Genomic DNA, 497,361 nt, shown 5'->3' with positions numbered 1-497,361 from the left:
TCATGGTGGGCTGCCCTGCTTGGTGACTTTACCAAAACTGAGTTCAGATGCGGACGCTAGAATTCATTCCAGGGGTGAGCAAGACGTGCCAATAAGTACTGGGAAGACAGGTAACTCTTGATTGGGGAGGAAAGGAGAGACGAGGTCGCAGAGGCACTGGCAGCATTATCCAGGGGCTTGAGTTCAGATTTTATCGTCTATCTATGGGCACCGGGGAACTGGGGGAAGTTAGAATCAAAGAATTAAGATAGGTGTTTGGTTTTGGTGATTTAGAGAGAGAGCAGTCCGCGCGCGGTTGTGGGATGCGTTGCTAGGGCAAGACTGCGAGGCAGCGAGAGAGGTTAATACCGTCCCTTCCTGGTAATGAGAGTGTGAGGACCTGAGCAGGAGGTAGGAAATGGACCTCGAAAAGGAGGAATGGCCTCTCAGGAAGAGGCCACAGAAATTGGGGGTGTGGAAGAGAAGAAGAAAAGAGAGATGATGCCAAGGTTTCAGACCCGGATGACTGGAAGAAAGATGGTGCCGTTGACAGGACCAGGGATCTGTCGGGGAGAAGCTGGCTTCCTGTAGAGTTCGAGGTCATGGGAGGCAAAACAGGTAGAGATGCAGCAGTTGAAATATGAAACGGAGACTCAGAAAAGAGGTCATGAGAGAAAGAGAATTGCAAATCGTCAGACAGTTGAAAGTAACAAAGCGGAGGGATGGGTGAATATAAGCTAAAAACACACCACGTTCTGGTCTGTTATTGAAATTATTATTTTTCTAAAAAGATTATTTATTTATTTATTTGACAGAGACAGCAAGAGCAGGAACACAAGTAGGGGAAGTGGGAGAGGGAGAAGCAGGCCTCCCGCCAAGCAGGGAGCCCAATGCGATGCGGGACTTGATCCCAGCACCCTGGGATCATGACCTGAGCCAAAGGCAGAGGCTTACGGCTGAGCCACCCAGGCGCCCCTGTTATTCAAATTATTGAATTACCCCTTTGGTGAGAATTAGGAATTTCAGCACTGATGGATTCTATTTCGGTAACTGAGAAATTAGGATTGATGAAAACTGTCATACTAACCAAATTCCTGATGTAGGTAATAAAATAATTCTGAAAATCATCTAAACATCTATCTTCAGGATAGACCCCCGTATGACGTGACTCCAGTCATCCTACCTCACCAGGCACTACATTGTGATGGCAAAGACCCTAGACCGGGAATCAGAGAACCTGGTTTCTGGTTTTAGTCCTGCCGCGTACCAGCTGGGGTACTTTGCCAGACAGGCCTGGTTTTCTCCTCTGCAAAATAAGAGGGCCCAGGGAGATGTCAGACGCAGGTTCCAGCTTTAAAACTGTGAATGCATTACTTTAAATTTGAAGCGCATGACCTAAGACTCTTAATATTGTCACCACATCCCCCTCCCTTCCCATCTATTTTCCCTTCGTTCTATTTTCCCTACATAATTAGGCAAAGAGAATAACCAGCAGGAACAGTAAACACTAAAGAGTAGTTTCACAAGTCTGCCTAAATGATAAACTCGCAGGCATTCTCTTATCTTCCCAACCAGGTTGCAAGTTCCTTGAGGTCATATCTTATATTCTGTTGTATCTGCCCATAGCTGAAATAAATGCATAATTGTGTGATAAACTGGACGCCTCAAGCCTGACTCTTCTTTCGTCAAGTTGCCCATTTCCTTGTGACTGTACTGATCTCTTTGAGTCCCAGACCTAATAAATACAGTCTAGTGCTTATTCCCGTGGCTGACTCTGCTTTTTCAAACTTTCACATCTTTTTTTTTTTTTTAAGATTTTATTTATATATTTGACAGAGAGAGAGACAGGAGAGAGGGAACACAAGCAGGGGGAGTAGAGAAGGAGAAGCAGGCTTCCCACTGAGCAGAGAGCCCGATGCGGGGCTCGATCCCAGGACCCTGGGATCATGACCTGAGCCGAAGGCAGACGCTTAACCATCTGAGCCACCCAGGCGCCCCCACATCTTTTTTTTGAGAGCATATTGGGTAATTCTCACCTGCGTAGGTTTACAAATGTGAATAGCAATAGCAAAAGAGACCTAGTCAAACCTCTCTTATCAAGCCTTCCTATTCCTTTACTTCAAATGTCTCCGCACTAAAAATAGATGTACTCTCAGCAGTGGGGTGGATTGGGAGTCCTTAGCACCCTCTTATATCCAAGAACACCCTCCAAAATAAATATGCAATGTCAGTAAAAACAGTGTATTTGCTATGCAAATAGAGCTTAAAGAAAAAAGTCTTCTGGTCCCCCATTCAGACTGTTGTCCTTAAGCTCCTCTTGAATAGAAATTCTGAAACTGCTACCAGCTACGGTAGATCAAAGAAGTGCAGACATAAATTCTATTAAGGATAGAAGGAAAGGCAATTTACAAGGAAGAAAGTATTCTGATTATCCTTCCCACCCTTTGTAGTGATGAGAGTTCTGAGCCACATGGGGACCCAGGAGCATTTTATCCAGCCATCTCAGTCCTCCATTGCAGACTGTGAGTGGTCTGTGTCTAGATCATAGCTAAGAATTACCAGCTTTTACACAAAGGCTGGTGTTCGCCCTCCTGCACCGTGCTGGATCCCTGGGAAATGAAGGCACACAGTCACACATCCTTTAAGATAAGCAACCATGACCTTAAAATCAGGAGTGAAGCCCAGGTCACTGTTGGAACTTCGCTTTCACATCTAGCTTAGGGACCGAAGAATTCACAGGAATATTTCAGGTACCAAATTTGCTTAGGTGTTTCAAGGCCTGAGTAGGACAAGTAGGGCAAGATGAGAAATTGAGGACTTGGGCAAAATTTGTTCAACAAGCATTTACTGAATGGCAGGCACTGTGCTGAGCCTGCAGTGGTAACAGTGACCAAGACGTGGTCTCTGTTCTCACAGAGTTTGCTGAGTGCAACGGAAAAGCCAGAAAAGACACAAGTGATTACACTGTGGTGTGCTCTTACGAAGGCACGAATGTGGGATTACAGCAGGGCACGTAACAGTTTTCTGATAACCTGGGTTGTGGTGGCAGCCCTATCCCCAAGCAGCTATCACTCAGTTGGGCCCCTACTGCCTCATGGTCATGTGGGATGATAAAGGCCTACTTACCTTTGAGTCTTGAGTCCTATGCGCTGCTTATTTTTGCTATTGTTTGCCGTGCTATTCTTCTTGAATATCCTAGATTTAACATGTGACCGAATCATAACTGAGTTTGTCATACCCTTTCAGCATTGAGCCTTACCATCTCTCCCATTTGCTCTTAGTCCTACTTTATTGCAAGGAACTCATATGCTTCTTCCCCAAATATATAACAGTTGGTATGACTTTTCTGGCAAGATCCTAGAGTTATTATTAAATGCCATGATTAAATGGAAAGCTGGTAATTGCTTTGAATGTGAACACCAGGAACCAGCATGGATTCATTGAAATCAAGATGTACCAGACAAACCTGGTTTTCTCTGCTGGAATCATGGAGGACAATGAGGACTTCCTCAGTGAAACATGACAAAGTTCCTCATGAAGACTTTATAAATCAGAAGGGGATTTTAATGAATGACAATACAATACAGCAAATTGCTGTTAGTTTGAAAGGTACACCCCAAAAGTGCTGATGTCACTCAGGGTGCATTGTTCCCTTACAAAGGGTTTCTAATGGTACATTGCTGAGCTCTGTTCTCTATCCTGCCCTGTTCAACGTTTCTGCAATTTGGGTGAAGACCTAGGTGGCATGCCTACCTGATTAGGGAATAACATATATTTGGAAGGAATATCTAACACAGTACATAGAAGAATTGTATCCAAACTCAAAAACCTTTACTCAAACACTTTTACTGACACTTTGCTGCCTGCTAAATACAGTCCAAGATCCTTAGGGCACACGATCTAATCCGGATTTTCCTCACCAACATTATCCCCAGTCTTCACTGGCCTGACACTGCCCTCCTCCCGACACCTCCATCCCCTTCCCTGGATTTTCCTCCGTCAGTTTTCACCCTCAGCATCACACCTGGCCACCAAGGAGACTCTATCCTCCCTCCATCACACGTGTGGCAGTAGCAGGTTCTACTCAAAGGGATCATGAAATCTGAAGGGAAATAGAAAATGTAATGAAAATAGTCATGTTTCTGAAATTGAAGGTGCTGCTTTAACAGAGACAATAAATAGACCCGGGCTTTCATCCCCAGGTGAGCTGGTAGGACATTGGAGATACATTACTTAGTTTCTTAGCATCTCCAGAGCTTCCGGTTAACCCATCTTGCTGTTCTTCTGGATGAAGCAAATTCAGACCTAAACTTCCAGGCATTCTAAGAAGACCAATGATATTATCCCATATGGTATTCAGAATCTCACCAATTTATTAGATTGGGGCACATGTGATTAAGAAGGAAAACTCTTCTATCTGTTGGTATCTGGAAAAAGCAAGAACTATATTTCAGAAGGTACTTATTAGTTCCAATGAATAAATGCTCATAAACAATCAAGTGACATCAACCGTCTTTTACATCAAATTTTCAGGTATCTGTAGATTTTTCATTGTAAACATTATTAGATGATGATACCAATATGTAATCATGTGTCTTCCCTATTCAGTAGTCATTCTTTTCTCTTCAACAAGCAATTTTTTAAAACTATTTACCTGGTCTGTTTTCTTCATTTTGCTTGCTTCCAGAAAGTCTACAAGTAAGCAATATAGTTCTTCTGGTCTGCCTATAGAGGGGATAGACAAGGGAAGGAATGGCTCCTTCCCAGTAGCTGGCCTAGGATCTCTCAAGAGTGGATTAATCAGTTTATTATACTGGAAATCCTGATCAAATTTCAAAGTCACTTTTCCATCCACACTTCTTTATATTATTGTTTCTCAAGTTGAAATTTTTTCAGTGAAAATTTTTATAAGTTCTATATGCCTTTTTTTTTTTTTTTGCCACCATTGGCTTTCCCTAACTTTTTAAGGTCCGTTTGTATTAAACTCCTGTCCACATTGTTGTTTGTAACACCTTCCAATTTAGTATCATCTGAAAATTTCATTAACATGCTATTTACTCCCTCTTCCAGATCATTAATAAATGCTATTTCTTATGTATTAAATTTTGCGGTCGAATAGATTTAATTTGCTGTTGTAATTTCAATGCATGTTTTCTAAAGATACAATGCAGTTAAGAATGGTCTTAACATAGGCTTAAATCCATCCCCAGTTTATAGTTATTTTACTATTATGCAATCCATTTGTGTTCTCTAATCAGCACTGTTGTGAGCTCCACTGAAGCAATAATCTATTGATTTTCTCTTCCCTCTTTTTCAATACAGTCATCATCTTGGCTTTAAATGCACAGCAATAGCAGAGTTAGAACTATTGTTGTGCTCTAATCCACAGCTATTTATAAAAGGAAATTAAGTCTTTTTTCTCAGTGGATATTCTTCCACTGATATAAGAAATATTCTACATTAAAAAATTATAATATTTTTTCATAGTATTTTATTTTCCTAAGCGTAGTTTCAGTATCCTAAAATGAGATAGATTCTAGGTGTTTTCTTAAGCAAGCAAATGCAGTATATACATATGTTGCATTTATATATTAAATATATATAGGAAAAGATAATATGTGTATTAGAGAGTGTGTGTGTGTGTGTATTTTCTTTTCTTATAAATCTACTCACTGCTTCCCTGACACCTAGAGAATCTGGGGTGACTTTGTTTTTTATAATAGGCTTAGACATGTTACCTTCAAATCAGAGAATGAGGTTCATTAAGCCTTTGCTTCACTTTATGTCACACATCATCTTACTTATTAGGCTTTCCATAGTGCCAGCACTCATTTTCAATGAGATGAGGTCTCTTACACGCCACTTATTTCTGTCCTTATGCTCACATATTGCAATTTTAAATCATTATGCATGAGGTTAGTCTTCGTGTTCCTACATATCACAATTCTCCTCACCACTGGGTATCAGGCAAAAGTAAAGAGTCGACATAACTGGATAATTGTCTTAGTGTTTTACTTCATTAATACAAAGCAAACCTTACCAAATTGTTATCGCAAAACATTTCAAAATAATTATGTCAGATTTGCAAAATCCTACTAAACTATTTCAGTTGAGTAATCAAAATTCAACCTCACTTAACCAACCATGGCCTGTCTATACAACCAGTTTATCTGAATCATTTTGCCATGCAAATTAGTTGCATAAACCCCTGTAACAAGTTCCAGTGTGTTAGATTACACTATGAGCCACGTCCCCCGCCTCTGGAGGAAGTAGTGTCAGACGTATCTCCAGATGATTCAGATTATTTCCAGTCCTGAGGATCTGGATGCAGCAAGTTTTAGTGTTGACATGCTGTGAATGGTGCTCATAGGTATTCTTGAAGTCGTAGGCTTTAATTCCGTAGTCTTACCTCCAATACATACGTAGATGGCAATCTAATTCAAGCTCTCGCCCTTTCCCAGACTTAGTCAAGTCAGGATGGAACTTAAGTGGTCTTAGTATGTAAGAACTTGATAACTTGATGGATTCCTTGAGATAGATGTTAGTGAGGACTTTGAAGCATCCAAAACTCAAAAATGAAGGTTCTCAATGCAATAGAGCATAGGGACGAAGAACATGGGCTTAGGAATTAAATAGACCTGGATGAGGTCTGCTGCTTATGAACTGTTTGACCTTGAATATTTTTACTCAGCCTCTCTGGGCCTCAGTTTCTTCACCTGTAAAATGGGGACCATTATGGGTTTTTGTTTGGATTAAATAAGTAAATATATGCACAGTGTTTAAAACAGGACCTGGCTCAGAGTTAGTGTTCAGGAATGCCATGTATTATTATTATTATTATTGGTCATGTTCCACATGCTAAACATTTGCTATTATTATTGCTGTTATTATTACTATTATTATTCAGTTATCTGAATTATTTCTGTTTCCTCTGGAGTCAGTTTTTCTCCTTATTTCCCTTTACTTTTCTCTTTTACAGTACTAGTTTTCTCAGATATCTGGTGATCATTAGTTATTGTTTATGTTTAAGAATGAAAAATTATGTTGACTGTTTTAAGTAGCTGGCATGGATTTTTCTCTGCTGCTGTGAAGTAGATTTTTCTCCTATAGGACACGTCCCTGAACAGAAGATTCAATGGTACCCTCAAGTACATAGAGGGATAAGTTCACTGGCAAGCATGCTTTAGGATATTTTCATAGTTGACTCAGCCAGTACAGTAGGATTAGTGTTAGCATGCCTTGGACTTTGTCTCTCTCATATTGTGAAATTATAACCCATGATAGCTAAAGAAAACATGTGAGGGGTAGTCCTGGAAGTGTACCCAGGAAAAATACCTAGGAAGAGTAGCCCAGTGGGTGAAGGGTTTGCTACAACTTGAGAGGCCAGTTATCAAGATGGTAAAGATCAGGAAAAAATTAGGAATTGGTAGAAGTCCTTTGATATTATGAAGGGCATCAACAATATCATTGTAGCCTCTGAGGATTTGTCAAAAATAGCAGGGAAAAAACTGTCCCCTAAGCTTATTATGACTTAGGGGATTTTAAGAAAAAGGAAGAGTGATGTCAATGTGCATTCTGGAAATTTATCTCCACACAGAAAGGTAATGATTTGGTTAGGCTCCTGTTACCGTGAATATTATGTCCACGCTGAATATATGCTAGGGCACAGCAGAACTGCAGAGAACTCTGACGTTTCAGTCTTTCCTTCTTTCTTTTCCCATTGGTTTCTGAAATGGAAAATAAGAGGAGAGAGATTTACTTTCCTGGTATGAATTATGACATCCACCTTTAGGAGGCAGAAGGAGCGTAGCTAGTTTGGGTTTTAAATAAGACTATTTTCTCTATTATAATGATAAAAAAAATTTTTTTTGTCTTCTTTACTACCCTTCTAAAGAGAATGACCATGGTAACAGGAGGGTCTTCTGTTTGCTGAGGACAAACAATATCTTCATCCTCAGAGTGGGGACTTTCATGTTTGGAGCTAGGGCTACGGGGAAAATTTAAGTTGATTTGCATTAAAAAGAAAATATGACTTTGGGTCCCCAAGGATGATCTGCAAACTAGAGAGGTGGAGAATTGGGAATGGGAAGAGGAGACCATATGATTGGTAGCAAAGAAGAAAGATTTGGAAGACAAGATATGTCCTGTGAGGATTTTTTTAAAATGAAATACCATGGGATTCTGTAATAAAACCCCCCTCTCCATCTTTCTACAAAATATTCAATAAATCTACATCCCTCAAAAATGGTTCAATTTCAGTGGAGTCAATTTTAATGAAATAAGGCATAGAGAATAATATGAAAACAATAACTTGGCATAAGAAATAAAGTGTTTCAAATACAACAGAAGTGTCTTCCTGAATATGAGTGGATTCTTTATGGTGAATGCAGAGAAATGTTATATCATCCTGAGAAATTAAAGACTTCCCATGGCATATCCATGGTATATGAGATTTTTATGAAGGGCCACACACACACAGAGAGTTCTATTTTGAAGACAGACTTTAGAGAAAAATACACCCAAATCTCTTGTCTAAACTCCACTTATAATATTATGGTAAAATTAATCTCATGCTTTGGTTCCCCAAACTCTCTTCTGTTATTTTTAGTTTGTGTCATCAAAAGCCTGAATAATCCGTTCTCTTGGGAGCAAAAAGAGAGGCAGACAGTACGGCCTCGTAGTTAACAACATATGCTCTGGAAGCAGATTCTACTTGGTTGGAAACCCCAACTCTGCCATAATTTAAGCAAGATCATTTCTTGACCTTGAGCAAGATCATTTCTCTCCGTGTTTCCTCACCGGTCAATAGTATAACTATTCATCTCATCGGTATTTAGAATAAAATACTGTGTGTATGTATCTGGCACACAGTCAGTTTTCAATAAATGGTAGGTGAAGTGACAGCTTGAAAAGCACTGATTACTGACCCAGTATATCCAGAAAATTCTCTTTCAAAGCCAGCATTCAGAGAATTTTGTATTGGAAACTCTATATTCCTTACTGATCTTGCTTTTCTTCTAATTTTAAGTGGAAGTACAGAATTTCCTCTTTTCCCACCCCAGCAATCATCTCTTGCTGCTCAAAATATTTCCCTGCCCCGTGTTACAGAATGTATTCAGTTGCTCCAAAAATGCCATTTCGAATGCGTGAGTGAACCCCGCACATCAGACCTATAGTTCAGCTGCGTCATCTCAGTTATTCCTACAATCCTCCCCGATGCAAGTGTTTCAGTGTTGACTTAATGTTACTCATCTGCTTGTGTTGTTAGTGAAAACAAATTCTTAATTAAGAGGCCCAGCATCACCTGGCTCACATAAAGTGCCACAAGCAATAATCTCTCATTTAGTGTACCCTCTGGCTCATACCTTCAATTTAATTTCTGAAGCCAGAAATACAAATGGAGTTTATAATGGGCTGTGAGCATCGGGTGAGAGGAGATCAGAACCACTAATGAAGAACTCCTTCCTTGGGAGGAACTCATAACAGCGTGTAACTGTTCCTAGGCGATGTGGACTGAACATGTAAATGAACACCCAGGTTAGGTTAAAATCTAACTCCTGGTGTGATCTGTGTATGACTTGTGTCACACTTGGTTTACCTTCTGATCTCCTCCTTCATTCATAAACATTGGATCTGTTGGTAAAAAGTCCGATGGGGCGCCTGGGTGGCTCAGATGGTTGAGCGTCTGCCTTCGGCTCAGGTTGTGAACCCGGGGTCCTGGGATCGAGCCCCGCATCGGGCTCCCTGCTAGGCGGGGAGCCTGCTTCTCCCTCTGCCTCTCTCTCTCTCTGCGACTCTCATGAATAAATAAATAAAACATTAAAAAAAAAAAAAGTCCGAGTCTTATTCTCTCTTCACCTCTCCCCTCTTTCACTCGGTAATTTGAAATGTTTTCCAGTCCACTGCAAATAACTCTTAAGATGGGTCTGTTCAAGACAATGGTATCCTGTTTCAGTTATTGCAGCAACAACATTGATAAATTGGTGTGCATTTGGGGTAAAGGACAAAGGATGAGGTTAAACACCAGGCTTTCCAACTGCTCCTTCGCCTCAAGTCAATTTCAATGGCTCGAAGTCACCATCGTAGGTTTCTTCACTTTTCCATCCTTTCACGGTTGTTTTGGCTAAAGACTCTCAGGTGGTCCCTCAGTGTTCTGAAGTTCTCTTTACTGTTGCCTCAGGAAAGGCACTGAAATGTCCCGAGGCCCAAGCACTCCCTGTGCCAGGCACTTTATATACCTTAACTCATTGAATCCCCAGGCAGCCTTTGTGAGGGAGGTATTAGGATTCCCATGAGCAGAGGTGGAGATTGAGGCTCAGGGGTTAACTACGTTGGCCGGTGTCCACAGCTGAGGCCTCCTGCATGTAGGGGTGCAGACCGTGGATGTGCAAGGAAGCTTGGTTGAAGGAGAGCTCTCCAGTGGGACAGCGCCAGCTGAAGACAAGGGTTGCCTTTCTTCCTAACACACATGAAGATGCTGAGTCAAACCCACATCCGTCTGATTTTATCTTTCTGATATTCCATGTTCCTTCCCCAAGAGCTAGATTCACCCCCAGAGAAGCACTTTAAACACCTGGCAGCACCAGGCCCTGAAAAACTGTCCCCAAACAAGAGCGGTGTCCCCTCCAGCCACTCACATTTTGTGCTAGCCCCACTCTAGTAGACTGTGAAAATGGCAGCAAGTTTCCTTTCCCTGTATCCATAGTCTATGTGATGGGACTCTGAAGCTCCGCACATCAAGACGCAGCATTATTTCTCCACCCTTTGAATGTTGGCGGGCGCCCTGGCCCACTTTGGCCAGCAGAGTATTGCAGAAGTGAATGAGCCTGTTTGGAGCCTGGGATGCAAAGGCTCTCGCTTATCTGCTTTGCTCCCTGGGAGCCCTTCCCAGCTGGCAAGTAAGGAAGCCCAGCCTGGTCTGCTGGAGGATGAGAGGCTGTGTGGTGCAGAGATGACCCATTCCATCTGAGGCCAGCCTGTACAAGCCGAATGCAGACTCATGACCGAGCTGAGCCCTGACCCGCCGAGCCTGACCCGGATTGGCCGAACTACCCGATTGCCCATAGAGTCATTGTTGTTGTTTTAAGGCACTAATCTTGGGGTGGTTTATTACACAGTGTGATAGTTCGTTTTCCGTGTTAACTTAGAAGATGTTTTTTTGGATGAGGTAAATGTTTAAACTGGTGAACTTTGAGAAAGCAGAAAGTCCTCCACAACGGAGTGGGCCTCATCCAATCAGCTGAAGATCTGAACTGAACAAAAAGCCCAGCCTCCTCATGCAGGAGGAAATTCTCCCTCAGACTGGTTGGACTTTATCCACACCATTGGCTCTCCCATGTCTCCAACCTGCTGGCCCACACTGCAGATATTGGATGCTCCAGCCTCCATAATTGTGTGAGCCAATTCCTCAAAAGAGATCTCCTTCCACATATACGTAAATTCCATCGGTGCTGTTTCTCTGGAGAACCCTGTCTAATAGACACAACAGCTGATATACTTACTGATATGGTTTATCTTTACACAGTGTGAATGGACCACCTCTTTCCTCATCCTTCTTGGCTGGTGCAGAATCTGTCTACCCCCAGGGCTGCTGTGGCTCCTCACAATGAGCCCCTCTCCTCACTGGGGAGACTGAACTATTAGACTCTGTCTCTCTGCCCTGAAATGTCAAGACTCTTGCGGGAACCATCAGCTGTCCTCCATTCCTGCCGGGTCCCTGTTGTTAGCACCCTAGAGACTCTTGCCACCGGCCTTAAATTAGATAGATAGACACCTCACTAGGGCCTCCCAATCCTCTTTTATTCTCAGGTACTGCAAAACCTGTCCTGAAGAATTTTATGCCAACGTTCGCTCCAATTATTCTCTTGTGTTGGTCCTCCTACTACAGAATTTTCACTCGTCCTGCCTCTCCCCACAAAGGAAGAATCTGAACCCTCCCCGCCGGGCTGAGGGGAGGGGGCTATTGCAGAATCAGACATCTCTCCCATGCCCTGGCCCCAGCCTCTCTCTCTCTTCCCCAGGTCTGGAGGAGCTCCCATACCAGCGCCCATGAGCTCACAGTGCCTTGTGTTGACTTCCCTTTATAACAGGGTTATAATTTTTCTAAATTTAAATCAGCCCAAGAACCAAGATGCTGGCTTTCTGTGGCATCATCCTTGACCTTCCCTAGCTGCTGGACAAGCACGTGCAAAGCAGCCAAAGCAAGGCAGGCACTTTTCCCATTCCCACGCCCTTATTCTCTTGGGGTTAGTAACATTTCCTCCAGTCCTTCAGTGTCAGGCCACAGGCAATGGTAGTCTGACACGGTGACCAACAAGGCAGCAGGGACGGACCAAGGTTCTGGGGCTGTGACTGCCTCATGGGTCATGCTGGCTTAAAGGAGGGCGCTGTGGCAAATGGGAGCTTCCTGCTCCATGCTTGGATAGCCACATATGGAGCCCTGGGGGCCCTGGCCACTGCTCTTCCCAGCAGCCATGTCATGCATTGGCAGGCTTGGTCTCCAAGGAGAGGACATAGGCACGCGTGGGCTACATCAGATGTAGCCCATAAAATGGTGCAGCGATTGTGGAATGCAATAGGACAGCTCCTCAAAAAATTAGACATAAATGCCCATATAATTCATCAATTCCACTTCTTGGTACAGATCCAAAGAATGAAAGCTAGGACTTGAGCAGATATTTGTACACCCAGGTTCACGGCAGCATTACTCACAAGGCCAGAAGGTGGAAACAAACCAAATGACGGATGAATGGATAAGCAAAATATAGTATATACATGAAAGGCAATATTTTTCAGCCTTAAGAAGGAAGGAAATTCTGACACATGCTACAACAGGAATAAAACTTGAAAACGTAGTGCTAAGTGAAGCAAGTCAGACACAAAAGAACAAAGATTGTATGATTTCACTTATATGAGGTAACCTCTACATTCAAAGAGACAGAAAGCGGAATTGTGCTTACTGGGGGCTGGGGAGGGGAAGGGTGGAGTTATTGTGCAATAGGTAGTTTAGAGTGAGCTGGTGAAAAAGTTTTGGAGATGGATACTGGTGAGAGTTGCACAACAATGTGAATGTACTTATATCATCGAACTATACACTCAAAAAGGGTTAAAATGGTAAGTTTTATGTATGTCTTATCACAAAAAATTAAAAGTGGTCCAGTGGGACTAAATCAGGAGGAGAGATGGTTTGACTCTGGGTGAGCGTCTGGGTCCACTACTGCTTTTAATATTTACCATTATCCACAATTCCCTCTGCCTTACCTTTAAGCCTGCATAATTCAGTCAGTCAGTAAGGAATTAGGGGTGATACTACGTGTCCCCACAATGTGGCAACATGAAGCAATGACCCTGAACTCCAAGGGCTACCATTAGGAATGCAACCCCCCACCTCCAGCACTTCAGTGGTTTCCCACTGCTCTTAGTCAAACATGAGGCTCCTTGAAAAGGCCTGGAAGGCCTCGAAGCTCTGAGTCTTCTTAGGTCTCCAGCACATTCTGGAGCATGCTCGCCGGCGCCCTCTCGGCTCTGCCACAGTGAGCTTTGTGCCCTTCACACTGCGAAGATTATTCCCTGCTTAGGACATATTCTTCTCTCTCTGCCTCGTTAGCATCTTCATCCTACAGAGTACAGGTCAACTATCACTTCCACAGGAAACATTTCCTCACCTCGGGATCAGTGTAAATCCCCTTCTTACATGTCCTTGAACACCAGATGCTTCCCTGGGAGTGTTTTTATATTACATTTGATTCTTTGATTAGTTTTCTGTCTCCTCCATTAGGTGATAAGCTCCAGGAGAACAGGGACCTTCTAGCTTTTCTCACCATTGAACGCGGAGCTCACAGAGGGCCTGGCACTCAGTAAGTCCCTCAACCATTATTTGCAGTGAAAAGAAAGTTAACTGACAATGTCTAATTAAGTTAGTTTCTTTAAATTAAGTTAAAGGTTTATAAGTCAGTTTATAAGTAACCTGCCCATCTGACACCATGCTGTTCTTGATGTAGGGGTAGGACCTAAGGGCAGGCTATCCACGGTGGGCAACTTTGGCATGAAGATGATTTTGAGTTAAAAAGCAATCAAACCCCAGCAGATTCAGGAAAAGCTCTTGACCTTCCCCCTCAACTGCCTAAAAGAGGAGCTGCTCCAGGAAGAGAGCTATCACCATGCATAACTGCGGTATAATATGAACTAGGTACTGCAGACAGGGAGGAACCTAGCAAGACCTGTTCGATCAAAGTCCTCTCTTTGTCCCATTGCTCCTGAATGGCCCAGCAAACATGTGTTTACCAAACATTTACTATTTTTCATTCTTCCTGAAGATTGCATCCTTTCCCTTTGAAGACCCAGGCCCCTATTCCCTCTTTCTTGGTTCAAGATGACATATATACCTCATTTTGCCTGACTGTCTTTAAAATTTCTGGGGCGCCTGAGAGGCTCAGTCAATTAAGCATCTACCTTCGGCTCAGGTCCTGGATTGAGCCCCCCATCGGGCTCCCTGCTCGGCCGGTGGGGAGGTCTGCTTCTCCCTCTCCCTCTGCTGCTCCCCCTGCTTGTGCTCTCTCTGTCTCTATCAAATAAATAAATAAAATCTTAAAAAAAATAAAATTTCCTTGTCTGTGTTGGGTATTCCCCCTAAGTATGCCATTAAATTTGATTTTCTCCTGTTAATCTGTCTCATGTCAATTTGATTCTTAGTCCAGCTAGAAGGACTTTGAAGGGCAGAGGAATTCTTCCTCCCCAACATAAAACAGAGAAAATTAAGATCATTCCACAGCAAGAAATGTCAGACATTTTAGATCAGCAGTATAAGGAAAGCTATTCAAGACAGGAGTTCATTTTTACCACACTGCGTATCCTATGCTGATTTTTTAAAAAAAAAATCATAAGTGCGTTTTAAAACCAGAATACATTTATTTTAATTTTCTCACACTGGTGGTCATTGAGCATTGATATTTTAGAGGAAATGCCATTGAATTCAGGAGCAATCTGTTTAACCTGCATGGTATTCAAAAATTGCTGGAAAAGCTTAGCTCTTGCACATTGTGCCAGTGACCTTGTTAAGCAGGTATGTTAAACACATGTATAATTTTCTACAGGCATTTTTGGTAAAAACATTCTTTCTTCTTTTTTCATGTCTTCCAGCAGACCTCATTATCCTTCTTGTGACCCTGTAGGCCTCTCATTTTCTTTTGGCTCATTTGCAAGTTTTAAAATATTAACTGCATCTCCTGCTCCAGGAAAGGTTGTCTGGCTACTACGCTCCGTTCTTAGAGTGTGAATTCTTCTATTTTGCCGTTGCTACCTTATTCTCATTGGGAGGAGTAAGGGGGTATGTATTAATTTTGAATAATGTCAAAGCTAAATTAAAAGATCAAAAGATGTCATTCACCATAAGGTTGGGGGAAAGAGGCTATTAGACATAGGATACCAGGTTGTTGTTGTTTTTTTAAGATTTTATTTATTTGAGAGAGACAGAGAGCACAAGCAGGGGGAGAGGCAGAGGGAGAGGGAGAAACAGGCTCCCCACTGAGCAAGGAGCTGGATGCAGGGCTTGATCCCAGGACCCTGGGATCATGACGTGAGCCGACGGCAGCCGCTTAACCGACTGAGCCACCCAGGCGCCCCTAGGATACCAGCTTTTAAGTAAGGTAGGAATAAAGAAGAGTAAACAAGAGCAAGAATGCCCAAGGGATAGGCTATCAGCTTCATTTCTCAGCTTTCAAAATTATCTAGAAAAAGAAAACTATATAATGGTGAAAATTTGCAGTCAATACTGAGGCCTATGAGACAGTGAAATGCTGAAAAACAATGGCTTCAGAAAAATTTATTCGGTAACTTTTTTTTTTTTTTTAATTCTCTAGTAAATTCCAGGCATTATGCTCCACTAGGTGGGAGGGATGACACTGCATAAAACAACACCCCTGGGGACCTTGAACTAGGATATGAATGAACACAGAAAGGCATTTGCCTGCTTTAGCATTTCTCAAAGTGAGCTTCCACTGTGGGATATTAGGAGGGATTGCAGTGGGACTTCTCAGAGCCTTTAATATGTTAATGAATATTGGGAATCATTTCTAAGAATGGGGTGTATATTATGCAGTGGCTCCCAAATTTATTTGAAGATACCATCTTGGCTTTGTTTTTTGCTTTGCAGTTGCGTGTCTGTTTTTGGAGGAACAGTTTGTGAGCTTGTGAGACTAGTATAGCCTGGAACACACTCTGGAAAATGCCAACATGAAAAAAAGAGAGACATACTGGACTTCAAAGAATTTTAGAAATCTCTTCATCAAATATTTACTAAGTACTTAAATCACTGAGAAATGGTAGGAGGCCCCATACCAGGCAGTTCTAAAATCATGGCTTTTCATTGTTGCTAATAACCAAAAAAAAGTGGAATAACCCAAGTGCCCATCAACTGACAAACAAGTGGTATATCCACATCATCAAATATTATTCAGCCATAAAAAGAGATGAAGTACTGATACACGCTAGAACGCAGATAAACCTTGAAAATGTTACGCCAAGTGAAAGAAATCAGACATATAAGGCTACATATTATATAATCCATTTATACAAAATGTCCAGAATAGGTAAGTCCACAGAGACAGAAAGCAGGTGGTGGTTTCCAGAGACTGGGGGGAGAGGAGAATGAGGTGTGTCTGCTAATGAATATGGGGTTTCTCTCAGGAATGAGGAGAATGTTCTGGAATTAGTGATGATGGTTGAACAACCTTGTGAATATGCTAAAAACCACTGCATTTTGCACTTTAAAAGGGTGATTTTTATAGTATGTGAATTTTATTTCAAATACAAAAACGCTGGGACCCCACTATACCTCCCATATTATCAGAATTGAGAATAACACAACCTTTTCTTGTCAACAATTATATTTAATGAAGATACTAGCTGTTATTTACAGAAGATATACATACATACAATTCCTACACATTAAATGTAGCCTAATTGTGAAAACAGGAAAGAATGTATTCCAAAATTACATACTAAATAAAATAAATAAAAAGTAATCATTTGGCACAATATCTATTATATAGCAAATAAATAACTCTATACCGTTGATTGAGTGAACTATTTACAATCTATTTGAAAGTGCAAAACAATTGCTGAAAATTAAGATATTTGTAATAACATTTAAGTCCAGAAAATATGTGTTTTTTTTTTAATCAGTAACAATAATTAGCCAATAGTAAAGGTTTTTAATGCCCAGGAAAATATTTTAATTTTGAAAAATGTTTTGTGCCTATTGTGCTCTTTTGAAATGTTCTTTCTTTTTTTTTTTTTTTATCTTAACGCTGGCAATTTTTAGAACCTTGGAGTTTCTTAGTGGAATTCTTATGTATGTAATCCTGATTTGTAAGTTTAAAAAAGTTACATTGTAAACATAAATATTATTCTATATATCATTCAGAAATTACAGACCAGTCCTCCCTAAATTACATAAATAGCCATAATGTTTTATAGTAATGTGGTGGGGTTTAATTCCTTCAGAGGTAAGACTATGAAGATGCTAGAATACAGCTTATGATTTGGATTTACATGATTCCTCACCACCTTCCAAGAACCCCCTGCTCCAAATCAAGGTGTTGAGATAAAAACTGTGAAACTAGACCACCACGGATGTAGCCAAGTAAACCCTATTTGTAGCATATCTCCCCCTGCCAACTCTCTGAGAAAAACCGTCAGGGGCTTGCTATGTCTCTTGACAATGGTATTTCTTCCAAACTCTTCATGTGGGACTTAATTTATGTTTCAGCAAAGAGGATAGCACAATTGGAAATAAAATAGGATGACTACAAATTGGGGAGTCCTAAGCTAGAGTGTGAAGGCTTTATGCAAGTCAAAGAATTTCTCCTCTTGTCAGGACGCTGGTAAGCTGTGGCCCTGAGATGTCTCAGGGTGCGTTTCTGCTTGTTTTGTAGAATTTTCTAGTGACAAGACAGTCAGTAGTAGCGTAAATGGCATTTTTGAAAAACTGTGGACTGGAGGCAAACCATTGTTCTGGGCACTTTAAATGTCTATGGTCGACGAGGCTCTAATCTGTGTGACATCTGTGATAAAGTTCTCTGGTTGTCAATCACATTTAATTGCCGTACATAACTCCGGACATCCTGATGGTTCTTATTAGCTTGAGCTGCATCAGGATCTGTTGAAGGAGAAAAGAGCAAATTGGCATTGTGTAATATATGCATATAAGATACAGCTTTATTTCCTCCAATTAATCATTACATTTATCATGGATTCCAAGGTTCCATTGCAACCTTTCAACATACCATATTCATTGAAATATGTCCACTTGGATATTCCATCTCCTCTCTCCCACCCTTTTCTTCCCTGGAATCATCTATTTTGATCATTTTCCTTTGTATAGCATGTTGTAAAAAAAAAAAAAAATGGCACCAAATAAAAGTGAAAGCATCACTTGATGGCCCCTGGTTATACATTAAAATTGCTTCCTCTTTCCATCCCACCTGGGTCTCACACTCAGCTCTCTGCCCCCTTTGTTACAGACAAGACTAATGTAGTTTTCGTTAGCTCCTAACAAAAGCGCTTAACACCTGGGCTGAACTGAAACCAGTGAGATTAGCAAGTCTGACTCTCCTCATTACTTGCATCCGGTATACAGCATTCCTTCACTGATGTGTGCTTTTTTAAAAATTTTTTTATTTTTTTAATTAACATATAATGTATTGTTTCAGGGGTACAGGTCTGTGATTCATCAGTCTTGTACAATTCACAGTGCTCACCATAGCACATACCCTCCCCAATGTCCATCACCCAGCCACCCCATCCCTCCCACCCCCCTCCACTCCAGCAAGCCTGCGCACGTGGGCTGAAGTCGTAACTTCCGCTAGACCTTCAATTCCCTGATTCTACTTGTTCTGAAATCCCAGTTACTATTCTATTCTCACCTACTCCCCCAACACATGTGAGCATGGGAGCGATCGGAAGTTAACAGCTTTCTCTAAAACCGGGCTGAAAGAAGCATCAAGTGCCCAGAGCCCTCCGCAGAGATCTACGTGAATGAGGAAGGCCAAATCTGACAGTGGTGAACTGGAAACACAGCTCCCTTTGGAAGTGACTCCTCAACTCCTGCACGCTGTGGCCACATGCCAATCTGCACCCTGAGCTGCCAGATCTTCCTACTTTTCTCGAGAAATGAGAGGTCTGGATTTCTCCCCTGGGAACTCTCTCCGTTTCTTAACATTGTTTCCAAACAAGAGGGGGGAAATGCTCTGGCTGGACCCAGCACCTGTGCGGTGGGCCACGGGCCACCTCTGCCCCCTGGATCACCAGCGTGGGGCTCTCATCGAGCAGGGCACTGGGAGTGGCCAGAGCCGGAGTCTAGACTCTGGGCCGGGGTTCTTCCCCTCCTAACACACCGCCTCCTGCTTAGATCCACGCATCACTCCCAAAGACAGTTGGAATGCCATCTGCATCAGGGGTGGAGGGTAGTGGTGCAGGTCTGAACATAGAAAAACAGAGAGAAGATACAAAGGCCCCTACTCACTCTAAGAAGAAACTCATCAGTATAATGATTACATATAAATAATACCACAGTGTTTAATTCCTCGCTTTTCCCTGGCAGTGTACCCTACATGTACAATATACTGTAATTACATTGTACATATCCCCACAATGTTTACGAATCTATTCCTATAGCTTTATCTATAGACTGTTGACTTCAGCACTGAGCAGCTGTTGTTTACCAGCAGTTACTGATAACTTCAACAAATGCAGTGGGTATTTTATATATAGATATATAATTCCCCATCCCACCCCTGCCGACTTCTCTAGGAGAAGATGTAGGTGAATGTAGGATGTACTTCCCAAGAGGCTGATGGAACAAAACAGAGTCTATGGCAGTTCTTCTGCTCTTAGATCTCATTGAGAACCTTCTCAAGGCTATGAACCCTCTCAGGCACAAAAACTTTGTGTTTAATTTCAGGAATTTTCTGGACGCCCTGAAGGGCCTTGGATTCACCGGGCCTCGTTGTAGACTGACATCACTTCAATATTCTCATATTCACTTTATAACAGCTTGAAGGCCATGTCTTTACATAGACAGTAAATTACAAGATGAAGAGATGTGAGACACCCCAATTCTTCTAGAATCCACACAGCAATAGTTGATGATGTACAAGACTATTCTCACTTTGGAAGGAAGAGGAGGCACAATCATTTGAATAAAAATTTTAAAGGTCTACTTGCTCCCCAAGTAAAGATTATTTTTCCTAGATCCGCCCCCCCAACCCTGTACATTAACAAATGAACATTTAGCAGGTCTGGCATCCTGTGTTAGCAAACCCTCACTTTGGGCCAGGCCTGGGCTAGGAAGGGTAAAGATAGCTCTGATTCGTGAGTTGAGAAACTTTTAGTCTCTTAGCACAAGGTTTACCGGGGGCGGGGCGGGGAGGGATGTTACCGGTAGGCCCAGTCACGTCCATCTCAAATTATCATGTTGGCTTAATAAGCCAAATGACTTCAAGTGACTCATACAATGAATTTAGCGAAGAACTTTATAGGGGCTACCTTCTGACTCCCAGCCCAGCTCGAGGGAGCCAAAGCTCCATCCCCACCCCAAGTCCCAGCCCAGGAGATGGTAGCACTGGTCGAGCACGATGATTTGGTGCGGTGATGCAATTTAATCCCCACCAGTTTAAGACTGCTATTTATTAGTAGTATTAGTTTTATATTAAAGCATTGTATGGTACCCGTTATTGTGCTGTACATTCAGATTTAGGAAGAACATCTTAAATTCACCCGGGGAATACTAGAAATATAATATGAATTCCTGCTATGAGAACTTTTGTAAATGTGTTACACACATGAATGCATTCTTGCAACACCCCAAGAGACAATAAATATTATCTTGCCTGGTTTATAAACGATAGAACTGAGTCATCAGGAATGGATGTGAGTTTCTCAACGTCAAGCAGTGAGTCATAAAGAGAGTTGGTCTGAGGTGGGATTTATTGGCAGTCATGTCTTAGTTGTCTCTAGCCACACTACAAAGAGCACATTTATTCTCTTTAAGTTCATTCATAAAATAATATTCCTATGGTTAGTTTCTAGTTTTACAACTAGAAAATCCTTCAACTCAAGGCCCCTATCCCATGGCAATTCACAGTCCAAACGGTCCCTGACACGATCAGATACTGTCCAGACTTCTAGAGTATCTCTGTAGCCTCATTAAAAAGGACTCAATCACCCAGGCCTAGATTATAGCACACGGTGGCATTTCACTTACTGAAGGCTTGGCTTCTGCAGTATCTCACTGTTCTGGCAGTATTTGCAATCATGCGCTAAAAAGAATAGAGAAAAAAAAGAAAGAGTGAAGTGCAGGTAAGCTTAGCATAGAATCCATAAAGGAAAACAAACCATTATTTATTTCGGTAATACCTGGGACCATGAAAAACAGCCTGTTCCTGAGATACTGACTATCTGGGGGCAACCGGCTGATGTATCACTGGTTTAATGACTTGAGAGGCACAGAGTCACACGAACAAGGCGCTTCTCAGATGAGGAATATCCGTGGCATAATTCTAGTCCAACTGTTTGCTTGTGCCTCTGACATAAACATCAGTCTGTTGTTTCTGAGACTGTATCTTCCCCCTTGGGACTAGTTTTCACCATCCCTTCTGGAGGTCACGGTGAACTTTTGTAACTATCCGGGATTTGGAGAAGGGTTAGCTTGTCAAGTTCCTCCCAGTAAACAGGACTCTGTAATGAGGTATTAAATTCCACTGACTGAATGCAATCAAACTATTCTACCTATACATGTTTGTAAACACTGCATACAGACCCTTCTAAACTTCCAGCGAATGTGTTTTAGTGTTAATCTTAATTATTTTATTTCCTCTCTCCTTCCTTCCTTTTTCTTCCTTTCTGATTGTCACACTAATGTGCACATTTTAGAAAATAGGAAAATGCAGAAAATGTTAAGAGCAAAGTAAAAATCACTTAGACTATCACTTCACAGGGTCACTTTATTAATATTTTGGTACATTTCCTTCTAATGCTTTAAAAATAAATACGTAAAAGCATCTTTTTCAGACAACTGAAGTCATATTTTATACACATCTTTCTATTCTGATAGAAATTTTTTCACTGGCATTGTGACTGTTTTCCACACCACTTGCATTTTAAAACATTTAAAAAATGAGTTGGTATTCAATCTTATGGATGGATCATAATTTATTTAACCTTTGTTAATTTCATCATTAAGTGATCCTCTTAGTTTCTTGGTAATGTTTTGGTTGCCATAAAGACTTATAAGAGAGTTTTTTATACTGTACTCAACTTAGTTTAAGACAAAAGAAGAAAAATAAAAAACAAAAAGACAAAAGAAGAAAGGAGGAAAAAATAGGAAGGACAGAAACATGAGGAAAAACATCAGTGAGACCCACCCACCATTTCTCAGCCAGGATGTACATTTCTTGCTCAGGATATTTTAACAGTAGCTGGGACCCCCAGGCTCTGTGTATTGTCTCAGGACACCTTTGCTGCTCAGACTCTAAAGGGGGTCCTGCAGAGATGGTGGATTAATTCTAACACTAGCAGAAAATTGATAAGGCTCCAGCCAGGAAAAGAGATTTTCTTATCTCTGAGTGCCTATGTAATTCCAGTCCTTGCTTTCTTCTCTCATGGACCCTTGGCTTGCCAAAGTATAGAAAATGACTTCGAGAAAGCTTCTGTAATGTTAAAAAACAAAAATACAAACAAACAAACAAAAAATTCCAGTTTGTTTGGCAGGAAAAGAAATTCATAGAAGAGTCAAAGCTTCACAAATATGTACATGTGAACACCGATAATACCCTGCTGAATACTACTGCTCTGAGGACTCTGAGGACTCTGGAAGCATTACATGACATGTGTCTGTACTGGATAATTTCTCCTACACAAAGAGGCAATCGGAAAAGTTTGAACTTCGTTTTCATAAAGGGTCCTAAAAACCAGCACGTCTGTCGATCAGCATGAGAAATATATTACAAATACCTCCAAGAAAATATAACATACAATGTAAAATTAGCCTCTGCTATATGGAGCCCTGAAATAAACAGGAACCATGATAATTTTCCTACTAATTTACTTTAAGTTGTTTTTTCACTTCTCTAGGCTTTGCATCCAAAGGGCACAAGTATATTCCATGTAGAATTATTGTAATTCTTCAGATATTGAATGGAGTGTAATTACTGAAAACCCCGGGAAATGCCGCCAGTGTGCCCCCTCTGAAGAATAATAAAACAATTAGCAGGGGTCAGAAACCTCTTCCTATGCCATTTTGCAGGGAGTAATTGTTCTGCTTTTTAGTTTTGAAAGCTAAAACATTTCATTCTGACTTTGGTTTTAGACTACACTTTACAGCTATACTCTGAGGCTTCATAATTTTTAGCTCATTATGTGGTTTAAAATGTGAGAACAATTGTTTAAATCAGTAATTTCCAGCTCTGGAGTTCATTCTACCTTTCTAAATCTTTGATTAATTTTAACAATGGTTTTAATTTTGACGTATCCTTTTTAATTGTACTCAAAGGTAACTTCAGTTTAACTTTGAAATCCAAATCTGGCTTTGTGATGAGGCCCATTGTTTTCCTTTGTGAAGTCTGCATGGTCACGCTGTCCCAGCTGCCCCACATAAACCCTGGCAACAGTGCCTGAGCATGCGTGAACCCCACTGGCATGGCCAGGGGATGCATGCTTGCAGAATGCTTTCACACGGCTGAAGAAGGGTTAACTGGATACTGGAACTCCACCCACTTTTGCACCCATTGACATCTGCACCTACAAGGGGGTGGGGGTGGGGTTGCTGAAAGAAGCTTCAGAGGTCCCCTTCTTCAAGTGTCTGCAAGGTGCAAAATGTCTTTTAGAGCCTATCAACAGCAGCTTCCCACTGTCTGGATAGATCCACTGAGAGCTACTCATTCCTGCCAAGGGCAGCCCCTTTCATTTTTACACATCTCTTGACTATTAGAAATTTCTTTATCATTCTGAATCAAAGCCGGTCTCCCTTTGCTTTTCGCCCGCTGATCCTAGTTGTAAGCTCTGGAGGCCCAGCAAACACACTTAGTTCCTTCTTATCTGGACAGTTCTTCAAACACTTGAAGACAAGCACTGTGGACATCTTCCCACCCCCCAAGTCTTTTCTGGTTCCGTCTAAATATTGCCAATTTCTTTAACAATTTTCAGTGTAACAGTTTGACAGTTTAGGGTCTCTTTAGGGCAGTCTCTAGCATGGTGTCCTAGATTAAGCAAATCAGAGTGCAGAAGAATGATTATTTTCCTTCCTTGGTCTAGATGATGCTACACATCTGAGTCCACGATGTAAAAAAAAGTCACGTTGCTGACATCTGTTGAACTACCAGTGAATTAAACCTCTGAGCCTATTTCACTGAGCTGCTGTTTGGATGAAACCTCCCTCTCTGTCGACGTGCAGTTGCTTTCTTGGACCAAAGTGGAGGATTTTGCATTTATCTAGTTAGAGTCTTTCACTCCTTCCATAGACTTAAGCCTTACATATTGTTTTTGACGGCAGACAGCCATTTATCCACTGGTGTTCTCAGTTAAGGTTGGCAGGAACGAAGGTTAAAGAGACACTAGCTTGGTTATCCAACTGCCACAGCAGGGATGAAGCCAAAGATTATACCCTAGGTTTCATGATCCTGCCGGAGCTGGTTGGCCTGCCTTGAGCAGGCCAGGCAGCTTTGCTACGATTCGGGGCCAGTGGGAAAATACTTGATTACTCCAAGGCAGAGCTTCCCATCTTTTTTCCCATCTCAGCAAACCTGAGGTTTATGACATACTCCCTTTAGCAAGTGGCTTATGAGAACAGCAGTTTGTAATCTAGGGGCAAATTGAGGAGAATACACTCCTTTAGAAGGTGCTCTGAACCAGTGTATGTGGACAGCATGAACCCCACTCTCCACACCGGAACTGATTTCCATGGGCCCCTGCCCCTACTGGGAATCACCACCTTAGAGTCCGCTCAGCAGATGGCCTGCAATGGCCCTCACCAAGAAAGCAGTCCACAGTTAGAACCTTGCAAAAGGTTTTAAATCCCACACAGCCACCGTTTTTCCAGATACCCATGCTAGGTCTAGGTCTTCAGAGTTTATTTGCACAAATTAATATGTTCATGCAGTTCTTCATCTACAAGGCTGGGAGATGGGCCCAAATGAAGGCTGATGAATCTCCCTCAGGACATGAACTCATGGAGGGAAGCTCCGGAAGAAAAAAGGAGGTAGCAAGCGAAGGACTCTGTACCTACCCTCATGTGTTTATTTCTTTAGCTGAAACCAGAGCGACTCAGAAGCAAATGTCCTTCTTGGGGCCTGGCTTACAGAATGACCAGTACAAAGAGCCTGTCCACGGGAAGGGGCTGTCTGTACTCCAGCCCGGCACAGGCCTTGAGGCTACGGTCCCAAACACAAATTTCCCTCCAGCTCCGATGTAACTAATTCCCCTTGAACCCAATGAAGGGTCCGAGGGGCTTCTTCTCAGACTGGGCCCTTGGGCCTGGGCCTCCCTGTTTACCCTTCTGTGGCACCCTGCCTGCAGGAGTGGGCTGGCCAACTTACACCTTCACCCCTATCCAGATAAGTCAATAGCCTAGCAGGCCTTTACAGCTGTCTCCAGCTTCTCTGGCCACCTCTGAACTGATTTCTGTCCCCCTGTCCAGGATTTCCCTGAGCTTTCCTCTCCCCGAAGAGGAGCAGACTTTCATGTCTGTTTTTCAAGTTCATACCAGCAGGCCCTGCAGGCAAGGCCATCTTGCCCTGTTACACTTTCCTGACCTCCCTCCCACACGCCGACAGCTGCCAGAACAGCCTCTTTCTTCTGAGGCCATGCTGCCTCCCTGCTCTGAGGCCTTTGAGAAGTTGCTCCTGGACTTCAGGCCTCCTCTAAATGCCTACCCTGAAAAGTTTTTGTTTTTCCTTCTCTTGCCCCTTGAGATCTTTGCCAACCATGTTCTTCATGTTTCCCACATTGCCTCTTCTTATTTCTGCCCCTACTGATTTGATTCTACCCCCATCTGTACGCCTATCAAGTAAAGAATCTCAGTCAATTATTTCTTGCTGAGCATGTGTAAAACCACACTACATCACCTGATTATGTTACTCAGATCCTCATATATTTAGGACAGGCGTTTTTTCCCACAAGATTTAGAAATATATATAGTCCCTCACATACAAAGATTGTGCCCATGATAGCAACCAAGTAGAATTAGGTGCACGGTAAGGACCAGAGATAAGAGACAAAAAGGCCCAGGAGCTCAGCCAGCCTCCACTATATGCATCACTGAGAAAGAACCCTGAGCCCTGTTCCCTGGCTATGGATCTTTAATATCCAAGATGTATGTGACATACAGATACACACATGTAATGCGCATGATGCTCGCGGTATATTGTACATCTCGCAGCCACAGGACATCGTGGCTCAGGTGCCTGTCCAGGCACATGCAGAGTATTACGCATCTCTGCATTCGGGAAAGGACAATGAAGGGCAGACACAGCACCACAGAGAGCAGGGGAGACAGAATAATTTCCAGTCTGGAACAGAAGGCTAAGGGAGTCATCTTGCATAAACTATCAGTAATGCAAAATGCCTGGAACATTCTGCTTAATCAAATTTTCTAATAAAATAGAAAACACTTTGGATTAAATCTTTGTTATACAAAATCCTTTATTTTTAAATAAGATTTTAATTTATTTATTTAAGAGGGGGAGAGCGCAAGAGTAGGGGGAAGGAGAAGCAGAATCCCTGCTGAGCAGGGAGTCTGACACAGGACTCAATCCCAGGGCACTGGAATCATACCTGAGCCAAAGGCAGAGGCTTAACCAACTGCACCACCCAGGCGCCCCTATATAAAATCCTTTAAAAATGCTTCAGAGGAAAAAAAAATGCTTCAGTGTATTGTCCTATCTCACTAGGTCCAATACTGGAATATGACTAGGTTATTCTTTCATTCAACAAATATTTCTTGCATACTTATGATGTGCCAGACACCTTTTTGGGTGCTGGAGAAATATCAGTGAACAAAACAGATAAAATACCTGGTCTAGGACACTTACATTCTAGTGGGGAAGAACAGACAATGAAGAGGCAAGTAAAGGTTGTCCCAGATTATGAAGCCGGCTGTCAGGGCAAGGTTATCTCTCTGAGAATGCTGGGTGTAGAAGATAGAAGAATGTTCAAAGGATAGTCAGGAAAGACCACTCAGGGGGAGCAGACACATGAGCTGAGACCTGAATGACGAGAAAGAGTCAGACAGGTGAAGACTAGCAGGGAGACAGTTTCAGGCAAAGGTAACAGCTAGTGCAAAGGCCCTGAGGCAAGAAAAAAAAAAAGAAAGAAGGTTGGTCTTGCCAACTTGGACTGAGTACAGAGGAGATGAAGTGTGAGGTGAGGCTGGATGGTGCTCAGGGTAACAAGTCTGGATTTGATTATATTATGTTGTTGTATTTAACATGGTTTTGTTTTCCTCCTGATATAGCTGCGTGAAGTTACCTTTTTGCATTTTGCTTTTGGACATCTCTTTTATTATTATTGTGAACTAGTTCTTATATCTTTTTTTGCTTTTAATATTTCATGTGTTTACGCTTTCACCGTCTTAACAGTATATAATCTCCTAAAGGCCAAGGATTATTTATTGGATTTCTTTGTATTTCCTAGCAAAATCCTTTGCCTGAACAGTCAACAGAGATTGCATTGCTTTGAAACCTATCTTTTGGAAAATCTACATTTAGCCCGGTTTGTGAGTTCTATATAAAGAAATAAACTTTCTTCTGCCTTTCTGCCTTCTACGCCTCTGTGCACATGTATATTTTATAGTCAAATAGTTGGCTTAGCTATCCCTTAGTCTGCATTCCTGCATAAGTGATCTGGAAGGTTCTTTACCTATTTGCTAAATCTTTCATTTCTGGAAAACATGTTTTGAGACATCAGGGAAATATGTTTAAAAGTCCTCTTGTAGATTTCTATTGTGCTGGAAAGTTCTGCGAATTGGATCTATCTGAACATTTCAAGTTTTACTTGGAGATTCTTTTTTCCATTACTTGATATAAGCCTAGTGCTTTCTCCATGGATCTTGTAATAATATTATTGGTGATAGAAAACATACCGTTAATTATGTAATGCCATAATTATTGACACAGAAATAAAAGGATTCAAGGCATTTCTCTTTCCTCAATGAATTAGCTTCTGTTAATGTTTCCAGAAGTACAGAAGCTTGCCCCATGCTTCTCATTCCAAATAAAATGACCATCTTAAAATAATGTTCATAAATAAATACACCTAAATATGGGTATGTTTGAAATAGAACCAACCTCCTAATACAGTAGCAACCGTGGCTATCAGCATGCTTTATGCAGCCTGGGATAGTGGCAGCCAGCCAGCATATTATCCTCTAATCCATTGCTAGTCTACCTCCTAAATGTTATAAATATTCATGTATGCCATAGAAAGCTACAAAGGGCTTTATTCAAACATTTTTTTGAATACTCCTTTATGTTTTCCCCAAATGAAAGAATGTCTGCTTTTTTTTTTTCCTTTGCATAAGGATCAGAGTGTGAATTCTCTTTTGTTCATACTCATAAATCCTGAAAACCAATATGCAACAAATTCTCTAATCCTCATTTCATACCTCAAGGCTAAAAAGGTTCAAAATAAAAATACTTAGGGCTGGCACAGTGGTTCGCGGTGTCTGTGCGGTGCTGCCTCCAAGAACAGGCATCTGTGTTTCTGGCTACCCCGGTGACTTCTGTCCCTGGCAGGGGCTGCCTCCGGGGAGACCGCCTCCCAGCCCCACAAAGGCGGCCAGCTCGGCTCACCACCTCGGCCTGGCGATGAATGACTGGGAAATGGCGTGGATGCCAACCTGAAGAGAGCTGTCTCCTTCCCCGAGACCTACGCGGGCAGCAGCAGCCACTGGTGGGAGTTGTAAGTGGCAGTGGTGGTGCTCTGGGGGCGGGGCGTGGGCAGGGGTGGCGCTCTGGGGGCGGGGCGTGGGCAGGGGTGGCGCTCTGGGGGCGGGGCGTGGGCAGGTGTGGCGCTCTGGGGGCGGGGCGTGGGCTCGTTTACGGGGAGAGAAGGTTGGAAAGCTGACAAGTGCCAGGTCGGTCCAAGCCAGGTTTAAAAAGCACAATCAAGTCTTTTTGAAATTCCATGTCATTTTCCAGTAACATCGAACTCACAAAAAGGCAATCGTGAAATTAAACTTTCTCACGGTGTGACTTACCAAATGAAATGAAGTTTACAGTTGCTGGAGGGGAGCGTTAACAGTTCTCTTTCAGCATCCTTTCTCTCTTCTCTTTCATAGTAGTAGAATGCCCTAATTTTTAGTGGGGTATGTGGATACCCCAAATAAGGGCCACATGTCCTAACTTTCCTTTCATGTGACTAAGTTTCTGGCCAGTCAAACGTGAACCAAATGGTGAGTGCCACTCCGGGTCACGTCCTTATAGGGAAGAAGCGTGTCCTCGCCTTCTCCCTCTCCCCTTCCCTTCCCTCCACCTGACATGGCGTGACGGTGGTCTGCCATCGTGAACCGTGTGGATGGAGAAACGGCAAGAGAGGAGAAGCCTGGAACCTCGACCGCTTCGGGAGCCACCACACTCGCTCGGACATTCACATGGCAAAGAAATATACTGAGCTTGGGTAAGCCATTGTTAATTCAGGTTTCTGCTATCACAGCGGAACTGCTATCTCAGCCGTTCAGTTGCTTTTAAGTTAAAGTGTAATCTTTCTGAGAGTGGGGTGTGAGAAGTAGGGTGTGAAGGGTCTCTCCTCACAGTGAGGCGTGTAAGAGCCCACTGCTGTGGGCATGGAGTGGAGAAATGGGGGAGGGGAACTCTCTCAGCAGCCATCAGATACGACTCTTCCTTTGAAGGTTATGGATGCCACACCAAGATCTAAAAGCCCAGAGGAAACAACTTTCATTCTCCTTGACAGATATTTTTGCTATCTTGTTTGTCCTGTTCTGTTCACTTTAATGATCAAAAGTTCTAAAGCTCAGTCAACTCTTTAGGAAACTCTGCCTTCTACGCCTCTGTGCACATGTATATTTTATAGTCAAATAGTTGGCTTAGCTATCCCTTAGTCTGCATTCCTGCATAAGTGATCTGGAAGGTTCTTTACCTATTTGCTAAATCTTTCATTTCTGGAAAACAGGTTTTGAGACATCAGGGAAATATGTTTAATTCTCCATACTAATAAGTGAACAAAGAATGTTTTTTTACTTTGATCAAAAAAGCATTATTAAACTGACAGTATTAGAGATGCTCGTATTCTGCCCCTGGAGGGGAACACTGCTGAGGAAATATTTGCCCTCTAGCACAGGGTGTCTTTGAAGAGTGTGGACTCCTATGCTCTTTCCTAACAAGCTTAAGGCATGGAAACCAATTCCCCAGCAATCGCTGGACTTCTTCACCAGGCCGGGCTTGCATTAAGCTCATTCCCAAAGCTGGATGGTGTGATCCTTACAGATCACTGCAGGATGTTTCTAGCTCTCCTGGAGTTGTGTATACCAGCTGAATTTCAAGAAACAAGTAGAAGAACCATTTTCTGAGAAGAATTCTGTAGCACTACGTATGGCTTAAAGGAATACTTATATACTCTGGATTGATCAACAATCTCCAGACATAGATGGAGCAGGCAGGACCCCCATTTTCTGTTGGGGAAACTGACCCACAGAGAAGTTAAGAGATCGCTACAAAGGAATGAAGCTGAGAACCAAGCCTCATGTTTCCTGAACTCCCAGTCCTGAGCTTTTCCTGCAGATCCATATTCCCCACTGCAAACCATAACCCAGGGCAGATGCTTACCCACACAGAGATAACACTGTAACACCCCAACCATCCAGGCCTCAGCCAGAGGATTTAGATGACAATGGAGCATTCCATGAACTTGCACTGTGTAGCTAAAGATAGGTTTTGGCATGACCTGCTTTATTGCTTCACAGAACATAAGAAAATAAATGGCAAAGTAACTCCTGCCACATCACAGCTTTTTCTTTTTTTTTTAAGAATTTATTTATTTGAGGGCGCCTGGGTGGTTCAGATGGTTAAGTGTCTGCCTTCGGCTCAGGTCATGATCCCAGGGTTCTGGGATCGAGTCCCGCATCGGGCTCCCTGCTCCGCGGGAAGCCTGCTTCTCCCTCTGCCTCTCTCGAATAAACAAATAAATAAAATCTTAAAAAAAAAAAGAATTTATTTATTTGACAGAGAGAGACACAGCGAGAGAGGGAACACAAGCAGGGGGCGCAGGAGAGGGAGAAGCAGGCTTCCCGCTGAGCAGGGAGCCCGATGTGGGGCTCGATCCCAGGACTCTGGGATCGTGACCCGAGCCAAAGGCAGACGCCTAGTGACTGAGCCACCCAGGCGCCCCCACAGCTTTTTCTTGATGAGGGGAGCTGCAAACTACCAAATATATGCCAGTTCCACATCTGTTACTTTTTATTTATTTATTTTTATTTATTTATTTTAAAGATTTTGTTTATTTATTCATGAGAGACAGAGAGAGAGAGAGAGGCAGAGGGAGAAGCAGGCTCCCAAGGAGCAGAGAGCCCGATGCGGGACTCGATCCCAGGACCCTGAGATCATGACCTGAGCCGAAGGCAGACGCTTAACCATCTGAGCCACCCAGGCGCCCCATCTGTTACTTTTTAAAAATTTGTTTTTGGTTATGAAGAGTCCCAAGTTCCTTCTCTGAACTTGGGCAAACTTTATTTATTTATACATTTAGGTGAATACTCCGTAAAAAGGATCTGCAGTGGAGTTGCCTTTTACCTACATGCACTAAAGTCAGGCCCAGCAGATAAACAACTCAAAGGCATCCTGGGGAAGTCTAGCTCTAGGAACCTTACAACAAAACAACAACATGGAAGTCACTCTGGAACATTCGTGCATTTTAGCAACAGGCAGCCCAGGACCAAGCACACAGCATAAAAGCTAGCAGCTGCTGTGAGCTGAGGCACAAATACCACTCACTTTTACAAAAGAGAACTGACAGACTAAAATAGGTAGCCAATTTGAACCAAATCTTTCAAAACTCCTTTATGCGTAACTACCTTTTTAACGTGGCGCCATATATGAAAAGTATTTCCTTTATCAGTACAAATGCAGATTTTATTTTAAAGAAAACAACATTGTGGTTAAGGTTATAATATCGTACGTACCATTTTTTCGAAGTTTACTAGATTGTCAATGAACGTCTTGTTCCCCTCATGAGTAAATGTCATATCTGCACAGAAATAAAAGTCACATTCTAATTACTAACAGAAATATGTCATACCAAGAAACCACAATAGCACCATTAGATTATGCTGGAGGATTTGCATAACACTGCAGGTGAAAAAAGCTGATAATAGTTCCTTTTATATTGGGTGTTTAACTTTTGAAAGCATTTTACCTGAGATTAGTAAAATTTCCAAACTAACCCTCTGTTTCACCATCAAGTCTTCCAATTCATAGATCCTTGCTCCTCTGATAAATCTTCCCAACCCTTTCCAAAAAGTCAAGGGGGAGAGGAGGTGATGAAGAAGGGGGAAGGAGGGGACCATTTTTTCCAAAGAGCTCAGCCTGATTAGGCTCTTGTTCATTTTCTTCCCCACACATTCCTTCCTGGCTTGACCTGTGCGTTTCCTTAGAATTACCTTTAATGAGCAAAGGCATGAAGGGGATGAGAGGAGGCTCCAGCTTAGCTACTGTCAGCCTGTAGGCTCTGTGGTTTCTAGAAGGATCCTTTAGAGAAACAGAGAGATGCTGGTTAATGATTAACGACACACATCCCACCCCCTCTACTTCCTAACCCACCTAGACTTGTTACCCCCCAGATAGTTTTCAACGAACTGTAGCTATAAGAGAAAGGTAGTTAAATTGATTTTTGTTTTAAAACAACTTCCCGTCTGACATGAAAATTATTTGCTTTTTGTTTCCTTTTTTTGCTTGAGAGGGAGATCTGCCTGCAGGGATTGAGGGGAGAGATTCCCTTTGCAAGCAAACACGTGTAAAACCGCCCCCCTCCACAAGATCCCCCCCGCGAAGCACCACCTCCTTCCTGGGAACACGCCCCCCCGAAGCACCGCCTCTTTCCTGGGAGTTCCGACTCCGCCTGCTCCTCTCCGCCTTGCCCCGCCAGCCCCCTGTGCCCTCTCTGAAACCATCCCATCATTCCTACCAGCTCCCACTCACTTCTGTCTGTGAATACCTCCCAGCCAATGGGGAACAGTAATTTTGGCAAGGCAAGGAAAATACAGCTTCCAACCCAGAGCCCACCTGTACTAGGCGGAAAGGATCCTATTACACTGCTTTTCTTAGTTACACAAATTGACCTTATGTGGGACATAAGTCCTCTTTAAGTTAGCTCCTGAGGGTGCCGTTCATTAGTCAGACATGCTTGTTTTAGCAGCACTAAAACGGGATCATAAACTTCTTAAAGTCATACAAGGACAGGTAAAATTTCTGAAATGAGAACTTCAATTCAGCTAATCAGAAATTAGATTAATGCAGACAGTGAACAGAATAAAGGAGTCACTGTCACTTACCATTAAACTTTCAAACTCCGCATAGAACTTCTTGAACTTGCTTGGCAGTTTCTGTTAATGAAACGAAAATGCCACACTCACATGTCAGATTCGATACCTAGATATGTATCATGTGTTACCATTACTAGGGGAAATGTATTTCTTCGGCTCTTAATCAAACATCTCTAAAAAAGGCCAGGCTGTAATCTGTCTTAGCATTTGAGCATCATCTGGAATATAAAGAACTTACCTTTTAAAACTCTTAACTTTGTTGAAACAAAAGTTAACTACAGATGCTTTGGTCTTACTGTTTTTATAATGTTTTCTAATTATTCATACAGAGGACTGCATTCTCAGACCACAAGTGGTTTGGAATTACCTCCTCCCACACCTTTTAAACTCTCTGATTCCCACAATTAGGACTTCAGACCAGAGAATAGTAGGATTACAAGTTTTAGAAACTACCTATTCAATCCTCCTTTAACCTTACAATGTAAACTGCACAAGAATAGAAATTTTTATCAGTTGTGTTTCTTTATCCCCAGTGCCTGGACGAGTGTCAGGTACGTAGTCACTGCTCCATAAATATTTATTTGAATAGATTAAACCTGTGTTTTATAGATGGAAGAAATTAGGTCTCACAGTTTGTGACTTGCCCCAAGTCGCACAGCTGATGACGGTCGAGCCTCTGGAATTCGCATCACCTGCCTCCTTTCTACCCCTCTCTCACATGCTCTATGCTTTTCCACACAAGCATCTCCCCACGTTATTTCTCCACCCTGCTGTCATAGGAACACAGACGGTTCTACCGCTGTGGTTCCTGATTCAGCGCTGCTGGCTGTACCCACATACCAACGCCAGTCGGCCATTATCAAGCCACCTTTCAATCTATTGGTTCTCTCTTTGCTTAGGTCCTGAGATCTTAGAAATCCTGAACTGTTCTCTTCTGATAGGCCACACCAAGGCAGAGCGGCGTGATGCGTCTCTGCTCCCGAGACTGTGGAAGCTTTGAGCGAGTCCTAGGCCTCAGAGATTCCCAGCTCAGCTCTGCTTCCCGCACGTAAGTCTACTGGCAACAACGGATTCACCAATTAGGTCTCTGTACTCACAGAAGAGCGCCTCTCTCTTCCTTCTCTCTCATGTCTGAATTAGTTTGTCATATTCCCATTTAAAATCTGTAAAAAATCTGATTTTGTTTCTAGGACTAGTCTCCCGCATGTCCTCCAAGCTCATTTTCCTAGTACTGCTTTTCAAGTTAGGTTTCGGGGAAAGATGATATCCTTGCTCAGAGGCAAAGTCCAAAGGGATGAGAGCCGGGATGGGCATCCAGGGATGCAAGGATCTCAGTCCACACGTAGTATCCAAATCACCTCATTAGACGATAACTTGCCATGGACATAGACCACTTTAAAAATTACAAGTGAATTACATTTTTGGTTAGATCTGTCACTCTACCTCTCTTTCTTTACTTAGCTGGCTTTTGGGTCAAAGGCAGGACGGCATACAGTAATCCAAATTTTTGTGGGTCTTAATACTATAATCTATGTAACACAGTGCTTCCAGAGAGATGGTTCTCAACTGGGGTTAATTTTGCAACCCTGACCCCACATCCACCAGGGGACATTTGGTGATGTCTGCAGACATTTTTTATTGTCACAACTGCGGTGGAGCAGAGAGGTGCTACTGATAGATAGTAGGTGGAGGCCAGGGAGGCTGCTAAGCTACACGGGACAGCCCCATAATGAAGAATTATCCTGCCCGCAGTGTTAACGCTGCCAAGGCCAAGAAACCGCTCCAGGATTTTACTCCCACTTGCTTGATGTCAGATTGGTCTTTCATTCCCAGGCTGAACCATTGCCTTTGCCATGCGGTTTAACTTTCCCCCCGTTTTGTTCACTGACAGTTTCACGTGTGTTCTGTAGTTCCGGGAGGTCGGGCAGCATTTCTCACCCTGTTCACGTCCGGGCCCTCCTGCTCTCCGCCCGAGCCGTTGGGTAGCCCGGGAGGTTCTCCGCAAGTACAGGTTGAGAAACCCAAATCAAAAATGCTTACGAATGAAAGCGCTTCCTACAGGATGATATAATTACATTTCACCTTAAAGAATAGAGACTTATAAATGAGGAGAGGTTCATCTTCTCTTTCAGCAACATGCAAGGATGAGAACAGTAGCTCGCAGACTGATGTGCTTCTTCACAGTCCCCGTGAAAATGAACGACTGGTCAGTTAACTCTCTCCTTCTGCGGACTGCACCCTCCTGCCCCCTAAGCAGCCTCCAATTTTTCTCTTTAGACCAAGAAAGGAGACTCTGATAGTGCCCCCCTCATGCTAAGGCCTTATACCTTCTTTGATCTTCCCCACCAAATCATTTGGACTCTGGGGGGGCATTAGAAGCTGGAAAAAGGCTGGGGAAGGCAGACTCTCTGCGAGGGAACCCTAGGTTTCCAGAGATCCCAGGAGCCTTGGCCTACAAGACAGGGGAGCCTGCTCTATGGCTTCCTTGCTTCGATCTCGTGGCAGCCCTAACTCCGTCTGTTTACCAGCTGGAAGGTGATACAGCGGCGTGGCCCGCAGGCCTCACCAATTCCCTCATTCCTATATTCAGGGGATGAGCTGCTGTGTGCTGCACCTGCCTGGAATTTTAAGAGAAACCCAAGACAGAAGAACTTGTGAGGACCTGTCCTATAAACAATGGAAATATTTAGGAGGGACAGAGAAAGGAAACAGTTTCAAGAGGGAAGCGGGGAAGGAAATGTTTTAAGGAAAATATTTAGAGATGCAAACATCTGCCTTTGGTGCCTTTTTAAAGCACTCTTGCAAATTAAGTCTCTGTTATCTACTCCTTGACCTCTTTTTGTGTCCCACTTACACATACTTTTTTATTTTTAGTAAGAGTCTATTTTTGTGTGTATGTTCCATGAGAGATTAGTATTTCTTCAACTATATACCACATGTAAGGGGTCGGGCACATTTTGAGTACTTAGCTGATGAAAAATGAAGATGTTTAGCACAAATAACCAACTGTCAACAAACCACTAATGATACTTGCTCCAGAAATCCACAACACACCTGCATTACTTTTGCCCCAACCTGAATATTAGCCAACTCTTGTTCCTCCATACACAGAGAGGTCGGCCAGGTGGTTAAGAGATACTTAGTACTCAGCTGGGCCAAACAGTTGGCCTTCTGGCTAATTTTCCCTGGAGCAAAATGACTACTTGGATAAAAATGGATCTTCTGTCCTCTCTTAATTACAGATAAGGCAATAAGCAGACATTCCAGAAAACACCAGAATCCATGAGCAAAACCTTTGAAATCATCCAACCAATGTTGTCGATTCATGTTTTACCTAGGAACTAGATGTATTATTATTATTTACCTTGAATAGACCAAGCTGAGACCCCCCACAAGCTCCCCCCACCCATGAAAGGACAATATCTTTTTAAATTCACACTCTCAGGCAACTGGAAAAAGAAGACAGGTCACTTCCCTCAAAGTGTCCCACCTTTTCCATTGTTATACCAGTGTGAGTGATATTTCTATTAAAAAAGCTCACTGGTGAGCCTGTGTTTTTATTCTTAAGGCAAAAGTCACAGCTGGATCTCAGCTGAAGCTTACCTCCCATGTGAGCGCCAAGCGGCTCACAGCAACATTACTTAGTCCCATGACGATGGCAAAAAAGGAATTCAGATTTTTGTACTCCTTACAGCTGAAACACAAGAAGCACATGGCTGAGTAAAATGCCACTTTTGAGTGCGATTAAAAAAAAAAATTAGAGTTCTATTTTCTGATAGTCATTAATATTCGTCAGGACTCGTTACGAGAACAGGCAATGATAGATTTAATGCACTGTGTAAGTTCCACTTGGGTGACCACGTTCAGCCATCTGACTTCCCACGGTAATTTTAGAAAGGTGATGGTTCCGGCTATCTAGGTTCAGGTTTTGAGAAGGAATTTAAAGACCCCTACCCTAGGGATTGTTAGGATGATCTCAGAGCTTCCTAAAAGCCTTGTTGAACCTGGAAGGAAACAGCTCATGGGATAAGAGAGGGAAGCAAAATGTCGTTAAAGACTTTTGGACATTGAGCCAGAGGCTGGGCACCTCCTCTGTCAGACTGAGAGGGAACGAGGAAGTCCGACTGCTGCAGCCACCGAAACGTCTGCCTGCCATGAGAATGCTTCTGATTTGTTGAGAAATACCAACTTACAAGTCATGATCCCTATGAAGCTGACAAAGAACCTAAACAATTGACCAAAAAGTAACCTTATTGTCTCTGTGTTTTACTGATGTCGATGAGGCTGATCACTTTGAATGTGTACTAAGGCAACTATTAGCCTTCATGAATATATATTTGGGAATAAGAATGTTATGGAAGAAGATCAAAGATTCTTATTAGAATGGCAATATTTAGCCCAGGTACTTGATTTAACTTAAAAAAAAAAAAAAAGAAAGAAAAAAGAAGGGAATCCCCAACTTCTTCATACCTGTTCCTCGAAAAGGGAAAGAATTAATTTTGCAAAAAGTGCAAATCCTTTACCCCAAATCAATATGGTTATCTAAGTCAACTGCATCAGAATTAAATCCTGTTTGGATGAACAGTTTTGCGAAAGGCTAATGAAATTGTTGTTTTTGCTGCCCGTGTCTTCTTTGCAGAGGAAACAATGAGTGATTCTTAAATGGTCTGTGTGGAAAGAGGAATATCGATTTCAGAGAAGCTTTCAGGTGTCTTATCCCACTGGTGCTAAAGCAAGCAAGGCCTTTGCTGTGCTGGGGGCAGTGGCTCTCAGGTCAGGGGATGAAAGCAGTTTCAGAGACCTCCTGGGGCTGAAGGCAAGGAGTATGATCATGTACGCGTGTTTGCCTTTGTCCTGTCCGTGTGCTCTTGGAAGGACATGCAGGAATACAGACCTGCCTTTCTGGTCACTGCTCTGGTCACTGTTACCAACTAACTTCATCACCCTCGGTAAGTCACGAGCTATCCCCATGCCTCAGTCTTCTCATCTTCAAAAGGAGATAATAGCACTCGAACCCCCAATTTCTTTAAGCTCTGGGCAGGTCGGAGAGCTTACATGGAACTTGCTGAAGTTCTCTAAAAACACTGGGTGTAGATCTCGTTCTTGTAGACCTTGGTCTAGGAGAGTCTACAGCCTTCTCCAGCAGGGCCATGCAAACAGCTCCACTGCAGGACAGCACCAGCTTTGTAAAGGTTAAATAACACAAGCCAATTTATACCAAAGGCCAAAGCCACCTACTCATTCCCGTAATCAGAAGGAAGAAAGATAAAAAGGCAAAAACATTAAAAAAAAAATTCCCGAGTTTTTGAAAGGCTCTCTTTCAAAACTCTTTCAGTTGCCACTGTCAAATAACAGGATTAGGCCCCCAAAGGTTTGCTGATCTCCCACACTGGTGTGCAGATTGCCATTCTCTTCTTGTTGCGTTTAGCACTGCTGGGCTAAGGTGAAGAGAGAATGTGCTTTTTATAGCAGGAAAGCACATATCGTCACAGTTTCCATAATCCTCTCCTTCCAAATATGCGAAGGCACCTGTCCCTTGAACAAGGCTGTTCAGTCTCCTAGAAAAAGTGGCTATCCTTTGAACCAGAAATTCATAAGCAACATTTTACCAAATCTTTTTTCAAAAAGGCAGCTTTTCTAAATTAAGAGATACCAGCCTTTGAATCTGAGGATTTGGATATCCTGTTGAACCCTCCAATTTTTGGCAAAATAATTCGAAGCATTTGGCAAGCTGATACATATGAAATGTCAAGCAGCATTTACTTCTTTGTTTAGCTCTGGAAATCAAGACTCTGTATAGGATCTAAACTATTTGGCCCAAGAAAATTGCTAGCTGGGGTCACTTGTGCTCCCCACCTTCCTATGTGAGAGCTCCCTGCATTTAGAAAGAAGTCTCCCAGCCATGGGCCACATTTAGCATTTTATTTTTAGCCTTGTGTTGATACCAAAAACATGGAAGTAAACAGGAGGTTGTCAGGCATATCTAAATAGCAGGAGAAGATTAAATTCACGTCAGGGAGAAATCTAACTGGCCCCGGCAGTAAATAAATTGTTTCCCATGAAGTGCTACTAAATAGAATATTTATAAGTTGCTTGCTTTTTCTGATGTCGATGGAGATGATTTTCATGTCCCAGGTTAGCTCGCCTTTATTTATGCATTTTACTGATTTCATTCTGGCTGAGTTGGATGTGCCGATGTACATGCATGTTTCCACTGCCCTCTACTGGCCTGAAGGTGTCATGTGGGACATTGACTTGAAGGGCCTTCTCAACACAACTTTTCTACAACAGAACTTTGTTTGCTGAAGGACTCTTTAAGCTGGGGGAGGCACAAAGCCAGGGCAGTTCAGAGGAAACGAGGTCACGATTTTGACTCTGGCATCCATGCTGTAAGATGTTAATTTATTATATACTGATGTCCAGTATTACAAAAGCCAGATGAAATTAATCTTTTATAAGAGTTCAGTTATTCTTAAGCCCCTGTCATTGTTACTTGTGTATAAGGAGATCCTGTATCTTGCTTTTTATTTATTTATTTTTTAAGATGTAGCCTAATGGAGTAAAATGAAAATGCAGCTCAAAGATTTTTCTCTTCCTAAGCTAATGATACTTACTGGGCTGCTATCTTAATAAATTTTTTTAAGAGCTGAACGCGCTTGCTGGGCTGGGAACAAAGGCAAATCTCAGTGACGACCCAAAACTGAATTTCATTAAATCTCCTCAGGAACAAATCCAAGTTTGCTGTGGTCTTTTTAAAATTATGCCTTCCAAATGTGTGATAGATTAGCTCCAGCTAGAAAAGAAAAGAAAACAATTTTATTTCTTTGTTTCTCAATCAAAACACCAGCGAGGCTTCTCTATTTGTCAAGACAAGTTGACATCAGTCAGCAAATGTGAATCCAATCACTAGCCAGGATTCAAGCTGTACTACAGAGCGAGGGGGCTTCAGTGGGGCTTCTTAAATAGAGAATTATCAACGAGATACTATTGGTTTAACATACTGAGGAAGACTACTATAAATCATTACAATTTTTCTTTAAGACCCAAAGACTTTGTAACAGGCCTTATTAATAAGCTCAGTATTTGCACAAATGATGAAGTAGTCTCCATCATGCAGCACACATCAACATCTGCAGCTGAGCCACCTGGCAGGCTTCATCCAGAGTTGCAACGGTACCTGCTCACGCTCTCCACCGAGCACCTTACCTCGTGCACACAGTTGAAGAGTTCCCAATCATAGATTGTCATCTGGTACGCTAAATCTTTGGAGCTCATCAGTTCAAAGGTTCCCACTGTTCCGACAGTTGGGCCTTCCTGCTCTGGCAAGGGAGTCTATGAATAATAATGCAAAACTATATCAGAATCTCAGAACAGATAAGTACTTCATGCTGAATGCTTGAAGGAGTTTCTGAGGGTAAAGGATTCTGGAGACGCTTTCGGGAATATCTCGAAACTTTGGTTTTATCCAGAGGAGAAAGACACCTTTGCTCTTAATGCTCACTTGCTTCAGCACCGTCCTTAGCACCATCATCATCACTATCATCAATTTCACTGACTGAGAAACGTGGACCATGGCAAATAAGACTTGGTGAGGAGTGACCTATGGAGGTCCCCTTGCGCTTGGGCCCGGGAGATCCCTGGAAACAGTTCCTTTTCTCTGGTAAAGGTGTAAGAAGTCTTTGGAGAGGTTTTCCTCCTATTTTCCACTGCAGCTGTTCCGGAGCAGGTCCTGGGATGGCAGTTTTGGACATTTAACCACAGCACCGCTTACTGTTGCGGGGGCTGGTGATTGTGGTGACGTTGCTGCTTATCCAGCTCGCGTAACACACGGCCTGAGCTTACTGGCTCACCAAGGGCTCTGGGTGCTGACATTACACGTACTGGCCCATCCCTCCTCTCGGAGAGATGCTGGGCTGCAAATCATAGCCACATGGTCGCGGTGTTCTGGGCTAGGGCTGCAGGAAACCAAACTCTGCTACTTTCCGGAAGGCTCTCTTTCAAAACTTTCTACCTGACTCACTGGTCTCATTTGGCTTCCCTTAGTAAAACGAATGATTTGTATACTTTGGAAACTTATGTATACTATATGAACATTTATGGATCTGTAATATATGTCCAAAGTTACAAAAGGCCCATGGATTGAAAGAGGATTTCTCTAAAGTCATGCTAGCCACATTGGGATATTCGATATTTATGTTGGAAATGCTAATATTGTGCAAGTTCTATCATCATCATCATCATCATCATCGTCATCATCATTACATTCCATAAACACTCACTGCATTCTGGGCACTAAAGAAATGACACATTCAGTGGGATGCCTGGGTGGCTCAGTCATTAAGCATCTGCCTTCAGCTCAGGTCATGATCTCAGGGGCCTGGGATTGAGCCCCACATGGGGCTCCCTGCTCAGTGGGGAGTCTGCTTCTCCCTCTCCCTCTGCCTCCTCCCCCCCTGCTCATGCTCTGTCTCTGTCTCTGTAAAATAAATAAATAAAGTCTTAAAAAAAAAAAAGAAATGACACATTCAGGATGTAAGTGATCCCTACAAATTTACAGTCTAAGGGAGGGTTAGCCCTGACCAGAGAGTCCCTCTCGACACTCAATCAACAGTCAGCTGCTGGCATTCATGTGTGGGTATGAAGGACAGACAGAAGCATCAACACACACCTGATGCCCGGATACACGGATAAACGCGTGGGAGAACAGGAATGGGCTTTTTGAGAGTTAGTGGGTATTTCAAATGAATGCGTAGCCTGAAGACGTTCTTGGAGAAAGAAGCCAGGCTATAAAAGATTAAAGAGACAAACTTGGGTGGGTTAGAACAGCAAGGTCTCCTCTGAGCACCCAGACTGGTCTGTTGAAGGGTGGCTAGAGACACAGGAAGGCTAGAAAGCTGTCAGGAGACCTGTTTGTTGGAAACAGAGGGCCTCGGGAACCAAACAGACAGCTCGAACACCTTTAGAAAGTCTGTGAGTTCCAGACGAAGAGCTGGGGTTTTGCAATAGGGTAGCTTTCGAGGGCCACAGACTCCAAATGCAAACCCTACTCTAACTACACAGACTGGGATCGATTCCCTCATCTCTTGAATGTCTGTTTCCAGCTCTGGGAACTTGGTGTCGCAGTACTGGGTATGTAGGCTTCTTAACAAGATTAACTGGGAATAATGTCAGTGTATCACATAAGCAGAGTGCCTGGCACAGAGGAGGACCCCCCTCCCCTTCCAAACGAGTCCCCTCCCCCCATGTGCCACAGTGATGCAAATGCATGGGAAAGTATGGGATGTAAGAGCTAAGCACCATTGTTCCTGATGCGCCCTATGCAGGGCACAGAGAGTAAGGAACAAAAATATTTATTCCGTAGTTTTTTTTTTTTAATTTATTCATCTGAGACACAGAGAGATATATATATATATAGAGAGAGAGACAGCATGAGCAGGGAGAGAGGCAGAGGGAGAGGGAGAAGCAAGCTCCCTGCTGGGCAGGGAGCCCGATGTGGAGCTCGATCCCAGGGCGCTGGGATCATGACCTGAGCCGAAGGCAGACACTTAACCATCTGAGCCACCCAGGCGCCCCTATTCCGAAGTTTTGAAACTTAGGGAACCAACCTGAAGCTATGGGCAAGTAGCTTATGGAAACAAGTATGGAGAACGGTTTCAAGCAGGGTAGTCCTGTCAGGCGCAGACAGGCTCTGCGCACTCTGCCCCGTCTTGCAGCTGCTGCTATGTGCCCAGCCCTCTGCTCTACGCAGCTGCCCTCTTGCTCTCTTCCTCCCCAGCCTACCCAGCTTCCCATCTCTTTTCCTTGACACCTTACGGCTTTTCATAGAGGGGATAAACCCAGCAACTACAGGGAAGGTGCCAATGTTAAGAAATATATAAAATTCTTTAAGTCATGGATGCTGGTCTATCATTCCTGCATCCCTTTTGAGAGAGTAATAGAATCTCTATTTTTTTGTTTGTTTGTTTTTTGAGTGGGCAGGCTCACCAAAGCCTCCTCCCTCCTTGACAAAGGGTAGGCTGGCCCCTTCCCTCCATGAACCACCGAAGAGGCAATCTGAGTGGCCGAAGCGGCTCTTCTATTTGAAGTGGGGAATTGACATGCTGACCCCGGGGCCCCCCAGGAAGCATCATCCCCTGGCTCCACTTTCTCATAGACAGTCCTGTGGACATTTCCCATCAGATGAGGTGCAACAGAGCTTATGGAGGGTCTGCAGTGCACAGGCAGGTCTGAACACTGCCTATCCAGAGGCACAGAACTCCCATGTACTCTCCCTCTGGGAGAACAGCATTGTTAATCCTCCAATTTCCAACTCAAGAACCCAAGACATAGAAAGGGTATAGTGATCATCAGTGACAAAGAGATGGCTAAAGGCAGCCGCCACCCCAGCATCCCTCTTTCCCCCTCTGTGCCTGGCTCTGCAATGGCATTTGTCACACCGTCTTCTCCTTACACGCTGGAATCCCTCACTACACTGTGGGTTCCTGGAGGCACATGAAGGATTTGTCTTCAAGACCATTCCAGAGCCAGAACCATCCACAATGCCTGGAATGATATAGTAAGTCCTAAATAAAAGTCTAAGGGTAGCGAATGGGTAAGAGTAAAACCAAATTACAGTACAATGGGGTTTTATTATAATTTGCTCTGCACTAACATTTATGCTCAAATAAAATGTCCAGAGATAAAGCTCCAGAATCCAAACAACTAGGATAAATCACTGGCACTCTGGTATTTCTAGACAACACAGTGTAGCCCTACAATGTGTTCTGTTCCAGGCTGTTTGTGTTAGTCTCATCTCCCTACCGTAACTGTCATAAGGACAGAGTCTCCGGGATGACTGGTCTAGTGTCCCACAGAAGCCAGCATAGCACCGAGTATGAAGCAGACACTTCATAAGTATGTGTTGATAGATGAAAGGGTTTGGCCAACATTCTGTACTGCAGAGTCATCCTGTGTGCAGTTCTTCCTAGAAAGACTGTCCTCAGGGAAATCTTTAGAAAGCTGGAAAAGGCTCCATGTCTCCAGTTTTGTGAGACAGGTAGGGTTCAACCACTCCTTAGTACGATGACATAACTCGCAGCCCAGCGAATGGCGGAGCACCACATGGAGGGAGTTAACAAGCTCTCATTCCCCGGTACTTGTTGCAAAGTAAATGCCTTTCAATTACTCAGGCCTTAACATGGAAGACTAGCAAGGACTAAGAATTCATAAGGCTGCAGGATGGTGTGCAAATAAACAGAGGCTTAAAGCGTTAGTGTCTGCCCGACAGGGAGCTGGAAACAGTCCACACACTCCATCCGCACACCATGTCATCTATCGCTGCGGCCAAGAACCGGTTGGCAAGAGAGGCCGAATGCCATGTGGCAAACACATCGCCCAGCACCTGTAACAGGGCTACAGCTAACCTGGTTTTTGATGGTGTTCATTTCCAGGAGAGGGCAGCACGACTCATGTATGCTGTTCCCCCCACAATCCCTCAGTGTTGGGAAATACTGATCTTTTAGAAAGCAGTGAATGTGGATGACTAAAAAATATAAATGAAAGGACCGTGTACAGACAGATCTTCTAGCACCCGTGGCTAAGGCAAGCAAGGGTGCTCATGGGCAGCGATGGATGAGGGACAGTGAGAGAACGAAGGCCACATTTGCTGAGTTCCCCTCCAGTGGGATTCAGGATATGGCAACAATCCACTTAACTGCACCAGAGCGCTCAAAATGGCTCTCCCCCAACTCGAACAAAGAATTACCATGAGGCCAAAACAAGCTCTAAAACAGTTCTCAGGAGGAGAGGAATCTTGATTTACTTCTAAGGTCTGATTTGATGACACTTGGATGTTTTTATGCAGCACCCACGTGGCTAAACTCTCCCCTGAAATGTGAGGCTGTTTACCTCTTTCTCTTCTTTTTTTTTTTTTTTTTAAGATTTTATTTATTTATTTGAGACAGAGAGAATGAGAGAGACAGAGAGCACATGAGAGGGGGGAGTGGGAGAGGGAGAAGCAGGCTCCCCGCCGAGCAGGTAGCCCGATGCGGGACTCGATCCCGGGACTCCAGGATCATGACCTGAGCCGAAGGCAGTCGCTTAACCAACTGAGCCACCCAGGCGCCCTTTCTCTTCTTGCAATTTTCTTAGTAAACTCAGCCCTGTGTGTCCCAAGATGGAGAAAACTTCTTCCCCATCCTCTGCACTGGCCCCCCAGGCTTTCCAACGTAGCTTGAGAGCTACTCACCAACATGTCTAATTTTTATAGGATCACCAGAAATGAACCCTACCATCTACATAAAAGACAGGAGGCTACTCAACTGTTAGCATGGGCCGCTTAATCCTTTACTTGAAAACAGCTCTGTGTGGGCTGGCAACAAGGGTTTGGGGGACTTAGGGAAGAAACTGCTGGCCTCTGGTATTTCCCACCCAAGTTGGGGCCCTTTCAGGGAACTGCATTTTTTTTAGACCTGAGAGTGGCTTTGCCCTGATGCCTTTCTACATCCCACAAAGGAGCATGATACATCATCGCAGTGTCTGGTCTTAAAACATTTTTTTCTCTCTTGGTCTAAGCATTCAGATTTTTGATATTACTGTCTAAATTGGGGGGATTTCAAGGAGGTCATTTACTACAAAGAGGTCTAAAAGCTGAATTACGCCCCGATAGTGGTGCTACTTGGCTAATTTCCACAAAAGAAAATCTAAAGCTCAGAGCATATCAAATGAACACCTGAGGCTTACCTAATGGAGCACAGAAAAAGAAAAAGCCAAGGAGCATTGAAGAGTTTTTAGCAACTCAGTTCAACGTAACTGCAAAATTCAGCTCCAGACAAGTTTTTCTGATTGCAGACACTGCTCTGAGGAGGCCATCCACACCTACCAGTGAATCGAATTGCTCTCGCGGGCAAGCAAATAGGCGTCCATTAATGGTGAGCGTCGTAAATACTGAAACATCATTAGGTTTGAGCACCACCTTTTCTGTGAACATAAAAAGCATGAGATTGCCTATTAAATGCATCTGAGATTTGCTGCACTGCCCTAATCACACCAACAAATTGTCAGCTTGGTGAATTACCGGAACACGCAGAGTGACTGCATAAAATACAGGACCGAAGGGGCCCACTGAATAAAAAAGACACAGCATTCAGGCAGGCACAGGACGCTCAGGATGCCATCAGAAAATGACCACAAAACAGGAATGCAAGTAGCCGAGGGTCAATTCACCCAGTTCTGCGCTGCAACTGTAATTATCTACAAAAACTGCACTTACTATTTATATGACAAATTATGTTTCCAGATGGCAATAATGCCCAGCACTGTGGAGATGGAAAGATCATTTTTAGAAAACTTAGGGGGTTTCTGAGATCCCAAATGACTTTAGATATAAAATTCATTATTATTTTTTCACGGATTCCCTAATTTGGAGGGCAGTGGCATGACCTTTAGATTAAGCCTCCTATATTTTAAAATTAATTCATTCAACAAATATTTATTTAACATGTACTATATGCTAGACACTGCTCCAGGTGTTGAGGACACAGAAGGGAACAACACAGGGGAAAAAAAAATTCCCAATCCAAAAAGAGCTTGCATCACAGTGAGGGACGCAGACAGTGAACAAGACAAATATATGAGAGAGTGAGCAGCCACGGGGAGAAAAACCAGCAGGGAAGGAGGCTAGGAAGTATACGTAAGCGGGAGAGGATACAATTTTAGAAGGGGAATCAAAGAAAGGAAGGAGGGGGCCTCAGGCGGACGCGGACATTCGGGTGAAAACCCGAAGGAGGCAAAGGAGGGACCCCGGACAGCCGTGGAAAGACTTTGCCACAGGGATCAGTGAAGGCAGGCATCCTGGGACCTGTGTGCCTGGGACAGAAATGGGAGAGGATATCTTGGGAATCGAGGATGCATTTAAAAATCCTGCATCGGTAGAACCATTTGCCTTCAAACATGGCAAAAATGGCTTACCCGATCCTGAAGGATCCCCCTGCTGTTAAATCATTTCCAGATAAATAAGCCTTACTGCTCATTCTTTGGGCTCTCATGGCAACAGGTGCTGACTAGACTAGTTCCAAAACTCTAGCCAGCATGGATTATAATTGTTCACTTATTACTGTCTACCTCTGTGCCGGCCTGGCAACAGCCTGGGAACACGGCTGCACCCAACACATTTCTCCCGTCCCAGTCATAGTAAGTGGCCAGTGAATATATATGGCGAATGAATAAATGGCATTTCAAGAAAGCATAAGGCAATTAAGTAATCCTATGGGGAGAATATTCCTCATTTTATTCGATGAGTTGGGTTCCTGCCCTCTCTACAAGGTAAGGAGGGGAACCATCATCAGCTGGAAAGAACTAGCCTATGATCGCCTCCAACTTCTAGACTTTTGGAAACCTATGGCCCATAGCTTGTCAAGCTGTCTTAGGGTCCATATGTCGCAGAGCTCCGAGACCTTAAGCTTTTTTGTTAGGGTTTCTATAGAAAGAGCTCCAAGCTGACATCCACACCAGAGTCCTCAGCTCCAGCTGCCTCAGATAGATTGCTTCACCTCCTTCTGCTTTATAGTGGGTACCTACAAAATAGGGCATATTAGACACTCACCCAGCCCACTTCTAACCATATTATTTTGTTATTTGTGGGAGCACACAGAGCACCAATTTGTCCCTTGGATCTTCTTGGAAGGCCCATGCTAACTCCTGGCAAGGTTTCTGTTTGGATGGGATATTCCATTTTGCAGAAGCCCAATGTGCTAATTAAAGCTGTTACCTCCTCCAGAGCTCATCTTGACGATGATCAGGCCTTCCCCAGAGCCCAGTTTGTCAGCAACTGCGCTGATGACTTCCTTCACCGAGGCGGCCACTGGCACCCGAATGGTTGTGTAGGTGTGGTCCATGCAGTAGACTTTAAACAGAACTATTGGGAAGGCAGGAACAATACGGTAAATTGGTCTTGGGAGTTCTTAAGAAAACCATCAGTGATGGGAACGTTTAGATAACTTCCCAAATTTGCACCATCTTGTCACTCTTACTATTGTACCTGCCTGCAGTCAGCAATGCCTGTGCCTGCCCGCTTCCAAAACTCCTGACCTTCACACTGGTCTGAGGATGGGCACACACATGGCTGCCATCTCCAACTCAAAGAACCACAGCAGATATTTGTGGAAAACCCATTTATAAGAGATGGGGAACAGAGAAAGTACGTTTAGGCCTGTCTGCTGGGTCTGCCCTTGCCTGTGAGAGTTTCTTTCTCATAATCCAGGCAGTGCTGGGCAGTAGGCTGATTGCTAGATTGCTGCTGCCTGGCGGGGTGGTGGGGAAGCCAAAGCTAACACATCTGCAAACAGGAGCGCTTCTGCCTGGGGCATGAACACACACTGACGTTCCCGCTCACGTGTTCACCAGTTTGTGTACTTTGGGGCTGGGCCAGCATCGAGCTCAGCAAACCCATATATGGCACCTACAGGCTCACCTCTGAACACAAACCCTGGGAGCAATTCCAGCTACTGTAATCTGTGGGTTTAGAGGCGCTCCTAAATGACAAGATTCAGTTGTGGCTTAAAATGAAAATTTTGTCATTATTATTCATTCTATTTTGGTTGCGACTCTTGAGACAAATCTTAAAGAACCAAATGGTAATTGTCAGCATGTGCCCCTCCCTCCTGGCAGCTAACAACGCAGTGCTTGGGGCCAGAGTGCCTTCTCTGGGCAGGAGTCCTGCTCTGCAGGGGACCCCATGCTGCCCCTCTGCTTGGCATTGCAAAGTGCCAGCCATCTGCCTGTCAGCTCTTCCCGGAGGTGGGCGAACTTGGCAACTACTTCCTGAGATCCTCTTTCCTTCCTACAGGAAATGGTGGTAGTGAGGGAGAGGCAGAATCAGGGAAGTGTGGACAAGCACCTCCGCTCCAGGCCCAGAGTTCAAGAGGATAAATAACTGGAATGCAAAAGGGCACCTTCAAGCAAACCATTTGGGGTGCAAAGAGATAGTCCAAGAAAAGCTCTTCAGTGGGCCCAAGGGTTCCCAGGGAAGGGATTTTATTGATTTTGAGTAATCTATACAACCATGAGTTAGAAGAGAATTCTCACCTTCATCCGAGCCGCGGATAGGCTGGCGCTTTTGGGCTCTCTCATCGCCTGTGTTGAACTGTTGCAAAAGAACTTTGTGCTGTAAAAATAACCACAGCAACCACCATAAGGGGAGAATGACCGATGCACACTTGTAACTCAGAGGAAACACACTCGAGAAGCAGAGTCAAGAAATGAGAAAACATATTTTGTATTTACAAACACATCCCTTTCATATATTGCACTATAATATTTCCGGAGAACTGTTACACAACAGGGCACAATTAGAGAATCCTAATCCGTGGTCACTTACCTTCTTTTGCGGAGCCTTTGCATCTTCTGAACTACGAGAAACAGAGAAAGCACATTAATTAATACCATTGGTACTGTTATTTTGAATTGCTTCACTTGTACAGCACTTGAATCTTATATTACAAAAGGAAATGACAGCAATCCTTGGGCAAACCTCATATTAATACCAAGAGACCAAGCACAGAGGACACACGAAGAGATCGGCTTGCATCACAGGCAGACCCCTGGCAGAACTGATGTTGAAAGCCAAGATGTCTAGCTTTCAGGGTCTTCCTAGTAGCATACATTCTCTCCGGTATTTACTGAAGGCTCAAAGTACAGCATGTGAAACCTTCCATGTTTTCACTGAGGGGATGTAAACATTCACCAGCAACAGCTTTGGTGGCAGAAAGCGAATTTTCCATATAAGTAATTCCCCCTCATCTTTCTTTAAATACCACTATTTTATTACTGGATTCACTGCCTCAAACCAAAGGGACCCGAGTTTACTGAGTGAGACACCCCACAGGAGGATATCCGCCTTGTGCCAGGCTTTCTCTTGGCAGCCGTCCAGCACAAAAGGAGCGGAGCAGATTCTCCCCTCTTCACCTGGCCTTATCCCACCACCCAAGCCTGAGGCCCTGTCCACTCAAACCAGAACACCGTGTGGCTGCTGAAAAACCAGCTTTCACCTTCTGGGGGGCGAGGGACTTTTTGGAAGTTTTTTTTTTTTTTTTAAGATTTTTATTTATTTATTCATGAGAGACAGAGAGAGAGAGAGGCAGAGGGAGAAGCAGGCTCCCAAGGAGCAGGAAGCCCGATGCGGGACTCGATCCCAGGACCCTGGGATCATGACCTGAGCCGAAGGCAGATGCTTAACCATCTGAGCCACCCAGGTGCCCTGGAAGATGTTTTGACCGAGAGGCAGGCACTTACTTGATGAAAACACACCCCCAAGCCAGGCCCTTCCTTACATTTGCTTGACAATCTTCTCTAACTCGGGCAGTTGGTCCTTGAGGGCGGCAATCATCCGGGCATCATCTGATACAGACACATAAAACTCCTGTAATTGGCAAAGGTCACAGGCTTTTAATAACAATTGCCGAGGTACACGGTTCTGTCAAGAGCAACAAAGATGTGTCTCTATTCATCTGCTTTATTAGCATCTCCAGACCATGGTTGTATGGATTGGAGACCAAAAAAGAAAAAGAAAATGTTACAATATGTCTAGATTCAAAACTGCAAGTGAGAAAAGGTTTTGGAAATAGATAGTGGTGATGGTGGCATAACAGTGTGAATTAATTAATACCACTGAATTGTATCCTTGAGGATGGTTGAAAGGGCAAATTTTATGTTTGATATATTTCACAACAATGAAAAAACTCAAAAAAATTTTTTTAAGTTGCAGATGAACTGTTCATAGGATATTTTTTTTTTTTTAAATATTTTATTTATTTATTTGAGACAGAGAGAATGAGAGGGAGGAGGGTCAGAGGGAGAAGCAGACTCCCTGCCGAGCAGGGAGCCTGATGCGGGACTCGATCCCGGGACTCCAGGATCATGACCTGAGCCGAAGGCAGTCGCTTAACCAACTGAGCCACCCAGGCGCCCCCATAGAATATTTATATGAAAGGCAATGCAATGCAATGTTTTAGAATGGGTCATTTTATAGTTTAAGAGCACTCTTCACCTCAACATTTTTTCAGGGAAATTTTAACATTTATTCTGAATATTATTTTAGCATCTGTTGTTTATTTACTATTTCCCACTAGGAGTGGTTGATTTTTGGTGGTAAAATGCAGGCATGGTCTTCAGGACTGGACTGACGTTCTGCTGAGTTTGGTATCAACTCAGGACTCTTTATGGACGCCCTGGGGCCGATCCTGACCACCAGGCAGCAGCAGCTGGGCCTGCTTTTTGCTCAGGAGCAGTGGCCTCCGCAGCGGAAGATGACAGCTGTGGTGCTACCAGCTTAACCACCACTCTGGTTCCTCTGCAAGACAGTCCTTTCTTCAACTGGTAGCGGCCAGGAGTCAATGCATGACCCAAGCTACGATCGTTCCTTTATAGTTTCAAAATACTTCACTCCACAGCCTTGAGGGTCACTCACAGTCCCCTCTCCTCCCTTCCCCACCTCTCTGCCCGCCAAATTATATGATTAAAAGGGGGAAAGGGGGTACCTTTCTTTTGGATAATTCATTCTTGAACATAGAGATTGATAACGTTTGAAATAGAAGCCACATTGCCTTTTGCCTGCACTGAAGATCCTCATCTACATTTCGGAGGACAGAGTGAGTCATCAAGGACTGAATGCCAGGGCCCATGCTGCAATGTGGGGCTGGAGCCACGGGAAGGAAAAGGGAAGTTCAGCTTAAAATAGTGTTTATGACATAAATCATGTCCCTCTGGAACTACCTTATGGTCCTAGAAAGTCCTCCACAAAAGTATCTCAATAAAATTTGTCCACTCAAAAATAGGTACCATTGGATCTAGCAATCCCACTTCTAGGAATATGATCAAGGACAGGCCTACTTACACAAAAATGTTCCCTGTACTATTATTCGAGGAATGTAGAAACTGGAAATGATGTAAATATTCAACACGATAAAAAATAAGCATATATGTGGCAGAGCTACTCAAAGGTCATCAGGAATTTTTACTAGAAAAACGGCACTGACATCAAAAAGTCCTTATATAAAGTGGAAAAAGCAGCCTACAAAATGATGGGTACTATGTGATTATGACCATAGAAAAACTGCAAAGAAAAAGAGAGCAAGTGAAAATACATTACGATGCTACCAGTTGTTGAATTAGAAGGGCAGGGGGTTGGATGATGTTGTTTACTTCTCTCATAGTACCTTTCTGATGAACATGTTAACAGAATTTGCAATCACAGTCTCTCCGGGGAAGCTGTGTGCTTCTGGGGAGTCCTGGTACAGCAGGACAAAGATGTATTCTCAGAGGGAGGACTCCGCGTACCTCAAGGAAAGCCACGGCCACGTCATCCTCCTGTAGGGCGTCTCCATACACGGCGGTCCACTGCAACACCAGGCGGATGACTCGCCTCTTATTGTTGAGGGCGTAATCCATTTTCTCCTGCTCTGTACCTTGTGAAGCCTGCGCGTGGTAAGTGCCGCGGAGTCAAGGAAGACGTCTGGTCATTTCACACTCACTGCACTGAGCCACTTGTGAAGGCAGAGAATGATCCATTCCAGTTTCAGAAAGCCAGCCTTTTGGACTGATGGGACCCCTTCCTCAGGCCCTCAAGAAAAGCCCCACCCACAGAAAGATCCTGGACCAAGTGCCTAGAAAGCCTTGTTCATGTCTGCTGACTCTGACAGGGTAGTCGTCCCAGGAATAAGACTCGCATGGCTCCACTTGGACTTGTGTGTTGACAAGGGTTCCTATTGTGCCTTGCTCCAGCCCCCATCACACTCTCTGGCTGCCCTCCGCCTGGCCCTTCACTCCTTGGGGGAGGCAGTGCTCCCTGCTGTTGCTTGTCTCTCGGGGCCTTGCCAACCCTTTTTGGTTCCTATGATTCTGCACATACGTCTATAAAGCCACTTCACTGTGTACATTTCAGCAAAACCCTTCTGAGTGGGCATCTAAGTTCTGCTGGACTGATACCAAGAGTGCATGGGGCTGGAGGAAGACAGGCTCACCTAGAGTTAAGAAGAGCAAAGGTTCCTGCTGTGTGGATCTGGTGAGGGATTTCGACACACTATATCATAACGTCTTCTCCTGCCTCAAACCACAACTTAACTCATACTGGCTTTTTGTGCCTTTATGGCTAGACTTCTTAACGAAACTATAAGCTCCTGGAGGCCTCTGATGATGTATTACTTGCCTTGTATTCTGTACCATGCCCAGCACAGTGACTTTCAGCTGGCAATTGTATCTATCCATTAATCCAATAAATACTTAGTTGAGTGCCTTCTGATGTGTCAGGTAAAGGCTTCTGCTCTCAGTTTACATTCGTGTGTGTATTACAGTAGAGGGAATATAGTATGTGATCAAGAAAGATTTTAGAGGAGACACACCACTCCTTTTTCAGTGATTTATAGCAGATCATACTGCAGACAATTAGTTCATGGAACACTTTCCTCTTTATAACTTACACTGTCTCTTGCACTAGAGTACCTTAGTTAAGTTCTACTTTATAGTCTTGGGATAAAAGCATCCTTCCCTTCCTACCAGTGAGCAAACAGACTGCAAAAGCGCACAAATGGCCAGGATCACATGGTGAGACTATGGAGTTGGTTTTGAAAAAGACTCCTAATTCCAACTAGTTTTCTTCCCCATTACACAACACCCCTCCCTCTGCCTCCTAGTTGGCTACAAGACTAGCTGTGCCTTAGCTTAAGACCATGACTTCAAAGGCTCAGTAGAAAACTGCCTTGTGGCAGTGCTGTGCTTGACAGCTAAACCCGTAAAGGGCCTTTTCTAAAGAGACTATAAATAATCATGATCAAGGCAAATGACAGAACCTTAAAGCAAAGGTTTACTGCATGTAAATGGGTTGCAAAATGGCTTTCATAAATTGAGCACGGGATTCATAACAAAGAAAATTGCTCAACCCATATTGCTACAATTCTCTCTGAGCTTACAATAAAAAAAAGGGAAGAAAGATCACTTTATGTGAAAATTATTTCTTTTCTGATTAACCCTTAGGCCCCTTGCTTGTATGCACACATAACTCAGTTTTTCTTTCCAAAGAATTGCAATGCAGGCACAACATTTTATCACTATTTTTATGGGACCTAGCAACACAGTCCGGCACTTGGTGGGCACCAAATGAGTTATTCTTTACTGAAAAATATGTACTGATTCACCCAAGAGTCAGTAAGAGAGAGAGATTGAGTCTTTCTTACTTGCACAAGATGGAGACGGTTTGAACTATCAAATTTGCTATCAAGCAGATAGAATGCTAACTTTCCAGGTTATCTTTTTTTTTTTTTTTTTTTTTTTAAGATTTTACTTATTTATTTTTAGAGAGAGAGAGAGCAGGGGGAGGAGCAGAGGAGGTGGAGGAGGGAGGGGAAAGAATCTCAAGCAGACTCTGTACTGAGTGCAGAGCCTGATGTGGGACTTGATCTCAAGATGCTGAGATCAGGACCTGAGCCGAAACCAAGTCGGAGGCTTCACCGACTGAGCCACCCAGGCGCCCCTCCAGGTTATCTTGACTTGGACTCAGGAAGCAATGCAAACACTTGTGACTTGGATACAGTGATATCAGCAGCGCACCTGTGGCTAATCTATAAGGCCTTAGGACAGGATATTAAATTTACATTATCTCTATGGGTCAGGATAAAGATTTTTCGTGACTTCTTTCCTACGGGGGAAATCTGTCTTTTTTTCTACAACGAAAGACAGAACACATGATTGGAAGGATTAACATGCTAACACTATAAATGTATGTGGAGCTTTATAGTTTATAATAAATATGCTCCATGTGCTCACATGATCATATAATGCTCTCCATAAATACTTACAGATGAAACAGAGAGAAGAGATCTGCCCAAGGTTGTTCAGTGAATAAATGGTAGGCTTATAAATCCAGACAGGGCTCTTTCCATTGTCGTCACCCCCAGCCCCCCAACAGTGACTGGATGTTAGTGCTTGGGTTCATGAAATTATTGAGAATGATTAAATCTGGGAAGCAAAAATCCTGATGAGAAAGAGATTTCTTTCTTTCTTTCTTTCTTTCTTTCTTTCTTTCTTTCTTTCTTTCTTTCTTTCTTTCTTTCTTTCTTTTGCCTAAGTTCTAAGTTTCCCAGGGCTGAAGAGTACCTAAACCAGAGTTGAGTGTCCTCTGCTCTTAATGAATAGCTCCCCAGGCTCCTGGGAGCCAGCAATGACCAAATCCAGAGGGACTAGAATAAAGCTTGCTTTCTTTTCTCATGAAAGTTAAGTGTTTTTGCCTCTGGAAAAATAAAAGGAAGCACTGATTTGTTTCACCAAGTCTCCCTTTCCCCTTACAGATGTTATTGGAGTGGTGGTAATAGTATGTTTATAAGCTGAATCCAGGCATATGCGCAAGTATTCTGCCCTTCCATAGGCAACATATCGTTCCATTCCTGAACAGTCTGTTGAATCAGATTCTCAAGGGACACAAAGAAGACTTTATGTAATTGATAATACTTGAAATGGTTATAATGAGGTATTGGGGCTTCTATTGATTCCCATAATACTTTCCCCAGGCTTTTAGAAGATTTATATGATTTACTTTTAGATTTTATTAAACTCTTACAAAAAAGTGGAAAGAGGGAAAAAAAACTATATTCCCTTCAGACAGCAGCCAAAGTGGGGGGTGGGAAACAACACCCCACCAGGTCCCTTATCTCAATATGATGTAAAACAATTAAACCCCCAAAGAGTGACATTTCAAATATAGTTTGTTCATAAATTCAAACACATCAGGAAGGTTGCAGAAACTGTTACCTTCTTTGGCGCTAAAACCAGAACAATGCATTAACCACTTGATGGAGAAAGATGTATTCTTATGGGAATACAAACCTAGCTCTTCTCCAGGACAAGCAACAATTCAGAAAGGATGATCAATGGATACCACATACATAAGATACTTTTTTTCCCTCCCACATAAGATACTTTTAACAACACTATCTGAAATGTATACTTGGCTAATGTCTATGTTAAGTGTAGTTAGCAGAGAAAATAAAATACATCATAACCCAGTGATTTTGTCAAATGATAAGGAAATACATGTATTAAGTATAGCCATGACTCCTGATGTCATGACAGTTGGGTTCAGGTAAGAAGCAATATGGCTGCTTGAATTCATGACGAAAAAGACACAGAGAGATAACACAATTCTGGTGTCTCATAAAGTGCTAGATAAAAGTCCGTAAGAGAATATAGAATTATTCACTGAATTCTTATTTTAAATACAATTAAGAAAAGGCCTTAATAGTCAAAATGGCCAAAGTCATCACTGACACACTGAATGGATTTCAGATGATTCACAGAATCATAGAATCTGTGAGTTGCAAAAGCCCTTTGATTGTATCTCCAACTCCACCATTTCAGAAGTAAGGAAACTGAGGTAGAATGAGCTTAAGTGATTTTTCCAAATCTATCAATGGAATTCTTGGGATTAGAACTCAGTTCTCTTATCTCTCTCTCCAGCACATTGTTCACCTGTCTCTGTTGGCACCTTTTGTCTGATATTAATATTTCTTTATGCTAACATGTATTATGCAGCAGAATTAGGTGATTTGAAGTTTATTGGATAGTGGGGCAATCAGTCTGAGATGCAGAAATTGATCCCAAAAAGGCCTCAAAGAAGACAAAGACCATACAGAAGATCAAGCATTAATTGCTGCAGCTCTGACAATCTGATCGTCAGGAAGGCATGTCTGAATTAGAGCCTCTCTGCTATAGTTTCAACCAGTGTTCTTGTTCAGTACCTGCTGATTTAGAAAGCAGCGGGCTTGGAGGTGCCTGGCTGGCTCAGGAAGTGGAGCATGTGACTCCTGATCTTGGGGTTGTGAGTTCAAGCCCCACATTAGGCATAGAGCTTACTTCAAAAAAAAAAAAAAAAAAAAGCAGTGACTCACCACTATTAACCAAACATTCGTGAGGATTCAAATCCTAACTTGAGGTTTCTCTTGTTATGGTAATAAGATTTGTCACCATCTGGGAGCATTAAATCAGAATCCTTAACAGGAAACATAAAAAGCCTCAAATGTTTGTTGATTGACTGGTTACCTTAATTCAATTACACTGTTTGGAGTGCTATATATAATACAGTTTTCAAAAACAAACAAACGTCACAGCTCTTTAAAACCTTTATCTAAATTATCTGAAATTCTGTTTTGTCAAGATGTCAAATACAGATCATGAATACATTCTAAAGAAGTTCATATTCAATGTCATCAGGAGGACTAAGTCCACACAAGTACCAAACATCAAGGGCATTTTTGAAACTGAATCTTTTAGTTACTGGGTAATTAATCTATAGGAGCACAACCTTTCAGAACGACTAAATCTTTGTTGAATTGGACCAGTTCCTTCGGCATCACACAAACGTGACTGGGACACACTGGATCTGTTTTCAGTGAGGATCAGGGCCGAGGATCCGAAGAGGTGAAGGCCACAGTGTAGGCTTTCTACCCGGCCAACAGCAGGTTTAATATTCCATTGAGTCATTTTCCTCATGCGGGCTCTGTCGTTCAAACACTGTAATTATTTCATATATTTTTACCTAGTTATTATCTTACTCACCACAGGCACCTGTAATTTTTCTGTATTTTTTTTTACTGCTCATTTACTTATTCTTAATTCAGCTAATAATGGTTCCACATATTAAAATTATCATGGGGAAAGTAAGTGAAAACCTCCTAGGACGGAGAGGCAGCAGATTCATTACAGCCTACAACAGGGAATAAAATATTATGTATACTTTTTGCAGTAAGTACATGCTAATTATGCAGCTATTTATAAAACACTTATCAACATTCAAACTGATACTCTTCAGTGTTGTTGTTTTTAAAGCCCTGCTTTGCATACAGGATCTCTGCTTGCAGCTGAAAACAAACTTTGGGGGTCATCTGCCCACTGACTAGACAAAGCTTGGTATATTCATTACATTATGCTATATTCCTTTCATGATGGTACAATAATGTATTTATAGGGGGCACTATTTTATATGGGGCTTAAAGGTTTATAATGTACTTTCACACACATAGCCTCATTTGATCCTCACATCAACCTGATGAACTGGGCAAGGACAGGTATAATTACCCCTATGATACAGATGGGGTTCAGAAAGGCTAAGGATAATTGCCAAGTAATACAGTTTCTTTCTTTTTTTTTTTTTTTAAAGATTTTATTTATTTATTTGAGACAGAGAGAATGAGAGAGAGAGAGCACATAAGAGGGGTGAGGGTCAGAGGGAGAAGCAGGCTCCCTGCTGAGCAGGGAGCCCGATGCGGGACTCGATCCCGGGACTCTAGGATCATGACCTGAGCCGAAAGCAGTCGCTTAACCAACTGAGCCACCCAGGCGCCCAGTAATACAGTTTCTAAGATGCAGGTCTTAAACACAGGTCTTCTGACTTCAGAGCTTGTGCTTTTCCCACTGTGCTATGGGGCCTCTTTACTACCCTGCTTGCCTTCGTGGAGCATCCTAACATCCTGAGCACCAAATCTATCCCTTCCTTCATGCAGCATATGCTTGGAAGGCAAGTTCTCGAATTTGGCCACCTGGGTTCATATCCTGGCTTTCCTACTTACAAACCACGAGACCCTTTGTTAGTTAATTGGCCATTTAGAGCCTCAGTCTCTTCATCAGTAAAGTCAGAGGATTGCTGTTAAAGATGAAATGAGACAATATTGGTAAACCGCGTAGAACAGTATCGGAGACATATTAAGTGCTCAGCAAGTGTTAGCCACCATCATTATTATTGATCTGCCCCCTGGAAATAATGTGAAATCTTTTAAATGGCCATTTTGGGAACTTTCCATAAGACCTGGCCTCTCTGGGTTTAACTGTGATGCTATTCCCATCACACAGCTGCTCCCATGTTTGTGAGAGCCTATGAACTTGAAGCTCCCAGGTCCGCTTTCTCGGCTGTCATTTTTCTTTACGTGCCTCCCATTTTCTTGCTCAGAATTTTTTTTTTCTCACTAATTTTTCAGAATTCTCTGCATTTTTAGAAGCCTCTAGTTCTTGGCTATTCTTTTTAGTCTTAACTCAGGGTCTAGTATTCACCGTAGAGAACTAGGACGTGGACTAACAACCCATTGCTGGATTCAACCCACTACTGTTCTAACACTTACTAGCTAAGGAACTTGGGGAAAATGACATATCTGCTCAGTCTCACTCCCCTAATGCAAAAAGAGTACAGATCCCACGGTGTTGATATGAGGCGGAGAAAATGTATATAAAGTACTTTGTAGAATATCTGATAATACGGTCATTTTTTGAGAAAGAAGACACCATGATCACATCATATCATCATCAAACCAAGTATTCCTTATTGGAAATAAAGTCTCAAGTTGCATATCTGCAGAAGTAAATTGCTCTCATAGTAACCTATGGATTGAACGCTTACAGAAACAATTGGGCGACTACAATGGTAAAATTTGGCTTCAATAAAATTTAAGCTGACAATTTTCCTTAGACATCTAAATAATATTCCTAAAAACTTGGCTTCATCTAGAGAATAAGAACCCGATGCTGTTTTGTAAATCATCAAGAAAAGCAAATTTTGATAAAAGTTCCTCCTAGGGAACCCCAGTCAACTTAGAACATCCCGGGTCAATTTTACAGAGAAATAAATGATGGAGGCCCTGCCTTTTCAGTAAAGGAAGCTGTTGTGTTTGCTTTGTCTCTGTATAAGGGATACCATATATATAAAGGTAGTTTTAGCTAAAACTGAGTGGCAAATCTGTATTCTGTTTTTTCCTCTTTGCTTCAAGAAATGAAATAAATTCTTCCCATGACCAAAGCATAGAGTTCGTGTATACTAAGCCAAAAGAAGTTAAGATGCTAAGGAAAAAATATTTGGCCAAAACTATTGCTGTATTTACATTTTTTATAAATTTTATATAAGCCATTGATCCCTTAAGATTCTTTCAGCTGTAATGACAATCTGTCCTGAACGACAAAGACCTGTATTTGTTGACATAACAAAGAATCTTCAGCAGGGTAAGCTTCAGGACTGGTACAAGTGTAATGATACTATCAGACCCATTTTTTTTCCTGACTCTCCATGCATTTCAGCTTTGTCATAGGACTTATTTCCCTAGTCATCATAGGAAGGCCATCACTGGCAATTGGGGCTATAGGCTTCCTGCTCTCTTTCTTAAAGGTTAAGAGAGCTTTTTATCCAGAAGCCCCAGGAAGCCCCTCTTTGAATCTCAGTCTACTTTGGGCCTGCAAGATGAGAACAAACCATGACCAAGGGCAGCCAACTACTGAGTAGCTAGACTGACCCACTGAGATGGCACTGATGACAAGGACAATGTCCATTGCAACTGGAATTATTTAGTGCTACATGGAGTTTCTCCAAACATTTGCCAGAATATGTGTAATCTTAGGTGCTCACTTGGCTCCATGTGCCTTGATTTCTCCCACATGGAAAATGAAATAAATATCATACCAGTCCTTTTTATGCCTCACATGTGGGGGCTGGGTGCTGGGAAGATAAAGTAAATGATGGGAAATTCTCCAAATCAAGGATGTAGTTACTAAAATTCAAAATAACATTAACTTAATTGTGATCACTTACTGAACTGAAGGCCTGCATGCATTTGTACAAATAAAAATATGCTAGAGTTTAATCATAAAACACATAATTAAGACAACAGGGGAGCAATGCTGTAGTAAACATCAAAAGCATTAAAATATTACATACTCTTTGTCTACTTCTAAAGTAAGGAAATGATCGTATATGTGGGCAAAGATTTAGCTGGAAGGATGTTGATTCATCCCATTGTGTTTGTCATAGGAAAAAATTTTGAAAAAAACCCCGTAAATATCCAATAGGAAGAGGCTAAGAAAATAGATTATGACATATCTACCATATAATATTGTGAGTTAATGAAAATGATAGCATGTTTTTCTCATGTATCTGTGTCACCTTGTTGCCCAGCACTATATGACACAGTGTGTTTAATAAGAGTTTATGGAATTAACTGAAAAAAAGATGTAGTTTCATTTATATATATATAAACATACATTTATATGTCTGAAAAGATATCCACAACATACTATTAAGTGAAGAAGAACATATTACAAAAAAGCATATACAACATAATCTTACTTATATAAGATACCTATATAGAAAAAACTGAAGAACTATTGAAAAAAACTGTGGAGAACTATTTAATGGCAGAGAAAGATATTCATAAAATATTTTTTAGTGACAAAGCATACAAAATTACTTACAGTATGATTCTATTGTTATATTGAAAAATATAGAACTACATGTGAAGAAAAAAAGACTGGAAGGATACATACCAAAATGTTAACAATGGTATTACCTGATAGGGTTATAGGTAGTTTTACTTTTCTTTTTAAAGACTAGTGGAAAACTGAGCTGAATTTTACATGCAAATTTTAAAAAGATTAAAGAAACTGAAGATGAAAAGTACAGAAATTGAACAAATATAATTAAAAAAACTCATTAGAAAGCACTTGTATTCATCAGGTGAAATCGTGTTCCAAGCATATCTAATGAATAGAGATTCTCTCTTATTAGCACATAAAAGACCTGAAATATTAATGTTAAACAGAGTTCTACCATCTTCCTCTGTGCTAAAAGCAAAATTGGAGGATTAAGGACAGAAATAGGTGTCAGTGGCTCAGGGCTCAAATCTTTTCTGTACTAGTAATTACCTTTCTCTGAGCAAATCATAATTTTTCATTATACTCGTTTATTGATTTGGAAAAAGAGTAGTGAAAGTACGGACTTCTTCATAGGGCTGCTAGGCACAGTCACAGATATTAAGTACTTTGAAAACACTCAGCCAAAGCAACTCACTTTAATGTGAGTGCTTTACTGGAACGGGGTTAAGTGTGTCCCTTCTCTCATGTTAATAATGGGGGATAACCCACTCGCTCAGCTTTACACGATTTCTCCCCGTCGCTTGTGCAAGAGGCGTTAAGCAGTTTATGTATATTTGTTGTTTTGTCTGCTTATCACCTTTTTCTCCACTTTCTCTGTTTTTCTTTCTTTCTTTTTTTTTTTTTAAGATTTTATTTATTTATTCATGAGAGACAGAGAGAGAGAGAGAGAGGCAGAGGGAGAAGCAGGCTCCCAAGGAGCAGGGAGCCCGATGTGGGAATCGATCCCAGGACGCTGGGATCATGACCTGAGCCGAAGGCAGACGCTTAACCATCTGAGCCACCCAGGCGCCCTCTCTGTTTTTCTTTACAGGCAGTCTCTGGGGGGCTGTCTGTGAAAATCTTTTGCCTTCCTTTGACCAAGACGTCAGCAGGGACCCAAGCTAGGCCAACGAGACCCTCCTTCCTAGGGATGTGGGAATCAGGTGAGGGCCCAGGATGCTTGGAGCAGATTTGCCCCCAAAGCACAGTCTTTACTTGTTGCCCCTGAGGCCCCTTTTGAAAGTCTGGGCTCTTCTAGGATTCCTTCAATTCTCTGAGTGACCCCACATCCCTCTGGGGCATTCCTATATTCCTTACGACAGTCACAGTTGGTTTATGCTACTAATGACCAAAAAAACTTAGCCTATATAAGAAGCCCACATAACATGTTCCTAGAGAGAAAGGGGAACTACAAATTGAGTCCTCACCATCTTCTGTTTGCTCTCCTGTAGCAGGGTAAGCCCCTGGCATCCCTGGGATGCCCTCCCTAGGCATCACAGAACAGCAATTCTTGTTTGAGGCTCTCATTCCCAGTATCTAAGAACTAGACTGATGTTGTCCAATATGGCAGCCACAAGCCACACATGGTTATTTAAATTTAAATTAATGAAAATTAAGTAAAATTACAAAATCAGTTCCTCAGTCATAGTAGTGAATTTCAAGGCTAGCAGATACTGGTCTAGCACAGAAACAGAATATTTCTATGATTGAGAAAATTTCTACTGAATGCTTTATTTATTCGGTTTCAGTAAGTTAGGCCTACTTTGCTTTTAGTCAAATGAAACACAGATAAACATGTATCTTGCAATCTGTTATCAAGAAGTATTCTTAACTCTAAGCTTAACTCTAAGCTCTTAAAGAAATAATCTGTGAAGAAAAAAAAGTGACACACTCCAGGCTTGGAATCCAACGACCTGGATGAATCCTGACTCTGTCACTTGCCTTGGGCATGTCACCCCACTGTTTTTGAGTCCCAGAATCCTTGTAAAATAAAGCTAATACTAACCCAATAGACATCTGTAAGGATAAAGGAATATAATATGGGTCAATGCTGTTAGCAAGGTGCCTGACACACAGGGAGTTGATTCAAAATAGAGCAATGGAGAGAATCTAACTTCTCGTAGGGCCAAGTATGAAGGAAGTGATCTGAGGGCACTAGGTAGTTTAGATGACAGCCAGCCATCCTGGATTCCCTCTGTCTACTGAGAAAAGAATCAGGATCGGAAATCACAGGCCTCTCTTGATTCCACTGTTCACCTTCCTGACTTCCTCTCCTCCTCCCACTACCATTTTCCCTACACCTCCTGACCTGGACATAGCATGGACTTTCCCTCTAGAAGCTTCTATTTTAAAAACAGAAGTCAGTGATATGAATGTTCTTAATCAGCTCCAAAGGAGAACAAGCTAATAAATGAAGAAATCAGAATTTGCAAAAACACAGAAGCCTGGTGCTTGGGGTTTCTACTTGTAAAGATGGTATGGCGTGGCCCGCTATACTCCCTCGCTCTTCTTTGCATTTTGTTTGCCTTAACCTTATTGACATGCTAACTGTTGGAAAAAAATAAGTCTGAACTCAGTGGTGGTTTTTATTTTTCCTTCTAACAAGTCTCAAAGGTCTAATAACGATTACCATGCATGGAGTTAAAAGAGCACAGAGAGATCCTGAATATGTTAACTTTACTTGAGAAAAACTGAATATAAGCCAGAAAGAATATATAATGTTTGTGAGTCTCATTAAGCTGTCATTACTTGGAAAGATAGTTTCCAGGCAAATAAACACCCAAATCTCACTCTTGCAGTTCCTTCTGAATAACACATTCAACTCAAATCTCCCATCCTCACACATTCCGTTGACTTCAAAGAGAATTATGACTGAACAAGAAAATGAGAATCAGGTAAGGCAATTATAATTCTGAAAAAGAAAAACATGCAACATTGATTGGATTGCTCAGAGAAAAAGAAAGCCATTCTCCTTCAATAGATTTTACTCCTCAAAAAGCCAAAGTGTTTTGGGGTCTACATTTTTGTTGCTTTAAAAATAAAGCAGAACTGGAAAATATACTTTCACATGACCCCTGAAGTTGAGGGTGTAACTCAATAACATTCACCATTTTTATTCAACTTGATTTTCTGAATGCTCTGTGTGCCAGATACTATGTACCAATTGGTCAATTCAACAGACTATTGACAAGACGCCCCAGACAAACTCAGCGCTCCAGCTGCCCAGGGGAACTGCCATTAGAATTTCCAGTTTTGTGTGACTTCAGTCAGTGTGAGAATAATAAAAATAAAAACAATGAAGAAATCCATTTTGTATCTGGAGGAGAGAATGCACTAGGACAGATGTCAAAGTAAAGCTACCCCATGATGGTCACTTTTTTGGTATTTATGCGCAAAGGGATTAATACTGGGGCTTGGAGGAAGAATGCAGGCAGGCCTGGGGCCATGCTGTCAGGTACCCTGCAGAGGCACAGAGTCTGTCTCCAAGGTTAGGGAACTGTCCCTACGAATACTCTCTAAGAATACTCTTCTCCATAACTTTCTTTAGCCTACCTCCCAGGTAGGCATCACCTTCCTGAGGTAACTTGGCTCACATTTCTCTACACAGGTAATGAGGAGGAGATCCTTACACGCGGCACGACAAAACCTACTAGAGAGGGCTGGAGTCTACGCCAGGGGAAAACTGCGGGCGTTTCAGTTTGACAAAGGTGGAGGGCATGACCCTGCCTGGACTGTGACTTACCTTCAGAGAATGAGATAATGACCATATAGATGTGGGGCATCTTCAAGGGAATAGAGACTTCAAACCACAAAAGGATATTGGGCCACCAGGGCTGGGCAAAGCTGGGTATTTGGCATAAAAACACAGTGCATCATAACAAAGTCATTTAAAACAGAATCTGCAGGAGGAGAAAAGCAAAGCAGAAAAAGAAATCAGGTTTTTTGCAGAAGTCTTTAGAAAAGCAAGAGTATCTATTCGTTTGTTCTTGGTTGATGGTCTTCTGCATTGGCTTGGGGGATTGTGGTTTGGCTGTACATAGAGGCACTGCAAATAAAAACAATAATGTTCACAAGCTTGAGACCAAAACTCAATGTCTTAGGACAGTGAACCAAAAGTATAGTATTTTAAAAAGAGACAGCTTTTACCAACAGCACTGGTCACCTTAGCCACATGTATATTAAAAAATACCTATAATTAAAGAGCTACCCATGGGCATTTCCACATGTGCAGGATTCACATATGGTCATTTCTTTGTCTACCTTACACCATATATCTTATGTCAACATCTGTTTTCCTTTATGTCTTTTCCACTCCTTGTTTCCATAGGGAGCAATGAAAGATGAGTGGACAATGGAATTCTAGAAAAAGGAGGTGATAAGAGCAGAAAGTTGGTGAGGGAAACAAAAGCAGGGGGAAAAAAGGATGACATAAAGTCTAGGAGCAGTAACTGAAGCAAAACAAAACAAAACAAAACAAAAGCTCTCTGGTATATTAAGATGGTCACTGAGATTTTGTGAAACACATGTCATTTTTCAAATAGAAAATGGTAAGAAATGTAAATATTTTAATTGAATATATTAGATTTCCAATGTCTATATTTTAAATGAACTTATGTTTTAAAAATTGAGCTATAACTGATGTGTACCATTGTGTAAATTTAAGGTGTACAACATGTGGATCTGATACATTTACATATGACAATATGATCACCGTCCTATTCGCTAACATCCCTTTCAAGTCACGTGATGCCATTAGACTCATTACAACCCATGAGTGTATTCCCACCCTATCATCACTTGGTGTTACCCGCTATTTTAGTCCCATTATTCAGCCTCAGAGAAGAAGCTGAGAAGGTGCCAGACAAACTGTAACTTTTCCCCTTAAGTGCAAAAGGACTTTGGCTTTGTCTAAGTTTAACCTCTAGGGTCACCTTTATATAAATTTTAGGTATTCCCTAAAGATAGGGGAGTAATGCTTGCTTATAAGAGTCCCCAAAGAACTATGCTACAGAGTAGCTTAAATTTTGCTAAAGCAGAGATTTGAGTAGGGGACTCAAAGGCTGGCGAGCTGGTCACCTAGCAGAGTAACCACCCAGCACCCACATTTCAATGTGGCTTTTCTGTTCTCTGCTCATAGGCAGTAACTCTTGAGAACTGATTTAAAAAATCATTTCCTACTAGAAAATAATTTCTCAAGTCACTCAATGACTAATGCTGATCATAGAAGTAAAAAGTTTAGGAAACTAATAGGTCTTAGGCAGAAAACAGATGTTTTGGTAAATTAAGAGAATGTACTGTCAGACCCAGGGGTGTTCCTTTCTATGATGAAAACCAGTTTCACTGTCAACTCTGAGGTTTCTCACTGTATTATAAACCCAAAAATGCCAAAGTCTCCCACTCTTCTGCATCCGTGTTTTGTGGGCCTGTACTTGGGTTACTTTGAGTGTCCAGGAGGACTGTGTAGAACATTCACATTCTTGATGATGAGAAAGATAATGATTTGTTCTTTATCTCCAAGCCATGAACATTACTTGTAAGAAGAATAGAATCAGAAAAAAAATGCAGAGAATGAAGTTCGATATTAAATTATGATGTTGAACCTGGTTCCAACAACAAAAATGGAAGGGTCAGGAATCACATTCTCCATGCCAGCCACAGAACGCACTGATTTCTAGGCTTCAATTTCTGAAGAAGCAATAATCTAGTCCCTACCTCTTTTAGAGGTGACTTTAAAAGGAAGAATATATTTGTTCTTCATGGGTAGGAAAGATCTTACAGATCTTTGCTTAGATGCCATAGTCTCTCATATACAAGAATCTTCCTTTTCAATCAATATTCACTTTACAGAACATGCTGTTTCTTGCACTAGGCAATCACACATTCTGGGCAAATAGTTAATCAGAGGGGAAAGGCCGGTTATATTTTTCCTGACACCAGGTTCTAGAAATTTGGTTTATTTGGGGTTATGTATGCCTCCGAGAAGCAAGGACTCCCCTTCTAGGGTCCATTGAGGGTTTCCTTTCTCAAGAAAAGTTTTTCTCACATTCTTCTTGCTCAGACATCTTCAACCATTCCCCAATGCTTACTTAGCTTTGCCCTGAAGAGCCTGTAAGATCTGTAGTCAAATTCTTAGACCTTACCTTCCTCCTCCCACTTATATATATGATAGTCTGGCAGAACCAGACCACTTGGTCCTCCTTGCCCATTTCTAGGTCAGTACTAATGTCCTTCAATATGTCAGGCTTTGTCCCCAGTCTCTTGTTACTAGCATCCCACCTTCCTGAGGGCCACTTCAAAGGCTATATTCTCCATGACACTTTGCCTGGTCCCCTCAGCTAGTCCCCTCCTGAAGCACTAGCCACATTCTGCCTTATGTTCAAGTTATTTGCACATCCCTCTATGTCCTTTAGCAGGTTACAAACTTCCTGAGGACTGGAGGGTGGTTTTTTTGGTTCACCTTACCTAGTCCAAAGCACCCAGCATTGTGTCTGCCCAACAGAATATTCAACACATACTGAACCGAAAATGACTGCTCTGGAGTCAGAGATCCTGGCTTTTATATAGACTACTCCCCAATTAATTTGCTACATGAGAACAAATCTGGTAACCTGCTTATAAAATGAGAAGCTGGAATGAGGAGATAAAATAAGTCAATCAGTGGCAAAATACTTTTTGGAGGTATATAATAATGATGATGACTTTACCTTGATTATATTGCAAAGGTGATGGAACTGGGCTCTGAACTATCACTAAGTATTTGAGTAAATCTTTGAACTTCTTTTAGTGATAAATGTTCATCTACGGGCTCGGTGTGTTTAAAATAATAACCTATTTTTCTGAGACAGGCCAGTAACATAGGATTTTTTTTTTTTAAGTTGAATATGTGCTGTTCCAAAGTCATGTACAAGATGGTAACTGAAATGGAGAACAATATCATAACTCTGAACATGGAGTTTAGTGGTGAAATTCATCTCATTCATCCTCAAATCTCTGAGTCTTAGTCAAGAGGACTGGTTCACTGTGAGACAGTATTATGAGTTGAATGATTTCCCCCTGAAAAAGATATGATGAAATCGTAACCCTCACTACTTAAGAATGTGATCTTATTTGGAAATAGGGTCTTTGCAGATGTAGTTAAGAAGAGGTCATTAGTGTGAGCCCTAATCCAATATGAATGGTATCCTTTATGAAAAGGGGAAATTTGGACACAGAGGCAGATGTACAGAGGGAAGGCTATGTGAAAAGCAGGGGAAATGCCATGTGAACATGAAGGCAGAGATCAAAGTGAAGCATCTACAGAACGACGAATGCCAAGGGTTGCTGGCAAGCTACCAGAAGCTAGGAGAGTGGCACGATTCTCCCTCGTAGCCGTCAGAAGGAGCCAACCCTGCTGTCACCTTGATCCTGGACTTCTAGCCTCTGGCACTCTCAGACAATACACCTCTATTGTTTAAACCACCCAGTTTGTGGTCCTTTGTTATGACAGCCCTAGCAGACTACCACAGGTGGGGGTGTTCAGTGACACCCTGAGGCAGCCTGAGGATCTACAACTGCAGACAGAAACATTTTACTCTCAGCTGGAACAAGGTGGTGCTTTTTATGTAGACATCTTCAAATCCTTTATGGAAACAGATAGGATTTAAATGATAACCTAATGGATGTGTATGGAAGGCTAATCCTAATATGCATGAACTAGACTGTGCCATGTACAAAGGACAGCCAGAATTGGAGTGGGCAGAGGAGGGTCAGAAGGATTGCTCCTTGACTTGGCCACACAGGAATGCGTTCCAATGTTGATACACATAACTCCCCTCTGAAACTGTGTGGCTACACACACTGAGAATGAATTCAGGATTTTTTTTTACAGTGCTCCGCATGGATTTAATGGACACACAAAACTGTTTTTGTGTTTACCTGTTGCTTCATTTAAAGCTGGCTCAAGGCGTATTGTTTCTAGAAAATGCTCTAAAATTTTTTCAGGTGTTCCTGACATCACAGTATACCTGGATAAGAAATAAAAACATCATTAGGTTTTCAAAAGTGGGCAAATTATTAATGAACAACTTTTTACATATCTAAGGTTTTTGTGTTTTCTATTTTATTTGGTTTTCACATATTTATTCATGTTTGGAGTCCCAGAGAACCATAATGACCTAACTCATGGCCCATATTCTCCTTATGGTAAGAGAGACCACATACCTTGCCAAAGCCATATGGGAAGGCAATGAAGAAAACCCCCACAAATTGAAGTAGTTACTAAAACATTATTCTTTTTTCCCTACATGGAACTAAAGGAAACTTGGAAAGTGGCTCTCGCATGCTGGGAACTGAGAAACTTCAGCCTTGCTCCAAGGGGAATGGAAAGGAACATGTAAATCACAGGGCAGTTCAGGTCAGGCAGGGGGAGATGGTGAGGGGAAGTGACAGTAAACTAGGCTATCCATATATGGGTTATTTGTAGCAAAATCTCAGTCCCACATTGGATTCCCCTGCCTATTTCTGGAATGCTCTGTCTTTCCCAACTGTATACTGGTATGTGCTTTGGAAACACAGCTAAAATAAAACAAGAGAAAGGAAAACAAAACCCTAAACACCAATGAGCAAACAAACTCCAGTAGCATCGGAATAGGAAATAAATCAACGGTAGAAAATCTATAGAATTTATTTTACTGTCAAGTATCTATAATTTTGGGGTGGGGGTGTTAGTCATTATTTCAGAAGATCCATCCATGGGTTTCATCAATCCACAGGATAGGATTTATGTTTTAAACTGAATGTGGGTTATTTCAAAGTCATTTTGAAGATGGCAACAAAACAGTGAATGAAAACTATAGCCAAAATACATTAAGATGATCTGAGTGATCCTATTCTAAAACTCAGACTTTGCTTTTCTGCTCGGGATTTCACTTAGAGCAAAATAATGGGAAGAAAAACAACAATGAAAATAAAACTCGAGTATGTTCAGAAAGCAGTGGTATAATTCGGCTCCAGGAGAACCCAGATTTCTTTGTCTCCTCACCAACACCCTTTCTTTGCCTGTTTGAGACCTGGTGGGAAGTGTGCTGAGATCCCAAGAATATCTGTAACGTATTAATTCTCAAGGTCTTTACCTCCTGCCTGAAGGAGTATAGAAGAAGCAATCCAACATATAACCCTGTGCACGAGAAAACACAGGTAGCAAATGCAGGCTCCCTGGAAGGTAAGGTGACCATTAGTCAAAACTACTGTGTGTCTGCATGTGAGTGTGTGCATGCACTCAGGACCAGAAAGAAGCTGGAGTTACATCTTTGAGGAAACCTGGCTTGGAGCCTAGAGGAGGAAAGAGGGAATAGAAAAATAAATAATCAAATATAATAGGATTTAATCTCAAAAAGAATACTCCTTTCTCAAAATAAAGAAGGCAAAAGACATGGTTTTTTCCTCTTGTAGGCAGTGCTGGGGCCAAGGCTATGTCTCTGGAGCTCATTCTGAACAGGAGCTTGTTTGTTTCTGAAAACAAGTTTTATTTAAATAAGAGTATAAATGCATTAGATCGAACACCAGTTACTTGGATTTGACAGGGCCCCGGGCAGCTATTGCTAGGAGGCTGCAAGCTCTAAAGCTGGCTACAGAACGGATACATCAGTTTGACATTTGTTCCTGCCTCAAAAGTTAAACTCTGCCAGGTTGGCTTCACATTCTGGTGTTCTTGGTTTGGACATCCCTTAGCTAGAGGATTGTGTCTGGTCAAAAAGAATAAAGACGTGTGTGTGTGGGGGGGCAAGCCAAGATAGGAAACTATCACCTCATTAGAGAGAAGCAACCTCTCTAACTGTCCGCCTGGTCAATCTCAGACCCAGGGGATCTTGTTTTTGCTACCAATGGCTCCCTCTAGAGGTAAAACTGGGGGCTGCCTTAGCCATCCTCCCCCTCCCCAGCTCCATAGATGGCTGGGCAGGTGTGGACACTCTCCTAGGGCAGGGAACTCTCGAGAGGGATGGCCAGGGAGCTTCTGGCCAGACGTGTTCATCTGTGATCTTGCAGCTCTGGGCTTGGCTGAAACATCATGTTATTGCGTTGTTTCACGCTGGACTCTGCCAGATGCCCTCTGCTTGACCTCTGCTTAAATGAGGGACTTGAATACCAGACAGCATGGCTCTCTTCAGTTTATTGCGTGAAGGAGCTACTCTAGCTCAAGTTAAAGAGAACCCCAATTGGTTACATTATCCAAACCGTGGGCTTTTAAGGCCATGACAGAAAATCTTTTCCAAACGCCAAGTCTGGAAATGAGGACACTTCTATCTGCACCTAGAACAACAACAATAAAAGATGCGGAGGGAGGAGAGCCTAAAAGAGACTATCTTTCCGCAAACAGGGTGGAGCTCAGCAGTTGGGTGGTTGACAGTCTAAGGAAAAAGCAACACAGTAACTAAAACAGGAACAGTCACTTCAAAATCTTTTTCTCCCTAAAATCATGTAACCACAGAGCAGATATCTAAAATGGTAAACGTCTGAGAGCCTCAGATAGTTTATTCACCATGAAAAACACTGTCCTGCTATTGATGTTTTAATAGCACCCTCGGAGCTGAGTGGCTTGGGCAGTCAGGCAGTTTTGAAAGTTTAACATGTATACATAAAAACTGTTCTGGATTTCTCAGGGGAAAAGTGAATCAGAAAAATAACATTACTATCAGCACCAATGTGGTGACCCCCTTTGAGCTCAAAAAGGATGGTTTCTGAAAAGACAGAGGCCCTAAAAGTTCCTAAGTTGTAAGTCCATCCATAGACATCATTGTTGGTCTCTTATCAAAGTTATCCAGAACATCAGGCCAAAATTCACTTACATGGTGTCCCCTTTTAACTCTGGTCTGGCTTCAGAAAGCCCAACATGGGAAACGACCCCTTGAGAGAATGGTTTTTTCCTCTTCAGAGAGCTGATCTTGCCTAGTGCATTATTTTGTGCTGACTGATATTTCTTAAATGGTTTGCTGTGAACATGCACACGTTTTTGAATTATATAAGAAATCTGGATTGGTCTACAGAACACAAAAAAGGAGATATAACGGAAATCAGATCCAGGCCTAAAATAAATTGAATACATGGCTTCTCCTCTTCTGTTCCCTTTAGTTTGATTTCATAAAAAAAAATCTATATTTGGAAGGTGCTCTGAATGGACTATGTTGTAACAAGCAAACGCTTTTGATCATTCCCCCATGGTATGAAGAGGTGAAGGAAGTGGGCCTCCAGGGGACTTCTTGGTCAAATGTTTCAAGGTTAAGGAGAATTTACAAGGCTTCCTTTTTCCGGTAGCAAACTTTTCCTGAGACATCTGAGGCATTATTAAAGAATGCAGATTACCACTATAAAATGGTCTAGATATATTTAAGCCCACTAAGGAAAATCAATGGGGAGGGGCCTAACCTTCACATAAAAAATGTTCTCATTCTGATCCCTTGTAGGCTGAAAGAAGACTGTTGAAAACATTTGTGTAAGAACATTTTTAAGAATGGATAGTAGTGAAAAATAAAAAAAATAAATAAAAAATTCTGGGTGGCAATTTATAGGTTTGTAAGTGAAAGGGTAGTTTTTTTTTTTTAATATAGTCTGTTTTATGTCAGCCCTTTTGAAATGTATCGGTCTGAAGTGTTTAGGTGATAGTGTTGAGGATACAGTATTTACATACTGTATTGTTTTTTGAAGATTTTATTTATTTATTTGACAGAGACAAAGCGAGAGAAGGAACACAAGCAGGGGGAGTGGGAGAGGGAGAAGCAGGCTTCCCGGGGAGCAGGGAGCCCGATGCGGGGCTCGATCCCAGGACCTTGGGATCATGACCTGAGTCGAAGGCAGACATTTAACGACTGAGCCACCCAGGAACCCCTGCATACTGTATATAATTACAGTAAGCTTCATGGCTGAAGGCACAAAAGCACTGAAGTGGTCAAGCCAGACCTGATGCCCACTCTACCATGACAAGCTTTGTAATCTTGGGCAAGTAACTTGCTTCTCTGAGCCTAAGTTTTTCCCATCTGTTAAAAGGGAATTGTTGTAAGGATTACATAAAACACGTAAAATACATTATGGCTATTCAATAATATTCTATTTTTTCCCACCTTCTTTGAAAATATGTTGATTCACCCAGATGAAAATGTCTGAGCTTTGGGCTTTTTTAGTCTAAACAGTAAAAATTCATCAGTTACTGTGAGTAGCCTGATTAAAGGGAACACCCCATTTTTGTTGCAAACAAAGGAAAATTACTTGGGAGACATTCTTTTTCAACATATTATTTGGTGACTCTTCTTTAGCTACAGAATTGGTGTTTTTATTATTCCAAGATTGAAGATTAATCTTTACTTTAAAAACAAGATTCTGCAATCTTCTACAATTTCTTAAAGCTACATTTCCTTGTTCTCCTGTCTTCCTATTCGAATGTTGGTACGTTTGATGGGGAAAACAGCCTCATTCGAGAAGTTGCAACAAAAGATGGAACTGAGCGTAGACATCTGAAAAAGGTTCAAGTTAGACAGGGAGCTTGAGACATGGGAAGCAAATCTCCTTTTGATGTTAGCAGGACTGAGTATGGTGAAGGCCAAATGGATGCTTCTGGGCTGCAATCAATAGACTGCCTTATATCTGAAGTCTGGGTTTCCGGCAAAGATGCTCATTCTAATAAGATGAAAACACTTCTTGGGAGATCCTACCCATGAAATTCAAATACCAAAGGAAGGTTCTCATCACCTCGGGGCCTACCCATCCTTTGCACTGCCTGGCGTTCCTATTTCCATTGTTCTCCCCATCTTCTGTTCCAAAGCTATTCCAGTTGAACACGGTATATAGAGAGCATCTGTAGAGTAGGGAAACAGTCTCCTCTGAATTACTCCAGGCAGCACCATGCTCAAAACAGTGCCAGAAATGGATACATTATACTCCACAAGATGTGTGATTAGTCAATAGAGAGAAAAAAGTCACACACACTGCCGTCTTCCACAAAAAAGGAGAGCATGCTATTGTAGAAATGATGATACCATGTGAAAAGGTTAATCATAGTCTGGCAATTGCAGTGTTGGATGCAAACCTACTTTTGCTGAGGCTGTGAGTTTCCTTGATTAGAAGCCCTGTTCCCTGCTGGGACCTTCTCCAGCACCAAGACATCTTGGTCATGTTCTTTAAGTCTGACTGTATTCGCCTCAACGTCCTGTAAATACAAATTACACCACATACAGATGCTGCTGTTTTCTCAGACAATGAAAAAAATTTCAAATGCTTCAGAAACTCATTTGGTGCTTGTGATGCTAATTGTTGCATCTACAAATTAAGTCATTTTCAAAGTCAGGGCTGGAATGGTCAGAGAGAGGACCAGATGAGGTTTGAGGCGTGTGGTTTTTAAAACTCTGCTTTTACCCCAGATTCAGAAAAAACAGCCGAGGAGAGAGGATTGTGGTTGTGCTCTGAGAAGCCTTTTGGAGAGGGTGGCATAGCGGAAAGAGAGGAGAGCAAGTGCACTCATCCTTACAAAAATATGTGGCGGGTTTTGCATTCTGACTTTCTTCTGAGGGTGTCATTTTCACACATGTGCACCTTTTCTCTCTCATCAAAAGGCTCTGTTTAGTTTTTAAAAAAATCTGTTTGAAATGTATCAGAAACATTTCTCAGTTATTTTGGCCAATTTTATAAACTGTATCAATAATGATCCTGATCTGATTCTTTCAAAGAATTATTTTTGGCTGAATGGAAATTTTGTGTGTGTAAACTTCAAAGAGTTACGAAAGTTTACCTCTAAATTTTGATGTCATTTAAACAATTAAATTAAAAATCTGAATGTGCTTTTTCTCATCATTTGGTCCCCATGTTAAAAGAAATCAGTTAAGAACCATGTCAAATTCCATGAGGCATTTTTCTCTATATTATTCGATGCGATAATTTTACACTTGATCTTAGCCAAAAGGCCGAGAAGCGATCGATGGGATAATTTTAAATTTAACTTTCTTTGCATTAAGAGAATGCATTCCTAAGACAAACTCTGTTGTCAGAAATTTTGCCGCCAAAGGCAAATGCTTAAGGCTGTGTATGAATAGGTGTTCATACATAAGGAATGGAGAATGACATTGTAAATCATCATGAAGTAATGCCAAAGTACCAGAAAGCACAGAAACTGCATTTAGGACTTCAGGGTAGGATAGAGAAAGATGCTAAGGCTGGAAGAGGCAGGGAGGGAGAAGAGCAAATTGATCCTAGAGGGAACAGTCTCTCAGCCCAAACTCAAGCAGGGGCGGGATGGACTGCAGGCCACCTGAGAGGCCAAGGGTGGTAGGACATCGTCATCATCCCCAGCAGGCCACAATCAGCCTTACCAGCCAAAGCTAGGTCATCCCTCCCAAGGGACCAGGGGTTGTGTGTGTGTGTGTGTGTGGGTGGGTGGGTGGGTGTGGGTGTGGGTGTGTGTGGGTGCAGTGGGCAAGACCAGGGACCATCTCTTCTCAACATCACCCATGCTCACAAATACTTTAACAAGCTTAGATTAGGCCCATCTGCAGAGCCAACTCTAAGTGTAATTTCATGTCTCCATCACCCCAATTATTCTTCACTTACCTGCTGAAGTCTGAAATTCCTTTAGTACGAATCAATTTGACATAAAGCACTTGAAATGAAAATGCTTGGTTGGAGTAACCATGACTGATGGTAATTCCCACTAACATGTAATCACTCAATAAATCAGGAGAGGGTGTGATGATATGGAAAAGGTTCAAATTTGGGAAGAGACAGGAGGGGGAGACTAAGAAGTTCTAGGATGGAGAAAGGGCTGGGAGAGTGAGGTGGGGAAGGACACAAAATGGCAAAGCTGGAATTGCCAAAGAGAAATGTCTCAGACTTTGACATTTGGCCAAGGCAATCCCTATTTTTCTTTAATTCTCATGGGCCGGTAGGGGTGTGTGTAATGATCTGGCTCAGCATGCATGCATTTGCAGCTTTATTGGAATACCCCTTTTGGGTCACAGAACGCACACCAGCACATTGACCACACCCGGTCTATAACGAAGGCTCTTTGTTCCTAGAGCATTCAGTAGTTACAGTACTGCTCGATGAACATCACACTCCAATCCTCACTTGTCTGGCAAAAGGAAAAAGGAGATGCCCCTCCGCCACATTTTGCCTTGGACTCACCCTCAGGATCCGGTTGAAATCCTCCTTGTCTACTCTTAAGAAGTGGCAATTATCTTCTCTCAAGACGATAGAAGCAGCTCTTGGGGCATCATTCACTAGCGCTAACTTGCCAAAGTCATCCCCTTCATGCAGGGTACAGACCACACCCTGGAGGGAGCAGAACATTCCAATGAAGAGGGTCCCTGAATCTGAGCAAACATCCACTCACCTCACACCACAAAATACTCTTCCCCGCACACACTGTATATATAAATGGACTGCACCCAGGGATGCCAAGGAAAATTATATAATTATATCATAATGTTTTATTTTTTTCATCGACTAATATGGATTATGGCCTAACTTAAATGTATACATTTTATGTATTTATTTTAAATGTATACACCTCTAGTGTTCAATTCTACTGAGTATAAATTAGATAATTTATGATTAGAGATGCTATAATGTCTTTTCCACGTTGAGTAACAATGTTCTTGCAAGTTTAATTGTAGCACTGCATTGTTAATACTTAGAGCCACACTAGTAAATGGAGCATAATAAAGTTTCAAAAAGAAAAAGATATATATACCTTGCCATAAATGACTACATTCACCGATCCTTTTAGAATAATGTACCAGGAGGTGCCTTCTTCCCCCTGGTTAAACACTAGATACAAAAAGATGAAAAGACTTATGACAAGAATAGAAGCACATCAATATAAATTACAGCTTATCAAATCATCATTTTTAAGTCCTCAGAATTATGCATTTATTCCAGAAGGAAAAAAAAATTACTGGCAAATACTTATTCAGGTGGAATAGTATCTCCTTTTCTATAGAACGTGAAAGGAACAGAAATACTGCACTATTCACTATGCTCTAAAAGATATGAATTTACTAGAGATCAATGCACCAGCAATCCATTTCTTAGAGCAATAAATACACTTTCTCCCACAATTCATCAAAACTTACTATGCTAGAGAAAATAGTTTTTAAAAGTAATCTGACCACAAATGTGAAGTTTGAAAACATGAGAATCAGCACTACATATTGTTTATGGATACATATCTACATATTATTTAAAAATGGGTTGGAATGATGCCCACTACATAAGGGTAGGAGTATGTTGGGGAGGGAAGAAAAGAATGAGATAAAGGAAGAAACAAGGGGTCTTCAATTGTACCTATAATTTCATTCATTTTTTTTTTTTTTTAAAGATTTTATTTATGTATTTGACAGAGAGAGACACAGAGAGAGAGGGAACACAAGCAGGGGCGGGTGGGAGAGGGAGAAGCGGGCTTCCCGCCGAGCAGGGATCCCGATGCAGAGCTCGATCTCAGGACCCTGGGATCATGACCTGAGCCAAAGGCAGACGCTTAATGACTGAGCCACCCAGGCACCCCTATAATTCCATTCTTTAGAAAATATGAAAAAATGGTATAATGTTAGTGTTTGATGAAGATGAGAAAGGTGCTTGTAATCTCTATTCTTTTTAAAGATTTTATTTATTTAGGAGAGAGTGAGAGAGAGCAAGCAGGGGGAGGGGCAGAGGGAGAGGGAGAGAGAGAATCTCAAGCAGACTCTAAGCTGAGTGTGGAGTTCTGATGCAGGGCTCCATCTCACAACCCTGAGATCGTGACCTGAGCCAAAACCAAGAGTCGGACACACAACCAAGGCACCCAGATGCCATATTTAAATATTTTATTTTTAATAAAATGAAAACAATCAGGAGTTTGAATGAAAAAAATAAATGGGAAGTTGTAAGTCATCAGGGATGATAAAAATAAAAAATATTAAAGTGAACCTTTAAAATGTAAAGAAAAAACATTCTTACTAAAATAAATATCCATGTTAGGGATACCACTTTTGATGACTGAAAGTAAAACATTTTGAAATGTAATTTTTATAACTTTTTGCTTTTACGATTCATGTTCCTGCTTATTTGACTAACACAGTCTGAAGAAAGGGCAAGGTTTTCCAAAGAACATCTCTTGAAAAGTTAACAGGTGTCCATTTAAAAAGGTGTCCTATGTTTCACTAAGTTTAAAAAGTGTCAGTTTAAGTGAAGTGAACATTTTTCTTTCCTGCAGAACTTCTGAGAACCTTAGTGTGCTGATGTGTCTTCTGATTCTCCACGGGAGATTAGAGAAGGCGGCATTTCCTGACGTGAGTAGATCATGAACCATGTTTGTCAAGAGTGCGAATTTTGTAGAGCTTGGGGAAGATGATGGCCTAAACAATTTTGTTCACATTTATTAATATCAAATTTCAACTTCTTGCTTCCGAATACCAGCACAGAACTAAACAACTTGGATTCTGGAGAGATAATGATATACTAGCATTGCCTTAGTATTTGGGGGCGAAGAAATCCTCTCAGGCTTGGAGCTGATAGTGGAAGTGAGAGAAGAAAAAGCAAGCAGGGTCGTTTATCGCTCTAACTAGGGATCTCGAGAGACAGACTTGTTCTCCGAAAACCAAACTGAAGTCATTGTGCAAAGGTCCTGCATAGGGTCCTTCCCTGATGAAGTCACTGCCCCCCCCCACCCCAAACACTGCCTTGAGTCAGCAGGGAGCAAGTGGGGACTCAGGCCGGCAAGAGTTACCAAGCTGGTACCAGAAAACCCCTGTGAAGCCATGGAACGGATGCATGCTGAGAAGAAACGCAGGTCCCCGAGAAACTAAACCGCCACATGACATCCTGCTAAGTGTGACGTGGGCCCAAACAAGGAAAGCATTTGCACTCAGGTTCCCCTGGCCTGTGCTTGCGAGAGGCTCACCAGGCACAGTGTTCATTATGTTTACTTACACACGGTTCCTCCTTTGGCATGAGACTCAAAAATGAGAACACCTGCTAACTCCCGTTTCACCTAGGGGAAAAAGAGAAAGAATTTGGAAAGGGCAGATTCGGGGGTGGGGGGGACTTGTTCTCTTTCCAAGCAGTACCGACTGTACCCTTCTGCCCACGCAGCCATCCCCCACTTTGCTGGCAGCTACTCTCATCTAGAACCACTTTCACTAAATTTGCCACCAGATTCTTACGGCTCTGACAAAAGCTATTTTGTAGGCTAACTCATACAAGACAATCTCCCCAGAAGCCATTTAAAACACGGCCTCCCACGTATGAACTAGCAAGTTTCTCTGCCAGTCGCATCCGTCTTGGGTGAGAAGGTGAGAACATCTACAATATCACAGGACTCTGTTGCTAAGAGAGGCTCTTCCTTACATCACACATAATGCATTGCTACCCACGTGTTGGAAAAGTCACTATCTCAGAGGTGAATAATTAAGCCTAAATGTGTGAGCGGATTTATATTCCTACATAGCTAGTTATTTTATTTTATTTTATTTTTTAAAAGATTTTATTTATTTAACAGAGAGAGACATAGCGAGAGCAGGAACACAAGCAGGGGGAGTGGGAGAAGGAGAAGCAGGCTTCCCGCAGAGCGGGAAGCCCGATGTGGGACTCGATCCCAGGACCCTGGGATCATGACCTGAGCCGAAGGCAGACGCTTAACGACTGAGCCACCCAGGCGCCCCATAGCTAGTTATTTTAAAATTCTAAATTATGGTCCCAAATTCTGGCTCTATCTTCCTAAGAACGAAGTGACCTGAGAATTTCCCACAGTGCCTGGGGACCCAGGGTTTGAGCCAGAAGAGGAGACTCCCCACAGTCCTCTCAATTCCACCAAGCTGGGCAAGTCACAGCAGGAGCATGCTGGGAACCTGGAGCACAGGTAGGGAAAACGAGTCTCCCCTCCCTTCCCTCTACAGCATGATGAACTCATGATGCCTACACGGGCAGGGGCACCCCAGCTGAGGCGCCCAGGCATTAGACCTATCCCCACCCTAATGGACAGAGTGAGGATGACAAGGGCAATGGTGTGTGGGAAGCAAGCTTCTAGATCCCCAGGAGTGCAGCAGAGAGGAATGGGAAGGCGGCTCCATCTGAGTCGAAGCGGGAAGGGTTTGGAGCCCTTTGCTTGGAGCTGTGGCAAAGCAAGCTCCTCACCGCTCTCAGGAGACCTGACCCCCACCCCCACCGCCCCACCCCCCACCCCCACCCCCACCCAGTACCACAGGCACTGCAACCAAGTGATGGCACAACGCCACCTAGTGAGCTGGGAATGAAAGGCAAATTAGGCATGGAGATGTTGCCGAGGGGCCTTCGATAGGATCTGTGAACACTGAAACAACTTCTATTTACCATTGTTATTGAGTTATTAGCATATAGGAGACTTGCGTTACCTGGAAATCACATTCCTGTATTCCTCCTATGGGAAGAAGTGTTTCTGTCCCTATTCAGAGGCCAAATTTCTGTCCACTGCCTTCCTAAATAACCTAATCGTGTAAACGTCCAGAGTCTGATATAGCACTGAGGCCATTTTTCACTAGTGGGAACTGCTACGGGGCTCTAAAACATTTGAAGCAATGTTCTCTCGAACCCTCCGCTTCCTCTCAGTAGGGCAGCAAACCCGGGCAGAGCTGACCCTGTGGGCCAAGACAGGCCATCTTGATGTCTCTCTTTCCTCCTTCCGGCTCTCTTATTTCACGGAAGGGTCTCAGAGCTCCTCTTAAGGCCTAGTTCTCTTGTCTAACCAAGATTCAGGCTTGGAAGGATGAAGTACATTCTTCAGTCCCACTCACTTATACTGCTTTAGGGTTTAGGGCACATGGACAACTACTAACAACGTGAAAATAATTGATCCCATTTTGGGATTGTTCTTGGGTATAACCTCCTTAGCATCTGATGAGGGAGAGTAGGGGTGATTTATGAGGTAGAATTCAGGCATTCCTTCACCACCACCCCCATACCATAATACTCTTCTCCGCTGCTAACAGGGCATTTACCACTCCCACCTCCCTGACCATGCTCAACTAGGAGACAACCTACTGTGGTAGAAAGATGAGATAAGGCCTTAATGTGAATGAGCTCTTCATAGATAATCTCTAGGTCATCCACGGTCCTCTGGCCAGGTCTACAAAGAAAAAAAGTAAAAAGAAAACAATGAGAAAAAAGTCATTGCAAAAGCTTGAAATATAGAAATGGATTCAGTGATCAGTAATGTGTTTAGGGGGGATTTCTTAGGAGAAATCTCTGCAAAAAGATACTGACAAAGGGAAAGATCATGCCATTATAATCCCTAAAAGAATTTTTGAAATGAATGTGTTCCTTGATGGAAGGATGTGCATACAGTACTCTTCCCCTCCAATCTTCCCTTCCAATCCAAGTGGAAGAATAATTCCACTCACATTATAGTTGGTAAACTTATCTCTCACTTCGTGATGATTGCTCTAAAAATTGCTTTTCATTGTCATCTGAATCAATAACTACAAAACTTGTCTTTTAACAAACTAGGAACAATTGATTTCATCAACTAGATGATTGATCCAAATTCCTTGGGATCCTGTGTGATGTCTTAGCCTAACAGAATAAAGCTCCTGCCACTACTGTTGTGGGTTATGTAATCTGCTTCTAGCGTAAGGCTCAAATAGAAGGTTAATATAGACTCAACATTTTCTCACCTGTCCCTGAGGAAATGAGGGCATGAGATGAGCAGAGCCCCTGGGATTAGTAAGAAAGGGAGAGAAGGAAGGTATACACTCTCATTTTCCAAAATCTGTTCCGTGGATGACCAGTCTTCCATAAGATGTCAATCAGTGTTGTATCGAAAGTTTTTTTCTATAAATTATTATAAAACTAATTTCTAATAACCTGCCTCTAAGGATAGGATATGAGGGTGTTATGGACATTTTGGCATGGGAGGACTGAGTGGATTCCTAATCATCTTTCTTGTCTGTGATTATTCTGCAATCACTAATAGTGTTTAATTATACACCAATGATAATTGATATGATTGGTCAATAATTTGGGTTTTTACTGCTCTCTGCAATATAATTCGAAGCCCTGGCAAATATGTTTTTGAAACTTAAAAACAAACAAATGGGCTATTAATTCTCAAAGTGCTATGTGGATGGACAGGCAGCATTTACTCTCAGCTAATTGGGGCAGTCATATATGTTACCTACTATATAACCATCAGTCCATTTGATGTATTTTGTCCTAAAATTTCAATAATTTATGATATTCCTTAATGTTACTCTATGTTAAATATTTAAACCTTAATGAGCTAATGATGGTGTTTCATCCTTAATTATGTTACATTTTATTTATTTTTATTTTTTTAAAAGATTTTATTTATTTATTTGATAGAGAGAGAGATAGCGAGAGCAGGAACACAAGCAGGGGGAGCAGCAGAGAGAGAGGGAGAAGCAGGCCTCCTGCTGAGCAGGGAGCCCAATGTGGGGCTCGATCCCAGGACCCTGGGATCATGACCTGAGCTGAAGGCAGATGCTTAACGACTGACCCACTGAGGCGCCCCAATTACGTTACATTTTAAAAAGTGTTCCGTGTTCAAATAAATTTGGGGGTGTTGGTGTGCTGGACAGAGCACTAGATTTTGAGTCCAAAGATCAAGTTTTAACCTCAGTGCAACCACTCACCAGCCATGTGACATTAGTGTCACTCTCATCTGTAAATTGGGGACAATACCTTCCTGAGAGAGGTGTGAGAGCTAAAGAAGTAGTGAATGTGAAGGTACCTGCATATTATTTAAGTGGAAAAAAAAAAAACCCAGAAAAGTGATATTCAAAGCTCAAACCCTTGTTTAAGAAGTTAAACAAACTTAGAGATAAAGTATGAAATTTGGGTCAGCAAATTACATCTGAAACTTTGTGAGTTATTGGATAAATAGTCTGAGCAATCAAAACTGAGTTGTAAACATTCTAAAATAATTGACTGGATTAAATAATTTTGCAACCATATTATATATATAATATGAGGGACTTGACAGATCAAGTGTGGCTAACTGGAGGAAGAAAGCTCTTTGCATACCTTGCACATTACCTTCTCAAGGGCAGCTTTGACATGAACTAAAGAATGTGATCTTTCTTTTACAGCAACAACAGAGGATATGTTTCCTAATCCTGACTATTCAAAGGAACAGGTATTAAATCCATGACCCAGGGGGATGCCAGGCAGCTTCACCTCCTGTGAAGGATCACTACTGAAGGACACAACTGTGCACCAATCCAGTGCTTATGGATGGAACTCAGGAAGTATGAGACCCAAAGACACCGAAGAGAAAGCTATAGCCATGGGGACTCCCGGGAAGCCAGGCCTTCTTAGTAAGGGGCCTAATCTACTACTTGACTTAGACCTGGGGATTTTGAAACTGGGACCCTTGGGGATTTAAAAGTCAATTGAGTCACCTCAGTCCATCTACCAGGATAGAGGCAGCTAACGTGAAAGTCTCAGGTCGGCATAATAGGATTATGGCTCTTCAGCAGGAGGAGCAGCCCTGCGGTTCCTGCTACTTGACATCAGCTGCAAATAGCACGGACCCTCCTAGAAGCCTGGCTAAAAGGGAAAACAGTTGCCAAGTCTCATTCTCACCACCATGGGGAGGAAGAAAACTCAGCTGGGAAAAGAAAAGGTTGGAATTTAGCTCTGAAATCTTGACAGATTCAAAGTTTTGGGAGATCTCTGAGTTTAGGAGAAGTGTTTACAATATTATTGATGTGAACTCCATACTGATCAACTCTTAGAGATTAAAATAAAAGCACTGCCTTTAGAATCTATAAATCCCATATAGAACTGATTATGTATGCCAACTATACTTCAATAAAAAATAAAATGAAAATAGTTCTATTTCATCCAAGAGTTAAAACCTATGATGAAGAACGCTGTCAGATCCTCGATGCAGCATTGGACACAGTGGTTCAAGGCTGCCTTTGAGCCATTCTGGGTCATCTTAGGATCTGCACCGGAGTGTGGCAGAGGAGAGGTGAAGATGGTAAAGCATTTAAAGAATTTTTGCAATCTCTTCAACTCCCTGCTGCTCTACACCAGCCGCTGAGCACTGCCCGGAGCTCCCATCTTCCGTATCCACCACCCCCCCCCCCCCCCGCTTTTCTAAGTGTTTCTTCTTGTGCCTTCTCTCGTCTATTGTTCTTTCGTTCACTTCCTGAGTTGTGCTATGCTCCAAGATTCTGCTGTCAGCTCTGTGCTCAGTGTGTTCTCCCTTCTCTCCCTGGGGAAAACCCCCCAATTTTCATCTATGTAATGCTGAGACCTAAATCTTTATCTTCAAACAATGCTGTTCCTGAGCTCCAAGAGTTTCCTGACCATCTCCTCCCAGATAAGCCACAGGTACCACGAGCTCAGTCGGTCCAGAAAGCCTCCCTCATCATCCTACAAGGCTCTGTGAAGACAGATCTCAATCTACTTTTCCGGACTCCTCTGTCTGCCCTCTCTTCACTCCTTACCTCACGGCTCTGCTCTCTGCTCCAACCATACCAGACACCTCTGCATTCCTCTCACATGTGAGGCTTTTTTGTGCCTCCATGACCTTCCACATGCTTCTCTCTTTGCTATATTTTGTTCTGCTGCAAGCCCGACTCAGATGTCATCTCTCCTAGCTAAAATTGGTCCTCCCACCCTTATTCTTCCATGACACATGGTCCTACTGCTGTGGTAATTACAACAAACTGTCAAGAATGCTTAAAATATCCATAACTCTAGTCTGCTCTTCTCAAGAGAAGCAGCATCTGGTCGTGCAAAGGGCACTGGATTGGAGATCTAAATCAGGAACTTCCTAGCGATGTGATTGGCATAATGCCTTGTTTCTGCATCTGTAAAATGGGAATAATACAGGGTTGTCATAAAGATTGAATGAGTTAATATACACAAAGTATTGATACACTGGAAATATAGCACAAGCACAGGATGGCATTATTACCAGCTCATCAGGTGAATGAACACACATGTTCTTACAATTCATGCTGAATTCAGGGTCTGCCCAAGGAAGAAGGCAGCAGTATCGTGGATTAGTTCTTGTTCTGTGGCCTGAGGGAAATAGGGGCTTGTGCTCTGCTGTCCTTCCTAATGTAGGTCAAGTCAGATGAGGTACCCATGACACAATTCACTTTTGATATGGCACATGTTTGTGTCATGGCAGATAGTTAAAAATGGTGGAAGGAGACAGGATGAGAATATTGAACCTCACCTCTTACTCCAAACCCCTAAGATGATAGAAAAGACGTATTTTCTACAGGATTATAGATTTTATTCATCCAGTTGTGAGGAGGAAATTACCATGTTAGACCAGCAGAAGTCATTCAGTCTAACTAAATCAAGATCAGTGGTAGCCTGGAGAGAGGCGACCATCGAAGACCAAGCAGTACTTGTGGGGCTCAGCCCTTTTTGGCCATATTTTTATCTGCCATACTAATGGTCTGATGGGAAAGGTATTTTAAAATCCAAAAGAGCACTGAAAACAAACACGCATCACCATCACCACAAACCACAAAATAGTACCATGGCCAGACCAGAGAGTTTTAGGAATTCTTGGGTGACAGCAAGCAGAGAGGAATAAAATGTCTGAGAAATGACTGGAAGCCACCACAGCTCCATCCTCACAGAAAACTACCACGGGAGGAAGACAACAGACAAGACAAGGGCAGGAGAGGGTCAGAGTGGTTCACCCACAGAGGCTTCTCTCAGGTCTGCGGGCCATCGGCTCTCTTTCCCACGCCCCACACGGGGCACGAGGCAGTGCAGAGTTTCCAGCCAGGCTCAAACTTGAGACCTGCTCTGCAAGACAAGTGCCCGGGGAGGAGCCCGACAGAGAAGCCCCGGGCCCTCCTGCCCGGCACAGAGGATGAAAAGGAGCAGCAGCTCTCCCAGGAGCGAAATATCCAGAAAGGCTCCATTCCTGGGAAATCCTCCCTGGTCTGGCAACGAGGGGGAGGAAGGGAGGTGGCTTCGGCTGGCCTGCTTCCCCGTGTGCCTCTCACAAAGCAAAGCCCGCCCGGCACCCCGGCCCCTACTGCCTTCGGGGGGCCGCTCTGCTGGGGGGGCGGACCGCACCTGCGCAGAAACCCACGTGGCGGCCTCCTCTACCCACTGCGCCTCCATTCATCAGTAACCAGTACAGAGAAGCAAACACTTCCACCAGCTTGCTGGGGGCTGTGGAGAAGCCCACGGCAGCTATCTGAAACAGAATGGAACAAAGCCTCAAAACAGTTTAGCCTCCGAGTCCTAAATAACACTCAAAATGAAAGGGAAAAAAGAAAGAAAAGAAAGACACAACCCCGTGGTCTAACGTGCTCAATGTAATCACAGGGCAAGCCACTGTCATTTGGCCATCCACCCAGGTAGCTGTGAACTTTTCGGTCCTGTTTATAGCACATGTTTTTTTTTTTTTTTTTTAAGATTTTATTTATGCATTTGAGAGAGAGAATGAGATAGCGAGAGCATGAGAGGGGGGAGGGTCAGAGGGAGGAGCAGACCCCCCGCCGAGCAGGGAGCCCGATGCGGGACTCGATCCCGGGACTCCAGGATCATGACCTGAGCTGAAGGCAGTCGCTTAACCAACTGAGCCACCCAGGCGCCCCTATAGCACATGTTTTAATGAGGTGACAGAAGTCAGGACTGCAAGGTGTGAGCGGACTTACTCTAAAAAATGAGTATATTCCCAGTTAGGAAAGCCACAAAAGCATTTGTGAGAGGTTTGCTGCAAGCAAACTCACTGATGTTCCCGGAGCCTCAGCCTATCGTCAGGACTGCAAGTGGAGGGAAGTCCCAGGGAGGAGGTCAGCGGCAGCACGAGTGGCCAACCTCTACCCACCAGAGTGAATCACAGTATGAGCCCCTCTCCTGCCCCAGGTGGATCTTCCAGCTTGTGGCAGTGAGGAGGGAGAGCCAACCCGCCTCTCCCAAGCCGCCAGCTCAGAGCTGCTGTGCCATCTAGTGTCTCAGGAAAGACTCACCTCTCTACTCTTGATCTTGATCTACAGCACCCCCCCCCACCCCCGCCCCAAAGGGCACCTGATAACAACTACAAGTGAGCCTTCCCCACCACAATCACTGAACAAAGTCACATTTTAAAAGCGGGTTTCTCATGGCAAACAGTGGCATTAAGCACCTCTCATGCTTTGGTCTTTACGGGGGTGACAGGGAAAAAATGGAGAAGAGATCCTGCAAATCAGACCCCAGCCTGTTCAAACAGTAATGAAAGGGTCCCAAGGACTGAAGGCAATTTGGCTTTCAAGAGTCAAGGGAACACTGTGCCCCAAGCAGGAGGAGGGAACTCCCATGCACCTTCACAGAGTAACCTATGAGGCTGGGGAAGTGAATTGACTCTCTAGCTGCTCTGAGTGGCAGCCGGTGAATGTACCTGGTCTTTACTTGTCCTTCTCCAGATGTCACAGGGAGAGATATTAGGCATCCCTGCTTCTTTACAAATCTGCGTGGTGCCACATTGATGTGGATTTGTCGGATCCTGCTGTGGAAAGGCCTAGTTTCTGCAGGGGATGCATTCTGGCAGCAATGTCTAGTTACAGACAAGATAATAAATGGGGATGGATGGAGAAGCAGTTTATACATTAAAGGATGGGAGGGCTCAGGTGATATTGGAAGCTGCTGGTAAATACAGTTTTATCAAGGAATTTATCAAGGTCGGAGACAGAGCTCCTCAGTTATTGGAACATGGATAAAATGAGGGATTTGTCCAGACACCAAGCTGCACTTTGGTGTGGCCAGTGGTAAAATATGCCGGAGAGAAAGTAAATAACCCAGTTCTTCTAGACCTGTTGTCTAGTAGACCTCGTCCCTGGTACGTGGGGAAAATACCCAGAAAAGTCAATGTTATAAATATCTAGTAAGCCATGGTCATGCTTCAAAATAAAGGAAATGCTTTATTATTTTTTTTTTCTGAGGGGCGGGGTGGGAACACTTTATTTTTCTTGCAACACTCCACTTCATTCCACCTGACTATCCAGCTCATAAGTCATTTCTCAAACTTGGATCATGTTCCAACACTCTTAAGATCTTGAGATCTCACCTCTTCCACTTCACTTAAAGGAAGTTTGGTGTCACTACCCACCCTCTTGTCTAAAAAACGAACGGAACATGCTTCTTTTCTTCACCTCCCAGTACCCTTGCTTAAGAGATAGATATTCAGTGTTAGAGCCATTCCAGGAACCTGGTGACTGGACATTTGAAGTGTCCTGCCCTGCTCCGTCTGCTCACTTTCCTGCCACACCACCGCCCCTTCACTTTATCTTTAACCCAGAAAAGAACATTTTAAGTTTACTTCAGATGAAAGTAGGCATTTTTTAGTTCTGATAGCAATGCCTGGGTACATGGGGATTCTTTCCTTCTTTGTGAGGTTAGAAATGAATACAGTCTACCACTGCAGTCAAGGGCAGATGCTTTATGAATATTTCTGAGAAATGAATTCATCTCCATCAGGATATGGGGTAAGTTTCCATAATTAAAGCCCCTGAGTGCTAAGTGTTTTTAGGACAATGTAATTTAAGGTTTTTCATGTTAAGAAACTGAATATGTCCCCCCCCCAAAGAAACTGAATATGCCCAACATTCTTCCAGCAAAAGTGGTTACTACAGGGACACGCTAGAAGTTTAAAGTTAAACCTTTGAAAAGGTGCAAGTAGAAATATTTTCCTTTAAAACACCTAAGCAGCAAGTTGAGAAAAACAACTCTGGATGGCATCAGATAGGATAGCTACTTGCTTGCCTTTGTGTATGATTGTATATATATATATATATAATGGTAGAAAATGCAGACTTTTTTTTTTTTAAAAGATTTTATTTATTTATTTGAGAGAGAGAGAATGAGAGACAGAGAGCACGAGAGGGAAGAGGGCAGAGGGAGAAGCAGACCCCCTGCTGAGCAGGGAGCCCGATGTGGGACTCGATCCCAGGACTCCAGGATCATGACCTGAGCTGAAGGCAGTCGTTTAACCAACTGAGCCACCCAGGCGCCCCGAAAATGCAAACTTTTTTGAGGAGGTGCTGTGTAGATGGATTATTGCTTTTTCCTTGCAAAAATTAATTCTTAATTAATCAGAGACAGAGGGATTATCCATATTTCTTTGGATTTCACTCCTCATTCAGTAAACACACTAGAGAGGACAAAGTTGAAGCAACCAAATAGAGGAAAGAATATTCTTTGTGGAAAAAAAAGGAATGAAACTGGATTTGGAGTAAGCAGACATGTGAACTCGGAACCTAGTTCAGCCACATACACTTCTGTGTGATGTTGAGGAAGGAACTTGACATCTACTAAGCTCAAGTTCTTCACATGTAAATGGTGGATAATAACATAAGTCCTGCTCGTTTCATAGAGTTGTTCTGAGGTTCAAGGATGGGAGGTATAGAAGGTCACTATATAAACTACATAGTGTGATTCATCTATTAATGATTAAGTTTTGTTTGTATCCTGGCTAGTGAGTTGATGTGAATATTTTTCTAAGTAGATGATAACACCTGTATTCCATTCAGGTCTATAAGATAATAATTGAGTAAGATGAGATTAGTCTGTAATAATTATTTTTAAATCAAGTACCCATGATATCTTTCCTCATTGATACTCTAAGAATAAACCCAGGAGGCCATTTTGAATCCTTTTTGGCCCAAGAAAGGTGGCAGACCACAGTAAAGAAAACAGATTCTGGAGCCAGACAGACCTGTACCAAATCCTGAGTCCAACACAGGCAGGTGATTTAACCTATGCCTGTTTCCTAATCCATAAAACGGGGATGATATTAATAACTACCTCACAGTTCTATTGGAAAAATTGAATTAGATCATTGTTGAGCATAGTCCCTAGCATATGTGTGCTCAATAAATGTTGGCTGTGATTAAATACAATTGCATTTCCTTTTCTGTTTACAATCTGTTTGTGAAGTTGGGAGAGGGTAAGCAGGTATTATTAAACTTGCTTTATAACTTAAGAGATTTGTAATCTGGAGATGTTAGGTACTTTTTAGTGATTTGGTAAGACTAGAATCCAGGGCTCTGGAGCTCAGTCTTACCTTCACTTTATTTAGCAGTCTCTTGGGTCAAATGCATGTATCTCAAATGCTGTCATTAAATTCTCAGAGCAAGACATGTATCATATAACCTCACTGATACGAGGAATTCTTAATCTCAGGAAACAAACTGAGGGTTGCTGGAGTGGTGGGGGGTGGGAGGGATGGGGTGGCTGGGTGATAGACATTGGGGAGGGTATGTGCTATGGTGAGCGCTGTGAATTGTGCAAGACTGTTGACTCACAGATCTCTACCTCTGAAACAAATAATACAATATATGTTAAAAAAAAAAAAAAAAGAAGAAGATAGCAGGAGGGGAAGAATGAAGGGGGGGAATCGGAGGGGGAGACGAACCATGAGAGACGATGGACTCTGAGAAACAAACTGAGGGTTCTAGAGGGGAGAGGGGTGGGAGGATGGGTTAGCCTGGTGATGGGTATTAAAGAGGGCACGTTCTGCATGGAGCACTGGGTGTTATACACAAACAATGAATCGTGGAACACTACATCAAAAACTAATGATGTAATGTATGATGATTAACATAACAATAAAATTTTTTTTAAAAATCTCAAAATAGAATTAATTTTTAACCTCAAAGAACTCAATATCTGGCATTGTGTCCTTAGCCTCAGCATTCTCCATAGATAGCAGAGAAACCTACCTACTGCAAAGTTGACCATCCACACCTCCCATAAGGTTCTTCAATGGTGCCCCAAATGGCTATAAAATAATATCCAGTGCACAGAGAGTGCATAGCAGAACCCCCTCAATCTGACCTGGGCCTAACTCTCCAGTCACATTTACTAGCATGCTTGGTCTGGGCCTTCATTTAGTGTGAAATAGCTTATTGTTCCCTGCTGGAACTTTCCTGACATCTTTCTGGCTCCAGTCCCACCCCTGCACTCCTGTCAAGCTAGGAGTTCTTTCTTTGTTCCGGGAAAAAGAGCACTAAAATATTATTTTTTTGCTGCTGTTAAGAAAGGGCTTGAGAATGAACCTAACATCCAACAAGGACTGACTAAATGTATTAGGGACATTCAGAGGGTTGACTACTATGCACCTATTAAAAATCCTATCCTTGAAGAATATTTAAGGTTAAGGGAGAATACCACAATACACTATTAAGGGCAAAAAGTTGGGAATTGAAAAATAACCAGAGGAACATGCACCAAAATGCTGATAATTATCTCTGGGAGATGTGATTGCAGGTGTTATTTATTTTTCTTTAACTCTTTTCAGTAGTTTCCAAATTTTCTACAATGAACACATTGACTTTAACAATAAAAAGTCATTAAAATCTTGAGGTAATCTTATAATGAACCCTACACTGTAAATGGGCAGTACATCCATCTTCCCCTCTCCCAAATCTGAATCTCAGTGGCAGTAATCCAGTGGTTGGCTGCTTGGGCACGTAAACATGAGGGGTAAGTAGTAAATTGCCTTCATAGGGGAGAGGCAACAAATCCAAACCCAAGAAATGGCCCACTTAATGCAATCATTTCTTCTGGTAAATTCTACAAGCTTTCACTTAGGGCACAGCAATCTTTCCAGAAAAAAACAAAGGCAAAGTTTGCCATGCAGTGAAAGAAAAGATTCACAATGGATTTCTTATTTCATAAAGATTAGGATCTTTAAGTCATGTTTCTCTTTTCATCTGATTTGCATTTGAGGATGAATTTCGTAACTTTGAACATTTCTTGGCATATCCCAACAGAAATCAAAACCCTAGGCATCACTGATTTTAGGCTTGCTAATCTGGGCTCCCCTGAGGAAGCAAATTTCCCTGTAATTATCAGGATTTCAAATTTCACACCCTCAAAAACAGTTTGGACAGATAAAGACCCTATTAAAACAGGCTCTACTAATATGGAGAAAATAGACAGCCTCTCAAATGCCCTCTAGAGCAAGTGTGTGGAACAGCAGGTGGGGGCTGCCTTAATGCAGCCAACTGACCCAATTAACAACCCACTCTCACTGCGTGTTTTCTCCTATCACTTAATCATCCAAATTGTTTCCTTTTAAACTTATGCCCTATAGCATATGTTAGAAAATATTAATTTATCACATGAAATAAATGAACTCAACTTTCTGAGTTACTCGCTCATTTGGAAAATTCCAGAATCTGCCAAGAATTCTGTGTGTGTGTGTATTGTGTGTGTATATATATGTGTGTGTATAGAATATTGTGTATATATATATACACGTATATATATGTATTCATATATCATATCTTTGTTACACATATTTTACATATTTATATACTATTTCTTTGTTTTATGTATCTATATATCCCCCCCCCACCCCTTCTGCTTAGGCCAACTAACTTATCCCTTTCTCAACTAGTTAAGCTTCCAGGCTTTTGGGGAATTTCAGAATTGCAGACCTACCTAGAACTAGATTTGGCAAATGGCATCCACTTCATTTCCCTCCCATCTTTAGGCTGGTTTCGGACAGACCATGCTAAACAGTGGGACATCATCTCTCACTTTACTTGGAAGAAGAGGTTGAGAGGCATGGACGACGATCAGAGCCCTTTGTGTTCTTGAAGCTTCTTTATCCAGCGGGCCCCTGAGCTTATAAGATCCTGCTTACCTGGTCACTCTACATCTTTTTCCCCTTGGCCCCCTATCCAAAGTCTCTGCTCAAAGGTAAGCAGAAGGAACATTTCTATTGGCAAGGGGCTCCACTGTATCTCCTTGCTGTAGGGTAACCTCTTGTTTTTAGACTTATAAACAAAGCAGAATCAAAACAATTAGCTCCAAGAGCTCATTTGAAGTTTGATGGCCCTGCCTGCGACAGCAGCACCATCAAACTGTCATTGTTCTATGGTACTTGCCCCCCAGTGCCATTCAGGTCTGAACCTGTGAAACCAGGATGGGCATTGTGAGTCACTCTGCCTGCCACCACATAAAAAGCTAATTTCACATTCAGAATGTATGTTTTTTTTTTTCAATACCAATAGCAACAAGAGTATGCCAAAAAATTTCCCCTGAAGCTCTATTCTGTTTTTTAAACTACAGAACATTCTTTCATAGTTTGACAGCTAAAATGCTGCAGTTAATGTAATAAACAGAGAATTTTTCTAAGTAGCCTGTCAAAACAAGTGACACTTTTTTTTTTTTTTTTGGTAGCGAGTCTCAGATTCAGAACAATGGGAAGTACCTTTCAAAGCAACATCTTCATTATACAATCAAATTCTCAAAGTAATCTTCTCATCAAAGAATATTGTGTTATTTCTTTCCCAGTAATTATCAGAGTTCTGCAGCCTCTCTGGCAGTGGTGACTATTATAAAATGCAGCTGTGCTGAATTAAAAAAATTGGGGGGTCCTGCCCCAGTCGATATGGAGCCAATACATCATGCCTCCACATTTCCTAATGACTTGGCTGTCTGGGCAGTAAAAAGTCAACATTTCCAGGACCTTTAAACATGCCCTCAAGTTTCCAGGAGCAAAGTGCTCAGCTGGTTTCTTTAAGGATAGCAGTGATACTGGCAATTCTTGATCAACTAAGTGTATTTTCTTTCCACTTAAATAAAATAAAGTTGAAGCTCCAACAGTTATTATCGGACTCCCCCCACCCCCCAAAAAGTGTGTATGTGTATGTATAGAATTTGAAAGTCTGTCCCCCCAAATTAGATTCTTTCTTCATCACTTTCCTATTTCTTCGGGGCTGTCATTCCAACAGAAAGAAAAAGAATACTGAGTCAGAAGAACTACCAGCTCGATTCTAATTTTGTAAATTTCATAAAACCTGGAAAGACGGGGAAGTCCCAAGGACACCCAAATGATGTGTCTTGGAATACTGGTGAAACCTGTACTTTCCAGTGATTGACTGGAAAAACCCAACCTCTGGAAAGTAGTTTTCTCTGAAGAATCTTTGGGCTGCCAAGGATCATGCAATTCAGTGCTGTATGGAAGAAGAAAAGCATAAGCATAGGCTCCTATTTCTAAGGGTCACTCATGAAACCAGCTCTCAGGCTCTTGTGAGGGTGAATCAAGCAATTAGCATGAATGTTTCTCGCACACAGCAGGCTCTCAATAAATGTTTGTTGCATCAGAATCTAATTTGGGAGTGCCTCCCCTACTGGATTATAAAATTTCCAAAGGCAGGAACCATTTTATTACTTTTTTTAAAGAACCTCTTTGGCCCATGCTCAAAAATTTTTGTAAATCAAATGGCATTTCTGCTTCTCTTGAAGCAACTAAGAGCTGAGGGCACATTAGCTGGGACTATATATTCATTTGACCATTAATTCACTCAGCAAAGGTTTACTGATGGTCTGTTGGGTGGAATGCATGGAGCTAGGAATATGGCTTTCTCTAACTTCTACGCCAGATTAAATCCCCCTTTCCATATTATACTCCATTAATATACACTACATTTTCCTTTGTACTAGCATGTACTACAGCCATGATAAAATGATTCCTTGCATAACTGTTTAAGGTCTGTCTCTTGGACTAGACAGAAAGCTCCAGGAAGGAGGAGCAACCTTCTTGTTCGATGCTTTAACCTTAGCAACTAAACATAGTATCTAGAACAAAATAGGTGTTTATCAAATATTGGTTAAATGAATGAATGAATGAAGTAAAATGAGACGTGTCCTTGCCTTTCAGAAACTCACAGCTTACAGCACTGTTTCTCAACAGGAGCATTAGTTTCAGGACAGCTCATTATTGTGTAGGGTCCTAGGTATTGTTGGGTGTGTTTAGCATCCCTTGGTCCAAGCCACTGCCCAGTGAATGGCAGAAGTGTGGCCCCTCATGCACTGATGCAGCCAAAACATCCTCCCACATTTCCAAATGCCCCTTAGGAGGCTGTCCCACTTCTGATCCAGAACCACTGTATGGTGTTGGCTTGAATGAAAGTGGCAGCAAAAACGGGATGGATCCAGACAATGGGACAAAGGTGTATGGAGAAGGGAGAGAGGACAGCAGGCTGATGTGAAAGAAAGCACGGTTTAGAATGGGGTTCATCTGAGTTCTCCATGCCCTGATGATTCTCTCGTGTCCCCTCAGCCACCCACCCCTGTGATCCTTCAGGGCAGATAGAGCATATATTGGCTGGGTAAGGTTCTCAGATGCCAACCATAATTAGGTCAGTGAAGTGCTGGCTTTTCTGTTTGATAGTTTGGATTTTTCTGTAAAATTTTTGTTTGAATAAAGGGTTTTGAGGCTAAAGCAGCCGAACTAGAATGAATATTCTAGAGCTAAAAATGATGGTGCTAACTGGAATCAGGGCAGGCCTTTGATACACATGGTGGTGGACATTAAGACCCAAAAGAAAGTTTTGACAAAGGGGACATAACATGACAAAAAAATGAAATATGTTGAAGGAAGGGAACAGGAGCACTGAGAAGTCCCGTAGGTTGGTCTGAGGGGCAGATGTTGGGGAAGTTGGTCTGAGGGACATAGCACTTTTGGAAAGTGCCCAGTGGACACACAAGATATGTAAAGTTAAATACTCTTGTCAGGACCCGCTAATAAATGGAGGTTGGCCAGGCCCATGACTCAGAGTTGACATCCACGGCTGCTGGCCCTGGTCGCAGGGTGGAGGGCCATTTTATTCCCAGAAGAAAAACATAAGCCTGTGTGTGGTGGCCTCAGAACTAAGTGCCAAGTCATCCCTTGGGGCCGAGGATATGCTACTCTGTATGGCCCAGAGCAACCAGGAGAGCTCCCTGAGTGAAACAGGGGCTCAGTACATTCTTTCTGAATCCATCTGATTAAACACTTCAGAACCCTCCAGCATAGCTGATGGGCTGTTACTGAAGGTGAGGAGGTTTCGGCTGAGACGGAAGGGAGAGAGCATCGCACAAGCAGAAAGGAGGCCTGGCAGCGCTAATGGAGCAGTGGTATTCTCCTAGGAACGCGTCTCGAAGCTGAAGAGCAGCAGGTTCAGAACCGCGGGAAAGGATGTGTTGAATGAATGAACGAACGCAAGCACTGGGATGACGTCTATGGTTCTGATGACCTCCGCCCTCTTGCATTAGAAAGAAAGGGGCTGTCGCAGTCTGGCACAGAAACCGAGCAGTTTCTGTTTGTCATTGCCCAAAGGTCATTTAATAGGCGGACTCAGTGTTGACATCCTGAACCCACCGCCAAAAATCTGTACAGTTTTCACTCATGCAAACGGGAAATGGAATTATCTGGTTCACAAATAAAACAGAGGGGAGACAAACCCTGCTGTGTCCCCCCTACAGAGCCTCTCCTTTGGCCCTTGGTGAAGGCCGGGACTTTCGAAATCAGCCTGGTTGCCTGTGGCCCCCGCGAGCGTGCTTGTGCACCCCCGTGGGCCCCGGGCCCCGCAGGGGGCGCCGCCGCGCTCTCACTCACGGCTTGCGGAGGATCATCCTCATGTGGGCGTCCGGGCCCATCTGCGACAGCAGCAGCATGGTGTCCTGCAGGTCCTCATCGCACTCCTTCTTCTCCTCCTCCGTAGGCAAAGGGGCATCCTCGGGCTCGTCATCCAGAAATCGATAAAATAAATATTTGTCTTGGAAGTGGTGCTCCTGGTCCACTACGCGAAACATGAAGACGAGCGTCAGCTGGTGTCCCTCGGTCTCACAGCCGCGTGCACCAGAAGCAAATGGACGGGGTCGGGCAAGAGGGCCAAGTGACAGCAAAGTGGTGAGACTCCTCACCGCCCTCACGCCACCTCGCCCAGGGCCGTGCAGCTGGAAGACGTGACTTCCCCACTGCGCCCGGGCACCTCGCAGCTCTCTCGGACCCGCCCGGCTCCAGCTTGCCCTACAACTTTCTTGTGACAGCCTGCCAGCTTTTCTGAGATGAGCACTCTGACCAGCAAAAATTGCCTTGGTGACATTTTCTAGCATGTGGGGCACATGTCCCAAACAGGAAAATAACCAACTGCCGGATCATGCTCTATAATGGTTTTTGAGTACAGACTTAAAACAACCCGACTTTATAGGGATCGGGATTCATGTCTTTCTTTCTGTATGTACTGTTTGTAAACATGTCCCGCTGCAATGAAAAAAAAAAAGTTAGAGTAAAATTAATTGTTTGAACAAAACTGACTAGACCAAGCTTCCAGGCCATATAACCCTAGAAGGGACAGGTCTGATTTTAAAAGTTTTTTTCTCTTGTTCCTTTTTAAAAAATTTTTTTTATTTTTTATTATTATTATTTTTTAATCTAAGGACATCTCCTTCTGTTTTTTTCCCTTTTTTAAAATTATTATGTTATGTTAATCACCATACATTACATCATTAGTTTTTGATGTAGTGTTCCATGATTCATTGTTTGTGTATAACACCCAGTGCTCCATGCAGAACGTGCCCTCTTTAATACCCATCACCAGGCCAACCCATCCTCCCACCCCCCTCCCCTCTAGAACCCCCAGTTTGTTTTCCAGAGTCCATCTTCTCTCATGGTCTCTTGTTCCTTTTAAAGAAAAAGATTTAGATTATGGTAGGACACTCAGTGAACTTGACTCAGAATCTCTCCCTTCTATATCTGAAAGCTTTTAAGCCCCTTTTCATATGGGGCACCAACACTGCCAAAAGATGAAGACAAATAGTAGATTCTTGCTGCTCAAAACATGATCCCAAACAGCAGCATCAGCATCAGCATCATCTAGAAGTGTGTTGGAGATACAGACCCTCAAGAGGCATCCCAAAGCTGAATCAGAATCTGCATTTTAACAAGAGTCCCAGGTGATTCGTATTCACTTTAAAGCCTGAGAAACACTGGTGAAGCCATCATTAGACTCTCTCTCAGTTGCTGTTAAATTAAATGAATGATTTTAGTAGTTTGTCAGTTTGGAAAAGTGGCCTGAAAGCAAATGGCACGAGCAGTTCAACCACAGTTCCACTCCAGTCCTGACCAGCTACCCTGCCCAATGATCGCCCCTGCAGCAATCAGGGGCCTCAACTGTGGAGCACATTCCTGATCTTCAATACGGTCATCCTGTGTGTATCCAAACTGGCTCTCCCAGATCACACCATAGTTAAAAGGCAGCTTCTAATTTCATTACTTTCTTTCATGCCATCAGCCTGGCCACACATTTCATTGCTCTTCATTCTGCCCCCACATCAGGATTGCTATGCTCAGAGTATAATCACACTATCAATGAACTGTGAATGCAAACTAATAAACATAATTGGAACTGATGCACTCGACTGATGAACTCCAGTTGCCATTTCATTTTCCCTTCATACATTCTCCCAAGTTAGGAAGGCACAATGGGGGAACATAGCAACTGACAGCCTCCACTCGCTGCATTTGTATTGCAAATGAAGATGCTGGCTCTGCGGGCCTCTAAAGGGATCATTAATTCTTTCTTGCCCATGTGGGAGTATAGCAACAACTTACTGGGGAAACGCATTTAGCACTTCCAGAGGGCTTTCCGGGGACTGCGGCTCGTCTTACCGTGGTTGAGAACGCTGTCCTCCACCAGCACCTGCCACATGCCAACAGCCTGAGTTCGGGAGTGAACGCACGAAGTCTGCTGCAGCATCCAGTCCACCAGCTCGGTTCCCACACAGCATTGCCTAAGGAGAGCGGGGACACAAAGGGTGGGAAGTCACCCCCTTGCAAATGAAGGCTGGGAGATGGCTTTTGAAAGACCTTCCCGAAATGCTCGTGCCCTTCTAAGGATGGCACCATCTCTGGGGTCGAGCTCAGGGAGCTCCTCTCTAGTTTAAACTGGAGGAGTTTCCTGGTGCTGTGCGCTTTAGGAAGAGGCTTAGCCTGGGAGGGGTCATGAGATACAGCACCGGGCCTGCTCTTCCACCGTAAGAGGTCTCAGGGCCAACAAAGCACGGCATGGTGTGGCCTCCAGTTCTCAAACTTTTGTACAAACCAGCAGAACCACTCAGCTCATGAGGGAACCTTCCAGGCAATGAAAAAGCATTACAAACTGCAGCTCGGTGGGGAAGATTGAAGGGCCACGAGATGGGGCGCATTATCTTAGCAAGCTAATCCCAGGGCCAGAAACTCTTTTGCCCTGAGCCGGTCCCAGAAAATCCCAGTGTAAAATGAAGGCAAAGCAAAATTCTGACTTCCTTCACCTGAGCCTTGTGAGGAATGAGTTAATGCTTGTGAGGCACTTGGAGGTGCTCCATGAAAGGCGCTGTATAAGTGCAAAATTATATAGCACTTTATATTTTCAAGTAATACTACTGATCTTCCTCAGAGGGGTGTTGGGAGAAACAAGCAATTAGTGATGCAAATCTCTTTGAAAAAAGTCCTATGTAATGAGCATGAACACTGCTGCAGAGCCTGTCATCTGAGGAGCTCCACACTCTTTCTGTAATAGTCACACATTCACCCCCAAGTTGCTCCTCTGTATAAGTTCGTCGGGATGGGCAGACTACATGTATTAGTTAGGAAACATATAATTATACACACACACACACACACACACACGGGAGAACACTGAGGTGGGGTGAGAGAGAAGGGCAGGTGTTTGTGGCATGATGGTTCAAAGGTGGAAATGGAATCTTGAAGCCTTAGGACGGGATCCCAGGGGACAACACAGCAAGTCACAGAGCAGCTGGGTCTGTCACTCGTGGCCTCCCCTCCCCTTCTAAGGATGGCACCATCTCTGGGGTCGAGCTCAGGGAGCTCCTCTCTAGTTTAAACTGGAGGAGTTTCCTGGTGCTGCGCACTTTAGGAAGAGGCTTAGCCTGGGAGGGGTCATGAGATACAGCACTGGGCCTGCTAGTTAGTAGCTATGTGACTGTGGCCATATCGTTGAAACCCTCTGGTTCTCAGTTTTCTCATCTGTAAAAAAACAAGGAGGAAAAGATAGCCTCTAAGGCCACTTCCAGTTCTACTATTCTAGAGATCTGTCCAAGCTCCTGGGATGCCCTGATTCAGGTCCAACCCTGGAATATTTCACAAGGAAGATGTACTGAGAAGGCCATCAGGTTTCCAGGGCTGCTCTGAAAACAGTCTATACGCCCATAAAGAACTTCAATGAGCAAAGGAGACACCTAGTTACTATTCATTCTGAACACATGACCTGTCAAAACATGCCTCTTCTAATTTGAGAATTTCTTAATGGGAAAAGTCATATAAAAGAATAAAAAATTAATTCCATGTGGCTTTTAATTCAATGATTATCTTTACTAAAAGGAACTGAGATGATCCCAGAGCACCTGGGCCCTTGTACAGGGTATGAGAATCCTGCAGTCAGAATACAGAACAAAGACACATAGCTGTGTCACTTGCGGCTGATGGAATCACTGCGTTTCCTCTGCATTAATGATCTCTAGCCACTTTAGAATCGACAGCAGACCTTAGCATGGTGACCATTGGGGATGATACTGCATCTGGGGAGAGTTCAATGCTCTAATACTGCAGCAATGGCATAAGTGGGTGGGGAGTAGGAAGGAGAGAGATGGAACTGGGAAGTACAAGGTGTGGGGCAAGGAACTCAAACTGGGATGCAGAAAAAGGAAATCATCCCTTTAGCGTCCAGTTGAGTGCATGGGTTATTACCAACAGATCATTAATTTGTGTCATAGGGTGTGGAATAGACATGACACCTATATTTCAGGGATTTAAAATGTTAGTACTATGGAGCAAGAAAGGGTTTATGGTTTCTGACTCCTGGTTTCCATTTTGTCACAAAGATGACATATTTTAATGGAATTTCCCTAATGCAAGTCAACATTTGGAAAAGCATAGTCACATTTTAAGTCAGAGGAAAAAATAATAAAGACTTAGAAAGAAAAAGGTCCTTCAGCCATATGAGATTTTGAGATTCACTTAATGAGTTAAAGTGTTCTAACTCTCTCTGGGAACACGTGACACATGATTATTTTTTAACCTTTCCTTCCTTTAAAATTATAGCAGTGTGTAGAGACCACAGACTCCCAAAAGAATGAACTTCCAGGGTTGGAGAGTTCCAAATGCAGTCATCCAAAATGGTAGGTAGTAAACGTCAACATTAAAAGGGCTAGATGAACAATCTGTCTTAAGAAATGGAAGGTGTCTTGTTGATAAGACTAAAGTGTTTTTCAAATCCCATCTCATTTCCAAAATTCTATCCAAGGAGAGGCCAATTAATGTAACAAATATACTGTCAGTTTGGGTCTTGTAAACATATTCATGACAAGCACAAGCAGAAGAGTGTTTGGTTGCATGGAGTACAGAAAAAGTGATCCAAAGAGGAAGAGTTTGCCATGTTTTCCCATCTCTGTCCTTGGGAAAGAGACTGGATCTTGAGGCACATGTACTTGAAGGTTTGCTATAGGGTGAATCAGGTCAAATTTTACAGGTTCTATCATAGTTGATAGTCACTAGAAAGATATATATCTTTCAGGATAACTTCAAAATTTGTAATCTAGCTTTTCCTTATCCCTTATGAATTTGGGTCATGTGAATCAAATGGGTTTTGACTCATGCCAAGTCTGATGGGTTCTGAGGTCATGTCTATGCTAAATGGGAGAGCTGAGTGATTGCTGAAAGAGGGTTATGAAGGTGATCCATGGGTACAAGTAGAGAGTGAAGGCTTGTGTGCCATACATAGGCCATTCCAGTTCCTAAATCCTTGTTGAATTGAAAAAAAATCAAAAGCCAAATCAGACATGGATCTTCAGTTGACCTACCACTGTTCAGTCATCCCAGAAGATTCAACTAAATACTTTCTTAACTCCAGTGACAGCTACGAGTCCTTATTCTAAATGATTATAGATGTGATACAGAGTTGTATATTTCACTATATGCATACTAGACTGAAATCCTATAGTAGAAAGTAAACTCTGTAAAGAACATTGTATAATTTTGTTTACTCCTGTATCCTTGGGGTTTAGAACACAATAGCATCTGGCGCCCAGTAAGTACTTAATACAGTTGTGGAATGAATGAATGATAGAATGAATGAAAAGATCATTGCAGTTGGAAATCAACCAAGTTTGGTTGGTTTAAATCCTGTCTCTGCCAATCACTAGACTTGTGACTTGGACAAGGAAAACTATTTAATCTCTCTGAGCCTCAGTTTTATCATCTGAAAAATGGCCTAACACCTACCTAGCAGGGTTGTGGTAAGGGTAAAATAAGATAACATATGGAAAATGGCCCGGCAGAGGGCTTTAAGCACAAATAAATGCTCAGTAAATGTAAGTTGAATCTCATCTAAATCTAATAATTTCCTTAAAAAGACACTAGCAAACAGAAATAAAATTTTTCTTTCTTCTCTTTGTTTATCACAATTAAACCAATGTCCAAGCAAATTAGTTTAGGAGTAACTGCTGGGAATATTAAGGATAATTTAAGTTAAGCAGGGATCAAAGACAAGCTTAGATCTTCCAGACCCTGGAGGATTATAAAACAAGCTGCCCATGGATGGAAAACAAGAAAACGCAAGTTTGCTACAATTTCACTACACATGAATCTGAGGGGGCTGGAGCCTTTAGGATTATTGCACATACCTGTATGTCTTTAGGTGGTATTTTCTATCTCTTATCATGTGAGGTGCTCGAGAAAGAATGGCATTTCGTAAAATTTTTCCAGCCCTGAGGATCTTCTCTGAAGGGACCTGGATTTTAATCAGGTGAAAGGAGAGGAAGAGGAAGAAGGAGAATTTATAGAAGGAAAGCAAACCAGATGAACACTTTCTGACTCTGGCTTGAACAAATAAAACTCATTCACACATTTACATTGTTCACTTGTCTGACATGTCACTGTTTTATTTAAGAACTGAAACACACTGAATATTTACTGTGTCTAGAAAATGTATCCAAGGTTTCCTGATGTGATGCTCTGACATACTGACCACCTCCAGTGGTTACTTAAGAAGCTAGCTCTGATGGCTCATCAACCCACCTACATCCCATTACCTTGCTAATGGTGTTAGCAGGACGAAGAGGAACGTGAGGTTCAATGAGAGGTGTCTGAAAAATAAAATGTTAAGGCAAAAGAAAATTAAACAAAAAGTTCGCTAAAGAAAATTATGGGTTGGGGGATAATAAGAAATATCCATTTTTATAAAACTCAAAATAGAATTAAAAAAACAAGAGATAAAATCTGCCTGAATAATTTGAATGCAGAAGCATTCAAAGGGCAAAATTAGACCTTCAATTTGCCAACATTTAAATATAAATTATTAAAAATGAAAAAACCAAACCGATAGGAATGATTAGATGTTTGCAGGCTTAATGAGAAGGGAATCAATATCTACGCAAAGCATAACAAACATCAGAGCATAAGAAAAAGCAAAACAAGATAAACATGTATGGAGATTAAAATGACCTATCTCAGGGGATAGGGATAAAGTATTGATTTAGAATGGAAATGAGCGATTTCATCCTCTGTCATGTAGCTAAGATTCTTTTTCTGCAACTTGTACTTTTGGAAAAAAAAGTTTTAATGTCTAAATGATCCTTCTTGCTGGTTTTATGGACTCAAGTTCCTAGAACCCACAGGGACAGCTAGTGTACCAACTCTTTCATTTGCAAAGTGCCGTACAGTTTTCAGGATTCCATGCCTGTCAGAACAGCTCTAGGATCTACATGAAGCTCCCCATTATCCACATTCTTCAGATGAAGCTGCTGAATTGGGATCCCAGGAAAATCCCTTGGTACACAGCTACATAGGTAGGTCCATTAGTCCTCCCAAACCCCTCCCGCAAGTTCTCTGTAATATCTGGCAATGGCATTTCCAGACGGAGGAGAAAGATAGGTGTGGTCAAAGATGGTGGTAGGACCATCAATACCAGAAGGTAGGAGATGATGGCACGTTTAGTTATGAGATTGTGATAGGCAGAATAATGCATCCCCCCCCCCCAAGATGTCCATGTCCTTATCTCCAGAACCTGTGACTATATTAGATTATATGACAAAGGGACTCTGTAGATGTGATTAAGTTAAGGCTCAATATAGGAAGATTATCCTGGTGTTTCCCAGTGGGTCCAGTGTGATGATATGGGCTCTTAAAAGATGGAAGAGGGAAGCAAAAGCGTTATAACCAGAGAGACAGCAACGTGAGTCAGACTTGGCCTGATTTTGATGGCTTTGCTGATGGAAGGGACCGAGAGCTAAGGAAGGAAGTCAGCCTCCAGAAGATGGAAAAGGTGAAGCAATATATGGATTTTCCCCTAGAACCTCCAGAAGGAATTGGCTGCCTACACCTTTATTTTTAACCCTGTGAGACCCATTTCAGACTTCTAACCTACAGCACTGTAGAATTATTAATTTGTGTTGTTTTAAGCCACTAAGCTTGTGGTAATTTGTTACAGCAGTAAAAAAGCAAACAAAAAACCCCCTAATACAGACATTATTACACTATTTATACTAAAAACCCTACTTTTTGCAACATCAAGCCATTACACTGAAAATGAATTGGTAGATTTTCCCTCTGGTCTAATTAAAAAAATAGAATCAATGGAGGAAATAAAAGTCAGTATTAATTTAAAATACTTTATGCACCTAAATACAAATACACATGTATAAATACATGCTTTCCTTTTTATCTACAGCAAATTTAAGATGAGATGCTGCTTTGATATTACAATAGAATTAAGAAAATAGGGGACAAAATACAAAGCTTTAAGAAGAACATAGATGAGATGCTGATTTACTCTGAATGACTGAAATCTTACTGACTTACTTAAACATTTCCATCACCTCCAGGGCATCAAGGAGACTTTTTTTTTCTCCTCTTGAAATCACTAAAGCACAGGTGTCAAGCAATATTATAGTATTTTAGCAGCACACTGTTTACAACCAGCATAGACCAAGGAATATCAATCTGGTTCAGTTCAACAGGAGATTTAAACAGAGACTGACTCTGCCCAGAAATAGCCCACATTCCCTTAGGGCAGACCGTTAGCTGGGAGAGTGACCGTGCCCTGTGTTTGTACTACTTCCTCAAAGAAGACGGAGTTGTGTGATCCCAAGTCACCGGAAAAAGTGTTCAAAAGCACCAGACCAGCGTGTGCCAGGGCCCTGGAAATGTGTGTGGTTAAAACATGCTGATTATTTCCGAGTTGTGAGCTCCCATTAGTCATGTATCCCATTTCTTTACATTACACGGGTTGGTTTATATGTCTAGGACTATGCCTGGTTATGTAGGTAAATTGTAGAAGCTTCTGGTTATTCTTGAAGATAACAGAAATCCATTTCTTCTTCTTGTCTTAGAAGAAAGAGGTGCAGGTGTATGTGGTCTAGAGTAGATGGATGTGGGATTAGCTTCTGAGGTAACCTTGTCTTTCCTAGGAAAAAGTTAACTTCCCTTTGCCGTACTATTTGAGAGGCTGGCTGGGAGAGAGGTCAAGAAGATGTCCATGCTTGAGGATTACTGATGAATATTTATTCTTTGGTAGGTGCAATAAAACATTATTTGAAGATTGAATCTTTTCATTTGTTTCTACAAAAGTGGCTATATTTGAACAAAATGCTAAAAGTGGCCCCTAGGTTAGTTAATTTGTATAGTTCCCTTTTTGATTCCTTGGACCCCTCAAAAGAAAGTATTACGAAAGCAAGGGAAGCATCAGGCTTCAACCAGAATTGTTCCTTTGATTTGCAACTTCTAAAGAGGTAAAATGTACGCAAGGTTGCCATTCAGTCTGATAATCCTAGTTCTGGTTCCAGGACCAGAGGCTGTTTAATCTGTTGAAAGGCAGCGTTCTCAGAACCTTTTCTGGCTCAAAGATTGTAGGTTTAGGGGTAACACAATGAATGGATGCTTTGAGAATGGGACAGTCCTTTTATTTAAATAAAACCTCCAAGGAACCCATGCAGGGTGAAAGCAGGGAAAGTTTTATTTTGGGGGAATAAAAACTTGTCTTTGAAAGGGGACACTACACCCAGTTAAGCGAGAATTCCTATTCTATGCCTAGCAGAGCCGGTGAGACAGAGGGCATCTGTAACACAGGCAGTCCAGGTTCCTGAGAAACAAAATCACTGGCCAGTGCCTTTCAGGGACCTCTCCATTATAAGCGTGGCTTTATTGCTTTTGGATCTGCTTACTTCCTGTTTGGTTTGCCTTGGCTTTCAAGGGAAGTTCCTTTTAAGAATTTCACCTTAGCTGTGCTTTGGGGAATGGAGGAAAGGAATTTCATTTTACAAATGATTAGGTTAAATAGGAGAGGGAAAGAAGCAGCACGGTAATATTAGTGAGAATCAAAACAAGAAAAGCAGTCCTGAAGGCAAGACCAAGCACCTCCTATGTCAGGCTTTTGACACGTGTTGTGCACATGTGCACCTCTCTCTGTGCTATCTCATTTTTCCTCAAGAACACGAAGGCCAGAGACACATAGGGACTGGGCTCACTCAGCTACTACCTGGAAGATCTGGGGGTGGCATCCAGGTCTACCCCACTCCCGTGCCTATGCTACAGGTACGATGACCCCATCCCACCTGCACTTTTCTTCGAGAGACATCTTTGCTCACCCTTTGAAGAGTTAATGTTCTGCCTGATTCAAGTCCATTGAGAAAAGCGCATCTAAGCCCTTCTAAGTGATCAGGTATCAGACTTGACCTTATGAGTTTTTGGCAATAAGTATTCACAGTGACACACTGAGATGACATATTAGCATTAATGCATCATGCTTGATCTGAATTAACTTTTTAAAAAGCATGTTTGTGACAATAAAGCATTTGGCATCAAGGAGCTGTCCTACCAGGGCTAAGACAAATATACCAAGGACCTGGGTAGCAGTCAAAGGGTAAGCAGGATAATGAAACCACTCAGGATCTCCCACAGAGGGAATTCAATGCTGGGAACTGGCTTTATGGATGGTGGAGGAGCTGTGAAGGCCAACAGGGGACTAAGAAGCCAAAACCAGATGTCAGCAAAGCAGGAAGCCCTCTGGCGGGGGGGACAGAGGGACCAGAGCCTGAGTCGGGCATCCTGGTGGAAGCTGGAACCCGGGGGGGGGGGGGGGCACGTCTTAGCGGGAGAGCCACTGCTAGAAATGCTGCCCTCCCTCCCGGTGCCAAGAGGGAGGCAAGAACCCTCCTCCCTTCAATCTCCCTCCAGCCAGAAGCCAGAGAAAGAAGGAAAAGAATTTCATTTAGCACGGTGGTATTAGTGAGATGATCAAAGCAAGAAAACCAGCCTTAAAAGTAAAACCGGAGGAGCCTGGGGAACATTCTCTGCAGAAGTTGGCCTCCTTGTGATTCACAGCTGAGTGCAGGGAGGCAAGAACTGGTTTAAGGACAGGGGGACCCAGGACATGCAGAACAGGGTGGTGACAGTGGCCACAGAGAGGGGGCAGGGAATCTCCCTTCCGTGATTCCACATCCTCCCAGGCCCTCTTCCTGTCAGACCGCAGGCAAAGAAGGTGGACAGGGAGCTAGCAGGCTGAGCCTTCATTAATGCCTCCTTGGTTGGCTTCCTAGGGCTGCCCAAAGTTTTGTCCTATAGCCAGAAAACACACATCACAAATAAGCCCTAAAAGGAATGGACCCCTCTCCGATTAAATTGCATACATTTCAACACATCAATCATGTGTTGAGGATAAAAATTCTTCTTCTCCACCTGGGCATGAAAGAACCCAAATTGGTCTGTGAAAATATGATCCTAAAAAGCCAGGCAGAGAGAACAGATAAAGGCAGAGGTATTCAGCTTTCTCTCTGCTTTTCTTGGCTTTCTTCACTGAGGACTTCCCTCAGGATTGGCCGTAATTGGTTTTTGTTTGTTTCTGGAGAGGGGATGCATTCTACTGCTTTTTATTATATTTACATTACTACTGAAAAGGAGAAAGAGTAAGGGAAAATATTCCTTTTGGCACCAGAGCCAATTCAGAAATACTAATCAGGTGATGAAAAATAGGAATTTAGCCTCCATTACAAAAGGCACAATAACTCCCCAGTAGATTATAATGAGGTATAAGGCATGGTAATAGGTCTTGTGAAAAACCATATTCAGGCCCTTTTGAAAGGGGGTAATTCATTTTACTCAAGTGTTTGCTCACAGAAGCCTTTTGCAAGGCACAATATTTTAAGCCAAGAGATAAGAATAACAAGCTAGATTGGGACACAAAGCTCATGGCAAACTGGCAACCCAGTGCAGTAAAAGTCACATAAGTCTACGTCCAATTTAATGCAAGTATTTACTGAAGGTGTGTTGTGTGCAGAGCAACAGGCTAGGCTAAAGTAGAGGCTGATCAAGTACCTGGTCTGAATGAGCTCTTGATCTTGATGGGAAGCAAAACTTCTGTGGGTTAAAAAATGAGGGAGGCAATATGAGTCAATGAATAAAAGCAATGACATTCTGGATTTCAAATTCCCCCTTTCCAATTTCAAGCGAGGAAAGCTCCAGGAGCTGGGGAAAATAATATTCAACTTTTTAGTGAAAACGATATACTCTTAGAGTTACATTCTTTGGCATTTTGGAATAATACAACTAAGGCCCCTTAGAAATGTACGTCTCATTCTTATAATAATTATCATCTGTGTCAGCACTCTTTGGCTGACTAGACGAAATTAAAGAAAGAACTAAGTCAGACTTATAAACAGATTTCACCAGTTTGAAAGAACTACGTAAGTTTTTCCACTTGTTGAATAATGGAAAAATCATCTATAGAGCTCTTTGGCTTCAGTCTGTAGGCCATATTTTTTCTTTTCAAGTCTTTCTTAAAGTTCTTAGTTCAAAATTGGGTTATAGATTTCCAGTTTCAGCTTCTACATGTAAAAAGATTGAAAGTTGCTACTCCTGTCCCTACGACAAGAAAAAGCTAAACAAGGTGAAAATGACTTTTGTTGGGCCCGTCAGAGAACGGAGATCCAGGGCAAACTGCTGCCCCCACATATGGAGAGACAAGGGAATCCAGGGTCAAACTTGAGATTTGCCCACTTGGAACAGAAGCCACAGACTGGTAGGAATCCTCAAATGATGTTCAGTTAAAAGAGAAAGCTTTAGACTGATGTGGCTCTAATGTCGACAAAACCTAGCCATTTTAAAAAATGAATCCAGTAAGTTATTTTGTAGATATTGACAAATGGATATTAAAGTTCATGTGGGAAGGCAAAAGACCCAGAATAGCCAACACAATATTGAAGAAGAGGAACAACGTTGGAGGACTGACACTGTCTGACTTTAGAAGACTTACTATAAAGCTACAGTAATCAAGATAGTGTGGTGTTAGCAAAACAACAGACAAATAGCTCAGTGGAACAGAATAGTTAGCTCAGAAATGGATCCACATAAATATAGTTAACTATCTTTGACAAAGGAGCCAAGGCAATACAATGGCACAAAGACAGTCTTTTCAACAAATGGTGCTGGAACAACTGGACATCCACATGCAAAAAAAAAAAAAAAAAAAAAGAATGTGGATACAGACCTTACACCCTGCACAAAAAGTAACTCAAAACAGATCTGAATGTAAAATGCAAAACTATAAACCTCACAGAAGGTGACACAGGAGAAAACCAAGGCGACCCTGGGTATGGGGATGACTTTTTGGATACACCAAAGGCAAAATAATGAAAAAAAAATTGATAAACTGGATTCATTAAAATGAAAAACCTCTGTTCTGTGAAGGACAATGTCGAGAATGAGAAGACAAGTCACAGACTGGGAGAAAATGTTTGCAAAAGACATATCTGGTAAAGGACAACAAGCCAAAATATACAAAGAACTCTTAAAACTGAACAGTAAGAAAACAAACAACCTGATTTAAAAATGTACCGAAGACTTTAACAGAAACCTCACCAAAGCAGATACACAGATAGCAAATAGGCATCAGAAAAGATGTTCCTCATCATATGTCATCAGGGAAATGCAAATTAGAATGGACAACCTCCAGAACACTGACAACACCAAATGCCAGCAAGGATGTGCAGCAACAGGAATTCTCATTCTCTGCTGGTGGGAATGCAAAATGGTGTAGCCACTTTGAAAGATTTTTTTTTTTTAAAGATTTTTATTTATTTATTCATGAGAGACAGAGAGAGAGAGAGAGGCAGAGGGAGAAGCAGGCTCCCAAGGAGCAGGGAGCCCGATGCGGGACTCGATCCCAGGACCCTGGGATCATGACCTGAGCCGAAGGCAGACGCTTAACCATCTGAGCCACCCAGGCGCCCCTACTTTGAAAGATTTTGACAGCCACTTCAAAAGTGAAACTAAACATACTCTTATCACGGGATCTAGCAGTTATGCTCCTTGGTAATTACCCAAAGGAATTGAAAGCTAATGTCCTCACACAAAAAAAGTGAAATAAGCCATCTGAAAAGGCTCTTGAATATATTATTCCAACTCTATGACATCCTGGAAAAGGCAAAACCATGAAGACTATGTTAAAAATATCAGGAGTGCCTGACTTTCCCAATGGATAGAGTATGCAACTCTTGATCTCGGGGTTGTGAGTTCAAGTCCCATGCTGGACACAGAGATTAATTAAAAAAAAAAAAAAGATTGGTGGTTGTCAGGGATTGGGAGGAGGGATGATAGGCAAGCACAGAGGATTTTTAGGGCAGTGAAAATACTTCGTATGATACCATAATGATAGATATATGTCATTATATATCTATGTATCTATATATATCTATGGGTTCAAACCCATTAGAATGTACAACACCAAGAGTGGACCATAATATATGCTATGGACTTTGGGTGATTATGATGTATCAATGCACGTTCATCAGTTACAACAAAGGTACCACTCTGGTGGGGAATGTTGATAATGGGGGAGGTTATGCATGTGTAGAGGCAGAGGGTATATGGTAAATCTCTGTGCCTTTTCCTCAATTTTTCTGTGAACCTTAAACTGCTCCAAAAAATAAGGTCTTAATATAAAAAATGGACATGGCCAATCTGTAATAACTGAAATAATATTTTTAGGGACCAAAGAAACAAGAGAATTTATGGATTAAGACTGAGGTATTTTTATGGTTGCCAAGTACCAGTGAGAAAGAAAGTATTCCACTCAACAGTTAAGAGTGGTTATTGGAGAGGGGATTATTTCATGTGTATATCTCACTGAGTTGAGAGTCCTCAATCCAACCAAATCAATATGCATTTCATGTTTTTTTTTAAAGATTTTATTTATTTATTTGACAGAGAGAGACACAGCGAGAGAGGGAACACAAGCAGGGGGAGTGGGAGAGGAAGAAGCAGGCTTCCTGCTGAGCAGGGGGCCCGATGCGGGGCTCGATCCCAGGACCCTGGGATCATGAGCTGAGCTGAAGGCAAGACGCTTAATGACTGAGCCACCCAGGCTCCCCTGCATATTCATGTTTTTTAAAAGTGGCTTTTAAATTGTGGAACGTGAAGTCTATAGTTTAGCCTCAGGTTATAGTCTATTTGGTCAGGTTTACAGATCAGAAGAGACTTCAAGTGTACCGAAGGCTTCTTGGTGAGTGCATGAAACCGGAACAAAGAAGTGCCTACAGGAAAAGGTTGCCCAGATACTTGTTGTATTAACTAGTCTGGGAGTGCTATTCTCTAGCAGGTGCTAGCAAATGGTTCAAGTTTCTCTCCAGCATATCCTAATGCAATGTGGCAAGATATGTTTTTAGAATGATTCTGTCAAGCCCTAATCTACAATAAAGATTGTTTCTAATTTCTTCTAGTAGTGGGAGAAAACCTCAATTAGCTACTAATCTTTCTTCTCACATATAGGATCTTCTGAGTGTTTGCTTTCCAGGAGGTGTGTCTACATGTCTATTAGATATTCCTAAGCCAGGTATTTGGAGGCAAAAAATGAAATGCTAACTTTCTGGAGAGGCACCCATTTTTATCAGTTGGAATTGTTCTCTTTGAGATCATACAGAAAGTGGTTCATTTTTTTCCTTATGAATTGACTTGATTAGGCCCAGATTTTCTTATAGTGATAATACCAACATATTACTAGTAAATCTTCATTTCAGTAATAGGAGCAAAGAGATGCAAAATAAGTCAAACATAATATTCCACAGAGGTCTCTGTCCTGTTTACCCTCACAAATGTGATTTTCATGAAAATATAAACTTATGGGGTATTTCACTTCCTTTTCCTCCTCTCTCTACAAATTTAAGTTCATCTTTTGCCCTCTCTTCCATTACAAGAAATTCTGTCAATAAAGTCAGAATTAAGCACTGCCTAGATGTCTATCCCAAATTTGGGAATAGAATGTTGAGCACTTTTGGGAAATAAAGTGAATGTAAGATTTAGAGATATGGTTCAATTCTCAAAACTTTTATGGGATTAGTGCTTGTTAATAAAAGATCTAGAACACCCTGACATTTCCTTTTATAACCTCAAATTTAAATCTGGGCATGGTGTGTACTGGAAGTTAACATTTATTTAATAGTTTAAAATAGAATGAATATAGGGGTGCCTGGGTGGCTCAGTCAGTTAAGCGTCCGACTCTTGATTTCAGCTCAGATCATGATCTCAGGGTTGTGAGATCAAGCCCAGCATCAGACTCCATGCTGGGCATGGAGCCTGCCTAAGATTCTCTTGCTCCCTCTCCCTCTGCCCCTCCCCAACCCTAAAAAAAATAGAATGATATAGAAACGCTATGATTGGAACTCTACTTTTCCTGAAGCCAGAGGGTGAGGATCTTGCTGGGGGCAATCCAAAAGCAGGAGAAAAGTTTGCATAACACATTTTAGAAAAATCTCTTATGTTAAAGATGCTCAATTAATTGACACATACAGGCCAATATAAATATATGTTCTGTCCCCTACTCCTCTTCCAAATGGTATACTTATTGGCCTGACTCTGCTCTTTTTCACTTACTATGTCTTTAAGATCTTTTTATATCAGAACATAAAAAGCTACTTCATCCTTTTTTTGGTGTTCCTACATGCACTTTTGGGTATGCCATTGCATACATATGATAGATAATTTATTTAACAATCATTTATTGATAGACATGTAGCATTGTTAACCTGAATCTACTGTATGCATAATGAAGGATAAAGCACATAAGAAATTATGAGTTCTCTAAATTTATCATCCTTGTGTCTTTGAAAACCCAGAATTCTCACTGTGGAAGAAATGAAATATATTAGGCTTCAAAATAATGACCAAACCAATAACAATGAACATCTTGAGTTTGGAAATCAAGTCTTCTTGGGAGAAATGGCTGATTCCAGGAGCAGGGAATGTGTAAGATGAGGCTGGCACATCTTGTCATGCTCTGCCCGTCCCACAGTATACAACATCCCCGCCCCACATCTGGCATTCTTTGTCCCTCTTCCTATAGCACTTACACACTTGGCATTTTATACACTTGTTTCTTATCTGTCTTCTCCACTGAAATGTTAGCTCCATAAGGACAAGAACTTGGTTTTGCTCACTGTTGTATCCCCCAGCTCTTGGCAGCTACTCAACAAGTATTTATGGAATGAATGGAAGAATTTCTTCATTGATTCATTCTTTCCAGGAGATTCTGTTTGTAGGTGAGTGAAGAGAAAACTCTCACAGAGTTTTGGGAAGGGGTAATTTATGTTCAGGTAGGGGGTTTGCAAGGAGTTGGTAAGGGGTAACTTATGTGTTCAGGTAGACGAGGGAGTGTTGAGAAGAAAATGACTGGCTGCTTCCTTTGCCACTGTGGTGTGAAGAAGTGGGTTCAAGGACTCGCAATTGAGTAGAAACTTCCTGATGGAGAGGACCATTAAGTGATGCCTCTCCCCCACTGCCCTTAGTTTTTCCAACAGGCTGGGTTTTGTGTCTGATAAAATGAGGATAAAAATCAGTGCTTCTCAAATTTTAATATCTGTATGAAAAACATGGGGGTCTCATTAAAATACAGACTTTAATTCCATTGGTCTGGGGTGTGACCTGAAATTCTCCATTTCTGCCAAATGATGTTGATGCTCCTAGGCTATGAACCACATTTAGAGCATCCAGGAATTAGATGACTACCAGTAGCACCCTTTGAATCCATAATCTCATAATCCCTTATAAAATGTTATGAGTGCTTCCTAAAGATTGGGCCTAGTTGATGCAATCATAAGGTCATCACCCTAATAACATTTATATTACCCAAATAAATCAGTAGGTTTTCTAGTTAAAGGGCATAATTTCCAAACCACTTTTATTTACTTTTTTTTAAATACTCAAGGACCTTCCAAGAAAATTAAATGCTTACAATTTATTAAAGAAAATGCATCTGGTCTCTAGGGGTATTTGAATAATATACTTAACATTCACAAATAACACACTTTAAAATTTCTAAATTACAAATAACTCATCTCAACCAAATTCATTACATAAACGCTTAATAAGGTTTCCAAGCATAGGTGTAACACAACATAATCCTTATATTATCCTCCTCAGGGAATAAGGTGAAAAGTAATCGCATTCAATATTTATGAAATTCGTATTTGAAAATGAAGGAGTGTTTACAATATGAATCTAAATATCAGTGGCATAGAGTAGTCTTAGAATTTGCTGTGTATCTCAGTCTCTGTCCTTATTCTAGATGGTTGAGGAAGAAAAGGAATTTATTAAGGGATAGTAAAAAATTCAGAGAATATCTGGAAGACCTAAGAGACAAGTTGAGAGATGACCCTGCCAGAAACTAGGCCCAAACCACACTGCACATTCCCTCGGCCCAGCCTCATGGCCTCTGCCATGGGGCATCACTGAGACTCATCAAGTATACACAGTGGATCCCAGAAACTCCGCCATTCACCCTAAGACCCAGACTTTCCCCTGCTACCCTCAACAAAAGAAATGGGTTCTGCAAAGACTGGCAGAGTTTGGGTCACATGCTTGAGCTTTAATTTGTGGTATGAAACTTCTAAAAAACTGAACTTTGATAAACTCCAAAGTTTGCATCCTCTTCCCACCAAAAAAACCCCACAAAAACCCCAAACCAAAAACAACAAAAAACCCCAGGAAAAATGGCTACTAATCTGGGTTGTTAAAACCTAAATGTAGAGAAGAGAGTTATACATATAAACATGTATATTTATGTAATATATAAACAAAATTACATCTATATTACCTATCCTGAAAAAAAGGCAAAATTCCCATCTCTTAAAAATTTGGAACTACAAACCCATTTAGTATAAATTAATCCTTAAAATTATGTAACATAGGGATGCCTGGGTGGCTCAGTCGTTAAGCGTCTGCCTTCGGCTCAGGTCATGATCCCAGGGTCCTGGGATCGAGCCCCGCATCGGGCTCCCTGCTCCACGGGAAGCCTGCTTCTCCCTCTCCCACTCCCTCTGCTTGTGCTCTCTCTCTCTCTGACAAATAAATAAAATCTTTAAAAAAAAAATTATGTAACATAATAACACACTTATAATAACATATAATGTAGCGAACTACCATGTTATGTATTTCCATTTTGAATAACAACATGTAAATATCAATTTATTCCATGGATATTTGAGAATGTCCTCTGTACTGTGCTAGGGTGATACATTAGAATCCAAAGCGAATTATTCTGGTAAATTATGCTAAGTTTGGATTACAAAATATTTTAAAAAATAAGATTGGCCCAATTAGAGTCACCCTCTGATACAATCGAAGAAGGTACAGAAACCACTTAAAAAAAAATGAGCCCACCACAGGTGATTTTTCTCATTCTTTGTGCTTTGAAGATTTATAAACAATGTGTTAGATGAAACAACTGAAATGACCATGTGGGGAGATTCGGGATCAGGTAAGTGTTCCTGAATTTCTTGATTTTGAGGGACTCTGTGGAGTACATTTCCTACAGACGTCACCTGTGTCCTGATTCGACCTTTGGGCTTCTCTGCATGTCCTGAATCCCCATTACTGCAAACATCTGACTGCTGGTGCCACAGTTATGTACGTATCTGTTTCTCCAAGTATAACATGAGCTCCTTAACATAAAAAATGTGTCCTTGTTATCTTGGAATCCCTGTGGTGCTTTGTTCATAGAGATTACTCATTAAATATTTATTTGATTACTACGTGGAGAAATCTCTGTGGAGCTTTCACCGGGCAGCAGTATGAAAAGAATGGAAATAATTTTTCTTCTTTTCATTTCTCAAATTCCAGTTTTGTTCTTCAGGGTTAAACACAGAAAGACTAATAACATTGTGGCAATCAATTTATGGACCATTTTCCTTTTGCTTCTTCCTTCCTGGGAATGACATTTCTCTTCAGTTCAAAATCTAAACTAAGGTGTTTCAGGTTGGAAGGGAGAAACATTCAAGTTGACCTTTGTATTTCTTTTACCTCAAAGAAGGTCTAGAAAGCAGTATGTCCTAGAAATATGAACGTAGCCATTGGTTTCTGTATTAAAACTAATAAATATTAATGTGGAACAAATTAATTAATTAGGACAAATATTTCCAACAGGAAAACACAAATACATTTTCCTGGCTTTTAAATGCATGCTTTGCAAAATGCCCCAAGCCATTATTTTAATAGCACAGTAACTCCCAGTTGGGAAAGGTAAAATAATTACCATTAAAAAAAAAAAAAAAAAGAGTTCTTTCTCCTACACTTGGAATTGAAAATCATGCACTAAATTGACTTTTTATACAGTCTTCTGCATGTAGGTGTATTTGTTGGTATTGACTGGAAATTTTAAAAGATTTCTTTTTCTGTCTCAAGCAACCCAGTAGGTCAAAGCTATAATAAACACAATTTTAGTACCCATACAGGCCAGGAACATACAAATGATTCTGATAACCTTTAAGGGCTCAGGAACCTGATAGCAGCAGTACCTTTGTTGCTATCATAAATCATATGTTATGCAAAATTCCTGGAATAGCAAAAACCTATTAATGTTTTCAAGAAACCTCTGGAGCCTTTACAAAGCTCATCAAAACAGAAACCATCGAAGTCCTGAAAAGCCTATCCTATAGAATATGAAAACAAGCCGGGAAAGCATACGTCCTATGTTAAGATACCAGTTCATTCCACAGCTGGCTTATAAACCAGATTCCTTAAACACAGTCTTCTTTCTTTTTCTCTTTTAATCATCAAGCTGTACTAGTGCAGATGATGATGTCAACGAGACACACAAACTGTACATCTTAAAAGGCCAAAGAAATAAGTAGTGTAATAAATGAAACCTTTAACATTTCATTACACTCATATTTTTCTTCCTTTCCCTTTCTGTATTTTTCTAATTTTCTGGAGTGTGCATAAGAAGAAGAAACCCAAATTTTAAAGCCTTACTATTACTGGAGAAGTAATAAGCTGATGGAGGCTTAATCATACTTTAGAACTTTAGAAACCTGGCATTTCTACCTCAGGGTCGGCAGCTTTTTATTCAAAGTAATTTGAAAGGCTTTAGAAATACTTGAAACATCTGCAAGTACAGTGAGAAGGAATCAAATGTTATTGTGTTCTTTTATTGACTAGAAACTTAAACTGTGGACATAATTTTTTTTTGGAAGTAAGATGAGGATTCTAGCTCCCCCTCTGGACTTATTTTCACAGTACCTCTTGGAAGGTGAAATGTTCATAGCGTAGCTATGAACATACATAGCAAAACTACTACAGCCCCTTGATTAAAGCTTTCAGCCAGACTGGGGTTAGTCAGTATATCAGTTAGTCAGTCATGTTTTTTTAGAGAAAACACCAAGTATCTCATTCCCATCTGCTTCCGGTACCTGAGGGTCCAGATTCTGGAAGGGTCGTTTTGCAGCCATGAAACAGAACAGCCTGAGTGTGGGATTGTAGTCACGACTTGCTATAGGGGGCACACAGGCCTGCTCTGGGCACCCACCCAAGACAGTAAGGGAGGACTCCACTGCTTACCTGGTTTCTTGTCTCAACCTCTAGCTGGCATTAGAATCACTACAAATCTCTGCTTGGTGCAGCTTAAAATTAAAGAAATGGTAGGCTGCATTTTAAAGATTTATTTATTTTAGAGAGAGAGAGTGTGGGGCGGGGAAGGGCAGAGGGGGAGGGAGAGGAAGAGGGAGAGAGAGAATCTCAAGCAGTCTTCCTGCTGAGCACGGGAGCCTTCGGGGGCTTGATCTCAGACCCTGGGATCATGACCTGAGCCAAAATCATGAGTCCGACACTTAACTGACTGAACCACCGAGATGCCCCGGTAGACTGCTTTTTACAGTAGATCTCTTCTGAGTAAAGACTGAAAGTTTCATTCATAGCAGCAGTACCTTTGTTGCTATCATAAATCATATGTTATGCAAAATTCCTAGAATAGGAATTCCAGGAATTTGTTTTACACAGTGGGCTTCCGTCCGGAATGTAGAGGAGGATGTAGTACCAGGAAAGGGAAGGAAGGAAGGAAGGAAGGAAGGAAGGAAGGAAGGAAGGAAGGAAGGAAGGAAGGAAGGAAGGAAGGAAGGAAGGGGACAGCCTCAGCTGTTCACATGTTTTGGTTAAAAGTGAGGGAAACACTCTCCATGTAATTTAATATTGTATAATTTATCTTATTTCAAAACTTTGTAAGTCAAATGTCCTGGGTGGTTCACTATGCCTGAAAACACCATAAATGACTGATCTGTTATTAGTTGGTAGTATCATTGCTTTTTCTTACTTAGATAGTCATTTTGAGAATTACTTCTAATTATCATTAGGAGTTTAAACCTCTGTGATCTTACAGTATTTTTAAAGAAGGAGCCTATGGGAAATCTTTATGAAGGTATACAGCAGAGAAAACTCTGAGACTATACAATTCATATGAAAACTGTTCTCAGGATATAAAAGTAATCACAAACTGGGGTGAAGGACAAGATAGTGAAAGTGGTTTTCTTTTCTGACTTGGGGTTGTGGGGTAAGGGATGCTGTTCCATTCTTTTCTATTCTCATCTGCTTAGGGTCCTCCAGAATAGGAGTACAGAAAAGAAGAGAAAGAAGGAAGGTTTGTGGATTCATCCTACAAGAGACTATTCCAATCTCAGGGAGGATAAGAATAAGTATTTATTGAATGTTATGTGCTAAGTGCTTCACATGAATTATCTTTTTTTGGGGGAGGTCATATGGTAATAGTTAAGTTTATTTATTTATTTATTTATTTATTTAAGTTTTTATCCATCTCCCCACCGACCTTCCCTCTGGTAACCATCAGTTTGTTCTGTATAGTTAAGAATCTGTTTCTTGGTTTGCCTCCCTCTCTTTTTTCCCCTTTTGCTTGTTGTTTTGTTTTTTAAATTCCACATATGAGTGAAATCATGTGGTATTGTCTTTCTCTGACTGACTTATGAAATCTTGCCAATTGCAACAACATGGATGGAGCTAGAGAGTATTAGGCTAAGTAAAATAAGTCAGTCACACAAATTATCTTATGGAATACTCACAATGACCCTTTGAAGAATATACTCTTATCATTCCCATTTCACAGATAATGAAACTGAGGTTAGGGTTATATGGCCGGCAGGTGGCAACTCTGGTACATGAACCCTCCGGTTAGCCACTACTCTATACTGTCTTCTGGGGAACACGCCCGTGCCCATCTGCTCTGTGAATTATGGTGATTTTTTAAAAAGAGCCAATCTTGATTATGTCGCTTTTCTATTTAAAACATTTAATGGCTCCCCATTCTTCTTGGAACAAATCCAGACTTCCTAATGCTGTTTTAAAAGCCTCTTCATACTTGTGCCTCTTGCCTACCTCTCCAGCCTCATTTCCACCATTCTCCCACTTGCTCCAGTTGCTAAGAATGTTTTCCAATCCCTCAAATACATCAAACTCTTCCATTTTGGAGGTTTTGCCCAATCCATTCCCTTTGCCTTTAACATGCATTCTCTTTCATTTTCCTGACTTCCTCATCCTTCAATCTCAGCAAGATGTGCCAGGCCTTCTATTAGGTGCTGGTAGAGCTGTTAGCTGGTCCTACAGGTGACCACTGAGCCCTTGAAATGTGACTAGTCTGACTTTGGATGGAAGTGTGAAACACTTGCTGAAGTTTGAAGACCAGGTACAAGAAAAAAAATGTGTAAAATATATTGCTAATAATGTTTTATATTGGTTGCATGTTGGAAAGGGAATACTTCAGATATCTTGGAATAAGGAAAATATATTATCAAAGCTAATTTCACCTGTTTATTTTTACTTTTTAAAATGTGGCTGCCACGGGTACCTGGGTGGCTCAGTCATTAAGCATCTGCCTTTGGCTCAGGTCATGATCCCGGGGTCCTGGGATGGAGCCCCGCATCGGGCTCCCTGCTCCGCAGGAAGCCTGCTTCTCCCTCTCCCACTCCCCCTGCTTGTGTTCTCTCTCTCGCTGTCAAATAAATAAATAAAATCTTAAAAAAAAAAACAACAAAGATAATAAAACTAAAGAATAGAGAAATTAGAAACAACCAAAATATCCAACACTATACAAATGGTTAAAAATAAGTGATGATACATCAGAATTAGGGGATATTTTGCAGCCTATATATATATATATATAGGCTATATGTGTGTGTGTGTGTGTGTGTGTGTGTGTGTGTGTGTGTATATATATATACATATATATATATATATGCTTACAGCCAAATAATGTCATGGACGAGTTAAAATATATGGTAAAAATGATTACACTAAAAACCTAACCACAGAGATGTCCTTTTTCACCACTCTATTCAACACCATACTGGATGTTCTAGCTAGTGCAACAAGGCAAGAAAAATAAAAAAATGATATCCAGTGATAAAAGAAATGAACTATCAAACCATGCAAAAATATGGAATCTTAAATGTATATTGCTAAGTGAAAGAGCCCAGTCTGAAAAGGTTACCTACTATATCGTGCCATTTATTTGGCTTTCTGAAAAAGGTGAAATTATAGAGAGAATAAACAAATTAGTGATAGACAGAGCTTCAGATATGGAGTGATGGACAGGTGAAGCATGGGAAATTTCTTAGGGCAGTGAAACTATTCTGTAGGATACATGACACTATGCACTTGTCAAAACCCACAGAACTTTACAGCACAATATATTCAGAGTAAAACAATATATTCAGAGTAAAAAAATAAAATCATTAGGAAGTTTGGAATCCCAGGATAGAATGCAGACTGTGACAAAAAGAATTTGACAATCTTACAAATGCATGAAATAACCTTACTGAAGGGAGTGGGGTGAGGGAGGTGGGGAAGGTGTTGACTTAAATAATTTCAAAATGAGTGGATTATGTAAGACTAAAGGCAAAATACCCTGTACATGAGCACTCTATTCTAGTTTATAAAGTATGTTTTTCATGGGTTACAGGTAATCAGTCTGAAACCACTATACATATATACTGGAATTAGAAAAGTAGATGGCAGACAGTGTGAGTCAAATTCCTCACTGTTGGAGTGGGAAGTTACAGATAAGCAAGGAGAAGAGGCTGGACTGATCCATGCACTAATGGATTAGAATTAAAGAAATGAGTGTGAACTCTAAATAGCTAGATATAGATATATACACAAATATTTATAGATTTGTGTATATGCACAGGTTAGTATACCCACATATATTTCCTTGCTGTCTCAGCTGAAGGGGTATAAAGGCAATGACATCTGTAGCAACAAGCACACCTGCCACCCAGATCTTGGCTTCTAATACCATTCTTCAATAAAAGGAACCAAGAATCTTTGGCACAGCGGCAGTTGCTAAGATGGGGCAGGGAATATACAAGCATCTAGTTGTGTCAGAAAGTAAGGAAGTGTTTAAAAACACAAAACAAAACACAATCATGGGAGTACGTTAAGGAAACACAGGAGCCAACCGAAAGATCTCCCAATGGCCAAAACTGAAACAATTCGAGAAACAAAATATAGTGTTGGATTATAACCCAAAGTATAAAATAGATACTCATGAGTCCACGCTGATATAAATAAATGACTGACTGACTTAATTAATTAATTAATTAATGTGAGAGGAGAAACAAATCTTCCATGCAGAACAATTCCAAATACTTTATGTAGGTATTCACTAACAAGGAGGTAGGGCATAACTCCTTACACTACAGTGTGGGCTGTGCATGGTGACTTCCTTCCAAAGAGTTCAGTATGGAAAGGGGGTGGGGCGACAGTGACTTTACAGTGGAGAAATTTGGGAAATACCACTTTAACCAGGTAATCAAAGTCAATGCTAAAATCAAACTAATAGTATGTATTCTTAATATGATGTGATGAAAATGGACTATACCTCTGTGGTCTTTCCCCAAAAATCCATAATCCAAGTCAATCTTGAAAAAAATATCAGACAAATCCCAACTGATGGACATTCTCTAAAATACCTGATCATTATCCCTCGGATCTGTCAGAGTCATCAACAGCAAGGAAAGTTTGAGAGACCATAGCAGCCAAAAAGAGCCTAAATATAAAGTGATATCTGGGATGGGATCCTGGAACAGAAAGAGGACACCACATAAAAACAAAGGAGAGGGGTGCGTAGGTGGCTCAGTCGTTAAGCGTCTGCCTTTGGCTCAGGTCATGATCCCGGAGTCCCGGGATCGAGCCCCGCATTGGGCTCCCTGCTCAGCGGGGAGCCTGCTTCTCCCTCTCCCCCTCCCCCTCCTGTGTTCCTGGCTCTTGCTATCTCTCTCTGTCAAATAAATAAAATCTTTTAAAAAAACCCCACAAAAACAAAGGAGATATGTAAACAATGGACTTTGGTTAATGCAAATGTAACAATACTGGTTCATTAAAAAAACGCTGAAAGATTAAAAACTGTCAACCTGTAATTCTCTATCCAGTGAAAATATCCTTTAGGAATTAAGGTAAAATAAAGACATTTTCAGATGAAGGAAAATTTAGGAGAATTCATATCCAGCAGACCTGTTCTACAAGAATTTCTAAAGGAAGTTCTTCAGACAGAAGGGAAATATTACCAGAGGGAATCTTAGAATGTCAAAAATGAAGGAAGAACAACAGCAAGATAACTAAAAATAATTCCAGAAACAGGAAGGGGATGGTATGAAACCTAACCTTGACAAGATATACATAACTGAAAAAAAAAATCATTGTAGAGGAAATTCATTCCCAATATGGTTGAGACAATGTTAGATAATAAAAGAAATCTGTTAAAAAACTTGATTAAAAAAAGTAGAATATGAAACTATGCAGTATGAACTAAATTTTGTTTCTATATGTATATTTGTTTCTGTATATTAAATATAGAAACGCAGAGCTCTGGCTGGTGGCATCTACGGGAAATTCTTAAAAATACTTTTATGTTTCCAAATATTCAACATAAGCATTATTACGTTTATGATCAGTAAAAGATAACCATTATTTAAAAAATTCACTGTCTCACTAGACTTCATTTGAGACTCTTGGCATAAACATTTCCTTTTAGGCACACAATATAAGCTTCAATGACTCATCTGAATGTAAATTTGGCTCATAGGGTTTAAAGACTTAAAATCAAATAGATAAAAAAAAAGAAGAATCTCTGTAATATTCTAGGACAAATGGGATTGCTTATGTCATCTACTGGTTCAGAACCCACATCTAAGTAGCTCAAAAGACTTAACAAGATCAAATCTTGTTAATTTCCACATCATACATGTTAAGAAGGCAGTGAAAAAGAAATTATGCTTCTGACTGAATGGAATGCATGGAATTTCTAAAGCACAATACTCATTGCAATCAAAGCTATTGCAAAATGTGATGTCAACATTATTCTCGTAAGTGCTTCTGTCCTATTTCTTCATAAACAAGGGATGAAGACTAGCCCCAAATGAGATATTGATTGCATTATGTTGTTATCTGAGTACACTAGAGGAAGGGGACTGATTTTTTTAGCAGTCAGCTGAATGTGCCTCCCTGAGGAGGAGAGGTGAATAGCTACTATTTCCTGTTCCCCCCTTCTTCTGGGCACAGAACTTCTCCCCATCTTCAGACCTGAGCCCACAGTGGTATCTCATCCACACTGGCTCAGAGTTGGGGTGGAGGGGCTACCCTACCCACACTAGATCAGTCAGTGTCTTTCCCCAAGGTTTTCTAACTGTAACTGCTGGGTAAGAACTCAGGACCCGTGGAGGCCACGTTTCCAGGCTTGGGGAGAAGCAGAAAGAAGTAGAGCTTTTGGCTTCTATTACAAAGTGTAGAGGGTCAGCTCTATACTTGCTCCCCCCGTGTACTGGGGATGTGAGTCCTCAACTTTCCCTCTTGTTTGCTTTTGAGGTGGCTTGATGTGGATTTCTGTCACCTATAATTTACCTAGTCTGGAGTCATACAGTAATTTAGTAACTGCATTCTAGTCAAGAGGGAGAATGTTGAGGGGTGAATAATGAAACATTTTCTCGGAAATCCTTTGTGTTCAAGTGACATGGCTCTTAAAATGCAGAGAGAATTTTAGCACCTAAATCCCATCTCTCTCAGTACCACATTCTGATATAATTACCTGTTTACCTATTTCGCTCCTAAGCTGTTTAAGCGGTTGGGCTGTTTGCTCTTTGAGGTCAAGAATTAGTTTTGCTGGACTTCATATCTCTAGAGCCAAAGCATGTTCCTGCATGGCACATAGTAGGCACTTAACAAATGTTAGTTGATTTTAAAAGGATTACATAAAATATGATCATTTTCCTCCTATTATGGTATTATTTCAATTCTTCAAGCTTTATTAATTGGATATTTGTGGCTAGGCTGGAAAGATTAATTTATTTAAGAAAAAGGGGGTTAACTCATTTAGTAGTATAAGAAACTATAAAGAGAGAATGATTAAACTAATTAAGAAAACAAATTATTTTAAGCAGGCCATAGCCATTTAGAATCACTGATTCATATAGAAATAATTTGTGGGCTCAGTTACAAATAACATCCCTCTACCTATTCATTAAATTAGGTCCCTGAGGATGTCTATTAAGCGACGCTTTGTTAGCTTGATTCATTTAGTATTTGTACTTGATATAGCCCATAAATCAACCTTTTATTAATTTGAAAGGTGATATCTGCAGTTGTACACAGAGTTTACTTACAAACATAAATTCTCTTAAAATCTACAAAATATAACAGAGGGGGGAAGATGAACTTAATAAAACCCTTGCTGATTTTTGTCTCACTATTTTTATTTTTTTTAGACACATTCTAATTTTATTCATGCCCCAGGCACATGCTACTCAGTATAAATACCCAACATCTAATCTCATTTTCACTCTCTGATGTTTATTATCATTAACTATTGACTGGACAGAGGGACAGAACAAAAGCCTAACTATAATCCTGGATGCTTTCTAGTGACAGTGACTTTCAAACTGGGTCTCCAAGCTCCCCTTTATCCTCAGCTTTCCCTTTTGGGAGTTGTTGGCGACTGCATACTTCCACACGGTCAGACCCTAAACCCTGAAGTCGTCCGTAACTCCTCTCCTTCTCTCTCACCGCACATTTAATCCATCACTCTTATTTTTGAAATCCATCCAGAATGCAACACTTCCCACACCCCTCCTGTGACTACCCCATCATCTCCCTCTCTCCAGGAGGTACCACACTAGCTGCCTAGGAGTCAAAGAGTTCAGTGACCTTGCTTTGTAAAACTATTTCCTTTTCATCTACTGATTCATGTGAATGAGCTTTCCCAGCCCTTATGTATATAATATCCAAGAAGAAGAACAGAATTGATGTTAAACCCACTGCAGATAGATAATGAATTCATTTTTAAAAAAGCATCTAAGTCATTCAATGAAGGCTTTCCAATAATTTACTTTAATATTTAATAATTGTTTATAAAAAATCTATAAAATATTTAATTTTGATAGATGTGTACAACTACTGTCATTACTCAAGCCAAAAGAAAAATTTTAATAGACAGTCATGAGAAATTTTAAAATACTAAAATTTAAATTTATATATTTCTTTTTGATACATGAAAGCATAAGAAGGTAATTAATAAGAGACTTTCGATCATAAAATACATTACAACATAGAGGTGCCATTTAACCCTGGACAGCTCACACTGGGATAGTTAACACGAAGAAAAATTATCTTCTTATTTTAAGACACCGTTACGTGTGAGTCTTTGTTACTGTGGTTGAATCTGTATATTAACTAACACATTGAGACAATTAAGAGGTAACCTGGTCTGGAAAAAAAATACATTACAATAGGATAAAATTCTGTGAGCAAAACAGAATGGGAATATGATTTAAAGGAGAAAAATAATATAGCTAACAGTTAAAGAAGAGTGTGCTCATAGTTTTTAAAAATGGTGAACAGCAAATTGTCTCCCACAAAGCCTAACTCTGGTCTAAGACACAGTAAGCATTCCATAAGAACTTGCTACCTCATAGAATCACTTCTTGGGAAAACCTGTTTGATGTACAGGATTGGAACTCAGTATCTTTCTATGGACTTGCAGCCCAGATACCCCTTCTTCTAAGAAAGTCAAGTATCAACAACGTATTAGATGAGGAGACATAAATGGATGAATGAATGAATTGGATACTCTGACTAATTTGGAGGTTTCCAAGTGCTAGTCATTTTACAAAAGAAAATAACATCTACTATTAATATTTCCACTTCCACGTTCATCCAAACATTCCATGCCATGCCACTGAAACTTCAGCTCTCAGGTTAGACGTGCCCAAACACGGGGATGGCCACCAGAGGGAGCCCAAGTGTTTTCCGGAATAAATCAGATAGCACAGAGAAAACACAAAACCTAAAGGGGGCGGGGGGTGGGGTGGGGAGAAGGCCCATCGTTACCTGTTTCAGTCACTTAAAAAAATTTCTTGTCGAATGACAGAGCTATTTTTGCATTTATGTTACAAATGCCTTTACTAGGCAGTTGTACATTGCAATACTTTGACACTTTTAGGAGAATTGGTGAAACATATTTAAAAACCTCACATACCCTAAAACTAGAAGGTCCAGGGTAAGCGGTCATAAAAACAGCCATGATGCTCTGCTGTGCCCCCAAACAGGCCAGGCCTCTTCTCCAGCTTATCTATTCACGTTCCTGTTCTTACTCCATCCTGGTCCATCTTTGTAGTCAACTCTGGGTGTGGTTTCCTCACTTTGTTTGGAGCCAGGCGATCAAATTACAGCACTGAATGAGCACTTGGTGTGACATGGGAATTTTTCATTCTCCTGGCTGAGCCAAATTATATTGACATTAAGATGAATGACTTTCCATTTGGCATCCTGAAGTCTTCCTAGAACTGAGGACTGGACTAAGTCCTAACAGGATTCAAGAGGACCTCTTTAATGCTTCCCCAGAACCAAGCTCCACTTAAACCAGAACCCACTGGGGGCTCCTGGGTGGCTCAGTCGGTTGGGCGCCCCACTCATGATTTCGGCTTGGGTAATGATATCAGGGTCATGAGATTGAGCCCCCCTTGGAGCTCTACGCTCAGGGTGGAGTTTGCTTGGGAATCTCTCTCTCCCTCTCCCTCTCCCTCTTTCCCTCTCCTGTTGCACTCTGTAAATAAATAAATGAAGGAAGGAATATGTGAATAAGTAAAATATTAAAAAACAAAACAAAACCAAACCAGAACCCACTGGCCAACCTCAGAGATCCCCCATCCAGGCTGGAGAGATGTCCTGGGGCTGAGACTACAGACAAGGGTGTGATCTTGTTTAGAATCAAACTCCAGGGAAACTTAATCTGTTTTAGATTTGAGCATTATGGAGTTTTGGAATATTCCCCGTGCCTTATCTTATTTGATCTCCCAACAATCCTTTTACTGTAGTAGGTCAGGAATCACCATGTTCTTGATGAGGAAACCAGGTCATGGAGGTAAGTGATGTACTTGGGTCATGTCTTGGGCTATCAAGTGTCAGGGACAGAAACTGATGCACATCTGAGGACACGGACATAACAATGAGTAAGTACTAATTCAGTCATACTAATGTCTTCTGAGATAGAAAATTATCCCCTTCCTTTTCCCTCACTTACAAGCGAATAAAAAGCATCATAGATATTAATTTAGCGACTTAGCTCTTGTCTTACCCAGTATTTTTATGGTATGTTCTCCTAAGTTATTTTTTCATGTCCAGACGGGATAATTTTATGACGTATGCAAATAAATTAGCACAAACAAATTAAATTCCACAAGGCTAGGTCCTCTGCTGAATGCTGCTAGATTTAACATGCTTATTAATGCCTTGAATACGGACTCAAAAGCGTTCTTAATAAATTTGACAATGATATCCAATTGAGTGGGGATGGCTGGCCCTTAGGAGAAGTGGAATAAAACTGAAAATGACCTTGACAAATGGAAAAGGTAAAAGGACAAAATTCAATAGAAAGCCTTGCAGAGCGATTCATTCAAGAGAAGGGTGTGTGTGGATGGGAGGGGGGCACGGAAACAAAGGAGAACCACAGAAATGCGGGAGCACTGACTGGGCAATTACAGCAGAAAAGGAGCTGGAGATCAGAGTGAACAACAGGCTCTAAAGACATTAGCAATCCAGATGTGTCATTTTTAAAAAAGAAGGCACGATATTGGTAGGTACAAATAGGGGTAAATTCAAACTAATTCCCCATCTACATTTTTAAAAAGATCAAGTTTTAGAGAAAAAAAATATGATGTTTTGTTGGGTCCCCAAAATACCTGGAGCTTGGAAGCCAGGTTTTGATAACTTTGAAAGGGATCCTACAAAGTATAGTTTTTAAAATAATGGAAAGTTTTTTTTTTTTAATTTCAGATCTGATGAAATTAGCCTCGAAAGAGAAAATTCTGGTACTCTGTTTCTTAATGTATGCAATGCTCTTGGCCTGGAATGTTCTTTCCCTTCCACCTGGGTAACATCTTCTTTCCATCAAGAGTGCACACAGGCATTTCTTCCTCTGCGAGGCTGGCTCTGAATCCCTCCTCTTCTCCCCAAGGAGAACTGCACAGACCCCCGCATGTGTCTCCTCAGAGTACATACCAGGTACTTAGCACTGGCTAAGCACTTGGGATAAATCTTTTCCTTAAACCTTCTGGAAGCCCCCGGGGTAACACACTACTATTATCTCCGCTCTGTAGAGGGAAATGGAAGAGGAAGCTTAACTAACGTGTCCACCTTCACATGGTGAGTCAGTGGCAGAATTGGGACTGTAACTCAAGACTGAAGAACTCCTAAGCTCACCTCCTCATGCCATACTCTCCCAACCACGTGTGCCCATGACTTGTGCTCATGCACTTGTGTTCTCATGTCTGCCTCTGTCCAGTGGCTCTCACTCCCTGCAGGAAGCGACCATGCTTTATTTATTTTTGTGGCCCCACATGGGGCTTGTGATCAATTACTACATGTTTGTTAAATTAAAGATTTTCAACCAAACATATGGCATATTCTGTGGGTATTTCTGAGTCATTCTTTGAAGGAAAATAAAAAATAAAACTAAGTTCAAGTAAACAGAATTTAAACATTTATAAAAGCTGGCAATAAGAATTCTGAACAATGCCAGATCATATATAGTAATCATATTTTTTCATTTCATTTTCTAGAAATTTCAAAGAATCAAAACAGTTAAATATATATGCATGCATACGTACATATGTATGTGTTTATGTATGTGTATATGTGCATCTATCAATCATCTATCTTCAAAGTAATTTTATCTAAAGGTAAAGAGAATGACTACAGAATATTTTAATATCGATGGACTCAGGGGAGGCTGTCTGACACAGAACTGTTATTAGAAAAGAATCCAAATCCTAAATGACATGTAATCACTATATTAATTTATCCAATCCGAGAACACTACAGATTGCTCTCCTAAACATAAGACATATTTGCAAATAATTTGGTTCCAATTTCTCCAAACAAAAACAATAAAAATTCAGATACATCAAACATAAATGATACTATCTAATTTATTCTCACCGTCAATTGAGATAACGTGCTTGTAGCCCAAAGTTACTGGTGATGAACATAATTGCCTGCACACAGGATAAAATATTTCTGGAGACAGCAATCTACTCTCCCATGACTTTGAAATCAGCACTCTCGTACATTACCATTAACATGACATTGTGTTCCTTGCCCCCGCTGCCAGTGGAACTAACTCTAAGCAGCAGGGCCCATACGGAGCTGCCTCACCTCAAGGCCACGTCATTTTTTCAAGTGAGAGCGGGGGAGAAGCTGTTGGCTAGAGAGACTGGGGAATCTCGTTTCTTCTATTATCACTATTTTTAACAATTAAACAATCCCATGTTCTCTGTGATATCTTGCTCAAGTCAAACTCTGACTACACAGAAGCCTGAGAGGACATACATATGCCAACCCGGGTAAAATGTGGAAAAACTCATGCAACCCTGGAAAACCATCAACACTGCAACAACAGTACAAATTCTACCCCATTAAAAAAATCTAAAAACAGTAGAGAAACCAAAAGGAGAGCACTGAGATAATCGGCAAGTGTAATTCATAATTTTATGAAAGTAAATCTAAAATACTAACGAACCACCACCCCAACAGACCCCAATATGTGCCATTTCACCCAGCAAACTCACGGTAAGCAGATCTTGGGAACATTGCCGAGAACATTCAGAGGCAATAACCACATAGCTTAACTGACACCCAAGGGATCAGGTTTTTAGACTGTTACCCACATTTACCATTCACGATTTAGATTAAGGGCAACTATACCTCCTCTTAAAAATTCAATCAATATACCACTGCAGGAGCTAGAGAGAGAGGGAGAGAGAGAGATGGCACCGTCAGCTTTTATAACAGAGCAGGGGAACAGACGGAATAAAAAGCAGGAAGAGATTCAGCAAGGGCATTCTGCCCCATAAAATACATAACTCACAAACACAAAAACAAACATTTCTTCAGAGACCGAGCCGAAGCTGTCCTTGGCACCTTCGACATTAAGTCGCTGGTGTTCTTCAGGAGGTGGGGCAAAGTGTTGGCTCACTGAGCTACGTGCTCCCATAGGCCTGCTAAAGAAACCAGTGTTGACCCTCTACCCAACAGGAGGGACGGAGCCAGCCACACTGCCAAACCTAATCTTCACCCGGGCGATAAGCAGTGTGTCCTGTAAAATCGAAATGAGCAGGCTTAGGATTTTCTGTCCTTCACATTGGGTTGATTTGCTCTTGCCTGTTGAGGTTCGCGCCTTCGGCCGGCTTCGTATGAGCTGTTGCATCGCGGTGACAGGGCTAGCTAGCCATCCTTACCCTACAACACACGGGATCGGCTGCCAGGGCTAAGCCTGTGAACTCTGGCCAACACGTCTTGATAAGCTCTGGACGTGTATCAGTCATGTTTTAAAAGCAGGATTTTAAGAACTGTTTCACAGAAACTGTTGGTTTGAATTCAGCAGGTGTTCTAAAGCTGGAGTTAAAAGGTTTTATGGGGTTTTTGTGGGTTTATCTAAGTATTTTTATATTTTAAGTTTGTTTGAGGACACACAATTTCCGTTTCCTTCCTCTGGCCCAGAATCATAGCCAATGTATAATAGTAAAATAAGATGTTGTTATTTAATAGGTGGGAAATATTTTAATTTGTTTTCTTTAATCTTGAAAAAGAGCAGCAATAAATGTTATTATATTTCCTAAAAATGCCTAACATTCCTAACCTTTTGACCCTGATAGTTATTTTCTTCTTTTTCTATTGTCCTTTCCTTAATGAGAATTTTCAAGCTGTGTAAATTATTTCCTCCCCATTTGCCATTTAAAATCTGTCTTTATAATAACTTCTAAAAATTAGTCTTTATATAAATGACCCATGATTTTTAAAAGTTTGACAAACTGCTGATTTAAGTCATCTTCTTAAAATAAGACCTACCAAATAGTTTTATAAGATTCCCAAGCTTGCTCTTACTAATTGGTAGCATCCAGTTCTTCTAGTGCTTAGGAAACCTTTGAGCTCTGAATTGATTGTAAGTTTTTATTAAATTCCAGTTAGTTAACATGCAGTGTAATATTAGTTTCAGGTGTACAATACAGTGATTCAATACTTCCCTACAATACCCGGTGCTCATCACAGCAAGTGCACTCCTTAGTCCCCGTAGCCTCTTTGACCCACCCCCCACCCACTGCCTCTCTGGTAACCATTAGTTTTTCTCTCTGAGTCTGTTTTTTTGCTTTCTCTCTCTCTCTCTTTTCCCTTTATTTCTTTTGTTTCTTAAATTCCACGTATGAGTGAAATCGTATGTTTTTTGTCTTTCTCTGGCTTAATCTCACTTAGCATTATACTCTAGCTCCATCCATGTTGCAACTGGCAAGATTTCAGTCCCTTTTATGGCTGAGTAATATTCCAGTGTGTGTGTCTGTGTGTCTGTACACACCACATCTTCTTTATGCATTTATCAGTCCATCAACACTTGGGCTGTTTCCATAACTGATTGAATTACTGCATTAATTAGTGTTTTATATTGAGAAAGTACTCTTCCACACTTAGTGGGGACCTAATTACACTGTCAATACTATCACTGCCTTAAAAAAAATGATCCTTTTGGAAACTAGATGTTTATAAATAAGGAAATGGGATTATTTTGTAATATCTTCCTAAGCCTCTTTTCTGGCCCTTCTACATTGAGGAAGAAAAGGATAGACTTCTAAAACTACATAACTTCAGTAGCAATCGTCTGTCAAAAGGATGGAGCACAACAAGGAACAAAATCTATATAAGTAGTAGAAAATTATAGACAAGCTCATTCCTCCAAAGGGCAACTGTAACATTCAACTATGAAGCTTTCTTGTAATTGTGATTTTTAGCTTCGGTGTTAAACATGGTCATCCAATAGGGCATATACAGAAGATGGAAAAAATATAACTTGAAAAGATCAAAGAGAATAATTTATTTGTACAACCAACAGCCCCAATCATAACCCTATCAAAACTTGCTTTATTGGTGCAATAGTCATTTTTCTAATATCTTACCAATTAGTTTATAGGTTCCAGTCTCCTGTGTCATATCAAGTTAAATGATGTCTCTATCAATTACAGTAAGTAGTAAACAAAATAATGTAGCAAGTTAACTGCCAGCCCATTTGTTTCTATGAAAGTGCAATTTATGAAAAGAAAGTTCCTTTTTTGCAAGGTGAGGCTGCATCTGGAAATAAAAGAGAGCTGGCAAGGCAGCTAAAAACACCACTTACTGACGCCTGCATATTTGGTTAAAAGTTAAACATGGTGATTAACGAAATCAAGAGTAGGAGCTGGAGAGGAGAATATATTCTCTCCACAAAGAAGCTGTTTGGACACTGAAACAATATCTAAGTGCTTTTATTTCAGTCCACAGGTATATTATTGCTATTTAGAAACATAAAGGGAATATAAGATTGCCCAGCGTGTAGTTAAAGAAGGTAAAGGATAAAAGAAATCATCATAACACAACTTGTCTCTTCTAAAGGAAAAATTCCAATTAACACCCATTTTAAGGCTCTTAGGCTTCTTTTTATCTTTCTAGAGCTTCAACTCTATTCACGAATGTCTTTCATCTCATTTGCTTTACTTTGACTGATGGCATTGGAGAACTTTCTTAATAGCACATGGTGACATTATATCCACTCTATTTGCTGATAGAGAAAAAGGGTGCTTTTCTGTTTGCTAGAGAATCTGACACAGAATGAATGACCCAAACAAATAGAAATGAACATACACGATGAATAATATAGGGGAGACAGCCTGCCCCCCCAAATCTTACAGGGCAACATGCTGATAACAACTCAACATATCTATAACTTTCTGTAAACTTCAGATTCCTATTTTGTCACAAAGTGAGCCACAGGATGACAGCTGGTAGGTCTCTGCTTATGTTGTCCCTCTGCAGGGAGGTCCAACCTAAAGGTCACGAGGGACCTAAGAGAGACAGAGCTTTCTTTTGAAGCTTAGAACATTTTAGACCTCCTAGGGCTTGGCCATTCTGTGTGTGCCCTCCACATCACTGATGGTTCCTTGATGAGGAAGCACCAAGCTCTTTTATCCTCTTGACTTGGCTAGTGATCTGTGTATTATTTGTTTTGGAGTGCTTTGGGACATCCGTATCCAAAATCGTGGCAGGATGAGTCTGTTACTGTAGACTCTAAAGCTTTGGCTTTCCATGAACCTGATTATCTAGAGCTTTGCTCAACACACAAAGATATTTTTTTAATGGCAAAAGATCAATGGAAAGGTTCACTGAAGAAAGGTATTTTGATGAGAACCATAAATGGCAAAAGGATAGTTACTTCATAAAAGGGTAGGACATTTTTCAGAGGAGGAAAGATCTCAAGAAAATGATACAAGTCTTGACAAAATAATAATTACAGTAATAGTCTTAACATTTACTGAGCTCTGTTGGACTAGTCTCTATGGTTTCCACAGATTATTCCATTCAATATTCATAATGGCCTCTTAAGGTGGTCACGACTAACACCCACATTTAAATATGAGGCAAGGATGTTTCGAGAAGCCAAGTAGCTTGTGAAGGCCCACAGCCAAGAACTGAAATCCTCTGCCAAGCCAAGCCAAGTGAAATTTTGATGTGACATTCAAAGTGGCATTGCTGGGTCTGGAACCCAAATTTGTGGTGGTGTAACAACGGGCCAGAATCCCAACCAGCCTTTGAAGCCAACGTTATAAAAAGAAGAAGACCCAAAGAAAGCTAGAGTTAGATCTCTGGAAAGGGATACAGAAATAATCTGAATTGAATGAAGACGATATCTCTGTCCACAGACATAGGACCAAAAGCAGGGAAAGGAAAGGAGAATATTCGGTAATGATTCTATGAATGTTGCCACTTGGGTACAGCAATCGAGGAACATAATGAAAGGGGAGGCATCTGAGAGTCACCAAGCACTGCCTCAAATTAATCACTATATACTCTTCCACCATTAACCCTTCCAGGTTGTTGAATAGACTGAGATTCTGGTTAATATGTAATTCATATTCTTATTATTTGCAAGCAAAGCAATGGGACCTGGAACCTGCACTTGGCACTGGTTCTTGGTGAAAAGTTTGTTCTAAACCTACTCTCTTACCTGACTGTGCTAAACAATTAGAGCAATTACTTATTTTCAGCTTCCAAAGAGAAACATTGACTTTCATGAACCTTGGATACAATTATAAAATCAACTGACCCTGCATTTCATATTTTGTACTCCACTAAGGGAAAACAACTAATATTTTGTATGTTATTAAAGCAATGATTTGCTCACTTGCCTGCATACATCGTGGGAAAAAGAAAAACCCTTAGCAATTGTACTGTTTGCCCCTAGAATAACCTTTCTGCAGACTAGTTAATATCAAGGACATGTGATGACCATGTCAGAGCAATCAACCTTCTCCCCCTCATATTTCAAAGGGACAGACCAAGATGCCAGAATAAGATTAGAAAAATATTTATTGCTCTGTTGATGTGGATGAAGAGCTCTCTTTGCTGGTAGGGTTACCATGATTATTTTTTTTTTTTTTACCTTATGACAGTTTTTAGAGGCTAGGCAGAGAGAGTGCTACTCACGTTCTCCTTGTCAGGAATCCCTAGAAGAAGAAAAATAGAGAGAGAGCATGAATTGTAAGATGAATCTGTAAAATGGAACTGAAATCCTTTGCTGAATCAAACAAAGTAAAATTCTGGTGTTTCTGATTTGTGTCTCCATCAAAACTTACATAATGCTGCTTAGAAAAATAGCAGCACCCACCAAAATCTGTAACATAAATAAATCAATGAATCAGGAGCAGGGCTGTGTGCCAGATAACAAAATCTCATGCTTATTTTGCTTTTCTACCATATGCTTTACTGCCAAAGGTAAAAATCCATCCCTGATTCATTTACATCATACAAACAACTAATTCCTCTCTGCTGGGCATAGAACACTCAGAATTAGGGACAGACAAGTCAAATCTTAAGTTACACATACTGTATTTTTTACATTTCAGACCACCTCACCATGCTCCAGGGCTGTGAACCTAGCTTCAAGTCCCACGTAAGAACTACCAGAACACAACTTCCATTTGGGGCAAAGCAAATTCCTGCTGCCTCCGAAGTCAGGTCTGAGCCTGGCAGTGTCTGTTTCCAGGGGTATCCCAGTTTTCTGTGAAAAAGTTCATCGTTCATCCATTTATGCATTTGTTCATTCATTTACAAACATTTCGTGAGCTATAGGCAGGCCCTGGTCCTCTGTATTTCCTTTGGGGTTGTTGACTCTGACGGACATGATCAGGGTGGCCAGACAGGAAGGCCCATAGCCCCAGCAGAGTTTAATGCCCCCAGTACAGTGGACCCCAGTGGCCTTCTATTGAGAGATTGAGAGATACAAACAGGTGGTTTGTATGTGCGGCTCACCCCTAGAGCAGTTTGAGGTGGTTTGCAACATAAAAATACAGTACTTCCAAATTCTGAGTAAACAGCACATTCTGTGTTTAATAAGGGGGTACACAGGATGTCTACTATTGGCTTTAAAAGAATTGAGTGCCCATTTTAATAGGCAGCAGTGTAATACACAGAAAGGGTATGAATGGAAGAGACTATCTGGAAACATTCCCTAATTAAACTCTGCCCCCCACACTGGGATAGTACCAGTACATAAAAGCCTAGGCAGGAAGCAGGGTGACAGAATATTAATGGGCATGTTTGCCACCACTTCCCAAATCTGTCAGGAGTAAGGGTGGCCTAATATTAGCACTCTGAAACTTTGAATCCCAGCTATCCATTCATTATTCCATCCATTTGTTCAACGACCATTTGAAAAGACTGGAGTTGATTGTATGAGGAGATACAGGGGTGTAACAGAAGCTTCCTTTCTAGGAGTTTCGATAAGATAAATACATGGCAGCGCAAATCACCATATCTGAGTGGCTGGAGATTAGGGTGTCCGTAGAGAAATAACACTGAAAAGATAATTTGGGGCCACATAGGAACTTGAAAGTTGGGCTAAGGCATTAGCAATCTTGGAAATTCACCTTCTATGGCAGGCAATAGGCAATCATTAAGATGTTTTGAGCAACAGAGTGATATGACCAGGATAAAGGGCAGGGGGAAGGATCTGTTCAAAATGAAAAGACCCTTAAAACATAAAAGTCAGATGCAAGAGCATGATCCTTGAGGTCCAGTTTGAGCAAAGAGCTATAAAGACATTCAGTGGGGAAAATCTGAGTATGGACTTAGTAGATGATATGATTAAGGAAATTCATACCAGTTTTGTTTTGTTTTTAAGATTTTATTTATTTATCAGAGAGAGAGAGACAGAGGCAGGCAGAGGGAGAAACAGGCTCCTTGCTGAGCAAGGAGCCCGATGTGGGACTCAATCCCAGGACCCTGGGATCATGACCTGAGCCGAAGGCAGACGCTTAACCAACTGAGCCACTCAGGCGTCCCAAGTCACACCAGTTTATTAGGTGCATGGAAAAGTCTTTATTTTCAAAACTATCTGCCGAAGTATTTGAGGTGAAATGTGTGTATGTGAGTAGAAGAAGGAAATAAGGCAAATATTAAAATTAAAATATGAAAGTGCATATTGCTATTAATAAACAAATCATATTTAAGTATTAAAATACTAATGGTAATTAAAGTGATGAAGACATGGATGTTAACTATGTCATTCTGTATGTTTGAAGTTGTTCACAATACAAAGTAAATTTAAAAAGTTCTGTGTAAGTCGGGTGTAAGTCAGGTGTAGGGTGGACCAAGGGTGAGATCCTAAAGGCTCAGAGCCAGCTGAGTCATTCTTGCCCTTAGGTCAAGAGTGATGAGGTCCTTGGCCAAGTGGCTAAAGGAAAGGAAAAAACATGAACTCTGCAAAGGAAGGAACAAAGAACCGGATGGGTGATTAACCTCAGTGCATGGAGGTGACAGAAGGGAGGACTCTAAATGGTTAAGGTTTATGGATGCCTGGGTGGCTCAGTCAGTTAAGTGTCTGCCTCTGGCTCAGGTGATGATCCTGGGGTCCTGGGATAGAGCCCCGCATTGGGGTCCCTGCTCAGCGGGGAGCCTGCTTCTCCCTCTCTCCTGCCGCTCCCCCTGCTTGTGCTCTCTCCCTGCCTCTCTCCCTCTCCCTCTCCCTCCCCCACTCTCTCTCTGACAGATAAATAAATAAAATGTTAAAAAATAATAAAATGGTTGAGGTTTAGAGGCTGGTATGGGAGAAGAACAGGGCAGATAGGACTGGAAATGTGGCTTTCAGGGTTTTGTGGGAATCAGGATGTGTTCTGTTGCTGACACTATGAGTTTAAGAGACCAGCAGAACATCCAGGTGGAAAGAGAACCAGCAGTCCTCTCAAAAGCTAAGCCATCATGGGAAGAATGAAACAGAAGTATTGGTTCAGGAAGTTCGTATCCACTGTAAGAAATGATGGTCATGGGGAAAGTATAAAGAACAAAGGAGAAAAGCAGCCAAGAGTGGACTCTTGGGTAATACCTAAGCTTCTGGCTGAGAGGAAGAGGTACCTGTGGAAGAGACCAAATGAACATGGCCAGAGAGATACCAGAAAACCAGGATAATGCAGTGGAGCCTGGAAACTCAGGGAAAATGGAGTCTGAACATGGAAAGTCTTACTCAAAGTCAGAGAGATGGGGAATGGTAATGATGGAGGCTGGCGTTGGTTGGTCACTGGAGATGGTTTGAGTCAAGAGGTATGGGGCAGAAGCCAGACTTGGAGGGGTTAAGAGTGACCAGGGGTGAGGAAATGATAGCTAACATCACGGGGGTGCTTACTCTATGCCTGGCACCCTCTAAACACTTGACCTGTTTTGCTTCATTTAATCTTCACAACAATCTTGTGAGGAAACCGAGGCAGAGAGAGATTAAGTGCTTTGCCTGAGGTCATACAGATAGGAGACAGCACAGCTGGGATTTCAACTCAAGGACTCTTCGTGAGCCGGTCATTCCTACATCAGTCAGGAAAGAAAAGTCAAGAACACGGGAGGGCAGGAAAGGAAGACCTGTCTTCCCCACCCCATCCCTCCACCCCAAGGACAGAAGAGAAACAGAGAAACAGGGCTGAGGCTACACAGAAACTATGACGCGGAGGGCAGGGAATGTGAGGAAGCTCACTTAAGATCTTGCAGGGAGGAGGGTCACCTCGGAGTGGCGAGTCTGGTAGTGAGACTCAACGCAACTGAAGGAGCTAGAGAGAGGATGTGAAGGGTGACTCTTTGCTTAGAAGACCCTGGCATGGAGGCACTGCCTGGTTAGTTCATCACGCTGTCTAGCTGCTCCAGAAACCTCAGCACTGGGCACCCTGCCCCCCATGTACGTGCGAGAGCCGAATAAGGGGACTCAGCAACAAGCAACTCCCAGAGCCAGTCATGAGTGATAAGAAGATGCTCCTGACACCCGTGAACGGACAGACAGACTCAGGACGCAGGATTTCTTTGACTCTAGTGGGCACCCACGAGAAAAGAGTATCACAGAGGAAAACTTCCTGTCTTTTACGAACACAGCGAGAGACTGGTCATATAAAAGGCCTGGAATTAGATGAGGCCATGATTTGCGAAGAATAAATAATGACTCATGCTGCTTTCCTCCTTGACCAATAGCATCAAAAGAGCAAGAGGTGGGGCTCTCAGGTGTCTGGATGTGACTGAGACAAATACAATTCATAAATCCCATTTTTTTTTAAAGGTTTTTTTTTTTAAAGATTTTATTTATTTATTTGAGACAGAGAGAATGAGATAGAGAGAGCATGAGAGGGGGGAGGGTCAGAGGGAGGAGCAGACTCCCTGCCGAGCAGGGAGCCCGATGCGGGACTCGATCCCGGGACTCCAGGATCATGACCTGAGCCGAAGGCAGTCGTTTAACCAACTGAGCCACCCAGGCGCCCCCATAAATCCCATTTTTAAAAGAGCACAGAAACACTAGATTTCACCATAAAATGAAGAGATTTTGAGAGAGTATTTTAAGTATGAAGTTCCAGCTGATACCAGAGCATCCCTCCCTAGATCAGCTAGGACCACAAAATAATACTGTTAACAATTTTTAGAAATAATTCAAGTGTGGGCTGGCAGGTCTGTTTATCCATGAAAGAGTCTGGAGATTTACTCTGTCAAGCTGGTGTGGGACATATTTTTTGTCACACGAAAACACATACTGCATGACAAATTTTTAGATACAAAATGTTCACATTTTTCACTTACTGTCATTGTTAGAGCCCGTTTCCATAACACCGTAAGGAGGAGCCAGAAGTCCTGCCATGTACTGTCGATATTTCTGAAAGACAAGATTGTAAACTCAATGCATAGAGATTTACTCACTTGGCGCACTCGTTTATTTACACACTAAAAAGCAGAAACGTTGGGTGTCAGGAAGCATCTGACTCTAGTATTTACAAAGCCATGAAATTTGCTGTCTGGGATCTGTGCTCTGAAATAAAGATGCTGTGTTAGAAGGGGTCTTCGTGGATAAGACTGGAAGGGCCCCTTGCCCCTGCCCAGGGAGGGGATAATACGCCAGGCCAGTTCATTTAGGTCCTTGTGACTGACGAACCCAACTGCGTGGGCTTTCCCCCTCCCTCTTCCTCTTGCCCTGCTTTTCACTCCGGCAAACACATGCTCAGGTTTTTGTGGAAAGCAGACACTTGGTTTTTATAGATGCAGATACAAATAATTGTGCTGCCTTCTTAATAGGTGAATGGCACTGAATCAGCTTTCTTTCAAAGGAAAAAGAAATGCTTCTCTGAAAAATGTCTGTTTGAAAGAAGCTGATTCGCTTCCATTTAACTACTTCCTTTCACACTTACACCTGCCCGTTACGTGACCTCTAAAGAACTTTTGGTCTGTTGTCAAATAGAATGGTTTGACTTCATTTAGAACTATTTGGATTCCTCTGAATTGTATCCCCCTGATTTTTGGTCCAGGCCTGCCTTAAAACTTGGGCTCAGCAATATCTATTAGCCCCCAAAGTCTGTGCTGTTTTGAAGGGATAAGGCTTGGTGAGCATAAAGCCATCTAGAGCATCCACCGAGAGAGGGGCGATGTTTACAAAGAATGCAAAATGGATATTAGACATCCTGTCTTCTCAGGTAATAAATACAGCCTCCTCCCCTCTTAGAATGAAAGCCAGGCAATTTTATTTATTGCACGGTGTCATGTATATTTATGGTTTATAATTACGATGACACATAAATGTTAAATGGCGTCAAAAGAATCAACACTTTATAATGTGCTTGTGGGTTACACAGACGTCAGCAGAAAAGCCTTCATCTGTAGCAATGGGCAGCTGGAGACATGCAGTGTTTGAGCAAACATCTGGCCCATTTGGTAGATTTGAATGGTGTTTGTAATATAACATTGACGGTTTCTCGAAAGAGCCTTCTTCTAGTCAAGATGTGACTAGCTTTTTTTTTTTTTTTAAATCCTTTTTTTCTTCTCATTCTGAGGCAACTATACTAACACCTGCATGCAAACATTAAAAATCATGATTTTCTCTGCCTCTGAGGTAACTAATCACTCAAACATACCCACAGGACTAATCTATCACCCTGAATTCCTGACATTTCCTTTGACAGTGTCCCAGTTCTGATTCTCTTCTTTCTTATGACACCATCTACTCATCTTCCTCACGAGAGAGCACTGATTGAGCACATTACTGGGCATGCTGTTATGCTGGACTCTGAACAAAACAGGCTCACAGAAAGCAGATGGGGACTGGGATGTGTTCTGAGACGGTTTTGTGACCCCCTACAGCCTTTTGAGTTATTCTTCTTACTGTTAGCAACTCCTTACCAGGCTCTTTTTTTTTTTTTTTTAAAGATTTTATTTATTCATTTGACAGGGAGAGACACAGCGAGAGAGGAAACACAAGCAGGGGGAATGGGAGAGAGAGAAGCAGGCTTCCCGCGGAGCAGGGAGCCTGATGCGGGGCTCGATCCCGGGACGCCGGGACCATGACCTGAGCCGAAGGCAGGCGCCTAATGACTGAGCCACCCAGGCGCCCCCTTACCAGGCTCTTAAACGAAATAACCTACGTTAAATTAAAGGAGCAATTTTGCTTTGCTTGGAAATGTTTCAGATGGGGCAGATGTTCTTTGTCTCAGGCACCCCAATGCCAGTTCCCATGAGCTCCACAGAAGCACCTTCCTGACTCTAAATGAATGGGCCTTTGCCTTCCTTTAGCCCCATAGCACTGGGTTTGTTGCTCGTTCATGGAGTGCAGCATCAGGGCTGTGCTCTGGGAACAGAAAATAGAGCAGCCCTTGGGCAAGCAGGAGGCGGGCCAGGTTTTAGGGCATGTGTGTACTGAACACCTACTATGTGCAGGCAACGTCCTAGGCACTGGGCTCATTGCAGAGAACAAGCAGACAGGCCTTATGCACTTGTGAAGTGTCTCTGCCCCAGAGAGCACCAAGCCTTGCACATAAGATGAACTTAATGTTTATCTGTTGAATTTTAGAATTTTTATGGAGAATGTCAAACATGTATAAAAACAGAATAACACATACCTAACGTCCAGCCTCAAAAATTATGAACTCGTGACCAATGTTGTTCCCTCTACACTCCTTTCCACCTGCTCTTTCTGGAATTATTTTGAAGCAAATCCCAGATATCATATTATTTGATCCATAAATATTTCAGTAGTGATCTCTAAAAGACAAGGACTCTTTTTTTTCCCCAAACAAAACCACAATACCACTATCACAACTAAGAAATGTAACATTTCCATAATATCCATTTGATGTTCAAATTTCTGTTTCATAAATGTCATTGCTGAATTTAATTAAATACTTTAATTTTATAAAGTACTTTATTTAATAAGACAACATTGGTTTCAGCAGAATAACTTTGGGTATAGGAGAGATTGCAAAAACAGACATTTTAACACCTATAAATAGGGGTGGTGCCTGGGTAGCTCAGTTGGTTAAGCATCTGACCCTTGATTTCAGCTTAGGTCATGATCTTGGGGTTGTGGGATTGAGCCCTGTGTTGGGCTCTGCGCTCAGCAGGGAGTCTGCTTGAGATTCTCTCTCTCCCTCTGCCCCTCCCCCACCATGTGCACACATGCACACATCTCTCTCTCTCTGGCTCTCTAGAATAAATGAATGAATGAATGAATGAATAAATAAATCTTTCAAAAAATTTTAACACCTATAAGTAAAAAGTCAACCTTTTAAAATCGATGGGACATTTTTTAGAAAACATTCACTAAAACAGGAAAATTGATCTCTTATGTAGCACCATACAGAGAACCCTATATTAGTTAGGATAAAAACAACTAATTGAAATAAAACCTATATCAGAAAATTGGGATTCCTAAATAACTTGCATACTGCTTGATCTTTGGGCAGCATCTCATCTTCCAAACACCAGTTAAAAAACAATCTATAAAAGAATATATCATATGAAAAGATGCAGAAGCTCACTTATGACAGAAAGGCACAAATATATGGAATCTTTATAAAAAAAAGGCACATTAAGACTATAGTGCAATGTCACTTCTCACTTGTCAGATTGGCAAAGTTTCAAAAAATTTACTAACACACAACTGGTTATCTCATACATTGCTTCTGTAAAATCAGACAACCTCGGTGGAAGGTAATTTGCAAGTATCCCTCACATTAAATGTCTCTTCCCTTCCACTGAGCAAAGACCCTCCCTTAGAGCTCCTGAAGTACCCGAATACACAGGCAAACATGCATATCTGTCTGTGACAGCAAACAAAACAACAGCAACATCAAATAGGAAATAACTCAAATGTCCACAAGTAGATGGCACCCGGGCTACTTCCTGATAAAGAGATGATATTGGAATATTATGCAGCCATGAATGAAGCAGCACTACCAGCTGACATAGAACTAGCTCCACAATATATTGTGAAATTAAAAAAAGGCAAACCACAGCCCTGTATGTAGAGTATGCTACCATTTTGTGGGGATAAAAGAACAGATGTGTGTATGTGAATATTCATAAAGATTTGTAAATGCAGAGACTATCTCTGGACACATACACAAGAATGTTGTAACAAAGACTGCCTCTGGGAAAGAGATCTAGGTGGCTGAGGATCATGTGGGAGAGAGACTTAGTTGTCCCTGTTCATCACCCACTGTGGCTGCCTGGCCTGGGGCTGAACCGGTGGCGCTGGCTCGCAGTGGCATTCAGTATCAATCATCAGAGTGTGGACGGCTGGCAGCACGGGATGATGGTGGCAGTGGAGTGAACAGACAGCCCTTCTCTCTTAAACATGTGGAGGTGGGAGTAATTCCCTTCGACCATAAAGTCCTCCAGAGTAGGGGAACTGTAGGATTAGATAGTGGGCTGCCTTGTAATAGAGTTTATTGCTGCTACAATGATGAATTGAAAAATGAGAGACGACTGTATTAGTAAACCTAGATTGTGGAGCGGTTCATATCTTCATCGAAGTTTAAAAGCCACTCCAAGCTTTCTGAGAACAGAACAAAACTAAAGGGAATGCGCCAAGGCTCCCGGATGAAAGTCAGCACAAGGCCAGCTTTCATCTGAGCCCGCAGTTCTGCAGAGGCAAGCCGGCATATTTTCATGGTGGTTACGTGGTGTCACTCCCACATGCCTCCCACACCTTGGTTGCCAGGTGTGCAGTGGTCTGACTGGGGCCCTGGTGGACCTCTCCCCACAAAGGCTTTCCCTGGATCCCAACGCATCCTAACACATCAAAATAGTTTAAATGGCTTCACTAATCATTTTTAAATCACCATATGCCCCTGGGAAAGAGCTGTGCCTTTACAGACTGTGCCACAGACACTTATCCTCACTGTGGCGGGCCCCTGGCAGGAGGACTCTGCACCATTCATACTCCCTAACACTTCACAACCTCTGACAGCAGTTAGGAAATCAGTTCACATGACAAGAAAACCACAACGGCCTTCAGGGGTCTTCGAAGAATTTGGTAGGCTTCGTTCTTAGAATCTACTCCTGGCTTTGTCACTAGTCAGCTGGGTCAACTCAGACAAATCTTCTGAGCTCTCTGACTTCAGTCTCCTCATCCATAAAATGGGTGCTCTGAATGAGGTCCAGGGCTCCTTGGGGAGAACTCTGGGCTGCGTGGTGGACCCTCAGGCAAGGGCACCATGCACGCAGAACCTCCACCCCTGTGGCAACAAGAGTGTCTTCCCTTTTCACTGTTTTATAAATTAGAGTTCCAAGAGCAATTTCATCTGAAAGATGACTTTTGCTTCTAAAAAATAAAAATTTACAAATCACAAGACTAATCCCTGAACTTCTAGCCAGACAGATGTCACTCAAAGATCTCTGTAAAGAATCAACACAGACCAATTTAGGATTTGTCTACGAAGGAATAAGGATTCTACTCTCTGTTAGAAAGACTTCTATGGTTGAGAATTGGCCAGGTGACAGGTTGCTCTACCTGAAAGGTTTCTCAACAAAACTGGCATGGAGAATTTAACAGAGACGTACCACAGTGCAATGCTGACCTTCTCCAATTGAGGTGTGCAGATCCCTGGAGTGGCACGCAGCAGGGCAGAAGGGGATGCGAGAGGGGTTAATAGAAGCTCTTCTTGGAGCTTAAATTTTATTCTATGTCAAGTAGTTAAAGGATTACTTTTATACTTTCATATTACGGAGTAGAAAGCTAAATTTGCATAAATTTTAAAGATTAAAGCATGAGACTTCAAAGAAATTTTGAGCTTGCTGCTGGCTACTTCTAGCTACAAAGGGTCTAGACCCCAGGCAGGATGTATTGATTTCCTCTGCATTCGGAGAACTTCAGTGGAAAAAAACCAAGAACTTCTGATGTTATGAAAAGCATGCAGAGATCCAAACCTCACAAGAACAGGGTCTTAATTCTGATCCTACCATTTGCTACCTATGTGAACTTGAGTAAGTTGGTCACCTCAGTTTCCTGGAAAAGGGTCCCATCTTTCAGAACCACTGGGAAGATGAGAAATAAAATCTATAAAAGTGCCCTGCACGTATTAGGCACTTAATAAATAGTTGCTGATAATAATAAACAACCAAGGATTAATCAAGATAATCACACTACATTTGATGAGTTTCCCAAGAAGATAGCCTTCAGCTGTAGGAAAGAACATTCTCTGAATGACAATTCCTGAGCTATGTAAAGACCTACACAATGTAAAGACCCATAATACATCTATTGACCTGTCTGTTAAATGAGGCTGTGGAGAAACAGGAATTTAAGTAATAGACTTTCTTAAATAATTTTATAGTATACTGCCTGTTTTTATATCCACAAGGTAAAACTGTCCAACGAGAAAGGAAGGACACAAGACAGTAAGCTCAAAAATAATTTCACAACAGTAAGTAAAGCCTTTCAGCCACCAGAACTGCAAAATATTCAAAGAACATATTTTTAAAAATGAATCTTTGAATTACAATGGGCCAGTTGATGAAGCCAAGTCAGTGTCTGTGGCTCAGAACAGAGGGAAGAGGGAAAGCAGTATGAGGGGTGTGGGATGCAGTGGAGGGGAGGGACGGCATGCTTGGACTCATGAGGCCAAATGCCTGTCCCTAAATCCAGGTGGATTTGTCTATACAAATCCATATTTGTGGCTATACTAACATTGTGGAAGAAGAGACAAACATGACAGTATCCAGGAAGGTTAAAACCTGGCGTGTCTCTCAGCTGACTCATGGCCCCCACACTGAAGAAGGGCTGGGAGGTTGGCAGAGCAACCATCTGGTGGGAAGGGTGCCGGGGGTAAATCCAGCTCTGCACCACAGGCCTTGAGCCCCAGCGTGGGGCTGCTCCCACCCAGAGCTAGGGCTGCTTTTCTCTAATTTGCACAAAGGCTCCATATGACCCAGCTGTAGTCCAGGAGCCGGAATACTAAAGCTGGGTGGCATCTGCTGGGGGAGGAGGCATACCAGAGAGAGGTCCCCTTCTGAAAGGCCAGTCTCGGTTTACAAAGCAGGACTAACAGAGATAAAGGAAGGCTGGCAGCTTGTACCCTAGTTGGACCCTGTATGCCAAAAGAAAATGGGGTCCTGGTGGAGCAAGATTCCCTACCCTGGAGGTGAAGGTCTTCCGGACACACAGTGAGGCTTTTTCTGAGTGTTCTTCAAGCTACTGCCTGCTGCCAAGACCTCTCCAGGCTGCAAGCGGGAGCCCCCACGGGGGAGCCAGGGCAGAACATGACTGTCACTACCATATTCCTGCCTGGCCAGAAGTAGCCAGGCCCAGCCGTGAGCTTTGGGCACAGCCCTTCCCAGCAACAGCCCCTCTGCTCCCCACCTCTCTTACCTAGGAGATCATCAGGTTGCAAGGAAAGCATAAGTAGCATCCTTAGGCTGGGATATGAGTGCTAGAAAAGCATTAAAAACAGGAAGCCACAAGGATGATGGGTAGGCATTGCTGTGAACACCCGAGGTGAGGGGATATGCTCAGAACAGGGATGCATTAATGAGAGCTCATGGCAGGGAGTGGCCAGGATTAGGGCAGAATAGAAGACAGCTGCTCTGGGGTCTGAGGCGATACCATGTCATAATGTCCCACTCATTATACCTGCACTAGCTTCTCCCAACTTATTAAAGCCGAGTTCATAAAATGTAATGGCAAACAGGTCATCTGTACTTTCTCTGAAAGTATTAGGATTATTTGGGAGAAGAGCTTAGAGTAGGGATCTAATGTTTAGGCCCCCCCCTTTTTTTCCTGTTTCTTGGCAAGAGTTTTTTTGTAACTTCTGTATGACGTGTAATGTGTAATGTGAAAATGGACATGGCACATTGCTCTAAAATCTGAGAGCCAGAGAATTCTCAACCATGTGAAGAAGAGTAGGAAAGAAGGGGAAAAGTAAAGCAGTTGTAAATGGAAACCTTCAAGCAGAATTCTTCTGTTTACCCTTTTAAAGCCATATGTACCGCTTCTCTCACAGCAGATCCCTGGCTGGCTTGAGTTTACCTCTTATGCCAAGTTATTCTGTTTCCTTGTTTCTCGATTTCTATAGCATCCTCATAATAGGGCTCAAAGAACTTCCATTGCTGCGTCTTCAATGATATTTAATTATATCCTTTGGTCCTAAGATAGATATTTCTAAATAGAGGCAAAATTCTGCTTGCCAACTCCTGGCCATTTGTAATTCATGACTAACCTGCCAGGAGCAGTAGTTTGGAGCATGATAATCACAACAACAGCTCTAATCAAGGAAGTTTTCCAACCCTGAGTTCTTTAAGAGCTCTAGGCTAAAGCCCAAGCAAGATGACCCTGCAGGTAAGCAAACAGCACCTATTTGAAATTCTCTCTCCTACGGTGCAGGTGGTGGAGGGTGGGGCAAATTCAGATTCGAAAGTCAGGGCAAGGCAGGGAATCTGAGGCTGGGGAGCCTTGGGGGTACAAGGCAGGGGGCAAGGAGAACAGCCTTCCAGGTCGAGGGGGAACAGGTGCTAATGTTAGAGATGAGGCCAGTCTGGCAGGGGAATCAGGACAAGGGTGCTGGGGGGAGGGGAAGGCAGTGAGGCCAAGTGGTGCAAGGGCTGGACAGGTAAGGCCTTGCGGGTCACAGTGAGGATTCTGAACATCACCCTCGTGCAACAGAGAGAAGTGTAAGTAGAGAAGTGACAAGAACAGATAAGTATTTTTTTTTAAAGATTTTATTTATTTATTTGAGAGAGAGAGAATGAGAGAGTATGAGAGGGGGGAGTGTCAGAGGGAGAAGCAGACTGAGCAGGGAGCCCAATGCGATGTGGGACTCGATCCCGGGACTCCAGGATCATGACCTGAGCCGAAGGCAGTCGCTTAAACAACTGAGCCACCCAGGCGCTCCCAGATAAGTATTTTTAAAAGATCATTTTGGCTGCTGCCTGGAGAATGGTTTTGATGGGAAAACAAGGAAAGCATTGGGAACTTAAGGGGGAGGCAGGCCTGAACCCGGAGGAGAGGTGAGAGAGGGGGATATGAAGTAGGAGGTAAAGGTACTTTATTCCTAGAGGTGAAACAATCTCCAACGACCTACAGGGAACGATATTAAAGGCTCAGATTTCTTGCTGAACCATGCTCAACACATCTATACTTTTAATATGACTAAAAAGTTTGGAGACTTCTGGGGGTTCCCTGGAATAATTATGATTTCAGTGAGTACGTACTCTGCATATTCAAGTAATTAAATTAGCCATGAGCTTCTCTTAGGAAAACTCGAATTGAAAGCAACACACACACACACACACACACAATAGGTCAATGCTAAGACACACACACACAGTAGGTCAGCGCTAAGACACACACACAGTTGGTCAATGTTAAGACATACACACACAGTAGGTCAATGCTACTTAATTGAGTTATACACTAATTTGCTCTAGAGCTGGAATTGCATAATAGGCAATCCTCACAGCTCTCTTTCCACTAAGCCTGCATCTGCTACAGTCCATCTAATGTATAAATGTGACTATGCACCTTGAAACAAATAGCTTCTGCCTCCTTGTGTATAGAAAAAAAAGTTGATTGACATTTTATTTAACCATATCAATCTTTAAGGGTGATGGATATTAATATAGTTATTCTGAATTAGAACAATCAAGCCCAGCACTTATGAAACTAACAGGACTGTCAGTAATACATATCACGGAAACATGCAAATTCTAAGAAAGTGCTATTTAAGCACTTGATCATACAAAATTAGGATGCATTGATCACTTCAAAACCTAAAATAAAGGATCATTTCACAGAAAGAGCCCATGACTATCATCCCATTAGAACAAAGCACCACCATTTTGTTTCTGCTTTCTGGCTCTACAATACTGCCCAAGGGGTAGTAGCAGGGCAGGAGGGAGATGAGATGGTGAGTCATGATTCAGGGGGTGCTATGGTCTGGATGTATCCCCCCAAATTTGTAAGTTGAAATCCTAACACTGAATGTGATGGTGGGGACTTTGGGGGGGTTCTTAAGTCATGAGGGTGGAGCCCTCACAAATGGGGTCTTATAAGGGATCCCATAGATCTCCCCTGCCCTGCCCCCCCGAGTGAGGACACAGTGAGAAGTGCCAGACTGGCACCCTGACCTCAAACTTTTAGCCTCCAGAACTGTGAGAAATAAATTTCTGTTGTTTAGAAGCCACACGGTTTCATAATAGTAGCCCAATGGACTAAGTAAGGGGAGTAGGAAGACTTTCTGGCCCAAGTAGATATCGGAACGTCCCACTTTAGAGACATTTCCTTAGTTTCTGGCTTTATCTCTCAAAACCTGAAACCATGGGAGCATAGGCACTATGCATTTCTCTGGTTAGTTTCTGAGTAAGTTTTTCTAGAAGCATCCATACATAACTCACCTATCTTATCTCCTTAACTTCAATTCTACCTACCCTGTGACCCCTAGGGGGCATACAGTATCCCAGCTTTTGCCATATGCATGCACGTTGGTCACTAGAATGGAAACTACACAAGGACAGTGACTTTTATCTGTTTTGCACCCTGATGGAGCTCAATAGCCTGGAGTAGGCTACTTCTCAGCTTCAACTATTCTTGACTTTTGGAGACTGTCTATATTGATTCATTCCCAACTCCTGCAGCTTTTCCTCCCACACACACATTTTTGCACTTACTTTCTTCATCCCCCTTCATTTTCATCATTTCTGTGATTTCTGCTTCAAGCTACCATACACAACCTTGGAGCATCCTTGCCAATCCAATCCAATATATCCCTACTGCACATATCTGGGAATCTTGGAAGCTTCTGATCGGTGTGCAATGTTGTATGCCTTGAATCCTTTGAGTGGCTCCTGGTTTCTATCACCTTTCCACTTTAGATAATCTGAACTCTGTTTCCCCTGCAGAGTGTGTTTGCAGGGGCCTCACCCAGGCCCCACACTTCCTAATTCCCTTCTATATCCTCAAATAACAGATTAGGCCCCAAGTCTCCTAGCAGGAACACCAGGAAGTGTCAATAATGGGGGTAGTGCTCTAGCCATTCTGGAAAACAGTGTGGAAGAGAACAGTACGTGCCATGTGTCTGAGGGGGTATGAGAGTGGGGGCCTGAAAGAGTTGGGGGGATACAATCTTTAAGATCCAGGCAAGTGTGGTACCTCATCCTAGTTCTGCAAACCTCCGCTGGTGCTAAGGAGACCTGCAAAGCAGCACCCAACCCAGCCCCCACCTGCCCTTCCAGCCTCAGTTCCCACATTTCGATTTCCCAACCACACTGGCCCCTTTCAGCTGCTCCAGCATGTTGAGCTTTCCCCTTCAGGGCCTCCTGCATCTTCGGGCTCTCTGGAAAGCCCTTCCCACCACTGGTCTTGCCAACATCTGCTCACCTGCGCTTACATATGGCCTCTTCAGAATGGCCCTCCCTGAACCCCCAGTTTATGGGAGTCTCCTGTTACCCCCTCTCCTGGCATCATGTCTTTGCTATCGGTGTGCCCAGGTAATGTGTGGTTACGTCCGTATGTGAGTGTGTCCTGGCTCAATGCCTTTCTCCTCGGCTCCACTATAGGCTAGTCAGGGCAGGGACCACAACTATGCTCTCTCTCCCTGCATACTCTGGACCGAGCACAGACCCTACAACAGAGCAGGCTTTCAGGGAATATTTGTTTAGTGAATGAATTACTGACAGAATTTGTTAACCACTCTGAGGTTCAGGTTCCTCAATAATAAACCAGAACTATTACCACATACCCCTCACAGTTGATGGAAGGACTGGAGGAGATAATCCGCGTAAAGCTCCTCGCAGCCTGGGCACACGATAAATGTTGGCTCCCATGTCCTCTACATCATGATTTTTTTCTCACACCAATTCTGCTAAGTGGTACATTTCCATTTAAAAAAACTACGGCTTGGGGCGCATGGGTGGCTCAGTCGGTTGAGCGACTGCCTTCAGCTCGGGTCGTGGTCCCAGGGTCCTGGAATTGAGCCCCGCATTGGGCTCCCTGCTCAGCGGGGAACCTGCTTCTCCCTCTCCCTCTGCTGCTCTCCCTGCTTGTGCTCTCTCTCTCTGTCAAATAGATCAATAAAATCTTAACAAAATAATAAAAAAATTAAAAAACTAAGGCTTGAAAGAAAAGCACATCTAATGCATGAGGATCTACAAAAGCAAATCTAATGATTTGAAGATATGATGAAAGAAGCTACTTGAAATCATATGATGTACATGGTCAAATATCTCTGTGATGTTTGTTTGCTCTTTATGAATAAGCTTCTTGCTTTCAGAGAAGCAACAGTGGGAGCATGAAGATCAGTTGATGTTGATAAAAACAAAACCTAAATTTAACTCATCAAAATCTATGATACTAATCAATTTTGTAATTTAAAAGGAAGTACAGAGGGATAGAGTGGCCAGTCTGCTCTACCAGAATTAGCACCAAAACACACTCACTAGTGAAAATTTAGTTTTAAGAGACCCAGGCATGAATCTTGGCTGAAGAAACTGGCAGCTATATTATAAATAGCTGAAGGTAGAAAATGATTCATTTTGCATATCCAACTTATTTTTTTTCATAATTCTGCCTACTGCTGTTACTTTCTTAGGCACATCATTTTTTAATAAGTTTGCCCTTTAGTTTTGTTTTAACTACTGTTCTCTTCTCTCTCTCTCTCTCTCTTTCACTCTCTCTCTCCCTTCCTGTCTCTCTTTATAGTCCACCCTCCTCCCCTTTATATAAATTTATAAAAATAAATTTTTACTTCTATAAAATAAATAAGAGCACATGATAAAAAATTAAACTACAAGGTGTGTAAAATGGAAAAAAAATAATTCTCTCCCTTTGTTACCCTCCACCTACTACTGACCTATCTAGTCCCACCGTCCAGTTAATCACCACTGACACTGATTTCTTCTGTAACGTCCAGAACGTTTCTATGCACACACCATTATCTATCTATCTATCTATCTATCTATCTATCTATCTATCTATCTATCTATCTATCTACCTATCTATCTATGAGATCACTTGGTACATGATGTTTTATCCTTTCTCTCTCTCTCTCTCTCTCTCTCATAATGTATTTTGGATGGCTTTTGCGATCAGAACACATTTCCCCATTGCTTTTTTGTTAGATACCTCATTTTTGGGCCATTTCCCCATTTAACCCAATTGGGGGAAATCTGGAAAATATATTGAATTTGCATCATCAAAATATCTTCCCTTATGTAAAGCAAAAAGATAAAGATCATATACACAGGTCTTATCAAGTGGTGATTTCAGTTATATTCATGAAAATGAGATAGCACTGTAAAATTTAATTCCAAGGCAAACAAATATGCAAGCATATCACTCAGAAAATTACTTTGATCTCTCTGATGGCTTTATCTAATTGGTGGCATTATGTTGTAATTCCACTGCCTGCCAACTATATATTTGTAACCTTGGTAAAGGCTTCCCATGTAATACAGCTGAAGAAAAAATATTGTATGTGTACTCTCCTTTAACACTGTCAGAAGAAAAAATAAATTTAATTAAATTTCAATCTCTGTCAGTTTAAGAAGAATAGAACAGAAATTGTAGAACATTATAGGTGGTGTTTGAATATTATTAGTGTTAAAAGGATTCCAGATTTACAGCTTTTGATAATTGTGTTGTGGTTATATAAGAAAATGTCCTTGTTCTAAGGAAACATGCCCTGAAATATTTAGTATTTGGGGGTAAAGGAGTACGATGTCTTAACTTACAAATGATTCAGAAAAAAAACAGAGACAGAGAGGAAGAAAGAGCATGCTAAAGCAAATGGGGCAAAATGTAAATGGCAGAAGCAGAGTAGTCTAGGAGAGTTCTTTGTACTATTCTTCCAACTTTCCTGGGTATACTTTAAATTATGTCAAAATTGTAAGTTACCAAAAAATGAAAAGGAGTTGGGAGTTGAAACTTGAAAGGATTACTCTTAATGCATTTATTCTGTCAACATCTGCCTTCCCCAACTCGGCTCAGTCACAGGCTCTGCCTGCATGTCATAGGTCCAACTGCAAGTCCTTTTTGGAGGGGAAACTCTGTCCCCACTGGCTGGGAAGGTCCAGAGCTGCCCCTGAGCACAAGGTGTCCACATATGTATCTGGCATGTGGGTAGAGGGGTGCCGAGGGTGGAAAGACAACACCTCAGGGATACAAAGCCACAGCCTTCCCCGAATCCTTCCTCACATGGCCCCATACCTGGACCTCTTTCTACCTTTACTCCTTGAGGAGTATATGTTCTTTTTTTTTTTTTTTTTTTTTTGCTGGCCCTCAATGCAGTCCACAGCCTTCCTTGCCCTTGTCTGCCTCTCTTCCCTAAGGGCTATTTCTAGTCGCTTACACTGCTAGTTCTAGCTTGAAATACTGCCTACACTTTACAGATGACCCAAAGCCGTGACGCACTCACCCAAGCTCAATTTTTTTGTTCTTTCACTGTTGGGAAGCCTTTTCCCCAGGCCCTACTCACCAGACCAGAGGATCCCCTTGGTCTCAGTGCCATCTTCTATCTAAAGTTGGAATTTTCTAGGCTCTTTTAGCAGTCATGCTGGTTGTTGTCTACTGCCCTTACAGTTTTTGTAACTAGGTTTTCTGGGAAGTGCATTCCGCTTCCATGACGCCCAAGGACACCGGATGTCCCATCTCTAATGTTAACAGAGCTGAAGAGTCTAACTGTCCCACACCGATTAACCTTTGATCACACACAAAAACAGATTTCTGCTGCAATCTAGAAACTCAACTTCAAATGTCAGTTCTCCATTCAGAATATGCCTACACGGGACTTTCCTATAAATGATCTCTACAGTGCTAGAAGGAGAGAAACAACCTTTCTACCAGTCAACACAAACATCTAAACAAGATGATACAGGCGTGCAATGCTTCCGAAGACCCAAAGCATAAAACATGAATGTGTGTTTTCCAATATTTGCAATGTACAGATATTCTTGATTTTATTGCAGATTTAAATAAAATTCCTGATGTTTTTAAAATACTATTACATTTCCCCCCAAATCAATGTATCTATAGCTTATAAGTAACATCTATTGAATACAGTGATGTATATTTAAACTTTAGGGAAAAATCATAGCATATTGCATCAGAGAGAACAATCTTAAGAAGAGAAAGCTTTAGGGAATAGAGAAGTGCCTTATTAAAAATTTCTTAGCGGCCTCACTGGGAAAGGAAATATTGCCAACCGCTTTCCCACACCGTATACAGCTAATCCAGACAAAAAGGATTCTCCTTCCTTCAGTGAAAGTGTCAAGCTGAAAATGACACCTTTAAGGACAGACATGGGGACAGCCCAGGAGGAGGGCAGCCAGGTGAGGGACTCTAAATACGGACACTAGCTCCCACCCACCCCCCAGCCCCTCCAAGTGATGACATTCTGGTTCATCCTTTGCTCTCTCCTTCAAGGGGAAGTGGGCTGCTCCAGCCTCTCTGCATCCCAGGGAGCTGAAATGCCTGGCCAAGTGCCTCTTGGTCTCATCTATGGGTGTAAGGAGCTGGCCAAAGGGAAGGACTTGAGTCTAAGAGAGTATGTTGACCAGAGCCTGTCCAAATGGGCCCACAGAGTGAGGCAGCCCTGAGGAAGGGATGGGGGTGGTGGAGAGGTTGGAGAGAAGAAAGGAAGAACTAGTGCTACATCAATAGAGCAAAGAGGTGGTGGCCTGGGGGATACCAAGTGTAGGGTGCATGCAGTGTTGGCCAGGGGGATTCATTCACAGGGTGCAGGATTTGGCAGCCACATATGGCACTTCTTCCTGGCTCTCCTGTGTCCACTCCAGCTCTTCCTTCCTCAACTATGGACCTCATCCCCATCTGGATGTTGACCATGATCTCCAGCTCCCTTTCAGATCTTTGTCTCCTGCATCTTCCATCTTGATGTTTGACCCTCAAACCCACAATTCTTGTATGGGAATCATACTGGTACCTACATCCCTCTTCTCAGCTTGGATCTACTTCCCCAGACTAGACTCCACACACTTGTTTGTAGGTCGCTCAGATGCCCAGGTTCCAGCCTGTAGGCCTGGCCCTCTGATGTTGCCAAATAACACAGCTCCTCTCCCTGAGGCCAGTGGCCAGGGGGCCTCTCACGCCCAACCTTTCATGCTACCAGTGAAGCCTCTTACCTGCAGTTTGACAGACAGCACTTTGCACACTGTAAAGTTCAGTACACATACTATTTATAAGTATCGAATGTAGTTGCTACACCAGGAGGCTAAGATACAAAATGAAGAAGGCAATTCTAAAGAAAACTCTCATTTGAAAGCCTCCCATTGAAATGAATGTTCACCTTTGTTTCGCTGAATTAATTTATCCCAATCTGGTTCTCAAGAGACCACTAACCGGGGTGTGGTTTGTCTTCTTGGGGTGATAAAATTGTTCTAAAATTGATTGTGGTGATGGTGACACAACCGACTAAAAGCTATTGAATTGTACTCTTTAAGTGGGCAAATTGTATGGTATGTGAATTATGCCTCAATAAAGCTGTTTAAAAAAAAGAGAGAAAACACTCTGTGGACTTCAGGATGTGAGCCTAACCCACCGAATCTATCCACTTGGCTGCCAGAGGGAGGGATCAGTGAAAAATGCAGGGAAGTCATTTTCTGGAGATTCTGGGTGGGCTCTGCAGAAGCATACACCCTGATTTTACCTGCAGGAAGCGGAGTCTGGCCATCCCTCCCACAGGCAGCTCCCCACACAGGAACACCACACGCCAGGAGAATTGGCCTGTGTAGGTATCTCTGCGCCTATAGCATGCAGAGCTACGCCTACTTTTTTCAGCATTTGATTTTTTCCAAACAAAAGGAGAAACCAAGCACATAAAACCCAACAGTGAATTGATGAGCAACTTTGCATATATATAGAATTTCCAGGCAATAAAGCATGCTCTCCAACAAGCTTGTCTTTGTTTGGAGGAAAATTACACTTTGCTTTCTCACAATGCCCTCTGCCAAGCCCAGTGTGCCCTCCTAATTTAAATTAGTCTTTCAATTGTATGATCTTTCCAAAAGAAACTAATTTTCACTATGCTCATTCAGGAAACTTAACCAGAACTTGGATTTTTTTGTTGTTGTTGTTGGGGGAGGTGGTAAACCCACATAGTAAGGTTTTCTGCTTTGCCACAATCCTGAGATTAATCATTTTCTGAATATCTATAAATATTATTTTGATTATGTGAATGGCTTTAAATAGCTGTTTATGAAAAACTCACAATACCGTAAGTCTGCAAAGAAATAAGCCTAATATAAAATGTGAGCAAGAGAATTAAACACAAATTGCACAATTATATTCTAATTTGTAGATTGTAATTCAGTGTGCCATAATGATCTATCCTGAAAATATGTTATCTCAAAAAAAAAACATTAAAAACTGATTAAGATAACTTTTCTCACAAATCCTAAAATGCTTCATTCGCTGGGTAATTTCATTTTGTCCTATCTCAACAAGGACACTGAGAATCAAAGACCTCAAAAGGAGGTTAATAAATCTTGACAGCTTTTGTAGGTTCTGTTTTCTTATTGTATGTTAAGTCCTGTATGAAGTTCAGCAGTTCACATAATCTGGCATAAAAATGGAGGATTAAAAAAAAGTTTAAAACTTTGATTTCTCAGAAAATGTCTTAATGGCATCTCTTTCTCACTGCTGTGTTATTTCCCAGAAAAGGCTCCTTTTTCACTATAATTTTCCAAAATAAATCTGTGATAGAAGAGGATATCATGGCAATGGGAAAGGTGAGAATTCCTATCAAAAGTGGATTAATTTTTTAAAATTGTCATAAATATATAGCTTATCCTATAAATTCATAATCTGGACAAGACTATCATTCTGAATTACTTTGGGGCAAATTCTTGTTGGCTTTTTTTCTTTTATTGTGGGGGGAGTGCTATTTTTATTCCTCCTCTCCCCAACCACTTCCTTCCCATATACAAAAATGAGATAATCATCCCTGAATGCCCTTGGTGACCCAAGCATATATATTTTGGGGACAAATTATGTCAGCATAAAATTCAAAATTGGCAGTCTCAGAGAACCAAGTTAGAAGTAGATCTGCTGTGTTTAAAATTAAACCATTTTAGTAATAACTAAAATCACAGAAAACTGTGAACAAAACCTCAGGAAATACGTCTTTTTTTTGGCCTGTTCATGTAAGTTACAAATCAGCACATGTGGTTTATCTCAAGTGAAGCGTGCACTGTGGACTTTTACCAAAAGCAGAGTTGGTAGAAAGCACTCGACCCTTGGATGGGGAGGCTACAAGGGTAAAACGGGATCTCAGACTCCTTGCAAAGATCCGCTGGCTCCGTTTTCTAGCAGTCTACCAATGGCAAGTTCCAAAAAACCAAACTTTTAATTAAATACTATGGAAAAGTAGAATGCCACATGCCAAACCCCCCCCCAACCAACCAAACAAAAAAAACCCCACCAGAATGGCTCGCAACAGGACAAGAATCAAGAGTAAGTACTAAAGCAGAATCCAGCTGTTGTCTCCAAAAGACTAAAAACAAAGATGAAAGCCACAGGGCTGCAGGGATGCTACCACAGAGCATTTAAAACAGACCCAGAAAGTAACAACAAATCACTCCTCTCTCCTACCTTCGCTCACATACCAGAAGCTATAGGGAGCTCTCTAGAGAAAATTCAAAACACAGTTCTTCTGTTTGGTATTCTTTGAAGACGACTCAATGTACAAAGCATCAATCAGCCAATGAACATGCAAAAAGTTCAAGACAGTTCAAGTCCAATTTTATGATAATTGTTATGCAATGTTCATTGCCCACTTCAAAGGCCAAAATAGTGTGTGCAGATGCCTGTGTAAGAATGAGTGTTTTTTAAAAGGTTGGTACAAACTGGAATAAGAAAACAGATGGCAAGACATTGATACCATTATTTTGGATTTTTCTGAAATGCCCCCTCAAAGCAATGACAGATTTCAGCACCTGCTTCACGAAGTCACAGATGAGTTTTCTCTTCTCATTAAATCCTCATTCTTGCAGTCAGTCTAATAGCTCATGGCAGACTAAATTCCTATTCAGATTGAAATGAATGTATCATTTTTTTCCCACTTCTCCGGTCACTTATATGTGCTTCTAAAATAAACCTTCGTTTTTGTTGTTTTTTTTTTTTTTCCATTTTTTACAAAATAACTTTTCTACTTTCTCCCACTAAACCCTTTCCCCTGGAATAAAAAGATAAAGATGAAGCATAAGGACCAGAATTGGAACTTTTATAAAGCTTATCTCTGATTGTCTACTGTAAGCCTTGCAGTAAAAGGGAGCTTAAAATTTGGAAGTCGTTATAAGAAAGCAATACTGCAAAGTGCAAAGAATCTGGAATCCCTGGGCAGACGTGTACCACTGAAGCAACCGTTTTTACATTAAAGCATCCATGATGAAGTTGTAAATGAACTTAAAAAGGCCTTTATACAGATCTGTACAGGTACCCTTCAGACTCTAATGTTCTCCACAGACTACTCCATACCAAATAGGTAGTGAGCAAGTTCCCTGACGCAGAGGAAGAAGTGAAAAAAAAAAGGTGGATGGCACAGTGGTTTATGGGTGAGGCTAGGGATTACCCTGGAAATTACAGAGAACTGACAACTGTGACAGGTTCTGCCCATGATGCGTCTTTCGGGTGCACACAGATGTTTTCTCTGATTCTTCATGTCTTTAAATTCAAGCGTGTAAAAAAGGTCTTTGGAGTAATGAAGTAAAGCAGGGACTTTCAAGTAGCATCTTTACCAAGGATGGGGGCAGAATCTTCTGCTGGCTTGGACCTAAAGGATCAGACCATAGCACTGTAAATATCAATGTTCCAACGAGCAGGGCTCAAACTGGTGGTGCATTTGGAAGTGAAAAGCATGCTGGTGGAATCTGGCAACTGTGTCTGAAAGGACTCAAGTTTCAGTAAAGGTGCTTTAGCTTCACATTTCTTCAAGCCTTTCAGGCAATCCTGGAGCCCTTTCTTCTGAAGAAGACAAGGAAAGTGAAGATCTGCCCTGAACAAATGCATCCTACAGAACAGGGCAGTGGCTAATACCCTGTGCCCTTGAGACCCTCACTAAATCAAGAAACTCATTTTAGAAAAATAGAAATACAGTTGTCATAACATTAAAAAAAAAAAAGAGTTTAGAATCCTGCCTGAGTCAGAAGCCTTGTGCTCCACTCCCATGGTTAGGGGCGTCATCTGTGGAGTTGCTTTGCAAAGTGCTATTGTTTCATGATGTTTCCGGCATGCTCCTGATTCCCTCGTCAGCTTCCACTGTCTTTCACACAGGATATCAGGTGGTCGCTTTCATCTCTTGGTTCTAAGTGAACCTCAAACTGTGCCCCAGCCCCTGTGGTGCTTCCCCAGGACTGACCTGCTCACACCTCCAGGCAAGTGTGTCTTTGCTCAGCTTCCCCCTGTCCTGTGAAGGCCTTCCTCACTCTGTGCTGCTGGCTCTCACCGCTTACCCTTCACAACCCCTAACCACAGATGCGTAACTGACCACTGCCATCGTGCTCTCATTATGCTCTGTGCAGATTTCTAGCATCATTTCTCTCCGGTAGACCCTATACTCCCATTAGGTAGGAAGCACATCTTACTCCTCTTTCTAGCCCCAGCCTGCACCATTGTTCCTGACAAAGAGTGGGACCTTGATAAAGTTTACCGTGTAGATGAATATATATAATGAGATGCTATCAACATATGGAAAATTTTTCAACATAAAAATATTTTTAATTTTCTGATTTTCTCTTTTATCAGTTACCAGTTCAAAGTTTGAAGACCTGTACACGAAAGAATGTCACAGCTGAACCAAGACACACAGAAAACTGGCAGAAATGCATGCTAGCCTGGCATTTAATTTGTATTCCCCTTAAAGAAGAGCTTGAAACTGGGACTTGGATGCAGCTTTTTTGGGAGGTGAACCCAGGAGCAGGAAAACTGAGGCAAGGAAGGAGGGAAAGACAGGAACGTTTGTTGCTGAGCTAGTTTTCTTACTGGCGACTCTTGGAGAATGCATCCCAGAATTCTGCCTCCAAAGCACAGGAGTCTGGAGATTTATCTACGGACTCTCATCCTGCATTATTTGAGGGGTACCTCCAGCGCACTAACTCCCCCCAAACTTCCCAACTATCCTGAGTTTAGGTTGTGCAAGCTCTGTGGTTTAGAAAGAAGTCCTGAGGTGCCGAGGCTGGGAATAGTTTTGGTGGGGCACTGACGTGCGCGGGAGCTGTCCATCCCAGCTGCAGCTGAAATGGAAGGTAGGCCACAAACACATTTAACTAAAGTAACAAAATAAGGTCTTACATCATCTTTTCCAGGATTATGCAGCTAAATAAATAACTTGATTCCAAAACACAATCCATTAATGCATAAAAAGAAAGTGCTTCATGGGATGATGTGGATGTCCTGGCTAGACCTTGAGGAGAGTTCCCAGGGGACCAGGTGATTTTGCCAGCTCATACTCAGTAATAACCCTCAGCCCCCCAAACAGCCCTGATTCCCACCCTTCCATCCCCCATCATTCACAGGGCAAACAAAGGGAGGACAATTGCCATACATCCTTTCTCACTCCCTGTGATTTCTTTTTACCATGTAAATCGGTCTTGGTGGTCATTTTATAAAAACGAGTGACGAAAGCAGCAAAGAGGAAAGAAGGAGGGCCCTGCTGATCCGAATAAGTTCCAACATTTAAAGATAGCTTCCCCTCTCCTCTCTTGGGCTCTGATAATTGGTTGGGAGGAATTCTTATCCACCTTCCATGTTGGGGGAACCTACGACAAATGACAGCAAACTTATACTACTTAGCTTTCTCCAAGTATATTTGATAAAGCTTCTTGCATTCATTGTCAGAATTGTCAGAATTTTCTACACCAGTGGGGAAAAGGACAGACCCAACTGCAGAGTTTTTGCTATTTTTTACCTGAATCTCTGTACTATAGTTTCTTTATAGGGTAAGGATGACGTCAGGCGCCCCCCCCGCCCCTCTGTGCACGTGCACTCTCCATTGATGCGCCCCATCTGCTCTGCTCCCACCACGCAGAACAACTGTCAATAAATTTGGCCCTTTGTTTCTTGCAATCAGTCTCACTTTTCCAACATGAGCCTTTTAGCTTCATACTGGCCCGGAATTTTGAGATACACAGATGTCATGGCAGTGAGATGAGGAAAAGGGACATAAAATCAGAAATCAAAGCTGGTTTCTAAAGAAATGTCTTTTATGGAGCACAGAGGATGTTCAGGGCGGTGGAAAGATTCCGTATGATACCATAAGGGTGAATACATTTGTCCAAATTCATGGGATGTACGACAGCAACAGTGAACTCTGATATAAACTAGGGATTCTGGGTGATGATGATGTGCCAGTGAGCGTCCATCAGTGGTAATAGATGTTACCACTCTGGCGGGGGAATGCTGATAATGGGGAGGCTGTGTGTGGGCTGAGAGCAGGGGGGAATCTGAGAGATCTCTGAATTTTCCCCTCAGTTTGGTTGTGAAGTTAAACTGCTCTAAAAAATAAAGTGTACTTTTAAAAATTAATAAGTAGGGGAAAAAAGAGGAGAAGGAATAGGAGGAAAGGGACACAAAATATGCATCAAGAGATTGAGAGAGATCAGAAAATACCAACTGAGGGTTCTAGAGGGGAGGGGTGGGGGGATGGGTTGGCCTGGTGATGGGTATTAAAGAGGGCACGTACTGCATGGAGCACTGGGTATTATGCACAAACAATGAATCATGGAACACTACATGAAAAACTAGTGATGTAATGTATGGTGATTAACATAACATAATAAAATAAAATTTAAAAAAACTCAATGTTTGAAACAAAATACTATCAGATGTTGGCTAACTGAACATAATAATAAAAATAAATAAAAATTAAAAAAAAAAAGAAAACACCAAGGGACACATACCCGAAATGTAGTATCTGTCAGATGTCATAAGGTGATATTTTTAAAGTTCAGGTAAGGTCTTAAATAAGAAAGAAAAGATATAAAATCCAGGCCGGCTTCAGGGATGGGTGACCCATGCAGCCACGCCAAGCCCCACGTTGAGAAGGGCCTTGTGCTTAGTTTAATGCTTGCTGCTATCGGCTCAGAATTCTTAATAATTTTTAAACAAAGGCCCCATGTTTTCATTTCATTGTGCTGGACAAATTATGTATCCGGACCTGAGTAAAAGGATAGGAAATGTGAGACAAGATCGTTCCCTTGCAGGCTAAAGCATAGCAAGGAAGGATTTGCAGGGATATTCTCAGAGCACTTACTCCCTGCTTCTCACTGACTCATGGTAAGTGGACTCTTTTGGTTTAAAGATGCTCAGAATGTCAGATTTTCATGTGCCTTGTCACATGCATCCAGTGAACTGACATGTGGGGTAGGGGAGATGAGATGGAGGAGAGAATCGGTACCCTGGTAGGGTAGCCCTGAGAATAGGAAGTCTTACGGATGAAGTTCCAAATGCATGCTATTCTAAATCCCCTTCACTGCTTTCCTTATTTACAGAAGTGGGGGAATAATACCTCAAAAATAACCATTGGTCACGCTTCAAAGTAAGATTCACTTACATAGAGCCAACTTCATTGTGAAGAAAATGCTTTGAGGGTCTCCTGTAGGGCAGCCTGACTAGAAATCTACTTTCCTAAAACAGGGCAGAAGAAGCAACAAAAGGTCTCCCAGTGGTCCCCAAGGACAGCTGTGGAAATGGCTGTCGCCAGTCATCCAATTCCTGAATCTAAGCCTTGGTTCTTATCAGTCATCAAACTTCCTCTCCTTAAATAGAGCTACTGCAAATGTCACCACCAGCTTTCCTAAGGACAAAATCAGGGATTTGGCGTCAGAACCTCAGCTGCCAAAATAAAAACCCTCTAAATTATTTTCAGTTCCTGCCTTACATGTTCTCTGTTCACTGTTTACCATCATGATGGTTGTTCAAGTTGGCCCTGGTGGATTTTTAGCTTGACAGCTGTAAAATATTAGAGCATATATTCTTCTTTCTTTTAGGGCTACAGAGAAATACCCAGCACACTCTGGGGCATTCTCCAAAAAAACTAGTGGATAGAACTCCAGATATACAGAACAGTTTTGCAAACTATAGTAAGTTTTTCTTGACAAAAGCTAAGAGAATTCAATTATTACCTAAGAGTTTAAATATTGGTTTTGACCTGAATTTTACAAAATGTCTATCCATATTTTAAAAACTTTCTTGCTGACTGACACTAAAAAGTAATAAGCCAGACACAATCAGAGATGCACATGGTATACATGTATGTATACATGTATATTTTTTATTTAAGCTCATCTTTGTGCATAGACATGTCCTCTCATGAAACCTTGTTCCGTCAGTGCAAATTGCAGGTTGAAATGACCTCCGTGGGAGAAGAGGCACTTGTTATTTGGATGCAATCCTAATTACAAAGTAGCTTGATGAACAGAGACCAAATACTGCCCATGTTTATAGCAACAGGACATAATTTGGTCTCTCAACAATTGAAATCTGTTTGTAAGCAAACAAGACCTCTCTACTGACATTATTACCATGCGTAAGTATTACTGCCAAAGCTTTAACAATGGAAATGCAGCAAAAATGGATTTCTTTCATTATAAAAACCTGCCCAAAAGATGTTAAAAGCCCATTAACTTGAAAGTGGACAATGTCATGTGACCTCTTCCACTAAGTAGTAAGGAAAAAAATGAGTGCCACAACTCTTAAAACGTAACTCTATAAATATTAGAAAAGAGATTTTAGTCCGTGAGTTCTCATTCAAATAGATGTTTGACATGACAAATATGATTTTACTGGTATTTAAAATTAGGTCCAAACTGACTATCAATCTCTGAAATTGCTTGTCAGCACTCACTCTTTCCTTTTGTCTTTTCCTCTTCTTTCCCTTAGTGAAGAGATGTCTAGGAAGTCAATTAAAGTTCATCCTTATCACCCCATAAATGGTTACCAGCCCTAGGAAGATGGACACCTGGGCTCTTTGCCAGATCAAATTCCCCCCGTTAGGCAGTTAGAGAGTATGAAGCATCCAGTAGGTAACTGGCTCTAGCAACATGACATCACCATCACTCAGACAAATGTGGGAAACTCTTGAAAAAAGCTGCTTTCCATTTTGAATTCGATCTTTCACAGAAGAGAAGAAAACTATTAAGTTGGTCATAACAAGCCAGGTCATCAAAGCTGCTATTGCAAAGGCCATGATGGATTCAAAGCAAGTTTAAAAACTGAGTTCAACACTTACAGATAAAGGCAGAAACAATATCAAGGAATGAGAATCATCCTTATTTACCAAAAATACAAACTAAGGGAGACAGAAAATCATCTTATTTGTCTGCAAATGAAAGATGGAGCTAATACTAAAATTCTCTACTTCCTGCCCACCAACAAATTTCCTGCTTCTTTGACCATGGAAATAAGTATTAACAATTTTACTAAGCAGTTAACTCTCCAATTAACACACTGTGTCTAGTCAACCCTCACCAAGGTTCTCTGTGAGGTGGTGCCACTGAGTTGGCTTGGGCAAGATCCCTCTTTTTTTTTTTTTTTTTCCATCTGTAAGGGCAGGACCAGGGGAAAGTAGAGCAAAAATAATTCTTAAATACTTTACAGTTAAAAATTCTAGGGGCGCCTGGGTGGCTCAGTTAAGTGTCTGCCTTCAGCTGAGGTCATGATCCTGGGGTCCTGGGATGGAGCCCGGAGTTGGGCTCCATCCTCAGCGGGGAGCCTGCTTCTCCCTCTCCCTTTGCCCCTCCCCCTGCCAATGCTCTCTCTCTCTCTCAAATAAATAAATAAAATCTTTAAAAAAATTCTCTAATTCCTCCAACGGCTCTATGTGTCTCTGTTTTAACACTCTACCTTTCCTGTACACTGGTTAATAACATGCAACCCTCTGACATTAATCAGTCACTTCTTGGTATCTACTTGGTGCTAAGCACCTGGGGGAATACATTGAATAAAGATAATAGAATCTTATCCCCTACAGCTTATACTCTAGTAGGACATAAAGAAAAAAATAGGAATTATGATACAAATAGCAATGACAAGTGCTTTAACACACATCTGTTCAAAGTGCTATGGGAACTCAGAAAAGGAAAAAAAATGCATTTGGGGAAATTCAGAAGTTTTAGAAAGGAGATGAAAACCAAAGCAGGGCACTGATAGCTTGCATGAGTTTTCTTTTCTTTTCTTTTTTAAAAGATTTTATTTATTTGCCAGAGAAAGAGAGAAAACAAGCAGGGGGAGCAGCAGGCTGAGAAAGGAGCCCAAAGCAAGACTCGATCCCAGGACCCTGGGATCATGACCTGAGCCAAAGGCAGGTGATTAACTGACTGAGCCACCCAGGCATCCCTTGCATGAGTTTTCTTTCTTTTTTTTTTTCTTTTTTAAGATTTTATTTATTTGACAGAGAGAGCACAAGCAGAGGGAGAGAGAGGGAGAAGCAGGTTCCCTGCTGAGCAAGGAGCCCGATGTGGGACTTGATCCCAGGACCCTGGGATCATGACCTGGGCCGAAGGCAGACGCTTAACTGACTGAGCCACCCAGGCGTCCCCCTTGCATGAGTTTTCTAAGCAGGAAAGGGAAGAATGCTTTACCAGGCAGAGGGCATAGTATGTGCAAAGGCTCAGAGACATGAAAAAGTTTGATAAGCAGAGGAAATGGTGAGAGCAGATAGTCATGGTTAATATAAAAACTTTCCTAGAGCAGGACCAGCAAATTTTCTTCTTTGAAGGGACAGAGAGTAAATACATGAGGCTTTGCAAGCCACAGTCTGTCACAACCACTCCCTTATACCTGAAAGCAGCCATGGAAAATACTTGAATAAATGAGTGTGGCTGTGTTCCAATAAAACTTTATTTACAAAACAGGCAGCAGTGTCGATTGGGCCCACAGGCCTTAGTTTTACATCCCCTAGTGTAGAGCATAACAGGAGATAATATTATAAAGGCAAATTATAAACCAGATTCAAGAAATTCCTCTGGGCATCACAGAGATGCTTGGGAAAATATTACTTTTTTTTTAAGTAAAAGAGTGAGATGATAAAATTTGTATGTGAAAAATGATAATAGCAGCATGGAGCATGCACATTTTTACACCCCATATCATTAAAATAAAAGCTTTCTTTACTTCATTATACACTGATATTCTAAAATTAAATCTAGCTAGGGCATGCTTTCCTCCAAAAAATATAGGAGTGGGATTCTTTTTAACCAAGTAGGCATCTGGAAAGCACTTTATATAGTACACATCATGTCCCACTTGGTCTGAAACACCTTGGCTGAAAAAAAAAAAGATAGTAAAATCTTTATCTCTTTAGTAAGAGCACTGCCTATAAAAATAGTAAACATTACAAAGGAGATGGGCATCTGACTTCCGTCTGATAAAGAACTATAAGGTGGAACTACATCATCGTCTACAGGTCTGGAAGTTTTTACCTGCTATGAACAGCACTGTCACAGTGCATATGCAAAATTCACAAAAGAAGGGCAAAATAATAAGGAAGGGAAAAAAGCAACATTCGCAGAAACTGTTTCAAGTCACATAGTAAAAAAAAATATTTATTTATGGCTGTTTTTTGTCAGGAGCTGTGTTGGGTGCCAGCTCACGAAAATGAGCAAGAGACTTCACCTTCAGGGTTCACAGTCTAGGGGAGGGGTCAGCAAGCATTTTTGTAACGATCTAGAGAGCAAATATTTGAGAATTTTGGCGATCTGTATGGTCTCTGCTGCCAAATACTCAATTCTCTGATTGTAGCCCCAAAGTACCCATAGATAATATGAAAACAAATGGGTGTGGCTGTGTTCAATAAACTGTAATCGTTTGCAGATCCCTAGTCTAGAGAAAGACATTAAATACATCATCGAAAATACGTCACATCATTGCAAATATGCAAAGCTCTTGAAGGAGTGGCACAGTCTAGGGACAGGTTAGAGGGACTGGACTAAGCTGGAAAGGTCCAAGAAGGTTCCTGTGAAGCTGAGGGTGTGAAGGAATGGGTAAGCCAGACAGTGGGAAAGAACAGCCCAGACGGAGGAACAGCAGTGCAGGGAAGGAGAGACAAGGGGGCGACGGGGAATGAGAAATGAAGAGAAACCTCTGGTGGAAGCATCTGGAAAACACTTTACATACTACGTCTCAGATGCAGCTTGAGTACAGAAGCAGCCAGGCCACTCAACGGTGCTAAGCTGCGGCAGCAATCTTGGGTTCTATTTTGAGGCAAGGGAAAACCATTTAGGGTTTGGAGCTCAGGCAGGACTTGATCAATCTGCATTTCTAATAGATTGAGAGGTGTTGGTGGCCAGAAGCTGGAACCTGGAACTGGTATAGCAGGGAAAAATTGTATCTTAGACTGGCTTCCACTGAGAGCAGATCCTGAGATAAGGTCTTGGGTTCAGAGAGTGTATTTGGGAGGTGATCTGAGGAAGCACATGGAAGAAAGTGGGGAAAGTGAGGCAGGGAAGAGAGAAAAGCCAGTAATGGGGATAATGGGTGCATTAATGAGTGGATTACTGCCGAGGGTAACTGGGGCTCCGTCCCACTGGGGACCCACCGAGGAAGAGAGTAGAACACACCTCAACATTGTCTTGGGGAGGGATGAGGAAGCTGGGGCACCCTTACCCCTCATCTGTTGGATGTTGACCCACAGGCATCAATCTCTGACAATTTTTGGTTGGCTCATTGGCTGTGACGATCCCTTAGCACCAAAGAAAACCACCAGACAGAAGTAGAGAGACACAGAAGCTCGATGCCCAAGTGCAGAGGGACAGGCCACTGCCGCTGCAGATGAATTAGGAAATAGGCCAAAGTATATGGAATTGGGCAACAATAGGGTTTGCTAAAAAATTACTGTTCAGTTTCACTGGAGAGTAGATAAAGCAAGAAAAATACAAATGATTTTTCAAATTCCATAAAATTTCCTAAATAAATGTCCCCCTTCTTATCAAAAACTGAAGTCTAGGGCACCTGGGTGGCTCAGTTGGTTACGCTAAGCCTTCTGCTCAGGTCATGATCTTGGAGTCCCTGGATCGAGTCCCACATCGGGCTCCCTGCTTGGCAGGGAGTCTGCTTCTCCCTCTGACCCTCCCCCCTCTCGTGTGCTCTCTCTCTCATTCTCTCTCTCTCAAATAAATAAATAAAATCTTAAAAACAAAACAAAACTGAAGTCTGCTAAGCTGAAGTATGTTGGCTATATATTTTACCTGATAAAATTAATGCCATATCACAGGGACCATATTCAAAATACTTAACAAATGAGACAACAAATGCACTGACCATTCCAAATGGAACTTGACCTTAAAAACTCTTTCAGGGCCTATAGGTATGGACCAGCTGAACACCAGCCCTGCCATATTTCGAAAAGTGCTTCTGGAGTATGGTGGGAATGGACCAGGAAAGGCTCAAATGCAAATGTAGACTTTTTATGTAAGGGGGAAAGTTTTTGGATCTGCAGCTAGGTAAAGCTTGAATAAAAAAATGTTGCCTAGGAGCGCCTGGGTGGCTCAGTTGGTTAAGCGTCTGCCTTCGGCTCAGGTCATGATCCCAGAGTCCTGGGATGGAGCTCTACGTTGGGGAGGTGGGGAGTCTGCTTCTCCCTCTCCTCCCTGGCTTGTGTTCTCTGTCTCTCTCTCAAATAAATAAATAAAATCTTAAAAATAATAAAAAAGTGCTGCTTGACACAGTGGCATGAGGAAGACAGAGGGATCTTGGATGAGCTCCTTCAAGAAAAAGCATATCTTCTGGGCAAACTCAGCATTGACATGACAAACATTAGTCCAAGACAGGAATGTAGGTTCCAATGCATGAATACCATCTACTGACTGCAAACACAGGTTTTCTAACCAATCTACCTCCCCGCTGCAAATGGGGAATACAAGTGCTAGTTATCCAAATTACAGTCCAAGGTCAACATGAGATTAAGGTCTTGTATCTGAAGGTAAAATATTCCCAACCATTTTCATGGCTTCCAACTTGGAGACACTGTTATCATAGTGGCCTCCCAGCAAGGGACGGCTTTATACATTTTAACAGCTCACTGCTGGCTCCCTGGTCCTGGGGTGGAGTTACATGGATACAGTAGAATTTAAACACTGTGATCACAGGTCACTGTTGTAACAAAATTGCTGTGGTAGCAGTTTAGTTACTAGAAGATGCCTAATCGATGAAGACAAAAATTGGTCTGGGACCAGCTGTTGTCCCAACACCATGTGTCCAATTATTTCACTGACGATATATATCACTACCCTTCTCTACTCAAAACTGACTGTTAGACATGGCTTGTTTTTTCACTATCCTAAAGACAAGTTAAGGAAGGACTGGATACCCTGGCCTTCTTCCACACCATATTTTGCATCTAATTTTTACACTGCCTAAAGTTAGATTTGGGTTGGGCTTTCTGTGGTCCTGAGAACCATGAGTGCATTGATTCTGTGGCTAAAGTCCTCCCTTAGACACTGCTAACTGGAGTAGGCTTCCAACCAAACCCACCTTTTCCAAAGACATCTTCTAGGAGAGTAAGAACATCTTCTGGGTAAAAACTTTATCAGGTATTTACCCAGTAGACTTTTTCTTCATGACAGGCCCTATTTTCCTTCTTCTATCACATGTCTGACCAAAGAGCTGATCTTTCTCTTAAAGAGTCTTCCTCCATCTCTGATTTGAATGTTTTTGACCTCTTAGCAGAAAGGATGTGGCCTTAAAGTCCTTGAAGCTGGGGTAGCTTCTTTTTTATACATATAAAACTCACTGCTTTTTTTTTTTTTTTTAAGATTTTATTTATTTATTTGACAGAGAGAGAGATAGTAAGAGAGGGAACACAAGCAGGGGAAGTGGGAGAGGGAGAGAGAGGGAGAAGCAGGCTTCTTGCTGAGCAGGGAGCCCAATGTGGGGCTTGATCCCAGGACCCCGAGATCATGACCTGAGCCGAAGGCAGATGCTTAACCAACTGAGCCACCCAGACACCCCAAAACTCACTGCTTTAAAACAAGCCTAGGCCTGATGTCTCGCCACGTGCCTGGTCATCTGCTTCCCTGCCCCTCTCCATCCTTCCAAATCAGTGGACGATCAGAAGTTAAAATTTAACAATATAACATGGGTAAGTGCAATCATTCGACTTGAAGCAATTAAAAGTAGGAAAATGGCCCGATGCTCCAAGTAGCCAGCATTTCAGAATTCTTGGATCTAGCATATGTCTTCCTAACAATGCTGTTGCAGCTCACTTAAACTCTACTCAGCCTTACAATACAGATAGAACAGATATTATCCCTACATTCACCAACGAAGAAACTGAGTCTCTGAGCTGAAGTGACTCACACAGTTATAAATTGCAGGACCAAGATATAAGTGCAGACCTTGAGATTCTGAATTCCATATGCTTCCCTCACAGCACATGGACTCTCCCCTCCTCCTCCAGTGGCTTCACATAGCACATTTTGAAATTCTTTGTGGTTTAAATTAAGCTTCCTTGTCTTTCGGATACATGAATTTTAGTCCTAAACCTCTCTTTAAAGTTCCTGCACTCTATTAAACAACAGAGTAAAACAGGCCCTGAGTGGGTCCCAGGAACTGTATAATAAAGGCAAAAGTGGGTCCATACTGAAGGCAACCACAGGGTTAGCTAGCCCCAGAGGACACAGGACTGCAAAGAGGAATTCATTTCAGGTGGATACTCATAGAGGTTTAAATAGATTAGGAAGTGAATATAGGAGAGAGAGAGAGAGAAAAGTGTCAGCAAAACAAATTCAAAATTGAGAAAGAGAACATTAGCTAAATAATCTTCTAAGCATTTCATACTGTGCACACCAGGACAGGTTAGTCCAGAAATAAGCTTAATAAATTTAATTTGAGAAGTTAAATATAAATTTAGAAAAAATTATTAGATCTATTTAATTATCAACAGCTCCTGATTAAAATCCATAAACATGCCACATACGTATTTTAACACTTTCCCATCTGTATGTACAAAAGAGCTTACAGGCAAAATCTGTTAGAAAAAGGGATTTCTCCTCCTTTTCTGGCCTACTGAACACCACAGGGTGGCGTTTTCATTACACATTCCCCCACCTTCCTCCGTCATCCATCAGACAGGAGCTTCACAGTGGTTTTATTACATGTTTTAAAGGAAGTTACTTCATTTAAAGGCCGCTGATGAATTTCTCTGATGAGGCATATATAGTATTCTCTCTCATTCCAGATCCATGGAAATACAATAAACAAAACTGCAAACATGGTGGAGTACCACTAACGCTAATAATACAATTTTAGCACTTTACAGTAACAAAGTATATGTTAACATAAGTGAAAGTGCTATCTCATTAAGCCCTACTGACAACTGAGAGTCAGTCTTAAAGAAATCAAGTAGCTGATCTAGGACTTGAACCCGGTAGCACAGGCTGCTTCTTTCTATTTAGGAGATGTGCTAAAAGCTCTAGCCCAGCCCAAGGGCATTATGTGAGTTCCAGTAAAAACTGTAGAACAGAAAACAGAAGACTGGGTGGCTCAGTCAGTTAAGCGTCCAACTCTGATTTCGGCTCAGGTCATGATCTCGGGGTCGTGAGATCAAGCCCCATGTCAGGCTCCACGCTCAGCACAGAGTCTGCTTGAGATTTTTCTCCCTCTCCTTCTGCCCCTCCCCCCACTCGCTCTCACTCTAAAATAAATAAATAAAATCTTTTTTTTTAAAGATTTTATTTATTTATTTGAGAGAGAGAGAGAGCACATGAGGGGGGGAGGGTCAGAGGGAGAAGCAGACTCCCTGCTGAGCAGGGAGCCCGATGCGGGACTCGATCCTGGGACTCCAGGATCATGACCTGAGCCGAAGGCAGTCACTTAACCAACTGAGCCACCCAGGCACCCAATAAAATCTTTAAAAAACAACAACTGTAGAGGAGAATATAGAACAAAAACTTTCATGTATGGTAAGACTTCATCTGTCATAAATATATGGAATATTGATGGCAAACAGGAGATAACCAGTATGGAAACTGCAAAAATCACTCACTTTTATTCATTAGAGAGCTCATTGAGAGCCTCATCAAGTCACTCTTATTTTATATACAATTAAAACGTGCTTGGTTGTCTGATTCTCAAGAGTATAGCATGTTAGAAAAGAAAAATTCTAAAGGTGAGAGAAGGTAGTAAAAGCAAGCCATTGAGAGTAGTCAGTTGACTATTTCGGAAGGTCAGACAGAAGAATGCAAGACGCAGAGAAGCTGAAAAGCCTGTCAACCGTACACATGCCTACACGCTGGGGCAGTATTTCTGTGTCAAGTGCAGGACAATAATGATTGCTTATGATAATACTCCTGAGTTAAAGATTAAGATATTCTTTATATTGTTTCAGGAAAAAGAAGCCATTTTTAAAAGCTCTATCTCAAAATTAGTTCGATAAGAAACACTTTGGTGTTTAAAGGGGTATTCAGAAAACTTGACCAACTAGAATGACTCATATTTTAAAGGTTCTGGATAATAACAATTGCTAAGAATGAACAATGAATGAACTTGTCTGTGTGCCCTGCTGTCTGAGGTTTGCATTGTCTCACTGAATCCTAACAACCAGACCAGGAGGTAGATAATTTTGGTATCTGCATTTTACGGATGAGGGAACTGAGGAAGAGGGAGGTCAAGGAACTTGCTCAAGTCATCAGCCAATAAACAGAGGTCCGGAATTTGAACATCGGCTGTTTGTTCCAAAGCCAAAACACTGAACCAATTAGCCATCTGGATTTAACTGCACCAGTTTTTAACTGTTGTGTTCCTAGGCCTTTCCCTTCTATCCAACCACAGGAAAACCCCAGTTCTCAAAAGTTCATTTATAAATCAGTTGTTTGAAGTTCAGACCTTACATCATTCATTCAATAGTCATTTCTTGAGCATCAACTGTCAGGCACTGTATTGGTGCTGGAGATACAGAGATGAACAAAACACAATTCCTGCCCTGAATGAGCTAACAGGAAAGGGAGACTGACATATAAACAATTAATTACCGTAAAACCTGCATTTATGGAAGGTAACCGTGGTGTCAAGGAAGATGCAGTGCCATGCCTGGTGGTTAGGAGCCTAGAGAAGCACTTTTTATAGAGCACATGATCTCATGAAACTAAGAATAGCCCTGATCCCTGAGCCTCCCTAAGCTACCCTGAGCCCTAAGTCCACCAAACCTCTGGAGGCAGCAGGGAAGGACCTGAGTAACACGTTACGTTTACGCATCTTTAATGATGGACTCTCTGAATCCAGTCAGCAAGTGGGCATGAGATTCCCCCCACTCTCTTCAATCTGCAGGTAAGTGGCTGCCTTGGCCAGCTAGGTACAATTCCTGCCTCATCTGCAGCCTAAGCAGGTATGTTTCCCGAAAAGTATGGAAAAAAACCTCTCCTGATTCATCATATAAATAGACCAACCACTACCAAAATAAAAAAAGAAAAACTTCCATTACGCCCACCTTTGGTTTCCTGAACAGTCTCTTTGGGAAGCAATTCAGTGTGTTCTTCCCAGAAAACTTGGTTGCAACTTTCCTATTTTTATACATGTTTAATGAATTTCACAAATAATACATTCTCATTGTAAAAAAGTTAAAGGACGGAAAGTCACCATGTACCCCAGCTGTGGTTTTAGTCCTTCCCGGAAATGAACAAATTAGAAATAGGTGTCCTGCAGCTGGCACACTCTGAATCCTTCTGGGTCCAACCTCACATGGACATGAGAATGTCTGGAGGGAAGGGAGAGATGAGAACGTGAATGGGCACATCAGCAGCCATTCATCATCACCTTGTGGGAGAGCAGGACAAAGAGAAAAGAAAATGAGCAGGGGAGACTGGGAAGGAGGGACCTAGACAAAAGGGACAGAGGAAAACGAGCCCCAGCGTCACCACCTCTCCATCTCGAGCTATGTGCTGCAGGCTCTCCAACTTTATGCTTTGTTTTTCACACAAGGTGGGTGCAGAATTAATTCATGGGAAGTGCAGATTCTAATGCAAAGAGCACCAACTTCAGTAATTTGTTCTAACAGATTCAAAGCCCAACTCCCACAGCCAATTTGTAATGCTGGCTGAGTCACGGAGGGGTCAGAGACAAGGTTTCTTAGTCTATTTGCCTCTATTCTTAGGAATCATCTTAGAGCAAGAGAACAAAAAATAATGAGGACCTGTTCACATTGCAGGCTTTTAGTATGTTTGGAATCACACAGCACTATCTTTTCAATAGTTAGGAGATTCACTGCTCTCCCAAGACAGACGGTCCCTCATACCTAATGCTCTCCAGGGTCTTAAAAGCAGTTAAGGAAGAGCTTCAGACCAGCCCTTGGCTGGGTGTTTTCCAGGATGCAGGCAGGAATGGCAGAAGAGAGAGGTCTTCACTCTGAGAGGTCAGTCCCGAGTGTGCGAGGTGGTTGGGTCTAGTTGGTGCCACAGTCCCACAAGGTATAAAAAGAAGCTTGGAAGAAAAAGGTTTGGCTGGAGTAGGGAGTGGCTTGTCTTCCAAGTCTTTAAATTCTTTTTTTCTTTCCTTCCTTCCTTCCTTCCTTCCTTCCTTCCTTCCTTCCTTCCTTCCTTCCTTCCTTCCTTCCTTCCTTCCTTCCTTCCTCCCTTCCTCCCTTCCTCCCTCCCTCCCTCCCTCCCTCCCTCCCTCCCTCCCTCTCTCTCTTTCTTTTCTTTCTTTCAGATTTTGTTTATTTGGTGCCTGGGTGGCTCAGTCAGTTAAAGCATCTGCATTTGGCTCAGGTCATGATCTTGGGATCCTGGGATCGAGCCTCACATCAGGCTCCTTGCTTAGCGGGGAGTCTGCTTCTCGCTCTGCTTCCCCCCTCCCCGCTCAAGCTCTTTCTCTGTGTGTGTGAGGCAGAACAGCAGTGGGGAGGAGGAGAGGGAGAAGGAGAAGCAGACTCTCCACTGAGGAGGGAGCCTGACATGGGGCTCCATCCCAGCACCCTGGGATCATGACCTGAGCTGAATGCAGACACTTAACCCACTGAGCCACCCAGGAGCCCCTAAACTATTTTCTTTAAACTCAATGGCAGCAAGGAAATCTTTATTTAAATCACTGCTCTTGTATATATCTTTAGTTTGTGCTAAATGATTCTGTGTAATTGTTGGATTAGGAAAGAAAGGTAGCAGCTGAAGGGCCAAGGAGGAAAGACTTGGAACTGCTCCGATATTTTCTAAAAATATGGTCCTAAGACTATGCCAAGGTTGTAATGAATGGAAGACGGTTGAGATGTCTTGGCTTCCAAAGTATTCTCTAATAAATTCTCTTACATTTTAATTGTAATCTTAAATGTGCATGTATGCATATACATAGTGGCATCCCTCTGAACCAAGGTTTCAGTAGGAAACATAAGAATATTTCAAGACAAGATGAAAATAGGATGAATCTTAGAAAAGGTTCTTAGGAATCTCTGAATGCCTAGTCTTGAATATCAGGCATCCCTCTTTTGTCTGGCTGTACTGAGGATGCAATCATAGACACATTGTATTTACTGTGAAAAAAATCATTGGACTTTGTATTCAATGATTTACACTCTGTCCTCTAAAGTAGCATCTTCAATTAAAGGGCCCCATTACCTCCTCTGAGCTGGTGGTGTATTATAACAATCAATTGCATTTGACTAATGCACCCAAGTAATGGGCATTCAATAAATGTGTTCCAGTCAGTCTGAACTGTTCGTAGACAAAGAGAGCCTAAGTGAGATGGGGTTTGCAATGCCGCTGCTGCTTGGGAAACTGGAAAGAAAAGCAAGTATTTGCTCGGCTTTTCATTGCCTTGGACAAGATTTCAAAAACATGATACCTAATTCATGGCAAAGGAAGGGCACATTTGGTTAAACAACAGATTTTATATGCTTGTGCAGGATGGTATGATTGCAACAGAACCCCCCAGAAGTATTAAGTCATACATCATAAAAATATACAACCAGGGCTTGGCAACTGGCAGTCCATCCAGTTGGCTTAGAAATTTCCTTAACCTAACAGTTGTAAATTATAAAGACAGGTATAACAATGCTGCTAAGATTATTCAACAGAAGCCAGTCAGCCATATATTTTATTTTATTTTATTTTTTTATTTTTTGTAGTTTTTAATTTTATTATATTATGTTAGTCACCATACAATACATCATTAGTTTTTGATGTAGTGATCCACGATCCATTGTTTTCGTATAACACCAAGTGCTCCATGCAGTACGTGCCCTCCTTAATACCCATCACCGGGCTAACCAATCCTCCCACTCCCCTCCCCTCTAGAACCCTGTTTGTTTCTCAGGTCCATAGTCTCTCATGGTTCATCTCTCCCTCCAATTCCCCCCCTCCCATTTTTCCCTTCCTTCTCCTAATGTCCTCCATGTTATTCCTTATGTTCCACAAATAAGTGAAACCATACGATAATTGACTTTCACTGCTTGACTTATTTCGCTTAGCATAATCTCCTCCAGTCCCATCCATGTTGATGTAAAAGTTGGGTATTCATCTTTTCTGATGGCTGAGTAATATTCCATTGTATATATGGACCACATCTTCTTTATCCATTCATCTGTTGAAGGGCATCTCGGCTCTTTCCACAGTTTGGCTATTGCGGACATTGCTGCTATGAACATTGGGGTGCATATGGCCCTTCTTTTCACTGCATCTGTGTCTTTGGGGTAAATACCCAGTAGTGCAATTGCTGGGTCATAGGGTAGCTCTATTTTTAAATTTTTGAGGAACCTCCACACTGTTTTCCAAAGTGGCTGTACCAACTTGCATTCCCACCAACAGTGTAAGAGGATTCCCCTTTCTCCACAACCTCTCCAACACTTGTTGTTTCTTTCCCTGTCCATTTTGGCCATTCTAACTGGTGTAAGGTGGTATCTCAGTGTGGTTTTGATTTGGATTTCCCTGATTCAGCCATATATTTTAAAAAAGAATGATAAGTCTTGCACATGTATGCCTCTGAAGAGTTTTATTAACAGGGGCTAGAAGTACTGTTCAAAATCACTAGCAACTGACAAATGTATTTGGTAGAAACAATAAAGTTGAAACAATTTGATTATCTACAATTTAAAGAGAAATAGTTGACTTCAGGAGAGAAGGACAAAATGTGGAAACTGAGATACAATTAGAGACTAAATACAGGTATTTAATTACCCAGTTTTCTTAGAAATTGAATTTTAGATTTATTTTTAGTTCTGTTGTCTTGCAATGTCACGTGCAAGGCTGGTGGTGTACCACAAGAAGGACCCAGCACCAGAAGGCCTATCCTGAGCTCTGCTACTTCCCGCTGTGTGGCTCAAACAGGTTGGTTAACTTCCCTAAGTCTCACTTTCTTTATTCATAAGGCCGTAAATAGGACAGTAACCAGCTGCCACCCAGCACTGCCGGGAGGATTAAACAACCATGAAAGAGTAAATGGGAAAGTGTGTGGAATATAGTAACTTCCCAATGAATGTTTTTTTGGATCTGAAGGACTTACCCTGGTTTTAATATATATTTGCCTTGGATGGTCATTCGCTTATCTCAATAAAGCTATCATCTCCAAATATTGTTGCAACTCTCCTTTAGAATTTCCTTTGGTGCCAAAAGCAATTGGTTTCCTCCTTTTGTCAAAATGTATAATATCCCTTCAAATGAGGTCTAGGAAATGGGGACCTTATTTCTATTTTACAAGCGAAAGCCCAGGCACAGAAGAGTTAAGTGATTTACTCAAGGATATAAAATGGGTCAGAAGCTGAGATAAATCATCTAGATTTTGTGCCTTGCCCTCCACTACACTCCATCTAACCCTGAACTCTGCGAGGCATTTCTCCAAGTTCTTAAAAAGAAATTTCCAATGACTGCCACATTTCACATGAGTCAGCTCTCTCACTGGTAGACAGCATGCCAATACTCATCAAAACAGTCTGCCAAGAGCCTTGACACCTCAAAAATCAGGACAAGTGGAAGGCAAGTGAATTCACAAGTTTCCCTTTTGAGCAACATTCCGAATCCATTCTGAAGTCACCCAAATATGAAAAGTCTTATTCGTGTCTCTCATTCCTGCAAATTAGCAGGGTTTCAGATACGATCACCTAGTTTGATAATGATGGAGCCGTACAGGGAGAAGTAACTGCCTCTTTTCTCCCCGCCCCCAAGAAAATATATATGACTTTCTGTGAATTAAAAGCAGTGGGCCACTGGCCAAGCCACATTTAAATAAATTATCTGAACCCTGAGGTAAGCAAGTGGTGTTTATTTTCTCTAATAGACATAAATATACAAGTTTTATACCAAATTTTTAAACTGACCTAATAGTGCTATGGCTCTTTAAAAACATTTCAAAGGTTTGGATCAAAACCTAAATATTCCCAAGCTGCTCATCCCAATAGCATAATCCTTAGTATACAGTTAGATAGCTTTCCATAGGATTTTTATAAACTTAAATCTCAACTTATAGATAGGCTAAAATCATAAAGTCATTTTAGATTAAGAAATAGGCATAAAGATAAATAACCTCACCTGGCTATATCCATGCATATAGAAGCAGATTGCTGGTGATATTCCTGGTCATTCTAAAACATTCCACAGCAACTGAAATGAGCCACTGCCATCTAGAATTAATTATATGGGTTTCAGAACTTTGTTACTGAAGCCACAGCCCCATCTTAGGGCTCATCTGCAAGGTTGTGGCCTCTCAAAAACAGGAATAGGAAAACAAATCCTGACATAAACCGATACAGACCACAGCTGCTTAAGGGGGATAAAAAGCTTAAAGATTGAGCTGGCATTTTTTTCTCTCTCCCATGAAGCTTTAAAATCTCCACAAGTTTAATTGGACCCTCATTTCAAAACAGACAAGCTGAACAGCTTCTCAAAACTGGGAATTGGCTTGGTAACATGTGTACAAGAAATATTAGATATAGATACATAAGCTACATACATTTGTAATACAGCGTAGTGTACAGGGCCATGATGTAAAATGCATTCCTACTATGGGTTGCCATTCTCCGGAATACCATAAAAAAAGGCTTAAAAAGCAGTGCAGCGGTTACTAATTGGGTAAGCTGTAGGCAAAAGCAGCAGAGATGGCACGGTGAGGCTAGGAAGGAAGGAAGTGGGAATAAGAAGGAGGAGGGGACTCTGGGCTGGTGCAGCATCCACGGTACCAGAGCTGCCGGGATGGCTCCTAGTTTGAGCTGAACATTCGCTGGGAGAGAGGAGCTCACCTCCAGGGCGTCCCCAGTGATGAAGCACCTATGATTTCCATTGCACTGTCACCATGAAGTGTGCCAGAAATGGTACGTGCGGCTCATAGGAAAAGACATTTTTATGCATTCTTTTCATATTTTACATTGTCTGAGCTCAGGCATCCAGACTTCAATTTAGACATTGGACACAATCCCTACCCTCTAGATGTCTATATCAGACTGAACAGATAAACAAAGGAATCCCCATTCAGTAACAGAAATATAATGATATTAGGCTGAATAGGTGAAATTGTCATTTTTGTAGGCCCAAGGTTGTTGAATATCTGGAATTTTGTATGGTTCAACTTAATAAAAATCACCAAATGCGGTGAGGGGCCAAATGGCCTAGCAATTGGGCTGACAACCTGAAGATTGAGTCAGGTTCTTTTGAATACACTCCCTAGCCCTGCATACTCTACACAGCAACCTGGGTGAAGATATCCAGGTATCAGAAACCAATTTTCTGTGATTTTTGATGCACAAAATCTTGCATTAACTCTATTCCAGATGTTGCACTTCCTTTATTTCCTCCTACTTTCCTCAAAATATATAGGTACAGAATTACCCACAGGGAAAGAACTTTTAACAAAAAGATTTTTAATATTTTCATTGGAAAGGCTCAAAATAGTACATATTCGTTGTTTGCTTTTTAACTTGTTGCTATTTAACAAGAACATAATACATAAGAATTTATCAAGGCCTCAGGCTTTGTTTTTGTTTTTTTTTCCATAGTAAACTGTCTATTTGAATAGAATCTAAAGTTTTTGAAGAGTTTTCTTGTGTTATCTTATTTGCCCCCTAAAAATCCCATGAGGTGAGGATTAGTATTCATGTTTTAAAGAAAAGGAAATGAATCATTCTAGAGATTCACTTAGAGGAGAAGAAAGCCAGTTTTGTAACCCCACCTTTGGCATCCAATTTAGATTTTAGTTAGCTTCAGATTCTGTACCACAAACACTTTCTAAGCACCTACAAGAGGCCAGGCCCTTGACTGGGTGTTTTTCTTTGTGTTACTTTTCATCTTTTGGCAAACACTTTGCAGGAAGTCAAGCCTTTCTAGAGTGTGCAAAAACTTAGGAGTCATGGCATTTAGTTGGGTCAAAAGTAGATGCCTCTGCTTCTAGAAAAAATTATCTGAAGAGCTCTACTTCTTCATGTAGGTTACTTTCAGCTCTTTCAAGTGTTGTTCATATTAAAAACTGAGTTGTGAAGATGAGACCTGGGTTGTGTCACTTAAATGTCCTTGTATAGCCTCAAGTTGAAGAGGCATTCCTGGGATTTTATAAACAAAGGACCCCAAACCTCATGTGACTTAGACAAAGAAAATTTTCCTTTTCCACATGAGCTATGGACAATAAAAAGTGAGGCTACTGAGCTCTTGTGCTAATAAAAGTGCCTTTTGAAGAGGCTTTCTTGGGTGAACATTTTACCATCATCATAAATCTTCTTGCTCACTGCTTTAAAGATTGTGCCTAGAATAATGCCCAGTACACAATAGGAGTCAATGCATGAGTGGAAACAAGCACATGAATAACCAAAAGGGACATGGGGTAAAGTGTCAATCCCTCTAAGCCAGCTCCTCCAAGACTGAGGAACATCTCAGAGAACAAATATTCTTCTATAACTACTCCCTGCAAGAAATTAGTTGGCTAAAACTATTAGCTGGGGACTGCAGTGTTTGTTATGTCTCAAAAGTGACAAAATAAATCAAAAATCTTAGTTTGATGCTGTGAACTCTAGTTGATCGGGGCAGTGTAAGGTCACCTCTGTCTTATTCCAACTTAGGACCAGCTCTCAACTGTTGTATGGAGTTGTCAGAATGGTTCTCCAGCCACCTGCCCTCCAATTTCTGAACAAACATCAGAAACTCCCATGGAAGATCAGGTAGTTCTCACGGCAAAATGACAGACGTGAAGGATTATAGCATTGTTCAGGTCTCTGGAGGAATTACCGTCCTTACCAGAGGCCTAGGATGGCCTGAATACTACAGAACTCGTTCTGCAACCTTGCTCAATTTTGCCGGAAACAGTAAGTGGTGGAGGTGGGTTCCTTGTCTTTGCAGCTCTGTGTGCAGAGTGAGCCGAGGATGCCGACAGACCTGCCCTGACACTAGTATTTTCAGAAGACCACATCCACGGACCTCTCCTTCTGCAGTGCTCCAAATGTCACTTCACAGAAACTTACATTTGTTCCAATGCTGAATTTTAGAATTTAGTTTATTTCATTTATTTGTTTGTTTAAGAGTTTGAAGCCCTTCCTACATTCTCTTTTTAGGTTAGGAAAAACTATAGAACTCTCAGTTCTTAGTTATGGTGAAGCTTAGTTATTATGAAGCTGAACTATAATTCTGTCCTCTAAATTAACAGGGAGGGTCAGCTTCAGACAAATAGCTGCCTGCAATGTCTGGATCTCTGTGCGAGAGGCATACCTTTAAAGAAGGTATGAGCACAATGATCTGGAGAGAATTATACACATGGCTCTTCCCCCTGTCCCCCGAGGTTCCTCTGCTCTGCCTGCAACCCTACATTTTTCCTTCTGTTGTTTGTTTTGTTTTGTATTTTTGAAGATTTATTTATTTATTTTAGAGAGAGATGGGGTGGAGGGTAGGCAGAGGAAGAGAATCGTCAAGCAGACTCCCCGCTGAGCGCAGAGCTCGATGTGGGGCTCTATAGGGGGCTCGATCTCACCACCCATGAGATCACGACCTGATCTGAAACCAAGAGTTGGAGGCTTACAGACTGAGTCACCCAGGCGCCCCTCCACATCTCTCTTTTTAAAACTTAGAATGAAAAAGTAGAGATGGTCTGTGTTATGTAAGAGCATGTTATTATGCAGTCTGCTCTAATTCCACAAAATGAAATACAGGACTCATATTTTCCAGAAGCACTGGGATGTCAAAACAAATTTAGAGTTCTGTGAGGATTGCAAATGAACCTTGAAGCAAAGGTCTTTCTTTCAGTTAAGCATTATCATTAAGGATATGAGTTGTGTGAATAATATTGATCAAAAAACATTTAATTCATGCTTTTATTATTTCAGATATTGATTACTGGGATGCCTGTTTTGTTAGGTGGTCCAATAATCTGTTCATTTGATTCCAATCTGTTCAAATTGCAATCACATGCCTGGATGATAAGAGCTCAACAACTGAAGCATGTCCCACCTTCTCCAGTTTCTCAGTCATTGATTAACAGTTAAAATTTGGATTAACTTAGGTATGACACGATGTGAATTTATGAAAGGCATTCCACTTCCTTTATATTCTTCAATAAAATAGCTTTAAATGTTAAATAAGCAGTGTACAAATTTATTTTTCTGTCCTAAGTCACTAGACTTCTTCCATGTCCCATGAAACCTTTCCAAAATGTAGTTGAAGCTCAAAGGTTCAAAACAGTTTCTTAACCATTTACCCCCTGGCCTTTATAGATTGGCCTGGATGAACATTAGTCTGTGCCCATGTGATCAGGGTGAAGCTGGGCTAGGCCAGTCGATTTAGTCCTCTCTTTCACCATAATTTATTATAAAGACCCAACACGTAGCCATGTCCTCACTTGTAAATCCACTTTACTCATAAAGTGCTGAAAATTAGAATCATCCACTCATTTCTGGTTATAAAGTGATATTGGTACAATTTCAGATGATGAGGAATCTGTTTAGATAAGCAAAAGGATACTTTCATGGACCTTCATGTTTAGGCTCAAAAGTCTTTTCTCTTGGATGACGCTTCAGACCATAAGTAAAACCAACTCATTTACCTTCTTTCCAGTGTAGGTTAAAATATTAAAGAGTTTGGGCGCCTGGGTGGCTCAGCTGGTTAAGTGACTGCCTTCGGCTCAGGTCATGATCCTGGAGTCCCTGGATCGAGTCCCGCATCGGGCTCCCTGCTCGGCAGGGAGTCTGCTTCGTCCTCTGACCCTATCCCCTCTCATGTGTTCTCTCTCTCTCATTCTCTCTCTCTCAAATAAATAAATAAATAAATCTTTAAAAAAAAATATTAAAGAGTTTGTGTCTCATTGTTCCTCTGACATTCTGCCCTGCTGACCCCCTACATTGTTTCAGGATCACTCAATTACCTCATGGACACCAAAAGACCTGAAGGAAACAAAGACACCAACTGAGTGTCTACCTAGACTTTTTTTTTTAATCCAAAGTACAGAAAGTCTAAGCACTTTTTATTTTAATAACCAATTTTGGGACAAAAAAGGTTTTTGAGTTCCAAAACTTTGGTTTAATAAAAGGGACAAATTCCATCAAGTTTATCTATAAATGATAGAGTAAGAAAGCATGTAAGAAGATTTCAGAGTTAGTGTTTCAGCCCCAAAGGAGATCAATGTAACAGAAAAAATAATGGTGGTGGGGTGTCTTTGAGGGATGAGTTTTGGGAGAGAAGAGTCCTTTCGCAAATTATTGCCTACCTCCTGAATGCCCCATTCTGGGGTCAAATCCCTAGTCTGGAGGAGATCTCCAAGCAGAAATATGTATCTTGCTTCCTGAGGTGAGGGTGGGTGTCACCCAAGCACAGAAGTCAATAGCATGTATATATTAACAGAAGGCATGGGAATGAATGGAACTCCCATTCTATTCCTCCCAAAGTCAGAAAAGAACAGTGTCCCTGAATATCATCTATATTTTAATAGAATGTAAAGAAAGAAACCCACAGAGACCAAGACATAGGACAGCACAAAGAAGTTACAGGAAAACTATATTTCAGAGAAGATGGTGATCTACAGTGTCAAATGCTATAGAAAGATTAAGGACTGAGAATCCTCTTCACATTCAGAACAAATAGGCAGTGAATGCCTTTAGCTACAGGGGCTTCCATGAAGTGGCTGGGGTAGAATTTAAATCATAGTGGATTGAGGACTGTTTGGGAAGGAAGGACCCAACAAATGTAGACAAACTCTTTGAGAAGTTTAGCTATAAAACGGGAGAAAAAGTTAGGAGAGGAGATGAAAGAGTATGTTGGGAAGATGAAGGTTTTGTTGTGTCTTATTTTTTTTAAGATTGGAGCAGCTAGCATCCCTGGACACTCTGATGAGAAGGATCTACTAGAGATGAAAAGGTGAAGGATACAGGAAATAGAGCGAAGTGTGCATAAAGCAAGCACCCCAAAAATATGGAGGTGAATGAGATGCAGAACACAGGTGGAGAAATCAGAAGAGGGAAAACCTCTTCTATTTTAACCTGGGGAAAGTTGGAACGCATGAACACAAATGGACAATTTAAAAATATGTGTGTATTAAGTCACCAATATTCGCAATGCTTTGCTCTCACTCAGAAAAAGGATAATTTGCTTGCTGAACTATCTAGGACTTGTGCTGACTGAGGTTAAGGGTGGGAGGAAAATGGCAGACACCAAGATAGTCTAGTTTGTTCTACCTATGAAAGAATGAGATCAGACAGACAGGAGTAAGATAAGGTGAATTAATGTGGGGGCAGGGGAGGAGGCAGGGGAGGAGGCAGAGAAGGAGGACAGAAAAAGAGGATATATATCTCTCTCGGCTTATGATGGGGTTACATCTTAATAAACCCACTGAAAGTTGAAAATATTGTAAGTCAAAAATGCATTTAACACACCTAATCTACCGAACATCATAGCTTAGCTTAGCCTACCTTAAATGTGCTCAGAACACTTACATTAGCTTACAGTTGGGCAAAATCATCTACCACAAAGCCTATCTTGCAATAAAGTGTTGAACATCTCATATAATTTATTGACTACTGCACTGAAAGTGAAACACAGAATGCCTGTAAGTGTTTTGATTATTTCCCTTGTGATCACATGGCAACTGGGAGCCCAGCGTCACAAGAGAATGTGGTACCACATATCCCTAGCCTGGGAAACAATCAAAATTCACAATTCAAAGTTTGGTTTCTACTGAATGCATATTGCTTTCACATCATTGTAAAGTCACAGAATCATTAAGTCAAACGACCTTAAGTCAGGGATCATCTATAAATTGATAGCTGCCATGAGGAGCCAGACTTCAGAGAGAAAGATGTATAAAAACAGTTTTTAGGAAATCTGGTTATATGTTCTGGGATTAGTTCCCCTTTGGTCTCGGTTGACTCTTCAACAAACTTTCAGTAAAGATCTCCATTGTCTTCCAAGGCTTTCTGGAGTCAGATTTGACTTTCACCATGCTGAACAGTCTTCAAGTCAATTGGTTTCATTTGGGTTATGCAGGTAATTGATCTGGTGGCAGGAAGCTGAAATCCTGCATGCTGAGATGTGAGGCTATTTACTGAGGTGGTTTGGTCAAAGACTGGAGAAAAGTTGAAAAGTCTTCAAACAGGTGTCAGAGAGAATGTCAGTAATATATTAGGAAAACATATAAGGATCACTGAGCTATACTGAGGGATCCAATTGAGATTGGAGGTCATAAATGTATCACAGCATCAATCTGGACAGTGGTATGATTTTCTCAAGCAGTGCTTGGCAGTCTGGTAGGCAGGAGAAAGCACATAACTGCATTGATTAAGGAATGGTATTTATTTGGCCTGGTAGGCACCAAGGGCTGGCACAGATCTGTTTTGTTCATTTCTAAGTACCTAAACTACAATGCCTGACAAATAGGAATCACTCAATACGTCTCTATTGAATGGATGAATGGGAGAACTGAAAATATTGCTAAGAGGGTGGTTGAAACGAAGTCCATGGTATCCACACTGAATAGGGAAGGCATTGACAACAAGAGGTGGTTAAAAGAGGAAGCTTAAGGGGACCAAAGGTTCCTATCCTCAGGTCTACCAGTCACACGAGTGGCATCACCTACTCAAAAAGAACTTCTCTAAGTCTTAAGCACCCCCTGGTGGCTGATCCAGCAAGCTATTAGGCCCAATGGTCTCCCTTATTTTTTACTCCTTAAGAGCGACAACCGCATTCTCACACACTCTTCTCAATGTCAGAACTCCCTTAATTTCCCTTCATGCAATATCATTCTCACCCATTCTTCAAACCTGCTCTTTCTCCTCTTTCTTTTAACTTTTGTCCCATCTACCTTAGGTACATCCTTCTTTCCTTCCCCCCTTTTTATTTCATCCTCATTCCCCTTCTTTTTTCAATGGGTGAAAACAATCCTGATCATGGCAGGTATTATTAAAGGCAAAATTCATGAAACCAGGACAAGAAAATCCCTACATTTCAAAATTGAAGAAATCAAAGTCTCTTAAAGCCAGTGAAAGTGGACATAAGTTTTAAAATAGCCACATCCCAGGTGCCTGGGTGGCTCAGTTGGTTAAGTGACTGCCTTCGGCTCAGGTCATGATCCCAGGGTCCTGAGATCGAGCCCCGCATCGGGCTCCCTGCTCGGCAGGGAGTCTGCTTCTCCCTCTGACCCTATCCCCTCTTGTGCTCTCTCTTTCTCACTCTCTCTCTCAAATAAATAAAATTAAAAAAAAATAGCCACATCCCATACCATCTTGTAATTAAGATGCACTTCTCCAATTACTGGCATTCAAAACATTTTCCATTCTTATGGTATTGCTTGTGTTTTAATTATTAACATAAAGTCTTTTTGCTATCAATTTTTTATTGCAAATGTACAGGACTTCTACTATAGGATGAGTTGTGTAGACTTTTGAAAAGTAACCCAAAGATGTTTACAACATTGTTCTGATAAAGGATTTGCAAATGAGCATTTGGACCACAACCTATTTGCCAGTCCACAACAATTGGTTTGGTGTAGTTTTGATTCCTGCTTGAATTTCCTGAAAAATCACAATAAATTATTTAAGAAATAACAGTTGTCATACTTCCTGACACTTTCTGACAAGTCATAATGAACGGTTAAGTTCTGAAAGGTCAACCAGCTATCTTTTGGCTCCCATCTCCTCTTTACAAACAAGCTATTTTGAGAATTTCCATTCCTCATGCTCTTTTTCTTCCCAACCCTGACACTATTTGTATCCTCTCGGTGGCATTTTTTTAACTCAGGAAAACTTAAATAAGTTCCAAGATTGCAGAAGATCCTTATTATTTGATGATTGTGGGTCTTGTCTGGGAAAAACTCCAAACATAGATTTGCCATTTTAAGCAATTCTTTTGAATTCTCACTCTATTGTCAGCAATAGTCCTATATTATTGGTTTATTATTGATTTTTTTCTTTCCCTTTACATAAGTTAACTAGGCACTCCAATTTCCTCTTCTCTCTTCTTATGTTTTCTTGGTTTACAAGTCCCTGAAGAACTGTATTGTTTCAGCTTTTTGGGTTTGGAGAACAAACAAATACCACACACACACACACAAGCACACATGCACATGCACACACACCCAACCTTGCCATTATCACAAACCCATAATCTTTTCCCTCAGCACCATGGTTATTTCCACCCTACTTTAATATAATCAGCTTCCCTTTAAAACATATTTCAGATTCATCCTTTTTCTCGGTGTTTCCACTGGCACCATCCTGCCTCAGGTCATATTCTCATCAAAGGTTCTGTTACAGACTCCTAGCCAGCTTTCCTGCTGCCCTCCTCATTCTCTCCCCATGCCCACCTCCACATCCAGCAGGCACTCAGTCCATACGGTAACTTGTCCTGCTTATACCCTGTGAAGGAGGAGAGCAGGGCCTCTGCACTAGGCACCTCTCCTCCTCACAGTCCTGCATGATGAGTGTTACTTTCTTCATTTCACATATGAGGAAACAGACGCTCCCAGAGGTTAAGTATTTTGTCCCAAATCACCTATCTTGTAAGTGCTCAAGTCACTAGCTCTCAAATCTGAAGAGAGGAGAGTCATCTTGGTTGGAGCAGGAAAATAAAGCATTTGCATGGCAAAGATTTGATATTTAATCTCTTCAAAGTCAAGGAAGTAGACAGACTTGCAATTATTACCATATCAAGGCAATGGTTTTCAAGAAATGGGCTTTATACAAGAGAAGTATAATCCACTAGTCTGCTCTCAAAGAGTTTATAATCTACTTGGTTAGAGTATGTATCTAGAACACGCTAGATACATAGCATGTGCTAAATAAATACTTGCTCAAGCCAGGACCAAGAAATGGAAGGAGAGTCCTTGCTACTCTTATTTTGGCTTGCCACTAATCTCATTGTTTAGTCACTGGATGCTTCTTAATATAAAATGCTCTCTATGACACTTCCTCTTGACCCGGTCCCAAGGAATATCAGAACAATACAATGTTAGGAAAAAAGGCGTTGAGATTACTGGGCTGCCTTCCAACCCACAGGCCTATTTATTTTTTCCTAACTACATGATAATTATTGCTGGATATTATTATGGGATTTTTCCATATGTCCTTTAGTTAGGGCAGTGATGACCCATTGCAGCCTTTTAATGTACTCTGGTCTTCTGCCAGTTTACCTCATTCTACCACTTCTCCTTTGCTTTTTGTTTTTATGACCATTCAAACTTCCCATTCCCTAATCAATACCTCATTTGGCCGCTGCTGCGTTGACTACATGCCTTGACAAAGACTCCTTGGAAAGGGTCTTTTTTGCTCGTGGCAGGCTCATCTGAAACGAGCTCTTGCTATGTTCATCATTTTGGCAAACAAGGACAAGTTCAAGGAAATTGGGAGGCCAAACTTGACAGAGCATTGGGTGCAGCTGCTGGCCCAGCTGTGCAAAGATTCTCAACTGGTCCATTACCTCCAAAACTCAACTATTCAGCACAGCCTTCCCTAGTCCAGCACTCCTGTCGGTCTAATATATTTGGCAACAGCCATTATTTCAGAAATGAATGCTCATGTGTATTTATAGCAAATCGCATGCCTGCTCTATCAACAATTAAAGAGATTAGGATTCAGCAGACATATTCCTCTAATTAGGACAAGATGGAAGATATAATATATAGAATGCTGCAGTTTGGTCAAGGTTTATTCTTTCCTAACAAGACTGCCATGCTGCTTTTCATCAGTCACACATCCATTCTCTCTAGGGCCACCCTGCCTTCACTTCCTGTGTCTGTCCCATGGAATTTTCAGTCAGGAGATTCTGTTTGCCAAACACTTCCAGTTTCCCCTACCTTCCCTCCTCAAACCACACTTTAGGCTCAGTGGACTGTTTTAAGGCTTGTTTTGAATAACATGCGGAAAGCACCATGTGGCCACTAATTTCATTCAGTTACGCCCTTCCCCTGGAGCCTGGGAGTATGTTATATGCTCACACTTACGTAGTCTTTCCTCTGAACAAAAGCCTGAACTCAGTGTCTGGGCCATAAATTCCATCTTGCTTCACTCTTGCCCATGCATTATTTAAGCCATCTTCCCGGGGAGCCGGCATGAGAATTTCCCTCAGAGTAACCATCAGCAGGCGCTTTACGCCTTGTTTTAACGGGAAATGTAGGATATCTGAGAGAGTTCCACCCATTTGCAGTCTTGATAATGAAATATGATAATCTAATTTGGTAAAAATAAACTGTGAAATCAGAGATTTGAGGCAAAAACTTTAAAGATGCAATTCAGACGAGCAATCAATGCTTATTCAGCTTCTGTACCATCTCAGCTTTCTCCCTGTGCAGATGCTTAAGTGATGCTAAATTAAATAATTGACAAATTTTTAAAACTGCTGGAAATTACCATCTGTATTTAATTTTGGAATATAAAAAGGTCCATAGAAAACACCCTTTATGATTATTTTGTCTAATAACAGATATGAAACAATACAAACATCCCAGTCATAAAATATAATGCGTTCCGAGCAGTCTGGCTTACATATTCAAACACAGTTTTTCAAAACAAAAGACCACAGGAGGAACGAAATGCTGGGTTACCAATACATTCTTTTTTTTAAGTGAATGGCAAAAGAACTGAGTTTTTAGTTTAAAATCCACCTCTCTAACCCCTCATCTCCCCACAAAACAAAAAACAAAAAAAAACAAAACTCACCCAAGGCTTCCTATAGACAGTAAGGATAACCATCACTTTTTCACGTCTCTCTCTCTCCTGGATAAACACTGGGCTAAACTGTCCTCTGTTAAGAACTTTATTAGGTTGATATTACATCCATACAAAATGAAGTCTACGACTGTAAATAAACATGCTTGAAGCTTTCATGAAAACCCAGAAAGAGAAACAAGCTCCCTGCGTGGGAACACACTGGTAAATACGTGGATAAAACAAGCTGAAACTTACACCAGACACTTCCTCCAGGTCCAGCACGGCAGTAGCCCTAAGGGTACATTCTAGTTTTTTTAATCCATGTTTCTGTTCTTCTCACTGATGGGACTACTCAGGCACATGGTCAAGTTGCAATCAGCTTCTCCCTCAGTGATGTATGAGAGCTGAGCTGATTTATCTTGTCTTTCTGCAGCATATTAGCACTAATGTTTCTGCGTATGCATCCTACCTTTCTTTAGCCGGAGCCCCGGCTTTATCATTGGTAATCTAAATTAAAGAGCCAGTGAACAGAGCAGGGTTGTTGTCCCCCACCCCTCCCTGTTTTCCATGAAACAATTGCCAGGCAGTCATTCCCGGACAAGGATTCCACTGTTTATTCTATCGAGCCTCCCCTTCAATATCCCATTGAGACTGGAAGTCAGTCGCAAAAGGATAGGTCCAGCGAGACTGTCTTAGTTCAAAGGTCTATTTATGATTTATCCTTTAAAATGGTACAAATGACCTCAGGAAATATGAGGGAGAGCTGTCATTTGCCAGTTTTTCAGCCCAGAATACAGACTTGACACTGTTTACAAAAACAGAGTAACTTGATACCCCACCTACTGCCCACGGTGCAGTGCACCTTTTGCTGACTTTTTTTTTCTGAGAAATCTTTTTTTTTCCACCCATGATTGTTTTACATATGCATCCTTTAATGTGAATTTTAATGAGGAATGTGAGTGCTAGGATCTAGCAAGTTACATACAAGAAGCACAAAATCTACAAAAATTTGCGGGATCAATCAACAAATCGTTATTAACCTTGTTATAACCTGTCAATAAGTAGCGGCTGAAGCAGAAGCCAAAGACTGTATTTATTTCAGGAGGTGTCAATTCCTTGCTTTAAGACACATTTAGAATTTTCCCAATCCCCACAAATGTTTGGGAAGAAGAAACACATCAGAGTACATTTTCATATGAAAGTTTTTAATCTCTCGAAAATTTTGCTCTCTTAGTGGCACCTCAAAGCTTTTAGTCCAGATTTTCATGATTACTGAAATAATATTAAGTTTGTTTTCTCATTTTAAGCAGCATAATTTTTTAACAGCTGCTAAGCAACAGAATTTGGTGGATAATAAAGTATAACAAGTTTTGTCTTTATTTTTGTGTATTTTTGTTAAGAGAAAACACGATTGTTTCCATAATTATAAACACGTATTTTACATCTTTAATTTTGTTTTTTTAAAATTAATAAATTGTGACATCTATTTCTATATGGGCATAAAATATAGACTTGCCATTTTTAGTAGCTTTTTGATATTCAATTCCCTAATTCCTTGATATTTGCATTGCTTTAGTTTTTCATTATAAAAATAAAATGTCTCTGTTCAGAAATGAAAAATACTCACATTCCAGGCCCTTGACCAAAAAAAAAAAAAAAAAAAAATCAGTCTCTAACTTTCTGCTTCTCAACATTCTTCAACATTGCAGTTGAGAGAAATAAACTTGGGAGTTCTGCTTGAAGACTATCTGGGGTATCAGGTCCTCTGGATTATATCCCTGGGTGAAACTTTAATCATTTATATTAATTTCTATCCTCTAGAACTTGGTTATACTGAACTGCTCCACAAACATCCAGAGTAATTATTTAAAAAATTTAAATCTGGGCTTGCCACTCCACTGCTTAAAACTCTGCATCACTTCTGGTTAGTCTTAGGATGAAAGCCAAAATCTTTATCATGGCCTTCAAGGACTCAGTTTTATTAAACTCAGAAGATAAGCCCACCTTCCCAGAACTGCCTGGCTGGGATTCAGAACCATCAATCAATCGATAATTGAATGTCTGTTCTTTATTGGCCAGTCAGCGTGAGTATGGTATCCGAGCACTGGGGTGGGATGCGGGAAAATTCCAAAAGCAAATTACATAGTCCTTTTCCTTTAGTTTGAAAGTAACATCCATGAATAAGATATCACTACACATCAGCTTACAAACTATGGTGAAATCAACATGAAGCAAGCTAGATTCGAAAATGCAAAATGAAGATAAAATCAAGGGTTAGAGGAATAAGATGAAATGAATCATTTCATGAATGTTAATTGAAACTGACTTAGGCCAGAGGAGGAAAAGGGAAACAAGGGGAAGGAGCAGAAACTCTAAAACAAGTTATACTCAAGCTTAGTCCTATTGTTATGCTTCCAAGGTCTATGGTTTGCATCAGCTAAATTAATCTCAGATTTACATTTTTAAAAGCCAACTACCCCATAATTGTGGTCCTGAGTTTCTTCAATAAATAATTTCTATACATTCATTATATTACTGTTTATATTACTTTCCTTCAAAAGTTCTCCTTCTTTTTTTTTTTTTTTTAAAGATTTTATTTATTTATTTGACAGAGAGAGACACAGCGAGAGAGGGAACACAAGCAGGGGGAGTGGGAGAGGGAGAAGCAGGCTCCCCGCAGAGCAGGGATCCCGATGCGGGATTCGATCCCAGGACCCTGGGATCATGACCTAAGCTGAAGGCAGTCGCTCAACCAACTGAGCCACCCAGGTGCCCAAGTTCTCCTTATTTCAAGCACTAAAAGAACCACATGATAAACCTCACCAGTTTCTAAGTAAGATGGCCCAGGAGCACATCACAAGATCCTGAAAGTATGAGATTTCTCATAACTAAAGACAACATATTAACCAAGAACAACATAATTCTTTAATACAACTTGTGTGTAAACATATACATAAAATAATGTAAACATCCAAAGACATGAGAAGTATCCGCTGAGTAATAACCTCTTGAGAATGGCCCAGTGCATAAGGGATTAACACTGTAAGGTCCCACAAGTCCAAGAGTATTTCCTATACTTCCTGCCATTGTCCTGAAAATTCATACCATTAAATTCTACCCTTGGAAGAAATCCTAAGACTCTGGAACCAAACTGCCTGTATTCAAATCACAGCCCTGCCACTTACCAGCTGTATGACCTTGGGTAAGGTACTTAATGTAATGTGTCTTTCAAATTCATCTATAAAGTGGGATAATAGACTTCTGCTTTTGGTCACAAAAGTAACTCATATCAGACCAACCTTCTCACAGATAACAATCATAAATTCTGGTTAAAATATTAAAAAACAATAGCTATCTGAAGGCACTGGAGAGTGATCAAGAGCAGGCAAGAGCTAATGGTGGGGGTAGGGGAGGAGGATAACACTTGGAAGAATGGCTCTTGATAAATTACTCATGTTTTATAGCTTTTTATTTAAGGGGAGACCCAGTCAGTCAGTTCCACACGGTAGCTAGATCTCTGCCATCTTACTAGCTTAGAAATTAGAGATGACAGCAACTATAAAATGTGAGGAAACCCCAGAAAGAAGATAGCCACAGAAGGGAAGCCCCAAACTCAGTACATACAATCTGAGCAAATTTCTGACTCCTCCCAATACTATACATGTGTGGAGCAGACTTCAAGTAGCCCAGCTAAGATGACAAAAACTAAACAGATATTTGCTGCTGTCCATCACAGGGAAGACAAACTTGGAATTTGACTTCCATTAAATTAACTGCCTGCTAAAACAGCAAATCAATACTCTTCAAAGGTATGTGACACAATTTGGAATCTCTATAATATGTTACTCACCATGTCCAAGGTACATTCCAAAATTACTAGATATGCAAAGAAACAGGAAAGCCCATCCTCAAAAGAAAAGATAATCCATATAGACCAACTATGAGATGATGCAGATACTGGAATTAGCACACAAGGATTTTTAAAGCAGTTATTATAACTATGCTAAAGGATATAAAAGAAATTTCAGCGGAGAAGGAGAAATTATAAAAAAAAAAAAGAACCAATTGGAAATTCCAAAACTAAATAAAAAAATCTGAAAATTCACTGGATGATCTAACAGCAGATTAGGAAAAAGGTAACAAAATGTTATCAGTGAACTCGAAGATAGAACAATATAAATTATCCAATTTGTGAGAGAAAAGAACTTTAAGAATGAACACAGCCTCAGGGTCCAGTGGGATATAATAGCATGGATAACACATGCATAATTGAAATCCCAGAATGGTAGGTGAAGAGAGAATGGGCAAGAAAAAAAAAATTTGAAAAAATAATAATCCAAATTTGCCAAAATTTGGTAAAAACAAAGATATAAATTTACAAATTTAAAAATCTCTGCAAACCCCAAACAGGATAAATAAAAACAAAACAAAATATAAACCCATGCCAGGGCACATATTCAAACTGCTAAAATTCAAAGACAAAGAGAAACTCTTGAAAGCAACCAGGGAAAAATGGCGTATTATACACAGGATAAAACTATACTAATTTTCCATCAAAAGTAATGTAGGCTAGGATGTAGAAGAATGACATCTTTATAACTGCCAACAGGAGCAAAACAGTCAAGCCAGAATTCTATATCTGGCAAAAATATTCTTAGTCAATGAAGGCTAAATGAAGACATTTTCAGAAAAACAAAACCTAAAAGAGTTAATTGCCAACAGATCTGCACTACTTGAAAGGTTGAAGAAAGTTCTACAGGACAAAAATAAATTCTACAAATGGTTTTTTGAGTCTACAGAAAGGAATGAAGATCACTGAAAATGGTAAATGGTAAATATGTGAGTGGTATAAAACACACACACAAACATACACACACACTCCTTTGAAATTCTTTAAAAGACATACAATTATTCTTTTTTAAACAAATTATAACACCCTATTGTGGGGTTTATAACATACATAGATGTAACATAAATACATGGCAACAACAGCACAGAGGATGGAGGAGTCAGTAAATGAAACAATGCAGTTGCAATGTTCCAATGCTTGCCATGAAGCAGTACAGTATTACCTCTAAGTAGAATGGGAAAAGCTAAAAATGTATATGGTAATCTCTACAGCAACCACTAAAAATTAATGCAAAGAGAGACAATTAAAAAGCCAATAGCAAAATTAAAATGGAATTTGTGGTAGCCATGAAGATGCCTCACTTGATTTCCCTTCTAGAAGAAACTTGACAATCAGCTGTGAGGAGTGCAGTTAGCTGACAGCATCCCACGGCAGCACCTTTGGGATCCACTGTGAGTGACTCAATGCTATGTTCTTTGCAGCTAGTCAATGACTGAATATGACAGGGATATGCACACTTGGCCAATTCTGCACAGTGCAACACTCATCTATCAGCAATCTTTGACCAAAATCCTCCATCAGGCTGGCAGAGACTTTCTCAAAGTCATAATGCAGTTTGAGGCTCTTTCTACCTTATCCTCCTTTCTTGCTCCCTCCTTTCACAGATGCCTGCTCTCTCTCCTCTTTTTCTTGCACAGATAACTTCATTCTTGGTACCTGCTTCCTGAAGAACCAAACTAATGCAGAATTCTAAAATATATTCATTAAATCAAAATAAGGCAGGAAAGGAAGGAAGAGGAACAAAGAAGTAGATGGGATGAAGGGAAAACAAATAGCAAATCCAAACATATAAATAATTATATTAAATGTAAACAGACTAAACACTCCAGTTAAAAATGGAAATTGCCAGAATGGGTAAAAAATTAAAACTCATCTATGTGTTCTCCATATCCTTTAAATACACGGAATAGATAGTCTGAAAATAAAAGCATGGAAAAAGAGAAAGCATAAGAAAGTTGGAGTGACTATATTCATATCACACAAACTAGATTTTAAGGCAAAGAGTTACCAGACATAGAGATACTTCATAATGACAAAAAAGGCAATTCACCTGAAAGAGGTAAAAATAATAAATGGATATGTGCCTAATAACAGAACATTTTGAAACAAAATTGACAGAATAATTGAATAGACAAATCCAAAATCATAGTTGGAGATTTTAAGACTGTTTTCTCAGTAATTAATAGAAGAACAACACACACACACACACACACACAAAACACAGTGAGAACATGGAAGACCTGAATATCACTATCAACTACACTGGCCTATTTGACATTTATAGTACACTGCACCCCACAACTGCAGAATACACATTCTTTTCAAGTGTACATGGTACATTCACCAACACAGACAATTTGGTGTGCTATAAAGAGAATCTCAATAAATTACAAATGACTGAAATTCTACCAAATACGTTTTCTGACCATAATTCAATTAAACTAAAAAATAGTAACAAGATATCTAGAAAACCCCAAATATGTGGAAATTGAGAACACACTTTTAAAGAACTTGTGAACGAAAGAATAAATCACAGGGAAAGTATTTTGAAGTAAAGAGTAATGAAAATGCAGCATATCAAAATTTGTGTGCCATAGTTAAGTAATGAGAAGGAAATTTATAGCTATAAATGTTTATAGTAGAAAAGGATAAAGGCATAAAAGCAGTGACTCAAGTTTCTACCTGAGAAGCTACAAAAAAGCAAATTAAATCCAAGAGAAACAGAAGGAAAGAAATAATGATTCTTTTAAAAGAGCATAAATCAATGAAAAAGAACACAAAAACAATAGAGAAAATCAAGAAAACCAAAAGTTAGTTCTTTACAAGATCAACAAATTTCACAAATTCCTAGCTAGACTGATCAAGAAAAATTAAAATGAGGGAATAAAAATTACCAGTATCAGGAATGAAAAAGATGTCTCTAGACATCTGAATATATTGAAGGGATAATAAATAACTATAATAAACAACTTTGTGTCAATGAACTTGGAAACTTAGATAAAATGGACAAATTTCCTAAAAAATATAATTTACCAAAATCAACACAAGATGAAATTAAAAATCTTAATAGCTCAATCTCAAAGTAATTGAATACACTATCAAAATCCTTCCCATAAAGAAAACTCCAGGACAAATAGTTTCATGGTGAATTCTATCAAACATTTAAGGAAAAGATAATATTAATCTTATACAAACTTTTTTTTTTTTTCAGAAAATGGAGCAGGATGGAAGCTTCCCCAACTCATTTTATGAGGCCAGCTTAATCCTGATACCAAACCTGACAAAAATACAATGAGAAAAGAAAATTACAGCTAGTATCTATGAATATAGATACAAAAATTCCTTAACAAATATTACCAAATAAAATTTAGTAATATACAAAGATAATCATCCTGTTTGACATCATGACCAACTAGGGTTTATCTTAGGAATGTAACACAGTTTTAACATTTAAAAATCAATTATTATAATAGATGTACTACCAGAATAAAAGAGAAAAACCATATAGAATTTTAATATACTCAGAAAATCATCTGACAAAGTTCAATACCAATTCATGATCAAAACTCTCAGCAAATTAAAAATGGAAGTGGGATTTCTTCAATCTTCAGTTATAATCTTATTTAATGGTGATATATTGAATGCTCTTCCCGAAGATGAGTAACGAGAAAAGGATGTCTACTCTCACCAATTCTATTCACCTGGTGCTGGAGGTCCTAACCAGAACAACAAGTCAGGAAAGATCAATAAAAGACATAAAGGTTGGAGAGAAAGAAATAAGACTCCCATTTTCTGCAGATAACATAATTGTTTAGATGGAAAAATCACAAGGAAACTAAAATGGGATAATGGTACCTACCTCATATAGTTATTAAAAGAATCAAATGAGTTTAAATTTGAAATGTGTTTAGAATTGTACCTGACACATTGTAAGCACTGCATAAGCATTAAACAAAATTTTAAAATGCATATACCTAAATATAAAATCTGGAAGGGCTATATATTAGCCTATTGACAATGAGTATATATTTATTCATCAGAATAGCTAATAGAGAACTACTTTAAGGAATAACGTTATCTTCATTCTGGGAACCAGGTTATGACAAAGTTCAGGGCAAGTAACACCAGGCTACCTAGAGAATGGCCAATTATCACTAACATTCCTAAAACAGAAAGATGAAGTATGTTATAGTTTGACACTGTCTATTGAGTTACTGCTTTTATATGACTTATTATGTCTACATAGTTATACAAACAAGTCCAGCTGTTTTTAATGAACACATACCTTGCTGTGATCTATAAGTATTCTCACAGCAGAATATCTATGAAAGACATTTAAGTAAAAAAAGGAGTTGGCATAATTGTATTTACAGTATAATTCAATTTTTAAGGCAAAAAGGCATATATGATAATTGCATTGATATGTGCGTAGGAAAATGTCTGGGAAATATCCAAAAGAAGTGTTAATAGTGGAGAGCCCCTCGATAGTGGAAGTAGAAAGGATTTTCATTTTTTTACTTAACATCTTTTGTATATGGTTTGAATTTTTAATGATATTTATTGATATTTTTCTTTTGTAACTTTAAAAATAAAATAAAATCCCCTAATGCAAAAAAATATATCAACATTTACAAGTCACAATGTTTAGAGTCCTTTTGTTTTCTAAGTCAAACAAAAGGAAAAGAATTCTTCTTTTGTGTTCTTTAAATAAAGGTAGAGTTTTATTTTAGACATCAAGAGCATATTCCAGATATTTGCATCTCTAACATCCTTCCCAGTGTCCGCACCTCCCTCTACCCCAAGTGGGGAGTGGGGAGAGTTACAAACCCAGGTGAGGTCAAAGGTTCAGTGTGTGGGCATAGGTGCGGTCATCAGGACTGAGAGCATGATAAGGCAGTAGGCTTGATGCCCCCATCAGCCGACCTGCTTCACCCTAATTCATACCATCACACTCTACCTGGACTCCAGGAATTGGCTTCTCCAACTCCCACACCTGTACCCAGCTGATGGAGACTGTGGGTAGGAATATGGATCAGAGATAATCCATTACCACTGGAAGCACAGAATTTTAATTAGAATGACCTTAAAAAATGTCTAATTCATCTACAGACAACTGCTTTCCACATAAGGAAATAAGTCCAGGGAAGTAACTTGCCCAAGGTCATGGGGTTACTAAGTCACCACAGCAGGACTCTTGAGCATCAGGATAGCATTCTGTCTGTTACAACAGGGAGAAGGTCTAAAAGTGCATGCCCTATTAATGGCGGACCAGGGGCTGTGCCTTCATGAACAAAGTAAGAAGAGTAGGATGCAGGCTCAACAAGGCTCAGAAAAGAGCAATCTTCCTGCCTTTATCGTAGACCTTTAAATTGGAGTGCAAACATCAAAAACTGGCTCTGTTATTCATTTATTTTCATTACTAGTGTTCCATAAGATGCATATGCGCTTTCTCTACAAATAATTCATTAGTACATAAGAGAGAATGTTTCCTATTTGAGATATGCCTTCTGGTCACATCACTCAGAGATGCTCTTAGTATATAACTAACACTAATGAAGGGCTTTTGTTAGAATGTTTTCCACATTTTGGTTACAGGCAATAGGAAACCTGGAGATACTTAAATTAATGCAATGCGTTCTATTATGCTCTATCAAATTGGGTTTTTTATAGTGGGAACTATGAGTCAGTTTCTAAAGTTTAGGAGGCTCGGGATTTACTTAAAATCAATAAGTCAGAAACTGATTCAATCAAATTATCCTGCAAACTTGTGCAGAACTATGAAGAAATCCCTCATTCCTCCATGCTAGAAAAAAAAAAAACAAAAGCTCCCAAAGAACAGTCAAAATAGCACTCCCAAAGATTATGAGCTAAGACCCATTCTTAAAACCTAAAGTAATTGATAAACAAATAAAAAATCATTCTTACCTATTTATCGATATAAATTCTCTAAAGTCTCCTGTAGGTGGTCATTTATTAACACTGATAAATGGTTATAATACCCTCAGAATAAAATTTTTGCCTTTATTCAACATCACATTTTTTCACTATTAACAGAAAGCCCTTCAATAAATTATTTTAAGTTCCTCAAATGCATTAGAAATGTTATATATGCCTTCAAGTCTGCAAGAATTCATTATAAGAAGGTAAAGGGAGATGCATTAAGTGGCAGTTCCTAACTGGACTTGAATGCTGCTCACATTCATTATATTGCCCCCCCCCCCAGACATTTCATTACTAATGATTTTCCAATACTGAAGCTTTTTAAAACTTTGATCTTTTGTGAAAACTCAGTAGGATGATGCAAACCTTCCAGCTGAACAAACAGACTAGAGCAGAAAGACCATTGCCTTAGCATTTGCCACAGAAAATATCATCTGCCCTGACTTCACCCCAGTGTTTCATTAAAGTGGTGTCTTTCAAAATATGCAAATGACAGTAATAATTTGAACAAACAAATGAATTAGGTGAGCTTCTATAGGCAATTTACTCAAGGTAATTAAGAATGCTAAATAAACAAATTATTATTTTAAATGGCAAGAAAGCTTTAATTAAACTTGATTTCTAAACTTAAAACGAAATTACTAACTCAACAGAAAGGATCCAGTGCAAATTAAAAGCAAAGTGTCAAGAAGGAAAAAAAAAGAATGTACCCTTTGACTTTTGATTCACAAGATTAGTACCAGGTGTCACTGCATTTTCACTGGAGCTGGCTCAGAGAGAAGTATCTCTGTATATGAATTTAGAATTGATCAAATGTATTTGAGGTGCCTCAAGCATGAGCACATTTTAAATGGCAAAGATGCTAAGCAAAAATAGAATCAACCCAAACCCAAGGTAATTTCTCTCCAACTAGCATCTCAATCTTTCTCTGCCAATAAGAAATGGAACCCAGCAGGCTATGGTTCATCCAGGGATGAAGAGTCCTTCTGTAATGGGTGGAGGGACATAGTAGCCCATAGTAGACCCTCCACAGTAGTATAATGGCCACCAGCCATGAAGTACATTTGTATGATGGACTAAACCAATGGGTCCCAACCAATGGTCATGCGAATAAAGGAAAATCTCCACAGTTATCCTGAGATGGATAAGGCTAAAACATGGTCCCATTAAAGTAGATAACACGTATGTATTTAGTCCTACAAAATAACATAATCTTAAAAATAATTATAGCCTATTTTTAAAGCTTCAAGTAACCTTAATTAATCTCCAAGACTAGACATTTCCATGTCTCTTCCCTTTTTAATGTTTTATTCCAGTAATTTTAATGGGACTCTGACTAGACCCCAGCCACCAGAACTGGCAAGCAGTAGAGCCCTTAAGAACCACCTGTTTTCTTCTCCACATGAAACACCTTGCCTGGTGGAGCCTCCTGGGTCTTCCTTCTTCCACCTTCAGCCCAGTGTCCCACAGGAATACACACGATGTGTCCTGTCCCCTTCGCTCCTGGCTTTCTGGTCAGGCAGTCAAGGAGGAAGCTAAGCGTGTGAGCCCAGTGGTGGCAGAACAGAGCAGGGAGGGGCCTGAAGACAGGCTGGAGAAGCCATTCTAAGTCACTACCTTTGGCATCTGGGCCCGGTCACCCTGCCATGCAAGACCATTTTCATATTGTTTCCCTAAATAGTCTGCCTGGAGAGAGACCCTAGGGATACTATTAAAATATCAATGACAGTGATAAGAAGTTTATGCCAAGCCTGTGTTCCAAGGAGCAGAGAGACCTCCAGATTACTGTGTTTTCTCTTGTGTACTCATGCCTTCATTCTGGAGAGGCAACCATGTAACTGCTGACCCCAACTAGAGAGGGAGGAAGGATGTCTAGAAGTCAAGAGATCTGAAGAGGCCAATGTGTCCCTAATTCTTCTATTTGCTCCTTCATCCCTTCATGCATTCATCAGCAAGAGTCATTCACTCATCATTCATTTCTACGCTCAAGGCATATACAGAGACACCATTCTATCCCCAAGTTGCTCACATTCCAGAGATAGAAGAGACATCAAACAAAATGTGCTAGAAATGCAGGGTGAAATGGGAGCCCCGCAGAGGAGCATTGAGTATTTGAGGAGTAAGAAGTTCAGGGGGGGAAACAGAAAGTTGCCAGTGACCAAACATCGGTCCCAATAGAATGTGTCTGCTCCTTTCACCCACCAGAAGGGGAGCTATGCACGGTGTGAAGAGAGCTTTGTCTCTCGACTTAGAGCAGAAATTCCCAGAGCGCTGGAACATATCCCTTGTGTCAGAGCATGGCATGCTGTGAGGTCTCAACATATATTTGCTGAATAAATGAATGATCTAAGAATTTGGATCTGCCCTGGGGACTTTTGTTGGACAGAACCTTAGTGAGTGGGCATATCAGAGGACATCCAACAACATAACCCTCTAGAATTTGCAGACAAGAAACTTCCTCTAAAATGTTTGCACAGAGTCACAGAATTGTACAAAGAAAGTATGCCTGGTCCATAAAATGTTTGCAAGTGAATGGGTAGATAAAAGGTGGTACATTCAATCAATGGAATACTGCAATGAGAAAAACAACTTCTGACATATACTGCTCATCATGGATGAATTTCAGAAACATGATATTCAGTGAAAGGAGCCAGAAATAGAGACCACATATCACATGATTACATTGATAAGAAATGTCCAGGAAAGGCAAATTTATAGAGATGGAAAGTAGATCTGTGATTGCCCGGGGATGGGGGTGGGATATGATTAACTATAAAAAGCCATGAGGGATCTAAGCAGGAGGATGAAACTGTTCTAAAACCAGATGGTGGTAATAGTTGCACCACCTTGTAAAGATTCTCATTGAATTATACACTTGAAATGGGTGAATTTTATGATATACAAATACACCTCACTACAGTTGTTTTAAAAGCTTTGCAAAGGGAGTCATAAATTATAGGTCTGCCATCACACTGTTATGAGGGGACTGCTATGTTATTGGAAAACACAAAGATAGGAGTCAGCTCAGAGTTGAAAAGAACCCCCATCTCCTAATTCCCAACCTCAGGGCCCTTCCTAAAGAACCTGCTCAGTGGTTGCCAAGGCTGGAAGGAGGGGGAAACGGGGAGTGACTGCTAAATGGATATGTGATTTCCTTATGGGGCGATGAAAAAGTTCTGGAAGGAGATAGTCGTAATGGTTGCAAAACATTATGAATGTACTTAATGCCACTGAGTCGTGGCACTTAAAATGGCTAAAACGGTCAGTTTTATGTTTATGCATTTTGCCATGTCTGAGGAATATTTCCACATTTCCCTTTCATTTGCCAAATCCATTCCCTGGTAGCCACAGGGGGGCCAGCTGCTGTCCCTAGCTATCTCGTGGCAGGAGGTCTTAGTCCACCTGACAGCATAGCTCTAAGATTGCTGTACTCTATTACCTTTCCTCTGATTGGCAAACATCAGATATTAATTTAAAAAAATCTGGGCTTGGTTTGTCTTGTTAATCCTGCCCATTTGAAACTGGTTGTCATCATTCAAAACAACACAGGCAGGGACGTTCCCTGAGCTGTCAGGCCATTCATTAAGTGTTGCTACCATGGGTTCCTGCTCCCTGAAAGTGTAGGAGGCAATGACTTCTCCTATTATGGATTGAGCCATGGCATATTATGAGAAACACTTGCTGTTTGTCAGAAATACTTTAGGTCCATAAAGCTCTAAGACTCCCTGCTCCCATATAATCCAAAGCAGCTCCAGCCTGGCCTGGAATGACTTCCACATGATCCCTACTGCAAATGCCCTAAGTCACTATCATCCACGATGATTCCTAGAGTGCTTTTTTCACCAATATCATTTGCACTAGTATTCCTATCTGACTATCTATAAGGCTGGTTAAAATGTTCTTTCCTTCTTCCCAGTAAGAAGACAAGTTGCTAGCAAATTAAGTAAGTATCCCAAGGATGCAAATTTATTTAGGGCTAGAACCAGGGTCTGAACATGCTTAGTATTCATATGTTTGATTGGTGGTGTACAGAGACAGGATTATCAGCTACAAAATATTTTCTACCTCAAAGATGACTTTAAACTGATACTTTCATTTTGAGATTGGTTAAAATATGCCTGCAACTGAATGGAGTGGAAAAAAAAGAAAACCTCAGGCTTCCATTTGTAAAATAAAATTTGGAGAGCAAGTACTAAATGCCAAATGCCTATAAGAACTCCTCAGAAGAATTACTTCCTTGCTGCCAGCCAAAACTCACAGGGACACACTGTGGCTGAATTTTTTAATTGTGCTTTTTAGATGCTGGATAATTTTCTGAATATTAAAGACAATCATAGCCAAGCCTACCAATAAAAGTAATTGAATCTCATGCTTGAGAGCATACAGCTGATTCACCATGGGGTGTAGGAGAGGAAGGAGGCAAATAAGAGGAGCTGAGAAGTCCAGAAGTAATTTTCGCTCCATGAGAAGCAGAGACTGCCTTCACAGTAGAAAAGCCTGAGATGGAAGTGCGTCCTTATTCTCCAGACCCATTCTCCCATGTGGCATCTGAAAACTATCAACACGCATTACAGACTGAACCCCAGCCTCTGCCCCAGGTCTCACAACCTCAGCTTAGGACGTTGAGATGAGATTTCCAAGAGAGGACAGGGTGAGGCCACAGCCATTATGCCCTTGGGAGGCTGTGCCTGCTCCAAGTCTCCCCGGGGGCTGGGCAAGATGGAGCACGCAGACTTACTTGGCAGCATACACTGACCAACCAGAAAATACAGCCTAACTTGTATGTACAAGAAGAGTCTTTGCCTTACATATATATCAACTGCATTCAACCTCAAAGATGAAGCTTCTTCTATGTGTGAGGCAAATAACACAAACACTACACGAACCCTGCCTTAAAAGGATTAACAATTTAATGGCAAAAGTACTAGCAGCTGTCAGATATAAGCTAGCCAGCCACCTGGTGTCAGAACAAGATCTATTTCTGTAAATATTAAATGTGCACAGATTTCAAGATTTAGTTGGTGGTCACAGAGAAGGCCTTCACAGATTAGCCTTTACAGAGAAGAGATCCTAGTATATGACACTTGGGTAATTACTTTATTTTCTCTTCTATAAATGGGGATTCAGGCCCACAATCTCAAAATCAAACACAAAGTCAAAATCAAAATGGCTGCAATGAAATATATAAATATGAATATTCACAAATGGAATAGGGATGATAAATATCCTCATGTCCTCAAGAATAGAGTCTATATTTCTACTTAGCTCTAAAGAGTGACATTATCCCTTTTTCTTTTCCTTTACTCCTCTTATCCAATTATTTTTAACATCCTATGTTCCCTGACAACATCTCTCATACCTGTTTGCTTTTTCTAGACTATACTCACCCTAGGCGTGGCCTCGTCACAGCATATCTAGACTGCGGTGATAAATGCCTGGTTACTGTGCCACCTTCAATCTCCCCCTCATATGACTGAGCATTCTACAGCCATATCATTCTTGTTGTCACTGTGATCCTAGCAAAAACTCTAAAGACCCACTTGTGTCAACAGATCCAAGTCCAGATTCTTTGCCTTAGATTCCTACCCATTTTCCCAGGCTCCTATCCACAGATTCTCTTGTTCCACCCAAACTGATTCCCCAGCACCTTTAACTTCACCACCTCTATAACCTCACTGCTATAACTCCATGGCCTATGCGGGAGACTGTGTTTTCCAGAAGGACCACAACAATACCTCCCATCCCACATGCTCTTCCTACAATGTGACATTAATCAGTTAAAGGTTGGGCCTATGTTCCCTCTCCTGGAATCTGGGTGTACCTGTGAATATGATCAAAGAGGCAATGGATAACTTACAAGGTAGGTCATAAAATTGAAGGAGCTTCTGCCTGTTTCTCTCAGGACATTGGCTCTTGTTACTAGCCTCCTTGCTAGGGGAAAGCCACTCAGACATGTGCAAAGGCCAGCTGACAGCCAGCGTCAACCAACAGACATGCCAGCAGTGAGCCTTCAGCTGATTCCAGCCCCTAGCTGTCCTCCAGGTTGTCCCCAAATGAACCCAAGTGGAACAGAGATAAGCTGTTCTCTCCCACCCCTATCCCCTGCCATGCCCTATCCAAATTGCACATTTGTGAGCAAAATAAGAGTGTAGTTGTTTTGTATACTACATCTTTTTAATCCACTTCTCTGTTGATGGACATCTGGGCTCTCTCCATATTTTGGCTATTGTGGACATTGCTGCTATGAACCTTGGGGTGCATATGCCCCTCTGAATCACTATTTTTGTATCCTTTGGATAAATACCTAGTAGTGCAATTGCTGGATCATAGGGTAGTTCTATTTTTAACTTTCTGAGGAACCTCCATACTGTTTTCCACAAAGGCTACACCAGTTTGCATTCCCACCAACACTGTAAGAGGGTTCCCCTTTCTCTGCATCAGCCATCAAAAAGAATGAAATCTTGCCATCTGCAACGATGTGGATGGAACTAGAGGCTATTATGTTAAGCAAAATAAATCAGTCAGAGAAAGACAAATACCATACGATTTCACTCATATGTGGGATTTAAGAAACAAAACAGATGAACATAGGGGAAGGGAAGGAAAAATAAGATAAAAACAGAGAAGGAGACAAACCATAAGAGACTCTTAACCCTAGGAAACAAACGAGGGTTGCTGGAGGGGAGGGGGTGGGGGGATGGAGTAATTGGATGATGGACATTAAGGAGGGCACTTGATGAAATGAGCACTGGGTACTACATGCAACTGATGAATCACTAAATTCTACCCCTGAAACTAATAATACACTATATGTTAACTAAATTGAATTTAAATAATAAAAAAAGTGTGGTTGTTTTAAGTGACTAATTTTAGGGTAGTTTGTTATGTAGCAATAGATAACTGGAATCAACTAAAATATGCTCCCCTTCTTTTTGGCCTTCTCAAATCCCACTTACCTTCCAAAGCCCAATACAGACCCCTCACTTCCTTCATGTTGTTAACCTCACCTAAAAGTGATTTTTGTCTCTGTCTCTCTTGCTTGAAGTTCAAATAGCACTTAATAAAGACCTAAGACCTATATAATCTCCTTGAGAAAAAAGACCACGCCTGTATCTTCTGGGGAACCCGTTCCCATCATCTCTCAGGATATCTTACACATAACAGATGGTCTATATATACTTGCTGCATAACTAATGTTCTAGCCTCCAGAGTAGGTACTTAATAAATGATACACACTATGACAGGTGATTAATATAAAAAATGATTGAGAGGGACAATAAAAAGTTTTATGGCTCAGTCGTTAGGTGTCTGCCTTCAGCTCGGGTCATGATCCCGGGGTCCTGGGATCGAGCCCCGTGTCGGGCTCCCTGTTTAGCGGGAAGCCTGCTTCTCCCTCTCCCACTCCCCCTGCTTGTGTTCCCTCTCTCGCTGTGTCTCTCTCTGTCAAATAAATAAATAAAAAATCTTTAAAAAATAAAAATAAATTAAAAAAATTTTTAAATGGAGGATTAGGTAGTAATAGGAAATCCAAAATTTCAAGTCATTAAACTGCCTTTATATTGAGTAAAGTAGATGCTTTTTAAATTAATAGTTTATGTTCAGGACTGGGTGTGTGTGTGGGGCGGGGGTTGTTTTCAGCCAACGCGTAGATTTGGATGTCTGCTTTGGGAATTAATTGTTCCCTCGTTAATAATTAAATTCTAAATGGGCATTTTGAGAAGTGGTAGTAACCATCCACATTGTATGGTCTTGTAATTACTCAAGTGTAATTAGAGTATAGGAAAGTTTAGAAATAGGCAGAATGTTTCCTGTCAAATACTCTCTGTATCAGGACTTCTTGAAATGGGCATCATGAACCCTACCTAGATGGTTGTCATTGGATGAGATTCATGAAATTCATGCCTAAAGGGGCACCCGGGTGGCTTAGTCGTTAAGCGTCTGCCTTCAGCTCAGGTCATGATCCCAGGGTCCTGGGATCGAGCCCCGCATTGGGCTCCCTGCTCGGCGGGAAGCCTGCTTCTCCCACTCCCCCTGCTTGTGTTCCCTCTCTCGCTGTGTCTCTCTGTCAAATAAATGAATAAAACCTTTAAAAAAAGATCTTTAGAAATTCATGCCTAAAATTATATACAAAGTTTTTGTATGTATGCATTTTTCTAAGGAGAGGGAGGGTCTATGACTCTCATCAGATTCTCAAAATAGTTTTGGAAACACAGTTAATCCAAAGCTTTACCTTATCACATGTACTTTTAACTCCTATTTAGAGATTCTGCTAACGGGACAAGGTGTGGGCCAGCAATGGGGAAATCCCAAGGCTGGTCTGGCTGTGCCACTTCCTTGCATGGCAGCCTTGGGGAAATCTTTATAAGCTCTCTGGAGCTGCTTCTGGACCTCTCAACTATGAAAACAGGAGGATGCACTACCAAGACATCTCAAGATAGTTTCCCTGAAACGGTGTAGAGAAGGAAAGGGCTACTTCACTTGGTGTTTTTCCATTGGATTTTCTTTTCTGTAAAAGAACTGTAACATTAATTTTGGTTAAAATTTACATCTAAGTGTTTACAATTATTTATTTAGCAAATATTAATTGAGTGCCCATGATGTGACAATCACTAGCTGTGGACGGTCCACTCAGTCCTATAAGACTTGACCATTACTGAGTAGTCCACCCCACCACTGCACATAATGCCAGGAAGTAAAGTGGACAGTAAAAGTATCAACAAAAGGGGCGCCTGGGTGGCTCAGTCGTTAAGCGTCTGCCTTCGGCTCAGGTCATGATCCCAGGGTCCTGGGATCGAGCCCTGCATCGGGCTCCCTGCTCCGCGGGAAGCCTGCTTCTCCCTCTCCCACTCCCCCTGCTTGTGTTCCCTCTCTCACTGTGTCTCTGTCAAATAAATAAATAAAATCTTTAAAAAAAAAAAAAGTACCAACAATGAAGAGAAAGGCACAGAGGACCAAAGAACAAGTGATTCATCACTAAGTGGGTAGAATAAGTGTTGTGTAGGAGATCAAGCAGAAACAGTACTCCACTGATAGCCAGGCTGATTTGGCTGATCTGGCTGATCTGTTCTTCAGGTGATGCCCACTTGCTCCTTTGCCTTCCAGAACTGCATGCTCAGTTAAGAGCATAGCTTTTTTTTCCCTAGAGGAAAATCTTTCTTTAAAGATGTGTAAGTAACTACATTCCCGCTCAGGATCTCTGAACCAGTTCTCACATGAATGGAGTCATAAACAAGCAAAAAGCAAGTAAACACAAATGCTTTTATGGAAAAGAAGGCACGTAATGAGTACTTTGGACTCAAGGATAATCTGACCACAATTCTCCTCATGCTCAAAGTTTTCAATGGAGGAAGTGAGATTTTATGCAGGCTTTGAATTACAGATGAAACACAAGACAAATTACTAGAAAGAAAAACAGGTATTCAGCACTTAAGAAGATGGAAAGTATGATATAGATCATTTCATCATTCTGTGGACCATTAATTTCCCCCCTAATGTTAGTACTTTTAATTTTTATATTAATACTCAACTTTTCATATATATGTGAGTTATCTCTTGAATTAGACAGTCACCTCCTTGGGCCCAAGGCACATATGTTATAGTTTTTGAATGTCATTTGAATGTCATTTGCCCCTACTAAATATTCAGTAAGCATTCTATGAATGAATAAATGGAAATTTCTCCTTAAAGCTTAAGATGGTGGAAAAGACTGATTTTATAAGGAAACAGAATAATCTCTTCTAACTCACCATAATTATCTCTATAATAGATTTCTTTCATGAAAAATAAAAGTATAAATGGAGATCTCAATTTGTTGCTGATAATTTGGAGTTGGGGACATAGAGGTCTATATTAGGAGGGGGCTGTTCTCCAGTGTATGGGGATCAGGGGAGGGTAAGGAGATAATCTTATTCAATTGCCCATATTTGGAAATTGGCATAATTTGTGGCTCTTAAGAAAAAAGTAACAGTAGTAAAGAACAGTATATGGTACAAGTAAATGGGGTTTGATTTTCTCCAATACATGGTTCATGTAATTCTTCCTCCTGAACTCTCCCATGACTGTGTGTTTGGTGTACTGTGTATGTGCCATACCATTCTGGAATTTAAATTTGCACATGTGTAAACAAAACACATAGGGCAGCAAAATGTTTGGTGTGCACAGTATCTTCAAACTGTATCAAAAATGTACATACAAAGTCCTCTGGAATCATCTCCAAAGAGAGCTCCCACAATAAAAAACATGCCTATGTGGTAAAAGGAGCTAAACTTTTCTCTTTTTTTAAAGATTTTATTTGAGAGAGACAGAGATAGTGAGAGAGAGCATGGGCAGGGGGAGGGGCAGAGGCAGAGGGAGAAGCAGACCACCCACTGAGCAAGAGCCTGACATGGGGCTGGATCCCACCGACATGGGCTCAATCCCAGGACCCTGGGATCATGACCTGAGCAGAAGGCCAGATGCTTAACCGACTGAGACACCCAGGCACTCCGGAGCTAAACTTTTCATCACTGGCATGCTTAGAAAGATCTTACAGTTATTTAAGATATTCACTTTATACCATACATGAGAGTTCCTTAGACAAAACTGCCCCTGGATTCTTCTTTACTTTTGGTCATAAATCAAATATCCAAAGGCTGCCTCATATAATATATCATACCTTCATTTTCTCTAAGTCAATCACAACAAAAATCAAATTGCAGGGAAAACAAAGGTGGGAAATGGTAGATTACCTTTCACCCAGATTTCCCAGTGCATTTAGAGGTTGGACCATTTGATCATCTTAGCATGATGGGTCATCAACATGACTCTCTCTGCGAAGTGCGCTGAGATTGAAATGGGGGAGCCATTTTTTAGAAGGCTGTTCTTTCACATTATGATATATACAGAACAATAAACATGTCTCGGCTCTCAGGAAACCAGAGGGAATACCCTCCAATAGGCCACTTCTTATAGGAAATGCTATGTAAATAGCATGAGGGGATAAAATAAGAACAGTAGCTTTCTTATGTAAGAGGATGTTTTTTTCTTAAGTATCTCTTGATTTTTCATCTCAGGGTCTCATAAGAAGCATGACCAACACAGTAGGCATTTCATATTTGTTGAATTTAACTCAGTGTTATAGATTCCATTTTCGTCTCAGTGTCAGTGAGAATAGTACCCTATGCTATATTGGGCTACTGCTCTCCAACTGAATATAAGCCTTTTTCTCACATATATTCCATTAAAGGAGGTTGAAACTGGTTTTTTTGTTTGTTTGTTTGCTTATTTGGTTATTGTCTTGTTTGTTTGGTTGGCTAGCTTGTTGCTGATCCTCTTGATCTTAGGACAGTAAGAGAAAGAAACAACATGGTACAAATCCCGATGTTTGAAGTCAGACAAGACTGGTTTAAGTCCTAACTCCTTCACTTTATTAGCCATCTAATTCCTCAAATCTAAGTCTCATTTTTCTAACTTATAAAATGGGACAGTAATCCCTACTGGCCAGGGTTGTTAGGAGGATTAGATGAGACAAATGGCGACTTAGCATAATGACAAGCCCACAGTAAGCATTAGGCATATCATTAATTTTGTTTATTATTATTACCTCATTAAATCATAATTAGGATAAAACAAAATAATATATGTAAGTGCCTCTTGACAGACAACAAATGCTAATGCTTATGTTCTAGAAGAACATGATTTAATAGGCAGTATGAGCCATCTTCCCTACACACCCCAGGGAGTGTTCTTGCGTGATGGTTCTTCTGGCCACATGTTGCTATTAGAGCACAGACATAGGTCTAGCTCAGGTAGACCAACACTTCACAAATCTGTCACTCTGAATTAACTCAAAAAATGCTTCCCAGTGACCAGAAATCACAAGAAATAGAAATAAGCATCAGAATGTTCATATTTGCAATGAGAATGCTGGTAAACGCTACTACTTCGATGTGGCACTTTGGGATGTTGAAAGCACTGAACGACTAGCCTCAGGAGATGCTGCCATGTAGCCATGAGCTATTTCCAGCCCTTCTTGCATTTCCTGGCTTTACCTGGATGGGATACGCGCAGATTTGTCATTCATACCATTCAGATAATTAGGGCCTGACCCATCTCCTGTGTCACATCCTCAAGTCTCTTCACATGACTCACCATTCAGCTGGAAAGCAGGAAGTGCTCCGTTTGGGGGAGGAAGTCAAAAGGACGCCACACCTCAGGACAACACTGTTCTTACTCACACAGTGTATTATTCTCATCTACCAGGCAACACCCAAACACAGCCTGTTTTATCACACCAACAGAAAGGAAGATCAGGCCTATGAGTTTACGCTCATGTCTCACATCCGAGACATCATGTGACCAAGAGCTACAACCAAAAGGCTGTTCCACTGACCCCCTACCCAGCTGACTTCTGGTGGTTCCAAAGCACCAAACCTCTAACCTCAAAGCACAGAGACCTAAGCCTTCTTCAGCTTATTCTAGCATAATCTCTTGGATTATTGAGTACTGGCACAGAACAGAACTAAATGTAGGTAGATAGAAGTGGGTGTGTTTTACACATACTTATGCAAGCCTACATGTCTATACATGAGAAAGTTTTGGCACCTGAAGGAAGCCACTGTGAAATTTTTTGTCACCAAGATTGTTTGCTATTTATCAATTTGCATTTTTCAAAATAAGCTTGGCATCTACACTGAGATGTGACATCTTTAATTGCATGGAGAGTCTATTTCCGTTATAAATGGGTCAGGAGTTACCTTGCCTCCCACTTCTATTCAGAAGATTTGGAGTTGCTAGAAATATCACCTTCATTCAAGGTCAGGGAGAGTTTGGAAGAGTGATACTCAATCTCATCCTCTTTTCACCCTAGACTGACATTCCAATCTGGAAATGGAAACTTTAGAGGAATGAAAAACTGGCTAGCCTGAGCTAACTGAAGTACAGTATAAGATCATAAACTTATCAGGATGACACAGTCATTATGATAGAGGAAAACAAAATGTAGTATTTTACCTAAGACAAAATGGGAGAAGGAGATTATAATTTATAAAAATTTCTTCCAAAACTATATTTTTTTAAGTTAGAGGGGGAGGGGCAGAGGAAGAGGGAGAGAGAGAATCCTAAGTGGACTCCAAGCCCAGCATGGAGCCTGAGATCATGATCTGAGCCAAAATCAAAAGTCAGTCTCTTAACTGACTGCCACCCAAGTGCCCCCCCAAAATATTTTGATGTTTAAAGGAAGAATATTTCCCTTTATTGAAAACCAATCTTTAAGACATGCTTCTCATTTCTCAAAGAGGCTGAAAGATGTTTGGTTTTGACAAATAAACATCTTATCTATTTCCAAGGGGATTGCTGTGTATTAAGAGAGGTCTCCAAGCTTTTCCGGAAGAGGAGCTCACTAGCTCTGCTTTACTGTTTTCCAGCACTTTTCACCACCATTTTAGCTTGCCTTGCCAAACCAAGTTTTTAATTAAGAGTAGTTCTCTTCCTCTACCTTCATAACATGCACCCAAATGATAGACGTTCCTATCAATCTCCTCCCCTGAGGTTTTTGGAGCTGCCTCTGCTATTTTCCATAAATGACTATATCCCATTTTTCTAGAACCAGTGACGAGCAATGCATTGGGTATGGGAATGATCAGATCCAGGCACGAAGGTGGAATTACTTCGTCTCTGCATCCAGGGTTCTTTAGCTCCAACCCTGTAAGATAGTCCCACTAAAAGTATCTGATCTGTAAAGAGAACAAGGGACCATGTACTGAAACGGCTAAGCCATTGATCTGGCCAACAAAAACAGTATGTGATATAATTTAAAAGGCATTCTTCCCTTTGGTTTCCCCCAAAGAGATAAGGATGAATCATTGCTGGGAACTGCATTTTGCAGTCAACAGACCTAGCAACCAACTAATTCAGGATTAACCTCCTGAAGTAGCGTACTTCCCTGAAGTAGCAAAAGGATAAAAACATTAAATGGATAAATTAAAATAATTTCCAAGGGAAATGATAGACAACAAAATGTCTTTTAAAAGTTTTGTTTTATAGTAATATATCCTTAGGGATGTGCAACTGGGGCATAGTTCAAGGGAAAGAGATTAGAAGAAAAAAATTAATGAATGAAATGTCTTGAGGAAAAAAAATCATAAAGCAAGTCAGAAATGTCTCTCTAGTCTTAAGTGCCTGGTCACAAAATGCATCTTGAACAAAAAACTTGGAAGATATTTTAATACATATGGTAAAAAGGAGGCACATTTAATTTACAAAGAGCTCTTATAATCTTATAAACTGCAGATACCAACCCAGCAGACTATTGGACAAAGGATATAAACTGGTCACTCACTCACAGACCAAAACAACAACAACAACAACAACAACAACAACAACACACCACAACTGCCAAGAAATATTTTTAAAGATGCTTAACCTCACTCATGATTAGGTAAACAAAATAATAATAGTAAGATACCAATTTTTTTCCTGGCAAAATTTTCAAAGTTTGAAATTACACATTGTTGAAATAAATACACAGTGAAGTATAAATTGGTGCCAACTTTCTAAGGTGTAATTGGAAAATATTCATCAACTTGTAAATTTCACAAAACGTCCATAGGTAAGGACTTACTCCATAAAAATACATTAAGATAGATGTAGAAGAATGTCCACTGCAGCACTGTTTGCAAGAACAAAGACCAATGTAACTGTCCATGAACAGGGGAATAAGTTAAATAAACTATGGCAATCCAGCCAATGAAAAACTCTTAGCATAATGTGGCTAATCCGAATGCACTGAGATAGAAGGATGTCTAGGATCCACTAAATGGAAAAAAGCAAGATATAGATAATATGAATGATGTAATCTCATTTGTGGAAGTATATAGGTTTAAATGTTTTTAATGCAAATACCATTATATAGTTATTGCTCGTAACAAAACACCCCAAAGCTTAGTGGCGTAAGACCGTGACTGTTCATTATTTCTCACGATTCTGTGGGTTTCCTGAGCAGTTCTTCTGTTGGTATCACCTGGGCTTACTCAGGTGGCTGCAGCCAGCTGGGAGTTGGTTGGGATTGAATGGACTCACCTCTCTGGGCCCTCAACTGGTATGGCTGAAATGACTGGAATGACCACATGGTTCCTCCTCTCAGGTGTCTTCACACGATAGAGGAAGCGCTCCCCTTGGGCAAGATTAAAACTGCAAGGCCTCTGTAAGCTAACACTCAAAGTCAAACACAGTCATTCCCACTGCATTCTCGTGATGAAAGCACGTCTCAGGGCCAGTCTGGATTCAAGAGGAGGAAAGCAGACTCCACCTCTCGGTTGGAAAAACAAATTTTGCCGAATTTGTGACCACATTTAATCTACTACCTTATATATGTACATATCTACCTCTCTATAGCTCTATCCATCGGAAATGTTATTGAAAAAGCTATTGAAATAATTCCCCTTGGGAAAGGAGCTAGGAATGTGAGCGGCATTCAGTTAATGCATTTCTATACTCAGGGCTGGCTTCACAGGGGGGAGAACTGTGCAGTCACATAGGGCCCCATGCTCAAGGGCTCTGAGCCCTCGGTGTAATGCTCTGCTATCACAATCTTGAAATTCTTAATGATTTTATCTTTGAGCTTGTGTTCTGTAAGTGAAGTAAAATGGAACAGTGGAACAGGTATGTGAGCAGAGACTGGCCATGTGCATGTCCACTGTTCCTTGACATCCCTTTCACACAGAGCATTCACGATGCCTCGTGAGAACAGGATTCAGGTGCAACTGTGAAGCAGGGGAGCTCAACACAACTCAATGCAAGTACACGGTGAGCATGCTACATCTTCCAGTGAGCAAGTCCAGGGGCTGACAGCCCCAGAGGCCCCATTTCCCATGCTAATCCGAGCTTGCTTTGAGCACAGAAAGAGGGCAGTGGTATTGACAAAGAAACTCTATCATATCCTTTCTTATTCATATTACTTCCCTGTATGAGCCAACCACTTACACAGAAAATAATGACATAAAGGGAAAAGAAAGCTAGGGCAACCCATAGTTCCTCTTCCTGAGTCCTGCCTTAGCGATCTGTCAGCTGCAGATCGAGAGTATGGGTAGAAGCTGTGTGCATCAAGAACTGAAATAAAAACAGCTCAATTAGTTTTGTGCATGGTTTCTACTGTTCCAGTAAGAATATAATACATGTGCATGTACAAGCCAGGAAACAGAAACTGTATCACTTTGGTGATTCCACATACAAGTTAAATGTCCTTATATTTGCATTTAAAACTGGCATTGCACCATAGAAAGACAAACAGAAAATTTGCGCTAATAATTTAATTTTTTCTTTACTTAGAACATTAAAGAGCAAATAAGAAACATGATGAGTTGAGATAGAAAATGCAGAAGAAACGAAAAAGCTTTGTATTTTAGCACCATTAGTGACACTTTCTTCCTCTGGGGAGAATAAGGGATGTTACATTTTTATTTTGCACTGGGCACACAAATTACGTAGTCAACTTTGCACTGTTTGAACATGTATATACATGTCCTGCTTTTTTGCATTAAAAAATAGGTTTCTTTCTACCATACCTCACCCATTCTTTTATTTCACATTTAAGTTTTATGAGCTTTATGTTACTCCTGACATCAAGTCAACATAGATTTATTTAAAGAAAAAACTTATAAAAAATAATGATAAGACCCAGGGAACACAGCTGAAAGAAGACAGGTACCCCAAAGAAGAAACATTTTTATTAAAACAAAGGCAATATTTCATATTGTTATTGCTGCTCTCTCTCTCTCTCTCTCTTTTTTGTTTTTGTGGGCAAACATTCTCCCTGATTTATAGCACTGAAACCATGGTCAGCACAATGAAATTAAGCAAGAATAATATGTCAGATTAAAAAAAACCAAATCCAATTTTATGAACTCAATTCATGACAGCTGCACTGTCAACATACATATTTATTCTCTCAAGGGCCATGGATGCAAGGTCATCTACACCACAAGGGATGCCTGTCTTGATTGGTACATATACATCAACTCAGGAAATGTAAAAGATATGTAGAGGTTATTTACAGGGAGAGCTTCTTGGAAAATTAATGCCAAAAGAATTTTCCATGTTTTATTTACTAGCATGGTATCAATGTGATATACCATAGCTATGATGATTAAACACCTCTATTCAAATTGAGGGAGGTATTACCTCTTTATTTACCTCTTATACTTTCAATATTACTAATCATGTATATTACTTTGAATTTTCAACAAACTTACTGGTTTGTAATAACTAAAAATTAAAACGAATTATACTAAAAAGACTCCTACAAGCTTGGTTAGAGTTTTCTATTTGAGACACAGTCACATTTTGCAATAACGTTTTCAGATTTACAACACCACACCATGCCGACAGGAGATTCAAGTTGTTGGAATTTAAATAAATAGTAAAGGAAAAGGAAAAAGTAACCTAAATTTGTCAATTTGTGTGAAGATTGTGATTCAAAATGTCTTGATATTTTTAGAAATTTTAAAACTTTTTTTTTTTTTTCTTTCTCAAGAGGTTGAGAAAAAGAATCAAATGTAAGCTTTGGAAGTCCTGCCCAATAACCAACTAAAGAGAATATTGTGCATAAAATATTCTACCAGTAACGGTGGGTTGCTTCTGGCAAGGGGCCTGGTGGTTAGGGCAGTGGTAAGAGAAAAGCACGTTTTTCATTATATATATTCTGTTGTACTTTTTTAAAAATTTAAATTCAATTAGCCAATTTAGTTACCATGTGTATGCATTACCTAGTCTCAATAAACTAAATTTCTTTAAATAAAAAACAAAGACAATTATTGTTCTGCATGATGGGCCATGTTACTATAGCTAATTTTTAGAAGTACCAATTGTCTAAAGGTGTCCAGTTAGCAGTGTGGGCATTATTCTATGTGGGTGGTTTGGGGGGAGAGGTATGGAACTGAAAATACAAAACCACACTTCCATGAAAACTTGTTATTGAAGTTCAATCGTTTTGGAACTGGATACAAAATACTCAGATGTGCTCTATTTAGAGGAGCAATGGATCCATGAATTAGAAATATTTATTTTAAAACAGGCTTTGGTAGAACCTCTTACTGCAAACCATTTCTGTTTCGAGGCTGGAACTTGGCATTTTTCCTAATGATTTCTTTTCACTACAAGAAGAATTTCTGGATACCAATGTCTCAGCCTGAAAGCCACAATGAAAATTATCCACCATCTCCATTCTCACATCACAAATTCTGTAAAGGTTTTTTCAGAGTAAATGTTCAGTATTCTCCCACATAAAGCAGGGACAGACTATATGGTCTGATCTGTATCCTGATTCTATAGAAAATGGTCCTTAATCATTTGGTGGGGGGCAATGGGACCCTTTCAGATTAGGATGAAAGCTATGGACTCTCTTTTCAGAAAACCCACACACATAAAAATTATCAGAAGTTGGCAGGTTTCTCAGTAGCTGATCTGTGAACTCCCCAGAGCTCATGAAATCTGGATTAGAGTCACCTGTTGTGGACCGGTCCTCTTTTCTGACACTACACATAAACTCATCTGACAATGGACCAAATAAGATATCCTATTACTACAGGGAAAAATGCTAACATTTGGGTCTAATCTTGAATTCTTCCTAAATAAAAAAAAAAGGGGGGGAGTGCTCTTTTTATTTCAAAAGCTCCCAAAACTGAATTCTGGATACTTAAAATATATTCTTGAGACTAAGCTGGTAATAACTTATGACTAAAGAACTAATATATGTGAAAAGATAAGAATGACTTCTGGCTTTTAGTTTGTGGTCAATACAGTTCACCTTTATTGTTAGTTATTATTCATGCAGAGACCCCTCACGTGAATGTAAAGTCCAAGTGACCACAATGATTCTCAATCAGATCTGGTCTTAGATCATGTCACGCATTACCACAAATGGGATACTGTAGGGAGCTCACTTTCCTTCTCTCTCAGATCGGAGAAGACCCTGCCAAGCCCCACAGGAACAGAGAGATTGAAAAGAGTAACCCAGAGTGCTCTGTGCCTTCTGTGACCCAAGGACCCAGGCCTAATGGCTACTAGGCACCCTGACTGCACCAGCATCAGCACAGCCTCCACCGAAAGCCGCAAGTGATAAAGACCTACAAGGCCTCCAAATCGGGGAGAAACCAAATGGATTCCCAGAGTGTGTCTATCAACGGTCCTTAGTTTCCTCTGGTTTTGAAGCTGCATTCTGCCTCTTGCTCGGGGCTCTCTCAGCCCCAGAACCTCTCAGCTTCCGGGTTTTTCAGTCTGTTTAGAGAACAGCGGTGCTTCGGGCCTCCATTTTCCCTGAATCTTAGCAATCCCAGGTGTTAGACTTCCTTTCCCATCCCCTCACCTGATCTCAACCTGTCTTATAGTCATGTTCTTTTTCATCATCTGGACCCTCATCTCCTCAGAAGGCAACCAGCCTCTTCTTGGCCTTTCATTCACAGACAGATCTGGTGACACCTATGTGAAGGGGCTGCCATCATTCATCGCTGGTGTTACTCACCTGATCAGGAGGAGACCGGGAGATGTTAGGGGAGACAGCAGTTGGGCTGGGTCTTGGGCCAGGTAGAGAAAGGAGGAGACTGGAGGTAAAGGGACCCTAACACTTTTGGGCTTCTTACGTGTTTTTTTTTTTTTTTTTTTAAGATTTTATTTATTTATTTGAGAGAGAGAGAATGAGAGAGAGCACATGAGAGGGGGAAGGGTCAGAGGGAGAAGCAGGCTCCCTGCCGAGCAGGGAGCCCGATGCGGGACTCGATCCAGGGACTCCAGGATCATGACCTGAGCCGAAGGCAGTCGCTTAACCAACTGAGCCACCCAGGCGCCCCTTACGTGTTTTTGCTCCAGGGAGCAAGTAGGTATGGTGCTAGTGTCCAGAAGACCTGAGGGGAGAGGGGCTCCGGGGAGGGGAAAGGAGATAAAAATCCTGCGCTGTTCCCGGGAAAGGCTAGGCGGCTCTGACAGGCTCTTCTTTCCATGAAGAACTTGAGGAGGCAAGCTTGCCCTGGAACTGGAGGGTTGTTATGACCCCTCCTCCATGTTCCACCACAACAGACATGTTCCCACAGTAGCACTTGAATCCTCTGCTTGTGTCTGGTGACATCTTTCTGTCAGTCACCTTCCTGTCAGCCTTAGGAGGACAAGACACACAAGGGGACTTTCTCTGGAAACTGTTCTGACTCTCCCTGGCAGCTACCATCTCCTCCTCCCACTTCCAGCCCCTGCAAACACCTCCGCAAAAGCGCTTATCACCCGCTTTTAAAATTTATTTTCACGTATTTATCTCCAATCGACTGTGAGCTCCTTGAGGGCTACACGCTGTTCGCGTCTGTGTGCCCAGTGCCTAGCATAGCACCTGGCATTTCGCGAATGCCCGACTAGTGCTTGCTGACAGGATTTAGGTTGAGAAAAATAGTTGGATAAATTAATAGAGGCAATATGGCTGGAAAAGGATGTATGGGCACATTTAGGAAGCTTTGGATGCCAACATAGAGAGTCTGAACATTATCCTTGGGCAGCAGAGACAGCAGCACTAGGCGTCTGAGCAGGCACCCGTGTACCCGAACTCCTCCATCGTTCGTATCTATCCGTCTCTACCCTCTGCACCTTTTCTCGGTGCTTCCTGGGGCTAAGGGATTGCTGGCATTATACCATTTCTTCCTCCCAACCACTTGTGATAAGATTATTGTTAACCTCCTTTTACAAATGAGGAAACGGGTTTAGGCAGTAAAGTAACTTGCCTGAGGACACAGAGCTGGGCCAGACTGTCATCCTGATCTGGCTGATTCCAGTCCCTGGTCTTTAAAAACCACGCCGCCTCCCTTAACACTGGCTAGATGTGAGAAGAGAAAAGGGAGGTCACAGTGATGGTGGGATGGAATGGATGAGGAAGAGATAAACACACAATTGATTATAAAAGGAGGCTGGCTAGGACAGGGAGAAGCAGGAAGAAAGAAATCAACCTAAAATATTCAAGTAAACTTGGTATTTCCTACTAGTCTTTTTTCAATTTTTCTGAATGTTTAAAAGTTTGAATATAAAGTTGGATGGAAAAAAAGATAAGTCTGACATTTCAGACCTAAATGAAGTCTGGAGAAGGGGCTAGGATGAGGGAGAAGAAAGTATAAAGCCACAGGCAGAAAGCAAGAAAGAGAATTTCAGGAAGATGGAATGCCAACTCTACTAAAACTTCTCTAAAAATTTCTTAACCATGTCAGGACTCATAATAGTTTAGACTATTATGCACATGCTTGCAATTATTATTATCAGGAAGTCATGCAACGATTTTAATTTATTAATTTTCATTTATTAATTATCACCTCATTAAATATGCCATCTGCTATGTATGACAAAACCTTTGGTTATAATTAAGGAACGAAAATGTCGATGGACATAGTGTGATCTGCAATACAGTTTTCAGAGAAGTAGAACACTTTTTTTTTAAAAAAAGATTTTATTTATTTATTTGACAGAGAGAGAGACACAGCGAGAGAGGGAACACAAGCAGGGGGAGTGGGAGAGGGAGAAGCAGGCTCCCGCTGAGGGGGCAGCCCGATGTGGGGCTCGATCCCAGGACCCTGGGATCATGACCTGAGCCAAAGGCAGACACTTAACGACTGAGCCACTCAGGTGCCCCAGAACACTAACATTTTTTAAAGCTATCTTAAAACTTGTAACTTTTCAGTAGGTACTTTATACAGTGTTGTACACAAAGTTGTATATGTTCCTGAGTAGGTGGATCTTTTTTCTTTTTAAAGATTTATTTATTTGAGAGGGGGGAGGGGCAGAAGGAGAGGGAGAGAGAAACTCAAGTGGTTTTCATGCTCAGCGTGGAGCCTGATGTGGGGAAGGATCTCACGACCCTGAGATCATGACCTGAGCCGAAATCAAGAGTCAGACACTTAACCAACTGAGCCACCCAGGCACCCTGACTAGGTAGATCTTTTATTAAATGCCATATCTGATCATTTTACTACATTTTCCTTTTTCCAAGTTCTGTTATGCTTTTAACAGGGATTAGATACAATGTAAGTTTTTATAGAGAGGTTTTTTTCCTTTTTCAGTATATTTGTACTAGGCAATTCTATGAATTTAAGCAAAGTGAAGCATAGGCAAAAATGCCCCCCAAACAAATAAAGTAAAATCCTCAACAAATAGCAAAGACCTAAAAATGAAAAGCCATTTTCATTAACACTTATTGCTAAGAGCTGTGCTTGCCCCAGAACTATTAAAGAGGTAGATATAATTCTGGACAGGGAAGAAAAGAAAACAAACAGTTACAGATGCTCAAAAAACAGGACTCACTTGGGGTGCCTGGGTGGCTCAGTCAGTTAAGCATCCGATTCTTGGTTTCAGCTCAGGTCATGATCTTAGGGTCATGAGATTGAGCCCCAAGTCGAGCTCCATGCTCAGCAGGGGGAGTTGTCTTGAGATTCTTTCCTTCTCCCTCTGCCTCCACCCCCCCCCCGCAATAAATAAATAAGTAGAATAGAAATAAAAAAGAGGACTCACTTCACTAACTTCAGAAGGTATCCCAGTAACACTCATGTTTCACTCAGACTCAAAGCTTAGAGCAGTGTTCGGGGAGTGGGGAGGGGGCGGGTAGAGTAGTGGGATCTAAGGGCTGGAGGGTTCCACCATCAAATCACGGGGATCTTCACAGAAACTGAAGCAGAAGAGCAGTGGAAGGGACACAGGTCATGGTACAAATATGCAGAAAAGAAATCTTAAGAAAATTTTGTTACAGTTGCTAAAATAAGGTTATAAGAGATAGGTTATGACATAGATGTTATAAGAAACAACTGGAGCGGGGCGCCTGGGTGGCTCAGTCGTTAAGCGTCTGCCTTCGGCTCAGGTCATGATCCCAGGGTCCTGGGATCGAGCTCCACATCGGGCTCCCTGCGCTGCGGGTAGCCTGCTTCTCCCTCTCCCACTCCCCCTACTTGTGTTCCTTCTCTCGCTATCTCTCTCTGTCAAATAAATAAATCTTTAAAAAAAAAGAAACAATTGGAGCCAATATATGAATTTCTAAGAGCATTTATAAATGTTTTGAAACAGAAGAGAGAAGCAATAAAAAAAGTTTTTAAAACTCATTCAATTCATGCAGACAGCACCACTGACTAAAACACTATTATTGCCTATATCATGTGACTTTTCAAATCATCTAAAAATGAGTAACATCTTTATAAAACAAATTAAAAAATTTTAAGCCACAAAATAGCCTTTTTGTTGGCGATTTAATGGATTTAGAATTTATGTACTTTAAATTCATGAAAAATGAAAAGTCAAAAGACCAAAATAAAATATTTGTAGGAATTACAACAAAGGGTTAATGTCTTGGCCAAATAAAGCATTCATATAAACTGATAAATAAATACCAATGTATGGGTGAGTAACATGGTCGCTGAAAGAGGAAATATAATCAGAAAAGAAATGTATAAGAAAATCTCAACCATCCCAGCAGTAATCAAAGAAACACAATGACAATAAAGTGTCTATTATAATGGAGGAAAATATGTAACGGTCATGCTGGCCATGGCTGGATATAATAGGCATGCTCAACTACTCCTGGTGGCAGAATAAAAGCTACTGAAAATAAATGTGGTCATATTTATCAAGAGACATAAATGTTTTCATACCCTTCAACTTAGTATTCTTTTTCTGGGAATTTATCTTAGAGAAGTGATTCTCAAAGTATAGTCCAGGGACAGGTCAGGGATCTCAACATTCTCAGGGGGCCCATGAGCTCAAAACTCTCTTCAAAATAGTGCTATCTTATTTGCCTTTTTCACTCTCATTCTCTCACAAAGGTACAGTGTGGAATTTTCCAGGAGCTACATGATGTGTAACGACACGATTGTTCTGACAGATAAGAGGATGTGTGCTTGTAGGATGGTGGAATTTGGGGGGGGGGGGTTGCACTTGATTCTCACACTTTCAATAACCAGACCACACAGGCAACCTCTAAACACAAACCCTCAAACAAAAAACACCACTCACTGTATCTCTAAAGTACTGATTGCCATTATTACTTAAATCTGGCAGGAACCCCAATTTGGAAGTAGAATGTCTATATGAGAGAAGGAAAAATTACACTAGGAGATTTAACACAAACAAGGAATAAACATATTGTTCAATCATAGAGCCTTAGCACAGAAAAAAATGCCAGGCAGGTAAATGCAGAAGCAGATGCAAAGGGGCACAGTGCCCATTTAGCAAAGCCCACTGCTGGAAGACAGAGGTTCTTAGCCCTGGCTGCCCAGCAGGCCCCTCTGGCGAGCTTGAAGAAGCCACTGATGCCCAGGGCCCCTCTTCTAGAGATTCTGGTTTCATAGTTCTAGGGAGAGCCCACACATGGGAATTTTTAACTAGCTTTCCAGGTAATTCTAATGTGGAACTAGTTTTAAGAATGACAACTGTAAATGATGAAAGATATCAAAAAGTTCTTGCCTTTCCAATGATATCATTTGATACAGTATGAACTGTTGTCTATACTTTATATTTTCCATTCACATAATTTGTGGCTTTGCCTTCTTGAATTTGCAAACCAAAAGGGAAGGAGAGGGGCACTAAATTTTCCAATTCATAAGGCACCTCAGTTATCAATCAACATTAACTTGGAGCACTCCTGACAGCGAGGCAGGATTTAAGTAAAGCTATCTTTACATTTACAAATAGGTGGCCCACGAGCTGGAGAGCTTCCCAAAAAGTGATCTAGCAAAGGTGGGTTAAACCAGGAATAGATCAGAATTTCAGGCCAAACCACCTGACCACATCAGTAACCTTTAGAAGGTCTGTCTTGCATTTAAGGTTTGGGCCAGACAGCTCAGAACACTGAGGTTAGTAAGATCAACGACAGGCAAACCTGCAGGAATTCGGAGAGGCTGACTTTGTGACAGGACTTCCTGCTGCTCCTTCCTCGGTGTCAGACACCCTGCCCCAGTGACTGGGCTCTAACCTCTCCGCAGCAGCCTGGAGACTATGCAGGAGTGGAATTCAGCCCAATGAGAACAGAAAAGTCCCATGACCACAGGGCTTCCTACACATAAAGAGCTTAACAATATCCCCCAGTCCATACCACGAGTTCCTTCTGAGTCTCAAGTTCTTAAAGTTTTCCCAGCTAGAACTGCCTTTGCCCGCGGGACCCATTAAACCTCAGAGCGGATTTCTCCAGATGATGACTGAACAACAAACAAAATACAAAGCCAGGCATTTGGGAATGCAACACATGACACCCTCAGAGGGCAGGCCGACCCCTATCCAAGCCTGCCCAGGCGCCTATCACAGGAGGAGAAGACAGAACACAGCACAATAGGAGTGAAGAAGGCCTGCCTCTTCTGTGCGGTCAGCCCCTTGGGACACGACAGCCTCAAATGCTATAATTTGGTTAACTGACCCCAATCCTTTAGGGATGCTGAAAAACGGCCCTGTTAGCCACAGAAGAATTCAGAACCCGATTTATTTGTCTTCGTTCAAGATGATACTCTGGATGGAAATGAATCTCTCTCTGCCCTCCCCAGGATGTCCTCTGGCACACTGGATCTTCCTTAGAGTACTTTCCAGTTTGTCTTACATTAGGGTGATTTGTATTTATGCCTGTCTTTCTTCTCCACTAGATGGTAAACCAGAAGGACAGACAGGATACATTTTGCACCTCCGCGTGGTGGGAACGAAGTGTATGTTTGTTGAATACGACAGGAGTTTCTAAAAGATGAAATTTTCATAAGTGGCATCAATTAACATGGAGTTGAGAAGCTCCTTAGCAGCCACACAGAGTGGTAGGTTCGCTGGGAGAGTAATGAGGGCCACTGCAAGATAAAAGTACAGGGGGGTGGGTGGTGGGAGGCAGTGAGGGGTCAAAGGTGACTGGCAAATGCACCGCCATGCGAGACATTTCAGAACCTCTGCTAACAACAGCTTCTACAAGATCCTAGTATCCGGTGCACACTCCTGAAATGAACACCCAGAAGAGCACCAGTTAGGAAGCGATGACTACTGCTTACAGCATGGGGCCAACAGGCCTACCCGCAGCATCTGGACATTGCTGGCACCTGCCAGCTAAGCCTTGATCTGCTCAGACCCCCTGATCATCTTCTGAGAAATAGTGAAATCATAGCTTGTGGAGCTGGTATGACTTCAAGTGATCAATAATGTAACAGAGTTCCCATAAACACTAAGGAATTCATATAGTCAGAGCTGCAGGCAAGATACCCACTGAGCGTCCAGGGGATGAAATACCATCACTTCCGGTCTGTTTCCTTATCCCAAATTCATTTTTAATATCTGCCATTCAAATATGTCATCAGATAAATACATACATTTAATATTAATGTGATAAATGTAACTGACTAGTTATGAACAACTATCTTTGTTTATATAGAAACATATTTAAGATCATCAGGCTAAACAAACATACCCTTCACAATCAGAAAAAGATGAGCCGCCATTCCACCCTCCACACACACGCATCACAAATAAGGATGAAATCAAATTATGTCAGTCCCGTTGTACATATTTAGGTCTGGTGGAACATAATTAGAAAAGCCAGAGATGTTTCACAGTATAATTCCTCAAACCAAAATGCAAACTGTGACATACAACATTTCCCCACCAAAGAATAAAAAAAGAACCATTCTGACCTTGTAGGGCATATGTCCTTCTTTTCCTGTCTCTCAAAGTTCCCGAATATCCAGTGAATATCTGTCCTTTATTTGGACAGCAAAATACACCTTCATCGCCGATAATTCCTTGTTTGTATCTATCAGTGTTAAAAGGATCTCAGTCCAGTGCTGGTGGTTCTCCAGAAAAGCTCAGGCAGCCAAAGGCAATAGGAAAAGACTTCCTATATACATACACATATATTTAACTTAGTTACCTCCTAATAACTTCACTCCCTTCCTTTCTGGATTTGAGGACAGAGGAGTGAGACCCTGGAGCAGACATAAGGTCCAAGTCATCAGAGCAGGCTTCCGCTTGGTTTAAAAGAATCACAACTGCGAGGAGAGTCAAGAGAACCAGCCAACAGGATGTGTGTGGCTGGAGTTCCTGGCATGAAATCTTGGCTTTCATGTTTATTTTTGGATGTATTTTTCTTAGCCTTTTGATGCAAATTTCTGGCCTGGGAAGTAACCCTACGGTATAAGCTCCAAAGTTGCCAAAAGTAAGCACAGACTTCTGACTTGGGAGAAAGCATGTCCCTTGGCTTTTAGGTTCCAGCCAGTCCTCAGATGAGAGCGTGGGTCCCTGTGCACTAACAGGCAGGCAAGGGGCTGCCTGTCTGAGGATGGGTCATGCAGTCCTGCCTCACTGCCCAGGGCCACTAAAACATTTACCTGAGATACCAGCCCACCTTGGAAGCCTCCCATTAAAGTAAGAGTGAAACAATTTGAAATTGTGTGCATGCTAAATAGAGTAATAAAACCACCCAAAGGACTTCGGAGATTTTTATGTTCTGATATTATGTTTTAAGTATTTGGCTTTAATTTTTCTGACAGCCCGAGACAGACAGGAACATCAAGTCTATTCAAGCAGGAGCAGATGCCTCTGAGAAGTATATTATTCTAATAAGGATTTTAAAGCGCATCAACAAAGACTAAGCTGCTGTTATTTCAATACTTCCTATTCTCACAGTGACTTGAAAGATTATTAATGGAAAAGAACTTTTTATCCCTGCATAGTCCAAGAAAAGGCAGTGAATGGAAATAATTAAAAAGCTTTTCAGTCCCACAACTGCCAAGATATCTGGTAGAATCGAGAAATAAAACACTCTGAAAATCAGGGAGTAGAGACAGATGTAAAAATATTTCTGCAACAATATTCATACTCTTAGAAATATTCCTGTTTTGGGGCACCGGGGTGGCTCAGTCGGTTAAGCATCTGCCTTCGGCTCAGGTCATGATCTCAGGGTCCTGGGATGGAGCCCCATATCGGGCTCTCTGCTCAGCGGGAAGCCTGCTTCTCCCTCTGCCACTCCCCCTGCTTGTGTTCCCTCTCTCGCTGTGTCTCTCTGTCTCAAATAAATAAATAATCTAAAAAAAAAAAAAGAAATATTCCTGTTTATAAATTGCATTCTTTTGCTAAGACAGAACATGCACTTATTTCCTCATTTTACCATTCAGTTTTATATCCCATAAAGCATGAAATAGATTTTTGGTCACTTACTGATATTTACTGAGGCCACAGACACATTTGGGGAATAAACTCTCCTGTATCAATCATTACATCTGAGCAATGGTTCTCTGTGACATGGGATCCCCTGGTTAGAATAAAATCACAATGTATGCCAAGAAGTTTCTGGGTAACAATTACAGCTAAGAAATCACTTTTATTACGGAATGGGTCAGACTATAAATTTAAAATATTGCTTTTTTTTAGGCTCTGTAGTTTTATTGCTGTCTTTAAATTTCGAATGATTTATTCATAAATACGTATTATTATTTTGAACATGCTCAAACATGGCTCACAAGGAAGGAAAGCTTTTGGCCAGATGATGTTCATGCAATTGAAACACAGCTAAGCAGATGGTAGACCACTATTTCAAGGACCTCTTAGTAGTGTCTCTTACGAATTTGATCGAGAGTGCCTCTTGAATCTACTTCTCTGAATACACTGGACTCACCTCATCATTCAATTTCATGTATTTGGAATAGTCGATGTACAGATGTCAAAAGATGCTGCAAAGCTGAAAGCATCTTCATACAGACACGAGTTAGATAGAAAGTCAACAAGAAAAGCAAAAAAAACCCTTGTTGTAGTCATTTGTAACTACTGGAAACCTTATCCTACATGTGCTGTGAAGAAATTCACGGATTTGGACAGTAAATCAGTTCTTTATTTAGTCCAAGAGCCACCAGCAGTCATAAATACCCACAATCTTGGATCAAATATTAATAACTGGCTTAAAACTCGCAAGCCTACCTTTCACTACTCGGCCATTTAACTTTCTCACTGAGGGTATGCAATGCACCCAGTGCCAAAGAGTTGAACTTATGTCTGTCTCAAGAACCAAACATGGTGGGGGCGCCTGGGTGGCTCAGTCAGTTAAGTGTCTGCCTTCGGCTCAGGTCATGATCCCAGGGTCCTGGGATGGAGTTCCACGTTAGGCTCCCTGCTTCTCCCTCTGTCTCTCCCCCTGCTTGTGCTCTCTCTTTCTCTGTCAAATAACTAACTAACTAAATAAAAATCTTTAAAAAAAAAAAAAAGAATTAAAAAAAAAAACTAAACATGGTATTCCAAGACTTTTCAATCCATTTTCTTCCAAATGAAATTCAGAAACAGAACTATCTCCTGTCTCCTCTCCTCTTCTTTCTCTCTCCATCCCCCAAATGCTACTGAAAAATGAGATGTTTTATACCCTGGTTCATATATTTTATTAAGTTTTAATACCACAGAGGCGTAAGAAGGGGGATGCATTATTGACCAACTCTGAATAAATTTACCATAATTCACTTATGTTAAGAAAACATGACTTTGTTTTAAGATGGAGCAACCCAATGCTCTTAAATCTGACCATAAATTAGCAACTGAAACAAAGCTGCTACCTCAGTTACATCTTGGGGAATACTTTCTCTGATGTATTTGTAGAGGCTATATATAATGCTTCTGGTTACATTTATGGGAATAACTTTTTTAAATACACTGGGTGCTACCAATTTAACTTACAACATAATAGACAATATAAAGCAAGAGGTATCTGGGATGAAATTGAATAGGATTTCAAAATATCACATGTAGTTCTCTGAGTATGTTCTCTTCCTGCAGAGAGCCGATGAAACTTGCCTTTGGTCAGGAAAGGAAGCAGGATTCCCTAGCTTTGTGTTGCCATTAAAGTCCCAAGTGGAAGATTTAAAATAGACTATTTGCTCAGCCTATTAAAGAGCTACTTTTAGACTATGCTACCTGACAGTGGCTACAGATCTTAATTTTTAGAGTTAGAAGAAGTAACTCAGAATTCCGGCCCTCGTGTTTTATCTTCCGGCCCCTTTAAGTGACAACAGGGCACAGATAAGGAGACAAAGCTAAACAAGAGGGTGCTTGATATACAATGGACCCACCGTAACATTCTTCAAAAGTAAGTAGTCAAATGAGATGAACATGCAAATTTAGATGCTCGATTCAGGTTATCTAATTTTTACTATTTCTAACCTATAGCCCAACACTGAGCTCCTTACCTTGCCAACAAGAGAGGCATTATCCAGCTTACCTTTCTGCTGCTTTCTTCCCACTATCTCACAGTTCAGTAAGGCTCCTACCTGAGCCTTTCCTGACATAATCCTTTCCTTCTAATGTTTGGCAGGCAGATCTAACTTAGGTTTCAGGGGACAGTGCGAGCTTGAATTTCAATTTTGCTAATGAGTATTATTTACTAGTGTAATAAATGGCTGAGTCATAAACTCTATTATCTGACATAATCAAGGAACAGGTATTCTGAACATCAGATATTTTGCTAGCAGATCAGTGTTATATATGTCATCAAGGGACCACTCATTCAAATAGAAATAAAATCTATTTAATGATAATGATATATTATACTCTGAAATAATATTATGACTTGGTAGGTTATTTTCTGTATTCTCCAAGTAGAACAGAAGCCTTTGCTGGAGAGCAGGAGCTCGGCCAAACTTATTTGCTGCTACATCCACACCTGACACACAGGAGATACTCAATGAATATTTGTTGAAAAACGAATGGTAGAATAAACTGGAGTCAATCTTTTTTATTTAGAAGGTAATTTAGAATTTTACGAGGTCTTAGGATTATCACGTAGTGTAGGTGCACAATTGTGCCCATTAATAAAGTTCTGACTCACAGAGATTGCTAGATAATGGAGTTTCTTGCATTTTCATTTTAGCCAGTTAAAATGTTGACTGAGCATGTAGTTTGCACTCTGTACTTAGTTCCATGAACAGGCAAATAAAATGAAGTATCTGACTAATCTCTTACTCACGTGAGGTTCAGTCCTCCACCTGTAAAATAAGAAGTCAGACAAAAACTCTGTTCCTTCTTTTCAGCTCACTTAAGTCACTGACAGGGGAGATCAGAAGTCTGCTCTGAGGTCACAGATGAAGGGTTGGACCCACCAAGCTGGAGAACCACATGACAAGGTTTGGGATACCAAAGACCACCCTCAATATCAATACCCCCATTTAGTAATTTTCCTTTAAGGGAAATATCTGTGGAAAAGAGCCCTAAAATGTACTCAAATGCAATCAAACGACAGGATCACACTAATCAAACTAAAGCATCCAGATGTGATGAGCCTCCTGATGTACTCAGTATCACCTCTGACCTTTTCTTGCCAAAAAATGTTTGATTTGATCTCATCAAGCTTTTAGCTTTAACTTCCATTTATAGGAAGCCCTGGGGTAGGGGTACAAAAAGATACCATGAGAAAACAATCAAACAAATCTTGAATTTGGGAGAAACTGACCTGGCCTTTTTAACAAGTCAATGTCATGGGGAGAAAGAGAGAGACAGAGAGGGGTAAGGAGGGAGGGAGGGAGAGAGAGAGAGGGAAGGAGGGATATATAGAGAGAGACAGACTGACTGAGCTATAACAACCAAATGTAATACGTGATTCTTTATTTGAACCTGGTTTGAAATAAAACAGATTTAAAAGATAGTTATTGAATAAATATTTATTTATTTATGGGTATTTATGGGGAAGTTGGAACTGTGGACTCGGTATTAGATATTAGGGTATTATCTTTAGTTTTGTTAAGTGTAATAATGGTATTATGGGTAGGTAGCAGGGTATTCTAACTTTTTGGAGATTATGCTGAATATTTACGATGAAATGTCATAATGTCTGTCGTTGACCTTGAAGTGGTTCAGCAAAAAAAAAAACCAAAGATGAAACAAATATGGCTATATGTTAGCAACTGCCAAAGTAAGTGGGGATGTTTGGGTGTTCATTGTATTATCCTTTTGGATTTTCTGTATGTTTGACAATTTTTCTAATAACAAATTTTTTAAAAATGTTCACAGGTAGCAACTTCTCAGGAACTTCCTTCATAGTACTGAGGGCTCCTAATTAAAATAAAACTTTAAATATTTCCACAAACCATCCTCAATGAGCAACTTGAAAAAGTCATAACAGACAAAAGCAGTTATAATGACATACATCACAGGTGGAAATGATTTTTGTTCTTAAACCAGTTTTCCAAATTTTCTTTTTTGGAAAAGACTTTTTCAGTTTACCTTTTAAACATGAAAGATCAAAAAAAAAAAAAAAAGACTTATTTGCCTCAAGCTTGGTCCCTTTTAATTGACAGAAAACCTCTCCGCACACACCTCATGCAAACCTACTTTGGCTTTGCCTTCCTAAAACTAGCTTTTGTCTCTGAACTTTACAGAGCAGTTGGAGTTCTTTAATATTTTCTAAGAGGAACATTTCAAACAAGCAACCCCGCAATTTATTCACTACTGCCAAGAATAAAAGTAACAGGTTTCACCACCAAGGCCTTCCAAGGCTTTGCAGGACTTTTAAGGCAAAGCATCACTCATTCACCTGCAGGTTTGCTCCCTTAATGCATCTGTCATTTGTTTGGCTCTGGAGGAAACTATTTGATTACATAAAATTCTTTTTAGATCAAGTTTAAAATCTTAGCCACACTGGGACAAGTTGCAAAGCCTGCCAGCTCGATGGGTTAACACTTGGACATACTGAGCCAAGGACAAAGATAAGGAACAACCACAGGTTAAAATCAGAAGCTTGCAGAACTGAAAAGGAATGAGTGTGAAAGATGCAAGGCTTAGCTGGGCCTTTCTAAGTGCTCCACTTGCCATTACTGCATATAAGATGATTCATTCCCCCTACTTCTTGTAAATGAGTGCAGTACCCTAAGGGGCACTGGTAAGCAGCGGTAAATGCAAAAGCCACCAGCACCCGTTGCATCCATCCACTGCTGTGCCACCTATGCATTTTGAGGTTGGCAAGTAACCAAACATCTCTATGTCCCTCATTTCCATACCTTATTACAGGGCCCATCATTTTTAAAAGCATTTAACCAAAGCAGATGTTAACCCCATTCATTCCACTTTACCAGGGAACATGTCAACAATGATTTTTAAAATGCAAAAGAAAATGTCAAAGTATTTTGTTCCCTGGTTAAGAATACATCTGTGGAATAGGAGGGAGGAAATACATAAAACACTCTATGGTCATTCAAGAAATAATTATAAGGTATGTCAAACTACAGAAAATTGAGCAAGCACTAAATTAAAAAAAGGGGGGAGATGTCTTGTGTCAAAATGGCTTTTTCACTCACTCATTTCAAAAACAATTTTTGAAAATTAAATTCCATCCACTGGCTCAGAACAGAACACATTAAGGCTTGACTGTAATGCCATTATCCATGTGGCAGCTCCCTTTCTTTTCTGCAACTACATTAATTGACAAAGAAGCCTTGGGGCTCACCTCCCATAGAGCCTTGAAGTCCTTCTGCTCGATGCGGAGCAGTTCACTGCTCTCCCTAGTAACGATGGTCGCATGGCGGGGTGTGTTGTCCAGAATGGACTCTCCGAAGGCTGTCCCAATTCCCAGAGTACAGATGGTCACTGCATCCTGAGAATCCCCAAAATTGGTCATTAGAAAATTAAACATTTAACTGATATGGGTGAGTTGTCTTTTCTTTGAATTTAAGCATAATTTATACAAAATAAAGCACTTGATTCAATTGCACAGTCTGACAAGTTTTGACAAATGTATACTCCGGTGTAATCACCAACACCAACAAAATCAAGGCCTACAACATCCCCATCACCCCGAAATTCCCCGCGTACCCTTTTCCAGTCAGGACCCTCCCATCAGAGATAATCAGTGTTCTGATTTCTAGCACCATAAAGGAGTTTGGCTGGCTTTATTTTTGTTTTTTTTTAAGATTTTATTTATTTATCTGAGAGAGAGAGAGAGAGAGAGAGATCACGAGTAGGAGCGAGGGGTAGAGGGAGGAGCAGACTCCCCGTGAGCAGGGAGCCTGATGCGGGACTTGATCCCAGGACCCTGGGATCACGACCTGAGTCGAAGGCAGATGCTTAACTGACTGAACCACCCAGGTGCCTGGAGTTTGGCTGGTTTTAAGATTTCATGTAAAAGGAGTCAGACAAGGAGCACCTGAGTGGCTCAGTCCCGGTTAAGCGTCTGCCTTCGGCTCACGTCGTGATCCCAGGGTCCTGGGATGGAGCCCAGCGTCGGGCTCCCCGCTCAGCGCGGAGTCTGCTTCTCCCTCTGCCTCTCCCCTCTGCTCGTGCTCTCTCTCTCTCTCTCAAATAAATAAATAAAATCTTAAAAAAAAAAAAAGAGGGACGCCTGGGTGGCTCAGTCGGTTAAGCGGCTGCCTTCGGCCCAGGTCATGATCCCAGGGTCCTGGGATCGAGTCCCATATCGGGCTCCTTGCTCAGTAGGGAACCTGCTTCTCCTTCTCTCTCCCTCTGCTTGTGCTCTGTCAAATAAATAAAATCTTTAAAAAAAAAAAAAAAGAGTCAGACAATATGCCCTCTTTGGTGTCTGACTTCTTTTGCTCAACATAATGTCTGTAAGATTCATCCACATTGTCACACGGATCAGTAATTTTTTTCCTCTTACTGACAAGTAATTTTCCATTGCGTGAATATGCCACAATTTCCTTATCCGTTGTCCTACAGGTGAACATTTGGGTTGATCCTAGTTCAGGGACATTATGAATAAAGCTGCAAGCGGTAACCTTGTTCAAGTCTTTCTGTGGACAGGATTATCTTTTTATATGACTACTATCTGTTTTAAGAGAAAAAGGAGGGAATCTTTTGAAAACGAACAGAGTTTTTTAGTGAGAGGATGCAGTTATGATATTTCAGTAGGTAACTGGAATCGGGATGCTGCCCCGTCAGCCTGTCTTGAAGAGATGAGGAAACTGAGGGCGGGGTGGTCGAGTCGCAGGGCCCTGGTCCACACACACAGTAAGGGATGCAGTCAGAGTCTAACCACGGCTCTCCGACTGCAGATTCCAAGCTTTTTGTATCGTGCTGCCTCCTGCAGCCACAATGGAGTCAGAACAGCTTCAGATGAGGTGCAGTGTGGCTAGTTCATAAAATGCCGTGAATCAATGATATAAATGTTTCTCAAGGTATACTAAAAAAAGTAATTTCCAATCTGCATGTGACATTGGTGATAATATTTGTATTTAATCCTAACTACTTTCAAATAATGCAAATAGCTCCTCAAAATCACCTGGACATTAATTTTGCAGGGCATTATCAACTAACGGAGATACACGAGGGTAATCCTCCGAGTGAGAAAGCACAGTTTTCCTTTCATGCATCTAATAGACGATACGAGGCAAATGTTATTAAGATCAAGTTAGTGACTCCATAATCACATTACTAAGACAAATGCCCATAAGAATCAGTTCCTTGAACCATAGCAAATTGTTTCTGCCCAGATATTACCATATAAAATTGTGTTCAGGAAAATAAAGTCAATAATAACTCAGAAAAGGAAGAATGATTGGGGGGAAATGTAAGAATAGCCTGTTAATAAATTTTCCAGAGAGGCAGTTGCAAACAAATTCAGTCAGAAAAATATCCCCAGAACCAAAATATCAATATTCAGTGACTTAGTTACCTCTGAGTAATTTTAAAATTCTAGTAAAAGCACAAAAGGGATTATGATAAATCACAGACTTCCATAAATTCTCTAGACTATCAGGTTCCCTTGAGAGTCCCATTTGCCTACTTTCTCATCTGGACCCCTCAGAAAGGATTCTTTTGCCTATTTTATACTTCTCAGTGTAAAATTCTATTTTAAAACTTGACAGGGATGCACCATTAATATTAGTCCCGCCACCCTCCACATGGCTTAAATATCTAGGGTTATCTGCAAAGCATAATGCAAAGGAACTAAGAAGATCTGTTTTTTGTGAGCTGGTTATAGACTTTTTTGGATTGAACTATCTTCTCCTCTCTCACCTCCTATCCCTGACTACGTAGTTTGTCATCAAAAGGTATACAAAGAAAGACGTAGGCCGTGAAAGTCACATGAGCCCAGCTTCTTGCTAGTGAACAGCTCTTGTGATGGACAAAAAATGGAAAGTATTCTTGACTGTCCCCTGGAGAATTTAACATTCCCTGTGCCTTCCATAGCTAACATTAGTCCTGTTAGTACTGTTAGCACAAGTCACGGGTCAGGACCTCTGCAAGGGACAGTCCCATCCTCGGCCCTTTGATCGAGCGCCTCGGCTCATTTCCAGTGTCCCTCACTCTCCCACTGAATGTGGGATCCGTCCTTCCCACGTTTCCTCCTTCATACGTGATGTTCTTCAGTTTAAGAACACAGGGAGTCACAAAAACAAGACAGGATCTTGAAATTAGGACTGGAAAACCTCACCTGAAAGGAGTATTGCTTCTAAGTTCAAACTTAACTTTCAGCAGACTCAGTATTTTTAAGACAAATGCACTTAGAAAGCTGAATGGATTTGGGAAGTATGGATTGGGCACTGGGAAGAAGAAGGTCCTAAGAAGAACATTTTCACTCTAAAGATCAATCAGTACCTTTAGAGTCCATGGGTGCTATTTTCTGAATCCCAGACAGGGCATTGCAATGTGCTAAGAAGCGAATTATCAAAAAGAGAAATTTACATTCCAGTGTTCTCTCATTTAGCAGAACCAAGATAGGTTGCTCAGCATGTACACTGAAAGGCAGGATGAATGTGAGTCCATGTGGTGGAAGCACTCTTACTTCAGTCCACACTAACATCTGACCAGATCCCTATGGTCAGAATTCCAAGCTGGAACCCCTGCACATAGGCTCAATGCATGCCTTTGCCTGGGGCTGAAAGTGTCCATTTCTGAATGTAATATTACTGTTTCTTTAAAGTTTATACATACTCTAGAGATCTGCTCATGTCTCCACACTTATTTAATAGAGACTACTCAGGCTGTTTTATTTCCTGCTCGTTCGCAGATGAAGGTGCAGAAAGGCCACCTGTGAGAAAATATTTACAGTGACCTGGGGCAGGGAATATAAAATATTAATAACAGCAAAGAAAGGTTCTACTTTGTGATAAGATGGCAATTTATTTTAAGGATTTGCAAACAGGAAATGTAGATTTAAAACCTTGAATGTCTGCAACATAGGATGGTAGTTGTAGCAGATGTTGTTGGAGTCCTGCCAGACTCCCCCCACTCTTGACCTCACCTCACCCCCAGAGTCGTCATAGCTTTCTGGACAGTTGCCATATGCACATGCAGCTTCCTCTCTCAGGCATCTGCATTGCTCCACCTGAGGGCAGAGTGCTGGGCGGTCAAGGCCTGGAAGGGGCAACCTCCACCAAAGAGGCAGGAGAGTAGGAAGAAAAGTACGCTGGCTTCCTAACCCTCCACTAGTTTCTTAGACGGTTGCCTGAAAGAGTGAGCCCAGCTGAAACCTTCTCACCACACTTTTATTGGCTTTCCTTCTTCCTTGTCTCAGTGCTCACTCCCTTACAAGGCTTCCTGGGGGCATCTTCAAAAAACCCACTTGCAACTAAATCCTAGTCTCAGCTTCTAGGGAAACCCAAACCAAGAGAGTGGGTTAGCCAGACATGGCTGTGTGAGTCCTAGGTTACCCTGAGACCTCTGGGGAGGTGCTGGGCTGCACCAGCATTCTCAAAGGGACTTCTGTAAGAGGGACAGACCCCAGCTTATCATTTCCTGCTTTGCAGCAGACACATAGTAAGTGTAATATCCCTTGGGTGACACATGGAAAGACTTCCTTGTGTTAGTAAAGCATATTGGGTCTTGGAGGCCAATTCTACTCCATAAAGGGGTGAGGGCGCTCAAAAAAAGAGTGACCTGTGGCATGTCACTGACATGTTATCTGGTTTCTTCCTCCCACCTGATGCAACTCTCTCACCTGTCAGTCAACCTGATCACTCCTTCTCCTATCCTCTAGAACACTTAATCACCCACTTACCCTTAACAGTAAACATTCTACAGTGCGTCAGCATGCAAGTGGATCTCTGTGTGTGTGAGTGGAGTACCATGTGCCATGCACTGGGCCAGCTGTCTTGACTATGATGCCTTATTTATTCCTCAAAACAGTTAAATGAAATAATTTATTTAAACTGCTTCACACAGAGCCTGACTCAAAAGAAGTGCTTAATAAATTGTGGATATTCTTATCGATGGTAATATTAAAACAATCCTGCAACATCATTGCTATTTCATAGGTTGAGGAAAATCAGGCCCAGAGATGTTCAGGAACATGTCTGGGAGCATGGCTAGCAAGCAGAAGAGTTAAGACTAGAACTAGTCAGTTTAATCACCTCTCCATATACCTCTTCAATTATCATAGGAAATTGAAGTACTGCTTGCCCAGGTTCAATAGGAAAAATCAATTAAAGTAATAATTAAACAGAGGTTTTTTTTTTCAATCAGCCAATCTATATATTTATTTATATATATTTATCTCTATATATTAAGTCCAAGTCTCCAGGAAAATAGAAAACAGCACTGCTCCCCCTCTAACCCTCCAATTCCAATACTGGGGTCTGCTTGACCCTCACCTAGTGGATCAAATCCAATGCAGGCTGGGGCACCAACCCTCTTTCTCATTAGAAGAAATGTAAACAATCATTAGTTTTTCCCACTCTGATCCTGTGCCCCAGTTCTAATAACAGAGTTCCTACCTCAGTTGGGGAAATGGAGTTTCTGTCTTTCTACGACTCTCCCTTGGTCACCTGCCAGGTATCTTAATTCTTTTCAACATGGCCAACTGCCTGGTTCTGACAGCCCTCCCTGGGCCCCAGTCCCTCTCCAGCACCCTTCCGCAGCCAGGCCTGTTCATCAGCACACCTGGCTGCCTGCTTCCAACACTGGGCCTGCTTCCTGATTCCCTGCCCATCATGTGACCACTAGTTAGACCTACTCAGCCCATTACCCTACTAACCTGGGGGCCATGCTGCTCCAGTGTTCAGCCTCCTCCCATGTCCTGCCCAGCATGCCTGAACATGCCATCGAGACAGCTCCTACCTCCACCATGAGTGGCGTCCAGTTTCCAGGCTCTCCTCCTCTACCCAGCTAAGCACCAACTGAAATCCTGAACACTCTCTTGGCACTGTATGTGTTTCACTGGGATAAGCTGGGTCTGGTTATCTCTATTCATAAAAGTTGGTGTCAAGTAAGTTAGCAAACATGTCAACAAAGCTGCCCTGATGGAAGGCAGGGGACACTGGGCAAAGGACACACACCTGGAAGCGCCCAGAGTCAGAACACTCCGTCCATGGAGGGGAAAATCCCCTGTAGGCAGTGTGGTGAGGAAAGCAGAGCCTTGTAGACCTACATTCACAACTCTTCTCTGCCAATTCCTAGTCTTGTAGCTTTGGGTAGAATGATCCCAGGAAGCTCCATATCCTCATTTATGAAATGGGTACAATCTTTCTTATAAGATTATTAGCAGGATTCAATATAAATAATATATAGAGTTATATATAATAATATATATATGTCTATATAGTAATATATAGACAATATATATATGGTTCCTGGCACATAGTAGATGCTCCATACATAATGGAAAAGATTATTTCTGCCTTAGTCATATTGATATACATGTATAGGGTAACTATGTTTCTAAAAAGCAAATTATATTTTTCTATTATTCTAAGAACAGAGAATCTCTACATTCATTTTGTGTTAATCTTCAATTAACAATGGTTTTTCAACACTTAAATTCCAAGTTTCTCTGTCTCCCGGTCTGGATGTCAAGTGGTTTGAATGATCTGCAAAACACTTCAGCTCTCTGGGGGAGCTTGTATTCAAGGGAACCCTTCTGAAGAATCCTGCTGTAAATCAAAGAATCCTTTTGTGCTGCTACTAATCACCCCTTAATTTGTCTGCTTTGTACATCTGAATTATGATATACTAGGTTTTCTTAAAGTAGGCGTTCTCATATGAAGCATTTTATTTGTTCGTTGCATTATAAACATAACTACACTAAGAAAGTAGGAATGGTGTTAAGAAAGCCAATAGCTATGTATCACCGATAACTGAGGTAATAAACATGTGTCTTACAAATGTCTATACACATCCGCTGAAATCCAACTCACACGAGTTACAGACAATCGGACGAAATTTGAAATAACTAACAATCATCAAAACGGATGTAAGAATTCTCTGTGATAAGTACATCAAGATTTTTTTTCTTTTTTTTTTTTAAAGATTTTATTTATTTATTTGAGAGAGAGAGAGAGAACGAGAGAGAGCGAGTACGAGAAGGGGGAAGGTCAGAGGGAGAAACAGACTCCCTGCCGAGCAGGGAACCCGATGCGGGACTCGATCCAGGGACTCGATCCAGGGACTCCAGGATCATGACCTGAGCTGAAGGCAGTCGCTTAACCAACTGAGCCACCCAGGCGCCCCAATCAAGATTTTTTCTTAACTGTCCTGTACCTTCAAGGGATATCAGATTTTTTAGTAAGCATATTTAAATCATTTCTATTAATGGCTCAAGAAAAATTAACTGTCTCATAGCATATCTACTGTTTTGACCACACGGTGGGTTTAATATCAAGGAACAAGTTGGTCCTTTAAGTGCGTAGACCCTGAAACATAAATTCTTACAAAGCACATATTTTGACGATTCTTATTTTAGGACTATAAGCAATACTTGCCATTAAGTTTGGTAGTGCCTGGGTTTATTTCATGAGCTTAAATTCAGTACTGGAATTTATTGAGAGCTCCAAGTCCTTTTAAAAAATAAAAATGTAATGGTACCTAATCTCTGAATTTGTCAAGACATTTAAAATTGTATGAGCTGTCTGAAGAATTTATGGCCAAGCGCAGAGGCAAAATACTTCTAAGTCACATGTGTTCTTTCCTAACAGACAGCAAAGACAGGTTTGTCACTGTGACAGCACTTCGCTTCCATCGGAGTGTTAGACACAGCTCGATAAGATCATTCAAGCTGGCTGCAGGAAGTTGCGCTGAGAACAGACTCGTATTAGCATTCTGATAACTGCATCAGAGAGGCTGGCCTCCCTGCAGCAGAGAGCCGGTCTTGCATCCACCCAAACAAAGAATTACATGGCAACAAAACTAACTACAGTGTGTGGGTGCCTCATGCGGGACGCTAGACAACTTCCTGATCGGTTCCTAACCAATAGCATAATCTGAGCAGACAAGTCACAGGAGATGCCAAACAACCACTATAGAGTTGGCAGCTTTCACGTTTCAGGGGCTCATTAAATGTGTTCAGAAAATGCTCCCTGGTGAGAGCAATGTTCTCTGAAAATAATGGGGTGAAATGAGAGTAAATGAGAGCATCAGACAGGCTAAGACAGAAAGACAGAGAAGGACAGAGAGAGCCACATGATAGAGAGACATGCCTGTCCTTCAAATTTCATAAACAAAAATCCAACACTTTACAAACATTTTTGATAGAGAGACAAAGAGAGGGTAAATAAAAGCATATTTTACTTTGGGGGAAGTACCAGTGAGAGAGTGTTTTCCAAAACTGGACTAAAAATTGCCAGAGAATGTCACAGAAACAGATGAGAGCGTGGATAACATACAAGTGCCTACAGCAGCCAGGAGGGTCTGATCCCACAGAATGGCTGAACGATATTGACAGTTGAAGTCTGGCCATTCCAATACCGGGTACATTTCCTGCTTTCTCTATGCTAGCACTGCCCTCTTGTGATAAAAGGAGAGCATTGCAGGCATTGCAAAGTTGGAGGTCCACTCTAGCAACAAATTTTTCTTGGAATTAGTAAGAAAAAAGTACCAGAACCCCTGCTCTGTGGCAAGCTTTGCATTAAGTGGTTTATAGACTTTAACTCATTATGGTAAGAATTATTATCCCCAACTTATAGGTAATCTAACTTGCCTAGGTCACACAGCAATGAAGTAGCAGAGAGGATTTGAGAAGAGGTTTGATTTTAACCCCTATGTTGCATTAGGTAAACACACTTTAAATAAGCATCTATTACAGAGAGGTAGAACTTTTAATGAATTAATACACCATCTTATTCTCTGTTTTGTAGCATGGACTCCTAGTCACTAAGCAGCCATGAGAAATTCTCCTCTCACGTGACTGGAAAAATATACTTTTTGGGTGCAAAGATTAATTATTAAATCTAATATATTTCTAGGATTTAAATATTTACCCCATGCCAAAAAAAAAATAAAAGCCATTCATTTATAAAATCTGCAGAGAAAAACAGGACCCTGTCTCTCTCTCTTTCTGAAATACACATACTCACAGAGTTAAGTATGGTTGCCTATTTATTGCTTTTAAGTTTACTACTTACTGTGTATCACTTGTTCCAATGTTCACTTCTCACCCTGAATCCATTCAAATATTAATGAGATAAGAGTACACCCACAGCATTATTCATTCTAGTGGGAACGTAAAATCTCTAACTTTTAGGCCATTAAGTTAAATAGGTATCCAAGACAGGCAGGTTCTGGAGCACCAGAGTTCAGCTGTGGGCGTCTGAAGGCGTTTGTGTCCCAGTTAGGCTTAGGTAAGAGACTGAGTGTGGGGACAGGTATCAGTGGGAATGGGGAGGATTAATCCTTGATAGGATTTGTGTTGCTAAGTGGAAATCTACATGAGCATGTGATTCAGTTGGGATACCGTGGGCTGGTGGCGAGGTCTGTCAGCAGGTCCCCTTGCTGAGCACTCTGAATTTCAAGGGGTAAGACAAAGAATGGCCAAGGCAGAAAAAGTACCCAGAAAGTTGGAAGAAGTGCTTCTGACAATTACACGTGGACATGGGGTACGAGTGTTTGGGGAGTAGGTTTTGTTTATGGAGTAGTGGAAGCAATATAATTTATAGGAAGATATTTCCAAGGACAGCAGTCTCTAAAAGTTCATCAAAATAACAGGAACAGAACAGTCTGTGTTTTCTCCAGAATTCTCAGCACAAACACAGTTTCAGGGCCACAGCAAAAGAAATGAAAGCAATGTAGCACCAGCTCCTCAAGGAAGGTCTCTGAGAGGTAGGGCCCATTATCTCTTTCTTCATCCAGAGACTTTTGTCTCTCCCCTCCATTCCACGCTTGAAACCCAGACTGGGGGGGGGGGGGAGGGGGATTCACCTGGAGGGGAAGTAGGGAGGCAGGACAGTGTTGGCTTGGGGCTCTGGCGGGAAAGGCGTGTGTGAGAGAGAGAGAAGCTGGTTCCAACCAGCACTCAGTAGGATTTGATACCACTATCTGGTATGTCCTGAGTCAGGAGCAGACCCACAGGGTGAGACAGAGTCTGTCTGCTAGGTCATGCCTCCCCAGCTGGCAGGCTTGGGTCTCTAACCTCACTGGGTGGGCCAGCTCCAAGCAAAACTGGGAGGGAGCCTCCTCGCTCCCCAGAGTCCAACGGCTTTTTGTCTCTATCGTCCCCTCCCAGGAAAGGGCCTGAAGTTTACAGTACCATTTAGTGGAGTCTTTATATTTTAATACTTTTCCCAAATGTGGAATCAACAGCTTTCTTTGTCAGAATCTTAGGCACCAGTGATCCAAGGGGGGCGAAGAAGGGTCTATATACCACCAGCACCCACAGACACTAGAGGCTCTCGGGAGCAAGTGCCCTCTGAAGACCCCTTACAGACACCCAGGCAAATGGCCGCACATGCTGGCTAAAGGTAAGGATGGCAAGAGCAGGCCATGGATTGGGTAAGGAAGGCATGGTGATCTCCAGCTCTGTGGGTCACCACTATGTCATCCTGAGCAGACCACTCATTCACCTGGGGCTTGAGCAAGATACAACACAGTTGGGTCTGCCTACTAGGGTGGCTCAAACAAAACAATGTAAAGTGAAATGCTTTCTAAATGCTGAGAGTTACTACCACTATGCTTCTAGCATGTCACCAATGAGAAGTAAGTATGACCCTCAACATACAGTCCAAAGAATTCAAGAAGAATCTGGCAAACCAATCATAAAGAAGGCAAGAAGCTGTGTTTTTTTAACCTAGTGAGCAAAAAAGTATAAGGGAATGATGGAAAAGGAGAAAAAGTAGTATTATATTAAAGCAGGCAGAAAGGTAATATAAATTTATGGGCCAAATAAAGTATTTGTGCTCTTTGTATTCTTCAAATTTATGTGTAGTTTTATCTTCCTATTGCCATATAAAAGAAATAGGGTGATTTTGTTCAGAAAAAAAATTCCATCAAATCAATAATGCCTAATAAATGTATGACATAAAAATACTATATCAGAATCTGTGAAGGGTTTTCTTTCTTATTGCTCCTTATTTCAATTACTGGCATCACCACCTACCTCTTCCTCTGAGTCAGGATCCCCACTTTCCCTCAGCCCCCATACATCCCATCAACACAAACTCCAATCCTGTCACCTCCACCTTGTACATAGGGCCTTAATCTCCCTCCCTTAGCATCCATACGTATCCATCCCACCCTCAAACCCAGAAACCTTTTTGAAGAGATGGGCCATGCTAACTGATGATCTAAAAGGTGGTGTAAAGAGGGCCCCGCATCCCAGCAGAGCTTGTCTAAGGTGGAGCAAACTCCTGCAAGATGGGCTTGGAGGTAAGACGTGTGGAGCTCCTAGCTGGAATTGGGCAGGTAGTTTCGGGAGCTATAGGGGAAAAGCTTCTCCCCACATTCATTATTACTTCTGGTTGGCACCTGTACAACCGTAATAGTCAAGAACTTGAGCCCCAGAACCACAAAGAACTCCTCTGATACCTAATGGCTGTGTGATCTTTATTTAGCATCTACCTGTAAAATGACACTAATAATAGCACTAATCGAGGAAGGGCCCTGTAGTTGAGTAGCCAATGAAATAATGCATGAAAAGTGCTTTTCACACAGCTACCTGTAGTGGGCGCTCCATTACCATGATCTACGTCTGCTCTTATTTCCACCATTCCCGCTCAACTAACACCCCACTGAGGGTGGTAGAGGGTATCTCTGAAACTCAGAGATAAGTTTGGGAATTTATCACTACCATCTCTGACTTCTGACTCTCAGATGAGAAGAAAGGCACACAGGTCAGGGAGAGACTTGAATGAAAATGGAGGGGCAGGCTAGCAACAGCCCTACTCACTTAAAGATTTCACTCTTCTGTGCTGTTACCTCTTTTCTCTTTCCTTAATTCGCTCTTAGTCTCTTTTAACTTTTCTTCTTTTTCTTTTCCTGCCCTGCTTACCGTTTTTCCTGTGTGAACAACAGGAAGAACATGAAATTTGGAGTATGTCAGACCTGAATTTAAGTCTTCATTTGGCCACGTACATTTGTGTGGCCCGGGGAAAGTTACACCTAATGTCGCTGAGCCTTGTTTTCAAGCCCAGTTGTGAAATAGGGCATGAATGCCTAAAGATGATGCACACAGAATCCCTAGCAAGTAAGCTACAATGAAAGCACTTAGCAAAGTTGCTGCCGGTCTCTAGGGGTAGCAATTGTAGGCCTTCCCTTGCTTCTCTTCCCATGGCCCAAGCTCATTTCAGTCCCCATTGGGGTAGCTGATGGTTAATTTTATGGTCAACTTGGCTTAACCAGGATAACCAGTTGCTTAGTCAAACATTAGCCTACATTTTGTTGTAATCTAAAGATACTGTTTAACATTTACAATCAGGAGACTTTAAGCAAAGCAGATTATCCTCCATAATGTGGGTCGGTTTCATCCAATCAAAGGACTTACTTAAGAGCAAACATGTTTCCCTTGAGGTTTCCCAAAGAAGATGGAATTCTGCTTCCAGATTGCAACACAGGAATTTTGCCTGGGTTTCCAGCTTTCAGACTCAAGACTGCAGCATCAAGTTTTGCCTGCTCTTCACCCTGCACCATATGGATTTCAAACTTACCAGCCCCCATAATCATATAAGTCAATTCCTTAAAATATCTATCTATCTATCTATCTATCTATCTATCTATCTATCTATCTATCTATGTATCATCTATCCATCCATCTTCTATTTGTTCTATTTCTCTGGAGAACTCTGACTTAGAGACAGTACTATTCTGATTGGCTAACTCATCACCCTGATTTGGCCACGTCACTAGTGGGCAGAGATCCAGAGCCCATTACAAGGCCAGCACAGGTGGAAATGGCTTTTTTGTTTCTGCCTGTCAAACAGCTTGCCACGGGAGGAGATTCAGCCATCTTGCTCATTCTCTTTAGCTTCTTCCTCCCAGGGGGTGGCAACCATGTTCTGCAGGTGACGGTCTGAGCTGGCTGGATGGCTGGGCCCTCTGTGTTTCTCAGACTCCTCTCTGGAGGGTTGGAAGATATAGAAGTCAATGAGCTTTCTCATCTATATAGCTTAGTGATGTAAATCAGTCCAGAAAACCCTGGTTGGACAATGTGGGTGATGTACACAGAGGAGGCAGTAAGCCAGCTTTGATATAAAGCTAAAATTCCTAACAACTTAAGACAAGACCAAGCTCAGCTTAGGAAAGTTCTTGGCATGGGTTTGAGGTCAAAACTACAGCTGAAGTTAAAGGTTTGTTAAGATTTTAAAAACCCCACAGCTAATAACAAAGTGTTACTCAGCTATTCTCTGCTTGGACCCCGTGGTGAGAGAGAATTGGTCCAGGGCTATATTCCAGGAGCCCCTGGCCAAATCCTATTTTAATACCATCAAAATATCAGGCCAGCTTTGAACATTTGATGTCTCAGCACATCCATGCTGATGTTATTTACCATCCCTTAGGTACATCTGCTCTGCCTTTCTTCTTCTTCTCTTTCTTCCCTGTGTTTTTCTTCCCTTCTCCCTTTTCTCCCCTTTAATTCTCATCTTCCCCCCCTTTCCTCTCTTTCCTCACCTTCTTTTTTCAGTTCCTCCCCTCTCTCCATCATCACTCATTCAGGACCACCCAGAGGAGTGAGAAGAACCATCCTCTACTAGGTCCTGTCCCCTCCACACCTCCACACAGGTGAGACCTGGCTACAGTGAGCATCAGGAACAGCTCTGAGCAAGGAGCCCAAGGGTCCCCACCAGGACAGCAGTCTGCAGGTGGAAGGTGTGTGCAAAGAGACATGTGAAATCTGAAAAGATGACAAATAGCAGAGAGAGGGAAGGTGCGGGAGTCACCACATTTCTTTTGAGTCAAAAGCACAGAGTAGTGCCTGAGAGGCTATGTTCAGGTGACTGACTTCTTGGGTCTGAATCTTGATTCCCCTAATTTCTAGGTTGTTATTTGGGGCAAGTTATTTAACCAGTCAGGGCCTTACTTCCTTACCCATAAAACAAGAACAGTAATATGACCTACCCTATAGGGTTGTTGTGAGGAATAAAGGAGTAAATAAATACCTATTAGGTGCTTAGAACACCGCCCAGCACATGGCAGATACCCAAGAAATGCTAGCTTGTTCTCAGTTCCATTGAGAAACTAAGGCAGCTTACAAGAATAAAAAACTCACTTCTTACCTCGGCCCTCTGAACTCCAGGAGAAAACTGGCTCTGTGAGAGAGAAGAAGAGGGGTCGTCCCAACAAGCTTGAAAGGCACAGGTCCCAGGCAGTTTTTAATGTGACTTTCTATGCAGTGATCCACAGAAAAAGTATCTAAGTTACTTGGACTTGGGCACTGGCCTGAGACTGAAACCATCCATAACAATGGGAGTAACATTGGCAACTATATTCCAAATTCCAAATGCCCACTTTACCAACAATCTTTAGGATACTTTTCCATTTTTAGACGGTTGGCTTCCCATAACTTCAATATGCACATATGTTCCTACCAAATTTAAATCTCAAATTTAGGGCATTATAAATGTTTCTCACATTTGAAGTGTGTTACATATGAAGAAGGCTCAGAACCACTGCCTTAAACATGGTATTTGGCTGCAGGGTATTTGTCCCTTTAACTGATTTATAAATTTTTCTTGATAATTCTTTCTGATGTTACAATTAGCCAATTCCATTCCTGCAGTTTTTATATGAATCCTGAATATGCAGATAGAAAGCTTGTGCCATTTTCATACTGAGCTTGAAGGTGGCTTTTAGGGGCTGTCCTTTTGAGATTCAAGGTTTTGGCTCCAAACATTTGGGCCCCATGGAATAAGGATGAGCAAGGTTCACTGCAGATATGAGTTTGGGTCCAATTTTAAATAGTCACAAATATTGTGGGGGGGGAAGGAGAAAGGAGACAAAATGAGTTTTATCTACTAGGATGCTAAGCTCCTCAGAGGTCACTAATGAAGATCAAGCAAGCAAGTTCCACACTTTAGAAAGAAAAGATATTATTGGCCCTTCCACATTTGATAAGATGAGGCAGAGAAACAGTAAGAGAGCACGATTTATAGGGAGAGTGCATCAACCACACTTCCCCTGCATCACTACAGTGCCTACAAGGCTGACGAGGGGACCACTTCGACAACAAAGAAAAGTCAGGATACCAGATGGAGGAAGGATCTGAGGACAAACCTAGAAAAACTTGATTCTCTGTCCCCTTTGCTCGCATTTCAATTTATGCAACAGCAATTTATCACATTGCAATTGAATCGTTTGCATTTCCCAATAGATAGCAAGCTCCTGGAAGGCAGGCATCATGTTCTTGCCCTTCATGTTCCAACACCTGTCACCATTCTCAAACCATGGGAGACATGCAGTATGTATGTTTGTTGAGTAACTTAATAAAAGAATTCAACAAACACTTGTCTAACTCCTTCCTATGGAAAGAGGAGAGGAGTTTGAAAATGTAATTTTGATGGCATAAAAGATGCAGACCTAATGTGTCTGTAAAAATAATAATTATAAATCCTACTTAAAAAAAAAAAAAAAGAATATGTTATCTTACCTGGTGACTGCTGGTCTCAGATACTTTAACATCCAAAGACCCTGCCAGGACAGCATACCAGTTTGTTCCAATATCACCCTGGCGAAATACTGAAAAAGAAACAGTAAGGTAAATACACCGAATATAAGTTGGTTTTACCGTACGACCACTGGTCATTATAAGCATGACCTGGATCTAGCAAAGCTCTCCACCTTTCCTCTATCTGTTTCCATAAAAGCATGACATATTTCTCTTTTCCCCTCTGTCAACAAAGCTATATCCTATTTATTCTATGAAGTGGAACTCTATTAAAGGGAACTCTTTTATATTTATAGAGTAGTAATAAGGGATGATAACCCTAAATGCTATAAGATCCTTTGAATTTAAGAAGAATTCACTAATGTTTTATGTAATTTATCTTAAATATATTTCATAGTATTATGATTCTTAGAAAGTAATTACTCTAGATGGGGTACATACTAACAAGGTTATTTGATTCAACAAAATACTAGTCTTCAACCCCAATTTCCTAAATCTACTTATATTAAAAGCAATGTATTTTTAGAATAGAATGTTCCCTTTTAAGCTCATCAATAAATGAGTAAGAAAAATAAAATCTGTTTTAAAAATTTTAACCAGTATTATCACTGTCCTTTTTCTTATTTGTTTTATAAATTCATTGCTTTTAGGCCTTAAGAGTTAACTACTCTTTGGAAATGACTCTCATCAGAAATTTCTGAACCTGATTTTGCTTCACTTTGGTAATCTGAGAGAGAAAACATTTAGGTATTTAGAGAGAACCTTAGTTCTCATATCATGTTAAGACCAGTACTTTGGAAAATCATTCTGAAACACTGGCTCAAAACTCTCATACAAATCTGACTATCCTTTTAAATATCTTGGCTAAATAAATAGATTGAATGACCTAATATTTTAAAATTCTTTTCACAATTAGAGTCAGAGATCAAGAGACTCAATATAAAATCACATGACAACCCAGTGAGACAGTTGAATTCTGGCAGAGCTAGTGCTCCCTGCCTATAAGAGCAAGCTTCTAGGAGCACAATAATGATGACAAGCTGCTCTAAACTCCCCAGGACATGCCGTGAAAAGGCAAGAAGAACAATGGCATCCCACGCAGGTGCAGTAATAAGCTTAAGATGAGAGACTGATGAGTTTATAGCTGGCCTCTCCAGTAACTCTGCTATTCCTAGCCTTTGTAAGTGACTTAGTTTAGAGTTAGGGTTTTGCCTTTCATGAACTTCTTGGCCCCAAAAGACATCATCACCTGCCAATCAATTTTACATTACAAAATGAATCATGGAAGATTCATATTGAAAATGGCCTTAAGAAACAGAAAGTAAGAGTCTCATCCACAAAAGAATGAAGTTTCTGATGTCAGTAAGAAAAAAATATATATTGGTTTGAAAACAATATGTATGGATGACTTTTAAATATAAGTATGACTATGTGTGTACACATGTAGGAATGTAGGAAGACATCTTGAAGGATATAAAGTGTTAATAGCAATTTCTGCATTTGGGGATAGTACATGATTTTTCTCTTGCTTGTCTTCCAAATTTTCTACAATTATATTTGACAGACCCTGTTGGTCTCCCACTCAGAATCGTACACCCTCCTCCTCTTACCTAAGTTAACATAGATTTTATCAAGTTTCCACCCTCCTCCACAGGACTAAGAGCTCAGAGCATAGAGTTTCTTCCCTAGCTCCAGTGGAGTAATCATGATTGGTCCAAATCAATCATGGTGATCCCATTATCTTTGGCAGTGACTGGTTTAGATGCAGGTGTGTGATGCAATTCTGGCTAATGAAATAGGAAGTCTGCTGGGGGACTTCTGAAAATATACACAAGATGAAATAGTCCTTCAGCAGGGTATCTTTGTATTGTCATGTGATGGGGCTCAGGGCAGGTTACCCCAAAATATGCCAAAGTGGTGTATTGATTATTTTGAATCAAAGTTACTTGAGAAACAGCCAGTGCAAGGACACTCTGACCCTCCTCTCTGTCCCCTGGAGAGCAGGAAGTAAGTCTCCCATGTGAAAGGAACCCTTCCTGCACCAAGATGTAGACATCATTATCACCAGACAGAGAATTCAGGGCCAAGAAGCTATATAAACAAACTCTGCTTAGTTTCTTCACTAATTAGTACCCAAGTTTAAGTTTCTTTGTCTTGTTGGTTTTCCACAAACTTATTGTTTCTTTATCTAAAAAGCATATAAACAGCCTGCTTCTTAGGTCCCATACCTATGAGATGACCATATGTATGAATAATGTATAAAATTTAATTTGATTTTTTTTTCTCCCCTTAGTCTGTCTTATGTCAGTTTATTAGCCCAGCCAAAAGAACTAGTAGGGGTAAGGGGAAATTTTCCCCTCCTAACACATGTAATGCCTCTAATTGCTATAGCTGTCTTAGAATCACTTGGGTCAAGTCTGACAACAAAAGCCAACACCTGAGGATGCACAGCAAAACATATACAAAAACAAAATGGGAGAGACATGTGACCTTAGTAATGTCTTCAAGTCACTTAATTAACCAACTCTGAAGCCATCCTATCTCAAGACTTCTTGAATATGAGTAATTGATTTTTTCCCTCCTTATAGGAGTAATTGATATTCAAGCCCGTTGGGTGGGAGCTTTCTGTTATTGTATCATAAAAGTGTCCCAACAGATGGAAAAGCATTATTTTTTAATGAAAAACAAACTTTAATGCAGTTGCCACCCTCTTGTTTTCTTTCTGTGCCCATTATTCACACCTGAAATAGATGATATCACTCAGGTTGATTCAAAACATTTCTATTAACATTCATTAAGAGTCCTTTTATCTTTATTTAATATCCTACTGACTCACATATTTCTTGGGGTAAAGAAAATATTTGAGTTTCTAAGGATTTAGCTGAATATATGAATCAGTACATCCTTCCAGTTCCATCTTCCAGGCTACCCTGGAAGAACATTTACATGCTGTGAACAAAGTCAAAGAAATCTATCTCCATGGGATAACTACAAATGATCACAAACCATACACGAAAATACACCACTGGAGTTACATTTCTTACATGTTATTCCTTTTTCCAGATTCTCGTAATAACCACATAAACAAATCTGATGAAGGAGATTTGGGTGAAATTTCTCAAAAGCTTTAACTTCTTTCAGCCTTGTGAATATTATATCCACATCTTCACTGGATCGTTCCAATGGTCTATAAAGGGGAGAAAAGGCACAAAAAGCTGTATCAATAAGGATTTACTTCAGTCAACATGCATTATGTTAATTACATTCAAATTTATGCAACCATCCCAATTGCAAGTATTTCATTGCAAACATTTATACACCTATCCCCATCACAGGTATTTCCAGGCTTTTGTCGACCATTCAGCTTAAGTCACAACTATTGCAGATGGTGCAATACTCTTGATTTATAGTAAGGAATGCATATTTGATCTCTATCCACGGTGGATAGACACACAGCTCCTAAAACTCTTGTGATTTCCTATATAAAAGCCATAGGGGCATCTTTTGTTACAAAAGTTGATCTTCTGTCCTTAGTTCCTGAAGTATTTCAGAGACATAAAGGTAAAGTGGGTGTCTTGCTATTCATAACAAGACCCTCTCTTTACAACTGCATTTATGTTACTAAGGTAACTTTTGGAAAACCTTTAGTAACCTAAGGAGGGAGGCTTGTTGCCAAGGGAACCAACCATGTGATTAGAGGGTTGGAACTTTCAGCTCCACTTCCTAACCTCGGGGAGAAGTCTGGAGATTGAGTCAATCACTGAAGGCCCATGATTTAATCAATCATGCCTACATAGTGAAGCCTCCATAAAAATTCCTTACCTATGGGATTCAGAGAACTTCCAGGTTGGTGAACATGTGAAGATTTGGGGCATGGCATGCTCAGAAAGAGCATGGAAGCTTCTGTACTCCATCCCATACCTTGCCCTATGCATCTCTTCTGTCTGGCTGTTCCTAAATTATATCCTTTTATGTTAAAAAAAAAAAAAGCAATCTAGTAAGTAAACTGTTCTCCTGGTTTCTGGTGAGCCACTCTAGCAAATTAATCAAATCTGAGGAGGAGGTGGTAGGAACCTCTTCGATTTATAGCCCATCAGAAGCACAGTGACAATCTGAACTTGTGATTGGCATCTGAGGCATGCACAATGGGGCAGTTTCGTGGGACCGAGCCCATAACCTGTGGGATTGGATGCTATCTCTAGGTAGACAGTGTCAGAATTGAATTGAATTGAGTTGAACTGTAGGAGATCCAGCCAGTGTCTCAAAATTGCTTGGTGTGGAAAACCCACACGTCAGTGTCAGAGTGTTGGGTTACCACAGTAGTGGAGAGAGTGAAGGAAACACAGGAGGAGTGTTTCCTTTGCAGACGGCTAAAGCAGGAATCAGCGTCCAAGTCTTGGCCTGAAGTGGCCAATCAGATAAATCAAGTGGGTAAAAAGAGTAAAATATAAGGGGGGAAAAAATCTCTCCTACATGAAAACAATGGTGAAATCACAAAGATGAATGAGAACTGAAACTGAGCCTCAATGTGGGCAATACTAGAGGGAATGGTGGGGAGCAGAGTTAACTGCAAAGATGGGACTGTCTAAAAGGAGCAGGCCTTCTTTGGCTGTTATCCTTATTACTGGTTTTTTCTGTGGAAACATGGGCCCAGATGTTGTCATATCTTTCAATTGTTCAAGGAAAGATATCTAGATATTTTGTTCACATTCCTTAAACATTGTGTAGTTCACACAAATAACATCTATGGACTAGATCCAACTTGTTGCCCACCATTTTGTATTCTCTGGATTAAGATGACAAACAAATATGGGACAGTTTTGCAGATTATATAACTGTTTCCTCTCTTTCCTTTGCTCAGTTTTCTAAGTCTATTCCTTCAATATGTTTTGCAGGATCATTTGATGTTCCTTGATAGATATTTCACATTACACAGAAACTATCCAGCCTCATGTGTGCTCCCGAGGCTTCTGGGATCAGAAGAAATGAGCTGGTCAAAGACTTGACTGAGACAGTAATTCTCACTAAATATCCATGTGCTTCCCTAAATTTACCATCTTCCCTTGCAGTTATGTTGGAGCCATGCTGTAGCTAGTGGGCCGTGAACAAAACTAGCATGTATCACTTCTGAAATGAGACTGTTAAAAGCCATGGGATGTCTTCTGTCTCTCTTTTCCTTAGCCACAACTTTGCAGTGTTATGGGTTGAATTGTGTCCCTCTCATAAAATATGTTGAAGTCCTAACATCTGATACCAGTGAATGTGACCTTATTTGGAAATAAGATCTTTGCAGATATAATCAACTCAATATGAGGTCATGCTGATTAGGGTGGGCCATAATCTAAGGACTGGTGTTCTTATAAAAAGAAGGAAATTGAGACACAGAGACATGGGGAAGATGGCTATGTGAAGGTAGAGGCAGAGATTGAAATGATGGATCTACAAGCCAAGGGACCCTAAGGACTGATGGAAACTACCAGAAGTTAGAAAGAAGCAAGGAAGGGTCCTCCTCTAGAGCCTTCAGAACATGGCCCTGCTGACACCTTGATTTTGGACTTCCGGTCTCCACAACTGTGAGAGAATGTATTTCTATTTTTTAAGCCCACCTAGCTTATGGTATCTTGTTTGAGAGTCCTAGGAAATTAATTCAGAAGACATGTGTTTTAGATGCTATAGCCACAAGATGGAGACTGTGCAAGTGACAAATAAAACTCCATTGTGTGAAGTTACTGAGATTTGGTGTGTGTGTTTAGGGTTGGGGGATTGTTACCACACCATCATTTAGCATCACCTAGACTAACACAGAGGTCAGGACTGGATGTGCCAGAGTCCCAAGAAACTTGGGACATTGTAGGAGGAAGATAGATCCCACCATGAGAGATGACCACTTCTGGAGGACATGAGCAGATGACCTGTCACTAAGGGGAAGACCTAAACTCATGAAAGCTTACTTAAGAGGCTTTTCACCTATCCCCATGACATTTTCAGGCCCAAGATAATTAGACTCAAAGAGTAGGCCTACAACCAACCTCCCAATAACCTCTACTGAAAGGACTTGGACCCAGTTTCCCAGGGAGGAGGAGGGGAAATCCTGATGCATTAGTGTCCAGTTTATGAGATAACCAAGTTCCCAAAGAAAAAGTTCCTTCACCAGGGAAGGTATAGCACATCAGGACCAGTGCCTCCTTCTACCTATTGGCTCTTTGTGAGGGCTTTATCAACTCCCTACCAGAAGGTATGTTCCCAAAGTGAAGGGGCTTTGAAACAGTGGCTACAACTTCAGCAGTTAATCAAGGGGTACAAATGACTTTCAGCAAGTATCCTTGTGTGCCCAATGAGAATGCATGTCACAGGCAGTGAGGGCAACCGGCAGAGGTGCCCCCTGGTGAGGAGTCATGCCAGCGGGGCACACTTGGTGGGAAGCAGTGTTGGCACCAGCAGGAAGTCAAACTCAGCCCAGCAAGCAGCGTGTGAACTCCACGGGCTGCTGTCACAGCAGTGCTGGCACTAGCCTGCAGGCCCAAAGCAATGACAGCATTCAAATGGCCACGGGAGGAATCACAAGAACCACATGAGCTGGAAACTGACGGGGCATTGATATGGTAGATTCTACTTAGTTACAGAGGAAAAAAGGTAAGTGGAGATTAGAATCCACCTTCCGTCAAGAAGAGAAGCAGCATCCCATTTTGTGCACTCTCCCTGGCATGTGTCCCATCTCAGGAAGGCAGACCAGGACAGCTTAAACACATTTTTGGGCCAACACCCTCCAGAAGAAATAGAAAGCAGCAGAAGAAAAACTTAGGTACTTCCATACGGTCCAAAACAAACACAAAAGAACTTCAAGATTTGTAACCAGATTTTGTAAGGCCAAGTGACCAAAGACACTTGAAAAGACAAAGTTAATTTGAGATAACCAGGACAACTTTGAAACCTCTCTTCCTGATATTTTCTTTAGGCATCCCCAAATTAGGTCCTATTAATGTTGCCCACAGAAACAATGAAAAGCAATGTTTTATCTGTCATTGTTTTTACTGGGTACTTCCTGGAATGTGGAAAACTGCATTCAGCTATGAACTAACATCTTTACTATCCCACCTCTGTAATCTACCACTGGTGGGAGTCCTTCTGTTGTCCCTCTTCTCTTGTGAATCCACAATTTCCTAACGCTGCATGGATTCTCATCTCTGTGGAGGTCATGCCTGCAACAAGTCCTTGGTGTGTGATGATATTCTAGAGTGACCTCAAACTAACTCTTCTCTCCTACATTTGCTACTGCACCTGCACTCCTATTTGCATGCATGGAGCAGCCTCATCTTCACCTTCACCATACTCAGGTAATTCTACCTACTCAATGCCTTTCAAATCCATCCCCTCCTCTCAGCCTCTCCTGCCACTGCCTCAGTTGAGTGTGAATGAAGGGCACATGAAGCTTGTGTTGGGACATGAAGCTAAACATCATGGCAGCCCTTCCTAGGAGGATGGAGAGCTTGGTTCCATCTAGTAGCCAGCACAAGTATTTTAAGAAGGGTAGTGGCAGGGTTGGATGTGCATTTGAAAAGATCACCTTGGCAAGTCAAGGCAGATGTGAGGGAGTAAAGACCAGCAGGTAAGAGACCAGTTAGCAAGCTCTTACAGTGTTTCAAAATGATGATGTGGGCTTCTCTAATTATAACTCACTCTAGGATCCTTTCCATTCCCTTAATAACTATGTACAGCTAGTCCCCCAAGTAGAAATAAGTAAAAGCTCCAAGTTCAAAAGAAGTTCTTTTCCTTAGCCTGGCATGTGACACCCAGGGCTCATTTTTTTAAAATCTTGAAAGAAAGAAAGAGAGAAAGAAAGAAAGAGAGAGAGAGAAAGAAAGAAAGAAAGAAAGAAAGAAAGGAAGGAAGGAAGGAAGGAAGGAAGGAAGGAAGGAAGGAAGGGAGGAAGGAAGGAAGGAAGAAAGAGAAAGAAAGAAAAAGAAAGAAAGATCCTCACTTTTAAAACATGCTCTTACAAAAGAAGGCACTGTGGTAGGCAGGAATGTAGGGTGACCCCCAATGACCCACATCCTTGTACAATCCCCCCTGAGTGCGGGCAGGAGCTGTAATTTGCTTTTGGTCAATAGAGCATGGCAAAAGTGTAAAGCTATCACTCCCATGATTATGTTATGATATATGGCAAAGGTAAAGAGATTTTGCAGATATAATGAAGGTCTCTAATCAGTTGACTTCAAGTTCATCAAAAGGGAGATTTTTCCCAAGTGTGCCTGACAGAATCAAGTGGATCACTTGAAAGAGGGTGGAAGAAGCCGGAGCTTCTTTTGCTGGCGGCCTTGAGGAAGGAAGCTGCCATGTTGGAGGAGAGTGGCAAGGTGAGGAATATGGGAGACCCCTGGCTGGCAGCCAGCAAGAAAACAGGGATCTCCGTCCTACAGCTGCAAGGAACTGACTTCCACCAACAACTATGTGCGTGTAAAAGATGTCCCCGAGCCCCAGAAAAGAACATCACCCAGTTAGCACCTTGATTTCAGCCTTTAAGACCCTGAGCAGAGGATTCAGACAAGCATGTCCTGGATCCTGCCCCATAGAAATGGCCAGATAATAAAGTATGCTGTTCTGAGCCACTAAGTTTGTGGTAATGTGTTCCACCGCAATAAAGAAATTACAGATATGAAGTTATTTTCTCACATTGACTCATTTCCTCATGACCAGCTTAGGGTTCACTTCCTTCATGGAGCTTTTCCTTACAACCTTGCCTCTCTTCTCTGAAATCCAATTGATAACATTTCTTTTTGGCCTCTTATTTCATGATGTTAATAGTTCACATTTTATGCATGTAAGTTTTGTCTTCTTGGAGATACTGTCATTCATTTATTCATTCATTTGGTAATATACTACTTGGGTCTCATCTTTTATAACCACCGATTCACTGTTTTCCTACTTTGTTTTGGTATTTTTCTTCTGTGGTTCTTTGGTTCTTCCAGAATGAATTTCAGTCTGTCATTGAAAACTTTCTAACTCCGATAGCAAGGTGAGACAGATGTTAACCCATCTAAGTTAGCAAAAGGCACAAACTAAAAATATTTCTGATAAAATGTAATTATTTTAAATACTGTATAAATTGTAATGGTAAATAATGTCTATTTAGCAGGATCAAAAAATATCATTTTCCTACAATGCATGTATGATCTTGAGAAGAGTGGTTTTAACACGTAACTTTTAATCACATCTAGATTTCAAATTAATGGATTCAAATAAATAAGACTTCACATTGCAGTATGAATTATCTATGGAATTTTAAATGACTCTCCGCCAAACACATCTTTTAATGAATGCACATTTGTTTATTGCTTTCCTACTGTACATTAGATACCTTTCCTTAGAAGAACAAGGGTAAACAAGATATAACCCTATCCACAAGAAGCTTACAATCCACCGGGGAAGGGAGTCATGTAACCCAAATTAGAATACTGTATGATAAGTACTGTAATGACGGTACCCATTATATTCTGGTCTGGACCTTGTTTTACTGCACAGAGAAGACACACATGGGAACTACCAAAGTTAGGTGTGCAAGAGATAGCAAAGGTTCTGGATTCCCAGTGCTGCCTGCATTCATTAGGTAATGTGAAAGTTTAATATACTCTTGAATCTTAATTCAGTCAATTTAGGATTATCTAGGCACTAATTAAAGCACAAAATAATAACACATAGGCATTTGTGAGAAAAAATGTACAATAACCATAAAATTAGCAAAAACATCTCCCCTTAGATGACTACTGTTGTTTGGCTACATGATAATCGATATTGGTAAACCCCTTGCCATGTGGAAGGCCACCCTCTCGTCAATCTGCTAAGTAAACCCCTCAGTGCTAACACCTGCAGAAGCTCTGGGGGACCTCCAGGACAGCGGATTCCAACACCCAACAGTCAGAACTGTGGGTGTGCAAAGTATGGGGAAGAGAGGAGGGAATGGGAGAGGGGGCGGCAGAACTGCTCTCTGCCCAGCTGCCTTCCCACAATCATAAACAGAAGGCTCAGCCAGGAAATGGACAACACTAACATATACTATAAGTAGTACTGTCATCTTGTGGGAATGTATGGAATGCTTTATTTCCTCAAATACCTTATTTGTATTATTTTTTAAATTTTCAGATGTCTTGTGAAAATTAGTAAATATATTTCAGAACATTGGGTGTAATGTTAACAAATACATTTGTATTAAAATGACTGCGGTTGGTTTTGACTCATTTCTTCAACTGTAACTTTGGGTATAAGAGCCAGTCCTCTCCCCTAAAGAAACTGCTAAATCCAAGATAATGCAGTAATTTTACAATTTTATAAATTATAAAAGGCTACAGAAGCTATTAGTAGTAGTAGTAGTACCATCATCTTCATCATCATTATTAGCCACAAAGAAGTTTTTAAAAAAGTATTCAATGAAAACAAGGAATAAAGTACTTAAAAACATGTACTATTATTCTCATGTGCCTTTTGAAGCTTTTATAGAGAGATGTGCATGTATGTTTTTCTCTTTCTCTATTATAGCAACCATAAGATGTCAAACACTATGTGCTTGACAATCTCGGTCTTTTTGTAACACAATTAACTTTCCAAAGGGCTTTGAAAATTTTCATCATCATGGCCCTGTTAGATGAAGCAGGTATTATGAACCCTATTTTACCAGCAAAAACATTTGACACAGAGGTTAGATGAGTATTAATATACTAAAAATCATGTGTATTTATATTGTCAATGATGACATGGATATATCAAAAATCGTTGAAACTCAAGATGTTTACCACTTACCATGTTATCATTTTAATTATATGATTATTAACCACTTAGAACACTGAAAGGTTTACTCTTTACTAATTACAAGTTTCACCGACAATGTCAACAAAATTCAGAAAGAAGGTGTTGAAAATGCATTCATTCAATCTGCAAATATTTATTTAGTATATGAGAGGAGAATAAGGCACTCAAGGCATGGCTTCTGCACCAAGGAAGTTAAAATTGAGTTAGGAAGATTTGTACACGTACATCAATTACCAAGGTGAAATGTGGTAAGAATCACAATTAAAATAGGAAAAGGGAATAGGAAGAGGAAAAGGAACATCACTTAAGAAGTGATCGCTTAAGAAGACACCATTAAAGGATGAAAGTTCTACAAAGACTTAATGCAGGCATTATTCTAAATTCTTCCTAAAATCAGTCCTTTCTTGAATTTGTCTTTTTATGACTACAGACCCACCACTGTTTGGTCATTTAGTCCTAAAAATGTGTATTGCTACAGCTCCTCCCCTGGAGATTGGCTGAATGACTCTTCTCCCTATGAGTTTCTTACTCACCAACCCCTCACCAAACACCACATACACACAGAGGCACATACACACAGGCACACAAACATACAGAGATGCATACACACACAGATACACACACACAAATGTACAAATACACATACACAAACACACACATACATGCTGACAAAGATTGTTTGTTGACCAAATTTACTTAGACTTCCAAATCTTTTCTTAGGCCCATCTGTGCCCTTCCTTGTAAAATGCAGTTTTAGCAAGAACCCTGCCAAGTCCATGTAACCAGACCCTCCCACCCTCCGTATATGACCACTTTGACATCGGATCTGGTTTCTCATCCTCCAACATCCCCCAGGTGATAATCTGATCAGCCTTGTCTTCAGCAAGAATTCCTGTTAGATCAGTTTAGCCAAATCTCCCCTTACCGCTGATGTTTCCTCTTAGTAATTTTCTACCCCCTGACCACTGCCCCTGCCCTGCTCCTTGACTATAAATTCCCATTCGCCCAAGCTATACTCAGAGTTGAGCCTAATCTCCCACCCCAACTGTAAAATCCTATTGTCCTATATAAAGGCTGCTTACCACTTTTAACAAGTACCAGTGAAAATCTCTTTTTCTTTAAACACACACACACACACACACACACACTCACACACATCCCTCGACTCAATCAATGGCCAAAATCCTCTCTACGCTCCTGATTCAGCCCGTGTTCAGGGTGACTCTCAAAAAAAATCCCCTTGATGGATCCTGAGACCCAGGAGCAACTGCAGCTTTTTTATCCTCACAGCTAAGACTGACTGTCACAAGGCACACCAAGACCTCTGTGACCCTTCCAAAATATGGCCCGCACATCTGCCATCAGGGAGCAGAGCACCTGAAGACTGCAAATTCCTGGCCTTCGTGCCTCCCTGTCTAGAAATCATGCCTGCTTGCTTTTATGTCTTTATGAAAGAGTAAAGTAAAAACTGCCCCCTTGGTGTCCCAAATAAGAGAGTTGTGCCTGCAGATCACTCTGGACTACCATTTTGGCCCTAGCAGAGCAATACTAGGGGTCAGAATACCGCCACCTCCCTTTCACGTACGACCACTCTGTCATCTGTCCCATGGTGAGAGATGCCAGGTCTGGGGCCCGAGACTATTCAGACAGTTGAAAGAGACTGCCTTCAGGCAGAGGGCAGGAATAGCCCAGCTAACATCTAAATAATGCCGACTCTGCTGTTGTTAGTGAGAAGAGAAAGAGAGAAACCTTTTTTGACTAGGCTCAGTGTGCTGCCATTTGTCTTATTACAATTAAAATGAAAATATAAAATCAAAGTACAGGCTTGTCCAATTTTAACAGACCCTTTTAAAAAATTTTCTCTGATGGTACATGAGCATCTAAACTCAGTACAGGATCTTCATGCTGGGCATAAGTCTCTCTACAACACAGCCCCAGCCAGAGGTCCAAGACCCCAGCCAAATTGCTTACTGGACCCCAAAGAGCACATAAAGTTTTCATATTTTCCCTAGGCAATACACTTGCTCTACCAGCATTAAGTTAAAAATAATTTCTTTTGGCTACTTAAATTTTTAAAATGGCTTCTGGCATGACTCAGATAATTGATGCTTCTTTAAAATACTTTCCAGGTAAGTTTGAACTGATGGCTTTTTTTCTTCTATGTAATTGTCACCATAGTAAGCAGAGGCTCTCAAAAATCACTCCACAGTACCTAGTGCTATACTCAAATTTGAGATGACTCTGTTCAGAAAACTGCCACTGCTATAATTAAATATTTGGAGAACTCTCAGGGCCTTAGGTCGTGAGGATTAGAAAACAGGAATCTCTTGAATCGGAAATCTTCTTTTCTTAGTGCTCTCTATTTCCGGGCGACCAGAAGGACACCCTTGAAGGAGAAAGAAAGGAAGAATATGGAGAATGGGGGCAGAGGCAAGGAGGATTTTACTTTACCTAAGAAGAGTGATTCTCAATCTTTTATCCCTCCCAACCCGCCCGAGGCACAGGAGACAAGCCCATGAGAAGCAGCGGAGGGAAGCGCATTTTTAGCAGGGAGTTTTTGTTTTGTTTTGTTCTTAAAGATTTAGCAGGGAGTTTTTTTTTTTCCCAAAGATTTTATTTATTTATTTGAGAGAGAGAGAGTGATAGAGAGCACAAGCGGGGAGGAGAGGGAGAAGCAAGCTCCCGGACTAGCAGGGAGCCCGACATTGGGGCTCGATTCCAGGACGCTGGGATTGTGACCTGAGCCAAAGGCAGATGCTTAACTGACTGAGCCACCCAGGCACCCCTCCCCGCCTTTTGAAGATTTTATTTAGCAGGGAGTTTTGAAAACACCTCCCCCTACTGGATCAGCTGGTTGGAAATCTCTGGCTTTAAAAGAGAAGTGGGTATGGTACTATAATAGTGGATAGTCTGGCCCCCAAGCCTGATACCTATTTCCTTTGGAGCCTCCTCTTCGACTACTCCCCTTTTCCTCCTCCAGACTTCCTCCTCCAGGTGCAGGTGTCTTTGCTGCACCTTGAAGGCCTTGGGCCACCTCAGAGCTTTTGCAGTGGCTATTCCTTCTGCCAGGGATGCACTGTCCCCAGATCCCGGCATGACTCACCCCTCACCTACGGCAAGTCTGAGCATACATTCTCTTCTCAGTGAGCCTGCCCTGCCCGCCCTGCTTAATTCAGCTCTCTTGGCAGTACCCGACCCACTTTCACCCAACATTCTTTTTTTTTTTTTTCTACAGCACTTAACACTTCCTAACATAGTATTTATAGTAACAATAATTACTATTATAGTGATTGCCTCCACTAGAATGTAAGCTCCAGGAAGGCAGGGATTTTTTTCTGTTTGGATTACTGCTATAGCTCCAGTACCTGGAACAGTGTCTAGCAATAATAGGTGCCCAATGAACACTGTTGAAGAAATAATATACTTTTGTGCTTGTTGTATTTATATATGTGAGTGTATTTTATTAAAAAGTTAGTACTTCAAAGAGAATTAGATTACTTTTTGGATAAGAAACTATCTGTCTACAAAATTTTTGCTGTTCTCTACCACCCTTACCAAATCAGAGTAATAATGAATCCTCAGACTACTGGTGTTCTCAAGTGAAAAAATGCACAAAGAATCACTTCAGTAACAGCCTATGTATACACCAAGATTTCTTAGAGGATCCATTTATATTTTTCCTCATGTGAGCCCATGCTAATTTTCATGACCAATTAAGGAAACCTAAATATTCAAAAATGTGATATTACTCAGCCTTTTCTGAAGGTAAAAACTATATGGGAAATGGAAATAATGCAGTTCTAAAGCCATATCCCAGAAACAAAGAGAACAGATACCATTTTCAAAAGAGATGCACTCAGAGAAGTCCATTAAATTCAAAATAGTTCTAAACTAGAATACACAATATAGTACCAATAACTACAAGGGAGTTTATTATTATTGCATGGAGATACTCAGGCTCTTGTTGTGGTAACTAATCTCTCCTGCCACACAATACTTGTAATGGATATAAGTATATTTAAATTAGGGGGAGGTGGGCCTAAATTTTACCTTAATTGATAAATAACAGATAGGAATAGAAAAACTGGTATGCGGACCCATTGGGTGAAGACAGGTCTCTAGATCAGTGATGAGATTATGGAGGCTTAAGTGGTCAGTTCTCATAAGACTAGATAACAGAATTCCAGGGCTTTCAGCAAAGAACCCAAGACAGAACAAAGAACTTAGCATGTCAAGGTAGGTACCATTTTGACCTAAAACCAAGGGGTTTCAAGCCAACAGTCAAAGAAAGCCCTATAGGTGTTTTTAGTTCGCTAGCAAAATCATCTCTATATTTGATGCTGCAGATGAGTCATTTATTGAATATAATGTAGAATGGCAATATATGTTTTTTAAAATATAATAAATGTCCTCTTTGTTTAAAAAAATCTATTGTTTCAATATAAGAAGAAGAGAACTTCTGTTTCTGTTATGATGAGTAACTGGTGCCAGATTAACCCTTCCACAGTAAACAATGTAAAAGTTGAACAAAAGACATGAAGCAACTGCTTTCAGATGTTGGGCTAACAGTAACACATGACTATGATCCCAGAAAGAAGGGGAATACAAGTGGTAATCCACACGATAGCTCTGGGGCTTTGCCTGGGTCACTTTCTGGAACACAGGCAAGGAAAGAGAGCCCAAGTAGAACATGGTAGTCTCATGGAGCTGGTGGGGCAGCAATTGATGGATGCTGACATGACTGGAATCTGCAGTGAAGTAAACAAAGGGAAGGGAGCTGTTCTTAGAAAGAGCTCCAAAATTCAGCATAAGGGTCTTCTTGAGTCATTAATGGCAAATGTGCAGGTCAATACTCATGGAGAGGCCTGGTAGACAATAGTTCCTAAGGAGTAGAAGCTGAATGGAGATTCTGGAGGTCACACAGTGCTGAGAGATATAGCAGCTCTGACCAGCGAGAGTAGACAGATCTCAATGATCACCCTGGGCATTCAACTGAGACTCCAAAAAAAGCCATTCTAGAACTAGACCTAAAACTACCCTAACAAGGCTCAAAAATAAGTTTTAATAAAAGAAAGTAACAAATCTGAGACTTTCAGTATGAGAGCTCATAATCTCCAGCATACAATCAGAAATCACTACATATGCATGGAAACAAACAAACAAATAAACAAACAAACAAATGTGACTCATAAGCAGAAAACGTCAAGAGAAACAGACCCAGAGATGATCCAGACATAGTTAAAATACCAAACAAGGACTTTAAAACAACCATTATAAATATGAAAAAAGGAAAAAATTCACTAGATGGGCTTAAGAGTGGATTGGGCACTGCAGAAAAACAAAACGGTGAATCTTAAGGCAGGCTGTAGAAACTATCCCAACTAAAGCGTGAAGAGAAAAAGAAAAAGGATAAAAAATAATAAATGGAGATTCATTGACCAGTGGATTAATACCAAGAGTTTAACCTACCTGTAATTGAAGTGTCAGAAAGAAAAGAGAGAGAAAAGAAAAAAGAAAAAAAATGAAGAAAGAACAGCTAAAATTTTTTCAATTAAAAAGGCAGTCAATACCCGCAAAGAGCCTAAAATGTTGTAAAACAAAATTTCCATTTTATAAGTATGGTATGTTAAAGATGGCCACACATGCTTTGCCATGATCTCTACCAAGAATTGGGACTTATTCCCGTCCTCATGAATCTAGGCTGACTTTGTGACCAAAGGAATGTGGTAGAAGTGATACCATGTCACTTACATTAGCACTACAACTAACAAGCTATACTACCTCAAGCAGATACTTAACCTCTCTACTTTTGGCTTCCTCATATCCAAAAGGGAGCTATGAGGGTAAATTATCTCTCGATGTTGTCCATCTTTAGAAAAGTCTAGAGAAATTATGTAGAGAGCCAACAAATAATTAATAAATAAAAATAAGTCAGGTGCTATGCTTTATAATTACTTTGCATCTTAGAATCTAAATACCTTGACCCAATAGGACTGGGGCTTCCAGATCTATTGCTAAGTCAAAATACACTCAGGAATTTGGTTGGAATAATGTTTCCTATATGGTATAGCTAGCTATGGCCTATAAACTAGAGATTATGTAGTATAGGGTCCTGTCAGCTAAAGTTTTAGTAACTAAAGATTACTTAGTGCACAGTAGGATGCATTTCTTACAGACACAAATTCTCTTTTCTTTCACAGTGCTCAAGCTTTAATAGTGAATAAACTGTTAAATAAATCTAGAGTTGGCTAGTAGAGAAAATACTGATTTTTTTTTTTGATGAATTTTTGTTAGACTAAAACCTTGTGTCATACCCACCAAATCTAAGACACCTTATTTCTATAGTTCCAACTCTAGGAATACCAGGGAAAATAGATGCCTTGAAATTAATTCTTTTTGGAAACAGCTTCTCGTACCCTTTCAGAGTGTAAAATGGCAAGAGCAGTCCTCACCAACACAAATTTCCAGCACGCCTCACTGCAGAGGATGAACTGCCCCAGGCAGCAACACGATTTGTGCCAAGGACATATGGCAGGGATTATGATTAGTCACGGGCGAAGATTCAATCTGACAGTCTTTCTTTATACTGTTAGTCATTTTGGTTTTCAAAGTGATCAGAATTAATAGTCCAAACCAGGTAGGTTGGTGTCTAGAATGCTGGTTTAATAAAAAGAAAGCCACCCCTGCATATAATTTCAGTCAAGTTTGAATGACTGCATCCAGAAATTATGACTACCCAGGCAATAAGATGCCTAGAGACAGAGTTCCCAAAGCCAGTGGCTGACCAATGCCTATATCAGAGAGAGGCCTTGTTATAGCCATGTATGATCAATTTAGTAACAGGATATTGTGACTCTGTCTATACCCAACACGTAGCTCTAGTTTGAGAGGTCATAACAGCCTTCCTACATGCCAGAAGCTGGTCCACCTCTTCTAGTCCTCCTGTAAGGAACAAGGAGCCACTTCCCAGGGCCAGCAAGAATTAGATGCTCACATCCACACCAGTCCCAAGTCTCTGAACAAGCAAAACAGGAAGTACCCTTGTCCCACAGCTTTTCTTCACCCAAGCAAAGATAAAGAACATTAGAATTCTGAATTTCAGTCTCTAATCTCTTTCATTCAACACGTCTGCTGTGTACGGACCAAGTACAAAGCTTTTGAGAATTACAGGAAGAATGATACTTTGATTATGCCCTAAAGCAACTTCTGATCTATAAGGGGATCTAAGACCTCTATCTAAATGATGATAATGCAAGGATGAAAGTAGTCTTGTGGGTCCATATAAAGGTACCCAGATATCTATATAAAAACTCCTGGGGATTGAAAGCTAGACAAGACAAAAGTGAGTAGAGAAGGCTTCACAGAGAATGTTTTTCTTCCAGTTCTCAGCTTCCCACAGCATTTTAGCTGAAAATTGAGCTGGGTCATGGAAAGTGGGCAGAAATTGTATAAGTACAAACAGAAAGTAGGTTTCCAGGCAACAGGATGAGAAAGCATAAGCAAAGACATGAGGTAAGAAATTAAAGGCCTAGAGTAGTCAGTAGTCCCAATGGTTTGAAGTTCCAATGGTTTCTCAAAGAGGAAAACTGAGAAATAAGATTGGAACCCTATGGGACAGGGCTGGAATGCCAGCTGGTGAGGGTACAGACTTTATTCTGCTAACCATGGGGGACCAGTGGAGATTTAAGGACACTGAAAAAAACTAGAGCCATAATTTGGAAAACCTATCTTCTCACAGGGAATGAACTAGAAGAGAAAGGGACAAAAGGTATAGAGACTAATTAGGACAGAGCCCTAGGGCTCCATATGTCATGTTCATTCAGGTGTGACAGTAATCATAACTCTCTTCTTCTCTCTCCAATGCCCATTTAGAAATAGTGTGACACTAAATCCAGTTTTCCCTGAGACAATCGTGGCTCATACCTATAGTCCCAGTGAAATTACTAATACTCCCCCATTCACTCTCAAAAGTAGCCTAGTTTGGACAATAAATTATACACGTACTTTACTTACATAACCTCTCATTCTACCTGTTTGCAGGTACTCTCCTCGGTATCAGGGAAGCAGAGACAATTTGTATAATTCACAGTCCTCTCCCTTCCTCACTCACCAAACAGTGATTATGTGGTCAGTTTGTCTCCCTCCCCATGTAACTAGGCAATCTTCATTCTTCTGGCTTTCAAGCTTCTGCTGCCCCATTCCACCACTCCAGGATGGGGCAGAGCAGGATGCAGCTCTGAGTGTTGGGAGAAGGGGGGTTGGCATGGCAGAGGAGGCACAGCAAGAGGACACAGGGACTCTCAGGGCTAAGGCAGGGAGAGATGGACAACCGGACCCTCCAGTTGTTGATGAGTAAGATTCCAGACCTTTGTCTTTTCCCATCTGCAAGTGTCAGTGGGTGTGTGAAGATGATGAAAGGGTACATGGAATGAGGAAAACTAAAAATATGGCTTAACTGCATGAAAGTGATCCTAATTATAGTCATTTACTTGAACATCATATGAACCATTTGTCCCTAATTACACTGCTGTCCAAGAACAGATATGTAAATCATAAAAGGTGCCAGATCATTTTTATTGTGGTTTTATTTGATTATAATAGTAATCTGTTTATATGTGTTTATCATTATGGTTTGTTTCTCATGTGGCATGACCACTTGTTTACAATACTGATTCCTTCTCATATTAATACATCACCTTATACAATAAAAGATCTGAATTCTTCAGACACTGATAAACTTTTATGGGGGAAAAAAACGCCAAGCCATTAGGAATGATCTTTGAAAAGCAATGTAAATGCACAAAGAGTGGCACTACATTTCTGGGTGGGCCAAGAATATTAAATAAGAAGGAGAAGATTCCAGCCATTCAGATGGAAGTCAATTTAATGAGTTTAATCCAAGAAAGAGATCAAAAACTGGTTATTGACATTTCCTGGAAGAGCTGGGTACTGAGCAAATTCAGGAAGCAGGTGTTTAAGACAAATTAGTAATCCTGGCTTTATAACCCAGCAGTACAAATAAATAAAAAACACAAAATGTTTTGGTAAGAAAATAAACTTGACTCTTCTCCCAGACCATGGGCAACTTTAATCTGACACTGGTTGCTTAGCAGAGCCCTGGCATACAGTACATGCTTGGTTATTCACATATTCATTCAACAAACACAGTAGTATTTAGTGAATCCTTAGCTCATTGAATTCATTTTATAATGAATTTTAAAATAATTTTTAGTCTATTTTAAATATGTTGATTTTTTATTCTCTGAATTCAAAAATTCTCTTTGTATCGGTGTCTAAATTTCAACAGTTATTAGTTTCTCCTGGATGGACAAAGTTTTTTATTTTTCCTTGAGAAACATATTTTTCTTCATAGATTAAATGTACACTTTTATCTAACCCTCACTGAAGGCGGCTTTATTGTTCATGATATAACAACTGTACTTTTACCTCATTGTTAGGAGTCCACTTACTTGCAGGTGCATGTAAATTAACATTTTAAAAATAACACTAAAAATTAAAAAGTTTTAAAAATAACACTTATTTCCTAATTACAGAAATGCATTTGGGGAAATCATTAGGGGAAAAAAATCACCCACAATTATAACCTCCTCAAACAGCCTCAATCTACTGCATGTCTTTCCAATCAATCTTTATCTAGCAGGCTAGCTAGCTAAAATCTAAAACCTGTTTTACTTTTCACAAATTGTACCAAACTATATATATACCTCTGTAACCACTGAACATTTTACATTACAGCCTAACAGAGCCTTCCAACCTTTTTAAAAGTCATGGCGCTCATAGAAGATGGCTGAGATAAACAGATCCATGTTCCTAAGCCACCTGCTAATGCTCAGGCCACCTCGAAGGCTGAGGGAATCAATCTCTCAAGAGGCCTTGAGGCCTAAGGACCTGCACTTCAGTTGGGAAGGTCTGGCCTAAGGAACCAGTTCTGCAAATGTGATTGTTCAGGAACCAATGGGGAGTGAGGGTTATGATAAATGGCAACATTCTTCACCTTAGCATTCATCCAGTGCCTACTGTATGTCACCATGATACTCTCCTCAAGGTTGGTACATTCAAATACCCTAGGTAGCCAATTCAATACAATCTGGCATGCATTGTTTTGGAAAATAACAGTAAAAATAGCAGCTGCCATTTATTATATTCTTACTAGAGGCCAACACTTGCTTTACATAAATTAACTCATTTAATCCTCACAATACCCTTTTAAGGTAGGTATTATTATCCTGCAGATGGGAAAACTGAGCCTGGAAGTATTGAGTAACTTTCCCCCAATCTCTCAGTCAGAGGAAGGAGTCAGAACTGGAACCTGGTCCATTGATTGCACTCTTACCCACTATATTTTTAATTGTGTCCACCAGAGATGTGTGACTGCCCCAGGCAGACTGATAACTGGGGGCCACTTCAGACATTCTCTGGCTATTAGTTCACTGTTTACTTAGCAGAAAGGCTGAGCACAGAGCAGGGGAAGACATAGGAAGACCAGCCAGTGGCAACCCTTAGCTACTCCTGTGTTCCCTCAAGCAACTCAGCCATGGCCCGGATCTGCATATCCAATTCTGCTGAGCAGGGCACCCGACACAGAGCTCGATTCCAGGACCCTGGGATCATGACCTGAGTTGAAGGCAGCTGCTTAACCGACTGAGCCACCCAGGTGCCCCAGTGCCACCTTGTTTAGAAGAGAGTTAAACTACCTGTGGTTAGTCATGAGCACCTTATTAATCCACTCTCTCAGCACCTCATTAAAGTGGATCTGCCACCCCTAAACAGTATTATTTGTATTAAGAGTGAGGTAAGCCTAGGGTTGCCAGGTTTTGCAAATACAAAACAGGACACCCAGTTAAATTTGAATTTCAGATAAAGGATGAATAATTTTTAGTATAATTATGTCCCATTGCAGGGGAGAAACAAGATGGCGGAGGAGTAGGAGACCTAAATTTCATCTGGTCCCAGGAATTCTGCTAGATAGGTATCAAACCATTCTGAACACCTACAAACTCAACAGGAGATCGGAGAAAAGAATAGCAGCAATTCTATGAACAGAAAAGCGACCACTTTCTGGAAGGTAGGACGTGCGGAAAAGTGAATCTGAGGTGATATTTGGGAAGATAGACGGCGGGGGGAGGGTGCCTCCGTCAGCTGCTACCGGCAAGTGATAGAGCAGCGGAGCACAAAATCAGAACTTTTAGAAGTCTGCTCCGCTGAGGGACGTCGTTCCAGTGGCTAATCGGGGGGTGAAACCCTCGTTGGGACAGTGTGGTCTCAGGACCCTCAGGGTCACGGAAAGACCAGGGGTGCCTGAGTGTGGTAGAGCTCCCAGGTATCAGAGCAGGGAAGCTGGCTGCAAAGACGGAGCCGAGGAGTGGGCTCTCAGCTCGGGGTTGCCATAAACTGTGATCCGTGGCACAGTCGGGCCACTGCTCTTCCAGCAGGGACCAAACAAGCGGCAGATCCGGGGAGACTCCCCTTCCTCCCCTGGGAGCGCACTGCAGGAATCTGCTGGGTTTGGAGACTCCACACGGGGTGATGTGACAGAGATAGAAATGCTCGGTCACAGGCCAGGTGAGAACGGAGTGTGGCCAGAGACTGGGGAGACGGGAGTGATTGACTGCTTTTCTCTGGGGGCTCACTGAGGAGTGGGGCCCCGAGTTCTCGGCTCCTCCAGGGTAGAGATTGGGAGGCCGCCATTTTCACTCTCATCCTCCAAAGCTGTATGGAAAGCTTGCAGGGAACAAAAGCTCCTGAGAGCAAACCCGAGCAGATTACTTAGCCCAGACCGGCAAGGGCGGTGCAATTCCACCTCAGGCAAAGACATTTGAGAATCACTGTAACAGGCCCCTCCCCCAGAAGATCAGCAAGAACATCCAGATAAGACCAAGTTTACCGATCAATGAGAATAGCAGAACTCCCGCACTAGGAGAATACAGCATGGCCTTTTCCCCATGATTCTTTAGTCTTTGAAAGTTAACTTTTAAAATTTTTATTTATTTTTTTTCTATTATTTCTGAATTTTTCTTTTTCCCTTTTTCAACCAACATCTTATCAATTCCTTTTTTAAAAATCTTTTTTAATTTTCACTTTTAGAGTCATATTCTATCCCTTCATTGTAGTTAACCTTATTTTTTGTATATATATAAGCTTCTCTCTCTTTAAAATTTTGGGATATAGTTTCTTCTATACAAATATATATACAAATATATATATTTGGGATACAGTTTCTTCTTTTCAAAATATACCCTAAATCTCTAGTGTATGGCTTTGTTCTAGTCACCTGCCTGATCACATTCTCTTTTTATTTTTCTAATTTTTCTTCTTTCTTTTTTCAACCAACTTCTTATCAATTCCTTTTTTAAAATCTTTTTTAATTTTCATATTTACAGTCATATTCCATCCCTTCATCATATTTACCCTTATTTTTTTTTTTTTTTTAATTTTGGGAGGTAGTTTCTTCTAACAGACCAAAATACCCCCAAAATCTAGTGTGTGGCTCTGTTTTATTCACCAGCCTGTTCATTTTTTTTTTTCTCTTTCTCCCCCTCCCCCATGCTCCCCCCGGTTTTAGGTCTCTTCTGTTTTGTTTAGTGTATATTTTCTGGGGTTGTTCTTACCGTTTTAGCATTTTGTTCTCTCATTCATCTATTCTTCTCTGGACAAAATGACAAAATGGAAAAACTCACCTCAGAAAAAAGAACAATAGGCAGTACTGACTGCCAGGGACCTAATCAATATGGACATTAGTAAGATGTCAGAATTAGAGTTCAGAATGATGATTATAAAGATACTACCTGGGCTTGAAAAGAGCATAGGAGATCCTACAGAATCCCTTTCGGGAGAAATAAAGGAACCAAAATCTAACCAAGTTGAAATTAAAAAGGTTATTAATGAGGTGCAATAAAAAATGGAGGCTCTAACTGCTAGGATAAAAGAGGCAGAAGACAGAATTAGTGATATAGAAGACCAAGTGATGGAGAATAAAGAGGCTGAGAAAAGGAGAGGTAAACAACTACTGGATCACCAGGGCAGAATTCAAGAGATAAGTGATACCATAAGACGAAACAATATTAGAATAATTGGGATCCCAGAAGAAGAAGAAAGAGAGAGAGGGGCAGAAGGTATATTGGAGCAAATTATAGCAGAGAACTTCCCTAATTTGGGGAAGGAAACAGGCATCAAAATCCAGGAGGCACAGACAACCCCCCTCAAAATCAATAAAAATAGGTCAACACCCTGACACCTAATAGTAAAACTTACAAGTCTCAGAGACAAAGAGAAAATCCTGAAAGCAGCTCAGGACAAAAGGTCTGTAACCTACAAGAGTAGAAACATTAGATTGGCAGCAGACCTATCCACAGAGACCTGGCAGGCCAGAAAGGACTGGCATAATATATTCAGAGCACTAAATGAGAAAAATATGCAGCCAAGAATACTATATCCAGCTAGGCTGTCACTGAAAATAGAAGGAGAGATAAGAAACTTCCGGGACAAACAAAAACTAAAAGAATTTGCAAACACCAAACCAGCCCTACAAGAAATATTAAAAGGGGTCCTCTAAGCAAAGAGAGAGCCTAAAAGTAACATAGACCAGAAAGGAACACAGACAATATACAGTAACAGTCACCTTACGGGCAATAAAATGGCACTAAATTCACATTTTTCAATAGTTACCCTGAATGTAAATGGGTTAAATGCCCCAATCAAAAAACAGAGTGTATCATGCTGGATAAAAAAACAAGACTCATCGATATGCTGTCTGCAAGAGACTCATTTTAGACCCAAAGACACCTCCAGATTTAAAGTGAGGGGGTGGAAAACCATTTACCATGCTAATGGACATCAAAAGAAAGCTGGGCTGGCAATCCTTATATCAGACAAAATAGATTTTAAACCAAAGAGTATAATAAGAGATGAGGAAGGACACTACATCATACTTCAAGGGTCTATCCAACAGACGATCTAACAATTGTAAATATCTATGCCCCTAACATGGGAGCAGACAACTACATAAGCCAATTAATAACAAAATCAAAGAAACACATCGACAGCAATACAATAATAGTAGGGGACTTTAACACCCCCCTCACTGAAATGGACAGATCACCTAAGCAAAAGATCAACAAAGAAATAAAGGCTTTAAATGACACACTGGACCAGATGGACTTCACAGATATATTCAGAACATTCCACCCCAAAGCAACAGAATGAACATTCTTCTCTAGTGCACATGGAACATTCTCCAGAATAGATCACATTCTGGGTTACAAATCAGGTTTCAACTGGTACCAAAAGATTGGGATCATTCCCTGAATATTTTTGGACCACAATGCTTTGAAACTAGAACTCAATCACAAGAGGAAAGTCAGAAAGAACTCAAATACATGAAGGCTAAAGAGCATCCTACTAAAGAATGAATGGGTCAACCAGGAAATTAAAGAAGAATTAAAAAAAATTCATGGAAACAAATGAAAATGAAAACACAACTGTTCAAAATCTTGGGTATGCAGCAAAGGTGGTCCTAAGAGGAAAGTACATAGCAATACAAGCTTTTCTCAAGAAACAAGAAGGGTCTCAAATACACAACCTAACCCTACACCTAAAGGAGCTAGAGAAAGAACAGCAAATAAAGCCTAAACCCAGCAGGAGAAGAGAAATCATAAAGATCAGAGCAGAAATCAATGAAATAGAAACCAAAAGAACAGTAGAACAGATCAACGAAACTAGGAGCTGGTTCTCTGAAAGAATTAATAAGATTGATAACCCCCTGGCCAGACTTACCAAAAAGAAAAGAGAAATGACCCAAATAAATAAAATCATGAATGAAAGAGGAGAGATCACAACCAACACTGAAGAAATACAAACAATTGTAAGAACATATTATGAGCAATTATATTCCAGCAATAATAATCTGGAAGAAATGGATGCCTTCCTAGAAACATTTAAACTACCAAAAACTGAACCAGGAAGAAATAGATAACCTGAACAGACCTATAACCACTAAGGAAATTGAAGCAGTAATCAAAATTCTCCCAACAAACAAGACCCCAGGGCCAGACGGCTTCTCAGGGGAATTCTACCAAACTTTTGAAGAAGAATTAATACCTATTCTTCTGAAACTGTTCCAAAAAATTGAAATGGAAGGAAAACTTCCAAACTCATTTTATGAGGCCAGCATTACCTTGATACCAAAACCAAAGACCACATCAAAAAGGAGAATTACAGACCAATATCCCTGATGAACACAGATGCAAAAATTCTCACCAAAATACTAGTCAATAGGATCCAACAGTACATTAAAAGGATTATTCACCATGACCAAGTGGGATTTATTCCTGGGCTGCAAGGTTGGTTCAACATCCACAAATCAATGTGATACATTAATAAAAGAAAGAACAAGAACCATATGATCCTTTCAATAGATGCAGAAAAAGCATTTGACAAAGTACAGCATCCTTTCTTGATTAAAACTCTTCACAGTGTAGAGATAGAGGGTTTATACCTCAGTATCATAAAAGCCATCTATGAAAAACCCACAGCGAATATCATTCTCAATGGGGAAAAACTGAGAGCTTTTCCCCTAAGGTCAGGAACATGGCAGGGATGTCCACTATCACCACTGCTATTCAACATAGTACTAGAAGTCTTAGCCTCAGCAATCAGACAACAAAAAGAAAAGGCATCTGAATCGGCAAAAAGAAGTCAAACTCTCACTCTTTGCAGATGATATGATACTTTATGTGGAAAACCCAAAAGACTCCACCCCAAAACTGCTAGAACTCATACAGGAATTTAGTAAAGTGGCAGGATATAAAATCAATCCACAGAAATAAGACATTTCTATACACCAACAACAAGACAGAAGAAAGAGAAATTAAGGAGTTAATCCCATTTACAATTGCCCCCCAAACCATAAGATACCTAGGAATAAATCTAACCAAAGAGACAAAGAATCTGTACTCAGAAAACTATAGAATACTCATGAAAGAAATTGAGGAAGACACAAAGAAATGGAAAAACGTTCCATGCTCATGGGTTGGAAAAACAAATATTGTGAAAATGTCTACGCTACCTAGAGCAATCTACACATTCAATGCAATCCCTATCAAAATACCATCAACTTTTTCAAAGAAATGGAACAAATAATTCTAAAATTTGTATGGAACCAGAAAAGACCCCACATAGCCAGAGGAATGTTGAAAAAGAAAAGCAAAGCTGGTGGCATCACAATTACGGACTTCAAGCTCTATTACAAAGCTATAATCATCAAGACAGTATGGTACTGGCACAAAAACAGACACATCGATCAATGGAACAGAATAGAGAGCCCAGAAATGGACCCTCAACTCTATGGTCTACTAATCTTCGACAAAGCAAGAAAGAATGTCCAATGGAAAAAGGACAGTCTCTTCAATAAATGGTGCTGGAAAAACTGGACAGCCACATGCAGAAGAATGAAACTGGACCATTTCCTTACACCACACACAAAAATAGACTCAAAATGGATGAAAGACCTAAATGTGAGACAGGAATCCATCAAAATCCTTGAGGAGAACACAGGTAGCAACCGCTTCAACCTCAGCCACAGCAACTTCTTCCTAGAAACATTGCCAAAGGCAAGGGAAGCAAGGGCAAAAATGAACTATTGGGACTTCATCAAGATAAAAAGCTTTTGCACAGCAAAGGAAACATCAAGAAAACCAAAAGACCATTGATGGAATGGGAGAAGATATTTGCAAATGACATATCAGATAAAGGGCTAGTATCCAAAATCTATAAGGAACTTATCAAACTCAACACCCAAAGAATAAATAATCCCATCAAGAAATGGGCAGAAGACATGAACAGACATTTCTGCAAAGAAGACATCCAAATGGCCAACAGACACATGAAAAAGTGCTCAACATCACTTGGCATCAGGGAAATACAAATCAAAACCTCAGTGAGATACCACCTCGCACCAGTCAGAATGGCTAAAATTAACAAGTCAGGAAATGAGAGATGTTGGCAAGGATGCAGAGAAAGGGGAATCCTCCTACACTGTTGGTGGGAATGCAAGCTGGTGCAGCCATTCTGGAAAACTGTATGGAGGTTCCTCAAAAAGTTGAAAGTAGAGCTACCCTACGACCCAGCAATTGCACTACTGGGTATTTACCCCAAAGATACAAATGTAGTGATCTGAAGGGGTACGTGCACCCCAATGTTTCTAGCAGCAATGTCCACAATCATCAAATTATGGAAAGAGCCATGATGTCCTTCAACAGATGAATGGATAAAGAAGTGGTGTATATATATATACATACATTCACAATGGAATATTATGTAACCATCAAAAAAAAGAAATCTTGCCATTTGCAACAATGTGGATGGAACTGGAGGGTATTACGCTAAGTGAAATAAGTCAATCAGAGAAAGACAATTATCATATGATCTCACTGTTATGAGGAATTTGAGAAACAAGACAGAGGATCATAGGGGAAGGGAGGGAAAAATGAAACAAGATGAAACCAGAGAGGAAGACAAATCATAAGAGACTCTTAATCTCAGGAAACAAACTGTGGTCTGCTGGAGTGGAGGAGGGGTGGGAGGGATGGGGTGGCTGGGTGATGGACATTGGGGAAGGTAGGTGCTATGGTGAGCACTGTGAATTGTGTAAGCCTGATGAATCACAGACCTGTACCCCTGAAACAAATAATACATTATATGTTAATACAAATAAATAAATAAATAAATGGCATTCTCCAAAATTAAAAAAAAATCATGTTCCCATTGCAATAACCAGAACATACTTATATTTTAAAAATTATTTGTCATTTATCTGAAATTCAAATTTAATTGAGTGTTTTATATTTTATCTGGGAAACCTAGGTAAGCTCAATTTTCTCCAACTCTTATTTCTGCTGATGTTTTAGAACCTCTTCTAGATTGGTGCCCAGGACAACTGCCTTGGTCTCACACACGGGAAATGGAAATAAAGATCCAAAGCCTGTGTATTCCCCATTGCTGTGGGTGCTTCTCAGGGAACATGCTCATCATCCCTAGTGGTATTCAGTACTGCCTGAGAATGAAAGGACAGGCGTGGGACAGAGGAAGCTTCTATCCAGAGCATAAATTTTACTGAAAGATTTTTGAGATTTTTAAAATTCATTTAAAATTTTAAAATTTCTTGAGATTTAAATTTAAAAGAATTTATCACATGAATATGCAGTAGATTTCTGGTTTTCCATCTTGGCCAATGTCAAGTTTCTTCCTGAAAACCAGTAGGCCATAAATATTTTTATGTGCAGTAAAAATACTGCACATTTGGTACTTTGACGTTCTACGGGGATCCCCAGAATCAACCCTGCAGTGCAGAAACAGTGAGCAATGTCTTTGGCGAGAACTGATTATGCTATCGTCACGCATACAGCTGGCACTCTTCCGCCCGAGTGTTCACGCCAGGAAGTGTGATTTCTTGATGAATCCACAGAAGCTTTTCTTTTCCCTCTTTTGGCTGCAAAAAATCTACTGGCTTCCACAAACTAGTGCAACTTCCTACTGGAATTGCTTAAAATGTGATCCATCACATGTTTTGTTTACAAACACGAGATTATAAATAGCTCCCTTTTCTGTTTTAGTGAGTGTCCGTATAACAAAACCAATAAAAATTAAAAGGTTTTTTTAATGATGGGTGTATTTTTCCTCTTTCCATCTTAGAATGGCAATGCATTTCTTGTATGAATGCCTATCTGTTGGTGAATTCATCCTTCAATGACCTTGAGCTCACTGACTGTAACAGCTTCCAAGATTTCACCTGGTAGAAATTTAGACCCATCTGTGCACAAGCAGTGCATACACTTTGTCCAAGTCAATAAAAAAATTCATGCATCAAAACAACAGGAATCACTGAAGACTGTGGCACCTAATGACACCCTTTAAGCTTTCCACAATGAACTTGACAGTGAAGATGTTGGCACACCCAGGCCCCAGACAGTTATTTAGTGGTATGTACAAGAATAGATCTAAGAAGCATAAGATGTGTTTATATGTCTATTTCCGATAGATGTTTTATCTTTGTGGAGATACAAATGAACCCAAACCTTTTTATATCTTGCCTGGGAAAATCCTGAGCTATAACTATACAGAAATGTGACTCTTACAACAACATCCAATTATGCACATTTTGAAGGAAAGTTGCCAGAATTTTTTGCAGCTAAAGACAGCAGACTTAGCTAAAAGCAAAACAATCCAAACCAAAACCAAACAAGAAAATGCAGAAATTACTTGTAGCTTTCCTCGAGGATGGTTTCTGAATCATCTTGATAGGTAAAACCCATATGAGAGGAAAGAGTGGGTAAAACACACTACCCAAAAGCTATGTCCAAATCTTTTCTTGGCCAAAAAAGAGGCAGACACAATGAAAAGATACTCCTATCAAAAGTATCATCAATTCCATCAAACAACAAACTGACCTATGTTCAAAACGCATGGCTGAACTGGCTGAAAGACAGAGGTTAACATGAGTTTTTATCAAGCAGTAAGATAAGAACAGGAACAGAAATCATTTCTCCCAAATAGGTAAAATGGGGTAAACATACATTGACATGAACAGTGACCGAGGGTTAAAAATAAACACATGAACAAACAAACAATACTTGGTTGTGAATTTTCAACAACATACATCTTAGTGACAGATAACAGAACTATCAGGAAGCCTGAGGGTTGGCAGAGCTGGGCTACAGATTCAACCTTGGGAGTTCCAGCAGACACGTCAGTTAAATCCATGAGGAAGGTGAAATGGTTCAAAGAAAGTTGCCTAATAAGAAAAACAAGCTGAAAATCAAACCCCAGAGAACACTATTTTCTTTCTGCTTTCTCAGAAAACAAAGATAACAGTGGTCATGTTGCCAGTTTTCTTTTTTAAAATTTTCAACACCTTAGAAATAAGAGTCCATAGACATGGAGGGTGCAAGAATTTTTAAAATCTTATCTCAAAGTCAGCTATGAATGAATATCAAACACAAATTGGGAAAAAGAAAAAGAAAGCAACAGTTAGTGACAAGAAGTTTGAAACATGAACGAAGAGAATTACTGAAAGAAAAAAAAAAAACACCCACACATACAGGCGCTAGCATGAAGGTAGGGAATAGTTCGTACTGGCTGCAGGAGAGTTAGAAGATAAATTGACGGAAGCTGAGGGTGGCGGGGGCTGCAGGAGTCGAAGACTATGGAGGGAATGTAACATAAGCACCTACACAGGTTACCTGGATTCAGCAATAATGAGCTTACAGGTAACTTTTGCCAGAGCAGCTTCTGTGGAAAAGTGAGAATAGTAATGGGTCCTTAGGTATACACAACACTTTAGTTTTGCACTTCTCTATGGTATAGTTGTCTATCATATATTTTACATGAATGTTCTTGGTAGTTTTATTTGTATCAGCCGCCATCTGAATAACCCAGATGTCCATCAATGGATGTTTGAACCAATTGTGCATATCCTACCCAGTGGAATACTAATCAGAAATAAAAAGATATAAGCTGTTGCTACATACTACATTGGTAAATCTCAAAACAATTATGCTGAGTGAAAACAGCCATCCACAGAAGACTACCTATTAAATGATTCTCCTTATATGAAACTCTAGAAAATGCAAACTAGTCTGTAGTGACCAAAGCAGATATTAAGGTGCACTGGAGAATTTAGGGGTGAGGGGTATGTTCTCTATCTGGATTGTGGCAATGGTTTCACAAGTGATACATGAGCCAAAATTTACCAAACTGCATAATTTAGATGTGTGTACTTTATTGTATGAACTTCTGCTTCAATAAAGCTGTTTCTAATAAAAATATAAAATAAAATTGAGAATTCATTTCCTCAATTCAACCAAAATATAAGATAATAATAAATTTGCAAAAAGTCTTTTTTAATTAGAAATGATAAGGGACAAGAACTCTAATTCATATATAGCACTAAAACACAAAATGGCCTTCAGATCACAGTCCAGGAAAATCCTGACCTTCTGAAAGTCCGGCTATGCACAGGGTTCAGAAGTGACAGCTACTTCATGTCCTCCCCTGACGCTCACAACCCAGAACCCAAGGTCTGAGGATTACAGAAAGTTTCTCAACAATATGCAGATTCTCCACAAACACCGACAGCCCACTCAGCTATCTCTCCCACTTCCAGCTCACGGTGGCAGCTGGAATGTAAGAGAAGGGAACCCAGTACGCAAGCAGTAGACATGAACATCTCCAGGTTCTCTGGTTGATTTTGCTAGACATACACACATCTGATGCTCCTCAGGTTAGTAGAAAATATGAGGAAGTCATTGCCATGGCTGGACCCAGACTCACATACACACAGAACTTCAGCAGCCAGCAGTACATACTCAGCATGGGCACAATCACTTTGATCTCAGCTATCAGGCTCCCCAGGGCCATGTTGATCTGGATCCTCTGGATGGGAGAGATGACAAGGCACTGGAGACAAAAAGACCATCCTGGTTCTCTCTCCTGAGACAAGTGAAGCAAAAGTTGGATTTGCAGAATAGTAAACAGAGGTCTTCAGAATAGTTTGGGCAAATAGAGCAGGTCAATTCTTTCTTGAGTTTTACTATCACTGCCTGTACTAGATTGAATAGTGTCTTTCAAAAATTTATGTCCACCTGGAATTCAGAATGTGACCCTATTTAGAAATAGCATCTTTGCAGATGTAAAGTTAAGAGGTCATACTAGACTAGGGTGAAGTCCAAATCCAGTATGATTGACGTCTTTATAAGAAGAGAAGAAAAGAAACACAGACACAGACACAGAAGAAAGAAGGCCACGTTACAGTGGAGGCAGAAACGAGTGGTGCAGCACGAGTCAAGGAATGCCAAGGATTGCCAGCACCCACCGAAGCTAGAAAGAAGCAAGAAAGATCCTCTCCTAGAACCTTTAGAGGAAAGCATAGCCCTGCAGACACCTTGATTTTGAACTATTAACTTCAAGGATTGTGAGACAACACTTGTTTTAGAGCACCCACTTTGTGGTATTGTTGCAGCAGCTGTACAAATACACAGTCACATAGAAATTCACCATTCCAGAGCAAATGCTCAGACCCTTGTTCACTGCTGACTCCAACTCGTCCAACTTTGATGAGGCTGACCGTATTGCCCAGTGCCAGGTTTTCACGGGTTTGTTTTTTCCACAAAACTGAAAGCACTCTGGACAGATTGAGCTTTATGTCAGTCTTCATGACCAAAAAGGAAGGCACCTTAGACACTTGCTGTGTCCACACATCACAGAGTACAGCTCTCCAAAGGAGTCCTTGAAAAGAGGGCAGGTCAATGCTTTCTGGAGTTCAGCCATTTAAGATGATCTTAAATTAAGGTCTTCTCCACAGGTATACGATGTGAAGACTCTCAGCTGTATCTGACAGGATCTGGACAATTGCTGCCCTTTTATTGGACAGGTGAGATCACATCTTCCACCTATATTCTGCCACACCTATCTCACCTACCATCGTTTGAATGAATTTCCATTGGAAAGCCAAACAAAGTAAAGGCAAGGAACTCACTGATCTTTGTAGGGCTACAGCTTTGGGGGATGGTACTTCTCCAGGTTCCATGTTTATTCAACCATCAAATAAAAATTTATCAACGTTGGGGCACCTTGGGTGGCTCAGTTGGTTAAGTGTCTGCCTTCAGCTCAGGTCACGATCCCAATGGAGCCCCTCATTGGTCTCCCTGCTCAGCAGAGTCTGCTTCTCCCTTTCTCTCTACCTCCACCTCTCCCCCTGCTCGTGCTCTCTCTCTCTCAAATAAATTTTTTTTAAATTTATCTACTTTGTTTAGGAAGTATGTAAGGAAATAAAGTGTGTTTACTGGTGAACAAGGAAGTCTTGAATAGAATAGTTAGTATTAGTTTTTACAAGTTGAGTAGTATTTCCACTAATTTGTATAGAGTTTCTTTATTAGCATGATTAAAAAATACCAAAAAATATGAATATGTATACATTCAAAACTTTATAACATATATCAACATACAAAGGTTTAAAAAAAGGACAAACTGGACAATATTTTCATCACATACAACCAGAAAAGTCAACATTAATTCTTTATAACAAATTCCTCTGAACAATCTGCCTATATTACCTAGCTATAGATATTTGCAGGGCAATTTTTCCTAATCCATATATCACTGAGTCAAAATAATCAATTCACATTTTCAGTCCCCCTGGATAAATGGAGTTTCCTGCTTTCATGCCACCTACTCTGAGGAAATCTGATCTGATCTCTCAGACCCAGGACCACCCCATGGATGTTCTCATTGCCTGATCTGGTCCTTCATAGCAATATAAGCATTATATTAAACACTCCTCTGATACTCATTCAGTGTCTGTGTTCCAGGCAACTTCCATAATGGTATATTCTCTGTTCTTTTCTCAGGAAAGAGCCTCAGCATCTGGGTCACACAAAATGTATTGCTTGATGTAAGGTTAATGAATTAATATGCATTGCACACACATAATGTATTGCTTGATGTAAGGTTAATGAATTAATATGCATTGCATTTTATAAAGGATACTTAAAAAAATTATTTCCTTGTTTCTGTGTGAGTAAAGAGAAGGAAAATGGCTTGTACAGTGTGAGGATGGTGCAGAAGAGGGTATACACTACTGAGGAAGGCATGAGGCCAAAGTGAGGTTTTGGGATTTGAGGCCTTGATCTTCTTCCAGGATCTCTCCAACTGACTGGCTCCTCCAGTCAGAATAAGGTTTATTTTGCTAGGTTCTCATCTTGGAGATCTTGGCTTAAAAAAATCTAAGTTAAAGCCTTGTCTTCTTTAATAACTAGAAGACAAGGCTGAATTTACCCCTCGACTCTCATAATAGCACCCTGGCCTCCATGGTCCCACAGGCATGTTGTTACCTCACTGTGTATCCTATAGTCACTCATGGCAGAAGCTCCCAGGTCAAGAGCCAATGTTTTGTCACTGGTCCACTTCTCCCTTCTTTATCTGCACATCAACTAAGACAGTGGATCTATGCACATGCAAAGATGTCCATTCCCCAATTTACACCATGCGATTTCTATCCATGATCTTGAGTTAGACAGTGGCAGGGTCCAAATGCAAAGTAGAGATATGGGAAGTCTAAAGCCGGGGGAAATGGAATTATCATCTCCCAATGGAGAGTCCATTGTTGGCCATCTCTCCTTGGTCTTCTGTCTCTGATGGGGGACAGGTGGAGCCCCAGTCCCAGACAGAAGGTCTTACTATACAGACAAATTCAGTCTCTGGGGATTCCAAAAATCCCAGATCATAAATAACTGAAAATAATTAATATTTATTAGCTGAAGAGGGTATGTGAGAACAAGGGCTGACTGGAAGAGACACCCCTTGACCAAAGAACTTATTTTTAACTACTTTTGAGACTCCATAAAGAGTTCTCAGTGATGAAAGTATGACCCTTATCAGAATCTGGCAGATGAAACAGAAGAGCCGAGGTGAGGGTAGTCTATACCTGAGTGGGGAAACTTACATGTGGGGTGGCTGGATTGCTAAAGAGAGAGAATTGCTGGATATAAGACAGGATACAGAAGAGGTCGCACACACTCATCACTTAACATCATTCTTGTACCCCAAGTAGGTGGTGCAAGAACATTTTGGGGTAGCTTCTTTAAAAGATGGGGTTCTAATGCATTAGAAGAAGGCAGTGTATTTTATAAAGACAGTGCAAACAGGAGGGCACTAATATCCACTGATCTCCAAGTTCATTTGTCTTGCAGGCTATGCAGCCTTAATTCAATCTCCTTTCTTTCCTGTGGCCATATTTTTACTCTTTCCATTGTTCCTTCTTCCTTCCTGATATTCCAAGATTCCTTCCTTTCTCAGCTTCCTTTAGTCATTCTTTTAAAGTAGATCTGTTAATGACAAATCCTCTTAGTTTTCTTTTATCTGAGAATGTCTTGATTTCCCCTTCATTCCTAAAAGCTATTTTCACTGGGTATAGAATTCTGGGTTGACAGTTCTTTTTCTTTAACCACTGAAAAAATGTTGTTCCACTTCATTCTGAGCTTTATGATTTCTGAAGAGAAATCCACTGTCATTCTAATTGCTTTTCCCCTAAATAATGTATCACTTCTCTCTTGCGGTTTTGAAATACTTTTTTTTTTTTTTGTCTTTAATTTTCAGAAGTTTGATTACCTTGGCATGGATTTCTTTGGGTTCATCCTCTTTGGGATTCACTTAGCTTCTTGAATCTGTAGTTTTATTTCTTTTGCCAAATTTGGTAAATTTTCAGCACCTTTTCAGCACCACTCCTCATCTTCTAAGACACCAATGGACATGAATGTTAGATCTTTTTTTTACAGTTCCACAGGCCCTTGAGTCTCTTTCCTTTCTTCGTCTATTTTCTCTCTGTTGTTCAAATTGGGTAATTTCTATTGTGTATCTTCATGTTCACTGATTCTGCCCTCTGTCTTATCTATTCTGGTGTAGAGCCATCCATTGAAATTTTGAGTTGCTGCATTTTTCAGTTCTAAAATTTCCATGTGGTTCTTATTTATTTCTTGTATTTATTTGCTAGGTTGTTTTTGCTTATAAATTGTTTTTCATTTGTTTCAACTATGTTCATAATTGCTCACCAAAGCATTTTTATGATGGCTGCTTTAAAATCCAGGCAGTAAGGGCTGCTTCATTACTGTAAGTTTAGGCAAAGGTCAAAGTTTAGGCTCCATACTGTCTTCACTGATGGAGGTGGAAGTGAGCCTGCAGTGTTTTCCGTGGTGTCTGGTAGAGCATTTGTTTGTCTGTAGAGCAGTTATTGTCTAAAATTTTTTTCTGTCTGGCTAGGCTGCTCCTTTGCTTACCACAAGAGAGCAGGCTTTTCTGAAAGCTTTTTTTTGGGGGGGGGGGGGCTTGTGTCCATTGGCATTTCTGGATTGCTGTTTATTCCCAGCATCTACTCTGGAATATATAAGGCAAAAAGAAAACTCAAGGAACTCACTACTATGTCTTCTTCAGATAGAGAAGTCCCAAGCCAGTCTGCCTTCTTCTCTCCACCTTTCAGAGTCTTTTTCTGTTTGTTTTATATATAATGTCCAAGGCTTTTAGTTGTATTTAATGGAAGAAATAGGAAGAATTGAGTGCCTTTGTTCACAGCGGTATAGTTGTCTTTTAAGCAGAACTTTTGTTTAGGTAAACTGGGTAGTTACAATTTCACAACTGTCATATGTATCAAAAGCAATGTGCACCAGCCAGAAACTCATTTACAGAGGCATACTTTCTCCTGAGAGGAGATGTTTCCAGGGACATAGCAACCAATGAGCCATATGTTGTTTATTTGTTAAATACTTGCCAACTCTGGCTTTATTGATAATATCACTTTTGAGTTTCACAGCAGCCCGCATGCCTCAGCTGTGATAGTTTGCTTCCTTGCTGTTCAGTATTTATCACGGTGCTGTTGACTCCCTGTTCTTTTCTCCATCTGTTAGGGAGAAATAACACCCTTGTTTTCATAACTGTATTCATGTCATCCTACCTCTTGTCTTTTACACCTCTGTACCTTGATGTTTCATCTTTCCCTACATGGACTTTCCCATTTAACCACGTTTTAGGTAGATGACCTCATTCTAGTTTAGGCCACAGGATTTGCATTTGCCCTGCACCCTGTGTGAGAGGTATTTTATTTTTGTTTTCAATCCTTCTGTCTTCCTGACAACAACATTCCAAGACCTGGCACAGAGTCTGCAACCCTCCCAACTGTCAACCAGGCTAGAAAAGTAGACCTATTAGCTATGTCATCTGTAAGATATAAAACTTCAAATGCAAACCCAGGTTGTAGTCTCTCTTCTTCCGCATGTTTGAAGATCTGAATATTTGAAAACATCTTCACTAGCCTTTCAAAACATATTCCACATTTTTTTTTAAGTAGGCTCCACACCCAACATGAGGCTTGAACTCATGACCCTGAGATCAGTGAGGTGCCCCAATATTCCACATTTTCTTGTTTTCCTCCTACCTCACTGGTTACTCCCACACAGTTTCTTTTGCTGGTCATTTCCTCTCTCCCTGAATTCTTGTTGGAAGATGGCAGTGCTTAATCCTTGGTCCTCTTCTAACACTCACTTCCTTAATGTTCCCCAATCTCATGGCTTTAAATATCATCTATGTATTAATGATTACCAAATTTACATCTTCAACTCAGACTGTTCCTCTACACTTGAGTCACATGCAAATTTCCTACTCAACCATCTCCAATTGAATATCTAATAGGCATCTCAAACTCAACATGTCTAAAATTGAATTCATTTCCTTCGAATATGCCCTATCTCCAGCCTTCTCCATCATAAAAGATGGCTCTAAAATCCTTCCAATTTCCCAGGCCAAAAAAGATGCCTTCAAAGTATCCTTGACTCCTGTTTCTGACAGATTCCCATACTCATTTCATGTCCTAGTGGTTCTACTTCCCAAATGCCTCCTACTTCTTCTCACCATCTCCACTGCTGTCATTCTGATCCAAACCACCATCACCTTTCTCCTAGATTACTACAATAGCTTCCTAACAATCTCCCTTTTCCCACCATTGCTCCCTTTCCCACAGCATCTTCTCAACATTGTGATCATAGTGATCTTGTAAAAATTAAAGTCAGATTATACCATTCTTCTGCTCAAAACCCTTCAGTGGCTCCCTAGTTCACTCAGAGTAAAGGCTGAGGCTTTTGTAATAGCTATCAAGTCCCTATATGATTTGCCCTCATTCTCTGCTCACTTTCTCTCCTAATCTTTCCCTTGATCACTACAGTCTAGCCATAATAGCCTCCTTACTGTTCCTTGAGCAATCCATACATGACCAACCTGGGGGTCTTTACACTGGCTATTCTCATTGCCAGGATATTCTTATCCTAAACATATGCTTGGTTAAATCCCTTGCCTCTTTGCTTAAATCACACTTTCCCAATGAACCATATTCTGACCAACCTATTTAATATTACCATCCTCACCACCCCCATTAGCACTTGTGATCTCTTATTTATTTTCATTGTGTTTTTTCCCATAACACATATTACTTTCAAACATAATGTAACTTATTTGTTTACTATGTCTATTGTTTTTTATCTATTTCCTCTGTTAGAATGTAAGATCTAGGAGAGGAGGGATCCTCTATTTTGCTTACCTAAAGAATCCTAAGCACCTAGAAGGGTGTTTTCTAAGTATTCAATAAATATTTGCTGAATTAAGTAATGCCTCAACTATTCAAAAGATATTTATCTGGAAATCTCAGTTATTAAGAAAAAAATCACGGATGTGAGATCATATAGCAAATAAGTTTAAAAGGCTTTGTATAACCAAAATTACAGTCTTAAAATACCAACACTCTGAAATTCATATACTTTTCTCAGAAGAGAAATCCTCAGGGGCAAAATAGATACACTAATACTATACATACAACTCCAATAAACTTGATTAACCTGAATTCTAAGTCCAAAGGCTTAGAAGCAGGATATCATGTTTGTGCAAGAGAAGGAGACAGCAGAGACACCTAGAGTGACAGCTGCTGGGCGATAAGGAAGAGTCAGGTAAAGGAAACAAAAGCAGGCTAAAAAATTTAAAAAAAAAAACGAAAAAGGAAAAAGCAACACTGGGGTATTTGATGCTGAAACAGATCATCCACATACTTCAAAATAGCATTATAACACAGGTTACCAATTTATGTTCAGTACACTAAGGCTCAATCAGCAAGTAAAATAAACATTATATTCAGTATACTTTAGAAAAGCAATCATATTAAATACCACTTGTGAATACCATTAAAGACCATTTCTACCAGAATTATTAAACTACACCAAGTTTGAAGGATTAATAAAAATAAATTTTTATAAAATTTATGATGCTGGATAGCTAAAGACTCACTGTAGACAACTATACTGTTTGGCTTTCAGCTGTTTGTTTATTGTTGTATACCCAGAAATGAATCTTGTATTCTAAAACAGATCAGCCTCATCAACTTTAAGATTTCATCAGGTTTTCAGCACTCTGAGTAACTTGAGGTTCTTATAATTTAGAAACCATGTACAGAAAATCTTTAATGGGACAAAACACTTGAGAAATGGTATGTCCTGGGTAGATATGCTAGGATTAGGGCTACATTGGAAGGTGCACATCTGGATGATATGACTCAAAAAGAGCCACCAGGCAAATATTCTTTGTGTGAGTTTCATCCCAATTTCCTTTAGGTTAAAGCTTTGACATCTCTTGGTATCCTTTAAATGTTAACCTCTTTAACACATTAGCTCAAATTACTTTATCAATTGTTAGGGAGTTTGTGACTGTAAGACTCTAAAGAAACAGATGGAAGATAAAAAACAAATATAGGGCACTGCCCTACCATTCCGTGTCCACCTCAAGGTGTGGGCCAATGTGTCTGTCCTACTTGTCCTATTTAAGAGATTGGCCTTCAAGAGAGGTACAAGACAGGGATCAGGGGAGAAGTGTCAATCCAAAAAACTAGACAGAGAGGTAGACAAGAAACAACCCATTAGGAATTACCAGGGCAAATCCAGTGGGTTGACAATGGCTCCTTACATGGCCCCTGGAAGCTCACTCAGAGTAGGAAGAGCAGTGTTAAGGGTAAGAGTTAGAGGAGACTGTCATCTGGCAAACCCAGGGCACCTGAGACACTCAAAGGAGATTCAGCAAGGTGAGAAAGAGTGCAGTGAGAAAGCATAGGGCTAAGGAAGAGAGAGTGGAGCACACAGTTCTCCACTGTTCTACAGTCACAGATCATTTTATGGTGATGTCCAGGGCTGTGAGGACTTTTATAAAAAGATCTTACTTGGGGCACCTGGCTGGCTCAGTCGGTTAAGTGTCCGACTCTTGATTTTGGCTGATCTTGGGGGTTGTGAGATCAAGCCCCATGTGGGGCTCCACACTCAGCGTAGAGTCTGCTCAAGATTCTCTCTCCCTCTGTCTCTGCCCCTCCCCCTGCTCACTCACTCTGTAAATAAATAAATAAATAAATAAATAAATAAATAATGTATTTTTTTGATTTAAAAAAAAATAAAAAGATCTCACTTAATTTTAACTCAACATTTCCCCACCTTTTTTTTCTCTTGAGCCTTTTTTTCCTTGCGCTACCTACTAATATTCCAAGGAATATACTTGAAACACCATTATAGTCAAAAGGGAATGGGGTTTCATCCCATGTTGGTCTCTGGCACTTACCTTCTGTGTGACTCTGGACAATTTAACTTTTCCAAACCTTAGTTTCCTTATTTGTAAAATATGGATGATAGCAGCTATCTTATTGTCTTTATGAAAAGGAATTTGAAAACATGTATAAAAAATCTTAAATCTCTTCACACACATTAATTTAGTTCTATGGGTATCTCTAACCTAAGGAAATAATCTAAAACACAGGAAAAACTTAATATAAAAGGTTATAGCATTATTGATAACAGCAGCAGTCATGTTTAAATGTCTTAATGGTCCAACAAGGAAAAACTTAAGCCATATGATCCACATCATTTCAGCCAATAAAAATTATATTTATAAAGAATTTTAATAACCTAGGAAAATGATCTTTTTTTTTTTTAAAGATTTCATTTATTTTTTTGAAAGAGAGAGAGAGAGACAGAGCACAACCAGGGGGAGAGGCAGAGGGAGAGGGAGAAGCAGACTCCCTGCTGAGCAGGAAACCTGACATGGAGCCGAAGTAAGAGGCTTAACCATCTGAGCCACCCAGGCGCCCCTGAAAATGATCATCCTATAATGTTAATTTTAAGAGGCATGAAGTCTTAAAGTATGAGCTCAAACAATTTAAAAAATACTCAGAAAAAATGCTGTAGGAAGGGGCGCCTGAGTGGCTCAGTCGTTAAGCATCTGCCCTCAGCTCAGGTCATGATCCCAGAGTCCTGGGATCGAGCCCCGCATGGGGCTCCCTGCTCCACGGGGAGCCTGCTTCTCCCTCTCCCACTCCCCCTGCTTGTGTTCCCCCTCTGGCTGTGTCTCTCTCTGTCAAATAAATAAAAAATAAAATCTTTAAAAAAAATACTGTAGGAAAACACCCTAAAATTTTATGATCATTTAAATCCTGGTGATAGGGTTTGTAAAAGTAAATTAATAAGTTAATTATAAGGGAGAAATTCTTTGGCTTGGCCCCAATTAAAATATAGTTTAAATCATAGTCCATTACCTTCCATGAGTTCCTGTCATTTTCTTCTGGGAAGGAGAAATACATGTCAATACATGTCAACTGGGAACACTCTCAGAAAGAAGCAGGGGATGTGTGTATTGTCGGCTCTCAGCGGCAAGCCAGCAACAGCTCTCACAAACCAAGGGGAGGGTGGAGGTGGGGGCAGTAGTAAGCATGTCACATGTCACGCCAAGGAGCCATGCTGCTGTCTCACACACGTTTTAGCATGTAAACATTAGTGGGCTTTTATTTATATTCTTAATGCTTTCCTTTTCCCCTATAATTTCCTTCCTTGCTCATTTTTCATTGTTTTAAATCTCTTTTAATTCCTTTAATATAAATCCTATGAGATAAAACTCCCATCAACGAAGTTTCTGCCATATAATTATAGAAATAAGAATTCAGGGCGCCTGGGTGGCTCAGTTGGTTGAGCGACTGCCTTCGGCTCAGGTCATGATCCTGGAGTCCCAGGATCGAGTCCCGCATCGGGCTCCCTGCTCGGCAGGGAGCCTGCTTCTCCCTCTGACCCTCCCCCCTCTCATGTGCTCTCTGTCTCTAATAAATAAATAAAATCTTAAAAAAAAAAAAAAGAAAGAATTCACACAACATCAATTTTATGACTGGGTTGCTTGTCCTGATTCAAAAGAAATAGGTTCAAATGCTATTCTACTTATTCAAATACTTTCCAAAATTTTCAGTCATTCCATCCTATTATCCTATTTTATTACTACTTACTCTCCCTTCTCCCTAATACTTACACTCTTTCCCTAAAAGTGATGAGTAAAATATACATATTTTTAAATTATTTCAATTTGCAATTTGACTATCTTTGATTCTCCTTCAGATAGTCCAAAACAGTATCAGACTTCAGCAGTGTCCACATTTGATTTCTGTAAGCTCCTCGGAGGAGCGGTGTTGTTGCTCATTTTACCTGTGGATATTCAAGGTTAGGACTTCTAATGATAGAGACAGAAAGTATTAGTCATCTAAACACAAAGGTTTGTTTTTTTTTTTTCTAATGAGCTTCACTTTGATATCCATAATCTGTTGAATGTTGACTTCTAAAATGAACCTCTAAAGCTATTATAAAGATAAATACCCAATGAAGTACTGAAAAGGTAGGAGACAAAGCAACAGAGATAATGTAAAATTCAATTGAGGAAAAGATAAGGTGCATTCACAAGCTGATAATGTACAGTTACAGCACAAATGAAAAAGCACAATATAATTGTACTCCCATTCAGTTGGCATCCAACTTTGTCCATGCTTCAGAGGTCTGCCTTATAGATGAAGCTGCCTTGTTATATGATCCCCTTGCTATTTTTTGTAATTGTGCCTTTTTGTACCAATAGAGGGCTCCCTTTTTATGCTCTGATGATCTGGATAATTAAACAGGGACTCCTGGTTTAAGTACTTGAATTATTTTCAGTAAATAAAATGTAAAACCTGGTTACTGACTAGACAGCCCTAACTCTACAAATCACATCCTTAAATACCACCAGGGAATATTTACAACGAGTGCTGCATCACCACAGAGACTATTCTCAAATTGTCTTCAATTTTTAACATGAAAAAACTTACAACCATGTTGCCATATCATTTAATCAGTTGGTGAGGAAAATATAAGAATTCAATTAAAAAACACTATCAAAAGGCAGATGATGGAATAATGACAGAAAAGTTGTTTAAGATAGCAAACAAATCCCCAAAATGAGAAATTGTTGGGATTTCTAAGTATCCAGGACCATTTTCTTGCTCTGGTATATTTATCTGAGAGGCCTGTTTTAGAGAACACTAACCCCACAGAGTTATCAGACAAATTCATCACTGATTAAATTGGCTATGAAACCCAAAACTCCCATCAGTAGGATGGGGATATTGATACCATTATCTGTTCAGCTGTCAGCATCCAGTCAAAAGCACACACAAAATCCTTTCAACTTCATTTAAATAATCATACTTTTCCTGATCTGTATTACATTCATTAGTTCTCTAGGGATAGCTTTCTTTTTCCCCAAAAATTATTATTAAAAAAAAAAAACACTAAAGTGGACAGTATTTCAAATAGCTTTATTTTTTTTATGATTTTATTTATTTATTTGAGAGAGAGAGAGAATGAGAGAGAGAGAGCATGAGGGAGGGAGGGTCAGAGGGAGAATCAGACTCCCTGCTGAGCAGGGAGCCTGATGTGGGACTCCATCCCGGGACTGCAGGATCATGACCTGAGCTGAAGGGAGTCGCTTAACCAACTGAGCCACCCAGACGTCCTCAAATAGCTTTAAATAATAATATTTAAGGAATAAACCAAACTTTCAAAATTTATCCCTTTCACCAATTTCTGAAATTATCTTTGTCTGTACTATATATATTGCTTCTGTATAATATACTGTAATATTACTATAGGCACTAATATACTATATAAAGCACTTTCGCAAAATAAGGCCTTGTTACCAAACAAAAGGGTGGCATCGTATTTATTCAGCTTGTGTCCTTATCATGGGCACTAAAATACTTCATTTGCCTATTTAGTAAAGCATGGATTACACTGATTTAAATTCATACTAGGTGGCCTCTCAGTTCATCCAAGCTCTTTGATGAGAAGTTGCTTTTGTAGAAAGAATTCACCACCCTTTTAAAAATAACACCATGCCTGAGTTTCTTCCCCTGTCCTCTGCTTTGTTTTTCTTTGCTGCTCTTATTACAATCTGACATTGTCATATACATTTGTTTGTCCTCTTACTCCATCACTCCATATCATCTTATCTTCGGCCTCCTAGCATTTATTAACACCTACTTTTTCTTGTTTTCTTCATCACTGGATTCCTTATCACCTGGAACAGTAGCACATAATAGCTACTGCATCCCTACCACGCACCAGCACATTGTAGGTACTCAATTTTAAGGACTGACCGAATTAATGTCTTCCCAGCTAGTATTTAAATCCATGAGGTCACAGGCCTTGTCAGTTTTTATTACTAATCTATCCCCAGTAAGAATGTATGAACTTGGAAAGCAGAGCATAAAATCTCTGCATGAATGAATGAATGAATACACAGCAGGAAAGTAGAAAACTAAGATTAGATCTTTTCCCTACAGCACATTTGGGCTTAGGAAAGAGGAAGAGGGCAGGAAGCACGGAGGATACAGGTAGAGGAGTGATAAAAGGAGTGACAAGGAATGCTAAAGATAGAACTTTCTTATATTCCAAGTTTGTTTAAAGAGTTGATAAAGAAAATCTGTAAGATTCAAGAACTCAACTTTTTCTATAACATGTTCAATATATAACCAATCAATGACTAGAAGAATAAGTTTGTCAGAGCCTGAATACCTGAATGTCTTCTGAATGTCTGAAGGCAAAACATTCATGCCTTCATCTGGGATTTAAACAGAATTGAAATGTCATATATAATATCAAGAATCAAATTATTGGGGCACCTGAGTGGCTCAGTGGGTTAAGCATCTGCCTTCAGCTCAGGTTGTGATTCCAGGGTCCTGGGATTGAGCCCCACATCAGGCTCCCCGCTCAGCAGGGAGCCTGCTTATCCCTCTCCCTCTACCTCTGCCCCTCTCATGCTCTCTTTCTCTCTCTCTCTCACATAAAGAAATAAAATCTTTAAAAAAAAAAAAAAAGAATCAAATTATTAGGTTCCAAGTAATGTCTGCTTTCCATCAACATCTATTTGTTTTCAACATCTCCAACAGTTAAGTCTTTTCTAAGGGCCTTTAAAACTTATTTCCACATTTAATTAGATAAAAGAGAGGTTCTTGAACTTTAAACCAATTTATAGGTCATAATCCTACAGAGCAATTCATCCTATTTAATGTGCTTACATTTCACAATTTCATTCCATGAAAGGGTTTTCGGAAAATTATACTACTCATTTTAAGATTGTTGCACGGCAGAAGTGCCTCGGTTAAGCATCCAGCTCTTGATTTCAGCTCAAGTCATGATCTCAGGGTCGTAAGATCAAGCCCCACATCAGGCTCTGCATTGGGCATGGAACCTACTTAAGATTCTCTCTCCCTCTCTCTCTGCCTCTTCCCACCCTTAAAAAAAAAAAAGCTTTTTCACTGCAATTAACATATGTTCCTTGGTTTTCATGGTAACAATTAAAAAACATGGTAACATGCTCTGTGGCATAAGCCATGGGTTGTCGACCACCATTTGTCTGTGTTTTAAGAGTGGCACCAACATTCCTCCTTGAGAATACACTCTTGTCCCCACATCCTCAAAAAGAAGCACTGTACCACAATTAAGACATACATCCTTGTTTGGCTGTCAAATGAGGATGTAATTTTCCACCTAGTTTGGCTGAGTTCAAAGTCATATTACTCTTCATCTAACCAATAATACAAAATATCTGCATTCCAGGTATCTATTGGAAATATTACTTCCAACTCATTGCTGCTCAGTTAATTATCAATAGCTCAGATGTGAAAAACAGTGTTTATGGAGGATTTCCTGGAAGTGAAGTAATCCATCCATTTCTAAAATACCCTAAAATCTATCCTGGGATTAAATCAGACCATCAAAAAGCTATATTATATATATTGGCCCCATGGGAAAAATACTCTCCTTTAATATCTCTTTGGTATTATGCTATCATGATATATTGAAAGCCCTATGAAAACCACTGCTGAATTCACTGTTGGGATACTGTGGAGGATACTATTCATCACATTGCACAGTATCTTTTTCATGAGGTTGAGGGGGGTCAGCATTTCTCATTGTTTGATTAATTGTTCTTGATTAATTGTTCTTCTCTGGAAGAAATAGTTTTCATTGATAAATGCTATATAATGAAATAACTGTGCTTCCTTCTTTGTGCTGACCTTGAGAAATCATAGCTTTAATGCTTATATTAGGAAAGAAAAATTTTAATTAATTATTTAAATTTCCATCTTTAAGAAGCCAGAAAAAGAACAAGTTAAACCCAAAAGTAGGTAGAATAAAGGGGAGGGGCCCCTGGATGGCTCAGCCATTAAGCATCTGCCTTTGGCTCAGGTCATGATCCCAGGGTCCTGGGATCGAGCCCCGCATCGGGCTCCCTGCTCCACAGGAAGCCTGCTTTTCCCTCTCCCATTCCCCCTGCTTGTGTTCCCTCTCTCACTGTGTCTCTCTCTGTCAAATAAATAAATAAAATCTTTAAAAAAAAAAAAAGTAGAATAAAGGGGAGGCAGCATAAATCAATGAATTTCTCAAACTATAGAGAAAATCAACTAAAGTTGGGTTTTTTAAAAGATTAACAAAATTGAGAAGCTCCTAGCAAGACTGATTAAGAAAAAAAAGAGCAGACAGAAATTAATAATATGAGATATGAAGGAGAACATCACTACATATTCCAAGGACATTGAAAGAATAATAAGGGAATAGTATGAACAACTCTATGCTAATAAACTTGACAACTTAGATAAAATGTCTAAACTCCTTGAAACAACTTATCAAAACTGACACAAGATGAAATAGAAAATCTGAGTAGCCCTCTACTAAAGAGATTGAATTTGTCATCAAAAAGCTTCCCACAAAGAAAACTCCTGGCCAGATGATATCTATAAAACATTTAAAAAAGAAATAACATCAATATTGCCCAATCTCTTTTTAAAATAGAGGAAACACTCCCTCTGTGTCAAATAAATAAATAAATAAAATCTTAAAAAAAAAAAGAAAAGAGTTGCAGGCTCTACCAACTGAAGGGCACCTGGGTGACTCAGTCGGTTAAGCGTATGCCTTTGGCTCTGGTCATGATCCCAGCATCCTGAGATCAAGCCCCACATCAGGCTCTCTGCCCAATGGCGAGCTTCTCTGCTCAGTGGGGAGCCTTCTCTGCTCACTGGGGAGCCTGCTTCTCCCTCTCCCTCTGCCTGCCGCTCTGCCTGCTTGTGCTCTCTCTCTGTCAAATAAATAAATAAATAAAATCTAAAATAAAATAAAATAAAATGAAGGAAAGAAAAAAATAGAAGAAAAAGAAGTATTTTCTGACTCAAGGAAGTTCATTCTCACCCCTCTGATCCATTTTGCCCTGGAAATCCCAGCCAATGTAATAAGGCAAGAAAAGTAAATAATAAAAGATGTAAAGATCAGAAAAAATAAGTAAAACTGCCAGTATTCACAGACAACAAGATGGTCTACAGAGAAAATCCTGAGGAATCTACAAAACAACTACTAGATTGAATAACTTGCCCAAAGTTACACCACTAATAAAATCAAAACTAGAATGTGAACCAATACAGTCTGGTTCCCAAACTCTTAACCCCTACACTATGCTCTCTACTTAGAGAGGACCATGCAGATATATACTTGCATTAGCCCACAAACCTCAACACAGCCATATACTTGGTCTTTGTAGTCTCATTTGATGATTTGGAAACAGAGATTCAAAAACATTAATAACTTCACCAAGATCACATGGCTAAGGGATGAAAGTGACAGAATTTGAATAGGTCTGGCTGACCCTAAAACAAAGCTGATCTAAATATATCACATGTTCCAAATTTGACGAGGAAAACAATGAGGATCCAGATTCAGACAGTAAGGCCCTGACATAATGCAGTAGAATATAAAGGCCAAGAGAATTGGTGACTGATTAGTAGTAAAAAGGGACATAGGAAAGGTCAAAGTTTTGAGAATTAGATTAGCGTCAATAAAATAGTAGTAAGGAGGAGAAACTAATGGAGAGGAAGTTTAAGGAAGATGAAGTCAGTTTTAGACAAGTTGAATACCAACTTGTTAGGTTAGGCATAGTTTTGACAGCAATAATAGAAAACCTAACAAAAAGTGGTTTATAAAAATAGGATTTATAAACCAAAATCTGAAGGTAGGCAATGATTAATCTAAATTTAGTAGCTGAACCAAGTCAGAACTAGAGTCTGTGTTTCTTCTGGTCCTTCCTTCTGGGATTACAATATGGGTGCCAAAGGCCCAGGCCTCAGGTCAGAAAGAAGAAATGGGGGTAGCAAATACATCTGTTTTTCATCAGTAAAGCAAAATCTTTCCTAGAAGTCTCTAGTAGAACTCTGCTATGTCTCATGGGCCAGAACTATGTCACATAGTCACCTAGCCTCTACAGTGGCCTAAAAGGTAGGTATTTTGCTTTCCCAACCCTATAGCAGAGGCAGGTGAAGAAAAACAATGTCTGCTCCAAAATATGAATGGGGCATTGATGTGGGAATATCCAATGGAGAGACAAAAATGCATCTGGTCTAGAAGATAAAGCAAGGATACAGGATTTAAGTAATCTGCATACTGAAAGCACAGGAAATGAAAGGGTACTCCAGGAAAGAGCATGCATGAAAAGAAAAAAGGGTAATAACAGCACTTTGTTTCTCTTTTTGTGCAGGGGAAGCAAATGGATGTTCATGGATACAGCTGAGTAAACATGGTAGCCAGGTCCCTCCGCTACAGCCGGTCAGAGTGTTTGCTTTTGTATGCTTGGGTGGGTCTTTCTCTGTCATTCTCCCCATCCAGTAACTTCCATCCTCTTTCTCTTTCCTCAGGCTCTCAGTACTCCCAACAAGGTCTCTCCTCTCTCTTTCTCTTTCCCTCATCTGTGAATTGGAGGTACTGGAAGGAAAATTCACTCTTCATTGCCACTGATCAATATGCATGAAGATGGATTTAAATCTGACTAAAGAAAAACTAGCTGCCTTAGGTTGGAAAGGTGGTCCAGGAAAATAAGTAGCTACTATGAAAAGGCTATTAAATCTTAAAAATTCATGGAAAATTAATAGGAAATTTGAACTAAAAGGAATCTGCCATTCCTGCCCTCACTGGAATAGCCAGAGTATATTTGGGGAAATACAAACTAAAACAAGGAAGCAGAATTTGCTTTGCTGAGTACCATTCTTCCTCTGAAGACTCTTCTGGGCTCCCAGGCTATGTTCAGGAGACCAGGTTGCAGGGCATCCTTCTCCTGGCCCACTGCTCCATAGGCACACCACCCATCATGTGCTCCAGTCTGAGTCCAGCTCTGCTGACCCTTTCCTTTCTGAAAATCCTAGGGCAGGTAGAATCAGCACCACAGAATTTAACCATGATTACAACATAGGTTGTGTTGTCCTCTAATTGCTCCATACATATATGTCATGTACTCCCATGTATTTGGGGCTACAGTGAGATGTCCTCCAATAAGTTGCATATAAGACATGCACCAAGCATTAAACTTTAAAATCAATATATCACTAACATCATGAAAAGTGATCACTTGACATTATGTGCCTCATGATGCAAGTATATAACACTTCTGTGAAGTATTGTTGCCAGAAAATCGTATCTAAATCCAATCAAGCTCTAGATCCAAATACCAATTTACGGGATATACAGGGGATAAAGGGACATGTCAGAAGACACCATGGGGGCATAATTAAAATTCAGACTTTAAAAAAAATCGGTTTCTTCAACAAATTTATTATAAGGAAGAAAAAGAGACAGAACCCAGAAATTAAAAAAAAGTCTTAGAGACATTATCAACCAGATAGAACCAATGTAAATCCTAACACAAACAAATTGCAAGAAAGAAAAAGTTATGTGATAAATGGGGACATTTGAACACTGTCTGGATATTTGATTATATTAAGGAACTAATGTCAAATTTTTTAATGTGTGATAGTGGTATTATTTTTATCATAAAGAATCCTTACCTTTCAGATATATACTAAAATATTTACAGATGAAATAATACTGTGTTCTGGGACTTGCACCAAAATAATCCTGGAGGTAGTGGGGTATGAATGGAGGGATTAATAAAACAAGATCCGCTGTGAGTTGGTAATTGTTGAAAGGCGGAGGGGCTGTATAAGAGAAACATAATGTTCTCTCTTCTTTTGTATATTTTGAAATTTTCCATAATAATCTTTTTCTATAATAGATCAGAATAGAGTTATGCAATGTCATTTTTTTTTTTTAAAGTAGTCACATCAGGCAAAGAAACACAAAAGGAACAGCAGAGATAGATGCTCATGGTGCCCATCCAAGCCTTTTCCAAGACAAAGGTGGGGCCAGTGCAAGGACTTACTTGCAAGATTGCAGAGGCCACTCCATCCCGGAGGAGGAGGATGCATCTGGCTATCTCACCTTCATCCCATAAGCACCTTCTACAGTCAAGGTGCTGCAGTGAAACGGAAGATAAAATGATGAATAAAATACAGAAATTGACATCAAGGGATGCAAAAGGGAAGTAAATAGGAAATTGTGATGGAGTCTGGCTTGTGATATTATAGTGCTGTACAAAGTGTGCTATGGGAGCACATGTAATGGTCATCTAACAGGAAGAGATGACAGCCAAGCTGTCCTGAAGGATTCCCAGAACTATCTTCTGATTATAATTAATTCCCTGGCTCTGTTGCTCTAAGAAGAGAGTGAGCTGGCCAAAAGTTGTAAGTGTCCTGATCTCCTGGCAGCTTTGCTTCTCACTGTAAATGTATAACACCGGCTTCTGGTAACAAGTGGATCTCCCACACAGCTTGCCTAGAGAAGGAGTACATCAGCCAAAGGATGTGAGTGTCCACTCCTCTCATCTTATTTTCAAATTAATGAACTGTCTCTCTGGTTTTACCGTCTTTGAGAGTTTGGTGCCTTTGTATATGCCCCTGAAAAAAATGTATTAATTCTTGATGTGCTGACAAATCAGGAATCTGAGATTGCAAGACCAGCTCTGAACGTTGGGAATTCACCAGGGTAATATCATCCCCCTTGGGACATGCCTGGGTCTGGATGGACACCTGCCTTCCCCAGTGACAGCCTTCTGCTCTGCGTGCTTCTTTGATCTTCAGTCCTGAAGGGTGTGGCCGTGTCTGAGGCTTCTTTGATTCTGAGTCATCCTCTTCAGCATGTCTGCCTCAAAACATTTTGGTTTTTAACAAATCTGTTCCTTGATTTCTTTCACTTGCATTCAATCACATCAATATAGTTAAGTCCACATCTATTTGGGGATTGTCAGATGCAATGATACTATAGAAGAAGCATGTTTTAAAAATGAAACATCAATAATTTAAAAAATTCCTCAGCTGTTTTGTTTTTTTATACATCCATACCACGTTAACTTCATTTTCTGCCTTGGCCTGTGATCACCAGTGATCCTCAAATAAGCCCATCAACTGAGGACGTCCCCCAAGCTACACTTCTAACTGAAGAACGAGAAACCAAATAGAGTGAACTCCTTCCCAGATGAAGACAATTTCTCTCATTTCCAGTGGTTTCTCTGTCAATCAGCCAAATTCTTTCATCTGTAATGGGACATGGCAAACTTTTTCTTCAAAGATCTACAGAGTAAATACTTCATTTATTTTTTTTTAAAGATTTTATTTATTTATTTGAGAGAGAGGGAAAGCACAAGCAGGGGTGGGATGGGGAGGAGCAGAGGGAAAGGGAGAAGCAGACTCCTCGATGAGTAGGGAGCCTTAGTGGGGCTAGATCCCAGGACTCTGGAATCATGACCTGAGCCAAAGACAGACGCTTAACCGACTGAGCCACACAGGCGTCCCCCCAGTAAATACCTTGAACTCTGTGGGCCACACAATCTCCATTACAGCTACTCAACTCTTGCCAGTGTAGTGTGAAAGCAGCCATGGACAACACGTAACCAAATGAGTGTGGCTGTGTTCCAATAAAACTGTGTTTATGGACACTGAAATTGGAATTTTATATAAATTTAATGGGTCACAAAACAGTGATCTCTTTTTGGTTTATTTCCAAACATTCAGAAATGTAAAAACCATTCTTAGCTCAGGAGACACGCTAGCAGCTGGTGGATCTGGCCCCTGCTCCATAGTGATGAATACCGGCAGTGATTCACTATACATATGTGAATGTGTGTGGTATCTTCATAATACTGCCTTACCAACCATGAGAATTATGACCTATAAATGGGTCTTAAATTCATAGGTGGCAAACTTAAATTCTTATGGGAAAAATATCTTCACTAAAATTAAACAATGATCAGCACACAAAGACACACCCACACATACACAAAGACATTTTACAAATCCTAAACCCCAAAACAGTGGGTACCATGTAATACATTTCTAATTACCACCCCTGCTTAGAAAAAATTTGTGAGATCAATGAAACAGAGGTAAGTTCGTTGTGCTTTAACAATATGTCTGCTGAGACTTTTTTCAATGTCTTTTTATCCATCCAAATGTTCAATGTCTTTCCAATTGTAAGATCAGTATTTATACAATCTCATTTCCTCAGTCCCACCATAGTCCAAGAACTTGGATGCTTGATACATGAAAAACGTTGGGTTTTCTTTCTTTAACCTAATCTGCATATCTATATATTTTTCAGCCCCCTCCCCCCATGCACGTTTATATAGCATTGCCTGTCTATGATAACCTTCTAGGCATGACTACAGAACATTTCTAAGGCTTGATTTTCCTTGTTCTGTTTGTTTCATCTTGTATTGTGTACTTCTTTACTCATGCACTTTCTACTTTAACTCCTCTTATTATTTTCAACAGGGTCCCTCTTTTTCTAGCTGTCCACAACAGGTGCCACTTGCTTGATGCATAGACCTAAACTACATTTTGCAGCTATGGAAAAGGTCCCAGCATCATATCCCCAAACAGTACATAGGGGTTCACTGTGCCATTCCCTCTTTTTGTGTGTTTTATGCTTGAAATGTCTGTAATCCAAAGTTTTAGAAAAATGGAGCATACATTCCTATGCTCTGGATTTGGTCACAAGAGGAATTTGTAGTTGGGAAGAAATTAGCATATTTATATGACACGCCTGTGTGTCTTTGTTCACATTGCTCCCTCTGCTTGGCATGCCCTCCCCAAATTCTCTGATAAAATTTCCCTCAAACCTCCAAGGTCCAGGCATGAACCTGTGGGAAGCATCCCTGCCAAGCACAGCTGATGACTCTCTCCTTTGCGTTCCCAAAGCATTTCATACATCTCTGTAAAAGCACTTGTCATCGCATTGTGGTTAGTTGATTATGCAGCTGTCCCAGCCCCACCACCCATCCGCCAAGTCAAGAGCAACTCATCTTTTTTTTTTTACCCCCCTCACTGCTCATGCATCCCCGATGCCCAACACAGTACCTGGAATAAAGTAACAAGATTGCAATTCTCAGAAATACTGAGAGTAGTCCTAACTTCCATCAGCACCCTGAATCTTCCTCCTCCCCCACAAAATTAACAGACAATTTAAGTAAAAATGCAACTTCAAAACAAGTACCCCATGGACCTTTTAAAATGAGATTGCCACTCCTAAACTGTTCTTCAAAGGAATTCCAGCATCAACACTGCAGAAAATGCAAAACACCACAAAATAAAATATTTACCTGGCACTTCAGGTTTTCAAAGTACTTTCACCATTTGCTGTTGCTGTTTGGTCCACTAATTCTTGGTAAGACAGATAGTTCTATCCCCATTTTTCAGACTCTCAAGGAAATAAAAGTGACATCTCCAAGATCAGAGCTGTCAGTTCTGGGCCTAAAATCCTTAACTTATTGATCTATCCACTTTCTCTACTCCATGAATGCTAGGCTCAGTATTTGTGGAGGCTTTTTTTCCCACCTCTGGTAGATTCTTTTTCCCTATTATGAATGGTGGCATTAGATTGTGCCTCTATGTTCTAAAAACACATTTCAAACAAAATCATTTGGGCAGATACACATTATGAAAAGACAGAATCAAATATACCCCACTTGTGTTAGTATTGCTCTATGATTTTGCCATAAGTACTTATTGACTAAAGGATTTCCAGTGAATCACCGACTGTGCAAAAAATGGCATGCCATGCATTTCTGAAAATAGAAATATGTAATCCATTATAAAAAAATTCACTCATGAAGAAAGACTACTATTTATAGGTCAAGCACAAGAGCTTGATTTTCTCTTTTTTTATAACTCATCTTTCCTAAACTATTAAATTTAGATTACTTATCACATTAGCAGGCTCTTCACTTAAATATACTCTTAGTTCCTCTACATAATTCTGAATGATTTAACCATCACTTCAATTCTCTTACTATTTATTGCAAGCAATTCTTCTAATATTAGTACATATCATTTTCGAGTAAACAAGGCACTGCCTGCCAAAAAATCTTGCTACTGTGTGGTAATTGAAAGTAAAGATTATTTCACAGATATATTAATTTTTCAAATGAGCCACATTTAGCTTTTCTCAAATTACCTAATTTTTTTCAACAAAGACCTATAATAGTAAAATATTCAGAGCATGTCACACTGAAGATTTTCAAGTTTGATCTGGTTACGAATCTGCTAATTGTAAAAATTTCAATATGGCAGAGCCCAAAATATTTCACACAAATGCAAATAGAGATGTCATGCAGATAGCTGCAAGACATGAATCATTGCCCTGCCGCATCAAACTCAAGAATTCAGAGGCAGTTCACTCTGCAAGATCTCTCGCTCTGTTCTTAAAAGTTCAGATGCATCACCTTATAATCAGGGTAATAAAGTATAATTGCTAACATACTGTGTGATGTTTACCGCTAAACCCACAATCTGGACAAACAGAAAATTATGCTGTCAGAGCCTGGAAACAATTGCAGTCCGCAGTTACACGGGGGCACCCTCCTTATACAGAGCTGTCGTCGGGAGTAACACTGCTTTATGGTTTTAATTTTTTAGAGTAAGGGTCTTTTCCCGAGAAGCAGGTATTCAGACGAAGGCGGTCTCCCGCGTGACCTTCCTAACACAGACCTTGAGCAAGCGACTGCGGGGGCAGGAGCTGAGAATTTCAGCGAGGCACTTGACAGCTCCGCTGGGTCCCTCACACTTTGCTTCCAGGAACAAAAAAGGAATGTTACTCCGCACCTGTCTTTTCCCCCTCACCCCTCCTTAAAACTTAAATTACATTCACCCCTACGGCCTGAACTGCCGGAAGAAGGTACGAAGCTATTCCGCCCCGTGATGCCGAGGGAAAATAGTCCCCCACCCAAGAGCGCAGCCTGGAGCGGCGGGCGGGCGGCCGGGCGCGCGCTGGGGGCAAGAAGGTGAAGGAGGGCGGGGGGGGCACTGGAGCGCCCGGCGCTGCCTCCACACCCCACTGCGCTGCATTTCCTCCACCACGTGGAAGAATCTCGTGCGGGGGGCGCCCACGGGAGGCGGGGGCCCGGGTACCCCCCTGGCCGGGACGCCGCTCCTCGGCCCCCTCCCCCGCGCGGGGCCCGGCCGTCTGCTCCCAGGTGAGGGGCCGCGGCCGGGGCGGCAGTCCCCGCGGCGGTCTCCGGGCAGGGGCCGCGCCGCAGAGCCCCGGCCCGGCGGGGGGCCCTGCCCGAGCTACCTTTTATCCAGGCAGGCGATCCACTCGGCTGAAGAGGAAGAATGGGCAGCGTGCGCAGCGACCATGTTGGGCAGCGGCGCGCGGTGTCCCCGGCTGCGGCGACCTCCCGCGCTCGCTCTGCCTCTGCCTCCTCCTAGCCCGCGGCGCGGACCAGCTCCTCCCGGCCCGCCTCGCGACCGGCGCGGCTGCGACGGGCCCGCCCTCCCAGCGGGCTCCCGCGGCCTCCCGGGCGGGGGGCCGGCGAGGGAGGGGACTCGAGGGGCGGGACGCGGGGGACCCGGAGGGCCCGAGCCGCCCGCCCGCCCGCCCGCCCGCCCGCCGCTGCACTGCGGCGCCCAGGGGGTGGGGAGTCCCGCGGTCCCGCCCGCTGCGGGGAGGGGACGAGGGGCGACCCTGCGTGGCCGGCCACCTGCGACAGGTGGCCGCCACGTCTCAGGGAGACCTGGGCCGCGCCCCTCACCTCCGGGCCTCAGAAGCGTGGACGGAGGGAAGGCGCCACGGGTGGGGAGGGGGCGGGGGGGTGGCTGTCAGTGTATATATTTTTCAGACAGCGAATGCCACTAAAATGGCTGCTGCCTCCCTGTTTCCTTAGAAACCCTAGTCTTCCTCAGCTGTTGTCAAAACTTGCTGGCGGTTTTTGCTCACCTTTCCCGTTTCCCCTTTAAAAAGGAATGGAGAGGAGGGTTACCATGGCTTGGGGTGAGAACACCCACACTGGTCACCGAGTGTGGGATCCAGGGGAGAGTTTCTCCTGAGGGGTGAGGAAGGGGTGGAATGGAATGGGGAGGCAGTGCAGGCATGGTTGGAAGCAGGGAGGGGAAGCCAATGGGCTAGAATGGTTATCAGTGGTGAGTGAGGGAATGATAAGCCCAAGTCTGGCCTTGAACCCAGGAGCTGCTTGGGCTTCCATCACCCGCATCATGAAAAGAAACAGTTAAGAATGGGGAGTAGTGGAGCCACGAGCAGAACTGAGGTTTGGGGGGAGGGGGGGGAGGGGGGGAGGGGCAAGATCCCAAGGCACTCACCTGAACTTGGATGGTTGGCCCCACATGTCACTTGGGCCTGTCTCTGGTAGGTGTGCACAACAAATGTTATGCCTAGAAGTTGTTTGGTTACATTCTGCCAAAAACCAAATTAAGCTCTAACAGTTATTTAGGAATTTGGGGACAAGTTAAATCTTTTGGACTACTGCCAAACACTGTTTATATTTATGGTGTGATTTAGGGATAGATAATGGGGAAAGAGATAGCACTGCTAACCTCACTTTGGTTTTTTTTCTCCTGCCCTGCCTTCACTCCCCTGCTCAGAGGAGGTTCAAGGAGACTGGAGAATGAAACATTCTGGAATGCTTTTATCCTAATGAAACCCCTCCAAAGAATTTGCCGTTTTTTCCTCTGCTCAATAGCCAGGATCTGGTTTCAGACCTGCCAGGTATTCCCTCAGCAACACCTCCCTGCTCAGTGCTTGTCCCCAGATGACCTCCATCCTGTTCATTTCTATCATGTTTTAGGTAAGTAACATTTAAAATGTTATACTATACAGAGAGTACCAAACGTATTTCTGTTGTTGCTTTTTTAATGATAGAGGTATGAAGGAAGAAATGGGTCTCCTCTATTTATTAAGATTCATTTATAAGGAGCTCTTGAGAGCATTTCAAGGTTACCAAATGCTTTCTCAAAATGCCTTCACTCAGAGAATACGTGTAGGTAAGGAACTAGAGGAAAACATGACTTCATATGACGTGTCATTACCAGAGGCTCTGAGTGGACATGGGTTTTGACCATAATGCTGTAATAGTCACCATTTATTGAACATCCACCGAGTGTTAGATGCTATGCTGAGTTCTCTACAAGTGTTATCTCATTTAATCTTCAGAACATTCTATGAAGCCAAGCCAGAAGGACAGCTGCCCAGGGCACTATTCCACAAAAAGGGACAAATATCTTTGAAAATGTAATGAAACAGAGAAAATTATATTTATCAGTACTTTCAGGGAGAGTGTTGACTGGGTCGCAAGGAAGACACTGATGAGCTACTTGGAGTGGAAGTGAGAGCCCAAGTAGTCTAATGTGTATTCTAGGGAGCATAGGTCTAATGAACCTCAAGGGCTCTGTTTTGCTCTATGGGGAATCTGCCTTTCCTTGAAATAGAAGTTGAAGAATTACTTAAAGAATATCCTTTCAAAGGAACAGCAGTGGATCATTAGCTTATCCAGAGCCCTCACATGTTCCCATTTAGCCCTGGTGTTAGGTACCAGTAACTCCAGTATACTCACTAGCACAAGGACACTAAGCCTCAGGAAAGATTGATAATTTGCTCTCAAGAGCCCAGCTGCTGGACTGGGCGTTCCTGAATCAGATTTGGGGGTTCCCAAAGCACTTGCACTTCAGAGATGGAGTCACTGGTTTGGTCAAAAGAATGAGAGTAGAAGGCAAGTCAAAAATGACTGCCCAGGTGATCAGAACAAAATGGTTATAATTTTTTTAATGTAAAAATAGGGAAACTTGTGAGGAAGAAGGATAGAAGAAACCCTTGAAATGTCAGGAATAAGCTCACTGTTCTACGAATTACTCTTGTGGTCTAAAAGGGATTTGATTGCTGGTCAAGAACTATAGAAGTAAAGGAGCTGTTGCATGATTATCCTATTAAGAAGAGGAAGAAAATAAGGGATTTTCTTTGGTTTTGATGGGAAAGGCAAAGAACCAGAGAATATTTATTCTTTTTCTTTCTTTCAAAGAATGTAAATCAAGCCAGACTAAAAAAGACCACATACTGTGTGATTCCATTTAGATAAAAATGTCCAGAAAAGGCAAGTCTATAGAGACAGAAAGTAGTTAGGGATTGCCTAGGTCTGGAGGGTGGGAATGGGGAGTGACTGCAAATGGGCCCAAGAAATCTTTTTTGGAACGTTGGAAATGTGCTAAAATGGCTCGCGGTGATGGATGAACAACTCTGTAAATTTAAGAAACAATTATTGAATAGTATATTTAAAATGAGTGAATGCTGTGATAGCCACATTATATCTAAAATAAAAATGAAAAAGTAAATAATAATAAAAATAATAAACCTGTCTTGGAGAAATAAAAAGAACATGTATTGATCTTTTAGAGGAAAATAAAGAAAACTATAGGAGAAAAAGTATAAGTTACCCATAATTCCACCACCTAGAGATAATAATTTCTCATACTTCAGCGCATTTTATTCTAAATTTTCTATTTTGAAAAGATACTATATACATGTATGTATATATATATACACACCCATAAAAACATGCGTATAACTAGCTACTTACATTAAATTATGTATACAGTTGATCCTTGAACCATGCCGGGGTTAGGGGCGCAGACATACACACCACACCCACCTCTACCCTCCCAACCCTGCCTCCCCAAAACCCCCACCTCTGTGCAGTCAAATCTGCATATAATTTTTGACTGCCCAAAAACTTTACTACTAATAACCTACTGTTGACCAGAAGCCTTATCAATAGCAGTCAGCTCACTTACATTGTGTATGTTATATGTATTGTGCACTACATTCTTACAACAAAGTAAGCTAGAGGAAAGAAAAAGTTATTAAGACGATCATAAGGAATGGGCACCTGTGTGGCACAGTTGGTTGGGCATCCGACTCTTGGTTTCAGCTGGGGTCGTGATCTTGGTGGTCATGAGATCAGCCCTGCCTTGGGCTCTGCCTCAGTGCTCAGTGTGGTATTTGCTTAAGAACCTCTCTTCCTTGCCCTCTGCCCCCTCCCCACTCATGCATGCATGCACATTCTCTCTGTCAAATAAATAAATAAATCTTAAAAAAAAAAAGATCATAAGAGGAAGTACATTTACTGTACTGTCCAGATTTATAAAAACAAATCCACATATAAGTGGATCCCATGCATTTCAAACTCATGTTGTTCAAGGGTCAACTGTAGATAGATAGATAGATAAATAGATAGATAGATAGACAGATAGACATGCGTTCATACAAATTTGAAACCATTAATATTTTATAGGCTACTTTTTCTTTTGGAAGGGAAAAGTGCTGTACATGTTTAAAAATATCCTCCTTAAAAAATGTAATAACTACAAAATATAATTTATTTAAAGTATCTTCCTTTGAGGCCTGTTTTTTCATTGGCAAAAAATATTTGTTTAATCTTCTTCCTTTAGTTTAGTGAATTCTTTTTCTATGAGAAAGCTGAGATCTTCACTGAAGATCTCCAGTGAGATGAGAATAAGTTACAAGACCCAAGTTCGATAATGCCAGTTATTACTAGTTGTAGAACTTTGAGCGAGTTACTTAATGTCCAAGTTCCATTTTGTTCATCTGAGCAGAGGTCCAAAGTTAGGAATTTGAGAGACAGTCGAGATTAAGTTGCAGCTCCATTCTCTACTGTTTGACCTTACATGAATTACTTAATCTAAGACCCTGTTTCAACGTCTGTAAAGTGGAGACATTAATGGTATTGTACATGAATATAATGATTACAGATTTAGCATAAGTTCCAGGCACATAATGCATGCTCTATAACTCTTAACTATTGGTGTGATTATTAATTTCTGTACAATGCAGATAAATACCATCTGCCCTCTGCATTTGATGGGAACCTGGTGACAATCAGTTGAGATCTGTCATACTAAAGGGCCTTGGCATCTGTTAATTATGAATTTTGACTGTGTAGGATATAAAGGATGGGTCTGCCTCCACGATAAACACTAAAGTTTCCTGAGGACTATTTTAGACATGGTCTCGCAATCTTTTCTCCATTCACTCTATGTCTACCTACCTCTGTAGTTCTTCAAATGAGAACAATATATACTCACTGAGTAGTTATTGTAATATGTAGACCAACAGCACAGTGATAGAAGCCAGATAGGGCTTCCCATTTTCCTATCCCTGGGAATTCTATCATAGGTTAGGCATTCATTAGGCATCCCCATATTCGTGTATAGGGAGAATCTGATTCAGGCTGTTGTAGCTACCTCACTGGAGGGTGGGTTATTAAAACACATCCATCACTCCTGCTGGTGATATAACCAATTTATTGAAGAAGCAGTACTTCTGGGTGAAATTTTAACAGCCACTTTACTCATTATAAGAAAAAAAATGTTGTAGCCATATCGGGTGATGGATGTTAACTAAACTTATTGTGGTAATCACGTCACAAATATTGAATTATCGTGTTGTACGTCTGAAACTAATATTATATGTCAAATACACCTCAACTTAAAAACTAAATAAATAAAAGCAATTCTAATGTTTTCTCTCTCTGCTTTAAACTTGCTCAGTAGAGTAATTCTATCCCTGGCACTGGATATAGCTTTTTTGGTCACTTATAGATAATAGAAAGTACTACAGTTTTTCTATTAGAATGTCCAAACCAGTATATTACCAAAGACTTCAATCTTTATTCAAAGAGAATTCCCTCTTCCTCCCCCATCTAGAGCTGGTTGCAGACTTTTTTCCAGCCTTTAGGAAAGAGGATATGGACAGCTTCTTTTTTCCTTGTTCATTGTGTCCCTACTTAAAACCTGCTAGGTTTTACCCTTCCAGAATCAAAGGAGTAGTGAAGGAAGGAGAGAAAATGAGGGCAAGAAAGTTCTTCCTTGGCTGGGACAGTTGGCATCACATTTTCCAGGCCTGGCAAGTGTATCAAGCCAGCTCTGTCTCCTGGGTGTTTTCACGTATTCTTGGGCAGCCTTTCTGCTGGGCCTTCAACATAGGCAAGTGCCACTCTTTTGCATACCTGCTCCCCATCCAGACCTGGCTTTCCTGAGGTCCCCTCCAAACTGCCTCCTTCTGTAGGAGTCCCAATTTACCCTCCACCCACACCCCAGTTGTCTTCTCGAGCAGGACTTATAGGGGCTGCAAGATGTTTCTCTCCTGTGTGTCTCCCATCTGGTCCGTAGAAACACTCTGACAGTACAGACCAGTCCTAACAACAGCACTTACCCCCATTGCCAAGAAGTTCCCAGATCCTTTCCCCTGATCTGTAGATTCCAGGGCTGGAGTCAGACATAAATCCCCCATGGCCTTGACTTTAGGGAACTGTTCTCAGAGTGGCCCATTGAAGCCCTCCCTTTCCCCACCCTTGGTGGTAGGAGTCATAGCACAGCTCTCACCAAGAAAATATTCCCTGTGAAATCCTCCTCAGTCTCCACTTCCTAGACACTTTTATTCCCTCCTGCGATAAGTTGTAGACTCATGAAACTGGTCTTTGGTATTTTGATTGAAAGCCTGCATCTTGGCACCTCCCTCTGGAATTTCATATCTATCCTATTTTGGTGCCCCAGATGAAACTTGAATTTAGCATCTGTGACAGGCTAGTGAAAATTGAATCAGGCCAACTTCTTTTCCATACCTGCAACATTAATGCCTACTCAACCAACACAATTGCCTTTTCCAGGTAAGGCTATTCACCTGGGAGTTGTAAGGAATACCACAGGAATGCCACACTCATTAGGAAAGTGTAGCTCACATGGTCTCTTGAGCTTTCTAAAAACGAAATGCATAATTAAAAATAACTGATTAGGAGAGGCCCAATTTGTGGGTTATAATAAACAAAATTTGTGTTCTTCGTTTAAAACTTTGAAGATTTGTCAATTTGGAGTTTATTGGAATTAAAATCTTAAAACAACAGTAAGCAGAGATAGGAAAGTGGCTAACATTTTGGTTATGATAACATAAAAATTTTATCTATAAGGCAAAGTCATAAGTGACCCATATTTAGAAGCTCAGTATTAGGCTTCTTTGTGAGTTTTAGAAGCAGAATTGTTTGTTTTTGGTATTTGTATCATTATGGTATATAGGAGCCAATTAGCGAGGAATTAGCTATGTAGTTTTAATTGCACTTTAGATATATCCAGTTTGGGGACACTGGAATTAAAGTAAACAACAAAATATGACAAACAACGAAAAAATAGGCTTGGGGATTATCTAGTGACTGCCTTCCAATTTCCAGATTCATAATGAACTAATGTAAAATTTTAAATTGTCAGTTTTTATATTCCCTAAAAAGAGTCTATGTGCAGTAATAGTCTTCTGTTTCACAGAAAGGTAAGTTAAAGTATACAGTCAAGAGACATAGTTAAAATGCACCTTCTCGAAAAAAATATTGAGAGTTAAAATTTTATTTATTTATTTATTTGGAAGCAAGTCCTAAAAGAGAAGAAAAGTCTTTTGCTCCAGTAGTAAATTATATTCTTGAGAAGCATACTGACCTCTATAAAGAAAACTGGTAGCTATTTGTATCAGTTCATTTACTGTATGAACTCCCTGCTTACGGAGAATTGGCTGTGAAAGAGCTTGAATGCTCCACCTGGCCATGTTTTCAGAAGGGACAGTTCCTCTGAAACCAAGAACTGTGAAAATCATTGGTAGGTGAATCACTCTGCTCTAACTAGGCGTAGGGACTAACCAGGTTCAGCACTCTGCCAGAGCCAAAGCCTTCCTTACCTGAACGACTGCCGCCTATGTGGGGAAGTGTTCTGTATGCCACTTCTTCAGGTTGACTTGGTAAAGTGGCAGTAATGAGCTTGGGTAAATAGTGTAGGGTGAGGAAAATGTTACCATGTGACAGCATTAGTCTTCGGCCTGTTTTCTAGTGGAGTATATCTATTTTGGTGAAATAACAAGCTGCCGTTGCTTTTTGATATTATGTGAGAGAAGCATAGTATATTATCCAACTCAGAAAATCTCTGCCTTTATTATACACATTTTTCACATTAATAAAGAAAATGACCATGAAAACAATTTCAAGTGAATTACAGCCACCTAACATTTATGACAATCTCCTCATCTGTAATCCAATATGGGCTCCAGTGTATTTCAAAAAGTAGATTATATAGTGGATTCTGTAGAGAACATAAGCACAGAAAAGAGAGTTTGTGACTAAAAGTCTTATTGATTATATTAAACCATGAGCATGCAGAACTTGAAGGAAGTAAAACAGAGAGTTGTCATTTAAAGTAAGACATAAAATTTTGACTTGGCAGTAAAATAACAATGAGTTGAGCTCTTTTGCTTAGGTGCACCAATTTTCACATAAAAAATATCGTAGTGCCACACTACTAAAAAAAGATACATTTACTGGCATTTCTGGATTAGAAGTATTAGTTCGATTCTAGAGGCAGAAAATAACTCAGGAGGCTGAGGAAGAGGTCAGGAAACAAAGACAAGACTCTTTGCCTGCTGTGACTCTGCAGGGTAAGGGGGACCACACCCTTTTAGCTCTCGGAGTTCACAAGAGGGAGATTCCAACTCGATCGGCTCTTTCCTCTGCCTGATGGCCCAGAGGCTTCACAGCCCTGATTCTGGCAGCTCCTCACCAACTCTGGGAGCTGCCCACTTTAAACCCTGGAAATGGAGCCTTCCCTTCAGGTGAACCTAGGCCTGGACCTGCTTATGATAGGCATGTGTGTGCCTCAGATAACCCCACTGCCACCTACTCAGTTACCTCCCAATAGACTGTAGAGATGGGACACTTTTTATTTCTTTACACCATTAATTCATCCAGTCATTCAAGTCAGTAAATATTCATGGAGCTCCTACAAATGTGCCAGGCACTATGCTAGGCACTGAGGGAGGAGCAGAGAACAGCTAAATGCCTGACATGCATGGAATATTGTAGTGGGTAAAATAAGGTATAGGCAAATAAACACATAAATATATGTCCAGTGGGGACACTCTGCAAGGGACAATTAAGCAGAATCAGGGAATACAGAGATGGAGAAGGGACTTCTATTTGATATAAAGCAGTCAGTAATGACCTCCCTGATAATGTAACATCTAAGCAGAGCATAGGGCCCTTCTACACACCACCTATCTCATCCTCAGCCACTTGCTCCTCCTTGGCTTCATAGCAGCTAGCAACTCCATGCAGACCCCTGTGGTTTCCCTGCCTGAGGATCACCAGCCACAGATCTAGAATATCTGACTCCTCTTCCCATTCCTCTCCAAACTCAGCTGAAATGCCAAACCACAGGGCCTTGCCTCCTGAGCAACTGCCAACGGGGCTAAAGGATGAAATACAGAAATGCAGAGGATTTAGTTCCCCCTGAATGAACTTTGACAGAGGGAGACTGGAGGATACTGGGCAGATAAACTTCCTCTCCCTTTTTTTCTCTGATGGACTGTTCCAGTATATGATTTCTCCACCCAGCGTGTCTGAAGTCAAACTGTGTGACCATGCCTATATGCTTAGTGAGTGTTATAGTTTAGATTGTGTTCCCCAAAAGGTATGTAAGTCTCAACCCCAGTACCTTATTTGGAAAGAGGATCTTTGCAGATGTAATCAAGTTAAGATGAGATCATCGGGGTGGGCCCTAACCTAATACAGCTGATGTCCTTATAAGAAGAAAAGACAGGACATAGAGTGAGAGGACAGCCATGTGATGATTGAGACAGAGGTTGGAATGATGCATCTACCAGGCAAGGAACGCCAAGGATTGCCAGCAAACACCAGAAACTAGAAGAGGCAAGGAAAGATCTCCCCTACAGTTTTCAGAGGGCATGTGGCCCTGCAAACATCTTGATTTTGGATTTCTAGCCTCCAGAACTGCAAGACAATAAATTTCTATTGTTTTAGGTGACCACGATCATGGTACCGTGTTACAGTAGCCCTAGGAAACAAATACACTGAGTGGCCAGCTGTGTTGGGTTTACCTCCCAAATAAAGCACTAACAGTCCATGCTCGAGGCTCTGTTTTCCAGAGAACTGTGACAAAGACCTGAATAAAGTGAAGGATGATATTTGAGGACAGAGATTACAGACAGAGGGAAGACAATCTGAAGGTGGCAGCATGCTTGATGTGTTAGAGGACCAGGAAGAAAACTAGTGTGTTTGGAGAATGATTAAGGGGAAGAGTGCCAAGAGATGAAGTCAAAGAGGGAGCCAAAGATACTATCCCTAGGGCCTTATGGACCACAGAAAGGACTTTGAATTTTTTTAACAAGGTACTAGTGAGATGTAATTTACATATAGTAGTAAAATGAACAAATCCTATGGGTATGGTTTTGTGAAATTTTTTACACATTGCTCTGGTTTGAATATGTCCCCCCAAATAATGTGTTAAAACCTAACCCCCAAGGTGATGGTATTGAGAGTGGGACCTTTGGGAGGTAATTAAGTCATAAGGGCAGATTTATTATAAAAGAGACACAAAAGAGCTCCCTTGCCTCCTGCCATGTGAAGGCAAAGGAAGTATGCCATTTAGAAGAGGGCCATCACCATGTTGGCTCCCTGATCTCAGACTTCTAGCCTCCAGAACTGTGAGAAATAAATTTTCATTGTTTATAATCTACCCAGTCTCTGATATTTTGTTATAGCAACCCGAATGGGCTAAGACATATATGTATAGCCCAGTGTGACCACCATTCAGATCAAAATATGGAACATTTCTATCACCCCCAAGACTTCTCTCCTATCTTCCAGCCAATACAACTTAACCAATCCTGGGGTAAACACTACTCTCACTTTTACCACTACAGATTGGTTTTACCTGATTTTGAAGATCATGTAAATGGAATCATACAGGATAGACTGCTTTTGCTCAAAATGATGCTTTTGAGATTCATCCAAGTTGCTGCATAGATGCTTCACCTGTTTTTATTGCTGCATGGTATTCCATTGCCTGGATCGCAATTTGTTTACCTTTTCTTCTGGTTATTTGCAGTTTAAGCATATAATGAATGAAGCTGCTAAGAACATTTATGTACTCTTCTCTTTTTTGGATACATGTGATCATTTCTTTTGATGTAAACCTAGAAATGTACTTTCTGGCTCTAGGGGTAGGTTTATGTTAATTTTGTTAGTTTTTCAAAGTGGTTGCACCATTTTATACTCCTGCCAGCAATGTATGAGAGTCCTGGTTACTTTATATCCTCATCAACACTTGGAATTGTCAAGCTGTTTAATTTTAGCCTTTCTGGTGTTTGTGTAGTGGTATTTCATTATGGGTTTTAATATGCATTTTCCTGATGACTAATGATGAGCTCATTTTCACATGTTCATTAATCACTTAGACATATTTTATGAAGTGCTTATTCAAGTCTTTTGTTCATATTTCATGTTTTTGTTAAAGCCACATCCCATTTCCAAAATTTGTATTAGTTAATCTATTGCCATGTGACAAATTATACATTGACAGCTAAAAGCAACAAACCTTTATTATCTCACAGAATCTTGGGGGATCAGGAACCTGAGAGCAGCATGGTTGAGTTCTGGCTCAGATACTCGGATTGCAGTTGAGCTGTTGGCCAGGGTTTTAGTCATACAAGGCTCAACTGGGGCCAGAGACTGCATGTCTAAGCTCACTCACATGTGCTTCATTGTGAGGAAATGTATGATTTCTATTAAGTTGGTGAAATGTTGAAAAGATTAAAGACCTTCTACCACTCTCACTGACCTCTTGGTGTCCTGGATCTCAGATTAAAAGAACTCATCTAAAGGAATAGATGGTGGCAAAGAGAGACCCAAGGTCCCTCAACTAGTGGACAAGGACAGGGCAAGGAAGAGATGTTAGAAACCTAAAAATATTCAGCCCCAAAGAAATCTAACTGTTTGAAATGGCTCACTAGGAATTTGAAAGAATAAATCATGGCAGAGTGTTTTTAGTCTTCCATAAATGGTCATTTGATCCAGCAACCTCATCTGTGGAAATCTACGCCAAGATTAGAATCCACTAATTGGAAAAATCTACTCTTTGAAGGTTACTTATTAGAAACCTAAATTGTAGAATTGTTTAAATACATATTTCCTCAAAAGAATACCAGGAAATTATTGAAAGTGGTTATTGTGAGTGCTTAACATATAATATTATAGGAAATGCTTAGGGCATATATTAGGTGGAAAACTAGATGAAAATGAACTAGATGATCCAATGAAAATTATTGCAATGTGATGTCATTTATGTATGCACATAGGAAAAAATTGGGAAGGAAGAAAAAAGTATAATATCTGTATTAGAAATGATAGGGTAATGGGTAGATTCTCTCCCTACTTCCCAAATTTCCTATGTATTTTTATAACTTAAAACATCTAAAATTACCAATTGCCATCAGACATGAAATTTGATAAAAATAGAAGTTAAATATAAATTGTCTAAATTTTTTACTAGTTCATTTATTTTCCTCAGCTTTTTAGTTTGAAATTTTCAAACCTACAGAAAAGTTGTAAAAGTAGAACAATAAATGCTTCCATATCTTTAACCTAGATTCACCAGCTATTACCACATTTGTTTCATTTCTCCATGTATAATACACACACATTTTTTTTTTCTGAACTTTTGAAAGTAAGTGACAGGCGTTTTGAAACCATGGTCTTAAATACTACAGCACATATCTTCTAAGAAAAAGGACATTCTTCTATCTTCTTCTACAATTATCACACTCAAGAAACTTAACATTGATACAACTGTATTATCTAATATAAGGTTTATGTTTAAATTTCTCCAACAGACCAAAAAAACTCGTTTATGTCTTTGTTCTGCTTTATCCAAGATTCAAAGATCACATGTTGCATTTAGCTGTTATACCTTTTTAGTCTCTTTTGATCTAAAACAACCTCTTTTTTTATTTTTATTTTTTTGTAAAAGATTTTATTTATTTATTTGACAGAGAGAGACACAGCGAGAGAGGGAACACAAGCAGGGGGAGTGGGAGAGGGAGAAGCAGGCTTCCTGCTGATCAGGGAGCCTGATGCAATGTGGGACTTGATCCCAGGACCCTGGGATCATGACCTGAGCCAAAGGCAGATGCTTAATGACTGAGACACCCAGGCGCCCCCAAAAGCAACCTCTTAACAGTGTTTTTTGTTTTTGTTTTTTTTCAATTCCTTCATGACACTGACATTTTAAAAAGACTCTAGGCCAGTTATTTTGCAGAATATCCTTCAGTTTAGATGTGTCTGACTGTTTCCTCATGATTAGAAATTACCTGAATTTCTTGGCTAACATCAATCTTATTTTGTGTTGAAAGATATTACTCTTTCCCATGTTGCCAATATTTTCATATCTTATGAAAATGGAAGATATTTAATGTGTTTTTTTAACAGATTAAGCTAATATTTTTGGGAGGTGCAGTATTAGTTGGACTCAGATACACATTTCTGAAATTTATCATTTTGTCATCTAGAAAATAGTAACTAAGAACATATAGCTTAAGAAATCCAAGCACTTGAGAGCCCCTGTAAGTAATTTCTAATTCCCACAGCAGAAATTAGGAATCTGTCTGCTTTTTAACCACTTACAACCTGACTAAGGAATGTTTCCTATTCTTTGTTTCCTTGTATTTTAGGCCAGTCTATAAGCCAGACCGGGAGTCGCTTGGTCATAGAATTAAAGATACTGGGTTGCAATTCTAGAAAATAAAACCATTTACTGAGGCACTACTCAGCTGGGGGCAGTCTGTGTGCCTTCAAAATCGTCTTACTAGAAATTTTGAGTTCTGAAAATACCTGATTTCTGAACTAAACAAGCAGAACCTAGGCAGAGGGAAGTCTAAATTTCATGTATAACTTTGCCTGTCAAGGCTGCCAATAAATCACACAATTCATATAAGTAAAAGCTATGGCAACGATGTTGCCTGAATGGTAAGTGCCTCTTACTTGAGACTTAAAAATCTGGGTTATATTTCTAGGAACAGCCTACTGAATGCATCCATGGACATTGGCTTAACCCCAGTGATGATGAAGTTTTTTAACCCAGGCCATCACTCTTACCTCACTTGCCCATGACAGCTATTGCCAATTAATCACAGTGTTATTCTCTATTAGCCTGGACACTGCCTCAGAAAATTTTCCAACACAGCATTGTAGGCAACCACTGATAATAATTTGGAGTCAATATATCACTTAAGATTTTTATAACACTGAATAGAAATAAGAGTATTTTTCTAAATCTCATCTAGGTTTTAGCTTTCACCTTCACCTGCACATAAATGGTAAGGACCTAGAACAATGCTTCTTATGAATGACCTATAGATAACTGGTAGACCTGGTTAAAAAAAAAAAAAAAACCTCATAATCAGAGCATGTTGACCAGGTAATTGGACAAGGGGTGGAAAGGAGGATCTGTTAGGGTTAGCTATTTGCTGTGATAAATTGACCTCAATCTATATAATAGCTGAAACAAAATAGAAGTTCATTTCTTGCTTATGAAATAACCCAGTTGGTTCCAGATTGTGGGAATGGAAGGATGTGAGCTCCATTCTACACAGTCATTAGGGATCCAGGCTGATGGAGCCTCTGCCATCTAAAACACCTGACTTCCCAGATCACTGTGGGCATTTGCATCTAGCTGGTATAGGGGAAAGAGCATGGAGGAGCTTTGATTAGTCAAGCCTGAAAGTGGCTTACAGCAATTATGCAATGTTCTATTTTCTAAAACATAGTTACATGGCTGTACTTAACTAAGTTGGACAGGACAGTAGCTCACGACAGGGCAAATTCTTCCCAGTGGCACTGTACTGTAGAAGAGAGCATAAATATTTGGTGGTCAGCTAGCCATCTCTGCCCACAAAGGGGAACTTTTCCTTGAAACTCTGTGGCTTTTTATAGGACAGGGGAATGGTGATAGCACTAGAGTACACCCAGTAGTATGCCAGGCATAATTTTTGTCTGAGCCTTTTCATATTCCCAGCCCATATGGCTCAGCCAAATATGAAGATGAAAACCTATGTGAATATAGTGACTTTATTCATAACTACCAAAAGCTGGAAACAGCCCATTGTCTGTCAATTTGTGAATGGATAAACAAAGTGTAGCATATTCATACAATGGAATGTATGCTCAGCAGTAAAAGAAAAAAACTGATATACCCAGAAAATTGGATAAATATCAAATGCATTGTGCTAAGTAAAAGGAGAAAAGCTAGAAGCGCTGTATACTGTATGATTCCATTTATAGGACATTCTGGAAAAGACCAAAGTATAAAGACAGAAAACAAATCAGAGGGTGTTAGGGCTGGGGGTATGTGGAGGTTTTGACTACAAAAGAAATTGTTTGAGTGATAGACTCATTCTATATCTCAAATGTAGGTGTAGTTGTACAACTTTAGGCTTTAATCCAAATTCATAGAACTGTACACTAAAAAACATCAAACTGTTAAACTAAAAAACAATAAGCAACTGCATAAAAAGATACAATAAATGAGACAGGGACTCTGTTTTAAATTTTTTTTTCAATCCTCTAGTATACTCTCTTGAAAAAATACCAGGTGTTGCTGGCTCAATGTTACCCATAAGTGTGCAACCCAGCCAGACAGCAGCCATCTCAAGACCCTACTCGAGCTTGAAGATCCACTTCCAAACTCACTCACAGGGGCACAGTATTAGTTCAGCAATGCACTGACCCCTTGCAACAGAGCTTCCCCTAGATTGAGTGATGAGAGAGAGCTCGAGCAGTGTCTTTTATAACATAGTCTCAGAAATAACATACCATCATTTTTGCCATATTCTATTGACTAAGCCTGGTACAAGGTAGGAAGGAACTCCACAAGTTGTGAATATCAGGAGGTAGGGATTATTAATGCCATCTTGGAGGCTGGCTATCATAGCCAGCCTTTTATATATAAATACAAGTATGCTAACCCATATTCAGGTTGTAATTTTATTGAATTGTAACAGATTATTTCATAGAACTTAAGGGAACAGAAAACATTGATAAAGTGTTGTTCCAGCTAAGGAGAAACTCCTCCTTAGCAATACAAAAATATCAGTTTAGTTATCTAGACTCAGAATCAGAGTTTATTCAATGTCTTTTTACCTCTGTATTTTAGATTTATTCAGCTGCTGAATGTGAATAAAGACCCATTTAACATTATCACAGGTATAAGTAAATCTGAAAAACACACTCTTTGAACTCATCCATATATATATTAATTCTAGGAATAAGAAAATAGTTTATTAAATTAGAAGATTAGGCCAACCTAATCAGATAGTTTAATAATAAGTGTATATTTTAGCCACACATGCAGAAATGGTGTAGACTGACAAAAATGAAGGTGAATGTGTAGGCCAAGTAAACATTTAAAAAAAATCAAAGCCCTATTTCCAACATAGTTCCACCATCTTTTATCAACGAGCATGCAATCTACACAACTACATTTCCTAAATCTCAAGGACGGTTTTCAATTTTATTCATTTTTTCTACAGAATTGACTTCTTTCAAAAAAAAATTATAAATGCTTTATAAATTTGTGGCAATTTTAAAATAGAGGCTAAAATCATTGAAGTATAATGAAATGTCTTCTAGCACCTTAACAATTATTAATCACAATTATGATACTCTAGATTGTAATATATACATTTATTAAATGCTTTAGAAAAATAGCATGATAGTTTTATTTATTTCATCTCTAGATCACTAAAAAGAGCTCATATTTAACCATTGAAGTCCAGTCCTTCAAAGCTTCTTAAAACAGGTACATTTTTGAGCTGATTATGATCTTGTCTGGATGTTGCTGTTACATTCTGGTTTTTTTCCTTCCTTATGGAAATAAACTTTCACTCAAAGATGGAAAGGTATTAAAAGCACGGAATAGTCTTCCACCATGTTTTGTTTGCCCTGTGTCCTACCGTACTGCTTCAGTATCCAGTCCGAAAGGTTGTGGTTCCATGAAGAAGGCTGTTGTCACATAACTTTTCAAGCTTTTGTGAAGGTCTTTCACAGAACAGCCCAGCCAGGCTTTGTGTCCCTGAGCTTTCTAAAAAGTTTAGATAAAATACACTGTGGGTCTCAGAGGTCTCTATAGTGCTCTTCAAATTGGGGTTGATATGGCAGCTGTGCGGATTTAAAGAGGACTCATTTTCAGGTCCTCAAATTCCATATCATGCATGCTTAAATCTGATCTGCCTGAAAACACGTGCTTGATCAAGGCGCTGTGCCCAGTCTCTTTCCCAGCTTCTCATTCCCAGTCACTTTTTTAAACATTTTATTTTATTGTGTTATGTTAGTCACCATACAATACATCATTAGTTTTTGATGGCAGCAATGTCCGCAATAGCCAAACTGTGGAAAGAGCCGAGATGCCCTTCAACAGATGAACGGATAAAGAAGACGTGGTCCATATATACAATGGAATATTACTCAGCCATCAGAAAAGATGAATACCCAACTTTTACATCAACACGGATGGGACTGGAGGAGATTATGCTAAGTGAAATAAGTCAAGCAGAGAAAGTCAATTATCATATGGTTTCACTTATTCGTGGAACATAAGGAATAGCATGGAGGACATTAGGAGAAGGAAGGGAAAAATCCCCAGTCACTTTTACCCTACTTCATAAAATAAAGGCAAATCCCTCACTCATTTGGAATCCCCAGGGTACAAGTGTCTCCAGCAAAGCCACCTTGATCAAAGTAGTGGTCTGTGTCTCAGCTGCATAATTTTAGGAAAGAGGAGATAAAAATTCCCCCAAGTATTTCTGCTGATCAATATTACATTTTCAAGCATTAGAGACATGTATTGCAACTTGGTATTTTATATTTTCTTATACACTCATTAGGACTCATAAAAGAAAATTTATAATTATTTCATAAAGATAATTAGTTAAGGAAAATCTATATTCATTTTTTACTTGGATGCATTTAATTTCCTGCTTGTTCTCATTGGTCAACCACTTTCTACCAGTTTATTTTATCCTGTGATATATTTCTCAGATGTAGATTAGCTTAACAAGAATGGTTTGTGGATTCTATGGTAAACAGTCATTAATACATCTTTTGAAAGCCCTACGTGTAAAAATAGCTAATAACTTATTTTTGCTGTCAATTCCACAGAATCCAGTCACATTCTAGCAATAAGTAATATATATCTTTTGATATATGCACTAATTAAAAAAGGAAAAAGGAGATCCACATCATTAAGAGTTACAATTCTAGTAACATTTCACTTATTATGTTTAATAATTATTAAATTTAACAATGCATTTATGTTATATTCAATTGTATCTAATAACTGTGATAACTTAAATCCAGAAGAAAATTTAACACTCAGCTTTATCAATACAGGAAGCATATATTTTAATTTCAACATACACGTATTTTTTGTGCAGAAAAGTATAATGATTAAACTTTATAAACTTTCAAATATAAAGAACAAAATTCTGTGGGTAAAGTAAAATAGAAATTCAAGTTCAAGGAGAAAGGAACAAAGTAAAATTTCCTACTAATGTTAGGAAAGATACTGCTCATGGTTTTTTTTTTTATATTGAAATAAAATTGACATGTAACATTAGTTTTAGGTGTACAACATAATGCTTTGATATATGTATATATTACAAAATGATCACCACAATAAATCCAGTTAACATCTGTCACTGCACATCATTATAATTTTTTTTCTTCTGATGAGCACTTTTAAGATCTACTCTCTTAGCAACTTTTGTACAATATAATCTTATTAATATATAGTTGTCAAGCTGTACATTACATTCCTATGACATATTTTAAAACTAGAAATTCGTCCCTTTTGACGACTTTCACTCATTTTGCCACTGCCCCTACTCCGCTATCCCCTATCCCCTTCCTCCTGCCCTGGCAACCAACCTGTGTTCTGTATTTGTGAGATCATACAGTATTTGTTTTTCTCTGATTTAGTTTGCTTAGCATAATGCACTCAAGATCCATCCATGTTATCACAAATGACATGTTCATATATTTTTAAAAGTAATACAGTGCATGTAAAATTGCTCTCATATTGTATGCATCAAAGAGTGATGGAATAGGTTTTTGTTAAAATATCAATATTTACAATATGATTACATCCTTTGCTACTATTTAAATTTATGACAAAAAAATTTCAGATGTTAACATATAAATGTGTGAGAAATCACATCATTTTTCAAAACTAAGGAGTATGCAAAGAAAAGAAAGGGAGGGAAGAAGAAAGAAAAAAGAGAAAGAAAGAGAAGAAAGAAAGAAAGGAGGGAAGGAAGAAGGAAGGAATGGAGGGAAGGAAAGAGAGAGAAAATCACTACTCTAATGAAGTGAAATAAATCAGTGGCTCCAGTATTCTGTTACCAGATCTATTGTAAAATCAGGCATTTCTTTTCATTTCTCCATTTGTCTTCATTTCCCCCAATATAAAATGGGCATGATAATAACTTTCCTTGTGGTCAGAGATGTGAGTGGAATTCTTACAAGAACAAAAAACCTAGGGAATACTAAACCACATTTTATGCTAAGTTACATGTAAGCTACTAACAACAACAAAATATGAGATAGGCAGATGAAGAATTTTAAAATTTCATATTTCTAAATCTTCTATAACCTCTGTCCCTCCTTTTGAGCCAAGAGTTCTTAACAGAATTCTAGATGTTTATAGATACATAGATTGCCTGGACCTCAAGTCCTGTTCTCATTACCAAGTGGTACTAACTACAGTTTCTTCTCTAAGGAAATGAAATATATTATTTTATTCGCGCATTTAACAAAAAGAGTGTTCATCATTTCCTGTGGACCTAGCTTGTGCTGAATCACTAAGCAGAGAAGTGGTATCACCTTATGTGGGAGTGTAAACTGTGGAGAGTGGGGTGTAGGTACAACTGGGGGTAAAAGAGGAGATTAATGCAGTATCTTGGAACTCAGAGTCTGGAAGTGGATCTGGGAGTTCTGGAAAGAAACTGAAAGGTTACACATTCTTAATCTGTCACAAAAGATATCTTTAAGTAGCTCTTAATATTACACATTTCTGGGAGTACTTGTCCAAGCTGTGAGGACAATTACAGAGAATGAATGAGAGAAGAAAATGTCAGTCGAAATTTGGCATAAGTCAAAGGTTCAGTCTAGGCTTAAAGGTGATTATCTCTGAGCTTACCTTTACAACACAGGAAAAATTTTTAGTTATGCAGTAGAAGTAAAAGTAAAAATAGTTGAATGAAATAACTTTCAACATCTCTTCCAACAATAGGCTTTATCAGAAGGTTACACTCCAAGCCCAGAATTAAATTAAGAGAATTTAGTTATGTAATTGTGATTGCTTAATGGCATCAGTCTTCTCCACAATTTGGATATAACAATGAATCCAACGAAGGATTAGAATATCCTTGCTTCTGATGGGAAAGCTTTGCATCCCTCAAGGGTGGCAGTGAAGGATAGGGCAGGGAAGAATAAAAGGTTGAGAACCACCTGTACAGTGTAGTTTGAGTTTTTGGACAACGTCACTAATTTTGGGCACCTCCAGCAGAGGGCAGGCAGGTATAGGGAAAAGAGAGGAAACACGTTCTCAATTTCATTTACAGGCAGTCCTTACTTTGCACAATAGTGCGGCACCATAAAGATGGCCATGCAAGCTGGAACTGCAAAGCAATCTTTTTTTTTTTTCCATTTAACTTGTTTTAATGTTTCTTCACAAATGGTGAAAAATAGTAAAGTAGAGATAAGGAGTAATCATAATAACCTTATAAATATGGAATTATAAATCTAAAACATTTTCTGGCTCAAAAAATAAATCTGGTAGTCAATGCACCTCTGCAGGTCTCTGCGTCTCTAAGTTCCTGACAGTGCTCACCTTTATCCATTTTTCCAGGTCCTCCATGTCCACCTCTTCTTCCTCCCAACTGTTCCATCAAAGGTCCAGGAGGTCTACTAGGGCCACCTCATCTTCCTCCACCAAAGCCACCTTGGTCCATGCCCCAGCCACCATGGAAGCCAGCTCTGTCTCTACCAGGACCCCCGTGGCCCACAGGCCACCTCTTCCTCCTCACGTGGCACCAGGGCCGCCTCTGCCACAGTCACCCCGTGGGGAGGTGGAAAGGATGGTGGAAGGAAGCCTTCAGGATTCAGGGCCTTACACCTGTTGCATTCTGCTTTCCAGGCAAAGTTCTGGTTTCTACACTCTGGACTGGGGCACTGCCAGTCTCCAGCTAGACATTTCCTCCTCCTCCAGGTGGGTTCTCTCAGGAACCCAAGGGCCCTCTTGCAGGAAAGCCACCTCTGTCTTCTCCACAGCCTCCCATGTGACTATGGGGCCCCCAGAACCTCCTGGGCACCCTGGACCTCCACAAAGTGGTGGTGGCATCCCTCTGCCCTCACAGGGAGGCATACCACCCCGCATGCCATTCATCAGAGGCTTCTTCCGAGCAAGAGAAACCTTAAATTTGCTCCCTTGAAAATCTTTCCCATCAAACCACTCCATGGCAGCCTTGGCAGTTGGTGGGTCTTCGTAGGACACCATAGCATCACCTTTGGGCTTTCCTGTTTTCTTGTGCAAGTAGATATGGATCATGGGTTGTCCGGTTCTCTTGTTCATCTTAACAACTCCACACTGCTTAAAGAAGTCTGCCAGATCATCAGGTCACATTGTCATTTAAGCCTTGCGCATAAATTGCACTATTGTCAGAGTCTTCATTTCGATCTACCGGGGGGCCTAGATCGAGATCTGGTCCTTCATCCATGGGTCCACCAGGCTTATTGAAGCCGCCTCGCTCTCCAGCACCGATTCCACTGCGTCCTTTTCCCTGTTCACCTCTGCTCATGCCTCCACCGATCAAATCCCCCTCTTCCCCTGCCCCCATTATCAGGGCCACTCATGCTCCCGTTCTCTCCTGGTCTGGAAAATCCTCCAGAGTCCTGCCCATAAATACCCATGCTACTTGGGCTAGTCCTGTTGGAATGAACTCTGCTGCCTGTAGCTGCTGCTCTGTTGGCTATATGGACTTGGAGCCTGGCTGTAGGATTCAGTTTGGGGGTGGGGGAGAGGGCTGGAGGGCCGTAACTAGTGGGCAGCTGCTGCCCATAGCTGCTTTGTTGACCATAGCTCCTCGGCTGCCCGTACGAGTTCTGCTGAGAGTAACTGTTCTGATCATAACTAGTTGGTTGGCAATACAGAGGAATAGGCGGTAGGAGGATAAGATGGTCGTGCCTCGACTAGCTGCATGGGGAGCCCCCAAGTACCTGGGAATAACTGTAGTTACTCTGTCCATATCCTAGGCTGGGCTGGTTGTAAACCCCTGTGCTAGATTGAGGTTGTCTAGTCTCAGCGGGTTTGTTACCATCCTGCAGTCTTGCAGGTGCGGTGGCTGCCAGCTGGGTAAGCAGGCCAAGTGCTATATGCAGACTGAGCTGCATAGGAGGCTGGGTGGTAGTGACCGTAGCAGTGGTGGCATCATAAGCACCAGTGCCGTGCCCCTGGACAGCCTGACTATACACCTGGCGGGGGGGGGGGGGCAGTTGGAGTAGTATAACCAGCGGCAGTCTGTCCATAAGAAGATGCAAGGTGGTCTGCCCATAGGTCTCAGTGGTCTGAGCCTGGGTATGGCTAACATCAGTGGGCTGTCCATGGGCTCCATCACTTTGCTGCCCATATGCCTGGGTGGTCTGTGCATATCCTTGAGTGGGCTGGGCGGTGTATACACTGTAACCCTGCTGGGCTGCCGCTTGGCTGTAGGTACTGTAATCCGTGGACGCCATTTTTATTCCTTCCTTCTCGTTCTCTAAACGTCCATCTCTCTCTGGCTTTCCCTCTAGGTGCCGCACTCTGCAAAGCAATCTTAAAGCTGGTGGGAAAATTATGATTGTTCTATGACCTTTAAAATTGTGTCAAAACATTAAAACTCTTACTGTTATATATAAACATATGGGGAAATGAAATAATAGTAAAATTAGTATCTATATAGCACATTATAATTTCAAACATTAGAAACATTGAGTTAAAGTGTTTTATTATCAGGAGTACTTTGAACAGTGCTTGCCTTACTGTTGTAGAACTTACAGTAGGAAACAAGCATCTTTTCTGTGTCTTGGCTAATTTCTAAATTTGGGACAGTTTCTAATATGTTATCCCTTGCACTCTCAATGTCAGTATCTTCAAGAGTTCCTTTAACAGTTGCTCTTGGGGACTCATGTGCTCTGAAAGAATACATCACACACTGTTTCAACAACTAGCCTCACCTCAGGTACCAAACCAATGACCCCAGATATGCGTGAGTTTACAAATCTCCACCAATCCCTACCCAGACCCCCTGTTAACTTCTATCTAAACCGCCCCATGACTAACTTCTCTGCAGCTGACCTTGTGCAACCCAATTACTCAAGCCTTTAAGGAACTCATTTGACTGAACTCATTTGGACAGTTGCCCAATGAGTTTCTATCAAACTCTGCTTTAAAATTTTTTTAAATCAAAATATATTATCAGTTTTCTAGCAAGAAAATTTTTTATAGGGACTCTGATGCACGAATATGGGTAGAAACCTCAGAAGAAATGGCTGGCATACCAGAAAATGCTTGTGTCTGGGGAGCAGAAATTAGGGGTTGAGGGAGGATGGAACAAATGACTGGGATTATTTTTGTTATAAGCCATAACTTTTAAAACTATGTGCATCTGTTACATTGCTACAAATAAAAATTCAGTTAAAAAGGAAAATTCTTTAAAAGTACATTTATTTCCTCTGAAATAGAGCAACAATATTCAGTTAAATTTGGCAGATGTTTCTGGAACATCTATTACATGCCCAGTGCTGTGGTAGGCCACAGGAAAACAAACCTGACCTGCCTGCAAACAGGTCACAGTCACCTGAATTCCTCCCACAGAATCTGCATGGTCTTGTGGAATGAGAATCCAGTGCATTCTTTTAACTTTCACAATCAGAGTATTAAAAATTTCAGACAAGGTCTATATTTGAAATCAGGTATCTTAGGAAAAATATGAAAGATCCCATTGTCTATTTGCAGGAATTGAGAGTTATTTCCAAGCCCACATTTATTCATAGCTCAGATTCACTGAGAAGCTCTGATTTTACTCAGTTGAGGTCTCCTGATAAGTACTCTCTTGATAGTAAGTTTTCCATGCCATTTATTAAGTCCTTGGTATGCTCATATCTTGCAAATTTTTATTCTCTCATAGAAAATGGTACATTTATCTTGCTATAAGAAATTGCATAATTAAGTTTCTAGCCACCCAATTGCAGCAACCAGAAATGAAAGATTTGTTATTATGGCTACTATAATTCTTTATTGTTTATTGAATACCAATAAGTTCCAGGGATATGAGACATATACTAATGTATAATAGCTTTGGAGTATTTTTAATGTTCCTAAAATATTAAGGGATGCATTCCTTATTTAAAAGGCAAAATCTCTAGAGAAGGTTTTGAGTCAAGGCATTCTTTTAAAATCTGTCCCGGAATTGCATCTCTTTTTAGCACCAGCTCCTCCAATTGCAGCAATTCTCACCCTGGTCACATATTAGAATCCCCTGGGAGCTGCTAAGAGGAAAAAAAAGAGAGAGACAAACAAACAAACAAAAAACAGTCCGTAGGGCCCACCCCTAAGAAATTCTGATTTCCTGGGTAATCTGAGAGGAGCCTGGTCACGTGTGACATCTAATATGTCCAGGGTGGGGGCAAGGGTGGCAGAGAGGCAAACTATAAAACAGACTCTTAACTATAGAGAACAAACTGAGGGCTGCTGGAGAGGAGGGGGCAGGGGGATGGGTTAAATGGGTAATGGGTATTAAGGAGGGTACTTGTGATGAGCACTGGGTGTTATATGTAAGTGATGAATCACTAAATTCTACTCCTGAAACTAATTATACTGTATGTTAACTACCTGGAATTTAAATAAAACTTGAAACAAAAAAAAATAAAAATAAATATAGTGAAGGGGGAAAAATGTCCACAGATGGTTTTAATGTGCAGTCCGGGTTGAGAACCATCACCTAAAACAGTGGATGGTCCTTGCACTAGCAGCATCAGCATCACCTGGGAACTTGTTGCCTCTACAAATCCTCAGGCCTGCCCCACCCCAGTGAATCCCAAATTCTGGGGGAGGAGCCCAGGAACCTGTATTTTAAGAAGCCCTCCAGGTGATTCTGAGGCTCACTGAAGTTCAAATGATTAGACTTAAAAGAATATTAAAAAAGGAATTGTCAGGAGAATGGCGTTAAGGAATCAGAGAGAATGGAACCAGATGGGCTCTCTTCCTGGGGTGTAGGAAGCTCTGTCATAGTCTGGATGCTGATGAAGATTCTTTTTATATAATAAGTTTTCCCAGGATTCATCATACTTTGGTGAAGTGAGTCACACTAACAAACTAAACCAAACTTACCTTGTATATTTTTGTATGAAATGAGCCAGATTCTTTGTATAGAAAAGGAAGGAGAAGGGAAGTGATTAGAAGTCTGGTAAGCACAAAAATTTGGAGCTCTAAATGTTTGGTAGAACAAAGTGGGGGAGCACTGAGGCACACCTTCATAAACAGAATGAAAAATTAAATTGGCTGATTTTAGAAAATAATTTCATCTAGCTCTCTAAAGGAGACCCTGATGACTTTTTTCCTTATCATACAAGTTACACAGTAGATGGGGAGTCCCTTGAGGCAACTATAGGATCATTCATCTCATACCTGGACCATACTTCAGAATGAGCAAATGCTGAAATTTTGATCACTTTATAGGACTTCCAGTTTTCCAATGTGGAAATTCTGATAGTTGTCATGGTAAGTCCCTTTGGACAGTATTTTAAATTCTCTTTATTAGCAAGTAGCAAACAGTGAGATTCCACTGTGCAGATTTTACTAAAATAATAACTATGACAACCTTCAATATGAATGATACACAAGCAGTTCAGCTCCTGTTGAGTGGAGCCAGTACCTTGGAAATGGGGACGTTTCTTCCACCATGTGGTCTCAAGACAAAGATTACCTATATTTATTGAATGATTAAGGTGATACTAATTGTTTTTAAAATGGATCCCCAATCTTGCGGAGAATCTATTTAATTGTTGTGGTTAATTAACATCTCAAACTATCTCAGAAGATTATTTTAATTAGCAGAGACATTTGGAGTTGAGTTTAGAATCTAAAGCATCAGTGCTCAGCATATTCTAAAGATAAAGAGGGCAGTCGCTCAGTCCATCATGATTAATATGATGAGTGCTGAACTCAGTATAATCAAAATCTACAGAAGAAATACTCTTCTTGAAATGTTTCCTGGATTTCTACAGGAGAAAATAATGGCAGGAATCTGCCTGAATTGTTTGCCAGCAGTTTAAAACTGAATGCACTATTTAATCTTTACTTCTTCCTGTGGTGTTCTCTGACACCATACAGATAGGGCCAATCACAGATCTTGGGGGACTGGTCACAGAATTGTTTGTTGGCTTAATGATTTTGGCCTGGTGAGCTTTCCCAGTGAAGTTGACAAATGAAAGAATTAGATTTTCTTAGGGCAGAAAACAAGTAGCATTCACACAAAGAAGCCCTCTCTATTCAGGGTAATGTCATTAAAAGGATAAATTGGGAAATATGCTCTTAAACATCTTTTATAATATCTTGCCAATTATACAACCATAGAATAAATGGATTTATATTAATAATTAAATGTTTACTAAAGAAACTTAGAAAAATACTAATTGTGGTAGAGGTATCAAAATAAGTTAGAATATATAACTTGTGAATTTTTGGTTGATTAGAAGAAATGTCACTACTCTTCCTCTCCTTTATACATTATATGTAGTGTATAATACTCTAGAATAATTTTATGCATACAAAGGTTTTTAAATGTGATGAATAAGTAGTCTTATGGAGGATATTGAGAAACTTCCTAGAACTCCTTATGAAAGAGGTTGGTTGGAAAAATTTTAGCAATACAAAAAATAAAACAATAAAATTAAATTTACTCTATAGAAATTGGAGAAATGTTACAGGTAGATGGAGTGTATGAATGGGAAGAAAATAAGTCAATAGATATTTTTAAATCCTCAATGATCCTATGTGATCAGACGAAAGCATATTATGACTATTATGCACTTTCCTCAACAATCAAACTCTGAAGCAGATTGTTAGAACAACTAAACCAAAATGGACCACAGTCAAAGATACTCTATAGTAATGCCTTGTATTAACACTTTGTAAGTTGTTATGTGGAGTTCTGCATCACTAAATAATGAAAATTAGAAGACGGTAAAAATCTGGGAGTTGAACAATGTATTGTTATCTACTGGTGCATAACAAATTACCATAAGGCTAGTGGCCTAAAGCAAGACAATTTACTATCTCATAGTTTCTTGGATCAAGAGTCCAGGTACAGTTTAGCTGAGTCCTCTGTTCAGGGCCTCACAAGTGTGCATTCAAGGTGTCAGCCCAGTTTTGCTGTCATCTGGAGGCTCAACTGTGGAAGAATACTCTTCTAAGCTTACTAAGGTTATTGGCAGAATTCATGTTCTTGCAGCTATAAGACTGAGGGTCGTAGCTTCTTATTGACTATCAGCTGACGTTAGCAACTAGAGGCTGCCCAGAGTTCCTGCAAGCCACTGCAGTGCCTGGACATTGCCTGCAGTTCCTTGTCACCTGGACTTTCCCAAAATGGCTGCTTACTTCATTGAACCAGCAAGGAGAGTCTCTGGGTCAAATAGGTTATCAAGATGGAGTCATATTTATATAGTATAACATAATTATAGAAGTGGCATTCATCACTTCTGCCATATTCTGTTGGTTAGAAGCAAGTCCCAGGGGCTCCTGTGTGGCTCAGTCAGTTGAGTGTCTGACCCTTGATTTCAGCTCAGGTCATGATCTCAGGGTTCTGGGATCGAACCTGAGTTGGGCTCTGTGCTCTTTGGGAAGTCTGCTTGAGGATTTCTCGTCCTCTCCCACTTCCCCTGCCTAGGCTTGTGCTCTCATTCTCAAATAAATAAATAAATAAATCTTTAAAAAAAAAAGAAAGGAAACAAGTCCCAGATCCTGTCCACACTCAGAAAGAGGGGATTATACAAAAGTGTGAATAGCGTGAAGCAGGATCATGGTTGGTGGTATGGTGGTGGTGGTGGGGAACCTTAGAGTTGATCCACTATGGGTAATTTATTTAACCTGAATGCATTTCATTTTCCCCATCTGTGAAGCAGAAATTATAATCTCTGGCCCATGGTCTGTTGTGTGCATTTATTTTTTTTTAAATTTTAATTCCAGTGTAATTAACATACAGTGTTATATTAATTTCAGGTGTACAAATAGTGATTCAACAATTCTGTATATTACTCAGTTCTCATCAAGATAAGTGTACTCTTAATCCCCTTCACCTATTTCACTCATCCCCCCACCCCTCTTCCGTCTGGTAACCATCTGTTTATTCTCTATAGTTAAGAGTCTGGTTTTGGTTTGTCTCTTTTTTCTCTCTCTCTGTTCATTTGTTTTGTTTCTCAAATTCCACATATGAGTGAAATCATATGGTGTTTTTCTTTCTCTGACTTATTTCACTTAGCACTAAACTGTCTAGCTCTATCCATGTTGTTGCAAATGGCAAGATTTCATTCTTTCTTATGGCTGAATAATATTCCATTATGTATATATACCACTTCTTTTTTGACAATTCATCCATCAGTGGACACTTAGGCTACTTCCACAATTTGGCTGTTGTAAATAATACTACTATAAACATAGGGGTACATATATCACTTTGAATTAGTGTTTTTGTATTTTTGGGGTAAATACCTAGTAGTGTGATCACTGGATTGTAGGATATTTTTAACTTTTTGAGGAACCTCCATACAGTTTTCTACAGTGGATACACCAGTTTGTATTCCTGCCAATAGTGTACAAGGGTTTCTTTTTCTTCACACCCTTGCCAACACTTGTTTCCTCTGTTTTTGATTTTAGCTGTTCTAACAGGGCTGAAGTGATACCTCATTGTGGTTTTGATATGCATTTTCCTGATGATGAGTAATGTTGAGCATCTTTCATGTGTCTGTAGGCCATCTGTATGTTGTCTTTGGAGAAATGTCTGTTTATATCTTCTGCCCATTTTTAATTTGATTATTTGGTTTTTTGATGTTGAGTTGTAGAATTTCTTTATATATTTTAGATACCATCCCTTTATCACATATGTCATTTGCAAATATCTTCCTCCATTCAGTAAGTTGTCTTTTAGTTTTGTTGGTTATTTCCTTTGCTGTGCATAAGTTTTTTATTTTTATGTAGTTCCAATAGTTTATTTTGTTTATGTTTCCCTCACCTCGGGAGGCATATCCAGAAAATTGTTTCTATGGCTGATGTCAGAGATATTACTGCCTGTGCTCTCTTCTAGGATTTTTATGGTTCCAGGTCTCACATTTAGATCCTTAATCCACCTTGAGTTTATTTTTCTGTATGGTCTAAGAAAGTAGTACAGTTTCATTCTTTTGCATGTAGCTGTCCAGTTTTCAAAAAAAACCATTTATTGAAGAGACTGTTGTGTGCATTTAAATGAAGAGAAAACAGGGCTTGGAACATAGTAGGCCCTCAGTACATAGCAATCAACTCCTCTGTCCCCTCTCTTCCCTCCTTTTCCCTTACAGTGTGATAGAGTATTTCTTTTATTTCCTATCTCTTCATTCCTTTTTTTTTTTTTTTTAAGTTCCTTGAAGAAACAGGATCCTAATGGCTTTGGTCAAAAAAAAAAAAAAAAGATAAATAAATTCAGGGTGCTAAATTCTTAAATTCTTGAGGGGTCTCTTCTAGTCTTACACCTTTGAGAATATTGCCTTAGGTTAGCAAAGGATACTTAAAGGTAGTACAGAATATAATTTTCTTAATTCAGTGCTATGGATCAGGAACAGTTTTTACTCTGGAGACTGGGGAATTCATTTCCTATAATTGAGGGTATAGAGAGTTAAGGATGGACCAAGAGCAGCTGTCTAGATCCCTCTGCCCTCCCTTGTCTCCTGCCCTCATATCTCTCTGCTGTGGTCACCCCCAGAGATGAGACAGATGCCTCACTCAAAATTGGTTCAGGTGTCCAGACTAGAGATGACACACATGCACCAAGAGGGTATGAAAAAGTTTATATCTTACATGATGGGTCTTTACAGCGAGAGCTGGGCAACCTCCCAGGCAACACTGAAAATGGCTTGAGATCAAGGAGGGGAGACTGGCTTTGGCTTTTACCATGGTTACGGGGCCCCTGAAAACAGAGTTCAAAGTTCATTGGCAGCAGCCATAGCTTGTAGTTCAGTGTTCCTTTGCACATTCACCTCCTGTAGGAATTAGAACCTCCAACCCTGCAGAGTCTGGAATTGTGGAGGTGAAAAGTACATAACCCCACAATGGGTCATTAAGAATAATGGTAAGTGGGGCTACTTTTGCTTTTGTTCTCCATTCCCAGACACAGGTATTTTTTTTTCCTTTTGAGGACACAGTGACCTATAATTCCCTGACTTGAAAGCCCCATCTTACCAATCATCTTGGACCACTCTTGGTAGCACCTGTGTTAGTTTGGGTTCTGTAAGTAGCAGATGCTAAAATGGAGTTAGATATGTAAAAGAATTATTGTGGAAGACACCTGTTAAGGTTAAAAGAGGAGAGCACAGAAGGAGGCAGAAACCACCTTCAGAGCATGATGCAGGTCTTACACCTATGAAAGGGAGGAAGACAGCGGGGGAAGAGCCTTACCCCTCAATGCACTGCTCTAGTACCCCTTCCTGGTCATTCATGGGCCAAGTACAGCCCAGCAAAAGTGTGGTCTCAGCAGGAACATGGTGTAGAATCCAAAGCTGTGGCAGCTGGAGGCTGCCAGTCAACCGCACTCCCTATAGCATGTGGTCTTGAAGGGCAATGTGAGCAGCGCACCTCCATGTCTCCCACAGACAGTGGGATGTGTTTTCGGGGTCATGATTCCTGTTAACATCCTTTCAGAGACGTGTAAAGAATTAAATTCCTTTTTAATAACATTTTGGCCAATTTGGATTTTGCTTCTTTAAATGCAGCAGCCATTGGGGTACTGAAACTACATCATACAAGTCTTCAATAATTAAATTTAAATATCCAGCCCCTAACAGAGGTAGAAATCCAATAAATTTTGTTTGAGATGAATTTCTCAGCAGCATAGGATATATATTGAAGAAATTGGAAATGTGAATGTGAAGCTGAGCAGTTCGAACTTGATTTCAGTCTTTGGAGACAATGAAGAGTTTTTGAGCAGCAGGATGATGCTGCAAGTAACCATGCTTAGCTTTCTGTTCAGCATCAAATGAGATGGTATGGGGTTTTATAAGTAATTTTATAGAAATAGTCACCAAGACAATTACAATCCCAAAGTGCTGATTTATCATTAACAACAAGTAGATATTGAGTGTATGTATCAGGTTCTGTGCTAAGTGCCAATTCGGTTCACTTACAGTGATCAAAACTATCATGCAATGCTAAATGCTTACATTTTATTAACATGGTATCTTACTGTTTAACTTACCAACATTCCAGTGAGGGAAATATTATGGTTCTCATTTTACAAAAGAGGAAACTGGGGTTTCAGATATGTAAATAACTTACCGAAAGCGAGGCTATATCTTAGCCTTCATTAATTCATTCATTCATTCACTCAGCAAAACGTTTTTGTGTGTGTGGGCAGAGCCGGTGAAGGGGGCAGAAATCAGACCCTATAGGGCCCAGAAGGCCAGCCTCAGGATTTTAACCCAGGAGGAAGAGAAGCAGGGAAGTGATATGATAAGATTTGTTTTTAAAAGTCCCCTCCCCACCCCGCCTCCAATGTGGTCAACGAACGGAAGGAACACTGGGCGAGGTGGGAGGGATCTGTTTTGAGACTAGTCAGGAGCTATTGCAGGGGTTCAGGTGAGAGGGTGGCATAGTGGATGGAGGGGAGTAGACAAACCTGAGAGGTATTCAGTATTTAGCAGACCAGAATCTTCAGCAGTTAGCGATTGGTTGGATGCAGGGTGAGGGAGACGAGGGTATTAAAAATAATTAACAGGTTCTGGCATGAGCAACTGGGTAGAGAATGATGTCACTTGCTGAGATCAAGGGCACAGGTGAAGGACTAGAAGTGGAGGGGAAAAGTACACTCATTTAACCCCTTAATCCCAGCTTGATTAAGATCGCTGGGTTATTGATCCCAAGACCACTCAAGATGACTGACTCATCTCTAGCTCAGTTTACTGGTCTCAGAAATACCTACTAAATTTTCATCTTCTCCAAAATACATCCTTCTCCCTGCCACCAGTTCTGTCTCTAAAACATAGAACTGATTATCACTGTTGCTCAAAAAATATTTTTATCTCCCTCTTCCCTTTCAGAGAACAGAATCCAAAAATTTCCCAGCCTACCACTGTTGCTTCCAGAGTGTTTTCTGCCCTCTCAGCTCTTTCCTGTTGGGCCCCAGGCTTGTTCTCATCACAGTCTCACTGGTTGACATGTCTTTCCCTTGCTCCCAGTAGGCAAGGAAACATTTTGTGGGTCCTGATCCTTAGCATGGAGCGCTGCACATCTAAGCATAGTAGGTCATATTTTCCAGCACATCACACTCTCGTTTTTCCTTCTTTCTCATTAGTTTCTCCTACTTAGTCATTTTGCTGATTTCTCCTCATTTGCCCAACCTCATAAAATGAAGTTGCCCAAGGTTTAGTCCTTTGACCTCTTCTTGTAACTGTCGTCACTCCCGTGGTGACTTAACCGATCTACACACCGATGGCTCCAAATCAATATCCCTGGCCAGACATTTTCCCTGAACTTCAAACTTACATGTCTACATATCTATTCCACACTTTCACTGGGAGACTAAAAATTACCTCAGATTTATAGATCCACAACTCAACTCCAATTGACCCCTTCACATCTCTTTCATCTGCTGTCTTCTCTACCTGATAATGCATCAACCCCCAAACCATAAAGTCAAAATTGCCTCTCCTTTTTCTGTTATACCCCACATCCAATCTGTCATGTAATTTTGTGGGCTCTAAATTCAAAATATATTTAGGATTCATTTTCTGCTACCTCTACTCCTACCACCTTGGTCCAAGCCACCATAATCTCTCACCTACATTAGTGCAATAGCTTCCTAGTAGGTCTTCCTGGTTTTGCCCTTGACCTTTGTCTTAGGGTAGGCTGGATTGCCATAACAAATGGACCCCCAAATCTCAGTGGCTTAAAGAACAACACCTTTACTTCTTTCTTATGCAGTAGTCAAAGGCCGAGGTCAAGTCTTCAAAGCAGCTCCCCAGTGCACATTTAGTTCTCTGGCCAGTGGCAGCTCTGTTCTCTCCTAGTCAGATGACCATACCTGCATGCCAAGACAGGTAGGAAATATGGTCCCTGGCTGGCCAGCCGCTTCCACTGACAACTCTATACTATGGAAGAAGGAGAATGGACTTGGGTCACCTGCCAGTTATCTCTGCTATACTCCCTAGACATCATTCTCAACATAGCAGCCAGACTTTTGAACAAAACTCAGATGCCTTCCAAACTCACTCCCTTACCACCTTCAAGCCTTTGCTCAAATGCCATCTTTCAATAAGGCCTATATTTTTCTTCCTTGTTTAAAATTGTGACTCCCCACCCTACCTACTTACACTCTTGTACACGTTTCCCTGATTTTTCTTTTCTATCATTTATCACCTTTAAATATTCTACACAATTTACTTAATGTTGATCATCTATCTTGCTTGATAAATATAATCTCTCCTTTATTTACTGTTATTTTCCCAGTACTTAGAATAATGTCTGGCCCCATAATAGGTGTTCAATAAATATTTGTTGAATGACAGAACCAAGAGTGAGGCCCAATCCTTATAGGTGGTGATAACTCAAATTCCATCCCCTGATTAGGAACTACTACCTCTCAAATGTGCCAAATTGCACAAAGGGAATCAGGAAAGGGAGCACTAATATCCCCATTATAACAACAACAATAATCAAAATTAAATAATGTACATGTCTGCTACTAGTCACCAGAAGTGTCACCTTCATTGGGATTGGGGCACATTATGTAATAAATAGGGACATTGCCCCTGGTTCAGAGAATCACTTACCCTTCTTTTGATTCCTATCCCCTGTGGCCACCACCTCCTCTCTCAATAAATTAAATACTGTGGCTCATCTAAATGATTGCTACTGAATTCTTACCAAAGAAAATGAAAAACCCTCATGGTTATTACAGTCTGAAACAATAGAGATCACAATATCCAGGCCGCACATACCAGCTCAGAAATGAGCCAGATTTACTAAGCCCGTTGCCAGGTGAAGGATATAGTGTACTTTCTTGCCGTAATTTATATTTCCCCTGAGTTGCTTCATAGCTTAGGCAATGAGCTAACAGTCACTGAAAAGAAAGAGATGTGTCAATGCCTACAGTTGAGCTTAGGTTTTTTCCTTTGTCTAATTGGCCTGGGCCCTCTGTAGTTGCTCCTGAGACCTGCCTTAAGCTCCCCTAAGCTGGGAGAAATGCCTACAAGCTGTCACAATACCCACTGTCTTGTTTTCTCTGGCTGGAGAGCTTTGACAGTTACCAAATTCACAAATTTATTGTCTGAGTCAAGTCTTCAGTGAGCACACGTTGTTTTCAGAGACAGTGTCTTCTGTAGATATAAAGTAAAAAAGAATAACATAATTAATTTATTCATTCATTCAGGAAATATTGATTGAGCATTCACTATATGCCAAGCAGTGAACGTGGGGCATTCAATGATGAGCAAAATGGAATAGCATCTTCCCAGAGCTTGCAATTTAGTTGAAGATACTGACAAGTAAACAGACAATTACATATGAGTAATAAAGGCTGTGACCAAAGGTGCTATGCAAAAGAGAAACACTTAGCTGGAATTTATTTTATCAGAGATAGACTTTGGGGATCAAGGAAAGTGTCACGAAATAACCCTGCTACAAAGAATAGATCTAATATAAATACTTACTTAAGCATTGAGAAAGCAGGGTTTGAGATTAAGAAGAGTGGTTTCTATTATTTTGTGTTTTTCTTTTTTGTTTTTTGGTTTTTTTTTTAGTTTTTGTACTTGTTTTTGGCAGAGGATTCTCCTCAAAAATATTAATAAGATTAAGTTAGGTGTGCTGAGTTCAACGGGATTTCCAATAGATATATCTGTGTTACTGCCCTCATTTCTTTCTTGTTTGTTTTGCTTCCAGTCCCAATTTTTTTCTTTCTCCCCCCATTTTTTTTCCATAATAATTTCAATTTAGAGGACAAATATGCTGAGAAACAATGAGCTGCAATTTCATATCCTATTGGTTCTATTTCTACTGCAAATACTCTGAACTGGGTGTTTACTCTCTGGTGTTCATCACTGATCCAAGCCCTCCTAGTATAGCCCATTAGGTTATGAAATGCTACCCAATAGAAAATATGCTTAGTCCCCCTTTCTCCAAGATTTAATCTTATTATTCAAATAACAAGAAAGAAGACTCTTTGGGTATGAAAATTTGGGGAAGTTACAAACTAACAGGCATCAACTTGGCAGTAAAACAAAAACCCTTCATCCCTAAAGGCACACATTACAGGCTATGATTTCTAAAAGTTTAGTTATTATCATTTTAGGTAACATTGCCATAAAGGGATCTCTGCAAGAGTGTCAAAATTCTTCTCTCTCAAGATAAATTTTGTAAAGAGGTCTCCCTTTTCCGTGTTGTCTACAGAATCCCCATCTGGTGAATCCCAGACACTCAGGATAAGCCTGGCTGGCCATTACACCTGTACTTGAAAATATCATCTCATAAACCTGACTTCTAGAAGGTTCTTCTGCCTTCGAAAGTATTACTGAATCTTTATTTTATTCATTAAGAACTATTTAATAAGCATTTACTTTGTGCCACAGCCCTATTTGAAAGAAAAACAGGACCGAGTATTTACTATCCAATTGCACCTTTCTTAGAGGGAGAAACATCAAATGACTAGTATCAATAAATATTATAGGAGGACTCAGATATGGCCTCTTGCTGACAGTAGGGAACATTCTGGCTCATACCAAAAACAATTGGGCAAGACTAATCTAATCTCTAAATTTTAATTTTTAAGTTGATCAATATAATGCATAATTATTGTTTAAAACAAATAGCATTAAAAGACTTATATTAAAAATCAGCAGTCTCCTGTTCTACTCTCTCCCCACCAATCCCACTCCCTAGAGACACTTTCAACTTAATTAGCTGTCTCATTGACATTTACCTCTATATTTAAAGTAATATGCTTATAATTAGGGTGACATATACCAAGTTTGCTTATCAGTTCCAGTTTATGCCTGTTGTCTTGGCATAATTATTACCAATGATCTCCTTCACTCTCAAAAGTGTCTTGATGTGATAAATAATGACTGCTATACTTGCTATGAATCATCGTGATTTATTGCTAAAAACACAGGATTAGGGATCTATAAATTTCCGTTATGGTAGTTGAGCCCTCTTATACCCTCCACTTTCCCTTGAATTCATCCTCCCAATTGAGCTATATAATTTTGGGTAGAATTCTATAATCAATACTTATCCTATTTTGGCTAAGTATTATTCAATGTAACCCAAGTACTTCATTGTGATGTTTTCTTTCTTGTATAACTTTTTGTTTTTTTCTGGAGTTAATAATTGCCTCTTTTTAAAATTTAATTTTTGTGCACCTTTATTTTTTCCCAGATGCTTTAACAAAGCTGTGAAATGCATAAGCAACAATTATTCCAAATTCTCGAACACTTCAGATGGTATTTCCCTTGGCATCATTGTTTCTAGGGCCCTCTCTATCTTTCTGCTCCAAACCAGACCAGTTTGCTCTCTGGACCTGTCATCCTGGGACTTCTCTTCAAATTCTAAAAAAAATATTTTTTTTCCTCTGAATTAAAAACCCAGCCAAACAACCAAAGTGTAAAGGCAGAATAAATACATTCAAGGAATCAACAAATATACTCTAGCCAGCTACTGGAGGAATGACTTCAGGAAGTGAAATACATGAAGAAAGAAGCATAGCATACCGGTACCCTAATTAATAAAATCTCTGAATTTTTTGTTTCTTCCCGAGAAAGCATATACGCTACTTGCTACACTCTCCAAAAATGGCACAATTTAACACATTGGAACAAAAAAAAAATATAGGAAGATCCATCTTTCTTTTTTATCATGATCTAAAAACATAAATCCTTAGTAGTTGTGGAAATATGCTTGAAATTTAGACTGTGACAAGAACAAACATCTAAACCAAAAACAAATTTACTTGGCAAGGAGTGTAGGAAAGAAGGTATGTCATCTATCAACACTATTTGGTGATTCATGGATTTAAAAAAAATCCACTGAATATATGAAGTTGAGCTATGACTTAGCAAAAGATTTTGTTCTGATGTAATGATGCTAATTTTAAACTTTAAACAGCTTGAAAAGGGAGATGAATGTCTGAAATGAAAATCTCAACTGGTTCAGAGATAAAGAATATAAAATCAGTACTTTGGGAAGGAGCCACATTAGCCTTCCTCTCTGCAGACCTACTTGCATTCCAAGAATAATTTTCATCTCTATCAAAAACAGGTAAGCTCTTTTTATCAATACTCCTACCTCAACCAACTCATTGTGGTTATCCTATTCCTAAGGTTTTCTATGGAAATGGTAAACGAAAAAAAGCTATTGACCTTCTGCTACCCTATCCAAATTTGTCCATTCATGGAATAATCATTCATTGAGAATCCATATTTCTTAAAGTTCACATTTAACTTTCTTTTCCTCCTCTTAAATGTATTTAAGTTTTTACTATGTTACTTATTACTTGTCTTCACTTTCCTTATATCCTTTCTGGGGATAGCCTGAGGGTGACAATAGAATTTTCTTCTATGACTCTTCTCTTTTCCTTCTGTAGTCATGTTTCACCACAGACATTCACAGAGGGATGTACATATCCCCTTACTACTCATTGTGTCCAGATGTGTGGTTTAATTACATTATCAGTATGCACTGTATCAAGAATAGCCTTTAGGGCGCCTGGGTGGCTCAGTTGGTTAAGCAACTGCTTTCGGCTCGGGTCATGATCCCGGAGTCCTGGGATCGAGTCCCACATCGGGCTCCCGGCTCAGCGGGGAGCCTGCTTCTCCCTCAGACCCTCTCCCCTCTCATGCTGTTTCTCTCTCTCTCTTTCTCTCAAATAAATAAATAAATAAAATCTTTAAAAAAAAAAGAATAGCCTTTATATCAAATATAATAATGTAGACAGTAATCTACGAAAGGATCTTACAGCCATGAATTCAAGTTATTTTTATGATAACCCTCAAAATAGTTGGAACAAGTATTATTATTCTCTGAGGAAAGCACCTGGGGCCTAAAATATTAAGAGTCTGAAAAAATCAAAGGCATTGTCTTGTAGATATATTCCAATCTATTTTAGCTATTTTAGTTTGAAAATTCCTAAAGAGCAGGAACTTTATCATTGCAATTATTTATCTACTATATATTTATATCATTCCAATGTCAATTATTTATAGTTATATTATAATTATTTCTAATATTTGTATATAAAGATGAAAAAATCTTCAGTGTCTCAACGGTTGGTGAGAAAGAAAACAAAGTTACCCAAAGGCAACTGATTTAATTGAGGAAGATCTGAATGACTCAAAATGAGTAGTTGCAAAATAGACTTCTCCCATGTTGTATGATAAAGAAAGAGAAAAAAAGAAAGAAAAGATACTCAGAATAACAAATGCAAAAAGGACATATTAAGCTGTCTTTTTTAAAAGACACCCAAACAGAGCAGGAAAGTAATTTTTCATCACCTGTACTATGAAGATGAGCCACTTGGGGGAAAAGATTAGATCATAAAAAATTTCAAACATACCTGATGAATCAAAGTCAGTAATTTCAACAATGTAGCTCCTGAGGCAATGGATAAAGTCTAACTATTTAAAAAAGCTTATGCAATTGGATGATGGACTCAGGTAATCACCTTGGCATGCACACTTGTCTTTTATCTCAAGCCCTGAACCATAGATTATTAACCTCTTTCATAATGCTAGAGATTTTGAGAAGTAAACCTAAAAAAGAATAAAAATATAAATAAAGACAATTAAGAAATAAATCTACATATAATGTACACTTTTCTAACAAAGTGTACTGATCAGTGTTGTAATTATTATAATATTATTTTTGTTTTTCTGTTTCTCAATGTGTTTAGAACATTTAAGAAAATCTAATATATTAGACTTGTAGCTTCAGTTGAAAGAAAAAATGTTAAGTTTAGCATCAATATTTACATACAGAAATTTAGTTTGTTAAACATATGAAATTTTAATTTATAAGTTATTTTAGTAATGTGTGAATATTTGGAGCTGTATTAATTGTCTAAAGGTTTATAAATTAGACTTTAGACAAAGTATAAATGGTGAGCATTCCTTTCCTCACACAGGAGTCATTTGGGCATTAAAGAAGTTGGTAACAGTGATGAAATGCTACAAAGTGAGAAAACCCAAACTGTTTTCCATATCTCCCTATCTCATGAGAAACCAAAAAACTTAAGGTACTTCAATCACTGAAATGTGCAGATATCATGTACAACATCTAAAAATCAATGTCTCAAGGGAGAGTAGTGTATCTATATTGAACCATTACATTGAAGTGGGGAGAGGGAAATTTGGAATTCTAAATCACAATTGCCATTAATTTTGCAGGTAGTCCATATTATAGAATGTTCTCTTTAAGCAATCCTAGATTATACTGGTCTTCGATTATACTGTATTGAGTATAGTTTTTTTGCCCATCAACATGAAAATTTTAGGTCATGGCAATTTGTATTTAAAATTCATGTAAGATTTACAAATTAATTTTTTTAAAAAAATCTATCTTTAGGCTCTAAAGCAGTTGATCTAGAAAAATAATAGTGCAAAGCTCAAAGGACCGAACTGAATGATTCCTCAGGGTGAATGTGAAGAATCCTGTGGCCTTATGATACTTTTTGCTTTTTATACTTTGCTTGATGACAGAAACTGAAGGAAACTCTGCCCAGTGAGTTTGAACCATGAAAATTAGAAAAATCTAGTTTGTGCCAATAGTTTTGGAATACAGGCAGGAGTGAAAATATGAGGATACTTAAAAATTATTTGCATCTAAAAATGGAAAAATAAATAATAGGTTGCCCATAAGTTACAAGTGGCTAATAACATAGTACATGATATTAACAAATAGACCATATCGATGCAAAATTGCAAAATTGCCATTCTCCATATTTAAGAACGGTGATTTTTTTTTTTCTAAAAATAAAACCTGAAAGTTTTGCTGATGGTGCTTGGAGTCATTGCTGGAATAGTTATAGTGGTTGCCCACAATCTATGACTCACCTAGGAAATAAGGCCAATGGAAGTGTATTCAGCACATTCAAACAAACAAAAACAAACAAACAAAAAACATACACACACACCTTAGGGTTCATACATACACCTAGAAAATAAAGACAAAGTAAAAATGTGGTACCAACCTCTCAAGCACCATACTGCTTTTTGGCTATTTCTTTAGGCTATGTTCTTGATCTATATCTGAAGGTGAAGTGTCCTGGAGAAATATGGTGTCAGGGGGACAGGATGAGTAGGTGGGTAGGTTGAAACAGGTGGTGGAGAAAAGGAGATATACACTGTACTTAGGATGACCAGCATTGCCCTGGGGCCAGCTCTGATGAGGTTCCAATGGCTGACATGTAGCAGATAAATCTGACTCATGCACCATGTGGCTAATGTCACTCTAGGAGATTGCATTCAGGACCAACTCCTATGGCCTCTATTCCATTTTGGGTCATTGTTATTAGATTCGGTTAAGCGTCTGCCTTCAGTCCAGGTCATGATCCCAGGGTCCTGGGATGGAGCCCCACATCTGGCTCCCTGCCAGCAGGAGCCTGCTGCTCCCCCTGCTTGTGTGCTCTCTCTCTCTCTCTTTCTGTCAAATGGATAAATAAAATCTTTAAAAAAAAGATTCATCTTTAGAGCAGTTCCATATTGGTCATATTGCCCATGTTTCTCTATTTCTGGTTTTTTGTTTCCAGATCCATACAGCATTACATTCTGAAATATTACTATTGCCAGCCTGTCATAAAGATATATTCATTTTCACTGTCAGTTATAAAGCGATCATGAATTTTACTTTATAACTTTTTCGTTTTGAAACAGTCTTTCTATTTTGTGACAACAGGTAACATTTGCATATTTTTTGTCTACCCTCACTCCCACTGTTTGAGTCTTACAGGGCATTTATATATTTTTAAATGTTCACCATCAGTCCTTGGGCTGAAATTTTTCTAGTCATGATTTGATTTTTATGAAATTTATCCTCTAGTAAATGCCTCAAAAAAGGCTAAAAAAAAAAAGGGCACATAATTCCCTAAATTCCTTAAATTGATTTTTCTATATGCTTGATATTTGAAGGAGACCTTAGCTGGATATAAAATACTTGCTTCACAATTCCTTTCACTAAGCTTTTAAAAAATGTTGTTTTATTGTTGCCTAGCTTTTTATGTTGGTTTTGAAATGTCTGATGTTGGTCTAATTCTTTTGTCTCCGTAAGTTATTTGATATTTCTGCCTGGAGACCTTGATGGTTTATACTTGTCTTTGAAATCTATTGAGTTTTACTAGAATATGTCTTAAGAGTTTAATCATTCTGGATTAATTTTTCCTGGTACCCACTGAACTCTCTGAATGTATAGATGTAAGTCTTTTTTCATTCTATAAAGTGATCTTGAATTATAGTTTAAAATACTAGCTCTGTTGGGGCACTTGGGTGGCTCAGTCAGTTAAGCGTCCAACTCTTGATTTCAGCTTAGGTCATGATCTCAGGGTCATGAGAATGAGCCTCATGTTGGGCTCCATGCTCAGCAGGGAGTCTGCTTGGGATACTCTCTCTCTCTCTTTCTCTTCCTCTGTCCCATCCCCCCATTCCCTTGCTCATGTGCTCTCTCTCACTCTCTCTCAAAAAATTAAATATTAGCTCTGCTTTATTGTTTTTTTCTTCAGGGTCTCTGTTAACACGAAAATTATTCCCTTTTTGCCTGTCTTACAAGTCTGCTGCTTTCCCACTGGTCCTTTTTACTGCTTTATTTAGGCCATTTTCATTTTCTCCAGGGTTTCCTCGCCCTCTTTCAATACCCCTTATTAAATTGTTTGAGTCTATTCTCTCTTGGGCAACTTGCAATTTATTCTTTATTTTTGAGATAATTTTGTCTTTTTCTTCCATTGTTTTCCTAAATGCAATCAACCCTTTTCATTTATTCTGATTTTGCCCATTTTATTTTTAGTTTTTGTACTTCTAATTTATTATTTATTTATTTATTTTAATTTAATTTTATTATGTTATGTTAGTCACCATACAATACATCATTAGTTTTTGATGTGGTGATCCATGATTCATTGTTTTTATATAACACCCAGTGCTCCATGCATTACATGCCCTCCTTAATACCCATCACCGGACTAACCCATTCCCCCCCTTCCCTCTAAAACCCTGTTTGTTTCTCAGAGTCCATAGTCTCTCATGGTTCATCTCTCCCTCCAATTTCCCCCCATTCATGTTTCCCTTCCTTCTCCTAGTTTGTTTCTCAGAGTCCATAGTCTCTCATGGTTCATCTCTCCCTCCGATTTCCCCCATTCATGTTTCCCTTCCTTCTCTTAATGTCCTCCATGCTATTCCTTATGTTCCACAAATAAGTGAAACCGTATGATAATTGACTTTCTCTGCTTGACTTATTTCACTTAGCATAATCTCCAGTCCCATCCATGTTGATGTAAAAGTTGGGTATTCATCATTCCTGATGGCTGAGTAATATCCCATTGTATATATGGACCACATCTTTTTTATCCATTCATCTGTTGAAGGGCATCTCAGCTCTTTCCACAGTTTGGTTATTGTGGACATTGCTGCTATGAACATTGGGGTGCATATGGCCCTTCTTTTCACTACATCTGTGTCTTTGGGGTAAATACCCAGTAGTGCAATTGCTGGGTCATAGGGTAGCTCTATTTTTAATATTTTGAGGCACCTCCACACTGTTTTCCAAAGTGGCTGTACCAACTTGCATTCCCATCAACAGTGTAAGAGGGTTCCCCTTTCTCCACAACCTCTCCAACATTTGTTGTTTCTTGCCCTATCAATTTTTGCCATTCTAACTGGTGTGAGGTGGTATCTCAATGTGGTTTTGATTTTAATATCCCTGATGGCTAACGATGATGAACATTTTTTCATGTGTCTGTTAGCCATTTGTATGTCTCCTTCAGAGAGGTGTCTGTTCATATCTTCTGCCCACTTTTTAACTTGATTATTTGTTTTGTGCGTGTTGAGTTTGAGAAGTTCTTTATAGATCTTGGATACCAGCCCTTTATCTGTAGTGTCATTTGCAAATATCTTCTCCCATTCTGTGGATTGCCTCTTTGTTTTGTTGACTGTTTCCTTTGCTGTGCAGAAACTTTTTATCTTGATGAAGTCCCAAAAGTTCATTTTTGCTTTTGTTTCACTAGCTTTTGGAGATGTATCTTGAAAGAAGTTGCTGCGGCTGATGTCAAAGAGGTTATTGCCTATGTTCTCCTCTAGGATTTTGATGGATTCCTGTCTCACATTGAGGTCTTTCATCCATTTTGAGTTTATCTTTGTGTATGGTGTTAGAGAATGGTTGAGTTTCATTCTTCTGCATGTGGCTGTCCTATTTTCCCAGCACTATTTAAAACAGTTTCTCGTATTTCCAAATGCTTGTATGAAAGTACTCAATTCTGCTTGATGTGAACTTACAGTTTTCTTTACAGTTTTCTTCTTTATAGTTTCCTTCTTATTCTTGGTTGTCTTATCAGAGGAGAATTTGCCTCAGTTGATAGGCATGAAATTTCATTTCGTTTGTTTTCACTGTATCTCTATGTGGACTTGACTTTACATTTGTTCGTATTTATGGTATTGAAGTGCTTTGAGATTCTTGGTTTAATGGCATCATTTATTTTCTTTCTTTTTTTTTTTAAGGATTTTATTTATTTATTTGACAGAGAGAAAGAGTGAGAGAGAACAAGCAGGGGGAGCAGCAGAGGCAGAGGGAGAAGCAGACTTCCTGCTGAGCAAGGAGCCCAATGCAAAGCTTGATTCCAGGACCCTGGGATCATGACCTGAGCTGAAGGCAGACACTTAACTGACTGAGCCATCCAGATGCCCCTAATGGCATCATTTCATACTGGTATAGCAAAACTCAGGTACTTTGGCAGTTTTTTGGGGGTGTGTTTTTAAGTGGTAAGGAGGGCCATGAGTCCTTTGCTTTTTTTATATTTCTCCTTTATCTTATGGAAACATAAGATTTCCCTTTTTTCTTATTTTCCCCTTTTCTTTTTTTCCTCTTCCCTCTTCTACTACCCAAAGGGTATTTTTTCCTTTCCTTTTTCATATTTCTTTTTTCCCACCCAGAGCTATGAGATTCAAAGAGTGCCATATTAAATCCTGCCTGTCCCTTTAAATCACCATACTTCAAGTTTCCTTCCTTAATTTCTCTATTTTTGAATAATGTATTGTTACAGAAGGTCACCAGGCATTTGTTTTAATTAGGTATGGCAAGACACACAGATGCAGAAATGACTGTCATGAAGGAAGAAGTTTTTTTACACCCATGCTCATTCCTGGATGCTTTTTTAGTATTTACAGGCTTAGAGTGGACTTAGTCTTTTTGGTGGTAGAATAATTTCAAACTTAGGATTCTTCACTAGCTTCCCTATTTTGCCTTGCCTGCAGTTCTGGGTCTGCTTTTGCTCACCCAAGAGCCTCGTGGCAGCAAGGTTGGGGTGGGAGTGTGAGAAGCTGCATTCTGGGATTTGGTTATTCTTTTTTTATTCATAGTTAATTTGAAGTTTGGACATTCTCTATCTCCAGGTTGTGCTGAAATATGATTTGCATATAAATTTACTTTTTCTTTCTGCTGTTTGTACTATTTGAGGAGGATATATGAGGGGGCAGGTAGTGATGCTGCCACCATTGTCTGAACCTACCAAGAGGTCCATCAACTTCATTTTTATTGAAAAGTATGGCAGACACAGAGTTGCCTACCAGTTTCCATTTTTCTCTCATTCTTACCTGCTACCAAAAACTTGATTTGTAGTAAAGGAAGTAAATACATAATTGTATTGTTGGGTACTTGTGTGTCTTATTCAATTTTAGGCTCCTGTGGCCACGTGACAATTTAGTCAAAGAGATACAAGCAGAAATCTACTTGATGGGTTTTGCAGGAAAGTCTGTACCTCGATAGAAATGGTTAGACTCTTATTAACTTATTTCTTCATAGTTCATGATCTGAAATACAATTTGCTTAGCCAGGCATCAGGTGGGTTGTAATGTACCAATAAGGGGTGTGTGAGTGGGGCATGAGCATGCCAGGTGCACCACGGTGTGATACACATCTGCTAAGAGGAGGAGGAAGATAAGCAGGGAAGTGCTGATTTGAGAAAACAGGAGGTAGGGGAGCAGAAAGAAAGAGCAGGTAGAGAGGGCTTCAAATAGGAAAACCCAGAGAAAATGTCAAATCGAAATTGAATATAAATTAGAAAAATGCTTGAGATATATAATAGTTTGTCTCCTTTGTTTGTTATGACAAGGTGGATTTATATTCCCTAAAACAATTCCTTATACATAGGGAGTGCCCAATCATTATTTTTGAGTGAAGGATTGAATCAATAAGCTTTGAGGTAGGGAACAATTAGTTTTCAAATGGGCTCCATAATCTTGAGCTATCTAAATATTTTATGCTTGCTTTCTCCATTTTTGAATAATATATTGTTATAAAAGTATACCCAGGATTTGTTTTAATCGGGTATGGTAAGACATACAGACACAGAAATGACTGTCATGTTTTATACCCACATAAACACAGGAGGCCCAGCACAGCATGTAGGGCCACATGAGGAAGTACCAAGGTTGGTCAGGAGGTAGAGGAAGCAGGGGAAACTACGGGCAGGGACCTTTATTGTGGTTTCTGTGGGAAGGAATGGAAGAGACCAGGGTAAGCCAGTTTAAGATTGGCTAGTTTGAATAATTTCAGCAGGCTCTGGGGCATAGAGACTGTCCCAAGTTGTCTGAGGGCTGGCCCTGGCGTGATTAGGGCAAGAGTGATTATGGAAATAGTGGCCTGAAGTGTGAGAGCCTGAAAAGGGCTGGAGGTAAGGGCTCTCTATTAGATGGTTGCACATGAAAGGAGAGTTATTTGCTATCTTCAGGGTCAGCAAGGCCCCAGATGTAAAGATTCAAATACAGAAAACATGGTTATTATATACATTACGTACATTATATACATTTATATACATTTTTGCAGTTACCTCATTTCCTTTTATTAGTAGATATAAGCTCATTCACAGGTAACTTTATATTCTGTAGTTCTCTCTACTAAGTGTATATACTAAAATCTACATAGCAAAAGATACTAATAAAGTTTCTGGTAATGGGCTGTCTGCCTTGTGAGCCCTCAATAAATAAGGTTTAATGAATGCTATAGAGACTTTCTTTTTTTTTTTTTTTAAAGATTTTATTTATTTGACAGAGAGAGACCGCGAGAGCAGGAACACAAGCAGAGGGAGTGGGAGAGGGAGAAGCAGGCTTTCCACCGAGCAGGGAGCCCGATGTGGGACTCGATCCCAGGACTCTGGGATCATGACCTGAGCTGAAGGCAGACGCTTAACGACTGAGCCACCCAGGCGCCCGAGACTTTCAACAAAATATTAAATGCAGCCAATGACAGCCCAGTTAACCAGTGGTGAAACTAGGAATTGACTCTAGGCTTTTTGTTTCCCAATGCATTGTGTTATCCAATAAAATCATGCTTTGACCAGAGTAAAAGTCAAGGCAGCTGCTCTTGAGAATATCTAAATAGAAAACTTTAGGTAAAAAGCATCTCACTTGTGGTCAGAGATCAGGAGCCTATTCAAAATAACTGACTCTGGGAAGTTCAAGGGACATTCCAGGAAGAATTTTCTCCACTTCTGCCTTTTTTTTTTTTAATGTTCAGTGATTCATTAGTTGAATATAACACCCAGTGCTCATCATATCACATGCCCTCTTTAATGCCCATCACCCAGTTACCCTATCCCCCCCCACCTCCCTTTCCACAACCCTCAGTTTGTTTCCCGAAGTCAAGAGTCTCATATAGTTTGTATCCCTCAATGATTCTGCCTTTTGGATTTGCAGTGTCCTATTGAATTACTTCCCAAAGATGAATCATGGCAAGCGTGATTGAAATCTAGACAGTTGTTAGTGTCCTAAACATCAATAATAACTGCAAGCAAAATACCACTAGAGCAATTAGCAAAATCCCAACACCCTGAGCTATTGGTCTCTCCACTTTTGGGCAATAAATAAATTTAAGAGACCCAAAGAAAACTTCAAGGTCATATCCTTATTAGTTCCCAGATATGCCACTTATATCTGTACTTCCTAGAACAACGGAACAGTAATTATCTGAGTCATAAACCTTGTGATTAAATTCTGTGATTATTTTTCTCCAACTAAATAAACTGTATACATCTTCACAATTTAATTGAACTCAAGTAGCTTACTCTAGCTGCTTAGCTACAGACAAAAACATGGGTATTAGTGTATCTAAAATGGTGCTTTAATAATTATTTTAGTTTCTCTTCATACTCTCCCCTCATAGGAAATTGTGGCTTCATTGGATGGTTGCTCTGCAGGCTGCAGGCAGATGTCAACCAACCCTGGTGAAGACTGTTTCCTTGATTGGCAACCAGTCAGGCTAATGTAATTTGTATTTCCAGCAGAACTTTGAAGAAAGTTTAAAATTGCTACCTTAGTAATAGCAGAACTCTTGGTTTATAATCTTCTCAATACAGAAAGCTTTTTTCCCATTACTTGAGTTACAAAACACCCTTCCAGTTATAAACCATTTAAGTATGTATAACTAGCATGATCAATACTAGATTCATTTCTATAAATATAGAATCAAGCAAAAACCTGCATAAAATGGGTATTGGGGCGCCTGGGTGGCTCAGTCGTTAAGCGTCTGCCTTTGGCTCAGGTCATGATCCCAAGGTCCTGGGATCGAGCCCCGCATAGGGCTCCCTGCTCGGCAGGAAGCCTGCTTCTCCCTCTCCCACTCCCCCTGCTTGTGTTCCCTCTCTCGCTGTGTCTCTGTCTGTCAAATAAATAAAATCTTTAAAAAAAAAAAATGGGTATTAATGGTATATTGCCCATCCTTTTTTTTTTAAGAACCATATAAGAAGCTTTTTCTTTGCAGGGATAATGCTATATTGCATTGATGTTGGTTTTGTTTATTTAGCTTTCGCTTTTAAAGAAAAAAAGACTCACTTAGGAATAAGTACAGAAATTATCAAAATCTATAGAATTGTGAAGCTTTATGGCATTTTATAAAGCACTTTCACATTATTTCATTGTGACTTACAGAAACCCTATGAGGGAAGTGGGGCAGGCATTACAGTTTCTATTCTAGAGTTGAAAATAACTTACGTAAAAGTAAAAGCACTTTGCTTGCCCTTAGAAACATGACAAATTAACAGTAGAGCCAGGGTCAAACCTAGACCTTATAAGCACAAGACTGTGTTTCTTGTTGGTGTTTTTTTTTTACTTAATTATATTTTAATTAAACTACACCCTGACTTAAGGAATTAATTCTCCACTCTGAAAAAAAGTATACCTATTCTCTTTCTGCACCAACTCCCACTCTCACCAACCCATCGTCATCACCTTTCTTTAATGATCTATTACTTTAGTCTCTAAAAACATCCATCCAGCGGCACCTGGGTGGCTTACTCAGTTAAGTGTCTGACTCTTGATTTCGGCTCAGGTTATGATCTCAAGGTTGTGAGATGGAGGCCGGCATGGGGCTCCAGGATCAGCACAGAGTCTACTTGAGATTCTCTCCATCTACTCCTCCCCCCTGCACAAGCTTGCTCTTTCTCCCCTCCCCCCTCAAATAAATAAAATCTTTAAAAATAAATAAATAAAAACATCCATCCATTTTGGCCCTAACCTATCACCAGCCTGTATGGCCATCTATTCAACTGTTATGAGCTCAATTAGATGAGTACATTGACACATCAATCAAAAATCACTCCTATTAATTCCTATCAATCTGTTAAAGCACTACTAAGCAATTCTGGCCTCTCTCAAGCCCATAGAACCTCTGCCCTCACACCCCAGGTTCATTATTTTCTCTAGTTGCCCAGAGTGATTACCAGACTCCGCAATAAGCAGAACTTGCATGCAGGATCAAAACGTCCACATCCCTGTATCTCATTCCTTCATATTCCTGCTGGATGGAAACTCAAGTTGTTAGACTCAACAAACTAGCTGGCTAATTCTACTACAGGGTTTATGATTGATTATAGTTTGAAAATACCCACTTCCCTGAAAAAGGGTTGCTGTTTAACAAAGAGCCTTCAATAACTTACTCCAAAGGGATTGATTAAGTAGTCAGGCAAGGCTAGAGGAAGGGCTTGTTAGGTATTTTCTTAATATGTGATTCTACCACTATCATATGGAGGCTCAATAAAGTGTTTTAGTTTAAAGTGAAATAAGTCAAGCAGAGAAAGTAAATTATCATATGGTTTCACTTATTTGTGGAACATAAGGAATAGCATGGAGGACATTAGGAGAAGGAAGGGAAAAATGAAGGGGGGTAAATCAGAGGGGGGTACAAGCCATGAGAGACTATGGACTCTGAGAAACAAACTGAGGGTTTTAGAGGGGAGGGGGGTGAGGGTATGGGTTAGTCCGGTGATGGGTATTAAGGAGGGCACGTACTGCATGGAGCACTGGGTGTTGTACGAAACCAATGAATCATGGAACACTACATCAAAAACTAATGATGTACTGTATGGTATCATAACATAAAAGAAAGTGTTTTGGTTTAAAAAAACACTTAGAAATCTGAAATCCACTGTTCTAAAATAAAGCTGCCTAATTGTACCTAAGGACAATGTCAAGCCCCGAAGAGAGAAGGATGGAAACAAACTGGAGTGAATTTAATGTGGACAACAAAGTTTCTAATAAAAGCAAGGTGATGTTTAGGCACAAACTATAAGGGTACAGAGAAAGAAAACTATTCATTTATTGAATACTTACCATATTTAAAGTGCTTGGGTATGATAAAGAAACCACACTTCATATTGAATTTGTGTCAGAAACAAGATAGACTTCCTTCTTTACTCCAAACACTATAGCTGCTGGAAGGAAAACAGATTGAGTGCTTTTTCCTTCCACTCATAGCTTTTCAACATATATGGAGTACAAACAAACAAAAATGTACAAACAAAACCCATCCCCTAATTTGAATTTTGTGATGAAATTCACAACCCAAGGGAAGAATCAGACATAAATCTCAGGAACTCCACTATTTCCTACCAAAGATGTATTTAGTGATTTTCAGCAATTCTCTCAAGTTAGAGGTTAAAGGTTCCCCAACAGAAATCTAAAGATAGTCTTAGTAAAGCAAATTAACAACAAAAGGAAACTAGTCATTTGGAATATAAAACAAAGGATAATTAAATTTAGTCTTACTGAAACCTGGCTCTTAGTTTTGTTTGTTTCCTTTTTGGCTCAAAGTAAGGTCACTGACAGCAGATCGTTTGTACAAATAAAATACAACAGGTCCAGAGATAGCTTTCACTCTGCGAGATTCCTTATCTTTAGATGTTTCCTTTATTCCCTAAATCTGGGCCAAAAAGATGCTTAGATTGTTTTTATGATATCTAGTAAATGAGAGACTAAGTTTTAATTCTACACATACATTATTTCATGTAATTCTCATAATAATTTGAAAAGTTTACATGTATTGTCCTTTTTTGTCTTTGAGGAGATTTAGACTCAGAAACATGAAGAGACCTGTGGAAGGTCAGACTATCAGTAAATGTCACACCAGAAATCAAACCCAATCTATCTCCACAACCTCCACTAATTTCCACATTATGCCACTTCCCAGAAAGACCAGGAAATGATCCTCTACCTTGGAAAACACAGATGAGCTCTTTTCACCTTCTTCATACATGAAGACCAAGTTAAGTAAAACAAAATATAAGATCCGCTGTGCAAATGAGAAATATAATGGAGTGAAATGAGCTCTTCCTATTAGTTGGAATAGCAAAGAGCAACCAAAATGAAACTACTAGAAGTGAATCAGCTTGGTTTTGAATGATTGGATGTGTGACAAAATATCGACATGGGGAAAATGTGAACACTGCTGCCCAAGGAGCTTTGCATTTAATAAAATGCTGTCTAAAGAAATAGAATATGAAAGCTGCTACTGGGGGCAGATTATCTCCTTAAAGCAGGGGGCCCTAAGCTGTGGCAATCTGGTGGCTCATGCTACCATGGTGGGGGAGGGGGCTGGCAGCTGTGCCCCAAAATGTGGGTCAGGGGCTACAGAAGTTCCACATATGGTCCAAAGTCCAGGAAATTCTGACAGGAGCCTGTGGGGGCTCCCACACTTGTTTAGTCTGTGGTGTAGCATCTCATGGGGAGGGGCTAACTGAGTGTAGTGACAAAACCCCCATCTCCGGAAGGCCACTGGACTCTTGTCTGTAAAGCCTTCTCTACTCATTATTAGACCACCTCCCAAGTGAAACTATTCCTGTAGTTTATCCATAGATTGGCGAGGCAAGCCGTAGAGTTGATTAGGCGGTGGGTTTTCACAAGGTAGAGCACGTTGAAATTTTAAAATTTTATTTCAAAATAATTTTACACTGAAAATTACAAAAATAGTGCAGAGTTACCGTGTATACCTTAACCAACCTTACCTTAATGTTAACATCTTATATAACCATGGTACAATGATCAAAACCAGGAGATTAACATTGTTACAGTACTATGAACTAAACTTTAGACTATTACTTGAATTTTAGTAAGTCTTCATAATGTCCTTTTTCTGGTCCAGGATCCAGTCCAGCATACCACACTGCATGTGGTTTTTTAAATTTCTTCTTAGTCTTCTCCAATCTGTGACAGTTCCTCAATCTTGGTCTTTTATGATCTTGACGCTTTTTTTTTTTTTTTTTTTAAGATTTATTTATTTGTTTTGAAAGAGAGAGTGAGTGCATGAGCGGGGAGAGGGACAGAAGGAGAGAGAGAGAATCTCCAACAGACTCCACACTGGGCGAGCACAGAGCCTGACACGGGGCTTTATCCCACGACCCTGAGATCATGACCTGAGCCAAAACCAAGAATCAGACACTCAACCGACTGAGCCAGCCAGGTGCCTCATGATCTTGAAACTTTTGAAGGTTATGGTCAGTTACTTTATAACTGACCTCATTTTGGGTTTGTCTGATATTTTCTTACAATTAGATTGAAGTAAAGCATTTTTGGCACAAATACTAGAGAAGTGTGGTGTCCTTTTCAGTGCATCATGTCAGGAGGCATGTGATGATGTCTTATTACTATTGATACTCACCTTGACACGTGGTTAGGGAGGTGTCTGCTGGGTTTCTCCACTGTAAACTTACTGTATTTCCTTAGAAACCAATAAATGTCTTGTGGAGAAATACTTTGAGACTATGCAAATATCTTGTTTCTCATCAAATTTTTATCCAGCAATTTTAACATCCATCAGAGAAACTTGCTTGCAACAATTGTTACTGTTAGTGTTTATGTAACACTACAACTTAGAAAACATGATTTTCTATTTCCTTCATTTCTTTTACATTTATTAATTGGGATTCTTCTTTAAAGCTATCTCTATTTATTTATTCATTTAATAATTTATGTATGTTTGGGCTCAGAGATATTTAACTTTTTTCTAAGGGTCATAATGAAATATTGTCATTCATCTTATTGCTCAAATTAGTCCTCCTTTTTGCCGTTGATTGGCTTCTGTGCCCTTTTGACATGCCTCCATCTTGAGCAGTTTCTTACTTGAGTTTTATAGTCTGTCTCTTTTCAGCCTGTGCTTCAAAATGTGGTAGCCACTAAATCTCATCTGTCCTGACCAACAAATTGGCTTCCCAAGAATAAGTAGATGGGAGCCCCTTAACATCACAGTTTCTCAGATGCATCATATTCTTTGGGCCCACCTCTTGAGATTCTGATTTAGCAGGTCTCGTGTTGGGATTCTACCTGGATTTCATAAAAAAAAATTCATTAAGTGATGATTCTAAAGCTAACCATGTTTGGAAGTCACTGTCCTATTCCATAGATTATGGGAGTATATTTCTTATCGGTCTCTAGCCGTGCTACTCAAAGTTTGGTCTACAGACCAGCAGCATTGGCATCACCTGGGATCATGTTAAAAATGAAAGTTCTTGGGGCCCCTGGATGGCTCAGTCAGTTAAGCATCTGAACTCTTGATTTTGGCTCAGGTCATGATCTTAGGGTCCTGGGATCGAGCCCCATGTCTGGCTCTGTACTCAGCAGGGAGTCTTCTTGAGGATTCTCCCTCTCCCTCTGCCCCTACCCCAGCTCGCAGGCTCTCTCTGTCTCTCTCAAATAAACAAATAAACTAAAAAAAAAAAAAAAGTTCTTGGGCCCCTCTCAGACCTAAGGAAGCAGAATCTCTGGGGTGGGGCCTAGGAAAACAAGTATTTAAATGAGCTCTTCAGGAAGTTCTTATTTAAGTGTGAGGAGCACTGCAAATATACTGTGTTATAATTGGTAAAAATCACCGGCAGGCAAACACAATTCATCCTTCTGGCCTAAACCATACCTAAAGCAACTACTCCCAGTTGACTGGTGTTTTGTTTTGTTTTGTTTTGTTTTGTTTTGTTTTGTTTTGTTTTGTTTTGTTTCCCTGGAATGTACCTAAAGATTCTCATAATCCAGTGCTGTATTTTTCTTGGGTATCATCCCAATTGTTCCAAACATATGACTAGCTACTTTTATAAAGCTGTCAAATTAGAGAGGAAAAAGTGGATTCTTGTTTGCAAAGAAAGATACACACATTCCAACACCGAGCACCACTGCCTTTTTCTCTTGCCTTCTAGTGTCCTCTCATTGAAGAAACAATGCTTAGAAAACACAAGTGTAGTGTATATGAGAATTAAGTTGTCATTTAATTTAAACTTTTTGTACAATGAGAATCACTCTCTGACAGACATATATAAGAAGTCTTCTTTCCTGATGTCTTAATTTATCAACTGTGTATATTATTAGGTATCCATGGCAAAGCCTACAATAAATTATAATAATCCAGCTGAGGCAGTACACACTGTCCAATTACGCTATTTTATTTGGTATTTTAAAATTAGGTGTTATTTGCTTCATTATTAAAGATACACATTTAGAAGGGAAAGTATAATACTGGGTATTTTGGCCAAGTTTACCTGTGCACAGCCTAGCTTCTTCTAGTAGTACATTATACAGCGTCTAAAATAGATGTCTAGACATATTAAGAGCTCAGTAAACAATTAAAAATATTTAATTTAATTTAGGCCTTATTTTGTGACGTGTACAGCACTAAGCCTTTTAAATATTTATTGCATGTAATCAATGCTATGCCTCTCCGGGAGGAAAGGGGCCTGATTTAAGCATTGCAAATCTTCATGGCAGAAATACTCTGACCATGGCTAATTTCAAACTCCCCAAAGGCTCAACGAGTGGCCTAGAAAAATCCTGAAAATTTAACAGTTGACCAAAATAGTATGAGCTGACTTTAGTATGCCACTGCATGCAATCTTCACAGCAAGACTACGTAGTAGTATTAGGACTGTTGTTTTATTATTAGTGTGTCCATTTTGCAGATAAGAAAATCAAGAACATAAGGAAGCTAAGTAACTCGTTCAGGGTCAGATAGTAAATGGTAAAGCTAGGATGCAAACCTGGGGCTCTGTGAGGTTAAAGCTAACATTGCATTAAACTAACTGACAGTAAATTCCATTAGCAATGTGGAGTAAGATGAAGAGTTATTAAAATTCCCATGTGAATCCTCCCAGATGAACCAAAAACATTCTAGATTTTGACTTCTTTCCTTTTGGAACATGATGTTCCCTTGCTGTGTGACCTAAAGTCTTTTCCTTCTTAGGTTCAGGATGTGTTTATCCTGTGGTCAGAGCTGAATTCATTCATTGAAGAGCCTGCTTTTTTTTTTTTTTTAATTAGTTTCAAAGGTAGAATTTGTGATTCATCAGTTGCATATAACACCCAGTGCTCATTAAATCAACTGCCCTCCTTAATGTCCATCACCCAATTATCCTATCCCCCACCCACCTCCCTTCCAGCAACCCTCAGTTTGTTTCCTAGAGTTCAGCATCTCTTATGGTTTGCCTCCCTCTCAATTTTCATCTTATTTTATTTTTCCTTACCTTCCCCTATGTTGATCTGTTTTGTTTCTTAAATTCCACATATGAATGAAATCATATGGTATTTGTTTTTCTCTGACCAACATATTTCATGTAGCATAATAAACCCCCTAGTTCCATCCACATTGTTGCAAATGGCAAGATTTCATTCTTTTGGATGGCTGAGTAATATTCCATTATACATATACACACACACACCACATCTTTATCCATTCATCTGTCGATGGACATCTGGGCTCTTTCCATAGTTTGGCTATTGTGGACATTGCTGCTATAAACATTGGGGTGCATGTGCCCCTTCGAATCACTGTATCCTTTGGATAAATACCTAGTAGTGCAGTTGCTGGGTCATAGGATAGTTCTATTTTTAACTTTTTGAGGAACCTCCATACTGTTTTCTAGAGTGGCTGCACTGTCAGGTTTGGCCAGCAAACCCTGAGATGGCAAATGAAAAGATTACTCCAGACACTTTAGTAGGAGAAAGGAGAGGCCTGGGGACCAGACGCTCTAGTGGTGAAAGGCCTCGAGCCAAGATTTGTCTCCATTTTTATTGGGGTCATATCAATACACCAGGCACAAGCGCAAAACAAGGAAGAAAACATAACCTTAATTGTCAGGACAATAATATATGGGGCAGTACATGATAAGAGCAAGGAGGCAAGGAGTTTGTGAAGTACGTGACCACCACAGATGCCTGTTTTTTTTTTCAGAATTTAAATATTTACTCCCTAGATGAGAATCTTGAGCCGCAGTAAGAATCTGGCCACTTTCAGCCAAGAAACTTCAAAGAAGGCCCAGCGTTCTGGGCACTCCTCCTTTGCTTTTCAATTAGTCCCATCCAGGGAGGCATATACAAGTCAGATTTTGTCTATCCAGGCACTATGAATTCCCACAGCTGCACCAGTTTGCATTCCCACCAACAGTGTAGGAGGGTTCCCCTTTCTCCTCATCCTCGCCAACATCTGTCGTTTTCTGAGTTGTTATTTTAGTCATTCTGACTGGTGTGAGGTGGTATCTCCTTGTGGTTTTGATGCCGAGTGATGTTGAACATTTTTTCATGTGTCTGTTGGCCATTTGTATGTCTTCTTTGGAGAAATGTCTGTTCCTGTCTTCTGCCCATTTCTTGACTGGGTTTTTTGTTTTTTGGGTGCTGAGTTTGATAAGTTCGTTATAGATTTTGGATTCTAGCCCTTTATCTGATAAGACATTTGCAAATATCTTCTCCCATTCTGTAGATTGCCTTTTAGTTTTGTTGACTGTTTCCTTTGCTGTGCAAAAGCTTTTTATTCTGATGAAGTCCCAATAGTTCATTTTTGCCTTTGTTCTCTTGCCTTTGGAGTCATGTCTAGCAGGAAGTTGCTGTGGCCAAGGTCACAGAGGTTGCTGCCTATGTTCTCTAGGATTTTGATGGATTCCTGTCTCACATTTAGGTCTTTCATCCATTTTGAGTCTATTTTTGTGTATGGTGTAAGAAAGTGGTCCAGTTTCATTCTTCTGCGTGTGGCTGTCCAATTTTCCCAACACCATTTGTTGAAGAGACTGTCTTTTTTCCATTGGGCATTCTTTCCTGCTTTGTCGAAGATTAGTTGACCATAGAGTTGAGAGTCCTTTCTGGGTTCTCGATTCTGTTCCATTGATCTATGTGTATGTTTTTGTGTCACATCATTACTGTCTCGATTACAGTTTTGTAATACTGTAGCTTGAAGCCTGGAAATGTGATGCTTCCAGCTTTGGTTTTCTCTTTCAACATTCCTTGGCTATTTGGGATCTTTTCTGGTTCCATACAAATGTTAGGATTGTTTGTTCCAGCTCTATGAAAAATGCTGGTGGTATTTTGATAGGGATCGCACTGAATGTATAGATTGCTTTGGGCAATATAGACATTTTAACAGTATTTGTTCTTCCAATCCATGAGCATGGAACGTTTTTCCATTTTTTATGTCCTCTTCAATTTCTTTCATAAGCGTTCTATAGTTTTCTGAGTACAGATCCTTTGCCTCTTTGGTTAGGTTTATTCCTAGGTATCTTCTGGGTTTTTGTGCAATTGTAAATGGGATTGATTCCTTGATTTCTCTTTCTTCTGTCTCATTGTTAGTGTATAGAAATGCAACTGACTTCTCTGCATTAATTTTATATCCTGTCACTTTGCTGAATTCCTGTATCAGTTCTAGCAATTTGGGGGTAGAGTCTTTTGGGTTTTCTATGTACAGTATCATGTCTTCTGCGAAGAGTGAGAGTTTGACTCCTTTGCTGACTTGGATGCCTTCCAGTTTTGGTAATTTATATGTTTCTAGGAATGTATCCATTTTGAAGAGTTTGTTTCTAAGAATGTATCCATTTTGAAGAGTTTGCTTTTTACTCGAAAGTTTGCCTGTGATCCCTATGGGCAAATATTTCCTTAGGGAGTAATAATAACAATAATAATATGAAGAAGGAGAAGGAGAAAAGAAGAAGAAAAAGAAGAGCAGAAGAAGAGCAGAAGAAGGAGGAGGAGGAGGAGAAGGAGTTGCAGCTGTCATTGACTGCATGCTTACAATGTGCCAGGAGGAGGAGGAGGAGGAGGAGGAGGAAAAGGAGTTGCAGCTGTCATTGACTGCATGCTTACAATGTGCCAGGCACTCTACACTATATCTGTTCCATTGCATTTCATTCTCACAACCACTCTATAAGGTAGGCACTATTATTATTCCCATTTTACACGTGGAGAAACTATAGCACAGAGGAAGTTAATACATTTTCCCCTCAAATCACATAGCTAATAACTATCAGGTCCAAGATTGAAGAAATATGCGTGTTTTTTGAGCCTGAACTCTTAATCGTGATGTTATCCCCTTTCGTACCTAGACACTCCATGCCAAGCCACTGGCTGATCTTATATTCCAGCAGCGCAACTCCGTGTTGTATTCCTTGAAGTGCTTTTCTGGTACATTTTATTTTTTATTTTTATTTTTTGAAGATTTTATTTATTTGTGTGAGAGAGCGAGCACAAGCAGGGGTAGCAGCAGAGGCAGAGGGAGAAGCAGGCTCCCCGCTGAGCAAGGAGCCCGACGTGGGGCTCAATCCCAGGACCCCAGGATCATGACCTGAGCTGAAGGCAGACGCTTAACCGACTGAGCCACCCAGGCATTCCTCTGGTACATTTTAAAGGCCTCTCTTCCCACCTATCCATCGTTTGCTCCCTTTGTCTTACTTAAAGCAGGTTTTCACTGTGAACAGAAGAGCTGGAATGCCTCCTCATTACCCCAGGACCGCTCTCCAAGTTCACCTATAAACCTCCCATGCTGTTTGCTATTAACCATTGTTCATAGATGGCACTCAGAGAACTCAGTAATATTAATTGAAGGTTCAAATTTCATATAATGGGGTGGACACAAGTCACTGTGGGTGACTAGCCCACCTTTAACATTTGAGGGGTATGGAGCAACAATGCTAATGGAAGTCCACACACTATTTATCTAAATATTTAGAATTATAAATCAAGCTAGTAAGCTATTGAACAAAGTATATATTCTGTCTTTATAGTGCCTTAGGAGGTCAGTTTTTAATATTAGAATTATTGAATTCCTCCAAGTTTCTCATCGTAGAGCAGGGAGAATTGGCCCCTAATCAAAGGGCTGCCCGTTTTCTTCCCACCCCCCAGCTCTCTCCTTACACAATGATTGTGGACTACCCCCACAGTCCACACATCAAGCTTGAGCCCTCTTCCCAACAAAGGGGACTGAGAGGCACTCCTTGGCTCTAGGGGTATACCCACTAGAGCTGGGCCGACCCCAGGAAGGCAGCCCAAAGAAGGAGACCTGTCCCAGCCTTGGATGTGAGTTCAGGGCTGTTGGGCAGGTAATTCCAGGACTCAGGCACCAAGAAGGCCCTGAGTCTGGAGGGGAGCCTAAGCACAACCCTGCATAGCACAGGGCTCAGGGTCAAGGTGCCTCTTGCACCGATCTAGTTAGTACTGATGGTAGGAGCTTCTGAATGTGCTCTTCCTAGGGCCCAACTCTGACCCTTTGAACATTAATTTTGAATGATTCCAGTATCTGACAAAGAGATTAAGCAAGGTGAGGTAGCAATCTAATATTTATAAAAATTGCCATCATTATGAGCTAAAATTCACCTTTCCAGACACTAATGTCAAGACCAATGTGAAAGTTCATGCAGTTTAATCCAATTTGGCTAATTGCTTATAATAAGCATTATGGCATTCCAAAAAGAACTTTGTTTTAAATAAATAGACGGCTCTTCAATGCTTTCTTACATACAATCTGATTTATTTAGTGCTGCGTCTTTCCAAGGCTCCTCTCTTGAATATGTAAATTATTTGAATAATTTTCTTTATTTTAGTTCACTTGATTGTAAAAGCAGATGATCTGCTAAGATTAAAGGTTTGATACTTAAATTTTCTATACCTCAGCAGCAGAGCAACTGAATAAAGCCTGTAAGTACCTTGACACAGACAAGGAGTGCCCATGGTTGGGGGCCCGGAGTATGGAAACACCTGAGGCTGCGGTGGCTCCTGTGTGGGGAGATCTCAATGAAGCAACCAGACTCAGCTCACACTGCTCTCTGGCATGGAAGTTCTCCAGCTTTTTTATGCATCAGACTCACCTGGAGGGTTTGTCAAAAATGCAGCAGAGTGCTGGGCCCCACCTTGAGAGCTTCTGATTCAGTAGGTGTCTGGTGGGGCCTCTGAGTCTGCAGGTCTAACAGGTTTCCAGGGGAGTGCTGATACTGCTTGTCTGGGGACCCCACTTTGAGAACCACTGCTCTAGGATTTTTTACAGATAGTCATGTACTGTATTCACAGCATGACTTCAATCACTGCTTCTCCTCCCACCTACTTAGTTACATAACTGATAGGCCATCCTCCTACCAAGTAACTAAATAGGAAATTAAAATCAACTAGGTAAGCACTTTGCACACCAAAGAAGAAAACGTTACAATCACATACAGTTTTTCAAGTTAATGGCCAATTTTAAAGGTCTGAATGATATAACATCTTTCTTCTTATCCTTTTCTGCTATAAACAAAACTCTGGACATTCTACTCAGCCCTGTGTTCCTCCTAGACAGCAGCACCTCCAGGAGATGGTTTATGGGAATGCATGTCCAAAAGTACTGACTTTCATAATTAGCCTAAATAACCGGAACACCTCTTTCTTCCAGATTTGTTCCTTGTGATGTTATCTAAACCCTCGCTGTTCCTATTTTCAGCACATTATAACCTCTAACAAAAACAGTTACTTCTCTGTGTAAAAGATCAGCACCTATGTGATTGGCTGTGAGCAGAAAGCTACATGTTTTAAGCACAGACCCCTGCTATTTAAGCAAAGCACCCTGAACAAACCAAGAGAAGCTGAAAGCTGCCACCTGTTTAATTTCTAAAGGATTGTTAAGGTTTGGAACCACTCTATCACTCAAACCATGTATATTTTTTCTCGCTCCAGTCTGTCTGTGTTTCTTCTTTGTAGCCCTTTGCCTTCTCGACCACATCTGCCAGTGAGCAGCCTGAGTTTCTTGGGCAGTTTGGTTGGGGTGTCTCTGCAGGACAGGGAGGCATAGTGTCACGTCAATCCTAAATATACACTTAAAAGTAAATTTAAGGGGGCACCTGGGTGGCTCAGTGGGTTGGGCGTCTGCCTTTGGCTCAGGTCATGATCCCAGGGTCCTGGGTTCGAGTTCTGCATCGGGCTCCCTGCTCAGCCGGGAGTCTGCTGCTCCCTCTTCCGCTCCCCCTGCTTGTGATCTCTCTCTCTCTCTCTCAAATAAATAAATAAAATCTTTAAAAAAATAAAAAATAAATTTAAGACATCTTCTCCAGCTATTCAGTTTTTGTACATCATCCACAACTATAACTTTACTAAAATGTTTAAATTTTTCAGTAAGTACCTTTCTGCCCTCTTCAAGGGGAGGAAATCCCAAAAGGATAAATTCTAAAGGTAAAACAAATTTTCTGATAGTGGCTCATGGTCTCTATCATATTGTACATTTTGCAATATTTCTCAAGCTTTCTGGTTTGCTTGCTGGTTTCCACAACACATTGCTGGCCTCCTCGATCATATCCCACACATTTGTTCTCCTTCTACTTATTGGTCATGCTGAGGCACATGTCCTCACTGATTCAGCTTGCACTGATGGCCACCCCCTGTTTACGACCAAAGCCACAGTGATCATGTAACACCTGATATGTCTTCCTTAAAACACACATAAAGGTTGGAGTCCCTCAGGGCACAAGTCTGATGAAAGGACCAGAGTCCTCATTCATTTTGCTGATTTTTTAGAGGATTTTTGTTTAGCAATATTTCACTTGCACAGCTTTTCATACAGACTTTTCAAGCTAAATTATTTTTATTTTAAACAAAAATCTATTTTTTCCAATGCAGCATGTTTAAGTTAGCATCACTTACTTTGTGAATGAAAATATTTCTGTATGATTTACTAACTAAAATTCATACCATATTTTGTGCTTTTTCTGTTAGATGCTTTTAATTGTAAAGAATAGAGAACTCTGGGGATGCCTGGGTGGCTCAGTCGGTTAAGTGTCTGCCTTCGGGTCAGGTCATGATCCCAGGGCCCTGGGACCAAGTCCCACATTGGGCTCCTTGCTCATCTGGGAGCCTGCTTCTCCCTCTGCCTCTTGTTCCCCCTGCTTGTGCTCTCTCTCTCTCTGACAAATAAATAAATAAAATCTTAAAAAAATATATCTTAGGCAAAAAAAAAAAAGAATAGAGAACTCTGGTTGTCTCAGATTAAGGAAGTCTATTTTAAGTCTTCTTGCCCAAATAAGGAAACAGGGATCTCAGAAACACAGCTAGGACACATGGAGACCCAGAAAAATCAAGTTCCAAAACCTCACAGAAGAACAAGGTATCAGTCAGCCCTGGTGGGGACTGGACATGCAGGTCATTCAGGATACAGGTGGCTCCTGGATCCGTGTAATTGTACAGCCCTCTCCTTGGCTGGCTACATAATTTGCAGGTGCAAACTGAAAATGTGGAGTCTTTAGATCAAAAAGCAGGTAAAAACTGCCATTATGGGTCCTAAGGTATAAAGCTTTTTCCTTTCTTTTGCTGTCTCTCTCTCAACTTGTCATGATTTTTTAAATTTGTTATTTAACAAGCATGGAGTCTGCTTGTCCCTCTCCCTCTGCTCCTCCCTGCCCCTCTTAAATAAATAAATAAATAAATAAATAAATAAATAAATAAATAAATAAAATCTTTTTAAAAACCCCACACATTGCATTGTTTGTGCTTTCAAAACAGTTCTGGTTCTGATGCAAAGTGTGGCCCTTTGGGGGTGTGAGTGCCCTGCTTACTCAGCCTTAAACATACAGCCTTACCTTGTACTTGCTCTGAGCCTCTGCACTCTTGGGCATCACAGATCCATAGGATTCTGTGCTCCTGGGACGCTGTGAACATTATATATAAATGGGGCTGTAAGGAGTGGCAGACATGCTTATTGTGGCTATGTCAAAGATAAAATTAATGAAAATTTCAAGACCGAGACAGCAGAACATTAAATCAAGTACTGGGCTGTGTTCATGGTCACATGTCCATGAAACTGGCTCTGGTCCCCTCACTAGCAGGAAACATGGTGACTCTTGTTCGCCGTGTGGCCCAGCTGTGTTTGCTCCTACTGCTCTTATTGCTGCCACCTACTATCTGGTCCTCTATTTGGGTTTTCACCTTGTCCTAACTTCAACTTATTCATGGGCTTTCATGGCCCCTTCTCTGAATTTCTTCTATTTTCTTCTCCTGATGCCAACTGACCCATTCTCTCCACACTGCCACATAAACTACTGCAAGAGAGAGGCTCAGATAGTCCTTTTCTGGGTTTCATGCCAGCCCACCCCTTGGATGGGGCAGAGGGGCTGGGGTGGGAGGTGGGAGCGGGGAGAGGAAGAGGAGAGAAATGAAGGCACATGAGTTGAATTCAGGAACTTGAAATTATTTCCTTTGCCCTCAGATAATGTCTTTTCAATCTCTAAGTGAATGAGTACAGAAAGTAACTGAAATGACAATGGGTAATTGAAAGGAGAAATACAGTTTTATAGACACATTACAGCTAAAAATCAAATGGTTGCTCAAAGATTTATTAAAGAGATTTAAGTGTGAATATTTTCTAGTTTCATGCTACATATCATACCATGAGTTCTTTTGTGGATAAAAACCATTATACAGATTTTGCCTATATGATTAATTTTACTAAAGAAATAATACTATCCACATGTTAATATTTCTGCTGGATTCAATTAATAATTTTCAGAAAGAGTTTTTTTTCTTTCCACTGACTTCGTAGGAGGGAAAAATTTCTGTCTTTGGAAATGTATGGGAGCAAAACCACAAAAGGGCAATTAAACATTGGTTTTGCTTTATTATTCATTTATTTTTATTTGTGGTATGCAGTAATGGATAACATCACCCAAGGCAATCCATGCATGATTATGAAATGCTGTTTTCTTTGTGAATTCATTTTTTAATAAAAATGCCATGTCTGACTATGGCAGAAGTCCATGGTAATTCTTTCTTGGGACCATGCTTGGGAATGTTGGTTGATCATCAGGTCCTTGCATGACTGTTTCTATCCAATTAACAGTTATGAAAATAAACCAAATGCTATGGAATTTCTTTACCATAATGTTGATTTTATCTGCCTTCTCCCCCCACCCATTTTTAAAAAATAAATACAGTCTGTTGATGTAGAAATAGAAAATGGAACATATCAGAATGGGAGTACCAACTTATGTATTTACTTAATTAAAATTAAATTACATTAATTAAACTTAAATGCATAAAACTAAAGAAGTGAATTAAAATGGGGGAAAACCAAAAAATATTTATTGACACTATTTCAAAGTTTCCTAAGAATAATAAAGCATTCCATGGACCAAATAGTACCAACGTTTATTCATTTTTTGAGAACAGAATACATTTGAAGGGAGTTATGGTGTCTCCGGTATGGGGTCACCTGACAGTGTTTGGTAGACACTGAAAGAAAATTCACTGATGAGAAGTTGGCAGAGTAAAAAGTAGTAAATGATCTGTGTGGAGGTTCAGGGGGAAGAGTGTCCCCCCTGAAGTATGTGCCAGTATAGGGGGGAGGAACGCTTCACTAGATACTGCACTCCAAAACAGGTGCCAGACTGCTGGTAATAAGAAGCTACTCTGGAACTGGTCCACGTGGGGATCAAGAAATATTTGTAAACACCTACCATTCCTTGAAGTCATCTGTAAGGCTGCCTTGCATAGCAATCATTTGTGTCAGGTCTATTTTCAGATTCATTCAACTGTCAGACTATTTTTTCTCATAACTGTTACTTAAGTCCTATTGTTGAATATCGTAAAGTATCATATAAACAGCTACTCTATTATAAATTGAGACAAAGATTCTGGGGAGCTTAAAGTCTAGAGTAGGAAGGAGACTTATTTTACCGTTTGCCCCTTGACACACTTTGACTTTTATCTTACATGCATTTTTATTTTTATTTTTTTAAAGATTTTATTTATTTACTTGACAGAAACACAGCGAGAGAGGGAACACAAGCAGGGGGAGTGGGAGAGGGAGAAGCAGGCCCCCTGCTGAGCAGGGAGCCCGATGGGGGCTCGATCACAGGACCCTGGGATCATGACCTGAGCCGAAGGCAGACGCTTAAGGACTGAGCCACCCAGGCACCCCACACTTTTATTTTCGAATTTTAAAAAAGGAAGGCTGTGGTTAGAGGACACTGCAGTGTACCTTCTGTAGATGATAGAAATGTAGTAATTTTTTGTACAATTAAATATTACTGTGAAATATATGTACAGTTTATTAAATCTACCCTGTTGCTATAGAAATGGATGTAATATAAATGCTCAGATACATACTAGATTCACATATTGAACAATGCAGTGATATTGTAGACTTAAGCACAGATCACAGAAATTTCAATATTTTTAATGTAACGGTTATGCAAATCTGTATTTGCCAAAGGAATTGTATGGAAAATGATTAGGCTGTGCTTGCTTTTTGGGGGAAAAAAAAGGGCACAGGGAGTTTTCTAAAAAATCATTTCCAACTGAATAAAGTTGACATTTGGATAGGAGCTTTTTCATGAAATGTAGTTACAATGACCATCTTCATTATAATGCACTAGCACCCTCTAGTTCATACAAAGGGGAGAAAAGATATTCTTAGAGCTTTTGTCATTTATATTTTCTTTTCGAAAAGAATAAGAGAACTTACCTATTTTTTTTTCCTTTTAAAGAACAGATTGCTCTTATTGAAGAAATAGATGTGGTTAAGGAATTTTTACACCTGAACATGAACAAGGAAGTACGTTCAAAGTTCACTGCAGCACTGTCATACTGTCATACAGGTAAAAATTTAAAATCCGCAACACAATACTTCATGTTGCTTATGAATCCAGTGGTATGTAATAAAAGTAGGCAAAATATGGATTGGTGACACTCCAAATTCAAGAGAGTAGTTGCCTCCGAGGAGGTTGGGATTTGAGCATGAAAAGGGAAAAACAGGGAACTTTAACTTTGTTTGTAATAATAATTTATTATTTTTTAAATTTTATTTTATTTTATTATATTAGTCACCCTACAGTACATCATTAGTTTTTGATGTAGTGTTCTATGATTCATTGTTTTCATATAACACCCAGTGCTCCATGCAATATGTGCCCTCCTTAATACGCATCACCGGGCTAACCCATCCCCCCCAAAACCCTCAGTTTGTTTCTCAGAGTCCATAGTCTCTCATGGTTCATCTCCCCCTTTGATTCCCCCCTTCATTTTTCCCTTCCTTCTCCTAATGTCCTCCATGCTATTCCTTATGTTCCACAAATAAGTGAAACCATATGATAATTGACTTTCTCTGCTTGACTTATTTCACTTAGCATAATCTCCTCCAGTGCCATCCATGTTGATGTAAAAGTTGGGTATTCATCCTTTCTGATGGCTGAGTAATATTCCACTGTATATATGGACCCATCTTCTTTATCCATTTGTCTGTTGAAGGGCATCTTGGTTCTTTCCACAGTTTGGTTATTGTGGACATTGCTGCTATGAACATTTTGGTGCATATGGCCCTTCTTTTCACTACATCTGTGTCTTTGGGGTAAATCCCCAGAAGTGCAATTGCTGGGTCATAGGGTAGCTCTATTTTTAATTTTTTGAGGCACCTCCACACTGTTTTCCAAAGTGGCTGTGACAACTTGCATTCCCACCAACAGTGTAAGAGGGTTCCCCTTTCTCCACAACCTCTCCAACATTTGTTGTTTCTTGCCCTATCAATTTTTGCCATTCTAACTGGTGTAAGGTGGTATCTCAATGTGGTTTTGATTTTAATATCCCTGATGGCTAATGATGATGAACATTTTTTCATGTGTCTGTATGTCTTCTTTTGAGAAGTGTCTGTTCATGTCTTCTGCCCATTTTTTAACTTGATTATTTGTTTTTTGGGTGTTGAGTTTGAGAAGTTCTTTATAGATCTTGGATATCAGCCCTTTGTCTGTAGTGTCATTTGCAAATATGTTCTCCCATTCTGTGGGTTGCCTCTTTGTTTTGCTGACTGTTTCCTTTGCTGTGCAGACTCATTCTATGAGGCCAGCATTACCTTAATCCCCAAACCAGGCAAAGACCCCATCAAAAAGGAGAATTTCAGACTGATATCCCTGATGAATATGGATTCCAAAATTCTCAACAAAATCCTAGCTAATATTAGGATCCAACAATAATACATTAAAAGGATCATCCACCACGACCAAGTGGGATTTATCCCTGGGATGCAAGGGTGGTTCAACATTTGCAAATCAATCAATGTGATAGAACACATTAATAAGAGGAGAGAGAAGAACCATATGATCCTCTCAATTGATGCAGAAAAAGGATTTGACAAAATACGGCATCCTTTCCTGATTAAAACTCTTCAGAGTATAGGGATAGAGGTAACATTCCTCAATTTCATAAAATCCATCTATGAAAAACCCACAGCGAATATCATCCTCAATGGGGAAAAGCTGAGAGCCTTTCCCTTAAGATCAGGAACACAACAAGGATGCCCACTCTCACTACTATTGTTCAACATAGTACTAGAAGTCCTAGCAACAGCAATCAGACAACAAAAAGAAATAAAATGTATTCAAATTGGCAAAGAAGTCAAACTCTCTCTCTTTGCAAATGACATGATACTTTATGTGGAAAATCCAAAAGACTCCACCCCCAAATTACTAGAACTCATACAGCAATTCAGTACTGTGGCAGGATACAAAATCAATGCACAGAAATCAGTTGCTTTCTTATACACTAACAATGCAACTGTAGAAAGAGAAATTAGAGAAATGATTCCATTTACAATAGCACCAAAAACCATAAGATACCTCGGAATAAACCTAACCAAAGAGGTAAAGGATCTAGGCTCTAGGAACTACAAAACACTCATGAAAGAAATTGAAGAAGACACAAAAAGATGGAAAAACATTCCATGCTCATGGATCGGAAGAATAAACATTGTTAAAATGTCTATGCTGCCCAGAGCAATCTATACCTTCAATGCCAGCCCAATCAAAATTCCAATGACATTTTTCAAAGTGCTAGAACAAACAATCCTAAAATTTGTATGGAATCGGAAAAGACCCCGAATCACCAAGGAAATGTTGAAAAAGAAAAACAAAGCTGGGGGCATCAGGTTGCCTGATTTCAAGCTATATTACAAAGCTGTGATCACCAAGACAGCATGGTACTGGCACAAAAACAGACATACAGACCAATGGAACAGAATAGAGAGCCCAGATATGGACCCTCAACTCTATGGTCAAATAATCGACAAAGCAGGAAAAAATATGCAATGGAAAAAAGACAGTCTCTTCAATAAATGGTGCTGGGAAAATTGGGCAGCTATATACAGAAGAATGAAACTTGACCGTTCTCTCACACCATACACAAAGATAAACTCAAAATGGATGAGACTTCAGTGTGAGATAGGAATCCATCAAAATCCTAGAGGAGAACATAGGCGGTAACCTCTTCAACATCGGCCACAGCAACTGCTTTCAAGATACATCTCCAAAGGCAAGTGAAACAAAAGTGAAAATGAACTTTTGGGACTTCATCAAGATAATAATTTGTTATTAAGTAAAAATAAATTAAACTGATAAATAAAATAGAAATTTTATTGTTGAAAAGAAGAAATAGAATTGAAGCAAATATAAAATGTCAGCATTTGTTCATTTGGGAGGTCGGCTTATGAGAATTTGCTATATTATCTATTATACTTTTCAAAAACTTTTCATTAAAAAAACTACAAGCAAAACAAGAAAATAGATTTGCTCTGTCTACAAAAAATGTAGAAATGCCCGCTTAGTATTATCAAGTATTAGAATAAGTAGTGCATATAATAATTTGGAAAGTGAATGAGTATTTCTAAACAGTGGTCAGTTTTGATTTTGATCAGTTGGAGATTTCAAGGGAGTAAACAAAAGAAACCAAAGGGAAAGAAAAGCAACAAGTAAAAAATATTAAGTAAAAATATATACTTTTTTTTTTAATGGGAAACCATCTATGGTTCAATGTAGCATTAGTTTATATACCACTCGGGGCAAGGTGGAGGTGAATATTGCCAATATGGCTGTTAGATGTCATCAATCTAAAGATGAATCCTGATTCCAAGGATGTTCAAATATGAAGCAAAACAAAACTAAGTACATTTTAGAATTGGTAAAATACAATAAGCTGGTGTTCTAGATGTTCCATTTCAAATTAATTGAACAAAGAATGCATAGGACTTTTATTGGAAAAACTTACTGAAACTAGTTAAAAGTCTTTAATGAGGGGTGCCTGCGTGGCTCAGTCTGTTAAGCATCGGATTCTTGATTTGGGCTCAGGTCATGATCTCAGGGTCCTGAGGTCAAGCCCTGCCATAGGCTCAGCGCTCAGCATGGAGTCTGCTCAATTCTCTCTCCCTCTCCCTCCCCTCTGCCCCTTTCCCCACTAGTGCACACACTCTCAAATAAATAAATAAAATCTTTAAAAAAATAGATATGACTACATGAATATTATGGATTTTTATTCAATGAAGGACACAATATATAAGATTTATAGTTGGTTGATCATTTGGGACAATATATTTGCAATGTTAAAAATTGACAAGAGATTAATATTTAACAGTGCTGTCCCTTAGAATTTTCTGTGATGAAGGAAATATTCTGTGTCTGTGCCCTCCAGTATGGTTGCCACTACCCACATCAGGCTACTGGACATTTGAAATGGGGATAATGTAACTGAGAACTAAGTTTTTAATTTTTAAATTTTAATTATTTTAAATTTAAATAGCCACATGTGGCTAATGTCTACCTTATTGGACAGTGCTAGGCCTAGAATATTCAAAGATACACAGAAGAACGATTTACTATTCTTTCAGACAAGGTTCTCAGCCGACTGTATTAGTTAATCCTCTGAACCTGAAATGATTTGCATAATCAATTAAAGAAATACAAGATTGTCCACTAGAAAAATATAAAGAGGTTGATAAAATGGGAAGCCCAAACTGCCAACAATCATGTGAAAAGATCCCAAATCACAAGTAACTGGAAAAATGCAAACTAACATAATAACATAGTATTTCTTAAAAGGTAGAAAGTCAATACCAAGGGTTGGTGAGGATGTGGGGAAAAGCAACCCCCACTTACTGCTGAAGGTTGGGGGTAGACCAATGGACATCTTGGAAAACAGTCTGGTGAAATTATGGATGCATATATCAAATAACCCAGCAATCTACCTCACTTTCTGTAGAACAGCTCACAAATATGTCATAAAGAAGGTGCAAGATCAAAGATGTCCATCATGATGTTGTTTATGATGGTAGAGATTTGGAGGCTATATAAGTTCATCACAGTGGAAATGGAGAATTACAATGCAGCAGCGGCATACTATGGAATACTCTGCTACAGTCAGAAATAATGAACCAGAACACATACAGCAACAGAGACAGAGTTTAAAAACCCAGTGTTTGGTGGAAAAGGCAAGAAATAAATTGAGATGTGTAGTGTAATCCTACTAATGTATGTTTTCAACATCAAGTGACACAGAAACAGTATTACATTTTTCAAGATACTTAGATACCCAAGGACAAATACCAAGCATATTACTCTTGGTAGCTATCAAGGGGGAGGGTGGAGGGATAGCAGGGAGCAGGAATGAAGGAGTAAAAAGAGAGAGGACTGCTGCAAAAAAGACTGATTATAGTATGGCCTAAATGAAAGAATATGATTAACCTAACTTCTTTGCACCTGATGTTCAAAGGAGGGGGGAGCAAAATATGACTTGGTACCTGAATTCCCTGGATTTTCTAATCATTATCTATGGTTTACTTGATACTATGCATATTTTTTATGAGCTAAGTAGAAGCATATTTTGTATTCTGTTGCTTCTTTTATGTCAGTGCTTGCTTTAAACACAGGCATGCCTATAATTCATTATATTGGGCTCTACTGGTTTCTATGAACTCCACCAGCTGCTGTTGCTTTTGTACAACAGAATATTTTATGTTCCACTCCAGTATTTCCCTAAAGAACATAATGCTTTGTGAAACCTCTATTGCAGAAAATATGTGAATACTGAACTGAAACTATAAGAACTGAAGAGTGAAAGGGTCCAGAAGAACAGAACAGGTGACAATTCATAGGCGCTCACGTTAGCTGCTCTGGGTGCAGATTTAGATACTATTCTTTCAGACAAGGTTCTCAGTGGAGTGTGTTAGTTAATCCTCTGAACCTGAAATGATTTGCATAATCATGAGGCTGGGCCTGGGATTTGATTCCTATGGCAACTTTGAAGCTTTTTCAGATTTTCTCTCATTTCCTCTCTCTTTTAGAATTTTTCAGGAATGAATTTGTGGAGTTTTTTTCTTAATGTAGAAGAGGATCTCGTAAATCTTTCACAAATTAAAAAAGTGTTCAGAGCTGCAAAAGAAAGTAATTGGACACTGTTGTATTTCATTGCACCTTCCCTAGAGTATTATCATGACCTCTTTGTAAATTAGTTTACCTTCTTGTCTTTATTTAACTGATTTCTTAAATAAATTAATGACCTCCCCCCAAGTAACACATGACACTTCAATTTCAAAAGTGTACCATTAAAATGATGGAAATTAATGTCTATATGAATTTCCAAACTATAGCCAGAAAAGCAGTTACTTCATTTCAGTCCTTGTAAAGCTCTCCTTTTCTGCAAAATAAGTATGCCTCTAGTTATCTATCATCTCAACTAAGATGACCATGTTAAATAGTACCTAATACTATTTAACAATTGCTCCAAAACTTAGTGGCTTAAAATAAAAATAATCTTTTGTTGTCTCTCATGGTTTGAAAGAGTCAGGATTTCAGACAGGCCACAGTGGGAAGCATGATGGGGCCTCAGCTATAAGACTCCAAGTCTTGGGAGTGGAGTCATCTAAAGGCTTGCTTACATGTCTGGAAGTTGATGTTGGCTGTCAGCTGAAACTTTCAGTTCCCCTTTCATGAGCCTTTCCATATGGGCTGGTTTGAGTTTCCACATAGCATAGAAGCTGAGTTCCAAGGGCAAGTGTCCTGACAGAGCCAGGCAAAAGCTGCATCCTTTTTATGGCCCATCTTCAGAAGCCACATGGCATCTCTCCCATCATTCCTCACTGATCAGGGCGGTACAAGCCCCATCTGGACTCAAGGAAAGAGTATCTAGATCCCATCTTTTGTGGGGAGGGGTGTTAGCTACATCTCTCAAAGAACATGGGAGATGGGATAAATATATTTTATTATCACATCATAATGACCAACTCATTTTAACTTGGAAAAGAAGCTCAAATCCCAGGATGGCTTTGGTGCTCAACATTATTCCTTCCCAACTAGTGCACCTCCATGGGTCACTCTTCAAAAATAAGTAAATGAAATGAGTCCTCTCTAAGTTGTCAGTGAAAAGGTCTCTTACTCAAGGTTACTAGCTCTTTGAAGATAATTACCAGAAAATGTAATAGAGATAAACCTGTAACATAAAAGTAACTGTCATAGCTAATTAATTAGGACTCAGGGTTGCTAGTGACAGAAATGAACTGAAACTAGTTTAAGCAGACAAGAATTCATTGTCTCGTGAATCTGAAAAGTGCAAGCCATCATATGGATTCAATCATAGCTGGATTCAGGAACTCAAAGAATGTTATCAGGCCTCTGTTTCTTCCCATTTATTGACTCTTCTTTTCTCTGCATTGGTTTACTCCCAGGGAATCTCTTTTCTTGTAGTGACAAAGATGGGTTCCCAATATCTCCAGACTCACACAGTCCCTAGTGCTTGTGATAACAGGAGATAAGCTTCCCCAAAGCTTCACCTAAGCCTCCTCTTAACATCCCTAATAATCTCTGAAAAAGAGTTAGGGTTAGGGTCAGATGGGAGTACCCTCTGGACAAGTCACTGTCCTGATAAGCTTTAGTCAGGGTTCTCCAGAGAAACAGAACCAATAGGTATGGAGGCCAAGAAGTCCCATATACTACAGCATGGGAAAGTTGGATAACCAGGAAAACTGGTGGTATAATTCAGTCTTAAGTCCAAAGGCCTGAGAAATGGGGCGGGGGTGGGGGGGTGGCTGATGATGTAAATTCCTGTCTGGGTTCAAAAACCCAGGAACCAGGAGCACTGATGTCCATGGGCAGGAGAAGATGGACGTCTCAGCTCAAGCAGAGAGAGAAAGAATTTGCCCTTCTTTTGCCTCTTTGATTTGGCCCCTTGATGGATTGGATGATGCCCACCCAAATTGGTGAGGATGATCTTATACTTGGTCTTCCAATTTAAATGTTAATCTCTTCCAGAGACACCCTCACAGACATACCCAGAAATAATGTTTTACCAGCTATCTCGACATCCTTTAGTCCAGTCAAATTGGCACAGAAAATTAACCACCACGAGGTGGATGGGAAAATTTGGCCAGCCAGAGTCATACCCGAGACAGGGGTGGGAAGGTCTTATGATTGACAGCCCTATCAGGTGTCAGAGGAATAGTTCCTGAGTGAATAAGGTAGCTGTGATACCAGATGGCAGGGGTAAGTGGTTGAGATGCAAAAATAATGGCTGTGAGCAAACCTAGTATTTTTTTAATTATTATTATGTTATGTTAATCACCATACATTACATCATTAGTTTTTGATGTAGTGTTCCATGATTCATTGTTTGTGTATAACACCCAGTGCTCCATGCAGAATGTGCCCTCTTTAATACCCATCACCAGGCTAACCCATCCTCCCACCCCTCTCCCCTCTAGAACCCTCAGTTTGTTTCTCAGAGTCCATCGTCTCTCATGGTTCATCTCCCCCTCCGATTTCCCCCACTTCATTCTTCCCCTCCTGCTATCTTCTTTTTTTTTTTTTTTTTTTTGACATATAATGTATTATTTGTTTCGGAGGTAGAGATCTGTGATTCAACAGTCTTGCACAATTCACAGCGCTCACCATCACTGATATGAGGAATTCTTAGACCTAGGATGTTTTAATGCCTCCTCAAACATCAGCCTAGAATTTTGGTAGAGTTGAATGGGAGAAAGTCAACTTATTAAATCTTAAGTTAGGAGAACCCAATAAGCAACCTTCTGTGTTCTTATGCTATCAAGTGGGGTGACTAAACAATTTACACTTCGTAAATCTAGAGTGTCACTTTTTTTCATATCTACATATTCATTGCTATTTTATCTTTGAAATGGCATGGTTGAACCTCAGTCTTTAGCCTCTACTGAGGGTTTATAGGTCTCCTGTGGAAAACTGTATTAAATCACAAAAGAAAAACGACCTTCCTTATCCTGTTGGAATATGATTTATGAGTCCATGCTTAGGTGTTTTATTACTATATATCATAACTTTTATTAGTGCTTCCATTAATATTGCCAGTCATGAGCCATAAAATCAACTCTGGGTGTATCCACGGCTTTTATAAAACTCTTTCTGAATCACTAGTTTTTCTGTAAATCATATAAAACATTTTTTTAAAAATCTGGCAATTCTCTTGGTTGTGGTTTAGCACTCTCTTTTTTTTAAGAACAGAATCATAGCTGCTCAGAATTGTGGAAGTTCTTGGAAGTCATTTAATCTCATTCTGTATTTCTCTATGACTTGAATGTAGGCAATCTGTGAATTGAGTAGAATGAATGAGTCTCTTTCATAACGTCATGCTGCTGATAAACATACTACCTCACAATGTCCTAGGGGTTATTTTTGTTGTTTGTTTTTTTGTTTGCTTTTGAGACAAATTCTAGTTATCAGAAATTTTCCCAGTTTGTTTTTTCTTTTCAACCCCACAGAACTAGCCTACACATAACAGGTGCTTAATTTCTCATCTTTAGGTTACCACGGGTTCCCTTCTTCAGGCTTCACGCTTCATCTCCTCAGTTCTGTTCAACTTTCTTTATGTGTCATAGTTTCCATAGCCACCTCTATCTTGACCACTTGACTTTGGCCATGTTCCAGTTCACACTGGGAATACGGGTTCATCGTATTACAAATCTACCAGCTTCTCTGTTTTCTGGCCCTCATTTTTGCATCCTATTCATAGAGATATCTCTGGAGACTGTCAAATTATTTCCTGCAGTCCAGATATCTTATTTTAAGGCCTTTGCCTGACTAAGACAAACTACCAAAAAAAAAAAAAAGGAAATGAGATGAGTTTTGTCTGGAATTTTCCCAGATAAATGGGAACATTTGGTTACCAATCTATGACTTGCAGCATCCTCTTTCTTCTGACTTAAAAAAAAAACAAATGGAGATTTTTTTCCCCTGACTTTGATCATCTGGTCTTTTTCCCTTCTCCCCAAACGATCAAAGACTATAACAAAGTTTCACTGACCTCATCCACAGGTCCTGCTAGGATTCTTGGGTGTTAATTGTGACAGGATAATATTTTGAAATGTTACCTAAGATTTTCCTTTCTGAGTTTCTTTTACTCTTTGCTCTTAATGGATTTAGTCAATGCCTTCATTGCCTAGGGGAAGGTTATTACAGCAGAAAAGCAAAGAAAAGGCTTTTTACATTTCTAAAGCTTGTGCCTTTGGACATAAAAATATTCTAGGCCCAGAGGGAACTCAGGCCATAAAAATTAGATGGAGAAAAAATTATGTTATCTGCAGTCAGGGTCTGCTTTTGTCGATCCTGTCACACCCCCTGCTTCCCTTCCTCTTCATCTGTGATTTATTGAACTATATAAATTTGTTCAGACTGGAGGAAGAGAGAGGAGAAACACTCAATAAGTTTGGAAATTCAAGAACAGAGAAGAATGTGGGTACCCCTGGGAAAGAGGCAAGGCATGAGAGTTTTCTTATGCCTGGAAGAAGAATGAGTGAAGTGTCTAGGTGGTGTATCCAGGCAACCCAGGACAACCTCACAAATCCTAACTCTCCCCAGTGCAACTTGGGGAGGAGCAGAATGATTTCCCCTGGGCCTGAGAGCGGCGTGGAAGTGGTGAAAGTCATGCTAACATGGAGGCTTAACACAGAAAGTGATGAGTACTAGAAAGGCAGCAAGAAAAGGTCAAATAGGAAGTTTACTTCTATATGTTTCTGCAGCATGTGTTCTGAGGAAGTCATGGAGATGTGCTGCTTAGATCCTCCCCCAGCGACTTCCTGGCTAGCTGTAAAGGATGCAGTTAGCCCACATGCTCCATCTGTTGGTACCTTCTGGCTCGGCTTCACTTTTTTAAGTTAAGGCCGCCTTTCCCCGGTAGGCCCCCCCCCCCCACTCCCCGCCACACACACACAGTGAATGACTGAGTGTGGAGAGGGTACCAGCCATTTCTGCCCTGAGTGGGGGTCCTCATGGTCAATCTTTGCTCCTAGCCAGCCCCTTATTTTAATCAAGACTGTCAGGCCTGCATCATGGTCAAAGGTTCTTCCTGTCCCATATTGCTTCCTCCCCAGTTCATCTCTAAATTTTGTTCTAGGTAACCCTCACTAGACCTTTGCCTTTGTAACTCTGTCTCAGCATCTGTGTTGCACAGAACCCAAATGACACAACTTCTCTGTAGCAAACGCTTTAATTAAAGCACTGCCTGGCAGTATGTGTTTTCACTGACATGCACACGCAGCCTGTATATGCTGAAGTCCATCCACTATGGAGAAAATCTACTTTCTAGTCAAACTTCTAATTGACAGAGTTAATCGGATTTACAAAAGCATAAAAGTGTTCCTGGTGTATGGGATGTTGCATTTGAGAAACTTATCCATAGCTTGAAAATGCTTTACATTTTTTAAAGAAAAAATTTACCTACGGCTGTAATCAATGTAGAAAACTTCATGACATCATTAGTTTACAGTACTGATACTAATGCCCGTCATTTATTATGTACTTACTATACGGCAGGAAATGTGCTAAGCATTTTACATACATCATCTCATTTAGTTCTAGAGGGTTGATATCTAAGCAATATTAATTCATGAATTAGTTAATTGCTCTTAAGAATTCCAACTTTAGCCAGAAAGTACATTAGTACTGGAACTGGAAATTGCTATCCTGGCCATATAATGAATGTATTCATTCAAATGTTAATGTGTAATGGTGGATCTTGGAAACAGAAATATTATTGTACTTATTAGCTCCAACAAAGTGTATACCATAGGAATAATTATGAACTTTCCAACCACATTATTTATTCAGAAAAGTACTGTTTTCTTAGGATATTTTTAAATTGCAGCTTGGAAAATTATGATGCAGTAAATCTGTGTTTGATTTATACAATTTTCACCCATGTATTTCTTTCAAAATCCAACCTCTTACTTCACAAAATAAGATATGAAAGCATTGTTTTTACATAGGGGAGCATTAAGGATGGGTAAAATTGCCTAAGTGTGGAGTCAACACTATCAGATCCCAAGTAGGGACGCTGGCTATTTTGAATGTGAATGGATTTTGTCAAATGCTTTTTCTGTGTCAGTTGACATTATTATATGATTTTTCTTCTTTAGTCTGCTTATACAGTGGATCATGTTGATTTTTTAAATGTTGAGCCAGTCTTACATGTTGGAATAAATCCCACTTGATATGGTATATACTTCATGTTATGTACTTCTTTATGCACATTGTTGGATTAGATTTGTTAATATTGTGTTGAATTTTTGTATCTGAGTTCTTGAGAGGTATTGGTCTTTAGTTTTCTTTTTTTGTACTGTTTGTCTGGTTCTGGTATCAGAGTAATCCAAGCCTTATAAAATGAGTTCCCTGCTCTTCTATTTTTTTTTTAAAAGATTGTATAAAACTGATGTTGACTTTTCTTGACGTTTGGTAGGATTCTCTAGCAAAACTATCTGGGCCTGGAGATTCTTTTTTGTAAACTTTTAAATTACATATTCCATTTCTGTAATGGTTAAAGGACAATGCAGATTAATTATCTAGTTCATCCTGGTTGAGTTTTGGTATTTTGTGATTCTCCTTTTGGCTATTTTTTTCTTAGTATAGTTGATATACAATGTTACATTAGTTTCAGGTATACAACTTAGTGATTTGACAAGTTTATAGATTATGCTATATTCACAAGTGTAGCTGCCATCTGTTCTGTTACATCACTATTACAATATCATTGACTGTATTCCTTATGCTGTGCCTTCTATTCCCATGACTTATTCATTCCATAACTGGAAGCTTGTATCTTCCACTTCCCCCTTTTTGGCTATTTTGAAGGGAGAGAGGAAAACACTCAATGAGAGGGCCACATATAATGTGAAGATCTGAGCAGTAATTTGATTTTACATTTACATTTATAGAATGTAAAGTATTTGATACTCAGGATTTAACTTGTTAAATGGACATGAACCAAACATTTGGAATCATGAATCCAAAGAAGTGCTGAATGCAATGTTGGGGTTTATTTGCTTTTCCTTCTTCCACCCTAAATCTCTGATTTTCTTGGCCCTGTTTTTAAATTATTAAAAGTAAATGATTCAATTTTTTGCCACCCAAACCCCAAGATCCTATCGAGTATTTCACTTGAAATCAAACATGGAGCCTAAGAAATAAAAACCTTCCTCTGCTGTTGAAATAATGCTTAAGATACATGTTTGCTATTTTTACAGCTGTATTGGTCAGAGAGAATAATGAAGACGGAAATTACGTATTTCAAATAGGAGGAGATTTAATGTGGGGAATTGATTACACAGATGACAGAAAACTGAAAGAAAAACAAGGCCATTGTGAGGTGGCCCAAAGATTAATGCCTTCAAGAAAGTAATTTTTCAGTCCCATCCAAGGCTGGAGAACAAAAGGAAAGATGTGAGGCTACAAAACCCTTGGTGCAACAAGGAGCACACGTGGCTGGTGCTGGGACCCCCACGGAGGTGTTGTGTGCCTGGTGCTCAGGGCTCTGAAGGGGGCCTCACAGGGCTGGGGATGGGATGCCTGAACACACTGGATGCCTATTTTTCTGTCAAATGATAACTATGGAACAAAAGGGGCAACTAATCAGTGACATAGTAGACCCATTTCAGGGAAGGCAAATCAAGAAGAGCCACTATTGGGGCACCTGGATGGCTCAGTGGGTTAAGCGTCTGACTCTTGATCTCAGCTGAGGTCTTGATCTCAGGGTCATGAGATCGAGCCCCGCACTGGGCTCCACACTTGCTGTGGAGCTTACTTTGAAAATAAATAAATATAGACATTAAGGAGGGCATGCGATGTGATAAGCACTGAGTATTATACAAGACTGATGAATCACTGACCTCTACCTCTGAACCCATAATACATTATATGTTAATTAATTGAATTTAAATTTTAAAAATGGAAAAAAAATTTTAAAGAAAATAAATAAATAATATACGATTAAAAACAAAACAGAGCCGCTGTTGAATGGACCTAAGCCTGAAATAGTATATTACAGAAATCATAATAAAAGTATAGCTGGACAAGAGATCGTTCAGCTGGAAATTGAAAGTGAATGTCTATGGCAACTTGTACTCAATGTCAGGAAGCTGTGTATTTAGCACAGGGCCTAGCACATTTGTTGAATGGATAATTCAGTTTCCTTTGGAGATAATACCATAAACATGAACAGTAGAATAGCCATGCCTTCCAATGATGCTGAGCATTTAAGAATATGCATATACTCGTTTTATAAACCTAGTACACAGGAATGTTTCCTTTTACTTCTTTGGGTTGTTTGGAAGAACCTCTTCTGTGTGGTCTTTATTTTAAAGAGTTCAGTGGATAATTTCGTGCCTGCAGCAGTCATATTGCAAATTGCAGTAAATCAAATTCATGTTATTTAGAATCCACCTGAGAAAAGTTAATCAGAGAAAAACATAAAATTTTCTTTCCATTATAGTAAATAAAATTTCAGATTGTGCTTTATATGCTCCTTAACAGGAAAAAGTCCAGTTGTTTACACTGAAGAGTAGTAAAAGGTATCTTTTACCATGTTAAATTAAAGGTACTTGACCAAAGTACCTCTATGTTCCCCCTTCTAAAACAGAACAGAGTATCTTCAATTTGAATGTGTTAAGTTTTCACCTTAAGAATCATTTTCTGGAGGCTTTGAGTGTACTTGTCATAACATTACATAGACTACCTCTGTAACTTTCTCTCAAATTGAAATCAAGTGCTGCTATCTGCTGATTTGAAATTAAAAGTACATTTAGTGTATCTCAAAAACACCCATTATGAACTCTACCCCTGTAGAAAACATAGATTCTAAGGCAAGGATATTTTTAGTTTTGCCTGCTGTAATAAGTCACAATAACCTTCCATAGTTTGGTACTTATGTGATTTTTCATTATAGAAATTCAAAATTATACAGTTGAATGTAATTTATGAAAATATCCAGGCATTGTGGGATCAAGAGCCTTGTGGGGTTCCTCATTCAGCAGGGTGTCTGCTGGAGATTCTCTCTTCCTCTGCCCCTCCCCCCAGATAAATAAATCTTTAAAAATAAAATAAATAAGTAAAATCTTTTTTAAAGAGAGAAAATATCCAATTATCTATGAGCCTCCAGAATTTCTTTTTTCTTTCTTTTATTTATTTACTTTTAAAGATTTAATTTAATTTATTTATTTATTTGAGAGAGAGAGAGCATGTGGGGGGAGGAACAGAGGGAGAAGGACAAGCCGACTCTGCACTGAGCACAGAGCCCCACATGGGACTTGATCTCAGGACCCTGAGATCATGACCTGAGCTGAAATCAAGAGTCGGATGCTTAACCGACTGAGCCACCCTGGTGCCCTGACCCTCCAAATTTTCTAACTAAAAATGAAACCCAATCAACTGAGTGGCTATTAAATGATTTGGAGAAAGATAAATTTAATTCTGTGACCTGGAAAAGCCATCCTTTTGTCCCAGTGCCTTTCATTATGCCTGGTATACAGTAGGTACTCAAAAATATATTTCAGTAGATAAACAATAATAAATTAAATAGACTTTAATTTTTTTCAAAGGGTTTAAGTGCCTCACACAAAAATGAGTAACATATAATAGAGAAGAACAGTAGAGATTTTAATCAAACAGAAGAAAATTGAGTAAGTGAAAAGATAAAACTCAAAAGAATAAAAAATAAGTTTGGGGGTGGTAAAATAGCCACTGGTAAATCTATGGATTTGGTTTTCCATGGACGGACTAAGAGCACAAAGAGTCATAAACACTTGCACAATTTAGTGTGATGGGACTTTTAAATTTACCTTTTATTTGATCATTTTGCATTAGGAGCCTCACCCTCAGCTGAGTCACGTATTAAGTAGGCTACTATTAATGATCCTTAATTCAGACTTTGCTTTATACTACAAAACCCACAAACCATATGATACTGCTTGAACAACTGAAGTCTAACACTGAACACAGCTCTTTTAAAAAATATTCTTTTCTAGATAATTGCCCAAGAAACACGTTGGAGGGTGAGTATCCACTGGATATGGGGACTGTCCTGAAATGAAAGCTACAGCTTCCAAATGTCAGTTGCCAGTGATTATTCCCCCACTGAGATTTCCCTCACTCACTGCTCCTCCTGCACCCACTGCTTCTTTCCCCTGCTGCCTGCAGGTGCTTGAGGTGGGCTCCTGCCGAAACTACTCCTCTAGGGCTGGCCCTGCTATGCCAGACACAGGACCAACCTCTACTTGGAGTCTGGCCAACCTCATTCCCAGCGCCCTTTGGATTTGCCATCACGTGCCTGCCCTTGCCATCTCATGCCATCCCTGTAGTCAGAAGGAACAGGGAACTTGGCGTTGGCTGATGGCCTGGGGCTGCAGTGATTGCACCACCCACGCAGTGAGAGCTGGCTTGCCCTGGGGCAATAGCACATCTCGTTTTGGTGTGAGGCAGGCGGAGGGGTGCAAGACAGCTGGAGGCATGTCCAAGTCTATACCTCAACCGGTTCAAACTGCGCCTTAGAGAGAAGGTGACCCGCGGTGGTTTTGGACAGAACTGCAGACACGACTTACCCAACTATATTTTCACAGTTGTTTGATTCTATTTCCAAACTCATAAAAAACCAATGCACTTACTATTTTGGATTGTTAATTGAAAATAGACTCAAAATATAAGCATGTTGATGTTAGTCTCTGGCTGGTTTGAAACATTCCTTTGAAGACAATATGTCCAAGAGCTAATTTAGGCACAAACTGTTTCTATAGACTTACCCTTGTATATTTTTGCTCTTGCATAATTATACCACTGTAGAAAAGAACTCCTGGGTAAGTTCCCAAGAATAATATCCCAAACCATGCTACAAAATTAACATGAGAAAGAAACTACCACTGCTTAATGGATGCAAGGTTTCCTTGTGGGGTGATGAAAATGTTTTGGAACTAGATAGAGGTGTTGGTTGTACGACCTAGATAGTGAATGTCCTGAGTGCCACTGAACCGCACTTGAAAACGGTTTTACGTTGTGTGAATTTCACCTCGACAAGAAAAAAAAAGTTTAAAAAAAAAAGAGGGGGGGAGAAAAAAAATCACGACTCTTCTGTCACCCCTGAGAAACCTGGGAACTCGACTTCACTGCAGCATCTCCCAGTAGCAGCACTGTTGCCATTTCTGATTCAGGAACTTGACCTTGCAACCACGATGCCCTCTTCTGAAAGCAAGACAGAGGTGCCACAGCTCGCGCCAGCAATATGGGAAACTGCACAGAGCTTGTCCTTCACGTTGCATATGTTTCTAATTGTCAACACCCAAGGTACTGTCTGTATTCTAGCAGCAAAGGAGACTTAAGGGAGCAATACTCGCAACATGGAGGTTTACTAAGATACAGAAAGACCCTTCAAAAGACGGTGGGCTACCACAAGAATAGCAAGCATTTATTACATCATCCTTGCCATGTGGATGCTGTGGACACTGACTGAGAATTTGATTAAGTTCTAAGAGAGAGGAGATCTTGTACCTTTTACTTCCCAGATGATGCAGGCAAAAGCTTGGTTTTGCTACAGTACCCAATTTCTGCTTGGGGCAAATCAATATTTGGACTATGTACTCCAAATTAGACTGTATACTCAAATCTGTCATTTGTTGTTAGACTGGCCTGCATTCACCTCCCCAGGCACCACATTCCCAGGAAGTATGATTGACCATTGGCCCATTTAGACATAGGACTAAGCAGGGGCACCAGAGATGCCATCTTTGGGGTATCCACAGAAGTCAATGATTTTTATCTATAATAGTAAAGAGTTTTATGGTCACACAAACTGTGTGTGTGTAATGTGGCACATAGGGTTCGGGGAGAATGGTGATCTGGACTGTACAAGTTATGGCATCTACCACGTTCTTGAGGGGAGTGGGTGGTTAGTGAATTTCTACATGCTGATATTCACCTACTTCTTTTCAAACAGGTAGTAAATATCATTCCACAGATCCCACCCCTGTGTTGGCTAGAGAAAAGCAAAGTGGGTGATTTTATTTTGTAACAGTTAATATTGGCCTTAATGGGACATAGATTAATATTAAAATCTAAGGAAACCTATTAGGTGCAGCTTTAATGAGCACAGAGCACTGACTCAGATAGAGAGGGTGGACCAATGAGTAGTCTATGTAGGTCTACATGCATATCTTTAAGCTCAGAGGCTCCTGTAGGCAACTGTATCCTACACAAAGGCCTTCAGTGTCCTTGACCGCTCAGAGTAGAATAGAAGGAGGCATTATGATATTCACTTCTGTCTTGTGTCTCCTGTTGTGCCTCCTATGTTGTGCCCCGAGTGGCCCTCACTTATAGGTAGAAGACTGACACAGAACCAAATGGATGGACTGGAGTAAGATGCTGGGAAGTGTAATAAAGGTGTGCTAGTAACTAAATGGGCCAACCAATCCCATGTTTCCTAGATTTTTTTTTAGGGGGGTGGAGGGAGGGGCAGAGGGAGAGAGAAAATCTTTTTTTTTTTTTTTTTTTAAAGATTTTATTTATTTGACAGAGAGAGAGATAGCGAGAGCAGGAACACAACAGGGGGAGCGGGAGAGGGAGAAGCAGGCTTCCCGCTGAGCAGGGAGCCCGATGCGGGACTCGATCCTGGGATCATGACCTGAGCCGAAGGCAGACGCTTAACGACTGAGCCACCCAGGCACCCGGGAGAGAGAAAATCTTAAGGAGGCTCCATGCCCAGAACGGAGCCCAATGCAGGGCTTGATCTCACAACCCTGAGACCATGACCTGAGCCAAAATCAAGAGTCGGATGCTTAAACCACTGAGCCACCCAGGCGCCCCCGCCCATGTTTCTCTTTTTTTTAAGTTTTAAAGATTTTATTTATTTATTTGACAGAGAGAGACACAGCCAGAGAGGGGACACAAGCAGGGGGAGTGGGAGAGGGAGAAGCAGGCTTCCTGGAGAGCAGGGAGCCCGATGTGGGGCTCGATCCCAGGACCCTGAGATCATGACCTGAGCCGAAGGCAGATGCTTAACGACTGAACCACCCAGGCGCCCCTCATGTTTCCTTCTTAAAGAGAGGAGTCCATAGAGGCAAATTTTTTCTCTAAAAGCCTCAAGAAATGTCAAGCATGACACCTACAAATAGCTGAGGGCTGAGACCTTGAACCTTATACTTGCTTAATAAGCCATCTCCTGTCTGTCATTATGGAGGTGAGTGACAGAAGGGCATCAGAGATCGATGCCCCTGATGATGCTTGGATAAGAACATGATCAATATAAAGCTCCAAGATAATCCCAGTTAAAGACAGAACTAGAGAAATGGTCTGGCCACCCCATATTGTGGCACAAGACAAGAAAATTTCAACAGCCCTTAGGCAGGACAGTGAAATTATACTGCTGACCCTCCAAGTGAAGTCAAAATGATAGTCTAAATGGAGGGGACTAGAAAGGCAGGCATGGTCAGCTTTGGGCAGCATGACATTGATTGGACATGTTGCCATTTACTCAATAATGAAGACCACATCAAGGACCAAAGGAATACATGGGAAACTATCTTATTCAGCTATCTCTAGTAAAACTCAGAAGCCATGATTTATTCTGAGGTGATGTACTGGAGATTTTAAGGGGGACGTACTAGCAATGAAAAATTAGAGAACAAAAAGATTTTTAAAGGATATTTTTATTAGCTCTGAAAAATGAAATACGTAGATTTAAATCTAACAAAGTACAGGATCTGTATGCTGAAGGCTACAAAACGCTGATGAAAGGAATCAAAGACGATCTAAGTAAATTGAGATATGTAGATTGAAAGACTCAGTGTTGTCAAGATATAAATTCTCAAATTGATGTGCAGATTTAACATGCCACAATCAAAACCTCAGCAGGATTTTTCCACATATCGATTTGAACGTTTTTACCCATTAATAGTGACAAGGACAGCCCACTTTTCCAGCCAGGTTATAAACTAACTTTCCTTCACTGTACCCTCAGTAGTCACCCACTCACAGGACAGTCATGTATTAGATTATGCTCAATTACTGCATCATCTGCTAAATTACTGCAAAAATTACCTTCACAGGTATAAGAGGTCTTATCAGCTATCTTTGATGTGCCCTGTCAAGAGCTATATACCCTGGAGACTAGATCCACATGCAAGTTCATCAGGGAAAGTCACTGTCTTTCTCACACTATACCAAGTCCTGTCTATCTCACACTGCTGTCAGTGCCAGCACTTGGGCCCGTGCTTCCCACTACCAGAAGACTTTGCTTATTGCCTGGAGCAGACAATAAGGAGGTTAGTGAAACTATCATTATCCACCAAAAGTTGCTGTCATCACCCATAATCTCCCATGAAATGAATATGAAGATGAACTTTACACACGGGCATCACTTCCTTGCATTAACCAGGACTTTCACTAGTTACATGTTCCACTGGGTAAGATCCTTTTAACCCAGATTTTACCAGAGTTAACTAATGAGACTGGATCTCAAGGTCATGGGTACACCCGCCAAGTATTCGGAGTATCAGGAATGGATCCATCCTAGCCCTTCTTAATACTCTTAGAATCAGATTACCAGATCTATCTGGCTCCCCACTTACACTGCACCTGGTTTAATCTCTTCAGTTAGGCTTTTGGGATACTGATAGCAGTTTATCCCACCCTTGCTATTCAAAGTGTGGTCCATGGCCCAGCAGCATCAGTATCACCTAGAGACTTGTTCGAAATGCAGAATCTCAAACCCCACTTCAGACTTGCTGAATCAGAAATCTGTGCTTTCTCAAGATCCCTAGGTGTTTCTTGTGCACATTGATGTTTGAGAAGCATTGCTTACAAGGACTTCACTGTACCTTCCATTTGTTAACTAAGTCTTTGTGAAAACATACCCTGACCAATAACAAAGATCAAGGTCAGCTGTGCACTACAGAAAAAGAGCAATTGCCTGATGGTTCCTAATTGGTGATCGTTCCTATTGTTTGCTTCTGTTGGTCGCTGAAGCTTAATTGATTTTGAGATGAAAGGGAGACTTTTCTCCAAAATGAAGATTTGCTACTCCAGAGTGAGAAAGGCTAAGGTTTATCAAACAAATGTACTTGTCAAAAACACTAGGCCCTTTTATAAACTTTATGTTTGCCCAAATACAAAGACATTGGATGTTTCTTTTTTCCATGTTTCAAAGTATCGGACCAGAGTTAGGAGGAGGAATCCCCAGGCTAGAGCTTCTACCTGGCAAATGGTGAGGCTCTGGACATAGTACTAATTACATTTTCCATGGCAGGGCTAACATGGACTCAACCCAACAGACAATTCCAGGGTATGTCTTACATCTGACTACCACTATCCACGGTTTATTGTAACATCCAACAGTGGCCTGTATAGTGAGTCAAGCAATTGTAATTATGACTAAATTCTACTTCAAAATAATAAAATAGTATTTTCTGTCCGAATTTTAACTTGTAGTATGATAAATTACACAAATTCTTCAGGATATTGAAACATCTTTGGATTCCTGGGAAGTGCCACACTTAGTGATGCATTATTTTTTATACACTATTATGTCAGTTTGCTGCTATTTTACTGGAAAACTTTTCCTCTGTGTTCATAAGATTAGTGTATAAATTAATTTTCCACACTGTGCATGATCAGGTTTAGCTTTGAGATTTTACAAACTTTATGAAATTGATTAGGTGGCTTTCTTTCTTTTCTATTCTCTGAAAGTTTAAGATCAGAATTACCAGCTTCTTGATAATTTGATAAAATTCACCTTTATTTATTTATTTATTTTTAAAGATTTTATTTATTTATTTGAGAGAGCGAGAATGAGAGAGAGAGAGAGAGAGCACATGAGAGGGGGAAGGTCAGAGGGAGAAGCAGACTCCCTCCTGAGCAGGGAGCCTGACGTGGGACTCAATCCCGGGACTCCAGGATCATGACCTGAGCTTAAGGCAGTCGCTTAACCAACTGAGCCACCCAGGCACCCAAAATTCACCTTTAAATTGTCTTTTGGTGAGATGTCCTTAGGATTACTGATTCCCTTAGTAGTTATTGGTTGATTTAAATTGCCAACATCTCTTAGATGAATCCATTTCTCTTACATTTTCAAAATTTCGATCATAAAGTTAATGGTATTCTTACGATTATTTTCAATCTGTTTGTAGTTATATCTTCTTGTTTTTATCTAGATACTGTTCATTGGGGCCTTTTTTCCCTGGTTGGCCTTGCCACTGATTTCTCTGGCAGTATCCCTCCCCGGAGGTACGGCCTCCGGCTACTTGCTGCCACACCTACCCGAAATGCCTTTGCTCATTTACAGCTTGATACTCTGAAAGAAACCCATAGGTTTAGTAGTGCAGTTTTGCTACTCCTTCAACTTCTTTTCTTCTGTATTTTGTCCTTTTGCTAGGTTTCTTGTGCTGGTTACTACCTATAGTTTTCTTTATTGTACTGATTCATTTTTGTGTGAGCTATCATTTTGAGAAAGGGCACATGTTGAATTCATGACTCATTACGCATTCACAGAACATACGCTTGTAAGGGCCTCCTATGTACTGGGCATTACTGGAAATATTGAGAGTAAATGATGAAAAGAAATAGTTCCTACCAAATCAGATGACTTTTATACTGTAATAGAATAAAATAAATGACATTCGGTTTCTCTCATTCTATTTCAGTTATGTAATCAGATGGACTTTTTAAAGTTTTTGGACAAATAGATATTTTTACACAGTATTATAATAACTCTATTAACTGTTATATTTTGAACTCTATAATGGAAGACATCAAAGTATACAACCATGGCAAGAATACTGGGGCCTTTTATATTTGAGTTAAACTTTAAAAATGTCCTGCCCTCATAAACTGTTTCTGAAAGGAAATTTTCACCATTTTAAATGTATTAGAAACTGATGTCAACATTTCCATTCAAAACTACAGAATTCCTGACAATATTCTATGTGACAACTGCAGGAAGTGCACTTCTAGACTTTCAGAAAATAACTCCCAAATGAATGTAACATTCAAATGAAGTTTCTCTGGTTTACCTTCCTGGAATGAAACTTGTATATTTTTGCTCAAAAATCTATAATTTAATAGAGTAAGAGATAGCTGTTCACTATTCCCTAATAAAAACAACAGCTTTTGCAAGATAAGAAAAAAGGTCTAAAGTTCTGCAGGAAAAACAGGCTATCTTGCATCAGAATGAAGGGACCTAGAAACACATTCCAAACCCACTAAAATGCAACCTCATTGCTGAAAAACTTTTTAAAATTACAGTTGGACTGTGTATAACCATGTACAATATTGGCCCCAATGAGGAAAGAGTATTAATAAGAATGATGATAATATACACCTATATTGTGTTTACTAAGTGACAAGCACTGTTCTTATATATATAAATACAGATTAAGGTTCACGTTGTAAATTAAAGAAACAAAACAGGCAATCTTATCTTTTCCTGTTAAAATCCTATGGTTAGCAATCACTAAAGAAATATGAAGTCTCCAGGAAAAAGTGCATGGTATTGTCTAATTCTTTCCAAACATGTAAACAAAACAAAGGGGCAGTAGTTTTAGGATGCCTGAACTAAGCAAACCAGCGTAGGTTCTTTTTTGAAATATATAAAATCCTTCACACCTCATTATAGTATTTTTTTCAAGCATTGGGCTTGGCTGTAAGAAGATTAATCATTGGGGTCAGAAGTTAATCCATACGATGAAATGTTCCTCCAGGAAAAGCCCTGTTTGCAAACCAGCTAAGCTCAATCCTGATTACCTATCTATTAAAACTTTACATTATGACAAAGGAATTGAAGACACACACTGAAACTGGTTGACTGATTTTTGGCTTCCTCTCTGATTAGCCATTTAGAGGCCACAAAGGGACAGGAACACTAGTAGTTTGTTTCCCCAGTTTTTCTATGGAGTTTGTTATGGAGCTTGTTGGATTTAACAATGATGGGAAGTTGTAGTCATGTCCCATTATTTAGGAATAAAGACAGGAATCTATCTTTGACTAGATTTAGTTCTGACTCTTCAACTGGTACAGAGGGTAAGGCTAGTTAAATTAAGACCTTTCCCACAGTTACTTATATTGTGAAAACTTATTCAAAGAGCACATTAATATAACCTTTCAAAATCACAGAAGATCTTCACTTATGCAGTAAGTCGGTGGGTTTTGGATAATGAAAATCTGGGATAACTCAAACCATACAAATTTTACTTCTTGCCTTGCCTTCTCCATTAGAATATACACATTGGAAATCCAAGTTCCAAACATTTCCTCTACTGAAGACAGCGAGACTCAGTGTGAGCCATCTAGGTACAACTATTTGAGTGTCTGTAGAACACTGACCCTTGATGATGGGAGAGATTTTAATTTAAAAAATATAATTATATTTAAAAAACCCTAAATTGACCCAATTAATTTTCAAAATAATAGTTGATCCATGTTTTCAGTTTATTGCCACACACAAAACATTTTATAAAATAATATGGTAGACTTCTACTTCAACATCTTCATGTAAAAACTTCACAGTGCAAGAAAGTGATCACTATTAAGTATGAAGACATCTAAAGCCAGCCAGCATTTTAAGGATAGGGCAGAGTATTTTGCGAATCTTCTTAAAAAATGTTGGCACATTTATTAAATGCCCAGGTTATTAAAAAAAGTCACTCAGTATCCACTTCTTATCCTTCTGTATACTTCTATATCTACATGGCATCACACTAAATGCTGGTGGACAAAACAGTGTAAGAATCTAAAAACTTACCAGGTAGCACAATGATTTGAAACCATTGAGGAGAATGCTACCCCCCCAATATTTTTGTATGTAATTTTCTGTCCATTACCACATAACAAAGTAAGAAAGCTGTTATACCTTAAAAAGAAGCTGAAGGAACACATTTCACTTTTGCTTTAAAAACATCATTTCTTAACTCATAAACAGAGAAAAACTGTAATTTGGGGGGGAGAGGGGAAGTGTTTCATAAGTAAAACATCAAGTTTATGTCAGTTGTACAAATGTCTCATTTAGGAAAGAAAGTATTGATTCAAAGGATTATAAAATATTTCATCATTACCAAAAAAGTGTAATTTAAAGCTAAAAAACTGCAATCCTTGAATTAATCTAAATCATCCACTAGCATATCCTATTATTTTTCATAAAATCCATAATTAAGGAATGATAGATTGGGTAAAAGATCTCTTTTTCCAGACATTTGGTCAAATTACCTAAGAAGCCCTGGGCAAACCACACACCCTGAGTCTCAGGACTATCACCTCTCACATGAGGATCCTGGACTAACTGTCCTTTTCCATCCCTTCTGATTTACAAATTTATATAGAATTATTAAACTTACGTAATCCTTTTGAGAATGAGGTGTTTCAACCCAATGCATTTTCCAGATAAAATTCCCGCATTTAAGTAGTAAAGCTGTTCTTTAAATATTTAGAATCTTACTTTAAAATTTATTTTCAGTATATTTCCCTGTCACCTTAAAAGCTGAGGTATGACTAACAGCATAGTCTCCTAACTTCACGGTCTCCCAGACTCAGCGGCTGACAGCGATCGGCAGAGACAGCTCAGGCCCTGACTCCAATTCTGTACAGCTTTAGGCCACACTTTGAGTCTCAAAACAAGGATGATACCACCTGCTCTGTATCTGTTATAAAGCCCAATAGAGTTATCATATTATACCAAAGTATTTGTAAGCTACAAATCACCATATGAATGCAAAGAATTGTTGAAAAGCCCTAGTTGAAATTTTCCTGATAACAAAGTCTAGATATTTCTTATAAAATATATGTTCTTCATCAATACTTGTGCACTCACGGTTCTGATTCTTCGGTTACCTGAGTGTTCTCATGTAGTCAATTTGTCTCCTGCTTTTGCAGCAGGGCTGAGAGTGCTGGTCTCTCCTGGAGTCTAGAAGCCTGACCTTGCAATAAGTGAAAATCAAAACCTAAAGATCTCTCTTACTTTAGCAAATGTGGTATCATGACTTACTTTAAAAGAGTGGTTTCCTAACTAGGTGGGGCATCAGATTCACCTGGGAAGCATTCTAAAAATTGAGATTTCTGGGCTCCAGCCATGGAGAATCTGATTCTCTGTGTCTGGAGTAAGACTGAGAAAAATTCTGTCTCTCAAAAGCTCCCCCAGGTAATCTCAATAATCGATAGTTCAATTTTGTGGACTCACTGCTTTGACCTTAATTTCTTCTCTAGAATTTTAGCAGCTGCTGGTTTGTTTTTAGTATAAAAATCTCCCCCTGGATTAATCACAAGCACATTCAGAGTAGATTGCCTACAATCTTGGCTTAGCTCCACAGGGAACCTATTACAATGCTCTGCAGTGAAATTAAAAAATGAAAAATCAACTTCAGAGTGAATATGATGCATGTAGACGCTGAAAGGTGGCTGGTGCTATGTTTACAGGGCAAATGTTTTCCGCTTTACTTCTCTACTTAGTCACTGGTACATCCGAAGACCATCGTATTACAGTTGTCATTACACATTAATAAAGGATGGCAGAATTCCAAAGGACAGGTGGATGGCTAACTAGCTAATCAGGATCATTAAGAAAAGGTTTCTAACACACATAAATGAAAAGTTTTTTAAAAACCACAGAGCTTTCTGTAGAAACCCAAAGAGTTCCATGCTTCTGAAGTCTACCATAAAGAAGAAAGTTGACCCAAACTACAGTTGTTTAAAAATATGTTCAATTAACTGTGAAAATATAAGTGCAAAATAGGTACAATTTCATCTTTTAGGAAGTTTAACAGACATAAATGGAATTCACTTTCCATTTATTCTACCCAAATAGTTAATTTTGAAAATAACATGGGAAGTATTTGGTATAATGTAGTTCTGAACGTCACCCCTTCCAAATTTAATACAAAAGCCACATTTGGATTTTCCAGATGTCCCAAGTGTATCTAGGCACTGCGAAATGTTGTCATGTCTTTTGGTTCTCTGCTGGGGACACACCAGTCATCGGCCTCATGGTTAGTGTTGTAATGCTTCCAGGCAGCTTTGTTATATACTGGGAGTCTCTCTATCGATTCTGTTGACAGAGCCTGAAAGAAAAAGTGGGACCTAAGTCTAAAGGTTACTCGAAATTAAAGAGTGCTTTATTGGATTTGTATTTTACTAATCATTCACATCATCTACATACATTTTGAAACAGTGTACATATTTGCAATGCATTATTTACTAAGTGTACGGCACTGCGTGGTATGCACATTGATTTTTTTTTTGTTTGCAGTAATTGTCCAACCAGCCTGGAAGCTGCTGGATTGAAATTTTACACAGGTGTAGGAGATGTGTCTTATAAAAACATGACCCAGAACAGAAGTTGGTTAACTGAAAAAGTCATTTAAGTGTAAAAGCATAAAAACTGACATATGCACCGTAATATACATAATTGTAAAATCATTTCATGAAATCTATTTCAATTATTTGTTAGAAGAAATAATATTTTTTCCAGCATAGTCATGGACTTAAAAAAGTCATCATAATAATATTATCAATAAACACAAAACTATGTCTAAGGCTTTTGATTGAAAAATTCTTGGCCTTGGGTTTGATCCTGTGTCTGCTCCTGCTATTAGAGCCACCAATTTCAGGTATAGTGGATGGGATATCTGCATTGTGCATCGTTTCATGTTTCTAACGTATCATTACCATTGATTCACTGTTCTATTTCAGCTTCCTGCAAATCGCTGGGACCTGAGATAAACCATGTTCCTCCCTATCTTCTTCAAGTTAAGATATTTCAGTAGGATTCTGACCTTAAGCCACGGGTATTCCCCAAGATGTAGAAAATACTGAACAGGAAATTTCATTCCGATAATGGTAAGGAAAGTCTTTGACATTGATTTTAATGATTTTTTTTTTTTTTTAAGTAGGCTTCACACCCAGCGTGGAACCCAATGGGGGCTTGAACTCATGACCTGAAGATCAAGACCTGAGCTGGTATCAAGAGTCAGACGCTTAACTGATTGAGCCATTCAGGAGGCCCCTGATTTTAATGATTTTATAAGATTCCTGTCTTCTATTTTTTCCAAAGTGGATTAAAAACCTTTCACCTGTGTATTCTCTTTATGCCAGAACTGCCAGAACCCCTTGATCAATGGGCTAGATAAAAAATGTTACATTTGGTGATAAAAATGTTACCTTCATGTTGCCCTTTTCAAGTTACTCACAATTGAGATGGCTTAAAAGAAAAGGATTATTATCTTGAAAGAATTTAACCTTTTCGGATAAACTTATTTTTTCCATTATACAGTCTTCACCATTTCCTATAAAATAGGTGCCATCTAGTGGCCAGAACAAGAAACTTGAGTCACTAAATTAGGTACCAACAGCCCACTGCTTAACCAATCCAGTGGGCTGATGGGGTTCGGTTGCTCTCGAACACTGTAAAATATGCTGAACTCTGATAAACACAGGGAACATCACAGGCCAGCAGGCAAAGTGCTTCTGCTCCCACCAGGTGAGCTATAGGCTTGCCAAGAGTCCCCTGTGCTTGTTCCCAAATCTGTTTATGCACTTAACATCTGTCATTATAATTATATAATTTAATCAAGTATTGCTTAAACAAAATGAAAAAAAAAAAAAAAGGAGGGGGTCAGGGGAGGTTCTTTGAAAACCAAGATGAATGCTTTGGAAAGACTCCTGAAGGAAAGTCACATGAAGATTGCTGTCAAATCTGAGTCAGAAGACATCTATAAAGGACTACCTATAAATCAAAAAAGATTATGCAGTTGGTTGTTTCTTTAAATAAATCAAAACAATGCGTTGTTAAGTATAGCTTCTGCAGGAAAGACAACTGAAACTTGAATCTGGAGACTCATGTACAAAGAAAAGACCCTGCAGTACATCAAAAGATTGGGGGATCAATGGCCATTTGTGTGTTTTATATTAAAATTAAATTTGTGTGGTATGTAACTTATGATTCCCCACTTCAGCCCGACTTTTTTTCTGTTAACAATCATAGTCCTGATCATTACAGGTGAGAGTGTGCCCCTTCCCCCAGTCAAGGAGATCATTTGTGAAAATAGATGAGATCATATGTAAAAACCATATTCTTATATTTTAATAGTGATGAGGTAGAAGAAAATTTCATTACAGCTAGACATTGGCACCTTTTCTTATAACCAAAAAAAGTATCATTAAATCAAAAAGACTACAGTTATTACCTTAATGTAGATGATTGCATCTGTCCCATAGCCCTCTAAAGAATATAGCTTTAGGTCTCCTTGGAAGTATTGGGCATAAAGACGTGATATGGGCAATCCATAGCCAAAACCAGCCTGTTTGATGAGAAAAGTGAAATTCTACTCAGAAAGCCACACAGTGAAATACTTTTCTAGTTAAAATAAATGCTTCTGAGTATCCTAGGGCTATCAGAGCCTGCATCTAAGAGATCGTTAATACCTAACCACTAATACGGATCAAGCTGAAGCCAAGCTGGGGTACTACATTAGATGACTCCCCTCTGGTCATTTAAAACTCATTTTTCTTTTTTCTATAAAATGACTCATGTATATCTAGAACAGCACGTTGCTTTTCTTTGCTGCCTTGCTCTAGGGTATCCCAATACTGCTTTTGGCATTATCACATAAAACATGTTCTCTCTTTTAGGAGCAAGAGTAGAAAAAGCTTTGTTGGCAGTCTCAGAGCTACATCCCTTGACTTCATACCATGAATTTCCAGCCTGTGTTCTGAACCTGGATAGATCAGTAGTAAGTCCACTTTGTTACTGACAAATTACTACCCTGTTTAAAAACCTACAAAGCACATCACCATTAATACCATGCCCAACCTACCTACCATCCCCAACCCATTGCCCTGAGATAAAAATTCAAGCTTCTAAAAAGAACTTTCAAGACTTCATCAGATCAGGTCTCTGCCTCCCACTTTCTAGTCCAGCTGGACCAAATCGCCAGCTCTTAAGTTCCTCAAACAAATGTTATTTTTCATTTCTGTGTCTTTGTTCATCCTGTTTCCAGAACCCTGAATGGCCTTCTTTACTAAATAAATCCTACAACTTCTTTAATACAAAGCAAAACATTTGGACAAGTACGAAAACAGTTTTTACCACTAAGCCAGACGTTCTATGATACTACATATAACACTTCAGTTAAGAGCTTATGTGGACTCAGGAATCAGAGTGCTATTTATAAATGCAGGCTTTGGCTTCATCTACCTCTGCTGTTTATTACTTGGCTTTTCTAATCAGAGTTTCTGTTTACCCCTCCAAATCAACTATCCATTCTCCACGTGACTCCTTGCCCTGGGAGGATGCTATCAACAGATTCCCCTGCCCTCTGCTTCTAGTGGGTCCAGCCAATGGGGAACCCCATAGGAGTTCAGAGGGAGTCAAGTCAGGGTATTCATTCCCCCGTTTCATTCCCGCTGAGGTTTACTTCCCTTGGGGTTAGACCACTTGAGTATAAGGGGCTGCTCTGTTACAGTCCCTTCTGGGTTCTGCTAACTTCTTCTCCCTTTGATTCGGGGTGGTGACAGCTCTCCTGCTGCCATCCCTGGATCCCTGTCCTATCCCTGCCCACAGCTCTGTAATTTAAACATCCCAACCCTCCCTTACTTCTTAGAGTAAAATCAGAATCTAAGAAGGTGCTCATGGTTATTATTTGACCGTGTCTGCCTGTTGGTGCATGGATGCATATCTACCTCAATTTGAGTGACACGGTCCTGGTGTAATCTAAATTTTAAAAGTATGATAAGACTTGAACTAGATTACAGTTCTAGTTACAGAATCTGTGCTGTGTAACAGGTACAACTCTAAGTCCTTCTAGTAACTTCTTAGGAAGAATCTAAAATAGATCAATCTATTTTATATTCTTATTCATACTGCATTTATACTGTATTTCATCATGTTATAGTGTAACTCCAGCACCTACGCCAGAGAAGTTTCAAAGTCCGAAGAGTAGTTCCCCCTAAGTTACAGGTCAGAGATTTGGCAAAGTGCTTTTCTAGGGCTTAGAGGGCAAGGATGGAGTGAATTCAAAAGCTGATCACATGAAACCTGAAAACAGGTGACTGCGATCAATAAAAAATACCACCACAACAAATATAATTTGAGCCTTTTCCAGGTTGGCAATTAAGCGATCAGAACTCTAGTCTTTTTTCTGGGTCTAGATTATGAAATTTTTCTAATTACAAGTACTTGAGGGGAAAAAAAAATCAACACTGAGGATTCAACCAGTGTTGACCAAAAATGCTGGCAAAACCAGTAACTTAGTCTTCATGTTAGACATAGTAAATCAAAATGTGGTTAACTGCATCAAACTACTGGCATATCACTATCAGGCTTGACAACAGGAACTGTGAAACAATACTCCCTGTCTTGTGCTCTTTTCAATCAAAAGAAGAAATGAGCCAAAGGCTGTTTAAATTCAGAGGAAAGTGTTTTTTCTAATAGCTTCCTTTCTCCCTCACGGGTACCTTACGCAACTGCTGAACTGCTTTATTTGGTATTCATTTGATTTTTTTTTTTTTTTTTTTTTTTGGCAACTCACAGAAACACACTCAATTCTCTCTTTCTTCTTTTTTTACACTTTGTTATTTCTTGATCACATACCAGGGGCACGGCTCGGGATGTCTCAACACGAGGCCGGGGTGCAGTTGAGTACATGTAGTTGAAGAGTCTGTCAATTTTCCTCAAAGGAACACCACCTCCTCGGTCACTCATCTAAGGTGAGAAAGGATCATGCCTAATGACCAAGTCCCATACACAGCAAAACACCAACACACACTCAGTGTCACAGTTTAACTTATTGCTTGCCTGCCTGCCTCCCTCCCTCCAAGATTTTTTAAATTTATTTATTTGAGAGGGAGAGAAGCATGCAGGCACAAGCAGAGGCAGGGGCAGAAGCAGAGGGAGACAGACAAGCAGACTCCCCACTAAGTGTGGAGTCCCAGGTGGGACTTGATCCCACGACCCTGAGACCATGACCTGAGCCGAAGTCAGCCGCTTAACAGACTGAGCCCCCCTGGTGCCCAAGGAAAGTACTGCTTTTCAAAACCAGTACCATGCAATCCAAGTTGTGAGTGTAAACATTTTCTTCACTGGTAGGCTTCTTCAAACTCCTCCAATATGGACAATTCTAACACATAATAAGCTCCATCATAATACAGAGTCAGTGCTATGGCTCTGTGTATTCACTGGTTGTATACGAACGGTGCAGTGAGCACAGAATGGGGCATAAACTAAGTCTATCTTGGATGTAAACTCATTTCTCTGGTGCGCGGTTTGGCAGTCAGATTCAAAATGCATGAACCCTTTGACCCAATGGTGTTTATCCTAAAAAAATAATCAAAGAAGTATGCAAAGTATGTCTGAGAATATCCATCACAGCACTACGTAGAATAGCTAAAACTGGATTATAACCTAAATAAGGGACTATTTAAGTAAACTAATGCACATTCTAAAATAGAAAACTATTAAGCCATGAAATATTATGTAGAACTGTAGGTACCGGCAGGAGAGAGGTCCACACAATATTGTTCAGCAGCACAGACCCCCAGACAACTTTCTGCTGAGTTTACAAAGTACACTGGTCTTTGTACTGTTCTAATGTCATTTCTCAACTCAAATCATATGGTGGGTTGAACTTAGTAATTTATTTACAGACTATTTTCATTCTGTTTTCCTCTACAGTTAACGTGGCCTTGTTTTAATTATTATACAGTTCACATTCTCATCTACTACAGCCATTTTCCTTTGTCACAAAATCTAAGTTGATTCTATTATCTGTAACATTAATATACAAACTAATCTGCTTTAATGTGTGTGTGCGTGCGTGTGGTATACATATATATGAATGAATGAATAAATTGGTAGATGGCTAGATAGTGTTGAATGATTAAAAAGCCAATAGGCTGGGGGTGTCTGGCTGCCTTAATTGGTAGAGCAACCAACTCTTGATCTCGGGGTCATGAATTTGAGCCCCATGTTGGGCGTAGAGACTACTTAAAAAAATGAAATAAAAAATCAAAGACTTGGGGCGCCTGGGTGGCTCAGTTGGTTAAGCGACTGCCTTCGGCTCAGGTCATGATCCTGGAGTCCCGGGATCGAGTCCCGCATCGGGCTCCCTGCTCGGCAGGGAGTCTGCTTCTCCCTCTGACCCTCCTCCCTCTCGTGCTCTCTGTCTCTCATTCTCTCTGTCTCAAATAAATAAATAAAATCTTAAAAAAAAAAAAAAATCAAAGACTTGATCACAAATAAGTTTAAAAGAGCATTATTTAAAAAAAGGTCAACAGGCTGGATGGCTTATCATTGAGTTTTTATATGATCTTTTTTCTTTTTTTTTTAAGATTTTTAAAATTTATTTGAGAGAGAGAGAAACAGCATGAGAAGGGAGAGGGTCAGAGGGAGAAACAGGCTCTCTGCTGAGCCAGGAGCCCGATGCGGGACTCGATCCCAGAATTCCGGGATCATGACCCGGGCCGAAGGCAGTCGCCCAACCAACTGAGCCACCCAGGTCTTTAAATATCTTTACAATATGCATGTGTATTACTTTCATAATGAAAATGACATAGATGAAGTACCACTTGATGGCTTGCCTCGGATACATCCACAATTAGAAAATTACAGTATAAAAATATAAAAGACTTTAATCAGAACTTGTACGTAAGCACGCTTGAAATTGTTCTTGGCTATGAATTCAAAGTCCAGTGAAGAGATTTATTTTCGTAAGACTAATAAAGAGCTCTGGGTATTTTCTGAGATCCATCAATTTGTTAATTATTCATCCTTTAATATTCTGCTGCACATTTACTGGTAACATGAGTAAGAAGTGTGGGTGTTCTATAAATATTACGTAAACAATATATTAGAATAGATATTAAGATAAAAAGGTAGACTTCAATAAATATTTCCTGGTTTTCCTTAACCATCGGCCAGAAAGACGACAGCAATCTTGTATGAAACAAGAAGTAATTTCTAGCTAGAGGCCAGTATTAGAAAAGCAGAGAGCTGAGCAGAAAGGACAGAGGTGACTTTGAGAAGTGTCCTTTTATGAGAGGTGAAGGGGGTAAACTAACCCTAAGAATGTAGTTAAAAACGGATAAAAGTAACCTCCTCTGCTTTGCAGCCAAAAACACAATAAACTGGAACGAGTAGATTTTTAAAGTGGTCGAAAGAGTTTCCAAGGGAATTTTAACAGATGATATTATGCCTGAGGATTTGAGTTCTTTGGAAAAATGGGAGGAGGGATTAATGGGAGAGAGGGACAGATAGTTGGTCTGTACATATTTAAGAAGAATGACAGTCTGATGACAAATATGTTGAGAAACATATGTGAAAATTAAACAAAAATATTTCTGATTAAGATAATTTGAAGAAAAAATCTAGAAGCATCAGAAGAAGCCTATGCCAAGGAAATGTGAAGAGATGAAAGAGATGGGTGGTGTGGAATAATGTCAACAGCAAGGCTGAGAAAGAGAAGTTTGCCAATTATTTTTAAAGTTTTCTCTTTAGTGTATGAAATCACCACCTCTCAAGGTCATCTAACCAAGAGTTGCCATCCCTAACTTCCTGTTCCCCATAATAATGGCCTCCCTGGGCTAATGTGTGTGAATTTCAGGTCCAAGGGAAATGAACCACTAACTTGTTGACAGTTCTCAAGGTAGGAGATTTACTAACCCTGAACTCAACCCAGAGCTCCTGAAGTCTCAATGTCAAGTTTGTAAAATCACCAACAGGGAATGAACCAAGACATTTACATTTTAAAAGACATGTGGCTATAACATTTATGTTATTTACTGAATATAGCACAAACACCAAATCTAAAAGAGTAGTGGGAGTCATCGGCCAGAAAAAAACAACTCTCTCACAGGATTCTTAGCAGAGGGAAAAAGGGAGGAAAATGTCAAAAATCTGAAAAAGCTAAAAGAATGGGAAGAAAGACTATATAAAGACTATTTAAAAACTCAACTATATGCCACCCTGTTGACTTTTTAATACATATCATTCAGCACTAGTTTTCTCTCTACGTATCTATAGACAGAGGTTAAAAGCAAACCTTGATCCTGAAAATCTAGTACTAGTGATGGGGATGAAAACTCTACTGAAGAAAATTAAAGCAAGCATTTAACAAGAGCAGATTCAGTCATGTGACCTCAGATGTGTGGAGGAAGATCAATATATGGAGGCAGAGCCTAATACAGGTAGGGCTTTCACAGGGGCTTCGAGAACAGTCTGTTCCAGACCCTTATGAGCCTTTCTTTTTTTTTTTAAGTACCTTCATTGAAGTAATTCATGTACCATAAAATGCACATATTTAAAGTATGAAACTCGATGGTTTTTAATATATTCATAGATAGGTAAATTTTAGAAATTTTTATTACTTCAAAAAGAAACCCTGGACTCTTTATTGGTCAGACCCCTAAGCAACCATTTATCTGTTTCTTGTCCCTATACATTTGCCAATTCTGGACATTTCATATAAATAGAACTGTATGATATGTGGCTTTTTGTGATTGGTTTCTTTCACTTAGTGTAATCTTTTTAGTGTTGTGGCAGCCATGTTGTAGCAGGTACCCATACTTCATTTCCTTTCATGGCCCAACAATATTCCATTAGATGGCTATACCATATTTTATTGATCTCTTCATCAGTTGATGGACATTTCAGCCTTTCCAGTTTTCGGCTATTATGAATAATGCCTCTATGAACCTTCATGTATAAATTTTTGCTTGAGTATCTGTTCTAATTCCTTTGGGGTATATACCTAGGAATGGAACTGCTGGGTCATTATGAAACTTTCTTGAACTAAAGAGACAGATTCCCCAAACAAAGCCTGTCCACCAGCACAGGCCAAGTCTCTGCTAAGTGTCTAAGAATTTGGTGAATCTTGATCCATGCTGTGATGGATGACCACAAGTAAAAGAAAACAGCTACAGACCGACATGCAAAAATCACATGAAAGACAAAACAGGAAAAGGTTATGAGAAAGACCATGCTGTAGCACAACTGAGGTCCCAAAGCAGAAGACATGTGGGATTTATTTTGAATCAAGTAAACCTTAACGAGCAAGCAGCTGACACATAACTAACGAAAAAATAGACACACATTAGCATCTGGGCTGAAAAAAAGTGATGCAGTCACATTACTTTTTTAGCAAACAGATGGTATTTGCCATATATTTATTTGTGCATCACTCTTTTTAAATGAACAGCCAAGAGAGATAAACAGAAAAAAGAAACTCAGAGGAAACAGTGTAGAGAGTTAACGCATATTCATTTTTTTTAAAAAACAGCTATTATTATCCTCAGAGTGATAAAAGAAGATAAAACTAAACAGAATACTATAAAAAAGGAATAATAAAAAATAGAAAGTTCCTGGAAATTTATAAGATATAGAAATGAAAATTCAATAGAAGAGTTGGGAATTCAAAGTTGAGGGCATCTCACAGAGTAGAATGAAAAGTTTATAGAGATAAAAAGCAAGAGAAGAAAGATATGAAAAATCAGAGGATCAATTCATGAAGTCCAACATCCTCCAAATAGGACTATCAGAAAATGAAGCAGTAGGGAAGAAAGTACCAAGGACACAGTGGAAATTCTAAAGGGCCCAGCTCAATGAGTAAGAAAAGACCCACACCAAGTCACATCATTATGAAATTTCAGAACAGAGCTGAAGAAAAGATCTTAAAGGCTTTAGTTAAAAGAGACAAAACAACAAAACCTGACACTTAAAACTGGTCATATACAAAGGAACGGGGATTGGAATAAGCATAAGTCTTCTCAAAAGGAATAGCAGGAGTTACATCAGCAAAAATAGTGGAAAAAGGAAAAGGGTCTTAACCATCAAAGCACCAAGAAAAAGACAAATACTGTCAGAATCAACTTTGTTCAGAACTCTAGAAAGTAACCAAAGGCTTGCAGCAATCTGGGGAGCATTTAGTCAAGAAAAACAATGGACTCTGTGGTATTTTAACTTGCCTTATTCCCACCCCCATTTCCACCCCCATCAATAACATGGAATCAGAGTGAAACCTGCAGCCTGGCAGCCACTGGGAAGGCTATTGTTCTTTGGCCTGATTCTGCACTCCCCAATGCAAAAAGTCTTGTATGCATCCACTTCCCATCCTCAGAAACATTTGTCAAAAACAATTAGAGATAACTGATTAATGTGAAGGCTGCCTAGGGCAGTATACAACAGTTAAGGCAAATAATAGACTAACCAAAAAGCTTAACAGGAAAAACTAGGGAATGAGATGTCCTTAGGGGCTTAGAAAAGCTCAAGGATATCCTGGGAATCTAGAAGGTCATGTGGATGCCCAGGGCTATGTTCATGTTCAGGGAAGTTTTCATTTCTGACTGACTGGGTTTCTGTACACACAGGACCTGAGTGTTGAAAGTGTGACCCAATATGCACATGGAGTCCCTTTACAGACTGGGAGATGGCAGGCATTTAAGGAACTCTCAGTCCAATCATTAGTTGACCACTAAGCCAACCAAGTAAACTTCAGTGGCTGTACACATTAAAGAATAAAGACTTTACAGAAATAGTTTAAAGAGTCACTAAACAAACAAGAACTAATCTTGGAGAGAGGAGAAGTATCTGATCTTCAGAGTTGTCACATTGTATTATTTTAAATGTCTAATTTTCAACAAAAGTATAAAAGGTGCAAAGAAACAAGAAAGTATGGCCTATGCACAGGGAAAAAAATGGAATCGACAGACACTATATCTGAGGAAACTTAGATTTACTAAACAAAGACTTCAAATCAGCTATTTTAAATATTTTGAAAGAACTAAAGGAAACCATTTTTAAAGAACTAAAGTACAAAGTTGATGCTTTCCCAAACAGAGAAGAGCAATAAAAAAAACATATAGAAATTATATAAGAGAGCCAAACTGAAATTCTAGTTGAGAAGTATAACTGAAATGAAAAATTCAGAAGGGCTCAACGCACATTTGAACATGTGGAAGAAAGAATCAGTGATACTGAAGACAAGTCAATTGAAATTATACAGTCTGAGAAACAGAAAGAAAAAAGGGAAGAAAAATGGGGGAAAAAATGAAGGAAAAAAGTGTCAGAGACCTGTGGGACTCCATCAAGTGTACTGACATTTATATACTGGGAATCCCAGAAGAGGAGAGAGAAAAGGAGGCAGAAAGAGTATCTGAAGAAATGAAGGCTAAAAATTTCCCAGTTTTGAATAAAAAGATGATGTTGATCAAAGTCAAGGTATAATAAACTCAAAGAGATCCACATCTGGACAAATCATAACCAAACTGTCAAAAACCAAGAAGAATCTTGAAAGCCGTGAGAGAAGTGATTCATCATATACAAAGGATCCTAGTAAGATTAACAGCTGATTTCTCTTCAGAAACCATGGAGACCAGAGGCAGTAGGATTAACATTTTCAAAGTGCTGAAAGAAGGACTATCAACCAAGAATTCTATATCTAACTAAATTGTCCTTCAAAAATGAAAGAGAAATTAAGACATTCTCAAATAAGCAAAACCTGAGAGAGTTCATCACTGGTAGACCTGCCTTATAAAGAAATATTAAAGGGAATCCTTCAGCCTGAAATGAAAGAACACTAGACAGTAAATCAAATCCACATGAAGAAATAAAGAGCACCAGGAAAAGTAATTACATAGGTAGATATAAAGGATAGTGTAGGTGTATTTTTGTAACTTTTTTCTCCTACCTTATTTAAAAGACAACTTAAGAGAATAATAATTATAAATCTATGTAGAGGAACATACAATGTATAAAAATGTATGTTTCATGACAATAACAGTACAAAGGATAGGAAGGGGGAGGGAATGGACCTATATAGGAACAAAACCTGTGTATACTATTGAAGTTAAGTTGGTATTAATCTGAACTAGGCTGTTATAAATAAATTAATACGTTAATTGTAATCCTGGGACAACCACTAAGAAAAAAATAACTCAAAGAAATACAATAAAAGAAACAAGAAGGAAATGAAAATGGTACACCAGAAAATATCATTTTTAATAAAAAAGGCATTAGTAATAGAGAAATAAAGAATCAGAAGAGACATAAAATACATACACAACAAATAACAAAATGGCAAACCTAAATTCTACATTAACGCTAATTATGTTAAATGCAACTGACTTGAACACCCTAATTAAATGATGGACACTGGCCAGCTGGATTAAAAAATAAAGAAACATAATGTAACCATATGTTGTCTATGAGACACACTTTAGATTCAAACACATAAACAGGTTGAAAGTAAAATCTTGTGGGGCACCTGACTGGCTGAGTATGTGACTCTTGATCTCGTGGCTATGAGTTCAAACCCCACACTGAGTATAGAGATTACTGAAAAAATAATAAAATCTTAAAAAAAAAGAAAGTAAAATCTTGGGAAAAGATACACTGTGGAAACAGAAACCAAAAGAAAGCTGGGATGGTTATACAAGTAACAGATAAAAATACACTTTAAGACAAAAATTATTATCAGAGACAAAGAAGGACATTTTACAATGATAAAAGGCCAATATATCAAAGACATAAAATCATAAACATATATACACTTTAACAACAGAGCTCCAAAATACATGAAGCAAAAACTGACAGAATTGAAGGGAGAAATAGACAAGTCTCAATAATAGTTGGGAGATTTTAATACCCCACTTCCAAAAATGGATATGACAACTAGATAGAAGATCAACAAGAAAACAGAAGATTTGAACAACACTATAAACAAAGTAGGCCTAAGTACTATCTATAGAACACTCTATCCAACAACAGTGGATACACATTTTTCTCAGGTACACATGAAACATTCTCCAAGATATGTAACATTTTCCATAGACCCTATGTTAGCCATAAAACAAGTCTCAATAAATGTAAAAGAACTGAAATCAAACATACTATATTTCTGACCGTAATAGAATGAAATTAGAAATCAATAACAGAACAAAATGTGGGAATTAACAAATATATACAAATTAAACAACATACTCCCAAAGAACCAATGGGTCAAAGAAATCAGAAGAGAAATTAGAAAATATTTGAGATAAATAAAAATGAAAACACACCATAAAAAAACTTATGGGATAGAGAGAAAGCAGTACTTAGAGGGAAATTTATAGCTATAAAAGGTCTTAAATGAATAACCTAAATTCCCACCTTAAGAAACAAACAAACAAAAAAAAGAAACTAAAAAAGATCAAACTAACTCCAAAGCAAGCAAAAGAAAGAAACATTAGAGGGGAAATTAATGAAATAAAGAATAGAAAACAATGGCAAAAACTCAACAGAAGTTGGTTTTTTGAAAAGATTAACAAAATTGACAAGCTTTTAGCTAGATTGATCAAGAAAAAAGGGAGAAGGCTCAAACGGATAAAGTCAAGAATGAAGGTGGGGACATTACTAGCAATCCTACAAAAATAAGGATTATGAGTGAATACTATAAACAATTCTATGCCAAAAAATTAGACAATCTAGGTGAAATGTACAAATTCTTAGAAAGACACAAACTACAGAAACTACCTCAGGAAGAAATAGAAGATACGGGGCGCCTGAGTGGCTCAGTCAGTTAAGTGTCCGACTCTTGATTTCAGCTCAGGTCATGATCTCAGGGTCATGAGATCAAGCCCTGCATCAGGCTCCGCTCAGTGAGCGGAGTCCGCTTGAGTTTCTCTCCTTCTCCCTCTACCTCTCCTCCCCACCTGCACACTCCTCCCTCTCTCTAAAATAAATCTTAAGGGCGCCTGGGTGGCTCAGTCGGTTGAGCGACTGCCTTCAGCTCAGGTCATGATCCCGGAGTCCTGGGATCGAGTCCCGCATCGGGCTCCCTGCTTGGCGGGGAGTCTGCTTCTCCCTCTGACCCTCCCCCCTCTCATGTGCTCTCTCTCTCTCTCATTCTCTCTGTCAAATAATAAATAAAATCTTAAAAAAAAATAAAATAAATAAAATAAAATAAATCTTAAGAAAAAAAAAAGAAACAGAAAATCTGAACAGACTGATACTAAATGAAGGGACTGAACTAGTTATCAAAATCTTACAACACAAACTCAGGCCAGATGGCTTCACTGGTAGATTCTACCAAGCATTTAAAGAAGAATAAAACTGGGGTGCCTGGGTGGCTCAGTTGGTTAAGCATCTGCCTTTGGTTCAGGTCACGATCTCAGGGTCCTGGGATCAAACTCGGCATCAGGCTCCCTGCTCAGCGGGGAGTCGGCTTCTCCCTCTCCCTTTGCTCCTCCCCCTGCTCATGTGCTCTCTCTCCCTCTCACACTCTCTCTCTCTCTCTCTCTCTCTCACACACACACACACACACACACACGGTCTCTTTCCTTTCAAATAAATAAATAAAAATCTTAAAAAAAAAAAGTGAAAAGATAAGCCACAGAATAGAACATTTTCAAATCATATATCTTATCAGGAACTAGTATCTATAATAAAAAATATATATAGAAAGATAACTCTAAACACTAAAACAATTAAAAGACAATCCACCTAAAAACTGAGCAAAGGATCTTAACTGACATTTCTTCAGAGATAGACAAATGGCCAATTAGCACATGAAAAGATGCTCACCATTATCTCTCACACAAATCAAAACCAGTGAGATATCACTCATACCCATTAGAATAGCTATAATCAAAAAGACTGATTCTAACAAATGTTGACAATGATGTGGAAAAACTGGAACTTTCATACAGTGCTGGCAGGAATGTAAAATGGTAAGGTCACTTTGGAAAATAGTTCGGCAGTTCCTCAAAACCTAAACAGTTACCTATAAGCAGTTCAACTCCTATGTGTATACATAAGACAAATGAAAACCTATGTTCACACAAAGACTTCTACATGAATGGCAGCATTATTCCTAACACCCCAAAAATGGAAAAAACCCAGATGTTCATCAACTTGATGAATGGATAAACAAAATGTGTCATACCCATACTACAGAGTATCATTCAACCACAAAAGGAAGTACTGATACCTGCTATAACATTACATTAAGTGGCAGAAGTCAGTCACAAAAGACCACATGTTATAGAATTTCATTTTTATGAAATGTCTAAAATAGGGAAATCCATACACAGATTAGCGGTTGCCAAGGACTGGGGAGAAGGAGAAATTGGGGAGTGACTACTAATGGGTATGGAGGTTTTTTGGAGAGTGATGAAAATGTTCTGAAATTAGACAGTACCATGGTAGCACACCTTGTGAATATTCTTAAAAACACTGAATTCTACACTTTTTTCTTTTTTTTTTTCAAAATTTTATTTGAATTCTAGTTAGTGAACATACAGTGCAATATTGGTTTCAGGAGCAGAATTCAGTGGTTCATCACTTACATACAGTAGTACCCAGTGCTCATCATAACAAGTGCCCTCCTTAATACTCATCCCCATCTAGCTCACCCCCCACCCACCTCCCTCCATTAACCCTCAGTTTGTTCTCTATCCTTAAGAGTCTGTTATGGTTTGTTTCCCTCTCTCTCACCCTGCCACCCACATATGTTCATCTGTTTTGTTTCTTAAATTCCACATATGAGTGAAATCATATGGTATTTGTCTTTCTCTGACTTATTTCGCTTAACATAATCTGCTCTAGCTCCATCCATGTCGTTGCAAATGGCAAGATTTCATTCCTTTTTGATGGCTGAGTAATTGAATTATATGCTTTTAAAATAAGGAACAGTAGATGGTCTTCAAATTCTGCAAGATGATTATTTTCAGTCTATAATTTTATGTATGAAAATAGCAGTTGAGGCTGGGTTGGGGAGGGGAGGTGCTCTAACAGACTAACTCCTCACCTACCTTAACAGAAAGCTAATATTTGCTGTTGAAAACTGTTATATTTCAGAAGTAGTGATATCAGAATCCTACTTAAAAATATACCAATAAATCCCAGAAAAAATAACTAAAAGACTGAGGAGTGACCTACAAATGGCCAGGAACTAATGTATTTGATTTTTTATACTCTTTGCATTTATTACTCTAAAACAAAATTTAAAATTATTATTTAAAAAAGAGAATCATCATACTCTAAGAAAGTGGACTATCTGAACAATGCAGTGGAAAAAGCCTGGGGTCAGAGAGCCTGATTTCATGTTCTGTGGCATTTATTTGCTGTGTAATTATGAGCTACTCACTGTGTCTTAGTTTCCTCATCTGTAAAATCAACAATAAGATTACCTGTGCTCCTAAGGAAGGAGCTTTTATGAGAAGCAAATGAAACAACATAAAAGTAGATTGAAAAACACTGCTTAAAAATGAAACATTATATACTATCTACATAACACTGTAAGCACTCAAATATTTTAGCTTTTACTTATCCAAGTGGATATTCATGATTACTGCTAAACTGTCTGTCTTCAGGATTTACTTTTACTTGAATCATCTGGATTATGGACCAGAATAGAAACAGACTCAGGGGATAATTTCCAGAATCTCCCAGATAAATGAAGCAATGTGCTGATGAGCTATGAGAGATAGGATTTCTTTCTCCCAAGAATAAGTTATGTCTTCAGGAAATTATGTACATGCCTGCACATCAATTAAAACAAACAAGCCAGAAAGCATTTACCTTCACAGTCAAATCCTCATTACCCAGTGTGATGTGGACTTGAATAGGGGGGTAAACACCTTTGTCAGCATGGTGTTCCATCGTTGCTCTCATTGCGTTCTGAAATACATTAGGGTTCCATTCAAAATACAACATTAAAAAAAGAGAAACTAATTATAATTTTCAAATATATATGCATGACTTGAAATTTAAAAATTTTTAATTTGCTGGAAATATGCCAAAATATCACAATTCTTATAATTATAAAGAATTTTAAAAATTACTGTCCATTTTGGAGGACTGTGAGATACTTTGATTTAAAGATTTCAATTAAATTCTGCTCATTTTCCAAAACCAGGCATTTCAACACTTTGACTAGTTTACATTGAAGCCAAAAATCCTATCCAAATACTTTTATAATTTAGTAGATAACAAGCAAATCTTATTTTTGAAAAGAGTTTTGTCTCTATTTTTAAGAATCCTTTTAATTGCCAAAAATTACTTTGAAGGAAAAAAAAATTTCGTATAGCACTCATTGCAATGGTCTTATTATGATGTAGAAACTAAGCTAATTCACCACTAGTTTGAAACTAAGGATATTTACACTGTAAAACTGTTTTGATCAATTCCTAAAGGATACATGGTACACAATGCCTACATGGTATAAACACTAAGAGATACCATGACATGTAGCACTGGAGTAGAAACTGATAAAACTAGGTACAGTTAAAAAGGCAAAAGATGGGACTGAATTTGGAAATAAGAGTGTGTGGCCCTGCACACTCATCAGGGTTGGGTATCCCTGAGAAAAAGATGCTATCGTCTCTACCAAAGGCTATTAATAAAATTAGGTTTCAGATGAAAGCCATTATTAATGACACTATGTAAAATCTATTATAGAATACAGTCATATTTCTTTTATTAAGCATCATGGGGAATAAGATCTTTAGTAACTGAAACTTCAAGGAAAAAATTAATTTTAATCCTTTAAGCGCCAATCGCTTATTTATTTAACCACTTTGATAGGAAGATTTTTGTATGCTGTCCTAGGAATAGAAGAGCATTCTTGAACTCTTGCTGTTCTAAGAATTCAGCCAGATTTTCTGTGTTTCAGTGTGTTTTTCTTTTTCATGATCCGACTGAAAGCCACCTCTGCTCTCTACTAGTTGGCTACTGGCTGAAGACATGGTAACTAAAGGAAGAGACTGATTATATAGGCTTGATTTAGAGTAGTCATTTTCAGCCACAAGGACCTGTACCAGTCCTTATCACTCGCTTTTCTGTCTATCAGCAAGTGTCATTGGTGTGTTATTGGGGGAAAAAAGTACTCTTAACATTTCTAGCATAATTTTATTTAGTTTTTGAAATTTGTTGTAAAGAGCAAATATAATAGCAAAAGCCCTGTAAGTCAATATAAATGACTTTCTCAAAAAACTCCACAAACATATAATAGTGGGACTCTGGTCTTCTAAGGGTGGAAAATTGAGAGTCATTCTTCTAAATATTCTGTTTTGAAAAACAGAACTTTACTGAGCACTTACACTGAGCTGCCATTGTACTGGACACTTAGTCTGCTACTCCCAATCTTCATAATAACCTGGATAGTATTATCCTCATTTAACAGAAGAGGAAACGTAGGCTCAAAAAGGCTGACCAATTTGCCCAACGTCACACAGAGATTAAGTGGCAGAACTGGAATTCAGACCCAATTCTTTCTGACTTCCAAGTATGAGCTTACCACTACACTGAAGTGCCCATCAGTGTGGACAAAAGGCTGATCGCCGGCAACGTGACATGACACCGAGCATGAAATGACATCTTTAAATGAAACAGAGGAAAACCTGGTAGAGTACTTAACTTTCAGAGCAGATCCCTAACCTCAGGAAAGGACTGATAAAGGTTATGTAATACTATTTTACAAACCTTGAAAAGTTCAAACACCATGTGATAGAGATGGGATGGTACATAAACCACTTGTATTGGCTGTCCTGGTGATTTTGCTACAGAGCAGAAGAGAAAAATATAAAAGTACAGAGAGATGTGCTTAAAGCATTTTTAAGAATATATTGTGTAGTGATGAGAAGAAAACATTGACTATGGAGGGTGGTATTATTTGGGGGGGAGAACTGTCACCCCAGTTCTTCACTGTATTAGTGTTTGACCCCACATTCACATAGATTTATAACTGATGGCAACAACATGAGTTTTCAGTCCTTCTTGTGACCCTGCGTAACCATCTAGCCAATCCAGCTTCCCATTTTCTCTATGATGGTGAGTCTTTTAAAAGGACTTTCAGTCTTAAGGTCAGAATTTTACTTTCCAAAACAAAAGTGTTAAGTCTGTAAGTTCCATGGTCCAACTCACGTAAATATACTATTTTTTTAAAGCCATTTTTTTAAATGTTTCATCCATGTGCAATGTTTTCTGTTTTATTTCAGGCATTTCTATGGATACAGATCTGAATTAAATTAAACTAGCATCAATTTATCAAGGAATATGAATTCTACGTTCAAACATTTTATTAAATTTAGAAGCCCAGTTGGGGATACAGTGGCAGGGGCAGGGGGCGGGCAGGTAGTATGTAAAACAACTTTTAGTAGCGCAAAGGAGTAAGACTCACCATACCTTAGAATTCTAATTCATCCAATAAATTGGACTCTCCTCTGAATAAACTGCCCCGTGGAAACATGGATGGGACACCTGGAAACTGCTCAAGTTCAGGTTCCTAAACTATCATTTGTGCATTGTGATTCTTTACTGAATGGTATTGTTATGAAACAAAAGAGTTAATATGGCTTTAGAAAAACACCAAGCAATTCTATTTTCAATTGAAGAACTTCTTCCATTGCTCTCCCACTATAAGGTCCAGAATACAGCTTAGGAAAAGCCTACTTAATTTTATTCTTCTTAAGGGGACATCTTAACTTAGTAACTGTTTTTCCCTCTACGAACTACCCCACCCCCACAGAAACACAGTGACACTCATCAACCTCCTTCCAAGACATCTGATTTTTTTTGTCCAAAAGGCACTAGTCCGGGTGAAAAGACCATCAGAGATAAACAGATTCTCAAACAGATGAGCATTTTTCTTTCCTCTTTACACCTCCAGTCTTTTTACTTCCTCAACAATACAAAAATGATTCACTGCTCAGGAAGCAGAATTCTTAAAGGGTGAATTCTACATTACTGAAGTGCATACAACAGTCAAATGTAATTTTCTTGGCATCATTTTTTTTCTATAACTAACCAAAAACAGAAACAAAAATAAGGAAAGAATCAACATTATCAGTTAAATATAAACAAAATAGGGAAGAAGCCAAAATGCTTTTCAGACAGAATCCAACTAAATTACACACACACACACTCTTAACATGACTACTCTCCCTCAGCTTTCATATTCAGTAAAGAAGTTGATGAAAAGCCCTTTTATATTAAGACATATTTAAATTCTTCTTATCATTCCTTCTTAGATAATCACAACACTAATCATTGAGGAAAAGACACCATCAGGCTTACCATTTAGTTCTTCAAGTTCTAGTTCAGGAGAGTTAATATAATACAAATCACACAGACGCCTAGCATTTTCATAGCCATCTAGTGTGAATCAAAACAAAAAAAAGCATTAAAATAAATTTACTTCTATATCATGCATTAAGGTGGCAACAGTACTGATACATGAAAATTTAAAACTGTCTATAGAAGAAAACATACTTTAATTATCTTTGTTTAGGGAAGGTCTTCTTAAGTATGACATGACAAAACCTAATAGCCATAAAGGAAAAATGACAGATATGATTAAAAGAAAATAAAAACATCCAAATAGAAAAAGACACCATAAACAAAGTAAAAACAGCAAGGTGAAGAAACTATTTACAATACATGTAACAAACATGTAGAGTTGGTGAAAATTTAGGATACAGACACTCTCATTCATTATTTGATACTTTTTTGGAGGTATGAAAATTTTAAATGCATTTTAAATGTCTTAAATTTTAGGAATCTTGCTTTCTAAAATACTAGCAAAGTCAGCACTATCTAAAGATGTTCACTGCAGTATTGTTGGTAATAAAAAAAAAAAATGAAAACCTAAATATGTAGCAACAAAAGGATGGATTAATACATTGTAATAAACCCATTAAGCCATTCAAAAACCTGAGGTATGTCTGTATGTACTGAACGTGGAATGATGGCTATAAACTTGTAGAAAAATATATATATAGCACCCCATTTTCCAAAAACAAACAATGTAAGAATAACAATTACATATGTATGAGTATATGTGGTATAACAGAAAAAAGTGTGGAAAGATGCAAACCAAACTATTATGAATTACGGCTCCTAGTAAAGGTTATTATATACTTTTTGAAGTGAAACACTCTCACAGTATGACCATACTTTGCCTAAGAAAGCATTGTATCAACAAAATATTCATCCTATATATAATATACAATTAACATCATAAAATTATTTTCAAATCCACACATTTGCTCCTAACATTTTTTTTTTTTTAAAGATTTTATTTATTTGAGACAGAGAGAATGATAGAGAGAGAGCACATGAGAGGGGGGAGGGTCAGAGGGAGAAGCAGGCTCCCTGCCGAGCAGGGAGCCCGATGCGGGACTCGATCCAGGGACTCCAGGATCATGACCTGAGCCGAAAGCAGTCGCTTAACCAACTGAGCCACCCAGGCGCCCTGCTCCTAACATTTTATCTCAAGATACAAATAACTGTTTTTTTGTTTGTTTGTTTGTTTTTAAAGATTTTATTTATTTATTTGAGAGAGAGAGAATGAGAGACAGAGAGCAGGAGAGGGAGGAGGGTCAGAGGGAGAAGCAGACTCCCTGCTGAGCAGGGAGCCCGATGCGGGACTCGATCCCGGGTCTCCAGGATCATGACCTGAGCTGAAGGCAGTCGCTTAACCGACTGAGCCACCCAGACGCCCCCCAAATAACTGTTTTAATAGCAAGAAATAACACTGAACATTTTGATTTTTGCATCCTTCCTGAAAGGAGAAATATAAATATTTACCTTTAATAACTTCAACTACATTGCAGTTTGGATTTATGCTTCCAATGTGTTTTCGATGAGCTGGGCTTCCTTTTCCACCAAACAATAAAGCTATCAAAAAAATCAAAATAAAAAAACAAACAAAATAAGCTAAACTCTCTAATGCCCTTTTCCAGATTTGAAGACTGTTTCTCTAAATGGTACCAAACAGTAAATAGATATTTTACATTCAATACATAGTATTTTACATTCAATAAAATACATTCAATACATTCAATAAAATAAAAATTTCACATTCAATAAAAATACCTCCTTTGCATGCAATTTACTTAATATGCAAAAAAGTAAAATTAAATGTTTACTAAAGGGAAGTTTTCTAAATAAATTTAAAACATACCAACATACTCATTTTATTTTGCTTCTTCTCTTGACTTCTGGATACTTACAGTGCTGATTGAGTAACATTCTAATTGAAATGCGACTCATGTAGAAACGATCCAAAAAGTACTGAACATTCTGGCTGGTGACAGGATCTACCCCGAAGCTCTCCTTGTATTCAATCACACCCTGGGCCATCGTGGGAATAACATCATTGTGTCGGTTCCTGATCCGAATCACAGTATCTGTAAAGCTAAACAAGCCTGACTTGTCAAAACAGCCAAATGTTTTGACAAGTGAATTTAATACTAAAATCCAAGTTTCACTAACCTATACTAGGCAAGAAATCCCCAATTCAGTAAAAAGATCATTGATGTATGTTTTCTTATGCTTATTTAAATAAATTTCAGCTCATAAATATATGGAATCTATGACAGGACAAAAACCTCCAAAATAAAACTTTTAAAACTTATTTTCTTGGAACTCCTAAGAGTAAGGCTGCCACAAAAGACTATCCTAAAAATGGCAAGGGTTTTCTTTAACCATTATCAATTCAGATCATCTAAGCACTCCCAATGAGGACAGTATTCCAGGGACGTTCAGCATTAAGAGAAGACAGAGTGCTTACTTCTAGGGAACACATGCTCTGTAAGGAATAAGGATGAATAAGCCAATAAAGCCTGCCTGTTTGGGAACTATTCCCTATGGTTCCAAGAGAGAAAGAACCACTAAGAACAGAAAAGTAAAAGAAATTCTAATTTCGTTGATCCTATTAAGTTTAAAAATGGGAGAGGAAAAGTCGACTGTTGTGTTAAAAGAAAAATTTTCAAGTCATCCAGCCTTCCCACTTCTGTCATTTAGAAGACATTATTGCATGGTTAATTTAAAGACCTAAATAAAAGAGAAAAGAAATCTTAATTATGAAATAACAAAATCCATCTTGTAACATACCTATCTGAATTTACACTTCTGAATGAGTGCTTTCCCATTCAAAGTCATCATCTTGAGTACTATTAACTTATTCCAATGATGCTCTCACGGCTCAAAATATTTTTGGAATTCCTAGTTTGTAATCTGCTTCAAAACCAAACTAATAATCCCAAATACAAACAAAACTCCTCAAAAACAACAAACAACTCATCATTTCTAGTCCACCCCTTTATTTCACTTCTCTCTTTTTAAAACCCCAAAGAGTATTATTCTGCTTGATTGCTCTCATTTTTTAGATTCAGCACTGACTAACCATCTTCAGAAGGTTCTGTAGCATAACATTTATTTTTAAGAGGGCTTGGGTTCAAATCCTGATCCTACCACTGGTTGGCTATTTGATTTTAATGCTACCTTAAGTTTCTTTGTGCACAGACAGCATTAACTCAATAGCATTGTTTTAAAGATTAAATACACAGTGTGCTTCATACCTAGGCAGAGAGTAAATCCTTGATGTTATTTTCAGACCAATACATGTTTAAAAAGTGAAATGTTGCCATCATCTTTAAAGACAGTAAAAAAAAAATGTGTAATAAACTCTGAGGACAACAAAAGAAGTGGTCTTTAAGTTCTGAGCCACATTCACTGGAATAAGCAGATAATTGCCTGAGAGGACTACCCGGGTTTATCAATTCGGGTATGCTGGTTATTAAATTGGTTGTATTACTTCCATTATCTTACAGGCCAGAGGTCATAAAGTGAGACCCACAGACACGTTTTTATAGGCCTTCAGTATTTAAAAATTTTTTTTAATTAGTTGCAATCTTCAAAACTGGGAGGTTTTACATTAAAAATCTAAACTTACTGCTTTTCTTTAAACCCCCACACACAAATCAGACAATCCGGATAGTGTTTCTGCATTGGCAATGATTGGAGGGAGCTGAAGGTGGCACGCTGGAGCTGAAGGTGACTCTTCCCTAAGTGAAGAGTCCTCACCAGTCCCCTATCATCCGAATGGCACCGAGGCCACATCTAGATTTCCACTGATCATCACACTTGAATTGTGTCTTTTCTTATATTTACTGATGTACAGTATTTGCCGTACCTGTATGAGCTGCTATAAACATATATACTATCATATGTTCTGGAGTGGAGAGAAACTAAAGTTAATTTCCCTAAAGTGACCCAACAGCAGGTTTAAGCTCAATACATTTATATTTTTTATATGACATTTAAAGAGTATAAAAATTGTGCACTTACTCATAAATAGTTTTAGCATCTTCAGCACTTTTGTCTTTAAATTCAAGAAGTTCCTGAAGACTCTGGATATACCTAAAATGCAAATCAGTGGGGTAAATTTGTTCTTTTACAATTTGGAAGTTCAATATTGTGAAAATACTAAAAAGGTATTTTTAATTTTAACATCTTTTAACTTTTAATTTAGAATAGTGCTACAAATTATGGTTGAAGTAGGATTTTTAGACCCATTCACATTTAAGCAAAGTGCCTGGCACAAAGTAGTAGAAGGTGCATTTTCTCCTAAAAACATAGGTTAAATTTAAGGATTTCAAGATTTCGGGTGCCTGGGTGGCTCAGTTGGTTAAGCGGCTGCCTTCGGCTTAGGTCATGATCTCAGGGTCCTGGGATAGAACCAACCCCGCCCAGTTTGCTTCTCCCTCTCCTCTGCCCCTTCCCATGCTTGCGCACACGCTGGTGCAGCGTGAACACGCTCTCTCTCTCTCAAATTAATAAATAAAATCTTTTAAAATAATAATTTTAAGATTTCCTATTTCTTTTTTTTTTTTTTTTAAGTTCTGTACTCTAAGATAGCTTTTCAGTTTCTTAAATTTACCACTATACAGTATAAATGCTGATTGTCATGAGAACTGAGTCTGTTACCATGAACTGTGTGATCTGGGACGATGACTTAGCTTGTCTTAGTCTCAGTAAAATGTGGAGGCCCGCCTATATCAGTCTATGAGTCTAACTTAAAACCTGAGCTTTAAAACCTTATACGCCGTATATATAGGCCTTGAGTGTTTAAAAAAAATTTTATTAGTTGCAATCTTTCAAAATTGGGAGATTTTACATTAAAAATCTAGACTTGTGGCTTTTCTTTAAATAAATACACAAAAATCAGATGATCTGGATAGTGTTTCTGCATTGGCAATGATCAGCTGGAGCTGAGGGTGGTTATCCTTTAGAAGCACGCACTCTCCAGGTTAATAGCTTATGTCCAGTCAACAAGTATTTGTTAAAAGCCTATAATTTACCACATAGTTCTTTTAAACAGAGCTGAACAAAAACAAAAGTCATGAAAATGTAGGTTTTTAATTTACCTAACAATTCAAGGTGGCAAATCACCTGTTAAAGACGGAGCAAAATGAGGAAAGCCAAATGACTTTGTCAAGGTCATGCTGCCAGGCACCATGGCAGGACAGGGCCAGAGGTGAAAACACTTCACTACTATTCAATAACCTTCCATAATACAGGGTCTGCTTTGGCTGCTCTGTTGGAACTTTATCTACAACTGTCTTTAGTAGGCATCCAGGGGTAATGAAAGTGTAAAAATCTGTAAATCCATACGTTGGTTTGAAAAGCTGTTCTTGACAAGCAATGTGCCTTTCTGCAGTACAAAGCATTCCAAAGTCAAGTGATTCTGATATTTGCTTTAACCCTTACTTTTCACCGGCAAGAAAAACTATGCTCTTTATTCAAGAGAGAGTTGAGCACCTACAACATTTTAGGCACAGATCAGATTTCAAAATGCAGCATATTCTATTTTTAATGAAGAATTTTAAAAACAGGAATAAGCTTCCATAGAAAATTATATGTTCTCATTTATATTCCATCACAGTTCCTAAACAAATGCCTCTTCTTTAAACCACATTTATAATTGTCCCGTATTTGAACTAGATAGCAAACATCTCATTATCACATATTATAACAATCATACACTTCTTTCGCTTTTTTTTTAAATTGAAGTTCTATCAGTTTCTCCTACAAACTATGATACCTACAAAAAAAAAGCTAAGATCTCCATGAATCATAACTGGGAAAAATCTTGCAGCTAATTTTTTTTTCTATTTAAGACTGAACTCTGGTAGACTCTTTTGTTTGAAATGTATAGTGCTTAAAAGAATAATACTTGTAAGTTAATAACATTAACAAGAAAGGCTGTGTTTAAGTGGCCACATATGCATGCACCTCCACTGTCATATTTTGGAAGAGATTATAGTTTCTTATATGATTCCACTAATTTCTAATTATTTTTAAATGGTAGAAAAAAGGGTGCCTGGATGGCTCAGTTGGTTAAGCAACTGCCTTTGGCTCGGGTCATGATCCCAGGGTCCTGGGATGGAGCCCGCATCGGGCTCCCTGCTGGGTGGGAAGCCTGCTTCTCCCTCTCCCACTTCCTCTGCTTGTGTTCCCTCTCTCGCTGTCTGTCTGCCTCTCTCTCTCTCTCTGTCAATTAAATAAATAAAATCTTTTTTAAAAAAATAAAATAAATGGTAGAAAAAAGATTTTAACTTTTGTGTTTGATAAAGATATACTTCAATAAAATAAATTCAGTTTACTAAAAAAATATATACACCCTTTAATACATTTTATCATTCTGACTATAGCATGGTATAGTAGAAAGAAACAAATCTGGGCTTGAATCCCAGCTCCACTATGAGTGGTACTGCCTTTGGCAAAAGACCTGTAGGTGCCTCAGTTTCCTAATCTGTAAAATGGAGATAATAATGCCTAATGGGCAGAGTTGTCGAGGGGATTAAAGGTAAATACATAAACCCCTAGCCATCAACACATGATAGATATTTTTTATTATAATATAACATCCTGCAGATTCAATAACAAATCATAAAGTTAGTGTGTGTATTTCTGTGTAGTTCTGATTTTTTTTTTTTTTTTTTCAAAGTCAAGGACTGGTAGAGTCCAGGATTCAGGGGACAAGCCTAGACATACCCATAAAAAGAGGAGGAATGCTCTGAATCCACTGAAGAGTTAAAAAAAAAAGTATTTGCTTTCACCTTAAGTCAAGCCTACAAGTCCACTGAAACTGCAAACACAAGATGGGAATCTTACCAGCTTTGTACCAATTGAACTGATGGAGTCCTGAGAAGATTATCTGGAAGAAGACTTATTTCTTTCATTATATTTGCCAATCTAACAGGCAGCTCTTGCCGCAGAAACATAAATGAGGTCTTTTCACAAGCATTCATAGATCCTAAAACCAAATAGGGTGGGAACAGCAATAAGTAGAGGCCATAAGGCAGTAGAAGCCAAGTGGCAGGGAGAAACACAGAGCGAGTTATTGGGCAACGACAGAGCGGTAGCATCACCATAATGACAGGGAAAGAAAGAGGAGGCAAAGGACAAGATAACCCACTCAGTTGGGTTGTGAGGCATCCTAAATGACCTGCTAATTCCTGACATTCCAATTGCTTTGTAGAGTGATGAAGATACTTTCCTGTCTCCATCATCCGTAGGGGATCATCTCAGAACCAAGGCAACCTGAGCAAGTCTGAGCAAGGTGTGGAGTCCAATGAACAGTAGGATGGCCAAAGCCTATCCTATGTAACCAGTTGCTGCTATTATTTAGAAAATCTGCTTCCTAACTCCAGGTTTATAAGAAATGAATACCTAAGATAAACAGAGTAGTGGTATATGCATGAGAACCATGATAAACAAGACTCAGTGTAGAGGAGGGCTTTCAGGTAACAGAAAGCAAAAAATACCAATGCCTGTTCAGCAACCATCTTCAAGCTTTGAACCCCTGCACCCCCCCCCCCCCCCCCCCCCCCCGGTTTTTCAATTGTCTGATTCCTGGAAAGCAGCCTGCTCTTCTTCCACTCCTATCAAGATGCTAGGCAGAACATTTGTAGAATGGCCTTTGGCAAGCAGTTCCATTTAAAGTTAAACTAAAAAGTCATGTTATTTCAGCAGTGCGTTTTAAACTCACGAATTTAATCTTGCTTTTTAGCAAGAGGCAACCTTAGCAATAACTAGATTGTCCATAGCAGGAATGGCCAAATTAAAGGAAAGCATTTTCTTGAGAAAGTTTAATAGGATACTGTGAACAAGGCCAAATTCACCCCTTAATCACACTACAGTCATTTTAAGGTACAAACAAAAACGAGGGCTGTGTGCCAAAAAAATTTTGCCACTGTACACCACAATTTTAAGATAAAGCTTCCGGCTTGCTGGTATCTTTCGAGCCCACTAATGATCCATTACTGACTTAACAGTCAGTACAACGCAGAAGATAATTTTTTCTACTGAAATTATACGACTATATTAGTTTTCCCTTTCCCCCTCAACACCCCCATATGAGAAGTCAAAAAGTCTAACTTTTCATTTTCTCTGCAATCTGTTGCATCCTTTCTAGAGAAAACCAGGAAGCGTCCACCAGAGGAAGAGGAAAGTGGATAGGGTGCAATCTGGTAATCCCCACAGCACTTGTGTTCACGCACTTCACATGTGCTCAAGACTATGCTGATGATGAAATGAATGTGCTGTTGGTGGAACACTATTAGGCAAGCGGCAAGGAAAACATTCTATGAAAACACTCGGGCCAGTTATAACCTGCTTCTCCTATCATCATGTCAACTTTATACAATCATCATATACAAACTGAGCATTTATCATCACTCTGAAGAATCGGAACACGACTCCCGGAGGTGTGCACACACTTGCCTCTAGCCGGAGCTCGGCTCTTCTTCGGAAGGGACCTGGCAGAGAGCACGGTTCTGCACACGTGCGCTGAAAGGCGGGAGGTCATTCCGCCCGCGGCCCTCCCTGTTTGTTTTTCAACAACACACAGGGAAAAGGCACACGCCCCCGGCCCGCCTGCGCCAGCACCTGAGCTAGAGGATCTGCCCGCAAGGGAGGAAGGAAGCACCTAAAGCGCTGGGGGAGGAGACGTTAAGGAGGAGGGGTGCGCCGGCGGTGAGAGCGGGCCAGCGCGGGCCGGGCCCGGCCCGGGTCAGGGGCCGCATTTCCCCGCGCAGGGCCGCGCACAAAGGCCCGAGGCCCGGGCCGCACTCACCGAAGTCCAGGAACTGCTTCATGGAAAGCGGGGACGGCGAGAAGCGCGCGTAGAAGTCCACCTGGCCCGGAACGCCGCTCTCGGGCGCCGGCCTGGAGCCCGAGTCCGAGGTGAGGCTGCGGCTGCCGCCGGGGCTAGCCGCGCGCAGCCCAGAGCCCGGGCCGGCCGAGGCGGCTCCGCGCAGCAGCCGCGCCAGCCTCATGCCGAGCCCCGCCGGAGGAGTCGGAGCCGCGGCCGCTCGCCGCTCCGCGCCTCGGCCGGGCGGTACGTGAGGGACGTGGCGACCCTCAGGGGCGGGGAGCGGCTGTCACCGCCACGGCCACCGCCCCCCTCGCCGGAGCCCGGCCCCCTGCGCCGCTGGGCGGGACCCAGAGAGGGAGGCGGGGAGAGAGGCGGGAGCGTGCGCGGGGTCCGCCCCTGTGCCAAAGCCCAGCCTCCCGCGCGCCGGGGCGGGGCGGGAGAGCGAGGGGGCGGGTAGTGTGTGCGCAGGTCTGCGGGCGGGAAACCGCGGGAGCCGGGGCCGGCCGGGTGTCCGCAGTCCCGGGCCCGCGTCGCGGCGCAGCTGCGGAGCCCGCAGGTTGTGGCGGCGCCGGGGCTGCTAAGCCGCGCTCGCCCTGTGGTGCGCCCCCTTCCCACGCTCTTTCAGAGCGAACCACACCTTCCTGCTTTCTGTGCGTCCTCCCCAGCCTCAGCCAAAAAGGGTTAAGGACTGGGCCGCGCTCCGCTTCCCACAACGGGGTGCTGCTGCGAGTCCGAGTGCGTCCCAGGAACTCTCCACGGTGATGCAGGCCCCATATTTTACAGGTGAAGAAGCCAAGACCCAGAGACCTTCAAGATCTGACCCTCGCCAAGCAGTGGTACAAAAATGCGAATGAACATGGGGGAGTGTATCCCTAAATATTATCAGCGACTGCAGATCCAGAAGATGATTGGCAGGCAGCCCAACTTGAAGCTTTTTGTGCAGGCCTTCTAGGCATGGTCAGCAACGTACTTAAAGGGTCCCTCCTCTTGACTTCACCGTCTTCTCAGCCTCACAGTTTGGCTGTTCCATCATTTCCTCTTCTCCAATTTACTCGGCTTATGATGGGTTACCTCTGGATATGGTAAGTTGAAAATGCATTCAGTAAACTTATCCAGCATCATAGCTTAACCTAGCCGACCTTAAGCGTGCTCAGAACATTTCCATTAGCCTACAGTTGGGCAAAATCCTCTAACACAAAGCCTATTTTATAATAACACATGCTTTATTGAAGTACTGTCCTGAAAGTGAAGAACAGAATGGTTGTACATAGGTTGTTTACCCTGGCAACTGTGGGGCTGAGTTGGAGGCGCAGCTGCTGCTGCAAGCATCACAAAAGAATATTGTACCACATTTCAACTTGCTTGGGAAAAGATCAAAATTCAAGGTATGATTTCCACTGAATGGGTATCGCTTTTGCTCCACTGTAAAGTAGAAAAATCGTAAGTTGAACTATTGAAAATCGGAAACTGTAGTGAATACAAGACTAGACAATGTCTTTTTTTTTAAAGATTTTATTTATTTATTTGAGAGAGAGAGAATGAGAGAGAGAGAACACATGAGAGGGGATAGGGTCAGAGGACGAAGCAGACTCCCTGCCGAGCAGGGAGCCCGATGCGGGACTCGATCCCGGGACTCCAGGATCATGACCTGAGCCGAAGGCAGTCGCCTAACCGACTGAGCCACCCAGGCGCCCCAACAAGACTAGACAATTTCTTATTTTGGTTTAATCCCATAGAGCTGCAAAGGCAGCAGTCTTTGCTGAAAATCACCACTGCTGCCCCTTCTCTCCACCGCTACTTCCCCATATATCCATCCCCAGTGCTTTGGTATGTCTTAGATGCAACAAAATTACTTTTTCATGGGTAGTTTATCAATAAAATATGTATACGTGTATATCTCAGCAGTTACTGGTATAGAATAACAATTCATTTCTTCATGATGGTCAGGTCTTGGGTTGTATTGATAAGGAAAATCTGGGTCCTAAGATGGCCGACCGAGCCAGTGAGAGCATCCCAGTCCTTGCCCCGGGGCTCTTCCGGGTTCTTCTCCCTGCTCTGCTTTCTGCGTGCCCCAATCCGGGTTCTTCTCCCTGCCCCGCTTCACACACGTGCCAAAAGTGCCAAGTATGCGGAAGTAGAAGTGTATAAATTGCCCCCTTTGTTTGTGCTCGGGGCTCAGACGTTTGGAGACCACTCTCCTCTGAGCCCGCCAGCATTAAATAAACCTCCGGTCTTCCAAGATCTCCGGGTGCCGCTTGGTTCTTCCGTCAGGCGAGCCAGTCCAGGTTCCGTAACATTTGGTTCCCTGACCGGGAAACCCAACCACGCTGGCCCATTGTTGCCACCAGTTTGGGGTCAACGGCGGGGCAGTGATGGAAGGAGGGATTGTAATGGAGAAGGCGCACCCTGCCTAATTTTCGGCAGTCTCCTGCCCCGGTTGTCTCAGGCCGGCCCCGCTCCGCTGTTACTGCCGGATTCAAGGAGAGTTGGCAGGTGAGGACCTGGTCCCAACGTTGGATTCTGGTAAGGCCTGGGGCCCCAGGACCCAGACAGGCCCACCCCCAATGGGGTGGAAGGGAGCCTGATCACCTCCCAGAGACCTCTTGGAGGTCTCACAGGTAGGGATTCCCAGGGAGGGAATGTAATAACTTCTGGAGTGTGAATGTGTGAGTGAATGTGCAGTCCAGCCCGGCTTGCTCAAGCTGACTGATTCTTTGACTCCACGGGCGGGCACCCTTATGGTCCCCAGAAGCCTACAGAGTCTGAGTGGGCCTGTCTGCGATTCCGTGGTGAACTGCATACGGTCTATGGCAGCATCAGAATAGTTTCCGATCGTAAGTCACAACGCTGAGACCGCTACGGCTAAGCCTCACTTAAGCTCCTTTAGGACACGGCCAGACGGGCATCTGATTGGTCTCCTTATCTCAGGAGGCATCCCCCCTCTTTGTTTGTCTCTGTGCCACCGCACACGGGGACATCACCATGGGATCAGGGCAGAGTAAACCTACGGTTCTAGAGACCATGATCAGAAGTTTCAAGATCTGACCAAATTGCCTAAGCCCAGTCGTGTGTGAAATGCTTCAGAACACTTGATGGAGACAAAGCAGAGCAACCAAAATTGAGATCATGAGACAGGCCTGGGGGTCTGGAATTTGCGCAGGTCGGAGGACCTGGGAGTCAAGTCAGCCTTCTCTAACAAGGCAAGATCTCCAGCTGTTTAGGTCCTTTAGCTTCACAGAGCACCTTTCCCTGTCATCTCTGGGTGGTGGGAGGTTGGGGTGAGCATCCTCCGGGGATGGGACAGGTCTCAGGTAGGGAGAGGCAGGGGACACTGGCTCTTCTGGAGAGGACTGGGGCAAGGAATTCGGGGGAGGAACCCTACTAAAATGAAAACAAAGAAGTGGTCAGATCAAAAGCCAAGCTACTACACTGTTCAAAGGCAGATTCCGGTTGTCTGTCTGGGGTAGGACTGACATTGGCGGTTTAAACAAGATACCCCAGGCCATACAGATGCTGCTGGTCCACTAGCCACACTCTGAACAGCAAGGCTTAGACATTGTTTCCAAACCTTCTTTATAAGAGTCACCTGGGAGGACCTTGTTAAAAAGGCAACTATTTGGGGGATGGGGAAGCCAGGTGATGGGTATTACAGAGGGCACGTGTTGTGATGAGCACTGGGTATAATACTATCCGGCCTATGCAAACCCACTGAATCAAAATGGGTGGGATGGGGGGAATATCCCAGAAGCTGTGTGTTTAAAAAGCAACCCCCGGGATGGGGGGAATATCCCAGAAGCTGTGTGTTTAAAAAGCAACCCTCGGGGACACCTAAGTGGCTCAGAAAAAAACTGTCAGACTCAGGATACCAAGCCTCATGAAAGAAGGCACAAATCTGCCAACTACAGGTCTAATACCTTGGTTTTCTCCTCACCCAAGGGAAAAGAGATCTAGGGCTAGAGAGGGAAAGGATCATCATCTCCCTGCCACAGCCCCAGACAAAAAGGGGCCTACGAGAATTCCTGGGGGCTGCAGGATTCTGCCACATCTGGATCCCTGGGTTCTTAGCAATAGCAAGACCCCTTTATGATCTCTTAGGGGGACCAGATCAAGAACCCCCTGCCTGGACTGAAAAGGAAAAAATAGCACTTGGGGTACTCACCCAGACTGTTGGACCCTGGCAACTGCTGGTTGCTTACCTGTCAAAGAAGCTGGACCCCGTGGCAGGAGGATGGCCACCATGCCTCAGGGCGCTGGCAGCCACAGTCCTACTCATCAAGGAAGTGGACAAACTTACCCTGGGGCAAGAACTTAACGTCAGGGTCCCTCATGCAATTGTGTCCCTCATGAACGCACAGGGACACCGCTTCCTTTCCAAGTCTCGGCTAGCACAATACCAAGGGCTCCTCTGTGAAAACCCACAGGTCACCCTCGAAACAGTATGGACATTAACCTTTCTCCCCACGGAAGAGGGGGAACCAGACCATGACTGCTCCGAGGTGACTGGTGAAGTCCACCTGAGCCGTCCAGATCTGTGGGATCAAGCCATAAAGAATCCAGAGCTCATGCTGTTTAGCAATGGCAGCAGTTACCTACAAGAGGGTGCCCAGAAAGCAGGTTATGCAGTAACCACAACCACTGAAGTCCTAGAAGCTAAGGCATTACCGGCTGGATGGTCAGCTCAACGGGCTGAATTATATGCCTTAGTCGGAGCCCTCACCCTCGGTGAAGGCAAGAGAGTCAACATCTATACTGACTTTTGGTACGCCTTTGCTGCTGTATATATACATGGAGCCAACTACAAGGAAAGGGGCCTCCTAACTGCAGCAGGAAAAGCTATCAAGAACAAGGAGGAGATACTGAGACTCCTCGAAGCCATCTGGCTTCCAAAGGAAGTAGCAATCCTGCACTATAAGGGACACCAGAAAGGAGACAACCCCATAGTGCAGGGAAATCATCTGGCAGATGAAGCAGCCAAGACCGCAGCCAGTGAGGACATAGACAGAGCCCCTTCCCTCACCATGGTGCTAACACCCCCCAGAAGACATCCCTCCGCCCAGTTACGCTAAAAAGGAAAAGGAATGGGCCATGACTGAGGGGGCCACCCTGACTGAAAAGGGATGGTGGATGATGCCAGATGGGCGCATCTTTGTTCCAACAGTAACTGGAGGGCATCTGGTCAAGGAACACCACTGACTCACTCATCTGGGAAAAACTGCATTAGAGGCCCTTCTTAAGAAGCACTACTACATCAATCAGCTGCTAGCACTATGCCGAGCAATGAGTGAACGATGCATAACGTGCTAAAAATAATGCTTGGTCTGCACCACGGTCCCCGCCAGGTGTCCAGAGGATGGGAGCAATCCCCTTTGAAGATCTAGAGGTAGACTTCACAGATGTGCAGCCGAGCAGGGGGTTTAGATATCTCCTAGTAATAGTATGCACATACTCTGGATGGGTTGAAGCCTTCCCGACCAGGACAGAGCAAAGCCAGGAAGTAGCTAAAGTCCTCTTGTGGGAAATCATGCCCCGGTTCAGCCTGCCATTAACAATCATAGTGACAGTGGACCCGCATTTGTGACAGACATTGTATAGGTCTTGACCAAATCTCTCAACATCACCTGGAGACTCCATACCACTTACCAGCCCCAAAGTTCAAGGAAAAGGGTTTTTGGGAGACTATGGAGTCAGGATGAACCCCGGCAAGTTGAGAACCCTATGTGAATTGGAATGGCCCACCTTTGATGTTGGGTGGCCTTCAGAAGGGCCATTGGATGTCTCAATGATTCATCGAGTATGGCGAGTCGTAACAGGAGAACCAGGACACCCTGACCAGTTTCCGTATGTTCACTCCTGGCTAGGATTTGCTCAGACCCTTCTCCCCTGGGTGCGAGTCACTTGCAATAGGCCGGGACGGGCCAAGGTCTTAATCGCCTCATCCAAGTGACCTAAAGAAAATCAGCAAAAGCCCCAATCTCCACAAATCTAGCCAATGAGAGACGCGGGAACCCAAGAGGCGCGGTGAAGATGGGACGGTCCAACCTGGCTGTTCCATGATGTATTATCAGTCCTTCTTCACCACCAACCTCCTCAGCTGGAAACATAACACCCCATCCTGCTCTGAAAAACCACAGGCCATGGTAGACCTCATAGAATCCCTCTTCCAGATTAATCGGCCAACCTGGGAAGACTGCCAACAGTTACTCTGCACCCTATTTAACACAGAGGAAAGGAGGAGAATAATGAAAGGTGCACGGCAGTACCTGGAAAAGCACACACCAGCGGGAGTCATCAACCCTGCTGCCTGGGCTAATACAGCTGCACCCAAAGCACGCCCAGTATGGGACTTCACCACAACCGAGGGACAGGCCCACATCCGCTGGTACCAGGAGGCCCTCCTCTGGGGAATCTGGGTAGGAGCCAAGAAACCCATGAACATGACTCAGGTATCCTTGGTCACTCAACAACCAGGGAAGTCCCCTGGGGACTACTACGAAAGACTATGTGAAGCTTATAGGATATAAACTCCACTAGACCCCGAGGTACAGGAAAGCCAACAGATGGTAAACACCTCCTTCGTGGCTCAGGCCGCCCCAGACATCAGAAAAAAACTTCAGAAAGGGTTTTGCTGGGATGAACATCACCCAACTAATAGAGATTACCAGTAAGGTCTACACGAACAGGAAGGTCGCAGCTGAACGGGAACCCGACAAAAAGTTGAAAAAGAAAGTCAGCCTCCTCGCCGCCACCATGAAAGAAAAGGACAACACAAAGACAGGGAGACCCCAACCACCGAAAGGGGGGAAGCCCAGAACCCCCTTGGCAAGGGATCAGTGTGCCTACTGTAAAGAGAAAGGGCATTGGAAAAATGAATGCCTAGCTGCTACAAGGAAGAACCCCAAGAGGAGGACCTCATAGGCCTTGCGGGAATGGACTCAGACTGAGGGGGACCCGGCTCTTTCCTCCTTGGCCCCCGTGAGTCCACGGTCACAATGAAGGTGGGGGGCCAACCAGTGACTTTTATGGTTGATACTGGGGCCGAGCACTCTGTTGTCACCTCCCCAGTGGCCCCTTTCAGCAAAAAGACTGCAACCATCTTTGGGGCCACCGGGACGTGGGTGATACAACAGCCCTTTTGCCAGACTTGCCAGTGTGAACTCGGGGGCCACAAGGTCCGACATGAATTCCGTTATCTGCCTGATTGCCCCATCCCTCTCCTGGGCCAAGACATACTCTCCAAGCTTAGGGCTCAGATAACCTTTGAGCCCACTGGGACACACTAGCCTCTGATTGAACCCAAGGCAAGCTGGAGAGAATATTAGATTTTTTTTCAGGTATCTGTTAACATGATGGTTGTTAAGACTGTGGTAAAAATATCTTAGAGGAAGCAGTTGTAGGGAAGGAAAAAATTGCCTTCCCTGTCAGGTTTTTCCAGCTGCTTTAGGAATTAAATTGACGTGAGACAGATTAACAGAAGTAAAACCCAAGATTTATTGTGTGCACATGGAGACCCAATAATGAAAGTGACACCCAAAGAAATCACCAAGGCTGGCAGGTTTTAATACGTTTTAGAGAATAAATTTAAGAGGAATTGACAGGGTAAAGAAAACAGATGTTTGGGAACTTTCATTAGTAAGGAATTCTAAGAATTTGGGCTGAGGTTGTAGATTAGTAAAAAGGAACAAGGTTTGTTTCTACAACTTTAAAGTCTTTGATGATAAGGATATCTTTTTACTTCTTAGTACAGGGAAGGTACCTTTCACCAGGAGGACTTACTTCCTGCCTTCAGCGGGTATAGGGGAAGGTCCGTCCTTGTCCTGGCTGTTTCCCAAGTAGCTTCAATTCAAAATAACCAATATGCCATTGTGGCATATTTTAGGGTGGCCTGCCCTGGGCCCCTCCAGTTCCCTCTGAAACTTCCCTGGAAGTTTCACATAGGAAAAGCTGAGCTGGTGACTATGGAGAGAGACACGGAGTTAGTAAATGAGTGGTAAGAGATCTGCAAAGAGAAAAAGGAACATAGATTAGAATGAGGACAAACAGAAGAACAATTCAGAGCCCATTCCCCCACACCCCATTAAACTAGCCCCCCAGCCCCAGAGATAGATCAGTCCAATAAAATGTCCGTGCTTCATTTACCTGCTGAAAATATTAATCCTTTCTTTCAACAGATTGAAGTTAGGTATTACTTGTCCCATTTGGTTTCCACGGAAGCAACATTTTTTCAGCAGTGACTGCCTAAGTTCCCCCTTTCCTGCCGTTGTATATTGGGCATGACAATTTCTTTGTACCATAGAGGCTAAGCTGTTAACTTCTGATTGGAGTAGTTTCAAAGTTTGTGTAGTGGTATTGAACTCTCATTCCACTACATAGGGAGATTTAGGATTGCCTTTTCTAATTCATAATCTCCAAGATTTGGGAATAAAAACCCTAAATGCTGAAAAGAAGGCAGACTTGAGATGTACAAGCAGAATTTCTATGATTTTTCAACATGCATATTTATGTGGCATAATTTTTACGAACAAAAGAGCCCAAGTTTGTACGTTGGCATTTAGGGTGGAGTGTTTAGTGACAGAAGGAGCCAGGTAGGAGTCCACATTGTCCTGAACATTTAGGTGGGAACCCTTTATACGCTTTGTTGCCACATAAAATTAAAAGAGGGGTATGATTTACAGACAAGGTTAGGTTGAAACCTGTAATTTTTAAAGTCTGGAGCATTCCATGACCTTTGCCGTTGATAATGTTAACGTCCATACATCTCTATTTTTCATGCGATCCTATCAGACTGTGAGAACAGAACAGGTTGTAAGGTATCTGATGTAGGTCTGTAGTTTGGTTCTGGCAGCTAGAAAGCTTACTTTTGTCACCCAGCCAAGGAAATCTGCAATTTCAATCCACCCAAATATAGTTCGTGGTATTGCGCAGTCTAACGAGAGAGGCAACCAAGCTACCACCTCTTGTACAAGGCTCATATGTAAACCACTGGATGATTTGGCAAACTTTTATGCTAGGGTTATTTTTAATCTCCTTGCCAAGTTTGAAAATGCCATTTTCAGCATCAAACCAGAGAGTTTGGTTGTAATACAAGCTGGGTGTATCACCCAGGAGAAGTCCAGTGGCATGTCTCTGTTCAGTGTAAAGGGAAAAATCTTCAGCTGTTGTTTTAACCTTCACAAGGGATAGTCCTTGAGCTTCTGTAGAGATTTTTGAGGCCCACGTAACTCACTAGGGAAAAAGGCAAAGTGACTTTCTTCTGATCATGGATATCACACCTTGTTGTTTACCCTTCGCCCATGCTCAGTCTCTCAGGTATTTACATCGGCAGGGACAAAGACCAGTTCCAGGTGTTTTCTGCATTATCTAGATGTTGACATAGTCAACAGACTGATTAATGTTTGGTAAACTGGCATAAGTGGGTGTTTGGTCTGCAACCAACTTGTTGAAAAAGAGTTAGTAAGAAGACATGGGTTGGAGAAGAGCCCACAGTGGAAACTTAGAGCAGGGAAGTAGGATAGATAGAGACAAGCATTCTCTAGAAGTCTGCCTTTTATTAAATGATGTATAAATGTGGAAAAAGTATTAAAAAGAAAGGTGTTTTGTTTTAATATCATGGGATCTTTTTAAAAAGGAAGGGTAGGTTAGGGGCTCCTGGGTGGCTCAGTTGGTTAAGCATCTGCCTTCGGCTCAGGTCATGATCCTGGGGTCCTGGGATCGAGCCCCGTGTCGGGCTCCCTGCTCAGTGGGTTGTCTGCTTCTCCCTCTCCTTCCTGCTCGTGTTCTCTTGCTATCTCTGTCACGCAGTCTGTCTTTCAAATAAATAAATAAAATATTTTTAAAAAAAAAAGGGTAGGTGAAAGAGAATTTTCTTGGGAAAAGCTGTCTATGTCATCGTGCTCTCTGTTTCTGAGGCCTGGGACTGGGCCCTACAAATCCTTATTTTCAGGGCATCTGTAGGGGTCATCTCCCAGTTGTCTTGTGAGTGATGATCTGGGTCTGTTTTAGTGTGCCTTGCTTGAATCCCAGGAGGATTTCTTTTCTATTTTGATGGCAGTGTAGGTGGTCATAGCACCTCGTAAGCTCCTTTTAGGCAGGGCTACAGTGCACTTTCTTTTCTAAAGACTTTGATATAAGTCCAGCCTCCAGGTCGGAAGGGGTGGCTCATCAGTTGGTGGAGGCCATGGCTCTTCTACCTGTTGGTGATATGCTTCAAGTATAGTAGTTCTTGTATATAGCATCAAATTGTTCACTTAATCCACAAATGAAAGGTTTAGAGATACCAGTAGGCATTGGATGACCAAACACTGTTTTTTAAAAGAGATCAATCCATGTCTCCCATTTGGAATATTCTGGATCTTAATAAGAGCCAAGTGCAGTGCTTCTGGCCACTGAAGTCCGTTTCTTAACAAATCTTTTCTAAGGTCCTTTTTAGGTCTAGATTTTGATGTTCCATTTGCCCTGATGATTGAAGTTGATATGGGGTGTGAAATTGTAATGAGTGCCCCAGAGTTTTTGCAAGCAGGTTGTTCATCTCAGCTGTAAAATGAGTTGCTTGGTCCAACTCAACCCATAAATGAATGTCAAAGTGAGGAATAATCTCAGCTATTAATTTCTTTACCACTGTTGAAACAGTAGCACATCTGGTCAGATAGCATTCAGTCCATTCACTAAACAGGCAGATGGTAGCCAGACAGGGAGAATAGCTCAAGGCTGTGGGCAAGTCTATAAAATCCATTTGAAGTGCCACAAAGGGCAATGTGGGCCTAGAAGAACTTCTTGGGGGTATGCTGATTCGGTAAGATTACAAGTAGTAAGTACACTGCGAAATAATTTGGTCAGAAATTTTGTGGATGCCAGGGCAGGACCAATTGTCTTTTAATACCTTAATTATTCTGTTTGCACATGTTAACCTTAAAAATAAACTGCAAGTTATTTTACCAGTAAAAATGGATTTATATGGGAATAGCAGAGAATTGTAGTTTGGGACAAGCAGTTTATGGCAAAATTGTAGGCAGGTCTGCAGAGCAAAGTGGAGGAGTGCTCTTTTATAGAGGAAGGGGGAAGTTGGGAAGGCTGTTACAAACAAAAAGTCCATTAGAGTAAACTGGGAGCTTGAAGTATAGTGGCTTTTCATTGGCTGATTTGTCACTGTCTCTCATTAGCTGAGCTGCTGGGATAGTAAAGTAGTTTTGACTTGCAAGGTAGTCTCTTCCTGTTGGGTCTGCAATTGAAAAGGAGTGGTAGAGTGTGAGAGCTGCCCCCCCCCCCCAAACAAACCTCCCAACTCCGTTCTAGTGAGGTATCCCTTCATTAATTTTCACACATGTGTCCCATTTGGTGGGAGATAAGTGCTAGCCAAAAGGTTAAAAGTAAAGGGCCTACAAAAGAATCCATCTGGTAATCATTTGCACCCTTTTGTATCTAATTATCTTTTTCAGGTTGGAGGGCATTTGCCTGATAATTAATAATATCAGTCTGGGATAAAGGTAGGGTTAAAAATTGGGTGGACTGAGGATAAGGGGGGTGGTCTGTTTAGGGCTGCATATTTAGCAGCTCTGTTAGCCCTGTGGTTTCCTAAAGATATAATATCAATTCCCTTAGTATCAACTGAGTAGTGAATAATGGTAATTTTAGAAGAGAGGTGAATAGCTTTTAATAGGTTAACGATTATGAGCCCATTAGCAATGGGAATCTCCACCAAAGGTAAGAATCCATGAGATTTCCGAATTGTGCCAACAGCGTGGCAGACTCCAGAATCTCTTTCAATAGTAGCAGTTCTCCCCTCGCACCAGTGTGTGAGCTCTACTAGTCAGAGCTATGAGTTCAGCCACTTGGGCTATTTCACAGTGAGCAAAGAATATGCCTCCATTGGTTTGTGTGGGAAAATTGTGGCACACCCAGTTACTGTGTTTCCCTGGAAATTTTGTTTGCAGGAGCCATCACAAAAGTAAGTCTGGATTGTCTGGCGGGATGTCCGAGAGATCCTCTCGTGGTTCTGAGATCATACTTAGAGTTGGAAGGCAACTGCAGGGAATGGAGTGGGGCTCTCCGTTATCAGAGGGGGAGTAAGGTAGCTGGATTTAAAGTTTTTCAACCATGTAAGATGACAGGTTAGTCAAAAGAGCTAATTCGTAAGTGGTTTGTCATTGTGTAGAGAGCTGCTGTGTCTGATGAACTTGTAAGGGCGCAGGCACAGCATGGGAGCACATGGGAACAGAGGAGCCTAACGGAAGAGTACTGGCTTTGTCCTTCAAGGTGGTGCTGCATGTACGTATGGGGCACACCTGATGCCACACGGTCTAACTGGCATGGGAAATACGCTGTCGGCCGTACAGGGGAGGCAGAAGGTTGTCCTCGAATGCCTGCAGCAAAGCCATTATTTTCATGGCAGTATGGATGGAAGGGCTTGTCAAAATTAGGTAAGCGAGGAGTGTGGACAGAGGTCATTTTAAGACTTCAAAAGAGGTTAATGCCTCTGAAGACCAGAACAATAGGCTATGGGGTGATAATCTGAGAAAAGAGCATACAAAGTTCTTTTTTTTTTTTTTTTTTTTTTTCTTTTTTTTATTCTTATGTTAATCCCCATACATTACAACATTAGTTTTAGATGAAGTGTTCCATGATTCATTGTTTGTGCATAACACCCAGTGCTCCATGCAGAATGTGCCCTCCTCAATACCCACCACCAGGCTAACCCATCCTCCCACCCCCCTCCCCTCTAGAACCCTGTTTGTTTTTCAGAGTCCATCGTCTCTCATGGTTCGTTTACCCCTCCTATTTCCCCCGCTTCATTCTTCCCCTCCCGCTACCTTCTTCTTCTTCTTTTTTTTTCCTTAACATATATTGCATTATTTGTTTCAGAGGTACAGATCTGAGATTCAACAGTCTTGCACAATTCACAGCGCTTACCAGAGCACATACCCTCCCCAGTGTCTATCACCCAGTCCCCCCATCCCTCCCACCCCAACCCCCACTCCAACAACACTCAGTTTGTTTCCTGCGATTAAGAATTCCTCATATCAGTGAGATCATATGATACATGTCTTTCTCTGTTTGACTTATTTCACTCAACATAACACCCTCCAGTTCCATCCACGTCGTTGCAAATGGCAAGATCTCATTCCTTTTGATGGCTGCATAATATTCCATTGTGTATATATACCACATCTTCTTTATCCATTCATCTGTCGATGGACATCTTGGCTCTTTCCACAGTTTGGCTATTGTGGACATTGCTGCTATAAACATCGGGGTGCATGTACCCCTTCGAATCCCTACTTTTGTATCTTTGGGGTAAATACCCAGTAGTGCAATTGCTGGATCATATGGTAGCTCTATTTTCAACTTTTTGAGGAACCTCCATACAGTTTTCCAGAGTGGCTGCACCAGTTTGCATTCCCACCAACAGTGGAGGAGGGTTCCCCTTTCTCCGCATCCCCGCCAACATCTGTCGTTTCCTGACTTGTTCATTTTAGCCATTCTGACTGGTGTGAGGTGGTATCTCATGGAGGTTTTGATTTGGATTTCCCTGATGCCGAGCGATATTGAGCACTTTTTCATGTGTCTGTTGGCCATTTGGATGTCTTCTTTGGAAAAATGTCTGTTCATGTCTTCTGCCCATTTCTTGATTGGATTCTTTGTTCTTTGGGTGTTGAGTTTGATGAGTTCTTTATAGATTTTGGATACTAGCCCTTTATCTGATATGTCATTTGCAAATATCTTCTCCCATTCTGTCGGTTGTCTTTTGGTTTTGTTAACTGTTTCCTTTGCTTTGCAAAAGCTTTTTATCTTGATGAAGTCCCAATAGTTCATTTTTGCCCTTGCTTCCCTTGCCTTTGGCGATGTTTCTAGGAAAAAGTTGCTTCGGCTGAGGTCAAAGAGGTTGCTGCCTGTGTTCTCCTTTAGGATTTTGATGGACTCCTGTCTCACATTGAGGTCTTTCAACCATTTGGAGTCTATTTTTGTGTGTGGTGTAAGGAAGTGGTCCAGTTTCATTCTTCTGCATGTGGCTGTCCAATTTTCCCAACACCATTTGTTGAAGAGACTGTCTTTGTTCCATTGGACATTCTTTCCTGCTTTGTCGAAGATTAGTTGACCATAGAGTTGAGGGTCCATTTCTGGGCTCTCTATTCTGTTCCATTGATCTATGTGTCTGTTTTTGTGCCAGTACCATGCTGTCTTGATGATGACAGCTTTGTAATAGAGCTTGAAGTCCGGAATTGTGATGCCACCGGCTTTGCTTTTCTTTTTCAATATTCCTCTGGCTATGCGGGGTCTTTTCTGGTTCCATACAAATTTTAGGATTATTTGTTCCATTTCTTTGAAAAAAGTGGATGGTATTTTGATGGGGATTGCATTGAATGTGTAGATTGCTCTAGGTAGCATTGACATCTTCACAATATTTGTTCTTCCAATCCATGAGCATGGAACGTTTTTCCATTTCTTTGTGTCTTCCTCCATTTCTTTCATGAGTATTTTATAGTTTTCTGAGTACAGATCCTTTGTCTCTTTGGTTAGATTTATTCCTAGGTATCTTATGGTTTTGGGTGCAATTGTAAATGGGATCGACTCCTTAATTTCTCTTTCTTCTGTCTTGTTGTTGGTGTATAGGAATGCCACTGACTTCTGTGCATTGATTTTATATCCTGCCACTTGACTGAATTCCTGTATGAGTTCTAGCAGTTTTGGGGTGGAGTCTTTTGCGTTTTCCACATAAAGTATCATATCATCTGCAAAGAGTGAGAGTTTGACTTCTTCTTTTCCAATTTGGATGCCTTTGATTTCTTTTTGTTGTCTGATTGCTGTGGCTAGGACTTCCAATACTATGTTGAATAGCAGTGGTGATAGTGGACATCCCTGCCGCGTTCCTGACCTTAGGGGGAAAGCTCTCAGTTTTTCCCCATTGAGAATAATATTTGCTGTAGGTTTTTCATAGATGGCTTTTATGATATTGAGGTATGTACCCTCTATCCCTATACTCTGAAGAGTTTTGATCAAGAAAGGATGCTGTACTTTGTCAAATGCTTTTTCTGCATCTATTGAGAGGATCATATGATTCTTGTTCTTTCCTTTGTTAATGTACTGTATCACATTGATTGATTTGCGGATGTTGAACCAACCTTGCAGCCCAGGGATAAATCCCACTTGGTCATGGTGAATAATCCTTTTAATGTACTGTTGGATCCTATTGGCTAGTATTTTGGTGAGGATTTTTGCATCCATGTTCATCAGGGATATTGGTCTGTAATTCTCCTTTTTGATGGGGTCTTTGTCTGGTTTTGGGATCAAGGTAATGCTGGCCTCATAAAATGAGTTTGGAAGTTTTCCTTCCATTTCTATTTTTTGGAACAGTTTCAGAAGAATAGGTATTAATTCTTCTTGAAATGTTTGGTAGAATTCCCCTGGGAAGCCATCTGGCCCTGGGCTTTTGTTTTTTGGGAGATTTTTGATGACTGCTTCAATTTCCTTAGTGGTTATAGGTCTGTTCAGGTTTTCTATTTCTTCCTGGTTCAGTTTTGGTAGTTGATACATCTCTAGGAATGCATCCATCTCTTCCAGGTTATCTAATTTGCTGGCATAGAGTTGCTCATAATATGTTCTTATAATTGTTTGTATTTCTTTGGTGTTGGTTGTGATCTCTCCTCTTTCATTCATGATTTTGTTGATTTGGGTCATTTCTCTTTTCTTTTTGATAAGTCTGGCCAGGGGTTTATCAATCTTGTTAATTCTTTCAAAGAACCAGCTCCTAGTTTCGTTGATCTGTTCTACTGTTCTTTTAGTTTCTATTTCATTGATTTCTGCTCTGATCTTTATGATTTCTCTTCTCCTGCTGGGTTTAGGCTTTATTTGCTGTTCTTTCTCCAGCTCCTTTAGGTGTAGGGTTAGGTTGTGTACTTGAGACCTTTCTTGTTTCTTGAGAAAGGCTTGTATTGCTATATACTTTCCTCTTAGGACTGCCTTTGCTGCATCCCAAAGATTTTGAACAGTTGTGTTTTCATTTTCATTGGTTTCCATGTATTTTTTTAATTCTTCTTTAATTTCCTGGTTGACCCATTCATTCTTCAGTAGGATGCTCTTTAGCCTCCATGTATTTGAGTTCTTTCCGACTTTCCTCTTGTGATTGAGTTCTAGTTTCAAAGCATTGTGGTCTGAAAATAGGCAGGGAATGATCCCAATCTTTTGGTACCGGTTGAGACCTGATTTATGACCTAGGATGTGATCGATTCTGGAGAATGTTCCATGGGAACTAGAGAAGAATGTGTATTCCGTTGCTTTGGGGTGGAATGTTCTGAATATGTCTGTGAAGTCCATTTGGTCCAGTGTGTCATTTAAAGTCTTTATTTCCTTGTTGATCTTTTGCTTAGATGATCTGTCCATTTCAGTGAGGGGGATGTTAAAGTCCCCCACTATTATTGTATTGTTGTCGATGTGTTTCTTTGCTTTTGTTATTAATTGCCTTATATAATTGGCTGCTCCCATGTTAGGGGCATAGATATTTACAATTGTTAGATCTTCTTGTTGGATAGATCCTTTAAGTAGGATATAGTGTCCTTCCTCATCTCTTATTACAGTCTTTGGTTTAAAATCTAATTTGTCTGATATAAGGATTGCCACCCCAGCTTTCTTTTGGTGTCCGTTAGCATGGTAAATGGTTTTCCACCCCCTCACTTTCAATCTGGGGGTGTCTTTGGGTCTAAAATGAGTCTCTTGCAGACAGCATATCGATGGATCTTGTTTTTTAATCCAGTCTGTTAGCCTGTGTCTTTTGATTGGGGCATTTAGCCCATTTACATTCAAGGTAACTATTGAAAGATAGGAATTTAGTGCCATTGTATTGCCTGTAAGGTGACTGTTACCGTATATTGTCTGTGTTCCTTTCTGGTCTATGTTGCTTTTAGGGTCTCTCTTTGCTTAGAGGACCCCTTTCAAGATTTCCTGTAGGGCTGGTTTTGTGTTTGCAAATTCCTTTAGTTTTTGTTTGTCCTGGAAGCTTTTTATCTCTCCTTCAATTTTCAATGACAGCCTAGCTGGATAGAGTATTCTTGGCTGCATATTTTTCTCATTTAGTGCTCTGAATATATCCTGCCAGTCCTTTCTGGCCTGCCAGGTCTCTGTGGATAGGTCTGTTGCCAATCTAATGTTTCTACCATTGTAGGTTACATATCTCTTCTCCCGAGCTGCTTTCAGGATTTTCTCTTTGTCTGTGAGACTCGTAAGTTTTACTATTAGATGTCGGGGAGTTGACCTATTTTTATTGATTTTGAGAGGGGTTCTCTGTGCTTCCTGGATTTTCATGCCTGTTTCTTTCCCCAAATTAGGGAAGTTCTCTGCTATAATTTGCTCCATTATACCTTCTGGCCCTCTCTCTCTTTCTTCTTCTTCTGGGATCCCAATTATTCTAATGTTGTTTCGTCTTATGGTATCGCTTATCTCTCGAATTCTGCCCTCATGATCCAGTAGTTGTTTATCTCTCTTTTTCTCAGCTTCTTTATTTTCCATCATTTCATCTTCTATATTACTGATTCTCTCTTCTGCCTCATTTATTCTAGCAGTTAGCGCCCCCATTTTTGATTGCACCTCATTAATAGCCTTTTTGATTTCTACTTGGTTGGATTTTAGCTCTTTTACTTCTCCAGAAAGAGTTTCTCTAATAACTTCCATATTTTTTTCAAGCCCAGCTAGTATCTTTAAAGTGATGATTCTGAACTCTAGATCTGACATCGTACTAATGTCCGTATTGAGTAGGTCCCTGGCAGTCGGTACTGCCTCTTGTTCTTTTTGTTGAGGTGATTTTTTCCGTCTTGTCATTTTGTGCAGAGGAGAATAGATTAATGAGAGAACAAAATGCTAGCAGAGTAACCACGTCCCCAGAAAATATACTCTAAACAAATCAGAAAAGACCTGAAGCAGTGGGATAAGAAGGGGAAAGAGAGAAAAAAGAAAAAGAAAAAAAAAGAAAAAGATAAAGATAAAAACAAAAACAAACAAAACAAAACAACAACAACAAAAGAAAAACCAGAATGTGATCAAATATGATCTATATGGTATATAGATCAGTGCCACACACTAGATTTGGGGTGTATTTTGGTCTTTTAGAAGAAAGTGTCTCCCAAAATTTTAAAGAAAGAAAAACTTATATATGTACAAAAATAAGGGTTGATATGATGAAGGGATGGAAAATGACTGTAAAAATGGAAATTATAAAAAATTTTATAAAAGGAATTGATAAGAAGTTGTTTGAAAAAAGAAAGAAGAGGATTTAAAAAAAGAAAAAAGAAAAAGAAAAAAAAAGGGAGAGGATGGATCAGGCAGGGGAATAGAAAACACCATATACTAGAGATTTAGGGTATATTTTAATCTGTTAGAAGAAACTATCTCAAAATTTTAAAGAGAGAACAACTTATATATATAAGCCAAAAATACGGGTAACTACTATGAAGGGATAGAATATGACTCTAAAAATGAAAAATAGAAATGTTTTTTTTTTTAAAAAGGGATTGATAAGATGTTGTTTGAAAAAGGGAAAAAGAAAAATTCAAAAAGAAATAAAAAGACAAAAAGACAGTTAAAAAAAAAATTAACTTTAAAAGACTAAGGAATCATGGTAAAAAAGCCATGAATTCTGTGTGCAGTAGTCCCCTAGCGCTGGAGTTCTGCCGTTCTCATTGATCGGTAAACTTGGTCTTGGCCGGCTGTTCTCGCTGATCTTCTGGGGAGGGGCCTGTTGCCGTGGTTTCCAAATGTCTCTGCCGGAGGCGGAATTGCCCCGCCCTTGCCCCCTCCTGGCTAAGTAATCTGCTCGGGTTTGGTCTCCGGGGCTTTTGTTCCCTGCAAGCTTTCCGTACAGCTTTGGAGGCGGAGAGTGAAAATGGCGGCCTCCCAATCTCCGCCCCGGAGGAGCCGAGAACTCGGGCCCGCTCCTCAGTGCGCCCCCAGAGAAAAGCCGTCAGTCACTCCCGTCTCCCCGGTCTGCAGCTGCACTCCGTGCTCAACCGGCCTGTGACCACGCGTTTCTATCTCCGGTACCCGACCCGGTCTGGAGTCTCCAAACCCAGCAGATCCCTGCGGTGCGCTCCGTGCGGCTCCTCCCAGAGAAGGAAGGGGAGTCTCCCCGGATCTGCCGCTTGTTGGGTCCCTGCTGGAGGAGCAGGGGCCCGACTGGGCCGCGGATCACGGTTTATGGCCACCCCGAGCTGAGGGCCCGCGCCTGGGCTCCGCCTCTGCAGCCGGCTTCCCTGCTCCGATACCTGGGAGCTCTGCCGCACTCAGGCACCCCCGGTGTTTCTGTGACCCCGAGGGTCCTGAGACCACACTGTCCCAGAGGGTTCCACCCCCTGCTTAGCCACCAGAGTGACGTCCCTTGGCGGAGCAGACTTCTAAAAGTTCCGATTTTGTGCTCCGCGGCTCTATCACTTGCCAGAAGCGGCCGACGGAGGCCCCTCCCCCGCCGTCTATCCTCCCGAATATCGCCTCAGATTCACTTCTCCGCACGTCCTACCTTCCAGAAAGTGGTCGCTTTTCTGATGAGAGAGTTGTTGCTCTTCTTTTCTTTGATCTCCTGTTGAGTTTGTAGGTGTTCAGAATGGTTTGATCCCTATCCAGCTGAATTCCTGAGAGGAGACGAAATCCAGGTCTCCTACTCCTCCGCCATCTTGCTCCGCCCCCAAGAGCATACAAAGTTCTAACAGAAACTGCAGAATTGGGAATCTGTTGGTGGCAGTAGCGAGCTGCCCCTAAAAATTGACTTTAACTGTTTTGGGGAGAGGGCTGGACAAAAGAGACTCAAGGCATTTTGGAGTGAGCTTTTGAATGCCCTGAGATATCTCATGTCCTAAATAGATAACAGTTGCATGTACCCACTGATGTTTAGATTTAGAGGTTTTATGGCTTTGTTCAGCTACTGCCTTTAAGTGAATGAGGGAGTTATAAAAGCTCCCTACTCAGTTTGATTAGAGTAAAAGGTCATCAACATACCGCACTAGGGTGGAAGCTTGGGTGAGGGTTAGAGAGTCCAGGCTGGCTTGAAGGACTTGGGGAAATATTGAGAGAGACTCATAGTAGCCTTGTGGACTATGAGTCCATGACAGTTGTCTCCCTTTAAATGGAAATGCAAAAAGAAATTGCGAGTCTGGGTGGGATTGAAAAGAAAGCTGAGGAAGGTGCTAAGGAATCACAAAAGAGTTTATTTTTGTCCCTTAGGTCCTTTACGAATCAATAAATTTGGTTTCCCTCTGAGTCAACCTTTGCCTTCTTTCTTTACTGGCAAGATTGAGGTGTTATAGGGTGAGGTAATAAAGACAAGGACATCCTGTTTTAAGAGAGGGCCTATTATGTCTGAGTGGCTCTTGATTTCCACTTAGGTCATGATCTCGGGGCAATGGGATCAAACCCCACATCAGGCTCCACGCCCAGGGCAGACTCTGCTTGAGATTCTCTCTCCCTCTGCCCCGCCTCCCACCTTGTGTACATGCACTCGCTCTCTCTCAAATAAATAAATAAATTTAAAAAAAAAAAGAGAGGGCCTATTATAGGGTTAATTCCTTGCTCTGGTTTCTGGAGAAGACAGTTTTGAGCTACTGATTGAAATGGTTTATTCCTTTTCCAAGAAATGAACCCAGGCTCTGCACTTCATGACAGTTCAACTTCATTTGCATGTGTAGCCCAAAGACAAATTGGACATCTTTTAAAGATTCATCCTCTTCTGAGGAATTTAGAATAAGATGAGTTTCCATTAAAGAAAGTAGGAAACTTGGCATTTGGTCTAATGGTAAAAAAATAAGTAAATAAAATTTAAAAAAAATGCCTTTCTCACTGAGATGTATAGTGGCATTAAATTAACAGAATTCTCTACCAAGGTTTGCCAGTGAACAGCTAGAAACAAGGAAGGCGTGATGAGTGTGAAAAGGACCTAAGGGTCTTGGGGTGGGCTAAGACTCTCACAGCCTGAATAGAATCAGAGGTGGTAAGTAGAGATAAATCTGAGCAGATGGTCGCACCAGTATCAATTAAGAAATCCAGTTTCTGGTTGTCTATTTTAAGTTTTATGGTAGATCTGGGGTGCTACTGAGGATCGGCTGACCCTGTCAGTTAAGGGAGAATTGTCCCTCATGAGAAATAGGAATTTTCTGAGGGTTGTGGGGTTTAGGAGAGTTGCGTGTTAAGCCCTCCTTTTTCTTAGGTGCAGGACATTTTCTCTTCCAATATCTGCTTTTGTTTCTTGCAATATCAGCAATCGTTTAGAGGCAAATAGGGATATTTCTGAGTGGGCTCTGAGTTATTCTCAGCGTCATGCTTCACCTTTCCAAAGATTCAAGTTGCAAAGCAAGAACTATTGCTTTTGGTTCCTTGTTTTCCCTGCTTTCCTGCAAACTATTTTCAAAGAACTGGGTGGGTGCCTCCATTCTTAGACTTGGAAGTTGCCCCACCCAACTGACCACATTCTTGTGGATTTGTTTTTTTCATATTGGGAGGAAATTTCCCGTTACGGCAGAGATTAGATTTCTATGTTCTGAGGCTTCTGGAATGAATGCAGTGTGCCTTTGAAAAGGTTGTATAAAATGTTCAACAAAGGCTTTTTGGTGTTCCCCTCCTTTCTGAGTGCATATTTCAACCTTAGACCAATTTATTTGGGGAGTAAAGTCCTCCAGTATCGCTCTATTGACCCTTGAATATCAGCCTCTAGCTGAGCCATCTCCTGGTCATTCATAGGAGGGCTGGGGAGAGGCTCTGGCCATCTGTTTCCCTTGTCAGGTGACTTTTCTCCAGGGAGCCATCTGGCCTGTGTGAAAACCACCTGAAAATCACAGGCTGGAAGAACTCCCCTTGGTAGCCAGTCAAGGTCTCTGTGAATGAGGTGAGGTTGTGCATAGTTACTAGTCTTTGTAATTCCTCTCTAGGTTTGTTAGGATTCTCTAAGAAGAGAGGTGAAGGAGCTTTACGATGTAAAAGGTCTGTTACTGTCCAGGGGACATGAATTCTTTGCAGTGGAGGTCTGTAGACATTGCATAGGAATGCTCGAAGCTGGCAGAGCTTGATTACAAAGCCCTGGAAAATATGAGGAATTTTAAGGTACAGGAAATTGAGCTTTGTTGGACTTCCCAGGTGTTCCTGTTAGATCTACTCCCTGAGGTTCAGCATTTACTCAAGTAACGTGTGTTCCCTGGGCCTAGAGATAAGGCCAACGTGCTCTCTGTAAACCTTGCAAAGAAAGGGAAGTTAAGATAGGCAGCTGGTTGTTTAAGGGTTCTTCTTGGGGAAGCTGGAGTTCTAGGATTTAAGGAAATCGGCTGAGGAGATGGCACTGGGTTGTGAAGGGAAGTGTCTAGACCATGGGCCCAGAGATCCAAAAGATCTTCTAGAAGGTCAGTGATAGGGATTGGGGGCTAAAAGAGGGGTATAAGAAGGAGGATTTATGTCAGATTTGGTTTCTAATTCTTGTTTTAAATCTGACTTTGGTTCTTTAATTTTATTAAGGGATTCTCCAAGGTTATCTGCTATAATTTTTCATGTTTTCCTTTCAATTTGATACTCCCATAAACAGTAAGGCAGCTGCTTGGAATGAGAGCTTTCCAAAAAAACAAAAAAACAAAACAAAAAACAATTCAAATATAGAAGTTTTTCCAATTCAAAAGATCTGTCGTTTGGCCATTGACATGTGGGATCACCATGAATGTATTTACTCCAATAGTAAATATATAGAAGAACCTGGAGGCAGCTTTACAGGCTTAGAATAAATCTTTACCATGGATGTAAGAGGTGAACCTGAAGAGGCCATAGATGACGCAACAACCCCCGACCCAAAGTTTACTCCCAAAAATAATCCACGAACACAAAAACTTTGTTGCACAGGTGGTAAGAATGACGTGGTGTGTACAGTGTCTCTGGTCTCCCACAAATGGGAGACATATCTAGTCACAGACCCACTTATCAGTGACACCAGGCAAGCACTACTGGAATGAGATTTCTCCAGCTCTGACAAGCAAGGAAGCTACTCTCACACCACTGGACCCTGCCGATAGAGGTTCCAGTAGGCTGACATGATAAGAAATCTTACCTTCCCGCTGGCTGTATACCAGATGACCCAGTCTCTTAGCTGAGGCAGGGTGAGCAATCTCCAGCAAGTTAGAGTGTCCTGCTGACTAAGCCAACTGTAGGGGAGGAAAAAATTTCCTTTTTTTCTCCAAGATTCTTCCAACTGCTTTACAAATTAAATTGACATGAGACAGATTAAAAAGAGAAAAAACCCAAAGTTTTATTATGTGTGCATGGAGGCCCGATGATGAAATTGAGACCCAAAGAAATGACCAAGGCAGGCAGTTTTTATGCATTTTAGAGAGACAGTACATTTGTGAGGAATTGACAAGATAAAGAAAGCAAACGTTTGGGAGCTATAATTGGTAAGGAATTCTAAGCAGAATTTGGGCTGAGGTTGTAGATTAGTAAAAAGTAACAAGGTTTGTTTGTACAGCGTTCTCAACTTTAAAGTCTCTGCTCTGGTGATAAGGATGTCTTTTTACTTCTTAGTACAGAGAAGGTACCTTTCATATGGGAGATTTATTTCCCACCTTCAGCCGGGATGGAGGAGGGTCTGAGTGTTCTTGCCCTGGCTGTTTCCCAAGTAACTTCATTCAGAATAACCAATATGCCATTGTGGCACATTTTGGGGTGGCCTGCCCTGGGCCCCTATACAGCATGAACATAAGACCATGAGATGTAGAGAAAGCAATCAAAACACAGTACCTCTTTTATATGAGCTTTACCAAAGGGCTGTATTATTTAACTATGTAGATATAAAGCATACTTATATAATTAGGTTCTGTAAAAGTCTTTATATATCACATACATGGGCCAGATCTTCTCAGTTCACTGAGAATTTATGGTTCATGTTGGCTGGTTTGACTGAAAAACGTGGAAACAGCAACAAACAAACTAGACTGTATCAGCCTGTCACCATTACTCTCTGGCTTCATGGGGCTCAGAGGACAAGAGGAGAGAAAAGTCATATTTATTCTCCTGTCCCTTCCTGCCAGGCAGTGATCTGTGTCTGTCTTAGGTATGGCCACAGCTCTCTCCCCATACCCCTAGAAGTGGTACCAGGTTCCCAGGTGGTTAATTGGGACGTTTCGGCCTCCTGGCTACTTAACTCTGCCAACACCTCTGTTAGTAGTCCCTTCAAGCACTCTTCAGTCTCCTCTTCGAGGGTGCTACCATTTCCTGCCCCACAACCCTGACTGATGCATCAGAAAGGTAATTTTTTTTTTTTTAAAGATTTCATTTATTTATTTTGACAGAGAGAGACACAGCGAGAGAGGGAACACAAGCAGGGGGAGTGGGAGAGGGAGAAGCAGGCTTCCTGCTGAGCAGGGAGCCCGATGCAGGGCTCGATCCCAGGACCCTGGGATCATGACCTGAGCCGAAGGCAGACGCTTAACGACTGAGCCACCCAGGCACCCCCAGAAAGGTAATTTTTGAAAAAGTTAAAATCATGGCTTTGAAAGTAGCTATAAAATGAACATGTCATTATCGTATTGTATACTTTAAATCTTACAACTTTGTCCGTTTTACTTCAGTAAAGCTGACAAAAAATGAATATGCCAAAAATTGAATTAACACATTAATTAATTGAGGGAACCAGAAAAGATGTTACAACCAGTTCAAAGGAGAACTAAAAAAATAGGAAAAGAGAAGTGAATTAGCAAAGGGCATCAAAATTGGCTTTTTCCCCCCTTAGGAATCAGAAACCCTCCATCTGACAGTTTGTTTTCATGGATATAGGCAAGAATTATTTGCATTATCAGTTATCTACAATTTACAGAGTTATAGCTCAAAGAGGATGAATCAGAATCAGACACCTTAGAAAGTCATGCTGTAAGCAGTGCTTTGTATTCCACTGAAGCATGATTTTTTTTCTTACATACAGTTGCCTTCTTAAGGAAAACAAAAATTCAACTGAGTACAATTTATAAAAATTTTTTATTGTTGAAGTATAGTTGACATACAGTGTTATTAGTTTCAAGTGTACAACATAGATCAGCAGTTCCATACATTATGCAATGCTCACCACAATGAGTGTAGTTACCATATATCACCACACAATGTTATTACAATATTGTTGTCTATATTCCCTATTCTGTACTTTCATCTCAGTGACTTATTTATTTTATAACCAGAAGTTTGTACCTTTTTTTTTTTTTTTTTTTTAGATTTTATTTACTTATTGTGAGAGAGCACCAGTAGAGGGGAGGGGCAGAGGGAGAGGGAGAAGCAGACTCCCCGCTGAGCAGGGAGCCTGATGCAGGTCTCCATTCCAGGACCCTGGGATCATGACCTGAGCCAAAGGCAGATGCTTAACCGACTGAGCCACCCAGGCACCCAGCGGTTTTTTACCTCTTAATCCCCTTTACCTATTTTACCCATCCTGCAACCAAGAGTTTGTTCTCTGTATTTATGAGTATTTTCTGTTTTGTTTTTGTTGTTTCATTTATTTTGTTTTTTTATAATACACATATAAGGGAAATCGTATGGTATTTGTCTTTGTCTTTCTGACGTATTTCACTTGTCATAATGTCCTCTAGGTCCATCCATGTGGCCACAAAGGTAAGATCTCATTCACTTGTTATGGCTGAGTAATATTCCATTGGATATATATACCACGTCTTTATTCATTTATTGATGGACACTTAGGTTGCTTCCATATTTTGGCTATTGTAAATAATGCTACAATAAACATAGGGGTGCACATATCTCTTCGAATTAGTGTTTTTGCTTTCTTTGGATAAATACCCAGTAGTGGAATTACTGGATCATATGGTATTTATATTTCAAATATTTTGACAAATTTCCATACTGTTTCCACAGTAGTTGCACCAATATACCCACCAATAGTGCATGAGGGTTCTCTCTTTTCCACATCCTCACCAACACTTGTTATTGCTAGTCTTTTTGTTACTAGCCATTCTGACTGGTATGAGGTGATATCTTGTGGTTTGATTTGCATTTCCCTGATGATTAGTCATATTGAGCATCTTTTTATGTATCTGTTGGTCATCTGTGTCTCCTTTGGAAAAATTTTCAGGTCTTCTCATTTTTTAATTGGGTTATTTGTATTTTTGGTATTGAATTATATAAGTTCTTTATATATTTTAGATATTAACCCCTTTTCAGATATGTCATTTGCAAATATCTTCTCCCATTCAATAGGTTGCCTTTTCATTTTGTTGATAGTTTCCTTTACTATAAAAGCTTGTTATTTTGTTGTAGTCCTAATAGTTTAATTCTGCTTTTTGTTTCTTTTGCCTGAGGAGACATATCTATAAATATGTTGCTAAGGTTGATGTCCAGGAGATTACTGCCTATTTTGTCCTAGGAGTTTTATGGTTCCAGGTCTCACATTTAGGTCTTTAACTCATTTTGAGTTAATTTTTATGTGTGTTTTGAGACAGTGGTCCAGTTTTATTCTTTTTTTAAAAAATATTTATTTATTTATTTTAGGGAGAGAGAGACAGAGTGGGGAAGGGGGCAGAAGAAGAGGGAGAAAAAGTCTTAAGCAGACTCCACACTAACACCAGAGCCTGACTGTGGGGCTCCATCTCATGACCCTGAGATTACGACCTGAGCCAAAATCAAGTGTCCAATGCTTAACCAACTGAGCCACCCAGGCACCCCCAGTTGTATTCTTTTGCACATACCTGTCCAGTTCTCCCAACATCTTTTATTGATGAGACTGTCTTTTCCTCATTGTATATTCTTGCCACCTTTGTCATAGATTAATTGGCCATATAAGCATGGGTTTGTATTTGGGCTCCCCATCCTGTTCTTTTGATCTATATGTCTATTTTTGTGCCAGTACAATACTGTTTTGATTACTATAGCTTTGTAGGATAGCTTGAAATTTGGGATTGTGATACCTCCAGCTTTGTTCTTTCTCAAGATTGCTTTGGCTATTTGGGGGGTCTTTTATTGTTCCATACAAATTTGTTCTAGTTCTGTGGAAAATATTATTCACATTTTGATAGGAATTGTACTGAATCTGTGGATTGCTTTGGGTAGTTCGGGCATTTTTTTTTTTTTTTTAAGATTTTATTTATTTGACAGAGAGATAGACAGAAGAGCACAAGCAGAGGGAGTGGCAGAGGGAGAGGGAGAAGCAGGCTCTGCACTGAGCAGGGAACCCAATGTGGGACTCGATCCCAGGACCCTGAGATCATGACCTGAGCCGAAGGCAGACGCTTAACCATCTGAGCCACCCAGGCGCCCCGGTAGTTCAGGCATTTTAACAATATTAATCCATCTAGTCCATGAGCATGGTATATCTTTCCATTTGGTTGTGTTCTCTTCAATTTCTTTCATCAGTGTCTTATAGTTTTAGAGTATAGGTCTTTCACCTCCTTGGTTAAATTTATCACTAGGTATTTTATTCTTTTTGGTGTAATTGTAAATGGGATTATTTTGTTAATTTCCTGCTTTATTATTACTGTATAGAAATGCCATAGATTTCTGTATATTAATTTTGTACCCTGAAACTTTACTGCATTCATTTATTTGGTTTAATAGTTTTTTGGCAGAGTCTTTGGGGATATATAGTATCATGTCATCTGCAAATAGTGATAGTTTTACTTTCTCCTTAACCAATTTGGATGCCTTTGATTTCTTTTTCCTGTCTGATTGCTATGGCTAAAATTTCCAGTACTATGTTCAGTAAAAGGGTGAGAGTGGATATCCTTGTCTTTTTCCCCACCTTAGGGGAAAAACTTTCAATTGTCACCACTGAATATAATGTTAGCTTTGGCTTTGTCATATATGGCCATCATTTTGAGGTATGTTTTCTCTGGACCCACTTTGTTGAGAACTTTTTTCATGAATGGATGTTGTATTTTATCAAATGCTTTTTGTGCATCTATTGAGGTGATCATATGGTTTTTATCCTTCATTTTTGAATGTGATGTATTATGCTGATTGATTTGCAGATATTGAACCATCCTTGCATCCCTGGAATAAATCCCACTTGATTGTGGTGAATGATCCTTTTAATGTGTTGTTAAATTGGTTTGCTAATATTCTGTTGAGGATTTTTTTTTTTTTTTTTTTTTTTTTTTTTGCAACTGTTCATTAGGGATATTGGCTGGTAGTTTTCTTTTTTTGTAGTGTCTTTGTCTGGTTCTGTATCAGAGTAATGCTGCCCTTTTTGAATGAATTTTCAAATTCTCCTTCCTTTTCTGTTTTTTGGAATAAGTTGGCATAGGTACAGGTATAATAAGAATAGGTTACTAACTCTTCTTTGAATGTTTGGTAAAACTCACCTGTGAAGCCATCTGGTCCTGGGCTTTTGTTGTTGGGAGTTTTTGATTACTGACAGAACCTTTGTTACTAATAATCAGTCTATTCAAATTTTCTGTTTCTTTCTAATGCAGTCTTGAAGATTATGTTTCTAGGAACTTACCCATTTCTTTTAAGTTGTCCAACTTGCTGGCATATAATTTTTTTTTTTTAGTAGTCTCTTAGAATGCTTTGTATTTCTGTGGTGTCAGTTTTTATTTCTCTTCTTTCATTTCTGATTTAATGTATTTGAGTCCTCTATCTTTTTTTCTTGATGAACCTGGCTAAAGGTTTAACAAAAGTTTTGTTTCTCTTTTAAAAGAACCAGCTCTTGATTTCATTGATAGATTCTATTAATTTAAATCTCTATTTCATTTATTTCTGCTCTTCTTCCTCCTACTAACTTTGGGCTTTATTTGTTCTTTTTCTAGTTCCTTCAGGTGGAAGGTTGGATGGTTTAAGATTTTTCTTGTTTCTTGAGGTAGGCCTGTATTGCTATAAACCTCCTTCTTAGAACTGCTTTTGCTGTGTCCCAAAGATTTTAGAACCTTCTGTTTCCATTTTCATTTTCCTACAGGTATTTTTTAATTTCTTCTTTGATTTCTTCATTGGCCCATTGGTTATTTAGTAACATGCTGTTTAGCCTCCATGTGTTTGTTGTACATTTTCCAGTTTTTTTAATCAATTTCTAGTTTCATACCATCATGGTTAGAAAAGATGCTTGATATGATTTTGGTGTTCTTAAATTTATTGAGACTTGTTTCGTGGTCTAACATGTGATCTATCCTGGAGAATGTTCCTTGGGCACTTGCAAAGAATATATATTCTGCTGTTTTGGGATGGATTGTTCTGTATCTATCTGTTAAGTCCATTTGTTCTAATGTGTCATTTAAAGCCACTGTTTTCTTATTGATTTTTTTTTGGGGGGGTCTGGATGATCTATCCATTGATATAAGTGGGGTGCTAAAGTCCCCTATGATTATTACCATCACTGTCCCCCTTTATGTCCATTGTTAATTTGCTTAATGTATTTAGATGCTCCTATTTAGGCTACATAGATATTTACAGTTGTTATATTCTCTTGTTGGATGGATCCCTTGTCATTATGTAATGCCCTTCTTTGTCTCTCCTTATAGTCTTTGTTTTAAAGTCTGTTTTGTCTGTTATAAGTACTGCTCCCAGCTTTCTTTTTCACTTCCATTTGAATGAAATATCTTTTTCTGTCCCTTCACTTTCAGTCTGTATATATCTTTAGGTATGAAGTGAGTCTCTGGTAGGCAGCAATAGATGGGTCTTATTTTTTTAATTCAGTCACGCCATCTCTTTTGATTGGAGCAATTATATAATTTACATTTGAAGTGATTATTGATAGGCATGTACTTATTGCCATTTTATTAATTGCTTTCTGGTTGTTTTTGTAGTTCCATTTTTTTATTCCTCTTGCTCTCTTCCCTTGTGATTGATGATTTTCTTTATTGTTATGCTTTGATTCCTTCTTCTTTATTTTTTTGTCTGTTACAGGTTTTTGGTTGTGGTTACCATGAGGTTCATATATAACATCTTAAATATATAGTATTCTGTAATAATTTGATGGCTTCTTAAGTTTGAACCCATTCTACCATTACATTTTTCTCACCTCCTCCATGTTTTATGTGCACGATGTCATATTTTGCATCTTTTTATTTTGTAACTTCTGTAACTAATTTTTTAGGTGTAATCAATTTTACTACTTTTGTGTCTTAACCTTTACACTAGCTGTATTAGTGATTGATCTACTACTCTTATTGTATGTTAGCTTTTTTACTCACAAAATTTTTCCTTTCATATTTTTCTTCTAATTAGGGCCTTTTCTTTTCCACTTAAAGAAGTCCCCTTAATATTTCTTGTAATGCCAGTTTATTATTGATGATCTTTTAACTTTTGTTTGTCTGGGAAACTCTTTATCTCTCTTTCAATTCTGAGTGATAATCTTGCCAGGTAGAGTGTTCCTGGTTGTAGGTTATTTTCCCTTGTATCACTTTGAATATATCATGCCACTCCTTTCTGGCCTACAGTTTCTGCTGAAAAGTGAGCTAATAGCTCACGGGATTTTCCTTGTACATTGCTGGTTGCTTTTTTCTTGCTGCTTTTAAGTTTCTCTTTATATCTTTAATCTTTTTTTTTTTTTTTAAGGATTTTATTTATTTATTTGACAGAGAGAGACACAGTGAGAGAGGGAATGCAAGCAGGGGGAGTGGGAGAGGGAGAAGCAGCCTCCCACCAAGCAGGGAGCCTGATGTGGGACTCGATCCCAGAACCCTGAGATCATGACCTGAGCCGAAGGCAGACACTTAACGACTGAGCCACCCAGGCACCCCTCTCTTCATATCTCTAATGTTTCATGTTTTAATTATTATTTGTCTTGGTGTGGAACTCCTTGGGTTCATCTTGTTTGGAGCTGTCTCTGCTTCCACCTGGATGTCTGCTTCCTTCCCCAAGTTTGGGAAGTTTTCAGCTATTATTTCTTCAAATAAGTTTTCTGCCCATTTCTCTCTCTTTTTCTGGAACCCTGTAATGCAAATGTTAGTATACTTGATTTGTCCCAGAATCCCTTAATCTATCCTAATTTTTTAAATTCTTTTTTCTTTTTCTGTTCAGCTTGGATGCTTTCCATTAGCTTGTTTTTCAGGTCACTGATTCATTCTTCCACATCCTCTAATTTGCTGTTGATTCCCTCTAGTTTATTTTTCATTTTGGTTGTTGTATTCTTCAACTCTGGTTCATTTTTATATTTTCTGTCTCTTTGTTGAAGTTCTAACGTAGTTCATCCACTCTTCTCTCCAGTGAGCATCTTTATGATCATTTCTTTGAACTCTTTATCAGGTAGATTGCTTATCTCTGTTTTGTTTAGTTCTCTTTCTGAAGTTTTGTCTTACTCTTTCATTTTGAGCATATTCCTCTGTTTCTTCTTCTTTTTTTTAACTTTCTGTATTTGTTTCAATGAATTAGACAGAATAGCTACTTCCCTTAGTCTTGAAGGAATGGCACTGTAACTTTGAAGAATGTGCCTGGTAGCTTTGGTTTTCTGGCTGGAGCTGAAGTGGGTATGGGCCAGGAGCCCCCTGGAAAGACAGCTGAAGCTGAAGAAGTGGACACAGGCCAGGAGGGTCCCAGGGTGTTCGTGCAGGGAACTCCCGGATGAAATAGCAGGAGCTGAAGCAGGTGTAGGCCAGGTGGTCCTGGGCCACTCTGCACAGGGGGCCCTCAAGTAGCATGGCTGGAGCTGATGCAATGTAGGCTGGGAGGTCTCAAGGTACTCCATGCAGGGGGGCCATGGCAGCATAGCTGGAGCTAAAGTGGATGCAGGCGGGAGGTCCTGGATGCTCCACACAAGGGGTGCTCTGGCACATTGTCTGGGGCAGAAGCACATGTGGTTCTGGTGTAGCCTGGTGTGCTTTACACCTGTGTTCCTTTGGCAACATAATTGGAGCTATAGTAGGCACTGTCCCTTGGTGTCTCAGGGTGCGTCACACTGGTGCTACTTTGGTGGGGTGGCTGGAGCTTTGGTAGAATGGCTAGAGCTTAGGTGGGCAGGGATTGGGGGGAAACACTGCTCTCATGGTGTTGCTGGGTGAACTGGGGGCCTCGACCCAGCCTGTCCTAGAGATGTTGCTGAAGGTTCTTGGTCTTGTCACAAGAAAGAATTCAAGGACAGACACGACACAGTTGTATGAGCAACACAACTGTTGGGGAAGTTTATTAAAGCTGGAGAGAGAGAGAGAGCTGTGCACCCTGGAGGTTGGGTTTCTATCATTTATTGACAGTTGCTAACTAGGGGTGAAATATTCATTACTCTAGGCAGGGATTTCTTGGAAGCAAGGTTCCATGCCTTTTCTTCCTTATTTGGCCAGGAGTTTCCTGTCATGGCACCTGCCATCTTGAGCCTGTCTGGTTTGATCTGGCTTCTTGTGGAGTGCTGCCAGGACAGGCCTCTGACTTTCCCAATAGCTGGCCATGATTTCTGCTTTCCTGTTCGGACCATACTGCCTACTTTAATAGTCCCCCATCAAGGACTCTGGCTAAGAACCTTTTAAGGAAATATTGGGCGATGGTGCATCTTCTGTAACTGCTTCATGCTGGTGTGGGATGTTGACTCTGCCTGAGGGCTCCAGAAGTCCTTGCTATCTAAGTTTTAGGAAACCTGGATGGACAGCAGGGAGTAGAAGGAAGTCTTGGCTTCATCTCGTGGGGGTTAATAGTCTTTGTTTCTGGGTTTTTCTCAGGGTTGTTGCAGACCAACATCTGGAGATTCACCTGCCTGAGGCAGGAGGAAATCAATTTTATTAGTAACTTAGAATGCAAGGTCAACATCAGAATAAAGAGTATGGTTATTAGCGTCCAAGAAGAGGGTATAACCATGAAAGGCCTGGAAACTAGGAGAATAAGGAATCCCACCAGGAGGAAGAGGAGGTAGGGTGGGTTTATGCAGGACCGTGGTCCACTTAGCTACTGTCTGGTGACCTGAAGGCTTTTAACTTCTCCAGATGAATGGATTCATACACAGCATGGTGTGTTAGCCATTGTGCAGACTTTCCCAATTTTTCTAAGAATGTGTTCAAGGGCATCTTGTAGCCAGGTGGCTTATTGCCTGATTTTATCTATATGGCTTCTTACTTCCCAGGAATAATACAGGTGCAGCAGGCTGTTAGCGGTCGTAAAGACTCTGCCTCACTTAGCAAGCAATCACGTAATTAATAAGAGGCATTTCTATGAAAAGAAAAGGAAAATAAGTAAATGAGTGGAGCAAATTACAAACCCAGTGTCTGAGTCCTCAGTGCTGCCAGTTGGGAGGTTTCTAGGTGTCAGGCTCAAAGCATCCTCAGATGGACTGGGAGCAGGCAGTGGCAATCCAGTGGGTCCTTCTGCTTTGTAGTTTAAATGTTTCTCATGATCCTTTTGAGTGGCCCATAGAGCACGAAGGTTGTCCATCCATGAGTTTTGTGGCAATTTCACTGAAGTTTTCCTCAAGTTGTCCAGCTTCCATTTGCAGGGCTTCAGGAAAAAGGGCAGTTTTCGTTTTTAATGATTTTAAGTCAAGAGAATGGGCGAAGGGGCACCTGAGTGGCTCAGTCAGTTAAGCATCTGCCTTTGGCTCAGGTCATGATCCCGGGGTCCTGGGATCGAGCCCCACACTGGGCTCCCTGCTCAGTGAAGAGCCTGCTTTTCCCTCTGCCTCTGCTTCCCCTGCTTGTGCTCTTGCTCTCTCTCTCTCACTCTCACTCTATCTCAAATCAAATCCTAAAAAAAAAGAGAATGGGCAAAGATCGGAAACCTTAGTTTGGAGAGTCATAGCCAGATAGTCTAGGAGATCAGAAGAATTCAGAATCCAGCCCAGTTTTATAGGCAAACAGCAAACACTAAAAGACAATCAGAACTAGAGTCTAACATCCACAAAGATGTGTTATTGAAACATATTTTTTCTTAAAAAGCACCCACTTTTCCATCAAAGATAGCCAAATCAGGACTAATCCATTTGTAAAATCAGTCCAATTTTAACAAACTTTGCTTAATTATTTACATAAACTCAACAAGAATAATGATTGACCATGTAAGCTTTCTTTTAATCTACCTTGCCGGAACTTTTATAAGGAATTTCAGATCGAGCCTTTAATGGCCTCTCAAGGCCAGAAGCCAAGCCAAATACTTGCCATCAGATTTGCCTGCAATACCTGTAGATTTGGGTGAATTCTTCTTCTCGTGGTCCCCCAAATATCCTGAGGTTTCCTGCACCTGTTGAGGAAGTGACATTATTTACTCACCTGGTAAAGCCTGCTGGGAACTGTTAAGGGGCTTAACATTTAACATTTCCAAGGGGCTTTGTTGGCTCCATAAAGTCAACCTTAGTTCCTTAAAGCTGTCTGGTCGTATCTGAGTCTATGCATGTCTCTCTCAAATATGACATTCCAATCAAAGCTTTGGTACTATAACCAGTGTTTCTTTTTTTTTTATTTTATTTTTATTTTATTTTTAAAGATTTTATTTATTTATTTGAGAGAGAGAGAAAGCATGAGGTGGGGAGGGTCAGAGGGAGAAGCAGACTCCTCGCTGAGCAAGGAGCCCGATGCAGGACTCGATCCCGGGACTCCAGGATCATGACCTGAGCCGAAGGCAGTCACTTAACCAACTGAGCCACCCAGGTGCCCATAACCAGTGTTTCCAATGGTGTCTTGTTACAAGGAGAACAGATTCTCATTGAACTTATGCAAATAATTATAACTGCCATAAAAGAATACTCACAGAGAGTTACTGAATCCTGGAGGGTTCAGAGAGGGAGAAAAGATAAATGTTTCAATTTGTTCACAAAGGAATATTCTATCATATTTCTCTAAGTCATAGATAACTTCAGAGGAACTTAAATCTGGAAGAGCTAACATTAGAGAATCAGCAATATTTGGAATAAGTCATAAAAACTATTCTCATCTTCTTCAATTCATTTAGTCCCATGTTATTAATTTTGTTCTGTTTGAATGCAGCTTTCTCATTAGTTTAGAAGTTCTTACCCAGTCTAGTTTTATGATCTTAAAAATATCAGAAACCTGTGTTTGTTAGAAAATTCTTTTCATGAATCTCCTTGAAGACAAAACACATTGCTCAAGAGCATCAGGACAATAACTATAAATGACAAAAAACTAAAAAGTGGCCATGGTTAGAGATCTGATGAGAATTCATAATAATGCAATTGACAAGGAAATCCAATTATTTCTGTGACACACAACATTTCAGTAATTAAAATGTCAAATGATGACCTTATGCCAGAACATATTAAAACTTTAGGAATTTTGGGGGCGCCTGGGTGGCTCAGTTGTTAAGCGTCTGCCTTCGGCTCAGGTCCAGGTCCTGGGATCAAGCCCCGCATCGGGCTCCCTGCTCCGCGGGAAGTCTGCTTCTCCCTCTCCCACTCCCCCTGTGTTCCCTCTCTTGCTGTGTCTCTCTCTCTGTCAAATAAATAAATAAAATCTTTTAAAATAAAAAAAAAACTTTAGGAATTTTGTGTAATTTGTAAAACAGTTATAACCTTTACCTATACAATATGACTTAAGGTTTTTCATCGTTTGATAGTGCTTGCCATGTAACTTACACCAAATAAATAAGCCTAATTAGTCAAAAAGACTTCATTTAGATTTTGAATCTTGGGAATTTTGTTAAAAACCTCAAAGTTTTAAAGCACGTACCTAAATAGGATTGCAGATTATTAACAAAATGTAATATTTTTCTATTTAACCAACGTGGCAATAAGAGATTCTACAGAACTTTATATAGTTGCTAGCAAAACTTAGCTCCTTAAATATTGCGAAGTTTCAGTTCTCTTAAGTAATCAAAGACCTGATAAAGATAAAGAATAGAAACTTTGGTTTTCTGGGAAGATAAAGGAAAAAGAAAAAACTTTGTTTATAATTTCTTATCAAGAGCAGACCAACAATCCAAGAAGACTTTGTCTTTAATTGAGAGAAGAGCTGAATCTCAGTCTTATACCAGTGTACTTTTTAAAATCCATTCATTACAGTCTTAGTTCTGATCACACATAAAATTCTTTTCCAAAACTTTCCCTTCACAAACCTTCTACAACTTTCTCTTTCACTGAGATTTCGTCCTAAGCCTTCTCTCTGAATAACCAGTCTCATTGTAGGACAAAATTACCTCCTTTTGCCTCAACAAAAATATATTCCCATTCCTCATACCTTTTTTTTTTTTAACGTATCTCCTACTTTCCTACATATGAATTGCTTTCTTTGTCATTTCTATCAGTCATAATTATATTTAGCAGAATTTTAACTCTTAGAAACCTTAGCCTCCAGTGAAAATTAAGTAGTTAAGCAATTAGCTGTTGAACTGTTAAACCAGAATTCTTTAGATCTAAAATTTATGAGTAAATTTTTTAATTTTTAGAATCCTCAGTTTCTCCATAATAAAATGCCAAAAGCAGACACACTTACATTCAGTAATTAATGTTTTAATGTTTTATCTTATTTGGAAAAGACTTAAATATCCAGTGAATTTAATCCAATTTATCATTTAACTTAGCAAAACTTCAGAGTTTTAGGCTGCCAAAGATTTTGAAAGCTCTGTAAAAGCTTACCTATGAGCCTTTTTTTTAATCTATTCAACCTACTCATTCTTAACTATTACCCATGAAAACTTTTATGAGCCAAAGTCAGCCATCATTTTAAGTCATCGTTGCTGACAAATTGCAACAGATACTGAATAGGTTGTCCCTGTGTCCACTAAAATTCAATCAATTTGTTCCCTACTGTCAGTTGTAGTTGGGGCTCCTGTGGGGAAATCTGAAGTGGGTATTTTAAGTCCAGGGGAGTCCCTGGGCCCCCTCATGCTGATTTGGGAGATGCTCCCATTTGAACCTCATAAAGAGGTGACCCAGTGCCATAGTGGTGCAGACCAGGAGGAGGGGGAGGTGGTGGCAGAGAAGGTGAGGTGCCCCCAGCAAGGCTGGAAGCTGATAGAAGCCCAGAGGACAGAGAAAGAGGCCTGCCGGTCCTAAAGCTCATCAGCTCGCACAGATGAACAGATGTGTGTTTTCTTTCCACAGCCAAAAAGGGAAAACTGGCAGTCCACACTGGGCCAGAGAAGATTGGGAACATCCTTGAAACAAAAGGAGTTTCGGCAGCTGCTTGGGAATATCCCTCAAAGTCCCAGGCCCAAGGTAGACTAACCACAGACAATTGGCTCCACTTATAGCCGTTAACCCAGGAAATGAGTGAGGGAGAAGCCCCCACATACAAGAGTCAGGCAACATTCCTCCAGTCCTCTCAAGATATAGTTCAGATATGACACGCAAAAGAAGCAAACAAAGAGGAGAGTTGAGACACAGGAAAAACAGAGGGAGAGAAAAACATGATCTTGGCACAACCTGTTTACAAGAGAAAGAAAAGGGGGGGGCACATAGAGAATATGACAGAACACAAGTGAGGTGGCAGATTAACAGAAGTAGAAGGGCCTGAGGCAGCTGAGCTGATGGTGGATTGAGGGGTAGAGGATGAGGAGAGGGGTGTCTTCGGACCCCCTAAAGGAGTATGGACAGATCAGGCTTTGGGTATAGGGCCATAAAGGCCAGACCATAGGGAATTTCGTTCCATTTCCCTGCCTTTTACAGAAGAGATCAAGTCGTAATATGGGGTTATAGTTAAGACTAGCATTGTCTTGTCAGACTTCCCCATCCTTTAGTTTATTTTGGGGCAAGGCAGTGTTACAAAAGAAGATAAGTGTTTTTTATTTTTAAGCTTTCTAATGGAAGCTGGTTCCAGTTCCCAGTGTATCAAGGTCCATCTTAGGGGAGAATCCTTGGAGACAGAGGTGGAATTTCCCATTGTCTTCAGGGAGAGAGTTGACTCCTGTAATGAGAAAAGGAGCAACTAAACATGGGCTCCTGTTGTTCCCAGGAGGGAGCTCTGACCCTCCCCTAGGAATCTCAATAGAAGCTTAAAGTCCTCTGTTATCCTGAGAGCTGATCCCTCCCAGATCTTGGTAGGACCTTAATTAGGAACTCTCCCAGAGAGTTCTGGTGGCAAGTGGATCCAGTGATCCATTTGCCCTCCATCATCACAGCAGTGGCTAGCATGCTGTGTGATGACCTGCCCAGCCCTGACATTGCAGGGCCTGTGCCTCATCCTGGTGCCTTCAGTCAGGAGTGACACTCTTCCTGAAGACCCCAATAGGAACAATAAGAACAGTGTTCACTAAGCGATAACCCTGATGTCCTGGGGTGGACAGCATCATGATTCTAAGATCTCTGAGTATCTCCTTCCCCTCATTCTGTTAGGCCCCTCAACAGTTGGTGGCAAACAGCAGCTGCCAGGGCTGGGGGGTCCCTTTGATTGTCTAAATGTTTCTTGTCTGACCCACAGAAATCTTTTGATTCCTTCTACTTTGTGGCCAGTGCAGGTGGAATTAACCTGTTTTCCAGTTCTCTTCTGAACCTGTGACTTGCTTGGGTCAGATGGTATTCAGTTAAATAGTGAGTAAGGTAAACCCACAGGGAAAATTATTGTTGGGCAGGGTCCCTTGCTAGGAAGTAAAATGGCTGATAGCCTATTTTATGGTGAGCTGTGCAAACACAGCAGTGTGAGTTACAGGACCTCTACGATAGGCAGCAGAACATCCCACAGGTCTCTCTCCCCAGCCATCAATGGAGGAGAACATGGAAGTAGGTGTGAGAGGAGGTTGCTGAAACTAAATGAGGGATCAGACGCAGGAGCTATGAAATAGACCTTTCAGGTACTGCACAGCACATGGATGAGCTCCCACCACTCTCAGGATTACCTATCAGAGTGAACCCAGATGCATCAAATCTGCCTGGTATCTGCTTTGAGCCATCCCACCTGTGGTGGTTGTCAGAGGGAGCAGACACAAATGCGCTGAGAAGAGTGAGCCTGTAGTTGGCCAGAAAAGATGAGAGAAATAAGCACAAGATGCTAACACATAAGGGAAGGACCAAAAGAAAGACTACTGGTGAGATAGAGACAGCCTGGGAATATGGGACAGTTACCTAGGGATCCATGTAATGGATCTTGGAGTGCTGATTGTGAGTGTCACTTCCAAGTGTGGCCACAAAGCACTCTTTTACGTCTTGGTTTCTCCCGCTGGAAGTTTAAGACAACCAGAGGGGCTCAGAGTACGGGATGTCCTTATATGCGCATCCCCAGATGAGCCAAGGTTTTAATTACCAGTGAGGTGGAAAGCCCTATAGGACTGTTGTATGTCCTGAGAAATCATCTCTGACACTTCCATAAAACTCTTAGTTGCCTAAGAGTGCCTTTCGACTAGAAGGACCAAGTGTCCCTGTATTCTTTGAAGCTGAAAATCAGTCTTTCTTAGATGCTACCAGACCATTTGGTTCCCAGGTAGATTGGAAAGAGAGAGTAGAACAAAGGAGGAACAGTGACTGAACAACTCTCCAGCACAAGGAAGACGAGAGTTGGAGACTCATAGATGAAGAGGGTCAGTCAGTACCCTGTTGCCTGTCCTTTTATGGTCACCAAAAAGAGGTTGCTGGATGAACTGGGGAGACCTCAGTCCTTGGGGCCTTGACCCAGCCCATCCCAATGGATGTCACTGAAGTTTCTTGGTCTTGTCACCAGAGAATTCAAAGTCAGACACGACACAGTTATATGAGCAACACAAGTGGGGAAGTTTATTAAAGTGAATCTTGAGTAAGTAAATTACATCTTGAGATGTGAGAGTGGGTGAGCTCAAGTGAGAAAGAGAGCTGCATGCCCTGGGGGTTGGGTTTCTTTTATTGAGAGTTGTCAACTAGAGGGTGGAATATTTATTACTCAGGTCAGGGATTTCTTGGAAGCAAGGTTTTATGTCTTTTCTTATTTGGACAGGGTTTCCTGTCATGGCACCCGCCATCTTGGGTCTGTCTGATTTGATCCAGCTTCTTGTGGAGTGCTACCAGGACCGGCCTCTGACTTTCCCAATAGCTGCCCAAGACTTCCTCTTTGTTGGCCTTCATGTATCCTGTTAGAACCTAACTAACTGCTTGCTCTAACAGTGGGACTTCTGTTCTAAGGGGAAGAGAGGGATAATTATATAAGATTATCTCAGTGCTAAAGACTATCAAGATAGTAAAGGAAAATACTGTGATAAATTGTGTGTATGTGTTGTATGTTGTACGGAGGGCTACTTTACAGAGGAAGTCAGCAAAGGCTACTGAGAAATTAAGGCCTTAAGAGACCCTAAGAGAAAAAGGTTTTAATGTTACCCCTCCCACCATGATCCTCAAAAAACCAACCCTCCCTACTCCAAGAAACACAAAAAAATCCTTAAGCTTGTTGGCCTTTATTCTTATAGTTCAGTACAAAAGTCATTAGGTAAAACTTTTGATTATAATTGTTGTGATTCGCTCAAAATGTATAGCTGGCTTATGGTCACCTCTAATTGCAAATAACCATAGGCAAGGCACAGTGTTAAGCCTAAAAAGCTAATATTTTACTTACTAGCCTCTGTGCTGCTCTGCCCCTAGCTCTACTGTCAGGAAACCACCTAAGACAAAGGCTTTGTTGAAAGGCCCTTTCCCATTTGCTCTTTGCTGAGATGACCCCACTATCAGGAAACTATAACTGAAGATTCCTTAAAAATCTTGCAACTACAAGGGCGCCTGGGTGGCTCAGCTGGTTAAGCGTCTGACTCTTGATTTTAGCTCAGATAGTGATCTCAGGGTCATGAGATGAACCCCCATGTCAGGCTACCAGCTGAGCATGGAGCCTGCTTAAGATTATCTCTCTCCCTCTCCCTTTGCCCCTCCCCGACGTGTGCACACTCTTTCTCTTGCTTAAAAAAACAATCTCAGAGCTACAGTCATTTTTCCTTCAGAATGATATAATTGCTGTATTTTATTGATACATAGGCTTTTTCTTCTTTCACATTTAAACACTTCACAAATCGGTAGGGTCTTATAATCCCTATCATTGCCAATTTCAATCATCAAAACTTGCAAAATGGGTGTTAGGTATCTGGAAGAAAATCCTGGAGATATTAGTGGAGCATTCTCTTAAGAAATGCTCCATCATAATTCTATTTTTGGGAAAATACAAACATTTATTATTCTACATTAAAGGGTAATCCCAAAGATTCAGACTGCAAATGTAAAGAGGTATAGAAGTTCCAGGAGAGAGTTAACCAATTTATTTTATTTGTATTTTTCCATTTATGTATGCACAAGGAATAATATGATTAAAATCTGTCTAAATGTAGTCATGAGCTCTTAATAAAATATAATTCTGATGGATAGGAAGCATTATGTTATTAGCAACCTTTATTTTTTTCTACTAGTTCATAAATAATGGTGTGTCTTACAATTGATCATGTCCTAGATATGATGAAATTTGATTTAACTATTTCTGTTTGGACTATAAAAGTTCCATGGCTTTTTTTCCTCTCCACTCTCTAAGATCCACATTAGGTTGATTAAAATTTTAGACAGCAAGCAGAAAATAGCCCCCTAATCAGAGTTGTATTCCCTTCCATTTTGCCTCAAACTGTTTAGCTCCTGCATGAGCTCAGTGCTTTCATAGGACTGTGCTAAAAACAACAAGAAGCAGCCAACATATGTCAACACTGACTCTTTTCTAGTTTCTTCTTGGCTGGGATATAGTTTGCCTTTGAAGGTATCACAGATGGTGGATGGTGTTAATAAATGTTTTGTACAGCATAGTAAGGAACACAGCATTCCACCCTGTAACATCTGACTTCTCTTTGCCTGTATCCAAATATTGCCATGGAGCTAATGCCACGTGGGATTTTATTCTGGGTAGTATATCTGTCTACCTAACATTTATATTGTTATGGTAAAAAAGAGAGAATGGATATTGGGAGGTGTGGGGAAGAAAAAAAATTTTCTATGCCCTTCAAGATTGTTCTAACTGGACTAAGAATTAAATTGACATAAGACAGATGAACAGCTGAAAATCAAACTTAATTTTGTATGTGCAGGTAATCCACATAGAGATGAGATTCCGAAGACAGGCAAAATGAGGTATATATGTTATCCTAAACTAAAGAGAAGGGAGTAGGAGTCTAGGACTTCAAAGGGAAGGAATACAATTCATAGGAAGATTAAAAAAAAAAAAGGGAATATTGGTAAACAAATTTTTCCTGGGCCACTCAGAAACAATGGGACATAGAGGACTTTGATCAAACAGGCTTTGCTGTTTTCCTCCCTGTATACCGTACCTAGTTCATGTTATAATGTAGTTATCTATGGTGCTAGCTCTCTTCCTGGAGTAGGTCCTTTATCTAAATTCTTTTAGGCAGTTGTTGTTGGGCCAAGAGGGGTCAAAGTTTCTTCCTGAGTCTTGGGCCTTGATTATTTTCAGCTAGTCATAACCTGTATGCCAAAGTGGTCTATCTTGGGGGGTAGCCTGCCTTTAGCCCCTACAGTTACCTCTTTTGAAATTTCCCTGGAAGTTTCACACCTTAAAAGTTGAGTTGGAAAAAAAAATTTTTTTAAATGAGTTGGTAGATTGTTCCATCTCGTTGAATTATTCTCTTAGTCTCAACAGTAGGTCAGTTCAGTTAAACTCATTTCAGGACACAATGATGCAGGTGTATTGGCAAAGTTAGGCCTGTGGTTCAAGTAATCAAGTATTAAATAAGAGGCATTTTTATGGAAACAAAAGAAGAACAATGGTTACTGATTAGATCAAATTATGAACCAATTTCTGAGTTCTGAGAGTAGCCAGTGAAGAAGATTTCTAGGTGTCAGACTCGAAGCATCTTCAGATAGCAGGCAGTGGCAGTCTGTCAGATTCTCCTAGTTTGTAGTTTCAGTGTCTGGTGATCTTTTTGAGTGGCCCACAGAGCAACAGAAAGCACAAAGATTGTCTATATATGAGCTATTGGAATTTCTCTGAAGTTTATATCAAGTTATTCGTATTCAGTTTGCATGGCTTCAGGAAAAAGGGAAGTTTTAGTTCTCAAATGATCCAAGTCAGAAAGGTGGAAAAAACACTGAAAATGTTTGTTGAGAGAATTATAGTGAGGTATTGGAGGAAGCTAAAAAAAAAAAAAAAAAAAATCAGGAACTAGTCCAGTTTATGATGAACAGTATTAGAATCTAATATCCACAAAAGTGTGTTATTGAAACATAATTTTTCTTTCTATGATTTTATTTATTTATTTGACAGAGAGAGAGAGAGTACAGGGAGAGGGAGAAGCAGGCTCCGAGCAGAGAACCCAGTGCAGGGCTCAATCCCAGGACCCTGGGATCATGACCTTGTATTTAGGGTTAGGATGATTATTTAGAAAGGGGAGCCTTGTCATCGTATGTAGAGGTGGGCATAACATCCTACATGTACCTTAAGGAAACGCGCCTGTGCATGCATTTTATGTTATGTTAATGAGGCTCATGCTCCTCAGCCAGAGACTTTAACATTATAATGAGGTAAAGGTAACTCCTGGTCACTCTGTGGTCCATCTGTGCAGGTGTGAGTCAGGACTTGGGCTCAGACTGGTCAGGGTGGTCTGGGCTGGCCAGAGCTCTTCATCAGGGCAGTCATTATTGCTTGAGGCGTAGTTTGTTTCCATCACGGATGCTATGCCCATTGGGTTTTTTGCCCAAGTTAAAAGATAAGCTGGAAAGAAGAACTTAAAGAAAATGTGGGACAAAGGTCAGTGGGTACATGCAGGTGGGCAGTAAAAGTCAGGTTTTGGGATCGTGCTGGTGACAAAAACCTTAATTTCTAGTGGAATCTAAGTAGTAAGCTATTGTGAATTGTTATACCAGTATTCTTTAGATTGGCAAATTTATGAATTCATTTCATAATTTCTAGAAACATGTGTGTCTTTCAATGAAGCACAAAACATGTTTACTAACAGACCCAAATTTATCTATAGTTTCTCTGTAATAAGATGAAAATAGATAAACCTATGTTCTGTACTTAATGTTCATTAATTTACTTTATTTGGAAATGATCTAGATATTCAGTGAATTTAACTTAACTCATCATAAACTTTAAGGTTTCAGGTTACCAAAAAGATTTTGGAAGCTATTTAAAGCTATTTACCTGTAAATATTCTCACTTACATCTCTTTAATTTACTTGTTCTTAACAATTGTTTAGATTACCCACAAAACTTTGTGAGACATCAAAGTTGTCAACCACTATTCTAAGTTTTTTTTTTCTTTCTGACAAATTTTGCAACAGAGATAGAAACTTATTCAGCTTTCAGTAAACATAGGCACAACAAAAGTTTTATATTCAATGCTGATAACTCTAAAAATGTGTCTATTTGAATTAAATCAACCTTTAATTAGTTTTAATGCCAGGTATTTCCCCAGATCATGTGAACTTGGAAGACATTTGGGTTAGTTTCTGTCTTTCTGAGAGTATTAGAATGCACAGTCCTTACAAGCACTCGCCTTCAAACCAACTAAGTAGAGCTCGTTTACAAATTCGTTTTAGCAATACCATTTGCAGGTAGAGAAAATATCTCACATTTGTAACATATATATATGGACACATATATAAACACAGGAAATTAATAGCCTTTGTTTTTACTAATATTTGTGGAGAAGACAGTATAGGCCCAATTTCCAAATACCTATGTATCTCTGTCTCTTTCTCGTTTCTTTTACTCCTCATGAAAAATTTCTCCCTGAAGTTTGCATTTCAAAAAATGGCTCTTAGGTCCTAGAGAAGGTGGATAGAAAATTCGTATCACAGAGGCACAGAGAAAGTATCAAAGTTTTTTTCAAGGTGAAGATTTGGGGCATTATGCCTATTTCAGAGATGCTAGAGCCCTTGTAGCAGCTTGTATTTTTTTTTTTTTTAAGTAAACTACCCTCAGTGTGGGGCTTGAACTCATAACCCCAAGATCAAGAGTCACATGCTCTGGGGTGCCAGGTTGGCTCAGTCAGTTAAGCGTGGGACTCTTGATTTTGATCTCAGGGTCCTGAGATTGAGCCCCCAACTGGGTTCTGTGGTGGGCTTGGAGCCTGCTTAAAATTCTCTCCCTCCCCACCAGCACACGGGTGCATGCATTTAAAAAAAAAAAAAAATCACATGGTCACATGTTCTACTGACTGTGCCAGCCAGATGCCCCAATAGTTTGTATTTTAAAAGGCCTCTCCACACCTTTTTGTTATTAGTCTCAGGTGATGTGAGCTATGTTTTCAAAGACATGATAAAATTTATCATTTTAAGGGATAGGGAAAGAATGCAAAAAAATTCTTTTCCCTAAGAGTTCCAGGTAATTGCTATTTAAAATTTACCTTTCTAAAGTACAGGACAATTTTGTTCCATTATCCTGATCTTTTATAATATCTACAATCATTTTGAGAGGAATAGGCAAGGTTTGGGAGATTGGTAAAGATAGATGGACTTTGACTTGTTTCTACAGTTGTATTTCTGATTTTGTAGAGGTCCGCACAAAGATGGTTGTTTTTAATCTCCCCCAAAGAACTGGCCTGTGGCCTGAATATCAAGGGTTTGACCTGCCTTTTTAACTAAACTTGCTTCAGGAAGATTTTTAACTAAAATGGGAATGAAAAGATTTATGCCTTTGTAAAGTCTGTATAAAGCATTTATAAAGCTTTTTTTCCTAAGTACACAGTTCAGCTTTGGCTTCTGTTAGCCCCTGAATATTGGCCTTCTGGAGATCATTCTTAGAAGAGTCAAGTCATCTGTTTCCTCAGGGTGAGGGCAGGGGTGCGGGGGTTGTGAGTGGCCACGAATCTTTCGAATTCCTCTCTAAATTTGGTAGGATCTTTTGAAAGTGGAGGTAAAAAGGGCTTTATAATTGAAAAGATTTGCTGCTGCCCAGGGAACATGAATTCTTTGTGGTCGGGGGTCGGGGATACACCTGTAAAGGACGTTGCATAAGAAGGCCTGAAGCTGGCAGAGCCTGATTACAGAGTCCTGAAAAGTAGGGGCAAAGTGAACCTTACTGCCAGTCTTGGGGGCTTTTTGTTAAAGTCACTTCTTGGCTTTAAACATTTACATGAGTAACCTGTATACTTTGGACGTAGGGATTAGATCAGGGTGCTATCTGTAAATCCTGTAGGGAAAAGGGAAGTTAAAACAGTCAAATGTGGCTGGATTCTAACAAGGGGAATTTATGTTTGTTGTGTTAACCTTAAAAATAAAACGTGGTTATTTTACCAGCAAAATGAGTTTATTCAAGAATAACAGAGAATTGCAATTCAGGACGAGCAAGTATGGCAAAGCTATAGGCAAGTCAACAAACAAAGGAGATGAATGATATTTTATGGAAAAGAGGGAGAAAGCTGGGAGGAGTTGTGTTTGAATGAAAGTCCATTGGAGAAAAGCAAGAGTTCAAGAGTGGTGACGGTTTCTCTTTGGCTGAGTTGCCAGGCTCGTCTGTTTCTTGTAGGAAGTGCAATGTATGTCTTTCTCTGTTGGGATCTGTCATGGATGGTTTTTTTCTTGTTGATGATTCTTCTGCTGGGGTCTATAACTGACAAATCTTCCTGAGATTGCCATTGAGTGGTACTGCTCCCCCTACTTGCCTCCCCTTCTAGCATCCCAAGTCCATTTTAGTGGTTTCCCTTTATTGATTTTCACATTTCATCCTTTTGATCAAGATCTTTCTCTGGGTGGCTCAGTCGGTTGGGCAACTGCCTTTGGCTCGGGTCATGGTCTCAGAGTCCTGGGATCAAGCCCCACATCGGGCTCCCTGCTCGGTGGGAGGCCTGCTTCTCCCTCTTCCACTCCCTCTGCTTGTGTTCCCTCTCTCACTGTGTCTCTCTCTGTCAGATAAATAAATAAAATCTTAAAAAAATAAAATAAAGATCTTTCTCTGAAAGCATCACTGATCAAAAGTCAGGTTTTTCATATTTAGTGGTTCTGTCTCTCTGTGTCAGGAAAGGCCTTTCCCTGTGTCAGAGGGAAAGGGTAGAGCAATTGGAAACAAGGCCACATTTGAGTAACAGAGAGGGTTAGGAGGGAGAACCCTCAGACATTTATAATCAGTAGTTCATGATGTGGGGAACAAAGGCAGAAGGAAAATTACTGAATTTCCTTACTACCTAGAGCCCACTGACAAGTCCTTGAAACAGGCAGAGTGACATTCCTCTAGGAACTCAACTGCCTCGATGTTGATACTTTCCTAAGGGCAAAAGGCAACCTTAGCCCGACCCCTAGGATCCTTTATGTCTATTTTAACATATAAAAATTCCTTTGGAAACTTCCTTTATCTCTACCCCCCAAGATACATGTTGGCAATCATCCCCCAAGCATATGACCCACTGATATACATCTGAAGGGTCTCATGACTGAGTTTCTACTAAACAGTAATAAATGACCTTTTCCAACAATAGCTAGCCCCCTCAGGATCCTGGAAACCTTGTTTCCAAAATACGTGGAAGGCTTACACTATCCCTAACCCCCTCCCAACTTGAAAGTATATAGTGGGCCAGTCCTCCTGACCCCAGTGCAGCTTTAATATTATATTAAATATAATATTTATATTATACTTCTGCCCACGGGTCCTGTCCCTGTGCTTTAATAAAACCACCTTTTTGCACCAAAGACGCCTCAAGAATTCTTTCTTGACCGTCGGCTTTGAACCCTAACGTCTTTCCTACATCAGTTCATATTTATCAAGGTCATAAGCATGGGAGATTATCTCCTTATTGGGTACATCATTTTTATAAAAGTTTCACAAGCAACAAAATACAAATTATGAAATAATTATATAAAACAGAAGAAGTAACATAACTCCACATTGTATGGTAGCTCTGCAACTGGACCCTAGATCTGAAAGTAGCCAATTGAAACATTTCTTGGCACTTACAGACTTAGGAGAGAAAGGTCCTTTCTATCAGGGCAAATCCAGAATCATGGATGCCTCCTGGAAGTCTCTGCCTAAAGTGGCCATGAGAGCAGAATAATGAATACTGCAGGAACACACTAAAAGAATTCACTGAGTGCATTTGGGAAAATACAGTGCAGGTATATACATGAAGCAATAGCTAATGAACTTTTTGCAAAAATAGCAAAACATCAAGGATATATTAACACAGTAGTCTTGTTATCTCAAAAGAATTGTTTGAAACCAAATATGTTATCAATAATACAGTCCGCAAAGTTGTAAATCTAGAAACCATGAATTTGGATAAGAATCCAGAGTCAGTTAATAGTCCAGATGAAAAAAAAAGACTTTTGTGAATCCCGAGAACCTTCTAATCCTTCAGAAAAAGCAAGTGAAAAGATTAGTTTGTCATGAGATCATGACGAGCCTGTTTCCAAAAGGTCAATAAGCCAAAGTCAAAAGAAGAGGTTTCCACCTTTTATAAGGGCTTGTGGAATGCAGACAAGGGCATTGTGTTTCCACAAAAGAGATAGTAAAAGCAGTCAGTGAGAAAAAGATATATAGGCCTGATCCAGACATCTTGGGGAAAGCTGTCTCATCAGATGTCCTCTTCTTCAATTCTGCGAAATCTTTACTTTCAGATCACCAGATGGTGTGCAGGTCTGGTCAGAGTTTGGTGCTTTGTTTAGATATGTCACATGAATCTAAGAGTCTTTTCCTTGGAACTTGGCAGCACAAAGTTTGGTTAGCAGTACCTAATAAGGGCCATTCTTTTGAGGTCAAAGAGAGTCTTTCTAGAGATGTCATCCAATAGACAAAATCTCCAGGTTGCAAGGTGTGATGCTTAAGGTCTTTGTCTCCTAGGAGAGCACTGTGAAAAGGTTGGTCTATCAAAGCATGATTATTTTAATAGGAACAATTAGGCCTTTACAATACAAAGTATATCTCCTTTACCAGCTGTGGGTCAAAGGAGGCCAAGTACATCGGATATCTGTGACTATCTCAATGGGTGAGAGCCTATGAGTTCCAAAGGGGGTGGATCTGAGATTTAGAAGGACCAATGGCAATGCTTTGGGCCAAGGTATTTGGAGGGTCACTACAGATTTTGCCAGTTGAGCCTTAATACTGCTTGCTGTTGGTGCATTTGACTAACCTTGAAGATTGAGGATGGTGTTCACAATCAAAAGTGTTGTAAAACCAACCAAACAGCAAAGAATTGTTGAAGTATTTGACTGGTAAAGTGGGTTTCCTGATCACTATGAAGTTCAAGAGGGTTCCTCAGCTAGGGATAATCTTTTCTAACAGAATTTGAGCCACAGAAGAGACATCAGCCTGTCAATAAGAGAAAGCTTTGGTTCAGTGAGAAACATACAAACCATGACTAAAGCATACTTATATCCCTGAGACCAAGAAGTTGTATGAAATCCACATTGTGAATAGGTTTCCCTGGATTATACTTTGGACAGGTGGGACAAGTGAGATGGGCATTTTTGTGGTCTTATTAATATTTCTCCACCAACATTGGTTCACGAATGCTGTCATTTTATCAGTAGATCATGGCTTTAATGCATGTACAGTAGTAAGTAGTAAGAATTTTAGAATTTCTGGCAGGGTCAGATTATTATTTGGTCCAGATCAGAGTTCTCTTTTTACTGAACCACTGTTACTAGATTTTCGATATTGTTTTTCCTTCTCTGGGAGTAATTGTCGGGTATCCCTTGTCAATTTTTCCAAATTATCATTTGGGAGAATATCCCTTTGGACCACAACAGAGGTTTGGCTATTGATTTCCTTGACAGCAGTATTTTTGGTGGAAATATCAGTGAGGTGATTTACTTTGGCCTCCAGGGAGTGGAGTCTGGAATGTCCAGGGACTTTAATAATAGCCAGAGCAGCCAGCAAAAGTGTGACATTTAATAAATTTTTAACATAGGAGCCATTTTTAATTTTATCCCCATTGGAGGTAAGGATACCTCATTATTTCCATAATATTCCAAAGTCATGAGCTACCCCAAAGGCATACTGACTATCAGTATTAAATGTTTACAGTTCTACCCTAGGCTAAAGTACAAGGATGGTTAAAGGGGATTGATCCCATGATTAATTCTTCAGTGACCTTAACTAAGAGGGCAGTGGCAGGAATGGCTGTGAGACAAGGTGGTTATCCCCATGCCACAGGGTCAAGCTGTTGGCTGTAATTACTCTGTGGGCAATAATGGTCTATGTTTTGGGGTGAGTACTCCAAGGGCATTTCCTTCCTTCTCACATACAGAGAGGAAAAAGGGAAGTTGATAATTAGGATGTCCAAGGGCAGGGGGCTTTAGTAGGCTTTTTTCTCAAAAGCTGTGTGTTTCTGATCTAAATAATGGCACCACGTTTGTCATTTTTTAGTAAAGCATATAGAACTTGAGCCATAAGAGAGAAGTTTGGAATCCGTTTTCAACAGTAGCTGGTCAGTCCAGGAAAACCTCATAATTGGTGCTTAGTTTAGGTTTGGGGAAGTTCAGGATGCCTTGAAGTCTACCTAGATCCAAATGTTGTCTTTGTTCCCAGATGAGGTGCCCTAAGTATCAAACCTGAGTTTGAGCAAACTGCAATTTTCTTTAGAGACTTTACATCCCTTTAGGGTCAGAAGTTTTAACACATGGATATGGTCTTCCTGTGAAGAGGTTTGAGAAGGGGCCAGAGAAGCAAATCATCTATATATTATAACAAAGTAGAGCCTGCAGAAAACTTTCTATTATCCAAATTACCTTTTTAAAAAAAAATTTTTTTAAGTAAACTCTACCCCCAACTTGGGGCTCAGACAACCCCAAGGTCAGGAGTTGCATGCTCTACCAACTGAGCCAGCCAGGCAACCCTCATGCAAATCCGCTTTTAACATTTGTGAAAAGTAAGAACTCTCTGTGAAACCCTGGGACATAACAGGTGTATATCCATTCTTTCCAAGTGAAAGCAAAAGGTATTTTCTATCTTTGTCAACTGGAATACTAAAAATGCACTGAATCGGTCAATTATAGTGAAAAACAGGCTCTCAGTGGGAATGGATGTCTTTAGCATATGGGGTTAGGAACAACAATATGCCAAGGGCTAACAATGTTATTTATTGCTCAGAGGTCCTGAACAAACCTTCATCCTTGGCCACTGGGTTTTCTCACATGAAAAATAAGGATATTATAGGGACTAGTACAGGAGACAGTGAGGTGTTGAGCCTTGTCTTCTATTATGGGCTTGATGCTTTGAAGGGCTTCTTTATTTATAGGGTATTGATTAATTTTGTGGAGATGGTTTGAGGGATCTATTTGAATCATGATGGGAGGTACACTGTGGATTCTATCAATATCAGTTAAAGATTTTGCCCATAAAGGAGATGGTAGCTGATCCAGTGGCCCAGCTATTGTGCTGTCAGCGACAGAACAAATAAAAGATGTCAAAGGGTCATTCAATTCCTGATTGGCTATTTTGATTACTACTGTCCAGTTCTAGAATTATTTCCCCCTTTTGGCAGAAAGAAATTCCAGCATGATACTTTCCTAAGAAATCTTGGGTCAATAAATGAATAGGGACAGAAGAACTAAGGAGAAAAGCATGTGTATCTCTCAAAGGGCCTTAGAAGGGAATAGGTTCAGAGGCAGGAACCTGTTGAGGTTTATGAGAGACCCTGCTATTTGAACTGTTTTTGTTACTCTGAGGCAGGGGTTGTGCACAGAGAGTGTAGCTCCTATGTCAACAGAGGGCTATTCATTCCCAACCTGGAGAGTGGTTTCTCCAGGCCTATTAAGAAGGAGAATTGGGAAGAGCCCAGTCATTGGGAATTAGGAGGACATTGGAGAGAATGATGAGGGATGAAAGGCCTGAAATGCTTTAAGTTTGTAACTATCTTGTTTCCAATGCCCTGGGTCTCTGCAATAACAGTAGAAATTGGGAGGGGGTAGGTTTAGGGGCCCTTGTTTGCTGGGAGGCTTTCTTAGTTGAAAACTAAGAATTTTCGTGATCTTTCTTTTAGAAGATTCATCTAGGATGTGAGTGAGCTGGTTTGCCATATTAATTAAATCTGGAGTGGGCAGTTTCTCATTGCATCCTTGTCCTCTTAACTAAAAGAGATCCCAGTTCAGCCTATTAATAAATGTAGACTTAAATGCTACCCAGGTGGATTCAGTATCTAAAGGAAGACCAGAATTTTCTTTAAAGACAATTTGGAGTTGATTTTAATAGTCATGAACAGGTTCATCAGGCTTTTGTGTGCAAGCCTGAATTTTGTTCCAATCAGCAGGCTTAGGAAAAGCTACTATAATTGCTTGGTGGGGGTTTCCAGTGTGTGTGTTCTAGCATCTTGCCAAAAGTTAGGGGTTTGTAACTCTAAGTCCCATTCAGGAGGTTCCTCTTGGGCTAGTTTCATCCAGTGTTAGGCCTACACTCACTAAGCATGTGGACTAATTGACATAAGTCTGAGAAACCAGGTTGGTAAGTTTGAATTTAACTGTGTTAAGTTCTTCAGCAAACTTATGGGGGGCCATCAGTTACTTTAAGAAACTTTTTACTGTGGCTCCCAATTCAGCTTAGTCCAGGGAATGTAAGAAGCTTTTAGTTTATTTGGTTCCTTAAAAGACTTAACTTTAAAGGAACAGGTTTTAAAAGGTTCAAGAGAGGAGGGAATGGGGAGTGGTTCAGAGGAAAAGCGAAGTTCAGCAGAAAGAAAATGGTGCTGGAGGCAGGGCCTGAGCACAAGGTGGCTGCCACATGTCTGCAAAGAAGATGAGGGAGGGAAAAATTTTTTAAAAAGGCATCAGAAGCCATTTTGACTTCTTCCTGTAGAAATAGTATTTTGCAAGGAGAATCCTAAAAACATTTGGAAACCTAAGGTACCAATTAAAATATGCATACCATCTTGTTCTGTATGATTTTAGGAGCTGTGGCTTTCTAACTTTATTTTGAGAAAAATAAAGATTGAAAGTTCCTCATAATGGCCATTGAAGTTCTTAAATTGCTTTTGGTTAAACCCATCCATTTAGTTAGAAATGCATGTGAGGAGGGATCAAAGTCTTTAAACATAAAATGGGGTTCCAGTGAGGTGGGGCATCCTAAAAGCATTTTGATGGCTGGGATCCCATTTCTTAGAGGTTTTTCTCTAGGGTAAGAAGGAAAGTTCCTAAACAGCACAGTCTCAACAGTCACAGCCTCATTCCAGAAGGAATCGGACCAAAGGCCAGCACAGTTCCAGTAGGATTGGTCCAGTTCCAAAAAGGAGTCAGACGAAAGGCCAGCACAGTTCCAGTAGGAACAGTCTGGTTCCAGAAAGGAACTGGACCAAACACTAGCACAGTTGCAACAAGGAACAGTTTGGTTCCAAACAGGAGTTGGACCAAAGGCTAACACATTTTTCACAAGGAATGGTCCAGTTCCAAAAAGGAATTGGATCAAAGGCTAGCACAATTCCAACAGGCACATTTCCAACAGGAACAGTCTGATTCCTAAAAGGAGTCAGATTAAAGGCCATCGTAGTTCTGACAGGCACAGTTGCAACAAGAACAGTCCAGTCCCAAAAGAGGAGGCAGACCCAAAACTGGCACAGTCCCAACAGGAACAGTCTGGTTCTGAAAAGGGGTTGGACTGAAGGCCAAAGGAGTACTCTCAGAAAGAACAAAGTCTGAAAACAGATCCCAAATAGAGCCGGGAGAGAACTCAAACACGGAGAATGGAGCTTGAAATCTAGAAGAAAATTACCCCCAAACTCCATGGCCAGCAAGAAAGCAGTGGACCTAGTTGACTCTGTGGGTACCAGCACCTGTTTGCTCATCAACCTTAAAGTTGTTGGGGGTCTTCCCTGGATCCCACTTCTGATCACCAAGTAATGTTAACCTTCAAAATAAAACTGTTAGTTATTTTACCAGCAAAACGGGTTTAGTCAGGAATAACAGAGAATTGCATTTCAGAACAAACAAGCTATGGCAAAACCATAAGCAAGTCTAACAAACAAAGGAAAGGAATGTTATTTTTAAGGAGAAGAGGGAGGAAGTTGGGAGGGGTTGTTTTGAATGAAATTCTGTCAGAGAAAAGTGAGAGTATAGGGTGATGACAGTTTCTCATTGGCTGAGTTGCTGAGGTAGTCAATTTCTCATAGGAAATGCGATGTAGGTCTTTCCCTGTTGGGATCTTCCATGGATGATTCTTTTCTGTTGATGGTTCTTCTGTCACAGTCTGTAATTGACAAGTCTTCCTGTAATTGACATTGAGTAGTACTGCTCCCCCTCCTAGCCTCCCCTTCTAGCCTCCTAAGTCTATCTTAGTAAAGTTTCCCTTTACTGATTTACTTAGTTGTGGCCACTAATTTTTGTCTTAAGTGTGATTTCTGTTCTTTTATCTTGAAAGGGAGTCACCTAAAGCTAGCCATTATACTAATAAGACAATTGAGAGCTCTGCATAAATAATTTTTTTCTTTCAAATGTAGCCAATTTAAAGGATCCATCATCTGGCCATTGGTAAGTAGGATCTATTAACGTGATTCAAACCAATAAGACTTTTAATTAACCAAAGATACAAGAGGCATCCCTAGAGAGGGCATGGGTGATGCAGCCCCCTTAATCCAAAAGTTCCTAAGAAAGCAAAGGCTTTCACTGCAGAGGCAGTAAGGATGGTGTAGTGAAAACAGTGTCCCTGGTCTCCCACAAAAACGTGAGGTGCCTCCAGCCACAGACTTGCCTGTATCACACTCAGGTGCTACTGGAATGGGACTTTCCAGCACTAACAAGCAATGAAGATTAAGACAACAAAGGTTCCTTATGGTCTGGGGCCTCTTATGACAAACTTCCCTGAGAACTGGCACAGTCAGACAAGAACGATGAGGGACTCTGTAAAGCAGCTATGTCAAAACACAGGGAATCACGTGTTTTTCCCTGCTTTGAACAGAATAGGATGACTTTCCAAGCCAAAACTTCACCCAAATTTTTGTTTAATTCCCTAAGTTTGGATCCACAGCCTGTTCAGCTGTCCACCAGCTGCACACAGGTACGTGCATCCTTCAGAGGTTATGCCAAGCTCAGGACATCCTGAGCACAAGCACATCCAGGTTTTCTTACATGTGCATTAACAGTTTTTAGCTAAGCCTTGGATCTCTTGGAGCCAAACTAATATTAGGAGAGATGTGCCATGGAGTTGGAGCTTGTGTGGTGTTTTACAGTGTACCGTTTTGCATGGAAGTTTACTCAAGGTTGACAGATGACCTAGTATCAATCTAACCCATTCTGTGACCAACATATCCTAACACAGGAGTCTTTGAGTTAGGTGGTCAGCATTATAACAGCTTCTAAGTGTGTGACCCTTGCCTACCTATTTTGTGGCTTTGGTTTCCAAGATGTCCCTTAGCAACAGCCTTTACCTCATGTGTACATTAACCCACAGCAAAGCTTATCTAAACAGATGCCGGTCTGGTAAGAACCATGAACTCACCAATCTGTGAGGTTAGCTGGAACAGCAGACTTATAATAGGGACTATGCTTGCATTCTTACCCTATGGTTTTTTCCTCTTAATGACAACACAACAGATAGATAAAAACAAAGACCATCTCTGGGAGGAAATGGATTAATAAAACCAAGAGTACTCTACCAAATTTAGTAAGAGTTGCTGAGTCCAAGGAACTAGTTTTACAAGTATTTTCTCCTGCTAATCTAAATTTAGAAAGAAAAAAAGGACTGTCACCACTGTTACTCAGTTGGACCCTGTAAATAGAAATTCTGGGAGGCTGACATGGTAAGAAAACTTACCTTCTGCTGGCTGTATGTCAGATGCCCAAGGATCTCAGCTGTAGCAATAATAGGGCAAGCAGTTGTCCAGAAAGTTAAAGTATCCTGCTGACTATGCCAACTGTTGGGGAGGAAGAAATGCTATTCTGCCCTTCAAGGTTCTTTGAACTGAACTAGGAATTAAATTGATGTGAAACAGATTAACTGAAAATGAACTGTAATTTTGTATGTACAGAGAATCCACATAGATGTGAGAGTCTATAGTCAGGCACAATGAGGTATATATATCATCTTGAACTAAGGAGAAGGGTAGGGGTCTGGGACTTCAAAGGGAAGGAATGCACTTCACAGGAGGATGAAAAAGAGTAAATGTTTGGTAAATAAATATTTTCTGGACCATTCAGAAACAACGGGACATAGAGAGGACTTTGATCAGATAGGCTTTGCTGATTCCTTCCTATCTACATATTATAATGTAGTTATCTCTGATGGTAGTTCTCTTCTTGGAGTAGGTCCTTCATCTAAGTTTAGGCAGTTGTGGGGGTCATAGGGTCAGAGTTTCTTCTTGAGTCTTTTGGGCTTTGATATTATCAACTAGGAATAATATGCATGCCAAAGTGGTCCATTTTGTGGAGGCCTGATGTTGGCCCCTAAAGAGACAACTCTCTAATGAAACTGATAATTGGAGTTATTGAGATCACTTGGGGAGTGTGTGAAGCCAGAGACAATCCTCCAAAGCAATAGCATTTAAGGGATGACCAATTGTAGGAGCCAAAGGAAGAGTGCTTTCAAAAATGAGGGGGCATTCAACACTGTTAGATATTCCCCAGCAGTCAGGTAAGATGAGAACTGAGAAGTATGCTTTAGACTTAACCGAAATGTTGTTGATGGCTTTGGAATGAGTGGTTTCATGAGAACAGTAGTGGGGAAGCAAAAGATAACTATAAATAAATACAGGCATTGGGAAGGATCATGAAGTTGAATGGGTTATTTGTGTATTTTACAAAGGGAAAGTTTTGAGTATGTCTAAATGCTGGAGGTGAGGGACCAATGAAGCAAACTGCATATAAAGAAGAGGGAGAGGTTAAGTACCTGAATAGGGTCCTCAAGGCCTGAAGGATTGCCTCCAATGGGAGGAAGACCATGTCTCTGATCGGGATGCATTATCAGTGTGTTTAAGAAATGTGTGGGATTGATGTGGGCAGACATGGGTTGGAATCAAGGCATCTCCACTTCCTAACTGTGTAACCTTGCCTAAGCTGCTCACTCTCTCCAGTGATTATGGCTATTTCTCTTACTGAGCATTCTCTATGGTACAGGTACTAACCAGTGAAATAGGGTTGGGTTGTTGTTGTTGTTGTCGTTGTTGTTGTTTTACACAGGAGACTGCCAAGGCTGCATAGCTTAGTGGAGAGAACATGTTTGTTAAAGTAAGTTAGACCAAGGCCCAAATCTAAGCAAGAAATTGAGAAAACCGTTATATGATAATTGACATTTTTTTGTAAGCAGGAGACAGAGTACAGCCTGAAACTAAGGGGAAGAGTGGGGGAAGTCCATTGGGTAAACCATGTAAGGAAAGGAAATTCAGAATAACCAAATATTTTTCTACTTTATCTTTTTTAAAGATTTATTTAGTTATTTATTTATTTGAGAGAGAGAGAAAGAGAGAGAGAGCACACACAAGCAGGGAAGAAGGGGCAGAGGGAGCGGGAGAAGCAGACTCCCCGTGGAGCAGGGAGCCCGATGCGGGGCTCAATTCCAGATCCCTGGGATCATGACCTGAGCCAAAGGCAGATGCTTAACAACTGAGCCACCCAGGTGCCCCATTTATCTACTTTAGATAGTCCTTTCAGTGATGTCATAGAGTTGACAGATATTAGGTAGGACTCTTACAGACTCAGGTACAGAAAAGCCAGTTCAAACTTACTTAAATAAAACGAGACTATTTTGTCTCAAGTCACTAAAAAATTCTTCAGGTGGAACCAAAGCATTGGAGTGTGTCCTACCCTCCTCCTCCTCTCTCTTTCTCCCCATATTTCAGCTCTGCTTTTGTTTTTTTAAAGATTTTATTTATTCATTAGAGAGAGCGAGTGAGAGATCGAGAGAGAGAGAGCACATGAGCAGGGAGCGGGGCAGACTCCCCACTGAGCAGGGAGCCACCGAGGCTCCCTTCAGCTCACTTTTTTTTTTTGATGTTGGCTTCACAAGGCTGACTCTATCCTCGTAATGACAGAGAAGGACAAAGTAGCACCAGCCTTCGGTCCTAGATGTGCAAGATCTCCCTAATGAGCACTTCTCTCCTTAATTGCCCTAGAGAAGCACCAGGATTGACTCTGATTGGCCAGGCATGGGCCATATTACCACCCCTGGAAATTAGGAATAGGTTTGGAGATGTGGTACACAAACAGACAACACACACACAGACACACACACACACACACACACCTCTCACCCACCCAACCTCTTGGACTAATTTAGGAGAGGGAAGGATTCCCAGAGGACAGAGTAGATCCCTTAACTCAAAGAAAGGATGATGGGCAGGTGAAAACACACTGATTATCTGTATCCATGTTCTGCAGACTGGAAATATGTTTTCTTTTTTTTTTTTTTTTCTGTTTTTCTTTTTTTTTTTTTTAATTTTTTTATTCTTATGTTAATCCCCTTACATTACAACATTAGTTTTAGATGAAGTGTTCCATGATTCATTGTTTGTGCACAACACCCAGTGCTCCATGCAGAATGTGCCCTCCTAAATACCCACCACCAGGCTAACCCATCCTCCCACCCCCCTCCCCTCTAGAACCCTGTTTGTTTTTCAGAGTCCATCGTCTCTCATGGTTCGTCTACCCCTCCGATTTCCCCCGCTTCATTCTTCCCCTCCCGCTACCTTCTTCTTCTTCTTCTTTTTTTTTTTTTTCTTAACATATATTGCATTATTTGTTTCAGAGGTACAGATCTGAGATTCAACAGTCTTGCACAATTCACAGCGCTTACCAGAGCACATACACTCCCCAGTGTCTATCACCCAGTCCCCCCATCCCTCCCACCCCACCCCCCACTCCAACAACACTCAGTTTGTTTCCTGCGATTAAGAATTCCTCATATCAGTGAGATCATATGATACATGTCTTTCTCTGTTTGACTTATTTCACTCAACATAATACCCTCCAGTTCCATCCACGTCGTTGCAAATGGCAAGATCTCATTCCTTTTGATGGCTGCATAATATTCCATTGTATATATATACCACATCTTCTTTATCCATTCATCTGTCGATGGACATCTTGGCTCTTTCCACAGTTTGGCTATTGTGGACATTGCTGCTATAAACATCGGGGTGCACGTAGCCCTTCGGATCCCTACTTTTGTATCTTTGGGGTAAATACCCAGTAGTGCAATTGCTGGATCATATGGTAGCTCTATTGGAAATATGTTTTCTTATATTGTGTTTATACTTACAAATTTCTTACTGAAGATTTTTTCATTTTTGCTAGAATTCATTGCTGGGATTTAATGAATACATTCAGTACATGAAATATGACATTCTGAAATTTAAAGAATAATGAGTCTTTGCACTCTTCTCTCTTTTTATTCCTCTCATTTCCTGATATTTCTTTTTTAAGTCAGGTAATGCACGTACACATTTCCACCTCTCTTAGAGGAGATTTAGAACAAAGAGGAAATAAGATTCACCTTGACATGAGTTGATTGGACATAAATCTTAGAGAATCAAGTTGATCTTAGAAGTAGTAGAAGTATTCTGAATCCAGCAATTAGCTAGAAAAAGGCAGCCACATCCTCTTTACCTATTTTCTCTTTCAGTTTCCTAGATCTTTTAGCATTTTCTTTGGGTGAGTGGCCATATCAGTCAGAGTTCAGTGCATAAAATAGAAACCACTCTAGCTATTATTACCATGATGGGATTTAATCCAGGAGATTACATGTATACAAAAGAGACTAAGGTGAGTCCTAGGCTCGGCCTCTGAGGATAATTTCTAGAATAATGATCCACCTGGGAAGCTCTGGGGCAGTCACTGGAAATTGAGGTGAAGACATATGCTTTATAGCTGCAGTCCAAGGTGAGGAAAAGGAATGAAGAGGCCACCACAAGTTAACCCTGCTATGATACTCAGAAAGCTAGACGACTCCAAACACAGAAACTTAAATCTCCACAACTGTGCTCGTTAGTAGAAGTACCCACTGTGAATTTACCTTTCAGATCTCAAATGAAGGTATGTATTCATAGACTCTAACTCACATGCAAAACCTTAGCTGCCATGGAGTCTGGAAATGTCTTTTTAGCCCAGCCCTTCCAAGTAGAAGGGTGGGATAGAGGTTGAGCAAGCCAGTCCACAGTTATCTATCACAGTGGCTTAGGCATTTTCTTTGTTTTTGCTTGTTTTCTGGCAGGAATGGTTGGATTGTTTGTGTTTGGAACAGGCAGAGGAAAACTGAAGAACAGTTGCTGCTTGGAAAAGGAAATGTCGAATTGTAAAAGCTTATTAGCTCTTAGAGTCAGCCTGAACCTTGTTTCAATCTTTCTCTGACTGGGTTATTTCACTTAGCATTATACTCTAGTCATCTATATTGTTGCAGATGGCAAGATTTCATTCTTTTTATGGCTGAATAATATTCCGTTGGTTGTGTGTGTGTGTATACACACACACCCATATACCCCACATCTTCTTTATCCATTCATCTGTTGATGGACACTTGGGCTGCTTGTATATCTTGGCTAGTGTAGATAATGCTGCAGTAAACATAGGGTGCATATATCCCTTTGAGTTAGTGTTTTTGTATTCTTTGGGTAAATACCCAGTAGTGTGATTACTGGATCATAGGGTAGCTCTATTTTTAATTTTCTGAGGAACCTCCAAACTGTTTTCCATGCTGGCTGCACCAATTTGCATTCCCACAACAGTGCTTGAGGGTTCCTTTTTCTCCACATCCTCCTCAACACTTGTTGTTTCTTGAGTTTTTAATTTTAACCATTTTGACAGGTGTGAGGTGATATCTTATTGTGGTTTTGATTTGCATTTCCCTGATGATGAGTGATGTCGAGCATCTTTTGTCTGTTGGCCATCTGGATGTCTTCTTTGGAGAAATGTCTGTTCATGTCTTCTGCCCATCTTTCCATTTTTAATTGGATTATTTGGTGTTGAGTTGTATGAGTTCTTTTTTTGTTTTTAGATTGCTTGCAAGTGGGAGTGGGGGGCAGCAGAGAGGGAGAGAGAGAATCTTAAGCAGGCCCCACACTCAATGTGGAGCCCAACATAGGGCTTGGTCCCATGACCCCAAGATCATAACCCAAGCTGAAATCAAGAGTCGGACACCCGACTGAGCCACCCAGGTGCCCTGAGTTGTGTAAGTTCTTTATATATTTCGGACATTAACCCTTTATCAGATATATCATTTGCAGATAGCTTCTCCCATTCAGTAGGTTGTCTTTTAGTTTTGTTGATGGTTTCCTTTGTTGTGCAGAGACTTTATTTTGATGTAATCCCAAAAGTTTATTTTTGCTTGTTTCTCTTGCCTCAGGAGACATATCTAGAAAGATGTTGCTATGGCCAATGTCAGAGAAGTTCTAGGATATTTATGGTTTCAAATCTCACATTTAGGTCCCTAATCCATTTTGAGTTTATTCTTTTGCATGTAGCTGTCCAGTTTTCCCAACACCATCTGTTGCAGGGATTTTTTTTTCCCATTGCATATTCTTGCTTCCTTTGTTGAAGATTAATTTTCCATATAATCGTGGATTTATTTCTGGGCTCTCTAGTCTGTTTCATTGATCTATGTGTCTATTTTTGTGCCAATACCATACTGTTTTTATTACTGTATCTTTGTAGTGTATCTTAAAATCTGGGGTTGGGATACCGCCAGTTTTGTTCTTCTTTTTCAAAGTGGCCTTGGCTATTCTCAGTCTTTTGTGGTTCCATACAAAGTTTAGGATTGTTCTAGTTCTTTGAAAAATGCTGTTAGTATTCTGATAGGGATTGCATTAAATCTGTAGATTGCTTTGGGTAGTATAGACACTCTAACAATATATGTTCTTCCAATCCATGAACACAGAATGTCTTTCCATTTATTTGTGTTATCTTCAATTTCTTTCTTCAGTGTTTCATGGTTTTCAGAATACAAGCCTTTCACCTCTCTAGTTAAGTTTATTCCTAGGTTATTATTTTGGGTTCAGTAGTAGATGGGATTGTTTTCTTAATTTATCTTTCTGCTGCTTCATTATTAATGTGTAGAATTGCAATGGAGTTCTGTACATTGATTTTGTATCCTATGACTTTACTGAATTCATTAATCAGTTCTAGTAATTTTTTGATGGAGTCTGGGGTTTTCTATACTCTCATGTCATTTGCAAATAGTGAAAGTTTTACTTACTCCTTACCAATTTGTATGCCTTTTATTTCTTTTTGTTGTCTGATTGCTGCTAGGACTTCTAGTTATGTTGAATAAAAATGGTGAGAGTGGACATCCTTGTCTTGTTCCTGACCTAAGAGGAAAAGCTCTCAGATTTTCCCCATTGAGTATGATGTTCGCTGTGGGTTTTTCATATAAGACCTTTATTCTTAGGGGAAAAGCTCAGTTTTTCACCTTAAGTACAATGTTCGCTGTGGGTTTTTCATATATGGCCTTTATCATGTTGAAGTATGTTTCCTCTAAACCTACTTTGTTGAGGGTTTTTATCATGAATGAATGTTGTACTTTGTCAAATGCTTTTCCTGCATCTATTGAAATGATCAGATGCTTTTCATCCTTTCCCTTGTTGATGTGATGTGTCATATTGACTGATTTGGGAATACTGAACTACCCTTGCATCCTTGGAATAAATTCCACTTGATTGTGAATGATTTTTTTTTTTAATGTATTGTTGGATTCAGTTTGCCTAATACTTTGTTGAGGATTTTTGCAACTATGTTCATCAGAGATATTGGCCCACAGTTCTTTTTTGTGGTGTCTTTGGTTTTAAGTAATGCTGGCTTCATAGAATGAATTTGGAAGTTTTCCTTCCTCTTCTATTATAATAATTTGAGAAGAGTGGGTATTAGCTCTTCTTTAAATGTGTGATAGAATTTGCTTGTGAAGCCATGTAGTCCAGGACTTTTGTTCTTGGGAGGTTTTTGATTATTGATTGAGTTTCATTGCTGGTCATCAGTCTGTTCAAATTTTCTATTTTTGCCTGCTTCAGTTTTGGTGGGTTATATGTTTCTAGTAATTTATCCATTTCTTTTAGGTTGTCGAATTTGTTGGCATATAGTTTTTTCATAATTCTCTTATAATCCTTTGTATTTCTGTGGTGTCAGTTGTTACTTCTACTCTTTCATTTGTGATTTTGTTTATTTAAGTCCTCTCTCTTTTGGCGAGTCTGGTTAGAGATTTATCAATTTTGTTGATGTTTTTAAAAGACCAGCTCCTGGTTCCACTGATCTGTTCTGTTGGGTTTTTTAAGTTTCTGTATCACTTATTTCTGCTCTAATCTTCATTGTTTCCTTCCTTCTGCTGGCTTTGAGTTTTGTTTGTTCTTCTTTTTTTAGCTCCTTTATGTATAAGGTTAGGTTGTTTATCGGAGATTTTTCTTGCTTCTTGAGGTAGGGCTGTATTGCTATAAATGTCCTTAGAACCGCTTTTGCTGCATCCCAAAGATTTTGGACCATTATGTTATCATTATCATTTCTCTACATGTAATTTTTGATTTCTTCTTTGATTTCTGGTTGGTTCATTCATTGTGTAGTAGTATGTTATTTTACCTCCATGTACTTATGCTCTTTTCAGATTTTCTCTTGTGGTTGATTTGTAGTTTCATAGCATTGTGGTCAGAAAAGACTTCGATCTTTTTGAATTTGTCAAGAGTTGTTTTGTGGCCTAATAAGTGATCTATTCTGGAGAATGTTCTGTGTGTACTTGAAAAGAATGTGTATTCTGCTGTCTTAGGATAGAATGTTCTGAATATATCTGTTAAATCCCTCTGGTCCCGTATGTCTTTCAAAGCCACTGTTTCCTTGTTGATTTTCTGTTTGGATGATCTGTCCTTAGATAGAAGTGGGGTTTTAAAGTCCCTTACTATTATTGTATTACTCTCAATTAGGTCCTTTATGTTTGTTATTAACTGTTTTATGTATTTGGGTACTCCCATTTTGGGTACATAAATACTTAAAATTGTTACATCTTCTTATTGGATTGTCTCCTTTATTATTATATTCTGTCCTCCTTTGTCTCTTGTTACAGTCTTTGTTTTAAAGTCTGTTTTGTCCCATATAAGTATGACTAGCCCAGCTTTCTTTTGACATCCCTTTGCATGATAAATGTTTCTCCATTCCCTCACTTTCAATTTGCATGTCTCTTTAGGTCTGAAATGAGTCTCTTGTAGGCAGCATATAAATGAGTGTTGTTTTTATCATCCATTTTGTCACCCCATGTCCTTTGATTGGAGTGTTTATTCCATTTGCATTCAAAGTAAGTATTGATAGATATATATTTATTACCATTTTGTTACCTGTTTTGTGGTTGTTTTTGTAGTTCTTCTCTGATCCTTTCTTCTCTTGCTCTCTTTCAGTTTGCTGGCTTTCTTTAGTGATATATTTGGATTCCTTTCTCTTTGTTTTTTGCATATTTATTAGTGGTTTTTGATTTGTGGTTACCATTAGGTTTGCATGTAACAGCTCGTGCATATAGTAGTTTATATTAAATTGATAAGTTTGAACCCATTCTGTACTCCCCTCCCCCATGTTTTAGGTATATGGTGTCATACTTTACATCCTTTTATTCTGTGAGTCTGTTGACCTAATTTTACAGATATGCTTATTTTTACTACTTTTGTGTTTCCTTCTTTTCTTTTTTTGAAGTCTTTATTTAAATTCCAGTCAGTTGACATATAGTGTAATATTAGTTTCAGGTGTAGAATTTAGTGATTCATCACTTACATACAACACCCAGTACTCATCACAATGAGTGCCTTCCTTAATACCCATCACCCATTTAACCTATCCCCCTGCCCACCTCCTCTCCAGTAACACTCAGTTTGTTCTCTGTCGTTAAGAATCTGTTTTCTGGTTTGACTCTTCCCCCCCCCCCCACCCATGTTCATCTGTTTTGAGTCTTAAATTCCACATATGAGTGAAATCATATGGTATTTGTCTTTCTCTGACTGACATATTAGCATAATACTCTCTAGCTCCAGCCACATCATTGTAAATGACAAGATTTCCTTCTTTTTTGTGGCTAATATTCCGTGTGTGTGTGTGTGTGTTTACCGCATCTTTTTCTTCCTGTTTTTCTTACTTATGGTCTTTCCTTTTCACTCAGAGTCCCCTTTAACATTTCTTATAGGGCTGATTTATTGGTCATGAACTCTTTTAGCTTTTGACTGTCTGAGAAGCTCTTTATCTCTCCTTCTATTCTGAATGATAGCCTTGCTGGATAGACTATTCTTGGCTGCAGATTATTTTTCCTTTCAGCACCTTGTATCTTGCCACTTCCTTCTAGCCTACAAAGTTTCCGCTGAAAAATCCACTGATAGCCTTTTGAAGATTCCCTTGTATGTAATTGTCTTCTTTTCTCTTGCTGTTTCTAAAATTCTCTATCACTTCTTTTTGCCATTTTAACTACTATATGTTGTGGTGTGGACCTCCTTGGGTTGATTTTGTTGGGGTGTCTCTGGCCTCCTGGATTTGGATATCTGTTTCCTTCCCCACATTGGGGAAGTTTTTGGCTACTATTTCTTCAAATAAATTTTCTGCCCCCTCCTCTCTTTCTCCTTCTGGGATCCTTATAATGTGAATGTTATTACACTTGATGGAGTTAGTAAGTTCCCTAAGTACATTCTCATTCTGCAGTTTTTTTTCTCTCACCTGCTCATCTTTATTACTTTCCATTACTCTGTCTTCCAGATTATTAATTCATTCCTCTGCTTTCTCTGCCCTGCTATTTATTACATCAAGTGTATTTTCATTTATTGTCTTCCTCATCTCTGATCGGTTCTTTTTTATCTCTGTGTAAAGGGTCTCACTGATGTCCTCCACTCTTTTCTCAAGTCCAGTGGGTATCTTTACAATCATTACTTTAAATTCTCTCTCAGGCATATTACTTACATCAGTGTTGCTTAGGTCTCTTGTGCTTTGGTCCTGTTCATTCTTTGGGACATATTCCTCTGTCTCCTCATTTTGTCTCACTGTTAGGAAAGTCAGCTACATCTCCTCTTGAAAGTAATGGCCTGATGAAGCAGTCCTATAGTGCCCTGCAGTGCAGTGTCCCCCATGTACCAAAACCTACAAGAAGGGGGGTGTCTCCTGTGTGTATTGCATGTGCCCTGCTGTTGTGTTCTGGGTGCTTTTTCCTTCAGTCCAGGAGTCTGCAGAGGCTCTCTTTGCTTGTTGTGGCCAACGTTTTGTCCCCAGCTGGGATGGGACACACAGTTTTAACAAAGTTTGCACCAGTCTGCTTACAAAATGAGACCTGCTGAGGCCAGGACCAGGGCTGGACTGGGAAGATCCGCAGAGCACACCTGGGCAGGGCACACAATTTTAATAAAGTGTGCCTTGAGCTTCTGCAAGGCCCACCACCACTGCTGCCAGGACTGAGAACCCACCAAACACAGGGCGTGGTGTAAGCAAGTGAAGTAGTGAATGTTGGCACTGCACTGTTGCCCGCAGATGGCCATGACTTTATGCTGGGGCATCAGGTGGTGCTTGCCAGCTCCTTCGTTACTGGAGAAGTCCCACAGCAAACCTGCCCTTGTGGGACATGCTGTGAGATTAGTAAATAACTCTCCCTTATATCCCAGGCATTTTTCAAACTGTTCTTTATGTTTCTCCACAGGCTTTTTGTCATGCTGTCTCATTAAGAGCAGGGACTCAGCTTCCTGTCACCCTCTGGGGTCTCCCAGAATCAAGAGCACTGATTTTTAAAATTCCAGGCTTTAAGTCCTTCTGGTTTTAAGAACTCACTAAATTCAGCCTCTCTCACTTTCAAAGCCGAATGTTATAGGGATTGTCTTCTCTGTGCGGGCTCTCTGGTGTGGTAGTCTGTTTGCCTCCCTTCCCCATACCCATGGGTCCCTCTCTCCAGCGAACCTCATGCAGGTCTGTTTAACACCCCCCCGCCGCAGTGTCTCTACCCCTCCTGCCTTCTTCAGTGTGGCCTCTTCTCTACATTTAGCAGTGGAGTCTGTTCCGCCAATCTTTGGGTTGTTTTCTTGGTTATATACACTGATGTGGGTGTTAGCTAGTTGTGTCTGTGGGACAAGGTGAGGCTGGGATACTCCTCCTCTGCCATCTTCCCTGGAAGTCAGGGGTGAGTATATTTGTCCAAGGTCAGACAAGTAGGAAGTGGCAGAGAAGAGACTTGGACGGAGATGGACCCCGGAGCCCCTTGCTCCCCACAGTGTAAGCCATGGACCTGCAGCTTTGCAGCACGTGGATCTTGTTAGAAATGTTGACCCTTAGGCTCTGTTGCAGACTGCCTAAATCAGAACCTGTATCTTCACGAGACCCCCAGGTGATTCTTGGCATGTCACCGTGTGAGGAGGGCTGCTCTTAGTCGCTCTGCTGATGGAGACTTCCTAACCAGGGCGGGGGGTTTCTCTGTTAGGCAGGTGCCCTAGAACTTCAGGTCTGTGAGTCATTTGATGGCACCTTGGAGTCAAACAGAACCTGTCTTCCTAGGAGAAAGGGCCCTTTTTTGTTTTTTGCCTTTAATGGGTCTTTCAGTCAGTGCATTATGACATGTGGGAGGGAGAAATGGGAGTTTTCAAGCTGTTCTTCCAATAATAAGCTTCTAATTTTTCATGTTCATGATGTAAGTCAAGCACAAGCTGGGCTCTGTGAGCATTTCCTCTTCTGCATAGCAGTAAAGGTAATATAAGCAACAAAACTGTAGGGCACTTTCCCACTAAAGGAAACCAAAGAATTGATAGTGTGTGTAAAGAACTGAGGAAGCATTTTAAAAAAGAATCTGCTCCTTTTACATTCTTCCATGTCAGAAACAAAATCCAGAATCAGTACAAAGCAGTTTCAAGATGCTTACACTCTGACTTTGTGCACATGCCCCAACCTGCATTCCAGTCATTGTATTAAGGGCTAAGACACAATTTACAGAAATAAGGTCAATCTTGTTGTGACCTCTGTTGATAAGGAGTTGAAATTCAAGAGTTTGGTTCTTAGTATTTTATAGTCAGTTAAAGATACTTAAGTTTGCAGGTTGGAGCTAGAACACGCACTAGTAAGTATGATAGACATTGAAGAGTGAGACAAAAAGAATTAAAAGACACTGTGTCTCCCTATCTGTGAAATGAGGAAGTAGAACTAGATTTCTATACTTCCTTCCTACCTTAACATCTTATGATTCTATATAACAAGAGTAATTATAAAAATATTTAAGGAGCCCTTCGAAATAGTCTCCTTTACTCCTTACAAGAACCTATGAGATTCCTTTTATCAATCCTATTTTATAGGTGAGGAAACAGGCACAAACATATCAGTCACTCACCAGGTTATATCCTAAGAGGTGAAGCTAATTCGCACTCAGCAGTGTGACTCGAGCCTTGCTCTCATACACCCTACCCACTCGCCCTCTCTCTTTATGGCAAGCATGCCTCTAGCTTCTCAGCTCTTGTTACTGGTGCATTAGAAACACCACAAGCAGAAAGGAGGCATTTCCACATGGAGGGCATCCATCGACCTCCTAAGCAACTGTCAACCTAAGTTGCATTTTGAGTCCCCTAGGATCCTTCAGCAGCACTGATGCATGCGTCCCACCCTGAGATTCTAATAGGGTCAGTCTGGCATGCAGTCTAGGCATTGGGCTTTTTTCTTAAATGTTCCTTAGAAATTCATATGTGCATAGCCCAGGTTGAGAGTGACTATTCCAAATTTTCTGGGATTGGGGTTGGTTCTGGAGGCAGGTTCCACCACATAGGATCAGGTACTGACCTTATATGTTAACCATTTGTATCATAATGCAAGATTTTAAATTCTACTTAAAGTGGATTCATCTGTGTTTGACCGTACCATCTGTTGTTTTATTTAAAATTTTTTCTTAGAGTCTTTTAAGTATTCCAGTGTTTTATTACACACTGATAGAGTTAAAAGAAAGGAAAAGAACACAAAGTAATTCCTACTGAAAGCAACCATTACGTTATTTTACTCTTTTGGATCAACTTTTTCACAAATTGTGATTATGATTTTTGGTCCCTTCTATGTAAGATATGATAAATGGTATCAGTACGTAGACAAATGGCAGTGGATTTTATATTTAAAAGTACAAATAAATTAGCTATTGTGATGTCCAACCATTTTTTTTAAATATTAGTTATCACTTAAGTTCCACAAAAGCAGAATCATGTCTGTGTTAACTTCTGTATCTCCATCCCCTTCCACAGACCTTGGCCTATAATGGGTACTATTAGACTACTCTACAACTAATGAATGTGTAAATAAATGAATGAGTTATAAATAGCTTCACATAATGAGGAAACTCAAACTATTGCATGCTTATACCAAAAAATGACTCTGTCAAAAGAAAATAGTACTTTTGTTAAGACCCTCTCTCATTCTTACAGGTCATATGAAAGATGTTGGCGAGGGGAGGACTGTAGTAATAGAGAATTTGGGGTTGTTTTTAGAGATGGTGAGGGGCAGAGGGAGAGAGAGAATCTTAAGCAGGCTCCACCCCGAGTGTGGAGACTGACACAGGGCTCAATCTCACTACCCTGAGATCATGACCTGAGTCGAAACCAAGAATTGAACACTTACCTGAGCCAGCCGGCACACCTTTTTTATTGAGGTGCAGTTAACACATGGTGTTACATTAGTTACAGCTGTACAACATGGTAATCAGACAACTCTATACATTGTCGCATTCAACACCAGTATAGCTGCCGTTTGTCACCATAAAATGCTGTTACATTATTGACTGTATTCCCTCTGCTGTATCTTTCATCCCGGTGACTTATCCATTCCCAAACTGAAAGCCTGTCCCTCCCACTCCCCTTCACTGTTTTCTTGTTTCCTCTCCACACCCCTCTCCCCTCTGGCAACCACCAGTTTGTTCTGTGTGTTTATGTGTCTGTTTCTACTTTGTTTGCTTTGTTTTTTATATTCCACATGCAAGTGAAATCATATGGTATCCTTCTCTGACTTATCTCACTTAGCATTATGCCCTCTAGTTCCATCCATGTTGTCACAAATGGCAATCTTTTTTTATGGCTGCATAATACTCCATAGAACATATATACCACATCTTCTTTATCCATTCATCTACCTATTAAACTACATGTCTCTTTCACAATGACAGGATCTTTTATCAAGATTTGAGAGAGAGAAAGAGTGCATGGGGGGGAAGGGCAGAGGGAGAGAGAATCTCAAGCAGACTCCCCGCTGAGTGTGGAGCTTGACACGGAGCTGGATCTCGTGACCATGAGCCGAAACCAAGAGTCGGACGCTCAACCAACTGAGCCACCCAGGTACACCTCACAATAACAGAACACTCACATCTATCTACTGGTTATTGGTGAATTGAATACTTATGTGCTAAGCTCTGGATAATGAAAGAAGTACATGCTATCCCTGTAGGTTGAGACTTTGTGAATGTTCTAGAAGTATGAATAGTAAAATTTTATCTGACCTCTGCTAACATGGGTCTGTCGCTGCCCATTTCCACAGAGCAGTCTGACTGAGATGGCTTTGGGGAGAGGGCGAAGAGATGACAGAGGCCCTTAAGCCTTGCTGACTCTACAGAAACTGCACTTAACTCCTTCACTCCAGTGTCCTTATTAACCATTCCCTGGTTAGTTATGCACTGTGTGGCACGTGGTCCACCCTTGCACTGTGCTCGACTAGTTTTTTTCTGATTTCTGTCTTAGAGGATTTTAACCATGAATCCCTTTACAACTTTCCTTCTAGACAGGTCTGTTGGGTTAATGCCTCTGCAGACCTGGCCTCAGCCACTGCTACTCACTGCTTCCCCCATCCTAACAGCTGGGCCAGATGCCTTTCAGAGTCAGCAAAACCTGTTTTTTAAAGGTACAAGAGAAAAAAAACACTTGCCATGTGACCATAAGCAGGAGCTACTGGAAGAACCCAGGCTATTGGCTTTTTTATGGTAGCTGCTGTTTTGAAATCATTCTGAAGTTCATTTTCTTCATCTCTTTGAACCTTGTCTTTTCCTCAGTGGTTGAACCATGATTAGACCCTTTTGGTCTTAAGGAACTGCCTTTAACCATTTACTTTATGCTACCCCTCCTGGTCACAACTTTTTTTTTTTTAAGATTTTATTTATTTATTTGAGAGAGAGAGAATGAGAGACAGCAGGAGAGGGAGGAGGGTCAGAGGGAGAAGCAGACTCCCTGCCGAGCAGGGAGCCCGATGCAGGACTCGATCCCGGGACTCCAGGATCATGACCTGAGCCGAAGACAGTTGCTTAACCAACTGAGCCACCCAG

The 497,361-nt window shown here is 40.5% G+C and overlaps 2 protein-coding genes, 2 long non-coding RNA genes and 1 pseudogene across 16 annotated transcripts; 2 read left to right on the top strand and 3 right to left on the bottom strand.

Annotated features, from left to right (window-relative positions):
* Positions 1-16,844: 16,844 nt before the first annotated feature.
* Positions 16,845-306,219, bottom strand: RAPGEF4 (Rap guanine nucleotide exchange factor 4). 10 transcript variants are annotated; one of them, XM_045868606.3, is made up of 32 exons: positions 305,916-306,211; positions 252,738-252,880; positions 249,676-249,764; positions 234,382-234,528; positions 140,427-140,499; positions 135,813-135,832; positions 108,807-108,848; positions 103,529-103,582; positions 103,121-103,227; positions 99,111-99,232; positions 97,056-97,239; positions 81,719-81,803; positions 79,634-79,694; positions 77,418-77,494; positions 76,850-76,996; positions 74,767-74,882; positions 69,623-69,711; positions 65,529-65,607; positions 52,835-52,985; positions 50,830-50,918; positions 49,878-49,908; positions 49,586-49,664; positions 48,270-48,416; positions 46,383-46,480; positions 40,730-40,855; positions 40,138-40,316; positions 37,127-37,217; positions 33,533-33,583; positions 32,642-32,729; positions 32,165-32,229; positions 21,242-21,296; positions 16,845-18,136 (listed from the first exon to the last, which is right to left on the bottom strand). In XM_045868606.3, exons 1-32 carry the CDS (start codon positions 305,978-305,980, stop codon positions 18,009-18,011), a joined length of 3,078 nt encoding a protein of 1,025 aa, XP_045724562.1. In that variant the 5' UTR covers positions 305,981-306,211; the 3' UTR covers positions 16,845-18,008. The 10 variants fall into 10 exon arrangements, with proteins under 10 accessions (XP_045724562.1, XP_045724565.1, XP_045724566.1 ...); XM_045868608.3 differs by lacking the exon at positions 16,845-18,136 and adding an exon at positions 18,816-20,999 and having other exon boundaries at positions 305,916-306,212; XM_045868609.3 differs by lacking the exon at positions 21,242-21,296 and having other exon boundaries at positions 305,916-306,212.
* Positions 305,431-398,621, top strand: LOC123839294 (uncharacterized). Of its 2 annotated transcripts, none has more exons than XR_010410187.1 (5): positions 305,431-305,519; positions 307,223-307,425; positions 342,962-343,114; positions 371,052-371,162; positions 398,522-398,621. It is a non-coding gene; the product is annotated as an uncharacterized LOC123839294 (long non-coding RNA). The 2 variants fall into 2 exon arrangements; XR_006789601.3 differs by lacking the exon at positions 305,431-305,519 and adding an exon at positions 305,613-305,817.
* On the bottom strand, positions 323,903-328,460 carry LOC123839293 (RNA-binding protein EWS-like; annotated as a pseudogene).
* PDK1 (pyruvate dehydrogenase kinase 1) lies at positions 397,315-426,870 on the bottom strand. 3 transcript variants are annotated; one of them, XM_045868613.3, is made up of 11 exons: positions 426,524-426,867; positions 424,561-424,702; positions 421,732-421,803; positions 419,613-419,797; positions 419,188-419,277; positions 417,676-417,753; positions 416,083-416,159; positions 414,181-414,279; positions 402,223-402,333; positions 399,818-399,931; positions 397,315-397,693 (listed from the first exon to the last, which is right to left on the bottom strand). In XM_045868613.3, the coding sequence occupies exons 1-11, from the start codon at positions 426,723-426,725 to the stop codon at positions 397,553-397,555; spliced, it is 1,311 nt and encodes a 436-aa protein (XP_045724569.1). In that variant the 5' UTR covers positions 426,726-426,867; the 3' UTR covers positions 397,315-397,552. The 3 variants fall into 3 exon arrangements, with proteins under 3 accessions (XP_045724569.1, XP_064442759.1, XP_045724570.1); XM_045868614.3 differs by lacking the exon at positions 397,315-397,693 and adding an exon at positions 397,726-399,357 and having other exon boundaries at positions 426,524-426,869; XM_064586689.1 differs by lacking the exons at positions 399,818-399,931; positions 402,223-402,333 and having other exon boundaries at positions 426,524-426,870.
* A 130-nt stretch (positions 426,871-427,000) lies between these two features.
* Positions 427,001-496,938, top strand: LOC135363892 (uncharacterized). Its single transcript, XR_010410186.1, has 3 exons — positions 427,001-427,626; positions 463,437-463,550; positions 496,216-496,938. It is a non-coding gene; the product is annotated as an uncharacterized LOC135363892 (long non-coding RNA).
* The last annotated feature ends 423 nt before the right edge of the window (positions 496,939-497,361 follow it).

Source organism: Mirounga angustirostris, unplaced genomic scaffold (genome assembly GCF_029215605.1).
Source record: "Mirounga angustirostris isolate CCGP_5_RB_7025 unplaced genomic scaffold, mMirAng1.0.hap1 SCAF_3, whole genome shotgun sequence".
NCBI classification, from domain to species: Eukaryota; Metazoa; Chordata; class Mammalia; order Carnivora; family Phocidae; genus Mirounga; species Mirounga angustirostris.
The sequence above is the reverse complement of the archived record's forward strand: the minus strand, read 5'-3'. Positions and strand labels throughout refer to the sequence as shown.

Bases quoted from the DNA above. Each gene is read 5' to 3' on its own strand.
- RAPGEF4 (XM_045868606.3), bottom strand. From the start codon at position 305,980: ATGGTCGCTGCGCACGCTGCCCATTCTTCCTCTTCAGCCGAGTGGATC. The intron at 76,997-77,417 runs GTATATATATCT...TGCTCCCTCCAG, and splicing joins ATGTAGTCATTTATGGCAAG to GGTGTGGTCTGTACCCTGCA. The intron at 65,608-69,622 runs GTAAACACAAAA...CTCCTCCTGCAG, and splicing joins AGCTTTAAATGAAGCAACAG to ATTCTGTTTTAAATGACTTT.
- PDK1 (XM_045868613.3), bottom strand. From the start codon at position 426,725: ATGAGGCTGGCGCGGCTGCTGCGCGGAGCCGCCTCGGCCGGCCCGGGC. The intron at 421,804-424,560 runs GTAAGATTCCCA...TTTGCATTTTAG, and splicing joins GTTCAATTGGTACAAAGCTG to GTATATCCAGAGTCTTCAGG. The intron at 399,932-402,222 runs GTATGTGATCAA...CTCATCAAACAG, and splicing joins CATCCCGAGCCGTGCCCCTG to GCTGGTTTTGGCTATGGATT.